Raw genomic sequence first — 575,282 nt, 5'->3', positions numbered from 1 at the left:
GCCCTCTGTCATCAATCACTAAGAAAATGCCCCACAGGCTTGCCTACAACCCGATCTTGTGGAGGCATTTTCTCAGTTGAGATTCCCATTTCTCAGATGACTCTGGATTGAATCATTGACATAAAACTAGCCAGTGCAGGGTCCATCTCACAGTTGAAGAAAATTAAATCAGGAGACGTGAAAACCCTGCTCTAGGACCACTGTTTTCACTGACTCAGGACTCTGCTTGCTCTCAGGCCTGGGTTCAAGGATGCTGTCTGCCCTGGCTTCTGCACCAGGTCCCACACCTTGGCCTGTCTGGCCCCTGCTTGAAAGGCTCTGGCCTTGTGTCTGTGTCTCTGAGCACCAAGAACTTTAGCTGTTCAGCCATCATATGACTCCTGTTGGAGAGTCTGTGATCCTTGGTCTCTTAAAGAAAAATATGGAAACCTCATCCAACTACTGAGGGATCTGGATGCAGAGATCCATGACTAGGCCCCGGGTGGATCTCTGGGAGTCCAATTAGCGAGAATGAGGAGGGTTTGTATGAGAGAGAATTGTTGAGACCAAGGTCGGATAAAGCACAGAGACAAATAGCCAAATGAACGGAAACACATGAAATATGAACCAATGGCTGAGGGGTCACCAACTGGATCAGGCCCTCTGAGTGGGTGAGACAGTTGATTGGCCTGATCTGTTTGGGAGGCATCCAGGCAGTGGGACTGGGTCCTGTGCTCATTGCATGAGTCGGCTGTTTGAAACCTGGGGCCTATGCAGGGTCCCTTGGCTCGGCCTGGGAGGAGGGGACTGGACTGAGTCTACCAGGTTGATCTCAGTCTGCGGGGAAGGCTTTGCCCTGGAGAAGATGGGAATGGGGGGCGGGCTGGGGGGAAGGTGAGGGGGGCGGGATGGGGGAGAACAAGGGAATCTGTGGCTGATATGTAGAACTGAATTGTATTTCAAAATAAAAAAAAATATGTACAGGTGTTTTGTCTGCATGTCTGTGTAACACATGTGTACCTGGTGCCTGAGGGGACCAGGAAAGGTCTGGAGTTACAGCTGCGATGTGAGTGTTGGGAATTGAACCTTGATCCTCAGAAGAGCAGCCAGTGCTCTTAACTGTTGAGCCGTCTCTCCAGGCCTCCCTGTGTTGTCTTCTTTAAGATTTATTTATTTATCATGTGTACAATGTTCTGCCTGCATGTATGCTTGAAGGCCAGAAGAGGGAGCCAGATCTCATTACAGATGGTTGTGAGCCACCGTGTGGTTGCTGGGAATTGAACTCGGCACCTTTGGAAGAACAGCCAGTGCTCTTAACCTCTGAGCCATCTCTCCAGCCCCTCCCAGTGTCTTCTTATGCCTAGGATCTTCCTAGAGGAAATTTTCAGCCTGAACTTGTTAACTGGGCTATGTCAGGCTTAACACCCACCCCGCAATCCCGCTTCTTTCCAGTGTCGAGGATTGGGTGTGGACCCTGCAGGTATGGAGCAGTGCTGACATTCTCCAGCAGAGGGCGCGAGCTGCATTCTTCAGAAGCTCAAGAGCAGCAAGCCTGAGAAAGGGCTTCTCCTCGAGCAGGAGAGGAGCGTTCAATAATTAAAGGTGTATAGGTGTATTTAAAGAACACGTTCATTTTAGATTGTTATTACTGTGTTTGTGCGTGTGTTCAGGCATGAGTGCTGCACCCCTAGCCTAAACTTCCAAATTGTCTTTTTTTTTTTTTGTTTGTTTTGAGACAGTGTTTCTCTGTGTAGCCTTGGCTGTCCTTGAACTCATTCTGTAGACCAGGCTGGCCTTGAACTCACAGAGATTTGCTAGCCTCTGTGTTCTGAGTGCTCTTTTACATGGGAGTCTGAATTCAAGTCCTCAAATTTGTGTGGAAAACACTTTTTTTTTTGGAAAGATTTATTTATTGGTGTGTGTGCGTGGTGTGTCTATGGAGGGCAGAGGACAACTTTCCTGCAAGTTGTTTCTCTCCAAACACCTGTTGTTGTTTTTTTTTTTTTTTTTGGTTTATTTGTTTTGTTTTGCTTTGTTTCGAGACAGGGTTTATCTGTGTAACAGCCCTGGCTGTCCTGGATCTCGCTCTGTAGACCAGGCTGGTCTCAAACTCACAGAGATCCACCTGCCTCTGCCTCCTGAGTACGGTTGTTTTTTGAGGCAGGGTCTCTCTGATTTCTTCCATTGTTTCTGAAAGACCCACATGTTTCTGAAAGACTCTCTGTCCCCCTTCCATCTTGCTACGTGAGCGCTGGGATTACAGGCATGCCACCATGTCCAGCTTTTCGAGTGGGCCCTGGGGACTGAACACAGATCCTCCGGCTTACATAGCAAGCATTTTTACTTGCTGAACCATCTCTCTGGCCCCATTTTTTTTTTAGGATATTTCTTTCAGACAGTAATCATCTGCTCGTCAGAGGGCAGGGCTGTGAGAGGAAGAACTGGGGGTTGGAAATCAGGACATCCGAGTTCAGTCATCCCACACATGCCTGCCCAGCCCGCAGATGTACTCTAGACCCCAGGGCCGGCTCTCTGTAGTTTTGTTGAGTGTCCATTCTAGTTGTGAACACCTGGGTCAGATGCACTTGTCTTAGGTCAGGATGCAGTCCCTCCAGGACATGAGGACAGCAGTGGGGTGGTGGGGTGGTGGGGTGGGGGGCGGGGAAGAAGAGCGGGTGGGTGGGGGGTGGGGGTAGTCCAAGCTTCAGTGCGGATCCACTAACCCCAGGTAGCCTCACAATGACCTTAGGTGAGGCAGCTCCCTGCAGGACCTGCCCCAAGCGAGTTTTCCCAGCAGCAGGGGAAACAGGTCCTTCATCGATGAGGAGGGCAGACACTAGGTCTGTCCTGCCGACCTTGGTCTGCCTGAAATGACATTTTGTTTTGGTTTCTCTTTTGTTTTTTTGAAACAGGGACTCACTGTGTGTAACCCTCGCTGGCCTGAAACTTGCTATGTAGACCTGGCTAGCCTTCACCTGCCTCTGCCTCCCTAGTACCTGAACTAAAGTCCTGGGCCATTGTACTTGGCCTATTGTTTTTGAGACAGGGTTTCTCTGTGTAGTTTTGGAGCCTGTCCTGGATCTCGCTCTGTAGACCAGGCTGGCCTCGAACTCACAGAGATCCACCTGCCTCTGCCTCCCTCCCGAGAGCTGGGATTAAAGGCATACACCACCACCACTGGGCTGGCCTATTTTTAATTCTTTTTCTTTCTTTCTTTCTTTTTTTTTTTTTTTTTTTTTTTTTTGATTTTCCAGACAGGGTTTCTGTGTAGCCCTGGGTGTCCTGGAACTCACAGAGATCTGCCTGCCACTGCCTCCAGAGTGCTGGGATTAAAGATATGTACCAGACTGCCTGGCCCTAATTCTGTTTTTAAAATTTTTATGTATATGAATGTATTACCTGCATTTATGTCTGTGGACCACTTACATGCCTGGTGCCTACAAAGGCCAGAAAAGAGATATTAGATTCCCTAGTAACCAGAGTTACAGATGGTTGTGAGCTGCCATGTGGATGGCATACCCTGGTCCTCTGCAAGAGCTGCAGGTGCCCTTAACTGACGAGATATCTCGCTAGTCCTTGTTTTGTTTTGTGAGGCAGGGTTTCACGTAGCCCAGGTTGGCCTCTAACTCACTATATAGCCAGGGGTGACCTTAAACTTCTAATCCTCCTGCCCCTACCCCCTCAGTTATTGACAGAACACATTTTTTTTTTTTTTTTTTTTTTTTTTTTTGGTTTTTGGTTTTTGGTTTTTTCAAGACAGGGTTTCTCTGTGTAGCTTTGGTGCCTGTCCTAAATCTTGCTCTGTAGTCCAGGCTGGCCTCGAACTCAGAGAGATCTGCCTGGCTCTGCCTTCCGAGTGCTGGGATTAAAGGTGTGCGTCACTGCCACCCACTGACAACACATTCAAAAGTCCATTCCAGAAACTGCTGTCTATTGTCTTGGGCTACCCCTAACATCAGGTTTTGGTAGGGGAGGGCTTATAAATTTGTCCCCCCTTAAGTCTCAGTACCTGAGAGTGCCCTGCCAACAGCCACCCTGTTATCCTCCCTATATTTTATTCATATCCACTTTCGGTTTTTTGTTTTTTGTTTTTTGTTTTTGGCTTTTGAGACAGGGTTTCTCTGTGTAGCTTTGGAGCCTGTCCTGGAACTCACTCTGCAGCCCAGGCTGGCCTTTCCATGGTGTGGTTTGGGTTCCTTCAAGTCCACGTGCCCAGGATGGCCAGGGCCACTTGCCCTGCTGCCTGTGTCCTATGAGTTGCTCTCTATAGTTGGTTTTTATTTTTACTTTTTGCTCTTTGGGGACCTGCCACCCAGCTCCCAAATAAACACATGGAGACTTATTCTTACTTATGAATGCCCGGACTTCACTTGGTTTGTTTCTAACCATCTTTTCTTAAATTATTCCATCTACCTTTTACCTCTGGGCTTTTACCTTTCTCTATTCTATAATCTCTCTTTCCTTCTTACTTCCATGGCTGGCTGTGTGGCTGTGTGACTGTGTGGCTGGCCTCAGGCATCCTCCTCTCTTCCTCTTCTTCTTGCCTGGATTTCTCCTCCTATTTATTCTCCCTGCTGGAAGCCCCACCTATCCCTCTCCTGCCTTGCTATTGACCATTTAGTTCTTTATTAGACCATCAGATGTTTTAGACAGGCACAGTAACACAGCTTCACAGAGTTAAACAAATGCAACATAAAAGAATGCAACATGCTGGACAGTGGTGGTGCATGCCTTTAATCCCAGCACTCAGGAGGCAGAGGCAGGCGGATCTCTGTGAGTTCGAGGCCAGCCTGGTCTATAGAGCGAGATCCAGCACAGGTGCAAAGCTACACAGAGAAACCCTGTCTCAAAAAAACCAAAATAAACAAACAAACAAATAAATAAATAGAATGCAACACATCTTTGCATCATTAAAAAAATGTTCCACAGCATAAACGACCTTTCCCAGCCTCTCTTAACCCTTTGGGTTCCACCACCTGACAACGATGTCACCCGTGTCCTAACTGCTTGGCTCAAGCTGCCAGGACTTGGATTTCCCCTCCTGGCCTCTCAGTCCACCCAGTCTGTGATGGTCCCTCCTCCCTTGGCTTTATCTCCTTTTTCTGCTGGCCCTGAGTTTCCTGGGCCTGGACCATCTCTCTGTAGAGAAGCCCCACGGTTGCTCCCCTCTTGCAAGCCACTATTTCCACAATTCTGCTGGCCCTTTGCTGTTCTAAGAGTGAAGGCCCAACTCAAATGATTGCTGATCCATAGCTGTCCTCTTCCTACTTATGACCGAGCAGTATGTGTTCCTGGTATCCAGCTCCTCAGGATCAGCTCTGTCATGAGTCACCACGGTGTCTAATCATTATATAGACTCCACTGTGTGCCCTGGACAACTGACTCACTCGTGGCAACCCAGTACAGTAGGAAGCTATGATCCCTGTACAGGTGAGGAGACTGAGGCCCACAACATAGCTGGTCCACATTAGAGCCAGCATCCGAGGTAGCCTGGACCCCAAGGCCAGGCCCCTCATTACTCTGCTGACTGTGGGTCCGACAGCTATGCTTTGGAAGGTCTCTGGTTCTGGGCGACTGTAGCCTGGTTCAGAGGACGGGCATTTGTTGGTTTGTTTTCCAGACAGGGTTTCTCTGTGCAGCCCTGGCAGACCTGGAACTCGCTCTGTAGACCAAGCTGGCCTCAAACTCACAGAGATCCGCCTGTGCTCGTGGGACAAACATTTTAATCTTGTGACTACCAAACCAACCATCAGTGTCTTCTTCAGGGACTGATGGGAACACACTCTCTCTTCTCCCCTTGTCTAGAATGAGTAAAGACTGGCTGGGGAGTAGAGGGAGCCCCCTGGGGAGACAGCTGGAGGACGGACACACAGCCGCACCCACACCTGGCAAAAGTGCCCATTGCTCATTCCTGTATTCATGCTGACCAGTTTGGTTTTGGTGTTCTTCAGTCCAGGTCACCTGTACTGCTTCATCTACTGTCAACTTGGTGCTAGCTAGGGTCACCTAGGAAGAGGGAACTTCAATTCAGAACACGCCTCCATCGGATTGGCTTATAAGCAAGTCCGCCGGGGCCTTTTCTTGATTAATGGTTGATGTGGCACCACCCACATCTGGCACAGGTGTTTCTGGGTTGTATAAGAAGCAGGCTGGGCTAGCCATAGGGAACAAGCCAGTAAACAACATTCCTCTGTGGACTCTGCTTCAGTTCCTGCCTCCAGGTTCCTGCTTTGAGTTCCTGCCCAGATGTTCTTACATGAAAGACTCTAAACTGAAATGAACTCTTTCCTTCTCAAGCTGTTTGTGGTCAAGGTGTTTTATCATGGCAGGAGAAACCTCAGACATCTTTGCAGTTTCTATGAGTAGCAGCACCTGGCTCACAGTGGCTGTTTAAACCATTGAAAGCATGGCTGGGGGGCCTACCTGGCAGTTATCACCCCATGCTGTGAGTTCCAGCTATCTGACACTTTCTACCTGCTCTCCTTCCACCCCAACCACCTGTCTCACTTCCCTCCGGCTTTGTTCTCACCACCTGTCTGGGGGACACTGGGGACACCATCTCACTCTTTTTCTGACTGCATGTGTGCCTGCAGGCCAGAAGAGGGCACCAGATCTCATTACAAATGGTTGTGAGCCACCATGTGGTTGCTGGGAATTGAACTCAGGTCCTCTGGAAGAGCAGCCAGTGCTCTTAACCTCTGAGCCATCTCTCCAGCACTCCCCCCCCCCACTTTCATTCTTTTTTGTTTTTGTTTTTGTTTTTTCAAGACTAGGTTGTTTCTCTGTGTAGCCCTGGCTGTCCTGAGACTCACTCTGTAGACCAGGCTGGCCTTGAACTCACAGAGATCCGCCTGCCTCTGGTTCCTGAGTGCTGGGATTAAAGGCCTGCGCCACCACTGCCCATCTCTTCTTTCACTCTTTTTTTTTTTTGGTTTTTCGAGACAGGGTTTCTCTGTGTAGCGTTGCGCCTCTCCTGGAACTCACTTGGTAGCCCAGGCTGGCCTCGAACTCACAGAGATCCGCCTGGCTCTGCCTCCCGAGTGCTGGGATTAAAGGCATGCTCCACCACTGCCCGGCCCCATCTTTCACTCTTAAGGTCTGACTCAGTTGTTCTTCTGGGAGGCCCCCTTACTGAGGTCTGAGTGATCAGTCTCCATATTCTGAATTCCCTGTTTCCATGACATGGGACAGTTCAGCTGCTCCTTCAGCAGGTGGCAGCTTCCCAGTGGGAAGGGCATGCACAGGTGAGGCCTGTGCTTCCTCTCGGCGTTTGGAGTACTGCTTCCTTTCAAGAGCCACCTGGAAGGTAGGAGTGACAGCTGGTCCTCTGCGGAACAGCATGGATCAACCTTCACTGACAAAGGCCAGGTAAGCTGTCACGGGCAGTGGGCAGGTTCAGTGCTTGGACCCTGAAAAAAATGACAATCTTGATTTTTAAAAAAAGATTTATTACATATACAGTGTTCTGCCTGTATGTATGCCTGTGCGCCAGAAGAGGGCGCCAGATCTCACTATAGATGTTGCTACATGACCGCACATGCCCCTGCCCAGTAGCCAAGCAAGAGGCTTAGTCATCCCTTACATTGTACGTGAAATTATTAAGGTCACTCCACGTAGTTAAAAGGAAGATTTATTTAGTGGGTAACTTACAAATGAAGGGATAGGTAGGTCACGGGGTCTGGGGAAGGTGTATCACAGTCCAGCGGTGTTCTCTGGAGCTCTGCTTGGTCAACCTCCACCGTCCAGGGTCCAGGAACAGAGAGCGAGCTGGCCCATCTGCATCTCCAGGGTCTCCAGGGTCCTCCCTTGGCCCCGCCTTGTAGGCGTGACAGTTGCTGAAGTCTCAATGGGGGTTGGAACTTCCAGATCAAAGCTGGAATGGCTACCCACTTCATCTCCCCCTTTTTGTCTAAATAAGGAGGTTCTAACCTAATACAAGACTATATACAAAGGAATGGTTATTAAATATTGTCCAGGAATAATGAGGGATAATGACCTAGATAAGATGGAACTACAACCAATGCGAACAATATCAAGCAAGAAACACATACTAAAGTCCAGAGAAATATAGAGCATAGGTAAATGGCATGTTACAAAGATCATTCCAAAAGGTGTCCTATGCTAAAGAACCTGAATCTAATACTTAATATGTTCTATCTAAGAGTATATATATATATATATATATATATATATATATATTATTATATATATATAATAACTTGTAACTATAACTGCTAGTCTTCAGTCCCATCAAAGACCTGAGAAGGAATATAATGGTACCTGAGAAACTGTAGAAGTATGCAAGCAACTTTCGGGAATCTTGCGAGAGTAGACCGAGACAGCTGGCAGCCTGGACAGTCACCTAATGTTTCTCAGCATTGTTGGTGCATTCAAATTGGCTACAGGCCTAAAGTATCTGACAGATCATTTTCAGAAGCAGGAATTCTGAAAGACCATCTTACCCTGTCTTGGCAGAGTACAGTGGTCGCTTTCCTTGTGTCCCGCTTGTCCAGAAAGGACAGCATTGCATTTGTACTGTCAGCCGTCGAGGCAAGGGCAGTTCTTTGCCCAGTAGGCCATTTGTGCCAAGAAGACAAACTTCCAAATGGAAATGTCTTAGAAGCCCAACATTCTCTTGGGATCAAATTGGTGCAGCCAGGAGCAATTGTGTCTCACATCGACAGAATTCTAAGTTATTTAAATGCCATATTCTCTAGGTCTATGAAGTGTTTGAAGATTACCTGTCCATCTGACCTATGTATCTGTAAATCTGGATAACCTAACTAACGTAACTATAGAGATGACAACCATAGGTGACTATAAATCTATAAGTCTTATCTACCGAAATAACCTAAGGACTAAGGCTTCACATAAACAAGGTAGACAGTCTATAAGCAAATGTATGGTAAAGAACAATGACTTCAAAATTGTGACAATACACAAGATATTTATAACAGAGGTAGGAATATATAGTGCGATATGCAATATGACAATAATCTTAAATATATATCAATATACCGAATATCCTAAACAGAAGTAGAACATACATAAAGTATGACAGATGTAATCCGTGTGCTGCGAGGGGGCGTGTCACGTAATTTGTGCATGCGTGGTGTAGCTATGTAAGCCCATATGCACATGTGTGGGGGAATCCATAAAAGCAGGTCACAGACTCTTCCCCCTTCTTCCTCTTCTTCCTCTCTCGCCCTGCACAATCTCCATAGGCCTAAGTACATTTTTCCTTAATAAACTCTATTTTTTTTCTTGATACAAGGTTTCTCTGTGTAGCTTTGCGCCTTTCCTGGAACTCACTTGGTAGCCCAGGCTGGCCTCGAACTCACAGAGATCCGCCTGGCCCTGCCTCCCGAGTGCTGGGATTAAAGGCGTGCGCCACCATAACCTCTTATAGTGGGCTTTGATGTGTCTCGTGGCTTTTCTTGCATGGTAAACAGTACTGCTTAATGAATAATATTGCACCACATAAAACTAACAGTGAGCCACCATGTTGCTGGGAATTGAACTCAGGACCTCTGACAGTGCTCTTAACCTCTGAGCTTTCTCTCCAGACCTAGACTTTTTTTATTTCAGGGAAGCAAAAACCCTGTTTTTTATGTGTGGTGGTTTGAAAGAAAATGGCCCCCAAAAGGAGAGGCACTCTTAGGAAGTATGGCCTTGTTGGAGGAAGTGTGTCCTTGTGGAGGGGGCTTTGAGGTTTCAGATGTTCAAGCCATGCCCTGTGAGACAGTTCACTTCCTGTTGCCTTTCGATCAAGATGTAGAATTCTCCAGCACCATGTCTGCCTGCACACCTCCATACTCCACCATGTCTGCCCGCACACCTCCATACTCCACAATGTCTGCCCGCACACCACCATACTCCACCATGTCTGCCCGTACACCTCCATACTCCACCATGTCTGCCTGCACACCTCCATACTCCACAATGTCTGCTTGTACACCACCATACTCCACCATGTCTGCCCGTACACCTCCATACTCCACCATGTCTGCCCGCACACCTCCATACTCCATGTCTGCCCGCACACCTCCATACTCCACAATGTCTGCTTGTACACCACCATACTCCACCATGTCTGCCTGCACACCTCCATACTCCACCATGTCTGCCCGCACACCTCCATACTCCACCATGTCTGCCCGCACACCTCCATACTCCACCATGTCTGCCCGTACACCACCATACTCCACCATGTCTGCCCGCACACCTCCATACTCCACCATGTCTGCCCGTACACCTCCATACTCCACCATGTCTGCCCGCACACCACCATACTCCACCATGTCTGCCCGCACACCTCCATACTCCACCATGTCTGCCCGCACACCTCCATACTCCACCATGTCTGCCCGTACACCACCATACTCCACCATGTCTGCCCGCACACCTCCATACTCCACCATGTCTGCCCGTACACCACCATACTCCACCATGTCTGCCCGCACACCTCCATACTCCACCATGTCTGCCCGCACGCCACCATACTCCACCATGTCTGCCCGCACGCCTCCATACTCCACCATGTCTGCCCGCACGCCTCCATACTCCACCATGTCTGCCCGCACACCTCCATACTCCACCATGTCTGCCCGCACACCTCCATACTCCACCATGTCTGCCCGCACACCTCCATACTCCACCATGTCTGCCCGCACACCTCCATACTCCACCATGTCTGCCTGCACACCTCCATACTCCACCATGTCTGCCTGTATACCACCATACTCCCAGCTGCCATGCTCTCCACCATGATGATAATGGATTAAATCTCTGAAACTGCAAGCTGACACCTCAATTAAATATTTTACTTTATAAGAGTGCTGTGGTCATGATGTCTCTTCACAGCAATAGAAACCCTAAGACACTATGTCAATTTTTAAAAATGTGAGCAATTGGGACCAGAGAGCTGGCTCATTGGTTGAGAGTACTATCTGCTTGCTGCCAGCCGCAGGAAAACGTAATGGAATTCAGCTACTATCACAAAAGCTACTACTTGGAAAAGTCAAGGGCTTTTCCGAAGGTCAAGCCATGGCTTGGAAGTCTTGGTGATATTTTAGCTTTTGTATATATATTAGCTGGTTCCTGCAATGATTTCCTTGTATGCTATGTATACTTCCACGAACTCCTAACAGTGTATTTTATCTGAAATACCTCTCAAGCATTCAAGCCAAACGATCTCCTGAATTAAGGTAAATTAAGTTCAGACCCTCCTTTTTTATACAGCCTTAGTGGTATTTTTACTAACTTTATAGACTCCTAACATTTCCCTAACCACCTCTAGAAATGTAGTTTGAGCATAAAAATTCCCTTTTTCTGATATATTAACCGATTTTAGCTCTTAGTTGACCTCCTCCTTTACCACTCCTCTTTTGGGTTGTAAAAGAAAGCCTGACAGTCACTGCCCGAGGAAAACTCTTAGACAAGAGTGTTTATGACCCTGTAAGAACTCAAGCCTGGTAACCTTGCTTTGGCTAGAGCACTGCTATTGCATGGGTATAAAACTGTAAACCTCAGAGACTGAGAGGATTTTGAGGATTTTTGAATGGAGAGGATTTGGACTGGAGAACTAGATGGAGAACTAGAAGAATGAGATGGAAGATGAGGAAGAGCCAGATGGGTAAGAACACGATGAGAAAGACCAGGATGAGGCAGAACTAAGATGAGAGAATTAAGATAGAACTTAGAGGGGACAACAGATAAAGGTAGAGAGAAATAAGGCAAGAAAGGAGCTAGGCACGAGAACAGAACTGAAGCTGTGTGGACAGAATTTTATCCCAGAGGAATAAAGTAGACAGACAAAAAAGCTTGGTGTACTTAGATTCTTTTTTTTTTGGTTTTTTTTTTTTTTTTTTTTTCGAGACAGGGTTTCTCTGTGTAACTTTGTGCCTTTCCTGGAACTCACTTGGTAGCCCAGGCTGGCCTCGAACTCACAGAGATCCACCTGCCTCTGCCTCCCGAGTGCTGGGATTAAAGGCGTGCGCCACCACCGCCCGGCGTACTTAGATTCTTTTCCCGAAAATAATTCTCGCCATTTGTAGTTTCTCTTCTGGGAAGAATATTATTAAGTCCTTAATAATTTTCGAGATCTGCTCTTGAAAAGGACCCAGATTTGATTCCCAGCACCCATATGGTGACTCAAATTCCTTTGTAATTTCAATTTGGGAGGGGGGGAATCTAACACCTTCTTCTGGCCTCCATGGACACTCCATGAATGTAGTGCATATGCATACATGCAGGTAAAATACTCATATACATAAAATAAACATATTTAAAAGGAAAAAATATTTTAAAAAATATGAGCATCAGAAAACTCTAAAAGCCAAACCAGTCAATGGCCTAGGTTCATCCCCAGGGCCCCATCTGGAGACACACAGGAAAGTTCGAATAGATGGGTGGATGGTTCCTGGCTGGGTATAAGGTGGGGCCTGGGGGCGGGGCCGGGCTGCATCTTGTCAGAAGGTGACTGGCTTCTAACACACGTGGCCCTGGGTGTGCTCCCCATTCTCGCTCTTGTATGGCAGAGGCCAGAGCAAACATCATGGAAATAACCTGGGCCAAAGGCGGGCAGCCATCCTGGTTGGCAAGTTTGAAATCTAATGGCCTTACATTCATCCCAGTAACCTCCCACCCCCCTAGTCCAGTGGATGGTTGGCTCACCCTCCCTGAGCCCTGTCCCAGGGAGTACTACGTAAATTCCATTGTGTCCCTATGTCTTCTGGTATTGGCGTGTTTGTGTTTGGTGGTGGAGTTTCTCTCTATTCCAAGATGAGGAGAGGGAAGGCAGGGAATGGGGCCCGGGGCAGGAGACACCAGAAGTCTGATTCTAAGCCTTAAAAGGATTGCATGGGACTGCTGTGGGATGTTCTGTATGGCACATGTGTTGCTGATTAGTCAATAAATAAAACACTGATTGGCTATTGGCTAGGCAGGAAGTGTAGGCGGGACAAGGAGGAGAATAAAGCTGGGAAGTGGAAGGCTGAGTCAGAGACACTGCCAGCTGCCATGATGACAAACAGCATGTGAAGATGCCGGTAAGCCACGAGCCATGTGGCAAGGTATAGATTTATGGAAATGGATTAATTTAAGCTGTAAGAACAGTTAGCAAGAAGCCTGCCACGGCCATACAGTTTGTAACCAATATAAGTCTCTGTGTTTACTTGGTTGGGTCTGAGTGGCTGTGGGACTGGCAGGTGAGAGAGATTTGTCCTGACTGTGGGCCAGGCAGGAAAACTCAAGCTACATGGGACCCAGGCATGTGTGCCCCTCCTGTAAGGTCTGATATAGTTCTGTCTATCCCAATGCCCTCTACCAGAACCTCAGCAGGTGCATGGGCACGGGGCCGAGGAACAGGCAGGTTACCTGTGGGAATACAGCTGGCTTTGCCCATCTGAAACTCTGTCCACTCTACTCCTCAGCCCTGTCAGAGCCCAGCTCTTGTCGTTGCAGTTTGCTCCCAGACCAAATGGAACAACCTAGGAGCGCTCTCATTGCTAGAACATTTTGGACCCCTTCTGCCATTCACCCCATTGTCCCACTGCATGGATAAGGGCAGAGCTTAGAAAATAAACGCTTGTGGTTATTTACTGAAGGGCTCGGGGAGTCATCTATCTAGTGCAGGGGTGGGGAGGGAGCAGGGGGCTTGTTGGTCTAGTCACTATTGGGGGCAGTGCGGGCCCAGCGTGGGGTGAAGTGGCTGACCAGGTAGCGCATAGCTGAACGGATGCCTTCTGCGGTTCGTCTCTCCACAGACTCCAGCAGGTGAGTGACTGAGCGCAGGGCTGAGCCAGTTCCGGCCACCAACCCAGAGGAGAAAGCTGACCTGGCGCTGCCCAAGATGCTGGAGACAGTGCGTAGGCTGGGACCCTCGTCACGCAGCCTGTCAGCTGGAGAGCTGTGGCCTGAGGCCAGAAAGCCCACAGCCAAACCCATGCCCGTGGCTGTGTCTGACCACACCAGGATGTCTGCCAGGGAGCTGATGGACCCCTCACCGCCACCCAGCAGGCTAGTCATGGAGCGCATGTAGTCATTCTCCACATCAGACCTGTACAGGCTGAGGTCTAGAAGGTTCCTGCCCAGGGCCACGTGGCAGGGATCTGGAGAGGGAGGTGGACTGCCTGCTGGGGAGCTGAGGGAAGGTGGGGTCTGCGGGATTGTTGAGTCATCAGCTAAATCCTCCCTGGTCGCCCCTGGGGCTCTAACTTGGCTTTCAGGGTTCAAGGCCCTGAAACCTTCAGCTTCCTGCTCAGCAGACTCGGTATCCGTGGGCTCTAAGTTGGGACTGCTGGTATCCAAAGTGGATGGGTCAGTAGCTCCCGCAGAAGGCTGGACATCTTCAGGCAGGGCAGATGGGACGTCAGCATTCGGAGCTATTTCTGGCTGCCCTTCGGGAACACTCGGCTTTCCTGGTGTCTTTTCCTGATGCTGGGAGTCACTTGGGGAAACTGTGCGGCTCCGACTTGCACGGTTATTTTCAGCCAGTCTGTCCCACACTGGGTTCTGGAAGCCCACAAACACTTGCAGGATACCCGGCTCTTGGGGCAGCAGAGATGTGATTTCTTCAGGATTCTCCTGGTTATGGCTTGGAGCATCTGGGCTCTCTTCTTTGTCCCCAGAAGTTGATATATCCATGGAGATGGCTGTCTCCACATCTTGCCCTGTGGAGGTGGCCATCTGCATGGAGGCCTGAATTCCATCCTGTCCCATGGAAGTGGCGGTTGGCGTGGACACCTGGTGTTCATCCTGCCCATTGACAGCGGTAATCTGCGTGGACTCCTGGTGTTCATCTTGTTCCGTGGAAGTGGCGGTTGGCAGTGGCACCTGGTCTTCATCCTGCCCAATAAGAGCGGTGATCTGCGTGGATACCTGGTCTACATATTGCTCCGTGGAGGTGGCAGTCTTCACAGAGGCCTGGTCTTCATCCTGCCCAATAAGAGCGGTGATCTGCGTGGATACCTGGTCTACATATTGCTCCGTGGAGGTGGTAGTCTTCACAGAGGCCTGGTCTTCATCCTGCCCAATAAGAGCGGTATACTGCGTGGACACCTGGTCTACATATTGCTCCGTGGAGGTGGCAGTCTGCAAGGAGGCCTGGTCTTCATCCTGCCCCATGAAGGTATTGGCATCAGTGGAGACTGGATCTTCATCTTGCTCTGGGGCGAAAGTTGTTGCCACAGAGGCGGGGTCTACATCCTGCCCTTCAGCGAGTGCCTCAGTGGCGTCCGCTGGTGGTTCATCCTCAGGCAGGAAGTCTGGACTGTGAGACTTTCCAGGTAAGTTTTCAGAGTTGTTGTCAGCTTCACTGCCCACGGAGGCCTCGGGAAGATCATACACTGGCCTGCTGGTGGCTTCAGCCTCTTCCAAGGGCCCAGTGGTCATCTATGCCCCCTGCTACTTGGGGTGGGTGGGAAGGAGTGGCTTGGCTGTGCTAGGCTCAGTTGTCCAGGTGGTGAGGTCACAGGAGGTTGTGGGCAGCTGGTGATGTCACAGGAACTTGTAGAGCAAAGGTCCTGAATGTCCTGAGCTTACCAAGTGGCTGTCCTGGGGGGCTGAATGTAGGGGATGATTCGCAGCCAGGATTGCAGGTACGCAGGAAATGAAAGATAACGATGGAGCCTTACGATGGAGGTGTGTGGGTAGGTGCAGGTGCAGCCACAGAGCTGTGAGAAGTTGTGATGACAAAACTTTGGGGAGTGATAAGGAGGGTGATATTTAGTTAGAACCAGTGAGTTTTTTCATTTGGGCAGTGGGAAGCAGTGTCTTGCTATGTATGTAGTTCAGACTGGCTTCCCACTCCGACCCTCCCGCCTCAGGAGCTGGGATTACAGACATGTGCTATACCAGGTTAGAGTCAGGATTCACATCACCCCTCCCACCCCCTCTCTGTCCTCATTGGCGCCTCAGGACGCCAATCTAGCCAGTCTTTGGGAGTTGTTTCTCTAGCAATGGGAGGGCCTGAGTGGCATCTAGGCTAGGTCCTTAATGCTAGAGTTTAACCTTATGACAGGACAATCTGTCGGCTCAGCGGGGCTGGGAGGACAGGGTCTGGAAAAGGCTGCAAACTCCGGGGGAATCCCAAAAAGAGCTTGGACCCTAGAAACCTGCGTGTTAGGAAGGTAGCTGGAGGTTAGGTGTGGCTGAGTGGTAGAGCACTTGGTTAGCATGCATCCGGTTTCATCCTCAGAGTAGAGGCTGGAGTGGAAGGTTCCGTTTGCGTACTTGTGCTCACCTTGGTTGTCAGACCATGCACAGTCCCTGCTCCTCAGGGGTGAGAGGAGCACTGAGCTTCGGATCCCACCAGGGGCCCCAGCATCTCTCCAGAGGTCTAGATCTACTTATACATCTTCTCTCGGGGCAGCGACAGCAGGCGGCCGGGGGTGGGGGTGGAGAGCAGCTTCTTCAAGATCACAGCACAATCCCTGGCTCTAGGATTTGCATCCCACCCGTCTTCAGTCTTCAAGCTCTTCAGGTTTTGTTCCCAGGGGGGATACTTTAAAGTTGAGGCCAGAGAGACAGCTGGGTGGGGAAGGGCACTTGCCTCCAGGTCTGTGATGATCTAATGCCCAGGACCCATATGATAGAAGAGAACTGATTGCCCTCCACACATGTGCCGAGGCAACACACACACACACACACACACACACACACACACACACACACACACACACACAGAGAGAGAGAGAGAGAGAGAGAGAGAGAGAGAGAGAGAGAGAGAGAGACACAGACACACAGACACACAGACACACAGACAGAGACAAGAAATGTAATAATAGGGCTGGAGAGATGGCTCAGAGGTTCAGAGCACGGACTGCTCTTCTAGAGGTGCTGAGTTCAGTTCCCAGCAACCACATGGTGGCTCACAACCATCTGTAAAGAGATCTGGTGCCCTCTTCTGGCCTGCAGTCATACATGCTGTATACATAATAAATAAATAAATCTTTAAAAAAAAAAAAAGAAATGTAATAATAAAAATACTATTTAGCTTCAAGACAGCCAAGGCTACATAATGAGATTTTTTTCTTTCTTTCTTTCCTTCCTTCCTTCCTCCCTCCCTTCCTCCCTCCCTCCCTTCCTTCCTTCCTTCCTTCCTTCCTTCCTTCCTTCCTATTGTTTTTTGACCGGGTTTCTCCATGTAGCTGTGGTTATTCTGGAACTTGCTCTGTAGACCAGGCTGGCCTCAAACTCACAAAGATCCACCTGCCTCTGCCTCCTGAGTGCTGGGAATAAACGTGTTCACCACCACTGCCCAGCTAGATCTTTTCTTAAAAAAACAATAAAACAAAACAAAATGAGAGATGCCGGCCAGTGTAACAGAGGCTTAGCGTGGTAACTGGCTTTACCATGCCCGCAGATGTCAGCTAGTGCCAGCTCTGGGTCACACCACAAGGAGCCCCATCACAGTACACAGACTTCTCCTCGATCCTTCTCACACCTCGCCCGTGCTGCCTCTCCTGGTCCCTGGCTCCTTCTCTGATGTTATGGATTGAATCTGCAATGTCCTTCACAGGCTTATGCTTTGAGTACTCAGTCCCCAGCTTGTAGAATTATTTTGAAGTCTGTTGGGCCTGGAGGGTGTGGGGCCTGGCTGGTGGAAATAAGACCTCTGGCATTGGGGTCTTAGGATGTCATGCTCACCCTGGGTTCCCACCATGCTCTCTGCTTCCTGTCTACTGTGATGTGAACAAACCAACTCGTGTTTCTGCCACCATGCACTGATACGCCTCTGAAACACCAGTGAGAATAAGCTACTTCTCAAGTTGTTTCTGTAGAGCACTTTTGCCAAAGGAAAAACCAGCGTGCCCACCCGCTTCTCCTCCAGGGCACCTCTCTTCACCCTTCCTATACTTTTGACTCACTGCTCCCCTCAGCCACGCTCCACCTAACCCTCTGAACTGGGCTCTACTTCATGGGAATTGGGTGGAACTTCATCAAGAACCCTTCCAAGAGCTAGATGTGTGTGTGTGTGTGTGTGTGTGTGTGTGTGTATGTGGTGTGTGTGTGTGTGTGTGTGGTGTGGGGTGTGTGTGTGTGTGTATGTGGTGTGTGTGTGTGTGTATGTGGTGTGTGTGTGTGGTGTGGGGTGTGTGTATGTGTGTAGTATGTGTGTGTGTGTAGTATGTGGTGTGTGTGTGTGTGTATGTGGTGTGTGTGTGTGTGGTGTGTGTGTGTGTGTGGTGTGTGTGTGTGTGGTGTGGGGTGTGTGTATGTGTGTAGTATGTGTGTGTGTGTAGTATGTGGTGTGTGTGTGTGTGTGTGTGTGTGGTGTGTGTGTGTGTGTGTGTGTGTGGTGTGGGGTGTGTGTATGTGTGTAGTGTGTGTGTGTGTGTAGTATGTGGTGTGTGTGTGGTGTGGTGTGTGTGGTGTGATGTTTTGCACTTGGAGGTGTACATGCCTCCATGTACACACACAGGCTATAGGAGGACATCAATTGTCCTGCTCTGTCACACTCCACCTTATTGCTTTGAGATAGCGTCTCTCACTGAACCTGGAGCTATAACCATGAGCTCCAGTGATTCACCGCCTCTTCCCCACAGTGCTGGGGCAACAGATGTCCATGCCCTGCTTTTTACATGGGTGCCGGGGATTCGAACTTAGGTCCCCATGCTTGTGCAGCAAGCCCTGTTAGCTGCTGAACCACCTCCTCAGCCTCAGGCCTGGTTTTATGGTGCGTTTTTATGACAGTCAAACCTAGACTAAATTATATCCCTAGACTCATTAGATTTCAAGTGCTATAAAAACGTGTCAGAGGGCTGGGGAGGTGAGTGTAAGTGTTTGAAAGAAAAAAAAGGAAGGAAGGAAGAAAAGGAAGGAAGGAAGGAAGGGAGGGAGGGAGGGAGGGAGGGAGGGAAGGGGATGAAGGGAGGGAGGGAGAGGCTGGAGGATGGTTTAGCAGTTAAGAGCACTTGCTATTCTTTTAGGCCACTGGAGTTTGATTCCTAGCACCTACATGGGGCAGATCACAGCTGCCTCTAACCAAATCTCCAGGGGAGGGGATCTGGCACCTTCTGCCTTCAAGAACACCTGCACATGCATGACCCATGTATACGCAAACACATGCACACAAACGAACTAAGAAAAAAAAATCTGTGTGAAGAAGCCAGGCATGTGGCACATACCTGTAACCCCAGTACGTGGAGGTGAAGGCAGGAAGAGGAGTTCCAGATCATCCCCCGCCAGCTGAGGTTTTCGGTAAATTGGAGGCTAGCCTGGGCTATCCAGCTTATTGCCTCCAATAAGCAAATGGAAAGAACAGAAAATAGCATAAAACAGGATAGCAGACTTTAAGCCTGTACGTTAACTTTTGCAAGATCCATTTTTGTAAATGTATCACAGATCCGTAGCTCTATTAGAGCAGGTCAGAGCACCACACCCACCTACCTGTGTGAGCGTGGTTAGGGTGCACTTATACCCATGGTGTCCTGCTCTGCTCACCCACTCTTTATGCCCCTCCTCTGGCTGCTGTCTATTGATGTGGTCCTAGGAGTCGGGCTCCTTCCAGGTGTGCGGATCTGGAGCTTTCCCAGGCTCTGTGGTCTCTGCCAGCGTGTTCCTCATGTCTTACTCAGCTGGGGGAGGCCAGTGCACAAGCTCCCGCCTGGCTACTGAGGCCACTTTGGGGACACCTGGTAAAGTGAGTCAGGTTGTCCCTGGGGGCAGCCTCTCTGAAAAGCAAACACTTGGCTCCAAGTCTTCCCTGAAGACCTCCTCTTTGAACGTTTGAGAAACCAAGGCAATGGAGAAAACAGGGCCACAAGAACAGATGGTGTGGGAATTCCACTTAGAAGACACTCAGCTTTTGTTTGGAAGAAACAGTTTAATGAGCCCCGTGGGTGGGCTGAGACCCCAAAGGCATTCTTGAGTTACTAAGCTACTCTCTAAGAAGGGTGGTGAGCCAGGAGGGCAGGGCTGGGTTAGAGCAGGGGCGGAGAGAACCTTCTTGCTGTGTAGGTGCCCACCAGAGTCGGGGCTCTGCACTCCCAGGAAATGAAGAAGGCCCAGACTGACACCCACAGAAGCTGGAAATGCCAGGCTCTGGGAGTGAAGCCCTGCCAGGTTTGGGAGAATAGAAATCCTTCTAAGGGACAGTCAAGTTGTTTGTGTCAGGTCTCCAGTGGGCGTGGCCCATGCCAGGTTTGCCAAGACCTTTGGGTAACAGCCGGGAGAGCACAGGCTTCCTGGAAAGTGCAGAGTTTGCCCCTGGGGCCACTGAGAGAGACAGTGTGCTGCACGCAGCAGTGTGGGGACTGCTTAGGATCTGGGAAACCCTGGGCTAGCCTCGTACTTTCTCCAGATGGACTCAAGTGGGAGATAACAGGGACTGACAGACCTAGGTCCAGACGTAAGGAAGAAGAATAAGGTCCAGTGTAAAAGCTGGCAAAGAAATTCCAAAGTGGGGAAGTAGGCATAAGCAAACAAAGCTCTAAACCAGTGGTTCTCAACCTTCCTAACGCTGAGACCCTTTAATACAGTTCTTCATGTCGGGGTGACCCCCAACCATAACATTATTTCATAACTGTCATTTTGCTACTGTTAAGGATTGTAATATAAACATCTGATATGCGGACCCCCTACAGGTGTAGAACTGCTGCAATCTAAACATTGTGATAAATCACAAACTATGAGAAATGACATTTGATGTTTCTGCCATATGGTCCTTTCTACTGACTCTATAAAGTCGCCAGGTGTGGGTCAGGCCCATCATTCCAGCATTTAACACAACACAGCAGGAGGGTCAGGCCTTGAAGGTCATTATCCCAAACTCCACATGCAGGAAGTTCAAGTCCAACCCGGGCTACCTAGTCAAACCCTGTCTCATGCAAACGCCTCCCACGTGCTGGAACAGGAGACTCCATCCCAACAGCCAGTGAGAAGCCAGCGTTCAGGCTTATTCCATCGCGGTAAGAGACTCATCTTTGGAGCTTTTGTTCTGAAACGTCCATAGTCCACTTGCCCTTTCAACAGGCGTAAATATTATTTAAATTACTAGAACATATTTGCAAGTCAAAATAAAATTCCTTCTTAAATATCCCAGAAACTCAGGTCCTCGATGCAAATAGGGTTCAGAGCACTACCCAAGTGCCCACAGAGAGGGACGGAACCCAGCAAGCACACCCCCACCCAGTCTCTAAAACAAAGGGATGCGTCAGCGTTCCCTAGTCCCACCCCATTACCCAGCTCTGAGGTCAGCTTTGTTGATCCCCATCTCCAGGGCCCTGGAAGGGTCACCCCCCAGGGTAGCCCGACAACAGCTGTGAGTCACCATGTGAAATTTTCTGAGGGTCCAGGGAGGTGGGTTGTTCTAAGCCCCTCACATGGCCTGGCCATGTGCCAGCTTAAGGTGCAGACCAGCCTCGGGAGGCTATAGTGGAAGTTGTGACGACTCTCCAGTGTCCTCCTGCTACCATCTCCGGCACTCCCTGAGGTCCTGAAGTGCCAACCAGTGCTACTGGAGAGAATCCCAAAGGTGAGGCTCAGCGGGTAAAGGCACTCGCTGCCCAGCTGGTGAGTTCAGTCCTGGAATCCCCGGGACCCTCAATGTGGAGGGAGAGAACTGATCCCCTAAAGTTGTTCTCTGACCTACTCATACATGTCCCTTCCACACAAAATAAACTGCTAAGTGTAATTTTCTTAAAGAGGGGAGGGGACTGGACTCAGTGCTTAAGAGCACTTGTCTCTGTCTGTAGAGGACCTGGTTTTGGTCTCCAGAACTCACATGGGGGCTCACAAGCATCTATAACTCTAGTTCCAGGAAGCTGATGTTTTTTGAATTTGCAGGCATCAGACATGTACAGACATCCATTCAGTCAAAACACTCAGACACGTAAGATTAAACACATCTTTAAAAAAATTCAAAGAGGGGCTGAGGATGTAGCTCAGCGGTAGAACACCTTCCTACCATATGCTGTGTGCCCTGGGTTTAATCTCCAGTCACACACATACACACACACACCACACACACACACACACACATACACCACACCACATACACATACCACACACACACACACACACACCCCACCCCCCCACCCCCCCCACATACACCACATCACTCACACACACACACACACACACCACACATATACACCACACACACATACCACACACACGCACCACACACACACCACACACACACATACACCACATCACACACACACATACACACACACATACACCACACCACACACACACACCACACACACACACACCACACACACACAAATACACCACAACACACACCACACACACACACACATACACCACATCACACACACACACACACCACACACACACACACATATACCACATCACACACACACACACCACACACACACACACACACACATACACCACACCACACACACATACCACACACACGCACCACACACACACACCACACACACATACCACACACACACCACACACACACACACACATACACCACACACACACACACACACACCACACCACACACCACACACACACACACACACACACACACACACACACACACACACCCCTACCTGCATGCATGTGCCCAAATAAGTCTAGGCTTGTAAAAAATGAGCCATTCATTCATTATGTTGTCACAACTAGCTCAAAGGCCAGGTGCATATTTGTAAATATAGTGCACAGCGCCCCCAGATCAGGACGTCCGAATCCTACAGACGGGACTGGTTGGGGCTCTTGCCCAGCCCCAAAGGTCTGTTAGTAATCCACACAGAACCAGCAGACCTTGGAGCGTCAGCCGAACCTGGTCCTCCCGATCTACTAAGAACCTCCTCCATCTGGGCATGCTGAGGGCCATCACCTGAGTCTCCTCTAGTCTTCTTCTCTTCCTGCTCCCACCATTGACCCTGGCCTGCTGGAACTCATTCTGTAGACCAGGCTGGCCTCGAACTCACAGAGATCCTCTCGCCTCTGCCTCCGGGGTGCTGGGATTATATGAGTGTGCCAGCACGCCCAGCTTCAGATGTCTCTTCTGATGACACAGCCCTGTTAGATTTACCTTAGTCACCTCCTTAAAGGCCCTGCCTCTAATTACAGTGATGACTGGGGACTCAGACCCAACACAAGTTATAGTATAGCACTTTGGGGGACCAGTTCTATGCATAGCACCTCACTTCATGGGAACTGGTGCTTCCTCCCAGATGCATTTTGGAAAAATACGTTTAATTTTCTTGAACTTCCCAGGGCATAAAGGCCAGTGAACTCTCCGTTGGCAGGTGTCTGTCATTGACCCTGTGTGTATACGGATGTCCTTGGCCAGGGCAGAAGAGGAGAGACTGTGGTAGAGATTTCTTTGAAGCTCCCTGTGTTAAGGAGACTGCTTTCTCCATTTCCCGGATGAGTACATAGTCGTGATCTTCCTAGGTCAAGATGACAGCAGGAAACAGCAGAGCAATGGCATGGAAGGAAGCCTTTGTGCTCCAGTCCAGGTTGTTCTCTCTCTTTTTTGAGCCCAGCTGCCAAAAGGAGTCTGAGTTGCTTGTTGATGAGAGAAATGTGGCCCAGTTTGTCCCATCACCCAGGCCACAGTAGATAGGTGTGGGTACTGGGCCTTGGACTGCCCAGCTCACTGAAGCCTTGTATGGAAGCAGCTGAGGCCGGTGGGAGGTTCTGGCCAAGCCCAACCCAAGAACAAGCTCAGTGATGGAACTGGGGTGTGGCTTCGTGGCAGAGTGATTGCCTAGAATGTCTAAACTCCTGGCTCCTTAACACAGTTGTTTTTTTAAATTTATTTATTTTTATTTTATATGCATTGGTGTTCTGCCTGTACGCATGTCTGTGTGAGGCTGTCAGATCTTGTAGTTACAGACAGATGTTAGCTGCTGTGTGGATGCTGGGAACTGAACTCATGACCTCTGGAAGAGCAGTCAGTACTCTTAACCACTGAGCCATCTCTCCAGTCCCCAACACAGTTTGTTTGTTTGTTTGTTTGTTTTCGAGACAGGGTTTCTCTGTGTAGCTTTGCACCTTTCCTGGAACTCGCTTTATAGACTAGGCTGGCCTTGAACTCACAGAGATCCGCCTGGCTCTGCCTCCGGAGTGCTGGGATTAAAGGTATGCACCACCACTGCCTGGCTCACAGTTTTAAATCTTTATTTATTTTTATTTCCTGTGCATTGGTGTTTTGCCTGCATGTAAGACGTGTGAGTGTGTCAGATCCCTTGGAACTGGAGTTACAGACAGTTGTGAGGTTGGGAATTGAACTTGGGTCCTCTAGAAGAGAAGCCTGTGCTCTTAACTGCTGAGCCATCTCTCCAGCTCCCCCTTTTTTCTCCACACAGCTTTAAACAGCAGTGAGAACATATCACAAGTAGAATATCCCTGTCCTAGTTAGCTCTAACTGTCCACCTGACCCAGCCCAGAGTCACCGGAGAAGAGAGTGCCCAGATCAGATTGGTCTGCGGGTGGGCGTGTCTGTAGGGGGCCGTCCATTGTTAATTGATAGAGGAGGGCCCAACACTGAGTGGCACTGCTCTCTGAGCAGGTCCTGAGATGTATAAAGGAGCTAGCTTAGCATAGGTCTTCAAGTAAGCCAGCACCTGAGTTCCTCCATGATTTCTTCCTTTTTTCTGCATTTGGATTTTTGAGACAAGGTCTCACTACGTAGCCTTAGCTGGTCTGGAATTTGGTATGTAGACCAGGCTGGCCTCAAACTCACGGACATCTACCTACCTGCCTCTGCCTCTGGAGTGCTAGGATTAAAGATGTGTGTCACCATGTCCAGCTCCTCTGTGGTTTCCACTTCAAGTTCCTGGTTTGTTCCCATCTTGGCTTCCCTCAGTGACAGACTGTAAACTGTAAGATGAACTGCTTTTGGTCAGTGTTTTATCTCAGCAGGAAATGAAGCTAGAACAGTTCTCAAACCTAAAAATCCAAAATTGTTTGAGGCCTGACATGGTGCTATGAGAAAGAAATCCCAGGCCTGACCTCTCCCGATGAGTCAGTCAGAAATCAGGCTTTCTAAAAATATGGTGCGTAGAGAGCAGACATGAACCATAAATGAATTTCATTTTTAGGCTTGGGTCCTACCTCAAGATACGTTGTGTGTATGAAAATATTAAAAAAAAAAATCCAGAACCCAGGTGTGTCTGGATCTCAAGTGACAATGTGGCAGCTCCTATCAGGGTTATGTTAACCTTTCACTCTTGAAAAAATTTTAAATATGAAACAAAACAAAACAACAAAGCCAGGTGTGGTGGCGCACGCCTTTAATCCTAGCACTCAGGAGGCAGAGGCAGGTGGATCTCTGAGATTGAAGCTAGCCTGGTCTACAGAGTGAGATCCAGGACAGCCAGGGCTACACAGAAAAACCTGGTCTAGAAACTCTCCACCCATTTTTTTTTTTTTTTTTTAATTGTGTTGGACAAACGGCACCATCTTCTGAATGCAGTTGAGACTGCGCTGGTGGCAGGAATGGATTAGGGTGGCACCCAGGCGCCTGACCCCAGCTGCTGCGGCTCTCTGCTGCCGCCCAGTGCTGGTTCCGTGGCATTTCAGGAGAGCTCAGGACTGTCTGAGCCCCAGGTCCCCAGCATAGGATAAGCATGAGGTTTGTGCTGCGTATCTCATTCACCCTGAACCCCAAACGCTATTTATTAACAGTTACTGCATCAGGTCCAGTGGCAAGAGAACATAAGTCATTAGTAACCCCCGTGGCTTCTGGGAAAATGTTATTTTGGGGTCCCATCAACGTCATATTAAAAATACTGAAGTTCAGGGATTATAGGAGTAAGGGGGGTCAAGATCATGATGGGGAAAACCACAGAGACAGCTGACCTGAGCTAGTGGGAGCTCATGGACTTTGGACAGACACTTGGGGAGCCTGCATGGGACCAAACTAGGCCCTCTGAATGTGGGTAACAGCTGTGTGGCTTGATCTGTTTGTGGGGCCACTGGCAGTGGGACCAGGACTCATCCCAGGTACATGAACTGGCTTTTTAAAACCCATTCCCTATGGTGGGATGCCTTGCTCAGTCTTGTTGCAGGGGGGAGGGGCTTGGTCCTGCCCCAACTTCATATGCCAGCCTGTGTTGACTACCCAAGGGAGGCCAGGTAACCCCTATGATGAATGGTGGGTGTGTGTGAGGGGGAAGCGGGAGAAGGGGAGGGAGGGGGAACTGTGGCTGGTATTTAAAATGAAAAAAATCTTAAATTAAAAAAAAAGGTAAAAATAAAAAAAATACTGAAGGTCAGCTGGACATGGCGGTGCACATCTGTTATCTCACCCAGCATTTGGCGGGTGAAGGCAGGAAAATTAGGAGTTCAAAGCTAGCCTTGGCTACATAGTGAGTTCTAGGCCAGCCTGGGCTATATGAGACTCTGTCTTTTAAAAAAAATACAGAAACATGCCAGGCAGTAGTGGTGCACACTTTTAATCGCAGCACTTGGGAAGCAGAGGCAGCCAGATCTCTGATCCGAGGCCAGCCTGGCCTACAGAGTGAGTTCCAGGACAGCCAGGATACACAGAGAAGCCCCGTCTCAGGGGTGAGGGAGGTGGGGGGAAGACACGGAGCTAGAGAGGTGGTTCAGCAGTTAAGCACACTTGCAAATGACCTGGGTTCAATTCCCAGCACCACATAGCGGTTCACTCTAGTTCCAGGCAATTCAGTGCCCTTTTCTGACCTCTACAGGCATCAAGCACACATGTTGCACATACATACAGGCAAAACACACTTAAAAATAAATAAATCGCCGGGTGGTGGTGGTGCACGCCTTTAATCCCAGCACTCGGGAGGCAGAGGCAGGCGGATCTCTGTGAGTTCGAGGCCGGCCTGGTCTACAGAGTGAGATCCAGGACAGGCACAAAGCTACACAGAGAAACTCTGTCTCAAAAAGGAAAAAATAAAAATAAAAATAAAAAAAAATAAATCTAATTAAAAAAATAAAATAAATCTTAAAAACAAATCAAAACAAACAAAAAAACAGAAGCTTTTTTCTACCCACTCACCTCTACTAATTACCAAAGAACCACTTTCCAGTCTTACTATGTGCTGGCAACTGAGATAAATAATTTCCTAATTATCTCATAGGCATGGTGGTGCACACCATTAATCCCAGCACTTGAGAGATAGAGGCAGGAAGACCTCTGAATTTTAGGTCAGCCTGCTTACACACTGATTTCAGGCAAGACAGGGCTACATAGTGAGACTTTGTCTCAAGGATTTTTTCCCCCCCTCAAATAATCTGTCTTAATCTTTAAGAAAGCCTCAAGAGACGTTCATTCTCCACTTAACGATAAAATTTAGACTGGAAACCAGTTTGGGGCCTAAAAGACCACCTGCCAGCAGGGGGCAGACTTGGGCTTGGGAGACAAGTTACCGCTAGAAAGGTCTGTACCAGTTGTTCTCAGTGTGATCCTGGGAAGTTGTTGGAAATGCAGATTCCCAGATCCCAACCCCAGCCTCACTGACCGCGAGTGGATCCGTGTGGCCACCAATCATTGAGGGGCACTGATGAAACTCAAGATTGACACCTGGCACTCTCTGCCTTAGAGGCGGGAAGGTGCTTGAGGCCCATGTCCCCTAACACTGATGTGACTGCTGGGGGTTGGGGTGGCCTCTCTTCCTGCTGACTATAGTCAAGAATATAATGGGGATGTTACCCTTTGTCCCTCCCAACCCCCACAGTCACCACCACCGGTCTACAACACAGCTAGGCACAGGTGTCATCTGTGGGTTGTCGGCCCTCCATCACAGCCCTCCATCACCGCCCTCCATCACGGCAAGTGGAGTCCCTGGGCTGTGGTCGACCTGGGAGCACAGCTGAGTCTATGGTGAAGGAAGAGGAGGGATGGGAGTCAGAGGGAAGGTCTAACTTAAGTCAGGGGCTCCTGGAAGAGAGAATGGGGTAGCACAGCAGAGAGTTTAGGGAAGAAGCCCCAGGCGGGGGAGGTGCTACAGATGGAAGCCTTTAGGCCCTTCCTGTTAAGGATTATTCTAGGCAAACTGCCCCCCAGCCCCTCAATGGAGCATTGAGGTGAGTTCCCTCCTTCCGGCTCAAGGATGGGCAGCCCTTTCTGCTTCTGGGACACTGCCTCTGGACTCTGTTGTCCGTTGGGCCATTGTGGGGTCTTGATTCCTGGGACTTTCCTGGTGAGTCATGTAGGAACCATCATGCTGGAGACCAGGATGTGGTGAGGCCACACAGGACTCAGTTTGCAGATAGGTTCCTTGAGGGTACCGGAAGAGAGAAGAACGTGGTCTGATGGTTGATATCAATGTAGATTAAGTCCCTTAATTTGGTGACCCATTTAATTTTGTCCTTTTTGTGAGTCAGCTCAAAGCACTGCTGCTACCCCTGTGGCCTTCCAGGGTCTTCTCAGTTGGTGCCCACATTCCTACTCCACCTTCAGGCAGACCTCTGTGACAGCAATGGACCCTGGTCAAGGAGGCTGTCCTTCTCTGCCCCCCTGAGGGAGGGGATATGTGCATGCCTGTTGTCCCAGAAGACCTCCCTAAATCCTAACCTGGACCGGAGTTGTCTGATGTCAGCCCAGAGCCAGTAGCTGGGGATATACAAGCACTGTTCTTTGTGTGGAAACTGATGGAGGACTGGCCCTTGGAGGCCATTGGAAGGGTGGGGCCCGAGAGGCCCAGGGCCCAGGGTAAGGATGACCTGCATATGAGTGGGGAGCCTTTGTGGGACTTCTTTTAGGATGTGGATGTAAGTTTGAGGTTCTGGGTAGGTGGAGACTGCTTTCCTTAGGGTCCTGGGAACCACAGGCTGACGGGCAGGGGTGGGGATTCACAGTCCTTGCAGATGGCCAGCAAGTACAACATGCAGAGTGAGCCACCTGCTGGACCTCAGTGGGCAGGGATGGTGACCGAGAAAGACAGGGTGCATGAGAGGACTCAAGCTGTCACAACAGAACTTTCTCACGGTTCTGAAACAAGTCCAAGACAAAGAGGCGAGCAGGATTGCTTTCCTTCACGTCCTCAGCTTGACCGATAGCCCGCTGCCTTCTCCCTGAATCTTCCCGGAGTGTCTGTGCTAAGCTAGTGTTAAAGGACGCCATTGTACTAGATTTCAACTCACACTGATAACCTCGGTTTGCCTTGGTTATCTGTTCAAAGATCCTAGCCCCAAACAGTGGGTACCTAAGCTTTAGGTCTTTAGCTTATGTTTTTGGGGACTCAGTAATTTAACTCACAGCAAGGAAGAGATATCTATGTATGGCCAGGGAGACAAAATTGTACACACCCACATAACGGAAGAGATGGTGTCCAACAAATCGATAAATTGTGCGTAATAGGCCAGAAAATAAGATTATATCTATGCTGAAGAGTAAAATAATTTTTGAAGACTTCAAGTCTAGCTACTGGCAGGGAACGGCTGGATGGCGGGAATGCAGAGATTAGGTGGTGAGAGTTTCGTGTGAGGAGATGAGAAAACAGCTCACGGGAGTTTGTAGGCAGACGTTTGGTCTTCAAGGCCACAGATTTCAATGTCACACCCACAGAGAAAATTCCCAGCAGAGTACCTTCACTGAAATTGAGCCCACAAAGGGTCAAATCGAGGAAAATCAATAGAGGGGAATAGAAAGAGCAGAGCCTCCTAAGGGATAGAATTCATAGAGAAGTCTAAGAAAGGGCTCAGATTCAAACACCCATATATATATATAATATAAAATAAATAAATCTTAAAAATTAAAATGTATCCACTGGCAGCAGCAAACATTATGTTGGTATCTGTTCCACACTGGGTCCTGTTTTAAGCACTTTACATTTTCCAGAGAACACTACCACAAAGGATGTGGTTGGCATTGGCATGCTCTATTTTTGGTTGTGAGCCTAGCCTTTAACAGCTGAGCCATCTCTCCAGCCCCATTGGCATGTTCTAAATTCTTTTTTTTTTAAAAAAGATTTTATTATTTTGGTTTTTCCAGACAGGGTTTCTCTGTGTAGCTCTGGCTGTCCTGGAACTCTCGTTGTAAACCTGGCTGGCCTTGAACTCAGACATCTGCCTCATGAGTGCTAGAACTTAAGGCAGTCACTGCCACTGCCCAGCTTAGATTTTTTTATTTATGAAGACTTTAAGATTTTTTTTGCCAGGTGGTGGTGATGCACACCTTTACTTTCAGCACTCTGGAGGCAGAGGCAGGTGGATCTCTGAGTTTGAGGCTAGCCTGGTCTACAGATCAAGTTCCAGGACAGCCAGGGCTAATGAGTGAGGGTTCTTTGCCTGTGTGTATGTCTGTGCAGCATGTGTGTGCCTGGTGCCTGAAGAGGATTTTGGATCCCCTAGGACTGGAGGTATAGATGGTTGTGAGCTTCCATGTGGGTGCAGGGAATAGAACTCATGTCCTCTACAAGGTAAGCTCTCTTGACCTTGGAGACATCTCTGTAGGCCCAGGTTCTAAGTTTTTACCTTTATATTATTTAATGAAGCATAAAGATATATATATCTTCTTGTGCACGGGGAAGAGTAGCTGCTTCTGCCTCTAGTTGTGCTGTGTTTCTCACCCTTCGGAAGACCAGATAGGACCACGTGACTCATTCTGGCCTATAGTAGAAGCAACTAGTGCAGTTTCCAGGCTGCAGACTCAGCTGCCAATGCCATACCCTTCTGAACTCTAGCAAGATCACCAGTCCATAAGTGACATCGATGTTCCTGGGGCCACTGTGATGACTCAGCAGGTAAAGGCACTTGCGGCACAGTCCCAGGAACCAACATGAAGGCGGATGGAGAGCATCAAAACCTCCACATGTGTGCTGAAGTACATGCATGCCCAAACACACACATCAGACACACATACATACAAAAACAATCATAAATAAAATAAACAAAAGCAATAGCGTTCTCATTCCCATGCAGAGACCCTGAGGAAGGAACTTTGTGTTGTGCCCGGGCTGGTCTAGAAGCTAAGAGTCACTGGAGACTCACTGGCCCTTTGTCTTTCTTTCATACCTTTCTTAGAGTGCGTGCATACATGTGCATATGCGCGCACAAACATGCATGTACACGCACACACACACACACAAACACACATACACACCATTTATCACAGTGCTGACGATTGAACCAAGGGGCTCATGCCTTCTAGGCTCACATTCCACCCCGGAGCTGCATCCCCACCCATCACAACCCTCTTCAGGAAGGTAGTAGAGGAGCAAGGTTAAGGATAAAGATAACTCCCATCAGCTGTCTGTCTGTCTGTCTCTCAGTTACCTCAGAAGTTCTACTTGTTTTCTCATGGCTTCTTCTGGTTGGGAAATGTAGTGATTCACCTGGAAACAAACAACAGACCAACTAGGACCTGCCAGTGAGTGAAGAGGGAGAGGCACCTCTCAGCATCCACGCGTCCCAGTCTAGACACTGGCGTTGGCTTGCCTTCTTTTATAGTTTTTGTTTGTTTGTTTTCCGAGACATGGTTTCTCTATATAACAGTCCTGTCTGTCCTGAAACTTGCTCTGTAGATCAGCCTGGCCTTGAACTCACAGAGATCCGCCTGCCTTTGCCTCCAGAGTGCTGGGATGAAAGGCATGCACCACCACCACCCTGCACTACCACCACCGGGTTCTTTTTATAGTTTTAAGGCAACATGTGTACATAACTAAAACAAAACAGAACATAAAAACAGGGCTGGGGAACTGGCTCAGTGGTTAAGGGCACTTGACGCTCTTGCAGAGACTGCCTGTTTGAGTCCCAACACCACACGGCAACTTCTGTAACCCCAGCCCCAGGAGATCCAACACTGTCTCCTGACCTCCCTGGGCACCAGGTGTGTACATGGTGTATTTATAACAAGCAGGCGAAACACTCATAAAACACTAAAATAAGTAAATCTAAAAGAAAAAGAGATTAAAAGGTAAATTAGCGGTGTAGCTGATACCACAGTAAAACTGAATGTTTCCCACTTCCCGTCCCCCACAACAGAAATCACCTCTTTCTTTTCGGCCTGGGCCAGCTTCTCAGAACCAGTTTTTGGTCCACCTCAGCTAGGGCTGCTCCTCTCTCCACAGTGCTTAGTGATAGTTTTTTGACTTCCTGTGGGCTCTGGCAGAAGTTGCCTGGTGACTTTTCCTCTGCTGCCCTGGTGTTCTGGAACATTCTTCTGTTTTCATAGCTTAGTTATACAGCGGTCTACAATGGCCCAGTTCAAGTTCACCTTGTCGATGGACAGGTTCTCTGTTGAGACTCATACAAGATGCCCCTGCCACCCTTCCAGCCTGGATGCTGGGACAGCTGGGTACTTAGGCCAGATAAGGCTCTGTGTCCCACAAAGGGCCACCATAGCTTGACCCAGGGCCTGATGAGTACTGATAAGCTTTAAGGATGAGAAGTCATTTATTTATGTATTCACTTACCTGTATGTATGTATGTGTGTGCATGCATGTATGAATGTATGAATATATATTATCTGCTCCCTCCTAAGGCCCTGGGATTGAGACATAAGAGAATGAATGGACCTTTTTTCCGTGAGGCAGGAGCATAGCCAGGAAGAGAGCTGAGGAGCAGGCCCAGGCTGCAGGCTGGGTAGAGCTGGGCTTGTGTGAACGGTTCCTGGAGAATTCCCATCAGCAGTGACAGCCTCCAAGACTGATTTATGGAGAGCTCATTTTACTATTTGGACTTCAGGGTCCTGTGAGTGATTGCAATTTTCCACTTTTAACATTATTTTGGAAGAGATTTGTGGGGGCTATTTTTGGTTCTCTTGCAGTTTGAGAAAGCCAGTGGCAGGATACATTTTCTGACTGTAGCTCTAGGACAGATGACAGAAAATTCCCACTCCACTGCCCTATGACCCCAGGACAGAAAGATTGGCCCCCTCACTCCCCGAGTCTGTTCCTGATACTCCCCGGCCAGCCCGCTGCACACCCCTGACTTCCAAGGGTAGACGTGCTGAGCAAGGCGCAGCAGAGAGGCGGAGCCCATAGGGGATTCTCCATCACTCACACAGATCTATAAATGGATGCACATCACGTAAGCTAGGCCATGGGATTAACTCTTGTCCCTGGGGTCTGGGGGGCTGGTGGGTGTGAAGTCTGCAGGGTAGACTGCAGGCTGGAGATCCAGGCAGGAGAGGCCACTGAAGAATTCCTTCACCTCTAGGAGGCCTTGGTTTTGTTCTCAAGGCCTTCAACTGATTGGGTAAGGTCCACCCACACCATCAAAGGCAATCTCTTTCACTTAAAGTCTATTCATTGCAGATGTCCATCATGTCTCCTACATACCATCATGGCAGCATCTACTTGGATTAGCATTTGAATTGTTATTGTTATGTTTTTTGAGACAAAGTTCTCTGTGTAACAGTCCTAGCTGTCCTGGAACTTGCTTGGTAGATCAGGATGGCCTCAGACTCACAGAGATCCCCCTGCCTCTGCCTCCCGAGTGTTGGGATTAAAGGCTGTGCCATCATGCTCAGCAGCATTTGTATTATAATAGGCTCTAAAGCCTGGCCTTGTAGGTACTTAGACCAAACGTGTCAGTAAAGTATATGAAAAGTGACATCAGTGTTCCTTCTTTTCTTTCTTTCTTAATTATATTAACATTTTTTCCTTTTGTGACATTTATTTATTTGTGTGTGGAGGGGCATGCAAGTGTTCAGGTCAGAGGACAGCCTGTGGGAGTCAGTCTCTCCTTCTAGCATGTGGGTCACAGCAATGGAACTTGTCAGCTTCCCAGAAAGTGCCTCTACCCGCTGAGCCATCTTGCTAGCTCAAGACAGACTTTTTTTTTTTTTTAAATTTTAAAAATTAAAAGTATTCACTTTATATGTGAGTGTTTTCCCTTGCATGTATGTATGCACACTACATGAGTGCTTGGTGCCTGAGGAGGTCAGAAGTGGGCATGGGGTCACCTGGAACTGGAGTTACAGGTGTTTGTGAACCACCCTATGAGTACTGGGAATTGAACTCCGGTCCTTGGCAAGACCCTAAGTGCTCTTAGTGCATGAGTCATCACCTCAGTCATGCCTCCTCCCTCTGGCTGCACCCACCAAGTAGGAGTGTGTCCTCAGAGAAGAGACTCACATTTATAGAGGGAAGGCCCTGCCAGAGGTGTTCTTCTCCAAGCCAAGGAGAGGAGCCTCAGGAGAGACTAGACCTGTCCACACCTTAATCTTGAACTTACAGTCTTCCAAACTGAGAATATTTGTTTCGTTAGCCATCCTATCTGTGGCCAGTTGTTATAGCAGATACGCCATTTCTTGGTGCTCCTGGTTCCCTAATTTCAAGCTTTTGTTGGACATTCTTTCTCTTACCCATATTCAAAATGAAGCTGGTCGTGGTGGTGCTTGCCTGTAATCCTAGCACTTAGGAGTTCAAGACCAGTCCCCGCTACATAGCAAGTTCAAGGTCAGCTTGGGCTACATTTATTTTTGAAAAGATGAAGCAGAGGAGGTTCAATCTTCCCACAGACTGCTGAACTCTGCCCCACGCTGTGTGTAGCCTCAACTGTCTTGGTTTGTGTGCTCACAGGAAGTCTCTGCCGCAGGGACAGCCAAAATGAGCCCAAGGGGTAATGAGCTCTGGGGTAAAGGTCACTGACAGGGCTTGGTTATTTAACAGTCCCTGCCACTGTTCCCAGGCCCGACAAAGGCAAATCACATCGGCCTGATGCCAGCCACATGGGAGTGGCTGTCTTTGGCTTTGGTAGAAGCTCTCTCCTTGGGCAGGCAGCTGATGGGGACAGTCCTCTGGGCTGGGAAATGGCTCAGCAGGTAAAGCATCTGCCTCGAAGGTGTTCATTCAGATTCCCAGCATCCATGAAAAAGTTGCATGGGGGCATGCATCTGAGGGATCTGCAACCCTTGTGCCTGGAGGGCTTGGGTAAGCTGTTTGGGGAGCTCACTGGCCAGGTGGTCTAGCCAAGTGATAAGCACCAGAGTTCAGTGACGAGAACCTGTCTCAAAAGATAAGTGAGGCACAGTGGAAGACAGCTGACGTGGAGCTCTGGTGTCCACTTGAGCAGGTATGTGTGTGGACAGTGGACACACACAAGCCCACCCCCAAAGGCTTTGACTTCCAGCCCAGGAGAGTGCGGGACCTAGAGACTAGGGAGAGGTCGCTTGTTATGTAAATCCAGAAAGCTCAGGGCCGGGTAGGGGAAGTAAGACCAGGCAGGAAGAAGATGAGATACCGCACTGTGCTGTGCAAAACATGACTCAGAGTTGGCCCAGCAAGCGTGAGGAAGCTGTGGTTGGGAAGTTTTCTATTTTAAGAGCAGTTTTATTGACATACAGTTCACATCTGGCATATACAGCGAAGAATTCTTGTTGTTTGGTTATTTTTTTGTTTTTTGTTTTTAAGACAAGGCTTTCTCTGTAGCTCAGGTTGGTTTAAACTATGTATCCTAGGCTGGTCTTGAACCCATGTTCCTCCTATCTCTGCCACCTAAATACTGCAATTACAGGTCCTAATCACCTACCTTTCCCCTTCACTGTTGTTGGTTTTTCTCGCAGCGCTGGAGATGGAAAGTGTGCCGGGCCTGTTCCCCACACTGTGCCGCGTCCCCAGTGTCTCCTCCTCTGTTTAAAAAGATTTGCTTGTTTTTATGTGTGAGTGTTTCGACTGCATATGTGTATCACATGCATGTAGTGTCTGCTGAGGCCCAAAACTGGAGTTACTACCACTTGTGAGGTGCTGGGAACTGAACCCTGGTCCTCTGCAAGAGTGGCAAGTGCTCATACTGCTGAGCCATCTCTCCAGGCCTGTTCAGTGGCTTTTAGCATATTCAAAAATATGTGCAGCCGGGAGGTGGTGGTGGTGGTGGTGGCGGCGGCGGCGGCGGCGGCGGCGGCGGCGGCGGTGGTGGCGCACGCCTTTAATTCCAGCACTCGGGAGGCAGAGCCAGGTGGATCTCTGTGAGTTCAAGGCCAGCCTGGTCTACAGAGTGAGTTCCAGGACAGGCTCCAAAACTACGCAGAGAATCTCTGTCTTGAAAAAAACCAACCCCCCCCCCCCAAAAAATGCAATTGTTTGTTGTGACAACACCATTTCATAAAGAGTCTCCATTTTGGCTGGACGGTGACAATTCCCAAACCAAAGTAACCGGGCTCCCAGAACTAACCCTAGGTTCTTGTTGTCCCTATCAACCCTCACGTCATCAGTCACCTGACGTTCTTTAACCAACCATTTACCCTATCTCCCAGTTACCTCAGCAACTGACAAACTGTGGTAGTAAAGGGCTTTTCTAGCTTCCTTCCCTTTTCTCCCCTTTTGCCCTACTCCAGACTGTAACTGGAAGCTGGGGGTGGGGGGAGAAGGGTGGAGGTGGGATTGGTTCTTATGCTAGAGACCCCCCCCCACACACACACATCTTTTTCTATCTCCCAAAAAGCCTGTGCTGTCTCTATGTATGGGGATGTTCACAGCAAGAGCTTGAAGCCAGGTTCTCTGATTCCCAGGTAAGGGGCAGGACGTGGGTGGGGAACAGGATGTGGCGGCACCTTTTGGCTGTCAATTCATCCCCCAGGTGAGATGTCTTGGCATGTGGCACCAGGAGGGGGCTTGCTCAGGGTTCACAGAAGAAGTCCCAGGAGGGTCGGTCACCTAGCTTTTCTTCCCTCAGCTCTGTACAATCACCAATATCTTTTCTCCTTTGTTGTTCCACGAAATACAGGGTTTTTTTTTGTTTTGTTTTTTTTAAATTTATTTATTATGTATAGTGTTCTGCTTGCTTATATCCCTTCAGGACAGAAGAGGGCGCCAGATCTCATTACAGATGGTTGTGAGCCACCACGTGGTTGCTGGGAATTGAACTCAGGACCTCTGGAAGAACAGCCAGTGCTCTTAACCTCTGAGCCATCTCTCCAGCCCGAAGTATAGGGGTTTTGTTGTTTTATTTTCGTTTTGTTTTTAAGACAGTCTCATGTAGCCTCGTCCTGCCTTATACTTGCTATACAGCTGGGGCTGGCCTTAAACACCTGATCTTCCTGCCTCCATCTCCTGAGTAATAAGATTATAGGCACACCCCACCACACCTGGCCAGAAAGATTTGTGATAAGGACAGACCAGAGGAGTGCAGGAGCCAGTTGGAAAGAGCTTCCATTGGGCAAATCTGGGACAATATACCTGTGAAAAACTCTATGTGTGTGTGTTGTTGTTTCTATCAAAGGTAGTTAGCCCAGCAAGTACTCACAGTTCCTGATATCTTCCCACGCCCCTTTTCCATGATTAGCCAATCACATCAGATTGTGAAGTTGAGCTCCCACCAATGGGATGAGCAATAACAACCATCTATGACCAGATAAAAGATGGAAGCCATCTTGGCTGAGTGTGCTCGCCAGACCTGTTTGTGTTTGCCAGAGTGTTCTTGGCACACTCTCTTTACAAAAAGAACTGCCAGCTGGACATGGTGGTGCACGCCCTAATCCCAGGACTCGGGAGGCAGGGGCAGGTGGATCTCTGTGAGTTCAAGTCCAGCCAGGACTACATAGTGAGCCCTTATTTCAAAACAAAAAACAAACAACAAAAACCAATAGAAAGAAAAAAACAGAAGAAAGAGAAAAAAAAGCATAAAAAAACAATAAAAAAAGAATTGTCTTACTGAGCAGCTTTTGACTTGTTCTTTTTCTTTTGTCTGTTAGTTTTTGTGACACCGAGGTTGTTCTTCTTTGTTTCTCACTTTCTAACATGCCCCTTGTAATAATTTAGAGGAAGAAAACAGAAAACGTTTATTTTCACTCACGGTTTCCATCCATGGCCACTTGGCTCTTTGCTGTGGGCCTGAGGGAAACCAGAGCATCATGGGTGAGAACAGTATAGTTGGGCAGAGTGCTCACCTCAGGGAAACCAGGAGGCAGAGAGAGACAACGAGAGCCATCTGGGACAAGAGAAAATCTCCGAGAACAAGCTTCCAGGGTCCTGCTTCCTCCTAGCTAATCTCCACACACAACCTTCCAGCAATACCGTTATGTTTTGTTATGGGAGTTATAGCCTGTGTTCCAACAAGTCAGATTTGGCCACCCATCCCCAGTAACACAAAAAAGAGTCAAATTAATAATAAAAAGCAGAAAAATTTATGCAGAAAGAGTTTTATTTGAGGCCATAATAGGAAAAAGGGCAAAGAGACCCAGGGTCCCCTCCTCCCCGGCCCATCTTCTGGGTCTGAACCTGAAGGGAGGGTTTAAATAGAAGGCGGGAGATGTGCATAAATGCATAGCTAAGCAGTCCTAGCTGAGGTGTCATCCCAAGCACACAGTCTCGGGTAAGGTCATCAGGCAAGTAGTAAATTTCCCCTGGACACAAGCCCCTTTTCTGCTTTCCCCAGGGCTCTAAGCCTGTTCTCACAAAGGAAAATTCATGGGGGAATTCTAATTTCTTCTGTACACTGTTTTAGTATTCAGCTGCCAAAGAGAGAGAGAGACATAAGTGTCTTAAGAACATCTTCATTCCTCCCAGAGAAGCTGGTTGCAAGTTATGAATACCCAATGGATTAATCCTTGCTTAAATAAAAAAACTCATTCATAGCTAATGATTGGATCTGTCACTTGGGGCCTTCAGCTCCCAACCACTTCCACCCGTGATGGGACACTTCATATCCAAATCATAATGGTTTTTCTTTCCTTTAAAACTTTTTTAAAACTTGGGACTGGAGAGATGGCTCAGAGGTTAAGAGCACTCACTGGCTGTTCTTCCAGAGGTCTTTTCAATTCCCAGCAACCACATGGTGGCTCACAACCATCTGTAATGAGATCTGGCTCCCTCTTCTGGCCTGCAGTCATACATGCAGGCAGAACATTGTATATATAATTAAATCTTTTTAAAAAAACTTTATTTTTAAGTGTGTGTGTGTGTGTGTGTGTGTGTGTGTGTGTGTGTGTGTGTACACGCATGCACAGAGGTGCCTATGGAAGACAGAAGAGGATGTCGGATCCCCTGAAGCTGTGTTACAGGCCATTTCAAGCTGCCTGACATGGGTGCTGGAATCTGAACTCAGGTCCTTTGCTGAGTTAACAGCACTAATTACATGCTCTTAACCTCTGAGCCATCTCTCCAGCCCCAACATTTGCTGTCTATCTTTGCCAAGCAAAGAATGAAAAGGCAGGAAAAATCTCAAACACAGCACGTAGCAGCAGAGAAAATCCCATGCACAGCAGCAGATCAACAGGTGAAAAATACTGTTAAAGATGAAAAAGTGAAGTACTAGTGCATGCAGAGAGAGAGAGGAGGGAGAGGGAGAGAGAGAGAGAGGAGAGAGGGAGGGAGAGAGAGAGAGAGAGAGAAGAGAGAGAGAGAGAGGGAGGGAGAGAGGGAGGGAGGGAGAGAGGCAGAGAGAGAGGGAGGGAGAGAGAGAAGAGAGAGAGAGAGAGGAGAGAGGAGAGAGGGAGAGGGAGGGAGAGGGAGAGAGAGAGAGAGAGAGAGAGAGAGAGAGAGAGAGAGAGAGAGAGAGAGAGATCGCCTCTGCAGAGCAGGGTAGGGGAAACCAGAAGGTCAAAATTGGATTTCTCCTTGAGGGCTCAGGGCTTTAAGGGTCTTGGATGGTCTGGAATGTGTCCCTTCCTCTAATTTAGGATGGTCAGTTTAGACCAAGAGAGGGGAGCTGATAGACTCACAACTTTGGGTGAACAGAGCCAAATCTGACCTGCCTAAACTGGTTAGCTGTTAGGGGGCCTGAATGGCAAGAGGAAATGCCCACCAGGCCTTGGTTTTTTGTTTTTTGGTTTTGTTTTATATGAGACAGGGTTTCTCTGTGTAGCCCTGGCTGTCATGGAACTTGCTCTGTAGATCAGGCTGTCCTTGAACTCAGAGATCTGCCTGCCTCTGCCCCTGGAGGACTGGGATTAAAGGCATGTGCTGCATGCCCAGCTTTCTTGTTTTGAAACATCATCTCACAGTATAGACTTGACTGGCCTGGACCTCACTATGTAGACCTGGCTGGCCTGGGCCTCACTGTGTAGATCAGGGTGGCCTGGACCTCACTGTGTAGGCCTGGCTGGCCTGGACCTCACTGTGTAGACCTGGGTGGTCTGGACCTCACTGTGTAGACCATACTGGCCTCAAGCTTTTGTTAATCCTCTATCTTCAGCCTCTGACATTCTGGGATTGTGTGAGTCACTGAGCTCAGCTACAACAATTAGTGTGTATTAATGGAGTCTGCGATCCTAGTCCACATAACTACAAACAGTGATAAGAGAAAGATTTTCCTTATAGTCGTTAGGTTTCGGGTGGGCAAGTGGTTCAAGATGGGCTGTGGGGAATAAGAAGGTTATTGGAAGACTTACTAACACCGTGGGTGGGCAGACAGAGAGGCAATAGCTCTCAGGGGGAGGGCAGGGGCTCCTAGGAGCGCCCCCACCAGAGACAGCATGATGGGGGTCTCTGCAGAGAAGCAGAACCCACTTGGTAATAGTGGAAATCTATTCTTTTCTTTCTTTCTTTTTTTTTTTTTTTTTTTCGAGACAGAGTTTCTCTGTGTAGCTTTGGTGCCTGTCCTGGATCTTGATCTGTAGACCAGGCTAGCCTCGAACCTACAGAGATCCACCTGGCTCTGCCTCCCGAGTGCTGGGATTAAAGGTGTGCACCACCACTGTCCGGCTGGAAATCTAGTCTTATAGGTAGGGAAGTTCAAGGCAAGACGCAGCAGCCAGGCTTGCTGGAACTCCCATAATGTCTCGCTGGGTGTCTGTCAGCATGTGTGAGGGCCTAAGCAGAGGCTGGATTATAGCATTTCATCCTCACAATTGTCAGTGTCAGTTAACAAGTGAGGGAACAGTGGTTTGGAACCACCGTTTACCAACATCGTATCGATAGTTGATTCACCAAGATAACAGCATGCCTGGAATCACAGGCCCTGGGAGGCTGAGGCAGGAGAGTTATGAGTTAAAGGCTAGCCTGGGCTACATGGTGCAACCCTGTACAAAACAAAATTATAAATGGAGGTTACGATGTGGTGCTGACATGATGGTATCTTGCATCTTGAAACCCCCCCCCCCCACCACCAACCACAGCAACTGGGGTGGAACAATACAGGAAAGGAAAGAAGGGAAGGGGGGGCTGGAGGGATGGCTCAGTGGTTAGGAGCAGAGGACCCAGGGTCAGTCCCAGCACTGTTTCAGGCAGGTCACATTGCCTGCAACTCCAGCTCCAAGGGATCCAATGGCATCTTCAGGTCTCCTCAGGCACCTGTACACATGTGCACACACCCTCCTCCACACACACACACACACACACACACACACACACACACACAAAATTCTAAAGAAATATTTTTAACAGAACATTTCAGTGACAAGAGATGAGGGCAGATCAAAGGCTCGCTTCAGATTGGCTCAAAGGGCGGCACTTGAGGGGGTCTGTGGGTAGGTGGTTCCTCAGAACAGCCCTGATACTGATGGCTGTGTCAGCTCCATGGAGGAAGTACTCTGTTTACAGACAACATACACTCAAGTAGTCAGGTAGCCTGGGCCTCAGGCTAGCCGCTCACCCTCAGATGGCTTGGGACAAAAGGCTCTTTGTATGTGTACTTACCCAGTGTTTCTGTGATGCGTTTCTCGTTAAAAGGCCCAGGTGTGCCCAGGGTCGTCCCTGCCGCTGAACAAGGATGGCCGTCCCTGCTGTGTGAGTGAGAGGGACGAGGCCTGGGAGGAACCTCGTGGTTCTCATAGGCCAGTGGGGCAGAGAGGGGACTCAGGGTGTTTTGATGTCAGATGTGTTCTGTTTTCTGTCCTTCCGGGTCACTCAGGACTGTGACCAGGACTAAATAGGAGCCAGTTCTCAACCTGGACTAATGCTTCTCGTCCTTCAGACGGATGCCAGCCTTGGGGTGGTCACCATGGAGCAGGGACGCCAGGCAGAGAGAGGAGAGCAGTGAGGATGTGGACTGTTGTGGGGCCCCTCGCTCCTCACCCTGGGCCTAGGGACCTCAAGTGTGACCTTGAGGAGGTTGTGGTGAGGTAGGTGATCTGTGTGCCTTAGTTTATCAGGCTTGAACTTGTCTAGTGGTGAGATCCAGAAAGGCCTTGGCCTGAGAAGGGCGAGAAGCAGTAAGCCTGGTGTGGCGGATGTCCACACAGAAACACAGTTCCCTGGCTGGAGAGGTGGTTCAGTCTTGAGAGTGCTTACCATCTAAGAGGACCCGAGTTCAGTTTCCAGCGCTTGGGGATGGCGGTTCACAGCTGTTTATAACTCCAGTTCCTGGGGCTCCTGAAGGAGGAAATGAAAGTAATAAACTGATGTTACAAAGGATTTACTAGTAAGCTTTTTTTTTTTTTTTTTTCCAGACAGGGTTTCTCTGTGTAGTTTTGGTGCCTGTCCTGCATCTATCTTGCTCTGTAGACCAGGCTGGCCTTGAACTCATGGAGATCCGCCTGGCTCTGCCTCCCAAGTGCTGGGATTAAAGGTGTGCATCACTGCTGCCCAGCCTGATTTACTAGTACACTTGCTTAGAAAATACTAAGTTACGTAAAAGTAAAATTGAGGGTCCAGCGGTGGTGGCGCACGCCTTTGAATCCGGCACTCGGGAGGCAGAGGCAGGCAGATCTCTGTGAGTTTGAGAGCAGCCTGGTCTACAGAGTGAGTTCCAGGACAGGCTCCAAAACTACACAGAGAAATCCTGTCTTGAAAAAAAAAACAAATAAAATAAATAAAATTGAGCTAAAGGAGTGTGCCTGTGCCAGGCAGGCAGTTTAGACAAGATGAGCATGACTGACAGCCATCGATTAAGCCATGCGCCTCTTACCAGGAAGAGCATAGTTCTGCCAGGCAGGCAAGATGACCCTGGTAACAGCTGCTCCAGAAAAGACCCCCAGTCTGTCTTGGGATGACTGTGACAGTGTTTTATGTTGTAAATCTCCCCATTTGTCCAAAACAACCAAACTTTGGACTTTCTGTCCCTATAAAACATGTTTAATTGCACCAAGTGTAAGGGGACAGTGCAGCTGTATACAATGGGGGATTTCTGTTCAAGGCTGGTTCCCTTTTGTGCATCACCCAGAACTGGTCATGTGCTATTATTAAAGAACTTTCCCTTTATTAATCTCTGAGTACTTGGAGTGATTTCTTACTGGGAAGGCATATTTTAAAATAATCCAGAACCCCTTTCAGGCCCTAATGGGCACCAGCACGTACTTGGCAGAGACTCACGTAGACACAGACACATAATTAAACATAAAATAAACCTTCAGAACAAACAAACAAAACTCATGATTCTCACCTCCAAGGGAATAAGAAATAGTTTATTCTGGAGTCAAATATGAGTGGCCATGGCCCAGAAACACAAATCCAGGTCACCCCAATCTATGCTCCAATGTGGTAACAACTTCACAAAGTTTTTATATAATAGAACCAAGAATCATAAATCAAGACATTTTCCACATACAGTGTTTGAAACATCAAGTGGCTGAGTCACTGAAAGGCTGGGGAATCTCAGCCACAGCCCCCTCAGGCTGTCTGATGGCACTCTAGGCCTTTGGTTGGACTGTCTGTACATTCCAAAGGATTCACCTAATGGTCACAAAAGCGTTAGGTCACCGACAGGGGAAGGCACTAAGTGGCTATTAAGAGGCAGTCTGAAATGATGAGGCTCCAGAATTGCCACATCCCACCCTCTGAGCACTGATGTTCTCATCAGTTACTCTGCAGGGCAGAAGGCCCAGGATAAGGTGGAGTGGTCCCCACCTCTCCCAGGAACTTTCATTCCTGTAGTGGAAGCCAGTAATCCCTCAGTGCTGGGGAGGCTGAGAGAGGAGGATCGTGAGTTCCAGGACACATAACCATATCCACATATGTATTACAGGAGGAACAAATATTGACTCTTGACATTCCGTGCGTGCACACGTGTGTGTGTGTGTGTGTGTGTGTGTGTGTGTGTGTGTGTGTGTAATGTGGGAGTGCACATGCCATGGCACATGTGTAGAGCTTGTTACGATGGTAACAAGATCGGCAGTGGTCGATGGAAGAAAGCTGACACACAATTCATGCTGCCCTTCAGAAGTTAGGTTGGTTAGAATGACCGGGCTCCACGGCCGTGCTTGGGCCTAGAAGTGGGAGGAAGAGCATTCGACAGAAACAATACACTATTTGGAGCATCTAAGCATGGTAGGGCCTTGAAGGGAAAGATGGGCTTTGCTTTAAAGCCCGGAGAGAGGGTTGGGCATGGTGGTGCACGCCTTTAATCTCAGCACTCGGGAAGCAGAGGCAGGAGGATCTTGATGAGGCCAGCCTGGTTTATATAGTGAGTTCCAGGCCAGCTAAGGCGATATAGTGAGACCCTGTCTCAAAACAAAACAAAACAAAACAGCCTGGACAGGCACCTCTTCAAACAAACCAATAGTGGGAGAGTTGGCTCAGCAGTTAAGAGCACTGGCTGCTCTTCTAGAGGACCGGGGTTCAATTCCCAAAACCCATTATGACAGCTCACAATTGTCTGTAACTCCAATTCCAGGGGATCTGACTCCCTCTCTGGACTCCTTGGGCACCACACTCACGTGGTGTACAGACACACATGCAGGCAAAACACCTATACACATAAAATAGAAATAAACTTAAAAATGAAACAAAACAAAAAAATCAAGTGGGAATAAAGGGCTGAGAAGATAACTCGGTGGGTTAAAGTTATGTCCTACGCAAGAAGACCGATGTTGAGATGCTTAGAACCTACATATATGTCTGACGCATGAGAGAGACAGACACTAAGAATGTGCTTGTGTGTGTGGGAGGACAACAGCTATCGTGAGAGGGATCATTGGTTGTGGGGAGGCCGGAGGAGCCTCACCGAATCCTCCCTGAGGGGTGTCCTGACCAAACCCCCAAACAAAGGAGAGAGCTGACATTTTCCCACCTTTTGGCGATGGTGGGAAGTTTCACATCATGTACTTCAGTTCAGCACAGCCTGTGTGTCAAAGAACATGGAGGAGCCAGGTACCACAGAGTCTGGGGCCGAAGGCACTGCTGTTAGACTCCGGCACAGGCAGCCTCTAAACTCCCTGCCCCAGAGAGAGCTGGGGAGGGGGCACTGGACATGGCCGACTCAGACTGTGGGATCCGGCCTAGCTCGTTCTAACACGTCAGAGAACAACTTTTGGGAGTTCTCTCCTTCCACCTTCCAACGACCCAACTCAGGTTGGGAGGTTTGTACTGCAAGCCCTTTTACCAGCCAAGCCGTCTCACCGGCCCCTGATGAGAACAAACAAACACACAAAAACACACACTAAAAACCAGCCTAGTCTCCTAGCAGAGAAGAGCCCTGTTCTCTTCAGATCATGACTCCCTGAGAGAAGCAACAGGTCCCACAGCTGAGCCAGGTCTGGCCTGTGGAATGCACAGCGACAGGCCAAGCCGACCCCTGCTCCTCCACCACCCTGCAACGGGGACTTGATCTAGGAGGGGAGGACACCACATGGTCTGTCCACATGCCAGTCCTTGTGGATCTGCTCTTTCGCTGCACAGCCTCACTGGAGAAGACCCTCCTTCTGCTCAGGCGATGGGTGGCATCTGGAACAGGGTAGAAGGGAGAAGCTGGAGTGCTCCTGGGGTCTTGGGCCCTGAGAGGTGGGGATGCTTTCTCATTGCTAGGCTGGGAGGGAGGAGTATGGGTCTGACTGAGACTCCTTCTGACCTAACAAAGGCCCGTTAAAGTGGCCCATGGGTCCCTTCTTTGTTTATGGCGCCTCCAAATAAACACACTTGAGAATTTCCTATGAAGACTGAGAAAGTCAAGAGCAGCTTTTGGCCTACGTGTAGATGGTGACGTCCTCTGTCTCTGTGTTCTTCATAGTCTCTTTCCACATCACTTCTCTGGGAATGGGAAGGGAAACCTCTGGGTTCTTTTCTTGCCTTGGAAGAAAAATACTAAAACTCCCTTCCTGCCAGGCATGATGGCAGGTGCCTTTAATCTCAGCACGAGGGAGGCAGGCAGATCTCTGTGATTTCAAGCCAACCTGGTCTACATAGCAAGCTCCAGGCCAGCCAAGGCTACACAAATAAAACAAATAGAAATAAATAAATAAATAAAACAAAACAGAAAAACAACAAACACAAAACGCCCCAATAAACACTTCCTTTGTGTTCAGGAAACGTACCAAGACTTTGAGATATGTGCTCACATTTATCTGAAAACCAGATAGGAAATGATGGGTCTATGTTCAGTCGCTCCTCCTGACAAACCTAGGGGTACAGCCTGTTGTCACCCAACTTTTTATCTGAGAAAACTGAGGCACAGGAAGTCTAAGTAGCCTGTGAAAATGAAAGAAGATAAAACTTATCTCATAGCCTCCTAGAGCCAAGACTGCATGCTGAGGCCCATTGGAAGAGGCCAAGCTCCAACCGGGGAACTCAGGACCTGGGTGCAGGTCCCAGCATCCATATGGAGGCTTGCAGCTGCTCTAACTCCAGTTCCAGAGGATCTGATGCCCTCTCCTGGCCTCCTTGGACACTTCACACACATCGTACACACATACAGGCAAAACACCCATACACATGAGAAAAGAAGTTCTAAGCTCATCGGCTGTGGTGGACAACTGTCATCCCCGCACTATGAGCTTAGGCAGGAGGACCAGGTGTTCAAGGTCAGCCTGGATCATATAGCAAGTCCCTGCTTTAAAAAAATTAGTGAATGTTCCTGAGAAAATTAACCACCTACCTTAGCTCCATAGAAAGGTGCTGAGTGGGTCTGGCTTGTCCCCACACAGGAGCTGCCTCTGAGCCAAGCAAGAAAGTACCAGGCTAGCCCATGGAAGAGGAGCTAGAAACAGCATTCAGACAGGGCAGTTCTAGGGAAAAAGGGGCAAAGATGCACACAGAATTCTCCTCTCCTCTTTTCTCACCCCCCCCCCCCATCTGTCTCTCTCTCCACACTTCTCTCTTCCTTCATTCTGTCCAGGGTGCCGCCATTGTAACTATCCACCACTCTCTGACTTCCGGGTCTTTGATGACACCTTGAGTCCCCAGGCAGCAAGGACAGCTGTAGTTTTTCTTGACTGTCTGGTCCTGGGCTGTCTGACGTCTGGAGGTAGGATCCTATCAGGTAGGACAAACTGCTTTCCTGCACTCCAGAAGGCCAGGAGCCCCACACCATGTACCACACCTGACGAGTACAGAGGCAGGACGTGATTTTTATCTTGGTGTAATATAAAAAGTTAAAAGAGAGAAAAAAAAAAAACAACCCTAAGCCAGACACAGCAAATCCCTGTGGACAAACAAGATCCTGAGGCCTGGTCAGGGGGTGGGGGTGGGATTTTGTCCCCAAATCTCACCTGGATTGTAACTTTGAGAACTCATTATTCAAAGATCCCAAAAGGGGCTTCCAGGATGCATATGCATGAGGTCTGCTGCCTGGGAAGTCTTGGTGGACTTGAGGGTGGCCCATATTGCCCTGGATGAGTAGGTGCCAGGAGAGCCTGTGGGAACCCAGTCAGTCCCAGGACTACAGAAATCCTGGCATTTTCTGCTTGCCTCAGTGTGAGATCTCAAATATCCTCCCACTTCAGTGGGGTTGAGCCTAGTGTACATACTGAGCCTCAAGAGAGGAAAGGGGCTTGCTCCTACCCTCCAGCTCCGGAGGGGTACAGTGTTTGTTTTTGTGGCAGTTTTATTTATTTATTTATGGAGTTTTTCTGAGACAGGGTTTCTCTATGTAACCGTGGCTGTTCTGGAACTCTGTTTGTAGACCATGATGGCCTGGAACTCAGAGACCTACCTGCCTCTGCCTCCTGAGTGCTGGGATTAAAGGGGCGGTGGGGGGCACAGGTGCAGTTTAGATACAAGCCTCACGGTCCTCGTGTGGCCAGTGTCTCCATTTCCAGATCAGGCAGAGGTCTCCCGGAGGTGTCCTCAGCTGGAGGGACCTACCATGTAGCTACAGAGTCTTCACTTTGGGGTTTTCCTTTCTGCCTCCATCTGGAGACTTTGCCCTTCTAGATCCTACTCCATGCAGCTCCCAAGAAGGCCTGAATCCCTGAAGTCTTCTAGAACCTTCTGGGAATTCTGTGAAGTTCACTGTTTCTCAAGTACTCAACCTTAATTCTAAAAAACTTTAAGATTTAGGGGCTGGAGAGATGGCTCAGCAGTTAAGAGCACTGACGGCCCCACCAGAGGACCCGGGTTCAATTCCCAGGACCCACGGCTCACAGCTGTCTGTAACTCCGGTTCCAGGGGACCCAACATCCTCACCCAGACATATGTTTTATGTCTATGAGTGTTTTGCCTTCATGTATGTGTGTGCACCTCGTGTGTGCACCACGTGTGTGCCTGGTGCCTGAGGAGCACAGAAGAGGGCATCTGATACCTTAGAACTGGAATTACAGGTGGTGGTGAGCCACCATGTGGGCGCTGGGAACTGAACTCTGGTCCTCTGCAAGAGCAACAAGTGCTCTAACCACTGAGCCATCTCTCCAGCGTCCCCGCAAGTGCTCTAACCCGTGGTCCTGCTCAGTCTCACCGTGTTCCTAAGAGACATGCGGGTTTTGCTGTTTGATCAACTGGAAAGTTGGGCCTGGAGTGGGAAGGGATTTACCTGAGACCACACAGCCAGGGTGGTGTGGGACAAGGACTTCCCCTGGGTCTCCTGCACTTCAAAGTCTGCATCACCATGTGCAGCCCTCCTGGGTGGGTTTCTGTGAGGGCAGCCAGGCCTGGGGGCTCAAGAACTATGGCTATCTATGGGCTAGGCGTGCATCTCCCTGAGGGGCCCCTAATCCTGACTTGGCTCAGCCCCTCCTGTTCCCTCTCGGCTCTGGACTGGTGCAGGTCTAGCTGGGTGGAGCCAGACCGAGAGAGACGACTAGGGAGGTGTCATGGCTGCTATCCTGGCCCTGCAGCCCCTAGTCCTGCATTTGCTCCTCGACACCAGACAGCTGAAGCTTCTGAGCAGAGCAGATATTCCCTCCCATTCTGTGCCTCAGTTTCCCCAAGCTCACTTTCCTTCCTTTATCCTCATAAGCATAAGCAGTTAGTGGCAGGGCAGGAGTATCAGCTTGCTGGTCAGCCTGAAGCTGAGGAGGTAGGTTCTACTTGGAGAAGCTGGCCCTGTGGGTCTCGGGGGGGAGTGGAGGGGTATGACCTACGCACTCACTTTAGCTCCAGGGGCCTTGCCCATGCATCAGGACTTGGTATGAGTGCTGTCCTGTAGATCTGGGCCTGGTCTAGCCCGATGTCAATCAACCACCAAGCTCAGGAAATGGATATACACAGCCACAAAATCCAGGGAGGCTGTCTCTGGACAGAGCAGGAAGGAGCAGGTGCCACTGGTTCTGATGGACCACCTTGCTATATATTCTCAAGTTCAGACCCAGACCACGGTCTCTGGACAGAGCATGAGTGGGGCTCCAATCACGCTAACAGGGACACTGACGGCCCTCCTTTCCAGGGCTGCCCTGTAGCAGGACGGCTCCGATGTGAGTACATGACCCAGCCAGCAGTTGGTTGTCACAAGACATCTGTCTTCTGCAAGGCAGGGACCATGGCATTCCCCATCCTTTCTGGGTTCTGGACATTTTCAAAAGGTCTGCAGGGGGCTAGTGTGTGTGCAATGTTGTGTGTGCTGTGTGTGTGTGTTGTGTTCTAGAGATGGGAGCAGAGTCAGAAGTGCCCCCACACCCTGTGGGGCCAGGGCGACCTGTTTCTGAGCGGTGCTGAGCCTTATCACTCGTCCGTCACAGTTGCAGCCTTTCTCTTGAAGTCCTTAGTCCTGATTGGTCCATCTGCAGCTGAGTAGATAGCTTTCAAAATTCTTTCTCCTAGGACTCTGAGGAACAAGTGCCCCAGAGTTTCCCACAATCTCTCTATGCCAGGACTGTTTACAAATGGAGTTCTTACGAAGCCAGGCATCGAGGGGGCGGGGTAAAGGGAGCGTTGGAGACAGACATGCAGATGGTGAGTGAGCGGTCTGACCAGACTAGGGTCTTCTGTGTTCTTTTGGGTGAAGAAGTGGGTTCCGGCGGGGCTCAGGAAAAGGACTGGCGTAGGAGGAGGTGCTGGGAGAAGAGAGGGAGATCTTCTTGGAGGAGACCCGCGCCTGGGCACCGGCACTGGAGACCCCTAATGAGACTGTGAATTTCGGAGATTGATATCCAGTGAGTGTACGAGTGTCACAGGGACGAGATTATTTGGATTACTGACTTTCAGGGGCTGAAGAAGTGTGTATGGAGGTGTGTCTGAAAATGGGGGGGGGGAAGAATTGGGGATCACTAAACAAAGAGTTGTGTTAAAGCTAGCACACTGCAAGTTGGTGGGGACAGCATGTCAGACCCAGGTCCCAAGGACTTCCTTTCTCAGGCTTATTTTTCTCACCTGTGAAACGGGATTGTTGTGAAGGCTCCCGGAAAAGAAGACGTTCTTGGCTTCGGGTTGAGTGGAACAGCTGTTATGGTTTGGATGCAGGTCGGGTCCGCGTTACTCGGAGCTGCGGGGTCAGCATTGCCCCCTAGTGGCGATCTTGCAAACAACAGGCAGAGCCACCGGGTTTGCGGCCGCTGTCAAGTCGCCTGCAGCTCAGCATCTGTCTGTCCGTCTGTCTCTCGGTGGGAGCCAGGGCGCAGCCAGGACCTCTGGGGCAGAAGGAATGGTAGGTGAGGGGATGCGGGCCCTGTTCCGGGTGCTGTGGTCCGACAGGCGCGGCTCCCAGGGTGGGAACACTCTGGGGGGCATTTGGGAGTTGTGGGGGACCCCTCAGCCAGCGGGTTATTTCCGTCATTTTTCTGATTACTGTCAGCGCTGTCGGCTGCCGCTCGGGACCCTCTCTCTAGTCCGAGGCGTCTTTCTTGAACCTGGGCTGTCACCTGCCCCATTCCCAGATCCTCTCGGTATTGAGAACCCCAGGTAGAGTAGGTGCCAAGATGTCAGTGTTTACACTGGGAACGACTCAGACGACAGAAAACAGAGCCCATGTTGGGTCGAAGTTCAGTTTTAGCCTTTTTATTCCTTCCCTTGACCCCTGGGGTAGCTTTCTCGGCACACCAAGGTCACCACAGCTTTCTGTATGTCAGGTCTGCCCTGGCAGTTGCTTCAGAGCCCTGGCTCTTCAAGCGATATTGCAGTTGTGCCCACTCTTCTGATGTCCACCTTGAGTGGCTCTCCTGAAGTCCTTCTTGAAAGGGAGCTACCCAAAGAGATGGCCAAGCCTGTTCTTGGAAGAACCTGCCATTTATTCAAAGGTTTCAGAAGATCATGGCTTTCCAAGTAAAGGGCCAATCATCATTTAAAAATTATTACATTTATTTGTGTGTGTGTGTGTGTGTGTGTGCGCGCGCGCGCGCGCGCGCGCGCGCGTAGAGTTAGTGGATAACTTGTTGGAGTTGGTCTTTCTTTCTCCCATGTAGTTCCTAGGGATGGACACAGGTCATCAGGCTTGGTGGCAAGCTGATTTATCTGCTAAGCCTTCTCACTGGCCCCAATTTTATTAATTTACTTAATAATTTTTTGTTTTGGTTTTCGAGACAGGGTTTCTCCGTGTAGTTTTGGTGCCTGTCCTGGAACTCACTCTGTAGACCAGCCTGGCCTCAAACTCACAGAGATCCGCCTGCCTCTGCCTCCCCAGTGCTGGGACTAAAGGCGTGCACCACCACCGCCCGGCCCTGTTGTATAATTTTTAAGGTTCGAACTTTTTGTACTCTGAGGTTGTAATGCACTTTACAGCAGGTGGCAGGTGTTTTTCCTTCTCAGAGTCACGTGACTATCAGCCTGTCCTTCAGTGTGATGATTTAGGACAGAGCTGGGATTACTTAAATGACTTCTGGGCATCTTTCCCCTCTGTTCCACAGACTCCTCCCTGCCTCAATTGTTCCGTCTTTCCTGGAGAGCTGTCCCCAAATGGTTCAGGGAGCCCCATGTTCTGCAGTGGCAGTGAGGTCAATGGAAGCTTTGACCCTGAGGACTTGAACCTGACTGACGAGGCCCTGAGGTTGAAGTACTTGGGCCCACAGCAGTTAGAGCTGTTTGTGCCCATCTGTGCCATGTACCTGTTGATCTTCGTGGTGGGCACCGTGGGCAATGTGCTGACCTGCACCGTCATCCTGCACCACAAGGCCATGAAAACACCCACCAACTTCTACCTCCTCAGCCTTGCTGTGTCTGATTTGCTGGTGCTTCTGGTGGGCCTGCCCCTGGAGCTGTACGAGATGCGGCACAATTACCCGTTCCAGCTGGGGGCCAGTGGCTGCTACTTCCGAATACTGCTCTTCGAGACCGTCTGTCTAGCTTCAGTGCTCAATGTCACAGCCCTGAGTGTGGAGCGCTATGTGGCCGTGGTGCATCCTCTCCAAGCCAAGTCTGTGATGACACGGGCCCACGTGCGCCGCATGCTGGGGGCCATCTGGGTCCTTGCTGTGCTTTTCTCTCTGCCGAACACCAGCCTACACGGCCTCAAGCAGCTATATGTGCCCTGTCGGGGTCTGGTGCCTGACTCAGCTGTGTGTACTTTGGTGCGTCCCCGAGTCTTCTACAACCTGGTGATACAGACCACCACACTGCTCTTCTTCGGCCTGCCCATGGTTGTCATCAGTGTGCTGTACCTGCTCATTGGGCTGCGCCTGCGCCGGGAAAGGATGCTGCTCCAAGAGGAGGTCAAAGGCAGGAAAAGTGCAACGGCCCGGAAGACCTGTAGCAGAAGGCCTCAACTTCGAGATAGGGGACGGAGACGGAGACAGGTGACCAAGATGCTGTGTGAGTGCCATTGTTGAGGAAGGAGCTGAGCCTCCGTGGGTCTGGGGAAGGTGTTGAGCTTCTGGCTTTTTGGAAGCTGGTCTTGGGTCCTCTGCGCTTTTTCCCAGAACTCTTCTTTTTATTTCTGTTTTTTCGAGACAGGATTTCTCTGTGTAATCCTGGCCGTCCTGGAACTTGCTATGTGACCAGGCTGGCCTTGAGTTCAGAGATTCACCTGCCTCTGCCTCCTGAGTGCGGGGGTTAAAGGCGTGTGCACTACCACCGCCGCCGCCGCCGGGCTCTCCTGTCCACTTTTCAAGGACGGGAGGACAGGGAGCTGGAGAGGCCAACTGCTAAGCACGACGCAGATCAAGGCAGGCCTCTCTTCTCTGTTCTTGCAGTTGCGCTGGTTGTGGTGTTTGCCATCTGCTGGGCTCCGTTCCATGCAGACCGCCTCATGTGGAGCTTGGTGTCCCACTGGACCGAGAGCCTGCTCCTGGCCTTCCAACTTGTGCACGTTGTATCTGGTGTCTTCTTCTACCTCGGCTCGGCAGTCAACCCAGTGCTCTACAGCCTCATGTCCAGTCGCTTCCGGGAGAACTTCCGGCAAGCCCTAGGCCTGGAAACCCAATGCCATCGCCGCCAACGACGCTGTCATGGCTCCCATAACCTCAGCAGACTGACCACAGGCAGCACCCTGTATGACTTGGGTTCCCGGAACAGCAGGGCTGGACCCCTGACTGAGAATGGGGATCCAGGATTTCAGCAAGAAACAGATCTCTCCTGAGTAAAATCCCAAAGGAAGCTAACCCCCTAGGCCAGAGGGCCCCAGACAGTCTGGGAGCTATTGGGGTGAGCTTGGAAAGTCGGATCAGCACCCCAGTGACTCCCACCCTGCCCACATATTTGAGTGTTGAGGGAAACAGCAAGAAAAAGAGGATTGAACCCCGACTGTCAAAGACTCCCATTGAGGTCCAGGCAAGCTGACTCAGCAGTTAATGCTTGCTGTTTCCAGAGGACCTGAGTTCAGGTCCCAGTACCCACATGGCAGCTCACAACTACCTGTAGCTGCAGCTCTAGGTCATCTGACACTCTCTTTTGGCTTCTGAAGGCCCCACACGTACATAGCACACATTAAAAACAAACAAACAAACAAACAAACAAAAAACACAATGAGCCAGGCACCTGCTGTATATCCAGACCCCAGACCCCCAGCTAAATTCTCTCCCACAGAACAATCACAGTCACCTAGACCAGCAATTGTCTCTCTGGGGATCCCTCCTTCCTCTCTAGTTAACACATGTCTCCACTGGGGTCTAGCTGTGGTTCCGGTGACTTCTGAACTGCCACAGGCTCTCACCTACCCTTCCCTCCAGCTCTTGTGCTACACACACTTGGGACCGTCTTCTCACTAGGACCCTTCCTGGCTTCTCATGCTGCACTGAAATCTGAGCCTGATGGAGCGGCCAGGTGGCAGAGGTTCCCAGGGACCCCAGGGACCCCGGGGACCTGGATCTAATCTCCACCTTTGTCACCAGCTTGTGGCTTTGTGGCATCAAGTGAATCGTCCCGCCTTCCTGGGCTTTGGTTCCTTGTTTGCAAAGTGAGCGGTGTGCTGAGACGCCAGTGTCGCCCTTCGGTGCTAGCTGTGGCCTCATCTGTGTGCACAAAAACCAACCACCGGCGGCTTCACATTATCCGTATCACTCCCGGACCCTGCTTTCCCTCTGACCCTCACATGCCGCTGCTCCAAGCTGTCCAGGGCAGGGCCTTTGCTTGTCTTGGCACTGACAGGGCCAACCTGTGTGCAGTGGCCTTTCTCACCTGCAGACAGGCCGACCTGGCAGCCCCAGATGAGCAAAGAAAGCACTGGATGCTGTCGCTGTCAGTCAGGGGATCTCTGGAGGAAGAAACATGGGCTCACCAAGGACCAGAAGAGGCCATGCAGCGGCAGTGTGTCCTTGTCAACTTGACACAAACTAGAGTCACCTGGGGAGAGGGAACATCCATTGAGGAATTACATCCATCAGAATGGTCTGTGGACATGTCTGTGGGACATATCCATGACTAACGATTGATGCGGCAGGGCCCAGCCCACTGCGGGTGGTGCCGCTCCTAGGCAGGTGGTCCTAGGTTGTCTAAGAAAACAAGCTGAGCAAGCTTTGGGGGAGCAAGCCAGTTCCCCCAGCTCCCCCATGGCTTCTGCTCCAGTTCCTGCCTCCAGGTTCCTGCCTTGGTTTCCCTTGGTGATGGACAGTAAGCTGAAATAAACCCTTTCCTCCCCAAGTTGGCTTTGGTCAGTGTTTTATCACAGCATCAAAATTCAGATGAGGACATACAGTTCTGCTAAGGGGCCTGGGTGGCCAGGGACAATACTTGAAATTTCATGCCATTCTGATTCCAGAGACAACCTGGTGCTCAGGACCCCATTAGTGGATGGAACGTGTCCTGCTGTGAGTTGCTTGGTCTTGCCCTGAGTCCTGGTGTCCACAGCCAGGGACTGCACAGTGGCCTGGAGACAACCTGCCACCTGGTGTCCTAGGTTCCCAGCCTGCCAGTGAAGGAGATGGTGTAGGGTTGTCCGTGAGTCAGTTTTACATAGCTGTGACAATACCTGACAGGAAGCTGGACATGGTGACACATGGCTTCAATCTCAGTGCCTTGAAAGTGGTGATAGGAAAATCATGAGTTTGAAGCTAACTGGGCTACGTGATGAGACCCTCCTGCCACTGAAAAACCAAATAAACAAATACGATTTCTTTTGGCTCAGGGTTTCAGTCTGTGGTCAGCTGGCTCCATGATTTCTGCCTGTAGTGAGAGAGAATGGCATGATGAGGCTGAGTTTCCTACCTCATGTAGCCAGAAAGCAGTAAAATGCTGCAGAAAAAAAAAATACATTACCTTTTTTCTCCCAGGGCATACTCCCAGTGACCTACTTCCTGTAACTTAGCTTTACCTCTAGAAGTTTCCATCACCCTCCAGTAATACCATGAAATCATACATCCATCAATAGCACGTGTGACCCAATCACTTCCTCAAAACTCCATTTCCAAACATAGCTGCACTGGGAACCAAGCCTTCAACATGTGAGCCTTTCTGGGGGGCTGTAATATCCAAATCATCGCAGTTGTAGTTTATAAATAATAAACACTGCTGTAGAAAATGTGGAAATGCAAACAAGCGAATGTGGAGGAAGTGGGGGCGGGGCTAGACGGATGGCTCAGTCCGTGAGGCTCTCGTCTTGTGAGCACGAGGGTCCGATTCAACCCTCAGAGCCTACAGGACGATGCCTGGTGTCAGTCACCTGTGATAGGTGGCATTTGAGGCTGTCCTCCAGCTTTTACAAACACACATGCACAGGTACAGAGATCATACATGTGCATGCGCACACACACACACGTGCACGTATCCATCCCACACACAGACATACACACATATGCATTCACCCGCGCGCGCGCGCACACACACACACACACACACACACACACACACGCATACCTTTTGTTTGTTTGTTTGTTTTGTTCTTCGAGACAGGGTTTCTCTGTGTAGCTCTCGCTGTCCTGGAACTCACTCTGTAGCCTAGGCTGGCCTTAGAACTCACAGACATCCACCTGCCTCTGCCTCCCGAGTGCTGGGATTAAAGCCGTGTGCCACCACACCCAGCACATGCATACATTTTTTTTTTCTTTTTTCTTTCTTTTTTTTCAGAGCTGAGGACCGAACCCAGGGCCTTGCACTTGCTAGGCGAGCGCTCTACCACTGAGCTAAATCCCCAACCCCAATGCATACATTTTCCAGAGCACTTTCACCAGGGGCTGTAGGGAAGGAGGAATAGGAACTTGCTTAACGAGTAAAGAATTTCTGTTTTTCAAGATGAAAAGCTCTAGAGGTTGGCTGTGCAATTATTATCCTTAATAATACTAGTACTAGTTACTAGTTACTTTTCCCTAGTACTGTGACCAAATAGCTGTAAGAAGCAATGTAAGGAAATGGTTTAAGGGGTCGAGTCCACTGAGGTGGGGATGGCAGAGTTCGTGGTGGTGGAGTGTGCAGCCAGGGAAACGCTTAGGCTCAGCTGGCTTTCTTTCTCCCTTTTCTTTTTTCATTCAGTCCAGTATCCCTGCCCATGGGAAGGTGCTGCCCACATTCAGAGTGGGTCATCCCTCTCCAGTTAAACTCTAGGACACCCCTGGACAGAGATGCCCAGAAGTGTGTCTCCTAGGTGATTCCAAATCCAGTCAAATTGACAATGAAAATGAACCATCACAATACTGAACCATTTAAACCATTTAAATGGTTAAAATGGTAAACTTATTGTGTATATTTTATCACAATTTTTTCCATCACTTTGCTCTACTGTATATATTTTGGCATATTTCCTTCTCAAAGTGTTTTATCTGGCTGTTCTCACCATCTATAAACAAGTCTGTCCCGCTTTTTCCATAGAAGATGAAGGACTAAACAAAGTCGAGGTTGCAACTCATTTGGCCCATGGGCTCCACTGTGGCGGGCCTTGGCCAGCCTAAATAAGCCCCGAGTCTCATAAGCTACCGTGTGGAGGAGTCCCCAGACACTGGCCCAAGAAGGCCCCCTCCCTCCTGTCCTCTGTGCTTGGAAGAGCAGACCAAACCCAGGAAAGAAAAGCCACGCTCCCTCCAGGAGCCACCATTGCCCATATTCCGGCTAGCCAAAGACGGGGGTGGGATGGGGGCTCAGGGGCCAGGGGCAGACAGCAGAGGCTGGGGTGGAAGTACTCTGAAGGTGGTGGGAGAAGCAGGGAACCTCAAGGAGACTACAAATGGACCAGGGAACTGAGGGAAAAGCTGGCTGCAGGAAGGGAGTTTCCTCAGGGGGATCCTGGATGTGTGGAGACAGGATGCACACAACCTGAGCTCTGAAGCAGACTTGGAGAGTGGTGGGAGTAGGCCAGGTCAGTGACTGGAGGGGACAGGGGGGATTCCGTGAACAAAGGAGCCTGGGAAAAGATGCTATTTAGAGCTGAGTGCCAAAGGACCACCTCTGCACAGCACTGGGTAGCCTGTGGGTAGATGTTAAAACTATTCCCAGAGACTAGCTTGGGACTCCCAGAGGTCTCTGTTCAGTGTTCCTGATGAATGGAGTCCTCGTGTGTGTGTGTGTGTGTGTGTGTGTGTGTGTGTGTGTGTGTGCATGTGCGTGTGCACAAGCCTGTGTGTGAAGGGCTGTTCCACGAAGAGAAGCACAGAGCATATAAAAAGATGAGGAATAACGGGCTCCTTGCCGTGAACTTGCCATGTCTATTGAGTGTCCACAGGCTGTCAGTGGCCAGGTTCTGTATGTCACAGGCCACCGGTGGCCCTGGAAAATGGAGCAGCAGCCAAGCTCAGTCCTTGAGAAAAAGTACTAGGATGGAGAAGAGAGCAGCAATCCCTACCTAGGGCCCTCACAGGGGACAGTCAGAGGCCTCAGCTCTGCGTTCCCTCCAGAAGGCTTTGCTGCTCCTGTGCACTGTCAGGGTGGGGCTTTCAGGTCTGCGGGCCCCAGGGCCACTCTGGCTAGGAGCCAACTTTTCTGAAAGCATGTGGCTTATTTGGTAGGCATGCTGTCACCACATCTCCTTCTCATAGAATTTGCATGCCAACTCCTGCACGCCACTCCTGCATTACCATAAATGACGGCAAAGCCTCCAAGTACTTCTGCTGCTCCGGAGTGCTCTCCTCCACGTGGTCTTCTGGCCTGTGGCCACCCTGTTCATTGTTTATGTTAGCAAAGTGTTTAGTGAGGTACCAAATCTAAAATGTAGACAGGGCTGAGGAGGTGGTGCTGTAGTCAAAGTGCTTCTGTTCGGAGTTCAGATCCACGGAGATCCACGGAAATCCACGGAAATGCCAGGTGTGTGTGGTGGCCAGGCTGGAATTCCAGCCTCGGAAGGTATAGACAGGGTACCCTAGAGCAAGCTGGCTGGCAACATTAGTCTTATCTTTAAGCTCTAGGTTTGATTGAGACCTTGCCTCAATAAAGAAGAAGAATGGAAGAAGAATCAATAGAAGATGGATCCAGGAAAGCTCCGGGTACCAGCTTGGGCCTCTATATGCACACACATACACCACACTTGTAAACAGATGCATACATACAAGTACATTACAAACACTCGGAAAAAGGGCAGCCCAGGGCTCCTTACCTTGGTACGGTTTTCCTCACCTCCCTAACACACACACACACACACACACACACACACACACACACATACACACACTCCCCAAGTTGAAATGTGAGGCTATGTCTAGGTGTGTTTTTGCTTTTGAGATAAGACCTCTTGTATCTTATCTCAAACTCTCAGTGAAGCCAAGGATGATGGCAGACTCTGGATCTTGTCTCCACCTCTTCAGGGTCACCACACTTGGCTGATTCCTAGGATTTTCATCCACATTTCTGAGTTGTTGTTAAAGCTTACCAAGGGTAAGGCGGTGGTGGCGCATGCCTTTATAATGCCAGCACTCGGGAGGCAGAGGCAAGCGAAGCTCTGTGAGTTCGAGGCCCAGCCTGGTCCTCAGAGCAAGATCCAGGACAGGCACCGAAGCTACACAGAGAAACCCTGTCTCGAAAAAAACAAAAACAAAAAACTGTTAACCTCTAAGCCAGTAAGCCAGGGGTAGCCAGGTGGCACGCCTTTAAGCCCAGCACTAGGGAGGCAGAGGCAGGTGGATCTCTGTGAGTTCGAGGCCAGCCTGGTCTAGAGAGTAAGTTCCGGGACAGCCAGAGCTACACAGTGAGACCCTATCTCGAAACCAAACAAACAAAAAACAAAAACAACAAACCTGTTAACATTTAAGTCTTAAGCTTGTTTTGAGAAAGAGACGATAAAATGTTGAAAAACCAGCCAGTGCAATGTGCAGAGTCAACAGATAGGTCTCGACCAGGACAAACAGCATCTTCAGCAACAGGTCTGCAGAGAGGGGCGGGGCCGGGACTTAGGCTCCTCCCACCTCGCGGGGCTGGTAGGACCCTGCCGAGAAGCCATCATCCTCCTTCCTCTTCCTGGTAACTCACGCCTTACAGATAGATCTCGGTGCTTGGAGCGAGCCTGGCTCCCTATTCCTCAAAGAACAGCAGCATTTATGGCCATTTACTTTCCTCCGGCTCCATCAGCTCCCAGGTCCCCGAATCTTGCCGGAGCCAAAATCACCTGGACCGCGTCAAGGTGTCCAGCGCGAGCCGGAACTGAAGCGTGGACCCTGCGCGCAGGAGCAGCACGTGCAGGCGGGCCACGGATGCTCGCACTGCCCGCCTCAGGGGGTCTGCATGGGCTCTGGTTGGTCCAAGCGAGTCACAGAGGCCCTACCATCTTCCTCCGGGGCCTTGGATATTGAGTGACATCTGGGAAGGTGTGAAGGAGCTGGCCTGCAGCACTGGGCTGGCGCACCCTAGCGGCACCGGAGTGTGTGTGTGTGTGTGTGTGTGTGTGTGTGTGTGTGTGTGTTATTATTGCAAGGGTTGTGGTGTGTGTGTGTGTTATTATGATTGCAGGGGTTGTGGCTTGAGTGTGTGTGTGTGTGTGTGTGTGTGTGTTATTTTGATTGCAGGGGTTGTGGCTTGAGTGTGTGTGTGTGTGTGTGTGTGTGTGTGTGTTATTTTGATTGCAGGGGTTGTGGCTTGAGTGTGTGTGTGTGTGTGTGTTAGTGTTATGATTGCAGGGGTTGTGGCTTGAGTGTGTGTGTGTGTGTGTGTTAGTGTTATTATGATTGCAGGGGTTGTGGCTTGAGTGTGTGTGTGTGTGTGTGTGTGTGTGTGTGTGTGTGTTATTATGATTGCAGGGTTGTGGTTTGAGTGGCCAGTGTTCTGAGTTGCTCTGTGTGTAGCAATGAATGTTGCTCCGGTGTTACTGCTGCTGGAGAGCTGAGGCATTTGAGTTGTGGGCGCTGTTTTTGTGCCGGCGTGAGGTCTTTATTCCATTTGAATAGTTGTTAGTAATGTTAGGTATTTTGGAACGTTATTCTAAAACATGAGCATTCCTAGTTGTTTGTTCATTTTAGGTTGAGGAATTTCCATTTCCAGGTTGTTGCAAAAACCAGGAGGTGCTATACTGAACCTCACTCTGCACCAAAATTGTAATGTTTTTAGGCCAATTTTTAAATAATTTCTGGTGTGAGCAAAGCATTCCAAATAAAAAGTAGGCTCAGTGTGGTGGTGTTACCCTGGAATTCGGGGGTTCCTTTTTGTTGGTTCTTAGTTAATAAAATAATTTTAAAACCAAGGACCATTTTATTGGAATTTAAAAGAAAAACAACAGGGCAGCAAGATGTAAATCATAGCAGCTGCGAGGAGGCGGGAGATGGGTGAGAGGAACGAGTAAGTCCAGGCTGATGAGACTGGCCAGCAGGTAAAAGTGCTTGTGCCACAGTCTGGTCCCACATGGCTCAAAGTGAGAGCCCACTCCTGAATGTTTTCCTCTGATCTCCACATGTGTGCTGAGGGAAGCCTATCCATATTATGTGTGTGGATCTGTGTGTGGGTGTCGATGGAAGCCAGAGGCACTGGATCCTCCTAGAGCTGGAGTTACAGGTGGTTGTGAGCCACCTACAGTGGGTAGTGTGCATTCTAACAGCTGAGCCATCTCTCCAGCATCCAAATGTAATTCAACAAGAAAAGAAGTGGTGTTTTTTAAGTCAGAGACCGAGAAAGCTGGCAGTGTCAGCAATGGGGGTCAGCCAGCAGGTGCCTGGAAGGAAGGGGAGGGGGGCTTCAAAGGAAGAGTGAAGCCAGGTGGCGGTGAAGCCGGGTGGCCGTGAAGCCGGGTGGCGGTGAAGCCGGGTGCTGGCGGCGGCGGCGGCGGCGGCGGCGGCGGCGGCGGCGGCAACGCATGCCTTTAACTCCAGCATCCGGGAGGCAGAGGCAGGCGGATCTCTGAGGTCGAGCCCAGCCTGGTCTACAGAGTGAGATCCAGGACAGGCTCCAAAGCTACACAGAGAAACCCTGTCTCAAAAAAAAACCAAAAAAAAAAAAAAAAAAGAGTTTTGGGGGGATCAAAGATCATCGGGCTTGGTGGCAAATGTCTTTACTCACTGAGCAGTCTCCCTGGCCCCTTGCTGATGAAAGTTTTGATGTTCCTGGAGAACTTTTGGATATTGTACCCGTGGCAAGCAAGACATCAGGAGAGGTTTTATTCTTTTAGGTTGAGAAAGTCTTAAAAAGTTGAATGTGGCTTGGTGGTGGTGGTGGCGGCGGCGGCGGCGGCGGCGGCGGCGGCGGCGGCGGCGGCGCACGCCTTTAATCCCAGCACTCGGGAGGCAGAGGCAGGTGGATCTCTATGAGTTCGAGGCCAGCCTGGTCTGCAGAGTGAGTTCCAGGACAGCCAGGACTAAGAAACTTAAGCAGTTTATTCCAATCCTAGAATCTGAAGTGGGGCTTTGTCAACAGCTTAAGTCTGTGCACGGGGTCACTGGCCAGGAATCATTGTGCTGGAAACCTGCCTGGATCATGTCATCAAGGTGGAGGTTGGAGCGTCAGGAGTTCAAGGTCATCCCTAACTACATAGCCAATAGCCCTGGCCAGCCCCACACCATAACCTGGACACCCCTCCCCTTGCCTGGTACCATAGGAGTTCAGAGCTTTGTTCAGGGAGTTAGCTGGGCAATATGGCAGCAGAGTTGTGATAGAGTCCTGAAGCAGACTTTGAACCATTGAGAGGAGCTGACTTGTTCTGCAGGGAATTCCATGCCTGAGCTTGGAAGCAGAGATAAGGCCAAAGACTTGGCCTTCTTGACTGATAAAACAAGCCATTTAAATATGCTGATAGTTCTTAGCAAGGACGGCCATTATAGTTATACAAATGCATTATTATATATTACATATTATAGTTATACAAATGCATGATTCCCTTCGCTCATTCCTGGCAAAGCTGTCTTCGTCTTGTCTTTGACAAGGACCCTGTCTGGCCCATTTCTCCATGCTGAAATTAGTTTCTGAAAATGAAAGTCGTGGCTTGAACTACGTTCCCAGAATGAAAGAGCTGACGGCTGGATTCCAGGAAAGGTTCTGACTTCAGGCTTTATGAAAATGAGCTGTTATTGTTCAGTTCATCCTCTCCGTGAATATGAATCATGTCAGCGGGGAGCTGCGATGGTAAGCGGTGGGACTTCAGGGCAGCGCTGCACAGAGAGCCGAATATGCCAGCCCTGGAGTCTCTTGGATCCACAGGCAGTTTGGGAATGGTCACCCCCAATATAAAACCGTCACTTTGTGTCAGGGGTTGAGTTATGTGGGACAGTCAAAAAGGAGAGTCACTCCAGGATGAAATTAGGCCTTACGGGCAAAGCGGGGAGGTCGAGCCTCAACGGGCTGACCCTCGAACAGCCGTGCAGAAGCACATCTATTGACTGTTACACAGAAGTTGTTTTGGGGGGAGAACATGTTCCCCATACCAAAGTCCCTGGTCTACTCTTGGTATTTTGTGAAGGAAAGCATCAGACCTCTGCAGCTTCAGTCCTTGTACACTGTGGGCAGTACCCAGTGCAGGGTAGTCTGGTGGGCAGTACCTGGTGCAGGATAGCCTGGTGGGCAGTACCTGGTGCAGGATAGCCTGGTGAGCAGGACTGTCTTGTGACTAGTGTCATACAAAGGCTGCAGAAAAACAACCCTATAAATCATAGAAAATAATCATGGTTTTCCACAACGATTTCTTCAAGGTTTAAGTACTTCCAGAAAACAACTATTCATCCTGAAGTTTACCCTAGATACATCGACTGTAGTCGATTTCCTACTACATTTCCCCCTTTTGTTTAAGCTGTTTCAATTATGTTGAAGATAAGGCAGCCACACAGTGAATATAGCTTTTTTCTATCGTACTGTTTTATAGTCTTATGCAGATAAGCCAGAATACATTTTAAAGCCAGTAAAGTTATTACAGAAAAAAACAAGTATCTGTTAATATTTTTGCTGTGAGCAAAGCAGGTATAATACGGCCTAATCCATACAAATCTTCACAAACAATCCGTCATGGACTGTATTAAGACTAAAGATTGCTCCTGATTCAAGGATTCGGGGGAAATACTGACCTTACTTGACACCTGCAGGTGTACAAAAGGGATGTCAGATCTCAGATTTTAAATCTGAGGGAAAGAAAATGGGCCTGAACAGCTAATTTGGTTTTCAGGTTGTATTTTTTTCAGCATGGATGAGGAATACAATCTCTTCCACTATTCATATGATTTTTACACCTCATATCATATATAGTGAGGTCTTGCTTATACTTCCAAATACTTTGTAATTTCTGGCCCTGAGTTGTTCAAACTTAGACACTAAAACCTCGGCCCTAAAAAAAGTCATGTTTTCCTAAAAGGCACCTGAAAAAGATTTTTTTTTTTTTTGGTTTTTCGAGACAGGGTTTCTCTGTGTAGCTTTGCGCCTTTCCTGGAACTCGCTTTGGAGACCAGGCTGGCCTCGAACTCACAGAGATCCGCCTGCCTCTGCCTCCCGAGTGCTGGGATTAAAGGCATGCGCCACCACTGCCCGGTAAGATTTTTTTTTTTTAAAACGAATATGGGTATTTAGTTTGCATGTATGCCTGTGTACTGTGGGTGTACTTGGCAGCCTCAGAGGCCTTGGGACTGAAGTTACTTATAGTTGTGAACTGCCATGTCAGTGCCAAGACTTGAACCCAGATCCTTGGGAAGAGTAGTTACTGTACAACCACTCTCTTGAGCCTCAAAAGGAACTTTGAGCCTGGACTATGAACAGAGGAGTCTGGAGGAATTGAGTGTTTAGTCATCTAGTAAGGCCTTGTCTCTAAGGTTGACAGACCTGTCACAGCTGCGTAATTAATCCTCTTTGGACAGGGTTGGTACTGTACAGTGTCACTGCCCTCTGGGTGTCTATTTTGGTGATTCCATTTTGGATTTACACGTGTCTTTTGAAACGTTGCTGGCTTAAAGCTGGATGTGGCTGGCCTACTGACCGGCCACAGTGGGAGCAGCTTTGGCATCTCAGGCAGCCCTAGGGAAGACACAGCAGGGAATCAGTATCAGTGTGTGTGAGAGTAGATGAGAATCCTTCCAGGGAAATGGCCCACAGCTGCCAGCATGGTCTCAGAGAGCTCTATCTGTAACCCAAAAGGGCCCCCCTTATTGTGGTTTTGAATAAGAATGGCCCCCAAAGGCTCATGTGTTTGAATGCTTAGTCGTTAGGGAGTGGGACTCTTTGGAAGGATTAGGAGGTGTGGTCTTGTCAGAGTAGGGGGTGGGCTTTGAGCTTTCGAAAGCACAAGCTAGGCCCAGTCAGTCTCAGCCGGGACCCCGTGCCTACAGATGTAGCTCTCAGCTACTTCTCCAGCACCATGCCTGCCACCTGCTCCCCAGCATGAGATGATGGACTAGGCCCTGAAACTGTAAGCAAGTATCTTCTTTAGGGTTTCTATTGTTGTAGAGAGACACCATGACCACAGCAACTCTTATAAAGGAAAGCATTAATTGGGGCTGGCTTACAGTTCAGAGGTTTAGTCCATTTTCATCACTGTGGGAAGCATGGCAACATGCAGACAGGCATGGTGCTGGAGATGGAGCTGAGAGTTCTACATCTTGACTCACTTCCTCCAACATGGCCATACCTCCTAATAGTGCCACTCCCTATGGGCCAAGCTGTTGTAATCCAGATGTGGGTGTAGGTTCACACGGATCCGGGGAAAGAAGTACAGAGGCACCTCGAGGATGAACTTTTAGCCTTTTTCAGCTGCAGGGTGGATTAGCCTCTATGGACTGAACAGCCCTCTATGAGCAAAGGAACCTTTTATTGTTTTACAAATCACACCTTTAGGAGGCTAGAGAGATGGCTCAGAGGTAAAGAGCATTGGCTGCTCTTCTAGAGGTCCTGAGTTCAATTCCCAGCAACCACATGGTGGCTCACAACCATCGTAATGAGATCTGGTGCCTTCTTCTGGCCTGCAGGCATACATGCAGGCAGAACACTGTGTACATAATAAATAAATCTTAAAAAAAAAAGTCACACTATTAGCAAGTTAATTCCATATACCAAAGTCTTTGCTCTAAGCTCCCAGAGGGGTAACGCCAGTAACAATACCACGGTTTTCTGGGTTGTTGTTGTACTACATTTGTTTTTGTTTTTTTTAATAAATATTTTTTAGAGTTTTATCTACATGTGTCCCTGCCTGCCAGAAGAGGGAACCAGATCTCATTACAGATGGTTGTGAGCCACCGTGTGGTTGCTGGGAATTGAACTCAGGACCTCTGGAAGAGCAGCCAGTGCTCTTAACCTCTGAGCCATCTCTTCAGCCCCTGTTGTACTAAGTTTGCATAGGCTTTAGTCCCCTAGGAAAACTCTCAGATAAGACTTCAAACAGAAAGTACCGAGACAGGAGGTAAGAATCACAAAAGGCAGATCAAGGCCAGGTTTAACACTCCAGTGTCAAACTGGCTATAGCTTGTGGGAATTCCTCCTTCACCAAGCATTCAAAAACATCAGTCTTCAGGGGGCCATGCCTGTTCAAATCACCACAGCAAGCCTCCCCTTATAAGAGTTGCCAAGGTCATGGTGTCTCTTCACAGCAATAGAACAGTGATTAAGACACCTATAATTCCAGCACTTAGGAGTGTTCTGGTGGAAGCTCCACCTCAGCCCTCTTCCCTCATCTCTTTCTTTCTCCAAACCCTGCCTCATCTCAGAAAGCCTGCCAAAAGGCAGCTCCTCCTCAGAGATGCTCAAGACCACTCCCACAGGGTATTTAAACTGCCCCACAGAGAAAGGACACGTGATTTTTTGGTCTCTGTTCCCCGTCTCCTCTCTGGGGGCTGGAAAATCATCCGGGAGTGTGGGATGTGGGCTTTTTCTTGATTTGGTTTGATTCAGTCTGATTTGGATTACTGTGTCAGCAGAGGGCTTAATGTCAGGGTAGAGAAACTTTTCAAGGAGGTTGAGGCAGGAGGATCACTGTTGGTCCTGGGACAGTCTAGGCTGCAGAGTAAGACCATCTCACACAAAACAACAAATGTAAAACCACCAAACAGAACTGTGGGGTTGGGGAGATGGCTTAGCAGTTAGGCACTGGCAGAGGACTCGAGTGCAGTGTCCAGCACCCTCACTGGGTGTCTCACACCTGCCCAGAACTCCACTCCCAGGGTCTGAGGAAACCTGTGCACACATGTATATATACTCACACACGCACGCACGCACGCACGCACGCACGCATATAAACATAAATCTTTACAAAACCAGCTTAATTATTAAAGTAATAAAAACGTGTTGTAAGGTTCCGCATGGTGGCAAATGCCCACTCTCCTGTAATCTCAGCAGTCAGAATGCTGAGGCAGTGAGTCCCAGGACAACCTGGGCTCCATAGAACATGAAACAAAGAAACACAGAAGAGAACCAATAAGCAGCTTCCTGTAGACTTCAGAAATTGGAGGAAAAGGAGCCAGTGAGATAGTTCAGCGGGGAAAGGCCCTTCCACCAAGCCCGATGGCTTGAGTTCAGTCTGGTACTTACGTGGTAGAAGGAGGGAACTGATTTGCCTGTTTGCAGTTTACTCTCCCTGCTTTGTGTTTGGGTTGAGATGTGAGCTTTCAGCCTTCTTCTCCTGGTGCCGTGCCTGCCGCTCGCTGCCATGGAGGACTCTTATTCCCGTTAGCCCAAATAAAGTCTTCTGTGTTGGTCATGGTGTTTTTATCACAGCAACAGAAACATAACTAATACAGTGACCAAAAGTTGTCATCTGACCTCCACATGACAGCCATTCTTGTTGGTTGATTTTATTCTTTACTCTTTTGGCTGTTTATGACCCGCTAAAGAGGTAAATCCATGGGAGTCTGTTTAAGAAGTTTAGGGAAATTTATTAAGGTAAAATTAAGAAAATACACTCATGAATACAGAATGGAATAGACAGCTGAAGTCATCTTCTGATGTGACTGGAACTGAATCCACCTCACAGGCAGGAGCAGGGAAAAGAGGCATTTGACCCTTTTCTCTCTCTCCTTTTAAGAGGTCATAAGCAATGGCAGGAAGCATCACCTCCTTTGGCCCTATAGCCCAAGGTCATGATCGGAGCAAATGCCACTACAACCCACCACTCAGCTCCCAAATAAATCACAGAGGGAGGCTCATTATTACTTATAAATGCTGGCCTAGGCTTGGCTTGTTACTAGTGAGCTTTTCTTAAATTATTCCATTTATTTTTTGCCTCTGGGCTTTTATCTTTATTTTATGTACCTCTTGTGGCGATATGTAACCCAATATATTGTGTACCGTAATAAACTTATCTGGGGATCAGAGGACAGAGCCAGCCACTAGATTAGACATAGAGGCCAGACAGTGGTGGCACATACCTTTAATCCTATCACTGGGAGGCAGAGAATTCTGGATTCTGTGAGTTCAAGGCCACACTGGAAACAGAGCCAGGCAGTGGTGGCACACACCTTTAATCCCAACACTTGAGATCTCATGTCTTTGCTTGGGAAGCACACAGGCCTTTAATTCCAGGAAATGATGTCAGGGCAGAGAAAGGTATATAAAAACGTGAGGAAACAGGAACTCATGCTCATGAGGCTGAAGATTTTATAAAAGTAAGAACATGGCTGGCTTGTTCTGTTTATCTGATCTTTCAGCTCTCACCTTAATATCTGGCTCTGGGGTTTTTACTAATAAGATTGTTTAGCAATTCGTGGTACAACCTCTCTCTCTCTCTCTCTTTTCATTGTTGATTCTGTAGCTGGGTGGCTGGACCCTGATGTCCTCCTCTTTCTTCTCTTGTTTCTCATTTATCTCCTTTCTCCCAGATTCTTCTATATATTCTCTCTGCCTGCCAGCCCTGCCTATCCTTTCTCCTGTCTAGCTCTTGGCTGTTCAGCTCTCTATTAGACCAATCAGATGTTTTAGACAGGCAAAGTAACACAGCTTCACAGAGTTAAACATAAAACATAAAAGAATGCAACCCATCTTTGCATCATTAAACAAATGTTCCACAGCATAAACAAATGTAACACAGCTTAAAATAATATTCTACAGCAAGCCATAGCATATGTGAGTATATGTGTGTGAAAATGCGCACACACACACACAAATGATATAATTAAAAACAATAGATAAGAGATATATTGGGAAGAAGCCAATAATTTTTTTCTTAACATTTAATTTTCTGTTTGTTTTTGAAACAAGGTCTCTATGTAGTTTTGGCTGGCCTGTAACTTAATTTGTAGACCAAGCTAGCTTGGACTTCACAAGGGATCTGCCTGCTTCTGCGTCCTGAGTGCTGGGATTAAAGGTGTGCACCATGCCCTGCTATTTTATTGAGATAGGGTCTCTCTTCATTAACACCAGATCATCCTGCTTCAGCCTCCCAAGGATTGTATTTGGAAGATATTTTTTGTATGTGGCTTTGTATGTCATTAATTTCTACAGGAATTCTACAAGGTAGATCCTATTCTTTGCGTTTTATAGACAAAGGAAGGTTGAGTTTCAGAGAAGTTTAGCAACTTTCCAAGGTCACTGTACTAGTTATTGTTTACCTCTCTAGAAGTGGTGGGACCTGGGAGAATGGAGCCCATCATGAGGTGGACTAAAGTCTCATGCAGCAGCCAGCCTTATTCAGAGCATCAGACAGTTTACACTCTGTGGGTTAAGAAGAGTCCCAGGAGTAAAGTGTCCAATCACAAGGACAAGCTGCATGTTGTGGGCAAGCTACACTGGCAAAACCATGTTTTTCCCTAGAGACAATAGGCAGTTGTAACGAACGATCCGAAGGAACCGCAGGCGTAACTGCTATTCCTGGGAGGAGCATGAACGCATCTCCCAAGAACAATTACGCGATCTGAAGAAACTGAGGTCACAAGACTTTTGTCTTGGAGCTGGAGAGATGGCTCAAGAGGTTAAGAGCCCTGGCTGCTCTTCCAGAGGTCCTGAGTTCAATTCCCAGCAACCATATGGTGGCTCACAACCATCTGTAATGAGATCTGGTGCCCTCTTCTGGCATTTAGGCATATATGCAGACAGAACACTGTATATATAATGAATAAATAAATAAATCTTAAAAAAAAAAAAGACTTTTGTCTTGTTTTCTTACAAGCACTCTGGATTCTCCTCACATGGCTCCATTCTTGGTCCATTAATTACTTCTCTGTTGCTGTGATAAAAATACCATGACCAGGCAACTTATACAAGACTTCATTTGGGCTAATAGGAATGAGTGGGAAGGCGTGGCAGCCAGCGGCAGGCATGGCACCAGAAGAAGACTGAAAGCTCACATCTTAACCTAAGCACAGAGCAGAGAGAGTAAACAAGTAGGCAAAACTTTTTACTTTTTTTTTTTTTTTTTTTTTTAAGATTTATTTACTACGTATATAGTGTTCTGCCTACATGCCAGAAGAGGGCACCAGATCTCTTTGGTTTTTCGAGCCAGGGTTTCTCTGTTTAACAGCCCTGGCTGTCCTAGAACTCACTTTGTAGACCAGACTGGCCTAGTATTCACTGAAATCCGCCTGCCTCTGCCTCCCAAGTGCTGGGATTAAAGGTGCGCCACCACCACCCAGCTCTAGATATCATTATAGATGGTTTTGAGCCGCCATGTGGATGCTGGGAATTGAACTCAGGACCTCTGGGAGAGCAGCCAGTGCTCTTAACCTCTGAGCCATCTCTCCAGCCCCCAAGACTTTTTACTTTTAAAGCCTACCCTGCCTCTGCAGTAAAGCCACACCTCCTAGACCTCCCCAAACTGTCACCAACTGGGGACCAAGTGTTCAAATGCCTGAGACTATGGAGGACATTTCTCATTCAAACCACCCATCACACAGCTGGGAAACGGCCATAGTTTGCTTTTATTACTGTGATAAAACACTGGCCAGAAGCAATGTGGGAAGGAAAGAGTCTATTTGGCTTACACGACAGTCCATCATGGAGGGAAGCCAGGTGTGAAACCAAAGCAGGAACCTGGAGGCAGGAAACTCTCCCCCCCCTCCTCTGGCATTTATTTGGGGGTTGGTGAGCACATGTCTGCCACAGCACACGTGAGGGGGTCAGAGACTACTTGTGGGAGTCAGTTCTCTCCCATGTTGGTGCCAGGGATCAACACTGTCATGCTAGGTGGCAAGCACCTTTACACAATGAGCCATCTCAGTGGCCCCTGGAGCTTCTATTCTCTTTCTGTGAAAAGTGGAAATAGTCCCCACCCAGCCCTAGAAAATGACCACTTTGAGGAAGCACAGGAGGCCCAGTGTGGGCAACCAGCCCTCAGTTCTTGAGCACTTGGCCTCCACATCTGGCCGTTTTCCACAGAGAACTACTGCCTGGAGTTCAGCCAGCTGCCTGCCTGCCGAATAAGTGGCTCTCGTCAGTCTCCCGAGTCCCAGCCGTCTTTCCATCACGGCCCAGTGCCGTTCCCACCCAGGTCTCAGCCCCTCCTGCTAAGTTAGATCTTGTCTTCCCCATAGATGGTGCTCCCTTCCCTTCCGTGTGGAATCCTCCTCTTTCTTGTGTGGACTGCTCCCCCACATTACGCAGGGTTTCGTCCTTCTCGTGTGGGAGTCCCTTTCCCACAGAGCTGCTAGAGACAGTGTGGTCAAGGAGCCCCCGGGAAGATGGAACCCGGAACACAAAGGAGAGATGGCCTCGTGTCAGGGTGCCAGGATGGCCAGTGCCAGGGACAGGAAACCTTGAAAGGGTGAGGTCTGCCGCCGAGAATCCTGAAACAAAGACACGGGGCATGCGCCTTGGTGCTGACACCTGCTGGTCCTCTGGAGCTACTGCACTGGCCGGCGGTAAGATGCCAAGTGACTCAGTGTTCTTTCCTTCTTCCTTCTCCTCCATTTTTAATGAAAAGTTTGAAAATTTGATGAGGAGCACAGCAAGTAGTATAGTCTCAACTGCCCCACAGAGAAGTAAATTTTACAGAGCAGAAGAGCATGACACAGGAGAAACTGAGGCCATAGCCACCGTTAGTGATCAATGTCAGTAATGGGAATATCAAAAATATAGTCACAAAGATGGAAAAAAGAAAAAAAAGTATAGTCACATGACCAGGTGTGGTGGTACACACTTTTAACCCCAGCACTTGAGAGGCCCGAGGTAGGTGGGTCTCTGTGACTTTGAGGCCAGCGTGGTCTACATAGTGAGTTCCAGGCTAGCCAGGGCTTCATAGTGAAACCCTGTTTCAAAGAAGTAAAAAATGGAACAGGCGAGATGGCTTAGTGGGTGAAGGTGCTTGCCACCAAGCCTGGGGACCTGAGTTCAAGCCCCAGAACCTCTGTAAAAGTGGAAGGAGAGAAGCAACTCCACACGATTGTCACCTCCTCACTGTTACACATGCACACATATACGCACATCATGCGTGTATATCATGCATACACACACAATAACAAATGATTAAAGTTATGATTCTGCAGGTAATGGAGTGGCTCAGACAGCAAAGGTCTTGTTTTATAAGCATAAGGATCTGATTCAGTCCCCAAACACACCTAACAATGCTGAGTGTGCTGGGACAGGCTTATAAATACAAAAAGTGGGAAGCCAAGACGGGAGCCTGGTGCTCGCTGGCCTCTCAGCCTAGCTCTATTGGTGAGCTCGAGACCAGTGAGACCCTGTCTTGGAGGAGGTGAGTGGATTCCTGTCGATGTCTTGTTATCTGATGACTTGGAATGTACTCATGCACTCCCCCAACACAAAAGCATACACATGTGCACACACTTACGCACATATACACACATATTATATACTAATAATAAATTATAATTAAGTACAGTGTTTTACGGCACCATAATGACTGAAGTACATTAAGACGTGGGCAATGGCTCAGAAACAGCATATCCAAAGAATGCCTGCCTAATTTCTCCATCTGAGACTCTAGAACTATGCAGCCCTAGGTGGCCTGGAACTCTCTAAAGAGACCAGACTAGCCTTGAACTCACAGTGATCCCCCTGTCTAAATCTTTAGGTCTAGCCTGGTGCACTGGCACACACCTGTAATTCTAGCTACTCAGGAGGCAAGGGGATTTGAATTTGTGGATAACCTGGGCAACCCTATCTTAAAACAAGTCAATATATTTTAGGCTTATATATAGTGATAAAATTTTGAAAATACAAATAAGTTACCTTTGAACCAATATTTAAGTTCCCCAGACTGTTAACAATTGAATGTTTAGATGCTATTTAAGCAGTTGACATTGAGGCAATTTGTACATGTAAAACATTTTTTAAGGGGCTAGAGAGATAGCTCAGCAGTTAAGAGCACTGGCTGCTCTATCAGAGGACCTGGGTTCAATCAAAAGCCTGTGGAGGCCAGAAGAGGCATCAGATTCCCTGGAACTGGAGCTAAAGACATAAGTTATGAGCTGCCATGTGGGTGCTGGGAACTGAACCTGGGTCCTCTGTAAGAACAAGTGTTCTGAACCACTGAGTCATCTCTTCAGATCCCAGCACATGTAAAATTCTTTTTTTTCCCCTAAGACAAGGTTTCACTGTGTAGCCTTGGCTGTCCTGTAACCAGCTCTGTAGACCAGGCTGGCCTTGAACTCACAGAGATCTGCCTGCCTCAGACTCCTGAGTGCTGGGATTAAAGGTGTGCTCCACTACTGCCTGGCTAACATGTAAAATTCTTAATCATGGTTTTCATTTGCAAAAGGAAAACACAGCTCCCCCTTCAATGTCTAACAGCAATTGGTTGAGTAAGTGACCCTCCCTGTAAGGACCACCCTGTAGCTATTTATAAGAATACGGCCCAGTGCAGTAAAAACAGCACATCTCTGGAAGCCAGGGGCTGGGGAGATGGCTCAGCAGGTAAGAGCACTGGCTGCTCTTCTAGAGGGCCTGAGTTCAATTCCCAGCACCCACATGGTGGCTCACAGGCATCTTTAGTGGGATCTGATGCTCTCGTCTGGCGTAAGCTCATACATGCAGATAGAGCACTCCTATACGTTAAAAACAAAACAAACCCCTCACATCTCGGAAGTCAGCACTCTCAGACCTTGATACTGGGCTTCCCAGGAGCCAGAGCTGAGAGCTCTAAAGTTGTCTATAAGTTCTGTGCTGTGGAATAGAATAATTGTTTATGTAAAGATGTGTTGCATTTGTTTATGCTGCATTTATTTAACTAGGTAAAGATGTGTTGCTGTTTTACCTTGTCTGCCTAAGGGCACTTGATTGGTCTAATAAAAAGCTGTGATTAGGGCCTGGAGAGGTGGCTCAGTGGTTAAGAGCACTGGTTGTTCTTCCTAGAGGTCCTGAGTTCAATTCCCAGGAACCACATGGTGGCTCACAACCATCTATAATGAGATCTGGTGCCCTCTTCTGGCCTGCAGGTGTATATGCAGACAGAACACTGTATACATAAATCTTTAAAAAAAAAAAAAAAAAAAAAAGTGCTGGGATTAAGGTTGTGTTCCACTCACTAATCAGGCACTGAACCAGCCAACAAAAGTGTTGCCCTCTACACTTACATGTGGGTATCCATTTACACTGCTAAAAGAAATCCATCCATATTTTTTGTTTCCTAGCTGCTCTTGCCCAGGAAGTGGTCCTCCATCCAAGATTTCTTCCTTATTTAAGTCAGGCCTGGTGGCTCATCCATGTAATCACTGCACTAGGGAGGCTGTGGCAGGAGGATCAGCCCAAGTTCAAGGCTACACTGGGCTACACAGTTAGTTCTAGACCAGCCTAGACTACAAAGTAAGACACTGTGTGAAAGGGACATTGAGAGCAAAAGAACTTTTCTCACACACACTTGCCCCTCAGTTCTTCTCTGGCCATCTACTGGCTCCTTTACAACAGGCTCTCATAGTCATTTCCTCCAGGGCTCACGTGTCCTCAAAACAAAAAAGAATATGGTATCTCCTGTAATACCCACTGCACACCAGTGGTGGTACTGCTATGCCCACTATTTAGACAAAGAAACCGGAAGAATGGGGCAGGGGTTTTTGTTGTTGTTGGTTTTTTTTTTTTTGTGTGTGTGGTGGTGTAGCCCAGGTTGGCTCTGTATTGGCAATCCTTCACAAACACTGGAATTACAGATGTACACCACCATACTTGGTTGTTTTGTAGCCCAGCCTGGCCTGGAACTTAGTTACTCAGGTTGTAAATTCAGGCCTCAAATTCATGGCAATTCTCCTGCTTGAGCCTTTCAAATGCTGTGATTACAGGCATAAATTACTGTGCCTAGCTCTCTTGTACCTTATGTGGTATATATATATATGTAACTAATTTTTCAGTTAGTATTTGCTGAAATCCAGGTATGGAAGAACACACCTGTAATGTCAATGGTCAGAAGGCAGAGGCCAACCTGGGCTACCTAACAAGGCCATCTCAAAAAGAAAAAAAAGCTGATATGTGCTGTCAGACGCTGGAACTAAAAGAGAGAAGCACAGTAAAAAATGGCAGGACCTTTAACGTGGGGAAACTGACCTACAAATTTCCTTATTCTTTTATCTTAAGTCCTTTCTCCTTGGGATAATAAGATGACTCAGTGTGGTGATTATATTGTGTACCCTAATAAACTTGCTGGGGGATCAGAAGACAGAGCCAGCCACTAGACTAGACATAGAGGCCAGACAGTGGTGACACACACCTTTAATCCCAAGACAAGGCTGGGTGGAGAAAGGTATATAAAGCATGAGGAAACAGGAACTAAAGCGGTTCAGCTGAGATCCTTTTGGGTAAGGACTCAGAGGCTTTCAGTCTGAGGAAACAGGATCATTGAGGAGTTGGCAAGGTGAGGTTGGCTGTGGTTTGCTCTGCTTCTCTGATCTTTAGCTTTCACCCCAATATCTGGCTTTGGATTTTTATTATAAGACCATCTAAGATTCAAACAACATCTGGCATTCAACTTGTGGGGCATGAATTCATGAAAAAGCCACTTGCCTGAGGCTCAGGCCGGAGCTACACGCTGCTGGAATCTCCACCCAACCTGGGCCAGGAGTCTTTACCCCACTGGCTAAGTTTCTGTTGCAGCCTCTCTGCAGCAAATTCCCCAGGCTCAAGCTCCAAACACCCCAGAATTAGCTGCTGTCACAAGTTCTCTGGTGCAGAAAGCTGGTTTTTGGCTTCTTTCCTCTCCTGGGGGATTCTGGTTTTCCTTGGGCCTCCTCCTCAGGCTGCTGCCACACCGTCATCTGAATCATCATTATCAGCAGATTTGGTGAGTCAATTAAGATTTCTTAAAGGGAGGAATTAGTTAAAAGGAAGTTTTTTCCCACATTAAAAAATGGGAAACATTTTTACAATGGAGAGTGTTTGGTTTCTGTTTGTTAATACGATTGACATTCTAAAAATGGAACAATTAAATGAAAGGATAATTAATGTAGATGTATGTAATGTCAATTATAAATATTATTTGTTTGATCATTTCTGTTTTATCATCAAAAAAGTTGGTTAATATAAGTGCCAAGATAAAATTTTTGGAAAAACTTGTTAAAACACTATAGCTGGACCACAGTGGCGCACGCCTTTAATCCCAGCACTCGGGAGGCAGAGCCAGGTGGATCTCTGTGAGTTCGAGGCCAGCTTGGGCTACAGAGTGAGATCCAGGACAGGCACCCAAACTACACAGAGAAACTCTGTCTCGAAAAACAAAACAAAAAAACACCAAAAAACCAAACAGATTATAGAGATATTCAGACCCAGACAGAAGAATTTAAAGACCAATCTCAGCATTGCATTATACGGTTACAAAGAAATAGCCTAAGACTTTCAAACTGCCACCCTTAATCTATCCAGTAACCTTACAGGAACTGCCAAGTGCTCAAGGCTGTGTATGAGCTGACTGGACTCCTATGCAAATGTTAGATTTAAGGACATTCAAAGAATCTATAGTGTCATATGGTATGTATTCCCCGTTTGTGAAGCTCATGTTAGGTTGGTTGATAAATAAAGCTACTTTGGCCTATGGCAAGGCAGCTTAGAGTCAGGCGGGAAATTCAATCAGAGATATGGGAAGAGGAGAGAGAGATGCCAGCCTGTGGCTGAAGGAGCAACATGCCAGCAGACTGGTAAAGCCACAGAACACTGGCAAAACATAGATTAATAGAAATGGGCTAATTCAAGATGTAAGAGCTGGCTAGCAAGAGGCCCACCACAGGCCATACAGTTCGTTTTTTATATTAAGCCTCTGAGTGATTATTTTATAAGCAGCTGCAGGACCGCAGGGCCAGGCGGGACTGGAGAAAACCTTTGATTACAATAAAGTGCTTGCTGCAAAAAACACGAGGACTCAAGTTCAGATCCCCAATATCTCTGTAAAACAGCACGGGCCGGCAGCACGCAGCTGTGACCCTAGCACTGGGGTGATAGTGGGTGAAGGGAGAACAGACGGGGGATCCCCAGCATCTGCTAATCAGCCTGTCTAGCCATAAAAGGCGAGACTTAATCAAAGAGACCCTGCTCAAAGATAAGGTAGAGATGGGCTGGGAGGTAGCTCGGTTGGTAAGTGCCTGCCTGGGCATGCACAAAGCCAAGATCAATCCCCAGAGCCACATAAAACCATGAGAGGTAGGTAGCACATTTGTAATTCCAGCACTTGGGAACTAGATGCGAGAGGATCAAAAGTTCAAGGACAGCCTGGGATACATGAGACCCTACCTCAAAAAAATCAGGTAGTAAGTGATAGCACTCAGGCATATCCGCCCCCTCCAGTCCTGTCTCCTTACTAGTTCTGTGACTGGACAAATTAACTCTTTGTCCTCCTGTCTGTGAACAGAGGTGCTTTTAGCCTATTTTGGATAAATTTATGAATTTAAAATTTCTAAAGGGCTGGAACAGAGTCTGGTACCTGGAAAACATCACATGTATTAGGTGTTGGTAACACAGGAACACCGTCTGACACCAAACAGTGTCCCTGCGGCTGCCGATTCACTTAAAAACTTGTGTTAAGTTCACATTTCCTTTTGTGGTGGTGTGTGTACCGGTGCTATGTCCCTAACTGCAGTTAGCAAGTAATTCTGAACACTATTATGTGCCAGGCAATGCTTGAGGCACCAGGAATACAGCAGACAACAGTTTGTGTTATCCTGTCTGGGGAAGGGACAAGTCCACAATAAATGGCCAAGAAAAATACTAGGCAAGCGATAACACCTAAGAGTGTAACTTAGGGTGCAAGAGTGAGCCAGCCTCCTAGTGGCACTTTACACCAGAAAGCTGAGGAAGGCCCCACACAGATAGATGGGCTTGAAAAGGAGAAGCCACGCCAGTGTTGCTGGGATTCCTTCACATCATTGCACACCCAGAGCTCATCTGTCTCCTCCCAAGTGCCTTTAGCCTGCTCTGCTTGGAAACACGCAGGGTCTTGGCTCACTCCATTCTTCCTGTCCCTCTACCCAGGAGTCTCTCTTGGCTCCATACCATATAGCTCAAGGTGGGACTGTAGGGTAAAAGGGCCAGCCAAAGAAACACACCCTGACCCTGAAACCAGAGCCAAAAGGCTAAAAACGGCCAGTAAAAGAAACACACTCTGCCCTGGAACCCCTCAGCCTGAAAACCAACCAATCCCTGAGCTTGAAATCCGACCAATTCCCACCCTGAAAAAACTCCATCCCTAAGAAGCCCTATATAAGCCCTGTCACTTGTCCAGTTGGAAGCCGCCTTTTTCCAGCATGGAACAGGTAGCCAGCCTCCTGGATTCTCACTTCCTAATAAATCTCTTGAATGAGGTTGGGGTGAGACCTTTTTTCGGAAGTCAGAGCAGGGGGTATCAGAGCAGAACTGTAACACGTTTGCTGGGGAAACCCTCCCCTGCCAGAGCAGAGTTGTTACACTGGGGAAACCTTTACATGCAGTAGAACTGTGAGCTGCTATGCTTAAGGTGACTTTGAGGTATTCCTTGGCTCCTGACTGCCAGGATCCCTTCCCATCCGAGCTGCAATGCTTACAGAGACCCTTGTCGCCGGTCTCTCTATAAAGACCACACCACAGCACTGGTCCCCACCTCATGCCCTGACCATTGAGCACTTGTGTGGAGCCCTGAGTGTTGGGAAGGCCTAAGTAAGCATCACGTAGTAATTTTCTACTGATCTCCAAAGGCCCGTGTTCAGATAGAAAACTTGGGACCCAACAAAGCCCGCTTGCATTGAAATCTCCCGAGGTTGGGCCAAGCGTGGTGGCCCATGCCTTTAATCCCAACACACACGTGAGGCAGGTCGAGGCTAGCCTGGTCTACATAGTGAGCGCCAGGACGTAAGGGGCAAATAGTGAGACCGTCTTAACAACCCCAGCAAAATCTCCACAGGTGGTTTTCAACCAATACTGTCAGTTGACGGAACCCCGACTCTGTGGAAGGGTTTTAGATGTCCAGAAAACACCCTAGGAGCGCTCCGGAAGGCTACGCTTGGAACCCGAGTCCCACACACGGGGCAATGCGCTTAAGCAGCCCAGGACGACCCTGTCCTCCCCGCCATACCCCTCCCCACCACACACACAGCGGGAAATCACCTCTCCGAGCCTGTCCCAATTAGAGTTACACCTACCGCGCGAGGTGAGACACTAAGTGAGCTGTTTGTGCACTGCACACACGCACACACATACACGTGCAACTGCCTTTATTAGGGGCTCTCAGGAGAACGGCGGTCCTAGACACACCACTATGGCCAAGGGAAGGTTCTCCGCCGCACGGAGGGCAGGGCGAGGGCCGGGAGCGGCCCGAGTGGGCTCTGGGCCCTCAACTTCCGGCGCTCTCCAGCTCCTCGGCGGGAACGCGTGGCGACCACTTTAGGCCGCAGCGAAGTCCAGCGCGGGGCGCAGGCTTCCGCAGCGCGGGGGAACCCCCGAGCATGCCCCGGGCCACGCGAGCCTGGAGGCCGGCGAGGCGTGCGAGCACCTGGGGGCGGCCGCGCCACTCCACCGCCCCCGGGTCTCCCGCACGCCGCCGCGCCGAACTCGCGCGTCCCACCGCGCAGGCGCGGCGAGAGCGGGCTGCACACCCACCAGTCAGCGTCCGCCTTGCGCAGAACGAGTCCCGCCTTCCGGGCCCCGCCGCCAGGCCCCGCCCCCGGCGGCCCCGCCCCGCGGCGCCAGAGCCCCGCCCCACGCCGTCCTGGGTTAGAGGCTCGCGGTTGGCTCGCGGGGACGGACGCGAGCGCTGGTTGGCGGAGGCGGGGTCACGGGGACGGCGGCGTCGCCTTTCCAGAGGCGATTACTGGGCAGGCTCAGTCTTTCGCCCCAGACGCTAGCTGTAGCGGGCAGCCGGTCGTACGCGCTCCAGGCTTCAGCGCCCGTCGCGGTCGTCGAGTTCGCGCGGGCTCCCCGGGGCTCCCCTGAGCTGCTCACTCCACCACCTGCGCCGTCGTCACACCCCGCCATCATGGTGAAACTCGCCAAGGTGAGGGGCCCCGCGCGCCACGGCGCGGACGCCTGGGCCTGCTCTCTCTCAAGGGGCGCGCGCGCGCGCGGCGCTGAGGGGAGGAGGGCCTGCGCGCAATCCCGGGCGCGTTCGAGGGCGCCATGCCGCGGGAAGTCTCGCGCGACTAGCGGGAGGTCTCGCGGTGTTTGGCCTCTCTGACTTGGTGCGGAGAAGAGCGGAGGCCGGTTCCGCGAGGGCGGGTGCCGGGTGCGCCGGGGGTCGGGGTGTGTGTAGGGGAGGGGTCGAGGCCCGAGGAGCCGGGAGTGGGGACGGGGCGCCAGGCCCGCCGCGGGGAGGTGGGACCCACCGCGTGCGAGCGGCGCGCGCCGGGCCCCGCCTCCTGCCGCACGTGCTCCGGTGCGCGGCTCGCCACGTGGGTTTTGGCGCTCCGCGGGTGTCGCGCGGCTCGGGGTGAGGGAGTGCCGGGACAGCGGGGTTGGCCTGGGTGGGAAGCCTAGCCATCCCTGTCTGTCTGTCCGTGACGGGCGGACCGACACGTGGTGGACCCTGGGGAAGCGCGTGGTGGCCTGCTTGGCCTCCACGTGGCCCGCCTCCCGTGTGAGAAGGTCGGAAGTGGTTACGGTGCAGAGGTGCTCCTTCTGAAAAGGGGCCTTCAGGGTACCCCTCGCCACAGCAAATAGTTTAGAGGGTTAGCTGTAGGTTGAATTCAGGAGAAGGTGCTAGAGTGTGAAGTGTGCAGTGACTAGTTCGAAACGTGTGGGATGGTGAAGAGCGTTAAGTTGCCCGAACAGGAAGGACAAACTATAGGTGGTTCTCAGCAAAATTTGCCGGGGAATTGTCATACACTGCCAAAATGATGTCTTTCGTGCTCGTGCTCCTTAACAGTATAGCCCAGTGGGCGTTAAGAAAGATTATGGCAAAGCACAAAATGGCTTAACAGTCGGGTAGAGGCATGATTTTGTGTGCACTTGTGTAGGCCGGCAAAACCCACGGTGACTCCAAGAAAATGGCTCCTCCCCCAAAGGAAGTGGAAGAAGACAGTGAAGACGAAGAAATGTCAGAAGATGAAGAAGACGACAGCAGTGGAGAAGAGGTATACAGCTAGTTGAAAAATTATCTTAAACGTCTTAAGAGCCAGGCAGTGGTGCCTCCTGCCTTTAACCCTAGGGAGGAGGCAGGGGCAGAGGCAGGAGGATCTCTATGAGTTCCAGGGCAGCCAAGGCTCCACAAAGAAACCCTTTCTCAAAAAAATTTTTTATCCCTGCATTGAATATCTTTATCAGTATTCTAGTATGTAGTAAATGGTTGAGTGACAAGTTCTTTATTGCCATCGATAATCATTTGACTATTTAATTGAGTTTAACATCTGGGAGGGATGTCCATTTTACTCTTCAATCAGGTTTCACATGCTGTATGGAATAGATTTCCCCACAAATTTGTAGGGCTATTTCCCCTCCTTTTTTAGAAGGTGGGATTTATCCTAGGTTATTCATTCAGTCTACAGTCAACATGGCTTCATGCATTTTGGCAGGACATTATGACACAAAATTCCTTTTTTTTTTTTTGTTTTGAGTCACATGACCCTGGCAGCCCTAGAACTCAATTTGATTTAGACCAGGCTGGCCTCAGATTCTTCCGAATAAAGGCATTAGCCACTGCAGCTAATGACAGAAAAATTATTAAGAAACCCAGGACTTTGATTTTAGATGAGATTTGGAGTCAGGGTCTCATAGCAAAGGCATATCTATCTTATTCTTATGTATATGGGTTTATTTTTTCTGTGTTTAAGGGACTTAAACTGAGCACTATTTAGATGGGAGAGTAACTTTTTAATTCTTGTTCTCCAGGCGAGATTTATCTATCATTCCCAGTATTCCATCATGCATGCTGGTCCCAAACACTAAGCTTCAGCCTATTGTATGAACTATATACACTCAATGTATAAAATACATCTGATATGGATGGAAGGCTAACATTTACCAGTTTTCTAGATCTGGTACACTGCTACTGTTGGTTCATTTAAAGACATGGTCATTTCATTCAGGAGGCAGGAGTAGGGATATTCTTGAATTTCAGGCAAGCTTGGGCTATAAAATATCATGCTCAGATTTCTTGTTTAGAAGAGCTGTACTAGTAATGACCAAACAAAATGTGGTTTGGGTGGGATTTTTTTTTTAAATGAAAGTAAAATAGATATTTCTTTGCTGTGACTCTAATACTTAAGGAGTCACTTAAGGCTGAGGTGTAGGAGTGGAGTTGGAGGCCAGTTTCATCTATGAGGGTTTCTTAAACTTGGGTGTTTGTAAGCATATAGAAAGCCATGTACTCTGACTCTGAGGTTTAAGATTTATTTATTTTTTGGTTTTCAAGACAGGGTTTCTCTGGAGCCTTCTCTCCTATCCTGGAAGTTTAGTTAGGCCTCAAACTAACAGATCCGCCTGCCCTCCGCCTCTTCCTCCTGAGTGCTGGGATAAAAGGCCTGTGCCTCTGCCACCCACCTGGCTAATATTTATTTTTATGTGTTTATCTGTTTGTGTGTGAGTGTGCTAAGCATGCCTGGTGCCCTCAGAGCAGAAGAATGCTCTTGGATCCCCTGGAAGTAGAGTTAGAGCCATCATGTGGATGCTGAGAACTGACCTTGGGTCCTCACTAGAGTAACAAGTGCTCTTAACTGCTGAGCCATCTCTGCAGTCCTGTGACTGCAGGGTTTAACACATATCTAATGCCGGTGTTCTTGAGCTCAAAGTTAGTGTCAGTATCTTAAGATGGCATTGGATATTGGGAAGTCTTCTTATGATTTGTTTGCTTTTAAAGGTTGTAATCCCTCAGAAAAAAGGCAAGAAGGCTACCACAACTCCAGCAAAGAAGGTAGTTGTTTCACAAACGAAAAAGGTTGCAGTTCCCACACCAGCTAAGAAAGCTGTTGCTACCCCTGGCAAAAAGGCAGCAGCCACACCAGCCAAGAAGGCAGTTACACCAGCTAAAGCCATTGCTACACCTGGTAAGAAGGGAGCCACACAAGCAAAAGCAGTGGTAGCAACCCCTGGTAAGAAGGGAGCTATCACTCCAGCCAAGGGTGCTAAGAATGGTAAGAATGCCAAGAAGGAAGACAGTGATGAGGATGAAGACGAGGATGATGATGAGGATGACAGTGATGAAGATGAAGATGATGAGGAAGAGGATGAATTTGAGCCACCAGTAGTAGTGAAAGGAGTGAAACCATCTAAAGTAGCTGCTGCTGCTCCGGCCTCAGAGGATGAGGATGAAGATGAGGATGAGGAAGATGACGATGAAGAGGAAGACGAAGATGGTAAGTGGATTTCTGTTTGCAGGTAGTTAAAGCTAAGAAGTTTGGCAGACAACACTGCATGTATGTCCCCTGACTCCTTCATGATTAGATTTCCATAACTTAGCATGTTAGGATTTCATTTTCTTTCTAAGATTTTTTTTTTAATGTGTGTAGGATTCATGTTATCTGGATTGGCAGCAAATGCCTTGTTTGCTGAGCTATCTTTCTTTCAGACTCCGAAGAAGAAGCTATGGAGATCACACCTGCTAAAGGAAAGAAAGCTCCTGCAAAAGTTGTTCCTGTGAAAGCCAAGAATGTGGCCGAAGAGGAAGAGGATGATGATGAAGAGGATGAAGATGATGACGATGATGACGATGATGAAGAGGAGGAGGAAGAAGATGAGGAAGAGGAAGAAGAGGAAGGTAATCAAATTAAATTCAAAAGTACACTGACCTCAGTAATTTTTTTTTAATGGAAGTGCTTTAAATGTCTGCCTACTCATGAATGACACTAAAAATCTTATCCAGAGCCTGTTAAAGCAGCACCTGGAAAACGGAAGAAGGAAATGACCAAACAGAAAGAAGTTCCTGAAGCCAAGAAACAGAAAGTGGAAGGTAACCCTTTAAAATTTCCGGACGTGAGAGGAGATAAAAGTAGCAATAGCACAAGTGATGAATGACAAAGGGACTTAATACTGAAACCTAGTGTTGAGATTCAATATGCTGATGTGCTTCATGAAAGTTTTATGCTGAAAATTATGTGTAGTGAGCTTATAAGTGAACTAAAAGTTTATTTTCTGTGCAGGCTCAGAATCAACTACACCTTTCAATCTCTTCATTGGAAACCTTAATCCAAACAAGTCTGTTGCTGAATTAAAAGTTGCCATTAGTGAACTTTTTGCTAAAAATGATCTTGCTGTTGTGGATGTCAGAACTGGTACAAATAGGTAAGTTTTTCATTGAATATTACATGTGGATTAGCTAGCACTTTTTTTTTTTTTTGGTTTTTTTGAGACAGGGTTTCTCTGTGTAGCTTTGCGCCTTTCCTGGAACTCACTTGGTAGCCCAGGCTGGCCTCGAACTCACAGAGATCCGCTTGGCTCTGCCTCCCGAGTGCTGGGATTAAAGGTGTGCGCCACCACCGCCCGGCTAGCTGGCACTTTTTATCTTCTCCCATCCCATGGGGATGGATGGATGGATGGATATCTATCTATCTATATATATCTATATATGTATATATATTTACTTTAGTAAAGATTAGACATCTAATAAGTCATCAAATCATGGAACCTGCAAACTGGAAATTTCAATATTTGACTTGGTGTTATGTCAAATAACAGGAAGTTTAAAAATTTGGCACTTTGGGCAATGTCTCAGACTATTGGATCTGAATAGTCATGGTGAATGTTTTTAGCTAGAAGTACTTAGCAAATCCTCTTCCAGCTAGTACTGTCAATTACAGTGTGGTAAATGAAGAAATCTGGGTAGATTTGCTGTCATGTCTTGGTACATAGACTTGGTTCTTTGGGAGATGAAAATGGTCTAAATTCCTCTAATGCTTGTAATCTTGTCCTTTTTATCTTTAAGGAAATTTGGTTATGTGGACTTTAGGTCTGCTGAAGACCTAGAAAAGGCCTTGGAACTCACTGGTTTAAAAGTGTTTGGCAATGAAATTAAACTTGAAAAACCAAAAGGAAGAGATAGTAAGAAAGGTACGTAAAAGGGTCTGGTGATTTAGGAGGTATACTTTGACCCTTCTCCCTAGTAAACCGATGGGATTGACATGGGTAAGGTGCATATGAGAAGTCGTGACAAGTTCAATTCTTGGGGTGTGCAGCTGCTTTCTACTTTATGAATTCGAAAAGGGAATGTAATCTTTTAGGTTTTCTGAACGAGAGGGTCTTAGTCTTTGACAGTCCTGAAAGCTCACTAGATAATCAGACTGCTGTTAATAGGAGTGTGTTATACTCAGCAAACAGGGATTGTCTTATTCAGGAAATTGTATTGGCTGGCAGAGTGGATAGCTTAGTGAGTAAAAGTACCTACTGCAAAGCTTGATGACTTGATTTGATCCCTAGAAGCCACACAAAGTAGGAAAAACTCCAGAACTGTCCTCTGACCACATTTGCATCAGGCATACACAGTAAAAAGAACTATAGTTGAAATATCTCTTAAAGTGAATTCTTTGTACCCAAAGGGCATACTTCACAGAATTGGAATTTTGAAGTGTGTTTTCTATTTAGTTGTGCTGAAAATTGAACCTAGGCCCTCTGCATGCTAGGCAAGCACTCTATCGTCAGTCCTCTTTCAAACATCTGACAGGGTAGCTATAAACTCAATTTGTAGTTCTTATAGGTCATGAACTTAGTGGGTATAGGCCCATATCACTAATTGTGGAATAATCCATATTCTTGATATCTTAGAGATGGGACCTAAATCAAAATAAACAATTCATATACACCTTAAAACATATAACTGTGGGGGACTTTATACAGTGTTTTTAGTGGGCTTGTATTTTGACAGGCTAATAGGTCAGATGTCATCCTCTATCTTTGTTAATGTCATTGCTCGAAAATTTTTAGATTTGTATTTTCATGTCTTTCAGTCATGGGATTCGATTTTCATTAGCAATGAGATTGGGTAAACCAGGTTCTTTTATTAAACTGTATCGGGCTCCTAATTACCCTTGTGCCTTTGATTTTTTCTGTAATGGCACATGTTAAATGGATTGGGTAGGGTTGGTTTTCTTTTTTTCTTTCCCCTGCATGTTTGTATATATGTAGAGGACATGTTTGCCTGGTGTGAGTGCTAAGAATTGAACGTGGGTCCTGCGTGCAAAGTGCTCTTAGCCATTGAGCCAACTCTCCATCCCTTATCCCTTCATTCTTCGCATAGAACCTTGTCCTTTATAGGAGCTATTTGCTTTATTCTCTTGTAACTTGCTAAATGATATACTTGAATTTCTTTTAATCTAGTTCGAGCTGCAAGAACACTTTTAGCAAAGAACCTTTCTTTCAACATCACTGAGGATGAATTAAAAGAAGTGTTTGAAGATGCCCTGGAGATCAGATTGGTTAGCCAGGATGGGAAGAGTAAAGGGTATGTTTTGTGTCTGAATATTGAGCTTTATTAACGAAAAGGTATTTTAGGTTGGTAGTTGAGTGTTGCCTTCCCCTCTCCTACAGGGTCTGTTCATACGGCCTCAGACTTTGTAGCCAGAGACTGAACTGGTCCTCTAGCCCCCACCTTCTAGGTGCTGTGATTAAAGGAGTGGCATCAAGCCCAGCTGATTGGTTTTGAAGCTGTGATCACTTTATAGGCTGGCCTGCATCCAAATATCCAAATCAGCATTATCTTTTGCCTCAGGCTCCTGGTACCACCAGGACTAACCTTGCCTATTTTATGAGAAAAATGTAGGCAGTTTAACATTACTGTGGTTTTTTTGGAATAGTCCACATGACTTTAAAGGATGATTTTTAAAGATGAGCTAATATGTGAAAAAGAACAGTAAAAGTTGTGTCAGTAATCATATACCAGCTGGTTTAGTCATTGAGTGCACACGATTGTAAGTGGTTAATATATGTAAGGTTACATGGTAACACTGTTGAATGACATTTGCCTAATGCGTTTCTTATTAAGTGAATAACTGTTTGGATCTGCTTGTACTCCATCTATTGCAGGATTGCTTATATTGAATTTAAATCTGAAGCTGATGCAGAGAAAAACTTTGAAGAAAAGCAGGGGGCAGAGATTGATGGGCGATCTGTTTCACTCTACTACACTGGGGAGAAGGGACAAAGGCAAGAAAGAGCTGGAAAGAATAGCACTTGGAGTGGTAAGTTAAAGGGGTTCATTCTACATTGGGGTTTAGAAGTCATTTGTGTCTTTGTTCATAATGCTAACCTAGTATTCATAAATGAAAGCTATTCGAAATCCTTTCCATTGGAACATATGCAATTACAGCTTTCTTTGTTGGGTATGTTTTATACTTTAAATGGCTTAAACTATATTTTAGAAATAATACTCTAGGACAACATAGAGCAGTAAGACAAAATGAAAGGAGCAAAGAAAGCATTACTGTGTATGATGGATGCTCAGTCTACTGAGCTTTGCGTCATTTGAATCAAGAGTGGTGTTTCTTAGGATTCAGCCTATAGCTGAAGTGTCATTGTTTCTTTAACATGGGATCTTTTGTGAGGTAGGTTGGAAAACAGGCTTGTTATGCAGCCCATCATGGCCCACTTGTCTGAGTGCTTTAATTTATATAGGCTTACTTGAACAAGCATTGCTAATAATGTGACTTCTTTGTACTTACAGGTGAATCAAAAACTTTGGTTTTAAGTAACCTTTCCTACAGTGCAACAGAAGAAACTCTTCAGGAAGTATTTGAGAAAGCAACTTTTATCAAAGTGCCCCAGAACCCACATGGCAAATCTAAAGGGTAAAACAATTACTTTTATGTTGCTAGATGTGAGCTGAACATGTTCTTACAGCTCTAGTAAGGATAAACCTATGCAACTCTATCCAGTAAGCTGAAGAACTGAACTTGTTCTGTATGCAGATGACAGTAAATGCTGTGTGTTTGTAAGCTTTATTCTGAGTAGTGACTTTCAATCCTCAGGTATGCATTTATAGAATTTGCTTCATTTGAAGATGCTAAAGAAGCTTTAAACTCCTGTAATAAAATGGAAATTGAGGGCAGAACAATCAGGCTGGAGTTACAAGGACCCAGGGGATCACCTAATGCAAGAAGTCGTAAGTCCTCTTGGCATGGTGTGCCTGGGGTTGGCTTATTTTGAGCTTGTATGTGTCCATGTTAACATGGGACTGGCTTCTTTAAGTTGCTGCTGAGTAAATGACAACTGGATATGATGACTGATTACCTGAGAAATAATTGATGAAATCTCAAGAAAATTCCTCTAGATAGTCAAGTTCTGATCCAGCTGTGTCAGCTCAAAGCAGCAACTTTGGGATTTGATTGGCATCTGGATTCTCTTATAACTTGATATGTCTCATCTAGTATAGTCTCTTTACCTTTACTTACCTGCAATTAATTGCTTTTTCTGGTAAAAACAAGTATTCCTTACATTTTACAAAATCAGTGTCGCTGAGAATCTACTTCAGCTGAATGTGGCATTACATGAATTTATGGATCTGAGTTCTAGGCCAGTCAAGGCTACGTAGTGAAACCCTACAAAACATTTTTCTCTTCCAGAGCCATCCAAAACTCTGTTTGTCAAAGGTCTATCTGAGGATACCACTGAAGAGACATTAAAAGAATCCTTTGAGGGCTCTGTTCGTGCAAGAATAGTCACTGATCGGGAAACTGGTTCCTCTAAAGGGTAGGACATAATGCTGCTTTTCTTTGGTGTGTTCTGCATGGACAGCTTGGCTCTGCAGTATCTTCTCATTGAGCTCCTTTCTGTCAGCTGGTGGCAGATTATGGATTCGCACGAGAAGAAGAGGGAGTTCACAGAACTAGCACTTAGCTTCTGTTTTTATAAGCAGAGGTATATTGGCTGTTGTGTGAGACATTCTGAGATCTAAACTCAGACCAACCAGGATTTTTACCACATTTGGGTCTTTCTTGATCTATACTAAGAGTGCTTTCTTTGTAATCACTATGTGAATGACTTGGTTCTTGTGTATGTATGTGCTTGCTTTAAAATGGGTGGTTTTTATTCTGTGCTTTAGGTTTGGTTTTGTAGACTTCAATAGTGAGGAAGATGCCAAAGCTGCCAAGGAGGCCATGGAAGATGGAGAAATTGACGGGAACAAAGTTACCTTGGACTGGGCCAAACCTAAGGGTGAAGGTGGCTTTGGTGGCCGAGGTGGAGGTAGAGGAGGTTTTGGAGGCCGAGGCGGTGGCAGAGGAGGAAGAGGCGGATTTGGTGGCAGAGGCCGGGGAGGCTTTGGAGGTAAGCTGGAACCTCTGATTCCTAACTTTGTGTCCTAACCATTCTGGTGGGGAGGTCAATTCCCAGTATTTTACCACCCATTCATGATGTTTTGCCTTCCTATAGGTCGAGGAGGCTTCCGAGGTGGCAGAGGAGGAGGAGGAGGGGGAGACTTCAAGCCACAAGGAAAGAAGACGAAGTTTGAATAGTTCCTTCCATCCCAATCTTTTTCCCGATTCATTTTAAAGAAAGGACTCTGGGGTTTTACACTGTTACCTGTTAAATGACAGAGCCTTTTAAAGGACATTTCAAAAGATTTTTTTTCCTACAATTAATTTTTTTTTGTTGGGGGTTGTAAAAGAATGTTTATCATGTTTTTTGCTTCAGTGACTTTAGGACAAATTAAAAGTCCTAAACTCTGGTGCCAGACTTATACTTCCTAAAACTTCCTTTTGGAATGATGCTTAAGAGCTCGGCAAGACCAACTCTGCTGTTCAGACAGATTCTGACCAGTGGGAATTCAAAGTGTGTTCCTTCTGCTTTCAAGAATCCCAGCTACAAATGTGGAAATTAAGTTTTGGGGGGGCATAGAAGCGTCATTATGTTTCTGATCTGGAAGGTTGGTTGATTGAAGATGCTGCATTTGCACCTAAGATGGGTGTGCTGGATAGTGATTGGTAAGGAGGAGCATATGGATCAGTGCTAAAACGGCAGTAAAAGTAAATCCATATAAGAGCTTGTGTGGTAGGTAATTTGAATCCCAGCACTTGAGTTCCAGGACAGCCAATGACCTAACAAAGTTTGTTCAGCTAAAGGAAAGAGGCTCCATCAAATATATTTAGAAGTATATGGCCCTTGACTTGTACTTTTCCCAGTGATCCATCAAGGATGTGTTATTACACCTATATGGCTGGCTATGTGGTATGACACTGAGGTGATTTAGAGGTTAGAGCCTTTCCCATCTAGAAAAATAATTAGGGTGGCACAGGCACTGGATTTGTATGGAGCATTTTTTGGGGGAGGGGAACCCTTGACTCTGCTAGCATCCTAGTTAAAAAGAACAGTTAATGTAGCTAAAGAAGCTTAAGGGGAGGGAACTAGAAATGGTAGAACTGATGGAGCTGAGGAGGAACAGGAGGCAAAGGCAGGCTAAATCTATCCTGTACAGAGTGAGTTCCAGGATAGCCAGGGCTATTCAGAAACTCTTACTCGAAAAACAACAAAAAAAAAGGGACAGTCTGACTCTGGTGCTAGCAGGGCAGACATAGCTGTTTTTTGTTTTTTATGGAGTAAGGATACAGGATCATCAAAACTGGTCATCAAAACTGGTTTGCAGTTGGATACTTGCCCCATTCTTGAATTGGAGGGACTTGCAGCCATTTTAGAAGAGTAGTAAGCTCCCTTTAGGAAATGGTTGACCCTCCTTTCTCTCATTCTTCCAGCAGGTGGCAATATAAGTACACATGAAAACTGAGGACACATACCATGTTTCTCTTTTTCACGCTAGTGGTGTGGCTTGTTTACTATCTAAGGATGGTAGTGACTGGAGGTTGCCAAGTCTACCAGATTTCAGTTTACCTGCATGAAACGTTTGACTCTAGGCTGAGGTGGGAAGGGAAGGAAAACATCCCTGAGGTTTAGAATTTTTCCTCCTAGGAGTAGCATCTTCCTGTTCGTTTTTTGAGACTGGGAATCTCTATCTCTGGCTGTTTGCCATCCACCTACCTGCCTCTGCCTCCCAAGTGCTGGGATAAAGGCATATACCACCGTCCCTAATGGGTTAACATCTTTTAACAATTCCTTATGTGTGTGGTCATAAAATTTACCAGTTCTTTTCATCTTGTTTTGAAGCAGTTTCTTGTTTCTTATGGATAGCATACTCAAGGCTAGGTTGGGTTGGTTCTGGCTATGGTAATGTGGGGATGCCACCAGGATTCTTGGTCATCAGCTACCCACTGATCTCCAAGGCCACCATCTACTTTTGATACAGGCTCTCTATGTGCCCTGGCGTGTTGTGGAACTTTCTATGTAGACCAGGCTGGGCTCAAAGTCCCAGATCTGCCTACCTCTGGCTCAGAGTGCTGGGGTTAAAGGTGTGTGGCACCTTGCCTAACTCCATGATATGTATGTGTATGTATATTTTTTAATGTCAAAAAGAAAAGTCAGGCAGTGGTGGCACACACCTTTAATCCCAGCAGAGGTAGGTAAATCTTGGTGAGCCAGCCTGGTCTACAAACTGAGTTCCATTACACAGAAACCCTGTCTCAAAAAAAGGGCTTGAGGCTTCTTATTAATCCTTTTAATCCTCTCAGTAAGCCAATTCTACATTTATTTTGGGAGTCTCTATAGTTTTGAATAGGGTTTTACCATGTAACCCTGATTGTCTTTGAAATTAAAATCTTGCTTCAGATCCAACTGTTGAGATTACAAGTGTGTACAACTATACTCAGTCCTTAGGTTCTTATTGAATTCAGCCATTATTTTTCAAATGTCTTTCAGTCACATTCATTCTCTACCCCTGGACTTAATATGCTAAACTAATCTGATACTGTCATTGAGGCTAGTGTTTCCCCACCCTTTTTTTTTTTCTTTGAACATTAATTTGGATACTTTCTATTGATCTCATTCTTCTGCTAGGCCTTTTAGGTCTTTATTTTAATTTTTAAAAAGTTGGATTTTATGTATATGGGTATTTTTGCCTGTATGTCTCTCTTTTGTTTTTGTTTTTTGTTTTGTTTTGTTTTTTGGCTTTTCAAAGACAGGGTTTCTCTGTAGCCCTGGAACTCACTCTGTAACCCAGGCTGGCCTCGAACTCACAGAGATCCGCCTGCCTCAGCCTCCCAGTGCTGGGATTAGAGGCGTGCACCACCACCGCCCGGCCTGTATGTGTCTTTAGTAGGTGCATGCAATGCGGCTGGAGGCCAGAAGAGGGTGGATCCCCCAGTTTGGGAGTTGAGGGTGGTTGTGAGCTATCATGTGGGTGCTGGGAGTCAAACTTGGACTCCTAACAGATGAACCATCTTTCTAGCCCCTGGAGTATCTTTTCTAGGCTTTTAATGGTTCCCAGTTGACAAAACCCCCCCATTTTGTCATTTAATATCTTCATCTTTCCTGCAAAATTCCTAAACACCTACAATGATTGAAGTCCTTACTTGTATTTTTTTGGCTTTTCGAAGACAGGGTTCTCTGTAGTTTTGGTGCCTGTCCTGGATCCCTGTAAACCAGGCTGGCCTCGAGCTCACAGAGATCCACCTGGCTCTGCCTCACGATTAAAGGTGTGTGCTGCCACTGCCTGGCTACTTGTGCTTTTTCATATGTGCCTTGGTTTTTGGCCTGTATGTATGTCTGTGTGAGGGAGTTAGATCCACTGAGTTACAGACACTTGTGAGCTGCCATGTGGATGGTGGGAATTGAACCCTAGGTCCTCTCAAGAGTAGCCAATACTCTTAAGCACTGAGGCATTCCCCTTATTTGTAATTATTAGTTGTGGTTGAGCACTTTTTTTAGATTATGGACAATAGTTTATTTCATTGCATGTCTAAACTGGACACTAACACTAGAGGCCATCTTGATTATGCTGGCATTTCATATGCTGTACATTTTGTTTTGGCGTTTTGCCTTAGGTCTAAGCTGTGACCCTTCTAATATTTACCTTTCAGTGAGAAGTATAAACTGTTGATCAAACCCCTCCGTTGGTCAGAACTAGCATCAGCGCTGAATTTTTTGTTTGTTTTTCAAGACAAGATTTTTCCGTATAGCTCTTGCTGTTTCGAAATTCAATCTGCAAACCAGACTGGCCTTGAACTCCCAAGTTTTGAGATTAAACGTATGGCCCCCCATGCCCACCTGGGCTAGCTACTGAAATCTTTAGCCAGCTCCTTAATGTTTCAGATATGGTTTTTCTTTTTTTTTTTTTTTTTTTTTTAAAGATTTATTTATTTATTATATATACAGCATGTATGTCTGCAGGCCAGAAGAGGGCACCAAATCTCATTACAGATGGTTGTGAGCCACCATGTGGTTGCTGGGAATTGAACTCAGGACCTCTGGAAGAGCAGTCAGTGCTCTTAACCTCTGAGCCATCTCTCCAGCCCATGGTTTTTCTTCTTGAGCTCATTGTAATCTTAGCCAGTGTGGATAGAAAGTAGAAATCACTTAAGTGGAAAGCAAGGGCCTCAGTGATTGAGCACTGGCTGTTCTTGTTGCAGAGGACCCCAGCATTCAGCTGTTACTTCACAACAATCTGTATCTGCAGTTCCAGGGGGTCCAAGCCCCTTTTCTGCTTTCTTGGGCACTTGGTGCATGTGGTGCTTAGAAGATGCCAGCAAAACGCCCATATACATAAATTAAAAATTAAGGGGAAAAATTAAAAATTTTAAAAATTAAAAATTGAAAGCAATTTTTAATGACTTATTTTTATTTTATATGCATTGATGTTTTATCTGCATGTATGTTTGAGAGTCAAATCCCCTAGAACTGGAGACAGTTGTGAGCTGCCATATGGGTGCTGGGGATTGAACCTTTTGATGGTTTAAATCTGTATTTGCAACTGATACCAGTGATCGGTAATTTCATTTATAAACTTGATTGGATTGATAAATGTCTAAGGCATTAGTGAAATAGTTACTTTATATGTTGCTGTGACAAAATAACTGGCCAAAGCAATTGGATAAAGGATTTATTTTGATAATTCAAGAGTACAGTCCATCATGACAGGGACGTAAAGGTGGAAGGAATTTGAAGAAAAAGTGATGGATGCTTATACTCAACTAGCTTTTCTCCTTTCCATGCAGACAGGACTCAACCTAGGGAGTGGTGTACTTCAATTTGAAGAGTGGATCTACTTCAATTAACCTGATCTAGATAATCCCTCACAGATATACCTGGAAGCTCATCTCCTAGCTAATTCTAGATCCAGGTCAGCTGACAACATGGTGAGGCATACACTTGAGTATATCTGTGAGGGCATTTTTCAGAGGATTAGCTGAACTAGGAAGACCTACCTTAAATGTTGGTGCTATTCCAATGCACTAGGGTCCAGCCTCTGGGCTAGGGTCTTAAACTGGAGAAAAAGAAAGCCAACAGAACGCCTTGCATCATCTCTGCTCTGCTCCCTGATCCGCCCTAATGTGAGCAAGCAGCCTTATGCTCCAGCTGTGAGTGACTCTTGTTGCTATGCCTTCCCTGCTGATTCTGAAGCCATAAGCTAAAATAAACATCTCTTCCCTTAAGTTGCAACTTGTATGTTGTCACAGTGACAAGAAACTAACAGAATCTGTTTTTCTTAGAGTTTGATGAGGCTTACTTTAAAGCCATTTAATGTATTCATCCTACAAATATGAAGTTCATCTTTAGCTCGATCATAGTTTAGATACATGTATGGGGGGACGGATAAATATATGGCTCAACTCTGTGTCCTCAAGATTGAAATAGCTTTGAGAGGTGGTGAGGTTTCTGAGTGTTGGCACATTTCTTTGCAAAGAAATTGATAGAGAAGAATCCTGTGTGGTCTATCCTAACACGTTTCCCCGGTGCTCAGTCATCTGGAAGGGTGTCATCTCTATTTTCTTCTTCCATATCAAAGCTTGCAGATTTTCTAGGGGCATCATAAATGTTAACTTTCTGGATCTTGAATAGCAAGACATTTGTCTGGTTAAAAACATCTATAAAGAGGGGCCAGTGAGCTCCCTGGGTAAATGTGCTTGCTGACAGCCTGGGTTTGGTCTCTGGAACACATGTGAATCAGAAGAAAACCAACCCCACCAACTTGTCCTCTAACCTCTATTCAGAGGCCATAGTAAGTATGTACCCGCACATGCATATCACACACAGTAATTATAAATGTTTAATACATATCCACCAGGAAAGCCATGGGAAAGAAAACCACTAGTAAGTGTTTCTAGACCTGGGATTTTCTCTTTTCCTCTAGGAAAAATAACCTGTTGCTGACAGTTTGAGAAAATGCTTCAGGACTTGTTGAAAACCAGAAAGGAACTTTCATGTTGCAGTCTCCTCCATCAAGGGTTATGAATACAGCTGCGAGACAGTGTCTGATAAAATTGGTGACTTCATTCAATGGTGACAAAACTCTTAGGGAAGACAGGAAGTACTTTGTGAAAAGCATAGAGGGGCTGGGCATGTAGCTTGATAGAACACAAAGTCATAGGTTAAATCCTCAGTGTGTCACACGGCATTGAGTGATGACATGAGAACTTTTAAACAAAGATGGCAACGTTAGGCTTACTCATGAGGCTAGAGTTCTGCTACAGAAGGTTTTGACCATTCTAGCTACCTCTAGCCTGCAACGTCATGACCCTCAAAAGCCCTTGTTGGCAATGACCCTCTGGATACCCAGGGGATTTTGGGGAGCGTTATGGCAATCTAGACCCCTATCATGGATACATCAAGCAAATTCTGATCTGCACAGTCACTAAGTTTGATCAACCCTTCCAACTTGGCCTTGAGGTGTGAATGTTGGCACAGAGAATATATGGATAAAAGTCAGATAAGCTTGTCTTCCCCTTTTCTTTAAAGAATACCCAGTCCCTCTGGGCGGATTCTATCTCATTCCAGGAAATGGTTGCAGGATTCACAGGAACTATTAACAATCATTTGCCAAAAAACAATATCTTAGCAGAGCTCCCCACACTTCCAATAAAGATACAGCCCCATGCAGTCCCCTGCTCCACTCCTATCCCTCACACCATCCTGGCCTTTTCAGAGTCCAATAAAAACAGATATGGTGTTCTTATCCAGTGTCCTGGCTCCAAAGATGTTATATAATGTTATCCCTAACCCTGGTTCCATTCAACAGGGTGAGCGTTGGCCCTCCTCAAGATTCTAGTGGAGTGCCAGACCAAGCCCACTAACATTTTTTTCTGACAGCCAGTATGCTGTCCAGGCAGTTCACGTGATGGCCTTTTCTCAAGTCAGACTCACTGACTCCCATTGCCAGCAGCACTGTGCTGCTCATACAAGATGTCCCAAATCAGAGGACTGAGCCCTGGTACCTGTCACATATTAGATCTCATTCCAAATTACCGGGAATGTTGGTTTGAGGAAATGAGGTCACAGACAACATCGTATTAACAGCTAGTATGGATCTAGAGCAAACGGTGGCTCTTCACCAGCAATTCCATCTGTCTCAACAGAATTTACATAGACTTCTTCCAGAATTGCCTTGCCGGTTTCCCAATGTAAATATTTGTCCCAGGCATGTGCCACTTGCACCCCTCTTGCTCCCTTAGGACTGCTTCAACGTGCAGGGGTTAATCCCCAAGGCTTGTTGCCTAACATCCATCTGGCAGATGGATGTCACACACTGTGCACCCTTTGGCAATCTAAAATATGTTCATGTGATAATAGATACCTGTTCCTCCTTTGTTTATGCCCTCACCCTTTCTGGGGAGAAGGCCATCAATGCTATCAAAGCCTTTACGTCAGCCATGGTAGTTATAGAGGTACCTTGGGCACTTAAGACTGACAATGGCCCTGCCTGTGCCTCTCAACAATTCAATGACTTTCTGGAGTCCTGGAAGATTTCCCATACCACTAGCATTACCTACAACCCTCAGGGACAAGCCATTGTGGAGAGGACCAACAGAGCTCTTAAGGAGCTGTTGATAAAGACTATCTCAACAGGCTAGGAGAGATCCTCATCTGGCCTTAACAGAGGTCCTTTTCCATATGAACTCTGACAGCTTTAGTGACAAAGGGTTCAGCTTGGCCTACAAGCACTGGGTGTCTCTGCCAAGGAACAAGCCCCTGCCTCTGGTAAGATGGAAAGATCCTATCTCCCTCCAATGGCAGCTGCCAATCCTCCTGCTGACTCGTGAATGAGGGTATGCTTTTGTTTTTCTTCAGACTGACATGATGCCAATATGGGTCACAGTAAGAGATGTGTGCCCAGCCACGGATCAGCCTGCTTCCACCAAGGAGGGAGTAACCCAGGATGGGTAATGTGTATACTCCCCTTTCTTGCTCTCATTGCCTCTCTAAACAAATTGATTTATTAGAGGAAGAAATTGGCACTTTAAATACCTTGATGAGACTCAATTGTGACCCTTACTTTTCCTCATTTTGCATGATGCCTTTTGAGGTGAGGAATGTTAGTTTAGCATGCCGGGAGCTGACTAAATATTTTAAGGGCCCATGGTCAAGTAAGTTTCTATACTATTCATTAGAGCTAACACATGAAATTTTCCAATTAAATCAGACAAGGGCAGAGGTTATGGCCTTTGACTCTTCATTTTTTGAAAAGGTTTGGCATATAAAAAGGCTATTTGATTCCTCCTGGATGTTCATATATGCCTTAATTGGTGGGGTGGTATTGTTAATCCTTATTCTCTTTAAATGTCTCCTGCAGCAAATTCGACAGCAGCGGGCAGCAACTAAGGCAAGATATTAATGACTCTTAGGGATGCTTCTCAAAGTCCTCCACAGGAGGTTATGCGTGCCTGGTTATCTGAAATTCAAAAGGCTACCGCCTAGTCGTCCAACCCTTGATGCTCTTTGAGGGCTGGTAGTCAATGGTGGGTAAGAGCTTGTTCGGCAGGCCAACCTAAGACAGGCACAGTCCAGTTGCTGAGCCCTCCTGAGGCGGGGTCAACAAAGCCTGAGCAAAGAACTCTGGCTCCCACTGAGCACCCATGTAAAAAATAAAAAAGGGTGGATAAATAGGAAGATAAGGCCTAAGAGACCGAGAGATGAGCCAACCTGGAGTCTGCCTGAGGGCTTAGCAACGGGCGCTGTCAGGGGTCCTGATCAGGCCTAGCCAATGAGGGGTGACCATGCAATGTCTCTAGATCGGGACACAGTCTGGGTGCTAGGAGGAGGGTATATAAAGCTCTCCCCATCGCTGAATAGAGGAGTCCGCTATTTGCCTTTTACCTGACTCCTGGTGTCTGTGCTGTTGACTCCACGCCTTCTCACCCCCTCCCCTGAGGGGGTAATAGGACCCAGCAACAACAGATGACTCAAGGGAGCCCATGGTAGAAAAGAACCAACTCCCAAAAGTTGTCCTCTGACCTCCACATATATGTGTATGCCCTCATTTCCCCATCTCTCACACACATATATACAAGTTGAATTTAAAACACAAATAAATGAATAAACTTGCTTTTATACATTTATTTTACTGTTTGTAGCTCTGGCGTGGAACTAGAACAGGGTGACCTTGAGCCTGCAGCTCCTGTCTCTGCCTCTCTAGTCCTGGGATTTCAGACATATGCCACCATGCTGGCTAAATATGTATATCTTCAAATGTATTTCTGAGAGTAACCTTTTCAGTCTTGCTGGCTTCATCCTATCAGCCACAACATTTTTTTTCAGCAAAGGAAATACCATGGCTTTTGTGTCCTGTTGTGTTTGTGACTGAAAGTGAAACTGGATAGGAGGAAATCATCACAGTTTCCTTCTTCAACAGGGCTACTGTAGTGTGATATGAAAGCATCTGCAATTTCTTTCAAGAACCTTAATGGCCTTTTGACATGTTAGTCTACCCAGGCAACTGTCCTCAACTCTGCTGTGAACACACTTAACAGACTTAAGTAAAGGAGATTATCCTAAATGATCATATACACATAATTCTTTGGTTTGAAAAGCCTCAAGGACTGGTGAAAACATTCTGAATAAGAAATTCTGGTCCTGTGCTGGGGAGATGGCCCAGGAAAGTGCTTTGCCATGCATGCATGTGGACCTGAATTCAGATCCCCAGCACACAATTAATGTGCTGTAACCATCTCCTGTGGCTTGTCACTTTTACTGAATAATTTTTTTTGGCCAGCGGCAGTGAAAACAATAACATATTTCTACATGTGAACTTCAGCTCCTGCAGAATGTCACACTCCCCTTGTAGAATGTGGAGTCCTCAGTCTCCACAGTCACCCAAGCCAAAAACTTGCAATAAACATTATATATACAGTTTAGGGGCTGTGAGTATATTTCACTGGTAAAGTACTTGTCCAAGACCTCAGGTCTGATCCCCAGCACACACGAGATTCAGTGAGACAGAAAAGGGCCAGGGTCTTCTCACCCTGTTACAGCCTTCAAGGGAAGAGAATGCCCTTACTACTTTCCTCCAACAAGGCCCCTCCACTTTTTTTTTTTTTTTCATTTTTCAAGACAGGGTTTCTCTGTATGGCCTTGGCTGTCCTGGAACTCACTCTGTAGAGCAGGCTGGCCTTGAACTTGGAGATCTGCCTGCCTCTGCCTCCAAGAGTTGAAATTAAAGCCATGCACCACCACTGCCCAGTAAGGCTCCTCCTCTTAAAGGTGCCACCATGGCCCCTTAGAGCACCAGGGGCTGGGGAATTAAGCCGTCAACTTGTGAGCCTTTGGGGGAACATTCTAGATCTAAAGCCCAAACATAATCCTCATTATCTACAGATTTTATATTTGCAAATTTATTTTTGCTAAAATCTGTGACTCAAAAACCAGTGCTTGAGGAGTTGGAGAGATGGCTCAGTGGTTAAGAGCATTGGCTGTCCTAGAGGACCCAGGTTTAGTTACATGTTGGCTTGCTGCAGGCCACAGGAATATATCATAAGAACTCAGCTGGTTTTGGCAAAGTCACTACCTGGAGGGATCAAGGAATTCCTCCAGAGGAAGCCAAATTCCAAGGAGCACTTGATGTTATTTGGCTTGTTCTATATCAGCTGTCTTCTGTTATGAAAATCATGTGTGCCTTCATAGTTTTTCCCAATTGACTTTTCCCTAAGAAGGGCTAACAGTGTGGACTGATCACTCTCTGGACATATACATTCCAGGTATTTGGAGAACAGCCTCAGGAAAGGCTTTCTCTGGAATCAGATATTTATCTCCCTTAGCCACTCTCAAGGACTAACAGTAATAACAAGTCTCCTGATTTAAGGTAAATTCCACAAGGAGACACTACCTCGGTCAGGTTGATGTTAAGTAATAGCTTTACACAATTTAGCTCAGACCCTCCTTTCTTAGAGCCTTACTAACTTTATAGACCTTTAACTCCTTACCTAACCACTTCTAGGAATATTTAGATAACCTGTGTGCTAACAGCTATGCTCAGCCAGAACCCCAGTTCAAGCCTCCCTGTAATTATCATCATTGGCAGCATCCAGCCAGGTCCATTCCTGGATGGAGGAAAGTACCTTATCAGAGATACCTCTGTACTCTCTAAGAACAGACTTAAGCATCCAGGCTACCTGTTTGAGAAGGCCTGACAGATGTGCCAATTAAGCTTAACTTCCTCCTTTCCCAAATCTTACCTCCAGTTCCAGATCTCCCTTTAACTATCACCAGAGGCATCTAGCTGTACACAGGTTGCCTAGCGACTGAGCACACTTTCTCCCACCCTGCAGAAAAACATCAGATAGCTCGGACAGATAGGAGCCACAGGAAAAAAGAAGGCAGTTTAATTTTCTCCCATTGACCTAGCAACTTATAGATTCTTAACATTCTCTACATTTAAGACTATAGTTGAGCACATAAGATTCCTCTTCTTAGATATTACCTGAATTTAGCCTTTAGTTAATTCATTTCCCCATTGGTCACTTCCCTTTGGGGTTGCAAATCATAATTAACCATTATTGCCTCTCTATGTGATTCTTATCACCTCTCCATTTGACCCTGGAAGCCTGGCTTTATGCTGCTAAGGGAATACTGCTTGTAAGTGTATATATATACCAGGACTTCCAGGGCACTAGAGGATGGAGAAGAGAAAAGAGAATGGAAGAACTAGATGGGTAAGAACTTGAGAGGAACAAACTGAGATGGGGAAGAACTAGATTGAAGGGCTAGAAGAGAGGACTAGAGGAACGAGATGGAAGATGAGGAAGAGCCAGATGGGGAAGAACAAGATGAGAGAGAAGGAGAAGGGGCTGGAGCTGAGATGGGAAGAACTAGATGGATGAGAACCTAGAAGGGGCAGAACTAAAAGAAGGAATTAAGATAGAACTTAGAGGGGACAATAGATAAATGTAAGGAGAAATTGGGCAAGAAAGGAGCTAGACATGAGAGCAGAGTATAAGCTGGTAGAGAGAGAACTGACAGAATAATAAAGTGTATGGACTAAGGAGTTTCATGTACATAGGCTCATTTCTTTTCATCAAAGATTAACTATCAGCTAGTTGTAGATTCTTCCCGGGCCCTGGGAGGGGACTATCGAGGGGCTGGACCCCACTAGTCCCCGATAGTGGCTCACAACTGCCTATTAACTCCAGTTCCAGGAGTTCTGATACCCTCTTCTGACCTCCATGGGTATGCACATACATAGTGTATATACAGATAAGCAGACAAACATAAGATACATAAATAAGAATAAAAATAAAAATCTGCCTGGCGTGGGGGCACATGCCTTTCATTCCAGAACTCAGGAGTCAGAGGTAGGTAGTTCTGTGGGTTTTTTTTTGTTTGTTTGTTTGTTTTTTTATGAGTTTGAGATCAGACTGGTCTACATAGCAAGTTCCAGGCCAGGCAGGGTTACACAGTAAATCTAAAAACTAATGAATTATTTAAAATTAATTAGTTAATTATATTGACCATTCATAGTGTAAGCATTGCAGCTTGGATGGGAGGGGATACTGGCGGTCAGGAGCCAAGGAATACCTCAAAGTCACTGTAATCATAGCAGCTCACAGCCCTGCTCCAGGGAAAGGTTTTCCCAACAGAACAACTCCGCTCTGGCAGGGGAGGTTTTCCCTTGCAAAGTTGCTGCAGTTCTGCTCAGGTTGGCTAGAGCATAACAACTCTACTTCACTAGGGGAAGGATTCCCCAGTGAAAGTGTTACAGTTCTGCTCCACTTAAGCTCCAGGGACAAGTTGTTATTTCTCTGCCCCACTTCACTGGAGGAGAATCTCACCCAAACCTCATTCAAGAGATTTATTGGGAGGGAAGAATCCAGGAGAGTGGCTTCCTCTGCTGTGGTGGGAAAAGGCGGCTCCCAACTGAACATGTACAGGGCTTATATAGGGCTTCTTAGGGCTGGAGTTTTTTCTTAGGGCTGGAGTTTTTACACGGTGGAGATTTTCAGGGTAGGAATTGGTTAGACTTCAATCTCTGAGCTTGGAGATTGGCTGGATTTTGTGCTCAGGGATTGGTTGCTTTTGTGCTCAGGGACTGGTTGGTTTTCTTGCTCAGGGATTGGTTGGTTTTGTGCTGAATTGGTCGTGGGCAGAGTGTGTGTCTGGCTCTGGTTCCAGGGCCAGGGTGTGTTTCTTTCACTGGCTCTGGTTCCAGGGTCAGGGTGTGTTTCTTTTGCTGGCTCTTTTACGCTACACATAGGCATACAGAGTGGCAAAATCTTTGATCCATAGACAGTGATTTCCTACTATTTTATTCCATTCTCATACTATAAATAATTATCTTTTTTTAAATTCTAGTCCCCCAGTTTTTGCAGGTTGTACTTTTACTGATGATTTTCCTGCTGAATGTGATCCCCACATGCAGTTCTCAAGAGTTGACTTGTATTCCTAATGCAAGAAGGTTGTAGCATTCCTTTCAGGGGATATTCAGCATGAGTTATGGTGCTGCCGGTCATAAGTTCACTGCTAAGGAACCAATAATGTATACTAAGTAAGGTGTTCTTATTTTTACCCCTCTAGCCCCAGCAAGGTGTCTTTATTTTATTATTTTTGGGGGGTGGGGGTTTCCGAGACAAGGTTTCTCTGTGTAGCTTTGGTGCTGTTCTGGATCTCTCTCTGTAGACCAGGCTGGCCTCGAACTCACAGAGATCCGCCTGGCTCTGCCTCTCGAGTGCTGGGATTAAGTCGTGCGCCACCACTGCCCTGCAGCAGCAAGGTGTCTTTAAACAGAAACATAAATGAATTGGGTATGATGGTGCACATTTGTAATTCCATCACTTGAGAGGGGAGGCAGAAGCATGGCCTAGGCTACATAATAAGACTCATAGGCTGGCATGCTACAGAAGCACCCTTACACACACAACTCAAAGTAATTTACTGATTGTCTAGGCATCCCCCAATCCAGTCAAACTGACTCTCAAAATCAACCATTATACCTGGTTGTCAGTTTAGCTTGGAGACAGGGACTTCAGAGGTACTGGGGCTCCACACTTCACCTACACGACCCTGTTTCTCTAGGCATTTGGATAGGAAGAGAGTTGATACAGGGGATCATAGATTTGCAGAAGAATTAGAGGGTGTGGGAAAGGAAAAGTCAGGGAGATTCTAGCAGAGAAAGAACAGTGGGGAGAGATTACTGATCTTCACGGGCAGCTGAGGCTGTAAAGCGGACGATCACTAGGGGGAGACCTGGAGCTACAAGAACCGTCTGCAAAGATCTCCACTGCTCACTGCCTGGACACGAAGGGACAGATGCCAGCAAGGATTTTCTCTGCTGGTCTCAATATATGGCTGGAGAGTGTTGGCTTCTACTTCTCTCCTCCAAATCTGGTAATAGCGCTTCCATTTATGGTCAGAATTCAGACTGGGGCGTACCGGAGGGAGTATTTATTATTTTGTAGGGTGCAGAGACTCAAACCTAAGGCCTTGGACAGGTGTGTGCCCAGCTCATGTGGCTTATGCATAGCTTCAGACGTGCTACACAAACGCTCCCTCAACTGAGGTTCGCCTTCAGCACTCTTGGGTAATTTTGCATGATGGGCATGTAATTAAGTAAAAAGCAAATGGCCAGGGCTGGAAACACCTCACAGTGGTACCACACTTGCCCAGCATGCCCTGGGTCATACACACACACACACACACACACACACACACACACACACACAGAGGCAAATGACCCTGAAGAAACATAAATTGCATTTCCCAAAGAGATAAGCAGAGTCTTCCAAAGAGGCAGAGTGGAGGCAGACAGCAGACCCTCACAGTGCAGCTGTTAACGGGCTTTGGCAGATGGTTCCTTGGCTGGAGCCCAGGGACTTAGCTGTGGTTTTTCTTTTCTGTTCGTTTGTTTGTTTTGTTTTCCTCACTCGGTGACTCTTAGCAGCCCTGGAGACCGAAAGGATAGCCCACAGAATCTATGAAAGCCTGGGAAGGTTTTGAGACGGGGGCCCTAACCAGGGGAGATGGTACTTTCTTCTCAGTGGCCAGGGTCAGGGGAGCAATGGAATGCTGAGCTGGCAAGATGGCTCCATAGTGAGAGCTTGACAACCCAAGTGCAATCCTCAGAACCCTGTGGGAAAAAAGAACAGCTGGATCAAGTGGCACACGTCAGCAGTCCAGAATCTACTGTGAGATGGGAGGTGGAGATGTAAGAATTGCCCAGGAGCTGGGGACCAGTTAGCCTGGAGTACATAGTGCAGACGCAGAAACAGCTGGGAAGACCGTGCCTTAAAAACCCTGAAGCAGCTGGGCGGTGGTGGCGCACGCCTTTAATCCCAGCACTCGGGAGGCAGAGGCAGGCGGACCTTTGTGAGTTCGAGGCCAGCATTGTCTACAGAGCGAGATCCAGGAAAGGCGCAAAGCTACACAGAGAAACCCTGTCTCGAAAAATTAAAAAAACAAACAAACAAACAAACAAAAAAAACAAACCTTGAAGCTACTAGGCAGTGGTGGCCCAACCTTCAATCCCAGCACTCCGGAGGCAGAGGAAGGTGGATCTCTTTGGATTTGAGGCTGGTCTGGTCTACAGGGCGAATTCCAGGACAGCCAGGGCTACACAGAAAAACCTTGTTTCCAAAAACTAAAAACCAAAAAAAAAAAAAAAAAAAAAAAAAAGTGGAAACTGAGAACTGTCACTCAAAAGTCGTCCTCTGATCTCCACACATGCACTGTGGCACACACACACCCACATACACACACACCAAAACAAATCAAAACAAAACAAAAAAACCCCACTAAATTACTGCTACTAAAACTATTACAAATAATAGTAATAGTAATAATAATGTCATGATGGTGTGCACTTTTATTCCCAGCACCTGGGAGGCATAGGCAAGTGGATCTCTTTGAATCTGAGTCTGGTCTGGTCTACAGAGCAAGTTCAAAGCCAGACAAAGTTACATGGTAAGACCCTGTCTCAGGAAAAAAGAAAGAGAGGGAGAGAGGGAGAGAGAGAGAGAGAGAGAGAGAGAGAGAGAGAGAGAGAGAGAGAAGAAGAAGAAGAAGGAGGAGGAGGAGGAGGAGGAGGAGGAGGAGGAAGGAAGGAAGGAAGGAAGGAAGGAACAAACAAAGAAACAAAGAAAGAAAAAGAACAAACGAATGAACCAGTCTGGAGAACTGGCTGCCCTCCCAGAAGACCCAGGTTTGATTCCCAGCACCCACATGGCTCACAACCATCAGCAACAGGGGTCCCAGGGGATCTGTGCCCTCTCTGGGGTCTGCAGGCACCAGGTGCTGACATGGTGCACACCTTTACTCCCAGCACCTGGAAGGCAGAGGAAGGTGGATCTCTGTGGGTTCAAGGCCGGTTAGGGCTACATGGTTGAGCCCCTGTCTCAGAATTAACTAATAAAATTGCTTAAGAAAGGAGTACTCATCACAGACAGACATTCCTTACCTAGGGGAACTTACTCTTCTGGATAACTTGACTTCAGCAAGCTTTTCTTAGAAATCAGCTGATCTTTCTCTGGCTATCGAATAACTTTCTTAATTATTTTGCTTTCACATCTTCTTTTGTACATCTTTAAACATTTTCAACCCTTGGGGAATTTTAGCTTTCATCTTCTTCATACTCAAAGGCCTGGTTTCCTCTGTGCCAAATTGTTCATCTTGGCCAGTGATCAAAGGCCGCAGGAGCGTGAAGCCTCCTCCAGCTGAAAGGGCAGGAGATGTTCAACTTCAATATCAGAGCCCTAGGAGTCTTCTTTTCCCTGCCCTTGGCCTTCCTCACTTCTGATTCCAATTTTGACTCCTTCCCCAGGTATCCCTGACTTCACATCACCTACTTGATGTAGTGCCCCAGGCTTCAGATGCCCAAAAGGTTGAGATGTGAGTGTATTTCTGGTTTGGCAACTTGTTTGTTTTTTACTTTCTCCATTGCTTTATGCAGAGAACATACAAGCATAAATATCTACATATGGGTCCTGTTGTTTTGTGACTCCAGTATTGTTATTATGATTTATTCTTTATCTGGAGTTTATTTTGTTATATACCTGTTTTACTATTTTTCAGGGGACTGCCTATCTTAGAATCATTCCTAGCAAGAACTTGTCCATGAATCTTTGGTTCTTTGTTTTGTGTGACAGTCCTGAAGCTCCAGGCTAACTCCTGAGCTGTTGAGTGTCATGCACATGACCATGCATTGCTCTACCAGACCGTATTAATGTAACTACGGACTTATATCTGCAGTGGATTTTTAATATCATAAAGGCCTTCCCTTTTGATGTCATGAACACCATGACTAAGGCAACTTATGGAAGGAAGAGTTTATTTAGCCCAGAAGGATAAGAGTCCATGATGTCAGGGACGCCCACAACCAAGCAAAGACCCAGCAGCAGGAGTGGGAAGCTGAGAGATCACATCTTTACCATAAGACTGAAGCAGAGAAAGGAGAGATGGAAACAGACCGACAGACAGACAGACAGACAGAGAAAGACAGTGAGACACAGAGAGACAGAGACGCAAGAGAAAGTGTGCGTGCTAGAGGAGGGGTGGAGGGGTGAGGCCATGAAACCTCAAAGTCCACCCCCATAGTGCACTTCTTCCATCAAGGCTGTACCTTTAATCCCTACTTTGTTACCAAAAGGATGGCCTCTCATAGTTATTGATTTAAAAGACTGTTTCTTTTCAATACCCTTACAGGTAAAAGACAGAGAAAGATTTGCTTTCACAGTGCCTACTTATAATAATTCTCAACCGGTTAAAAGATTTCAATGGAGGGTCCTCCCACAGGGAATGTTGAATAGCCCAACTCTGTGCCAATATTTTGTACAACAGTCATTGGAAGTGATATGTTAAAAATTCCCTAAATCTATAATTTATCATTATATGGATGATATTTTACTAGCTGACTCAAATGCAGATACTTTAGAAAGAATGTTTGAAGAAGTAAAGAAAATTTTGCCTTGCTGGGGATTACAAATTGCTCCTGAAAAGATACAAAGAGGAGATTTTATTAATTATTTAGGATATAAAATAGAGCTACAAAAAATTAGACCCCAAAAGGTGCAAGTTAGGAGAGATAGACTACAGACACTTAATGACTTTCAAAGATTATTTGGAGACATTTCTCATCTATGAGCTATTGCTGGGGTAAAAAATGATGAACTGAATAATTTGTTCAAAACCTTAGAAGGTGACAAGGACTTAAATAGTCCAAGGGAATTATCACCTGAAGCTGAGAAAGAATTGGCCTTGATAGAAAAGAAAGTACATGAAGGGCACGTGGATTGTATTGATCCAAAGCTGGATTGCATTTTGGTTATTTTACCTTCTAGGCATTCTCCTACAGGAATATTAATGCAGAGGGAAGATATTATATTGGAATGGATATTTTTACCAAATAAACCAAATAAAAAATTAAAAATTTATGTGGAAAAAATCTCTGACTTAATTTGGAAAGGAAATTAGCAGGAATAGACCCAACAGAAATTGTTGTACCTTTAACTAAGGAGGACACTGAAAAACTATGGACAGAAAGTGAACCTTGGCAAAGAGCTTGCAGTAATTATTTGGGAGAAATTAACAGCAAATATCCCAAAAGCGATAGAATTGATCTTATAAAAAGAGCTGATTGGATCTTGCCTCAAATTGTATGGGAAAAACCCATATCTGGAGTTTGTACATTTTATACAGATGCCAACAAACAAGTAAAGGCAGGTTACAAATCCAAAAATTTAAGTAAAGTGGTTCAAAGTCCTTATAATTCAGTTCAAAAATCAGAATTGTATGCTATTCTGTTGGTATTAATGGATTTTTCAGAACCTCTCAACATAGTAACTGACTCTCAGTATGCTGAAAGAGTGGTATTACATATTGAGACTGCAGAATTTATCCCTGATGCTTCAGAATTAACTTCACTATTTATTCAATTACAGGATACAATCAGGAAAAGGAGTCATCCTTTATATTTAACTCACATCCGATCCCATACTGGTCTACCAGGCCCTCTAGCACAAGGCAATGATGAAATTGATAAATTATTGATAGGAAATGTGCTGGAGGCCTCAGAATTTCATAAAAAACATCATGTCAATAGTAAAGGTTTAAAAATGGATTTTTCCATAACCTGGCAACAAGCCAAAGAAATAGTAAAGAAATGTCCTACTTGTTCCTTCTACAATCAAATGCCATTACTAGCAGGATGTAACCCAAAGGGTACTCAGAGGAATGAAATCTGGCAGATGGACATGTTTCACTTTGCATAATTTGGAAAATTGAAATATGTACACCATACCATCGATACTTATTCAGGATTTCAATGGGCAACTGCTTTGAGTTCTGAAAAAGCTGATTCTGTAATCACTCATTTGCTAGAAGTTATGGCCATCATGGGTATACCTGCACAAATTAAAATTGACAATGCTCCAGCATATGTCTCTGTTAAAATGAAACAGTTTTTTGCTTATTACAATATAAAGCATATTACAGGTATACCACATAACCCTACAGGTCAAGCAGTTATAGAAAGATCAAACAGAACTCTAAAGGATATGCTAAATAAACAGAAAGGGGTAACAAAAAAAACCCAGAAATAGACTGCATAATGCTCTATTAACTTTGAATTTTCTCAATGCCAATGAGAAAGGAACAACAGCTGCAGAGAGACATTGGATAATAGAAAAAACTACAGAATTAAATTAGCCTATATACTTTAAGGATGTGCTGACCTCAGAATGGAAACCAGGATATGTGTTACGTTGGGGACGAGGTTTTGCTTTTATTTCTACAGGAGAAGATAAGCTGTGGGTACCATCAAAATTGATAAAGGTTCGATTTGAACAAGAGAGACCTCTTAATTAGAGGAGGTGATAGTTCATCAACCAGCATGAACATCCAATTTAAACTAACTTATACCAGTAACACATGCCTTTTCATTTAATCAGATAATAACTTGCCAAAAAGGAACATCCCCAAAATTAGTCTTGGAGAAAGATTTTTGTTTTTGTCTTTTAGGAGAATGAAGGTTAAGGAATCTGAAGAACACTAGACAAATGAGATAACTGAAGAAAAGGGACAAATCATCTATCCCAGGAAACAGAGTGAAATGACGTATGGGTATATCATCTAAAAAATTTTTATGTCTTCCTAAATGTTTGTTTCTGCTCTTCTCTAAAGATCTAACACTATTGGTCTTCTAATAGTCCCAGTCAATTAAAATTTAAAGCTGACTTTGGAGTTGGAGAATGGCTCTCTCCTTCTTTAAACTCAAGCATGTTGTTAAAAGGAAAAAGCAAACTCCCTGTATCATGCCAGAAGAAAAGAGCCATCTTCTGCTATGGGACAGGAGAAAAGCCAAATTAATTAAGGGACTATTTTATTACTAATCTCAACTCTTTGATTCTATTCTGATTCTTTAAACTTTTTTTTTTTTTTTGGTTTTTCGAGACAGGGTTTCTCTGTGTAGCTTTGCACCTTTCCTGGGACTCACTTGGTAGCCCAGGCTGACCTCTAACTCACAGAGATCCGCCTGGCTCTGCCTCCCGAGTGCTGGGATTAAAGGCGTGCGCCACCACCGGCCGGCAAACTTTTCTTAAAGTATGAATTTTATATCAAAATTTACAAGATTAATATATATATAGAGATATATACATTTTAAACTTTGTTAAGATATGAATGGTCATATAGAGTACTAACTAATTCTAGAAAGAAAAAAGGCTTCAATTAGCTGCATATATATGTCTTTGTGTTCAAGTCTCTTATCAGTTTTCTGCAGGAAATCACGGCCAGGCCTAACATCAACTGAAGTCTCCAGGAAGAAGATGGGGCCCCACAACAACAACAATTCCACGTAGACAATAATAACATCACTAAGCTGACAAACATCATCTACAGATCAGCTTTGAACTACGAAGTGCTCAGAGCAATTTTGAGAGGGCTAGCTGAGATGATCCAGTCTCAAAGACTACTTGAATAAGGACTTGAGATAAACCCTGAACTTGAGATAAACTTTGGCATTATACACAGAATGGACAATGAAGGATATAATTACCTTTCCTAGAATTTGACAATTAACCTAAAATTTTTCTTTCAGGATAAAGATACCTTCGCCCATACCCAGCAGGAAGCAATTTTAAGAATACGACGCCCACATTCCCAAAGAGGTGGTGTGGGGCGGGTGGTTTTTGGTCTTTTTAATGGGTTTTGGGTCTGGGATAATTTTCATTGTTTAGGGGGGTTGGTTACAAGTTGTTGTCAAGGGTTAGGAAAAAGGCTAAGCAAAGGGGATTAGATTTAAGGTTCTTGTTTTTAAAAAAAAGGAAAAAAGAAAAGAAAAGAAAAAGACAATTACTAGTTTTAAATACTTTACATTGGATTGGATTGTTTTATATTGAATACAAATTATATATATTGAAATTGATATTGTTAGAAAATGCTATATGTATATTCCTAACTGTATTTATACCGTTCATTTAACAATGTAATACAATTTTCTGATCCTTGAATGTTATTATTACCAACTATTAGGATATAAAGAAATGAAAGTTAGTAGTTAGACATTATAATAGAACTTATAGTCATATTAGGTATGTTCTTAAAAATTGAACAGATATATTTTAGATAGACAGGTCATCTTCAAACCCTTCAGAGATCTACAAAATATGGCATTTAAAATGTTTTAATAACTTAGAAAATTTTTCTTTTGTTATGACTATGAGACATGTCGGCTCCTGGCAGTACCAATTTACTTCAGAGAAAATATGAGCATTGAAGAAACTGCATATGGAGTTAACTTTCATTGTGGCAAAAGTTAGCCACTGGACAACAAAGTATCCTTGAATCAACAGGACAAAATGGACAGACAGGACATGAAACAAAGGACTACCAATTCTTGCCAAAACAAGTGTGGTTATGGCTTTATCAAAAGGCATTTTCTGAGTCCAGGACAATATGGCACCATCCCTGAAGTGGCCTTCGCAAAGAAAAGTGCCCTTTTCTTCGCGAAGGCAGCTGAACAGGCAGCTGATGTGCAATGGAACAGCAGCTGAAACAGTTACTCTTGAAGAGTAACTAAGCTCACGCCTCTCAATAGTAGACTGGCATTTAATAGAGGGATGTGGAGAAGAGTGGGATGCTGAGATGAAACCATAGATACACAGCCAAGAAGAATGGACAGCTGAATTAAAAAACCACCAACAATTTCCAGAATTTAAAATCCTGAATCATGACATGACACTAGTGGAATTCAGGTGTTTTTGGTACATGGACTGCTCTCACCCAATGTGAGGTTGAACTGTTGACCTTGTGTACATCCTACTTCACAAATGAATCTGTCAGATATGCTAAGCCTATAGGCTGAAGATGATGCCCAACACTGCGGAGAAACCTCAGGTGACTGTCCAGGCAGCTGGCTGTTTCTGTCAACACACAAATTTTTTGGAAGTTGCTTGCATGCACTTCCTGTTTTTATTTTTGTTAGGTAATATTATTGCCTTCTTGGGTCTCTGAGGGAGTTGAAGATTAGTTAGTTATAGTTGAAGATTAGTTAGTTATAGTTGAAGACTAGTTAGGATAGAAAGTGAATTAGGTACATTTTGGACTTACCAAAATAGGATAGATAATGAAATTATTTTCTCTGAATTTGTCAAATACAAATGGACTAGACATTGTTTAGGTATTTATTACTTGTATATATTGTATATAATTATTGTACTTTTGAATATAGTTTTTCTTATGGTAGTTATAATCTTTTTCCTTTTTTCTTTTTATTAAAATAGAAAAGGGGAAATATGGTGGTGTTTTATTTGTACTGAAATGTGATTTTAATTGTATGTTAATAAATAAAGTTGCCCAGGGGTCAGAGTTATTAGAGCCATAGCAAAAGCTGGGCAGTGGTGGTGCACGCCTTTAATCCCAGCACTTGGTAGGCAGAGCTAGGTAGATCTCTGTGTGTTCAAGGATACAGCCAACAGACAGTGACGAGGCAGTCATGTGGTTGGTTTTACAACCTATGAGAAGGCAGAACAGAAAGTCTATATAAAGACAAACAGACAGGAAGTAGGTCTCTTTCAGAGAGGTCTCTTGGCTGAAGAGGCTAGCTGCAGCAGGCTGGTAAGGCTCTTAGCTCTGATCTCTTGGCTTTCGTCTTTGTATTGGCTCTGTGTTTCTTATTTAATAAGATGGTTGGTTACATATACAACTCTGGTTCTTTTTAGTCCATCCAATCAACTATCATCCAAATTTAAATAAACAGCAGAGTCAGTTAAAATATTTAGTAGCTGAGAAACATCCAACAAAAGCTGATTGATTACAGTAAGTTTAGACTTTTGAGCTGTATAACCCAGAGTAGGTATAATCTTTTTGTGGAGCATGTGGAATTTGGTGGAATTTGTGTGTAAACATGCTTTGTTCTTTTCAAGAGTCATCTATAAAAGCATTAAAAGTGATCTCTATAGGGTTTTAAGAGGTAATTTGAGGCAATACCCATGGAGGTTTTTTTCTGTTTTGTTTTGTTTTTCCCCAAGACACGGTTTCTCTGTATAGTCCTGTTTGTCCTGGCATTCCCTTTGTAGACCAGGCTGGCCTCGAACTCACAGAGATTCAGCTGCCTCTGCCTCCCTAGTGCTGGAATTAAAGGCGTGCACCACCACTGCCCAGCCCCATGGAGTATTTTTATATAGTCTTAAAAGAAGATCTTTTTTATTATAGATTCCCAAGTAACATGTTAATGTGACCTGCCAATTATTAACAGTGTGGAACAACTTACCTACATTTTATTAGTAGAAAAAAAAACTTTTTGTAGGCTCTTTATCAGTAAGAGATTATTTTTATGAGCAGCCATATTATGTAATAAGCTAATAACCTGCTCTGTCTTAGGTATTACATTTTTATAGAATTTAACCAAGAGTTTTTAGAAAGCAACCCAAAGACCAGAGCCAAATCCTCAGTAATGATAAACAGATAAGAGCATACCCAATGATATATTTCAAAATTATGAATTTTGTTTTTCAGTTTATTTACTATGAAAATTAAACATTAATTTAAATATTAAGTAGACAATCAAGAGAAGATAACATCATCCAATAAATGACTAAAACTTCTGAAAATTTAAACATTAGCTTAGTACTTTATGCCCTGATTGTGATTCTTTTTGTGCTAGAAGTTGGCCTTGTTTTAATTTTTCTCCCATGAAGGGATCATTGATATTAAGTTATTCCCATTATTAGGGAAAAATTAAAAAAAAAAATTTCCCATGAAGGGACCATTAATAATGAGTTATTCCTACTCTGATGAAAAAAAAGAACATTTAAACCAAAATTAAGCAAACAAGAAAATTCTAAGTTCTGGGCTGGCTGTGTTAGCTCACGCTGCAGCGATGGGGGAGCCCTGCCCATCATCCCTGGAATGCAGGTGGTGCTGGCCTGCGCTGGCGGGCCCTGAGCTGAAAGAGCCTGAGTTCCAGCTGACGTTAATTCCTTTAGGTCTATGGGAAAGCGCCTTTCTTCTTCTCTGTTTCTCCTGGGAAGAGGCCTTTTTCTCACTTTATTTTCTGCCTCTTGAGGCTTCCTGTTTGTAGGCCTGGATTAAGCACTTTCTCTTCTACTGGGAAAATCCTTTTTTCTTGATTAAACACTTCCCCTTTTTTACACCGGGAAGGACCCTTTCCCTTGATTTATTTTTTGTTTCAGAAACCATTCATTCTATTTGTAGCTGTAATATTTGCAATAGTTGCACAGTTAATGCTTCTCCTTTTAATAAGCATTTTGGCAACTGTACATTTTGCTGCTCCTGAGATGGGAATTTAAATCCCCCGTGTCCCTGCCAAATCCTGGAGTTTTGCCTACACCTGAACATACTTTACCTCCAGTTCTGGAATCACGACCCCTATTTTCTCTGAACCCATGAAATTAGAGCCAAATGTTGGGTGTTCTATATTGCCCGGATGATCAAAGAAAGTCACTCCAAGATGAATTTTAGGCCCTCTGGCAGCAGCGAGGAACAGTTTCTGTGAACTGAACCTTGAACAGCTAAGCAAAGACTTATTAATTGTTACACAAAAATTGTTTTTTGGGTAAAATAAGCTCTGAATGCCATCTGTATGTCCTTCTGAAGAAAAGCATCACACATGCGGTACTTTAGTCCTTGTGCTGTGTTTACTGTGCCCAGTAATCTGAGATATCCAGGTGTGCTGAGATAGTCTCCTGACCAGCCTCATGCAAAGGCTGGAGAGCCGCTTCCAAAAGACAACTCTATCAGTCAAAGAAAACAATCACTGTTTTCCACAGTGATTTCTTCAAGGTCAAAGGACTTCTAGAAAACAACTATTCATCCTGAAGTTTACCTTAGATGCAGTGGAAAAAAATTGTTCTGTGGTAATGTTTACCATAGATACAATGTTCTACTAGATTTCCACTACAGAGCTTAGTGTATTGAAATGTCAATTCTCAGGCCAGTGAGATGGCTCAGTAGGTAAAGAGATTGCCGCCAAACCTGACAACGTGGGTTCGATCCCTGGGACTCAAATGGTAGGAGACAACTGACTCCTGTAAGTTGTCCTCTGACCTCCACTTGCACACTGTGGCAGGAGTGTGCACATGTGCGTCCTTGAACACACCCCTCAAGATAAATGAATAAATGTTAAAAGAAAAAAAATTCTGTTACTTAAGTGGCAAGAATAATGTGGTAATCTCTCTAGTCCACTGCCACAGGGTGATCCTTTTCTTCCCAAGGCAGTTCATGGAAACTGGGATTTCTTTTTTTCTGTTTTGGTTTTTCAAGACACGGTTTCTCTGTGTAGCTTTGCACCTTTCCTGGATCTCACTCTGTAGACCAGGCTGGCCTTGAACTCACAGAGATCCGCCTGCCTCTGCCTCCCGAGTGCTGGGATTAAAGGAGTGGGCCACCACCGCCCCAGCAAAGCTGGGATTTCTTTTTAAAAGTTATCTATCTATATCATCTATCTATCTATCTATCATCTATCTATCTATCTATCATCTATCTATCATCTATCTATCTATCATCTATCTATCATCTATCTATCATCTATCTATCTATCATCTATCTATCAATCTATCTATCATCTATCTATCTATCTATCTATCCATCTATCTATCTATCATCTATCTATCTATCTATCTATCTATCTATCTATCTATCTATCTATCTATCCCCCCCCCCACACACACACACATACACCAAGTGCATGCAGGAGCCTGTGGAAGTCAAAGGAGGGAATCAGGTCCCCTCCAGACAGTACTGAGCCATCATGTGGATGCTGGGACTCAAACCCAGGTCTTCTGCCAGCACAGTAAATGCTCTTAACCACTGAGGTACCTCTCCAGCTCTACCCCCAGCGCTTCTCCCTTCATTATATTAAGCCAGCATTGCTACTTCTAAGTTCACCTGTTTGTGCGTCTCTATGCTGTCAGATGTCAATCAATCCCCGTGCCCCTCCCCATGTCCTATTCCAAATACACAGTTGGAATTTCCATTCCTCCAGGCCCCAGAGGAAACTCACTCAACATTCCCACATCCTACTGTACTGGGTGCTGCGTAGTTCTGAAGGAGAAAAAAAAAAAAAAGTAAAGATTTGATAGCTCCTGGCTTATCAATATACTATTTTATTATTTTCATTAACAATGGAGTGTAATGGAGCTCTATTTGAGTTAATCTGTTACTGTAGTATTGGTGACCAAAAATGAAGAGCCCTGGGTAAGTTGAAAAACTGACAAGAGTCAACATGTTGATAAGAAGAACATCTGCAGGCGTTTATGAGCAGAGGAACTCTTGACAAGGAAGCCAACACAGGGATAAAAACATCTGCCGCCACTTATCATCCCGAACCCACAGGACACAGATCTACAGATGGAACTTTCCATCCCCTTTCTGCCCTATAAAACCCTCACAGCCGCTGTGTTTGGGCACACGGTCTACTTCCTCGCAGAGAGACTGCTGTCCTTCGTTGTTAGTAAAGGATGGCCCGCTTCAGTCTTCCTTCCCATGTTGCCTCCATCAGTCCTGATCGAACAGTTACAAGGCATTAAACTTTCTCCTGAGAAGATCCGGGGATCTCTGAGGTCACGCAAAGCAGCCTCCAGCCCACTGGAGCGTCGCACTGCAGTACAGGCTGCTTCCACGTTCCAGCGATGTCTTGGAACGGTGCTTTGTAAGATCCCTGTGAGCTTGAGGTGGACACAGTTCTGTGGTGATCTCATGATGTATGCTGCAGAATTAAAAGATTGATGGCAGCCGGGCAGTGGTGGCGCACACCTTTAATCCCAGCACTCGGGAGGCAGAGGTAGGTGGGTCTCTCTGTGAGTTTGAGGCCAGCCTGGTCTACAAAGTGAGTTCCAGGAAAGGCACAAAGCTACACAGAGAAACCCTGTTTAAAAAAAAAAAAAAAAATTGATGGCTTAGTCTTCCCGCTGTTAGCATATATTATAGAGAATTCAATCTCATTTTGTTTAAATCAACAAAGAAGAGATTTTTTTTAGGCCGATATAAACAGATTACAGCCCCTTCTTTAAGCAAAAGAAACAGCCTAACTGCCAAGGTTAGCAAAATGTGGGCACTCTCTTCACACTGCCTTCTACTGTTTTGTGAACTGTTATTAAAAATACTGAGCTTAGTTGGGTATGGTGGCACATGCCTTCAATCCCAGCACTCAGAAGGCAGAGCCAGGTGGATCTCTGTGGGTTCACAGGCAGGCTGATCTACATAATGAGTTCCTGGACAGCCAGGGCTACATAGAGAGACTCTGTGTCAAAATAAAAAAAGGTTGGCGAGATTAGTTCAGAGGTTCAGAGGGTAAGATGCTTGAAGACAAGCCTGGTGAGACCCACATGGTGGAAGGAGAAAACACGGGCTCTGGTAAGTTGTCTGACCACACACACACACACACACACACACACACACACACACATACACACACACACATACACACACATACACACACACATACACACACACATACACACACATACACATACACACACACATACACACACACATACACACACATACACACACACACACACATACACACACGTACACACATACACACACACATACACACACACATACACACACATACACACACATACACACACATACACACACGTACACACATACACACACACATACATACACACACACATACACACACATACACACACACACGCGCGCACGCGCACACGCACACCTACACGCGCGCGCGCACACACACAGACACACACGCACACGCACGCACGCACACGCACACACACACGCGCACACACAGACACACACACATACACACACAGACACACACACAGACACACACACACACAGACACACACCACGCGCGCGCACACACACACACACACACAACTTAAACAACAAAAAATCCTGAGCTTAACAAAAATCTCTACAAGCCATGTCATCAAAGTAGGCATTTGGCCAATAAGAAATTAATTCCGCCGGGCGGTGGTGGCGCACGCCTTTAATCCCAGCACTCGGGAGGCAGAGCCAGGTGGATCTCTGTGAGTTCGAGGCCAGCCTGGGCTACCAAGTGAGTTCCAGGAAAAGGCGCAAAGCTACACAGAGAAACCCTGTCTCGAAAAACTAAAAAAAAAAAAAAAAAAAAAGAAATTAATTCCAAGTCAATGAAACTTTAGAAGCTAGATTTAAGTATGGAAGTATTTGCATATGTTCTATATAATTTTTAGTTTATTCCAAACACTGACAAGCCAATGCCTCCCCAGTGAGATCCTGGCGTAAAACATTAGCTTTCCTTACATAGGGAGAGATAGGGAGAGGACAGTGGTAAACACGACAGCTTTCAGTTCTGTGGTCCTGATGGATGACATTCACAGGCACCCTCAAAAGCTACAGATAAGGAGCTACCTGGCTCTTCAGCAATATAAACTAGGTTGAAGTTTTCTGGCCCATTTGCTTGATATCCCTGCTTTACGCCTTGACATTTCTTTATGATGGTGTCTTTATGGCTCTTGTAGGTCATCTTGCTTTGCAGAGGTGTGCCTACACAAGACCCATCAACTCTGCTTTTTCTAGACTCTTCAATTTCAAAGCTTGTATCATACAAAGCAGAGCAACAATTTTCTACAAAAAGCATTCCCACAAAATGCTCGGAATGATCAGCCATAATAACACCAACATCTTTTTGTTTTTAAGTGATTTATTTATTTTATTTTATGTTTATTGGTGTTTTGCCTGCTTGTATGTCTGTGTGAGGGTGTCAGATTCCCTGGAACTTGAGTTACAGACCACTGTGAGCCACCATGTGGGTGCTGGGAATTGAATCCGGGTCCTTTGGGCCTCAGCCACTGAACCATCTCTCCAACCCTAACACCAACGTCTTTAACCAAGATCTCTCTGCCTTCTTCATCTGTGTGCTTTTTGCTGGCATAGAGACAAGGATAGCCTTCTTTCTTTCCTCAATTTCTTCTGGTGTGGAGTACTTCCGGACTTGCATGTCATAAAAATGTGACATACTTCCTTAGCATACGTCCTGAGGCTATGCTCACTGTGGGACAAGAACTGGGGAGCCTGGCACCACTCAACCTGTACAGTGTCCTTCTCACTGCAGCCAGATGGGGGAAACTGGAATTTTTTTTATAAGAGTAGATCACAAAAACTCTAATCATAAACACTAGGACCTCTCTTATCTGATAGCAGATGACAAAACCCTCACCCAGGAGAGATTCTGCTCTTATATCCTCTAGGAAGGACACTAAAGAATCTGAACAGACAGGCCTTGCTGGGTTCCTCCATGTAGCCTGCCTCCATCACCTGAACACACTTCTGCATTGCACAGTGCAATGAACCATCATAAAAGCCAAAGAACTGACATGGTGGTGTACAATTTTAGTCCCAGAACTCATCAGGCAGAGGCAGGTGGGTCTTCCTGAGTTCTAGGCTAGCTTGGATACTTGAATGCCTGTCTTTAAAAAAATTTTTTGAGGATTTAGGTCATTTTATGGAGTTATCAAACAAATGTGTATCAATGTAAAGAAACACAAGGACATTACCATGAAATAGAGTCCAGGAATTGGTTCAAATATGTCTATTGGTATTTTTGTTATTTGTTTAGACATGTTGCTGTGTAGTCCTGGCTGATCTGGTATTTGCTGCTATGTAGCCCAGGCTGGCTTTAAACTCATGGTAATCCTCTATCAGGGACTATGGGGGTCCAGCCCCTTCATAGTCCCCTCCCAGGGTCCAGGAAGAATCTACAACCAGCTGGTAATTTAAGCTTTGATGATATGAAATGAATCTACATACAGAAAACTCTTTAGTCCATATACTTTATTCTTTTTCTCTACAAGTTTCTACTCTGCTCTCATGCCTAGCTCCTTTCTTGCCTGATTTCTGTCTGCATGTATCTGCTGTCCCCTCTAAGTTCTATCTGAATTCTCTCATCTTAGTTCCGCCCCATCTAGGTTCTCATCCATCTAGTTCATTCCTATCTCAGCTCCTCTCTCATCTCCTTCTTTCTCATCTTGTTCTTCCTCATCTTGTTCTTCCCCATCTGGCTCTTCCTCATCTTCCATCTCGTTCCTCTAGTACTCTCTTCTAGTCCTTCAATCTAGTTCTTCCCCATCTCAGTCCATTCCTGTCCAGTTCTTACCCATCTAGCTCTTTCATTTTCTTTTCTCTTCTCCGTCTCCTTCTTCTCTGAAAATAAAACTGCCTTTTATCCCTTTGACCCTTATCTCTCCAAGCTATCTCTGCTCCCGCCATTTCTGGCAAGCGTGCTTGGTTGCTAGGCAACCTGGCTAGGCAACTTCCATCACAGCTAGATGTACCTGTAAGTTGGAACCCTTTAGTTCTGAGTTCATTGTTAAGGGTGGATCTAAAACTAGAGATAAGACTTTAGAAAGGAGAAAGTTAAGCTTAATTAGCACATCCGCCAGGCCTCCTCAAACAGACAGTCTAGATGCTTAAGTCTATTCTTAGAGAGTACAGAGGTATTTCTGATAAGATACTTTCGTCCCTCCGGGGATGGTCCTAGCCAGATGCTGCTAATGACAATAATTATAGAAAGGCCTAAATTAGGGATCCTGGCTGTGTTACTGCTCAGAAGGCTATCTAAATATTCCTTAATAGAGGGGAAATTGTGCCCAAAGAACGATGGAAAAGCTACAATAGCACACGAGAAATTCATAGAAGGGAACGGCTAATAATCAAAAGCCAATATCACCAAGACTCCTTGAGCCTCAGCTTGACCTCTGGAAGGCCCTTGGCTTCCTCCAGGTATTAGCTTGTCATAATCAGCTGAAATCCTACTTCATATATTTTTGGGGCTTGTGGCAATCCTCCTGCTTCAGCCTCTGTTATGCTGGGATTACAGGCATATGCCATCATGCCTGGCTGGTGACCTCGGGGCCTCATGCATGCTAGGCAGGTTCTCCTCTACCGATCTGCACTCTCAGCCTCTCAACTGATTTTTGAAATTTCCATTGATTTATTTGTTTGTGTGTTTGTTTGTTATTATTGTGTACATCATTATGTACACAGGAGCTTGCCTGCCATGGTGGAAGTATGGAGGTCAGAAGACAACTTTGTGGGGTTGATTCCCTCCGTCCATCTTTTTGTGACTTCTGGGCCTTGAATTCATCTTGTTGGATCAGACTTGGTGGGAGGTACATACACCCACTGAGCCGTCTTGCTGGCCACTGATTTTTTAATTTTTTTTTTTGAGGGGGGGTGTGGGGACAAAGTTTCCTGTATTCCAGCTGGCCTTGAACTCCTTATGTAGCTAAGGATGGCCTTGAATTCCCGATTCTCCTGGCTCTACCTCTTCAGTGCTGGGCTAACAAGTATACATCACCACACCTGGTCTTCAGCTGATTCTCTGTTATTGTTTTTACAGTTTATTTATTTATGTATTTTTATTTATGTGTGTGTGTGTGTGTGTGTACACATACATGAATACATGCATAGGATGTGTGTGGAGACCAGAGAACAACTTGGAGAAGCCTGTTCTCTCTTACCACATGGGTTCTAGGGATTGAACTCAGGTCATCAGGCTAGGTGGCAATTGCCTTTACCAAGGCTGAGCCCTCTCAACTGCCCATCCAATGATATTTGGTAAATATATAAAGGCAGTTCAGAGGAGGCAGCACCATCGTTCAGCAGGACCAAACCAGTGATATCTCTGCAGAACATGGAAGTGGAAATGGTATTTATGGTTTACAAGTGAAGTACCAGTAAATGCAATAGACCAGAGTGTGCAAACGCAAGCTTTCTTTGGAGAACTAAAACCTTGAGCACATATGGCTACCAACCAGGTGTACCAGGCCCTTGGTCCTTCCCTTCCCACTACCTACCCCGCTGTGTTCTGTTACTAGGGATTCATTTGCATTTTCTGGGATGTTATATAAAGGGACTAATACATTTCTGGTTTTTTTTGTTTTGGTTTTTGGTTTTTGGTTTTTCGAGACAAGGTTTCTCTGTGTAGCTTTGCACCTTTCCTGGATCTCACTCTGTAGACCAGGCTGGCCTCGAACTCACAGAGATCCACCTGGCTCTGCCTCCCCAGTGCTGGGATTAAAGGTCTGCGCCACCACCGCCCGGCTCATTTAAAAACTAAGTATCGCTGGAGATAGTTCAGTCCGTACAGTGCTAAGCAGGCAAGTGCTGGGTTCAGACCTCAGCACCTTATAAACTTGGCACCACCGCCGGCCGGCCATTTCTGGGATTTTATATAAAGGGACTCCTTGTAATTTTTGAGAAGGTTTTTGTCACCTGATCAAATTGCTTATTAATACACAAGAGAATGTTTCTAAGTTCTGGGCTGGCTGTGTTAGCTCACGCTGCAGCGATGGGGGAGCCCTGCCCATCATCCGTGGAATGCAGGTGGTGCTGGCCTGCGCTGGCGGGCCCTGAGCTGAAAGAGCCTGAGTTCCAGCTGACGTTAATTCCTTTAGGTCTATGGGAAAGCGCCTTTCTTCTTCTCTGTTTCTCCTGGGAAGAGGCCTTTTTCTCACTTTATTTTCTGCCTCTTGAGGCTTCCTCTTTGTAGGCCTGGATTAAGCACTTTCTCTTCTACTGGGAAAATCCTTTTTTCTTGATTAAACACTTCCCCTTTTTTACACCGGGAAGGACCCTTTCCCTTGATTTATTTTTTGTTTCAGAAACCATTCATTCTATTTGTAGCTGTAATATTTGCAATAGTTGCACAGTTAATGCTTCTCCTTTTAATAAGCATTTTGGCAACTGTACATTTTGCTGCTCCTGAGATGGGAATTTAAATCCCCCGTGTCCCTGCCAAATCCTGGAGTTTTGCCTACACCTGAACATACTTTACCTCCAGTTCTGGAATCAGGACCTCTATTTTCTCTGAACCCATGAAATTAGAGCCAAATGTCGGGTGTTCTGTATTGCCCGGATGATCAAAGAAAGTCACTCCAAGATGAATTTTAGGCCCTCTGGCAGCAGCGAGGAACAGTTTCTGTGAACTGAACCTTGAACAGCTAAGCAAAGACTTATTAATTGCTACACAAAAATTGTTTTTTGGGTAAAACAAGCTCTGAATGCCATCTGTATGTCCTTCTGAAGAAAAGCATCACACATGCGGTACTTTAGTCCTTGTGCTGTGTTTACTGTGCCCAGTAATCTGAGATATCCAGGTGTGCCGAGATAGTCTCCCGACCAGCCTCATGCAAAGGCTGGAGAGCTGCTTCCGAAAGACTACTCTATCAGTCACAGAAAACAATCACTGTTTTCCACAGTGATTTCTTCAAGGTCAAAGGACTTCTAGAAAACAACTATTCATCCTGAAGTTTACCTTAGATGCAGTGGAAAACAATTGTTCTGTGGTAATGTTTACCGTAGATACAATGTTCTACTAGATTTCCATTACAGAGCTTAGTGTATTGAAATGTCAATTCTCAGGCCAGTGAGATGGCTCAGTAGGTAAAGAGATTGCCAACTGAGCATCAGCTCTGCTCCTAAGGTCACCAGCTATAAAGACCACATCCATCTGGAATCATTTTTCCAACAGCTGTAGTCAGCCTATAGGGTCTCAAGCTGCTTCAGAGAAGAGACACATAGACAGGAAAAGAACAGTCACACAGATACCTGTATCAGACATGCTGAAGTCTGAGAGAATTCTGTGACATTTTAAATTTCTTTTTTTTTTTAAAGATTTATTTATTTATTATGTATACAATGTTCTGCCTGCATATATGTCTACAGGCCAGAAGAGGGCACCAGATCTTATTACAGATGGTTGTGAGCCACCATGTGGTTGCTGGGAATTGAACTCAGGACCTCTGGAAGAACAGTCAGTGCTCTTAACCTCTGAGCCATCTCTCCAGCCCCATTTTAAAATTCTTATATGTTAACCAGGCAATGGTGGCGCACGCCTTTGATCCCAGCACTAGGGAGGCAGAAGCAGGCAGATCTCTGTGAGTTCAAGGCCAGCCTGGTCTACAGACTGAGTTCCAGGACACCCAAGAGCTACACAGAGAAAACCTGTCTTGAAAAACAAAACAAGGGGGCTGGAGAGATGGCTCAGTGGTTAAGAGCACTGACTGCTCTTCCAGAGGACTAGGGTTCAATTCCCAGCACCCACATGGCAGCTAACAACTGTCTGTAACTCCAAGTTCTGACACCCTCACATAGATATACATGCAGGCAAAGCACTAAAGCACATAAAATAAAAACAAACCAATTATTTAGAAAAAGAAAAACAAAACAAAAATTCTCATATGTTTGACCTAGTTTAGAGTTGGGCTGTGTTAAGCAACGACTACAAGCTGAGGGAAAAAACTTCACATTCCTCCCAGGGACCGGAGCCACTACTGCGGAGTCCCCGTCGACAGGCGCAGATGTGGGGGTGCTGGGGAGAGGCTGGGGAGTAAGTGGGGGAGGGAGGAGGCAGTAGATTGGGTTGGGAGGCCCTTGACGTAGACTCAGCCCCAGCAGAGTGCAGCAGCTGCCCCAAGGGGCCCTTAACAGCAGTGGGTTGTGGGCTGTGGGTGAAGAGTCACCATCTGGGTTCAATGGAGGACAGTGAGTGAAGTCCAGCCATGGTGGGTGCTGGCAAAGTTCTCTGAACTTACACACCAACCACAGATCCCCCTCATCCCTCCGCCCACTCCTCCCACCCCGCCTGACTTTCTATTAATTGATTAGAATTTCTTTTTTTTCTTTTTTTTTTTTTTTTTTTTGAGATAGGGTTTCTCTGTGTAGCTTTGCACCTTTCCTGAAACTGTAGTCCAGGCTGGCCTCGAACTCACAGAGATCCGCCTACCTCTGCCTCCCGAGTGCTGGGATTAAAGGCATGCGCCGCCGCCACGCCGCCACCACCACCACCACCTGGCAATTGATTATAATTTCAATGACTGTATAGAAGTTGGCGATACTGTGGGTCCAGAGTCTAACTGCAATTTATTTAGTGCTATTTTTAGCTTTCTTAGTAGCCATTTATTGACCTCTTGTACAAGTGAGTTAACATCCGGTCACCGTTAGGTAAACTTTATGTACTGTACATAGGTGGCTCCCATCAATGAGAAGGCTTAGGTGCCATCAGATAGCATCTGAGGCCTAAAGCTGAGATGTGACCCGCCTACCTGCTGTCTCCACCAGTGGATTTGAGACGTGTGCAGGTTCACAGCCTTCTCTATTTCCAGAAAAGCTTCTTGGAGTTGCTACCTCACTGAAACACAGAATCTAGTAAATCTGTGTTCCTGTCCCAGGCTCACTCAGATTTGGCTCCAGAATAAACTAGCTCTTACTCTCCTTTGAGGTGAAAATTGTGGGTTTTTTGTTTGCTTGTTTGTTGTTTGTTTTTTTTAGACAGGGTTTCTCTGTGTAGCCCTGGCTGTCCTGGATCTCGCTCTGTAGATCCAGCTGGCCTCAAACTCACAGAGATCCACCTGCCTCTGCCTCCCGAGTGCTGGGATTAAAGGCATGCACCACCACCGCCTGGCATGAAAATTGAATTTTATGTAGACAAGAGAATTTTGTAGGAAATGAGCCCCTGGTTGGAGGTGGGCACCCAGAGGTCATTCTAAAAAGAGAGGGCTGACTCTGCCCCTTCTGGAGAGGGGGGGGGGTGTTGATTAGTAGAATTTGGGGACCAGTGATAAATCAAGTGCCCAGGATAAAGAGGCAATTAGCATTTTACACTTAGTGAAAATCAAGGGCAGTTAGCTACACTCTCTTACTGGGCTTGGGATTATAACAGCTTTAGAACTGAGTTAGAAGAAGCCCCTGGGTCCTCTCCAGAGAGAGAGAGGGAGAGGATGAACTTGTATCATTCTTTTCCATGGTAGCCATAGACTGGATCACGTTGTCTCTTGAGAGTTTGAAAGATTTTTAAAGTCCCAAAGTCCCTGGAGATTCTCCACAGCTGTCTCTTTGGTAAGTCTATAACTGACTCCAGTCCACCTTTACTCCAGGGAACACGCAGGTTTGCTTTTGGAATCCATCTTGTTTATAGTACTTAAAAATCTACCCACATCTTCATAGGAGTTATAATCCAAATAATTTTACATTTTAATCTGCCTTCATTACATCAGCACAATAGTTTTAAAAACATTTCCATTATGATTTATTTATGTGTATATGTGTGTGTAACAGTATATGTGCATGTGCCTGAGGTTAGAGACATTCCCTGGAGCTGGAGTTACAGGCAGTTATGAGCTCCCTGATGTGGGTGCTGGGAACGGAACTCAGGTCCTCTGTGGGAACAATCCATGTTCTGGACCACTGAGCCATCTCTTCAGCCTCATGTTAATTATATTTGTTTTTATGCTTATTTGTTAAATTTGGTAAATGTCAGGGCTGGAGAGATGGCTCAGAGGTTAAGAGCACTGACTGCTCTTCCAGAGGTCCTGAGTTCAATTCTCAGCAACCACATGGTGGCTCACAACCATCTGTAATGAGATCTGGCACCCTCTTCCATATACATAATAAATAAATAAATCTTTTTTTAAAAAAGCTGTTTTAAAAAAAATTTGGTAAATGTCTGGACATTGCAATGATTTTTATGCCTTTTTCTTCTTCCTATTATTATTATTATTAATTATTGAGACAGGGTTTCTCTATGTAGCCCTGGCTGTCCTGGACTCACTTTATAGACTGGGCTGGCCTCTAACTCACATAAGTCTACCCGCCTCTGCCTCCTAAGTGCTGGGACTAAAGATGTGTGCCACCACACCCAGCTCAATTATTTATTTATTTTAATTACATATATGTGTCTCTGTGTGTGAGATGCCCAAAGAGGCCAGAGATGTCACATCCCTCTGGAGCTGGAGTTACAGGTGGTTGTGAGCGGCCTGATGTGGGTGCTGGGAATGGAAGTCAGGGCCTGGGAAGAGCAGTATGTGCTCTTAACTGCTGAGCTCTCTCCAGCCATCACCATAATCATTATTACTATTTTGTGACTTAACTTTTGACAGAATACTTGCCCAGCATGTAAAAGTTAGTGCTTTTGATCCCTGGCACTGAAAACAAAACAAAACAAAACAAAAAGCCCAGAACCTGTTATGAAGTGCTGTCAGAAACAGATACATTGGCATCTTTCTGCAACATCAGCAACACCAAGTAACACTGAAGTCACTAAGTTGCATTGGTTCTGTAGGCTGCAATTTGCCAAGCAGTCCTGTCTCCTTGATAGCTGCCCATTGGCCAACACAGATTCTTCTAGTCTCAGCTACTACCTACTAACTCACATCACACAGCAGGACACACAGTACATCTTTCTCTATGTGTATGTTACAGAATGGCTACAAAGGGTTAAAAAGATGGCGGCGGCGGCGGCACTCAGGTCTTCCTGAGAGGCAGAAGCAGAGCCTGGTAGACATGATAAGAACCTCTGTGGGAGTTAGAGGAGGGACCAGACTGGAGGACTGCTGGAGACACAGTGGCGGAATCAAATCAGAAGGCACAGGCGTGAGCCGAGTCTCAGGGTGAAGCTAAGCCACAGAGGTGAGGGAGGTGTGTGACCGTGGAGGTGGAGAGGTGCGGTGTAGCATCAGGTTCAGACAAACCGGGCGAGGGCCGGGGTGAGTGGATGGACAGACAGCCATGGGAGTAGGCTGAGGTGGAGTCCTTGGGACTTCTGGGGTTCTCGGCCTTTCAGTCCCTTGATACAGACACTGGTGGTCAGAAGACAGATTTGAGGCACCGTCTGCATCAGTCAGAATGCCTTCCTCTTTGTGGATCCAGGGGACAGGCTTGCCTCCTTCTTTAGTCTAATGTGTCTGGTAACTTCTCAGGCCTGATTTTCCTGGTATGATTTTTTTAAAGTATTTATTTATTTAATTTTGTGCATGTGAGTGTTTTGCCTGCGTGCATGTGTGCAGTATCATGCTCAGGCCTGGTGTCTGAGGCGGTCAGAAGATGCCCCGGAACTGGAGTTACAGAAGGTCGTGAGCAGCCATGTAGGTGCTGGGCTGAAGTATCTTTCCAGTTCTTCTGGGTGGAATTTTACTATGCCCTTGATGATCCCAATTTACTTTGATAAATTTATAGGGTGGCATCCTTTTGACTTAGGAATAAGTTACTTACGGGCTGGTGTTTCACGGGTGGTGACAGACAGGTGATACTGTTCATGTGCTCTCCCAGGTGCAGGGTCATCCTGCCTCTGTATTTACATTCAAAATGGAGTCTCTCAGGGCCGTGCTCAGCACTGTGGTCTATCTTGTAGGAATGCGGGGGTTACAGACCCACGATTGTGTCCAGCTTTCTGTGGGTTCAGGAACTGAACTTAAGTCCTCACACTTACACACACTGAGGCATCACCCCAGTCCTCAATATAGGTTTTACTGCTTTGCACCATAATTTAGGGCAGGCCACAGCCTGATCTCAATATACATTGAATTTCTTTTCTTAGCCTTCACATTTTTGTTTCCTGAAATGCTGGGACCATTAATTTACTTATTTGGATTGTCTTTTCTTACAATCCTGAATGTATTTAAAGCTGTGAAATTTCACAACTTTTGAAGCTAAAGACTCAGGACCAAGGGCCTAAAGTACAGCATGGTGCCAAGTGGCATTATCATCTTACATGTAATCATGTAATCATGTGGTATACCTGATTTCAAAACAATTGACCATTATAATTCTTTATTTTCTTTTGGATCAATGGTTATTTAAGAAGGAGGAGAATAGGGTGGCTGTCATTGTTGTTGATATTTGATTTACTTCTGTGGGTAATTTCTGGTTTATTGTATTATGACATGAAGTTGGGCCTATCCAAGTCCTGGCTTGGGTACACTTAATTTTTTTCTTTCAAATGTGCATATATGCTAGAATTTTATATGCAAAAGAGAAAGTGTCATCTTTGTGTGGCACACAGATACAGTTTTGTTACTGTGTGTGTGTGTGTGTGTGTGTGTGTGTGTGTATGTACACATGGGCATGTGTGTGCCATGATGTGTTTGTGTGTGTGTATGTGTATACACATGAGCATGTATGTGCCATGGTGTATGTATGTAGACATGGGCATGCATGTGCCATGGTGTGTGTGTGTGTTTGTGTATGTGTGTGTGTGTGTGTGTGTGTGTGTATATACACATGGGCATGTATATGTCATGGTGTGTGTGTACATAGGCATGTTCATGCCATGGTGTGTGTGTGTGTGTGTGTGTGTGTGTGTATACACATGGGCATGTATATGCCATGGTGTGTGTGTACATGGGCATGTTCATACCATGGTGTGTGTGTGGAGAGCAGAGGACAACCCTGGTTGTTAATCTTCACCTTCCACTTGGTTTGGACAAGGTCTTTGCTTCTCTGGCCTGTGTGCCAGGCTGGCTGTCCTCATGCTTCATCACCCCTGCTTTCTTTCTGGTTGGAGTGTTAGGATTACAGACCCACTACTATGTCAGCTTTGTGTGGGTCTGGAGGCTCCAAACTCAAGTGAGCTTACTATAGAGCCCTGGCCTGGAACTTGCTCTGTAGACCAGGCTGGCCTCCAACTCTCAGAGATCCGCCTACCTCTGCCTCCCAAGTGCTGGGATTAAAGGCGTGTGCTGCCACATCCAGCCAGATGTGTGTCTGTGAATGCAAGTGCCAGAAGAGGGCATTGCATCGTGGGACTGGAGTTGCAGGTGGCTATATGGATGCTGGGTATTGAACCCAGGGCCTCTGGAAGAGCATCCAGTACTCTTAACCACTGAGCCATCTCTCCAGCGCCCCCAGGGTGATCTTGGTATTAATATGGTATTAATATGTAGTTGAGGTTGGCCTTGAACTCCTGATGCTTCTACCTCTATCTATCATCATGCTCAGCAACTTTTAAAGACTTTCTTTGGGGCTTAAGAACACTTGTTGCTCTTTTTTGTTGTTGTTGTTGGTTTTTCGAGACAGGGTTTCTCTGTGTAGCTTTGCGCCTTTTTCCTGGAACTCACTGTGAGGCTGGCCTCGAACTCACAGAGATCCGCCTGGCTCTGTCTCCCGAGTGCTGGGATTAAAGGCGTGCGCCACCACCGCCTGGCCCACTTGTTGCTCTTATAGAGGACCCAGATCTGATTCCCAGCTCCCACAGGGTAGGTCACTCTGAGGGCACTAATTATGATGCGGTGGACATACATACATGCAGGCGAAACATTCACGCATAAAATAAGACGAATACATTTGATAACTTTTTAAAGATTTAATTTATTGTATAAGTATGGGTATGTCTGTCAGTGTGCACAGAGCCAGAAGAGGATGTCAGGTCCCCTGGAACTGGAGTCCCAAGTGAGTGAACAGCCATGTGGGTGCTGGGAATTGAACCCAGGTCCTCGGCAAGAGCAGCCAGTGCTCTCAACTGCTGAGCCATCTCTCCAGCCCCTAATAAAAATCGGGTTTTTTAAACCTATTTTTTAAAAATGACACATAATAAGCCAGGAATGATGGTGCACACCTCTAATCCATAGGGTACACATATCTCATTTTCTTTCTCTCTTTCTTTCTCTTTCTTTCTTTCTTTCTTTCTTTCTTTCTTTCTTTCTTTCTTCTTTCTTTCTTTCTTTCTTTCTTTCTTTCTTTCTTTCTTTCTTTCTTTCTTTCTTCAAGACAGAGTTTCTCTGTGTAGCCCTGGCTATTCTGGAACTGGCTCTGTAGACCAGGTTGGCGCTGGGATTCAAGTTGTGAACCACTGCCTCCCAGAATATTTCATTTTCTTAATTGCATATTTTGATCTTTGATGTATATCTACATCTGTGAATAAAACTGATCTAATCCAATTTGATCATTGCATCTTTTTTGTTTGTTTTTTCAAGACAGGGTTTCTCTGTTTAGTTCTTGCTGTCCTGGAACTCACTTTGTAGACCAGGCTGGCCTCTGCCTCGAGGGCTGGGATTAAAGGAGTGCGCCACCGCCTTACCTCCATCACCGGCGCCTTTTGTTTTCCATATGTGATCCTATACAGTGACAACAGCACCCAAGGCCTCAGTTCTGACCTCACAGAACCTGTGAGACTGAGTGACTGGGCCCTAAAAACCCTGTACACCTCCTCCCCGTGAGGCCTTCTGACAGGTCCCACACGGTAACTAAAGCAGGATGGGACCTGCATCCTCTCTTCCTTTCCTGTGTGTTTCCTTTGGCTGAAGCACAAAGATAAATTACTTTTTATTTAACTCTCCCGGAAGAACAAAACTTGGAAAAACAAACCAGTCCGGAGACAAGGGTGATTATCGAGGCAGGCAGGCTGCAGCCTGGGGCAGAAGGGCACATCTTCTAGGTGGCACCTAGACTGAGTCCCTCAAGCCGTGACAGTCTAGGACCACCTTGCACAAGCAGGACGGAGACTGTGATCAGCCAGACCACGGCCAGCTTGACACGAACCTCTTCTGCCGTCTCTCTCTCCCAGCTTTTTTCTCTTTAAACCTAAATCTCACGCCAATACTCGCTGGACCTTTTTATTTATTCTTCCCAATGTGGCCACATCAAGTGAATCTTTTTGTTTTTCTGTAGCTCAGGCTGGCCTCTAACTTGTATGGGGTCCTCCTGCCTCAGCCTTCCAAGTGCTAAGATTCCAAGCTTGATCCTCCAGCCCCATCTTCACCGTAACTCTTAATTGGTTGGTGCATTGGGGCAGGTGGCAGAGCCTTGCTGGAACTGCTGGAGCCTGGGCTATTGCGTTACAAACCGGGTACAGCGGAGACCTTATTTCTTTTCTTTTTTTTTTTTTTTTAACTTTTTTTTTTTTTTTTAAGATTTATTTATTTATTACACGTAGAGTGTTCTGCCTGCAGGCCAGAAGAGGGTATCAGATCCCATTACAGATGGTTGTGAGCCACCATGTGGTTGCTGGGGATTGAACTCAGGACCTCTGGAAGAACAGCCAGTGCTCTTAACCTCTGAGCCATCCCTCCAGCCCAAGACCTTATTTCTTACACAGCCCCGTTATGCAAAGAGTAAGAATCCTTCATGCTCACTGTCAGAGGTCAATTGCCGATACATGTTTGGTATGAAGCCAACACTGAGGCACACAATGCTCTCCTGAAACACTGATAATTTAGGGGTTCAAATGATGCTAAATTCCGGATTGCAATGGCCCAAAGTGTCCTTAGCTAGACTCTAGCTCCCGTTGTCCAGGCGGTCAACAGGGGGCGCTCCCTGCCTTTTCTCGGGTTTACTGTGGTGGGGGAAGCATGCTACCCCTTGCTCCTTCGTACTCATAGGGGACCCCGCCCCCAGCCTGCCCAGGGGTACGGGACCACCGCTCGCCCTCGCCACCCACACCACTGGTGCCCAGCAAAGAGTCAGTCGCTTGGAACGTGCACACGCCGCCGCCACCCGTCTCCTCTCGGCGATCCAGCGGGCGATCAGGGCCCTCCATCTGTCCCCAGCAGGGTCTCAGATCCTGACCACCTGGGGCACCCTTCTGCCGCCGGTGACTCAGGCGCCAGGCCTGCGGAGCCCAGGACCGGGAAGGAATTCCGGGCATTCCAGTAGGTTGGGCCGTGCCGGGGAAATCCAGATGATTCGAGATAGGTCGTCTTCTGTTCTGCAGGGTCAGTAAATCTCTGCCCCTCAGTGTTGCCAGGATGCTGCGGGCACCAGGCTACCGTCGGGCCCACTCCTAACCCTGCAGTTCCTTTTTAATCCGCCCGGTTTATGGCTTGGCCTAGTATTTTCTCCAAGCTCCTAGGGAGACTCGGGTCACCCACGAAAGACTAAATATACGCCTTGCCTGACTTTGAAGGGACAATAGTGAATGTAAAATTTACTTCCAAGTTTATGTTGCCCTGTAGCTAGCTCTCCTTTCTCCAGGACGTTACTCCTCTGTCAGGTAAAGAATTATAGGACGTGAAAGTTGCAGTCCACCTCCAGGGTGTTCATTGCAGAGGCAGAACCCCGTGCCTAACGAGGGGCGTGGGGATGGGAAGAAGCAGAGTCTGCTCCCAGGTAGTCAGTTTCTGTCTCTCTGTGTGTTTTGTGGTTTTTGTTTGTTTGTTTGTTTGTTTGTTTTGAGACAGTGTCTTCGTAGCCTTGGCTGGTCTGGAACTCGCTATGTAGACCAGATTGGTCTTTTGAAACCACAGAGATAAACCTGCCTCTGCCTCCTGAATCCTGGGTCTACAAGGGTGCCCACCACACCCAGCTCTGGATTTATATATTTTCTAATAGGGTGTGGGTTCCTTTTAAATTGGACCAGGCACGGTACATATAGTCCATCGGGTCATTTTAAAGGTCTGCAGGGACCCGACTGAGTAAGAGAGGCGTGGGGACCTTTAAAAACTGGCCAAGCCCACCTCGTGGGTTATCTGGGGCCAGCCGTGGGGTTGGGAGGCGGAAGGAGTTAACCTAGCCTAGCCCACCCTTGGGTTCTCTATGGCTGGCTGGGGAATGGGGCAGGGAGTTATCCTGCGGGCTGGGAGTGAGTGGAAAAAAGCTTTAGCAACGAGGAGGTTTCTTTTGTGAAGGGCCCATCTCCATCTAAAGTGGAAGTACTCAGAGATCAGTGTGATCTCATCTCAGACCTCTCTCTAACTATCTACCTGTTTAAGAATTAACTATCTCCCATCTTCCCACAATTCCAGTTTTGTATCAGAAATAGATGCAAAAAATTGCAGTCCACTCCATGCATAGGTGTTTTGTTTAAATAAGAAAACAGTAGTTTAATCACCACGGAAAGGCAAATTTGTGACTTTTATGCAGACACAGAAATGAGCGTGTGTTAGGGACTTTAGTCACACAGGGAGGACGAGGCAGACGCAGTGACCAGCACACATTTTTACAGAGCAAAAGAATTGAATTGCAAACGGAGGAAAACTGGTTTTTCCACAGGAGGGAGAAGTCAACCTAACTGCTCCCCAGACTGGGCAGTTTGCACAGTCATCACTTAGAAAGCAGTGGGGAAGGGGGGCCAGCCCAGATGACTGGGCAAGCCTGACACGTGAGTCCTATCTATCCCCAGATCCCACCTACTGGAGGCAAGCTGTCTTCCGACCTCCACATCCACACACAGCATGCACACGCCCCCTCCCATAAATAACAAACGTAATAGCAATTCTTTTTAAAGTGTGGAAAGAGGCTTCAGATAGTAAATGTGACTTGGTGCAGACATTTCAGACAGTGCCGGGGATTCATGGGAATAGAAAACCCCTGCGTCTGAATATTTACATAATTATCTGATTTTTTCCCCCATAAGGCTCCACGCTTCTGAGACTCTCCCAAACTCACCACTCATTGGACAGCACAGGTTTTGGTATTCTGTAGGCTTTCACACAGAAGCAAACACATTACCACTAAGAGTCTGCGAGGAAAATGGACGGATGCTGGGGGAGAGGATGGGGGGGGGGCTGTTGGGAGCATAGGGTTCCAGGCGATCCCTGTCACACAATAGCTGTGGGATCCTCCTGAGACCTCCATTTCTTCCTTTGAATATAGTGTTGAACGGAATTCCAGAAGCAGGTTCCCTTTGTGAAGGATAGGATTCCTTAAGTGGTCCCCTTTAGTTATGCAAATATGCCGGGGAGGCGCCCAGCTCTGGGTAACAGCGGGGTGGCCTTTTGCCCCTTTTCAAGTCCCCTTTGGATACAAAGCTGGTAGCTGAGGACAGGAGCTTTTTGCTATTGAAGCCTTCTGTCCTTGGTAAGGAAACCCTCCCCCACAACACACACCTATTGCTATCCCAGATCAGTTTGGGGACTGACTAAAATTTCCTGCCATCAAAAGCCTGAACGTTGCTACTGTATGAAGGAGTTTATGGAGTTCATCCAGAAACCCCTGGGCCCAGCTCCTCAGCATCCAACTGCTCTTTGGTGGAGGATGGTTGCGAGGGTGACTGTGAAGGAGATGGACACTTAAACGCCCGAAGCGCAGGCTTCACTGCAGCCTGCGTGGCCTGAGAAGCCCCCGTACTGCGCAGGTCCGCTCAGCAGCGCCGCTGTGTGGCGCGATAGCGAACAGCTGGAACTGCCCGCGGAGACTTCGCAAAGGAAATCTGGAAGTAAGGTCCTCCCCGACAAGGGTATATAAAAGGATTTACATCGAAATGTAAACCTATTTTACTAAAGCCAAAGTCATATCGATTATACATGCAAAGTGTTCCCAGCGCCAGACATATTGACCGGGCTCCACATTTATTACCATTACTACTAATGTCCACCCAGAAAAAGAGTAAACACTGGTCCTTTGTCACGCTGAACTAAAGGACATGGAAGGTAGAACCCTCCTTCCCTGAAGTAAACCATAAAAGATGGAAAGGTCATTTGTTCCCTTCTGTTTGGGGGACTCACCACAGAGGGTCCTAACCTATGCCTGGGAACCCGAGTGCTAACTCAGTTCATGAGGAGTCTGAGGAGGGCCTTGCCGGGTCCCCCAGCTCAGTTTACTACCATTAGGTCATAAAAACAGTCTTCCTTGGTTTTCCGGTCAGTATTTCTGAAGGCTCCCCCTCTTCGGGAACTTTTTGATCGGTTGAAAACTTCTCAGTAGCGCTGGAGACAGCTCAAACTGCAGAGCGCTTGCCTAAGCGGGAAGCCCTGGGTTCAGTCCTCAGCGCCGCGTAAACTTGGCATGGTAAGCACATGCCTGTTAACGGGTCAGTTAGCTCAGAGCCTCAGGTGGACTGAGGAACTTGGACAGGAGAGCTGACTAACACTCGTGGAAGCTTCTAGTCAGGAGACGCACATGCCAACCTGCTGGTATCTGCCACTTCCAAGGCTGCGCGGGGGTGGGGGGTGGAGGGTGAGGGGTGGACTGCCCTGCAGATGGACTCTTCCATCCCAGTTCCCCCTTTCACATCCCATAAAGCCCCAAGACCCCCAGGCCACTTCCGCTCAGTCTAAGAGACTGTAGCTCCCCAGTAGTTCTGACTAAAGAACAATTCTACTTCAGGAGATACCTGTCTGCTTCCCCTGATTTACACATCGCCTCCATCCGCCCTGTTTTACACCTGTAATCCCAGTTGCCAGGAAGTGGCTAATCATGGTGAGTTCACATCCAGCCTGGGGTACTTGAGACTTGTTTTGGGAAGGAAACTTTAATTAAACCTGGTGGACATTTCTTGTCTTTTGTTATGCAACCTTGGTGATGGGACACACCTCTCTACTAGGAAAACAAGACTTTAGTGAAAAACATCTGAACCTTCCAGAATAACCTCTATCTTTACGCCTGTTTCCCCAAATGACCAGCAATAAAGGTGTCTTTAGAGGCAACCTGGATGGAGAAGGCTGAGGACCCACACACTCCCTAGACTGAAAAGAGCCCAGGGCAAGAGAGCAGGCTGGCTGTAAGGGCTGCAGCAGGCTGGGCGTTCTGAACATCCCAGAATATAGTTTGGGGGCTATATTCCTATCCTGTTCCGTGTAGTGGGGTCTGGACCTTCGTCCACCTGATGTGTTCTTACAGTTCAGAGCCTCGCAGACAGCACGCTGACTAGAAACAGATGGGACCCTAAGAGAGATAGACCCATATGATGCTAGGGAGGATCCTGTTTGGTGGGTTGGTCCTCTCTCAGCAGATTCACTGACCCAGGGCCAACACATAGCCTCGAGCTAAGAAACACAACCATTCATCCTCTCAGATGTAGGGTAAAGGCAGTCTCCAGAGAACATGCCTGACCCTGAGAGTCAGAGCTAACTGCATGAGCCTCTGCTCAGCCCCTGACCAGTTGGGACCGGATCCTTTCTAAAATCTCTTATTCTTGCATGGAAAACTGGACAATACCTGTTCTGGTTCTGAATCCCTTTCTTCTATCAGATAACCAGGATGGGAACTGTTGGCGGCAGCGGGGTGGGGGTGGGGGTGGGGGTGGGAGGGAAGCTTTCTTATAAAAGTAGTGCTTTTCCTTTGTTCCAGGAGTCACAGGCCTAACCTGCTCTTGATAGGAGCTGCAGTGAGTGTCCTAAGCCTAGCCTGTGTAGCCCTGGGTATGATGTGTTTCTATCACTTCTGGACCCAAGAAAGGGGATTGGTTAACAAATTCAGCAGAGCACCTCTCCCTTATGTCCCCCTCGGCGGCTCCTCCACATTCCAGTCTACCACAGCAAACATCCTCTAGTCCTTTAGGCAGATACAAGGCTCGGTGAGGGCTAGTGCTGGGGGGTGGGGGGTGTGAGCATATCTCCCCTCCTCCCTTGGCCTCCCACCTGCCTGCCAAGCCCTGGGCCCAAGTGAGGGAGCTAGCTGGAAGCAAAGCCTCACTCTGGCCGAGGCTGAGCAAGCTCAGAAGCACTCAAGACCCACAGTGCTCGCGGGCTACTTCCACTTAAGAGTTCCCAGTCCACAGGACCCAGAGAGAAAGTAAGCCAGTGTGCAGGGGCCTCAGGACTACTGATCTCTGCGGTCCCACTCTCAGGGTCATCTCCAGACACTTTCCTAAAACCTCTAAGGCTGGAGATTCAGGCCTGCTTGGCACCTAGCTGCACAACCAGCCCTCCCCCTCCCCCTCCGATTAAACCGTCCCTCTGCCTGGTCCTTAGAGGTGGCTCCACACATGAGCCCTGAGCCTCCACCTGGCCCTTCTGTCTGTCTCCCATTGTCTCTCCAGTGCTCATCTGAGGGTAGGCGGTGTCTGTGAGCTTTGAAATAGGGGTGCCTTCTGCCTCCTGCAGGCCCTGGCTCCACAAAACGGCCCTGTACTGTTGCAACCTCAACATTCTTAACTTCTGGGAACCAGGCGTGCATTTTGCAATGATCTCTGCACATGATGTAGCCAGTTGACAAAGGGGGGTGTGGGAAGACCTTTGCTAGGGAGAACCGGCAGCAGCCCTGTCCTCTGTCCCTAGGACTTGGGTCTGGGTATCTGGGCCTGTGGTGGCTCTCCCTGAGCTGGACACAGCTGTCTTGCTCACTACTACTGTCTCAGAAGATCCTGTCCTGGATCTTCACAGCTTGGGCGAAGGTCCTGCGCATGGCGGTCTCTCCTTCCACCCAAGGAGAGACTTCAATGCTTCCAGGCTGACTGCACAGGACTTCAGGAAGCCCACTAAGGCCCTGCCTAAGGCCACCAGAACACTAGCCTTGGGCCTGAACTTTTGCCTTGACCTTGGCTGACCTATACCTAGGCCAAGGCCTCAGCTGTCCCTGTGGTCACCTGAAACAGCTGGCCCTTCCTCTAAGGGCCCTCTGGAGGTCTTACACGCCCACTAGCCAAGACCAAGGAACCAGCTAGCTCAGACACCGCCAGCAACCAGTCCAGTTTTATTGAGAACTGATGATGCCGCCATCTTCCAGGTGACCCCAGTCCCAGTGGGAGGCGGCATTCTTTCACAGGGGGAATAGTCTGTGTAGACCCCAGTATCAGTGGGGAGAGCTCAGCGTGGGACTGGAAGGCAAAGGATGAATGGTAAAGGTGCTAGATGGTGACCGGGGCTTCTGAAGGAGAGCGTAGAGGAAGAGGGCTGACCACCTCCCAAGGCCTGGAGTTGTCTCCTTCCAACTCTTCATAAATAAAACTTCACAGTAATAGAAAAATGTCAGCGTCTAGGACCAAACAGGCCAGTTTCTGGCCAGGGAGTCAGTATTGGTGAGGTGCAAGGGTGAAACCTGGCGTGGGCTGCGGTCAGGTATCACTGTGCCTTGGGGGGCCAGGAGCACTGCTCTTTCGCCCTGTGTCGGGGTGTAGGGTGGGGCTGTAGCCCACACTGAGGTTTAGAGGAGTGCTGAGGTAGTCGGAGTGGCCAGTCAGGCTTCTGGACAAGAGAAGACAGAGCCAGGGGTCACGCCACCGGAGCAGACTCCGGCGAGCTTGGGGCTGTGCTGAAAACCTATGGGGCTCGGCTCTTGGGAGATCCAGGGGTATGGATGAGGGGACACCTGTGGACCTGCACAGGGCTGAGCCCCCACAAAGGCTGCCCGGCCCTCAGGGAGCCGAGGCATTTCACAGGAAGAGACTCCTCTGCGATGATGAGAGGCAGCCACAGACCCACTGGCCAAGCCTAGCCCAGGTACCTGAGCAAATGTTCCTGCAGGGGCCACCAGGGTCTCCTACCAGGACAGAGGGGCCAGGCTACAGGCCTAGGATAGGAGGGATCCAGGTCCTCAGATGACCTCCAGTCAGGGAAGCCCCAGCTGTTCCTGGGCCTCACTTTCTGGGAATTTCTGGGAGTTCCTCTCTGACTGTCTGTACCACACCACACCCAGGGGCACAGAAAGCCCAGACCCTTCACCTTCCACCTGGGACCAAAGACTCTGCCATGCACCGTAGCTCCAGCCCAGGACCCCACGGACTTGAGGCAAAGGTGCTGGTGGGCCCAGCAACATTAGAGCACCTGGAACTTGAGGGAGCAGGTGAGATTGCTATGCACCAGATCCCACATGGCCAGCAGCTCAGCGGGTAGCAGCTTGTGTACCACAAGCATGGCACGGTAGAAGCAGGGCTCCTTGTTCATGCGGCTGCCTCGGACCCGAGAGATGCCAAAGGTCTTGAACCCCTCGTGGCCCGCAGGCTGCACCCCCAGCACCTCCAAGCACATGCCCAGGAAAACGTCATCAATAGGGAAGAGTTCCACAGTGTCACAGGCATGGTGGAGATGCCGAGCTAGGCTACCAGACATGAGGAAACCCCCACCGCCAGCATAGGGCGGGTAGGTGGACTTGCTATACATGACGGTGGGGATGTAGTATTTGTTATCTTTTTTGCGGATGGGCCGAGCGTGCTTCAGGACATCACCTACAAATAGGTTTTCCTGGGGCTGCCGGTCAGACAGAAACTCGAGCAGGTTGGTGGGGTTGACAAAGACATCATCGTCACCTTTGAAAATGAAGGGGACATTGGGACAGTAAATGTCAAGCCACTTAAGGAAGTGGATCTCCTTGAGGGTCAGGTTGAAGAAGCTGTCAAGGAAGTCCCACTGTAGGATGTCACCATAGAGACGGTCCTCGTAGGCCAGCAGCTGCTGATAGTGGGTCCGCTCCTCTTGCTTGGAGGCTGTGCCCAGCAGGAAGAGGGTACGCACAGCACCCCTGCCCTGGCCTGCTGACTCCCACTCGTGGCCCCAGGTCTGACGGATTACCTCGCGGCGGTCATGCTGTGTAATGACTGACTTGACCACCACCAACAGATAGATGTCACCTTCACACTTCTCTGGATGGTTCAGCAACATGGGAAAATAGCGGCAATGGCGATAGGCTAGAAACTGCCGGAAATGTGGCTCAAGACTCTGGAACCAGGGCTGATGGGTCAGATTGATGTTGATAGAACAGTTAGTGGTAATCACATCCCAGGCCTGGGGTCCCTGAGGGGGTTTGGGGGTGGGGGCCACTACTTCCTTTGAACTTTTCCAGAAGCTGTTGGAGTTGACTACATTTCCAGTTTCGGGTGGCCCCGGTGTGGGTGGTAGAGGGTCCTGCAGAAATTGGCCAGGGGTCACACTGCGCTGGAATACAGTGACAGCCACCAGGAGGGCCAGAGCCAGGCACACACTCTTGTAGAGGGTTTTCTTCCTAGGGGGAGCAGTAGAGAAGAGGGTGAGCTGGCACTTCAGAGGATTAGGTGGCCACAGATGAGCCAGTGGACTCCACTTCCTGGAAGGTCAGAGGATCCTGATTCTTTTCTCAGGCTAACCTCCCAACTCAAAAAGCTCTGAGAATCAGCTATTAGAGTTCCAAAACCAATGACTTTGGGAAGGGAGTTATTTAACTTCTCTAAGATACTTGTCTGTCCCCCCCCCCCCCCAAAAAAAAACAAACAAACAAAAAACAGGACAGAACACAAGATAAAATACCAGGCTTGTACTCAGGGAAAGGTTGTCACTTTACCAGGAAGAGAGACCTCTGCCCATCCCCTTGTTCCCAGTTTTCATTTCTAGTTCAGATCTATGTGTGTGGACAGCATATCATCAGGTGACTTTGAACCAGTCAATGTGAGAGGCAAAATCAATACCTTCATTGAAGCTTTTGGGGAGACCCCCTGTGGGGAGTGGGTTCTGGCTTACTATCCCCCAACACAGCCAACTCAACAGAAATGAGCCACACTTAACGGAAGATGATAGGCTTGGAAGTGGAGTGGACAGATGCCATCATGACCCCTTGCCCCATCTTAATATCACACAAGGAGAAATGAGGTGTCCAGCCCTTCAGCCCGGGGAAGGAAATCCACTCTCTAGGGACCCTCCCTGCCCAGGTAACCCCACCACACCCTTTTCAGAGGCAGAAATCCTAGCTCTTCTCAGGAGTGATCCCGCCTGTGCCCCGTTCCCCTAGAACTTCCCTCCTTAGCTCACACTGGGGGAAAGAGCACGTCAGCAGAGTGACCTTCCAGGGCTGGGGCAGCAGGGAGATGGTTCTCACCTCCAAGGCAGGAGGTACAAGAGCCAGGGAGCCACGAAGCAGGTAGAGATACCCCCAGGTTTTAAGGCCGCAGAGGCACAGGGTGAGTGAAGATTGAGCCCCCCACCTCCATACAGGGAGATTTTTCCAAGGGCTCCGAGACTCTGGCCACCAGGTTGGATGGAGAAAGACAGAAATCACCTGAGTTACCCTACTGGGTGGTGAGACCCAAGGCTGAACCCTCCTGGGAACCAGAGCAGAGGATCTCGGACCCAGTACTCCAGCCCCAACTCTGGAGTCCGGGTAAGGGCCAGGGCCGGGCGGCGGCGCGAGGCACCTTGCTTGCATCCATCAGTCTACTCCGTTTGTAAAAGCAAAACCGGGAAGGGAGAGAGGTTGAGGGATCGGAGGAGAGGCCACAGGAGGGAAGAGGGACCGGAGGAGCCTCGGGGTTTGGGGGGGGGGGCGACTCTCGATGGGACCCCGGGGCCTCGAGACCTTGCATACCGGCTGCCCGAGCCGCGGCCGGGGAGCCGAGCGTGCGCCCCGCATCTCCCACATCCCACCTGCCACCCTGGCGCCGCGCCCCGCTCCGCATCTCCCGCCACCCTCGCCGCCCCGGGAAACTGAGGTCCGCCCCACGACATCCAGCGGACATCATCCCTTGCGGTCTGGGGGTCCCGGGAGGAGGAGAAGCCCCGAGGTGCCCTGCGCCCCACAGGGACCCCGACTCACCACAGAGACATGGCGGCCCGGTCCAGGGCGGCTGAGCGGGGCGCACGGATCACAGCTCTGGGCGCCGCGGCCGTGGTCGGTGGGACCGGACCCGGGCGCTCCCCCGCTGAGACTTTCTTTTCCCGGAGGCTGGAGGAGGGGCCGCAGGGGCGGCGGCCCAGGTACCTTAACCCTTCGCGTCCCGGCTCACCGTGGGGACAGGTCAGCTCAGAGGCACGCCCCGCAAGATCGCGAAGGGAAGAGACGGAATCTCAGAGACCTTGAGGATCACCAACATCCTGAGGCGGTGACTTCCCCGCTGGGCCTTCACGGGGTCGCCTGCCTCTCCGGGACACGTGGGGACGTCGGACGCCGCCCACCTCCACGCCCACCGGGCGCCTAGCGGCCTGGCTGCTTCCTTCTGAAGCAGTCCTGGGTGTGCAGGGTGGAGGGAGGCGGATAAAGGCTGTCTTCCCTAATGCTTCCTTCTCTATGCCTTGTTTACTTTTCTCCATCCCAGGTCGCTTAGGCCTGTCGGCCATCACAAGTGGAGATGATGCTAGGAGGAGGCTGGGTTGCCTGTCTCAGACCCCAGCCGGCCCAGATCACCCAGGAAGGCTCTGGGTCCCCGACTCTTTCTCTACTACCACCCCCAGTAGGAGGCCCATTTGCCTCTGCAAAAACTCCCTTCTTTTGCTAGAGTGTTCGCACATGCCTTTAATTCCAGCAGGTGGATCTCTGTGAGTTTGAGGCCCGCCTGGTCTACACGGTGAATTCCAGGCCAGCCAGGGATCCCTAGTGAGACGGTCTCAAAACAAACAAAAACCTCCTTTCTTGTATCGCCAACAAATCTTTCACTTAACTACCCCCCTTCACATACTTCCCCCCCTGTCTCCAGGCCTTTATTAATCTGCTGTGTGTACACCATTTTCTCTTGGGAGTGCGACACACAGTCAGAGTAGAGGGAGGGAGGGGGCATCTTGGCCCATGCTCTGGGGTGCTGATGTAACCCGCTCCGCCAAGGCCGACTGGAAGGAACTAACACTATGGATAAATACGCAAGCCCAGGAGGTCGGCCTGACTCAGCAGGTGGTCCCTGCCTCGGGCATTTCTTTCAGACACTAGGAATGGAGAACTACTTTCCTGTGAGTCCCCCTTCCCCAGGGAATACAAGGGAGACCAGGAAGCTCCTGTGAGTCCCAAGGTTGAAGATTCTTTTTTTTTTTTTTTGGTTTTTTTTTTTCGAGACAGGGTTTCTCTGTGTAGCTTTGCGCCTTTCCTGGGACTCACTTGGTAGCCCAGGCTGGCCTCGAACTCACAGAGATCCGCCTGGCTCTGCCTCCCGAGTGCTGGGATTAAAGGCGTGCGCCACCACCGCCCGGCAAGGTTGAAGATTCTTCTTGGCTTCCCCTTAGTGATCCTTGGGCTAGGCTATGTGCTTAAACATACAGTGGAATTTTATGAAACGTTGTAAGCTCCAGTCAGAAAGGATGAAGGGCCTTCTGGACTTAATTTCAGAGGAGAATCCTGGGACAATGCCCTCTTGAAGTTCCCAAGAAGCCCTGGCCTGAAGCCTAAGTCTCCCTGGCCTGGCTGCCTGCCCCTAGGAGTCACTGCAGTCCTACTGGTCCTAGGTCACCAGTCCTCATCATCCTGGCTTGGCACTGGCTGCCTATCCCCATGTTACTCCACCACCCAGGGTGTTGTGTTTTGTTTGTTTTGAGTCAGGGTCTTGGCGTGCAGTCCAGACTGGCCTTGAACTGCAGATCATTTTGCCTCAGCCTCCTGAACGATGGGGTTACAGACATGTGCCAACACACCTGGTACTGCCTGGGTTTGGGGTTCTCTCTCCTCACCCTCCCTATTCCTGTGGCTTTGAGGAAGAGCCTGTGCTCTGTCCCAGCTCTTCACAAGGTTCCCTGATGAAGAAGAGCCCTTTGGCCTCTCACTGACCTCTCACCCCATGTAGAACTTTCTCCAGGTGCTAGGTGAAGGTGGACACAGGTGTTTCTGGTAAGGGCTTGTGAATTCAGATTTGAGTGCCAGAGGGTTGAGTGCTCGAGCACTTCCTGGCTGCTACTAGGGGGCAGGTGGCTTATCCTCTGGAGACCTCAGTTTCCTGCCAGTACAGAGTTATGTGAGATGACGCAGAGGAAGCAGACACCAGTGTCCCCTACACGCAGAGGCTTGATAGGTGGACTGCTTTGGATATTATGATCACTAGTGTTTGACCTACCCCAGGGGATCCTGGGACCACAAGGGAACATGGAAGCAGTAACCAGGGGAGCTGCGTAAGGTCAGCTTGGTGTTTTCCTGTCAAATCTGGTCAATTGATACAGTTTGTCATAGAAGCTCAGGATGAATTCAGAATGGGGAAATGAATGACAGTTAAGTGCATGAGTGTGTGTGTGTGTGTGTGTGTGTGTGTGTGTGTGTGTGTGTGTGCCTGGCCAGGCTCCGGTCAGTCTCCACAGTCACCTCATCCTGCTCTCTGTGAGCCTACTCAAAAGCACAGGCTCTCCACTGTTGGCTCACTTAGTCTGCCCCCCCCTCCCCCCCCCCCCCCCCCCCCCCCCCGCCCCACCTGTCCAGCCATGAGGGCAGAGCAGAAGGCTGTGGACTGTCTCCAGACAGCTGGAGTGACTGAGCAAGGCCAGTCTGCAGGCGACTCTGCCGCTGCCCCCATGCTGTGGGTGGGAACACAGCGGGAGGAGATGGACGTCACAGGAAGTGTTGATGGGAGTGGAAGAGGGGGTCCCTCTCCCTGCTCCGCTCTCCCCTTCCTGCTGGGTCTGCAGAGACTTCAGATGTGGGGAGACACTGACCCACCAGAGGGCATACTGGGTAGGTATTGTTGCAGGATAATGTGGGGGCTGCCCTGGGTTAGAAAGAACTGGAGAGCAAAAAGTAAGGAGCCCTGGGCACCTTGGAGAGAGGCCACCATGGCAGAGACTTGGAGCTGATGGTGCCAAAGGGCTCATAAGCCAAGCCAGCTGCCGTAACTTTAGCTCAGCAGTGAGCTGTTGAAGGGCATGCTAATTAGTTTTAGTTAGTGTTACACCCAGAAGTAACCGCAGCTGGGGGTTCAGATCCAGCTGCCTGCACTCACAGCTGGGGGCCAGTGGATCAATGCTGGAGGGTCAGAGGTCATTTGCTGGTAGGAAGAGAGTTCTTGAAGGTGTGTGTGTTTTCTGTCAAGAAATACGGCACGGCTCCTCTGCCTGTACCAGACCAGCTCCGTGGAGCACTATCCTGGGTCTGCAGCTTTCTGTGATGGGTCCTCTGTGACTTCAGGGCTACCTCTTGGTCAGGGTGACCTTGAGAATAGCCCTGACATAGTTTCCTGCACAGCTCTTGATAGCAGTTCCTCCAGGCTCAGAGCCATGGTAGGATACCTGCTTTGTGTTTTGTTCTAGAAGTCTGCAGTGGGTAAATCTGGGGTTGACACTTGATTTCTGATGAAGTGTGAGAGTGAACCCTCTGGTCGTCATAGGCCGCTAGTGTCCACTACTGAGAACCTAACGCAGTACAGGATGGTGCTGAAGGGCCAGAGAGACCCCAGAGATTCCGTTCAAACTGTCTCCTCCAACTGGTGTTCCCCAGAGATCAGCTGCTCTGAGAAGGTGAGGTAGGATCTGGAGCTAGGGAAATACTTAGAGTTGAACAAAGGGGACATGTTTCCTTGGAGGCTGGCTCCCCTTTATTTTTCCAATTTAAATGTACACACATATATACATACATACATACATACATACATACATATATATATATATATATAGTGTGTGTGCTTGCATGTGTACATGCACATTTATGTGTCTATGTGTCTATGTATGTATGTAATTATGTGTGTGTGGTATGTTTATGGGTGTATCTGTATATGTATGTGTGTATATGTGTGCGCGTGCGTGTGCGTGTGCGTGTGCGTGTGCGTGTGTGTGTGTGTGTGTGTGTGTGTGTGTGTGTGTGTGCAGTCAGAGGACAACTTTCAGGAGTCAGTTCTCTCCTTCCTTCATGAGGTTGCTGGGCTTGGTATAAGTGTGGAACCATCTTGCCACCTAGGTCTTTTCTGTAAGTAGGGGCCCAGGCAGAAGCAAGGAGTAAGAAGGGAGGAGATGGGAAGCAGGAGAGAGTAAGGAGAATCTTCAGAGCTTGGGATGGCTTCCATCTAAGAGTCTAGCAAGTTCCTTCAGTCACGCTGTTGACAGCAGGCTGTGCCCTGCCCCATCACTCCATGGTGCTTATGGCAGTATTTTCCAGACTGTGCCTTGAGAGACACTGTGGTTTTGGTTTTGGTTTTGGTTTTTTTGAGACAGGGTTTCTCTATGTAGTTTTGGTTCCTGTCCTGGATCTCGCTCTGTAGCTCAGGATGTCCTCGAACTCACAGAGATCCTCCTGGCTCTGCCTCCCGAGTGCTAGGATTAAAGGTGTGTGCTACCACTGCCCGGCGAGAGACACTATTTTACAAGCAGCTTTTGACTCCATGTTGAGTACAAATGCTTCTGTACACGAGATACTGACTGATAAATAACATATTCCTAAAAATGGAAAGGACGTTGTCCTGTACATTTATCCAAGTAAATTGGGACCATGTGAGAACATGGACATAGTCACATCAGGAGAACGAGGCCTGAGAACTTAAGGAACACACCAGAGGGAAGAAATGGTACAACACTGTTGTCTGGACCCCATGGAGAGGCCGGCACCTGACGCTGTCATGCTATAATCACTGACCTGTCTGTCAACTGACCACCTAGTGTATGTGCCAGTGGACTGACAGAACTCCTGACTGTTTCAGGGCCTTCAGTTTGGCTGGCTCCCTGCTATTGACCCAGCCTACTTGAACTGCTGTCTTTCCGTTTGCCTGTCTGTCCATCTGGACCTGCTGTCCCTCTGTCTATCCTTCTGACTGGTCCTGATCCTCACTCCTGCAGCAAGACTCAACCCTGAGGCTCAGTTCTGCTCTGACCCGGCAGCCTGGCTCTGTGGTGGTAGCAATCAGTAGTATCCCCGGGGGCTCTCCAGCCCAGTGCTTTATCTCACCTCTCCACCCCCACCCCAATTCTCTTTGTGTCCTTATCAGCTTCTAGCTCAGGCCACTTTGAAATTCCTTTAACTTCCGAGAGTTCCAACTAGATTTAAATGGATGACACCCTCTGCTCTGGAGTCCCACTCCCCACCTCCTCCCACTTCACTCTGCTCTTTCTTGGCCTCTGACTTAGAGGGGGGATCCAGGCCTGCTGGGATCTCTTTAGCCTTAGTGACTATTCTGTAACTTACAACTATACCCATGTACATAGATGGATTTACTATGCGACATGTAATGCAATAATGTTAGTGATTAAGATTGGAATGAGAGCATTTGTGCTTTCACTGCCAAGGCTATGGAGGAAAGTGGGGGACCAGCTGATGAAATGCCATCAATGAGACTTCTGCCCTTCGTGAATTTGTTATTCAGTAAATCCTGACATTGTAGAGAGACACAGACATGGCCCTCCATGTTTCAGACATAGCGTGCTCAGGACACAAGAACTGCAGATCACAGTGAACCAGAAGTAGACAAGGTCAGGCAACCTGTCCCAGCTCCAGGGAACCCAAAATTACAGTGCCAAGTCACGGGCAGGCTTTCACAGTGCTGATCCCAAGGCCAGACGGGAGAGCTAGCTAGGAAGCTGTGGAGAAAACAGCCCTCCAGCTTCCCAGGCAACTCGGATATGGGGAAGCCTGGAGCACTCTGGAGCCTGTTGGTCAGCTGTGAGCATGGGGCCGAAGAGGGACACGTTTTCATGTGGGCCTGGGGAGGCCACAGAACACGGAAGTAGTTCTGGAGGAAACTGGGGCCAGAGAGCTGAGGAAGCTCCATTTCCTCACTGAAGTAGGTTGTGGTGGTATTATGTTTCCCAAAATATTGTGCACCCTAATAAACTTATCTGGGGTCAGAGAACGTAACAGCCACTAGATACAGAGGCTAGAAAATGGTGGCACTCACACCTTTAATCCTAGCTTTCTGGAGGCATGGATCTCTGTGAGTTAAGGCCACATTGGAAACAGCCAGGCATGGTGACACACGCCTTTAATCTCAGGGAGTGATGGCAGATAGCAGAAAGGTATATAAGGCGTGAAGACCAGAAACTAGAAGCATTTGGCTGGTTAAGCTTTTAGGCTTCTAGCAGCAGTTCAGCTGAGATTCATTCTGAATGAGGACTCAGAGGCTTCTAGTCTGAGGAAACAGGACCAGCTGAGGAACTGGTGAGGTGAGGTGGCTGTGGCCTGTTCTGTCTCTCTGATCTTCTGACATTCACCCCAATACCTGGCTCAGGTTTGATTTTATTAATAAGAACTTTTAAGATTCCTGCTACAGTAGGTGGTGCTAGAGAAAGCAAGGTAGGTGTAGAAGCTCAAGAGGAATGGACACAGGTAGTAAGACGTCTAGGTGGGAGCTGTGTAAGTCGAGAAGGGACCATGAGGGATGTTATGGCCAGGCAAGGTAGCTCTGGCATCCTGAAGACCCGGCATGTGGCTCAGGCAAGAAATAGTCCAGGACTTTCAGTGACAGTAACCCAACTGTAAGTAGCTTAAGCAAAAGGAACTTGTTAGCTGATCTAACAGAAACACCAACACTTTATAGCCACCCTGTCCTTTCACAGGAAGGACAAGGCAGGCTTCAGAATGTTCTTGGATATTTATCCCCTCATCTCAACTCCCATCCACCCCACGTCCACATACAGGATCCCAGGAGGGACTTACACTGGTCTCTCTCTGTGTATCTGCCCAGCTCTAGGCCAATGGGCATATCCCAGGGTTGAGGTAGTGTGACTGGACAGGCCTGCATCACAACTCCCCTTCTATGGATGGCACAAGGTCCTGAGATTGGCAGCCCCAGGAACAGCTGGGAAGGGTAGAACTTCAAAGGAGTCTGCCATTCTTTTTTTTTTTTTTTTTTCTGTTTGTTTTTTTGTTTTTGTTTGTTTGGTTCATTGGTTTTTGTCCCCCAACTCCCCTCAAGACAAGGTTTCTCTGTGTAGCTCTGGCTATCCTGGGACTCCCTCTGTAAACCAGGCTTGCCTAAAATTCAGAGATCTGCCTGCCTCTGTATCCCCAGTACTGGGATTAAAGGTGTGAGCTACCACCGCCTCGAGTCTGCTATTCTTAAAAACTCTGCTCAGAGGTTCACTGACACCTTGGAGGTGTTCCAGCCACTATTACCACTTACGCCAAGCCTGCAGGACGCTCTGGCTCAGATGTAAGACCAACCGCTCAGATGCAGAGCCCAGGAGGAAGGAGGAAGGAGGAAGGGGCGATACTGTGTGGACAACTCCTTCAGGTTGTCTAGACATCACTTTCTGGAATGGGGAGGAGCCCTGGGCTAGCCAGTGGAAGATGGACACACCACCCCCAGGACTGGGCAGCTTTCTGGTTCCCTTTTGTGCTCAAACATAAACAAGTTAGTCTGGGGACAGCGGAGGCCACCCATAGCTTTGTAACTATGGGGTGTCGGTCAAGTGGAAGTGGAGCTGGGCTGCCACTCAGTGGAGAGGCCTCAGGATCCAGGGGCAGCAAGGCAGAAGAATCCTGGCAGGGAGGGCCAAGAAGGAGCGGAAGGACTGATTGGCTAGTCGGCCCCTGGTATTGCTGTGTCCTGAGGCTGTACCGCAGCTCCTTTTGGTAGGGCACACATACACACAAACATTCTTTCTCACACAGGCATATACACAAATACACACTCCTACAGTGATGAATATAAAACCACACAGATGTACGAATGACCCCGACTGCGAACACATGTACAGTAAGATAAAATTACACCTGAATACACTAACATTCAGAGACACACAGAACACTCATGGACACACATACTCTAAATTCTGAGATACTTGCACACCCAGTAACACACATATAAATACGCTCCTGCCCATGACGAGCTGCTTTTTTTTTTTTACCAGTGAAACCCTGCCTGGCAGGCCCTTGGGAATAGGCTCAGGACCCAACAGGTCCCTTGTGTATCCTGTGCAGCGTATTTTATCATCCCCAGTTCTCAAGTCTCTGCCTCCTCCAGGACCGCTGGCACTACCCACAAACCCTTAACAGTTTACATTGCCCCCAGCTACCACCCCAGCAAACCTGTCTCCCTGTGGTTTTCCGAGATCCAACCTTCCTTCTGCTCAAATGTATCACATCCTTCTAAATTGAGTGAACTCCTGGTTGCCTTTAAACATCCACTTCAAGCCGGGTGGTAGTGGTGCACACCTTTAATCCCAGCACTCAGGAGGCGGAGGCAGGTGGATCCCTGTGAGTTCGAGGCCATCCTGATCTACAGTTCCGGGACAGCCAAGGCTACACAGAGAAACTCTGTCTCAAAAAACAAACAAACAAACAAACCCAAAAAACCCCAAAACCAAAAACCAAACAAAAAAATCCACTTCAAATGTCCTCTTGATTGGCTAGCATCCATTGCCTTAACAAGCTGTTCTATCATAGCGGGCACAACTAAGGCAGGGACGAGCCCTTCCCTGTGTGCAGCACCCAGGAAGTTATGCATGGGATAGGGCAGGGAATGAACGCCAGCATGGGCCACTGCCAGGGGGGAGGGGCAGTCTTGCCACAGCCACAGTCAGAAGAGGACAGGATGTGGATACTATAAGGCGTCCTAAGAGTCCGGGCAGATCTGCAAGGCTGATCTATCACTATGACACCCAACCCAACTTATTCTGACATACATTCACACTCGGGTGGGCAGTGGCCTCCCAGTCCAGGATAGCTGGGCCCAGGCTGCATTCTCCCCTGGCCACCAATGAGTCACATCCCTGCCTGCCAGGCAGCTAGCATGGGACACACAGAGGCCTTTCAGCCCCTAGGCCTCAAACACTAGCTCAGTCTTCCTTGTGAGACACCTCCCCCTCCCAGCCAGCCTGCTCCCCTCCCAGGCTGACAGCTCAGCTCCACACTGAGGCCACATGGGCCTCCTTCCCTCCGGAGCACAGGGCTCCCTATCTCTCATCACCCGGCTCCTGGCCAAGCCAACCTTGAATGGCTGCCTTTTCAGACCAGAGCTTGGCCAGGTGCATTCTGGACTGCCCTGCTCCCATGACAGCCTGCCAGATATCTGTGCCTATGGTACTGTTAGTCAGAGAGATGAGGGGTGGGCTGGAGAGCTGAGGTACCCAGAGATGCATGCCTTTCAGGTACACACACACACACCTAAGAATCCTCTCCACACACTCCCTCTTGTCTGCTCCCCCTGAAGCCCTAACTAGGCAGGCCAGACACAGATTATTGTTTTTATTAATTATTATTATTATTTCCATTTTACAGAGGAATGCCATGAGGCTTAGAGTGAGGCAGTAGTGCAGCTGTGTCCTGGACCAAAAATCTGGAATGATCACATCTGAAAGAATTGCAATGACCTGAAGGAGACCCCGCCGCCACACACCTGGAGCAGGTGGCATGTTGTGACGATGACCCCAAACCTTGGTGATGGGTTTTATACCTAGGACCTAACAGAGCTTGCTCCTATAGTCTCAGGGGCTGACTCCTTGACTTCTGGGTCTGCCTCAGGGTGGGTCTTGTCCAGCATTTCTACCTTTCCTGCCCAGAGTGTGCATGCTCAGAGCGTTGGCCAGCCAGGGCTTTGCCTTGGATGTTCAAAGTGGACTGGTCTCAGGTAAGTGCAATACATTTTTTTTTTTTTTTTTTTACATTTGTTTGTGTGTGTACATATACTATGGAATGCCTATGGAGGTCAGAAGTCAACGGGAGGGAATTCACTCTCTCCTTTCACCAGGTGGATTCTGGGATTCTGGGATCACCTTTACCCACTGAGTGTGAGACTGAATATCCTGGAAGAAGGTATCTGAGCTTCCTGGTTCTTGGCTGCAGGGGACAGAATGAGACACACAGAAAAGAGCAGAGGGTGAGAACGGGGCTGGACCCCATGCCAGAGGTCCTGCGGAGACATGCAGAGGCCCAGGCAAAAGACTGTTAAATCATGGGCCTGAGAGACGGCTCAGCAGTTAAGAGCACTGGATGCTCTTGAAGAGGACCTGGGTTTGGCTCCCAGCACCCACATAGTGGCTCCCAAGAGTCTGTAACCCCAGTTCCAAGGGGTGGACACCCTCTTCTGGCATCTATGGGCACCAGACATGCACATGGTGCACAATATACATGCCAGCAAACACATGCGTATAATTTTAAAAATTAAAAGGATCATGGACCTTGAATTGGATACCCTGGTAATCAGGATCTAATCTAGTTACATGAGTCCTGAAACACAGGAACTGTCTCAGGAGTAGAAAGACAGCCAGAGAGACCAGAGTGAGTAAAGGCCCTGGCCCCTCTCTTGCCTGGAGGTAGTGCAGACCCAAGAGACCAAAGTGGCCATGAGGAGCCAAGGATGACTTCTGCTGACACCTGCAAGGACCCAGGACACCCCCACCCCCCCCACCCCCCCGCCAACAACCTCAAGGAACTAGAGCCTGCTGTCACTCTGAAAAGCCTGGAACAGGGTCTTTCCTCAGCCCAGAAAGAGCCCAGATGGTAGACGCTTTGGTTTCGACCATATAAAATCCTGAGCAGATAATCTGTTGAGCAGCTCAGATTACAGCCAGTGCTGGGTGCTGTCTCAGAAGGAAGAAAGGAAGGAAGAGATGTCCACAGAGGTGCTGCTCTAAGCTGCATCTTGTGATCAATGTAGCATGAGGAAGTTGACATGGTCCCCTGTGCTGGAGCTCCCTCCCTCCCCTGGTTTGGTTTCAGGAACCAGGAATTGGTCACCTGTGATTGATCAAACATGACTGGAGATTTCTGAATGATGGTGCTATTGTGACCCAAACAGCGTGTCCTGGCAGACTGGGTGCAGACAGCAAAAATCCCTCTAGGACCTTTGAATCTTCGAAGGTATTCGGAGGCTTTGCCAGACAGCCCATGTCTACACCTTCCTTGCCAGTGTGGACCCTCTTTCCTCCCCCACAGACCTGAGGTCACTGAGGAGGGAGGCATTAAAAATGCCTGTGAACATTCTATGGTGGCTTGGTTAAGACACAAGGAGCCACGTGTAAGGGGAAGGCAGACAAGAGGACACAAAAGACTAAAGCTAGCTCACTGTGTCCAGAGTCCTAGACCTTTGTAAGGTCACAGGAGAAGCCAGGAAGACCCCTGGACAGGATATGAGCTAAGAGCTCACAGAAGAGAGCCAAAGTCAGCTTGCAAACAGCTAAGAAGGAAAGAGGGGGCAGGGGGGAGATGGATGGAAGGGGAGGGGCTAGAGCTATGGAGGCACATGCCTGTGATCCTGGCACTTAGGAGGTGGAGGCAGGAGGATTTGGAGTTTAAGGAAGTGAGTTTGAAGCCAGCCTGTACTACATGATACCTTATTTGAAAGGAAAATTGGGAGGGGCTGGAGAGACAGTTCAGCTGCTAAGAGTATGTTTTGTTACGCAGAGGATCAGAATTTGGTTCCCAGTACCCATGTCAGGAAGCTCACAACCACCTGTAATCCCAGCCCCAGGGGATCTGATGCCCTCTTCTGGCTATCGAAGGCACCTGCATCATGTGCACATTGCCACACACATACATATACATAGTTAAAAATAAAATAAATCTGAAAAAGAAAAATTGGAGGTCAGAGAGAGAGACAGAGAGAAAGACACACACACAGAGAGAGACAGAGACAGAGACAGAGACAGAGAGAGGTCATATTTCACTAAGAGTCCCTCAGGTTTTCCCTGGGTTCCCAACCTCTCCGCCAGGCGCCCTCTGGAATCTGCAGTCTGCCCCTAACCTGCTTGTGGGATCATGAGGCCCAGCTAGCTTTCTTCTCTTAAGGGTCTCTTAAGAAGCAATGTGGGGCTGGGGATGTGATTCTGCTGGTAGAGCGCTTGCATGGTATGCACAAAGCCCTGGGTTCAAACAAAAGAAAGAAAGAAAAAAAAAAAAAAAGAGCATTACTTGTGCACCTTTCCCAGAATCCCTGTAATCCCTGCTCTCCCATGTCTCGGGTCCCCTCCCCTGCTCCCTTCCTCCTCCCCTCCCTCCCTTGCTCTGCGCATCACGCCCACTGATTGAGCAGGGAGGGTTTGCAGGCTTGGGGCCAGGCATGGGAGGAAATGAACATTTCTTAGATACAGTACCAAAACACACCCGACGAACTGGATTCCATCTAAATCACGAAGTTCTGAAAAATATCTGAGGAAGAATGAGAAGAACGGTCTGGGAGAAGACACTTCTAAAGCATAATTCTGTCTGGATGTGACCAGCCACACCTCTAATTGCAGCACTCAGGAGGCAGAGGCAGAGGCCGGCAGAGCTCTGTGAGTTCGAGGCCAGCCTGGTCTACATGTTGAGTTCCAGGACAGCCAAGGCTTGACGGGGGAGGGAAACAAAGCACAATTCTGACAAAGTGTTATGATCAAGAGTAATCAACTTGAGTCCGGAGTGATGGCTCAGAAGTTAAGAGAACTTACGTCTGTTTCAGAGGACCAGAGTTCAGACCCCAGCACCCATGTCAGTCATAAGCACCTGTATTTTCGGACCACCAATGTCCCATTCTACCCTCCTTGGGCATCCGTATGCACCTGGCACGCGCGCACACACACACACATGCTGTGGGATGTTCTGTATGTTAAATGTGTTGCTGTGATTGGTTAATAAATAAAACACTGATTGGCCAGTAGCCAGGCAGGAAGTACAGGTGGGACAAGGAGAGAGGAGAATTCTGGGAAGTGGAAGGCTGAGGCAGAGAGATGCTGCCAGCCGCCGCCATGAGAAGATGTAAGGTACTGGTAAGCCACGAGCCACGTGGCAACTTATAGACTAATAGATATGGGTTAATTTAAGATATAAGAACTAGATAGCAAGAAGCCTGCCACGGCCATACAGTTTGTAAGCAATATAAGTCTCTGTGTGTTTACTCGGTTGGGTCTGAGCGGCTGTGGGACTGGCAGGTGAGAGAGATTTGTCCTGACTGTGGGCCAGGCAGGACTGGAGAAATCTCCAGCTACACACACACTATGAATAAATAAAATAAATATTAAAGAAGAATGAAGAACTCAATGTGTGATCCCAATTTAAAAAACCCATTAAAATAATAAAATAAAACCTATTGACCAAAAAAAATGAAAAATGGGTAAAATATCTGAATGGCTGGAGATGTGGACCAGCTGGTAGAATGCCTGCCTGTTGTGCACGAAGCCCTGGGGCCCACACCCAGCTCCAAATAAAAGCCATCGTGGTGCATTCATGCCCGTGACCACAGTACTTTAGAGGCCGAAGGAGGAAAATCAGAAGCTCATGGCTACATCCTGAGTCGAGGCCAACCTTGGATTGTAGCCAGTGCTGGGTACTGTCAAAAAAAAAAAGTTTAAGATCCTTCAAAGGAACAGTGAAGGCACACAGAGGACAGCCACTCAGCAGCATTAGTCGCTAAGGAGATGTGAATTAAAGCCAGTGTGCACCTGACAGGGTCTGAGTTCAATGTATTGTGTGGCAGCTGGAACTCTCGTACACGCCTGGGAATGTGAATCAGCATAAGTTTAGAAACCGTGTGTGGTGGGCACACGTGCCAAGGTGTGTGTGTCGAGCTTGGAGGAGAGTTTACAGGAGCTGTTTTTCTCCTTTCTCTAAGTGGCTCCTAGGGTTGAACCTTTACCGGCCGAGTCATCTTAACTCACCCGAGGCAGGGTCTCATTACGTAGACTTGGCTGGCCTGGCATCATTGGCCTTGAACTTACATTAGACCTCTTGACTCAGCCTCCTGAATACTGAGTTTAGAGGTGTGTGCCTCCATGCCTGGCTTAAGTAACCTATTTTTGAGTCGGTCTTGCTGTTATAGTCTGGGCTGGCCTTAGATTTCCTGTTGCCCAGGCTGGTCTCAAACTCTCAGTTCTCTGTTGGGATTACAGTTGTTGGCCACCATGCCTGATAGGTTGTTGTTTGATTGTTTTGAACAGGCAGCATAGTCAGGGATATTTTAGTCAACAGGGATCTGATGGGGGTTTTGAGGAGGTGTCTGGATTAGTGATATAGGATTGTCTAAGTTTGTATAAACTAAATATTGTGTAAGTATTTCTTGATGTTCAGACAATGATAAAATTGCCCACTGATGCCTTTCTTCTTGTCCTTGAGTGGCTCTTCTCCAACTGTGGTTTATCTGTGCAGTGTATGCTAAATGATAGTAAGGAATAAATTATCCATACATGCCATACCAAGGATCTCAAAATACCAATCATGATTAAAAGTAGAAGCGCATGGGACAGTGGTAGCGCACGCTTTTAATCCCAGCACTCAGGAGGCAGAAGCAGGTGGATCTCCAAGTTCAAGGCCAGCCTGGTCTACAGAGTGAGTCCAGGACAGCCAGGGCTACACAGAGAAACCCTGTCTCAGAAACAAAACAAAACAAAACAACAGCAAAAGAAAGCAAGACAAAAGAGCACATGCTCTGCGATTATATTGTGTATACAAAACTCTAGGAAAAGCAAACAGATCCATGGTGACCAAGATGAATTGTTTGACACAGGGTGAGGCAGAGGGAAGCAGCCAGGAAAGAGCTTGAAGAAACCATAGGAGTGACGTGGGTCCCCTAGGGTGACTGCAGTAATGACTGGTATCCAAGTGTATCATAGTGTGTTAATTGTTCTCAGTGTTGGTAAAACTTTTGAAAAGAGCATGTGGGGAGCGAGGGTGGAGAGAGGAGGGTTGATGGGTACAGGTGTGGTTGGGTAGGAAGATCACAGTCTACACTGTGACACAGTTGACAGTAATTCATTGAATAGTTCAAAGTAGCTAGTGGACAGGATTTTTGAACATTTCCAACAGGAAGAAATGATAAATGTCTGAGGTTCTCTCTCTCTCTCTCTCTCTCTTTCTTTTTTTTTTTTTTCAAGACAGGGTTTCTCTGTGTTATAGCTCTGCTGTCCTGGATCTCCCTCTGTAGACCATGCTGGCCTCGAACTCACAGAGATCCTCCTGCCTCTGCCTCCCAAGTGCTGGATTAAAGGTGTGTGCCACCACCGCCCAGCCAGTATGAGTTTCTTACGCTGATTTGATCAGTAGACATTGCTAACATGTACTGAAATGCCACACTGTACCCCACGAATATGCACAATTACTGTGTATTAGTTACAGTGTATTAATAAGGGCTGTCAAGATGGTTAAGTAGGTAAAGGAGCTTGTCACCAAGGTGACCCACATGGTAGAAGAATCGAGCCAACTCCTCTTGGTTGTTTTCTCTCAGACTTCCACACATGCACACTCATAGCCACACATATACATGCATGCAAAATAAATGAAAATACAATTAAAAATATATATATATATATAAATGGCTGGGTGTGGTGGTGCATACCTCTAATCCCACCCCAGCTCCAGGTAGAGGCAGGTGGATCTCAGGAGATTTGAGGCCATCATAGTCTACATGGCAAGTTTCAGGACAGTCAGGAGTAATGTGTGTGTGTGTGTGTGTGTGTGTGTGTGTGTGTGTGTGTGTGTATAGTAGGATATACTATCTATACACTATATCTATACTACTATAGTACTATACTACTATACACACACACACACCAACTTGAACACTACTGAAGCCTCTTTAACTTGTATTTATTCCATAACCCCTATGTGTCTGTCTGTCTATCTATCTATCTATCTATCTATCTATCAATCAATCAATCAAAATATATTTATTATGTGCTATGTGATATGTGAAATGAAGAGTTAATATCAATAATTAAGAGCAGAATAAAGAGCCAGGTGGTGGTGGAACACATCATTAATCCCAACCCTTGGGAGGGAGACAGGAGGATCTTTTTGAGTTTGAGGCCAGCCTGGTCTACAGAGCGAGTTCCAGGATAGCCAGAGCTACACAGAGAAACCCTGTCTCAAAAAACTAAAAAGACTTAAAAAAAAAAAAAAGTGCATTTGCCTTGGCCAAGCTACCCAGGTAGGAAACTTGTGAATTTACTGTTATGCAGTGAATTCCGACACTTGTGTGTTTCTAGTACAGTGTGCTCATGACCGTGTTGCTCTCTCTCTCCTGAGATGGGGCACCAGTGGCTGGCCCTCTGGTTCGCTCTGCTACCACTGCTGGCCCCTCTTAGTGTGCTGTGGCCCCATCTCCAGGGTCCCCTGGGGCCCCACAAAGACAAGAACGCTTCATTTCTCTTTGGCTATTTATTTATACTCAGTTCCCTGACCCTCCCCACTCCAAGACTTTGTGGAGAGAGGGTCTTGGTTGCTGGGTGGCCCAGCCCTAACACTGATGCCCTGTCAAAGCCGGCTGCACATTGTTCACCTGAACCCTAAGCCTCAGATGGATTCACAGAGCCCAGGACTCACACTCAGCCTTAGCTGACTGTGCTCACAGTCACCACAGGTCAACAATGCTCTGGACAAAGTCATTCCCTTCCTGAGGGCATATGCGGTATGACACAGTCAGTAAGGTCCTAGGACAGGAGCCAAAGGATGCAATACTAGGCCATTAGTCAAGCCTTAAGCCCAGGAGTCCCTTTTATACTACCACTGTTGGGCCAGGGGTTGTCGTGGCCCTGTGGCTTCTTCTCTGATGGCCTTTGCCTCTGCTCCTTTTGTTACAGTGAAGACACTTTGTCCTGGTCCCCATATGCTCACCTATTTCAATGCTTAGTTCCCAGGGAGAAGCACTATTTGATAGGATTAGAAGGATTAGGAGGTGTGTCTTTGTTGGAGTAGGTGGGACTTTGTTGAAGGAAATGTGTCACTGGGGTGGTCTTTTTAAAATTAATTTTTATTTCATGTGCACTGGTGTTTTGCCTGCACGTCTGTCTGTATGAGGGCGTCATATCCCCTGGAAGAGGAGGAGTTACAGACGGTTGTGAGCTGCCATGTAGATGCTGGGAATTGAACCCGGGTCCTCTGGAAGAGCAGTCAGTGCTCTTAATCTCTCCAGCCCCACCAGGGTGGTCTTTGAGGTTTCAAAAGCCCATGCCAGGCTCAGTCTCTCTCTCTCTCCCCCCCTCTCTCCCTCCCTCTCCCCCGCCCCACCTCTTTCTCTCTCTGCCTGCAGATCATGATATAGTTCTACCTCTCCAGCACCATGCCTGCCTGGCCGCTGCCATGCTCCCCGCCATAACAATGGACTAAAACTCTGACACTGGAAGCCAGCCCCCAATTAAAAGCTTTCCTTTATAAAAGTTGCTGTGATCACGGTGTCTTTTCACAGTGACTATGACACTTCCCTTCCACCAGCATACCTGGGTCTCCACCCACTTCCTGATCTGTAAGTCACTGGGACCTTCCTCCGGCTTCCTTTGAAGAAATTGCTGTTGCCAGACGTCAGGCTAGCTGGGAGCCTGCTAGTCTGAGGGATAACCCCTGCTTGTCTCTTTTTCAGTCAGTGCCCCCCCCCCCCCCCCCCAAGCCAAGAGTCATAACAGAAGCTCCAAGGATCCGACTGCATGTCTGGTGAGCCCTCTCCTGGCCTGAGAAGTGGCGGCTCAGGGGGAAGCCTGACACGCAGGACTTCAGAAGTGTGAGCACGGGCAGTGTGCCAGCAGGACGGTGTGGCAGGAACATCCACGTCAATCTGAGGAAGCTCTCACCTCAAGATGATCTTTGATCCCCGCTTCCACCTTCCGTGCTGTGGGGTTACAGGCACGTGCTATCACGCCCGCCTTTTACAGTGCGGACCCACAATCACACTCAGCTTCTTGTAACCACTCTACCCGCCGAGCTACATCCTCAGTCCATTTCCTTAATTTTTTTTGTTAAAGTTTTCCACCCCCCCCCCCAGGTTTATTTATATGTATGAACGTTTTGTCTGCAAGTATGTATGTGTGCCATGTGCATGCCCAGTGCCCACAGAGGTCAGAAGAGGGTGTCGGATCCCCTGGAACCAGAGTTACGGATGGTTATGAGACACCATGTGGGTGCTGGGGTTGGAACCCAGGTCCTCTGCAAGAGCAGCCAGTGCTCTTAACTGCTGCGCCGTCTCTCCGGCCTCTTCTGCAGTTTGTAATAGAAAGCCATCTTAAAGCCACTCACAGAATTCCTGCAATTTAGCAAGAAGCTCTTGCAAAGCGACTCCAGCAAAGTGCTGCCTCCTGCCCAGGTCCTGGTGGGCTCCAGGTTCCGGAGCCACGGTCTCTACTGCAGCTCCCTCCCGACCCCCCAGGACTTCTGAGCTCAAAGCTCTCATCCTCCAGCTCACGTCCATGGTCTATTGGTACTGATGACCTCTGGCCAACTCTCTTAAGGAAAGTACTCTCAGAGGCAGTGGTCTATCTCTTCTCCAGTTCTCCCGATTATTATTACTTTGTGTGTGTGTGTGTGCGTGTGCGTGTGTGTGTGTGTGTGTGTGTGTGCGTGTGTGTGTGTGTGTGTGTGTGTGTGTGTGTGTATGTGTACATGAGTATGAGTATCAGACTCCTTGGAGGTGGAGTTATAGGCTGTTGTGAGCCTCCTGATGTGGGAATCAAACTCAGTCCTCTGGAAATGGCAAGTGCCAAGCCGTCTCTGAAGCTCCTGAAACTTTCCTTCTTTACCAGCCCTGCCCATTTCTGTGTGTGTAGGTGTGTAAGTGTGTGTGCACGTGGTGTGTGTGTATATGTAATATGTAGGCTAGTAACAACTTCCGGGGTTTGTTGTTTACTATTCTCTGTGCATTTTGATATTTTGTTTGAGACAGGGTTTCACTACGTAGACCAGGCTAGCCTCGAAGCCACAGAGATCAACCTGCCTCTGGAGTGCTGGAATTAAAGGTGTGCATCACCACCACTTGGCTTTTTTTTGACACAGGATTTCTTACTGGTCTGGAGCCTGCCAAGTAGGATGGGCGGGTGTGACCTCCTGGCGCTGGGATTACACACAAGCTGCCACTATCCTGGTATTTCTACATGGGTTCTGGGGATTGGACTCATGCTTATGAGACTTTATGGATGTAGCTATCTCCCAGCCTGCCTCTTCTTTCTCACACTCTGGTTCTCTTTGCTTTTTTCTGTGCTCTCCAGATCCCATGCTCTCCCAGCCCACACCTGACATCTCAGGGAGAGGATAGTTGTTCAACTGAATGAAAATGGGCGCAACGTCACAGTGTGTGGGGACCCTGACAGGTTCAGTTCTGTCAAATGGAGTAGACATGGGGCACTTTCTATGTGGCAGCTAGTCAGTAATGCCCTTGGTCCAGTCAGAAGCCTGTATCTGTGTCCTCTCACATTGAATCAGGCTTTGGGCAGCTGTGGTCCATAGGAGAAAAGTACTCATGGAACCAGGAGAGACTTAGAGTACCTGAGTGTGACCTCGCATGGCAGTGGGAACCCCGAGATTACTGTGAACAAGCCCAGCCACCTGGTTGGAAGATGAAGCCTCACTGGAGGAGAACTGAAGGCCCAGCTACCTAACTGCCAGACAAGAGGGAGGTCCCTGTTCGCAGATGCACAATTCAGCAGTCCCGCTAAGTTCTGAAGATGATCCAAGCGCAGCCCGAGTTGCTGATGTACCTATTTGTAAAGCTAAGAAATGACTGTTTGGGAAATGGTTTGTTCTACGCAAAGGCTAAGTGTAACACTCAGTACAATTCACCATGAAGAGCATCAAGTGAGATTAAAATGGCCAGGCAAATAGATGCAGCCACCCAAGCCATAGGTATGCTGTCAGGCACACTGGGAGGTCCCAGGGGATCCCTCCAGATCCTGAACCAGGACTACGGGAAGTGAGACATTCATGTTCACTCAAGATTTGAGAAAGAACCTGAAAACTCACAGATCAAGATAAATAATACTTTAATGCAGTATATAAAAAGTCAAATAAGGTCAAGGCCAGCCTAGTCTACAGAGTGAGTTCCAGAACAGGTACCAAACCTACATAAAGAAACTCTGTCTTGAAACCCCCCCCCCCCAAAAAAAAAGTTAAATAAGGAAACTTGCCCATGTGCCCAGCTGCTTACTTTATAAATAAAGTTTTGTTGTACCAAGGACCAGGATTAGGACTAGGCAAGCAGGTAGTGTCATACAAGTGCAGGGTCAGACTTGCTTTTATTTATTCATTCAAAGTTTGAGTTGGGCACAAACTTTTAAAAAGTAGTGATACTTTTAATCCCAGTACTTGGGAGGCAGAGACATGTGGATCTCCAAGTTTGAGGCCAGCCCGGTCTAAATAGTGAGTTCCAGGACAGCCAGGGCTACACAGGAAAACCCTGTCTCAAGAAAATTGAGAGGGGGGTGGGAAATCAATGCTTAGAAGGAACTCCCATGGGCAGCAGAGCTGGGCTCAGCTTCTAGGACAGAGGTTCCTCTAAGCCACCTGAGGTATCCATTCTTTCAGAAGTCCTCCAATGGCTTCCTCAGTCACTGGCATTTTTTAGGTGCCACATGACTAAACCTCCACAGATTACTTTCTTTCAGGGTCTTACTATGTAGCTCTGGCTGGCCTGGAGTTTGCTTGGTAGACCAAGTGGGCCTTGAACTCACAGAAATCCATCTGCCTCTGGCTCCAAGAGCAGGGACTGAAGGCACGTGCCACCACTCCTGGTTTAGACCTCCAGACTACTTTTTAGAAAGTTTTGCTTGGGCTGGAGAGATGGCTCAGCTTGTTTTACAGGCTTGATGATCCCAGTTCAATCCCCAGAACTCATGTACAGGGGAAGGAGAAGTGACCCCACAAAGTTGATCTGACCTCCACGTGTGTACCACGGCAACTGGAAAACCTGTACTCACTCACAGACAACATATTTGCATAATAATAAATAAATGAAATTAAAATATTTTATTTGAGCTGGGTGGTGGTTGTGCACACCTTTGATCCCAGCACTAAGGAGGCAGAGCCAGGCAGATCTCTGTGAGTTTGAGGCCAGCCTGGTTTACAGAGCGAGTTCCAGGACAGCTAAGGGCTACACAGAAAAACCTGTCTCAAACAAACAAACAAACAAACAAACAAATGTTTTATTTGATTTTTTCCCCCCTATAGACTGGGTTCATCCCCAAACTCAGCAGGGCAAGCAGACAATTGGAGTACTTGATTATTTATGAAAAAGTTGTTCAAAAGCTCTATCTTATTTTCAGTTACGTGTACGAATGTGTGTCTGCGGAGGGCATGGCTGCATGAGTGCTGGCCCTGAGGTCCTCTGCGAGAGCGGGACACACTCTTAACCGCTGAGTCGTCTATGGAGCCCCACGTTGTCAAAGCTTTTAAAAAGGATCAGGCAGGTGGATCTGGGGTTTGGAGACAGCTGTACCACAGCCAGTTCCAAGCCAGCCTGGGTTACACAGGGAAACCTATTGAAAACCAGGCCCATTGCTAGTTTCAGCTTCGGATGTCCAAGTGTGTGCTGCGAGCAGGCCTTTAGGAGTGCTAAGGGTAACGCTTACGTTCCCAGAGCACAACCAATCATCCAGTCATTGCTTGGTGATCTCGGTGTGCTGAGCCCTCCCGGGATTCCCTCATCCCTCTAAAGGAGCACCTCTTCTCCTCCCCAGACAACAGACTTCCACCCAGGTGGGGGCTTGAGGCAGAGATCACTGTTGCCTTCATTCCGGGGCCTGAAAAGATGACTCTCCCCAGCCCGGGTGTCTGCTGCTCCCACACCAGGCAGGGAAAGGCTGTGCCAGGCACTGGCACCTGTGGAATCTCGGGGGTGTTGGCTGGTGCGGTGGAGTGCCTTCTCCATGATGCTCCTTTGCAGTTCATCCCCAGGTTCCACCACAGAGTGGCTTGACGCCAGTGTCCTTTCCTCTGCCACATGCTGTGTGCCCTTCAGACACCCTTACTTTGGACATCCACAGGCAGAGCTAGGAGGTCAGCAGGTGCTTCAGGCCTTAAGTGCAGAGGGAGGCACATATTTCTGGAGTGTTGGAGAGAGACGTGATTGCCAGACCAGGGTGGGGCGGGAGACAGGTCAAGCTGGCCACATTTCTAAGCCCTTTACAACTGTACACAGGGGCTGGAGAGATGGCTCGGTGGTTAAGAGCATTTGTTGCAGGGCCTATATGGAGGCTCGCAGCTGCCTGTAACTCCAGTGTGAGGGCTTCTGAGACCTTCTTCCGGCCTCTGTGGGCACCAGGCACACACAAAGATCTCAGGTCAAGATACATAAAACCAACCCATCGGAAAACAACCACAGAAACCCAAACAGCTGTTTGAGGAGCCTGAGTCTACTTTGTATTCTAGAGCACACCTTATCCTTCTTCTGAAAACCAGATCTCATGTAGCCCAGGCTGGCCTCAAACTCACTATGTAGCACAGGATGATCTTGAACTTCTCAGCCCCATCCCTCCCCGTCCTGAGTGCCGAATGACAGGTGAGTATGACCACGTATGGTCTCTGGTACTAAAGATGGGACCCAGGGCTTGCATGCTAGGCAAGCACTCTACCCCTTAGCTACATCCCTGGGCCCATAGCATAGTCTCGTTTTTAAATTTATTTTTTCAGAACTTTGTACATGAGCAGTGTGTCCACATCTTTTCCTCGTCTCCTTCATCCTATCTCTGGCAACATTATATCTTTCATCAGAGTTTAGAGCAGTGGTTCTCACCCTTCCTAATGCTGTGCCCTGTGATACAGCTCCTCAGGTTGTGCTGACCCCAACCATAACATTACTTTCATTGCTATTTCATAACGGAACTTTGCCATTGTTATGAATTATAATCGTATCTGATAGGCAGGATATTTGATATGTGACCCCTGTGAAAAGGTCATTTGACCCCTCCCTCCTCTGAAGGAGTCACAACCCACAGGTTGGGAACCGCTGATTTAGAGGCAGCACATACCCTGGCTGAGGCTGAGCCTTTGAGAATGAGGCTCCCCTGAGCTCCTCATTAGCTTGTAGTTGGTTCATGTGAGGAATGAGGTGTCACCTTTCACCAGCCTCCCTGGCCAAGCATCTGGGAAAAGACTCATCCGGTCTGGATGGCTTGATGGTGTGGCTTCATGTCTAGCTTAGACTCTATGAAGGCCAAGGAAGCTGAGTCTGGAATTTGCCATTCCCTGTGGCCACAAAGTGTCTTGAGGTCAAAGGCTACCCCTTTTTCTCCTCTGGGTGCAAAGGATGACCAGGTAACCTCTTCTCACCAGGAGGGCAGTCAAGGCCTCTCCCAACCCTCCTCCCATGGCTCGGTCTAAGGAGATGATGCCTGGATAGTGGAGCTCTGACAGCCTCACGCCTGGGCAGCCTGGGGGGCTGGCATTCCTGGGATCCTCCACACCCAGGATCTCAGAGACAAGTGTCTCTTCACATCCATCCCCTGCAGCTGCTGGTAGAGAACCAGAAGTCGATGGGTCACCAGGCACGTGACAGTGACAGCTTGGGAAAGAAGCCATCTTCACTTCCTGTAGGACTGACTGCCTGGAGGAGAGAAGCCAGAGCCAGATGTCAGTGCCAAGTGGTCCCCGCACAAAACCCCTCTATCCCATATAATCCCTTCTTTCAACTGTCCTTGTGCAAACAGAATAACGAGAACTTTCCCTCCCGGGTCCCGGCTCTGTGGCCTGCCCTGGCCCTTCCTCACAGGAAGCTGCTGCCTGGTCGGTTTGTGCCTCCTGGCAATAGTTCCCTGTTTGCTGAGTCCACGGGACATATGGAATCTACCACTCGGGGACTCTGTACACCAGGCTTGGGCCATGTGATGTTGCTGGATGTGGGGTATGGCCAGCTATCAGCTACGGGGTGTTATTATTGCGATGAATGTCAACTGAGACTCCCCAACCCTGTGCAGACTGGAAACAGAGCAGGGTCAGAATGGCCTGACCACTTCCCTCCTGGCCAGGCTTTCCCATGGTCCCTTGGCACTGCCTCGGGGCCTGGGAGGAAGTAGCCTGACCTGAACCAGAGGGAACAGGGAGAGTCCATCATGGCTTAGCCATGGCTCATTACCTGGCTAGAACACCAGGGCCTGGCCAGGGAGGGTGGTGACAGGGCTGTACCCAAGCTGGCAACCGTTTGCTGCTTGACATCTTTGCTCTGTACGTTTGTTCTTCTTGTTAGTAAAGCCCAGCTGGGGAGATCAGTCAACTGGTTGAGACTGAAATAGGGTGAGAAAGATGGAGAGGCTGGGTTTGAGCAGAGCCTCCCACCAGGTGGATCTGAGTTCTAGACCAACCTTACGCAGTCAAGACAGCGAGGATGGCCTTTGCAAGGCCCCGATGTGGGAATCTTATTTCTAAGGGATATGATCTTCAGGGTGTCACTCAGCTAGCTTATACATTAGCTGCCTAACTAAGAGCAATGAATAAACAGCAAATGTTAATAAAGGACAGGTCCCTGGGCAAAGGAAGTCACGGGAAAAGGCCCTGGTCCTGTAGAGCAGGGAAATGTGCCTTTCCCATTTGCCTGGGCACAAATAGTTCATGGGCCCAAATACAGGAGCACAAGGCCCCTCCTCTGAGCCTCCCATCAAGGTGCTGGCTGACTTACTGTGCAGGCCCCTTGTGGAGGACGCTGTGGAAGCTGGGCGGCTGGCCTGTTGGGGACCACTTGAGGAGAACTGCGGGGCCAGAGATGATGCTTTCGCCTTGAGTGTGTTCAGCTCCATGGTCTCTGGAGTCCTGGGTACCCAAGGCTTGAAGGTGAAAGCTGATGTGAATTCCCTAGGAGAAAAGAAATGTACAGTCTAGAGTCACAACTGTTAAACAAAAAGTCAGGAGGAGGGATTATAAGAGGAGAGAAGCCACTAACTGTGAGCCCCGAGAATGTGGCAGCCATATTAAAGGGAGGAGGAAAAAGATGAGGAAGAAGTAATAGCCAAGGGGTTAGCAGGGTGGGGGAGGGGATGAGGGCCTGGGAGAGCACTGACATTTAATTAACTTACTTGGTTTTTTGAAATAGGATCTTAGTATATGGCTCTGGCTGCTCTAGAACTTGCTATGTAGATCAGGATGACCTGGAACTCAGAGAGTCTCCTGGCTCTGCCTCTCCAGTGCTGGAATTAAAGGTGTGCACTACCATGCCCTGCCAAAATGTTTATATTTATTTATTGATTGATTGATTTTGGGAGAGGGAGCACATGCCAGGGAACACACAGGGAGGTCAGAGGACAACTTGCCGGAGTCAGTCCTTCCCTTCGACCATCTGGGGATGAAATGAAGTCATCAGGCCTGGTGGCAGGTGCCTTTATTCACTCAGCCATCTCACCAGCCCACCGGCAGCGACAGTTCAGACCGCGTGTCAGGGAGGTGCTGGCAGCCGAACCATGGCCCCCCAAGGGGTCCATATCACACACTCCTGAGCCCAGGAGGACACTGTTGTAGCAGTGTTATAGGAGCTGTTCCTGTTAGTCTGGGCTCTGGCAGCCCTAACAAGCTAGGCTTGGTCACTTGTCCTCAGTAGGATTGTTAAAGACATGCACAGCAGCGAAAAACAAAGAAAGATTTATTCCAAGTCACAGTAGGAAGGAAAACAAATAAAAAGGTCCAGTGGATACTCCAAGTCCTAAACCTGTCTACAGGATCCTGGTTCAGCTTTAAACTCCTGGCTAAGCAGTCCTGGCCAAGAAGTGGTCCTGTCCATCCCTGACCTATCACTGTCAGCTCCAGGCTCCTCTGCAAGGTGCTCTGATGGTTGTCAGAACTGTAAGGAATCTCTTCCTGGGAGAAATACTAATTCCTTTGGGGACCATTGTCTCAATAGTCTGTAAGGCACAAGTGTCTCCTAAAATATCCTTTTTTTTTTTTAAACAGATTTATTTATTTATTGTATATATAATGCTCTGTTTGCATGTATACCTGCATGCCAGAAGAGGGCGTCAGATCTCATTACAGATGGTTGTGAGCCACCATGTGGTTGCTGGGAATTGAACTCAGGACCTCTGGAAGAACAGCCAGTGCTCTTAACCTCTGAGCCATCTCTCCAGTCCCTAAAATATCCTTTAAATGGGGTGGGAGAGATGGGCGCGCGCACACACACACACACACACACACACACACACACACTAAATTAAGTCAGTAATGTGAAAAAATAAAGGTCTCCACATCAGTGGCTGACACTGTGAGCATGCTGGGTATCTTAATGACTTTGCTTATCCTAAAGGGTTTGGAATGCATGCCAGAGTCACCTGGCAGGCAAGAGTAGTCATGGCAAATAGGTGTAGTCAGCCAGGCTGGATCCCAGAACCTTGAAGACAGAGTAAGGGCCGTGAGCTAAGGAGGAGAGGCAGGACCTAGAAACAGGTGCCGGTGAGGAGACAGTTTTCCAGGGTGAAGGAGTCCACGCTGCTGGCGCACTTTGAAGGTATGGCGTCAGACTTCCACCCCGAACGGGAAAACTGACCGTCAGGGCATCCAGCCTCTCACCACGCGGAGATCGGCTTCTGCAGCACAAGGAAGCTAGCTTTAGGAGGGGCAGCCAGGGAAGGCCTTGCGACACGGTGGTGTTAAACCCTCAACAAGCCCGTGACACAGGCGTTCCATCTTAGCAGATGGAGACTGAGGGTCCAAAGTTCAGGAGCCTTCCTGAGGTCATCCACAGAGCAGGCAGTGACGCAGGAGCTGAGGACGGCCGCTTCCCAGCTGTCTTCCTTCCACCCATTCCCCACAGCTTGGTGTTGTCAGACCAGAACTTTGGGGTCCGGGTTCTGGGGCCTCCCAGGAATGAGCTGGAGCGGGGCTCACCGCCCCGCCCATCCTGTCTTGCAGTCACAAGTGGCAACACACCGAACTGTTTTCTCACAGTGAGGGCCGGCCTCTCACTACTTACAGAACTGTTTTCTCACAGTGAGGGCCGGCCTCTCACTACTTACAGAACTGTTTCCTATGTGTGAGGTGGGGACCGTCCCTTAGTCCTGCACCATTAAAGGAACCCACTCCACCACTTCACTGCAGCACACACACATATGGTTTGTGTGTCCAGATGGGTTTGAGCTTGCCAATGGGGGATCCTGAGCCAGTATAGAGATGGCGACAGGCTGCAGGACCCCCACCTCCTACAGCAGTGAAGGATGTGCTCTCTGTTGAGGTTTGAAACCCAGAACCAAAGACAGCATGAGACGTTCTCCCTAGAGAGGCGCAGGGTCAGCTCTGCCCTTCTCTAGCTGGTGGCTGCACATGAACAAGTCCTCTGACAGGCTGGAGCCTTCAGCTTCTCCATCTGTAAAATGTTTAAACATGGGGGCTGGAGAGATGGCTCAGTGGTTAAGAGCGCCCCTTGCAGAGGACTGAGTTCAGTTCTCGGGTCCCTCACAACCACCTGTCACTGCAGCTCAGGGGGGATCTGACACCTCAGCTTTCTTGGGCATCTGAACCCCCATGAACACACCTATACACAGTCACACGCATATACACATAATTAAAAATAATAAATATAGACACATCTTTAGTCTCAGCACTCAGGAAGCAGAAGCAAGCAGGTCTTTGTGAATTTGAGGTGAGCCAGGTCTACATATCAAGTTCCAGACCAACCAAGAACACATAGTGAGACCCTATCTTTAATTAAAAAAAAAAGAAAAAATGTTTCCAGGAGGTAGCGGCACATGTCTTTAATCCCAGCACTCAGGAGGCAGAAGCAGGTGAATCTCTGAGTTCAATACCAGCCTGGTTTACAGAGCGAGTTCCAGGACAGCCAGGACTGTTACACAGAGAAATCCTGTCTTGAAAAAAGCAAAACACAAAAAAAAAACAAAAAACCCCTCTCTCTAGATACATATACTGTTGTCTTTTGGAAGAACCTTGACTCACACTGTAAGAGCCACAGGTTATGCTCTTTGCTTAGAAGCACGTTACCCTTGAGGGAGAGAGAACCCTCAGGCAGCGGCTCCCTCAGGCTGGCTCTTCCCACTAGTGATGGGAACTATTGTCCTTCCCAGAACACCAGGAAACCAGCCCTTAGGTTAGTAGGACCCATCCCGATAGAGCACTCCAAATCTTGGTTGCTGCTGCAGGACGGTGTGTTGGAAGGAGCTGTCATCTGCTCCTGTAGGGACGATGGAAAGGACTCTGGCAAAGGCGGAGCAGCCTCTGGGTCCCAACCCCAGGATGGTGAACGAGCTGCCCAGAGCCAGGGCTGGAACCAGGAAACAGCCCTGGGTGGATAGAAGATGCCGGTTAGGGGACAGCAGAGTAGGTGGGCAGAAAGGAAGTCCAGGAGGGACTCACCCATAAGCTCCAGAAAGTCATTTGCTGCAGGAACACATGTCAGTTTGACATTTGTGTTCATTGGGAGGTGCCCCAATATAGGCGAGGATTTATTAGGGTGCCACTTTATGTCAACTCATGAATGGGGACATTGTGTTGGCAGGGAAGAGCAGTACAAGTCGCCAGGGCGATTGCAACTTCACTGTTCGGAATGCTGCTGAGTCAGCATGCCAGCAGCTGAGCACCCCAGCAGAGGATCCCATGTCCTCTCCTCATGCAGGAAGCCACAGGAGGTGTCTGGGCACTGCTCTGTCCTCTCTGCTCACTAGATTTGGAACTGGCTCTTGGTTGCTGCCACAGACACCTCATCCTGAGAATAATGAAACCTAGACGTTGGCAGAGATAAGGTGGGTGAAGGCACCTGTGCACACACACACACACACACACACACACACACACACACACACACACACTCAGCTCTCTGGTGCTGCTCTTCACGGCCTCTGAGCCTAAAGTGCCACTTTTATCTGGATGTACAGAATACTGTATCTCGAGCTGCCACGTATCTGGAGGAGACACGAGGGAGAAAAACACGCCATCCACATAAACTCTTTTCTCCTATTTAAAAAGCAAAGGTGCAGAGAAAATGAATCTCTTTTATCTGAAATGCTTGGGGCTAGAAGTATTTTGGACTTAACTTAAAAACATTTTGGAACATATTCATAGGTATAATAAAATGTCTAGGGGACAGGAACCAAGTCTTTTTTTGTGGGGAAGGCAGGGTCTCACAATGTAGACCAGGATGACCTTGAACTCACAGACACCTACCTGCCTCTGCTTCTCAAGGGCTGGGATCAAAAGTGTGCATCACCATGCCTGGCCATGTAGCATCCAAGTCTCTCTCTCTCTTTTTTTTATGTATATGTGAGGGCCTGCATGTATGCATGTGCACACGTGTGTGCCTGGCCTTAGACCAGACAAGGCAGCCAGATCTCGCTGAAACTAGGATCACAGACTGCAGTAAACTGCTGGGGCGAGTGCTGGGAACTAAAGCCAGGTCCTCTGCTAGCACAGTGTGAAGTTCCCAGAAAGAAGCTACACCGTTTATCGGTAGAAATCTGCACTTTCTACAGAGCTCACTAACCGCTCAGAATGTAACCTATGGTGAGGCTGGAGTGTTGGAGGCAGGGCTAGCTCAGTTTCTCTTGGGCTATCCTCAGCACTCGAAATAGCCATTCCTTGCCCAGCTCCACATCTGACCTGACATCCTAGACAAATGGATAAAGCTTTTCGGAATGTATAGACAAAACTCCAGTTCCCACCCACCAAGAGGCTGGGGCGTCATCAGACAGATCTGAACCTATAGCAGAGATTTTTCCTTCCCCAACCGCCTCCTGCGTTCCCACCATTGTGTTTGCAAAGCGACTTGGCTTCGGGCTTTCTGTGTTCTGTTTATAGAAACACCATCAGACTGTTGCCGTTGGAACGCTGGATTTGGGGTGACCTAAATCCGAGTTTCGGGGCCACGGCCACTCTACTTGGCCCTACAATAAACTCTTCTTCCCTCTGAGGTGAGCACCTTGGCTGCTGAGCTATCTCCCCAGTCCCAGGACCACATCTTATTGCAAAAATTCCTTCATGCTGCTTGGCCTGGTGGCACACACCTTTAATCCCAACACTAACAGGCAGAAACAGGTGGCTCTCCATGAGTTCAAGGTCAGCCTGGTTTTCATAGTGAGTTTTAGGCTAGCCAAGGCTACAGGGTGAGACGCTGTCTCAAAAAACAGCAAGAAATTATTTATGCTTCATGTGTGTATTATATGAATATACACAATATAACCTGAATATAACTTTGTAGTTTCTAAAGACAGGATCTTGCGAGGCCTAGTGACATAGGCCTATAATCTCAGCACGCAGGATGCTCGGGTAGGCAGACTGCTATGATCTAGGGCCAGCCTGGGATACACAGTGAGACTCAAAACAAAGAAACAGACAAACAACAACAACGAAATCAAAAAATAAATACTGAGTGTAGCTATGTAGTTCAAGCTAGTCTGGAACTTTCTTTTTGTGTGTGTGTGTGTGTGTGTGTGTGTGTGTGTGTGTGTATGGTGTATGTGTGTATGTTTATGAATGCATGCAGGCGTATGCCTGCTGGAGGCCAGAGCGCAAGAGCTCTGCTCTTTTTTTTGGTTTTTCAAGACAGGGTTTATCTGTGAAACAGCCCTGGCTGTCCTGGAACTCACTCTGTAGACTAGACTGACCTCGAACTCAGAGCTCTGCCTGTCTCTGGCTCCTAAGTACTGGAATTAAAGGCGTGCGCCACCACTGCCCAGTGTGGGTCTCTGTCTTATCCCTTCCACTTTATTCCCTGGATACAGGGTCTCTTCATTGAACCTGATGCTCACAGTTTTGTTTGTTTTTGGTTTTTTGGCTATACTGGCTGGCTGGCAAGCCTCAGCAATCCTGTCTTCTCCTCCCGGCCTCCCCAGCACCAGAATAACAGAACAACAGTGCACACAGCTGCACCTGCCCTGTATAGGGGTGCTGGGACCCAAACTCAGGTCCCTGTGGCTGTGCAGTAAATGCTCTCTCTCCAGCCCCATGCCTGGCACTGCTGGTCTTCCTGTCTCTGTCTCTGCCTCCTAAGTGCTGGGATTACACACAGTGCTAGAATACCTGCTTCAAACAGCATTTGAAAATTTTCCTTAAAACTAAACTAGGTGTGGTTGGTGGTGCACATCTCTAATCCCAGCACTTGGGGGGCTGAAGCATCAGTATGGTCAACATCAAAGCCAGCTAGGCATACGTAGAGAGATCCAGGCCAGTCAGAGCTACACAGTAAAAGCCTGTCTCAAAAAACTAAACAGAGGGCTGGGGAGAGAGCTCCCCAGGTAAAGCACCTCTTACACAAGTGTGACTGGAATTTGAATCCCTAGACCCACATAAGCATAAATGCCGGGTAGTTGTGGTGAGCCACCTGGAATCCCTGGATACAGGAGACAAATGGAAATCCCGAATCAGCGAGTTCTGAATTCACCTGAGACCCAACATATGAAGTGGAAACCAATCAAGGAAGGCAGCCGATGTCAACTTCATGCCCCATAGAGCAAACACACATAGGACCCTGCATACACACTCGAGTATACCCCACCCCACCCCTACTGCCCAACAAACAAACAACAACAAAAAACAAGTTCTACTTACTATAAAGTTCAAAAGTTTCAGATTTTGGAGCATTTGGATTTCAGTCTTTCAGATTAGAGATGTTTAAGCTCTATTTAATTATTTAATGATTATGAGTGACCTGTCTTCAGGCACACCAGAAGAGGGAATCAGGTCCCATCACAGATGGTTGTGAGCTACCATGTGGATGCTGGGAATTGAACTCAGGACCTCTGGAAGAGCAGCCAGTGCTCTTAACGGCTGAGCCATTTCTCCAACCCTTAAGCTCTATTTATTAAATAATCATTTGTTTTCTATGTAAGGAAGGTTCTGGGCCTGGGATTAGACATGTGCACTCCATCTGTGGATCTCTCCTCCCACTCAGCTGTGGTTGCTTTCTGGGTCTCACAGGGTCACCTACAGCCCGTGTGCCAGCACCATGCCAACCTGTGGTGGCAGGCCTGAAGATGATGGAATGGCAAGGTGCATTCAAGGTGATCTCCTTCCTGGGTGCTAACGTCCGGGAACCAGCCAATGTTCAAACCAAGGAACAAGCAAGGACCTGCAGCTGGGACTGAGTGCTGATTGGGGCAATGCCTTGGCCCAAATGCATTCTTCTTGCTTATTCTGTCTTTTAAAACACTTTATTTGTGTATTTTGTGTGCATGTGTGTGGGTGTGAACTTACTGTGGCCCATGTGTGGAGGTCAATGACAATGTGTGGGAGTCAGTTCACTCCTTCTAACATGTGGATCTTGGGGCTCAAACTCAGGTCTTTAGGCTTGGTAGCAGGTGTCTATACTCACAGATCCAACTTGCTGACTTTATGTTGTTTTTTGAAGTTTGGAACAAGAGCTTGCTATGTAGCCAGGCTGGCCTTCAACTCACAGCCTGGTGCAATAAAAGTATTTTTTTTTTTTTTCAGAGCTGAGGACCGAACCCAGGGCCTTGTGTTTGCTAGGCAAGTGCTCTACCACTGAGCTAAATCCCCAACCCCCAATAAATGTATTTTTAAAGTCTGGTCATCAGTGTTTTCCAGTGACTTAATGCCAGGGATTTGAAGGAGCTGGTAGGAAGAAGGAGCTGGTGGGATGGCTCAGCAGGTGGATTAGGTGCTTGGTGCTCGAGCTTGGTGACCCGAATTCAATCCCCAGGAAGTATATAGCGGTAGAAGGCATGACCAACTCTGCCAAGCTGTCCATTGGCTTTCACACATGTACCGTGGCACATGTCCCAACTCCACATCACGCACATGTAAAAACTGACTGTGAATTTTTTAAAAAAGAAAAGTTTTTACATGGAAGAGGAAGAGGGGACGGTGAGGTCTGAACTACATTTCTGGTTCCCCCAAAAGCAATTTTATAGCAAGACGAGGTGCTGGAAAGTGCTGGAGCCTGCATGGCGACTGTGTCCAAAGGCCCTGGCTCTGGGTCAGTGGAGTAGGGCTGTCACTCGGTGTATCCAGGGCTACGGCTGCCCAGACCCGCCACTCTTCTGGGACGAAGCACTGTCCCTACCCCAGAGACAGACAGGGTGTGCAGACAGCCAGGCCTTTCCCCTGTCTCCTGTGTATTCATCTAACGTGCTTTCCGACAGCTAGGAACCCCACCCATGCTATCTCTGAGGACGGTGGGATCAGATGTGGCCATTGACGGCACAGCTGACTCCTTGACTGAGGGAGAGGACTGTGGCTGCCTGAAGCCTGTGGTCAGGGGTGTGACCTGTCTTTGTGGTCAGGTAGGAGGGAAGGGTGCTTGGCTGAGATCCACAAAGGGGCTGAGCTGAGGTCAGTCCAGCAAACAAGAGGCCGGGGGAAGGTAAATCATATTCCCTGCACGGTCAGTGGGGGTTGGGGGACGACGACAGTGTGTCCACTTCCCTCTTTCCACCCCATTCTTCCTCATACAGAACCCCCACATTTAGAAAGGGCTGAATTCTGTCACGGAAGGAAGATGGAGGCACCTAAGAGTCCAACTCCAGGGGGCATCTATCTGTGCCTAGTGGACGCTTGGGGGCCAGCCGGGTGGAGTGAGGGAGTGTCTCCAGGGAGCTTGTGGAGGTGCCCTGGCACTGTGAGGATGGCTATTTTTAGGGAAAGGGCTGTCTTGAGTGGTGAGCTTCGGAAATGAGCTCAGCATTTACAGGAAGAAAGAGGCCTGGGCACAGGAAGGGCAGATTTGGCACAGCTCAAGAGCAGGCGAGGGCCAAGTGAGGAGCTGGTGCCTACCCCTCTGAGTTTGCTAATTTGGATCCTTACCCTCACCGTAGGAGACCCGGAGCCAAGGGGCCCCTGAGCTGGAAGACAAGCTCTCTTTTAATAACTCCAAGCGATGGAAGGAGGGCCATGGCAGACTGGCTAATGAGGTAGAGCTGTGCACGCAGACAGCACAGGAGAGAGGCTTCTGTTGACCAGACACCATTGTTAGGGGTGTGTGGTGGTAGAGGGAGGTTCCTGCAGATTCCACTGGGGTGCTCACTGAAGACGTGGATGGAAGCATCTCCCAGTCTATTAGGAAGGCCGGTCACGGAAGGCCCAGGAGGCCGCTGCCTCATTCCTCCAACGTAGAGTCCGAGAGGGCATGCCCACTCAGCACACTCCAGTTTTATTTCCGTGCTAGAGACTGAATCCTCCCTCTTGAAGTCACTGTGCCTGCCGGGCTCATGTGGTCAGAGGACGGAAGGGCCAGGAGATGGACAAGGTGCCCTCCCTGAGGTTGTCTCAAGTCTGAAGGGGCCACTGAGACCCTCAGAGAGGAGCTTTTAGACCGGAAGACAGTAGCGATCCACCGAGGAGGACCTGTCAGTGCTCACTGGGGTAGAGAAAGGAAACACCTTTCTTCTTACTCCAGGGCCAGTTTCTGTCTGTGGAGTCTGACCTCCGCCTGAGCCATTTCCTAGTGTCGTTCTCAGTCTCTCCCCTCGTCCCACCTCCTGTGGAAGCAAACAGCCGGCTACGGCAGGTCACCCACCCCCTGAACACTCCCAGCTTTCCTCCCTCCCTTCATCTCTCCCCGCTCCCTCTCTCTCCTCCTCTCCCTCCTCTCTCTCTTTTTGTGACAAAGTCTTTCCATGTAGCCCAGGCTGGCTTCAAACTCCTGATCGCCCCTGTCTTAGCTTCTGGAGTGCTAGGGTCATAGGTGTCCACCATCAGGTGTGGCTTCTTGACAATTCTTCAAGCTATGTCCTTAGAGGCGGGTGGATCTCTGAGGGTTTAAGTGATATCTAGAGCAGCCAAAGCTACACAGTGAAACCCTGTCTCAAAAGCAAGGGGGCTGGAGAGATGGGTCAGCAGTTCAGAGCATTGGCTGCTCTTCCAGAGGTCCTGAGTTCAATTCCCAGCAACCACATGGTGGCTCACAGCCATCTATAATAGGACTTGATGCCCTCTTCTGTCATACAGGTATACATGCAGAGCACTCACATATAAAATATAATACAATTAAAAAACTAAAACCAAAACCAACAGAGTAAGCATCTGGTCTGACAACCATTGCCCTCAGGTTCCCACTGTCCCTGGCTCTGACACACTGATGGGCCACCAGGCCTTCCCACTGGGCATATTTACTGTGTTTCAGGCTCCAGAGAAGTCTCTTTGACTTTTGTGGGGACACAGAAGCCCTCTAAGATGCTATATATCAGCTGGGCAGAGGTGGCACACGCCTTTAATCCCAGCACTTGGGAGGCAGAGGCAGGTGGATCTCTTGAGGCCAGCCTGGTCGAGTTCCAGGACAGCCAGGGCTACACAGAGAAACCTTGTCCCAAGCGGGGGAAAGAAAAAGATTCCGTATATCTAGCCTTTGGGAGCTGATCCCAAGTACCCGATATCTAAGTGGGATACCAGGACTCACGACATCCTACCTGGTGGTATGTCCACTGCTTGGGTCCTGGTTCACGTCCTTTGGCCAGCTGGAGGCTGCTGGGGGAATCAAGCGAGGCTCTACTTGATGTCCAGCTAATAACCACTCTCTTGGCTTGGAATTCACAACTGCTGGGGAAAAGATAGGGCCCAGTACACACCCGCCCTGGAGCCCCCTAGGAGGAGATAAAGACCAATACACACCTGCCCCGGAGCCCCCTAGGAGGAGATAAAGACCAATACACGCCTGCCCTGGAGCCCCCTAGGAGAAGATAAAGACCAATACACACCTGCCCCGGAGCCCCCTAGGAGGAGATAAAGACCAATACACAACCGCCCTGGAGCCCCCTAGGAGGAGATAGAGCCCAGTACACACCCGCCCTGGAGCCCCCTAGGAGGAGATAGAGCCCACCCAGTACATACCCACCCTGGAGCCCCCTAGGAGAAGACAGAGCCCAGTACACACCCACCCTGGAGCCTTCTAGGATGTTCTTTCCTGGGCTGGGCTGCACAATCAAGGAAGACTCACCCCCAGGCCTGGACGTGTTGGCTCCAGGACCCTGATCTTTACTGACCTGGGCTTATTAGCCCTGCGGCTTGGAATCTTGCAGGCACAGGGCACAGTGTGGGAGGAGCTGCCCACTTCCTATGCAGCCTTCAGTCTCTTCTCTGCCTCTGGGGAAGCCAATAGTCACAGGACTGTCTCCCTGGGCTCCTGTTCACACCTCCACTCAAAGCTGGGAGACATGTTTGTTTATTACAAACCAATATAACTAGGTCTCCTGTACCCGGAATTGTTAAATCTGGCAGTTTCATATTTAAGACAGAAATAAGCCAGGCACTGAGTTGCCTGAGGAGACACCACCAGGTTGGACCTTCAGCATGCTCATAGGAGGGCTAGCAAGTGGTCACGGGCATGTTCAGGCTGCCAGTCCATCTGAACATTCCGCTGAGCTTCTGTGGAGGCCTGGAGACAGGCCATGTTGTGTGTTTCAGTCATATATCCATCCTCTGGCCCAGGCACTGCTAGGGTGGCATTATGACAGGTCTGGGCTTGCCACCCCTTGATCCAAGCTTCTTTCTAGTCTCCACATACAAAGTGCCTCTGTCCCCACCCCTGAGGTGTGACTAGTCAATCTTTTTCTTTTTTTGAGACAAGGTTTCTGTGCAGCCCTGGCTGTCTGGAACTCACTCTGTAGACCAGGCTGGTTTGGTACTCAGAGATCCGCATGCCTCTGTGCTGGGACTAAAGGCATGTGCACCGCCACCTAGTCAGCCTTTTTCATTTTTAAATTTTCTCTTCTTAGTTCTATATTAAGTATTAAGTCCTGCATTTCCCCTCAAATCCAGAGCAAGAGGCTTTTTATTGACTCAAACAAGAAATCCATTTCCGATATGGAACCTAAAGGGTAGTTTGGTCTACAGTCTATCTATTTGGGCCTAGAATTTTTGGCTTCTGACTCCTTTTTCTGAGGGGCCAGGGCATGGCTTGTGTGCACTCTCTAGGCTCGGCACCATCTGAGTGGACGGACGCACACCCAGGCACTAGCTCTCCCTGGGGAAACCTCCACTCAAGTTTTCCAAGGCTACCACCAGGGCAGGAAAGACCTCCAGGCCCTGGGCTCCCTGGGGTCAGGGACAGCACAATGAAGCTGGAGAGAGGAACAATGGTGAGCTCCCTGGAGCCTCTGCTGAGGCTCCTGTTCCATCCTTCCCGGGATGGTTAATCTTGGTTATTTTTTATGGGTATATGTGTGTGCCTGAGTACCATGTGCATGCAGGAGCCTTCAGAGGTCAGAAGGAGGCATCTGACCCCCTGGAACTGTGGGTGCTGGGAATCCAAGCCACCTAAGCCAGTCCAGTTTTTTATTTTTTATTTATTTTTTTTGAGACTGGTTCTCATAGGTCTGTAGCTCAGTAGGTAGACCGTGCTAACCGTGAACTCAGAGGGATCTGCCTGCCTCTGCCTCTCTAGGACTGATACTTAAGATGTGCACCAACACACCAAGTTCATGGTTAGTTTTGTTTTTTGAGACAGTTTTTCTGTGTAGCCCTGGCTGTACTGGAACTTGCTCCACAGACCAGGCTGGCCTCGAACTCAGAGATCTGCCTATCTCTACCTTCCAAGTGCTGGGATCAAAGGTGTGAGCCACCACTGCCTAGCTCTGATGGTTAGTTTTAATTACCAACATGACACAGTCTAGAATCACATGGGAAGGGAGTCCCAATGTGGGTGTGTCTAGATCAGGTTGGCCTGTGGGCATCCTTGATTAATAGGGAGATGCTCCCACTGTGGGTGGAACCATTCCCTGGGCAGGGTATCCTGGGTTGTGTAAGAATGAAGGAAACAAGCCAAACACGAGCCGGTGTGCTTCCTGACTGCGCTCTGCTCTTGCACATGGGTGTGTATGACTGGTCGCTTCCAGCTCCGGCTGCCTTGACTTCCCCACAGCGACGATGATCTGTAATCAGAAACTGTGAGCCAAATAGACCCTTTTCTCCTTAAGTTGCTTTAGCCAAAGTATTTTATTGCAGCAACTAAGGCAGCCCACTTCTCCTGTCTCTCTTCCCATCTCATGCCACACTGTAGACTCTGGAGTCTAACCTAAGTAAAATGGGCCCATGGACAGAGCCAGGATCTGGGAGGAAAGGGCACCATCGGTGCCCACAGGCAGCTACTGGGACAGACTAAAGGGACAGGTGTCTTCCTCTGTGGCAAGTCCATTTCAGACAGAGCTGAGCACCTGAACCTGACATCTGCTCACCTGTGTGATTTTTTTTTTTCCCCTAGGGTGAGATCTCAGGATGTAGCCCCAGCTGGACCTGAAACCCACTTGCTGTGTAGACCAGCCTGGCCCTGAACTCACGGCACTCCTCCTGCCTCTGTTTCTGAGTACTGGGCTTACAGGGCCTACCCGGTGTGAGGCTGACACTCAAGTTATGTGGTGGTGGCTGGGGAAGAACTTTCCTCAAGCCAACTAGTGTCCAGTGGGAAGAAACGAAACGGCAGACAAGACGTGACAGGGAGAGAAAGAAGCATCCCTCCCTCAGGCCAGGGCTGACCAGGGCTGCAGAGTCTAACAGACCCCAGTCAGAGGGGACAGGTGGCCAACAGATGAATGGGCATTAGTGTGCTCAGGGGCCGGGTGGCTGTGGACGGGCCGGATTGAAAGACCGTAGAGAGGTGAAGTCTACACCGGGAACAGGACAGATGCAAACCAGATGTTCCAACGAGACAGCCTGGAGGCCTGGCTGGCGGATGACGATGCAGACAGGGCTGAGGTTCAGTGTGATGAGGCCTACACGAAAGTGGGAGGCAATGGAGAGCCTGGGACCCAGCCTGGCTGAGCAATCGGGCAGGGTAAGGAGCTGACACTTGGAAGACCATCCGAGCACTTGGAGCAGGCTAGCAGGGTGTGCTCATCCAGGGGAAATGGCTGCCCCGGTTCTAGGCGGCCCCTGGGGCCAGGGTCTGGTGTGCAGCTGCTGCCACACCAGGCAGAGGCCCTGGGAACTGCTAACTATCAAGGCAGAGGGCCCTGATGGACTTCACAGAAGAAACTCGAGTGTGCTAGGGCTGAAACGGACTCATAGTCACTCATATTCTTTCTACATCTGTCTCTGCCCTCCCCCTTCTTCCTGTCTGTCTCCTGCTGCCTCACCTTCCTTGACAGGATCTACGTAGACCAGGTTGGCTTAGAACTTACCATGCCCTGCCTTTGCCTGTGGAGTGTGCTGCGGCCTGAAGTCAGCTGTTCTTGAAAATTAGTAAATATCAATATCGACTGTGGCAACTGCCACCCATGCCACCTAGCCATTTCTATGCCCAAGTTCAAGTACTCTGAACCCCAACAGCATGATGAATCTATCCAGTAGACAGGGACAGGTGCTGGTGGTGTGGCTCAGTGGTAAGACACTTGCCTGGCATGTATGAGACCTCAGAACAAATGCACATCCAAAGAGACCCTCATCCTCCAGATCAGCAGAGCCAGCAGACATCTCTGGATGCCGAGCTAATCCCTCATGGTGAAGGCCTACTTAGTGGGACTTACAAGTGCAAACAGAGGCCAAATAACCAATGACCAGGGACTTGGCAAAAGCTCTGGAGCTGCCCATAACCAAAAGGACCCTTGAGTGCTCCCCTCCCTCTGGGCCACAGGGACCTCCTTTGGGCTCAGTGACTAGCTGGTTCCTCAGCATCTGGGCATGGCAGCCTTTGACTCCAACCATGAGCTGATGCATCAGAGCTCCTGAGATCTGCTTTGCTACTCTGTGGCTTTTCCTACTGGAATGGAATTAGAGTTGCATCCGGTCTACTCACAATCCTTTCAATTTCCTTTTGAAAATTAAAAAAGAAATACTCTGTATATTTCTGGTTCAAAATGCTTTTCTCCCCCTGGCATCTAAAATATACTTTTATGCCCCCACCAGCTTCTGCTTAACTCCACTGACTGGATACATCAAAGCTGCACAATCCGACCTCAGGGCTGTTTGTGTGTCCAGCTGCACATTCTGATGCCATGGAGCCTTCTAACACGTGGCTGAACCCTCAGTTCATGAAACCTGAGGTACTGAAACCTGGTCATAGGTCTGTATTGGGATGGTTTAGATAAGGTTTGGGAATGTCCCCTGAAGGTTCATTTGGCAGTGCAGAGGTGGTGAGGCCTGTAGATGTGGGGTCAAGGGCAAGGTGACTAGGTCAAGGAGGTGTCACTACCTCGGGGAAGGTGCTGATTAAGTTACTGTGGGTATCTCACTGGTTCCCTTAAAAATGAATTGCTATAAAATCAAAAGAGCAAGCCTGGCCCTCCCTGGCTGCTGGCTTCTTGTCTTGCCATATACTCTGGGTCTCTTGTATGTCTGTCCGTCCACCATAGTGCCATCCACTATGCTGTGACATAACCAAGGAGCCCTCACAAGAGGTTAAAGCCATGGAACCCTGGCTCTTAAATTTCCATTTTCCTAGACTGTGAACTAAAGAGTACCCAGGCCCAGGGCTGCAGACACAGTTCAGTTGGTAAAGTGCTTGTTCTGGAAACATGAAGACTGAGTTCAGTCCCCAGCACCCACACAGACGCCAGGGCACCGCAGTGTGCACCTGTAATCCCAGTACTGGGGAGGCAGAAACTTCGCGATCTCTGGGGCTAGCTGAATCAGTGGGCTCTAGGATCAGTGAGAGACCCTGCTTCAAAAAATAAGGCGGATGAGAAAGATACCAAATGTTGACTCCCAGCACACAAAAAATAAACACCCAGCCACTGGCATTTTGTTATAGCCATGGAACATGGACTAAGCCAGATAGCACACTGAGATGGGCTACTCTGAAATCTCCTATTAAACTGAGTTCCAGGAGCTTCTAGATGTGAGTGGTAGACACATTGCTTCAATGAGATCTGGAAGACAAGCCTGATGCCAGATCTGTCAGTATGACTGGAGGCCTGTGGACTTCTGAGATCCAGGACTGTGGCTGAGGCCACAGGGCTTCCCAGGAGCAGGCATGCACCTGCAGGCCCAGCTTCACTTGGGTTCTTGAACCTAGGAGCTCAGGACCGGCTCTGCACCCACAGAGTTCTTACATGAAAAGGATGTGCCGTGCCCAGCGACGACACCTGGTTTGCCCTCTTTGCAGACGTCCGGCTGAGTGGCTGGTAAGGCCTGCAGACGGCTATTTCTGGCTCGTTGGGCACTCTGGGGAGAAACGAGATGGTCTCCCAGCCTGCAGAAAAACATGGAAAAAAACAACAACAACCAATAAATACAGACAGCATGGCCTCTCACTGACCCTGGAGCCCACTGATTCAGCTAGACTGGCTGGCTTGGTAGCATCCCAAAGAGACGCAGGAGTTGGCTGTGGCTGCGAGTCTTTTGGAAATGGACATTTTAAAACATGTTTTTGTTAGTTTTGCCTTTTTAAGTTAAACAATGTTGCATTTATGTAATGTGAGCATGTGCCTGTGTGCTCGCCCCATGGCACACACGTGGAGGTCAGAAGACAATCTCCAGCTATTGGTTCTCTCTCCATATGTGAGAACCTGGTGATGGAACTTAGGTCGTCAGGCTTGGTGGTGAGCGAGCACCTGTACCTGCTGGGCCATCTTAGCTGCCAGCTTAAAAAAATATAGTATCTCCAGTAGCCCAGGCTGGCCTTCATGTAGCTGAGAATTACCTTGAACTTCTGACTTCCTGCCTCCTTCTCTCAAGTGCTGGGGTGACAAGTAGAGCCACCACCTGGATAAACCATCTTTTTTGTTTTGTTTTGTTTTTTGTTTTTTGAGACAGGGTTTCTCTGTGTAGCCCTGGCTGTCCTAGAACTCTCTTAATAGACCAGGCTGACCTCCAACTCTGCCTCCTGAGTGCTGAGGCCTGTACCACCACCGCCCAGCTCTAAACCACCTTTTAAAAGAATAGTGACAAAGCCAGCAGGCCCTGAGAGGTGGCAGCTGTACCTCACACCTGTAGTCCCCTTGTGACTTCATAACACTGCAGGGATAGCACATGTCTGACGTCAGTGTGTCTCAAGAGCTGTGGGTTGCTCAAGGCCTCTGGTGTTTCCACCAAACAAGGCACAAAGCACGTCTCCAAGGACAAGGTGTGACGTCCTGTCACGTCACCCCGAACAGAGGCAGGCAAGAGCACCACTGAGGCAAGCGAGTTCTTCTACCGCTGAGCAACCCCTGTTGCTGTGCTGGCCCCACATTGAGCAGACGGATGGCAGTTTCCGGTCCAGCCTTGCCACGCTCTTCTCAGATACGGCAAGAGACAGGTCTGGGAGAGCTGTCCCTGAGAGACAGGCAAGCACTCCGGGGGCTCTGTGCATCGGCCTGGACAGGCCTCTAGTTGTGTGTGTGTGACAGAGCACTCACTCCAGCAAGGAGACACCAGCCACGGACTCGGGAAGTGAGTCACAGCACGATGACAAGCCTGTGCCTGCCTAGGGTCAGATACAGGGAAATGGCTGTCGATGAATACCAGGACAAGGAGACACATAACCACTCTGGAGAGACTTCTCAACATGGTGCTGGGCATGCAGTGAGTTAGAGGTGGGCTGGGGATGGGCCACTCAGCCTTCCAGCTCTGAGTTGGGGTTTTCTGGGGGCCAGAGAGGGAAAGAAGCGGAGGATTGTAGGCAAGGTAAAGAGGAAAGATATTTAGATTTGAATCCCAAGGGAGAGAGGGGCCAAAACAAGGCATTCGGTGTCAGAAGGACCCTCTGTGGTCACGGTGGGTATGGGGTGTCAGGAGAGAAGGTGGAAAGTCAGGAGGGAGGCTGCTCAGGTGAAGGCCCAGAGGGCAGAGTGAAGGGCGGGGTTCTGGCTAGGCTGTTGCAGAGGTTCATGTCAGTCCCTGAGGTAGGGCTGAGGATGTCATGCTGATCCTGGAGACACTGACTGGGGTGCTGTGAGGCACACGTAAGTCCAAGCTGGGCTGGGGTGCCTGCCATCAGTGAGTAGGATGGGGTGGGGACCCCAGACTGGGGCTCCAGACCCTGTCTAGAGCACAGCACATAGGAGGAAGCTGGTGATGGCAGAAGGGCAGTCCACTGTGGCAGGGACAGGGGGACAGCCACCGGGCGGGGGCTGGGTTAGTAACGGCAAGAGTGCACAGGGCCCCCAGGGTGCCAGGAGTTGGGATCCTGAAAGTCACTGAACATGCAGGGCCGTGGAGGAGGTCCAGACTGGTGCACGTCGCCAGAGAGGATCTAAGTGGGAGGGAGCCACACCCGAGTGTATGGGAGGCCAAAGGAAGGAGGGCTGGGGTGGGCAGAAGACAGTGAAAGGTGCAGAGATGGAACAGAGCCCCTCAGAACCCAGGAGGGTTGGTTAGGCAGGTGTGGAAAGGAGTCAGATCTGGGAGGCACAGCCAAGACAAGGCTGAGAGAGGTCAGAGTCATGTGCCAGTGTTTACCTCAGTCTTTCTGTTCTTGATGATAGAACCAGTGTTTATCATGAAAAAAAATTAAATAATACAAAGGATGCATAGAACAGTCCCTACCACAATACCCACAGGAGACCACTTAACTGTGGTATCATTCCAGTGTTTTGAAACATGGAAATACACAGCTGGGAATGTGGCTGAGTGGGTGGACTGCCTGCCTGGCGTACAGGAGGCCCTGGGTTTGAGCTCCAGCACTGCATTACCCAGGCATGCTGGTACGTGCCTCTAATCTGGCATGTGGGAGGTGGAGGCAAGAGAATCGATACATGAAAATCATCCTCAGTTAAATGCAAGTTCCAGGCCAGCCTGGGCTACCTGAGACCCTCTCACTGTGGTACAGGTCTTTAAGCCCAGTTCTAGGGAGGCAGAGACAGGTAGATCTCTGTGAATTCAAGGCCAGCCTAGTCTACACAGTGAGTTCCAGGTTGGCCAGGGCTGCATAAGTAAGACCCTGTCTAAAAAACAGGGAATGCACCACCACACCTGGCTTTTGTCTCAAAAGGACAAAAAAAAGGGCAAATATATACTTAAAAGAACCTGGGTCCAACGGGCCAGTCTGGCTCTTTACAGGTGTCCTGTCATATCACATTACAGTTTGCTTTTCTATTCAACAACACATTGCCACATTGTGAGGACCACCCCATGTAATCAACTATTTTTAATGCTGCCACACATTTCCAATACTGTTTGTGACCATAACTTAGGTAGCCAGCCTTCCATACTGGGCATGTAGGTATTTCTTCATAATCAATACAGTAACAAGTACCCCTATGAAGATCTCTGTAAATTACAGGGTAGAGCTTCAGACCCAGAAAGCACTAGCCTTGAATCTGTGAAACACATATTAACTAAGTGTCCCCAGAAGCGCTAAGATTCTGGATTTATCTGGAAGCAAGGCAGAGTTACCAAGGGCTGGTGGTTTTGAGTGGAAAATTGAGTTCCTTGAGTATAACTCAAGAAGCAGAGGATTCCGACCACCACTCATGGCCCTCAGGAGGTCACAGGTTTTCTGAATACTGTCACATTCTTACCATGTCACATCGAGCAGACCTCTCCATGTCTTTTCTTGCTACAGGATCTGCTGCTCTGAGTGCTTCTGAGGGTGGGTATCACATCCACTTATTTTTGGGTCCCCAGGACTGAGTTTATACCCCATCAGCCACAGAAATGAAAACAATGTTGGACTTGGAGGTGGTGGTATGTACCTGTGATCCCAGCACTGAGGGACTGAGGCAGGATAGTGAGTTTGAGGCCAGCCTGGGGTAGGAGACCCTGTCTCCAAAAAAAAAAAGTTTGTTGAATCCACCTGGCAGAGGGACTTGGGGGCAGCCACTGCTTCATGGAGGGTGGGACTACAGATCCAGGGGTGCTCTCACGGCTGGGCAGGTCTACCCTGGCCAAATACCTCCCTAACACGATCTCCAGCTGGAGCTAGCTGAGCCCACGAGCTGGAGAAGCATGCTCCAGGGTCTCTCTACAGGACAGAAGAATGAACAGTGCCCCTTGGTCAGGTGTTAATTTGTCAGATCCTCCAACTGAAGTGTCCTTAGTCATGGCTGTCTTGCTGTGAAGCCAGGGTTTTAATTATTTTCTGAAAGTTGAGAAGACTGTCTGTTGTCTTGTTCCCCACACCCAGCAGGAATTTCATCAGCTCCTCTTGCTGCTTTCATCCCAAACAGGCCATTTAAACTAGGCTGACCAGTGCTCATCTCTTACTATATTCTAGATCAAAACACACAACCTCCCCGCAAAAAACCATAACCCCGCCAATGTGTCACACTGGCGGGCAAGAAAGGCAGCTCACACTGTAGTTAACTTGTAGGTGTGGCTAAGTGGTTGTTCTTGAAGTACATTTCCAGCTGGTCACCACAGTGTTTGCACAAATGTATGGGGACAGTGTGACATTTCAACACACAGACACACGGTACTGATCACATCAGAGTAACTGGCACAGCTGTCTGTATGAGGTGTCCTTATTCTTAGGAACTATGTGCCGAGGGTCTGTACCCTCCTTTTAAACAGGTCAGTAAGAAACAAAACCAAAACCAACCAACCAAACAAAAAGCTGTATAAGCCAGGTATGGTGGTACAGGACTGTGAGGCAGTCCCTCAGCCACACAGCAAGTTCAAGGCCAGTCTGGACCACAAGATACAAAACAAGGAAGGCCAGGCTTGGTGGTGTACAGCTCTGGTCTCAGTTCTAGAGGTGGGAGCAGATGAATCTCTGGCTAGCCCGCTTTACATAGTGAGTTCTAGGTCAGCCAGTGATTCATAGTGAGACCTTGTCTCAAAAAAACAAAACATAGAACAAGGGTCTGGAAGGCCAGGTGTAGTGGCACAAGCCTTCAATCCCAGCACTCTATGAGTTTGAGGCCAGCCTGGGCTACATAGTGAGATCCTGTCTTGAAAAAAACCAAACCAAACCAAACCAAACAACAAAAACCAAAACCAAACAAACAAAGGTCTGGAGAGATGGCTCCGTGGTTAATGCTTGCCGCTCTACCAGAGGATCAGTTAGCACCCTGTCAGGTGCCCACCAGCCCTCGTAACTCCAGCACCAGAGGATCGGATGCTCTCTCCTATCTCCAAGAGCACCCCGCACCTACACACACTAAGTGAGCAAATCTCTAAAAAACAAGACAAGTATGTTTGTAAACGCTGTATTATACATATAGAGAGCAAGGGGGAGAGAGAGAGAGAGGCAACGTGAACTCTAGGATCTCCTTAGTGTGATGTTCTCTGTTTCACTGCACGTTCAAAGTGTCGGGTGTGTGAGAGTGAAAAGGACACAATATGCTGATTTGAGGAGCAGTAATTAAAAATAAAAACCTAGAGACGGAAGCGCAAGGGAGCGAATTAAACAGATCTCAGAGCACTGATCCATGGTGTGGGCTGGGAAGTTTCATACATCAAATTCCAGATGTGTAATACGGCTCGGCAAGAGCTGGAGCTGGACGCTGGTGTTCCTGGGGGCTGTGGTGTGGAGCTCACACAGATGCTAAGTGCCTTCGTGATTGTCATAAAGTTCCCACACAGTAAAACTGGAAATAACCAAACCGTCCAGCAACAGGGGCTAAGGGTAACATGGTGTGGCCACCAGAATAAGGTCACTACTCCTGAGTAACTGGAGGCTTTCAGCCAGCTCTCTATGACCTCCTGATCACGCACACCTGTTTACAGTTTTCCAGTTTAGGAAAAGACAGGGCATGTAAATACCAGAAGGGACTCTTGACTGGCTGCTCAGCCTCAAGCCTTTCCGGAGGCCCAGAGGCCCAGGTGAGCTGACTGAAGTTTCATTTTTCTGTCAAGAGGTGGAAACCAGGCTACAGAGAACGAACAGTGCCTGGCAGGTAAAAAAAAGGACATGGCTGCTTTCAAAGTTGTTGTTTTTTTTTTCGTCCTGTGCTGGGGATAGAACCCAGGGCTTCATGCATGGCCCAGGCCACACAGCTGCTTTGAGAGCCTCGTCTAAAACAGAACTGTGACACTCCAGTCCTAGCACTGGACCTGGCGCTATGAGGAGAGGCCACAGGAATGAACGATAGGGCAGGAGTTCAAACTGGCTGAACCCGCCACTGCTCAGAACTTTCTTCTGAATGACCCTTGCCAACACTGGTCATTGGAGGTGGCCCTGGGATTCCAGCAAGTCACACACTTCTCCTTCTGGAAGAAACCTAAGTGTGTATGGGGGAGATGGGATCTCACCTGCTTTTCCTCCAAAAATCCTCAAGAGATAAACAATAGAGAAATGCTTTCCAGTATGAATGCTTTATTATGCACTTGAATACATATTACACAGCAGTTAATCAAGACAGTGCTTAAGAAAACAGACTCCCGCTTCCTGTATCCCGAACTTACACTGGGCACCCCGTCCTGTGGCCGCCAGGGGTGACGGGCCGACGCAGGGGCTCATCCCCACTCCACTGCACACTGGCCAGCCCTTTGCGCCGAGCCTTCCCAGTGTTGGTCATGATCTGGTGAAAGTAAGAAACAGGTTTGAGACCACGCGTCACTAGGAGCCACCTGAAGCAGAGCGGATGAATAGGTTTCCAGGGACAAGATGCCATGCGAGCCAGGCCAAGGGCACCTGTATTCCTAGCACTTAGGAGGCAGGAAGATCAGAATTCAGTTACATAGCAAGTTTGAGGCCAGCCTGGGCTACATGAAACTGTCTCAAAAAAAGGGGTGGTGGTGGTGGAGGTGGGGAGATGGTATAAAGACAGAGTTCTGATCCCAGCACCCACATAAAAGCTGGGCAGATGTGGTGTCTAGCTTGTAATCCTAGCTGAGAAGTACAGACCAGGGGTGCCTGGGGTAAACAGGCTAAGGAGACTAGCTGGATCCCAGAGAGATCCTGCCTCAGTGTGCCAGGTGGAGAGCAAGAAAGGAAGAGGTGACACGTAGTGACAACTTGTGACCTCCGCATGCACATATATGATGAACACATACATGCACACACGCCATGTACCAAAATAAGAAAAAGGAAAACAATAACAAAAACCAAATAAACAAAAGAAAGGGGCTTACAGTAAGAGGGTCCATGCTACAGGTTACACGGGAACACAAAAGCTATGAGGAGTCTTTTTAGCTTTGCACACGATCACATGGGGCAGTATAAAACTTAAAAAGTCATGGAAGGAGAAAACAGTTGAGAACAGCAGCGGCTCTAAGCTTTGAAGAGGGCTGGATTTTTAAAGGTGAGAAGAGAGAAAAAACAGGCAGATTTGATTTAAAAAATCAACATTTTATCCCGCCATAGTGGCACAAGCCTGTATCATGCCAGCACCTGGGAGGAGGCAGAGATGGTCTATCTGTAGGCTCAGGGACAGCCTGATCTACTTCCTCTCTGCTACTCTAGCTAAAATTTGGGCAATCCTAAGAAGACTTCACCTGAGATACACATCAAATCTGAGGCTAGCCTGAGCTACTTAGTGAAACGGAAACCAAACTAGGAGTTAAGCTACTCGATGAGGGCCAGTGCCGCAGGACCTCTTCCGGGGAGTCTGCGGCTACCGCTGGATCGCTGCTTCACAGGAGCCTGCCCTCCGTGTGCCGCTTACAGGGTCAGACAATGCATCACATATCCATCTTCAGATGTTTGAAAATCGGACCCAGCAATGCATCTGGCATGTAGTGATCATTTACGACCCATCCCCATAGGTCAGAGCTCCCTCCTATCTGCTGGGCTTGCAGAAGGACACCGAGGGACTTCTCAGTGGCTGCCTGGGCTGGACCCGCTCTTGAAGCTAGATTCCAAGGAAATGCTTGAGGAGCTTCAGAGATTGGCAAGGGGTGTGGCTGCACCTCCAGTCCAAGAACAACTCCCATCTGGATTACAGATGGAGGATCTGCCTGAAGAGAGGTTCTCCCAATGCAAAACGTGGAATTTTTAACCACGGTAAAAATAATGCAGTATATGACTCAGTGGTAAAGGTTGGCCAGGCCACGTGTGCTGCTGCATGCCTAGAATCCCTGTTCTAGGGAGGCCCAAGGCTGGAGGATCTCAAGTGCTAGTCCAGCCTGGGCTGTAAGGTAAGAGCCTGCCTCAAAAAACCCAACAAAACCCAGAACAATCACAACAAAAGTGGTCAACAAAGCTAAAAAAGCTCTCTTGAGTTTTTTCTTCTTTCCCACCTTCTCTTTTTGCATGAAATGAAATCCTGACATGAAATCCTGACAGGGTGCAAGCTAGGCAAGTGCTCTACCACGTGCTATACTCCTCAACTCTCTTTTTTTTGGGGGGGGTGGGTGGGCAGGGTTTATGTAGTTTAGGCTCTCCTCACACTTGCAATGCTCCTGCCTCAGCCTCCTCAGTTCTGAGATTACAGGTGTGTGACATCTTTCTTGGCCAGCATGAATTATTGTAATATGGTTATACTTCAGGACAGGCAAGCTTGCCAGGGGGTAAAGGCAGCTGGTGACAAGATTAACAGCCTGAGTTTGATCCCATGACCTACAGGGTGGAAGGAGAAAAATAATTCTCACAAGTTGTCCTCTGACTTCCACATGTGTGTTAACATGCATGTGCCCACAGAAATATCACCTCTCCCTCTGAATAAATAAATGTAATAAAAAAAAAAAGAAAATACAGCTGGGTAGTGGTGGAACATGCCTTTAATCTTAGCACTCAGGAGGCAATGGCAGTAGGATCTCTTCAAGTTTGAGGCCAGCCTAGTCTACAAAACAAGTTCCATGACAGCCAGAGCTGTTATACAGAGAAACTCTGTCTTGAAAAAAACCATTAAAAAAAAAAAAAGAAAGAAAAAGAAAACAAGATCGATTGATCAATTGATTGATCCACCCATCCATCCATCCATCCATCCATCCATCCATCCATCTATCTATCTGTGCTGGTTTGGAAGAAAATGGCCCCCATAGGCTCATAGGGAGTGGCACTATTAGGAAGTGTGGCCTTGTTGGAGGAGGTGTGTCACTGAGGGTGGGCTTTGAGGTTTCAGATGCTCAAGCCTGGCCAATGTGTGTCAGTCTCTCTTCTGATGCCTGTGGATCAATATGTAGAACTCTCAGCTCCTCTCCAGCACCATGTCTGCCTGCATGCCACCATACTTCCTGCCATGCTGATAATGAACTAAACCTTTGAACTGTAAGCCAGCCCTAATTAAATGTTTTCCTTTATAAGAGTTGCCATGATTATGGTGTCTCTTCACAGCAATAGAAACCCTAATCTATCTATCTATCTATCTATCTATCTATCTATCTATCTATCTATCTATCATCTCTTTACACATAAAAAATAACCTAGAAGCAGCAGACACTGTTAGCTGACTACTATTCACTCCCTCACCAACACAACAACTTATTTTGTTGACACAGTAATGTGTCTAGTCAAAAAGAATTCATCTTCTGTTGGGCATTGAAAAAATTTGTATGGAGTTTATTTTCTTTATGGCAAAAGCTAGCCATATGGGCAAAGAAACTGCCCTTGCCTCAATTGCTGACAATTACTATCCAAACTAGACCAACAGGACGTAAGAAAGGCGACTGCTGAACTTTGCCAAGACAAGGTAGGACAGTCCTTTAAAATTCCCTGCTTCACAGCAAAGTCTGTCAGATATACTAGGCCTATAGGCCAGAGTTGGATACCCCAACATTACAAAGGAACTATGGGTGACTGTCCAGGTAGCAAGATGTCCCTGTTGTTAGGTAACATTTCACTCTTCTGGGGTCTTTGATGAAGCTGAAGACTAAAGAGTTAGAGTTAGAGTTTTCCTTAGTTATAATAAAAGGTAAATTAGATACAAAACTTTGGACTCACAAAAATTAGATGACAAAATATTTTCTTTAATTTTTCCAAATACAAATGGGTTGGATATTGTTACTGTAATTCTTACTTAATAATTGTTTTTGTTATATATAATTTTACTGTGTTAAGGTTAAAATCTTCCTTTTTAATTAGACAAAAGGAGGATTATGCTCATTGTTAATAAAATAAACTGATTGGCCGATAGCAGGGAAAAAAAAGAATTCATCTTCTCAGACTCTCTTGCAGCTTGGGGTCACATGATCCTGTTTTGACGCATAAGAAATGGTAGACACCAGAGTGAATTTTAGGGAAAGCAACTGTTGAGGGTAGGTGTAGCTGGCTTGTGTGTCTGGCTCCTGATTGACTTTACAGATTATGGCAGTAGCTGTCAGTCATCTCATGACCAAGAGACAACCAACTACTTGATGGCACTGAGACAGAGGTAAAGAGCCAATGAGACCCAAGCAATTCTTCAGTTTGCCAAAGACACACTGAGCTGAGCTGAGGCGGCATTGAATTTGAGCTCAGCAGGAAAACTATGATTCGCAGTCACATGAGTCAAACACTTAGCTCTCCTAGTATAGGGATTTACTATGCTGTCGGAGTACTTTCAAGTTTCAGTGTACAAAGAAACATGGAATGCCTGTCTCACAGGTGGAGGGTGGTAGACTATCATTCTAAAACAGACCACTTTAGCATACAAGTTATTTTGAGCTAAAGACACTTAAAACAGAGCAGATGCAAGAATGGCCTCTGACTTCCCTGCCTTTCTTCATAGAAACAAAAGATAAAAACTTCATGTGAAAGCTGACTTTCCTATATCAGGAGAAAAGACATTCCTGGTTGGGATGTCATGGGCTAAGAGAATTCTGTCCTAACACACCTTGTAAAAATATTTCTTGTCATCTTTTATCTCTCAGTAGAAAACATTACAAATTCATCCTAATGCAGATTTTTTAAAAATCCCATTTTGTGAATATAAAATAACAACTCTTCTGTAAAGAAAATCATTTATTCTGTGCCAAATATAAATGACCATGGTTCAGGAGCACAGATTCAAGTCATCCTGAAGGGGTGACATGAGCTTTTACAGTCACAGAGAATAAAGCCATGAATCAATGTGTCAACAGGTAGGGAAGGCTAACAAGGTTGTGGCAGGGAGGACTTTTCTGTTGGCCTCAGACACTGTCTGTATCAAGGATAAGGTCTTTCCTATGGGAATCCGGTGTTGTCTTTACTGCATTCTTGGCTTTAGGGTCCCTCCCTGGAGGCTAGAGATCTGGGCTTAGCCACACGCTCTAAGTTTCACTGAGTATTCAAGAGGATGTGAGCTGAGATATAGAGGTTGGTGGCAAGTGGCTGTTAACAGGAAGTTAAGGTCACTAGAGGTTTCAAAAGCCCACCCCAAGCCTACTCTCTCCTCTCTCTGCCTCCTGTATCTGGGTCAGTATGTGAGCTCTCAGCTACTGCTCCAGCACTGCGCCTGCCTGTTGCCACGCTCTCTGCCACAGTTGTCATGGACTAACCCTCTGAAAGTATAAGCAAGCCCCCAATTAGATGCTTTCTTTTATAAGTATCTTTGGCTATGATGTCTCTTTACAGCTACAGAATAGTAACTAAGAAACAAGGTATGTTTGTACAGAGTTCTCTTGCTTAACCATACTGGATGTGACATTCTCTTGTAAGCTTGGAAGAGTAACTCACTCTCCTTGTCAGCATTTGGCATGGCCTGGCTCTTTGGTGCAGAGGCTCTTGGGAGTGGGGGCGGGGGCAGCATCGTGGCTCAGCAGAGCAGGTATCTAGAGACAGCTCCCTTCCAGGCCTGAGCATCTTGGCAAGCTGTCCCGGATGCACCTTGTCCTTTCCCATGCCCCAAGGTCCTGTGCTGTTTTTAAATCAGTAGTAGTTCCGGACATGCCAGGGATTTCAGGCAGGTCTCAGACAAGCTCTGTTCTTCAGGGAATTCTGTTCTCTGCAGCTCTTACTGGACAGCTCTTCTTAGGGGCAGTTCCATCTATTCACTGTCTTCTTTGTAAACTCCAGGAAGGCAACTGCTGCCATTTTTATCACCATTCTGCCAGGGCAGGGAACGGTCTTCAAGGTTAAGGCTGTGAATCTAGTTTTCTGACGAAATGTTTCAAAAGCAAACATCTTCAGACTCAGCCTGAGACCTCTGCTGGGTCCTGCCGAAAGCCTCAAGTCATGACTTCCAGAGAAATGCCTGTGACCAGTGGTCGGTGTTATGGCTGCAATGTGAGATGGCCCTACAGGCTCATGGTCCCCAGCTGGCCGGGGCGGGCCCTGAAGGACAGCTTAGTTCTGCTTCTAGTTTAGCCCTTCACTTCTTGATGGCAACAGCACGAACAAGCCATGCCACAAGGTCCTGCTGCCACGGACCAAGTTACGGCAGCCACCAGAGCCCATGCCAAGCGGGACTGTGTCCCCTGAACTGTGAGCCAAAACGAACCTTTGCTCCCGTCAGCTGCTTCTGTCAGCTACTCGGTCACAGTAAAGTCACCAATGCAGTTTAATCCCCCTCATTTGGCTGGCACATGCAGTTATGAGCTGTGACATTAAGTCCTTTATGCACCATAAGTGTAAAGTGCAAGACAAGACCTCCGCTTTTAAAATTCCTGGCCCAGAATGCACAGACTGCAGGCTGGCAGTTTTGGGTCACAGGTCTGGGTGAAGAGGAGCAGCTTAGGGTAATTTTATGAAGGATGGGAGCACCAGGAGTGCACAAGTGGCCTCAGTGGCTACAGCTCTGCCCCAAACTGAGTTGTATGTATGATTTCAATAAGGATGTTTCTATGATGAGCTCCTGAGGTGGCCTGGGGTAGGGGCTCAAAAGAGGTCTCCAAAAAATTCATGCATGCTCTGACTCTGGAACCTGTGAACATGACTTTATTTGCAAAAAGAATCTTTGCAGATACAATTAAGGATTTTTGAAATCAAGAAGGCCCCTGAAGATGGAGGCAGAGATCAGAGTGGTGTGGCCACAAGCCAAGGATCATCTGGGGCCACCATGAGCTGGAAGAATCAAGGAAGGTGTCTCCTTCAGAGCTTTGGGGGCAGCCCAGCCCTGCCTGAACCTGGAGTTTGTACCTCTGCCCTCCAAAACCATGACAGAATACATGTCTGTTTTAAGGCAGCCAGTGTGTGGTCCTTTGTTCCTGCAGCCATGGGAAATGGATGCCCTCGGCCTTCACCTCTATATAAGCAAGTCTTTCTGTCCTCATTCTGACAGCTCATTGCTCCACACAGTGGTAACAGACACCAACGAGAGAAGCAAGAGTGTGTGGACCTTTTCTGTGGGCTCCAAAACTATTCCCTCTATAGTAAAAGGGATATACATGCATTAAGGAGGTTCTGAGTGTGGGTTATGGTGAAATGATACCATTTCCAAGTGCCCATCATCTGTGGTTACTAATTGAAAGCACCTCACCAGTGTTCAACCAAACTGGCAGTCCCAGCATGCTCTGCCTCAGGTTTTGTTGTTAAAAACTGTCATTATATCTACATAAGACCTCACCCACAGCAGTATACTATGTAGTGGGGCCAAAAAAGTTAACTGAAGGTTGTATTTAGGTTTATGTCTGATAAAATCACAATTAATCCCTATGCTGGAATTTGAGTACTGTAGAGTTGGAGGCACAGACACGATGTTCTTGTCCTGCCCTGCAGAGAAGCCCCGCCTACTGGCCTCTTCTGGTCACCTGCTTCTGAAGTAGAGGGTCCTGCAGACGCTCTGAAGAATCATGTCTTGTCATGCAGTCAAGCCTCTCAGAAGCCAGGATGCTCCCCAAGGGAAACAAAACGTCTAGTCATAGCTCAGGAGTGTCACCAGCAACTTGGAGGCCCTGGCTGGTCACCTCCTGACCGCTGGAAGCATCACTGCATTGACCAAGCAGGAAGCGAGCCTCCACAGCCAGCCGGGCTCCTCTGCTCCATGATACATTCTGAGGACAAGAGTGGGTTCCGTCCAGCAGACCTTTTCCTAACTGGGTGGCAGCAGCTGGCCTTCCTCCAGTTTCTTCAATTACTTACTTCTTTCTCTCCATTCTTGACCCCAAGTCCATTTACACATAGTAGCCACAGTGTGACTCTAAGTTGATACGTTTTATTTACTTATTTATATTCACATGTAATTGAGGATGACTTTGAACTTGAGATCTTGCCTCCACCTCCTCCGTGCTGGGATTACAAGTATGTGGTGTTTAGAATGGAACCCAAGGCTTCATGCATGCTAGGTACTTCATACATGCTAGGGAGGCACTCTGTCAAATGAGTACATCCCCAGACCCTGTTAAAATAGAAATCACCGGAATCCTTCCCACTCTCACTCCTATAGTTTCCTAGTGCCTATGCAGCTTAAACTCCACATGCCACGACCCACAGAGTTCCATGAGGTGACCCCTGGCTGTCCCTCAACCTCAGATTCTACTGGTATACACTGCCATCTAGTCCAGAGTCCTTGGGAGGGTCCTCGCATGATGGGAGGACATGAGGACAGGTCATCAGGGAGAGCAGCTCCTAATGAGGGCATGAGGGCCTAGCTGGGGGTGGTAGTGGGCATGGACAGGTATTTTCTACTTCCATTTGCTCCTGTCAAGGATCAGGTCACGTGACCGTGCCACATTCCTCTTCCTGGGCCTCTGGCTTTGCCTGTTCCTTGTTGAGAGGCTGGCTCTAGTCTTCCTCTCTAGCTCACCTATTTGGAGATTTTAGGATCCACGTAACTGGCTCTGCCAACCTTTTGTTTCAAAGAACCAACAGCTTGTCTGAAAAATAATGGTGTGCTCAGCCAGCCAGCCCAGGGCTTCAGTCTAGTTTGGTTCATATCCCTGGAAATTGCTCCTCCCTTCCAAAAGCTTGCATGTTAGCATGTATCTGCCTATGCATCTGCTCTCTGACACCCCGAGACATCAGTTTTGGAGCTGGCAGTTCAGCCTAGGGCCTCAGGCATGCTAAGAGCATTTGATGCACCTCCAGCCTTCTTCCTTCCTGTTTGTCTGCCTGGTTATTAGCCAGTGGCTCCTCGAGTTGGCTGAGCATCAACGCTACCAAGGATCTCTCAGAGGGCAGTTTCTGGCCCTATGGCAGATGATGACACCATTGGCCACTCTTCTGTCTCCAAGACACTGCATTCTTCAGGTTCTCCGCAGTCCCCTCTGGCGTTTTGAATTGTATCCTTAGGGCCTGTCTTAGTTAGGGTTTCTATTGCTGTGAGGAGACACCATGACCACGACAACTCGTATATAGAAAACATTTAATTGAGGAGGCAGCTTACAGTTCAGAGGGTCAGTCCATCATGGCGGGGAGCATGGTGGCATGCAGGCAGACGTGGTGCTGAGAGTCCTACATCTTGACTCACAGGCAACAGGAAGTCCACTGACTGTCACACTGAGGGAAGCTTGAGAAAAGGACCTCAAAGCCCATCCCGTACTGACACACTTCCAACAGAAGGTGTGGCCCCGATTAAAAGTGTGTCCTCCGGCCTCAAGGTCTGGATTAAAGGCATGTATCATCCAGCCTCCTCCAACAAGACCACACCTCCTAATAGCGCCACTCCCTATGAGCCAATGGGGGCCAAATACATTCAAACTACCACAGAGTCCCTCTTCCTTCTCTCATGCCTTACATGCAGGAGAACCCTGGCTGTGTGCCTACTCTTACCCTGCCTGCTGAACTTTAGCCACTACTTCTGTGTTGAAAGATCCAAACTAATTAACATATGTGTCCAGAAACCAGTTAGGATTCCTATTGCTGTGAAGAGACAACATGACCATAGCAACTCTTATAAAGGAAGACATTTAATTGGGATGGCTCATTTACAGATTCAGAGGTTCAGTCCATTATCATCATGACAGGGAGCATGGTAGCTTGCAGGTAGACATGGTGCTGGAAAAGTAGCTGAGAGTCCTACATCTTGCAGGCAATAGGAAGTTGACTGAGACACTTGGTGGTATCCTGAGTATAGGAAACCTCAAAGTCCACCCCCATAGTGACACACTTCCTCCAACAAGGCCATACCCACGTCAACAAAGCCACATCTTCTAACAGTGCCACTCCCTATGGCCAATTATGGGGGCCAATTACATTCAAACTGCCACAAAATGGAAATGGAAAGATTCAGCTGGTGATGACTGGGACCATGGGTGACACTGCAGACATCATAAAGACGCCTGGCAGCCCTTTTATTTCTATTTCTCCCCAACTCCAATTCCATACACCAGCAGGTCTATCTGTGACAGGTCTCCAAGGCTCTTCAGGCCCTGAGAGCAACTGGCTAACACAGGTCTTTTCATAGCCCAAGCCTGAACCCTGCTGGGGAATATGATCTCAAGGTGTGTGACTTTTGTTTATGTTGCATTTGTCTAACTCTGTGAAGCTGTGTTACTGTGTCTGTCTAAAACACCTGATGGTCTAATAAAGAACTGAATGGCCAATAGCAAGGCAGAAGAAAGGACAGGCAGGGCTGGCAGGCAGAGAGAATAAATAGGAGAAATCTGGGAAAAGAATCAAGGAGCAAGAGAAGGAGAGGAGGATGCTAGGGGCCAGCCACCCAGTCAGCCACGGAGAAAGAGTTGAAGTAAGATACACAAAAGTAAGAAAAGGTAAAAGCCCAGAGGCAAAAGACAGATGGGACAGTTTAAGTCAAGAAAAGCTGGCAAGAAACAGGCCAAGCTAAGGCCAGATGTTTATAACTAAGAATAAGCTTCCGTGTGTGATTTATTTGGGAGCTGGGTGGTGGGCCTCCAAAAGGACAGAAACAACCAACAACACTTTAGTGCTCCAATGTGGGCCTATAGAAAGCTGAACTACAGAACCCTGTGTTACTGAAGGCATTAAATCATGCCTATCCTTCTGCCCATCCTGTTCCAGGACACCTCTGGCATGTGTACTTACTCCCAAGTACTCTGTGGTTAGAAGCTTCTCTCCTGAGAGTTCTCCAAGCTGGGGCTGGATCAGTTCATCTTTGTCCAGGTCAGCTTCCATGATGTCATGATCCTCCTGTTTCAAGGGAGACAGGGTGAGAGTTTGGGATACCCACTCAGCCACACTCCCCCCAGAGTGTACAGACAGCTGCTGGGAAATGAGGTCCCAGAAGCTATCTGTCCCCTGCTCACAACCCCTCCATAAAGACAAAGGAGCAGAGCTGACAACCCCTGAGGAAGCTAGGTACTTCCACAGCTGCAGACACGAAGAGGTCTAGGCCCCTTGGTAGCCCTCACAGCAGAACCATCTCTGTCTCGGAGAGGGCAAGGGATCAAGTCAAAGGCCAAGCAGTCGGCTCATCAACAACTGGGAAACACTTCCGCATACACAGGCCTTGTGAGGCTGTGGGGTGGTACATGACAGGCTTGTTCTCCAGTGTCTGCAGGTCATAAGAAGACTCAGCACTTTGGTCTCAGTTACTGAGTAAGAAAATGGGCCGGGAGAGATGGCTTATCTCAATGGTTGAGTGCTCTGTAACCATGGGGAGCTGTGTTCAGATCTCAGTACCTACGTGATAAGCTGGTGTCGTCCTGCATATGCCTGTAACTCAGTGTGGCAGAAGGGAAGACAGCAGAGACAAGGGGATCACTGGGGCTTGCTGGCTACTAGCCTAGACCAAAAAAGGAGAGCTCCAGGTTTAGGGAGAGACTGCCTCAAAAGAATGAAGATAGAGTGATAAAGGGCACCCATTGCCATCCTCTGGCCTCTGTACATGGACATATATATTCACATCACACATGTGCTCCAACACACACACACACACACACACACACACACACACACACACACACACACACACACCGAGAGTGAAATAACAAACACATTAACGTTTGGAAAACGTTGCAGTAAAATGCACACACACCACTGTGGCTCTGAGGTCTATCACCTTCACGAGTCAACCAGTGGCAAAGGAGATAACCCTGCAAGTCCAAGAGGAGGTGCCAGCGGAGGACTGGCCAAACAAGGCACCTGAAAACTATCTACGGCTGCTATATCAGTGAGTCTATCAGTGACTCAGGCTTGGATGTGGTGAAGGTACTCCTAACCCAAGGGAGCAGTCAGTGCAGCATCCAGCTGACAATGAGAATTTCAGTTAGACTCACAACAGACAACAGGGCAACTCAGCAAACAGAGAAGGAGGTTTTGCTTCTGGGAAAGATGGTGGGTATACCTCCCCTTCTCCTGCTGTCAAGTACGACTAACCCTGACGCTACAAACCCACAAGACCCTGGAGATGGAGAGAAAGCTCTGGAGCGGCAGGGGCCTTACACCTGTCAGACTTGGTGCCCAAGAAGCCAGCAACAGAAGTCAACGGGAAAGACAAGCTCCTCTGAAGCCTGCTCTCTCTAGCCAAGAGACAAGAAAGGCGGCACTAAGAGGTCAGACATGTTCTAGAAAATAACTACCTCAGAAAACACTGTGACCAGTGTCCAACCATGCCAGCAAGGGCCTCTAATTCTCGGGCTTCTGCCCTCCAAGACTGATGACGCATCTTCATCTCTACGTGGTGTATTGGAGAAAGCCATGCAGGGGGCATTTCATCTGTGTTGGGCAGTGCAGAGTCCCCCACTGCTCAGTGAGTAGATACCAGACAGAACAAAGGCTGCCCAAGTGACAGTGAATTGGTGTCTCCTGCCAGTGACGAGTAATAATGAGGCAATCCTGTCCCTTCTAGCTAGAGATATTAGTAGAAGCCTAGGAGGGACTCTGAACCATCTGCCTACAGCCACAGAAATAATGGGGGTTATCCATCTGGAACCCAGTGAGGCCAAAAGTCTGGACACCTTCGGTGTTGAGTCTGTCCTCAGGGGGTACTGAGGTGACTTGTGTCAGTGTCTGATCCCTGTAAACCAGCAGGGGGAGGGTGAAGGGGCAGGGCCTTGCGACAAGGCTACCTCAGAGGTACATACATAAGCCCCCACAGAGGCATTTCTGTGGTGGTATTGTGTTTCCCAAAATATTGTGTACCTTAATAAACTTATCTGGGGTCAGAGAACAGAAAAGCCACAAGATACTTAGGCTAGAAAATGTTAGCACACGCCTTTAATCCTAGCATTCCAGAGACAGAAATCCCTCTGGATCTCTGTGAGTTCAAGGCCGCATTGGAAACAGCCAGGCATGGTGACTCATGCCTTTAATCCCAGAAAGCAGCCTTTAATCCCAGGGAGTGGTGGTAGAAAGCAGAAAGGTTTATAAGGCGTGAGGACCAGAAACTAGCAGCATTTGGCTGGTTAAGCTTTTGGCTAGTTAAGCATTCAGGCTTTGGAGCAGCAATTCAGCTGAGACCCATTCTGGATGAAGACTCAGAGGCCTCCAGTCTGAGGTACAAGACCAGCTGAGGAATTGGCAAGGTGAGATAGCTGTGGCTTGTTCTGTCTCTCTGATCTACCAGCATTCACCCCAATAACTGGCCTTGGGTTTGATTTTATTAATAAGACTCTCTAAGATTCATGCTACACATTTCTGTGTCATCCTGTCCCCACCCTGGGCCACCTGGCCTTCCACTCCGGCAGTGCTTGTTTGTCGGGTAGGAGGTAGGAGAAAGGGGATGGTGTGGCTCACCCTGGGCCAGACCAAGTTTCTGGCAAGTTCTGTTCAATTGCAACTGTGAGCCTTGGACTTCCCAGTCAAGTTGTTTTGGTTGTTTGTGTCTTATGATGACTTTAAAATAAATGCCCAGCTTTCTGATCCGCCATATATGGTGGAACCACCGCCAAGATGCAGATTTTCTTTCTTTCTTTTTTTTTTTTAAATTTTTTTTTATTTTTTGAGAAAGGGTTTCTCTGTGAAGTTTTGGTGCCTGTCCTGGATTTTACTCTGTAGACCAGAGTGGCCTCGAACTCACAGAGATCCGCCTGGCTCTCCCTCCTGAGTGCTGGGATTAAAGGCATGTGCCACCACCTCCCAGCAAGATGGAGATTTTCGTGAAGACCCTTACAGGGAAAACCATCACGCTCAAGGTTGAAGCCTCGAACACTATAGAAAATGTAAAGGCCAAGATCCAGGATAAGGAAGGAATTCCTCCTGATCTTTGCTGGTGAGCAGCTGGAAGATGGCCGTACTGTGTCTCACGACAACATTCAAAAGGAGTCCCCCTTTCATCTTGTGCTGAGACTTTGTGGTTATGCCAAGAAAAGGAAGAAATCTTACACCACTCCCAAGAAGAAGCAGCACAACAGAAAAAGGCTAAGTTGGCTGTGCAGAAGTACTGTAAGATGGACGAAAATGACAGAATTAGTTGCCTTCGTCCACAGTGTGCTTCTGATGAGTGTGGTGCTGGAGTTTTCATGGCTAGCCACTTTGACAGACATTACTGTGGCAAGTGTTGTCTGACGTACTGCTTCACCAAACCAGAAGACAAGGAATTGTGTATGGATAAATAAAAAGACAGGGAAAAAATAAAATAAATGCCCAGCAGGAAGGTCGGTGGTTCCTTTGTGAGTTACAAGGCCAGCCTGGCCACAGCCCTGAGTTTCAGGCCATTCAGGGCTACATAGTGAGACCCTGTCTCACACAACAAAACACAAACAGACAAAAACAAAATTCATCCAAGATTTAATTCTTAGCTGGGTGTAGGGCACATTTAAGTGCCAGCAAGTGAGAAGGCAGATGAAGCCCCATAGGCTAAGACAATTTTGAAAAAGTAGGACAGGAGAGGAGCTACCACACAGCCAGAGTATTCCAGATTGTGTTGCTGGAAGATGGGCAGACAGACTCACTAAAAACAGAGGAGGACTCAGAAATAGACCTACTCAAACGTTCCCAACAGACTGTTTGTTTTTCTTTCTTTTTTTGAGTCTGGAACCCTCCCATGTTGCACTGCACGGTCTTGAACTCTTGGATTCAAGTGATCCTTCTAAACAGCTAAGACTACAAGTCCACTTCACTGTACCTGGCCAGCTTTCAACTGATTTTTGACAAAAGAACACTGTAAGAGATACAGTAAACACTCACTACACTGCCTGGGAAAAAGAAAGAAGAAGAAAATGTCTTTATGTATTCAGGACAAATGCAAATTTCCCCATGAGTATTACTTTTTTTTCGAGATGGTTTCTTTGTGTAACAGTCCTGACTGGCCCGGAACTCACAGAGATGTATGTACCTGCCTCTGCCTCACCAGTGCTGGGAATAAAAGCATGCACCACTACTGTCTGGCTCCCATGAGTATTTTTGATCTGTGATTGGCTGAAACTTCAGGTGCAGAATCTGTGAACACCAAGGGCTGTCTGAAGACACCACTAGGCTGTGTACGAACAGGAAATGTGTGACACCAAAGGCTGACTGAAGACATCACTAGGCTGTGTGTGAACAGGAAATGTGTGACACCAAAGGCTGACTGAAGACATCACTAGGCTGTGTGTGAACAGGAAATGTGTGACACCAAGGGCTGACTGAAGACATCACTAGGCTGTGTATGAACAGGAAATGTGTGACACCAAGGGCTGACTGAAGACATCACTAGGCTGTGTGTGAACAGGAGTGTGGACACCAAGGGCTGACTGAAGACATCTGTTTATGAACAGAGAGGAGTGTGGACTGCCTCGGTCTCTTAAGGACCCAGGGTTCCTGGTATCTGGCTGTGACCACTCCACAGGGTACAGTGAGTGAAGGGAGGACGGGCCAGGACTATAGTCTGGAATCCACAGGTTCATTCTTTTCTCTTTCCTGTTTTTGTCTAATAACAGGTCGAGAATCCATGTTTGTCCAACCCAGAAAGCAGGCTCTCGTCACTGCTGTGAGCTTGGTCTAGGCCCGGATCCAGTCTTCACAGTGAGGAAAGCCACAAGCACCACCAGATGACCCGTCATCCTGAAATTTCACTCGGAGTTCCCAAAAGGTAATGCTATCTACAAACCCCTAGTCCAGGGTTACCTCTGGGAGGGGTAAGATTTATGGTGCCTGGCTTGGAGTTGAGTTTACAAAAATAGCAACACCTTAGGGATCAAATAGCATGTGTACATTATGTGATTATTTCAGGAAAGTGACTGTTCCTTGGGAACCAAGGCAGCGGGCTCTGCGGTCTGGTGAGTGGCAGGCATGTGGACCAGGTAGTATTTCACCTCCTCTCTAGGGAGCAAGCCTTGGAGGCCTCAGCTGGAAATGGGCATGTGAATCACAGTTTCATGAGGTATTGGTGATACACCACTTCCCTGCCAAGAGGGAAAATGAAACACTAAGAAACAACCAAAGTCCACATTCCACCTCAAAGACAAAGAAACTCAATGGCTGACCTCAGCCAATACCTGCAGAAGTATTGCTTTCCCCGGGACAACAAGAACATATGTAAGACCCATTCACTTGCAAATCAACCTATATGTACCCAAACTTGCCAACAGCACTCCTTAACTGCAATGACTACAAAGCAAGCTGGTAAGAGAGTCACTTAAATATTCAGCCAATTTTTGTTTTTAAAAGTAACAAGTTAAAAGCTTTTTTAAAAATTGGAAGTACTAGCTGGGGGCGGTGGGGGGTGGGGTGGGGGGAGGGGGAGGAGGGTGTTGGTGGCGCACGCCTTTAATCCCAGCACTCAGGAAGCAGAGCCAGGTGGATCTCTGTGAGTTCGAAGCCAGCCTGGTCTACAGAGCAAGATCCAGGAAAGGCACCAAAACTACACAGAGAAACCCTGTCTCGAAAAACCAAAAAATAAATAAATAAATAATAAAATAAAAAAATAAAAACTTTGTGTGTGTGTGTATACACGTGCGTGCGTGCGTGCGCATTCATGCATATGCATGTGCGTGTGAATGTGGGTACCCGTGGAGCCTTCTTGAGCTGGAATTAAATGTGGCTGTGAACCGCCTAGCCCAGTGTGAGAGCTGGGCACTCAATTTGGGTCTTCTGTAAGAACAATATGCATTCTTACTGAGCCATCTCTCCAGCTTCTCCTACCCCCTTTAAAGACAGGGTTTAAGTAGCCTAGGCTAGCCTTGATCCTAGGATTATAGGTATGTATCACCATACCTGATGTATATGGTACTGGGGTTTGAACCCATGGCTTTGTGCATACTACATAAACATTCTACCAACTGAGCTACACTCCCAGCCCTGAAAGTACTTTATAATCAGGTATTTTGCTAATTGATAACTCTCTCCAACCTTCCAAAACAGGACAGGTTCTGCATGTGGTGGCTAACGTGCACATCACATTAAGGAGAATTCCGTAAGTTGCAGCTTAATGACGTTAGCACGACAGAAAGACCAGGGGCTCACGGCTGACCTACTTACAATGTGGAGAAGCTGCTTCCTCTGCCTCAGTTTCTCTACTGCAACATGCAAGCAAATACTATCTGTGATCTTGGGAACACACTGTTCATGCAAAATGTCCTTGGTTTAGAGTTCTGTATTGAGGTTCTAATTCAGGAAGATGAGATTCTTGTAGATGCCTCCACTTTTCTGTATGTTTGTAAATGGGATCACCTGGCTGCCTCCTTTAAAATCATGACTCGTCAACTGAGGATATTTCTTAAGTCCTTTGCTTTTTCTAAAAAGCCGTGGAACTGTGGAGCTAACGGAGCAGTCACCGTCGGGACTTCTGAGAGGCACACCTCGGGGAAAGGATGCAGTGCTGGCTGCAGAGCCAGCTGTGCCCGCCAGAAAGCACAGCCTGTCAGTGCCAGAGCTGAGGCTACAGGATGAGAAAAGGTCCTCCCCACCCCCCACCCCCCCACCCCACCCCCCCGCCACCCGCAGACGGGGTTTCTCTGTGTAGCCAGCCCTGGCTGTCCTGGAACTCAACCTTTAGACCAGGCTGGCCTCGAACTCAGAGATCCACCTGCCTCTGCCTCCCAAGTGCTGGGATTAAAGGCATGCGCTACCACCACCCAGCTGGGAAAAGATTTTTACCAACTATATCCTCTATCCAATAGAGAGCTAATATCCAAAATATATAAAGAACTCAAAAAACAAAAACAAAAACAAAAACAAAAACACCAACCCAATTAAAAATGGGGTACAATTCTAAACAGAGAATTCTCAAAAGAGAAAACTTAAATGGCTGAGAATCACTTAAAGAAATGTTCAACATAGCCAGGGGGTGGTGGCCCACTCTGTGAGTTCGAGGCCAGCCTGATCTACAGAGTGAGTTCCAGGATAGGCTCTAATAGCTACACAGAGAAAACCCTGTCTCAAAAAACAAACAAACAAAAAACAACAACCAACCAAACAAACAAACAAACAAACAAAGAGAAATGTTCAACATTCTTAGCCATCAGAGAAATGCAAGTCAAAATTACTTTGAGATTCCATTTTACAATTGTCAGAATAGTTAAGTCAATAAAACAAACGACATCTCTTGCTGGTGAGGATGTGAAGTAAGGGGAACACTCATCCATTGCTAGTAGGAATGCAATGTGGTAGTTCCTCAGAAATCTGGGACCTGATCTACCTCAAGATCCAGCTATACCACTCCTGAGCACATACCCAAAGGATGCTTCATCCTACCACAGAGACACTTCCTCAACCATGTTCATTGCTGCTCTATTCATAAGAGCCAGGAATTGCAAACAATCTAGATGCCCGACAAGGGTGGATAAATAAAATGTGGTACATTTACATAATGGAACATTACTCAGCATTGAAAATGAAACTGAAGGTAAATGGATGGAATTACAAGAAAAATCATCCTGAGTGAGGTATCTCAGAATCAGAAGGGGAAATTATGATCCATGTCTTGTTCATCCATCATCAGAGGCTTCCTCCTGCAGCAGATGGGAACAAATACACAGACCTACAGCTAGACAACATGCAGAACAAAAGACCTTGAAACACTCAGCCCCCAAAGGAATGTCTCCATCAAAGGCTTTCTCTCAGGACTCAGGGAACCCTGCCGGGAGGGGAGGTGGAAGAGCCAGAGGGGATGGAGGACACCAAAGAAACAAAGCATTCTAGACACAACAGGGCATCTATGAACTGACAGAGACTATGGCAGGGCACAAGGTCTGCACAGGTCTGCACCAGATGGAGTCCTAGAATTGAAATGAGAAGTGAACACATGCCCCAGTCCCTAACCCGAAAGCTATTTCTAGTTGGGAACCACTTGCAGATGAAAAGCTGGAATTCTCCAAGGGAGCCTCACTGGAGAAACAAACTACTCTTAAGGGTAGGCCCCATATCCAGCAGTAGATGGCCAACACAAATGAACTCAATGGCTTCCTTGGGTTCTTTTCCTCCTAATGTTATGTCAGGGCTTTTGTTAAAGCCTCACAGGCCCTTTGCACATATACGATGGCTTCTGGTTTTGTGTTTTTACGGCATCCCTGTGTGTGTGCGAGTATGTGACTCGGTCTACAAGCATTTCTTGTGGGTTTTTTTTTTGTTTTTTGTTTTTTGTTTTTGTTTGTTTGTTTTTTTGTTGTTGTTTTTTTTGTTTTTTTTGTTTTTTTTTTTTTGAGACAGGGTTTCTCTGTGTAGCTTTGCGCCTTTCCTGGAACTCACTTTGTAGCCCAGGCTGGCCTGGAACTCACAGAGATCCGCCTGGCTCTGCCTCCCGAGTGCTGGGATTAAAGGCGTGCGCCACCACCGCCCGGCTCTTGTGTTTTTTTCTTTGGCTCTTTTTCTTGTTTGGTTGTTTTGTCCTGTTCTGATTTGCTTACTTTTGTTATATCTTATTTTCTTTTATTATTACTCCTTACATGCCTATTTGTTTTCCAAGGAGAGATAGAAAGGGTGTGGATCTGGGAGAGGGGAAACCATAATCAGGATATACTTTATTTTAAAAAATCTATTTTCAGCCGGGCGGTGGTGGTGCATGCCTTTAATCCCAGCACTCGGGAGGAAGAGGCAGGCGGATCTCTGTGAGTTCGAGGCCAGCCTGGATTACAGAGTGAGTTCCAGGACAGGCGAAAAGCTACACAGAGAAACTCTGTCTCGGAAAAAAAAAAAATCTATTTTCAATTAACAAACAAACAAACAAACCCAGAGCTAACTGCAGTTCCAGCCATGCTCTAGAAGTTAGTGCTGGCAGAGAAGCCTGAGGCTGCGGCTACAGAGGAACCCCCACATGCTGGGGGACATAGGAAAGCTCCTACAAGGCACAGTGCTTGCTAACAGCAAGCGACACAGGCTCCACTTTTTGACTGTCAAATGTGTGTGAGCACAGGCAGGGAGGACGGCTGAGGTGTGTGAGTGAGCACGGGCAGGGAGGACGGCTGAGGTGAGTGAGCACGGGCAGGGAGGACGGCTGAGGTGAGTGAGTGAGCACGGGCAGGGAGGACGGCTGAGGTGAGTGAGCACGGGCAGGGAGGACGGCTGAGGTGTGTGAGTGAGCACGGGCAGGGAGGACGGCTGAGGTGAGTGAGCACGGGCAGGGAGGACGGCTGAGGTGTGTGAGCACGGGCAGGGAGGACGGCTGAGGTGAGTGAGCACGGGCAGGGAGGACGGCTGAGGTGTGTGAGTGAGCACGGGCAGGGAGGACGGCTGAGGTGAGTGAGCACGGGCAGGGAGGACGGCTGAGGTGAGTGAGTGAGCACGGGCAGGGAGGATGGCTGAGGTGTGTGAGCACGGGCAGGGAGGACGGCTGAGGTGAGTGTGTGAGCACGGGCAGGGAGGACGGCTGAGGTGAGTGAGCGAACACGGGCAGGGAGGACGGCTGAGGTGTGTGAGTGAGCACGGGCAGGGAGGACGGCTGAGGTGAGTGAGCACGGGCAGGGAGGACGGCTGAGATGTGTGAGCACGGGCAGGGAGGACGGCTGAGGTGAGTGAGCACGGGCAGGGAGGACGGCTGAGGTGAGTGAGTGAGCACGGGCAGGGAGAACGGCTGAGGTGAGTGAGCACGGGCAGGGAGGACGGCTGAGGTGTGTGTGTGAGCACGGGCAGGGAGGACGGCTGAGGTGAGTGAGCACGGGCAGGGAGGACGGCTGAGGTGTGTGTGTGAGCACGGGCAGGGAGGACGGCTGAGGTGTGTGAGCACGGGCAGGGAGGACGGCTGAGGTGAGTGAGCACGGGCAGGGAGGACGGCTGAGGTGTGTGAGTGAACACGGGCAGGGAGGACGGCTGAGGTGTGTGAGTGAGCACGGGCAGGGAGGACGGCTGAGGTGTGTGAGTGAGCACGGGCAGGGAGGACGGCTGAGATGTGTGAGCACGGGCAGGGAGGACGGCTGAGGTGAGTGAGCACGGGCAGGGAGGACGGCTGAGGTGAGTGAGTGAGCACGGGCAGGGAGAACGGCTGAGGTGAGTGAGCACGGGCAGGGAGGACGGCTGAGGTGTGTGTGTGAGCACGGGCAGGGAGGACGGCTGAGGTGAGTGAGCACGGGCAGGGAGGACGGCTGAGGTGTGTGAGTGAGCACGGGCAGGGAGGACGGCTGAGGTGAGTGAGTGAGCACGGGCAGGGAGGACGGCTGAGGTGAGTGAGCACGGGCAGGGAGGACGGCTGAGGTGAGTGAGCACGGGCAGGGAGGACGGCTGAGGTGTGTGAGTGAGCACGGGCAGGGAGGACGGCTGAGGTGTGTGAGTGAGCACGGGCAGGGAGGACGGCTGAGGTGTGTGTGTGAGCACGGGCAGGGAGGACGGCTGAGGTGTGTGAGTGAGCACGGGCAGGGAGGACGGCTGAGGTGTGTGAGTGAGCACGGGCAGGGAGGACGGCTGAGGTGTGTGTGTGAGCACGGGCAGGGAGGACGGCTGAGGTGAGTGAGCACGGGCAGGGAGGACGGCTGAGGTGAGTGAGCACGGGCAGGGAGGACGGCTGAGGTGTGTGAGTGAGCACGGGCAGGGAGGACGGCTGAGGTGAGTGAGTGAGCACGGGCAGGGAGGACGGCTGAGGTGAGTGAGCACGGGCAGGGAGGACGGCTGAGGTGTGTGAGTGAGCACGGGCAGGGAGGACGGCTGAGGTGTGTGAGTGAGCACGGGCAGGGAGGACGGCTGAGGTGTGTGTGTGAGCACGGGCAGGGAGGACGGCTGAGGTGAGTGAGCACGGGCAGGGAGGACGGCTGAGGTGAGTGAGCACGGGCAGGGAGGACGGCTGAGGTGTGTGAGTGAGCACGGGCAGGGAGGACGGCTGAGGTGAGTGAGTGAGCACGGGCAGGGAGGACGGCTGAGGTGAGTGAGCACGGGCAGGGAGGACGGCTGAGGTGTGTGAGCACGGGCAGGGAGGACGGCTGAGGTGAGTGAGTGAGCACGGGCAGGGAGGACGGCTGAGGTGAGTGAGCACGGGCAGGGAGGACGGCTGAGGTGAGTGAGCACGGGCAGGGAGGACGGCTGAGGTGTGTGAGCACGGGCAGGGAGGACGGCTGAGATGTGTGAGCACGGGCAGGGAGGACGGCTGAGGTGTGTGAGCACGGGCAGGGAGGACGGCTGAGGTGAGTGAGCACGGGCAGGGAGGACGGCTGAGGTGAGTGAGCACGGGCAGGGAGGACGGCTGAGGTGAGTGAGTGAGCACGGGCAGGGAGGACGGCTGAGGTGTGTGAGCATGGGCAGGGAGGACGGCTGAGGTGTGTGAGCACGGGCAGGGAGGACGGCTGAGATGTGTGAGCACGGGCAGGGAGGACGGCTGAGATGTGTGAGCATGGGCAGGGAGGACGGCTGAGATGTGTGAGCATGGGCAGGGAGGACGGCTGAGATGTGTGAGCACGGGCAGGGAGGACGGCTGAGGTGTGTGAGCACGGGCAGGGAGGACGGCTGAGATGTGTGAGCACGGGCAGGGAGGACGGCTGAGGTGTGTGAGCACGGGCAGGGAGGACGGCTGAGATGTGTGAGCATGGGCAGGGAGGACGGCTGAGATGTGTGAGCACGGGCAGGGAGGACGGCTGAGATGTGTGAGCACGGGCAGGGAGGACGGCTGAGGTGTGTGAGCACGGGCAGGGAGGACGGCTGAGGTGAGTGAGCACGGGCAGGGAGGACGGCTGAGGTGTGTGAGTGAGCACGGGCAGGGCACTGTCTCTCACAGGTACTGCTTCACAGTGGCTCTTCCCCAGTTCAAAAGGGAAGAGCAGTGGTGGCCGCACTTTGGTGTCCTGCAGATGCAAAGCACAGCCCTCACCTCACAGGACTAGGGTTTACTCTTGAGACAAGTCAGAGTGAAGGGCTCGGGAAATCATGAGCCCCAAATCTCACAGCAGGAACATGGGTATGAAGTTTGTATAGTTGGAGAACAAAACAGAGCCATAAATCACGGCATTTCCCAAATATGCTGGTGGGACTATTAGCAGGTGGGTTACAGCAATTTGGAGAAACCCCTGCCACAGGTCTCAGACACTATCTGCTGACATTCTTAGCTTGGGGGTTGGTGGGAGCTGGAGCGCCAACAGGATTTACCTGTTAGTTACGATATTATTTACATCAGACACAAAGATGGGCAATGAAGGAGGCTGAAGACAGCAGGGGGTCATTTTGCTTCGGATCTGCAACATTCCAACTCTTCACAACCACCAAGTTCTAATCAGTTAATCATCCTCACAGAACCTTTAATACAGCTGTGGCTTCTTCCTGGGAATCTAAGTTCATAGCCAGATGTATCCATGAGCTGGTTACCTGGTGAGCTTCTCTGAGCGACTCATGAATGCCCACAGAAAAGAGTGCTTAAAAATCCACAGTGAACAAGGAAATGCTTGGAGAATAAATGCCTCTTTAGGGTGGGTCTTAAATACCATTGTTGGAGAATTTTACTAAAATTACTGCCTTTATGTTCTGGGGCAGAATGTACCAGGTTACTGGAGTGCAGTGATAACAATTACTCCAAGAATTAAGAATGCCTTAGGAAAAAAAAAAGTTCACTGAGCTGAGATGAATCGACGCTTTAAGACGAGGCTTCCCCACAGCAGTCCATGATCTTATGACACTACAAGATTCTTAACTGGAGGCTTCGATACATAATACTCCAGACAAACCAGATCCTAAGCAGCTGGCCTGAAAACAGAAACAGGGTTGACCACTCAATGCATCTGAAAACTCAGATTCCGCAGATAGAGCGCAGGCAGCAGAATGGACTCAAGTGAGTCTCCAGCCTGAATTGAAAGAATTACAGACTGACTAGCGTCTGAACCTGAGACAGCTTCTCAGCGGGCTGAGCTGTAAGCCCCACTCTTTGTAAACACATAGGAAAGCCCTCCACATGGGAGAGCTTGCAGGGGTGGACCGAGGTGACGGGGCGGGTGTTGTGACCTGCAGGTTTCCCGTGCAGAGGGCCCTGTCTCCATCTGTAGTAGCTGTCCTCCTGCGCCTGGGCCAAGGCCTGGGCTGTGAGCCGGCTCTGGATCCTTAAGGGCTCTCATGGTGGTGCCCGGCTGCTATCAACACCAACTTTCTCATTTACAAAATGCTTCCGGCCTCCTGATGGCCAGTGTGACAACCAGACCAGTTCAATAACCAGCCACCAGGAGAAACCAGGGAGACTACACTCCGTTTCTGACATCAAGTTTACTGCTTCGGCTGCTCAATTTGCTCCCAATTCTAAGCAAAAAAGGGCAAGAAATATGGAAGTGCTGTTAATGATGCCACAGGAGGACCGAGACCCAGCAATATATTTAATATATAGAATCAGAGGTGACTTGGAGGCTTGACAGGACCGGAAGTGACCACAGCAGAAGCTTCTGTGAGGTCAGAGGGCAAGGACCTTGCCTTGGAGCAGCTCTGTAGAAACCACACATGGTGTGGACAGAGGCAAGGGGCAGCACACACCTCTTGGCTCCTCATACAGGGACTGTGGAAATCACTTCCATGTTCACCAGAAAGTTCTTACCGTCTTACTGTAAGTACTCATGATATATGTTTTCCTGTAAGCAAAGACTGGAGAATGGGCAGCATGACTCCCTAGTTGGCTATTAAACTCTCCCTTGGTGTTGGATCAGTCAGAGAGCCACTGAGACCGTACTTAGGCCTGCTGTCTGGGACACTCCTCAGACATCCTGGACCTACTGGATGACTGCAGTGAATTGCCCAGCTTCTGAAATCACAGCCTCGGGTTCTCAACCTGCTTAACGCTGCGACCTTTAACACAGCTCCTCATGCTGTGGTGACCCCCACCATAACATTATTTTCGTTGCTACTTCAAAACTGTAATTTTGCTACTGTTATGAATCGTAATGTAAATATCTGATATGCGACCCCCGTGAAAGGGCTGTCTGGCCCCCAAGGGTTTGCAACCCACATGCTGAGAACCATGGTACTAGACTTTCTGCTATCACAAGCCTCAGGGACTTCAGACGAGTCTGCAGTTATTCCCATCTAGGCCAGAGGAGCGCACTTCCTTCCTGCGGCCCAGCACAAGGGCGGGCGGGCACAACTTGTGTTGCAAGCCAGGGCTGTGATTGGTCCAAAGGGCTGTGCTGAATACAAGCTCTCCTGTGCTGCCTCTGCTGGCGTGGACACCGGTCAGTGACAGGCTCCTGTCCTCCAGGACAACAGCAGACACGCAGGGCAGACACGGACACGGCAGGGCGGACACGGACACGGCAGGGCGGACACGGACACGGCAGGGCGGACACGGACACGGACACGGCAGGGCGGACACGGCAGGGCGGACACGGACACGGCAGACACGGACACGGCAGGGCAGACACGGACACAGCAGGGCAGACACGGCAGGGCAGACACGGACACGGCAGGGCAGACACGGCAGGGCAGACACGGACACGGCAGGGCGGACACGGACACGCAGGGCAGACACGGACACGCAGGGCAGACACGGACACAGCAGGGCAGACACGGCAGGGCAGACACGGACACGCAGGGCAGACACGGACACGGCAGGGCAGACACGGACACGCAGGGCGGACACGGACACGCAGGGCGGACACGGACACGCAGGGCAGACACGGACACGGCAGGGCGGACACGGACACGGCAGGGCGGACACGGACACGGCAGGGCGGACACGGACAGCCGCGGGTCAGCAGGCTGAGCTGTGAAGGCAACAAGGCAGAGCACTCCAAGTTCCTCCTTACCTAACCACAATTCCTTTCTTTCCTTACACCATGTGAGTCCTGAGACAGAACTTGGGCCGTAAGCCTTGGCAGCAAGCACCTTCACCCACGGAGCCATCTCGCCGCCCATTAAAAACATTATTTATTCTATACACAATTTCTATCCGAGCAGGGCAGAAGATCCCCCAGGCAGCTGACAGCACTGACTGGTGTAGAGGAACTGAAGGAACAAACACCCTGGAGACGAAGTTAGGGGGTGTCCCACTCCCCAACTCGGAGTAGGGGACAGTGGGAAATTGTCATCTTAGAATTGAAAAGCTTCTCACATGGGAAGGGCTGTTCTTTTATGTCAGCACGAATGTCATAAGAAAGAGCTATTCTTTGACATACTGTGAGTTCTAAAATAGTATTCAGATGAACGTCAAAGTTATCACACACACACACACACACACACACACACACACACACACACACACACAGAGATAAAACTTCCTGGCTGACCAGGACATAAACAGCTCTTGCCCTGGGACAGCGGGGCTCCAGCTGCACAACGCCTTCCTTATTAACACACCCTCTGACTCTCCCTTCCCCTCTCTCAGGTGAATGTGTGTGTAGTGTGCGTGTGTTTGCACGCTTGTGCATGCATGTGTGTGTCTTCTTTGATCACTTTGCACTTTACACAGTTAGGCAGGGTCTCTTGCTGAGCCTGGAGCTCACTGGCTTTGCCAGGCTACACCGCCAGTCTGCCCCTCCCAGCACTGCCATCACGAGCAGGCTGGCCCACCTACCCGGCTCTAACATGGGTTCTTGGGATCTGAACTCTGATCCTCAGGCCTGTGCAGCACGCACTTTCTCTACTGCGTCATCTCCGCAGTCCTTGTCCCGTCTTTAACCCACGAAGGAGGCAAAAACATCTCATGCTTCCTATGCCTGGCCATCTCTTCTCCCACCAACCCTGGTTCTCTCTGTCCTAGAATGAATCCAGTCATGGGCCCTAGGCTGGCACTGGACATGGAGCATGGTGCTCTTTTTTTTTTTTCTTTAAGATTTATTTATTTATTATGTATACAGTATTCTGTTTGCGTGTATTCCTGCAGGCCAGAAGAAGGAGCCAGATCTCATTACAGATGGTTGTGCCACCCTGTGGTTGCTGGAAATTGAACTCAGGACCTCTGGAAGAACAGCCAGTGCTCTTAACCTCTGAGCCATCTCTCCAGCCCGCGTGGTGCTCTTTGAAAATCAAGTATCTCCAGAGGCTCATACTGAATGCTTGGTCCCTAGCTAGTGACATTATTTGGGGGGGGGGGGGGCGACACGGTTCTGGAAGTGGTAAGGGTGAGTGCTAGGTGAAGGAAGTACATCATGGGGTGTGCTTCTAAAGGTCATGTCAGGTTCCCAGTCTTTTCACTGTGCCCTGCTTCCTGTCTGCCATGAGGTGACAGGCTCATTTCCCCATCATGCTGTTCTGTGTCACCACGGGCCTAGAACTGATAAAGCCTAGACCCAACCAACCATGGACCACCCCTCTGAAACCATTAAGTTCTCGTGACAGCGACACAGAAGTGACAAGCACTAGTCTGTGGTGTTCTCACAAGCACTGGAGGAAGGGACTTCACAGACAGGAACACTGCTGCCGTGTGGGTGAGCCACTTGCTCAAGGCCTCCCGGGTGACAAATGTGGGCAGGACTCAGGCCTGGGGTGAGATGTCTTTCTCGGTATTTAGATTTGCTGCCCACTGACTTGACACTCAGTGCGTTAACCATGTGCCTGCCCTTTCTAGGGTCTCAGGAGGTACAGAAGGGCTTTCATACTTAGCCTACGTATTCCCTGCCACCCTAGACTTGGGATGAGGACCAAGACAGAATGCTGATCAAATGGCACAAGACAGGAATTTGACCTAAGACCCCAGTAACCTGAAGCCATAAGCTGATCTGCTAGGAGCATGGCCATCAGAGATCCACATAGTACCTGTAGCTTCAACCCTGCCCCACGGTGCTTAGCCTTCTGGGTTAGAGTTCTGCACAGCTCCAGAAGGAGGCGTGGACCCATAATGTATAGAAAAGAAGTGGGGGAACAAGCGTCTGTGTACATTGTGGGCTACAGAGTAACTCACTGTCTAAAAACAGACCCCTCATGACTTCCCATTCCCATCTTACGGTGTGAAAACAAGCTAACAATGTGGGAAAGTCTAAGGTAGACGAGGTCTTACTGGGTGTGCTCTGACTACCACGAAGAGCACCTCTTATTGGGTGAGTGAGCACACAAGCAATGTTTACAGAGGGATGGGATCAAAGGGCCCAGCTTCTTTAGAGAGCAATTCGGCAGGATCTAGTGAGGATGAAACCATCATACCACTTAAGCCAGTGACTTGATGTGTAGAAAAACCACACGCATGCACGCGCACACACACCCACACACACACACACAAACACACGCGTACTCGTGGAGAGGAAGTCTTGGTTGTACTGAGCAAAACCCAGGAATGGAAAGAGAAGCCAATGGCCTCCTGTTGTTTTGGAGCACTGTGAGAGTGTCTGCATGTGTTCAGGTGTGATGCTGTGCGTGGAAGCTACAGGTCAACTTCAGGTGTGCTCCCTCAAGCACTGTCTTGGGTTTAGAGACAGGGTCACCTTCTCCCTGGCCTGCAACTTGCCAAGTAGTCTAGACCGGCTGGGCAGTGAGCCCAGAATCTTCCACCTCCAGCCTCCAGTGAGGTGTTTCAAGGATGACTCTGTGCCCAGCTTTTTTACACGGGTTCTTGGGATGGAACTCAGGTCCTCATGCTCCTGCAGCAATCACTTTTCTGTCTGCATGATCTCTCCAGACCCCTATGGTCTCTTCTCCCAGCAGAAAACCACATTCCAGGGACATGGATGGGCTCCCACAGCAAGTCATGGCAGATAAAGAAGGCTGAACACGAATTCTGAGTGAAAACCACCGACTGACAAGCAGCTTATGCCTGTCAAGCCATGTGTAGAGTTACGTGAGGGCAGAACTAGCTCTGCGGCAGAACGCTAGCCCAAGCAGGTACAAGGCTCGGGGTTCCGTCTCCAGCAGCACAAAACAGCAAACCATGAAACAACAGCACACACGGGAATGTACAGATATCATGAGGTGGGCTGGAGAATTGGCTCAGTGTTTGTAAGCAACTGGTGATCTTGCAGAAGACCCAGTTTCAATTTTTAGTGCCCATATGGTGGTTCATAACAATCGGTAACTCCAGTCTCAGGGACTGGATGCCCCTTCTGACCTCTAAAGTCACCAGCCACAGTTAGGGCTGTAGGTGGTGCACAGACATACACACACACCCATAATAAATGAATGAATGAGTGATTAAAAGATATCATAAGGGTTGGCAAGATGGCTCAGTAAGTAAGGGTGCTTGCTGCCAAGACTAAAGACCTAAGTTCAATCCCTGAGACCCACATGGTGGAAGTGATTCCTGCAGGTTGTCCTGTCTTTTACACGTGTGCTGTGGCATGTGCATAACCCCCTCCCCACAATAAATATGTAAATTTAGTACAAAATTCAAAAGAAAATCGTGACAGTATAGCATCATCCAGAGTTTACACCTTAGCTTTAAGGGAGCAGCTAATTCTGGAAAGAGAGGGGCCAGCAGGGAAGAGGGAAGGGACGGAACCACAGCTGTCCATTAAATGACCTTTTGCACTTTCTGCAAAGTTTAGAATGGTCCTTCAGGGGCTGGAGATGGCTCAGCATTTAACAGCATGTCCTGCTCTTCCAGAGGACCTGAGTTTGATTCCCAACAGCCACAACGGGCAGCTCGCGACAGTCAGAAGCTCCACTTCTCTACAGGTACCTGCACTAATGTGTACATGCCTATTACATACATAATTAAAAATAATAAAAAAATATATTTTTTAAAGATAGAGGGGCTGGACAGAGGCTTGGGGTTGCGGATTTAGCTCAGTGGTAGAGCGCTTGCCTAGCAAGCACAAGGCCCTGGGTTCAGTCCTCAGCTCCAGAAAATCAAAAAAAAAAAAAAAAAAAAAAAAAAAGAAAGAAAGAAAAGAAAAGAAACAGAAGCTCTTTCAGAGGAGCCAGGTTCAATTCTTAGCACCGACATGGTGGGTTACAACCATGAGAAACTCTAGTCCCAGGGATCTGACACCCTCTTCTGACGGCCATGTGCACTGTCCACACATGGTGCTCAGACATACATGAAGACAAAAGAGCTATACACGTAAACATAAATACCCCTTATTTAAAATTTGAAAAAACAGAATGGTCTTCAGTTAAAGGGTAAGTGATCACATCCCTGAGTGGCCGTTCCCTGCTCTAAGAAGATGGTCTGTGGTCCACATGCACAGCATGATGGGAAGGCAGGTGGCTGGGAATCAGGAGTGAAGACAGGCTTAGGCCAGGATGTGGACAGAAGAGGAAATGAAGAGGGAAGTTGTGAGTGTTTTCAGACGATGAGTCACAGGCTCTTCAACAGCCCAAGAAACACGGGAGCAGGTAAGTCACTCCAGACCTCCCAGCTCCACGTGTGACGGAGGTCCCAAAGAGCCGAGCGCTGCATGTCATGGGTGAGATGTTGGGAGGAGTGCAGCCCTAGCGTGTGGTCGTCAGTAATTAACTGGTCCATTCAGAGGAGCTGGCACATACAGGGTGCTCAGCATGCATGCACAGCCCCAGAGACTATAACGGATGATGCCCGCCTTCACCCAAAGGCTTCCTCAATCTAGAAGTGCAGGAAGGCCACAAAGTTGCCTGGGGTCCCAGTGCTCTGAGGCCCAGTTCAACCCCATGGACAAGAAAGTCCAGTAAATGAATTTCTAAATATATCAGGCAGTTTTAACTTTCTTTGTAAATCAGTACAGTTACTTCTCAGCTTCCTTCCTCTTTCAGAATAAATGCTGACTTCCGGGGCTGAAGAGATGGCTTACCAGTTAAGAGCATTTGTTGCTCTTGCAGAGGAACCTAGTTCGATTTCCAGCACCCACACAACAGCTCATAACTGTTTGTAATTCCTCTTCCAGGACATACAACAACTTCTCCTGGTCCCCCGGGGCAACAGGTATGCCTGTGGTACACACAGATGCAGGCAGGCAAAACAGCCATTCACACAAAATAAAAATAAACCTAAAAAAAAAACAAAAACAAACCAGAAACAAACAAACAAAAAACCCAGCCAGGCAGTGGTGGCACATGCCTTTAGTTTAGTACTCAGGAGACAGAGGTAGGTGGATCTCTGAGTTCAAGGCCAGTGTGAGCCGAGCTCCAGGACAGCCAGGGCTACACAGAGAAATCCTGTCTCAAAACAAACAAACAAACAAACAAACAAACAACAACAAAAAGCCCAAGCATGATGTTGTTCCTAACCCCCCAGGTGACCTGCCTCTCTGCTCCTCTCTTTTCTGCTTCTTGCTGTTCTAGAACACACCAATCCTGTACTGCCTCCATATTCTACTCCTCAGCTTGGCCGTCCTCCCTCCCTCTGCCTACCACAAGGCTCCCTGTGTCCTTCCTACTCTGCTGCTCCTCACACCACATGTCTCTCTGCCTAAGGTCTGCTTTCCACCATGGAATACCCACTTTGTTCAGTTCTCACTAGGGCTCGGCAGCTTCTAATAGAGACATTGTGGTTATTCAATTCCCCTCTACAGAAACTGGGTACAAAAATGTGGCAAGATACTGGAAAATGGGGCTGGAGAGATGGCTCAGTGGTAAAGAGCACTGGCTGCCTTTCCGGTGACCCGGGTTTGTTTTGGTCTCCAGCACTGACATGGAGGTTCACAACCATCTGTAATTCCAGTCCCAGGGGGTATAATGTCCTCTTCTGGCCTCGGTGGGCACTGCATGTATATGGTACACAGATACATGTGTAAGCAAACACTCATACACATAAAATGAAAAAACGAAAAACAAACAAAAAAAAAGGGATGGAGATATGCTCAGTGGTTAAAGATCCCTAATCCTCTGGCAGAGCACATTGGTTTGGTTCCCAGCACCCACGTGAGAGTCACAATCATCTGTAACTCCAGTTCCAGAGATTCTGGTACCGTCTTCTGGCCTCCACAGATGCTGCATGTCTGTGGCACACATAAACAGGTGTAAGCAAAACCTCACATAAATAAAATATATAAGTAAATAAGTAAGTTTGAAATAGTACCCTGCACAGGTGTACGATGCTTCACCATCAAAGATATGGTTTATTAAATGAAGATCTCAGGGTCGATGGGGTACCTTCTTATGAGTCCTTGGTCAAAGAGGCCCTAGGGTCCCTCAAACACCACAAGATTCTGCAGTATTAGAGGGTGTGACCACACTGCTGAAATCACAGACAAGCTAGGACTGACAGCAAAACTTCCTCCCGCTGGTTTGCTTCCTTGTGCCAGAACGTGCTTTGCAGCTGCTGGGGGAGTCAGCCATGATGTCACCCAGCAGAGAACCCGGGATGCTGCAATACCCACTGCCTGGCAGGTGAGCTCACTGATACAATAATGGCTTGACAGTGATGGGGTAACCAAATACTTTTGGATTGAATCTGAGGCCTGTTCCACAGGAGGGAATTCAAGCCTGGCACTGTGGACCTGGTCAAAATGCCATGTCTCAGGAAGCCACAGGCCCTAGGGCAGCAGTGGAGAAAGGGAAGGGATGGGGCCTACTATTGCTGTCCTGTTAAACTGACACGCGGTCAAACTGTCTTCGAGGCATTTTGTTTACACATAGGTCAGTCCTGTCCTTGTCCTCAACCAGAGACGCTTCCCTCTGCCCTGGTCAGCAGCTGATGCAGACTCGACATGTCAGACAGGAGTAAGGTACCACTGAACCCTAAATGGGACGTCTAAGCATCCTCCATCCCTAACCAAGTTTCAGGGAGCATCCTGGAAGATGGGGAGGAAAGACTGTAAGGGACAGGATGAGGAGGAGAGCTGTGAGATGTCTTCTGACATGACATGGCCACGGTGCTCACCTCACTGCAGCTATGGCCATCTGCATAGGTCACATGGTCAAGTCAACAAGGCCAGCTAGCATTCCAGCGGAAGCTCTAACTGGAGGGAGTGGACACACACACACACACACACACAGAGAGAGAGAGAGAGAGAGAGAGAGAGAGACAGACAGACAGACAGAGACAGACAGACAGACAGAGAGCGAGCGAGCACGAGTGCAGCGAGTAAGGGGTAGGGGGATAGGAGTTGGGAAAGGAAGGAGACCTGGTAGGGTGCCTAGGGGGAACTGGGTAGGTATGATCATGATACACTGTTTATACGTATATAACTGTCAAAGAATAAATAAATGTTATTTTACTTTAAAATGATAACTAATTCACACATGGACTGTACTATTATGCCCAAATACCTGTGCCAATAAGAAAACTCCACATACTATTTTAAAAAAATTAGACAAGAGTGAAAAAATATTTACTGTAAAGTACTGACTGACCTTTCCTGGTTTCCATGGAAATGATATCGGACAAATACGGTTTGTAAATGCCCAGCATCAAGAGGTGTCTCTGAGCCCTCACCTTGTTTTGAGCCATCTGATGTCTGTTTCCATGGAAACCAGAGTGGAACTGAGGGCAGCAGGCATGAGTCAGGGTGTGGGGTGGTTCATCCCAGTCACGGTCTGGGAGCCCAGGGGCTGTGCTGCGGACACACATGAACTGAGAAACTGAAAGCGTACCAGGAAAATGCAAAGCCTTAACTGGGAAACACTGGCTTCTTTACTGACTTGACTGAATAATGAGAAAGCCTTCCAAGTAAACCAGACACAGATGTTTCTTTGCTAATGAAGTACTGGGGAGCTGGAAGCATAGGCCCATGACAAGCAAGCTGGCCATGACAGGTGACCATCAGCAGACGTGATTCATGGAGAAAGCCTAACTGTCGGCTCTGTGGACACGTCCTGAAGAAACTTCAGGTGGGTGAGTAATCTCATGACGAAAGTGTTGGAGGGGACTGAAACTGAGTTCTCAACTGTCTTTGCCCTGGAATGCAGGTCACTGGGAGGGGACTGGCCCTCAATTCCCTCTTCTAGCCAGACTGGACAGTGTGCTTCCCATTTCAGAGTGTTCCACCCTCGGGCTGGGGAGGTGACTATCGGTTAGGGGCACTGGCTGCTCTTCCAGGGGACACAGGTTTCATTCCCAGCACCTGCAGGATGGCTAACAACTACTCCTGACTCTAGTTCCAGACGACCCAATGCCATCCTCTGGTCTCCTTGAGCACTGCAAACACATGTTCATAAACACACACACAGGCAAAACACCCAGTTACTGGTCTGGGGCTCCTAATGACATGCTTTCTTACTTCCCAACTCCTCCAGGGGCATTTCCTCTCCTTACTGAAGGATGGGGCAGAAGGGAGGATGGCTACACATCATCTTCCATCATCTCCACCAGTCACTACCCTGGGCCCGAGTAGGTTTCTGTGCCTCTCAAAGCTCTGCTTTTCTCATCTAGAAAATAGGGCTGGAATTAGCCCTGCTTGGAGCCAGGTGTGATGATGTAAGCCTATAATTCCAGCACTGGGGAGGCTGAGGTGGAAGAGTTTGAGGCCAGCATGGACTATATAGTGAGACCCTGTCTCATAAAACCCAACCCAAACCAACAGCAGCAAATAAGAAGCTCCAGGGCTGGGCGGTGGTGGCACTCGGGAGGCAGGTGGATCTCGATCGAGGCCAGCCTGGTCTACAGAGGGAGTTCCAGGACAGCCAGGGAAAGAAAGAGAAAAAGAAAGGTGTGGGTGGATGTAGGGGAGCTGAATGTGAGCTGTGACCAGAGCCCTGGTGACAGCTGTGCCAGCTCCCCTGGCAGCAGTGGTGGATGAAGTGGGAAAAGCATGGTAGGATCTGGGAGACCTGCAGGGAGGTGAGGGCAGAGCGTTCAAAAGAGCAGGCTGTGTGAGTCAGGGTAACCATGTTTGTGTTGCCTCTACAAATGCTTTCATGTCTGGGGTATTGTAAACCTTGCCCCTCCCTGCTAGCCAGTGCATAAACTACCTGGAAACTAGATAAAACAAAACACACCCCAGCTCTTTTCTTTATTCCTGGCTACCATCCACCTACGTGGAATACTGTTGGTTTTTGTAAACTTTACACAAATCTAGATGTACTAAAAAAAAAAAATTAAAAAAAAATTGCCTTGCCAGGTGGTAGTGGTACACATCTTTAATCCCAGCACAGAGGCAGGCAGATCTCTGTGAGTTCAAGGCCAGCCTGGTCTACAAAGTGAGTTCCAGGACAGCCAGGGCTAACACAGAGAGACCTTGTCTTGAAAAACCAAAAGGAAGGAAGGAAGGAAGGAAGGAAGGAAGGAAGGAAGGAACGAGGGAAGGAACGAAGGAAGGAACGAAGGAAGGAAGGAAAAAGAAAAATGCCTCCATAGGTTGGCCGGTAGGCAAGTCTGTAGGGCACTTTACTGATTAATGATTGATGTGGGAGGGCCCAGTCTACTGTGGTACCAACCCTGGGCAGGTGGTCCTGAAGAAAGCAGGCTGAGCAAGCCCTGGGGAACAAGCCAGTAAGCAGTGTTCCCCCATGGCCTCTGCATCAGTTCCTGCCTTGAATTCCTGTCCTGACTTTCCTGACGATGGACTATAAGCTGTAAGACGAAATGAACCCTTTCCTTTTAAGCTGCTTCTGGTTTTGTCACAGCAACTGAACCCTAACTAAGACACGAAGGGACAGGAGTCAGGCGAGTACACCCCAGCACTCCCTAGCCTGAGCCAAACTCAGCAACCCTAAGCCTGCTTCCCCTGCCTTGCTCATGAAACCACAATTAAGGCTCTTACCCATGCTTCCCTACTCTTCCTTTGCCTGGAGCCCTATCCTGCATGGTTCCCTGTGTCATGGCATGTCCCTACCTCTTGAGTACCAAGAGGACAAAACGAGTCTTCTTTATCTTTTTGGAGACACAGTCTCGGGTAGTTGACACTGGCACTGAACTCACTGTGTGGCTGGGGTCATAGGTGTGGGCCTCCATGAGTGGTTTATGCAGCGCACATGGAAAGCACTCCACCAAATGTGCCACATCCCCAGCCTGCAGAACTACATGTGGCTGCTGCACAGCTCAGAATGGTGGGTTAGAAACAATGGTGCTAATGAGGGTTACGGCTGGCAAATGCCCAGAGCTTAAGATACCCAGGTGTAGATGGGGTTTTCTTTGGGCCGCCCGCTCACAAATGACACGGAGACTTATTATTAATCATAAAAGCTCAGCCTATAAGTTAGGCTTGTCCCACTAGCTCTTATAATTTAAATTAACCCATTTCTTTTCATTTACGTTCCTCTATGTGGCTCGGTTACCTTTACTCTGCACTGCCCATCCTGCTTCCTCTCCATCTGGCTGGCGACTCCCCCTTTCCTCTTCCCAGAGCTCTCTCTGTCCAGAAGTCCCGCCTGTACCTCCTGCCTGGCTATCGGCTGTTTAGCTTTTTGTTTTGTTTTTTTTGTTTTGGTTTGGTTTGGTTTTTCAAGACAAGGTTTCTCTGTGTAACAGTCCTGGCTATCCTGGAACTCATTTTGTAGATCAGGCTGTCCTCGAACTCATAAAGATCCACCTGCCTCTGCCTCCCAAGTGCTGGGATCAAAGGCGTGTGCCACCACCACCTGGCTTAGATTTTTCTTAAACCAATCACAGTGACACATCTTCAGATAGTGTAAAGGAATATTCCACAACACCCAGGCACCACCCTGCATGCTTTGCCAACCCCCATCCATTACTGAAGTCTGTGCCTACAGGAAGAGTATAAAAACCACCCCAGCCTGGCCTTGCTTTGGATGCTACCTATGGGTTGTGTGTTGATGAACTATATCTAAAGAGGATAATGTAACTTTTTCAGTAACTAATGATCTCAGGAGGGTCAGCCACAGCCCTACCCACTGGTCCACCCTTCTTCCCTGCCCCAGTACAGCCCCCTTTCCTCAGGAGTGTGTGCTCACGCCCCTGGGCCAGCAGGAGAGTGGGGATGGGGAGACAAAGAGAGAGAGATGTAAACTAACTGGCTTCCCTAACAAGAGGCAACATTGGAGGTGGTGTGTGCCGGGCTCTCTAGAAACTAGACTGTGTAAATGGTGGGAACAAAACCTTGAGTGTTGTTGAATTGACAAAACCTAAAATTTTTATTACAATCCCACCTCTGGTGCCTCCATATCTGGTTAGATAGGCCAGGAAAGGGGCATCTTCAATACTGATGAGGGGCTCTATATTCCCTAAGAGAAGAAGGAACCACAGCACGGCTCGTTATTAGGTCTGCAGGAAAGCGCTCAGAATGCAGGATGGATGGAGTGGAGCTGGTCCCCAAGCAAAACCTGGTGGAGGAAGAACAGAACACTACGGCAGGAGATATGGAGGCCAAGAGCGCCCTAGTTCCTCTGCAGAGGGACCACCAAAGAGTCCAGGGGAGGATGTCCTAGAGTGCCACCTGTGTTCAAGTCCCTTCAGGTTGTGGCTGGGAAAGGAAGGAGGGACTCAAAGATGATAAAACTTCTGCTCTGGCAGGTGGATCTCTGTGAGTTCAAGGCCAGCCTGGTCTACAGAGCGAGATCCAGGACAGGCTCCAAAGCTACACAGAGAAACCCTGTCTCAAAAAACAAAAACAAGCCAGGCAGTGGTGGCGCATGCCTTTAATCCCAGCACTCAGGAGGCAGAGGCAGGCGGATCTCTGAGTTTGAGGCCAGCCTGGGCTACCAAGTGAGTTCCAGGAAAGGCGCAAAGCTACACAGAGAAACCCTGTCTCGGAAAACCAAAAAACAAAACAAAACAAAACAAAACAAAACAAAAACAAAACAAAAAACAAAAAAAGGGGGAGGTGTCAGATCCTATGAAACCAGAGTGACAGATAATTGAGCCACCATGTGGGTGCTAAGAATTGAACCTGGATCCTCTGGAAAAGTAGCCAGTCCTTTTACCCCTGAGCCATCTCTCCAGTCCTCCGACCTCCTGTCTCTTAGCGATGCTAGGATTACAGAGGTACACCATAAACAAACAACCCTTCTGCTCTATCTGAAGCTGCACTGTCGCTAACCCACTTGTCCAAGACGCATCAAATAGATTCATGTGGGCATCTGTCCCTTGACATTTTTTATTGTCTCCTTGCCTGAGTTCTTCATCCTTACTTGGAAGATCTTATCATTTATTTTCCCAAGAGAATCCTTTTTCCTGAGACTCCCCCTCACCTCCCATGTATCCCTGGCTGTCCTGGAACTCGCTCTGTAGACCAGGCTGGCTTTGAACTCATAGAGTTCTACCTGCCTCTGCCTCTCGAGTGCTGGGATTTAAAGGCGTGTAACACCACTGCCTGGCTTTATTTAATTCTGATTTAACCTCACTGGGTAAATTGTGTGAGGCTCCAAACTATACCACTAATACAACTAATTTAGCCACACATCTGAATTTACTCATGTTTGAATTCGTCTTTTTCCAAAGGTTTTGGGGTGTGAGAGAGGTGACTCAGCAGTGACACAGTCACACTGAACAACAGCACACAAGACCTTACAACCGTGGAGAGAGACCGCACAGCCCGGTTTTACCACTGTTCAGTTCAAATCCCAAGTCCTTCAGGAGTAAGTGTGGGTGGAGTGCTGATTTACGGGAGGGGGAATTTATCTAAAGATTCCAGGTGAAGCTGCAAAATAAAAATGGAAAATCAGGAGCTGGAGAGATGGCTTAGCAGTTAAGAGCACTTGTTGCTCTCACAGAGGACGGGGGTTCAGTTCCCAGTATCCCATCCACACGGTGGCTCACAGCCACCCAGAACTAGAATCCCAGGGGCTCTGACACCCTTCTCTGAACTCCTTGGGCATCGGGTATGCATGTGGTACACATACACACATGCAGACATAAAACAGATAATCCAAAAATAATTTATAATGGAAATTATGGGCAGGAGAGACAGCTTAGTGTGGAGCGTGCACAGGCAGACCCAAGATTCACCCCAGAACACACTGGGTGGAACATGTTTTTAATCCTAGCCCTGGGGTTATGGAGACAGGGATCCCATAAGGTCCACTGGTCATCAGTCTAGCCTAATCAGGTGAGCCCCAGGTTTCAGTGAGAGATCTATCCTATACGTTCCAGTGCACACACACATACACCCCACAAACAATTAAAAAAAAGAAAAGAAAGAAAGAAAAGAAACCACTGAAAATATAACGAAAGATACCTTTCCCTGGTTTTATTTATTTTTTGTTTACTTATTTTGAAACAGGAACTCATTGTATATTTCTGGCTGACCTGGAACTCACTGTGGAGGCCAGGCTGGTCTCGAACTCACAGAGATCCGCTTGCCTCTGCCTTCTGAGTGCTGGGATTGAAGGTACGCACCACAACGAGCCTGGCCTCTTTCCAGATTTCTATGAATGTCAATAACTTACCTACTGTAACTTTAGGCAACAGAAAATATTTGAACAGTATAATATAATTATACTGTTATAATATCAGTTAAATTAGAGTATAATTTGGAAAACAATTATTCAGAATCAACAACAAGAGGAATGAAACATCTAAACTAAATGTGCTGAACTCTTAAAAAAAAAATTCAGCCTGGCGGTGGTGGCGCATGGCTTTGATCCCAGCATGGAAAGCAGAGGTAAGGGATCTCTGAGTTTGAGGCCAGCCTGGTCTACAGAGTGAGTTCTAGGACAGCCAGGGCTACACAGAGAAACCCTGTCTCAAAAAACAAAACAAAACAAAAGTAAAAAATTCAAAATGTATTTATTTTTTAACTTCTCAAGCTAAACTAGAAATTTAAAAGTCCTTGAGCCGTCTGATGGACATACAGGATCTCTGTACTACTTTTTCCTGTGAATCTAAAGTTGCCGAAACTCGCAAAAAGTTTTAAAAACCCAGACACTGAAGAACAACCATGGCTGAGAGGCACCCAGAAGACCCTGTCTACAGAAACAAGCACCTCACTGAACGGCACAGCACTGATGGGCAGGAAAGGAAATGGGGGCCATGACAACAGCCTGCAAACCAAAGACCGAGGCGCAAACAGCAGCACTAGACCAACAGTCTACAGAACGGCGTCTGGACTGGCTGTTCTGAAGAGTATTCAGGGTCAACAGTGGCTGATTATCACTGATCTTTAAACACTTGGCAACCAAACTCAAGTGAAATACTTCAAGTCCTGCCTGCACCTGTTGACGCTCCCCTGGCGAATCCTGGAACAACCGGACTTCTGACATTTGCACAGAGGGGCAGCAGCAGCCATGGGTGACACCGCTGACAGCCAGGAGGGAAGGAAGATACACAGGCGTGTCAGTCACTCTGTCCCTGGGAGAGGACAGCACAGGAGGGAAGCTTTATTCTGGTTTCAATGGGTGGGGGGGTGGGGGAGACGATGACACCACAGCAGGGGGTGAACAGAGGAGACAATGAGAAAAGGAAGAGGGAGGGCGCCATAGCCCTGAACAGCAGGTCCCTCTTAGGAGAGACTTTATAAAAACATTCTAATCAATGGGACAAAGAAGGAATCACAAAGACAGCTAGAAAATGCTTGGAGACAAATAAACCAAACTGAAGCAGTGCTCAGAGGGAAACACACAGCTATAACTATCCAGATAAAACGACCAAGTCAATAACCTAACTTTATACTGTAGGAACCAGAAAAAAGAAAAGCATGATAAAACAAATGTTAACAGAAGGGAGGAGATAACAAAAATCAGAAAGAGATGGAGAAAATGGAAAAGAAACACAGAAAACCAACAAAACAACACAACACGACAGGCTGTGAGAACAGCAGACACACCAAGAAGAGAAGCCTCCTGTTACTAAAGAGACATCACTACTGAACCTACAGAAACAACAGGGGCCTAAGGCAATGATGTGAGCAAAACACCTCAATCAATGAGATAACTTAAGAAGAAATGAAAAAATTTCTAAAAACCACAAATTACAGAGCTGTCTTAAGAAGAAATATAAAAGCCCAAATAAATTCTTAAAAAAAAGAAAGAAATTTGCACAAAACCAAAACATAAAGGGATTCAACATCATATACCAGCAGACTCAGCACCTAGGAGGCCGAGACAAAAGAATGAAAATTCAAGGTCATCCTCAGGTAAATACAAAGTTTAAGGCCAGCCTGGGCTACATAAGATCCTGTCTAAAAGTAAAAACAAACAAAAAAATCAATCTGGTGAAATCTATTAACATGTACCTGACCTAGCAAGCAGGAGCCCATATAAATGAAAGCTCCAACAAATGAGATGTTTATGTTTTCTCTAGTACCGCTTAAAGTAGCAAAATCTGGACAACTGTACACCCATCATACTGAGAAACATCAGTTCGCTGCACTGATGACTCAGAAGGATTTCCAAAGAGTATTAATAAAAGGGAAAGGCCACATTGTGCGTATGTACATGTCTGTGTATTTATATTCGATCTCTATCTGAAAAACAATTACCAAAACACACAGATAGGAGCATATATACATGTTTGTCTGTGTGCATCTCCCCCAAAAGCCCACATACACCTGGGTAATAAGCACGTTTTCCTGGGTCGGGGCTGAGGCAGAGAATCTAGCATATGCTTGTGTGGTCTCGTCCCCGCTCTATGCCTTCCTTCAGCCCACTGCACTCCTCTCCACCCCAGGCTTTTCTTGAGTCAGCCTCTGTGTTCCAGGATTTTAGGAACCCAAGCCCACTACCCCACCCCACCCCTACCACTGCAGCATTTTCCATTTCCTTCCCTTTATGGATTGTAATGACTTGTTTATTTTCCTTCATCTGCTGTCCATCTGGTGTCTACCAGAGTCTGACTAGAGCCTCCAGGGTTGTAGCTCAGGGCTGCTTTGTTGCCTCACACCACGCGGGTATGAACCCCAGCTCTATTGCTCACTGACTAGCTTCACGCACTTGGCAAGTGTCTGCTCATCTGTGAGAATGGAATAGTAGCAACCGCAGGGCAGAATGCAGGCGGGAACACAGGTGACACGTAGAGCAGAAGCTGCCACGTGGTCATGCCACAGGATCATCCCTATCTCCTCTACGGAGGTAGTGAAACCACAGATATTCTCATGGAATCTTTTTTTTTTAATCCTTTCTCTATTTCCTAGAACACGGTTACTTCAAGGTCCTTAAATATTTGTTGAATACATAATGAAGAACAGATAGGACGGGAAGAAACTGTGGGTCACTTCCATGGATCCTACAAGTTAATGTGCATGGCCGACTGCTCCTGGCACGAAAGCCTATTTTGCCAAGAGGGAGAGAATATTTGCCTTAAAATCAATTTCTCCAATAGTACAGGAAGGCATTTTCTCTCCACTAAAGCCATGTGTAAACTGACACAAGCCTCATCTGAGGGTGAGGACACTAGTACCACGCTTCTGGCTCTCGGGATTTTTTTTACCAGTCCCTGAGTAACACGTGCTCATGTTAATCATAAAAATAAAGCACATGAGATAACACGGCTCTTCAAAGCACTAGATGGGAGCTTCTGAACCCTTGCCTGGACACTGATTCGCATTTTGAATTCTCTCGAATGCATTTCCAAGCTTATCTAATGCTGCTTTTATTTCTCTGGAGACTTAAATGGGTCTGAAGCATTGTGGACCAAAAGAATCTAAGAAGCAAGTTATTTATTATCCACCCTCCATCTTTCTCTTTCATTAGAGACAGGGTCTCATGTACCCCAGCCACCATTAAACTCACTATGTTATCAAGGAGGATGATCTTGAACTTCTGATCTGCTGTCTCTACCTCCTGAATGCATAGCACCAAGCACGGTTTCTATGGTGCTGAGGACTGAACCCAGGGCTCTGTGTGTTAGGCAAACATTCTACCAACTGATCTGCAAGTCCAGCCCCTATGAAGCAATTTAGAAGATATTGGGAGCCAGGCAGTGGTGGCACACACCTTTAATCCCTGCACTCAGGAGGCAGATGACAATGAGAACACTTGAGGCCCTCCTCTCCCTATCTTGACTGTCCAGTCTCATGTCTGCCAGCAGCCATGGGTGGATATGTTTAGTTTTTTCCCCATCTTAAACCAAACCAAAACGCCCTTCATCCCTCCCGTTTCCTGCATGTGTCTGCACTGTGTGACGAGGAGAATGCCCTGCTTGCTCTTCAGTTTACTGTAGTACGGCCTTGCCCCACTAATCCAATACCCCAGACTGTGCAAATGACCTCAGTCCTACCACATCCACTGTCCTGTTTTTACTTCTCCCCTTGCTGGACAGTCTGCAGTCTGGAGCCCTGTTGATTGAGACCTCTCTCAGCCTCCCACCCACACTTCCTCATTCTTCTTCCCCTAATGTCAATAAGAAGGGTGTAGCTTTCCACACCTTTCTGCTACATGGGCACATAAGTGTATCTATAACTCACAGGCGTGTAGATTTATATGTTTGCTTTGCTTTAAGAACTGGTCACATTAACCTTATGATTTTTTTTTTTTTTTTTGAGACAAGGTATTGCTATGTAGCCCATGTTGGCTTTGAACTCAACATCTCCCTGCCTCAGCTTCCTTCCGGAGGGCTAGCACCACCACACCCTGCTGTGTTTGCCCTGCCCTCCTCACAGTGTTCCCCAGATGGTCTGTAAGTCAGAAGACATATTGCTAGCTCTGTAATTTTTAATTTTTAGTTATAAATGGGTAGATATTCAACATAATTGAGTTTTCCACAATTAGATGGACAGTTTTATTTTTAGACATTAGGAAGAAAAACTAGATTTTGCATCTGAGCCCCCTCTTAAGGGCTTGCAGTGAGGCAGAATGCTGGGAACGCAGACTTCAGCTCAGTGGAAGGGAAGGGCAGCATAACTCATGTGGTGCCCGGGCACTCTGCAGAGCTACGTCACTGTGCAGCTGCCTAAAAGCAGTGCAAGTGACCTGAGCCTTTGCACTGGGTCCAAAAATCAAATTAAAACCCTCTAGCACTGCTAAGTGAGACTCGACCCTGACGTGCTGGCAGTACTTTTGTCTTCTGCGGGGCTGTCCCTGTGAAAGGTGACCACAGCACTGTCACTCAAGTAGTTCTTGACATCTAACTTGAGCATCTGCCATTTTAATCAACAGTTAGAAAGCAGACGCAGCAGACTGTCCCCAGCCGTCCACTGAGAGGGTCACGGAGAGGGAAGCCCAGGACCTGCTGCTGCTTCCTCCAATCGTCAGTATCACTTCTGACCCTGTCCTTTCATTGTTCCTACAAAACCTCTTTTAGGAAACTTCTGAGAAGCCTAGTGACTGTGACAAATGTTTTCAAATCCACCCTTAGCCCTGGTTGGTTTTCGTCAACTTGACACAAACTAGAGTTATCTTCAAAAAGGAGCCTCAGCTGGGAAGATGCTTCCCTCAGCTTGGCCTGCAGGCAAGTCCAGAACAGTTTTGATTGATGATTGAAGTGGAAGGGTCTAGCCCAATGTGAGTGGTGCTGTCTCTGGGCAGGTGGTCCCAGAGTGGATAAAAAACAATTGAGCAAGCCACGAGGAGCAAGCCATCAGGCAGCACTCCTCCATGGCTTCTGCATCAGCTCCTGCCTCCAGAATCCTGCTTAGAGTTCCTATCCTGACATCCTTGATCACACACTGTGATGTGGAAGCATAAACCAGATGAGCCCTCTCCTCCACAGTTTGCGTTTGATTTCCATTTGTCACAGCAGCAGAAGGCCTGACTTAACATACCGCTGTGGCGAAGCAGCAAATCCAGAGAACTCAGTCCATGTGTGTTCTGTGGCTGACTGCTGCACTGCCACAGGGAAATGTGCACAAGCTGAATCCCCATGACTAACCAGCACACTCGGACCAAATGAATTCCTGTTACAATAGAAAACTAAAGGATTAGTGGCAAAACAATTGAACAAACCAAGCATGGTGACCATTCTAGCACTTGGGAAGCCGAGGCAAGAGAGACAAGATCAAGGCCAGCCTTGACTACAGCGTAAGACTCTGGTCTCCAAACAATATAAAACAAATCATCAAAAAACCAGAGAACCCCAAAGTCCCCACAGATGACACAGGAAGAGGAAGAGCAGAACTTGAGAGGAGCCTTTTTTGGATAAGGTGGCAGAAAGTTAATGGGATGAAATGCCTAACTCAACTATTCAAGCACAAAGGCAGTGCCTTACCGCGGGTGCCAGCGGCTGGGCTCTGCCCTAGGGTGGCAGCAACAGCCTTGAAAGCAGGTGCCTACGTTTGTTTAGTTTCCAGAGAAGAACGAATTTTATGCTTTTAAATATTTGAAAAAATTAAACGACACGAAAATTATATAGTCTTTTAACTTTCAGTGTCAACAAATAGTTTTGAGGGAATACAGCAGGTTTCCCAACAGCCACTGTGTGTTAAAGGGCAGAATTGGGTGGTTCAAACTGAGACCATGTGGCCTTCCCAGGTTGACCACACTGCCAACCTTCCCCTTTACAGAAAGTCTGCTGACTCTGCTAAGCCAAGTTTTTACCACAGCAGCTTTCCTTGTGGCAGGGCTGGTTCTGTCCCCTATGGAGAGGATGGTGGCTAGATCTGGGGCTCCCTTGCCCCATCAGGCAGGAGAAGCAAGAGTGTCCACTGGCACCACCTGCAGCCCAGAAAAGTAATGGCAGACAGGGACGGGGCTGTTGGGGAAGTTAGTTACCAGGCAGATCCTAAATTAACCATGGCCTCACTGATGCCTCTGGGGAACACAAATTTGGCTTTTACCAAACACTCTTTAAACTGACAGAGCAGAACCAAGACTACAAATCCATCTTCCCACATCCATGTATGGGGCAGATGCTCCCCAAAGAGAAGATGCTCTCAGTGTTCACATCTGGACTAACTGCTCCCCATGCACAGAACGAAGAGAAGTCATGTTGTCACCACAAAAATGATAGGATAACATGTCTGTCCTTTCCAGGTCTGAAGGGAAAGCCACACAGAAGTTTATCATCTCAGTTGCTGCCTGAAGCCTCCAAGTTACTGTCCTCTACAACTCACCAAACCCCTGAGGACCAGGGGGCAGATCTGTCATAGCCAGCAAACCTACACCCAAAGAATGAAAACAGGACAGTGAAGTGGTTGGTTCTGCCCGCTCCAAACCAAACCAGGACCCCTTGTCCAGAGCATCTCATCATGAGCCAAGGAGACAGGTAGGGCTCACAGCCCTTCAGAAGCAAAAACTCACAGAGAAGAACTACTGTCTCCACCCTCTCCTAGAAGCCGGAGGAGGTGCGATGCACACCTGTGAGGGGCACAGGTGTCATGGGGTCTGAACTGGGCTTAGGTGTGTGTTGAGTCAAACGCCGCAGGAGTACTGTCCTGAGACTTCGGAGCCCACAGAGGATGGGAACTTTGGCTCCTTCCCTCTGGGAGCCCAGCTTCTGACCCATCCAAGTCCAGGCTGGAGCACCGGAAGATGGCAGCCACCAGGAGAGGGGCTGTGGAGGATGAGGGCAGCCACAGGAGACCTCATGTGAGGGTACAGAACCACCCCACACCGAGTCTCCACTAACCCCGGAACTGCAAGGAAAGGCACAGGGAAGGAGACTCCACTTTTGCCTAAGTGTTTGAGACACAGAGGGACGTTGAGGAGGATGACAGAGCTTTCTGTGTTGTCCCAAGAGCCTTCAACTTACTTCATCATCTTCATCTTCATCATCATCGGATTCAAGAACACCATCCAGTAAATCTTCTAAAAAGAAAACAGTTCATCAGAGAAGCCATAGGCTTGGCCCTCGGTCACTGAATGTCAACCAGTGCACTCAGTGAGCATCAGAGAGAGCCATGCTGCTGACCACAAGCCCAACACCCTGCCTGCCAGCTTCTGAGCATGACCCTTGAGCAGCCCTGACAGCTCCTGATCACTCACTACACCCACTGACTCTCGGCCACGGCTAACCACACTGTTTCAGTCACAGTTTGCCATCACTCTTAGCAACTTCAAACACACTCTGTTTTTATCGGAACATATTTCTCCTTACTCTTACGAACACAAAACTGGAGAACTGCAGGACAGGAAAATGAACTAGTGCTTACTCCAGGGAGGCTGTTAGTTTCTGCAACAGGTACTATTTCATTCACTCCTCATGACGGCTGTGTTGATCGTCAGCCCTTGTGCACAGGCATCGAGCAGAGGTACAGAGGGACCTGCGGCGGTTGGTTCCACTGCCTAAGCCCTTTGCTCTAACTTGAAGACGTAGGTTTGGAAAAGGAGCTGACCTGAGGTTACCCTTCAGATGAGCATAATGGGGGCTGGGAGAGGACATACAGAGACCGACTGACCATAAGGGGTCTTGACCAGGCCTTGAAGGAGGAGATTAGGAGAGAGAGCGCTTATACTAGAGATGCCATGATGGGGAGAGAAGAGCCCTCCCTTCAAAACTGGGGAGGAGCTGCATTAGGAGAGACTGCTGCCGTGCACAGCCTGACTGGGCCTGAAGGGAAGAACTTTCAAAATCCCCTCAACAAGGAGGGTTTCTGATTCAGAGCTTCTGGGGGAGGGGGTGGGCCGGCAGGAAGTGCCACACCATGTGACTTATGGCCTAGCCTGCAAGCAAAGGGGAAGCGGGGCATTAGCACTAGGCAGAGCGTATATTTACCACACAGGCAGCCGCAAGGGAGTGGGACTGGGCTTGTCTTTCCCACCAAGGCTGTGTGCTTTGAGCAGCCAGAGCAGGGGCCTGTCAGTTCTTTGTTGGGGGTGGCAGGACACAGCCTGATTTCTTCCAAGCTGCCTCATCTGGTCTCTTAGAGTAGACAAGCCTAAAGCGGCCGGTCTATGCTATAACACCCACGACTTTTCCACAGCGTGGGGGCAGGGGTGCTAGCAGCTCCCAAGTTCTTGAAGGCTGAGACTCATCATTACAGTTTACACAGATGCACAAGTCCACAGTACTCGGAATCTGAGAAGGAGCCATTTCCTCATCTGACAAATGGGGATCACACTGCTTACCTCCTAGGGGCCTGGGAAGGAGGGAAGGGAAGAGCTGGGAGGCTTTTACAGCACACCAGAACTAAGGCGTCTGGACCAGGGACATAGCAGACAACACAGGAGTGACTTTCTCCTCCAAGCAGCCTTCAGTGAGCCCTCCTGTCTCTCAACATTGTGTCTCGACTCCCAACAGCACTGGCCCTTGCGGAAAACCCCAATTCCCAGTGGGTGGATGGCTACCGACTTGCCAGGAAGACCCCTGGGAGAGTTGACTGCCAATCCAACTGAACTAAGGAATGCTGCTTCGATTAGTAAAGCTCACTTCTGGGTGTGGCTCTTAAGACTGAGGGTTAATCTTGACTGTCACTCTGATGAAAGTTAGCATCGCCATAGATACAAACCTCTGGGCAGGTCTGGGAGGGAGTTCCTAGACTGGGATAAGTGGGGAGGTGACTCTTTAGATGTGGGCAGTCCTATTTCACAGGCCGAATTTCTGAGTGAAAAAGAGAAAGCGAGCCGGGCGGTGGTGGCGCACACCTTTAATCCCAGCACTCAGGAGGCAGAGGCAGGGGGGTCTCTGTGAGTTCCAGGCCAGCCTGGTCTACAGAGTGAGTTCCAGGCCAGCCTGGTCTCCAGAGCTGACTGCTAGGGCTGTTAGACAGAAGAAAGAGAAAGAGAAAGTGGGCTGAGCACTCCTCTCCAGTCTTCACCTCAGCCCTCCTGACTGCAGACACAATGGGGCAGCTCCCGCAAGCCCGTGCTGCTGTGATGGACGGTCCTTCACACTACAAGCCAAGAGACCCCTCCCTCCTCACGTGCTCCCGTCAGGCAGCTCACCACAGCAACACAAAGTAACTAACAAGGACACTGACATGATTGGCAGTTAAGACAGAAACTGAGTGGGAGGACCGGCCCTGAACATGGTGGCCCCATTCAATAGGCTGGGGACCCAGGCAGGGTCAGAGTGAGTGAAAGCCAGCCATGTGTGCAAACTCCATTCTTCTAGAGCAAAGGTGTCTAGGCTGCTCTAGCCTCTTCAGCCTTTCCGTGTGGACTCCCAGCAACAGCTCCAGGAAGCTTCCAGGCCTTTAGCCTTGGATTGGGGTCTTCTTGTTCTGAGCAGGATTCCAGATTCTTGGACTGAGCAACTCCCAGGTTCTCTGCTTCTATAGCAGGTGGACAATCACTGCAGGACAACACAGCCTCCAATTGTGCAAGCCAAGCTAACAAACCTTCTTTGGTAACACACACACACACACACACACACACACACACACACACACACACACACACACACATTTTCCATTGGTTCTGTTCCTTGAGAGAACCCTAGGAGATCTTTTCCCATCCACTCTTCTGGATCATAACTCCCTGAAGGCAGAGGACTTAACTAACTTCTCCCTATGTCCCTACTACATCTTCTTCATTAGATTTTTATTCCTTGAAAGCAAGACATGAAGGTCAAGAAAGCCTGGGAGAAGAAAGAAATGGGAGAAAGAGGGAACTAAGACCACACTTGAAGAGACTGCCGGCCACCGAGAAAGGGGGGCAGACAAACAAACTACATAAAGTAAGCAGCCATGCTGATACCACCTTATTCTAAGGGAAGGTCGATGCTGATTTTCCCGGTCCAGAGCCAGAGGGACACAGAAGCTCGTCCCTTCCCTGGGTCTTACACAGCTGCACCTGCCTGACCTGCACCATGGTCTCAATGCTGGCTGTCCAGATAGTGCTTTGCTCTGCATTTGCCTGTGCTTTAATCATCTAACTCTCTCTGCTTGTGGACAGCACACTCTAGTCCACGATGGGGAAATGCCTTTCAAAATGGCACTACCACTGTCACCAATTACAGACTCCTTATGTTCGCATATGTTAAGGCCCCGCAGTTAGACACTCTTGGACTCCCCAGTCCAGTTCCCAATCCTCAACCCTATGATCTCTTAACTTGTTAGCTCAGACATCCTTACTTGCCAGAACCCTCCAGGCCTATGAGCTGGAGTCCCTACAGGCCTCAGTTCTCCTCCTGGGACAACCATGTCCTCACTGCTCCTGAGCTGGTGCATGCCTTAAAAGGGCACTCCCTTGGTAACTAGCACAACCTGAAGTTGGGGTCCTGCTCTGCCTTGCTCCTGCCCGGTATATCGGCTGACCTTTCTCTAAGACCAGCTAGTATCCACCAGCTACCCTCATGGACAGCTGGAGTTGTGGCCTGGGCCTCACCCAGGGGACAAACCTTCCTTCTGTTGTTGGCTGCACAGTCTGCAGGTTTCTGTGCCAGGCTGAAATTTTCCGTTAGGATTCTCAGTGCCCCACCTTGCTGGGACAACCTGAGGATGTCAGAGCTTCCCTCCCCCAGGACTATGATTTTGTTAGCATGGACACAGCCCAGACTGGGAGCCCTGAGTGGCTACATGTAGGCATTTCCCTTTTTTGTTGTGTGCTGAACAGAACTGCGCACTTGGATTGCTGGTGCCAGGGAAGGCAGGAGACAGGCGATAAACTGGTCCTCGATGCTGGCAGCATCAGGGCCCTGCGTCAAGAGTCCAAAGACAGAGAAAGGGGCTTCCCTATCCCTCACACAAGGCTTCTCTGCTTCTCTTGCCAGATGTATATCATGGCATTGGAGGAGGCTGGAAAGAAGGGGACCATGCGGCCTCCTCCCTGCTGCCAGGTGGCACCTGCACATTTTCTGGAATGGTGACATGGTGGCATTTTCTACATGGTTCTAGAAAGACTGGCATCTGCTTCACTAACTGGCCGTAGGACCTGGGAACGTTGCCCTTATCAGTGGGACAGGATTTAAGAGGGGACAGGAGGGGCTCGTAAAGAGATCTTACAAGTGAAGAGAAGGTTTCAGGAATTGCTCTGACCTCCCTTTTGTTGACCACACACCTCTAGTGTGATAAGAGATCTCTACTGTGATAAGAGGTGTTAATATGGACAATCTGACCTTGACTACCTGGCTAAACTTGTGGGGAAGGGTGTACACACACATGTATGTATGTGTGTGAATGTGGAGGCCACGGGTCATGTCATTCCACAGGAGCTGTCCATCTTGTTTGTTGAGACACTGTCTCTCTTTGGGACCCAGGTTAGGCTGACTGGCCAGTGAGCCTCAGGGATCTGCCTGTTTCCAGCTCTCCAGTTCTAGGATTACAAGTGCGTGTCACCATGCATGGCTTTTGTTACACGGGTGCTGGTGTTCACACTCAGGTCCTTACACTTGCATGGCAAGCATTTTAGTGATAGAGCTCTCTCCCTGGCTCTCACATCCCCTTTGCGGAGTGTGTCCTGCGTGTGTGTGTCCTGCGTGTGTGTGTGTGTGTGTGTGTGTGTGTGTGTGTGTGTGTGTGTGTGCGTGCGCGTGTGTGTGTGAGAGAGAGATAGTAGATATGGAACCCAGGGTCCCACTGAGCTACACTCTAGCCCTTGGCTGAACTTTTATGTATTGAACTTGGCCCCCTACTTTCTCTGGAGGCTTCTTTTTTATGTTTTGAGATGGTGTCTTGCTATGTAGTCTAAGCTGACCTTGAACTCATTATGATCCTCCTGCCTCAGCTTCTCTAATGCTAGGATCACAGGTGTACACCACCACATCTAACTCAAAAGCCTCCTGAATGACATCAGGCACCATGAACTTGAGAAAGCCTGTGCACCTTTGGACACGTGACCAATTCAAAAGATAAGACAGAGATCTGGCAGGAAACTGACCGGAATTCAGCTGCTTGATGATGAACTCTATCTGGCGGATCATCTCGGCGCTGCCTTCTTTGATGAAGCATCGCAGGATATCCTCCATTCCCTAGGAGCAGTGAAGAGAGAGCCAACGTTTCAGTGTTGAGACAGAGAGACTACTTTCAGTGGGGTAGTTTCATCCCAGCCAAAAGGTATTTTTTTTCTTCTTTTGGGAAAAGGCTATTTAAAATAAAAGTTATCTGCTTGGTATTAAACATTCATTTTAAAATTCACAGTGAAATTGTTTTCTTCTTGGTTGACTATCTCAATTTAATTATAACATTATAATACACTTAGAAAAAACTGAAAAGATCGTGAGCTTGCACTGTATGCCTGTATCCCAGCACTCACGGTACATGTACACTAATGCCTTTAGTTTGGAAAACACACAGTTTGGGGAGTGACTTCTCTCCCACGTTTTCCCTAAGGGTCATTTATGATATTTGAAAAGCTGAACCACATGTTTTGAAGAAATAGAGGCTTTTTCAACCAACCGTAATTCTTACTCTATCAAAAGAATGATAGAGAGGCCACAGAGATGGCCTGGCAGGTAAAAGCACCAGCCACACAAGCCTGATGACCTGAGTACGACCCCGGAGCCCACGTAAAAAGCCACATGTGGCAGTGCACATCTGTAATCCCGGCACTCCTACGTGAGATACCAGGTAGAAGCAGGACGGTAAGGCAGGCTGGAGTACGCAGGAAGCAGCAGACACCAGACAGACATGGCCGCAAAGCACGGTGGGAAGGGACCAACACATGAAAGTCGTCCACTGACGCCGCTCTGTGCGCATGCCGTCCTGCCATCCTGCTGTCCCACCTTCCAAATACATTAACTACATCTTTGGTGTTCAGAGACAGGGTCTTACAATGTAGCCCTGGCTAGCCTGAAACTCATTATATAGACCAGGCTAGCTTTAAACTTAAAAGAGATATGCCTGCCTCTGTCTCCCAAGTGCTGGGATTAAAGGCATAGGCCACCACCAGGTCCACCCTTATTAAAATTTTAAAGAAAGAACGATGGGGCTGGAGAGATGGCTAGACGGTTAAGAGCGATACTGACTTCACAGAGGACCCAGGTTTGATTGCCAGCACCCACATGGCAGCTCACAACTGTCTAGAACTCTAGTTCCAGGGCATCTGACACCTTCTTCTGGCTTCCCTGGGCACCAGGGGTGCAAGTACACACACGTACGTGCAGGTGAGACATCCATACCCATAAAACTGAAAGAGAAACCATACAAAATGACAGAGTTATCACGCTGTGCCACTGTAACACAGCGGCACTAGAACCACCCACTCTAGCTAGGAGAACGAAAGCGAACATGGAGATAAGATACTAACAGTCAGAGGACTACGTCCTCCTCCCTGTCCTTGAAGAACTGGAATGGGTGCATGTGCTGTGCTGGACCAATCAAGGTTTTCTTTTTTCTTTTTTTGTTTTTCGAGACAGGGTTTCTCTGTGTAGCTTTGCGCCTTTCCTGGGACTCACTTGGTAGCCCAGGCTGGCCTCGAACTCACAGAGATCCGCCTGGCTCTGCCTCCTGAGTGCTGGGATTAAAGGCGTGCGCCACCACCTCCCGGCACCAATCAAGGTTTTCTTGGCACCAAGAGAGGAAACATGTCTAAGAGTGAACCCAAAACAGAGCGACTGGCGTCCAGAGAGGCTGGCTCACCGGCAGACAAACTGCCATCATCCACTGCCTAACACATGCCCTTAAGCTTGTGGTGATATGAGCCAGTATGCTCCGTATTTTATTTTTTCAATTTTATTAATTAACTTATTTATTTTGGAGAAAGGCCTCACTATATAGTCCTGGCTGGTCTGGAACTCACTATATAAACAGACCAGGCTAGTCGCAATCTCACAAAGACCCTCCTGCCTCTGCCTCCTGAGTGCTAGGATTAGAGGCGAGAGCCATCATGCCCAGTTGTGTTCTCTTTAAACGGCTGGTCTAGAAGTACTAGCTCTAACAGAATGTAGATCAGAATTTAGCTTTGATCACGTTGAGTTTGGAATGTGATCTCGGCTCCGGAGTTAGGTCCCACCTCTACCTTACTTGAATCACTCAACTTCTCCCAGAGATAAGCTCTATCATTGGTACCACTTCTGTAGATGTCTGTGTCTCTCAAAAGGTAAGGCCTGTATGTAACTGTACATAAGACCTGAGCACTCCATTTTTGCAAGTTATACCTAATCAACGGTATCTAGTCCAGTGGACGCACCTGCTGGGTCTGGGCGGGACTTGTGGCTCAGGCGAGAGAGTGCAGCTGAAGCCCTGAGCAGATGAGGTGCCCCAGTGGGTACCGTGAGAAGACCCGAGGGCTGGGCCAGAACCTTAGAGAACAAGGGCACTCCACGTGAGGCAGGACAGGACGCCTCGAGAGAGCAGACCATGAAGGAATAGTCTGAAGACAGGAACAAGTGACGGCTGTCCCAGAGGACCGAGACACTGTGGGCCCGACAGGTATCTGGGCTTGTCCCACAGCCACCTACCACAGTCTGCCTTAGTTCTTGGCTGCCAGGAAGGCTAAACATTCTGTCTCTGTCTCACACAGTAGACTCTTCCCCACTTCCATCCCCACAAGAGTGAGTTAGGGGACTATTATTAGGAGACCATCATGTGCTCAACCTCAACATGCCAATAACCACAATGGTTACTGAGCAGCTTAGGAACAGCCGGAGACAAAGAACTCATTCAAACTCTTTTCTCCCAGAGGCAATCCTGTGAGGATTATCTGCCCACATCTTTATAGATCATTTTAGTCTAATTGACTCTCATTCTTACGTGTCCGGCTTAGTTAAGCACGTGGAAAACAAACAGCTCAGTCCCTCTGTAGTTAGGAGGATTGTTTGAACACTTTCTTCACAGCAAATACTCCAATGAAAACTTCCACATATTTTTTTAAAACCACATATAGTAGGTAATGTTTAATCTAAATTATAGAAATCAGTAGGCATAAAAAATAACAGTATTCTGCTGGGTGTGGCGGCACACGCCTGTAATCCTAGCACTCAGGAGACCAAGGCAGGAGGACCAAGGGCCCCGGCCTTCCCTGGGTTAGAGTGAGACCCTGCTGGCAAAAATAAACAACAAAACCTGGTATTTCATCTTGAAAGCAATAACCCGGCACTTCAGATCAACCTGCACAGAGGAGGTGGGGGGACAAGAGGCCTCATCACTAGCCACTTGGATGTCTCCGAGCACACAGTGTGCCACGCAGAAAGAGGAGGAACTTAGCTCAGCTACCATTAAAGAAAACAGTGAAAACGAAGGCTGAGTCAACTTGGTGGGATGCTTGGATCAGAAAGGTTTGCATCTTTTAGATTCTGGAATATCTGCACATACCTAATAAGACATCTTAGGGATGGAACCCAGGTCTAATGAAAATCCATTTATATTTCAGTTTCATATACCTTTCATATGTAGCTTCAAGATAATTTTACACAGTATACCTATATTACATAGTATACAACACACACAACCTGTTGTTATTTTTGAGACAGTCTCACTGTATAGCCCACACTGGCCTCAAGCTCATGATCCTCCTGCTTCTGTCTGCTGAGTGCTAGGACCATGCACTACCTGACCTGGCTATAACGACATTTGCAACAGTTTTGTGAATCAAAGTTTCATGGTGAGAATTTTCCATCTGTGGCTTCATGTCAGTGCTCAAAAAAGTTTCTGATTCTGGAGCATTTCAGATTCTGTACTTTTGTTTATTGGAATTTGTTATTGAATATGCTCATCATTGATTCTCAAATGTATACATTTAAGATAACAAATATGTTTTAAAGATTTAATTTTATGTGTATGTGCACATACGAGTATGTGCATGCATTCATGCCAGCCACATGTGTGCAGGTGTCCTCAGAGGCCAGAAGAGAACATTGGAGTTACAGGTGGGCACAAGCTGCCCAATGTGTGTGATGGGAACTGAACCTGGATCCTCCAGAAGAGTGGCAGGTGCTCCTAACCGCTGAGCCATCTCTCTGCCCCCTGTAGTCTGAATTCTTGTATGAGGGATGCTCAGCTTGTCCCAACAGAGGAAACAGTACTACAGTGAGAGAAAACAACCCACTATGGCCAGACTTCTCACTGGACTAAAGATCGCATTAGTGCTGGGAGGAGGCTTAGTGGCAGAGTGCTTGCTTAGCCACTAAGCCACCTTAGTTTCATCCCTGGAACTTCCGGGAAAGGGGGAGAGGGAGAGAGGGAGGAAGGGGGAGAGGGAGGAAGGGGGAGGGGGAGAGGGAGGGAGAGAGAGGAAGGGGGAGGGGGAGAGGGAGGGAGAGCGAGGGAGCGAGGGAAGGAGAGTAGTTTTAATGTCTGGTGTGATACTGCAGCACAGGTGTGGAAAGCTCTGGAAGAAAACACAGGTGCCCCTTGAAAGGGTGGTAAACGGTGCTGGGGGCAGCACTGGTTATGTGTGGAAAAGTCACGGCCACGACTACCTAGAGAGAGCTTTATTAGGAGGAAGAGGGGGTGGGGTACAAGAGAAGCAGGCCTGGGAAGGAGCACATGCGGAGAGCAGAGAGAAAGATGAGGGGAGAGCAGAGAGTGGGGTCTGCGTCCAGCTTTTTTAAGGGCTCCTGGTACCAAGCTACACCACACATGTGCTGATTGCTGACCACACCACACACACAGTCACCAGCGCACACTGATGATGTAAGACGCAAGACCCTTTGCTTAACTCCTGAACCGCGCATGTGTGATCATGTAGCTGTAGTGAGGGCAGAATTCTAACATTCCAGACTTTTTGCTTATTATAAAAAAGCGAGGGAACAGAAATAGGGGCATCGTTTCTCCCAGAAAAACTGCTTCCAGCTGACTTGGTGGGCGTCGGTTGGCTCTTGGGGGGGATGGGAAGGGAGCTTCTGACGTCCTGGGATGGTGGGCTGTCTGTGTTCCACTGCCCTGAAGTTGTCTGTCCTTTCTGGTTTGGAACTCTGACTGACAGTTGCTTCTTAACATGTTCAAAATTTTTCCCAAGCTCCAGAAACCAGCTTAAATCCATCTGGACAGGTTGGATCCACTTCAGATTAGTGCCAAACACAAACTCCCCTGGTCAGAAAACACTCCAAAAAAAAAAAATAATAATAGTGATTCTTTTTTCCTAAGCCTTTTCTGTCTCACTAGTATCCTGTCAGCCAAAGAGTTCTGAGCCAGAAAGGATGGACAACTCTAGTGCAGTGGACAACAAACAGCCCACCATCCCAAGACACCTGTCTACCTCAGAAGCTCCCTTCCCTATCCCCCCTAAGAGCCAACCGACGCCCACCAAGTCAGCTGGAAGCAGTTTTTCTGGGAGAAACGATGCCCCTATTCCTGTTCCCTCGCTTTTTTATAATAAGCAAAAAGTCTGGAATGTTAGAATTCTGCCCTCACTCCAGCTACATGACCACACATGCGCGGTTCAGGAGTTAAGCAAAGGGTCTTGCGTCTTACATCATCAGTGTGCACTGGTGACTATGTGTGCGGCGGCGTGGTCAGCAATCAGCGCATACATGGTGTAGCTCCATACCGGGAGCCCTTAAAAAGCCGGACGCAGACCCCACCCTCTCTCTGCTCTGCTCTGTCTCTTCCCCACCATCTTTTTCTCTGCCCTCTGCACGTGCTCTTTCCCAGGCCTGGTCCTTTTGGTCCTCCCCCACCCCTCTTCCTCCTAATAAAGCTCTAAATCTAATACTGGGTTCTGTTGTGACCTTTCCACGCAGTAACCAGCGCCATTTATCATCCTTTCTCCCCAGCCATGTGACTCTAGGCAGAGAAGTCTACTTCTCACACAACGCAGTCAGTCCAACTTCACGGACCACTGAGAGGCTGACTAGGAGGAAGCCCCTGCCCCAGCACAGAAAGAGCAGAGAGTGCCATGCTGTGCACGTGGAAGTCAGAGAACAACTCCCAGGAATTAATTCTCTTCTACCATTCTGGTTTTGGGGTAGAATTCAGCTTGGTGGCAGGTGCCTTTACCCACTGAGACATCTTGCCACCTCTAAATACTAGTTAGTTTTAATACTGAAGGCAGTTAAGTTCCATTGTTGGGTGTATTCACACAGACAGTTCTGAACTGAGTCATGTCTTGTTTAACTGTTGACAACTAGAAGATTTAGTAATTCTCTTAAAAAAACAAAACCATAGGGTGGAATGTTCTTGTGGTCTCCTGTGTTCTGAGCACGGAAACACATTTAATCCCTTCACCACAGAACTGAATATGTACACAGGTACTCTGGTTTCACATAGCATCAGGAAAAAGGCCAAAGCTTTAGTGGTTTGGCTGGCTAACTAGCTTTAGAAACAACTGTCCTCTCAAATAAGACACTAATCACACAGCCGTTGTTGTTGTACTTCAAATATAAGCACGAATGTAAACAAAGTAAGTAAAACTCTATTTACCAGCAATTGAGATGCCAAGCAGCTTTATAAACTGCCCAGAAACACCTCCAACATTGCAAAAATAAGCGCTAGAATCTTCCCAAAACTGTAGCTCTTTACCATTTATAATGTAGGGATCCTTGTGAGATTCTGATAGAAACAACAGATTCTCCCTTGAGAAAACCACAAATCTATCTTTTATATACAGTTTTAGGGAGTCTGTAAGCCACGTAAAGGCCTGCCCTGGATGGAGTAGAGACTGCCTTCTCACCACAGTTCTGACTTATGGTGCTGGGAGGAGCCTTGGAACTGCTCAGGGCTGTGTGTGTGTGTGTGTGTGTGTGTGTGTGTGTGTGTGTGTGTGTGAGAGAGAGAGAGAGAGAGAGAGAGAGAGAGAGACAGGGTCTCACAAGAAAGTCTCATGTGAGACAGACTGGCCTCAAACTCACTATGTAGCTTAGGCTGGTCTCAAACTTGCAGAGATCTTCCTGCCTCAGCCTCCCAAGTACTGAGGTTGTGAACTGCTACACCTAGCTCGGCACATCCTCTTACCATGGCTCTGGCCTCCTCACGAATGGACGGGATGGAAAGGATGCTGTACAGGGCTCCATTCACATATGGCTGTATCTTTAAGGGGAGAAAAAAGACCAGTTATTTATTTGCAAGTTTTCAAATACTAACAACTCAATTACCAGATGCCAGACTCAGGAAGAGTCTAGCTAAGGGAGAGCTGGTGTCTCTGTTTCCAGAACCCAGAATGCACATTCACCACCCCTTCTCAACCTGCTTCCTGTCACATGTCACTGCTTAACTAGTGTATTTTCTAGCATCCTGGTCACCCAGATCAGAAACTTGGGAGTCATCATGGATTCTGCTATTTATTCCCAATATTTCCTCTCTGGTCATTATTGCTCAGAGCCCTTGCTTCCCTTTGGTGGCATTCCTGCTGAGCCGCACCTGGCCTGGCTCCAGAGAGCAGCACCTAGCCCCAATCCGTCTTTTGTTTAGCAGACACCTTTTGTTTCCCTTGCTGCCCTCTATGTGAATCCTGTCTGGGACTTTCCCAAGGATACAAAGGCATGTGCAAAACTTGATTCAGGAAACCCGGAAAACCTGGTACCTGAGAAACGAGGAATCTGCACTTGGCATTGTGTTGTTGGGAACTCCTTTCTGGTTGTTTTGAGCACATGGAAATTAACGGGCTGAAGTGTACTGGAGAGAAATAAAACTGCCCTAGGTGAGGGAAGAGTGCTTTAGTCCTTCCCGGCTGGACCCCCCTGCAGGCATGAAAGGGAGATTCATTCTTTTTTTTTTTTTTTAAAGATTTATTTATTATGTATACAATGTTCTGTCTGTGTGTATGCCTGCAGGCCAGAAGAGGGCGCCAGATCTCATTACAGATGGTTGTGAGCCACCATGTGGTTGCTGGGAATTGAACTCAGGACCTCTGGAAGAGCAGTCGGTGCTCTTAACCTCTGAGCCATCTCTCCAGCCCCCGAGATTCATTCTTAAGATGCCTCTGAGTCTGCATTCCACGGACATGCGTGAACCCATATACCCGTGCCATGACACTCATCTGCTGCTACTGTCCTTACTCAGATGTCACTGTCATAACTGAGGATACACTGTCTCTAAACTAGACCCTACTTCTGAAGTTTGCCCTGTGATCCAACTACAATGCAGCTGAGCCTTCTTGCCTATTCAATTTGACAAGAACCACTTTCTCCATACCCCAAAAATCCTAATGTGCACACAAGTACGAGCATCTTTCTTCTGATGACCCTGGGTCTCATCTTTCAAGACCAGGGCTATCTAACACAGGATACACAGGGGCAACTTTTGTCTGCTGCAGCCCTACTCTTCCAGAACACACATGTGTATTTAAGTAAGTACCTTTTCTTTTGTACAAAGTTTTTGTTTGTTTGTTTGTTTTTTGTTTGTTTTTCAAGACAGGGTTTCTCTGTGTAGCTTTTGGAGCCTGTCCTGGAACTCACTTTGTAGACCAGGCTGGCCTCGAACTCACAAAGATCCACCTGCCTCTGTCTCCGGAGTGCTGGGATTAAAGGTGTGAGCCACCACCGCCTAGCTGTACCTTTTCTTTTTGAGACAGGTGTGCTTCAACTTGTTATGGAGCTGATGATGAGCTTGACCTTCTGTTCTGACTCTCCTTCCTCTACCTCCCAAATCCTACGGTGCCTGGTTTATGAGGCCCCGGGATTGAAGGCATGGCTTTGTGCCTGCTAGACAAGGTTCTATTGCTCTTAAGCAAAGGCACTGGTGCCCGCTGACGAGGAGAACCGACTCCTCGGGGCTAAGGTATTTTGCATTCCATTAACTCTCAGAAAGACTGTGGCTCCTGCAGCGCTAACCTGCCTGAGTTAAACATAATGAAGAAGAGACTCAGGGAGTGATGAGCCAGGACTGAGGTTGTGAAAAACTTGCTGGCGTTGAAATATAAAAGGCCCAGCGTGAACTCTAACAGCCACCTAACGTCAGTGAGGTGATGCAGCTGCAGGGGAATGGAGCTGTCCGTGAAAAGAACTAGACCAGAGCTGCCCGCTTGAAATGGGAATAGATGCAGGGCAACCTAATGCTCTTCTTGATCCAAAGGTCCTGCCAATCATGCCTGCTGAAAGATGTCCTGTGTCAACATACGTCTAGTTTTGGTTGAGCTGCAGGTGCAGAGTGTTGCCATCATCCCAGTACTCTGGAGGCTGAGGGAATGGAATTGCAAGTTTGAGGCCAGCTGGGGCTATAGAGAGAGTTTTGGATAGGCTGGACTACTGTGAGATGCTATTATTTCTGGAAAAATATTTGTAAGTGAGAGATGAATCACCTGTACCCACGTTTTTGTTAACTTATCATATTTTAAAATGGCTAGAAAACTTACAAAGTAACACCAGCTGTGTGGTAATGGGGTCATTCTGGAGGGCAACTTGATCCCTGCATATGCTGTGAGCTGGCAGCCACAAGGGCCACATGTCCCATGGCAGCTCAGTGTGTGTGTTTACTACAGGACAACTACAGCAGCAGAGCTGTGACCGTCACAGGCCTGCCCATGAGAAATAAGGTGTGTGCCAGGACACAGTGAAAGCCGGGAGTACTGGCGGCAGTGAGACCCATGAAGCAACAGAGAAATGTCACCAAATGCCAGGGGACAATCATCAACTGAGGAGCTCTAGGTTGCAGTATCTTTTATGCAAATTAAGTTCACACAAACACAGCACCAGAGGTATTTAAGGGCACACGTGTCCACAGACAGATATTAAAGTGTAGAGGGGACAGGAGGAGTGTTAATGTCAGGGGACGAGCCCAGGAATGATAGATGACACCATACAGTGAGGGGGGACAAGGACCTGGTTAGATCAGTGGAGGCAGGGCACCAGAAAGTGAGGAGGAAGAAGTTTGAAACTACACCAGATGCAAAGTTCCTTACAAAAATGGTTAGAGGATGGGTTGGGGAGTCTTAACAGACGCTTGCTTTACAGGCAGAATGGCCTGAGTTCAGATCCCTAGTACTCATGTAAAAGCGGGGCAGGTGTGGTGGCGCCAATAATCCCAGCACTTGGGAGGCAACTGTGGGTCCTTAGGGCAAGCTGGCTAGCCAGGCTGGCAGAACAGGAGAGCTCGGGATCCATGCTCTCGTGGATCTTGCCTTAGTAATAAAGTGGAGAGCAATGAAGGAAGACACCCAGTATCAAATTCAGGCCTTCATGGACACCCACACACTTGTGCACTCACACACAAGTAAACACACACACACACACATAAACACACACACTCATGCACGTGCACACACGCACATACACAGAGAACCCTCAAATACAGGAAGGAATGTACGTTGAATACAGCAAATGCCCAAAGCCAGTCCCTTGCCTTTGAGGTCACAAGCACCCAGGTCGTCATTACAGTTCCCCAATCCACCCCAGGGCAAGCAGCTTCGCCTGAGTACCTCATGGTTCTCATGGCCAAGGAGGTCTGAAAGGACTTTCAGCACGAGCCCTGCCACTTTAGCACACGTGTTCTTTCCTGCGGGAAGCAAGGCAAAGGAAAACAGTCAGGTCAAAGGGAGCTAGCTGTGTGACGAGCCAGTCAGTCACTCTGAGCCTCACTCTTCTCCCTTTAAAATGGATTATTATGCTGGTGGGTTTGGTGGCACATGCTTATAATCCAGGGAGGCAGAGACAGGAGGGTCTATGTGAGCTCAAGGCTAGCCTGGTCTACATAGTAAGCTCCAGGAGAGCTAGGACTACATAGAGAGCCCCAATCTCAAACAAACAAACAAATAAAAAAATATATATTATTAGCCCCTGCCCCAAAGGAAGGTGCAGAATTAAGTGAGCCCACATAAACCCGAGAACTTGGGAGCTGGTGGTGGCCCTGACAACAGTCCAAGTCTAATGTGCTGTGTGGACACTGTGTCACCTAACACATCACCAAACTGTAAGCTGACGACAGGAAAAGGTGGCTGGGATCTGACAAGCATGCCGGGAGCTGGGACTTCCACACGGGGTATTCCCAGAGCAGAAGACTGAGCAGCAGTCGCTTACTCAGGGAGCAGCACACTCGTGGCTTGGAGCATGAAGCCCTGCAGACGGGGGAGAGTGGGCAAGCGGCTGAGCCAGCAGGCTTCTCGTCTACCTTTCTCACAGACCCTAGGGATGGAGACAGCCCAGCAGTGAGTGCCTCTTCTAAGGCATCGCATACTGCGGGTGACAGTGTCTGAAAGGGCTGATGTGTGTACAGAAGCTGAAACTCCCATCTCCATTGAGTGGGTAAGCATTTGTTGTTTGTTTTGGGGGATTCTGCTTTTGCTTTTGAGAGGTCAGCCCAAGTCAGCCTCCAATTTGCAGTATAACCAAGGGTGACCTTGAACTTCCAATCCTGTCTCCACCTTCTGAGTGCTGGAATTACAGGCATGCACCACCATGCCTAGTTTCCACCGTACTGGGGAGGGAACTAGGGCTTTACGCAAGCCAGGCAAGCATTCTATCAACTGAGCTACATTCCCAAAAGGTAGGAAGCAGCTTTCGGTGCCCCTTTGAGATGGAGAACACTGAGCAGGCAGCATGACTTAATGTCACTGCTCCTGCCGCCAACTTCACCCCAGAGGATACTGGGAACACACCTCTCTGTCCTCAGTGGCAGTGATCACAACTCTTAACTTCCTACCTTCAAAAAGTGCAACAAAGCTGACAGAAATGTGACTGGCTTTGCTCTGCGACCCAGAGGGCACCGTATAAACACGAAACTGCACACAGATTTTTTCCAAGGGTAACCCGGTATTTTGGTTTTAAGGGCTGGCTAGCTTCATGCCTAGCTAGAAACACTTTACTCACCCCTCTCCTAAGTTTTCCATAAGGGAGACAAAAAGGAAGCCTTACTGGGCTTAGTGGGAATGCAGATTTGTGGGCAGATCTCTGCCCAGCCATCCTCCATACCAGGACACGTGTATCTGGGTGTGTGCATGCGTGGGGGGTTGGAGGGCTGTAACACCTGCACTTCGAAGGCAGAGGTTCATGAGCAAAGCCACAGAGTACTCCAGTGTGTAGTCAGACAGGCAGTCGGGGTCCTTCAGAAGGTCGATCAGCCAGAAGATGAGGCCATCACGAATCATCGCAGTCTGCAGTGGGCGCCTAAGAGGAAACAACCTTATCAGCTGAATTAACTGGCAAGGGACTTTCCACGGAAGAGTGCCACAGTGCAAATGGGGATCAATGGAGCTATGAAAGACAGACTCTGGGGAAGACCCTTTAGCCCATTCAACTGGGACAACAAAAATTCTTTTGTTTTTAAGGACACAATACTTTAGAGAATGATTGAGCAGTAAGAAGGGCGTCCCACTTAAGTCTTCTTTTCAATAGCTAAAGCTAGCAGACTTCTACTTCAATTACGTAAATACCATTAATATTTACGTATTAATGGCTTACTCGACCCAGGCAACAGGCCACAGAACTATTACTTTGGAACAAAAATCAATTTGGAGGGGCTCATCTTACATGATTCCATGCACTGGACATGCACAAGACGGAGCTACAAAAGAGATACGGGATGCTGTCTAGGGCTGGGCTGGAATGAAGGGTGGCAACAACTAGTGTGAGACTTTTTTCTATCGAGATAGAAATGCTCTAAAATTAGGACTGGTAAAACGATTAGTGGGTAAGGCCCTCTTCTGACAGCTAACATGTGTTACATACATGCTGTATATACATACACACAGGCAAAACACTCATACGTATAAAATAAAAGGGTTTTTTTTGTTTTTTTTAGAAACAAGGTTCCACTCTGTAGGCCAGCCTGGCCTTGAACTCATTAGAGCTCCACCTGCCTCTGCCTCCCGAGTGCTGAGGTTAAAGGCGTGCGCCACCATGCCCAGCTAAGCTGTTGACTGTAAAAAGTTCTCTAAGAAGACACTAGGTCTGGTTCAAAGAGAACATGAAGGGCTTGACAGATGGCTCAGTGGTTAAGAGCACCTGCTGCTCTTTCAGAGGACTCTGTTCCAGTTCCCAGCAACTACATGGCAGCTCAGTCATCTGTAACTCCAGTTCCAGGGATACAGCACTCTCTCTGACCTCCAGGGGCACCGGGCATGAGCATGGTACACAAACATACATGCAGGAAAAACACTCAGACATATAACATAAATTTAAAAAGAAATACTTAAAAACAAAACAAAGCAAGGCTTTTAAGTCCTAATGTAGCACTTCCAAGACTGGGTGGGATCCTGGGAGGTGCACAAGGAGCAAGGCTCCCATAGAACTAATGGGAGCAACTTGACTCTGTGTGTTTATCCTTACACCAAGCACCTGGTTGGCACTAACCTGATACTAGGTAGGGAAGGCAATGGTGCACTCACTGTACTGTCTTCCTCCATCCCCGGCAGCCTTCAACAGCAGAGCTTAGAGAGAAGTTTCTAGCTCTACCATGGAAAGTCATCTAACTTCTCATAAGTGTTAACAGAAAGATACCATTTATATCCTAGGATGCCATGAGAATCCAGGACAAAGTAAGTGATGGTTCAAACACACACACACACACACACACACACACGCATGCCAGCCTGAACTCACAGGTCCTCACCTGAGGCTGAACTTCTGCAAGGCCCCAAGGACATTCTCACGAGTGATGACATCCTTGTCTTCCTCCTTCAGCCTTCCCTCCAGCATCCGGAGTACCTTTGTGTTCTGGGCTAGGTAGAGTCGACCTAAGATGTGCCAGAGATGAAAATGAGGAAGATGTAAAGAATTAATCCAGTGTGCACTAAGGCCACTTTCTAGTAAACATATGCACAGGATACACTAGAAAGTTCTAGAAGAAATTGTTAAAATGTACTTTTTCTGAGCCATGTGTGGTGGTACATGCCTGTAATCTCAGTACTAGGGGAGCCGCAGCAGGAGGATTGCAAGTTCATGGCCAGGCTAGTACCTACATAGGGGGACACTGTCTAAAAACAGAAGTTTACTCAAGCAATGATCTAACCAATAGAAAGCCTTTCTTCCTGTAAGCTGAACATAAGCCACCACCAGAGTCTGGGACATCCTGAACCTGAAGGACCTACAAGGGAAAAAGAGGAACGGAACTATGCTGTGAGCCCCTGGACCTTTGCAAGAGAGGTAGCCAAGCATCGCTTGGGCCACACTCTCCTGTTCCTTATGGACATGCTCAGAGCCCGACGGAGGTGGGGCCCCGTCTGGGACACCTTCACAAGTGTGGAGTCACCACTACCCCTTTGTAGATCTCTGCATTGACAAATACTAATTATTAGATGAATGGTCTCAGTGCACACACTGGCTTGTAATAAGTGTTTGCCAAATGAATGGGATAATGAATTAAATAAACATGTTGAATATCATGTATTTATTTATAACCTGAAATCTTTTTATTCACATTAAAAACACCTCAAATGGGGCTGGGTGTGGTGGTGCACAACCCCAGCCCTGGAGGCAAAGGCAGGTCCTGTGAGGTCAAGGTCAGCCTGGGCTACATAGAAGGACCTAGTTTCAATAATAATTAAAAAACAAAACAACAACAACAAAACCTCAAACAAATAAGACTGTAAGGAACTTATCCTGGGTGTGTACAGTGTGTGTGAGATGTACTTTGTGAATGTGGGTGCCAAGGCACATACACGTAGGTCAGAGGACAATTTTCAGTGGTCAGGTCTTTCCTTCCACCAATGCTGGGATCCACATCTGACCTGTTAGTGGGTTCTAGGGATCAAACTCAGGTTGTCAGGCATACACAAGAGCTTTTACTAACTGAGCGTTTCGTCTGCCCTGATAACGGCCCTTTGTAAAGCTGATTTTTATTCAACTACAATGTCTGATTATTTCTGAAATCTCCAAGTCCTTTAAAGACTGGAGGAGTGGTGCAGTCCTCGCTGGAACAGGCTTCACTTCTTTCACCACACTCATTTTGGCAAGTGGGAATTACAGAGAAAGTGTTACCTATTATGCAGCTAAAAACAATTTAAATAAGAGTTATAAAATCTTACATATTGTAAAACAAACTCCAAAGGCAAGAAAATTTGCTCTGACAGAAACTTGGGCAATTATCTTAAGAACTAATTTTCACAAGAGATATTAGAAGAACAGATATGAAATGAGGAGACCTGGGCTACTTTAAGCAACACTGGAAAACACTGATTTCACAGGGATGCCATGTGGCTTTGCCAGGGCTGTTCTTCCCGGAGGGAAGATGTCATCTCACCTTCAGCCAGGGACGCCAGGGCATTGATGAGCCTGGCCATGTACTGGCGCACAGCCTCGCTCTTGGAGTGCAGCAGCTGCAGCACGCTCCTCTGCAGGGAACAACCATTGAGAGAACAGTGAGCTGGGAGGTGGGGAAGGGGCAGATGCCCCTCATGCCTGGTTAACTAGAGGAAAACAGCGGGAGCCACAGTTCACCTGCTACTCTTGATTGCCAAACGATACTTGCTGAGACTTGGCAAAAGGAAGTTGCCCAAAGTTCTAAGTTAAATGAATTAAGTATGCTGAGCAGCTAGACCAACGGGGCACACGTGGTTGCTACTGCTACCGGCTTTCCAGGTGAGAGAAGCACACATCTAATTCAGCCCCCTCCAAACATGACAGGACTACAGGAAATGGCTTTTTTTTAAGACACAATTCCTGAACAGCTGATTAAATACCATGAGAAACGTTACTTGTACAGGACAAATGCCCTGAGTTCCTCCACTTATGTTTCAAAATGCTGAGGAGCTAGGGACAAAGCAGGGGACAATACAGACAGACAAACAGAAACAAAGTGGCTAGATGTCCCTGTGCTGTCCCTGTGATCTCCAGCACAGGGACAGGGAGGGAGCGTTATCATGAGAGGCTAACACAGAGGGTCTCCGCATCGGGGCACACCAGGTTCCCATGAGCAGGGAGCTACCAAAATGCAGACAGGAAGCCATCATGATGGTGCATGCTTGTCACCCAGCTCTTGGGAGCCAGGGGCAGGACAACCTCCAGTTTAAGGTCAGTCCAGGTTATAGCAAGATATTCTCAAAACCAGTGGCTGCAAGACTGGAGAGACGGCTCAGCAGTTAAGAGTACTGGCTGCTCTTGCAGAGGACCTGGGTTGGGTTCCTAGTGCCCACATGCCAGCTATCAACCATGAATAACTTCGATTCCAGAGGATCTGATGCCCTCTTCTGACCTCCTCAGACCCTGCATACACATGGTGAACATACATACAGGCAGACAAACATTCATACACACACGCACACACAAATAAAAACAATAAATCTTAAAAACAAACAAACAAACAAACAGTGTCTGGAATGTAACTTAGTGGTAGAGCACTAGTAAAACCCTGTGTTCAGAAAGCAGGGTGGAGGGGAGGAGGCTGGAAGGAGAACACTGGTTCAGGAGAGGGGAACAAGGGGGTGTCAGTAGAAGTTTGGGGAAGCAAGACTCCTGTACGGTAGCTCTGTGTGCTATGTAGAGTGCTCCAACTGAACCAGGCTGAGTGAAATGGCCACATGCCATCCCCAAAATGTCAACTACCTTTGTACCATCTCTATTTAGGCAAATTTTCACTGTAATGTACAGTCCAGAGAACTTACAGATCACCAGGGCACAGCCTGAGGAGCGTTCACAAGTGAACATGTGGTAACTGGCAACCAAGTGCAGAAGCCACATCTCCACAGCCCAGATACGCTCCAGAACACCCTTCCAGACTGTTCCCTCCTGCATGCATATGGAGCCCAACGATGTCTTCCTCAGTCACTCTCTAGCTTATTTTTGAGACAGGTCTCTCACGGAGCCTGAAACTTGCTGATTTGGCTAGACTGGCTGGCCAACAAGACAGGGACCCTCTTGTCTCTGCCTCCCCTGCACTGGGATTACAGGAACATATCACAGCACCCAGCCAGACTGCCTACCTGCCTTCTTTTTAACATGGGTGCTGGGAAGCCAGGCTTGTGCTCCACTTTACCAAATGAACCATCTCCTCAGCCCCAACTTGGCCTGTTTTTAAAAAACTGTGACTGGCAAAAACACTTCTTATAGAGAATACTGATGTCTGGTTTAAGATCTTAGTCTGAATCTCACACAAAGTTTAGTTTTAACTTTCAACTTGATCCAATCTAGAATCACCTGGAAGACAGTCTCAATGAGGGGCTGCCTAGACCAGGCTGGCCTGTGGGCATGCACGTGGGGGATTACCTTAACTGACCCATTTTAACTGTGGGCAGGCCCAGTTCCTGAACAGGAGATCCTGAGCTGTGTGAGAGTGGGTAAGCCGAGCTGCTCACAGGCATCCATTTCTCTCTGCTTAACTGTGGATGTGACTAGCTGCTCCACCGCATTCCTGCTGTCTAGATTTGCTGGCAAAGATGGATTTATGAGTGAAAATAAACTCTTTCTCCCTCAAGTTGCTTTTGTCACAGCATTTTATCACAGCATCAGAAACGAAACTAGGCTAGGACACTACACCTCATCCTGAGCCTCTATTTCTCACTTGTAAAGGAGATTATAATGCCCACATTTCAAGTGTAAGGACCAACCAAGACCTTATGGAAAGCTCACAGTAGAATGATCTGCACACAGGGTGCTCCTGGGTGTCGGATTTCTTCCTTTCTTCCCCTAGAGGGAGTTACACTGGCTTCTCTGGAGTTATACTTAAATTATTTTTAATATTCAGCTTTAAAGTAGATAGACAGCCTGGGTTCCATTACTTATTTTTTATGTGCAGCAGTTTTAATTTTACAGGGGATTACAGTTAAGAGATTGCATGAATCTCAGAAGAAACTCTGAACTTTAGATTTTTAAAAAAGTTTGAAAACTGTATTAGACTATGGGGACTTTTGAAGTAGGACTGAATGTATTTTTTGCATTATGATATGGCTATAAGCCTTTAGGGGCCAGGGAGTGGAATGTGATGATCTGAAAGAAAATGGCCTCCATTTCTTTGGGAGTAGCACTATTAGGAAGTTTGGCCTTGCTAGAGTAAGTGTGGCTTTGTTGGAGGAAGTGTGTCACTGTGGGGATAGGCTTTGAGGTCTACCATGCTCAAGCTATGCTCAGTGTGGTACACAGTTCACTTCCTGTTGCCTGTGGATCAAGATGTAGAACCCTCAGCTCCTTCTTCAGCTCCTTCTCTAACACCGTGTCTGCCTGTATGCCACCATGTCCCACCATGATGATAATGGACTAAACCTCTGAACTGTAAACCACCCATTAAATGTTTTCCCTTATAAGAGCTGCTGTGGTCATGGTGTCTCTTCACATCAATAGAAACCCTAACTAGCCGGGCGGTGGTGGCGCATGCCTTTAATCCCAGCACTCAGGAGGCAGAGGCAGGCGGATCTTTATGAGTTCAAGGCCAGCCTGATCTACAGAGCGAGATCCAGGAAAGGCGAAAACTACACAGAGAAACCCTGTCTTGAAAAACAAACAAACAAAAAACAAAATAACAAACAAACAAACAAAAAAACCCTCTAACTAACACAGTATTATACTGTAATTTTTAAAAGTTGGGATGGTGGCATCTCTCTTTCTCTCTCTCTCTCTTCATTCCTTCCCTTCTTTCTTTCTTTTTCTTTTTAGACAGGGTCTATGTAACCCTAGCTATCCTGGACTCACGATGTAGACCTTTGCCTCCTTCATCCCAAGATTGGCTTGGTAGCTATTCCTTTATAAAAGAAAGGAAAGGGGATGCAACCTAGAAGTTTCTAAAGTGCTGGAAGTTTCTATTTCTTTATATTTTTTGTTCTGAGCCTGGCCTTTAATGGCTGAGCCATCTCTCCAGCCCAAGTTTCTATTTCTTAATCTGGGTGATGGAAAAACAACTTTAAATTTTTCAAATATTCTCTATATTCATTCTTGTGAATAATAAGTGGAACTATGAATCTGGAAAGACAATAGTCCTTGAATTAAGGAAGTGTGCTCTTCAGATGCATACATAATGCTAAAGAGCTAGAACTGTCAGATGTGTACAGTTTGAAATAAGTTCCTTCAGGTTGATGATGCTACACACTAAACTTTGAGAACCACTAAGGGAGAAATAACTAGACAACCAGTTCAATTTCCCTTCCCAAGAGCCCAATCCATTTTGGAAACATGGTGGCCCAGCATCTGCATTACCAAGGAGTCTTCCTACCCTGCAAACTGCCTAGTATCTTTAGAGAACTCAAAGTCATTCCTTCTTAGAAACAAAACAAGGCTGGGGATGAGCTGTTGGTAGAGCGCTTGTCTAGTATGCACGAAGCCCTAAATTCAATGCCCAGCACCATGTAAACTAGCCATGGGCACAAGCCTATAATCCCAGGCTTCAGGAGGTTGTAGAGGCAGGAAGTTTAGAAGCTCAAGGTCATCTTCAGCCCACGTAGTAAATTTGAAGGCAACCTGGACTATGTAAGACCCTAACACAAGGGGTTGGAGAAATGGCTCAGCAGTTAAAAGCACTGACTAGGTGTTCTTCCAGAGGACAGGGTTCAATTCCCAGCACCCACGGGGAGTTCACAACTGTGACTCCAGTTCCAGGTGATCTGACACTGCCTTCTGGCCTCCATGGGCAGTGCATACATGTGGTGCACATACATACATGCAGGTGTAAAATGCCCATACACATAAGGTGTTTAAAAAAAATCTTTAAAAAAAAAAAAAGTGGTAACATACATCTTTAATCCCAGCACTTGGGAGGCAGAGGCAGGTGGATCTCTGAGTTCAAGGCCAGCCTGGTCTATAGAGTGAGTTCCAGGACAGTAAGGACTAAACAGAGAAACTCTATCTTAAAAAACCAAACAAACAAACAACAACAACAACAACAACAACAAAACCCTAACACAAACACCACCACCACCACCAAAACAAACCAAACAATAAAACAAGGAACAACGGACTTGAAGGAACTACATTCTTCAATGGCTTCAGAGATTGTAGCACTTAGACAAAAACCACTATTGCAACCCACTGACTTCCAAGCGGAGCACAACTCAAGTGGGAGGAGGGAAGAGGGCGGGAACACCAGCAGAAGAGAGCTGCGGAGCCCACGAGGCGCCGGCTTGCTCAGGACTCTCCAGAACTGAAGAGCAGATCAAGAGGCGAACACAGACCTCAAGCAGCTGATGAGCTCATACTGCAAGGTCAGCACACGGACAGTGTCCAGAGGAACCAAAGCCTCATGTCTGCTAAGGTCCTTCTCTACCGCGGAAGGCCCTGGCCACCTCTTACCTGGTTGTGGCTGTGACAATCCAAGAGGTCATTGCTGATATAGGCTTGCAGGACTGTCTCCCTCTGCTCTCCAGGATGGGACGTGGTCAAGCGCTGCAAAGAAAAACCAAAGTAGCAAACTCCTACAGAGGCAAGAGCTAGGCCCTGAAGGGTGAGCAGATGGTCAACCAGCAGGGAGGAAGGTGAGTGTGTGTGGAAGGGTAGGGTGGGGCAGTGGTCCAGCTCAGAAAGTGGGGCCCAGGCTACCTCTAGACGACTCTCAATGACCCTATCCAAAAGGACTAATGAGCAATGGAGGTGGGGAGGCAGGTGACAGAGAGGCTGGCTAGCTGGTTAGAATTTGGGAAGCCACCAGGCGGTGGTGCCGCACGCCTTTAATCCCAGCACCCGGGAGGCAGAGCCAGGCAGATCTCTGTGAGTTCGAGGCCAGCCTGGGCTACCAAGTGAGTTCCAGGAAAGGCGCAAAGCTACACAGAGAAACCCTGTCTCGAAAAACCAAAAAAAAAAAAAAAAAAAAAAAAAAAAAAAAGAATTTGGGAAGCCATTAAATCTGATATGGCGTCATATGAATTTGTGTGCTATCCACAGGGGAAGAAAAAAAGTTTGTGTGATGTGCAGGTGCACATGGCTGCTATGTACAGCTTTGTTAGGACAGGAGAAAGTTGTGTGTGTGTGACACGAGCAAATTGCTTTTCCAGGAAAAAAAGTCTTAAATAAACACCCTGAGGCTCAGAATCTGCTTCTGAGGACAAGCATGGTGTGTTCAGAACATCCTGGTCTGCAGCACGGGCAAAGGCCAAGCCAGAGTCAACAGACACAGCAGACAGGAGGAAGGAGAGGCCTTCAGAGGGAGGGGCATGCTGCTAGCTGACCTGATCACCACTACGAGGGGACTGCTAAAGGACTGTGCCAAGAATGTCACATGGGGTAATTCTTGTGGAGCCAAGAGGCTGGATGGGGCACTGGAGAAGAACACGGGCAAAGCCACTGAAGAGCCGCATGCCTTCCTGACTATCGGGTCAAAGTGCCTGTTTTCTGTAGAAAAGGAGGCCCTGCCCCAGCAAGAGGCCCAGGGAGTGGACAGACTGAGCCATTGCTGGGTGGCAAACTCTGGCAACTAGGGTGAGTGTGGTAACACAAGTAGACACAAGAAAACCAGGGTTGAGGCAGCCCTGATGATCACTCAGGCTGCCCACCCACCCTGGTCAGCAGGCCCCCACAAACCAGAGCAGGCACCACAGGGTTCTCCCCTTGGACCCCAAGTATTCCTCATAGTTCCCAATGAGGCACAGTCCAGGATGCACCACCAGATTTACGGACCAGTGAGGACTGTTTCCACTCAAAGGTGGTGAAGTTGCTCAAAGAATTCTGAAGCAGTGTACACCAAAATGCAGGGATCCACACGGGAGCTTGACACTCCTCTAGGGTGAGTTAGAATGGACTGTTTAGTGAAAGGCTCTGGCCAGTAATTCTCAAAGTGTAGTTCAGAGAACTCTGGGCATCCCAAAACTCTTTCGTGGACTCGGAAGGGACATGACTATTTTCCCACTGACATTGAGAGGGGTTCTGCAGTTCTTGATCACTTTCTCAGAGGCTGTGGAAGTGTGACACTGGCAAGTCTAACACAAAAGCAGGTTCTGAGGACCCCGGGGTCCTCCTCAAAGGCAAACCACGGAGACGGTTACAAAGATGCACAAGGACGCCACTCTGCATTCACTTCGTTTGTTGTTTGGAAACTAGTTACTGTTATTTGTGTTAACCGGTCATTTGTTAATTTTACAGGGAATGATGCATTCTCCAATTTTCTGTTTTAATTTTCTAATGTGTAAATACTGTTAAGATAAAATCCATGCCGGGCGGTGGTGGCGCACGCCTTTAATCCCAGCACTCGGGAGGCAGAGCCAGGCGGATCTCTGTGAGTTCGAGGCCGGCCTGGGCTACCAAGTGAGTTCCAGGAAAGGCGCAAAGCTACACAGAGAAACCCTGTCTCGAAAAACCAAAAAAAAAAAAAAAAAAAGATAAAATCCATACAAACAAAACTCTTTGGGGTCCGCAATAATTTCTGAGAATGTAGAGGGGTCTGGAACTCTTGAAAACCAACCACTGGCTGCAACTGATCAACCTAACTACTGAGGAACGGGAATCAGATGAGGCCTACCCAGTGTGGCAAAGTACTTGTACCCAGGGGTCTCTGGAGTTGTGACTAGGTTCGGCTACATGCTCTAACATGCAGGCCCCAAGCTGAATGTAGCACCTGACCAGGCAGGGCTGAATGGCAGGGGCAGCTGCCCTATCACACTGGAGCAACAGTAACAGACACCAGTACAGAGTGCTGGAGAATACGGCCAAGGCCTAACTCTGGGAGCTGGTTTGCTTGCTGGGGCTAGGGGTGGAGCCTCACTATACAGCTCTGGTCTGGTCTGGATCCTGCGGTGTAGACCAGGCTGGCCCTGAACTTACAGAACGACACCTACCTCTGCCTTCTGCAAGCTGGGGGTAAAGGCCTGTGCTCCCACACCTGGCTGGAGCGGCTTTTAACCTCAGGTCTTGGTAGCAGGCAGCAGGAAAGGATTTGTAGCGAAGGGATTACGAGAAACCAGCCAAGTCACCAGGTAGCCAGCCAAGAAAAGCAGTGCTGGAGTTTTCTCTCTGGTTTTTGTTATTAACTTCAAGGGGAAGGTACCTACCCAGCGCAGAGCCTGCAACAAGAAGGCTTTCAAGCGGTCACTGCCCCAGATCAAATCCTTCTTCAGTTTCTCATAATCCAGGGAGGGCAGTAATGGGACATCCTTCAACTTCCTATTCAGCATCGCAAGTTCAAAGAGAAGAGAAAGGGCAGAAGGGCATGTCATTCCATCTCCCGAGCATCAAGATCTCTACTTAGACTCAAGCAACCAACAGTGGCCCAAACGCCACCCCAACTGTGGGCTCCCAAAATAGACAGAGTCTTCCCCTGGGAGCCTAGTGCCCAGGCCCCCGCCCAGCTCAGCCAGCTCATCCCTGCTGATGGGTGGATTTTATGTAGTCTAAATTTATTTCTTCTTAGATTTCAATGGCATGCAAATTTTCTATAATAAGAAAAAAATTGCAAATAGGTTTTGTTTTTGTTTTAGTGTTCAAACAGGTCCCACTGTGTGGCCCTGGCTGACCCTCCCACCTCAGCCTCCCCAGTGCGGTGATTACAGGCTTGTCACTCCAGTCCAACTCCCCACACCCAGGCCGACCTTTTGGCTTTCTAACTGCACAGGGCTTGTGTAAAATACTAACACTGAGAAGTCTTGGGGGGCTGGAGAGATGGCTCAGCAGTTAAAGGCACTTGCTGCTCTTGCAGAGGACCCAGGTTCTATTCCCAGCACCAACATGGCAGCTCACAATCATCTGTAACTCCAATTTCAGGGGACCCAATACTCTGTTCAGGCCTCTGAAAGCACTGTGTGCACGTGGTGTACACAGGTAAGCTAGAACGCACATACACATAAATAAATACATCTTCAAAAGAGAATTTAAAAAGAAGTTTTGTAATAGTCAATTTACATCTCAAAATTACTATAACAAAGTGGGTGTGGTGGCTAATACTTCTAATTTCAGAACCTGAAGGCTGAGGCAGGAGGATAGAACTCATTTCTAAGAACACCATAGGAATAAGCCAACAGATTTTTCCTATTTAATGTTCTCTTACAAGAATCAATATTAAAAGATAATTCTAGGTTAGCATTATTTATGATCATTGGCATTTCCTTTCATATCCACATGTGGTTGAATGTTTAGTTAAACTATCTTGAATTTGAGCTTCACATATAGATAGGAATACGGAGCTGGAGAGATGGCTCTGTAGTTAAGAGCACTGGCTGCTCTTCCAGAGGACCTGTGTTTGGTTCCCAGCACCCACATGGTGGCTCACAATCATGTCCAGGTATACAATGCCATCTTCTGGCCTCTGCAGGCACCAGGCATGCAGGTGATATACAGACATACACACAGGCAAAGCACTCATACACATAAAATAAAAAGCAAATAAAATTTTAGAATACAATTAATAAAAACTCCTAAGAATGATTACTTACTCAGGTACCAAAGAGGCTCGTAACATGGTTGAGGCCTGAGGGAGGGCAGGAGCAAAGAGACTGTGTTAAACACTGACGCGATGCACTAACCCAGCCCCGTCTAACAGCCATAAGCAGCCATCTGCAAAGTGTTTGGTGGAGCAGTGTCCTCCAAGGCCAGCCTGGCCTACAGAGGGAGTTCCAGGACAGCCAGGGCTACACAGAGAAACCCTGTCTTAGAAAAAGAAAACAGAAAAAATTTACAGGGGCTGGAGAGATGGCTTAGTGGTTAGGAGCACTGACTGCTCTTTCAGAGGACCCAAGTTCAATTCCCAGCACCCATGTGACAGCTCACAGCAGTCTGTAACTCCAGTTCCAGGGGATCTGGCACCCTCACATAGACATACATGCAGGCAAAACACCAATGCACATAAACAAAGAAACAAAGAAAAGAAAAACTTCACAATTCCCTTTCACCTCACCCCTTCATCCTGCTTGCAGGCCAGTTCACCAACTCCTTTATAGACAGTCACACCATCCCATCTAGTTTGAATGTGGGGTGCAAGTACACATCATTATCTGTTTTTACTATGCGCATTGCCAGATTAAATATGAGGAATATGGAGGAATAAAGAAATGCAACCTGAGGTATGTGTATGACAACACAAGCCAAATGTAAAATAAAATTGTGACATTAAGAAATCTGAGTATACTGAACTGGTGTTGGGGATTCCTGTTGATTCTATTTATTTGTGGGTTGTGTTTATTTTTAAGTCTCCCTGCCAGACGTGGGTATTTTATTTATTGGTGAGGCAGTGTTTCAAAGGATTTGGAGCCAAGAGGGTAGGCATAGCTAAATGGCAGAGCATTTGCCCAGCACCCTCAGTTTGCAAAGAAAAAGAAGACAAGAAGAGGGCGGAACACAGCAGACCTGAGAAAGAAAAACTAAACAGAGGAAAGAAAGGAACCAAGTCTACCAAATGTCATCAGTTCCTGAAGCCAGTGAGGGAGGGACACAGCGGGACTCCATCTCCTTAGGAGCTTTTAAAAATACGTCATTCATTCCCAACACTGGGCATCCAGAGACACCAGTCAGCACTTGACGAATGAATGAGGACTGACTCCCAAGAGTCACTCCAGAGCCCCCGCTGATACTAAGGAAGTGGTCTTGGCAAGGACCCTGGTTCTGACTGCTTCCCTCTGCCAAGTTTACAGACCACAGATCCCACCTTGTAGACATCAAGGCCCCTTCCTCAGAGACAGGGTTCTTCTATGTAGCCTTGGCTGTTCTAGAACTCACTTTGTAGACCAGGCTGGCCTAGAACTCAGAGACGCCTCCAAGCGCTGGAATTAAGGGTGTGCGCCATCACCGCCTGGCCAAGCCTCACTTCTAAATGCCTCATGACTATGTATGTGTTCACAGTTTTTGTGGTGCTGGGGGGTCTGAACCCAGAGCCTTGCAAGCACTAGGCAAGCAGGCTACTCTATTCTCCCAGAAGTTTTCACATTTTAATCCTTGGCTGTCTTGATCAAATAAATTACCTATTCCTATTATTAGCTTACTAAGCTGTTCAGAAACAAGTCTGAGATCATCTACTCACCTAACATCATCTCACACATTAAAAACAGCAGGACAGTGGGTCAAGTGAGGACATGGAGCTGCTAAATGTTAGTATACACACCAGTACAAATCTCTAAGAATCACTAAAAACAGCCATTCCTAGCTCCCCAGTGAAACTCATCACTCCCTATAAGAGGTCTTCTACCTCAGCAGACACTTTTGTGCCTCCTACCTTTCCCTGGCTACACCTCTCCCCTCTCCACATCCTTTCTCCTTCCTTTCCCACGCAGCTGTGACTATGTGCCCAGTGAGAAGGACCCCAGCACAGCCCTCTGCCCTTACCTCCTCGAAGCTTCCTCCGGTACAACTAAGTGCTCTCCAGCCTCTGCACCGGGTGTGGAGTGCGTCCCCCCCCCCCCCCAGCAGTCCCCACTGGGTGAGTCTGCCCTTAGAGAACACGTGCTGGTGTCTGCAGATGCTGTTGGCTGTTGCTCCTCTGTTGTATACAGGGACTTACGTGATTTTCTGGGTTGTTTTTTAAACCGAGTCTCATGTAGCCTAGGCTAGACTCAAACATAAACAAGAATGACTTCAAACCTTTGATCCTCCTGCCTCACATCCTGGAGTATTGGGACTTCAGGTACCCACCACTCTCCCTGGTTTTCCGCGGTGTGTGGAATGGAGCCCCAGGCTTCATGCAAGCTAAGCATGCACTCTACCGACTGAGCCACACCTAGCGCCACGGCCTCACAAGCTTGTCAACCATCTCCCTGTCTGCTAACTCCCAGCCAGGCATACAGCGGTCAAATCTCTTCTGATGCGAGCTAAATGACTCCAGACTTGACATTCCATCCACAAGACACAGGCAGTACCCACCTAGAGAGGCCAGTGACAGCAGCACTGTAGGTTGCATAGTCTCTTCTTCCCCACCGGCCTGCGCCAAGCCCCTCCTCCACTGGGGGTGCTCAGTGTAACTGACACCTGGGGGTGGCCCTCTCAAGCTATGGGGACTTCATAGAAGCTCTACTTCTTTCCTTCCTGTAGGTTTTGAGACAAGACCTCACGTAACCCAGGCTGGCTTCAAAGTCACTATTTAACTGAGAATGGCCTTGAACTTCTGGTCCTCCTGAACGCTGGGACTACAGGTATGAGCCACCACTCCTGGTTTGGTGCTGGTGATTGAACCCAAGGCTTCACTCATGCTAGGCATTCTACCGGCTGAGCCATATCCCAGCCCCAGAAGTCTTGGTCATCACACACAAACACCAAGGAGGCTTTCTAAACTTCCACTGAGCGACCCAGGACATGCACTGGATCTCTAAGGTATCTGCTGCAGGCTCTCAAGCCAGTTATGAGCACAGCTCCTGTTGCCTGCATTTGAGTCACTGTCCCACGGCTGTGGGCACTGACTGCAGTGTGTGGGGGACATGCAGAGCCCACCAACTGGCAGGGGACAGCCCCAGCAGGAGAAAATCTATCAGTCACAGCTAAGCCCTCTACTGAGGCAAGTGGAGTTTTTGTTTGTTTACTTGCTTTTTCAGACAGGGTTCTGTATAGCCCTGGCTGTCCTAGAACTCACTATGTAGACCAGGTTGGCCTTGAACTCAAAGATCCACCTTCCTCTGCCTCCCAAGTGCTGGGACTAAAGGTGTGTGCCACCACTGCCTGACCCAACAGCAGATTCCTAATGCTGAAGGAGCAAGCCCCAGAAAGGACGTCCTTGTTACGGAGGCCTGACTCTGTCCTAGAGGGTGCTATTTGATTTCTAAGACTCCATCCTGAGACAGGAAAAGGGCCACCACAGCCGAGGATGAGACTCAGATGGCAGACAGTGTTCCCAAGCTCCCTAAACAGCTAGCTGGTGGAGTCCACCCGAAGAAGCCCTGAAGGAATGCTGAGACAGAGAGAGGACACAGCAGAGCAAGCCGTAAACCAAGGTGTCAATTACTGAGTTCGCTCAGTGAAAGCTCCTGGGATTCTTAGATGTGGAGACAAAGGTGTACACAAGCCAAGGTGAAAATGTGACACCTTCCTCTTTCCTCAGACACAGGAAGCCCCCGAGCCCTGCCTTCCCAGCAGCTGTGGCCTAAGGCCTGGTGTCCAGGAGGTGGGGACCAGCTGCAGGCCTGAGACAACTGATGGGAACAACCTGAGGACCTGTGGGGTCAGGCTGTGAAGTGTCTCTGGAGAGCTCAGTTCAGGTGTGACATCAAAGACAGTACTCCTAGGGGCAGTTCAGGAGGGACATGTGAGCACAAGAAAGGCTGGAAGAGCCGGGCGGTGGTGGTGCACGCCTGTAATTCCAACACTCAGAAGGCAGAGGCAGGCGGATTTGTGAGTTCGAGGCCAGCCTGAGCTATAGAGTGAGTTCCAGGACAGCCAAAGCTACACAGTGAAACCCTGTCTCAAAAAACCAAAAAGAAAAGAAAAAGAGAGGCCAGAAGGAAGAGGTGCTTGGCCCAACCAGGAGGAGGAGGAAAGGAGGGCAGCTTGACACCCCAGCAGCATGCGCCTAGAACAGAGGGGGCCGCGAAAGCCTTCAGGCCAGGCCCGTTTCTGCCATGCCTCAGCTATGCTCAAGTGCACATGAACAAGGACTGTGGACCCTCCTGAGGAAACTTCCAGAGAGGCTCAGGTCACAGCGGGACACACAAGGCCTCGGCCTGCAGCTGGGGGAGCACCCTTGGGGACTGTGTAACCTGAAGAGAGTGTGTACAGAAGGAGAACCACAGCTGGGCGGTGGAGGCGCACACCTTTACTCCCAGCAGAGCCAGGAGGAGGATCTCTGTGAGTTCGAGGCCAGCCTGGTCTACAGAGTGAGTTCCAGGACAGGCACCAAAACTACACAGAGAAACCCTGTCTCAGGTGGGGATGGGACGGGGTGGGGGTGGGGGACGACACAGAAAGAGAACCACTTTGCCCTGAAGACAGTCATTGAACAAAGGGGTAATGTGACTGCGACTGCTGAGACACCTGAATCCTACAGACACACCCAGAGAGCTGAGTGACCAGCATGACACTGAGGAGGCCCTGGCTCAGAGCCAGGAGAGAACTAGGGGCAGTCTCAACAACTCCAAGCAACTAACACAGCAGAGAGGGGCTGCTCTGCCAGATCCCGATGACCAGGGCACATGGGTGACCTCCAGGTGCTTTCTGGAATGTCATTCTCCACAACAGGCAACAGGGCGGAGTGGATGGCGGGCACACAAAACGTTTGTGGAAGGAGTCTGGAAGCCTATGTCTGGAGCTGGGGCAGGAAGGTCAGAGCTAACAGCCAATAATGGTTCTACCAGCTAATTAAAGTTAAAGATGGGGGAGGGGGTACAGAGCACACGTCTGTGTGTGAGCAGCAAGGGGTGGGATCTCAGCAGGTGACTCTCTTGCCACACTGAGTCTGAAGTAGAGTGGCCATGTGGCCAGCTGCAGGAAGCCTTGAAGACCTAGGGAAGGCACCAGGAGGTGAGGAGGGCTGGAGATGCTGAGCTTCAGCCAGAGCAAGGATTACACAACATGAAGAAGAGCCACGTGTGGCCCTGCTCCTCAACAACTGTGCAGTCCACCCTGAGAGTCGGCCACCACAACCCCTGCAGCATTTTACAGAGGACAGGGTGACTGCAGTTCCCCTCCAATGCTCCCATTTTCTAGGTCTTTTGTGGATTTACTGCTATCATGGAGATAGTTTAACTCTTATTTCCAATACATCCTTACCTGGAGATGTGGGGAAAAGGGAGGGCTAGTTCCCAGTTGTGCTGTTTGTCCAAACAAAGATTCATTTCAGTGAAAACTTCTCACAAACTCACAAGCCCTGGAGGACACTACGGGGCCTTGGGACTCACTGAGGTGGGATATGGCTTGCATTTCAACTTGAGAGTTGGGTAGGCTCTTGGTCATCATGGGGTGGAAAGGGCTGTCCCCCAGTGTCCTCCAGTACTTCTACGTTCATGTCTCTGAAGGGCAGCAGCAGAGAAGGGAAGGATGGGCCATGCGTTCTCAGGGCCACAGCACCTCACACAAATGTAGCTGCAGCTTCAAGACAGCCACAGGCTGGACGGTCATCTCCACACCAGAGACCACACTGTCTTCAAACCAAAACCCTACAAAGTGCCAGGGGTGGTGACACATGTGTTTAGTCTCAGCACTCAGGAGGCAGAGGCAGGCCGATCTCTGAGTATGAGGCCAGCCTGGTCTACAGAGCAATTCCAGGACAGCAGCAAGACTACACAGAGAAACCTGGTCTCCAAAAAACCAACCAACCAACCAAACAAACAAAGAAAAAACTGAACAATAACTACACCTCTACAAGGTAAGTGTTCGGCTGGAACCTCCAGCTCACCCCAGCATGATCAGGAAAGCCCCATTCCTGTCTCTCTCTCCAAACCCCGCCCACTCAGAGAGTCTCCAAACAAAGGGAAGGAGCCAAAAAGCCCAGTTCAGTATTCTTGGTGGCTAAGGCAGCGTCCTCCCCTGAAGTTGCTAGCTGCCTAAGTCCCCATCTAAAGCATTCAGCTTTTGACCACAGCTGGGCACAAACCCAGCTTGTGGCAGACACACCACCACCCCTTGTCTACAACCTATATAACCTCTCTGCTTTAGTTTGGGTGTGGCTTCCCCAGCCTTGGCCTCCATCTCTGGGACTGGAGAACCTGCCTGGGAGTTGCTTTGCTCAAATAAACCTGTTGTTATACTTTTTCAATTTGGCTTGACCTGGCTTACTGCGGCAGTGGAGAAATGTATTATGTAGGGAGGGGGTGCTGTGGAACAATCTTTTTCTGCACTATGAATATGTATTATTCTCATTGGTTAATAAAAAGCTGACAGGCCGGTAACTGGGCAGAAAGTCAGGCAGGAAAGCAAAACTGAGAATGATGGGAAGAAGGAAAACAGAGTCAGGGGAGATGCCAGCCAGCTGCTGAGCAAGCAGAACGTGTAAAAAAAATGACGTAACAAGCCATGAGCCACATGGCAAAGCATAAATAGAAATGTGGGTTAATTTAAGTGTAAGAGTTAGCTAGTAACAAGCCTGAGCTATTGGCTGAGCATTTATAAATAATATTAAGTCTCTATATGGTAATTTAGAAGCAGCTTCTGGGACAGGGAGCAGGTGATCAAGACAGGAAAACTCTGCCAACTGGGGTGGGAGGGGGAGCGGGGAGGGGCAGAAAACCTATTAGTAAGGGAACTAAAAAGCAGGCTAACAAGAACAGAGAATTCTCTCAAAAATGTAGTTAGGTAGTCAGGCGGTGTTGGCACATGCTTTTAATCCCAGCACTCGGGAGGCAGAGACAGGTGGATCTCTGTGAGTTTGAGGCCAGCCTGGTCTACAGAGCGAGTTCCAGGACAGCCAAGGCTACACAGAGAAACCCTGTCTCAAAAAACAAACAAACAAAAATCAAAAAAGAAAAACTGTAGTTAGGCTGGACAAGGTGGTGCTTGCGGGCACCACAATGCTGGGAAGGGGTGAAGCAGGATTGTGAGTTCCAGGCTACCCTGGAACCCTGTCTTAAAACAATAAAACACATACACAAAGGTACTGATAAGCTAAAGGATGAGGTGCAGAGCAGCACAAGTATACATTTTTTAAAGGTCTGGAGGAGGTGTATTTAGCCAAGGCATCAGGTAAGCTTTGGGAGATGGCTGAATTGAAGAGAAAGGTTTTGTGGTCTGCCATAAACACTGTGAAATTGCTGTTTTCAAGCTGAATGTCCCTGTAGCCCTGACTCTTCAGCTGGCTCCCTCCCTCTAACTGCAGGTGTGGCTTCTGTGACCTGAGCACTAGGCACACATTCCATAACGATGGGGACACAGGGACTGGAGAGAGACTCAGAGCTTAGGAGCACTTGCTGCTCTGACAGGGGATCTGAGTTCAATCCCAGCTCTGATGTTGGGTGGCTTACAACCTCCTACAATTCCAGTTCCAGGGGATCCAATGCCCTTCTTCTGGGCACCGTATTCAAGCACATATACGTATTATTAAGATAGCAATAATAAAATATTTTTTAAAACAATGGGGATACAGTCTAGGAAATGCAGTTACAAGTTTTTGTCAGTGTACAAAGATTATAGACCGGGCACGGTGGCACATGCTTTTAATCCCAGCACTGGAAGGCAGAGGCAGGCTATACAGGGAGACTGATCACCACAGTACTCAGGGGCTGCTGTTGGCTGAGGTGAAAATGTCATTGCAGCATGGATGTCCTTCCAGAATCTTAGAAAACTGTTTTATCTCCTTGCCCAGGGGAGAACTCAGACTTCTTTCTACTGAGCGGCTGATAACACTGTGATTTTAACTACCCCAGTTCTGCCTAGGAAGGCAAAGATGAGGAAGACTGGAGTTCGGTCAGTCACACAGACTCAGTGTTACACAACATCTAGAATTCTCTACTTCAAAACACCAGAATCTCATCAGCACCAATCCTCTGGGAACAACTGGATCCGCCAGCCAGCTCAGTCAAGGCAGCATCTGGACACAGTGGTCTGGGAATGAGACAAGGCACGAGAGCCCCGTCCTCTCCTGAAGTCTGTGAGGCCTTCTGCCAGCGTGGCCCTTCTTTTTTTCTGGGTAGAGGGATGACTTACTGGGTTTGTGTGACATGGCACATCTGGCTGTGTCACCTGCCCACCCATTCTTGCTGACCTCAGAGCCTGCCAGGGAAAGCAAGGCCAGCTCCGCTTGTGTATGCTGCCCCCGTGTGGCAGCTCTGTGGTAAGGCCGGCTCTTGCTCACCTATGCTGTCCCCATGTGTCGGCTCTGTGGTAAGGGCAGCATTCCAGGTTTGGTAGGCTATTCAGAACGGCTATGATTCCTGGACTCAGATCTCCACAAATGATGCCCACACTCTCCAACAGAAGCCCTGTCAGTGTTGATGGTGATCTTTACAAACCCTCTGATAGTTCTGTCCTGTTTTCCAGTTCAGAAGGGGGTGTGTGAAGAAGTTCAGACTGGAAAGCATTGCAGTGAGTCTTACATACACTAGCAGGTTTTAGGTGGCTGGCCAATTGCCTGGCTTGAAGCCCTTTATCCTGCAGGTGAAACAGCCAGCTCCTAAGATTTCTACATACTAAATCTCCCTAAGGCTTACATCCTAAGGCAGACGACACAGCCCAGTCTCTGTCCCTGTGTACAGAGTGGCCAACATGGCCGGAAGCTCTGGGGACAGCTCTTCAGTCCTTGAGCAAACACATAAGCATAACTGATCTGCAACCTTGGGCCACATCCCTCCTACAGGGAACATACAAGCAGCCAGCCTTATGCCTCAGTACTGGGATAATTGCTGGCAGCAGTGGTGTGACTATCGGCTTTTTAAAAATGAATTTGGGGGCTGGAGAGACGGCTCAGCAGTTAAAGAGGACCAGCTGCTCTTCCAGAAGACCTGGATTTGCTTCCCAGCACCCACACGGCAGCTTACAACTGTCTGTGACTCCAGTCCCAGGAACTGTCGCCCTTTTCTAGTCTCTGTGGGTACTGTATCCACGTGGTGTACAGAAATTCATGTAGGCAAAACATTCATACATATAAAATAGCCAGCTTGGTCTACAGAGCAAGTTCCAGGACAGCCTGGGCTACACAGGGAAACCCTGTCTTGGGAAAAAAAATCAATCAATAAAATAAAAAGGAATAAATAAATAAATAAATATATATATATATATATATATATATATATATATATATATATATAAATTTTAAAAATGGGTTTAACCAGGAGTGATAGCGCATGCCTTTAATCCCAGCACTCAGGAGGCAGAGGCAGGTGGATCTTTGTGAGTTCAAGGCCACATGGTGAGTCCCAGGACAGCCAGGGCTATGAAATGAGACCCTATCTCAGAAAACTCCCCCAAAATAAATCAATTAATAATAATAAATGAAAGTAAAAAATGGATTTAGCATGCACACAGTATACAAACATACATTCAGGCAAACATACACATAAAATATTTTGAAAAAACACTGAAGACAGCTTATGTTGGAGAGGATGTTGAGAAAGGGGAACACTCCTCCACTGTTGGTGGGAATGCAAACTTGTACCACTCTGGAAATCAGTATGGCGGTTTCTCAGAAAATTGGGAATAAGTCTTTCTCAAGACCCAGTTATATCACTCTTGGGCATATACCCAAGCAATGCTCAATCTTACCACAAGAACACATGCTCAGCTATGTTCATATCAGCATTATTCATAATAAATAGCAAGAACCTGGAAACAACTTAGATGCCCCTCAACTGAAGAATGGATAAAGAAAATATGGCACATATACACAATGGAGTACTACTCAGCAGTAAAAAACAATGATATCATGAAATTTGCAGGCAAATGGAGGTAACCCAGACTCAGAAGGACAAACATGGTATGTACTCACTCATAAGTGGATTCTAAGTGGGAGGGAAGGGATGGCCAGACTGCAACCCACAACTCCTGAGAGGCTAGCTAACAGGAAAAGACCCTAGGATGATCCTGTGAAGGAGAAGTGGATGAGATCTACATGAGTGGACTAGGGGGTGGGGAATGGCAGAGGGCGAGGCGTGGGGGATGAGAACATAGGGAAATGGGAGGGTCAAGCTGGAACAGGGACAGAGTGGGAGGGCGGGGAGGAAGATACCATGATAGATGAGGACATCATGGGAATAGGAAGAGGCAGGGTGCTGGGGAGGCTCTCAGGAATACACAAGGATGACCCCACCTTGGTCTGCTGGCAGTGGTCCAGAGGGTGCCTGGACCGGTCTACTCTGGTGACCAGCCTAGCAAATAACCTAGCTGTCATCATAGACCCTTTGTCCAGTGACTGATGGAGGCAGATACAGAGATCCATGGCCAGGCACCAGGCTGAGCTCCGGGAATCCAATTGATGAGAGAGAGGAGAGATACTGCAGGCGAGGGACATCGAGATCATGATGGGAGGACGTGCAGAGCTGACCGGCCACACTAATGGAAGCCCATGAACTGTGGACTGGTGGCTGTGGAGCCCCCATGGGACTGGACTAGGCTCTCTGGATACGGAAGACGTTTGTTTGGCTCGAACTGTTGGGGGGGCACCCAGGCAGGGGGATCGGGATCTGTCCCTGGTCTATGGGTAGGATTCTGGAATCCGGTGACTGTGGTGTGACACCTTGCACAGCCTTGGTGCAGTGGGAAGGGGCTTGGACCTGCCTAGGCTCAGTGTGCTGGGCTCGGCTGACTCCCCATGGGAGACCTCGGCTTGGGGGATGTCTGTGAGTTCGAGGCCAGCCTGGACGACAGAGTGAGTTCCAGGACAGGCTCCAAAGCCACACAGAGAAACCCTGTCTCAAAAAACAAAACAAACAAAAACCAACAACAAATTGAACTTGCTTGAACTCACAGAGATCTGCCTGGCTCTGCCTCCCAAGTGCTGGGATTAAAGGCATGTGCCACCACCGCCCGGCTGAACTTGCTTTTAAATTATAAAGTATGAATACTTGGAAAATTTAATTAATTTTTTAATCTTAATTTTAAAGTGCATACAGAGAACTTAAAAGCACCTAAGAGTTTACTCAGGGGTGTGTTGAGGGGGGGCTCACAGGAATCGGTTTTTGGCTGTGCTTCCTGGCCCATGCAGACAGCATGCATCATGGTGTCTTGGACACAGAATATTACCTAGTAAGCTTTCCTAACTGTGCCCCCGGCTGCAGCGGCGCACAAGCCATGAAACTGAGTCTCCTTTGACAAGGGCTACTGGAGAGCTCGGGGCCAACCTGCGGCCAGCAGCTCTGAGGTTCAGTAAGCACGGCATGACTGCTCAGACCTTTCTTCACCCTGGCCTTTACCTGGCTTACTCTTTCTTTTCTTTCATCCATAATCTATTTCAGTCTCTATTTTTTTTCATATTTATCTTCTCTACCTTTCAATAAGCCACTTTAAACCTTCTTGAGCATGAGGGAGGCGGTAATTTTGTTTTTAATACTAAAGGTGGCCTCTGTTCATGAATGTGTAAATCCTATTTAAAGTTACATTGTCCACAGGGTACTGCCGATCACCAGGGACTCTGCCCAGACCTGGACTTGCCCACCCAACCTCTGACCAGGCAACAGGCAGGCCTGAGGTGTGCTGCTGTCCTAGAAGAGTATGCCATTCCCCTGGGAACACTCAGCATGGGAGGCAAGGCCTGAGCCCAATTGCAAGGCAACCCCAAAACACAAGGAGAGTAGTCTTCTCTGCTTTCTTTGTGGGACTAGGGGAGGGCGCTTGAGACAAGGTTTCTCGATGGAACAGCTCTGTCCTGGAACTCACTTTGTAGACCAGGTGGCCTTGAACTCACAAGAGATCCGCCTGCCTCTGCCTCCCAAGCGCTGGGACTAAAGGCTGTGCCACCACCCAGCCACCATGCCCAGCCCAGCCGTAGTCTGCTTTTCTACAGGGGACTATAGTTCCCTCAAGTGTCAACACAATGAGAGCCAAAGAGAAGACCAGGGAAACGGTCCGGATCAAAGGACCCACAGCGTCCAGATGACTCACACAACGCTGCCCCCGGCCACTGAGTCGGTCGGGTGGCTATGAAGGACAGTACTGGCTCCACTGATGAACGGAGATGGACGGGTTAGATAAAACAGCTATAGGTAGACAGACAGAAAGACAGAGAGACGTTAAACTTACTGGAGCCAATAATGACATGACTGGGTAACCTGTTTGGTTTGGTTTTAAGACAGTCTCCCTCCACAGCCCATGCCCCTCTCGTGCTCCCTGTGTAATCCAAGCTGATCTCAATTTTGCTATAATCCTTCCTGCTTCAGCCTCTTTAGAGCTGGGATCACAAAGAGACTGACACAGTCAAGACTGAGAGATATACACGGGACTGGAGAGATGGCTCAGCAGCTAAGAGCACTTGCTGCTTTTCCAGAGGACCCAAGTTCGGTTCCCAGCACTGAAAAGCTATGGGGATCCAATGCCTCTGGCCTGTATGCAATCATATGCACATAGCCACATGCAGACATGCTGCACATAATTAAAAGTATCAAAATAAATCTCTAAAAGAAAAAGAAAAGAAATGCACACTGTAGTCAGGTGTGGTCTCCCATGCCTGTAATCCCAGAACGTGGGAGTTAGAGACAGGAGGATCAGAATTTAATCAACAAGATAGCAAGTTCAATGCTGGCCTGGTCTACATGAGATCTTGTCTCGACAAAACAAGGCAAAGCAAAAGTAAATATATACCAGCCTGACAAATATGTACAAACATTTGATAAAACCTTTTGTGTTTGCATATGTTCATGTGTGCATGGAGACACATGAGGGAGGGCAGAAACACACACACTGAAATTACACACACACTGAAATTACACACACACACACACACACACACACACACACACACACACGGGAGCAAATAAATGCTGGTCAAGAAAGACCCCCATGTTCCTTGCCCTTTGTAACTATTTTGAATAAACAGTTAAAAACAATCTTGTCTTAAAGCATTCAGTCTTTCCCCTCCAGCTCTCTTACACGTGTTTAAGCATGTGGAAGTACATTCATGTCTGTGGGCATGTACGTGTGGAGGTCAGAGAACGAACTTGGTAGGTAATCCTCAGGCGCTATCTACCTTTCTTTGAGACAGGGCCTCTCACTGTCCTCAGGCTCACCTGGTAGGCTAGACGGCCTGGGCAGTGAGCCTCAGGGACCTGCCAACCTCTGCCTTCCCAGCACTAGGGTGTCAACAGTGTTCCAGGCTCCAGGGATCAGACGCAGGTCCTCATGCTTGCACGCCAAGCACTTTACTGACGAGCCCTAAGAGTTCTGCTTGTTCCTCCTGACTCCCAGGCCTCAGTGCCCAGGAGCAGCTGCCTGACAGATCACAACAGCATCTCTCCTTGCTCACCCCTGACAGATCACAACAGCATCTCTCTCTCCTTGCTCACCCCTGACAGATCACAACAGCATCTCTCCTTGCTCACCCCTGACAGATCACAACAGCATCTCTCCTTGCTCACCCCCGACAGATCACAACAGCATCTCTCCTTGCTCACCCCCGACAGATCACAACAGCATCTCTCCTTGCTCACCCCTGACAGATCACAACAGCATCTCTCCTTGCTCACCCCTGACAGATCACAACAGCATCTCTCCTTGCTCACCCCCGACAGATCACAACAGCATCTCTCCTTGCTCACCCCCGACAGATCACAACAGCATCTCTCCTTGCTCACCCCTGACAGATCACAACAGCATCTCTCCTTGCTCACCCCCGACAGATCACAACAGCATCTCTCCTTGCTCACCCCCGACAGATCACAACAGCATCTCTCCTTGCTCACCCCCGACAGATCACAACAGCATCTCTCCTTGCTCACCCCTGACAGATCACAACAGCATCTCTCCTTGCTCACCCCCGACAGATCACAACAGCATCTCTCCTTGCTCACCCCTGACAGATCACAACAGCATCTCTCCTTGCTCACCCCCGACAGATCACAACAGCATCTCTCCTTGCTCACCCCCGACAGATCACAACAGCATCTCTCCTTGCTCACCCCCGACAGATCACAACAGCATCTCTCCTTGCTCACCCCCGACAGATCACAACAGCATCTCTCCTTGCTCACCCCCGACAGATCACAACAGCATCTCTCCTTGCTCACCCCCGACAGATCACAACAGCATCTCTCCTTGCTCACCCCTGACAGATCACAACAGCATCTCTCCTTGCTCACCCCTGACAGATCACAACAGCATCTCTCCTTGCTCACCCCTGACAGATCACAACAGCATCTCTCCTTGCTCACCCCCGACAGATCACAACAGCATCTCTCCTTGCTCACCCCCGACAGATCACAACAGCATCTCTCCTTGCTCACCCCTGACAGATCACAACAGCATCTCTCCTTGCTCACCCCTGACAGATCACAACAGCATCTCTCCTTGCTCATCCCCGACAGATCACAACAGCATCTCTCCTTGCTCACCCCTGACAGATCACAACAGCATCTCTCCTTGCTCACCCCCGACAGATCACAACAGCATCTCTCCTTGCTCACCCCTGACAGATCACAACAGCATCTCTCCTTGCTCACCCCCGACAGATCACAACAGCATCTCTCCTTGCTCACCCCCGACAGATCACAACAGCATCTCTCCTTGCTCACCCCCGACAGATCACAACAGCATCTCTCCTTGCTCACCCCCGACAGATCACAACAGCATCTCTCCTTGCTCACCCCCTGACAGATCACAACAGCATCTCTCCTTGCTCACCCCTGACAGATCACAACAGCATCTCTCCTTGCTCACCCCCGACAGATCACAACAGCATCTCTCCTTGCTCACCCCCGACAGATCACAACAGCATCTCTCCTTGCTCACCCCTGACAGATCACAACAGCATCTCTCCTTGCTCACCCCCGACAGATCACAACAGCATCTCTCCTTGCTCACCCCCGACAGATCACAACAGCATCTCTCCTTGCTCACCCCTGACAGATCACAACAGCATCTCTCCTTGCTCACCCCTGACAGATCACAACAGCATCTCTCCTTGCTCACCCCCGACAGATCACAACAGCATCTCTCCTTGCTCACCCCTGACAGATCACAACAGCATCTCTCCTTGCTCACCCCCGACAGATCACAACAGCATCTCTCCTTGCTCACCCCTGACAGATCACAACAGCATCTCTCCTTGCTCACCCCAAGGGCTGACCTCAACTGCATCCTTCTCAAAAACAGCTTTGTTTTCCTTCTGGAAGTACCTAGACCACCAAAGACAACTGCTTCAGAGTCTCTTGAATGTCATTTTCTCACAGACTTTCATTCTCTTTAGTAAGTTCGCTTTAAGTCTGGGGGGACAAACCCAGGACACCCTTTCTCCCATGGCGCCTCACCGTCCCAGGCCTTGTGAAGTCCACACTGTGTGCCAGGCTCTGCCGCATCTGGTTGCTGAAGAGGCGGACGCAGACGCTCTGCAGGTACTCGGGGGTGATCTGGAAGAAGGAAAGGCCATCAGGTGAAAGGCATGCAACCTGCCCACAGGACCTTAAGGCCCGCTACCTCTCAGCATTTCTTGTAGGTGAGCTGATGAAATAGCCACGCTAGAGAGAGCATCTTACGCTTTATCCTCTGTTTTAGCTTCCGCTGCTGGGACAAAAATACCTTACTGTGATAGTTTGGATGTAATTGGGCCCCATAATCTCATAGGGAGTGGCACTATTAGGAGGTAAGGCTTTGTTGATGTGGGTATGGCCTTATTGGAGGAAATGTGTCATTTTTGGGGAGGGCTTTGAGGTTTCCTATGCTCAGGATACCATCCAGTGTCTCAGTCAACTTCCTGTTGCCTGCAGGATGTAGGATTCTCAGTTACTTCTCCGGCATCACATCTGCCTGCATGCTGCCACGCTCCCTGCCATGATGATAATGGACTGAACCTCTGAAACTATAAGCAAGCCACCCCAATTAAATGTTTTCTTTATAATAGTTGCCATAGTCATGGTCTCTCTTCACAGTAATAAAAACCCTAACTAAGATACTTACAAAAAGTGACATAAGGGAAAATGGGTTTTCTTTAGCACACTACTCCAGGTACAGCCTGTCACCGTGGGGAAGTCACTAATAGAAACTTGAAGCATCTAGTCACCTCCAGTCATGGGCAGAGAGAATGCATGCTGCATGCTTACTACTTAGCTTGATTTCTCCATTCTTATGCAGTTCAGAATCCAGATCTAGGGAATAGTGTTGCCCACTGTGGGCTGGATCTTCCCAATCAATTAACTTAAATCACGATAATCTTCCACAGACATGCCTATAGACCAAGCTGATCCAGACAATTCCTCACTGAGACTTTCTTCTCAGGTGGCTGTAGATTGTGTCAAGTGGACAATTAAAAGTAACCACCACAACCTCAGAGGTCTGGGGAAGAATTAAGACACTGACCTAAGAGATAAAAGTAACTGACTACAGAGGTAGGATAGATGGCTCATGGTTAAAAGCATTGGCTACTGTTCCATAGGACCAGGGTTCAATTCCCAGCACCCACATGGCAGTTTACAACTGTCTGTAATCCAGTTCCAGGGGATCCAAACATCCTCACAAATATATGCACACACAAAAACATGTTAACATCTATGTCGAAAAGGAGATGAAAGCATGGTGGGGTCCTCTGCATTGTTTGAACTGTTTGTCATAAGCACATCTTTCTAGACAAGCTATGGGGCTGCAGAGATGGCTTGGCAGTTAAGAGCATTTGCTGCTCTCTCCCAGAGGATCTGAGTTCAGTACCCAGGATCCACATCAGGGAGCTCACAAGTGCCTGTAACTCTAGTTCCACAGGATCTGATGCCTTTCTTCTTGCCTCCTTGGGCACCAGGTATGCACATGGTGAATAAACACACATGCAGGAAAACACCTATACACAAACAATCTAAATTAAAATAAAAAAGAATGCATCCTTCATGCTTTGCCCATCTTTTTTTAAAAGATTTATGTATTTTATATGTTTTGTCTACATGTAAGGGCACTGCATACGTGCCTGGTCCCCAAGGAGACCAAACGAGGGCATCAGACCATTCCTGGAAGCCGCTATGTGGGTTCAGGGGGAACTGAGCCCTAGTCCAATGCAAAAACAAGTGTTCTTCCTCAGGGTTTCTCTGTGTATCCCTGGCTGTCCTGGAACTCGCTCTGTAGACCAGGCTGGCCTCGAACTCAGAGATCTGCCTGCCTCTGCTTCCCGAGTGCTGGGACTAAAGGCGTGTGTCACCACTGCCTGGCATGTTTGGTTTTTGAGACAAGGTCTTTCTGCACAGCCCTGGCTATCCTAGAACTATGTATTCCAGGCTGGCCTCAAACACATAGAGATCCGCCTGCCTTTACTTCCCAAGTGCTGGTATTAAAGGTGTGTGTGGTCATGTCTAGCACAAGTGTTCTTAATCAATGAGCCACCTCCTCGGCCCCACTTTGCTACCTGAGGTCCCTTGGCATCTCTGCCTTGATGTCTGCTCCAGTCTTAGCATGCAAAGTCAGTAGCAGGAGCTATGGGCTCATCTTTGATCATCATGCCACACCAGGCATCACATCCTCCTGGCTGCTGGAGGTACACCCAGAATGGAGACACTTATTTTTAATAGGACAGAAGACAAAAGGGAGGCGTGGATTTTTCCTTGTAGTCTTTCTGTGTTATTTGCGTTTCTATGTGTGTATTCACGGCTGACTACAGTTCGTCTCCTCCAAGAGTGATGTTAGAGTCAAACTTGGGTCCTTAACCTCTGATCTATCTCTCCAGTCCCCTTTACCTTATCCTTAACACTAGCCATGTATCATAAGTCACCTGGTAACTACAACAACAAAATTATGTGGTACACAGAACTGAGGAGCAGTGCCCTCCTGGGAGAGTAAAGCAATGGATCTTCCTATGCTGATTCAGTATCCAGATACTTCTCTGAACTCTATTCATCTTAGTTTTGGGGTCTCGGTCTCTCCCCCCCCCCCTTTCTTTCTTCTTTTCTGTTTAGACAGGGCCTTGGCTAACCTGCAACCTGTTATGTAGACCAGGCTGGTCTCAAACTCACAGAGTTCTGTCTTCTTCTGCCTCCCAATGCTGTGATTAAAGTGTGTGCCACTACACTGGGCCCATAATAACATTAAAAAAAAAAATATGGGGCTGGAGAGATGGCTCAGCGGTTAAGAACACTGACTGCTCTTCCAGAGGACCTGAGTTCAATTCCCAGCAACCACATGGTGGTTCACAACCACCTGTGCTGTGGGATGTTCTGTATGGCAAATGTGTTGCTAATTAGTCAATAAATAAAACACTGATTGGCCATTGGCTAGGCAGGAAGTGTAGGCGGGACAAGGAGGAGAATAAAGCTGGGAAGTGGAAGGCTGAGTCAGAGAGACACTGCCAGCCGCCAAGATGACAAACAGCATATGAAGATGCCGGTAAACCACGAGCCACGTGGCAAGGTATAGATTTATAGAAACGGATTAATTTAAGCTATAAGAACAGTTAGCAAGATGCCTGCCACGGCCATACAGTTTGAAAGCAATATAAGTCTCTGTGTTTACTTGGTCGGGTCTGAGAGGCTGTGGGACTGGCAGGTGAGAGAGATTTGTCCTGACTGTGGGCCAGGCAAGAAAACTCTAGCTACACACCTGTAATGAGATCTGGTGCCCTCTTCTGGCCTGCAGGGACACATGCAGGCAGAATACTGTATACATAATGAATAAATAAAAATTTTAACAAAAAAAAATATGACAGAAACTGAAAGCAAGGAAGAGCATGTGTTCAGAACACAGGTAAAACCTTGCAAGTGTCAGCACAGCTGCGGCACACTGGCTTCCTGAAATGCAGGACCAGCTCCATCAGTGAGGGGCCAGGAGCCCCACAGCAGTGCGGCCCAGGCCCCACGCACTTCCTCGGAAATATACAAAGGGGATGTTCCTTACCATCTTGCCACTGACTGTCGCCTCTAGAGAATCCACCAGCTCGGCTGTGACTCCGATGAGGTTGTGGTAGTCGGCCTGGATCTTATTGTACCGCTTGAGGTAGGTCATGGACCGGCGCTCGGCCTCCACCAGCTGCTGGTGGAGCTGCTGCAGCATTTCTAGGAAGACAATCTACACTGAAGCCAAACACAAGGACAGCTATGGCAGCAAACCCAGAAACCAAGTGACTGTGCTCTTCTCTGAGGCTGCCAAGCCTTCTGCCACGAAACTTCACAACACCACATAAACGGTGGCAGTAATAAAAAGGTTTCTGACAGCAAATGCTGGCAAGGATGTGGGGAAGAACTCTTGTTCACTGTTGGTGGGAATGTGAACCTGGGCAGCAATTATGGAAAGCAGGGGACAGGGGACAGGTTCCCTGCAAAGTTCATATGACCAAGCTACACCACTCCTGGGCATATACCCTAAGGACTCCTTGCCCCACCACAAAAATACCCACATATCTGGTTTACTGCTACTGCATTCACAATAACAATAGAATGGAACAAGCCTAGATGCCCAATGTCACATGGGTAGCTGATGAAAATGGGACCCACAGACACAGTGGCAGCAATCCAACTGTGGGTTGAAGGTGCACTTGCAGGAGCAGCAGGGCAAGAGCCAAATGCTCGACCATGTTTAAGGATATCAACTGCTGTGGGGTATGGTAGTGCATGAGCCTTTAATCCCAGCACTCGGGAGGCAGAGACAGGTAGACCTGAGTTCAAGACCAGCTTTGTCTACAGAGCGAGTTCCAGGACAGCCAGGAACACACAGAGAAACTCTGTCTTCAAAAACAAGACGCAAAACCAAACAAAACAAAAACAAGCCAAGGACTGGCCCTGACTCACTGAGGCCAGGCGGCAGTGACAGCACAGTTGAGAATTCCCTGCCTACCCTTGCAGTGGGCAGAGGAACCGCAGGTGCTGCGGCGCTCCCAGGATGCTCCTGCGCTGTGTGCCAGCTACGCAGCAGCCTACTAGTGACTGACACACATTCTAGGCTGGCCCTGTGAAGACACGTCTCTATTCCTGCTCCTCCATGCAGGTTCAGCCAGACCTGCCCACTCTGAGCCTTGAGTGTGGGAGCACTCGGGCAGAACCAGTCACACATCTGGAACCACTGGGCTTGGGATATGCAAGAGAAACTGGCACTAAGATGCAGGGCTGCTGACTACACCATACCTGGTGACGTGTGTGTGCGCATGTGCGCGTGTGTGTGGCGGGGGGTGGGGGGTAGAAGAGTCTGGAGGAGGAAGCTAGAGGAATCCTCAAATGCTATTGCAGAGTTGAAGTTTACCAAGTTTAATGGGTGAGCCAGGTAGGGCTTCCATGCAAACACAATCACAGACAATAAGACCATGCTGTGTGCTTCCAGAAGGAAAAGAGAATTCTTCTGGGGATTGGAGAAAAGGCTGTCCTCTGTACATCATGTCAGAGAGCCAGTCTGAAAGGTGGCTTACTTAGCAGAGACTTCAAGGCAGCAGGGCACTCATGCCATGGCATGGGCATTGCTATTTTTAACCAAATCCTCAATGAGAATCAAGAGCAAAAGGTCGGCCAGGAAAAGGCCCAGTGGCATACGTGTCTGGCCCTTTGTCTAAACTCAGGTTAAGTGAATCAAGCCCTCTGTACCGAGACAAGCAGAAACAGGCCTGGAGGACACTACAGAAATCTGCAAGGCTACCACAGACTCAGAAATATAAATTGGTTTCAAAGACTTTCCAGAAAAGAGCAACGGGAGCCCGGCCTGTGCTACGTTCAAGACTCTGTCAAAACCAAACCACACCTATGGATGCCCTATCCACTCAAGACGGCCTTGGGATTTCTGCAGTCATCCGGATGACTGAAACGCAAGTTCTAAGGGGTCAGGAATGTTTTATTCTGACAGCAGAAGCCAATGTCATCCACAGGAAGCTTTTACAGGCAGAATGCAGGAGTTACAGTCATTGCAGCTTCGGCTGAGATTTCAAAGGCAAACCAGGAGGCTAAGCAGTGCGCTGGGGTTGGAGTCCCTGCAAGCAACTCCCAGTGAGGTGATACATTACATAGCTCTAGCAGTGACCTTGAAGCCACCAGAGAAGGGTGCCAGCAACGTGCAAGACCCACTCAGGAAAGCGGCAGGCAGGATGCATAGCAGCTTGAGAGCGCCACCAGCAAAGCCACAGGTGGAGGCAAGGCTGAGGAGTCCACATCCCACCAAACTGCCCGCTGCTGGACCTAGGAGCTGTAGGATTTCATGTTCCCTGCTGCGTTTTGTTCTCCTGTTCTTTCCTTTTGGGTTAGGAACCTGTATCCTGCCCGCATCCTGCAACTGTGTAAGTTTGTAACTGTTTTGTGTCTTCTACAGAGCTCAGAGCTGGGTTTGCCTTGAATCTTTGATGAATCTCTCGAATTGGGCTTCTGAGTAACGCTAGAAGAAGAACTTTTGGGTGCTCTCGGCTGGAATGATGTGTTTTCATTGCGAGATGGTCATTAGCTTTTGGGGTATAATCCAACAGTCTGGATGAGGGTCTCCCATACAGCCATGTGTTAGAGGCTTAGTCCCCAGGGTGGTGCTACTGGGAAGGCACAGGAACCTCAGGAAGGACCAGCCCTCGTCTCTTTGCTTCCTGGTTCATGATGTAAGTGGAGTGTTCTACCACATCAGGTGCCCTCACCAGAGACCCAGAGCAACCAGGCTGCCTAATCTGGAACTGCAGCCCCCAGAACTGAGAACTAAATCAACACTTTTATTTGTAAGTGAACTGCCTCCAGTATTGATTTTGTTGTGATGATGGGAAGATGGCTAACACATGAGGAAACCAAGGACAAAACCAAACATTCAAACCCTTCTTGCCTCATGCTACCAGACTCTCCATGTGCATCACAGCTAAATGATCACTCACTTGCCCTCCTTGGTAAGCTGAATTAAATAATTTACTAACACTTCCTTTAAAAAAAATATGATGCTGCTGGAGATCTGGCTCACAAGCTGGGCACACTGGCTGCTCATCCAGAGGGCCTACGTTTGACTCCCAGCACCCACACTGTCGCTCACAACCATCTGTAATTCCCGTTCCAGAGGATCTGGTGCCCTCTTCTGGCACCTGAGGGAACAGGCACACATGTGGTACACAGACTTATGTGGAGACAAAATACCTATATACATAAAATAAAAATAATCTTTTTAAAAGGTTAACTTTCTTAAACAAAGCACAAGAAACCCAGGGCAGGATACTCTCAAATCCTGTGACATTGCTCTTCTTGGACCAAGTTTCCACGTGGGAAACTCCATCTGCGGGGAGCTGAGGACCCTGCCTTCCTGAGGGCGTGAAGCTCATCACAAACACTTCCCAACAACTGAAGGCATTTCCAAAACAGAGTATCTAAGACAAGACCAAGGCATAGAATTGCAACTAAAGCCACTGAGGCCATATCAGTTATTTTTTCTCACTTTACTAAAAGATGAAATGCTCCGGTAAAAATTATTGCCCATGGAAAAAAATACCATTTCATATAAACACTCAAGACTGGAATTACTTTGAATGTTTTTTAAAAAATGGAAACGCGAGGCTGGAGAGATGGCTCAGAGGTTAAGAGCACTGACTGCTCTTCCAGAGGTCCTGAGTTCAATTCCCAGCAACCACATGGTGGCTCACAACCATCTGTAACGAGATCTGGTGCCCTCTTCTGGCCTTCAGTCATACATGCTGTATACAAAATAAATAAATAAATCTTTAAAAAAAATGGAAATGCTAGCTAAAATTGGTACTGCATCTGACCAGCTGGAGGTGAAAGCTGAGCTATTAAAATAATTTCCCTCCCCACGCTGGCTGTGTGCTCCTCCTGAGCCAACGCAGGTCCTTCCCAGCAGCCTGTGACTCGGCTGTTTCCCTTCCTGCGTTCCTTACTTATCTAACAAGCTGGACATGATGACACACTCGCCATCCTTAAAGAGTGGGCCTCACGAACTGACGGAGCAGGATCACAAGGACTCTGTAAATATTTAGACTTTGGAAGCCCTCATTTGCCAAGTCCACACATTTTCTCCGTCTCTGTTTCTTCTCACAGCTTAGAAGTTGAGCTGGCAAAGCTGTTCTCATGAAAGCAGTAATCGAGATGATTTACCTTTGCTATTCTGTCCATTCTCCTTCTGGGACGAGAAAGCAGCTCAGGAAAACAGGGCCCTGGGGCAGCTGGTGTTGTGAGGCCGATAAAGAAAGGGCCGGAGGCTGACGGAAGGGCCTGATCACAACGGTGGAGGCCAGCGCTCCAAAGGTTGCTGAAAACAACCAGGCAACAGTTCCTCACGCTGCGCAGTCACTGCCGCCCCTTCGCTCCTTCAGGGACCTCCATGAGGAGCACGTGCTGCAGAACTCCCACAGCCTCCACACTGCACTGCCGGCCGAGCCTTCCAACACACTTCTCTGAACCCACAACCCTAAGACTGTCACTCTAAAGCTTCAGCCCAAGGACACGGTCTGGGAGGACAGCGGCTCAGGCCGTACCTGGAGCTGGGCTGCCTGGCTTCCAACCCTAGCCCCACGTGCCTGTACAATGAGAGGCAAGCCTTTCATTATCTTAGGGTTTCTTCCTTCCTGCTAACAGCTCCACGCACACATGCTGTGTGGGGTCTATTCACCATGTCTATTTCAGTGACTTTTCTGTACAGTCAGAGCTGCACACCCAGGACTACAATCACCTCTGTCCTTTTTCCTCTCCTTTCCTTTTTTCTTTTCTTCCAGAGTAAGGGATCAAACCCAGGCCTTGTGCATAGCAAGTCACATCCTCCAGCCTCATATGAGAAAACTTTGAATAGATGTTTGTCCAAAAGAAAGGACACATGTTCTTGTAGACTAACAACCACTGGGAAATAAATCAGTCTCCAACGGAAGGGGTGACAGAGTACTCTGCTATTCTTGGAACGGGCTCCATTTATAGGTAGCTGTGACACTGTCCCTCTACTCTCAAAAGTGTCCCCAGTGGAATAAGATTGGGATAATGGTTGTACAACTGTGTCTGGCTTATGATGGGTAAACTATATAGTATATAACTATGCAACACAGTTCTTAAAAAGAAGTCTAGGGGTTGGGGATTTAGTGGTAGAGTGGTAGAGTGCTTGCCTAGCAAGTGCAAGGCCCTGGGTTCGGTCCTCAGCTCTTGGAAAAAAAAAAAGTCTAGCTTTGAATGACAAGTCCAAAAGCCACGACCTGGAGGCCTCCCAAATGACTCAATGACCCTTTGCAAAGGAACCATTTTTCCAAGGAGATCTTTTTCAAGAGTATAGAGTTTTTTCCTTTTTCCCTACCAAGACAGTTTCTAGGCTGGTCACACCAACATAAGACCATAGGGCTGGAAAGATGGCTCAATGGTTAAGAACACTCGTTTCTCTTCCAGAGAGCCTGAGTTCAGTTCCCAGCACCCATGTCAGGTGACACACTGTCCTGAACGCCAGCTCCCGGGTATCTGACACAGTCTTCTGGCCTCGCAGACACCTGTGCTAACACACACACACACACACACACACACACACACACTAAATAAAATAAGTATATCTTTCAAAAAATAAAATAAGACCACAGCCAAGTCTCAGATATCCACGCAAGTCAGCGCTTTCCAGGTGGTGTCAAAACTCCACGGACGCTCAGTCCACCTTGGAAATACGAATGCATCCCACCTTTGGCGTCTTGCCGGTCTGTGGCACCCAAAGCCAGCGCTGCTGCTTTTAACCCCAGGGTCCCCACTCACTACAAAAGGATACATAGATGGTTACAAGTTTTGGCGTGTTACTGGCTTTAAAAATTAAAGCTAAAAACTTTTCCAGCTTCAGCTTTAATTCTGGAGTCCAAGAATCCTAAAGAAAAAAATAAAATAAAACATCAGCTCACCAAATAGCCATGGTACCAACAAAGCTGTGGGCGTTGGGTTAAATAGCCCCGTCAGTTACAGAAACCAAACGTGAAGCGTCCTGCCAGGGCTGGAGAGCATGGAGAACAGGTTTTCTGATGTGTAACTGATTCATTTATAAATAATTCAAGGACTCACAGCGGGGGACAAATAATTTCCACGTGAATGGAATATTTCATACAATTTAAACACAAGCATGATAGTAATTTTATATGGTGAAATACCAAAATTAACTCAGTATAGTCTAGGCATGTATGTCAAGTTAGGTGTGACATAGACAATTATCTCTTAAGTTACTAGATACCCCAGAAAGGGAGTCACTTCTGGACCTCATCTGGACAAGAAGGAAGTGGTCCTGACACACTACCTCATGCCGTGGTGAGCACTGCAACACAATTTCAGCTTAATCTGCCCTTGAAAATAAATTACTGCCAGTGGTGGTGGCGGCGCACGTCTTTAATCCCAGCACTCAGGAGGCAGAAGCAGGCGGATCTCTGTGAGTTCAGAGCCAGGCTGGTTTACAGCCAGGGCTACACAGAGAGAAACCCTGTCTCAAAATCACCCCCACCCTCCCAAAAGAAGGGGGGAAATGATAGAAATTGTGAAAGAAAAAGTCTGACAATAGATAATTACCATCTCACTTTATATGTGTTGAGGGTTTTGCTATGTTACTCAGGCTGGCCTTGAACTTCTGACTCTCCTGAGTGCTGGGTAAATAGGCAGGCACCATCATGTCTGGCTTGAAAGGGACACATAGCTTAGTAATAAACTTCCTTGGGATAATTTTCACATAAAAGTATCATCCACTTAAACCAAAAATTCCACCAAAAAGCAGCTATTCCACCCAAATCCATATTATTTTCCTCTCTCCAGGTCTGCACCCTTCTTTCTCCACACTTCCCACACCCTCGCCATCCTGCTACTCCTTACACCATCGGGTTTAGACACAATACTGACAGACAAGAAGAGAAAAAAAATCCCTTATTTTCAAAAGATCTTTAAATTCTCTGATGCTGCAAGATTTAAAAATTGTAATGTACGAGATCATGGGTTGTACTGTTTGCCAAAACGCATGCTGAAATCCTTGTTCCTGGTACCTTGGGACATGAAGCTGTTGGGGTGGAGCCATGGCAACATCAGCTGTATGCGTACTCAACAGCGTGGACCCTTAATTCAATGCCATATGCCTGAGTAAAAAGGGAACTCACAAATAGACACAGAGGGAAGATGACCAGAGGGTGTGTACGCAAGCCAAGGACCATCTGGGTCTATCGGAAGCTGGAGAAAAAAAGAGCTTAAAGCAAGGAGCACAGCAGCCCAGATGTGGTCTCAGGTATCTGGATCCCCAGATACCCTGTTGGCCCAGCTTTGCCCTCAGAAAGCAACAGTGCTTCAGCTTGGGGCTCTGTCCATCCACCACCTGAGGAGTCTCAAGAGAAGGTGCTGAAGTGGACAATGTAAATCAAGACATTTATTTTAGTTACTGTTTGTGTGCAACATACATGAGCACGGGGATACGCGTGCCACAGGGTATGAACGGAGGTCAGAGGACAACTTTTTGTTTGTTTTTAAGACAGGGTCTCTCTGTGTACAGTCCTGGTTGTCCTGGAACTCTTTGTAGCCCAGGCTGGCCTCGAACTCACAGAGATTGGCTGCCTCTGCTCCCGAGTGCTGGGACTAAGGGTGTGTGCCACCACGGCTGGGCCCGAGGACAACCTTAGGTGGCAGTCCTCTCCTTCCACTTGTTGAACAGAATCTCTCCTGCTGCTCTTGCAGCTCTGTGAATTCCAGGCTGGCTGGCCTGAGAGCCTCTGAGAAATTCTCCTGTCTCCACTCCATTCTCACTATAGGAATGCCCACTCCATTCTCACTATAGGAATGCCGACATCATATGGTAGCAACCACATCTAGTTGTTTTTGTGAGTCCCTGGGATCAAACCCAGGTTGTCACACTCGTGCACAAGTACTTTTATCTGCAGAGACATCTCACCAGCCCAATGAAAACATTAAATTTTTATTAGAGTTATCCATTTTATTGTATGTGTGAGTGTTTTGCATGCATGTATGTATGTGCACCACGTGCTTGTCTTATGCCTGTATCAGAAGATGGTATCACATACCCTGGAACTGGTGCTATGAATGGTTCTAAACCACCATGTGGGTTCTGGGAATCGAACCCAAAGGTCTTCTGCAAAACCAATAAAATGTTGTTAACTTCTGAGCCATTTCTCCAGCTTCCCAAAAAAGATATTTAAAAACAATCAAAACAGGGGCTGAGAATGTGGTTTAGGTGGCAGAGTACTTGTCTAGCATAATAAATGCTAGCATGCTAAAACACTAAATTCGATTCTTAATACTGCATAAAACTGGGGTGCATGCCTGGAATCCCAGCACTGAGAAGGTAGAAGCAGGACGATCAGAAGTTCAAGGTCATCTCAGTTATATGCTGAGTTTAAAGCCAGCCTGGGCTACATGAGACCCTGTCTCAAAAAACCAAAAAAAAAAAAAAAAAGTATTTGGGACCCATGGACCCCCCAAGTCAAGTTGTTCTGGTTTTGGTTACTATTTTATATAACCAACAAACAGGTCTTTTCCACTCAATTACTTCTATGACAATGTTCTTGCAATCAACATGGATAGGCTGGAATACAAACTCTCCAGCATGAATCTCTTACGTCTTCCTTTCCTTCTAATGTTTCTAGCTTTGAGAAGAACACTTTCCGAGTCTGAGGAGTACTTGATCCCACTCTTCCAAAAAGAGGTGTGAAGAGCCTGGAGAAGCTAGGCCAGCTCTGTGCAGACCACAGGTTTTTAGAGGGCACTCATGGCTGCTTGACTGTCTTTCCAGAACTAAACGCTCTGGCCCTTCAAAATCTTCAGTGGAACCCTAAAAACATGGCAGGACTACTAAGAATGTGGGGACTGGGCCCAGGGCTCAACTCCATGTGCGCGGCTCCCCTCCCCCCCAAACCTCCCCTTGCCTCTCCAAACCTCTCTTGCAAAGTCTGCAAACTTAGATTCTCCCCCAGGCCCTAGTGACTGAACCTAGGGTACTCTACATGCTAAGCAAGGGCTCTACCCCAAGTTACGTCCCTAACTTTTTTACTTTTGATTTTGAGACAATAGGATCTCATTAAATTGCCCAGGCTAGCCTTAAACTTCCTGCTTCAGTCTTCCTAGTAGCTGGGATTACAGATCTGTACCACCAAGCTAGACCCTTCCATCTCTTTAAATCTTTATTAAGCTTAAGTCAGTCCCTGGCACAAACAATCACTTAGGTTCAATAAATGAGATAAGAAATGTGACCCAGGACCTACTAAAGGGAAATTATACACTCTCAAATCCAGAGAGAAAGACAGATCACTCCCAACACACAGACAGGCAGCTCCAGAGCAGCAGTAAGGGTGACAGGAGAGATGCAGCTTAGCTAGGTTTAAACACAAGTGGAGCCGGGCAGCAGTTGCGCACGCCTTTAATCCCAGCACTCGGGAGACAGAGGCAGGCGGATCTCTGTGAGTTCGAGGCCAGCCTGGTCTACAGAGTGAGATCCAGGACAGGCTCCAAAGCTACACAGAGAAACCCTGTCTCGAAAAACCAAAAAAACCAGAAGTGGGTCATCTGTTCAAGATCTATAAAGTATAAATAGTATGGCCTAAAAGGTGAGCATGTTTTGTAAAATGTCAGTTTAAGTTAATAAGCCATGGTGTTGACAACAACAAAATATCCCATTTTACAGCACAAGGAAAGTCTGTTAATGCAAACTATCTAAACATTGTTTTAAAATAAAATGTAAGAGGGGTTGCCTGGCATAAAGGGGGGAGGCAGTCCTTAGCAAATGACCAGTGCAAAAATTCTGTACCTTGATGGTGGTGACAGTAGTTACACACGTTACAATTCATAGAGCTGCACCTGTCCAGAAATCGACTTTACTATATGATGTATGAAAAAACTGATTTGATGTATGTGCATGGGGGTATGTGTGGCTAAAAACTACGTTTGTTTACTTTGCTACCTGTAAAGGGAATCATATGATGTGTCTTCTCTGGTATCTTCCTTGGCTTACTGAAGATTATGTCAACATGCAGTTCCATTTCCTTCTGCATGTCCCTACTGATTTACATATATGTGCATGAACATACAACCACGGCTATTATAGCATGGTAAAAAGTCAGTCAAACACTACCCAACAATTTAATAGAATAACTATAGAAATTAGGGCTACAATAAAATAATAATAATGAGGATAAACTTTAGGTCTTTTAAAGCATCATTTAGAAATCACCAATACAACAATGTGGTCCAGATTCCGACAAGTTCCACTGGCAGCTGCTTACCTGGAAGAGTTCTTTAAACGAGGGGTGGACCATAGGATTGGGCACAAAGGGGAGGGCGTAGAAGGGAAGAAACTCTGTGGTCTGGCTCAGCGCAGCCCCTTTGGTTTCCAGGTAGGTTTTGAAATAAGAAATCCTCTCATCTAGCTCCTGTTTGTCCTAGAAGAAGGAGAACACATGTTCAGGTCTTTGGCTCAGCACTCAGTCCTCCTGCTCACCCTGTCCACTCTGCGGGCCCCCTAAATTCCAGCCATGTCACTAGCATTGCTGCATCCAGCCTGGCAAGGCACATTGCTCCAGTGTCTAACGTCACATTACATAGGAATGCCAGAGGACCAATGTGTAGTTCACATGTTCCTTTATATCACTAGCACCATCTTTTCATATTCTTTTTTTTTTTTTTTTTTTTTTTTTTTTGGTTTTTCAAGACAGGGTTTCTCTGTGTAGCTTTGCGCCTTTTCCTGGAACTCACTTGGTAGCCCAGGCTGGCCTCGAACTCACAGAGATCCGCCTGGCTCTGCCTCCCAAGTGCTGGGATTAAAGGCGTGCGCCACAACCGCCTGGCCTTTTCATATTCTTAAAAAGCTTCATGAACACCATTTTCAGTGTCAGAACCAATGTCACCTTGTCTATCATAATCTACTTGACTAATTCTCCATTTTAGAGAATTAGTGAGATGTACCCATCATTGCTTCCACCTTCCAGACATATAAACATTTGTATGCATCCCCATATTGCCCTCAGAGAGGTTTCTAAAGAGAATGACACATCTTTGTAGTTTCCTGAAACAGAAGGGCTCACCTTCTCTTCATGAAGCTAAGGTTCGACCACATCCACATCACTGTTCCATGCACAACCCAACTCAAGAGACCCCTCCATCACTGTTCTATGTACAACTCAACTCAAGGGACCCCTCCATCACTGTTCCATGCACAACCCAACTCAAGGGACCCCTCCATCACTGTTCTATGTACAACTCAACTCAAGGGACCCCTCCATCACTGTTCCATGTACAACTCAACTCAAGGGACCCCTCCATCACTGTTTTATGTACAACACAACTCAAGGGACCCCTCCATTACTGTTCTATGTTCAACACAACTCAAGGGACCCCTCCATCACTGTTCTATGTACAACCCAACTCAAGGGACCCCTCCATCACTGTTCCATGCACAACCCAACTCAAGGGACCCCTCCATCACTGTTCCATGCACAACTCAACTCAAGGGACCCCTCCATCACTGTTCCATGCACAGCTCAACTCAAGGGACCCCTCCATCACTGTTCCATGCACAACTCAACTCAAGGGACCCCTCCATCACTGTTCTATGCATAACTCAACTCAAGGGACCCCTCTATCACTGTTCCATGCACAACCCAACTCAAGGGACCCTTCCATCACTGTTCTATGTACAACCCAACTCAAAGGACCCCTCCATCACTGTTCTATGTACAACCCAACTCAAGGGACCCCCTCCATCACTGTTCTATGTACAACTCAACTCAAGGGACCCCTCCATCACTGTTCTATGTACAACTCAACTCAAGGGACCCCCTCCATCACTGTTCGATGCACAACCCAACTCAAAGACTCTCCTCTCTGGCTTCAGGGTGGACACTTGAGGCTTTAGAACTAGTGCTTTTGTCCTCCACCACACAGACCCCCACCTTCTTCTTCTTCCTATGAACACACCTCACCCAACCTAGGCCGTGAGGTCCTCTTCTGAGCACTGGACTTAAAAAATAGATAACGCTGACTTTCATATTCCATCAAAATAGGAAAACGTTTAAACAGAAATAAGGTGGAACAAAACAAACAATAGCAAGCAACAAAGAGAGTCTGCCCCTCCCCACACGGGTCACGTTAGAGGAACAGCCTTCCAAGAACGGCTACTTGGTGGCAGTGTGAAGTCACTCCCTCAGCACTGCACCCTCCACTGGAGTCCCTGACACTCCAGTGAGTTCCCACAGGAACTCAGGTCAGTGTTACTACGAGTGACCAAATGGCAGCTCTCTGTCCTTTGCTGTTTTGTCTGTAACTGAAGGCTCATCTACCTCTGGGCTCCTTTCCACATCTCCAGCCATCTAGGAAAAGGCAGCAGAAGCTAAATTCAAGCAGTCCCTGCACCTTCAACACTACTTCTCCATGACTTGCATTTAACTATGTGGTCTGTGCCTTTTCCTAGATCCACCAAGTTACCAAATAGAGCAGACCTGCTTTAAAGAGTCTCCAAGAACCTGAGGTGTTTAGGAAAACAATTTTAACTTTCATCACAGAAATTACAAAATCTGCATATAAGTTAGAAAATGAACTTCTGAGAATGAAGCCAAAAATCATTTATCAGGACACACGACGCAACGTGATAAAATGGTCACAAAACTAAATTAATGCTTCCTTGAAATCCCTGATGGCCTGTTAGCTAACTCAGACTGACTCAAACCCCAAATCAGCCTACCGGCCTGCCTCCAGAGTACTTCAGAAGATAGATGGCAAAATGGATGTGAAGGTAGAACTCCAGCTTCTGGGCCAGGGAGTCAGTATCTCTGATGGAGCTGGGAACGTGTCCCTCCCACAAATCGAAGAACAACTTCTGGTCTCCACTGTCAAACGCTGCCACCAAATCCTTCTGTGGAGAAGACATAACAAGAATCCTGGAAGATGCTCATTCTCCCAACACCCCAAACTCTCACCACCTACCTACTGCTAGATACCTACACATTCCTACCCAAAGACTCCTTTGGCGACAAGCCCTTGACCACTCAGTTTTCCAGCCTTTGCAATTCGCAAGCTGGACTCCATGAAATGTTAAGGCCTACAAAACAGAGCTGAGACCAGAGAACTTGTGGGCACGTGAGTGCACTGAAGTCTCCCTATGAGGACTACAAAAATTCCAAGGTGGAGAACAACTGTTTCAGAACACTGCCTTACCCTGAGCTACTACCACCCATTCAAGACAACCCAGAACTTCTTTCTTTGTTGGTTTCTTTTTGTTTTTTGAGTCAGGGTGTCTCTGTGTAGCCCTGGCTCTCCTAGATCTCGCTCTGTAGACCAGGCTGGCCTCGAACTCAGAGATCTGCCTGCCTCTGCCTCCCGAGTGCTGAGATTAAAGGCATGCACCACCACAGCCTGGCTGAAACCCAGAACTTTTTCAAGTAAGCCCAATAAAGCTTTCTGTCTCCTCCCAACAGGCAGCCTGTCAGCCACTGTGGATGGAGGCTGCCAGAACACAGCACAGGCAGCCATGCACAGCCTCCCAGTAGTTGGGGGGACCTGGCTCTCTCATGAATGAAGACTGCAATGTGCTGTGGGATGGTCTGTATGTCAAGTGTGTTGCTGATTGGTCAATAAATAAATCACTGATTGGCCAGTGGCCAGGCAGGAAGTATAGGCGGGACAAGGAGGAGAATAAAGCTGGGAAGTGGAAGGCTGAGTCAGAGAGACACTGCCAGCCGCCACGAGGACAAACAGCATGTGAAGATGCCGGTAAGCCACAAGTCATGTAGCAAGGTATAGATTTATAGAAATGGATTAATTTAAGATGTAAGAACAGTTAGCAAGAAGCCTGCCACGGCCATACAGTTTGTAACCAATATAAGTCTCTGTGTTTACTTGGTCGGGTCTGAGGCTGTGGAACTGGCAGGTGAGAGAGATTTGTCCTGACTGTGGGCCAGGCAGGAAAACTCCAGCTACAGCAATGGTGAAGTGACTGCCCAGGGACGTGCTGCTGGGCTGGCTCAGCCCACACTCCCCTCTTCTGAGTCCCTGCAACCCTGCCAGCCACTCTGGGGAGCCTGAGAGTTCCATGATTGTGGATGAGATGAGTGCAGACTCACCTTGTATTTCAAGGCTTAGAGTCATGAAATTTTCTTAAACATGTCTTGGCAGACTCTACATATCAAATGGTCTGTCTACAATTTATTCTAAAGTCTACATTTGTAAACCTGAAATTACAAACCTTTGCTATGTCATTACCATCACATCTGTACCTGGAAATGGTCCTTGCTTTAAAATAACCCCTATACATAATACAATCCACTGTTACTATGGTCACAAACTGATCCTCTGTTAGCCTGGGGCACCAAGATGAGAATACATACATACCACCAATCACACTGCTGCTGGAACTGGGCCTAAAAATGGCAGCTTAAGGCCACCAACCATTAGTAGATTTTGCTTAAACACTTTTCCAGAGACTTTTGTTGTTTGAGTTTCTAAAAAAATATTTTAATTATATCTATTTAGAGAAAGTGTATGTGTGTGTGTGTGTGTGTGTGTGTGTGTGTGTGTGTGTGGTACTGGCACACGTGCTATAGTGTATACATGAAGGTCAAAAGACAACTTTTGGGAGTTGGCTCTCCCACCACATGGTCCTAGCAATCAAACTCAGGTCCTCAGGGTTGGGAGCAAGTGTGTTTATCCACTAAACCATCTTTCTAGCCCAGTTTTTTGCTGGATTCCCTCATCTTGACTTCCTGTGCGCAACCACACTCCTGTTTTGCCCCAAGGGCTTTAGTTTGGGAAATCCATTAGTGGGGCACTATGATAGAGTGGACTATGTTGTAATATAATAATATACAGTATTATCTAATAGCTATTGATTGGATAACCAAAAAATAAAGATAAATAAATATTAAATACACACACGCACACACACACACACCAGAAAAGAACAAGTATTAGCAAAGATGGATGAAACTGGAACCTTCTACATTGTTGGAGGGAATACAGATTTATTTTATGTGTGTGGGTGTTTTGCCAACATGTGTATCTGTGCACCACATGCTTGCCTGATACCTGCAGAAGCCAAAAGAAGATGTCAGATCCCTTGGAACTAGAGTTACAGAGGGTTGTGAGCCACCATGTGGGTGCTGGGAATTAAACCTGGGTCCTCTGGAAGAACAGCCAGTGCTCTTAACTGCTGAGTCCCCTCTGTGTGTTTTTGATAGCAACCATCCTAATGTGTTTAACATATAATATCTTGTGGTTCTTAGTGCATTTCTCTGATAGCTTTGGGTCTATTTCTACCTAACTTTAAAGAACTTGCAATTTTGGACCGTCACAAGCATCTTCCCAGACATGAAGACAAGGCAGGCCTCACCTGGATCATCAGTGACGTGGAGTCCTTCTTCAATGACCCACTTGCAGTTTTACTCACCTGGATCATCAGTGACGTGGAGTCCTTCTTCAATGACCCACTTGCAGTTTTACACAGTGGCTTTCCTTTTACTTTGCATTCTTTTGAAAATGTCTTCAAGGTTTCTTCAAATTCAGCAAAATCTAAATACTGGGACAGAGAACATAATTCAGGAACAAAAACAAAACAAAACAAATTCCAAATACTCCAACGGTCAAATGCCCTGAACACGCAGACATATAAAAGGCCAACAGGAATATGCTCAAAACCACACCCATATGAATATCTACTATCAAAAAGACAAGACCTAGGAATGTCTTGCAGAGGACCCAAGTTTAATTCCTAGCACCAACAACAGGAGGCTCACAACTTCCTGTGTGACTCCAGCTCCAGAGGATCCAACGCCCTCTTCTGGCCTCCATGGGCACCTGCACTCAAATGCACATACATGCACACAAACACATAAATCATGAAATAAGTCTTCAAAAAGATAAGCGCTAACAGAAACTAGAGGAACTGTTAGTGACAATGGAGACCAACACAGCTATAATGGAAAATAAATGGAGGTGCCTCAAAAAACAAACTAGGAAGAAGAGTAATAAGAATATATTACATACACGTATGCAACTGTCAAATAACAAATCATTCAACAAAAAATCGGAACAACCTTGTGATCCAGCAATCCCATTTCTGGGTATAGATAGAAAGAAAATAAAACCCATTTTTAAGAGTGCTATCTGCACATGAGTATTTCTACAACATTATTCAAGATAGCCAAGACACGGATGAACCTAAATATATCCATCAATAGTAGGTAAGAAAATACTAAAATAAAGTATTACAGCCTTAGGAAATCCTGTCAACACGAATGGTATTGGGGACATACATTACAGGAAACAGGCCAGGCACAGAAAGGTAACGATTGCAATTACATGTGCAATCTAAACAGTCATGCTTACAGAAGCGGACAGCACAATGGCAGTTGCCAGGGGCTTAGACAATAGTTTAGTCAAAGGATACATTTTAGTTACGCAAAATGAGTAAGGCCTGTGAGCCAATATTCAACACAGTGACTGGGAAGCACAAGCACACTGGGATTTGCTAGCAGAGCTGATTTTAAGTGTTTTGTTTTGTTGCTTTTTTAGACAGGATTTCTCTGTGTAGCTCTAGCTATCCTGGAACTCACTCTGTAGACCAGGTTGGCCTCCAACTTACTGAGATCCGCCTGCCTCCGCCTTCCAAGTGCTGGGATTAAAGGCGTGCACCACCACTGCCTGGCTGCTTTTTTTGTTAAGTGTTCTTAACACATAATCAGCGGAAGAAAAGGAGGAAGGAAGGAAGAGGGTAAGAGGAAACACAAGACGGGTGTACTTAATTAGCTTAATGAGGTGATCACCTCAGTACTTCAATCCACACATACGACGTTGAAACATCAGGCCATAAACGTACATCTTTTTTGTCAATTACTTATAGAAAACAGGTGCCCACGAATTTCAGATAAAAGCGTCAAATCTTCTGGGGCTGGAACTACAGGTGGTTATAAGCCATCTACATGGGTTCTGGGAACCGAATCTGGGTCTTCTGCATGAGCAATATGTGTTCCTAACCACTTAGCCATCTCTCCAGCCCCATCATTTTTATTATTAATAGAAACTGAAGTGATGCAGTCTGAAAAAAGCAAAGTGATTGGATGGCTCTTGGTTTACTAGGATTGGTTTGGAACAGAATTAAAAATAATGCTTTGCTAACAGGAGAATAAAGCATTAAAAATGGGAAATGTTAGCCGGTGGTGGTGGCGCACGCCTTTAATCCCAGCACTCAGGAGGCAGAGCCAGGCGGATCTCTGTGAATTCAAGGCCAGTCTGGTCTACAGAGTGAGTTCCAGGAAAAGGCACAAAGCTACACAGAGAAATCCCGTCTCAAAAAAAAAAAAAACAAAAAAAACAAACAAACAAAAAAAAAAAAACAAAAAAAAAGGGAAATGTCAGCAGTGAGCTTCTTGCAGAGTGCTCCCACTCTTGAGAGCAATGCTCTGATACTGTTCTTCACCCATCATTTCAGCTGGCATCAGTCACATCATGTTCCACCTTTTCTAAAATGTGGCTGGGTCCCCTGGTCCTGTCCACAGTCATTATGGCACCAGCTATGGCAATTTATTCACCAATTGCACAATGAACAACTTTGCCTATCCAAAGTGGCCACCCATCTCCCTCAGGTGTCTCCTGAAGCCTGTCAGTTTACTCACAATGAACAGCTCCAAACCTCAGAGGTCTGCTGGATTCCTACACGCCCAAGCTTTCAGTGTAGCAAATTCCTACACACCCAAGCTTTCAGTGTAGTAAACTAAATGGCCGTAAGTCAAAGGAGGGTATTCCAGGTCTATAGCACATGCCTGTGACCCCTGCACTGGGAGGGCAGAAGCAGGGGGATAAGGATTTTAAGGTCATCTTTGGCTACACATCAAGTTCACGGTCATCCTAGGCCACATGAGACCCAGTCAGACACAACACGCTCACACTCAAGAGTGAGTGAGTGAAGCGAAAAATCATGTAATGATAAAAAACAAAACTACAAACTAGGCCGGGCGGTGGTGGCGCACGCCTTTAATCCCAGCACTCGGGAGGCAGAGCCAGAACTCTGTGAGTTCGAGGCCAGCCTGGACTACCAAGTGAGTTCCAGGAAAGGCGCAAAGCTACACAGAGAAACCCTGTCTCGAAAAACCAAAAAAAAAAAAAAAACAACTACAAACTAGGAAGAATTTGTTGCAGCTTACTATTTATTTGTATATTCATTTACTCATTTAATTTGTTTTGATAACAGGGTCTCTGTGTAAAGCCCACACTGACCTGCTAAAGCCTTTCAATTACCTGGATTACATGTGTAAACTTGCTACCTTTTAAGGATTTATTTACTTATTTATTTATTTTTGGTTCTTTTCGAGACAGGGTTTCTCCGTGTAGCTTTGCACCTTTCCTGGAACTCATTTGGTAGCCCAGGCTGGCCTCGAACTCACAGAGATCCGCCTGGCTCTGCCTCCCAAGTGCTGGGATTAAAGGCGTGCGCCACCACCGCCCGGTGATTTATTTATTTTTATATCATGTGCACAAGTAGCTTGTCTGAATGTTTATCTGTACACCACATGCATGCAGTACCCACAATGCCAGACAACATCAAATCCTTTGAAACTGGAATTATAGATGGCTGTTAGCCACATGTGGGTGCTGGGAACCAAACCTGGGTCCTCTGGAAGATCAGTCAATGCTTTTAACCACCAACCCATTTTTGCTATATTTTAATTTTGTTTTTAAAGATTTATTCTTTTTATTTTTATGTGTATGGGTGTTTTTGTCTATACGTATGTCTGTGCCCCACATCCACGCCTGGTATCCACAGAAGCCAGAAGAGGGTGTTGGAGTCCCTGAAACTAGAATTACTAATGATTTTAAGTCACCGTGTGGGCGCTGAGAATCAAACCTGGGTCCTCTCAAAAAGCAGACAGTGATCTTTTTTTTTTTTTTTTGGTTTTTTGAGACAGGGTTTCTCTGTATAGCTTTGATGCCTGTCCTGGAACTCACTCTGTAGCCTAGGCTGGCCTCAAACTCACAGAGATCCACCTGGCTCTGCCTTCCAAGGGCTGAGATTAAAGGTGTGCTCCACCACTGCCCGCCTGCAGCCAGTGATCTTAACCTCTGAGCCAGCTCTCTGTTCCTACTACATTCTAAAATACGTGTTTTGGGGACCTGAGTTTCAATCCCAGTACCCACAGAAGGTGGCTCACAAATGCCTGCAACTCCAGCTCCAAGGGAACCAATGCCCCACTCTGGCCTCCATTGGCAGTCACACACACAGTGCAAACAGCCATACAGACATAAACATACAAATAATCTTTTTAAAAAATGCTTTTCTATGACTTGTGTTTCTTATAATTACCTCTTTCACCAGTCCAAGCAATTCAGATTCATGGGCCAGAATATCCCCCATAGTGAATTGTTACTGGCAATTCTCACGGCAGAAATCTCTACAAGACAAAAACATAAGACAAAGGTTAATTTCAACCACCTGAGAAATCGCAAATGGGTGGCTGTGGTGGGCAGAAGACAGGGCCCCAAAGACAGACGCATAATAATCCCCAGAACCTGAGACTATAGGACACCAGGAGTCACATGACTAGGGGGATTTAAAAATGCAGGTGGCACTGAGATAACTAATCAGCTGTCCTTCAGTCACAGAGATAAGCCTGGATTACCAGCTCACCCAAGAGAGTCACAGAGGAAAAGGAGGCATGAAAGCCAGTCTCAGAGTGATAAGATGCAGAAAGATGGACCTGTCACTGCAGGCTTTGAAGACAGAGGAACGATCACAAGTCAAGGAGGGAAGGCAGGAACTGGGAGGCAAGGCACACTGTCCTCTAGCTTGTCATGAAAGAAACAAGCTGCCAAGACCTGAATTTGGCACATGCATCTGAGTCCCCTTAGTAGAGGGCCAATCAAGCACTCCTGTGGCTATGCACCGGAAATGTTCACTGCAGGCTTCTAACCTCCAGAACTTCAGAACACTAAGCCTGTACCAGTTCAAGTCACCGAGTTCATGGGGTTCCTCACAGCAGAAGTAGAAAACATGAGAGCTGAGCTGCCGTTCTACTGGTAGAGTTCTTGACAAGAAGGCATTCAGCCCTCTAGCACCTCATGAACTGCCTGCCAGTGGTGGCACACATCTGTAATCCTAGCACTTGGAAGGGAACGGGTGATACACACTCCTGTAATCCCAGCATGTGGGAGGTGTTTCTAGGATCCTATAGAAGAAGGCAGACTTCTTAGGCAGATCTCTCTAAGCCCTATGTAGCTCTCCATTGATTGCTGACTTGAACCACACAGGCCGTCAAGCAGTTCCAGCATACATGGAAATTCAATGACGCCCACAATATATCCTACCCTCAAGGACCTACATGTACACAACTCCGGCTGCTTGGATGCTCTTCCTGCAAACATCTACATCTTGTTTGGTCTCCACTTAATGGGGCCCACCCAGAGAGGCTTGCCAAACCACCCATCTAGCCCATCACTCCCAAGTGCTGTGGCTTCCCAGAAGCACTCTCCCCTGGCTGACTTCAATATCCTGTCATTGATGCATCTGCAACAGAATCCCCTTCCATAAATCAAGGCAAGTATTGTGTGTGGCACTACACCTTCAATGCCCGTTAGACAGCCAGGCCCTGACATGTCTGGAACTGGATGAAAAGAGACTCAGGGAGAGAATGAAAACTCATTAGAAATAGAGGCCGGGCGGTGGTGGCGCATGCCTTTAATCCCAGCACTCGGGAGGCAGAGGCAGGCAGATCTTTGTGAGTTCAAGGCCAGCCTGGTCTACAGAGCGAGATCCAGGAAAGGCACAAAGCTACACAGAGAAACCCTGTCTTGAAAAAAACAAAAACAAAAACAAAAAAAAAAGAAAGAAAGAAACAGGGTAACGATTTGAAGACAAGGGAAGGTAGGAACCACACTGACTAAGGCAACATGACAGGGTGGCACACCTTTAATCCCAGCACTCAGGAGGCAGGGGCAGGTGGATCTCTGTGAGTTCAAGACCAGCCTGATCTATAGAGTGAGTTCCAGGACAGCCAGGGCTACACAGAGAAACCCTGTCTCAAAAAAACAAAAAACAAAAACAAAAAAAACAAAAAAAAATGGGGGAGGGGAGAGATGTGTCACATTCCAGAGATTTGGAAGACAGAAGGCAGTGGTCTGAGTGGGAGAGAAACTTAGCATCACTACACTTTTGGGTGTGACGTGGTGACAAGAAGCTTACTACCACTGAGTGCATGGATGAAGAGGATGGAGGAAAGCATGCTGGAAATAAGAATATGGAAAGTGGGCAGGTCAAGATGTTGAAATCTCCGAGGTAAGTACAGAGGTAAGGAGGGAAATGTCTGTAAGAAAACAGGCTGTCAGGGGTTGGAGAACAGCACCCACATGACAGGTCACAACTGTCTATAACTCCAGTTTCAAGGGAATCCATGGCAACAGGCATGCACGTAGTGCACATATCTATGCATGCAAGCCAAATACTCATACACATAACATAAATAAATCTTTTAATAAAAGAAAGAAAGCAGGCAGGCTGAAAGCTCCATGTGGTGACACAGGCACACCTTTAATCCCAGCACTCAGGAGGCTGAGGCAGGTGGATCTCTTTTTGAGGCCAGCCTGGGCTACAGAGTGAGTTCCAGGACAACCAGAGCTATACAGAGAAACCCTGTCTTGAAAAACCAAATAAATAAATTTAAGTTAAAAAGCAGGCTGAGCAAGCCATAGGGAGCAAGGTAATAAGCAGCACTCCTTCTTGGCCTCAGTACTGGTTCACGCCTCCAGGTTCAGCCTTGAGTTTCTGCCCTGACTCCCTTTGACGAACAGGGACGTGGAATTGTAAGCAAAACAAACCCTTTCCTCCCCATGTTGCTTCTGGCCATGCTGTTTCATCACAGCAATAGAAACTCTAACTAGACAGTGCCACACTGAGCAAATTCACATCCACCTCAGAAAAGCGACAACGCTAGACTTAAATCTATGCCGATACTGCAGGAGAATATGCAGGAGTTGGTTCTCTCCTTTCCAACACGTGGGTCCTGGGGTTCCGACTCTGGTCTCCAGGCTTGGTCAGCAAATGCACACCTCTTGCCAGTTCAAGGTCACCCGTTTGAGAACCCTCTCTGTTGGATGGATGTCTCCTTAGCTCGGTTAATTTAGGCCAGACAACCTCTGGGCTAAGGATCTACTTTGTGGAGTTTTGGCATGCGGTGACGACTTCTGCATTCCCACCTGCGAGAGATTTAGGCCTACAGCTGGCTGAATACGAAGATGAATTTGTACTGCAAATTACCATGCTTCCACTTAGACTCAGTGAAGTCTGAGCTTGACCTGGGTGCTGGGAGGGAAAACTACTCGTGAAAACTACGGGGAGAGAGGGACCTAAACGCCCCAGGCCACGGGATCGCGCTGCCAATGCTCAGCTAGACGAGCTGGGGCCACTCCAAGTTCGCCTCACCGCAGCAGAGCGAGGGGTTCCTGGGGACGCAATGGCCCTGGCCATGTAGGAGCCAGGGCTGACGAGGCTAGCCACCCACGCGGGGTGCCCGGGCCTGCGCCACGGGGCCCGGCCGCACCGAGGGCCGCGCTTACCAGCTGCAGGGCTGCGCTCTCTCTCCTCCTGACCGCCAGCTCTCCCGCCGTCACCCCGGCAACCGCCACCGCGGGGTCACGTGAGGGGACGCGGCCAATCGCACAGGGCGAAGCCGGCGCGGAGCATCCTGGGAAGGAGTGGGCGGCTGCAGAAGTGAGTTCTTGCGGTTGCGTGGCGTGCCCGGGTCTTTAGCAAGGTCGGCCTGTTTAAAATCCGAGCACCACATTTCCACCTACGTCAGACCCTCCCAGAGATTACTGGAGTCACTTTTGTCTTTTTCGGGTGCGTTTAGGTTTGTAAACAAACAAAAAACGGAGACTGGCGAGATGGCTTAGAGGCTAACGGCGCTTTCCTCCAAACCCGACGACAGAAGTTCGACCCCCAGGACCTACCTGGGGAACACGAGCGTGCTTTTAACAGTACTTAAGGTTCTGCTCAGCCCACTGTCCTTGGTGTATTCAGATCTACTCTTCTTACTCTGGTCCAAACTCAGTGCTGAAGGCAAGAAAAAACCTCGCCTTTAAAGAAGCCCTAGGGTGGTCGGAGGCCCCCATCTCCTGGGCTCTTCCCTGTCAGTACTTTTATGAGTTAGGATGCCTTTCAAGCAAGGGTATATTATGTAGGAAGAGAGTACTATGTCCTATCCAGGTAATATGGCTTGAAAATAATTTTTCCGGGATGTGTTCTCAGTAAACAGTTATTGTCAGTATAACTGTGTACCAGGGTTACCAAGTAAAATATAGGGCAGCCAATTATCTTTAAATTTCAGATAACTATCAGAAATATATCCGCAATATTGCCACATTCTAGTGTACATGTATGGTGCTATATTTTGTATTTTTATTTGCTGAATACCTAACCATATATGTGTCCAGCATCCTACTGAGTGAGTCACATAGGTTCCTTTTTTTTTTTTTTTTCACACCTTGATTGGCTCTCATGTCCATGGGATGGATAATGGGCTCAAGCTCACACTGTTGTGCTTTACTAGAATTGAACGCATCTGCAAAACAGCCACAGTTAACACACTCTCTACCCTCTTGTTTTCCAAAGTCCCTCATCCTTTGTCTTCTGGGAAGGACCCAGATAAAACTGTCCACTCTTCCTCATGAATCCCATGCAACTCAAATCCCAAACAACTTGTAGTTGACTGATCCCTGTGTTTACCCATGACAATGACAAACACTGACCTTTCAACTTCCCACTGTCTTCTAGTTGATTAGCTGAAGTTAGAAACTGTACTCACTCCCTGAAACTAGTCAGAAATAAACGTTTCTGGGTCTTCTGCTGAGGGTTAACTATAAACCATAAACTACCCTAACCATAAATCACCCTATCCCTCCATGCAAGTGTTAGATGGAGCCCCTGCTATCCCTATTGCAATAACCTGAATAAAATCCATCTTCTTAACTGTCCAGGTTTTGTCTTTGGTAAAATGAATTACATGAGGTAGAGCCCTCGGGGGCTTGGCAGTTAAGAGCACTGGCTGATCTTTCAGAGGACCACCAGTTCGATTCCCAGCACCTACATGGCAGTTTCCAACCATCTGTAACTATAGTTCTGGGGTCTCTAACACCCTCTTCTAGCCTCCAAGGGCACTGCATGTACATGGTACATAAACATACATGCAAGTCGAATAAGCATACATGTGAAAAATAAAATTCAGGGCTAGAGAGATGGCTCAGCCATTAAAAGCTTCCAGAGGACCCAAGTTCAATTCTCATACCTACTTGGTGGCTCACAAGCATCTGTAATTCCAATTATTGGATGCTTATGTATTTATTTATTTATTTATTTTGGACTCCACAGGCACTGTACATGTGGGGTGCACAAACAAGACACACATAAATAAAAATAAATGCATAAAATATGAATAAATACATTTTAAATTAAAAAAGATATGTCTACAAAGGTGTGTGGGAGGGGATGCCTCAGAATTCACAGAACTGGAGAGAGCCAACCTAATCCAGGCGACTGTGCCTCTGAGCTCTGACCAACAATAAAAATACCTCTGGGGAGCAGAAAGACGGCGCAGCCGGAAACTGCCTGCTGTATAAGCGTGAAGATATGAGTTCAGCTGTCCAGCACCCACAGAAGAGGTGGGTGTGCCGGTGTGCCTCTGTAATCCCAGTGCCAGAGTCACTGGGGGGCAGGGACAGATAGATGGGTCCCTGGAGTTCACTGACCAGCCAGCCTACCCAAATTGACGAGATCCAGGTTCAGTGAGAGACCCTGTCTCAATAAATAAATAAATAAAAATAAATAAATAAATAAAATGAAGAATGACAAAAGGAGTTTTTTTTTTTTTAATTCTATTTATGAATACAGGGATCTACCTGCATGTATACACCAGAGGAGGGCACCAAATCCCATTACAGATGGTTTTGAGCCATCATGTGGTTGCTGGGAATTGAACTCAGAACCTCTAGAAGAGCAGCCAGTTCTCTTAACCACTGAGGCATCTCTCCAGCTCCCTCAAGGGGGTATTTTTACATTCACCTTTGGCCTCCACATTCACTTGAAAGCACATGCACATACCTGCACACATATGTGCATAGACCACACACATACACAAACGTAAATGCATGCATGGAACCCTCCAGAGTTTTTTCACTTCTGGTGCATTTGCCTGACTGCTGGGATTATGCTGACTGTGTCAAGCACGTCTCTCCCGTTTGGTAACTACGGATTCAGAGTAATCGACAACAACCATGTTGAGTTATAGCTGTCATAATCACTCTTGAGTAATCCTGGTTGGTTTCCCACAAATAGTTTCTCAGCATACCATAAATAGCCAAATCCATGAGAGTGGTATGTAGGACTGGAGGACTGGACCCTGGTGCCAGGAATATGCCTGACTCTATGATATTAGCCTGAGATAAACCAGGTACATTCCAGATTGAATGAAGTCACTTTTGTCCTGACTGCTGTAGAAAGCCCCAAGTTGTAAAGGTCGTTTGACCCAAATTGTAGAAATCTACCTGCAAGTCACACTTCTGTTGGTATATCTCCAGTAAGCTGAACTCTGTGCAACCTTGGATCAGTCCGCCGCATACTGTCACAGGGCACCTTGGGCCAGCTCTCAAACTCTGGGACTGAGCTGTTTGAGAATAATAGCATACTGAGCTCATCTCCTCCCTGACCACAGACATAAGCAGATGGTCCAGATGACTAAATTTACTCCATCCCTCTGGCCGCAGATTGGTTCAGAATGATCATGTGACCTGTTTGAGCAAGTCCAAACAGCCATCCTTTCCAGGGATTATTTTCTACTGAAGTGTGATCACATCACTGTAAATGGCACCCAGGGAAGCCTACAGTCATGTTCTTCACCACGTAGAAAAGTCTGAGAAAATTAAACCATCACCCAGAAAGCTGCAGAGAAAGTGCTGGGTTCTGAAGAACCAGCCTGCCTCCATCATAGGCTTAAAAGCCATCTTATAGTAAAGACACACTATTTATGATTAACCTCTGTCTCTCAAGGATTGGGCTGTGCCACACCTATAACCTTAACCACAAATGGTTCTGTACTGCCTGTTCCAGGAATGGCAATCGTGTCTGTGTTTCAGAAAGTTGTTTTATAACCAACTTCCAACCCTACGTTTTTTTTAAAAGGTAATATGACCACCTATGACTTACCTTGTTATGACTACCTGTTGTTATGAACACCTTATTGTGCCCACCTTACAACCTTGTCTGTTTCAGGAGGGACTAACTTGTTACACTTATGTTCTGCTCATGTAACCCCACCTATTTTGCCTGCTAAATCCCCCATTTGGAAACACCTTACCCCTGAGCTACAAAAGCCTTGTCTTCCTCGCATCCAATGCTGATCTCTTGAACCCCACCTTAGGGAGAGGCAGCCCATGTACTCGAATTTTTTAAAAGCTTGCTTTAATTAATTGCCTGCTTTGATTAATTTGCCCATGATGATTTGGGTCGGTGGTCTTTCCCACCTTTGGGATTAATAGGTCCCTGGTCCCAGGCCCTGGGGTCCTGCAGCTCCTCCATCCATTCTGTGAGCCACACTTTCTCCAGCATCCTCTGACGCACTGTTGTTTCCTCCTTAAATAAGTTCAAGTTGGGTTTCTATTGCAACCCAGGAGGCCTAGCTAGTAGAAGCATAATTTCTACATATGCCTTTCAAATGGGAAAAGAGACTAGCTTTGCTATGTGCACATGAAACCCATTATTTCACTTCTGACACTAGAAGTGTGGAGTCTTTCCTCTCTACATCGAGTAATCTCTTGCAGACACAAACTGGGTGTGCAGTAATCGTGTCTGATAGTAGCAACCTGGAGCTGCAGTCAGATCGCATTAAATAAGGGCTCAGTCTACAAGAATGCCTCCACAGTTCAGATGCCAATAACACGGCTATCCTATTCTAACCAAATGACTCTAAATCAAGGTTCTTTGGGCCCCTCCCTGGGTTCTATGAATCTGTTAGGATGACATATTAAATCAGGGAAATGTTTGCTGGTTCATTATAAAGAATATTGTAAAGGATACAGATAAATGGGTAGGTTATAAAGTGGAACACAGGGTAAGTAAAGATGAGGCCCCTTGAGAACCCTCTAAGCCTCTGCATGGTTCGGCAGTCCGAAGAAGGAATTCAGGATTTTTATGGTGGCTGCCTTATGATTGACCGTGGAAATCTCCCAGCCTCTAATCATGGTTTTCTCTTTCTGGTGACCAGTCTCTAGCCAGGAGCCTGCAGAGGATTACTTCACTGGAACATAGACACTCCTATTGCCTAGGAAAGTCCAAGGGATTAGGAGATGTGTGTCAGGAAGAAGAGGAGGGCGTATGCTGGGACCAAATCTACTTTATTACTCACCATGTCATGTGAGCTCAAGGGGGCTTCTGCAACGGACGGCTCATTTTTAATTTTTAATTTTTTTAGATTTTATTTTTTATTTATTATGTGCACAATGTTCTGCCTGCATGTCTGCCTGCACGTCAGAGGAGGCCCCCAGATCTCATTACAGATGGTTGTGAGCCACCATGTGGTTGCTGGGAATTGAACTCAGGACCTCTAGAAGAAAGCAGCCAGTGCTCCTAACCTCTGAGCCATCTCTCCAGCCCCTCGTTTTTTATTTTTAAGATTTATTTTGATTCCTATTTATTTATATGTCTATGTGAATTTATGTCACATGTGTTCAGGGGCCCAGGGAGGCCAGAAGAGGTTGGTTGATTCCCTAGATCTGGAGTTACAGGTGGTAGAAAGGCACCTGACCGGAATACTGGGAACCAAACTCAGGTCCTCTGGAGCAGCAAGCAAGCACTGTTGAATCCCTGGGCCGTCTGCCCAGTCCCTGTTCCCTTATGGACTGCCCAGAGGAGGCTTCCTGGCAAAAGCCTCATTTTCAGGGATCTGGGTTGGCTTCTGATCCGTACAATCTTTGCGCATGTGGGTGATGGTTTGAATATGAAACACACACCCCCACCACAGACTCCTGTTTGGAATGCTCATTCCCTCACTGGTGGCACCGTTTGGATGGACTTTGAAAGGGTTAGGAGGTGTGATTTGGCTGGTGGGGGTAGGTCTTTGGTGCTGGGCCTCCGAAGGTCTCACCAACTCCTGTGTCCAGTCTGGTGCTTCCTGTTTCTGTGACCATGGATGTCTCCATGGCTTCCCTGCCATGCCGGACTGAGGCCCTCTGAAACTATGAGACAAAACAGAGCTTTCCTCCCTAAAGTGGTTTGTCACAGTGACCAAAAAGTGACCAATCCTGGTCTAGTCCATACCACCCGGTACAATTAACAGTTATCTAAACTGTCACACTCTCTCAGTTACGTCTCCTCTTAAGATTTCTTCTGAGGTGGATCTCTGTGAGTTTGAGGCCAGCCTGGTCTACAAAGCGAGTTCCAGGAAAGGCACAAAACTACACAGAGAAATCCTGTCTCGAAAAAACAAAAAAAACAAAAACAAAAACAAAGATTTCTTCTGAATTTTAGGACAACTGAGTGATACTTAATACAAGACTTAAAGATTATTTATTTACTAATTATTATTTTAAATTTATTACACTTGAGGGAGGGGGTGGGCAGCTTGCAGAAATTGTTTTTTTCCTTCTGCATGTGGACTCCAGGGATCAAACTCAGGTTGTCAAGCTAAGAAGGCTTGGTAGCAAGCATCTTTATCCACAGAGCCATCTTGCTGATCCGGTTTATTATTTCATATGTATGTGTGTGGGCCTGTGTGAATTTATGCACACCATGTATATACAGGAGCCCGAAGGGGCTAGAAGAAGGTGTTGGGTCCCCTGAATGGGAGTTACAGCTAGTGATTATGAGTCTCCAGATGTGGGTGTTAGGAATCTAGGTCTTCTACAAGAGCAGTAAGTGTTCGCAACCTTTGAGCCATGTCTCCAGCCCCTAACCACCTAGATTGCAGCTTCCTCTGCTCCGTACCAAAGTGTCTCTGTCCTCACTGTGCCACGGGTTCAAAGCAATTTACCGAGCCAAATGGCTCAACTTCAAGGCTCTTAGAACTTGGCAAAGCACTCATTTACTTCACAGGTTTATGCCTGACCTCTCTAGCTTTCTCAAAGCAGGACAGATCCTAACAGTGGGCCCAAGGAAAAAAATTCAAAATATTAATTATAAAAACTTCAAATAAATGGAAAAGTAATGACTACTTTAATGAATCCCCATAAACCCATCACTCAGATTCAAGGATTATCAAGACATTGCTGCTGGGAAAAACTTGACCTCAAAGTAAATCCTTGGAATATGCAGAATGCTTCAGCCAACTTCTTCAGCTACATGCTGGACATCAAAGGCACTGGCCAAGCTCTGCATTCAGGGGGTGGGAAAACATCAGAGTCTTCAACCCTCTGTGGCCCCAACCCTGAATACTCTAGAGGGGTACATGAGTGTGGGAGTGGGGGAATGGGGCTCTGTGACATGTCCCATAATTCAAGAATGGCTTCATCTCTATTTTCAAAGACTAATTTTTATTTATGTTTATGTGTCTGTGTGAGTGTATGCCATGTATGTGTGCGTGCCTGTGGAGGCCAGAAAAAAAGGGCACCAGATCCCCTGGAGCCAGAGTTATCAGCAGCTGTGAACCACCACTGTAGATGCTGAGAACTGAACTCTGAGCTTTGGGAAGACCAGAGCTCGCTTTCTGTCTTTAAAAGAAAAAAAAAAATTATATTTTCTCTGATTTTTGTTATTTTTAAAGATTCCGGGGCTGGAGAGATGGCTCAGAGGTTAAGAGCACTGTTTGTTCTTCCAAAGGTCCTGAGTTCAATTCCCAGCAACCACATGGTGGCTCACAACCATCTGTAATGAGATCTGGCGCCCTCTTCTGGCCTGCAGGGACACATGCAGACAGAACACTGTATACATAATAAATAAATAAATCTTTAAAAAAAAAAAAAAAAAAAAAAAAGATTCCGGGCGGTGGTGGCGCACGCCTTTAATCCCAGCACTCGGGAGGCAGAGCCAGGCGGATCTCTGTGAGTTCGAGGCCAGCCTGGGCTACCAAGTGAGTCCCAGGAAAGGCGCAAAGCTACACAGAGAAACCCTGTCTCGAAAAACCAAAAAATAAATAAATAAATAAATAAATAAATAAATATTCGTGTGTTTATTATTTTATGTGTATGAGTGTTGTTTGTGCATTTGTTTATGTACTACATGCATGCCTGGTGCCCTTGGAGGTCAGAAGAGGCCATTAAGATCTCCTGGGACTGGAGCTATGGATGGTTGAAACTGCCATGTGGATGCTGGGAATCAACCCAGTTCCTTTGGAATAGCAGATAGTAATCTTAACCTCTGAACTATCTCTCCAGCCACAGGACTCAACTTTTTCAAAAACACCTTGCCGGGCAATTGTGGTATATGCCTTTAATCCCAGCACTCGGGAGGCAGAGGCAGGTGAATCTCTGTGAGTTCGAGACCAGCCTGGTCTATAAAGTGAGTTCCAGGATAGCCAGGGCTACACAGAGAAACCCCGTCATGAAAAACAAAACAAAACAAAACAAACAAACAAACAAAATCTTATATTACAGTTTAATTACCTACTTTGTATGTGCATGTAAGTATGCATGGTGTGTTGGGGAGTCAGGTCTTTCCACCATGTGGCTCCCCAGAATTGAACTCAAGTCATCAGGTTTGGAGGCAGATGGCTTTATTCATTGAGTTATATCTCATCAGCCCCATAAATTCGTCTTTGCAACTGTAGCAAGCAATTGCCTGGCTTCAGTCTCTGTTGGAGGGCAAGAGCCGAGACCACAAGCAAAGAGAGATCTGGTACTTGTCATTCCTTTGAATTGGATGAAAAGCTAAAGCCACCTAGACTGAATTCAATAAACTTAACTTGTTGTGGTTTGAGTTCTCTGTGAGCTCCTGTAAGAGAGGCCAGACCAAAGAGCATTTCTGGGCAAGCTCAGGGCCTGAATCCAAACTGTGGGTGGAGAAGAACCCCCTGAAATCCCAGGCATAAATCTAGAGATGAGTTAAGACCTTGCTTAGGCTAAAATGGATCCTTCCAGGAAACTTGGATCCAGGTCACAGGGCAAACCTCATGATGTGGTTGGTGCTGTGGGATGTTCTGTATGGCAAATGTGTTGCTAATTAGTCAATAAATAAAACACTGATTGGCCATTGGCTAGGCAGGAAGTGTAGGCGGGACAAGGAGGAGAATAAAGCTGGGAAGTGGAAGGCTGAGTGAGAGAGACACTGCCAGCCGCCAAGATGAGAAACAGCATGTGAAGATGCCGGTAAGCCACGAGCCATGTGGCAAGGTATAGATTAATGGAAATGGATTAATTTAAGTTGTAAGAACAGTTAGCAAGAAGCCTGCCACGGCCATACAGTTTGTAACCAATATAAGTCTCTGTGTTTACTTGGTCAGGTCTGAGTGGGGCTGTGGGACTGGCAGGTGAGAGAGATTTGTTCTGACTGTGGGCCAGGCAGAAAACTCTAGCTACAGGTTGGTCATTCAGGTTTGTGACTCCAAAGTACTCCGAGACAGGAGAATCATGAGTTTGAGGCCAGCCTGTACTACCTACAGAGACTGTCTCAATTTACCTCCTCCTCCCCAACATACAAGACCAACCTCTCCTACCCCACTTCACCACAAAACAACTTGAGTCTACGGCAGAAATTCAGATTCATTCAAATGAAGAATTGAAGTCTTGTTAGCTTCCAAAGCAGTTCTCGACCTGTGGGTCACGACCCCTCTGGGGTTGAATGACCTTTTCACAGGGGTCACCTAAGACCATCAGACAACACAGATATTTACCTTACAATTCTTAATAGCAGCAAAATTACAGTTATGAAGTAGCAACAGAAACGTTATGGTTGGGGGTCACCACAACGTGAGGAACTGTATGAAAGGGTCTGCAGCACTGGGGAGGCTGAGAACCGCTGTTCTCTCTCACAGCTTCCCAAAACTGCTTGGATTACAAAGAGGAAGGTGAAGAAGAGTTGTCTAGGGAGCAGATGAGGACAGTGCATCTGAGCACAGGGGTAGCGGGGGAGACAGCTGGACTGTGAAGTAATGTCTCTGTTGTCTCTCTGGGGTTGAATCATTACAACGCTGTGGTGGCCTGATGAGGTTAGCACGAAGACTCAAGCCTTGAAAGAGATTTGTGGAAAGGCAAACATGGCTTCAGGATGGCTTCTCTTTTTTTCTTTTTTCCCCAGGATGGTTTCAAGGCAAGCATATTCCACTCTTCGGTGGTGTTTTAGTCACAGACACAATGCTAGTGACCTACTATTCATTTGTAAGCAAATTTAAAACTATTTTTAAAAGAATAAGAGAAAAAAGATAAAGGGAAAGAAGGAAGGAAAAGAATGAAAGAAAGTGAAGCGGGGGTGGGGGTGGGGGTGGGATGGGGGTGGCATGGGGTGGGGGTGGCATGGGGTGGGGGTGGGATGGGGGTGGGATGGGGGTGGGGGTGGGGTGGGGGTGGGGTGGGGGTGGAATGGGGGTGGGGGTGGCATGGGAGTGGGGGTGGGGTGGGGGTGGGATGGGGTGGGATGGGGTGGGGGTGGGGGTAGCATGGGGTAGGGGTGGGATGGGGGTGAGGTTGGGATGGGGTGGGGGTGGGATGGGATGGGATGGGGTGGGATGGGGTGGGGGTGGGAATAGGATGGGGTGGGATGGGGTGGGGGTGGGGTGAGGGTGGGATGGGGGTGGGATGGGGTGGGAATAGGATGGGGTGGGATGGGGTGGGGGTGGGGTTAGGGTGGGATGGGGGTGGGATGGGGTGGGATAGGGGTGGGGGTGGGATGGCCAGGCCCACGTTCTTGTAGTCTTAACCCAAACACCAGTCTTCCTTTCCTACATCTGCCTTCGTTACGATGGCTGCTTGCAGAGTGAGGCTCACAGATGATCTGAAGTGTGAGAAGTGATAACTGACCTAATGAGAAAATGGTTTATTAGTCTAACAATAAACAGGACAAAAGAGGTACATTAAGTTTCACTCTCTCTAGCTATAACGGCTGTCTCGGGAACCACCCTGAACCTGTGGTCACAGGTAAAATGTAAACCTCTCCTGGGCCCCAAGGACTATGCATTTGATGTGGACCGGCCTCTGAATCCAGAAGACAAACTATGGGCCTGATAAGGAAAGAATTCAAAGAACTGACCCTGGGCTGGCTCTTAATTAGAAGAACTTAGAAGAACTCAGAACTTGTTGGCTGGCCATGCATACCTCCTGTAGCTGGAGTGAGGAGGAAGGACCTTAGTGACACAGAGATGCCTGGCGGGATTGCAGACCGACCGGCAGGTCGTGCTGTGAGCATCCGCTGTCCGCTTGGATAATACTCTCCCAGCCGGGAGCCGCCACCACCCACCGAGATCACACCCAGCCAGAGATGGGAAATTTGCCCTGTGGCCTGACATTTGGGGTGTCGCTGCCGTGACCTTGGGCCTGGGAAGGACGGGGCTAGCAGAGGTCTTGACAAGTCTTGGGAATCAGCCATCCCACCCCACCTTTCCCTGGTGCTCATTTCCAGGAACCCGGGCTCGGGCTCACCAGCCTGGCGGTCTGGAGGCGGAGGCGTTCCCAGAAAAATCACGCAGGCCGCTCTGGCTGTGTTTTCCTCCCATCCCTACCTCTGCCAGCTCTGACGACCTCGGGCGCCTCCACCCTGCAGCCAAGCCCATCCACCATCCCTGTGACAGGCCCTCTCCAGCACTGAAGGTCACTTTCCTTCTCAGCTCATAGAAGGATGGTTGGGAGATCCAGGTGTCTTCGGGAGGCACAGGACATTTCAGACAGGCTTAAGCTGCAAGGGGCTGATCCCAGGCAGGCAGGCAGGCAGAGACCAGGCCTTCTGTACTCTGGGCTATTTCTCTCCGTGGATTGAGACTGAGGAACAGTCCCCTTTGTGTAACCCATGAGTGCAGGGCAACCAAAGGATCCTCCAGGACCTTCCAGGTTCTCCGTGGTGGCTGGGGATCCTGAGGATAACTGCACCTGCCCTTGACTTCCTAAATCTCCGTGCTCTGGGTGGTTAAGGTCCCTGTTTCTACCGAGGTGCCCTCACTAGTTGCTTTACTTCAAGGTGGAACTGGCCCTGGTCAGCCTTCTCAGACCCTAGATCATGGCAGATGGTCCTGGGGCAGTCCAGCAGAGACCCATAGATCCTGTTTTTCTGGTAGCCACAGACCTGGCTCAGGGTGGCATCCTCCTAGTGGGGAGGAGGTGGCGCTAGGGGACAAAGAAAAGAGCTCAGCTGATTGCTGGGACCCTCCTCTGTTTTGACAAGGTCTGGATCCAGGTTTCTGCGAGACAGTGTGTGTGTGACACAGGATGACCTGGAAGAGTCTCCACCCTGTCCTGTGCCTCCTTCCCTTCTGCCTGGTCACGATGGGCCCTCCCTGAGAGAAGGTTAGGAAATAAACATTTTGAGCTCCAAGAACAACTGTGGAAGGAGAGGGAGGCCAGTTTCTTCCCAGCCTTCTCGCTGGAGAACCTGGAAGGCTGAAGCTGAGTTAGGGTAAGGAAGTGACACCAGCGTTCTGGGGAGATGAGGGTCCCGACAAGCCACTGCTGTGTCCCAGGGGCCCGAGAGAGTGGTACACGATGGCAGCCTAGTGGCCTCTGTAGCATCACAGTCTTGGTCTGGGATAAAGCCTAGTTAAGCTTTCTAGACCTCTGCCCAGGCATTTCACTACTGATAGGGTCCTTGTCGAACCCAGAACCTGGGTCTGGGAAAAAGACAAGATAAGGGACCCTCTCTAACCCACGTTCTGGTCCTAAGGGCTCCAGTGTTCTAATGTCCTGACACATTTTTTTCTAGAACCATCTATCCATAGGAATATGCACCTATCTGGAGGCAAGTAATAGAATCATTGTGGACAATTTTCTTGACTTATTTTGAAAGTCTGTCTTGTCCAGTTTCAAACCAAGATGTCTGTCTCTAGCTGATAGTTTCTCAAAATGGGGTGAAGCAGAGGCTAATCCCTGGAAGGGGGTCTCTTAATCACAGCCCTCCACCCACCCATTTCGCTCGGGAAGCTGTGAGCCCTGCCAGCTAGGGGAACCCATTCATTCATTTTCTCTGCCTGCTCAGTCTTTACGTGATCTTGCAGGGTAGGGGCTGAGAACTTGGCAGAGAGGCCAGGGCTACTGGAAGAACAGGCTAGAGAGGTACCTGGGTACCCCACCGAGTGTGTTGCCATGTGCCACGCGTCTCCGCCTTCTCAGTGTCCAGCTTTAATAACATGCCTGGTAGCTGGGTGGTGGCAGCAGTGCATGCTTTAATCTCAGCACTTGGGAGGCAGAGCCAGGTGGATCTCTGTGAGTTCAAGGCCAGCCTGGCCTACAGAAAAGATCCAGGATAGGAACCAAAAGTACAGAGAAACTCTGTCTGGAAAAACAAAAACAAACAAACAAACAAAAATTTACTTGCAGTGTGTGCGTGCACGCATGCAGAGGCCAGAAGGGGGCCCTAGATCCCTGGGAGTTGAGTTACAGTCATCTCTCCAGTCCTCCCACTCTCCAGTCTCATTTTCTGTAAAGCTGGGATAATACTTATCTCACAGTGGAATGGTGAGGATTCAGAAAGACAAGGTTAAGAATGCTGAGGTAAGGCCTGGCATATGGGAATTAAAATCCACTTTGCTATCTGCCTGTCCAGCAAATATTTACTGTGTGCCTACAGAGTCAGAAACTGCTCTGGACATTAGGAATGGGGCTGAGACCTGGTAGGCAGACAGGAGGTAACCACTGCAGCAGTGTATCAGGAGCTAGGTATGACGTCACAACGCCTTGGCAATTAAATAGACTCTTCAGGAGGTGGGGCACACGCCTTTAATCCCAGCGCTCAGGAGGCAGAAGCAGGCAGATCCATGAGTTTGAGACCACAGAACTCGGTCTACAGATCGAGTTCCAGGACAACCAGGGCTACACAGAGAAACCCTGTCTCAAAAAAACAACAAAAACAATGCAGGCTCTTCTTGCTGTATGAAAAATCAAGGCTCCTGGGAACTTTCCCAGTTGCTACACAGGCATATCACTAAGGATGTGCACCCCCTAAAAAGACTTCATGAAGAAAAAAAAAAAAAAAAAAAAAAAAAGCCGGGCGGTGGTGGCGCACGCCTTTAATCCCAGCACTCGGGAGGCAGAGCCAGGCGGATCTCTGTGAGTTCGAGGCCAGCTTAGGCTACAGAGTGAGTTCCAGGACAGGCTCCAAAACTACACAGAGAAACCCTGTCTCGAAAAACCAAAAAAAAAAAACAAAAAAAAAGACTTCATGAAAATCTCACTCACACTGTGAATTCCAAGAAGATCATGGGGAAAAAATATCCTAAAGGGAGATGTTCCACCAACACTTGAAAAAAGGGGAAGAGAAAAAGGGATACTTTACCCTATGGAATATGCCACCTACCTTATTAATGCTCATGAAAGCTGATGTGCTGTTCCTCTCCTTTGGGTCCACCCACACCAGTCTCTCTTGAGAGGGTATACTTTATGTTTTGTTTAGTGAAAACTTCTGCTTAAATTGACTGTCTCTGGCTGACTTCCTTCCTTTGAGAAGACAAGAACTACCCAGTAACAGGGCAATCTTTAAAAATAGGCTCCTTGTCCTCATTAAGCTTATATGCTAATCAGGGGGAACAAAAATTAGCAAGGTGATTGGGTGTACCATAGAGCAAAGGTAGCCAGGGTCAAAAGGCATTAACCCAAGTCCTGAGAGCTAGGACAATGATTTAATCTGAAACCAAAATGCATTAACCAGGACAAGGAATTTTTGGATATTTGTATTTATTTATTTATTGAGACAGTCTTTTGTAGCTCAGGATAGCCTTGTAGCCAAGGATGACTATGGATTTTTTTATCTTCCTGCCTCCATCTCCCAAGTGCTGGGATTAAAGGCCTGTGGCACTGCAACTGGCTTGATGTGGTGCTGGGGATTGAACCCAGGGCTTTGTGCACATTAGGCCAGCACTCTGCCAGCTGAGATGTTGGACTTGCTGAAAGAACTGACTTATAAACTGGCTGGGACATTGCCCACATATACCTGCAGGAAGTCATTGGAGGACAACTTTGCAGAAGGCACCTACAGGCCTCAGAGCTGCTCAACACTGACTACTGAGGCCAAAAGAGACAGGAAGCAACTCCTTTCCCTCAGGGCTTCTAGTCCAAAACAGAAGAGAGATTTGCTCTGGCCATCTGGTCCTTATTTGGGGGATGCTAGCTTATATCCCCCATAAGCAAGGAGTCTTGGCCACTTATAACTCTCTTGAATCTTTAGGACATGAATCAGGGCTGTCCACACAGGTCATGGGAATGAACTTTGAAGGGAAACCCTTTATCTCCACCAGTTCTTTGCCACATCTATTTATCTCTTGGATGCAATGTATTACAAATTACTAATTCACTAACTTGGAAAACACTATTTCCATACACCAAAAGAACTGCCCAGATGCCAGCAAACAGACAGGAAGTGCCATCACTAACGGGCTACATGGGCGAGGCCAAGGGTATTTGGAAATAATACTTTCTGAGTAGAATTCTGATGTAGGAGTGTGGAGGAAGGTAGACACTGGGAGAATGCCAGGTCTGTTGGCTTAGTGAATCAAACACCCCCTGAAAATCCAGAGGTCAGAAAACAGCTTAATGGAAATGAGCCATGTGCATAACTGTAAAAATGTCTTTTGATACAGAACAAGTCATTCAGCACGAGATTCCTGTGAAATGAGAAGGTAGGTTTCCACTACAATGGCTCACAGAGCTTATCGCTAGCAGCGGTGTCTGTCTCCGAGGGCAGTGACAGAGGAGGTGTATGCCAGTGTCTAGCATCCAGTAAGCCCGTGGTCATTAGCCATTCTTCGACCCCTAAAACAACCGTGAAATGAACGATACTGCTTTGTACAAAAGAGGAAGCCACCAGGAGGCAGAACCAGAGTCCATGATGTTCTTACTCTATGGTTTGGCTCAGAAGAACCCAGCAGCCTTGACTGTAAGGGTGTCCCCACAACAGCAGAAAAACACTTGCGAAGGGAATGTGGGAGCGTCTCGTTGATGATGGATATGAGGCTGGAGAAGCGCCTGAGACAAAGCCACGGAAGTATCTTTGTTCAGTTCATTCTTTCCTGTCATCTCTCACTGTTGTAGATTCCAAAGACACCATCTGTGCAGATGGGGAAAAGCCAGAGTTCTTCAAGAGCAAAATCAAACGAAAGTCAATCCTCCCCAGGAACATTCGTTCACTGCAGAAGAAACACTGAAGGTTGAAATCCCTGGGGAAGTAGCTTCTGGGCAGATGAATTCATCCTCTGTACTCATGGGATTCTGTCCAAATTTTTCTGTCAGTGCTCAGCTGGCTTCCCAATTAATATTCTTTGGTTTGCTTTTTTTTTTTTTTTTTTTTTTCCTGCGACAGGGTAGCCCTGTCTGTCCTGGAACTCACAGATACCCACCTTGCCTCTGCCTCTCCAGTGCTGGGATTACAGGTATGCACCATCACACCCTCCCAATTGCCATTCTTTTTCTTTTCTTTTGCTTTCTTATTTGAGACAGTGTTTCTCTGTGTAGCTCTGGCTGTCCTCGAAGCCAGAGATCCTCCTGCCTCTGCCTTCTGAGTGCTGGGATTAAAGGCCTGTGCCACCACTGCCCACCTCCCAATTACCATTCTTAAAAATATAGTTAGTGCTGGGATACTTGAACATGTTAACATATGCTTGAAATTCTAGTATAGCCCTTGGGAAGCTGAGGCAGGTGGATTGTGAGTTCATGGTGAGACTATCTGAAAAATAAACGAACAGTAGCAAGACAATTATGAACAGGCAATAGAAGACAAAAATGGGAGAAGTCAGGCCAGAAATGAGGCAATGAACGATGATACATTGTGAGGACAAGAGGCCTTATGTGGTCCTACCTTGGTGGAAGAAATCGGGGATGGTTTCCTAGTGTCCCCAAAGCAGACACTGAAACCACCGAAGATGGTACAATTTATTTGATCACACCTCAGCCTTATGTGAAAACGATATACAGCCGATGAAACTACTTTAAATTTTGACTGTGGGTCTTTTTCTGAGCTAGTGATGTGAAGTCCAACCCTCTGGAAACGCTGGGGAGTAGCAATGAGCCACAGCTGCCAGTCAGTCATGCAGTCACATGGTACTCCTTGGTGGCGTTGTGTTGTTAAGCTACAATTACCATAGATGTATAAAACATGTCTCCAATTTACAATAGGTTTATCAGATACAAACCTGCTGTCAAGAACCGTTTGTATATATACCAGATCTAGAGATAAAAATGGTAGAGTTGGGTTGGAGAGCTGGCTCAGCAGTTCTTACAGTGGATACCAGTTCAATTCCCAGTACGGCTCAGGTAGCTCACAAGTGCCTACAACTCTAGCTCCTGGGGGACTGGATGCTTCTAGCCTCCGTGGGCAACTCCCTCTCTCTCTCTCTCTCTCTCTCTCTCTCTCTCTCTCTCTCTCTCTCTCTCTCTCTCTCTCTCTAGCAGAGTCCAAAGAGAGGCTGCAGAGATAAGCAGCAACTAGGGCTTTGGACAGATACACATACATTAGGGGATCCAGAGCTTACTAAGCAAGTTGGTTTTGTTGTTTTGTTTTTTCGAGACAGGGTTTCTCTGTGTAGCTTTGGAGCCTGTCCTGGAACTCACTCTGTAGACCAGGCTGGCCTCGAACTCACAGAGATCCACCTGGCTCTACCTCCCAAGTACTGGGATTACAGGCGTGCGCCACCACCGCCCAGCAAATTTTTAAGCAGGAGACCAACATGCTTTACAAAGGTGGATTTGGGGAAAGGATTAGAGTGGGCTGAGCCTGGAGATAGACTCGCCTGGGGTAGTCAGCAGTGGGGAAGGAGAGTGGAGTTGTAGTCACTGCAGAGGCCCGGAGCCAAACCACGGCTGAAAGTTGGGCCTCTGGTGAGGGCAGCTAGGTGGAGGTGTGAACATTAGCTTAAAGCAGTCGAAGGCTGGGTACAAAATGTGCTTAGATATGCTGTGCTCACTGAGGCAGGCCAGATGAAGGTGCCCCAGTAGTTGGAGGTGCATGTCGGGAGTATGACCAGGTTATGGATACCCCTGTCATCAGCACAAAGATGGTACGGGATACAAGTGTTGCTTAGACAAAGCAGAGTAAGAGGACCGAAGAACAACTTTGAGGGGCTAGCAGTTAGCGCTGTCAGAGCTGGTAGGGCCTTCCCAATTGCCAACAAATCCCTGTATAAGTTGTCCAAATGAAGATCGACACTTGTCTGACATGTGAAATGAAGGGGAGGTCCAAGTCATTGGAGGAGAATTAGAGCATGCCACAGGAGTGATGAAGATTTTTGTCCGCTTTCCAGACAGGTCTTGCCACGTAGTCAAAGCTAGATTTGAGGTTTCCAGTGGGATGAAAGGGCCTGGCTCACAAAGAGGAGTTGTAAAAGGCAGGAATCCTTTATCTGCAGACCTGTAAAGGGACTGGATTCTAGATCAGATCTGGATTCTGAAACTAAACCATCTACTTCCACCTTTTTGTCATTAGCCCAATAGCCTTTCACCCTAGAAAGGTGAGATCCAATAACATCTGGGTGGGGCTAATTTCTGCCTTCCTCCTCCCATTTCTTCTACAGAGCTTCTAACTCATATCCTATCTATGTGACTTTATTCTGCTGTCAGCTTTCAGCACTATACATTTCCCAGGAAATCTAGGGGAAAAAACAAACCCACCAGGAAATAGTCTCATGATACTCAGATCCAAGTGCACTGCCTAACGAGAATCTGTGCTGACTTCTTCCTTAAGCAGGCTAGTGAATACACTACCTCTTCCCAGACTCCTCACTTTTGGATGATGGTATCCTCAAGACACTTCTGTTTTTCAATCATTTCATATATTAAGGGAAATGTAAGAGATAACTGTCTGAAATGCAAGTAACATTAAGAGCTTGACCAGGAAGGGCATAGCTAATGAGAGGCCAGGAAATTAGATAATTTCTTTTATAGAATCATCTGATATTGAGGAAACAGGGAATTTGCAAAGAAGGGGATACAATGAAATTAACTATGTGGAACCATCCTTGGGAATCAGTAACCTTTAGACCTGGCCCTAACAAGACTGGATAGATTAGTTCATTAGGGCTGACCTCTCTAGGTTTATTTGTTCATTTTTCTCCTGCTTCAGCGCCCTAAATGCTTGGGTTATGGGTAGGTGCCATCAAGCTTATGGTGGTGGCATCAGATCCATTAAAAAACAAAAACAAAACAAAAAAACAGGTTGAAAAACAATCAACTGCACTCAGGAGGCAAAGGCAGATAGATATCTGTGAGTTCAAGGTCAGCCTGGTCTACATAGTGAGTTCCAGGACAGCCAAGGCTACACACAATGAGACCTTGCCTCAAAAATACAAAACAAAACAAAACAAAAATAACAACAAAAAGAGAGAAAAGAAGAAGAAAAGCCAATCAACTAAAGTCTTGTTGATCTGGAGATTTTAATATATTTCTTTGAAAACCAATTTCTGTGAAAGAGCACACTACAGTCGTGTATCTTCTTCTCAATCACAGACTCAGGACACAGGTTCTTTAGGTCAGCGTAGGCTATGATGCGTGCATCGAGTAGGTCTAGCGTGGGTTCCCTCACAGACATGTGAGTATGCGCCCGGATAGACATCTTCAGCTGAGCAGGTGAAATCCTGGGAAAGAGAAAGTGGCAGAAGTTGGTATTGTTCATTATTCTCAAACTTTTTTTTTTTTTAAATTATTACATGGAATTTAAACCCAGCTCCACTCAGCACCTGCGGCCCTGTTATGCCAGTTTGTGATGCTCTCTCTACTCTCCAAATTCCTAACAAATCAAGTATTTCACCCTTTAAAAACTTCTGCCAGGCAGTGGAGGGAGAGCCAGGAGGATCTCTGTGAGTTCGAGGCCAGCCTGGTCTACAGAGTGAGATCCATCCAGGATAGGCACCAAAACTACACAGAGAAACACTGTCTCGAAAAACCAAACAAAATAAAAAAACTTCCAAGAGTTCAACTTCTAGCTGTGTACTTCTAAGCCACTCTGTCTTGAAGTACACAATCGGGTTGGTCTCACGAGGCAGTAGGAAAGGCTGAGAGATCACAGTACAAGCATGCTGGTCCAGTAAAGCTTAGGCTGAGAGAAAAGCAGTGAAAAGCAGAGCACTTCATACAAACCTTCCACTTGCCAATCCATTCTCTGAGGCAGGATTTTATTTTCTAATTAATGGCAGGATTTCAGTCTTTAATTGCTAATCAATGTATGCGCTATGCTAGATTTGCAACTTGTACATTTTGTGTGTGCTGCCGAACTCAGGACCTTGTGTAGGGCCAATAAATACTCTATCACCGAGCTACACCCCCAACCCTGAATGCATTTTTTATACCACTGCAGCAAATGATACAGCTCCTATTTTCTTTCTTTTTTGTGTGGGTCTGATTACGCGGTGCCTGTGTGAACAACGTGCCTGTGGTGGTCAGAGGATTACATGCAAAACTCAGTGCTCTCCTTCCACCCGTGGGTCCAGGGATCCAACTCAGGTTGTCAGGCTGGTAAAGGCAAGAACCTTTACTTTACCTCTGACCATCCCCCTGTCTTCCTACTTTCTTTAAGGAGTAAAACAAACCCATATTTTTCTGAAAATGTCTGATAGGTTAGTGAAACTACAGAAATCATTATGTATTTTTTGTATGTGTTTTCAAATAGGTGATGATTGTAAAAGAAAATGAGGGAATTGAAATAGAGTGACAGTTTCACATAATTAAGATATTTCAAGTTTTAGAAGCTAAGGATTCCTTTATTTTTTTTAAATAATTTATTATTTCATTTGTTTTGCTGGCATGTAAGTCCATGTGGGTGCTAGAAACTGAACCCAAGTCCTCTGCAAGAGCAGCCAGTGCTCTTAACTGCTGAGCCATCTCTCCAGCAACCCTCCCACCTCCACCTATGTTTTAAACAACTGGCGTAATCATCTTTTATCCTGCAGAGAAGTGTCTGTGGTATAGTCTGACTCCAGGGTCTTTATAGGTCCTGCGTCTTAAGGACACCAGATGTCTAATAGCTCTAGAGAGTACGTGAAGACCCAGTGCTGGAATCATTGCCAAGAGGACAGAGAGAGGGGAATCAGCCGGAAGCCTATACCTACACACGCCTTTAATCCCAGCACTCAGGAGGCAGAGACAGTCAGATTTCTGTGATTTCAAGGCCAGCATGATCTATAGTGAGTTTCAGGACAGCCAGGGTTACATATAGACTTTCTCAAAACAAAACAAAACAACAACAACAAAAAAAAGAGCATGACCTATGGAAGAATACTGGTTCACTAACTATGGCTGACCTAGGAACTTACAAGAATGTACATCAATCTATCACCTTTATCACTAAGGACATTCCAGCTGTTCTGGCTGGGAAACAAGTAGCACCTTGTTAAATAGCCAAGTCTGGCTTTGAAACTGCTGTTCTGTCTACCTCCATATCTCCAGTGGTGGCTTACAGGTACGCCACCATGCCTGGCTTTGTTTAGCTTTTTGTTTTGTTTTGTCTTTTTGAAATCTAACTCACTCTGTAGACCAGGCTGGCCTCGAACTCACAGAGCTCTGCCTGCCTCTGCCTCCTGAGTGCTGGGATTAAAGGCATGCGCCACCACCTCCCGGCTCTTGTTTAGCTTTTTTTTTTTCTTTCCCCCTCGAGACAGGGTTTCTCTGTGTAGCTTTGTGCCTTTCCTGGATCTCACTCTGTAGACCAGGCTGGCCTTGAACTCACAAAGATCCACCTGCCTTTGCCTCCCGAGTGCTGGGATTAAAGGCGTGTGCCATCATCGCCTGGCTTGTTTAGCTATTATTTATTTATTTATTTATTCATTCATTCATTCATTTATTTATTTGTTTATTTATTTATCCATCCATCCATCCATCCATCCATCCATCCATCCATCCATCCATCCATCCATCCATTTATTTATTTATATCTATACACAGTGTTCTGCTTGCCTGCATGTACCTGCACACCAGAAGAGGGCACCAGACCTCATTACAAATGGTTGTGAGCCACCATGTGGTTGCTGGGAATTGAACTTATGACCTCTGGAAGAGCAGCCAATGTTCTTAACCTCTGAGCCACCTCTCCAGCCCTTGTTCAGCTATTTTTAAGAAGACATTCTTGTGAAAACTCACTGAGATTTTCCCATTGGGGCTCCCCACCTCCTTCAGACTTTTTTTTTTGGTTTTTCGTGACAGGGTTTCTCTGTGTAGCTTTGTGCCTTTCCTGGAACTCACTTTGTAGCCCAGGCTGGCCTCGAACTCACAGAGATCTGCCTGCCTCTGCCTCCCCAGTGCTGGGATTAAAGGCGTGCGCTACCACCGCCGCCGCCGCTTGGCCTCCTTCAGACTTTGAAGAAGTCTGCAGCCTAGTCGCTCTGAGGAGCTAGCAGAGCATTCCAGCACAAAGTCAAAGAAAGACAAGTGCACATGTGCGGATGGGGTGAGAGAGGTGAACTGTTGATGCTATTTGGGTAAATGAGGCGCAAACAGAAGGGGGAGAAGCGGAACAGCGTTCTTGCTCTCCTTCCGAAGTGACTGGTGAACACTCACCCCTGGTCTTTAATCATCAATATACTCGAATGGCTCTGGGGGCTCTGGCTCTTGCTCCTCCTCTTCAATTTTTGGGCCATGTGCTGCCACAGGTTCCACAAGTTCTTCCACGTCTTCACTGGTGTCTTTCAGGATTATGATGCCTCCAATGGAGAGCTGCACACAGAGAGGAAAACAGAGTAAGCCCCACTCATATTCCACAATGCTCGCTCTGCCATCATCCCGAGTGGGTGCTTGTTGAGTGGACCCTCAACACTGGCTGTGCTGGGGGAGAATTACACTAGCACTGAACAGCTCCTCTCTACTGAGGACTGCCAACTTAACCAGTGCTCGGTGGGCCACATGATACTGCTCTGTGTGCATGTCACACCCCACACAAAGGAAGAAGTGTGTCCCAGCCAAAGAAACGATGATTAACCTCCGTCCGTCCGACTGTGAGTAGAATGTTCACTGTCTCAACATAGCACTCTACTACCTTCCTACCCTACTCAAGACAGTGGTTTTGGATTGGCAACTTTACCACTCCAGAGCTTGTTTAAAATGTGGAAAAAGCTAACTCCAACCTGGAGACCACCCTTCAACCTCTGAAAAGATTTTTATTTGTTTTATGTGTACAGGTGTTTTGTCTGTATGACTGTCTGGGTACTGTGTCTCTAATAGCTGAGGCGGCTAGGAGAGGAGGGCACTGCATTCTCTGCAACCGGAGTCCCAGACAGCAGTGAACTGCTAGGTGAGTCTGAGGAACAGAACCCGAGTTCTCTGGAAGAATAACAAGGACCCCTAGACCTTTGATATGAATGTATATTATAGTTTTTTGTTGTGCTCCTACACACACAGCACAACAATTGTTGTGGTTTTAATGGCTGAGCCATCTCCCCAGCCCTGTATTATAGTTTTTGAAGCACTCTAGTTTATTTTATTTGTGTGAGTCAAGAAAATCTACAAATAAAAGGCTATTTTTTTCCCTCCAGCAATTCCAGAAGGTCACAGAAAATACTTGTCAGAGAAAATAATAAATACAACAGACATCTGAGTGTTTTCACTGTAATCTAGAAACCACTGTGATGTAAGTAATGAAAAACCAGATGGAAAGACAAAGGAAAGCAGGCTATCGTGGCAATTCCATTAAGCCCTCTCTCAGCCTATTAGCTGATGGTAAATTCAAACACCAAACTAGCCAACCATCTCTGGCGTGCTAATCTTATTCTGTTTGCTTGCCTGTGTCAAAGGAAATGGAAAGCTGCCCTCTGTAATCAAATCAGTCAGCAGTGGCAAGGCACATCTGGAAAAAGCAAACTTTACAAAGCACATTACTGGGAAGGAAAGAAGCCCACAGACATTAGTCAGAGGGCTCACATGGTAAGCATCTCTGCACCTGAACCTAATCTGATTTTACTCATCAAGACTCTGCCCTGCCATGCTATAAAACTGGCGTGCCTTCAAGAATTTTTTTTTCCTTCCAGAGACAGAGTTTCTCTGTGTAGCTTTGGAGCCTGTCCTGGAACTCGATCTGTAGACCAGGCCGCCGAACTCACAGAGATCCACTGCTTCTGCCACCCGAATGCTGGGATTAAAGGCCTGCGCCACCACCACCCGGCTAACATTTCCCCTTCTTACACATGCACTCACACCAAAGGATTTACAGCTCTCTCCCTTAAACAGTTTGCTTTTCTTCTATGAATAGACTCTGCCTTGATTACCAACAGCCTAAGAACATCAGAGAATATGACCACTGCCCTCATCCTCCATGGCCTAAAAGTTTATGTGAATTCCTAGTGGAGCAAATGGAGATGAACCTTCAAGCAGAATAAAATATCCACTCAGAAGAGGATTTCCAAGTTTCTGGAAACCTCTAGCTATGGGTTCTAACTTCTACTACATGCTCACCAAAACTAATGATCTCACTCACACTCTGCAACACAATCCACATATCCAAAAGCTGTTTATAACCATACCACATTTTAGATTGATTAATGCTGATTCATTCGCTAAGGAGAAGATAAAATAGGCTGTCTAAAAGGCTATTAAGAACCTAAGATGGTGAATTCTTGCTGAAGCAGAGTAGAGACATTATCATAGTGCCTTTTTTTTTTGGAGGGGGGGCACTGAGACAGAGTCTCAGTATGTAGCTGTGGTTGGCCTGGAGCTCAGACTCCAACTCACAGAGATCCACCTGCCTCAGTATCCCAAGTGCTGGGATTAGAGGAATGAGTCACCAAGCTTCACAGTGTTTCTTTAAAATGCACCATCTGAGGAACGTGTTGATGACCTTGTCACTGAGAGTATGGAGTGGATTAAAGGGCAATTTCTTTCTTCAATGTACATATGAAGGAGTGGTCTTTTATTAAGATAAGAAATAATTCACACAATATAAAATATACTCCTTTAATGCACAGAACTTAAAACACTCCCAAATGTGTATAGTCACCTCTACCAAACTTGAGAGCACCTGCACCAACCTGAAGAAACCCTGCACCTAGGACAATCAACCTGGAACTGACCTGGAAAGGCCTCCCTCATGCTATCACTAGAGTAGAGGCAATTACTGTACCAATTCTACAGTTAAAGAAAATGAAATGAGCTGGGCGGTGGTGGTGCATGCCTTTAATCCCCGCACTTGGGAGGCAGAGCCAGGTGGATCTCTGTGAGTTCGAGGCCAACCTGGTCTACAGAGCGAGATCCAGGACAGGCACAAAGCTACACAGAGAAACCCTGTCTCGAAAAATCAAAACCAAACCAAACCAAACCAAAACAAACAAAAAAAATGAAATGCAAAGGAGTTACCAAGTCACACTACTAACCAAAAGAGCCGGGAGACAAACCAGCCATGCCCACCTTCAGTTTGAAACCACCACACAACAGTTTCCATTTCTTGTTTTTGTCTAAGCTGATAATCTAGTCAGGAACACCTTGGCTCACAACCAAAACTAGAGTTGTTTTCAATTCATCATTGGCTTCATAAGAAATAAACTTACTCCCATGGATGATCCGGAAATCTCATCTATATTTCAAACAACAGACTCAAGATCTGGATATCTTGCATGGGTTGGTCTACTGGTCAGTATTTAGCTTTCCAGATTTAAGAAAACTGGGTCAGGACTAGCACTACAGCTCCACGTCTATAATCTCAGCACTGAGGAGCCCTAGTCAGGAGGACCGCCCATTGATTCAAGGGCAGTCTGGGCTGCAAAATGAGTTCTAGGCCAGAGTGGACTACAGAGTAAGATCTTGTCTCAAAAAAATCAAACAAAACAAAACACCATCAGAAATAAAGTAACCAAAACCTTGAAAGATAAAGACAGTATTATGGTAAAGTTTCTGATAAGCATTTTATCATGGTTCGAATGTGTAATATCCCCACAGGCTTCTGTGTTTGAACACTTAGTGCCCAGATGGTGGTACTGTTTTGGGAGCTTATGATCCTTTGGAATGTAGGGCACAGCTGGCAGACATAAGGGCAAGCCTTGGGAGTCCGAGCCTGGGCCCTGCTTCCTGACTCCACTTCCTAGTCTTCTGAGAGGTGAGGAGCCCCAGTCACTCACTCCTGCTGCCCCAAACTCCACATGCTTTTCTCACCATGCTGGACTATATCCTCTCACACTGAGTTCTGCCAGGGAGTCTGTCCCAGGAATGAGACAGTAACCAATATACACTTGTTTCTAACAAACATTCTGGCTTGGGATTAATTGACTATCACAAAGATCCTTTTTTAATTCTAAAATTCGAAGTGTTTATGACAACATTGTAATTATGATGGTGATCATTTATTTGGCAGGGCCAGGTCTTGTTCCCAGTTTCTCAGTGCTTGCAAATTAACTTTTTTTTCTTTGTGTAACAATCCTGGCTGTCTTAGAACCCACTTTGTAGGCCAGGTTGGCCCCTGCTTCCCAAGTGCTGGGATTAAAGGCATGTACCACCACACCAGGCTGCATAATGTCTTTGATCTGTGCCTATTAGTTAAGGAGGTAATCCGTATTTTACTAATGGAGCAAACAGAAAGAAACATTTAGCACTTGGACCAAGGTCACAAAGCCCATGAATGGAAGGTTAAAATTGATCCCAGTGTGTCTGGCTCAGTAGCTATGTGCCTAAATCTGTGACAGAAAAGGGAAAATAGTTCTTAAGAATTACTAGAGCTGGGTGGTGGTGGTGGCGGCGGCAGCGACCACTGCACACCTTTAATCCCAGCATTTGGGAGGCAGAGGCAGGGGGATCTCTGTGAGTTGGAGGCCAGCTTGGCCTATAAAGTGAGTTCCAGGACAGCCAGGGCTGTTACACAGAGAAACCCTGTCTTGAAGGCCCTCCCCCTCAAAAAAAAAAAAAAAAAAGAATTACTAGAGAAAAGAAAAGCTCTCTAAACAGCTACATAAAGCTGAGGGGAATGTTCTTGTTTTTGCCAAGAGTATTTTTTTAAGGTACTGCTGACCTTGGGGATTTATCCTCTTCTGTCAGTCTTACCGAGTCCTGTAGATTAATACCCCACCAGCAAACACAGTTAAGAGCCATTGGGAACTTACTGGTTTGAAAGGCTGGTATCTGCAGGTCTCTGTCATCGTTAAGACCTTTAGCTGGGCAGGCATAACTCGTGCTGGATTATCCAACAGCTGAAAGTTTGGTTCAGGTTCCTTTTTCTTCTCTTTCTCTTCCTTCTTTTCTGCTTCATCCTGGGAAAAGGGCAATGAATAAAGGACCACTTCTGGCCCCATCACGTGAGCTGTCTGCAGCTAAGTCTGTAGAACACTGTCAGGCAGTGGCAGATACAAAGCACAACAAGGACGATCCAGGACTCTACTTAGTGGTCAGAATGGTATGAATCGTTTTAAAGGATGAAAAGGGTTTTCTTCCGGCAGAGACCGGAAGAGGGTCTATTTAAACGGATCATCATCCACCTTCCTAAAAGTCTTTCTCTTTTATCAAGTCACTGTCTACTCAGAACTTTGTTCTTCAAAGTCTATTTCAGCTGTTACTTTCTTTCTGAACTCATTCCTGTCTGTACTCATCTACGTTCCCACCAATGGACACTGTTATGGTCTGAATGTGAAATGCCCTCTGTAAGCTCATGCATGGGAACATCTGGGAGCTTTCTGGACACGGGGCCTCACTGGTTGAAGGGATGGGCCTAAAGGATGCGGAGTGGCTCTGCTGCCAGCCTTAACTCTCTGCTTCCTGATTAAGATATGAGCAAGCCACGCTGCATGCTCCCACTGTCAAAGAGGAAGCCCCAGCCACCATGCCTTCCTGCCCTGACAGACTGTATCCCTTAAAACCATGAGCTCAAACCCTCTTAGGTTAGGTATTGTCACAGCAACAAGAAAAGCTAACTAATACAGACAGGTTTTCTAGAGTTTCTTTCAAATATGTGTCTCTGTATGCTGGAAGCAGGGTAATTAATTGAAAAAGCTAAGTGCAAAGTACAACAGTGTTTAAGGAATCTAGACCACAACAGGTATTAACACATATGACCACTGAGCTATACCTACCACTTCCATCTTCTCCTCCTCCTTTTTTTCTTTTTCCTTTTCTTTTTTTTTAGCTTTGGCAGTAATAGACAAGACAGCAGTGGAAACCTAGAAACAATCAAAATCGCAACTGTTATAATTTCTCACCTACATACTAAGAAACAAGCCCAAAGGAAACAGTCCTACAGCGTGTCCTTGTTTCCTGCAGTGACTATAATCAACAAAGCCACTGGAGAGTAAATGGGAAAGCAAGTAGGACATCAAGGGACATCATTTGCTGCTACTGTCATCTTTAGCTACCGGGGTGTGAATTTGCTATCATCTACTTCTGAGACACAGACTTAAGTGCTATGTTCTTACTGGCTTTATGGGGACAACACTGGAAAATTCTTGGTCATAGAGATGTTCTCATAACTGGACACCTTGAAATGGTAATGCACAACAGTTGGCTAGGAGTGGTCTTCCCTGATGAATCTCACTTGAAATCAAAGGGGAAACAAGACTTTGAAAATGGGGTAATAAGCCAGGCAGTGGCGGTGCATGCCTTTAATCCCAGCACTTGGAAGGAAGAGGCAGGTGGATCTCTGTGAGTTCGAGGCCAGCCTGGTCTACAGAATGAGTTCCAGGACAACCAAGGCTGTTACACAGAGAAACCCTGTCTCGAAAAAACCATAAAAATAAATAAATAAAATGGAGTAATAAATGTGTTGTGAAAGGTTATTCATCAGTTGCTACCTTGAATGTGGTCAGTTGTAAAATTAGCTCTACTTATACACAAAACTTAAAGCAAAATTAACAAATACTTAATATGAAACATTATCTTAAAATAAAGAACAATTTTTACCACATAAGCATTATGAAAAGGTTGCTTGTTTTATTAAGCATAATGCCATAGACAGTGCAGCTCTGTAAATGCATTATTCCTTATTATATATCAATGAGTGTGTTCAAAACCATTGGTGAAGTTAGTTTTATTCATGTTCAAAAGGCAAACTAGGTAATATGCATGAAAATAAATAACGTGAGTTACCCCCACCCCCCATGGTTTCTTTGTATAAGGTTATCCTGGAACTCACTCTGTAGACCAGGATGGCCTTGAACTCAGAGATCTGCCTGTCTCTGCATCCTGAGTGCTGGGATTAAAGGCATGCACCACCACTGTCCCGAAGCATGAGTTACTTTTGACCACACAATTCCACACCTACTATTCTAAGTGACAGATACACTTGCACAAGAACACAAGTGTATACATAAACAATTTTACCGTACCCTCATCTGTAGTGTATCATATAAAAAATGTCCTTAAATGTATATCAGATAAAAGAAATAATATAGACATAGATATTGCTCTGTTGCTTTGGTGAAAAGTTATACATTGAAAATACTGGTACAGTAAGACAGAGGATGTAGATCAGTGTGCAGAAAATGCTGAAGTTTTAGTGTAAGAGGTACTATCAGAGCAGAGCAAACTTTTGCATGTTGCAACTCTTGTGTCATGGGGCTGGGATACCAAGAGAGAAAAAGGCCCATTAATTTACATTTACGTCTAATGTTAGCTATTACCACAAGTTTGCTTTAAAAAAACCAAACAAGGTTTGGGCTGGAGAGATGGTTCAGCAGCTAAGAGCACATGCTGCTCTTCTGGAGGACTTGAGCTTGGGTCCCAGCACCCATGTCAGGCAGATCTGCTGACAACTGACGGTAACTCCAGCTCCAGAAGAGATCGATGCTCTCTTCTGGTCTTTGAGAGCCCACACGCAGGCACGCACACCCACACACCCACACACTCCAATAAAATAGAACAAGGCTGAAGACAGCTCAACCGTTAAGAGCACACACTATTCTTCCAAGAACCCAAGTCTGGTTCCTAGCATCCATGTCAGGCAGCTCACAAACTGTCTGTAATTCCAGGTCCAGAATGATCGATCTCACGTCTCTAGCCTCTGTGGGCACCCACACTCAAGATGAATATCCCCTACATACACATAAAGTTGTGCAGCATGATGGTACATGCCCTTAATCTTTGTACCTTGGAGGCAGAACCAGGTGGACTCTGAGTTTGAGGTCAGTCTGATATACTATTAAGTTCCAGGTTAGCTAAGACCCCATAGTGAGACCCTACTCAACCCAACCAACTAACCAGCTTTTAAAAACTGAATCCCTTTAAACAGTCAGTAGCTTCTCTAACAAGAACAAATGTTACTTAAAGACTCAAATAACATACCTTTTCCTTTTCTTTTTCTTTTGGTACTTCCAGAGGGGCAGGATATGCAAATGTGGATGGTTTACAATTTGATTTATATTGAACTTTCGGCATCTGAAGAAATAAAACACTCTTTTGTTCTCTCCATGGAAATAATATCAAGACTTATGTATTCTGTTTTTAACAAGCATATGGACGCAAAGGGAGATAGAAAGTTTCCATGCACGTTAAATATTCAACAACAGAGCTGGTTCCATGTTAGCGCTCTTAGAAAAACCTTGTGAATTAATTTTGGTACTCAGTTCCCTACAGATCCTAAAGCTTTACCACTGATCAAGCATAATTTTCTCTTGTGTTTTCTCACAAACCATTCAGTGTTAGTGGGCTAAGTTCTACTCATACTGTGAACATGGGAACAACTGTTATCTACTTAGGAAAGTGCTATATATTCCTTCTGCTCACTAAACCCCCACGACCATGCCTTGTACCACACTGACAACTAGTTAGTCTGTATACAGTTTCTACACCACATAATCATGCTTTCTAACATGGGCAGAATGGAAAACTAGCTGCATATTGGTAATGGAGCAAATCTGCTCTCTAGCCTGCATCTTTCTTTACTTACCTAATTTGCATTGATGAAAAATGGTAATAAGCACCACTATTACAGGAACTGATCTTGTCTATCTCACTTTCATTGAGAAGAGTGAAAATAGTATAAAACGTTGGGCAGACTGCAAGCCTCCAAAGATGACACAGGAGGTTTAACGACAGACAATGTTAAATACTAGGGATTAGGAAAACAACATACTGTTGTTTTGAGAAATAAAGATGCTGAATATTTGCAACTGTGAGCAGTTTTAATATTGAAATACTTAATCAAGAATAACTAGTTATACAGCTATAATGAAGTATTAATATAAGGAATTACTTAAGACAAATTTGAGCTTAGAAATTTTCCATTCTGAAAATTTAACAAAACATCTCAACAACAGTGATGACAGACTTTAAGTATTTAAAGGTCCAAAAGCCTTTAACCTTTAAAGAAGAACAAGATGAATCATCAGGTCACAGGGCTGAGAAAAACCTCATCACAAATCCTATTAAAAATGTGATTATGAATTGTGATGCCAGGGTATGTAGCACCTAAAGCTTCTAACCTTTGTGATCATTCTGTTCTGTCAGACTCCCTGACTGCTCACTGCTGGTCTTGTTGTCTGCCATTCCTAAGGGGCTATAGCCCTGTGTTTCTTTTCCTTATACTAACAATTCTTTGTTAAGTAGGCAAAAAGGCCCTTGTGCTCACAGATAAGCACTAGGGGAACCAGGAATGTTAAACACTGCAGGGTTGTCTCTTCAAAGAGAGATGTAGAATCTGTTTTCCACTCAGAAGGCTAGGAGCAGATGTGGTTAATAGCCTCATGACCTCTGCACTATTTGTGTGGCTAGAGACTACACAGGATCCTCCCCTAGACCCTTATCATGAGCTTGTTTTCCTCAGTCAATCTATAGAACATATCTTTATGGGAGATATATACTTTACAAAGAGTATGATATAGTCAGCTTTATTGTACACACGAGATTGAGCTAAATATCATCAGGAAATTTTTCACCAAACTGCTATGCTTAAATATGCCTAAAATAAACTACTCAGGGTCAGACTCTCAAAGTTTGAACTGACAGCGCTACTGAATTATGTTGAACCTCTTGCTGTCTTTGGATTAAAGTGGCCAAGCATGGTGGCACAGGCCTGGAATCCCAGTGCTCTGGAGGAAAAAGCAAGCCGGTCTCTGTGAGTTGAAGGCCAGCCTGGTCTACATAGTGAACTCCAGGCCAGCCAGGGCTACAAAGTGAGACCCTGTTGCAAAAGAAAAATCAAATCAAAACACCCAAAATACAAAGAATGGCTTATGAAATCTCTTCATATTTTTGTACTAAGCCCCCACCCCATCATCCCTCTCAGAAGACGTGTCCAGTGTCACACAGCTAGTAAAGCTCTCTTGGAAAACTTCCAGACACACTGTACTCTGCGAGGCTAAGGACTGACTCAGACTGAACGAAAGTATGCCACCCACAATGTCATCTTTCAAGTTCACAGGAAGCTTTAGGAATGGGGGGTAGCTATGATAAGGATACCTACAAAGCTCAGGACTCATAGACGTACCTTTAAGTCCTTGTTAAGGCCAATGACGCAGGTAGGGGTATAAGCCAATGACAGGAAGTGTGAAAGGGGAAACCAGAACCAGAACTGGGTAAAGACAAGGACGCCAACCACAGAAGGCATATGAGTGTGCCCAGTCCTGGACTGTAAGGAGATCGTGACATTATGACCACCTGTAGGGAAAGAGAAAAACCATGAGCAGAGCAACCAATTAAGATGAAAATAAGCATTTCTAGGTACTGCACAAGGGAAGCAGCTGGTGATTTATTTTTTTGTTTTCTTTGAGACAGTGTCTCTCAATTTGTAGCCCTGGCTGTCCTGGAACTCACTATGTATATCAGACTAGCCTTGAACTCACAGAAATTCAACCGCCTCTGCCTCCTGAGTGCTGGGATTAAAGGCGTGCACCACTGCACCTAGTGGTTTATTTTAGGTGTATGAGTTTTTGCTTATATGTATGTATATGTACCATGTGGGTGTCTGATGCCCACAAAACCAGAAGAGGGAGTTGAATCCTTGAAACTCAAGCTACAGGTGGTTGTGACTTACCTGATGTGGGTGCTGGGAACTGAACTTGGGTCCTCTGCAAGAGCAGAAAGTACTCTTAACCACTTAGCCATTTCTCCAGCCCCACAAAAGGAAAATTATAACATTTAATTCTTGATTCAACACATTTTCTGAGGAAGAATATGATAAACAATGAAACCAGCTGATTCTGATCATGAGTTTGTACTATCAGAGAATGGATTGAACCCCAACCTCTTCTGTCTCTTGCCACATCCTCTAGACTACCCCTTTGGGGAATATAGAACAATAGAGCTTGAAAGCCAGTGAATTAGAGCGAACAGCCAACCTATCAATTAGAGTTGGATTTTTGCAGGATGTAGTGGCACATGACTATCTATGATCCCAGTGCTTGGGAGGCTGAGATAGGAAGATTGGTTTGAATTTGAGGCTAGCCTGGACTACATAGTGAACTCCCCAACTCTCCCAACAACAACAAAAAACCCCCAGCTGAAAAAAGTCACTGAACACTTTATTAAGTGAAATGAACTGTTCTAACTTCTCTCCAATATTTCTAATCCTCCCAAACCCATGAGGTAGACCTTATAAAACAAGAAAGAGGAACAAAGAGAAAAAATAACTTGAGTTTATACAGCTGTTATATAAAAGGATTAGGACTTGCTGAGCACTTGTCTCAGATACTTGTAAGAAGTTGAGGCAAGAGGATAGCAAGTTCAAGGCCAACCAGAACAACTTATACCCTGTCTTAGAATAAAACATAAAAAGGATGATACATAGTTACTCAGTGGTGTAATTACACTCCACATGTGATGTTCTAGGTTCAATCTTCGGCAGGGAGGCAAGAGGGAACAGTGTGTATGTGTGAGTGCAGGGGAATGATTAGCATTCAAATATATGCTTGTGTTTGAATAAATGAAAATTATCTCTGGAAACTATACACTCCTCAAGTTCTACCCTGGAATAATTTGCTTCAGACTCAATTTCCATGATGTCATACAGAACATTAGATTAGCTGTTTCATTAGATTTACATAATACATCTGGAAGACCTAAGAATATTTACCTGCATCCAGTATGCCTTGGGCCAGAATAGCGCCAAATTTGGCCATGACATCATCATGCTTGTCATTGATGACTTTGGAATACAGCTGCCGGAACTGATTAACCTGAAGAAGCAAGAAAAAAATTATGGTTTAACTCTGTTCATTTGTTGTGCCATTAAAGAACACCCAATAAACTGTGCTAATGGTACTGAGATTCAGCTCTCAATTTCAAGACATTTAGAAGAGGGAGACGGACCAGATGTGAAGGCAGAACAATTCTGTGCTTGAAATCAGTGTTCTGACTTCCTAGTGTGAAAAACAACACCAGCTGTTTTCAGTCCTCATTCCACGGTGGATGATTCAGACTCAAGGGGATGCTGAATACGACTTCACTCTGCACCAGCTAGTCAGCAGGCCAAACAGTCCAGGCAAACACTAAGGCTTTGCTGCACTTGGAATTACAGCTATGCTGCTTACTGTCAACAGAGCAGATCTCCTAGCAGGCACAGCCCTTCAGTTCTACCTTAAGGAAACAACCCTTCCCTCAGTGTGTGAGTGTATTCGTATACATTAAAGATGTGCATTCTGAACACACATCAGTTTCTGAAGATTTGGTCAAAATCAGTACTCTTATGGTTCAACTTAGGGTGAGATTACCAGTAATTTTTGTTTGCTTTAGTATTTTCCTGAAACTACTATATTTACTTTCACATAAAAATGCTTATAAAATATTCTTAATGAATAAAGTGACTTAATTGTTTGGGCAGAGATAGGGCACTATCTGATGCTTCTTCCATGTCTTGTACTTCCTTGTTTTCCCAACAGTGCTTTCAAATGGTAGGCACTCAGGAAGTCTGCTTGTTCAAGAAGCACATGATCATGGAGCTCCCCAAATCTGCCCAAAGCAGAAAACACCAGATTTGAGTTTCCCAATATATTGAGTTTAGCACATATTCTGTTCTCGCCGGGCGGTGGTGGCACACGCCTTTAATCCCAGCACTCGGGAGGCAGAGCCAGGCGGATCTCTGTGAGTTCGAGGCCAGCCTGGGCTACCAAGTGAGTTCCAGGAGAGGCACAAAGCTACACAGAAAAGCCCTGTCTCGAAAAACCAAAAAAGAATCTGTTCTCTGTTTGTATTGGTCTGAAGGCTACAATGTGACACTGTGGCCTAGTAACAGACTCAGGCAGCCCTGGCATATGACTCTCTCTGTTCTTGGAAGCCATTTGGGTAAATGACTAGTCTGTTGTGTGTCCTGTGTCCTTTTTCTTTTCAGATGGGTCTTCCTGTAAGGTGTGGTCCAGGTCTCAAACTCCCGAGTGCAAATGATCCTTCTGCTAAAGCCTCTTCAGTGGCTGGGACTACAGGTATGTATCACACTGTATCTGACCACTCACTAGGTTTTCTACGCCTTAGTTTTTCCCTGTCTCTTTGAGGATCATAGCATCCACCTCATCCATGTTCTAAAGACTACTGAAAGCAATACGTGGTCACATAAATATGAGGCATTTCATACTTCAGTAAGCACAGATGTCTTATGGAGGCAGAATCTTTGTTTTTTGAGACAAGGTTTCTCTGTATAGCTTTGCACCTTCCCTGGAACTCACTCTGTAGCCCAGGCTGGCCTCGAACTCACCAAGATCCGCCTGCCTCTGCCTCCCAAGTGCTGGGATTAAAGGCGTGTGCCACCACCGCCTGGCCTGGAGGCAGAATCTTACTACTCTCTGGACTATTAGCTCTGCCACCTAAACACTGCTAACAAAACAATACTTCTTAAATATTGCTCTCAGTTTTATTCACAGGCAGCAATAAACTGCACTGGGGGGAATAAAATGCACACAATCACTACTAAGTCATGCACTTCCAGCTTTCTCTCTTTAAAAACTATAAAATCCAGTATGACTAAATCATCACTGAATTCACAAATAATCTTAAGTATCCTAAGGTTTGATGTCTTCATTCTGGCTCAACAGGTCAAATTCCTTTGATTCTGAACTTACTTTAGATGAATACTTACATTACCTTATATAGGATGGAAATTTTATGTGCTAAAGGCTAAAAAAAAAATCTCATGAACTTATAAAAATAAATACTAGATAAAGCGTTGTATGTACATTACAAAGGAGAATTTAAACACAATCTTATCATGGTTTTCTAACTTAACTTCACTGTTCAGAATATGATGGCTCCATGGCCAGGCAAAGGGGCACATACTAACAACCCTGTCACTTGAGAGTGGAAGCCAGCCTAAACTACACAGGGAGCCATCTGTCTCAAGTAAACCGAAAAGAATGGTAACACATGCTCCCTCAAAAAAAGTAGAACTTGTGGAAAATATTAACTTAAAATTTAGATTTTTCTGTGTCTATGATCTACATGTTCTATTATGCACAAGTTTCTAAACTCTATCACGCATTTAAAAATTTACCATGTTCTGCACTAAACTTTATACCTTATACTATTAGAAAAATCAGAAAGGAACAAAATTCTCTAGAGCTATTTCTTCTGCAGAGCACACCTCCTTCCCTCCTTCCTACTTCATTCCGGATACAGAAATATATCTCCACATATCAGGAACCAGTTTGGAAGTTTTCACTTTTTCTTTGACATCTTCAACTACACAACTGTAATTCCTTCCATGAGATCCTTGAGGCCAGATGTATTTGGAATTTAGATTTTAAAAAACTAACAAAGCCAGGCAGTGGTGGTGCACACCTTTGATTCCAGCACTCGGGAGGCAGAGCCAAGTGGATCTCTGTGAGTTCGAGGCCAGCCTGGTCTACAGAGCAAGATCCAGGACAGGCACCAAAACTACAAAGAGAAATCATCTTGAAAAAACAAACAAAACAAAACAAAACAAAAACAACAAAAAAACCCAAAAACCTAACAGGGCTGGAGAGATGACTCAGTGGTGAAGAGCAGTAGCTGCTCTTTCAGGGCACCTGGGTTCAATTCCCAGCACTCACAGAGCTGTTGTGTAATTTCAGTTCTAGGAGATCTGATCCTCTCTTGGCCTCTCCAAGTACCAGGCACCCATGTGGCTTACAGACACATATGTAGGCAAAATAGCCACATACATTTAAAAAAAAAAAAAAAGCCAACATGCCACATACACCCCGTATTTCTGATATTCCATAATTAAATTACTACTTCTGAAGTAGCAAACACACAGATATTTACCATAAACGGGATAAAGGCAACAAATGACTCATTACTGGGTCAGATTTTAGAGTCAACTGGGTCCTTAAAAACAAACCTGTATGTTTTCAAACCTTTCTGGATTTTGTAACTGTAAAAGGCTATGAATTTCATTTCTTTATGGCTAGTCCTTAAACATCTCTCTGCTCAGCTGTCTTTGTCCCATATACTCTTACTCTTCTTTCTAAAGGACTTGCTGTCACTTCAAATTCTACATATCTAAAATAAAAATGATGCTTATTTTTCTTTCAAGATTTTTTTTTTTTTTTTTGGTTTTGTTTTGTTTTTCGAGGCAGGGTTTCTCTGTGTAGCTTTGTGCCTTTCCTGGAACTCGCTTTGGAGACCAGGCTGGCCTCGAACTCACAGAGATAGATCCGCCTGGCTCTGCCTCCCGTGTGCTGGGATTAAAGGCGTGCGCCACCACCACCTGGCTCAAGATATTCTTAATGATAATTTCATGATTTCACTGTGTAATGGTTTAAACCTGAGATGTCTCTGTTGCTCATATTTTGATCACTGGTTCCTTGGTGGTAATGTTTTAGAAGGCTGTGGAACCTTCAGGAGGTTGGTCCTAGCTGGTTAAAGTAGGTCACTAGGGAGAAGGCTTTGAAGGTTACAGCAGTGTTCTCAACCTTCCTAATGCTGTGACCCTTTAATACAGTTCCTTATGATGTGGTGACTCCAACCATAACATTATTTCATTGCTACTTCAGAACTGTAATTTTGCTACTGTTATGAATCGTAATGTAAATATCTGATACGTAGGATGTTGAAACCCACACACAGGTTGAGAATCACTGGGCTATAGCCATACCCCTGGTTCTGGTGTCACTGTCTGCTACCCAGTCCATTGAATGCAAATAGCCACCACACCCACATATTCTTGCTGCCATGGAAAGAGTCACTCTGTCATGTCTTCTTTCTATGAATTAAAATCCTCAAAACCACGAGCCCAGATGGTTTCCATGGGGTATTTTGTTCACAGCCATGCAAAAATGACTAATAAAGGGCCGGGCGGTGGTGGCGCACGCCTTTAATCCCAGCACTCGGGAGGCAGAGCCAGGAGGATCTCTGTGAGCTCGAGGCCAGCCAGATCTCCAAAGCGAGTTCCAGGAAAGGTGCAAAGCTGCACAGAGAAACCCTGTCTCCAAAAACCAAAAACTAAAAACCAAACAAAACAAAAAACAAACTAATAAAACTTGTTATCATAATCTCACATATTTTCAGTTTTCATCTCAACTTTATTAATTTTAACTATGTGATAGTGTCTTTTTCCTTTTCTTTTTGTTTTTTTGAGACAGGGTTTCTCTGTGTAGCCCTTGCCATCCTGGAACTCACTCTGTAGCCAGGCTGGCCTCAAATTCACATTAATCCGCCAGCCTCTGCCTCCCAAGTGCTGTGACTCTGCCACCACCACCTGGCTATGATAGTGCCTTATATCTTAAATATCTAATAAAATTGCACACTTATAAAGACATTTTTCTACAGAAATGAGTATTTAAAACCTAACTTCCTTAAACTTACATTAAAAAAAAAAACAATTCTAGCTTTTAAAAAGAACATATTGGGTGTATTTGTGTGCGTTTCAGGGTGTGTGTGTGTGTGTGTGTGTGTGTGTGTGTGTGTGTGTGTGTGTGTGTAGAGGTTCGAGAACAACTTTTGGGAGTGTAGTTTCAAGGATCAAACTTAGGTCATCAGGCTTGGTGGCAAGTGCCTGCAGTTGCTGAGCCATCTCTCTGGCATAAAGTTATGCATTTAAAGTATTTATCACATTCTGAATGCTAACCTTATACTTCTGGAAGAGGAAATGCTATTTTTCAATCAAGGGAAAATAATTAAAATTTTTTGGATTCGTTTCTGATGAAACATGATAGCCAACAAAAGCCTAATCTAATCAAACTGTAATTTCATTTTAGAAGTAAAGAGTTTAACACGCTTGGCTAAACACGACCCTACTTCTAAAACAGGTACTGTCAATGGTGGGACAGCACACACTTGTCAGTGGTTGGAGAAGATTCTTTGCACCAGATCACAGGCTAAATGATATAAGGCAAAGAAGAGTACTAGATTTCATTATTACTAGTTCTTAATTTACTTTATTTATGTGTACATGTTTCTCTCAGAGGCCAGAACAGAGCACTGGATATGCTGGAGCTAGAGTTAGGGAGGTTAGTGAGCTGCTTGTTATGGATGCTGGGAATTGAACTTGGATCCCCTACTAGAGCAGTAAGGACTTTTAATGGAGGAGCCATCACCTCTCCAGCCCCGGGAGCTTATTTTTATATTCTAATTTTTTTCATCTTTTTATATACTACATTACTATGTAAATGTTCAAATAAACTGCTAATAGTGGATTTCATTTAACAAGACAAACAACAGATGATTCATGAAGAAGAGAGTTAGGTTTTTGAGAGAAAATAGCTCCAAGAATTCATTAAAAAGTTAAGTATGCACTTTAAACTTTCAAAATTCTGTCTATAATAATACAGAAGTGTGCCTATGATCCTGGGTTTAAGTTTGTGGGTGTGAAGAAGTGAGAAACTGATATAAACAAGGCAAAGACATACTGGAATTACTTAAACCAAGAGCACAATGTGCAGGCCAAGTGTTAGAACTATGATGTAATGTCACACAAACACTTCAGATTTCCATTATGAATCTTACAAAATATCCAAGGCCATTTTCTTTTGCATTTCTTTGAGGAAGGAGTGGTTATTCTGTTTTTAATCATTTTTTATGTATATGGATGTTTTGCCTGCATATAAATCTCTGCACAATGTGTGTGTCTGGTACCCAAGGAAGCCCAAAGAGGGTGTTAGATCTACTGGGAATGGAGCAGTTGTGAGTATGTGGGTGCTGGGAATTGAACTTGAGTCCTTTGGAAGAGCAACCAGTACTCTTAACTGCAGAGCCATCTTTCCATCCCTAGAATGTAATTCTTAATTCCCTGATGTTTGTGTTTGAGCTGTTTCCATTAATTTCAGGTACTGATTTAAAAACGTAGCACTCTGAGGAATTGAGAATTTTGTTCTCTTTAAAAATACAGACATTATCAGACATAGTTTTGCTTTTGTAGTCAGTATGTAAACATTTACATTTGACCACCCAATTTATATTAATTGCCGAGCTAGCAGCTATAGGTACATTTCAATTTTTATCTTTAAAATTTATTTTTATTACATAGTATTTATGTGTTTGTATGTATGTGGGTGCATGAGTGCCACATACATGCAACCACAATGCACATGTGGAAGTGGCAGGACAACCTGCAGGAGTCAACTCTCCCCTCAGGCTTGCTGGCAGGTGCTTTATCCACTCAGCCATCTTGCCAGCACTACTTAAATGTTCTTAATTAGAATTCATTATTCTGATATAACCTGAGGATAGGAGAGTACTTTATTTGTTCATGCCAGTTAAGACTCCATTCAAGATCATAACTTACAATTATTTAAAAAAAAATCAATTACTTAAACTGCTGTACCTTGTCTGTTTTTCTAAATTTGACATTTCTTAGAGTCAATTTAAAAATGAAAAAGAAAAAACTACAGTTACTCTATTCTACTTCAAAAGGATTCTGCCACTGTTAGTTTGAGGTCATGACTACTAAAAAACACTGAAATTCTTTCCTCTGATTTTTTTTTTTTAGATAGGTTTCTTTGTGTAACCCTGGCTCTCCTGGAACTTGCTCTGTAGACCAGGTTGGCCTTGAACCCAGAGGTCTGCCTGCCTCTGCCTCCTGAGTGCTGGGATTAAAGGCGTGTGCCACCACCATCAGCTCTGAAATTCTGAAGTTTCTTCCCGTCTTCCTTCTTTCTGCCTTTCTTTCTTCTCTCTTTTTTTTTAGATAGGATCTCATGTAGCCCAGGAAAGCCTCAGACTTACTGATGCAGGCTGGCCTTGAGCTCCTGAGATTACAATCAGATACCATCATACCAGCTTCATTTTAATTGAGTAACTTATTGTGTATGGCATTTGCATAGAGGCCAGAGAAGAGTACCAGATATCCAACTCTCTCATTCTCTGCCTTACTCCCTTCAGACAGGTCTCTCACTGAATCTGGAGTTAGGCTGGCAGCTATAATCCCCAGAGATCCTCCTGTTTCTGTCCTCACAATGCGGAAGTTTCAGGTGCATTTGTGGCCTTGTGTGACTTTTACATCGGTGGTGTGGTCCAAACTCAGGTTTTCATTCCCAGCTCCCATACCTTACTGAAATTCTATAGCCAGGATATGAAGATAGCTAAACTTTTGTCTAGTTGACAATAGAAGCAATGTGAAAGCGATATGTGAGGTCCAAGTGGATAAATATTTATATATGACTATTTGAGGAGGTACATTCTTTAATGACATTGCTCAGTTGGATAACCTCCAAAGGCTCAGTACAGCATCAAAAGCAGAAATAAAAGCTACTCATATGATAGCTGCTATATTTAAAGCACAAAGAAATGTGGTTTGTGTTTGCAGAGATGTTTATGTTCCAGAAGACATGGTAGCAATTCTTCGGAAAAACAGGATGAGAAGTCAGTCTACGTGCAATAATACAACTTTCAGAAATCCTGAATATGATTTTGAGAAAAGCATTGGGTAATGAGACAAAATGACAGTGGCTGCTTAGAGACCAAAGGTTTGTCAGACCAAGCCCTGTAGAGGCAGAAGGATACTGCCGAGTCTGGCAAGTGTGCTCCTCTTTCCTGACTCTCCTCTGCTTAAAATAAAGATGCTCTGTCCCTGCTTATGAGGCTGGAGAGAGGCTAATGGCCTGGCCCCTTTCCTCTCCTTTTTTTCTTTTTTGTTTGTTTGTTTCCTTTAAGACACTGTCTCACTATGTTGTCCAGGCTAGCCTTGAACTTGGGACATCCCTGCCTCTTAGGTGCTGTGACAACTTGCAGTTGCTACCACACCCGGCATCAACATTTTTTTTGTTAGTAATGTTTTGTTTTCAACTGCTGCTCAGATATACACACAATCAATTCAAGAAATCTTAACACGGTACTAAGGGCACAGCCTAAATCTGTCTCTCTCTCTCTCTCTCTCTGTCTCTCTCTCTCAGTACTGGACAATAAGCCAACACATATAACTTCACCACTGAGCCCCACCTACCCCTGCCTCATCTGTTTTAATACTGAGTTAGGGTCTTTATAAATGGTCCAGGCTGGCCCTGCAGCCAAGGCTGGAACCTGAGGCCCTCCTGAGAGGCTAAGATTACAGATAGGGGGGCTGGAGAGATGGCTCAGAGGTTAAGAGCACTGACTGCTCTTCCAGAGGTCCTGAGTTCAATTCCCAGCAACCACATGGTGGCTCACAACCACTTGTAATGAGATCTGGTGCCCTCTTCTGGCCTGCAGTCATACATGCTGTATACATAATAAATAAATAAAATCTTTAAAAAAAAAAGATTACAAATAGGTACCACTTGTGCACTATCAGTGGCTTACATTTCTACTGATAATTTCAAGATAATTTCAGAATATACAAATAATACATATGCACTTTCTGTTCTTCACAGAATGAGATGTATTGGCTATGTCCAGAAGCACTGCACAGTAAAGACTAACATAAGGTATAGGAGACTGTCATTAGGGAAGTTTTAAATCAGTGCCTCAAAAATCTGTTATGGTTAATCCAGAGGAGGTGTAGCCTATGAGGACCGCCTCCGTGAGGAAAGCTGGGCTGTCTTTCTCCTCAGCATAGATCCAGAGAAAGAGGATTCAGAGGGACCACTTGGAGGACTCATAATCAGAGGTCACTATGCACTGAATCTAACATCTAAAAGTGACAGGCATTAGTCATTAGCTGAGCCACTGACACCCTGCCCAGGATTTCCTAGGAGGGTTAAGAACGCAGATGCATACTTTAAGACCGAGGTTGATATACACATAAAGTGAAGGTAGGATGTTCCACTACCTCAGAAGGCTGGGGCAGAAAAGCCAGACTGTTTGAATGTGCATTCTCTAACGGGGGACCGAATCAGTCCTTTTGCATCTATTTGAAGCACATGGAGAGGCAAAAACAAAATATCAAAACAAACAAAAAGCTGATTTTATTATTTTACCTCATGAGTTATAATTCTTAAGCATGTTATATACTTAACAAAGTCATCTTAAGTTTATAAAACGCATACCAAGGAAAATTATATAATTACAATGTTTTAGTCTGTTGCCCTGAAAATGTGCTTTTTTCTTCCTTTCAGTGATTAAGATAAATTACTAGAGAAAAGGCCAAACCACCCCCCTTCTAGAGTTTCTTTGCTCACCTTTGGACAGGTGATCTCGGTCTGCTGGATCATGATGAGAGCTGAAGCTATCAGAGCCCCTTGCCTCACGTAGTTCACAGGGTCATTGGTCATCGGCTCCAGTAAATTAATCGCTTCCTGAAATCATTACAAACAAAAACACAAACAAAACTTTAAGTGAAGTTGAGATAGCTGTATTTTCAAATTCATCACTTTCAAGAGTATATTGTAGATTAGGGCAATGTTTAAGGTTTTTTGTTTGTTTGTTTCTTTTTTTTTGTTTTTTGAGACAGGATTTCTCTGTGTAGCCCTGGCTGTCCTGGAACTCCCTCTGTAGTCCAGGCTGGCCTCGAACTCATAGAGATCCACCTGCTTCTGCCTCCCGAGTGCTGGGACTGTAGGTGTGTGCCACCACTGCCTGGCTAAGTTTCTTAAATAAAAGTAACCAAATGTCAAATCTCTCTCAGCTATGTACAGATACCTCTGTCACACAAATTATCTAGAAATAAAGCAGACTTGTTTAGTATGAGTAATAAAAATTTTTCATTGTATTAACTTGTCAGATGCCATGTTTCAAAGAACATTTGCTCCTAGATATCATATTAAGTTTAGAATAATATGGAAAGAAAAAGATCCAATTTGTATTTAACTTACGAGAGCTGACCTAAATGTAAATTAAAAGTCTAAGAGGAAAAATACTTAGCAAAACATCAACTGTATCCTATCTTTATTTACAGATCATATGTATACGAGAGAGAGAGAGAGAGAGAGAGAGAGAGAGAGAGAGAGAGAGAGAGGCAGCTAGTGAGACAGCTCAGCAGGTAAGCCTGAAGACATGACATGGAAGGAGAAAACTGACTCCTGCAAGCTAGCCTGACCTTGACAGGTGAGGTGACATGCGTGTATTCCCTCCCACCTACAACAAAGAAAGTTCTTATACTTAGTGATCTAATTAAAATAAAGACACATTTTCTTTTTCCTTTCTTTTTCAAGACAGGGTTTCTCTATGTACCCCTGGCTGTTCTGGAACTCACTCTATAGACCAGGCTGACCTCAAACTCAGAGATCCACCTGCCTCTGCCTCCTGAGTACTGGGATTAAAGGTGTGCGCTACCACAATCCACACATTTTTTTTAAAAAAAAAATATTCCATTTTAATTATGTGTATGTAAAGGTGGGGGCGGGTATATGCACATGTATTCAGGTACCTTTGAAGGCCAGAGGAAGGTGTGGAAGTTCCCAGAGATGGAGTTAAAAGGTGTTGTGAGCTACTTGATGTGGGTGCTGGGAACCAAATTATGACCCACTGCAAGGGTAGTCTGTGCTCTTAACCATGGAGTCATCTTTCCAGCCTCTGATATATGCTCCTTTTTTGGGGGGGTGGGGGGTGGGGGGAGAGGGTCTCACTATATAGCAAGCTATCCTCTGACTGAAACTTGGCCTTGAACTTAAAAAGATCTAACTGCCTCTGCCTTCTAAGTACCAGAACTAGAGATATATATGGGCTACCATGCCTGTCTTCACAGTTGTTTACATAAGACATTCCCTCCCTAATAAATCAAGTGCCAAGAATGATTGCCATTCTAGCAGTGAACATTTTGCTCACAGGATCTTATGTTTCAGTAGAGGGGACACAGATATTAAGCTAGTTATAAAAGGATGTGAAGTGGCAATAAGTGCTTATAGAAAAAGAACAGGAAGCTGGTTATGGTGATATAGTCCTGTAATTACAGCACTTGAGAAGCTAAAACAGGTAGATTCTGAGTTTGAGGCCAGCCTGAGCAACATAGCAGGACTCTGCCTAGAGAGGGAGAGAGGGAGGGAGGGAGAGAGGGAGGGAAGGAGGGAGGGAGGGAGGGAGGGAGGGAGAGAGAGAGGGGGAGAGAGGGAGAGAGAGAGAGAGAGAGAGAGAGAGAGAGAGAGAGAGAGAGAGAGAGAGAGAGAGAGAGAGAAAGAGAAAGCAGGACAACCAGAATGAGATGAAACACCAGGAGAAAATAAAATAGCTCTAAAAATTCCTTTTTAAAAGGAATTTACTTTATTTTTATGTGCACTGCCTGTATGTATGTCTGTGTGATGGTGTTGGATCCTCTGCAATAAGAGTTATAGACAGTTGTGAGCTGTCATGTGGGTGCTGAGTATTGAACCTGGGTCCTCTGGGAAGAGCAGCCAGTGCTCTTCACTGCTGAGCTATCTTCCAGCCCCAGCTCTAAATATTCTTTTAAAAAATTAATTTATTGGTGTGTGTGTGTGTGTGTGTGTGTGTGTGTGTGTGTGTGTGTGTGTGTCTTAGCTTGTGTGGGTAGGAACATCATAGTGAGCACATGGAGCATAACCTGTGGGAACTGGTCGTTTCTTTCCACCATATAGGTTCTAGAAGCTGAACTCAGGCTGCCAGGTTTGGTGGCAAGCACCTTTACCTGTTGAGCTATCTTTCCTGCCCAAAGGAAATTCAGAACCTTTTTAAAATTAAATGATATGTTTATGTGTGCACAGTGAGTATCACTGATGTGTGCTGGATGCACTGGGGGGGACAGGGGTGTATCTAATACAAATACTCTTTATTAGAGGAAAAAGTCAAGGAAGTCGGGCCTGAGAGATGGCTCAGTGTCTTAACCACTAGATGCTCTTCTAGAGGACCTGGGTTCAATTCCAGTACCCATGCACAGCTCACAATTGATCTGTAACTCCAGCTCCAAGGGACCCAATGCCCATTTCTGGCCTCACAAGCACTACATGTGGGAGGTATATAGACATACAAGCAGGCAAAACATATATATATATATATATATATATATATATATTACTAGCCGGGTGGTGGCGCACGCCTTTAATCCCAGCACTCGGGAGGCAGAGCCAGGCGGATCTCTATAAGTTCGAGGCCAGCCTGGGCTACCAAGCAATTTCCAGGAAAGGCGCAAAGCTACACAGAGAAACCCTGTCTCGAAAAACAAAAAAAAAAAAAAAATACTGAGTTAAAAGAAAGGTCCACCCAAGGTGCCTAAGATGGATGCATGTGCGCTACTCGAGGCAAAGTATGGTGATTATATTAATGCTGTGAATCAAGATTGTTAGAGCCATGTGGGAAATCTGATGCTTCTGGCCTTCATAGCACCTTCACTCACATACACATACCTACACACAGGCATGCACACATGCATATAATTAAAAATAACAAGAAAGGAGTTAATTTTGGCTGGCTTCAGACAGCAATCTCATTTCCACAGTACTAATTACACAGAGAGAATAACCATGTGACATGACAGAGCGGTTATCAATGGCTGTCCATGAGCATCACAGCTTGTTCTTAGGAGGCCTCAGGCCCTGTGACACAGTAGAGTGGGGAGCACTGTGAAGTTCTGTGTGTCGAGCTCAGTCTCAGAGATCCTACTGCATCTGTGTATTCACAGCTGTTTCATACACTTTCCTGCAGCGGAAAAGCCTGGTGCCGGGAAAGAAGCAACCCCACTGCTTTTGGACCTCACCTTGTTTCCCGTGCCAGCACAGCAGATCCCCAGAGCCATCGCAGCTCCATAGCGCACATGAGGATTGTAACTCTCTGACAACAAAGAAACAACACTCGGACATTGTTCAGGCGTCCTGACAGGAAACAAAGAAAAGAAGACAGTGTTATAGGCAATGTGTCATAAACCAAAATGGAAGAACTTTAAACAAGCTTTTATTGTCTTTTTTTTAAAGACACAGGAAACAATGTAATATTTAACAAATAAGTTGTAGAATTACAAATCTTCCACAGAGCAGGATGTGTTGGCACAGACCTACAATCTCAGCACTAGTGAAACAGAGCTGCAGGATCATCGTCTGAGCAAAGGAAATTCAAAGCCATCGAGGGACACAAAGTGGTAAGACTATTAAAAATTACGGAAAAAAAAAACCTCCCACAGAATGATACTATAAGTATATTTTCTACATTCAAAAAATACTCAGAGAAAGCCGGGCGGTGGTGGCGCACGCCTTTAATCCTAGCACTTGGGAGGCAGAGGCAGGAGGATCTCTGTGAGTTTGAGTGGTCTACAGAGTGAGTTCCAGGACAGACTCCAAAGCTACACAGAGAAACCCTGTCTAAAAAAAAAAAAAAAAAAAAAAAAAAAGCTCATTTTTTAGTAAAAGGGGGGACCTGTAGGGCCCTGGCCCCTGTTTTGGGTAACTGTTGCCTTGCTTGCTGACCTTGACCTTGATATCCTCCTTATGCTAATTCCCCGCCAGGTTCCACCCTCCTGAATGCTTAAGGGAAGTTCCTTGTCTGTGTATACAGCATATTGGCATTAACAGCTTAGATGCAAGATTGTAAAACATCAGTAGTAAACTTCTGCCCTCTGGGGTTCTCCCATTGTGCTGTAAGCCTGTATTTAAGACCTCCTCCCTCCTTCAATAAACGACATTCAGCATTTAAACAAACAAACAAACAAAAAACCCCAAAATAACAACAACAAGAAACAGAGAAAGAGGAGCGTATCAGGGACTTCTCAAGCAATCTCTCTGCATGCTGGTTATTTCCTAGCACCTAAGTAGAGAACAGCCAGGCACATAGAGCAGATTCCTCTGTATCTACTTTCCTACTTTCTGGGCACTATGTATTTTGTTACTTTAGACAAGGCATTTACAGAGTCTTTTAGATGTTTTCAGGCCAGGACAAAAAGTATAAATACTCCAATTCCAGCACTCTGGAGGCCAGAGTTTGAGGCCAGCCTGGTCTACATTGCGAGTTCCAGGCCAGCCAGCACTACATGGTGAGTGGGGGTGGGTACAACACACTGAAATAAATAACAAAATTCAGGTATTTTATTTCAATAAAAAGTTCTTTGCTTACAATTAATAGTCATCTTGCCAATGCTACTATTTGTACAAACCTTCCAAGAGCAATTGGCGAAGGGAATGCACACAAATCACCAACATCATCTAACCATAAATTGCACATATGAATTTGTTTGTTTCAACACTCTGGCTTCTAACTACTATTTCTTCACTGAGTTTTTTCTACAACTAGTATATTACATCATACTAATAAATGGAGTCTTTCCCCTCTACTCTCTAGCTCTCTCCACTAACAGGAAAAATCAGTAATAGATGTACATAGGCAGAAACACTGCAATTGGCAGGGTCATCACAAAGGAAGTTTTGAAGGTATAAAGTTTCATGATATTTCTCTGGTAGAGTTACAAGTTTATAATTATTACTAGGTAAGTGCCATGACGTTAGAGGCTTAGCACAATGCACAAGAATTAAGATATATTAGTTCCTGTAAGGCCCTTGGCCTCTCTAAAATCCAAGCACCACCCTGAATAGAATCTAAGGGCCAGTTGGATGTCTTTAACCAAAGACATCACTGACGCCTCAGTCAACATAAAGAGGACTAAAGAACATTCCCCTCCCTTAAACCACTTCTCTTATAATAACCATTCATCTACATAATTCTATTCTATTCATTCTCTCAGATTCCTCAATCAATCCACCAGTAAATCAAGTAAAACCCTCAACTCTTATTTCTGCTTTCATGACCTTGTTTCAGACCCTGATATTCTTTCACTAGTTTCTGTCAACTTAGCTTTATTTATTTATGTTTAGTTCATTGAGATAGAGGGAACACAGGCTTAGAATCAGAAAGATCTGGGTTCCAATTCTAGGGTGATTATTTATCACCAGGGAGACAAGCTCTGAATCTTACTCAGCCTTAATTGTTTCACCCCCAAAATATTATCTGTTCCTCTTTGTGCATGCTGGAGAGAGCTGACATGTCTTTATGCTGTCACCACAGAAATCTACATGCAAAACCAGCTTTGGATCAGAATCAGGTATTTGTGTGCTAATATGCTGTAGCTGGATCTCTATAAAGACAATAGAACTCACAGTCAAAGGTTCTTTTACTTTCAGATTTCCTTAGCAACTTTTTAGAGAACTAGCCCACAGAATTTTACAATTTGTCATTTGGTTGCATCAAGGACAGGATATTCCAGGAAAAACTGACTCACAGAAAAGAGTTTACCTAAAAATCTGTCTTAAAACTTCACCTATTTTACAATCTCCATCTGAAAGTAGTGGGACTAAATAAGATCTCCTAATGCTATTCTTTAGCCAGGCCCACCTGCAGCCTTCAGTCTCCCTTCTTTCCCATCCACGGTACAGAGGTCTAGGTTTCATCCATCTTCCCACGTGTGTGTAATGTACTCTGGCCTTACTCACCCTCCGTCACCTTCAGTAGAAAACTACCTGAAGAGGGTATAACTCGGACTTAAGTGTCCTATTTCTCAAATGCCATTATTATTTTATGAGATTTAGAAAACCAAATTCTCCCCAGGAACACAAATACTAGGAGCTGTTATAGGGCTTTCCTAGCTAGCTGACTGTAGCTAAGTCTGAATTTGGTAGTGAGGGCTGGAAACTCAAAAGCCTTTTTTTTAAAAACCCTGTCAGTTTGAGTCTAATAACATTCCAGCTCTGACACATTCTTTAGAAAACCCAAGTGTTTAGACAAGGAAAGACAGCCTTTAATAAACTAGCTTAGGCACTGAATCTCTTTTGAAGAGCACAATAAAGCCATAAGCTCTTTACAAGCCTGTCAGTGTTTTGACAGACAGCTTTAATGGACAAAGGAGTTTCTAAGCAGCGACTGCAATGTAAAACCACACCAAAACCAAAACTTGTACACAGTATCTTTGCACACACATGTATAATGATTTAAAGTAACAGTACATGAAATCTGATAAAATTGTACAATCATTTTGCAATTTATAAAGAATCAAGGGATCTCAACATGATTATCAATGATTGCTAATACATCATAAAAACAGTTAGACCTTATGTAAGCCATCAGTCTTAGCTCTCAAGTAGGAAATAGACAAATTAATGGGGAGAAAGAAATCGAATCTGAATGTTACAAAGCTTGTAGAACCAATAATCAGGGTAGAGGAGATGGCTTGGCAGGTAAGGCACCTGCTGTCAAGCTTGACTACCTGACTTTGACCCTTGGGACCCACATGACTGAAGGAGACAAATGCAAGCTGTCCTCTGATACATGTTCTATGACATGCACACTCCTCCCCATACCACGCACACACAAACTAAATAAAATTGTAACAAAATTTTAAGAAGAATTTTAGAAAGTACAGTGAAAAAAATAATACATTAAATTACAATACAGAGATGCCATCAACACAAAGTACTATGAGAAACCAACAGGAAGAATGACCCAAAAGAAGGAAAAAGGAAAAGAAGGAGGAAAAGAAACAGACCTTGAGGGTTATCTGCAGCTGATGGTTGATGGGGAAGGGAAAAACCATTTCTTCAGTGGTATAGTCACTGGTAAGACGCCCACGCTTATAAATGACCCCATGAAACACCTTGCTGGGATACACACGCACATGAAAGTAGAAGCGGGCCGGCTGCCAAGAGGAAAGCGATGAACGGAGTGGGAGGAGGATAAGGGAGAGGAAGAGGACGGAAAATATGATGGAAATACCTTATGAACATGTATGAAAATGTCATAATAAAAAACCTACAAAGAGAGCCGGGCGGTGGTGGCGCACATCTTTAATCCCAGCACTTGGGAGGTAGAGGCAGGAGGATCTCTGTGAGTTCGAGGCCAGCCTGGTCTATACAGTGAGATCCAGGACTACTAAAACTACACAGAGAAACCCTGTCTCGAACCCCACAAACAAACAAACAAACAAACCAACCAACCAACCAAAAACCCACAACTCCTGCTAGGTGGTGGTGGCTCATGCCTTTAAAGATTAATCTTAGCACTCAGGAGGCAGAGGCAGGTGGATCACTGTTAGTTCAAAGGCCATCCTGGTCTACAAAGCAAGTTCCAGGACAGCCAGGGCTGTTACAGAGAAACCCTATCTTGAAAAACCAAAAACCAAACAAACAAAACCCACAAATCCGATCAGTGATCTAGATATAAAGAAGCAACTCAACTCCAAAGAACCTATAAGCACCCTTTAAAGAGGAAACACTGAGAGCACTAGAGTTTTCATACTAAGCCAGTTTTATAGTTTAAATTTCAAGAGCATAATTGTAAAGACTTATACATTACTTTTCAAAAATGGGCAGAAATGTATTTTTCTATTCATTATACACTTTTTCCAATTAAAAATCGGTGGGAAAAGAAGTTGCCAATGAACCAGCTCCCAAGTTGAGAGGCTGTTTAGAAATGAGCAGTGACAAAGTTTCTGCCAAAATCTATGTATACAAGAAGCACGCAGATCTTTCTGTGCTCTTCTATATAAGGTAGTAACGTGAGCAAATTAATTGTGCTCCACAGCAAAGGCATAAAGCTGGATGAGAATCTTGTTTCATTGCTAGAAATTACAAAATCTTTAGATTGTATCTTTTTTCCTCAAAAGGGAAAAACAGCCCAGGCTTAATGCCAAATAAAATCATCTTACACTAAAGTAAGAGTTTACTACCTTTCCCCCAAATATCGAAGGTAACACGTAAGAATGTAACTTGAATAAGGGTCATGAACTGGTTGGACACAATTAGCGGAGTGGTTTTATGAATTACAATGAATGCAGCTATGTTCTAGTAATGACAGTGTCAAAGAGGAAATGACCTCTCTGGCAGGCGTACAGCTGCACAACACACTCGTTTCACTGCTTCCAAGTGCCAGTGCTGGAGATTCCGAGGAAGTCAATGGGAGGAGGACGTCAGGAGAAGGAGTTCAACTGAACAGACACAAGGACGGCACGCTTAGGAAACTCACACGCAGATAAGAGGTAAGTAGTTAGCAAATGCATATGGAACTAACTTAGATTTGTGTTCTTTCCATTTGTATCTTCAGCAGCTCGGCCTCCATAGTCTTTTATATCTATTCAGTGGATTAAAATGTATAAATACGAAGGGTGATTTTAATATGGGGTTTGTGAGTATAATGAACAAATAACTTCATCTTCCTCTTAAAGTGCTTCTCAAGGAAAACTGGGAAGAGTAAGGGAAACATAAGTATTTTAAAAAGAACTGGTTCAAATTTGGCAAACTTATGTGATTATATTTAAAAGCTTGTAGAAAGATGCAGTTACTAATAAAAGCAAGTACTTGGCTAGTAATACTTTGAACTACTTTCTTTCCAACTAAAGGAATTATAAAATGAGTCACAAAAAGCATTTAAATCAACACCCATCAGACAAATGATTACACACTCAGATTCTCAGCTGGTAAATCCTGACTCAGACCTTAGGTGGGCTTGAGTCTTACTGGGTGGGCAGTCAGAACTTACTGAATCCTTTACTTACAACTATTTAGAGCTTTGATTCGCTATTCTGTATGTTTTCTAAAGTTATGGGAGCAGTATTCAAGGGTCAGATAGCATGTAGTGTGCTATCTCCTCTACATTACCTCTGTGGCAAATCAGAACTACAGTATTTTTGTGGGCACTGGCTGAACTATCACAAATGGATACCAACCTATCAAAACAGGAAGGGGGACTTAGTTAGCTCTAGTGTTTTTTACTGCTTTCTGGAAAAACACATCCTCTCTGTATCTAGGCGGAACTCTCTGACATTTAAGTTCAAATTCATGTCTTAGAATGAATTTTTTTTCTTAGAAAAAAAAAAAAGATGAGAAACTAACATGTTTTTTTTTTTCCTTTCTTCCACATCTATTGGTGTCTTTCATTGAGTCTTCTGAAATCTAAGCCTCTAGAAAAGACTAAAAATGTGGATGTCTTACTGGCAAACATGGACAGATGCATGTACATCCCCGTCTTGGAGAACCTGAATCTTTAAAAAGGAATATAAGTCAGTCTTGGCTTTGAATGTCTGGCATGGGTACAATGCCTTGCAGAAGCAGATGACTAGCTTAGCTACTGACCATGCTGACCACTGTCTGGTACTGGACTGAATCACAGAACAGCAAACGGCTTGCTCTTATAAAATGTCTGAACAAAGCCCAACTCCTGGGCACATTTTACAGAATATATGTGATCACTTGATCTTGTCTAACCATTCTGGACTAAAGACAGAATCAGTAGCAAAGGAAATGAAGCTGACTGCCGAGGAGCAGGGGAATAAAGTGCAGTGGGCAGCTCTGCTGATACTCCTGGTGATAATACCAACCATCGGTGGGAACATCCTTGTTATTCTGGCTGTGTCACTGGAGAAAAGGCTGCAGCATGCTACCAACTACTTTCTAATGTCCTTGGCGGTGGCTGATTTGCTGGTTGGAGTGTTTGTGATGCCGATTGCCCTCTTGACAATCATGTTTGGTAAGTATTTCCCCTTGTTTCTGCCACTGAAACCTCCAACTACTAAAGAACCTGGCATTCATTTGTTCTTTACTTTCTTTGAAATAAAAGATGGACCTGGATTAAAGGCACAGAAGGGAACATTCCCTCATTTTTTCTATGATTTGTTATAAATGTGGAAGGACACAAAAATAATTTCTTAGCAACAATTTTACCCCCTCCTCAGCCATCTTATAAAATCACTAATTTGGCAATATTCACAGATTCTGCATGTATTACCTAAAAATTATAGTAAGTAAAAAACCATACTTTTCATACTTTCCCTTTAACAAAGTAATTAATAACTTGGACAATTCTTGGACTTTATCACTGAACCATCGAGTCCCATGCCTATTACAGCCTTGAACCTTTAAGAAAAGATGTTTAGTTACAAAAGGAAATGGTCTGGCTCAGAGTACTTCAAGAGAAGACCCATCTGTTTAATTTTTTTATGGTATCTGACCATCTGTGTTCCCAATAAACTTGAAAGTCAATAAAATAAGTGGAATAGATCCTGAGTTACTGTGATAATAAAAATGCAGTTTGACTATCAGATCTTTGTTATAATAAAAAAAGACAATATATTAAAGTAGGCATACAGAGTTTCTGCTGTGTGTACATCATCCCAAACTATGTGAGCAAACACAAATGATTTTGTTGAGAAATTATGAGGGCTCCTAGTTTCAAATCAACATTAAAAGAATATTTAATTAGTTTGGGATAAACTGATATTCCACTAATAAACCACTTAAGATAATTATAGATGCTCAGGCTTCCAAGATTTGTACTTATATGTGGAGAATAAACACATAAGTTATGCAAGTAAAATTTACTAACCCAGAACATACTAGTTGATTAAATTAAAAAGTAAGGAAAAACTGCTATTCCAATTATTTTTTATAAGAAACAGCAGGGAGACATATAGAATGAAGAACTTGTGTCTTCACATGTAGTAAGATGATGGTGAGTTAAAACTTCCTATTGCAAAGCAACACTCACCCGACTTTAAAGGACAAATAAGCTTCTACTGCCTTAGTAGATTCTCTCATCAGTGGTATTCTCTCCTTTCTCTTTCCTTCGATCATTCTGTAATCTCTTGAATACCCTAATGGTATGTGTAAGAAATGACACTCTAATAACAACCTGAAGCTCAAAAGAAGGAAGGATGGATGATGTAGGGAGGTATATGGAAAGACCTCAGATGCTTAAATTCCAGTTCTCAACTCCATGTTCATAACAATAGTTTAAAGAATAAACCCCATACTCTTTGGTGCTTCGCTAGGCATACAGAAAATATCAAAATGCATTACCTCTGTTTTACTAACATAAAAATATTGAATAGAGATTTGAAGGAATTTTACAGAAGTGAATTTTAACTTGAAACCTTAGTTTGTAGATACCAAACATCTACTATATGCAAAATTCTGAGCTAGGTATTTAAAAATCATTGGCTTAGGATAAGAAATCTTTTTTTTAAAAATAATTTATTTATTTTTATTTTATGTGCATTGGTGTTTTGCTTGCATTTATGTCTGTGGGAGAGTGTTGGATCCCCTGGAACAGGAGTTACACAGTTGTGAGCTGCCATGTGGGTGCTGGGAATTGAACCAGGGTCCTCTGCAAGAGCAGTCAGTGCTCTTAACCGCTGAACCTTCTCTCCAGCCCCAGGATAAGGAATCTTAACAGAGAAAAGTCTATAGTGTTCAAGTTCACTGACAAACACTTCACAAGGAGGTTTCAAATAGTTGGCACCTCATGAGCTGAAGAAATTGCTTATATAGAAAATTATTGCTTAAGATATTCTTAACAATAAAAAACAGCAGAAAACTAAACATTTTACATAAAATATATAGAACACCTACATACTTATGTTTGAAATTGTAACCCATTTTAACAGCATTTCATCCTTCAAATACTTGTAAAATAACTTACATAAAATATCTCATAGTCCCAACCACTTTGTTATTAGTAATTATGCTGTATAAAGGAGCTATTAGATTTCGGGGAGGGGAAGCAACCCTAACTAACCTGAGAATGTAATTATTGTTTAAAATGTCATGGTATAAATTTATTATTTAAGATATAGTCTGTGACCATGGGGCATATGGATACATGCTACTATGGGAAATGAATGTTCATAAACTGGAAGCTGTGTACAGTGTGAATGGGTGGGGACTTGATTTCAAGTAAGATCTTTGTATAGCCTTCCCAGCTTGATAAATACTAAGACTTTCTAAACTAACACATTTGCATGAATTTCTGATAATTTTTAAAAGCAGCAGTACATGATGTATGATTTTTTTCTAATTACATGGGAAATCTTCAGAACTTCGGAAGTCTACAAACCAAAGTGTTCTTGGTTATATAATCATAAAAGATTAACTACCATTTTGAACAATCTAAGCTATTACAGTGAAGTTCAATAAAAGCAACTAAAAACCTTTATAGCAGTTAAGGATTCTAATAAAGTCAAACTTTAAAAAGAATGAGCTAGAAATAACAAAGTAGCCCTGGTGTTCTTAATTTTTATTCTCAATTTTATTCAAACATTTATTTGTAATATTTAATTCTGTATTGTCTGAATTTCTGTTTTACCAAGACTATGAAACTCTTGACATGATACTTTTAACTTTTCTGCCAAATCTTCTTTGGGAGCACTGGATGCAACCTTTACAAGTTTATTTGCTTATTGTTACCATTTTATCTATTATTCTTAAAATCCATGATTACAATACAACAGCTTTTAACACAAACCCTAAAAATACCTACATCAGAAATACTTGGGCAAGGAAGTCTAAGGCAGGAAGACCGCAAATTGGATGCCAGCCTGAGGGTTACAAAGCAGGACCCTCTTGCAATAACGGACACCTCCAAACCATGAGCCACTGGTGAGATGATCCACAGTAAATGTGGGTAAAGGTGCTTGGTGGGGCACCTGAGTTCATCCCCAAGATCCACATGTTGGAGAGAACTGACTTCTTCCAGTTGTCTCCTGTTCTTCACACATGTACCAAAGTCTACACAATTTCTGTCCTCCCCCACCCCCGACTCTGCGCGCCTGTGCGCCACACACACACACACACACACACACACACACACACGCACACAAGCTATAAATAAATGAAATTCAAATTAACAAAACAAAATAAAGTGACAACAAAAAAGAAAGACAGGAAGGAATGAAGGGATGGAGAGAGGGAAAGAGATAATATTTGAGTAAGAAACAGAGAATATCTCCAATATTTTCCTTATCAAATACATTATTGAAAATATGAAGGCAAAAGTATGTAACATTTGGTTATCCATTTGTGGGTTTTTGTTAGGTTTTGTTTTTTTGTTTTTCAAGACAAGATTTCCCTGTGTAGTCCAGGATGGCCTGCCTCTGCCTCCTGGGTAATGGGATTAAAAGTGTGAATCGCCACACTGGGCTCCATTGTAACAAATTTTAATCCATATTCTATGAGCCATAGTATGAAGCAGTACCCATGAAGCAGGTGAAACAAAGTGCATTAAAATTGTTTAGAAAGACAGTTGGAAAGACTAATTCTGAAACCAGAGAACAAAGCAATGAACACTTTTTGGAAAGTGGAAATTTAAAAAGCCAAGGAAATTTCCTACTACATACTAAGTAGATGAAAACACTTAAAACACTATCATATTAGCTAACCCAGGAGATGTTGTTATATGTTCAGATGAGAGGAAAACACACCCAGACACACATGCCCAACCAAATCCCCCCAAACAAAAAACAATACCAACCAAGTAACCACCCCAGAAGCTTTGCAGAACCTAAGCATTGAACCAGGTATTGCTTTTTGAAATATAAAAAAGCAGTAGAATTCTTCTGTTTAAACAAAAATTGTTTAGGGCTGTCCCACAACAGTTAAGTTTCTAAACTGTATGTCTTTGTGAACCCCGTAGGCATAGCCTTTTCAGAATGTCTTTCAAAACAATTTTTAAAATTCTTAAAATAAAGGAGATGTTTTATAACTCAGATTTATAGACTGATGCCAATTATTTTAAAAAATGATGTAACTTAACTTTCCAAACTAAAAACTTGACTAAAAGGCAAGGAGATTTCAGATGCAGTGAATCTATCTCATCAAAACACGAGGCTTTGGGTTTTAAAAAAAAAAAATCAAATTTTTGGGGGCTGCAGAGATGGCTCAGAGGTTAAAAGCACTGACTGCTCTTCCAGAGGTCCTGAGTTCAATTCCAAGCAACTACATGGTGGCTCACAACCATCTGTAATGAGATCTGGTGCCCTCTTCTGGCATGCAGTCATACATGCTGTATACATAATAAATAAATAAATTTAAAAAAAAAATCAAATTTTTACAATTAATAAAAAGAAAGCAAGTAACAACATATTCCCCCTCAAAGCAAAAGCATGGGCACAGCCCAATTACAATGTACATAGGTTATTAATGTTTCAGTGTAATAACAAATAGCATTAACATTCAACTTTAGAAAAAGACACTTTTATGATAAATTTCAGTGTACCAGTTAGGGATGTTCCCACTGTGTTCTCTGTCTCCCCCAGTACGGGCTCACGTTCAAGCAGATGCACTGCACTCTTGCTCTACTTGGACAGATCAAAACACTGGTTGTACACAGGTAATCTGGCTTTGTTTCTGAATGTGTACCTTCACTGCCGGTTTGATGGTCTAGTCACTTTTCAAAACAGTAACAACTGCCATTTTGAGTGTTATCTCTGTGCCATACACTGTTGCAAATATTCCACACATATTATTTTACCATATTTCAAACCCATACATACAATACCATAGCAAGCTTATAAAACAGGTAGTACTAGTGCCATCACAGACAGGATCTACAACAGGTTAACTAATTATCTGAGGTGATAAAATAAGCGGTACAATATGTGAATCCAGGAGGAATGATTCTGGAAAATTCTTATGCTCAGCCCCTCATTGCCCTACTCTGCTTTCTCAAAGACAAATGTTGATCCTATCAACCCAAAATATTATATTCAGCATATGGGACTAACAAGAAAGCCTACAGAATTTTGAGGATGATGAGGCAGAACCCAGTATCTTTCAATTAAAAATATATTTCACATTATGTGATAGAATACTTAGGTCTCAGCTAGTACTTGTACAAATCCTTGAGGCGACTGATCTATTTTCTGAGGAAGGTACTAGAAACAGGCAATGCCTATGAAGTTGCTGAACCTTGGTAGGAGACAAACAGAAACTTAGGCAGCACGTGAGAATGACCACCCTCACGTACATGGTCTTTACAGTATGCAGTTTCACAATGAACAAGCACTGTCTTACTAACAGCTGAATAAACTATCTACAAACCCAAGACTTATTTTGCTCCTCAAATATTACTCTATGACATTTAATGTACAATTATTTTGAGTACCCATAGAAATGTCATTATTCAAATATTACTTTTCTCTCATTTTAGTTCAAAGACAGTAAAGGAAGAAAGTTGAAAATGGGATTTATGGGTTGGAATATAGTTTAATGGCAGAGTGCTTGCTTAGTCTTGAGGCTTTGGTTCAATTCAGCGATGGTGGTGGTGATAGGGTGAAGAAAAAGGTACAGGGTGGGTAGAATTTTTTTTTCAGAAAAATTTTATGTGAGAGTCCAAGAAAAGCAATTATTCATTAGTCTATGTGATTAGTCTATTATTAGTCTCATTAACTTCTCATAGATACATTTTTTCTTTTCTTTTTAAACTTAAATCTTTCTTGTTTTGGTTGATTATTACAAACTTAATTAATATCCAATCCAAGTCCTACTGAAAATAGGTGGAACATAAGGCATTACAATAAATAAATTTAATTATAAATCAAACCTGATGCTTCCTATATGCTACATGGGTGCCCCACCACCAGATTACATTCCTAGCTCCTTTTGTCCTTTTATAAATTGTTGCACTTTTGTTTTGAAGACAGGGTCTTGATGTGTTGTCAAGGCTAGCTTTCAACTTACTATGAGGCCCAGGCTAGCCCCCAAGTTTTCATTTTCCTGCCTCAGCCTCCAAGTGCTGGGATCGCAAGCAAGTGCACCATGTCCATAGTTCCAGTCTTGCTTTCTTTCCCCCCCCATTTAGATTTTATTTTACTATCTTATTTTATGTGTGTATTTTGCCTATACGTATGTCTGTGCACCATGGGTGTGCCTGGTGCTTGCAGAGGCCAGAAAAGGGTGTCAGATCCCCTGGAACTATGGCTACAGATGGTTGTAAGCTGCCATGTGGGTGCTAGGAATCAAACACAGGTCCTCTGGAAGAGCAGCCATGCTCTTAACCACTGAACCATTTCTCTAGCCCCATTCTTGCTTTTAATAGGAGGTTTCTATTAATTTAGTGCCACTATACTGCTTTCATAAAAGTCTATCCATTAGTATTTCATGGAAAGGTGGAATCTTAAAGATCTATCTTTCTTAAACCTATATACTCCTTTCTTAGAATTCTATACCACTGTCAGATATTTCTGACTAAAATAAGAATGTTCCAGTGATCTGCATTGATTTTAATTCCTACTTCTCCAAAACTGGTGTCCATAAACATATTAACTTTGTTGGAAATAAGGCTAACAAGGCTTCACAAGCCTAATTAAATCAGCACTGGAAAGCTTTCCTTTTTAGCCTATAAGGAGAAATACCGTGGGTCAAAGAGTCAAATTCCAAAGACATGTATTTTTTATGTGTTCTCTGTGGCTTCCTGCTCATGGCTACAAGATTTATGACTAGAATTTTCCAGACCTTAATTTTCAAATGTAGAATACATACTTAAGAATAGCTAAGTAGGAACGTTTAAATTAGTAGCAAAGTATTTTATTTTAAAAGTCCTACAGAGACTGTGTGCACTTGATAGAACACCATAGCCAGGTGAGGCAGAAGGGTTGTATATTTTAGGTCAGCTTGAGTCACATGGTACTATCTCAAACAAAATGAAACAACAACAACAAAAAAAAAAAACCCTCAAGAAACGTCCAAACCAAAAAACAAAACAAAGCAAACAACAACAACCAAATCATAGTAATTTCAGCGGTAGAAAACTTGCTTAGCAAACTTCAGGTCCTGGCTTCCATCTCTAGCAACACACATGCTTTAGAGTTTTTTTATTCTTGATATAGAATCTTGCTATGTTGCCAGGTTGGATTAAGGCCTGGGATCAAGTGACCCTTCCATGTCAGCCTCCAGAGTACCTGGGACATGCTCCTATATATAGTTCAGACTTGAATATTTGTCCATTTCCCTACTCTTAGCTTCCCTTCAGTTTCCACTGTGAAATGCTCTTCATCATTGATTCTTTTCCTTCTTACACTGTTTCCCTTTAATGCTAGGTGGTTAAAGAACGCATTGCCATTTTTCGTCTTAGGTCATTTTCCACTGATGATAGACAACTGGAACACTACAGTTAAGAAAATTCAATTGCTTGAGTTCTATCTACAAGTCTTTGCTTTAGTTTACTCTGAGAGGCTCTCATGAGGTCCTCGCGTGCGTGCGTGTGCGTGCGTGCGTGCGTGCGTGCGTGCGTGTGTGTGTGTGTGTGTGTGTGTGTGTGTGTGTTTGGGAGTCAGAGGTTGCTGTCTGGAGTCTTCCTCAATCGCTTTCCATCTTATTTTTTGAGACGGGCTCTCTCAACTGAACCCAGAGCTCACTGACTTGACTAGGCTGGCTGGCCAGCAAGTCAGGGACTCTTTATGCCTTTGTCTTTCTAGCACTGGGAGTTACAAGTGCAAACTGTCACACCTGGCTTTTATATGGGTTTTGGGGATCTGAACTCAGGTACTTATGCTTACATGGAAGCACTTTACCAACCGAGCCTCCCCAGCTCCTAAATGTTCCTTTCTAGGACACACTCTGAGTGCCTATCTCACATGTGTAGGCCCAGGTACATCTTTTAAGACTAAAATAGCCTTTACTACAAAGTCTTCCGGCAGCACAGATGCTTAAACTTGAGTTTCCATACAGATCATGTGGGGGTTTGGTTCAATGTATTCTCATACAATGCCTAAATGCATCAGATAGAACCTAAGACCCTGCTTGCCCAATAAACGCCCCAGGTGATATCCATCTCTAGTCACTATCTGTAATCAGAGTACACAATTGTCTAAAGAACACTTTCAATTAATAGTTCAATTTTGATAAATAAATGCTCTCCTCCATAAGCTCATATTCAAAGACTTAATTACATCTGAACTGATTCATTTGCAACATCAATGACATCTCCAATGTCATTTTAAGATGTTTAAAAATATGTACTGGCTTAAAAAGATTAAACTGAAGACTGCCATTCTATAAGGAAAAAATTCTTTTTCTTTCAGAGGCTATATGGCCCCTCCCACTGGTCCTGTGTCCTGCTTGGTTATTCCTTGATGTTCTCTTTTCAACTGCCTCCATCATGCATCTCTGTGCCATTTCAGTGGATCGATACATAGCCATCAAAAAGCCAATCCAGGCCAATCAGTGCAATTCCCGGGCTACTACATTCATCAAGATTACAGTGGTATGGTTAATTTCAATAGGTATGTGGGGAATGCCAAAGGTATTGGTGGAATGTCCAGTCTTTATTTCCATATGGCCAGAATGCCAGGTCTAGTACCTAGGAAAACTCAGAGGTCAAGGCAATCCACTGATATCCAAGAACTTGCACATGACATTCACCGTGCAGCTTCTAAGCCATTATCAGTAAAACCTACGCCAGCAGTTAAGTCTGTGTCTTCAGAACGAGCCAGTGTTTGCTGCGGGACCATCACACTTCCATTTTGATATTCAGGAAGTTTAAGCCCCAAAGTGTTGATATTTGCCAATAAATCATTAAGGTCTAACTAGCATGAGGAATCAAGCCACCAAAGTAAAGCAGCAAAAAATGAAATGCATCTTCAATCACATCTAACAGCACAAACAAGAGAGGAGAAAAGGCCAAGCAAGCCAAACTTTCTAAGCAGGCACTAAAGACCATAAATTCACCCAGGAAGTCGGCGTTCCAATGTGTACAGACTGAAGGCAGTTAAATATCTACTTTAGTGTCTTAACTGACAAAAAAAAAAAAATCTAAGATAGATGTTAAGCTAATGTTTAGAAATGGTTTATAGGCAGAAATCAATTTCCTTTAAACTGTTCTACACTTCTGCACTAACTTTTTTATTTTTTTAAGATTTATTAATTTTTTTTTTAAATTTATAAGTGCTTCTCCTGCACATATGTCTGTGCATCTTGTGTGTGCCCAATGCCTCAAGGCCAGCTGAGGGCACTGGACCTCCTGGAGGCCAGCTGAGGGCACTGGACTGCTTGGCACTGGAGTTTCAACTAGCTGTGAGCTGCTTCTCCAGTCTACTATCATCTTGAAGTGCAGAGTCCATTCAAAGCTCTCCTAAGTTAATTGCAGAAAAATAAACTTGCAGATTTGTAACAAATATACACTGCTTTGCAGTAGAAAGAAAAAAATTTTGAAAAGGAAAAAATTATGAATCCTGAAGTGTTAAAAGGGGAGTAAAAAAACAAACAAAAAACTATTGCTTACTTCTCTCTAACCAGTGGAAGAATGTGCTCAATAAAGCAAGAAAGACATGGAGATTATGTTCACATTCCTGCAATAATGGCTCTAGAGCCCAAACCTCTCTGAAATGCCTGGGAGGGAAGAAGAGTTAAGGAAATGTCTGTTGAGAATAGAGAGATTTTATATCCAACAGCAGATGACCAGAATGAGAAAGTGAGTGTCCAGGGAGGGACAAAAGCACAGAAATAACAAGGTATGTTGGGGCCAGCAGACCTTTTCTATAATGGGCAGGAATATGGTGATAGTTTGTTGGTTAGAAGTTATCTTAATTAAGGCTGGATAACATGACTTTATCAACGTCAAATTTTTACTAAATATAATGTGCAAGCTCATAAGAATACTTTGACAAAAAAGAAAACGGGCTGAGCAGTTATATGCGGTAAGTAAATATTTTAGGTTGCAGGCTGTATGGACTTAACTGTGTTGTAGAAAAATAAAAGAACACACACACACACACACACACACACACACACACACACACACACACTTTTGCCTCTCTAGCTATCAAACCCAACTTGTTCTGGCTAAAAGAAGCCATAGTTAATACATTAATAATGACTATGATGGTGTTCTAATAAAACTTACAGAAACAGAATGTTAGACAGTGTTCCTCTAGCTATAGACACTGACACCCTGGTGCAGAGCACACAAACTCTAGCGGTAAATATGAAACGGGTGGAAAGGGTAGAGGTAGATACCGTAAACAGTTTGAGGAGATTGCTTTGTTCGGAGCTGTTGGGTATTATAAATAGGTAGTGAAGACATAGGAGTGCTTTTGGACTTATAAAACAATACAAGATAAACGCTTAATCAGCTCACATATTTAAACAGTATCTGCTGTTTTGAAGGTGTGACTCTTGTGTTATTCCCTTTTCTAATAATTACTTCCCTAAGCAATATCATATTTAAATACCTACTTTACAGTACTTAAAGTATTTAAAAAATAGCACGAGATACATACATTCTCAACTATTAGAGGAACTCTCAATCTTGAAAACAAGTTCATAACTTGTACACGCTTGTTTATGAAGCAGTAATTTTTAAAGAAAGGTTGTTTTGTTTTCTCTAAAAAGTTAGGATTAAAAGACATTCACAAATACCAAAGGATAAAACTGTTAGGCGAAACTGTATAACCTGAAAGACAAATAGATACCATTTCAAAATTAAGACACCAAATCTCCAAATTCTCTCTAAATTAACTACTCTTGATATTAACCTTGAGTTCTTTTCCAACCTGGAAAAAACAGATTTGCACAGTTATATTCCATTTGTCAAAGGATCTGCCGCTAACCCTGACAGATTTGAAGCTGAGGGTCTCAGGAATTATAGTGCACTCATCAGCACAAAGTTTCTACAAGTAACTCTCAAAACAACAGCCTAAGAACAACAGGTCACAAAAGTGACTCAATTTATCTTGCTTCATCTTCCTTAGGCATCGCCATCCCAGTCCCTATCAAAGGGATAGAGAATGATACGACTAACCCAGACAACGTCACCTGTGAGCTGAAGAAGGAACGTTTTGGCAATTTCATGCTCTTTGGCTCACTGGCTGCTTTCTTTGCACCTCTTGCGATCATGATAGTCACCTACTTTCTCACTATTCACGCCTTACGAAAGAAAGCTTACTTGGTCAAAAACAAGCCACCTCAACGCCTAACATTGTGGACTGTGTCCACAGTATTCCAAAGAGAAGAATCATCCTTTTCATCGCCTGAAAAAGTTGCAATGCTGGACAGTGCTCACAAGGATAAAACTCTACCTAACTCAAGTGATGAAACTCTTATGCGAAGAATGTCCTCAGTTGGAAAAAAATCAGCCCAAACCATTTCTAATGAACAGAGAGCCTCAAAGGTCCTTGGAATTGTTTTTTTCCTCTTTCTGCTTATGTGGTGCCCCTTTTTTATTACAAACATAACATTAGCTTTGTGTGATTCCTGCAACCAGACTACTCTTGAAATGCTCCTGGAGGTATTTGTGTGGATAGGCTACATTTCCTCAGGAGTGAATCCTTTGATCTACACCCTCTTCAATAAGACATTTCGGAAAGCATTTTGCAGGTACATCACCTGCAATTACCAGGCCACAAAGTCAGTAAAAGCACTTAGAAAATGTTCCAGTACAATCTACTTTGGGAATTCAATGGTAGAAAACTCTAAATTTTTCACAAAACATGGAATTCGAAATGGGATCAATCCTGCCCTGTACCAGAGCCCAATGAGGCTCCGAAGTTCAACCATACAGTCTTCATCAATCATTCTGCTAGACACACTTCTCCTCACTGAAAATGATGGTGACAAAACTGAAGAGCAAGTCAGCTATATGTAGCAGAACGGGCAATCACCGGCTAATTCGAGTTAAGGCGGATGGGCAGGATGCAAGTGCACCAAGACAATGCATAGAATAAATCATCATCTCCTGAAAGCGGGAGTTAATACTAAGGTTGTTCAATTTCCTTATCTAAACAAAGTCAAAACATGGACAAAGTAGTTTTATATGGCTATGAACAAAAGCAATCCCTACCCTGGTTTTCAAATGAAATAAAATTATATAAATCAACAAATTTCAGTCTTTAAAACAATGATTATAGAGCTAGGGAGATGGTGCAGTGCTCACCATGCAAGATGGAGGACCTGAGTCTGGGGCCCCTGCACCCACATGAAAAGCTGGGTATAGAGTTGCCTGCTGCAATCCTATTGCTGGGGAGGCAGAGACAGGAGGATTCCTGAACTTGTTGGCCAGCTACTCTTGCTGAACCAGGGAGCTCCAGATTCAGTGAGACTCCCCGCCAAAAAAAAAAAAAAAACCCACAAAAATCTGATACATAGTGGATCCTCCTCCCCCCAAAATATACATGTAAACCCTAAAACCAAAACAAACAACAACAACAACAACAAAAAACCTTCTGATCATATTTGGAGGTAAAGTGAAGAGTGGCTTTAATGGTGATATAGTTAAATGTAGTCATTTTCCTCAATCAGGAAACTATCTTGACAGAAGAAATGGAGAGGACCGTAGTTAGCTGTCAGGCAATGTAACAGACCTTAGAAGTAGAACTGTTAATAGGCATTTAATCAGCAGAGGCAGGTCCACTGGAAGAGGAGGAGAAAGCAAATGAAATTGCCCTTAGGTACTTGAACCAGACTATGTTCCTCAAAGGTATGAATCAACATGCTGAAACAGGGACTATGGAATTCCAATCCAGAGACCTAAACGTAAGTGAGTCATCTCACAAACCGAGTTACACCTGCCTGTACTTACCCAGCAATGTGGCTGAACTTCTAGCACAAAATCTTTCCTTTACTGTTTGTTAGTTCACCTTGCACTGTTGAAGCTAGAAATGAGTACAGCCTCCCCTGGACAGCTGACTGAATTTAGTATGATATTTAGTTTAACGGCACCTCAGTTTTTGTATCTACATTCTGTGCCATTCTCAACAGGGATCAGTGAATGGTAGTCAATTCCATTGATGGCTGGGGTAGTCATTAATGCTACTCACACAAACGGTAAACAAATTTAGGCTGGAGGAGGTGGCAATGACGAGCTTGTATCTTAGCTTTGCCATTTAAAGCTGAGCTGTACTTATACTTTGACCTCCTGCTCTTTCACCGAGCCTTTTTAGGCAATTGAGTTTAGGATAATTATGAAATGTGCAGGACAGAGAATTTCAGTGTAAGCAAATCAGACATGGACTCCTCTAGTGGAAGAGTCTTTACCTAGACATAAATCTAATGCACAGACCCCAACATGTGCATATATGTATGGGCTCTGTATCATCTGCTAGGCAAAGTATATCTCAAATTTTAATTAATTTATCATTAAAACATTAGGCACTTTCCCCTACTGGTCTTAATACTTTAACAGCATACAGATGTGTTACTTCAGTTAAAACAAAACAACAAAATAATTTATACTTCTCCATCCCCCCAAAATAATAAAACAAACAAAAGCCAGACCCAGACAAAAATCATTATTTTGGTTTGAGGATATAATCTGATGAGTCTGCCATATGTTAAGATTTATATTCTTGTCACAGTAAACAGATTATTTTCCTCCCCTTCCTGATACTATAGATTAAACCCAGGGACTCATGAATGTCAAGACAAGTGTCCTACTGCCAAGGCACTCCCCCAACCCTAAGGCGGCTGTTGTCAGGCACCGTCCTGATAATAGTCTAAGCTCTATACTTTATGCACCTGGAAGCACACACAGTTGTTTCAGGAACTCTACACACATAGCTACCAGCAACACTACCAAAGCGCTGCCCAACATGCTCTATACTGTTTGTAGACTTCCATTACCACACACCTACGAAAATAATAACAAAATCTATAAACTAGCTTCCAATCCGCACGCCTTTAATCCCAGCACTCGAGAGGCAGAGCCAGGCGGATCTCTGTGAGTTCGAGGCCAGCCTGGGCTACCAAGTGAGTTCCAGGAAAGGCACAAAGCTACACAGAGAAACCCTGTCTCGGAAAAAAAAAAAAAAAAAAAAAAAAAAAAAAATTCAACCTTGACTATACCCTAGTGAGATTATTCCATCATTTCCAGATAGTCTACTGATTGAAATGTAACACTAATATCAATTATTTGTGAAAAGGGACAACATTTTCTCAAAATTTTACCACTGGTATTTAATTGTAATTTCTATTTTATGAATACTTTAAAGAAATCTGTAATTTGATGGGGCTAGAGAGATTACTCAGTGGTTAAGAGTACTGGCTGTTCTTCTAGGTTTGATTCCCAGCACTCACATGGTGGCTCACAACTGTAACTCCAGTTCCAAAGAATCTGATGGTGGTATGAAAGTGGTACACAGATATACATGCAGGCAAAACACCCACATACATTAAAAGAAAAAAAAGAGGGGGTGTGTCTCAGTATATGTAGCCAAGGTTAGCCTTAAACTTATGATCTTCCTGAGGGTGAGATTATAGGCATGTACTACCATGATGCCTGTCAATTTTTTAAAACCTATGTTTCATTTGTTTTTGTTTGTTTGTTTGTTTTTTGTTTTGTTTTTTTGGTCTTCTGACACAGTGCTGGGGATCAAACTCAGGGTCTTGCAGATAGCAGAAAATTGCCCTACCACTGAGCTACAACCCCAGTCCGGTTTTTTTTTTATCACTGATCATAATCATTATAAACGAATAACGGTTTCCAAATCTGGAGGGAGACTGAAAATAGTACACCTGCACAGTCCATCTTGTGAATAAAGAGAATAATACAGACGAGAATTTTACACAAAGATAATTTCATTTCTGTTGAGAAAGAACAAATAAATGCTTTTGATATTTATGTCCAATAAGCGTAACTAAAAAGTTTTCTAAAAAAAAATCAAGACTAAATAAATTCTTTAGTTGTAGTATAAGCTAAATGACTGCAGGGTCATTTTAAGAGACCAGAGATGATGGTATATGCCTGTAATCCTAGCACTTGGGAGGCTGAGGCAGGATGATTATGAGTTAGAAGGCAGCCTGGGCTACATAGTCATCATGAATAGAAGCCGGCCTGGAGCAAGAACCTGGCTCAAAAACCAAACCCTGACTCTCCCAGAGGAAGAGAGAAGGCTCAGCAGTTAAGAACATGTGCTGCTTTTGCAGAGGGAGGACTTAGGTCACTCCCAGCACCCCCATCAGTGGCTCACAACTGCCTTTAACCAGTTCCAGGAGATCTGACACCCGTTTCTGGCCTCTGTTGACATTGCACACATGTGATGCACATACATATATGTAGGTAAAATACTTGTACACATAAAAAAAAGACAAATGAAGCACATGCTTGAAGGTAAATGATGTCACATGAGAAAACATGTAAGAATTTTATACAACAGGACAGACACTCCTCAAATATTAACTGCAACAAGGAATCTGAGAACAATATTTTGTTAGAGCCTCTTCAAACAAGACAGAGCTCTGACAAAAGCATGGGGGAGAGAAAGCTAGATTTGTCCTGAGACCGTCTGGAATCTAAGGCTCATCATTTAGCTCCACAACAATGGGAACTTTGCCAACTATTGTCAAATTTATAGCCTTAGCTTAAAAATATGTATTTAATATGGGCCAATAGGATGGTTTAGTAGGTAAAGGCACTTTGCTGCCAAGCCTGATGACTGGAGTTTAATCTCTGGGATCCACGTGGTGCAAGGAGAGAATTGACTCGCAAGTTTTTCTCTCACCTCCACACATGCACAGTGGTACAGACATACATATATAAATAAGTAAATGTAGAAAACATTTAGAAAGAATACTTACTGATTTCTAAGTTCCTTTCACCTTTAAATATTCATATTTAGAGAAAATGCATTAAATTAAAATTTAAAGAACTTGCTTTTTAACTCTAGTCCCCTAAACTAATTGACCACATTTAATTTTCTTCATCTATAAAAATGTTTTAAGCAAGATAGTCTCTCAATAATTCCTAGTCCCTACCTCTTCAAGAAGGTATTCTGGAAAACAACTCATTAAGATTCTTCCATAAGCCATATGCAGGGTATACACTTGCAACCTCTGCTACTTAGGAAGCTGAGGCAGGAAACTCTGTCGAGCCCGAGTTCAGGACCAGCTTGGCTAACACAGTACAAGCACACAATTCATTTGACTTACTAGCGCAACCTGACTACCATGGAATGAAAGGAGTTTACTAACAAAAGACAGCTCATGGGTGACACCTGCTGCTGAAACTGTGATTTAGTCCATGTATGAGCCACAGGAAATAAGGGGCCAACAATTAAAACAAGCAGACATTAAAGAAAACTGAACAGAAAAGTTCTTTTACTTCTCAACTCACAACGCTTTTTTCCCAGACACACAGAACCAAACTATGGCCTCACTCTGAACTTCAATATGTTCAGGTATTTAAGACTCTACTTAAGAAATGGAATACAAACAGAATCTGAAGCCAAAAATTATTACCTGAATAAAATGAAGCCAAGTGACTCTACTGCTGCTCTCCTGACATCATCATTAACGTCACTCACCTAAGGGGAAAATTTAAGATGACTGTGACACACATTATAATACACACTCCATTAATAAACTGATCTAAATGCCCCAATCACTCAAATGTAAATTAGTCCTTAACAATATTTCCTCATTAAGTTTTTCTCCTTTCTAAGTATATCAAAACACATATACCTTAAATATATACAGTAAATAAATTTAAATAATGGCACATGTAGTTTTTAAAAAGCCTTTCCTGGCTCACCTTTAATCCTAGCACTAGGAAAGCAGAGAGAGGGTGGATCTCTGTGAGCTTGAGATCAATAGCCAGGGCTACACAGTGAGACCCCGTCTCAAAAAATGAAAACAAACAAACAAACAAACAAACAAAACAAAAACCCTCTTTTCTTTTCTTTTTTCTTCAAGACAGGGTTTCTCTGTGTAGCTTTGGAGCCTGTCCTGGATCATGCTCTGTAGACCAGGCTGGCCTCGAACTCACAGAGATCTGCCTGCCTCTGCCTCCCGAGTGCTAGGATTAAAGGCATGCGCCACTACCACCTGGCCCAAGCCCTCTTTCCTTAATTTAGAAAAAATAAATCTAAGAATTCTCCTTTCAAAGGTTCTTTAGATGTCTCCATGGCCTGGTGAAGTTTAAGGTTCAGAGACACTTAAGACCAATTTGGCTGCATTATAGCTTTTGGGGTATAAGGAACACCTAAGCATTTCTTCAATGTCTCCAAACAATATGTCCTAAAATCAAGCAAAATACAAATGTTTACAATATAATTCATCCTATGTTTGCTGTGGTAGTTTGAATGAAAATGGCCCCCATAGGGAGTGGCACTATTGAAAAGTGTGGCCTTGTTGGATGTAGGACGAGTGTCACTAGAGGTGACAAGCCAGGACCAGTGTCGTCCTCTCTTCCTGCTGCTGCCTGCAGAACAGGACTCTCAACTACTTCTCCAGCACTGTATCTGCCTGCATGCTGCCATGATCCCCGCATGATGACAATGGACTAAACCTCTGAGACTGTAAGCAAGCCCTAAAAGTTCTCCTTTATAAGAGTTGCTGTGGGGAGTAGGAATTTTAAAACTGAGTTTCCTGATCCAATAGAAAAAGAACTGGTAAATCCTATGAGAGTTTTCCAAACCCATTAGCTACAGATTTTGCCCTTGTCACCAGAATGGACTTTACATAGGGGGCGGAAAAAAGAGTTTCTGTGGTCATGGTGTCTCTTCACAGCAATAAAACCCTAATTAAGACAAGGATCCACCAGGCAGTGGTGGCAAATGCCTTTAATCCCAGAACTCAGGAGGCAGACACAGGCAGATCTCTGAGTTCGAGGCCAGCCTGGTCTACAGAGTGAGTTCCAGGACAGCCAGGGCTACACAGAGAAACCATCTCAAAAAACCAAAACCAAACAAACAAAACGACAATGATCAAACACCAATGCTAATAAGATGGGACAAGAGTCTTATTTTAAACCTTTCTGCACTGAAGTGAAGTCGTTCTCCTTTCTCCCATTGTCAAGATGTCAAGGTGACAGAAGAAATTCACCAAGTTATATGTGGAATGGAAACTATTTGAGCTGGCAACATTATTCTTAATAAACTACATTAATTAAATTAATTAAATTGAGAAGACTGGAAAAGCCTGTTGGAAAGCATGAGCATCAGATTTACTGTGCAGGAAATCTCTTGAAATAGAGCATGTTCCCGTTAGAGTATCTACAGCTAATTTCACTGGCTAGAAAAAGTGGTTTCTTGACTGTCTTTAGATTTGCCTATTTTAGGATGACCACATAGTCTCGTATGATCTTGTCTCGTACAAATGAGAATGCTCCTTGGGGTAGAGTTTTAGAGAACACACTGGGCTGTTTTTGGGGACTACTCATGCTGACACAGTACTGTTCTATTTCATTCTGAGATCCTACTGTTGAACTATGGATTACTGTGTCCAATGAATGAGAATAACTTGAGACCACTGATGATGGTCATATATAAGATATATGCTGTAGACAACCTACACCTCTATTGTTCACCTGCAAACTTCCCCTTCCATTTTACCCCTGAAAAAGACCAGAGTACTCACAGCAACATGTAGCAGGCGTCGAATAGCTTTGTTGTTACCAGAGCCACAATAAGCCATGGCCACAGTATACATTCCAGATCTTCGAAGAATCGGGTCCTGAGAAAGAATAATTCCAATTAATCCTTAACTTACTTCCAAGAGTGACTGCTGCTGAGCACTGTGAAGCAAGCCTGTGGTCCCAACTACCTGGGAGGTGCAGGTGGGAGGTTTGAGTCCAGCTGTTGCAGGACAACCTGGGCAATGCAGTGAAACGGCCTCTGAAAACAGACATCTCAGGTATAGTAACACAGGTACCAGGCAGGCTTGTTTAATGTAGGAACCATGAACCTTAAAACAATTCATGTGTGATTGGTAATTTTCAAAGTGAATGGGGAAAATAAACCCTCAATAAAGGAGAAATTGTTTTCTCTCTCTCTTTTGGGGGGAGGGTTTCAAGACAGGGTTTCTCTGTATAGCTCTGTCTGTCCTGCAGCTCTGTACAGGCCAGCCTTGAACTTAGAGAGAGCTGCCTGTCTCTGCCTCCCTAATGCTGGAATTAAAGGCGTGTGCCACCACCATATTCTAATTTGCCTTTTTCTTAACTAATTCTTGGGTAGAGCACTGAGTAAGAGAAATGTGGAGTCTCACATCTGAACAAATTAATTAGTAATCTAGCCAATAAACTATAATGTATTGATCACATTACAGAGAAGAATGTAACTCTGGCCACCTGCTGCACACAGTACCATCATATAAATATCAAAAAACCTTTACTCAAGTAAGTATAGAAAATGCCAGTTTTCCGATGAAAAAATAATAAACATTATACCTTATTAAAGGACTACTAAGCTGGGTGGTGGTAGTGTGTGTCTTTAATCCCAGCACTCAGGAAACAGAGACAGATGGATCTCTGTGAGTTTGAGGCCAGCCTGGTCTATAGAGCTAGTTCTAGGACAGCCAGGGTTACACAAAGAAACCCTGTCTCGTGCCCGGTGCATGCCTTTAATCCTGGCAACTGGGAAGCAGAGACAGGTAGATATCTGTGAGTTTCGAGGCCAGCCTGGTCTAAAAAGTGAGTTCCAAGTCAGCCATGGCTGTTACACAGAGAAACCCTGTCATGAAAAACAAAACAGAAATACCCTGTCTGGTGGGGGGGGGGGGGGGGGCGGGGACGGGACGGGACACACACAACGATGATGACGACAACTATTAAAGCATTCAAAAATATTATAGAATAAGAATGTAGGCTGCAAGGGAGAAAACAAATAGGATCTCACCTTATCACGACAGAGAGACTCAATGAGAGCATCAGCCTCTTCCATCCTCCCGTACATCACTAATGCAATGCCAACTGCTAGACCACGAAGAATCTTCTCATGTTGAGTTTCTTGTGCATAGCCAACCATATCCTCAATAGCCTGGGCATTTTTAGAACCTAACATAACCAAACCTAAGGCCAGGCCAGCTGCCTCCCCTGGAGTAAGAAGTAAAATAATGAGTATCAGTTATGTTTATAGAATCAATAAAACATATCCAATTGAAATAGCACCTATTTGCATCAATTATCAAAACAACCATTAGCCTAGCCTCCTGAGTAGGAACTAAAAAAAAACAATTTTTAGGTTTATTTCATGTGTGAGTGTTTTGCGTGCATATATGTATGTATAACCACATATGAGCTTGGTGCCTGCAGAGGCCAAAGAGGATGTTAAATTCCCAAGAACTGGAGTTAAGACACCATGTGGGTGCTGAGAACCAAACCCGGGTCTTCTGTAAGAGTAGTAAGTACTTTTAACTACTGAGTTATGTCCCCAGTCCTTGCAACCCTTTTAAAAATACTTATTATTGAGCCGGGCAGTGGTGGCGCACACCTTTAATCCCAGCCCTTGGGAGGCAGAGCCAGGTGGATCTCTGTGAGTTCCAGGCCAGCCTGGGCTACAGAGTGAGTTCTAGGAAAGGCACCAAAACTACACAGAGAAACCCTGTCTCGAAAAACAAAAAAACAAACCAAACCATAACAAAACTTATTATTATTTATTTATACGTGTGTGTGTGTGTGTGTGTGTGTGTGTGTGTGTGTGTGTCTGTTTAGATATGTGCACATGTCCAAGAAGGTCAGAGGGATGTTGAATACCCCGGAGTTGGCATTACAGGCAGTTTTGAGCTGCCTGATGTGGGTGCTGGGAACTGGAACTCAGGAACTCTGTAAGATCAATGTGGGCTCTTAACTGCTGAGCCATCTCTTTCTAGTAGCAACTTTAAAAAAGAGAGACATCTTTTATAGCTATTTTCCTTTTAAATCTTGACAGTATGTACCATCAAATCTTGTTATAAAGTCAAGAGACATTATGGTAACTTTTTTTTTCTTTTTTTTAAAACATTATCACCAAACACCATAAAATATACTCAGGACACAAACGACTCTCTTTAAAAACTTCCTAGTTTTGCAAAATTACTTCTGTCAGATCACTCTGACACACCCCTTTAGGAAGCCTACATTAAAAAAAAAAAAAAAAAAGAACAAGATAAGCCCGCTAAACGGAGCAAAATCTGCTCCATCTTCAACTCAAGAGAAACCCTTGAACTTTTAGGACAACACCAGCCTTCTCTATCCTGTCTAATGCAATGCCAACTGCAAAACTAGCCAGAATTTTCTCAGCTTGAGTTTGTTAAGGAGACTATAAAAAGGCAAGAAAAAAAATCACAATTATATTAATCACAAAGTTTGTTGTTCTCAGTAACAAATGCTTACCTGTCACAGCATCATCCTGATACAGGTTTGTTTTCAGTAAATCATACACATCCTGGCGTGCAGTTCCCATTGCAGCCAAACCAAGGCCCAGGCTGCCTCCGTGTCTAACAATCTAGGGCAAAAGTATTGGTTCTGATAATCTAGAACACAGTACTGAAAAATCCGAACTTTAATTCTAAAGTGCCCCCTCCCACACCCCATCTCACTTTAGGCTGCTTTCAAATTTACTATGTAGCTGAGGATGATCTTGAACTGTTTGATCTTTCTACTTCCCACTTGTCAAAAAATATTTTGATGGGAAATATACAGAGGGTGGCTCAATAAAAAAGATTAGATAATCAGGAGCCCCATGGTAACCTCAGCAATTTTAGTTATGATGTCTGCTGGTGCAAATAGTGACTGGAGAAGTATGTGAGAGAAAACAGACAGAGGGTACCTCCATAACTTTACATGAGAAAGACTGAACAGTACTAAGAGGCAAGTACCAGTGAAAGATTAGGAGGCAGGCAGGTGAAATCTATGGATGTTTGTAGGCTCAGGAGAAGGAGGCAGTATACCAGATGCTAAGGATTGAGGAGAAGAATGCACCTACTAAATACAGTTGTCAAGTAGGAGAGATGGGGTAGAGCACAAAGTTGGCACTCATCTGAAAAAGGAGGCTTTGGAGGTTGTCCACTTCAATGTACAGTTTGCTCTCGCTGACGAAAGCACTCTAGCATTGCTTTAGGAACACTCCTTTCCCAGTGGCTGACCCTGGTGGATCTCACCCTCCCCTAACTGAAGTGTGGGCGCTACTGAAGCCAGGGCAATAGGACACTCCACCTCTAGAATTTTAATGTTTTCAATTAGAGAAATCCAAGGACAAAAATGTTTCAAGTTTGTTCATCCTGACAACAGGTCCCTGAAGACATACAGAACTCCATCAGCTTCTGTTTATATGTAATGTGTCACTCAGAGTTACTCAGCTTCTAGCAAAAAGCTGGTTCATCAACATCTTCATTAAGATACTTCTGATTATGAACTCTTTGCTTCAGTCAGAAGAGGCTTCTATTACCAGTGTTTTGTTGTTTGTTTTGTGTGTGTCCACACACAAAACAAACTTGAGAGGACATGAAGTAAAGATGTGTGTGTTTATACATGGATAACTTGTGGGTGAGGAGCTTGTCAGCCAAGACAGACCACCTTCTTGGCTCAACTGTTTTCACTGAAGTCTGACACTAAGGTGTTCTGGTTCATTTAGCCATTACCCTTGAACTTGAAAGCTAAAGTCTAAAATCCCATTTCAGGGTCATTTAAAATAACAGGACTACTTAATAAAAATTTTTTTTTTCAAAAGAATAACATTTAAAAAACTTATTGCCGGGCAGTGGTGGTGCACGCCTTTAATCTCAGCCTTTGGAAAGCAAAGTCAGGCGGATCTCTGTGAATTCGAGGCCAGCCTGGTCTACAGAGCAAGATCCAGGACAGGTACCAAAACAACACAGAGAAGCCCTGTCTCAAAAAACCAAAGAAAGAAATTAAAAAAAAAAAAGAATGTCTGAGTTGGAAGGCAGCTTGGGCTAAATATAGCAAGACCCTATGTCAAGAAACCAAAACCCAAACAAATGCAGTATCAATACAAACCCCCAAATTACGGTGGAAAGTAATGTTTTTGGTATTCCCAAATCCTAATGAATTTATCCACTGAAATACTGAGCAAATAAATAACTTCCTTGATCAGTGGTTCTCAACCTTCCTAATACCGTCCCATTAATACAGTTCCTCATGTTGTGGTGACCCCCAACCATAAACTTATTTCATTGCTACTTTATAACTGTAATTTTGCTACTATTATGAATTGTAATGTAAATATTTGATATGCAGGGTATCTGACATACAACCCCAGTGATGGGTTGTTTGATCATCAAATCGGTTGCAACCACAGGTTGAGAACCACTGTCCTAGATTCTCAAATAATAGAAATTTGGTTTTTTACCCTAATACTTACATCATTGCTGGCATTCTTGAGCTGATTAAGGAGATAGTCAATTATGTCACCACCATGATTGGCATGAATGAGACCCAATGCATAGAGACCTCCACCTTCCTGATAGGCCGATCCTGGAGAAGTATCCTTGGGAAGGTATGTTGCCATTAACTGCAATGCTTCCTTCTCATGACCCTGTCACAAGCGGTAAGAAAAAAGTAGAGGTCACAGATGCTTTATCTTCTCCACAGAATGCCCACATGCTGATGCAAAGGTAACAGACATATTTGCATCCAAACAACTCCATCACTCAAATATGAGTCTTTAAGAGATTTAGGTCCACCCTGGTTAGAAAACATTGTGGCTAGATCTATTTTTACTTTGTTTTACAATGTCTTCCCAAATTAACTTAGGCAACACAACATTTCAATTGAACTGTGTGGTAGTTTGAATGTAACTGGCCCCCATAAGCTCATAGCAAGTGGCTCTATTAGGAGGTGTGGCTTTGCTGGAGGAAGTGGACCACTGTGGGGTGGGCTTTGAGGTCTCCTGTGCTCCAGCTATGCCTAGTTCAGTTGACTTCCGTCACCTGTGGATCAAGATGTAGGACGTTCAGCTCCTTCTCCAGCACCGTGTCTGCCTGCACACCACCATGTCCCACCATGATGGTAATGGACTAAACCTCTGAAACTGTAAGCCATCGCATTAATGTCTTCCTTTATAAGAGTTGCAGTGGTCATGGTGTCTCTTCACAGCAATGGAAACTCTAACTAAGGCAAACTGTTATAAAATGGCTTCTTAGTCATCATAGGAAAAGGATTTCTGTTAGAATACACTTATTTTATTCTTTATTTCATCCTTCCTTGTCTGAGGACTGATCTGATCTGATGACATACACCTGTTGATGAATTACAATAAACTTATACTCCTTAGTCCCAGAAAAATGGCTTCTTTTCTGATGGTCAGTCACAATGAATAAAATATATTACCTTATGTATTACACCCAAGCTGGCAGTTGCAGTAAATTTGGCCCAGTTAGTGGCTCTGGCCAACCATTCCAAGTTATCTCTATAAGAAAAAAAAGCAACCTGAGCATTATTAATCCTAACTTTCCTCTTAAGTAAGCTGTTCCCTCTTTGGAGAAAAGAGTCTAGCATTATAGCCCAGACTGGTCTTCAACCAGTGATCCTCCTGCCTCAGCCTCCCAAGCACTGTAATTACACGTATGTGTTAATATTCTAAAATTTTTTTTGTTTTTTTGAGGTAAGTTTCTCTGTGTAAGCCTTGGCTGTCCTGGAACTCACAGAGATCCTCCTACCTCTGCCTGCCCAGTGCTGGGATTAAAGATGTGTGCCATCAACACTCAGCTCTGAAGATTCTTAAAATATATGATATATAATTCTACTTGAACAAAAGGAAAATCATATATTTATAGTATAATTTATATCTATTTTTCCTTAAAATTACCAAGGCAACTAATAAAAATAATTAATTTTACTTTAAAATAAGTAAATATAAAACAAACTATATGTAACAAGCAAAATATACTTCAAATTCAAGACTACTAAAAGTATGCTAGGAAATACTATCAATGTAATCGTGGTTAAAAACCACTTTGCAGGCTCGAGAAACAGCTCAGTGGTTAAGAGCACGTTCTAATCTTACAAGAGGACCCAAGTTCAGTTCCCAGCACCCAACTCAGTGGCTCACAGCCTCCTGTAACTTCAGCTCCAAGGGATCTAACACCCTCTCGTCTGGCCTCCAAATGCAAACTGTACATACCCTACCCCCAGGCACACAAGAATACGACAGATAATTTATTTAAAAAAAAAAAATCCACCACGGTGGAATTCTCCAGGCATATTTACCTAAGAAACTGGTCACTGGTAGTACCACAGTGCATGAATGAGTTTGCTATTACAGTTGCTGTATGACATACAGAATTTCGTACTGCATCCTACAAAAACAAGTACAGACTTCTTTATCACTGGCAAAGTATTTATACATACATATGCTTGCACACATTCAGAAGCCCTATTTTGCAGCAAAATCGGAAAACAATTGAAATGGGATTTAAAATATGAATCTGGAGACATTTCTTCATGTAAAGATGAAATACCTAGTCTGTAAAAAAAAGACAATCAAATAGTATTATTTGTGGTATTATTATTATTAACTTAAGGTCACTATCAGATTTGTTTGTAGCCCAAGCAGGCCTGAACTTGCCTGACTCATGATACTTCTGCCTTTAACTCTACGTCTGCATCACAACACCTGGCTCAATCAGATCTGAAGCATGAATTTACAGATTTCCCACTCTTCTCCTTCATAATACTATTCAGTTAACTACTCAGAAATTTCTATTTCTCTTCAACACCTTGTCTAAGGGCTGCAAGGTATTTGGGGAAACTTTTTGTTGTTGTTGTTGTTATTGTTTTTCAGGACAGAGTTTCTCTGTGTGTAGCTGTGGCTGTCCTGGAACTTGCTCTGTAGACCAGGCTGGCCTCAAACTCAGAGATCAAACTGCCTCTGCCTCTTGAGTGCTGGGATTAAAGGCTTGTGCCACCACTGCCCTGTGGTATTGGGGTTAACTTAAGTAGCAATGCTATAACTCTTCTGGCCTGCACCTCTGGCAATCACCAAATTATAAATGCATCAATGTAGGAATGTAGTTATAGTGCTAGGGGGCTTTTTACACTCCAGGCAAGTACTCTACTCTTGAACTACCTCCTAAGCCCTAACTATTGACAAATTATGTGAGTCTATCTTTTTGCCATCTGTAAACATGAATATAAGGTTTCAAAAGGCACTCTACACACGCTTAAATCAAACACTGTTTAGTCACTGAACAGTATATAGCTATAAGAAAAGAACAAATGTCTCTGGGAAGGGATATCGAGTAAGAGAGAAGTTATTTTTTTAATTCTATTTATCTTTTTACATGAGAGAAAGAAGTTTATTTAGTACATTGCAATGAGAGCAGTGGGCACAGCAATAATAAATGAGCTACTTGCCTTGAAAACACCACTGCGCGTGTGTGTGTGTGTGTGTGTGTGTGTGTGTGTGTGTGTGTGTGTGTGCCTGTGGGAGCACATGCCACCTCAAGTGTCATTGCTCAGGAGCTAACCACCTTGCTTTCTGAGACAGGGTTTCTCATTGGCCTGGTGTTCAACAAATAGGCTAGGCTGGTTGGCTAGTGAGCCACAGGGATTCACCTGATTCCCCATCACCAGTATTACAAACAGGCACCATCATCCCCATCATTTTTTTGTGGGTTCTGGGGACTGAACTCACGTCTTTGTGTTTGCAAAAGAACCAAGCACTTACCAACTGATCTACTACTCTAGCTTTTTAGAAAATTTCTGAACTAAATAGTAATCACACCTTTTCAAAAATTAAAATTTGTTAGGATCAATATCTCAATAATGTAACAACAAAGTCAGAGTCTGTACTCAAGACTGATGGTTGAGTGGGAAATACAGTTACATAAACTACAGTAACATCTTGATTGTGCTATCATGTTCAACTGAATACAAAAAGATAAAAATGTATTTAAAATGAAACAAAACAATTCACCACACTTCTCAACAAGAGACTAGCACAGAAACAGGAACTCAATATTTGTTAATTCCCTTTTTAAATGAGTTTTCCCTACTCACTGACTGAATTCAGGGACACATTCACACATTTTCAGGAGATGTTCCTGTACTGAGTTCAGCCACACTCACTGTTACTTTTACAAAAACTTTAACATTTCCTTGATTATAGGAAATAAAACAAAGCCTTCAACAAGATATAAAAGAACACTCCATTATGGAAACTGTTCTACCTTTGTGTTTTTCAGAATCATGAGGTCTGTGTTATTATTTCGTATTAGGAACTGTAAGTGTAATTCAATAGCCATTTCGCCACTTAAAATTTTTATCATTTTCAGTGTCTGGTCCTTGGGCTCTGGACTCTGCCAAAACAAAAAAGAATGAAAATTCAAATATTAATGAAATCACTAAGCCAATTTTATTTCATCAGCCTTAAACCAATGAAAGCAGTCAAGCACACACACGCACACACATACACATACTTATATATAACTATACATACATACTTTTTCCCTCATATTTTAATGATAGGATCTAGAAAATTCAACTATCATTGTTTGGAAGGAACACAATTTCTTTTCTATATCACATTCCACTGAGATAGACTACAAGTTCTAGAGAAGAATACAACTCATCCCAAGGTAGCTTTTTATTTATTTAATTTATTTTTTTTTCTGGAGCTGCGGACAGAACTCAGGGCCTTACCACTGAGCTAAATCCCCAAACCCCCAAGGTAGCTTTTTAAACCAGGATTTATTTTACGGTTTTTATTTACTTGTATATGTGAATGTATGTCATGTGTGTGCAGGGCAGAAGAAAGCATCAGATCCCCCAGAGGTGGGAGCTATAGGTGGTTTGGAGCCTCCCAACATGGGTGCTGGGAACGCAACTAATATCCTCTGAAAAAGAACAGCATGCACTATTTTTAAAAATACAATTAATTCTTTTTAAAAAAAAAAAAAAAAAAGATTTATTTACTTACTTACTTATTTATTATGCATACAGTATCCTGCTGGTGTGTATGCCTGCAGGCCAGAAGAGGGCACCAGATCTCATTATAGATGGCTGTGAGCCACCATGTGGTTGCTGGGAACTGAACTCGGGTCCTCTGGAAGAGCAGCCAGTGCTCTTAACCTCTGAGCCATTTCTCCAGGCCCAGCATGAACTTTTAACTGCTAAGCTATCTCTCAGGCCTCCACGGTAAGCTTTTATTTATTTTTACTTATCTTTTTTTTTTTCAAGACAGGATTTCTCTGTGCAGCCCTACCTGTTGTAGAACTCACTCTGTAGATCAGGTTGTCCTTGAACTCAGAGATTTGCCTGTCTCTGCCTCCCAAGTGCTGGAATTACAGACCTGTGTCACCACCTCCCAGTGTTTTTATTTATTTTTAAAGACTTGCTTATTTTTATTTTATATGTATGGATGTTTGCCTTCATGGATTGGCTTTGCACCACTCGTATGCTAGTGGCCCATGGAGACCTGAAGCGGGCATAGGATCCTCTAGAACTGGAGTTACAGACAGTTTTAAACCACAATATAGGTGCTGGAATTGAACCTGGGTCGTCCTCTGAATGAATTTTCAAAACTACATTTTACAGAAAATCCATTTTTATAAAATGACTCTGGCATAACCCACCCCCCAAAAACAAAACAAAACAAACTTTCAAAAACTCAAATATATATCATGTATTCAAAACAATGTGCTGGTCATGGCAGTGCACACCTTTAATCCCAACACTTGTCAGGCAGAATTCTAGTCTGATCTCTTACAGTGAATTCCAGCAGGGCTACACAGTGACAGGTCCCCCCCTCTCCCCCTGCAATCCTCTGGGCAGTAACTGAACGTCACTCACCACATCTGGTGTCTTCCCTACCAGTGCGCCGCCTGTCTTCTCCTCCGTCTCCATAGGGTCACTAAAATGAGGAGAGACAACCATCAACTACAACACATCTCTTCTAAACAGAAGGTGCAGGCAATTTAGTTATAGTGCAGATCTGAATGATGTTCAAATTATTCTACAAGAATTATTCATTAAGAAATAAGATTCTTGGGCTGGAGAAATGGCTCAGAGGTTAAGAGCACTGGCTGCTCTTCCAGAGGACCCAGGTTCAATTCCCAGCACCCACATGGCAGCTCACAACTGTCTGTAACTCCAGTTCCAGGGCATCTAACACTCTCACACCAATGCAATAAAAGAAAGTTAAATAAACTATTTAAAAAAAAAAAAGAAATAAGATTCTTGCATCTCTTAAGATGGAGGAAACAGATATTGAATTTCTCCCAAATAAACTCTTTAAAACAAACAAAAAAAATGAATCTAGGTTAGCAAACTTTGTGAATAATAAGTACAATAATAATAATGGGGACAAAAAGGTATCTTGTCCATTCCCAAAATAGTCAGGTGGAGACGAACCACTGGTAGCTAAATAAAACAGTGTTAAGTAAACTATCTGGGACCCCCACAACTTTAAAATTAAACAGCCAACACTTCCCTCTGGGTCAATGTACAATGCTGTAGAGAAAATACTGGGCAGAGGAAACATAACAGAAGAGAAAGTTTTACAGAACAATGAAGTTAGAAAAATGACCTTAAGCCACCTCTGTAAAAGTTTAGGAAAGCTAGTTTTAGTAAAATAAATCATAGAAAATGACTAAAGTAAAATCCCTACAATATGGTAGTACATGCCTTTAATTCTATCATTAAGGAGGCAGAGAAAGGTGGAGCTCTGTGAATTTAAGGTCAGCCTGGTCTACACAATGAGTTGTAGACTAGCTAGAGTTGCACAGTGAGTCTCTTTCTTTAAAAAAATAAGAAGAAGAGGAAAAGAAAATGATTTAAGATGGAAAAGAGAATAAGATGGGCTAAGTATGTAGCTCATTTGGTAGAGTACTTGCACAGCATGCATGAAGCCCTGGGTTTAGTCCCTAGCACCGCATCAAATTGGTCACAGTGGCTAATCCTACATCATTCCAGCAGTCTGGCCAGCCTGGGTGGAGCTTCTATTTCAAAACAAAACAAATTAGAATTTGTAGAAAAATGCAGAAATTAAAATACAACCAGTAGAAAGTTACAAATGAGAAAAAACATCATTTCAGAAAAGATTAACACAGAAAACACGACAGCAAATAAACATAGAATGACTTTTAAAAAGAATTCAAGAACAAAGAAAAAAATCTTCAATCAAAAAGAAATTTCTAGTTGGACAGTGGTGGCACACACCTTTAATCCCAGCACTCTGGAGGCAGAGGCAGGCAGCTCTCTGTGAGTTGAAGGCCAGCCTGGTCTACAGAGCTTGGTCCAGGACAGCCCTACACAGAGACACCATGTCTTGAACCCTCCCTCCCCAAAGAAATTTCTGTAAATAAACGGGTGTAAATATGGGTGGGACAGGAGAGGAAACTAAGTGCCATCCCTAACATCAGGAACCAAGGGTATCCACTTCCATTACTGCTATTCTAAAATGCAACAGGAGTCCAAGCAAGTGCAAAAAAGAAGGGGAAGGGGAGGGTAGAGAGAAAGGAAGAAAGAAGTAAAATGGTCTCTGTCTGCAGATGTATAATTTCTATGTAGAAAATTCTACAGAAGGATCTATTTTTAAATTTTTCTCTCCCCCTCCTCCCACCCCAGAGCTGAGGACTAAACCCAGGGCCTTGCGCTTGCTAGACAAGCGCTCTACCACTGAGCTAAATCCCCAAACCCTATCTTTAAATTGTGCTAAAGCTAAAAAGTGATTTAGCAAGAGTACAGGATTCAAAGTTATACATAAAGATGAAGTATATTTCCATATAGTAGCAACAATAAACTGGAAATAAATTCTAAAATACCACATAATAGCATCAAAAACTCTAATATACTTAAGAATATGAGGAATTTAAGAAAAATGTAATGAACACTTTCATGGTATCTATAACACGCTACTGAGAAAAAGTAAAGAAAATATAAATAAGTGAAGAAAAGTACCATGTTCATAGATTATGGGACTGAATAATGCCAGGGTTACAGGTTCAGTACTGTGAAATTTCAGTGAAGAGATTCAACACAATCCCAGTCAAAATCCCCACAGGCTCACAGAAACGCAACAGATCTACAACAGCCACAATGAAAAGAAGAATCAAACTGTGGGTCTGGGAGTCTGAGATGTATCTCAGTGGTAGAGTGCCTGTGTAGAATTTACAAGGACCCCCAGCACTGGGATAAAAACATCCTATATTATCTGATTTTAAGATGTAAGTCTTAATAATAAAGATAGCACTCATATATAGAAAGACAAATGGATTAATGATAAAGAAGAGAAAAAAATAATCTTCCAAGCTTCCACAGAACAGCCCATTAAGCTCTAAGCATTCAATGGCTCCTCCCAACAAACTTCAAATACTCAACAGTCCTCCCCAAAACAACGTGGTCAGGTACTTCACAGCAATACCAACTTCTATAGTAGTTGTTTTCTACTGTTGTGATAAACACCACGACCAGAAGGAAAGGGTTCATTTGGCTTAAGTGTCTCCATCTCAGTCCATCATGAGGGGAAGTCAGGAGAGCCATGGCAGGAATCAGAAGCAGAACTAAAGCAGAGGCGTGGAGGAACACTGCTCACTGGATGCTCCTATGGTTTGCACAGCTGGCTCTTTTATATAACTTGCACAGGGGCAACAACACCCACAGTAGGCTGGGCCCCTGACCCATCTATCATTAATCAAGTAATTGCCTCATAGACAATCTGTAATTGACTGATGGAGGGAATCTCAGATGACTCTAGCTTGTGTCAAGTTTGCAAAAACCCTAATCAGCACACTACGTAAGTAGTGGTTACATTGTATTATCTAGGGACTGACCCTCCCCAATCAGTTGGTCTAACCGGCCAATGTTGAGCCTGTGGATATAACTGTAGAGCCTATACATAGAATTTTGTTTGAAATGTATGAGGAAGGCATTAACAGTTGTGAAGGAAGTGGGATCTTAAGAGGTTTCAAAACCATGATTTACTGCTGAACAGAAAATTTGGGGAGAAAAATATACTGGAACATATACAGTCAAGAAAAAACATTTTAAATAACTGGTCTGAATGTACAAGGATATGCAGGGGAAACTGCATAATGTATGAGTATAAGGTATTATTCGTTTTGGCTTTACAAGAAGTGCAAAGCCCAGAACATTTCTTTCTAAATTTTCAGTCCAGATGAATCTGAGACAAATATCTTGGCCCACCCATCCCGTATATTTTAATACAATTAAGTAGCCATATGCTATCTGACACACGTGCCCTACCACCCAATCCTTTCTATTTCTTTCTAGAAGAATTCACTTTGGTTGTCCTTACTTTGCCTAATAAAGTGTAGGACAAAAGCATAAGACCTGACAATCTATAGAAGCTAATAGTTAAACTATTTTATTCTTAAAATCTACTATCTATGAATATTCTATGAGGCCCCAGAGGAAATAAAGATTGTGCAGTTAACTCTGATGCAGAAGAAGATACTTATACCTGTCTTTCTCTGGTCCTGGCACAGTACCCGTATTAGTAGATCCAGGCACAGAAGCAATGGGGGTACCAACAGTTCGAAGATTCTGGATTACAGATGACAAAAACTGCTGGCTAGCACTTTCATACAAATCAAAACAAATCTGATAGGCCATCAGCAGGTTGTCTTCCTTCACCAGCTTTTCTAAGATATCACTCACAGCCTGAGGGTCATCTAAGAAAATTAAGCACTGAAATGGAGATAAAGAACAGTAACTGAAAACTTCATATGACAGTACTTAGAGCACAACAAATAATCCATAATACAAACCGGAACAGGTTTATCTAGTCTAACATTCCATTTCAGAACCCAATACTAAGTAAATTTTTCCTAAAAAACCACATTCACAGTCCTAATATTGTGCCTTGTGGCTAGGAGTATTCAATATTAACTGCTGAATCAATTTTGTTTTTGGTTTTGGTTTTTTTTTTTTTTTTTTTTTTTTTTTTTGGTTAGACGGAATCTCAGTGTATATCCCTGAATAGCTGACGGGTCTGGAATTTGCTATGTATGTAGACCAGCCTAGCCTCAAGCTCAAACAGATATCTGCTTGGCTCTGCCTCCTGAGTGCTGGGATTAAAGGTATACACCACCACATCCAGCAACCTTCATTTCTTTTAATAATATCCATAATGTATTTGTTTACTTATTTATTTATTTGGTTTTTCAGGACAGTTTCTCTGTGTGGCTCTGGCTGTCCTGGAACTCTGTAGACCAGCTAGCCTCTAACTCAAGAGATCCACCTATCTCTGCCTCCTGAGTGCTGGGATTAAAGGCGTGTGCCACCACTGCCTGGCCATAATTTATATCCAGTACTTTTTTTTTTTTAATTTATTTATCTATTATGTATACAGTGTTCTGCCTACATGCAAGAAGAGGGCACTAGATCTCATTACAGATGGTTGTGAGCCACCATGTGGTTCCTGGGAATTGAACTCAGGACCTCTGGAAGAAGAGTCAGTGCTCTTAATTGCTGAGCCATCTCTCCAGCCTCATATCCAGTACATTTAACCTATATTTTCTCTATTGCCATATAATGTTAAGAATCAATCATTCATTTAACAAGTATTGTACTGTTTTAAATGTTTTAAAGCATTTCTCTTTTGTTAAAATCTTCCATGTGTTTAAACAAAACTAACCTTTCAATAACTCAGTTTAATTTTTTTAAATAACTTATTCATTCTTATGTACATTGGTGTTTTGCCTGTATATATGTCTATGTGAGGGTGTCAGATCTTGGAGTTACAGACAGTTGTTAGCTGCCATGTGGGTGCTGGGAATGGAACCCAGATCCTCTGGAAGAGTAGTCAGTGTCTTAACCACTGTGCCATCTCTCCAGCTCCTCATTTTTTATTTTTTTTTTAAAAACTCAGCTTAGCCAGGCGGCAGTGGCACACGCCTTTAATCCCAGCACTTGGGAGGCAGAGCCAGGAGGATCTCTGTGAGTTCGAGGCCAGCCTGGTCTACAGAGCGAGATCCAGGAAAGGCACCAAAACTACACAGAGAAACCCTGTCTCAAAAAACCAAAAAACAACAACAAAAACAAAAAAACAAAAAAACAAAAAAACAACCCAACTCAGCTTAAATGTTATCCCCTCATGAGTAGCAAGTTATTCAATTTCAAGAAAAACATATAGTCAAAATTATTATAAACTAAGAACAGGAAATAATGGGAACAAAGTAAGTGAGTAGTAATACTTAAGTAAGGTAGAGTTGATGTACTGAACAACCACAGTAAGTCACTAAATGTTATCAAAGGGAGTAAAACACCTAAAATAATACAACTGTCTGTAAGTAAAGAAGTTTAACCAGAAGAAAGGGGCAAACTATTATATGTGAGCATTAAAAAATAATAATTTAGAAACAAAACTTCAAAAATATGCAAAGAAAAGTAAAAAGAAATACAGCATTAAATATCAAACTAACTTTGGGTGACATTAAAAATAAAAATCAACTTAAAACCCTGTGTTGACTTGGAGCAATTTCAATGTGAACATTTTTCACCTGGTACTTTCTGCCTCAAACTGCATTTTGAATCATTTTTTAAAGGGGACATATATATATATATATGTACTACACACACACACACACACACACACACACACACAAAATCATATTCACTACAATAAATATGAAATAAAATGCTATGCTCTTAAGCAGTATATAAAAGTATATACAGTGTATTAATTGCTTAAAAGCAAACCATGCATATCTCCAGTAAATGAAAGCTGCAGAGACACTGAGCAGAGTGTAGTAGATCTAACTGTGCAATAAACTGAGGAAAACATCTACCATTATCTTTAGAGAAAGGTCTACAAGAGAAGGGGGAAAAAAATCAGGCTTTATTTCATGTATTTTCTATGCTATTGGAACATTTTAAGGGGTACAGAAATTAAAAGAGGTAAAATATACCCAACGTTTAGTTGTATTTTGAGTAATGAACCCATAGGTTGTATAAAACTGAATGAAGAATATACATAAGTAAAAGAATACATTGTAGCAAAATACCTTTTAAGTGTTATGAGATTCCTTTTATCACTAAAAAGGAATACAAACCATGTATCTTACCCTCACAGGACGTGAGTTACCCATATGAAGCCATCACAGCGTAACAAAACTTCATGACTATGCTGTAATATGCAGTGGTGTAGCACGGAATAAGGTGATCGGAGTAAGTACCTGACAAACATTGATGAAATCGGGCTTTTCCAAGTTCATGTAGATTTTAACCAGGACTCTTAATACTTTATTCCGAAACTGCTTATTCTGCATTAACGACATGCAGAGCTTGAGGCTGTAAGCTAACATTCCTGGAACATCATTCTGAAAGACATAATTTAAAGATATATCATTGTCTAGTTACTGAAGCATTATTTATATTTAGAAACCAAATTGTTTAATTTATTTATTTTCTGTTTAGAGCAGCCAATGATTTAAACTCTTAATAAAAAACAAGAAAACTTAAACCAGTTAAGAGGTTAGTTTTTTGGGCTGGAGAGATGGCTCAGCGGTTAAGAGCACCGGCTGTTCTTCCAGAGGACCTGAGTTCAATTCCCAGCAACCACATGGTGGCTCACAGCCATCTGTAATGAGATCTGGTGCCCTCTTCTGGCCTGTAGTTCATGCAGGCAGAACACTGTATACATAATAAATAAATCCTTAAAAAAAAGAGGTTAGTTTTTGTGATGGAATGCATCAAAGTTAGGAAATCATTCTGCTATTGAGGGACCTTTCCAGCCTTTGGCGTTTTCAAAGCATCTCACTATATAGTCAATCCTTCCGTCTTCACATTCCAAATGCTGGAATTAAAGGCATGTACTATGCACGTGGCTTGGAAGAATCTTAAGAGTAATTACACATTTCTACATCTTTATGGGAAAAAACGAAATGAAGAACCAGGCATACCGTGGGTGGTGTAGGAAGGAAGATCAAGAATTCAAATGTGAGGCCAAACTGGCCTGCATGTGACCGTTTCAGAAAAGTAACAAAACCAAAACAAAAGTAAAATAAAGCAAACAAAAGAGAAGGAGTGAAAATAATTTACTACTACTTAATGACCAATCAGGACGTCACTATGTGAACACAGTATACTACAACCATCATACTACTATTATAAACATCTGACTGTCCAAATGCTGTGCTCTGCAATGACCTTCTCCTACCTTGCTGCCAGAGTCCCTTTGACTTGCTGCCCACCCACTCAAATGTCAGAAAGCACAACGTGATAGAGCTTTCTCCATCTCTGACTGACTCAAGCCTTTGTTTGATATTCTTGTTTTGTTAAATGGACATGTTGTCAGACACCTTCTAAATAATTACGTTTATAGCCATAGGTTAGTGGGGTTATCGACCTTGGTCGGAGAGGCTTCTTTTCCCAGTGGGCAACAGTCAATGCAGAGACTTATAACAACTGGTCAAAGTGTTAAGAATGAATGACTGCTGAGTGTTCAGCTCTCAACAGGACATTTGTATCAATCATCCCAAGGCTAGGAAACTGAGGAACAGAGAGCACACAGAATTAGAGCTAAATGGTGGGGAGGAATGGGGAGACTACAAAATGCCCTCTTCTAGACATTGTATGACCACTGTACTCACGAGTTCATTGCAGCCTCGGTCACCTGCACAAGGTCTGCATAGGCTCAAGCCAGTCAACACTCCAATGGGGATGAGGGGAAGGCTCAAGAGACTCTAGCTCTAGCAGAGGAGCTATTGGCAACTGATGGCTTCTGGGGAAGGGAAGCCATTTTTTTTGGGGGGGGGGCTACTGGTGGACTACCATGTCAGTGGGAGGACCCTAGACCCATGCACATGCCGGAAGTACTAATTAGACTCCATAAGTTATAAAAGAAATGATAGGCCAGGCAGCGGTGGCGCACACCTTTAATCCCAGCACTCAGGAGGCAGAGCCAGGCGGATCTCTGTGAGTTCGAGGCTAGCCCGGTCTACAGAGCAAGATCCAGGACAGGCACCAAAACTACATGGAGAAACCCTGTCTCAAAAAAACAACAAAAAAAAACAGGCCAGTTCAGTGACTCAGTAGGCAAAGACGCCTGTTGCCAAGACTGACCTAAGTTCAGTCCTCAAGACCCACATGGAGGAAGGAATCAATTCTCATTGTCTTCTGATTTCTCTACATGCACTGTGGCACACGTGTGCTCCATACAGACAGACACAGAAATAAAGTACAACAGAAGAAAAAAAGGAGGTCATGAGGTGGGAAAGGGACATGCTGGGGACACCTAGGAGTGTGAAGAGGAAGGCGGGAGTGGATATGACCTGGATACACTGCATACATGCATGAGATTATCAGAGAATCAATAAAAAGTGTTCTAAAAAAATAAGTATGGCCAGGTGGCAGTGATGCACACCTTTTAATCCCAGCACTCAGGAGGCAGAGGGAGGTGGGTCTCTGTGAGTTCGAGGCCAGTCTGGTCTACAGAGCTAGTTCCAGGATAGCCAGGCTACACAGAGAAACCTTGTACAAACAAACAAAAAAGAGTTTGTGTTTGAACACTTTGTTCTACTGATTTCCCAACAATTCCAACCTCTAAACGACATTATCTACTTACAGATTCCAGTATAGTCTTCTCAAAGACATCTAGTCTCCTGGTCTCCAGAGCAATGCCAATAGCTTGCTTATACTTGTGATCATCGAGACATCGCTGGAACATTTTATTCACAATGCCTTCTAATCTCTGGTCAATTGGCTTTTTTTCTCCTTCAGGCAAATCTGCATTTTCTACACACTGTTTGGTATAATGATCAATGCATTTTGCTATGGAAAAAATAAAATAACTAATTATTTTATAAACTTGTTTAAACTACCAGAAAAGGACAATGTATACATTTATGATCATGAACACTCCAAATAAGTACAAAGTAGTTAAGTACGATTTAAAATGCTAGAATTTATACTTTCAATTAAGTCATTTTTATAATAGTTACAAAGGACCAAACATCCATACCAACAAAGATGCTATTATTTTAAATTTTACTAATTATTTTGACAAAAATTATATTAATTAACTTGATTAATTAAAAAGAGTTGGTTACAAATAGTTGCCGCTTCATTTTTAAAAAATACTTGTAATTACACACAATATTTAAAAAGGCCTATAAAAGTAATTACCACAAAGAATGTATTATACTTCACATCTGAAAATAAATCTTGAGATTAAGAACTGTAAGTAAATATCTTTGTAGAATAATGGTGCCACAGGCTCAAAAAGCAACTCTAAAGAAAGCCAAAACCACTATCTTAGCATGATATGGAACTGAAATCCCCCAGGAGTGCCTGAAAATTCATGCAGGAGCATATATGCTCAATTTGACTTCCACATTTCGTGATGATTAGGGTGGGTGGAGAGGACAGAGGCAGGCTGAAGGGTACCAATACCACACCAGGTAAGAAACACTACATGGACAAGTTAGTTGTAAGTACTTAGAATCAATTTTTAAACATTCTAGATAAAATCAAAAAAGGGAATTTCCTCAAGCTGCCTTATGTGCCACCTGTAACAATAAACACTAGTGATCCCTACTCTTCACAGGTTTGCCACGCTCCTTCTCAAAGAGAAGAAAAGTTACAGGTCCAGGTTAATTAGTTCCAAACCTTGGAAAACAGGAATAACTATCACAAGGAACTGTTAGCCCACTAGATGGTCCATGTTAAGTGAGTCTCTGTATGGGGGGAATAGCAATGGACTTTTACAAGTCCTTAAATAAACTGGTATACCATATTTAGGGTTCATCTAGGTAAAACCATGAAAGTTCAGGTCAGTTAATAAGAATAAAAGAGCGATCACAAAATAGACATTAAGCAATTGTGGTTGTAGAAATTGTTGATCAGACTAAAAATCTCTGAAGGAAAATACTGAATTTTCTCCCTCTAAAGGTCTAGGCAAATAATACAGCTACCCTCTTAATTAGCAACACAAATATATGCACCTACATGTTCCTGACCTCTCTGAAACTGAGATCCTAGTTTTGTCATGAAAATGTGCCTGAAGCGCATGCAGTCCCCATGTGCAACTTCCAGACAAGAATTTTCAATCAATTTGTTTTTTCAAGACAAGGTCTCTCTGTGCTAGCTCTGTCCTAGAACTCACTATGTAGGCCAGTCTGGCCTTGAACTCACAGAGATCTGCCTGCCTCTGCCTCCCAAGTACTGGGATTAAAGGTGCTAGCCACCACCACCTGGCTAATTTTTAAAGCTACAAATTCTTTAACTGAACAAAACCATATGCGGCTGTATCAACTGATAATTCTGGTTCAAACACAAGTGAGGATCCAAAGCCTTGCCTGTGAGTTAACCACTACAATATTCCCTTCCAAGGCCCATGGTAAAAGTGCAGGTCTTAGCTTGGAGAGTTTGTAAAACACAGCCGTAAAGGTAACAAGACCGTGGTCCCTTCTCTTTGGTTCTTTTATTTTGGACATGAGATGAACAGTTTTACTCTGTAATATGCTACCACAATGGTACTGCCTTAACGCAGGGCCAAATAATCAGAAACTGAAACCTTCAAAACCATGAACTAAAAACCCTTTCTCAGTTGGGCTGTGGTGGCACACACCAAAGAATTCTAGCCTTCTAGTACGAGGCCAAGTCTGGACTACAGAGTGAGTTCCAGGACAGCAAAGGCCACACAGAGAAACCTTGACTCAAAACAAAACAAACAAAAGAACAACAAACGCCTTTCTCTTTAAAAGTGGATAATCTCAAGTCCCTGTTACAGTGACAGACTAGCACACCAATATTTCTAAAATCAACAAATGAGCCAGATGTGGTGGCACATACTTGGCCCATTACTTGAGAGGTGAAGGCAGGAAGATCAAACATTTGAGGATGGCCTGGGCTACAGAGTGAGTTGTAGGCTATATTGGGCTACATACATAGCAAAACCCATCTCAATAAACCAACAAAAATAACAGTAAGGGTTTTAGAGTGAGTCAACCTAGGTTTTAATTTCTTGCCCTTTTATTTAATAGCCATGTATCTTTTCATCTTAAAACCCTAGTTTTCTCATTCGTGCAACAAGACTAGCTCCTTCTCCTGTTCCACAGGTCAGCTGTGGAACAGATCAAGACTATGAAGACTGACTACAAAGACTGACTACAAAGACTTCCTATATTAGCAGCAACTCTATAGAGAACTGTGGCAGATGCCTATAGTAACCTCAGCACTCAGGAGCCGGACGCAAGAGAATTCAGAGTCCAGGACCAGCCTACAATATATTGAAAACTTGTCTCAAACAAACAAAAAGACAGACTAGACAATTATAAAAACAGTATTATTTCACTGGTTACTCATAACAATCTGATGTCATCATTTCACTAAACTGCTCACCGGACTGGAGATGACCATCACCGCTGAGGTAAGCTGCACTCAGCCAGAAGCTGATGTAAAAATGTAATAGCAAAAAAAATGTTTAATGCTATTAGATGATTATGAACCTCCAATTAAAGTAAAATCTAGCAACATCAGATTAAAGTGAATAAAAAGGCTATATCCACTAGAGCAAGAAAGACATCTGCAAGATAAAACCCTATCAGATGGAAGCTAATTACCTATAATAGTCTCCACATATTCAGAATTATCATTGACATTGAAGAGGTCGCCTGCTCCAAGAGCATAATTCAGAGACTCCTCAAAAGCCCCCAGATGATAAAATACTTTAGATGCCACCAAGGCTGCAAACTGCCGACTCCGGAAACCTTCATCTTCATATAAAACTTCTCTGAAAGAAATAAGGAAAGGTAGGCCTTTTTAGGCTATGATCTTCCTTGAAAACTCAAAATTTAAATAGTCCAGCAGCAAATTAGCAGTGATTCCTTAATGAGTTAGTAAGCAATTCTACTTTATCTAAACTTATAGAAATACAGCATTTTCTTACATTTTGTCTACAGACTCAGATATTTCTGCCCAGAAGTCATTGACAACTGCATTCAATTTGTGTAGTGCAAACTCCTGTAAAATAAAACAAAATTGGATTTTAAAAAGACTTCACATCATGCTTCCTTTTGGTGTCCACCAATCGACCAGGTATGGTGGCGCACGCCTTTAATCCCAGCACTCAGGAGGTAGAGGCAGGTGAATCTCCAAGTTCGAGGCCATCCTGTCTCAGAGTTCCAGAATAGCCAATGCTATGATGGAAGACCCTGTCTCAAAAAACAAAACAAAACAAGTGTCCACAATTTTATAACCAAATTCTCAGTAATATTTATCTAAAAATGTCATGTCTGACAAACACATAAATTTAGGAAATAATATACTTTTTCTTAGACTTACTCATTTTTTGTTTTTTAAACATAAAATAGCAACTATGCATGTAATAGTATTTCTTATAATGAACGCTTCCTTCTTTGAACATATAAGACTCCAGGTTGCTAGTTTATATTACACAAATACAGCTCTCTAGAGGCACTTGCAGAACATTCTAATTTTTCTAACTTTAAGAACAACTGTTTTATTACATTCATTTAGCTCTCTGTGTGTGCGTGCGTGCGTGCGTGCGTGTGTGTGTGTGTGTGTGTGTGTGTGTGTGTGTGTTCAATGTGCCACAGTGTGCTTGTGGAGGTCAGTTCTCTTCTACCATATAGGTTCTGGAGATCAAACTCAGGTTGTCAGGCTAGGCAGCAAGTGCCTTTACCTGCTGAGCCACCTTGCCTGCCCAACACTCCAAAATTTTGTCAAGTATGTGACACAGAGGAAGGAATGTTTTATGGTCACTGTTGATAATGAAACTGGAAGGTTACTCATGTGCCATTTTATGATCTCTTACCCTCTAATTAATTTCTAGTATCAAAATACTGTCTTCTCTAGCTAGATATCAATGACTGGCTACAGGCTATAGGATGACTACTTTAAATGATAGGAAATATAGACATCACAAAACTAAAGAAGCTTGACGAATTCACAGTAAGCCGAGTGGCTTTCTTCAACTCATACCTTAAGCTGTGGCTCTTCTTCATCCAGAAGAGAAATAATTCCAGCTATAAGACAAAAGACATACCATGATTAAGGAACATGCACATACAGACAGATCACAACACTTAGTCAAAACCTAACAATGGGCTGGTGAGATGGCTCCATTGGTGAACAGCTTGCTGGTGACTAGAGGTGGACTCCAGCACCCATCTAAAAAGATGGGCATGAGCCTAGTGCTGTGGAGAACGGCAGAAACAAGCAGATGCCCTGTCTCAAAAGAGGTGGACAGTGATAGAAGATGCCTGCTGTCAACCCTGAACTGAGTTTGAGCCTGAGCACCCACTTAAAAGCTAGGTATAATCCAGCACAGACACACATGACACACAGAGCTGGCTGGCCAGCTAGTCCAGCCCACTAAGCTCTGGGTCCAGTGGGACCCTGTCTCAAAAACCAAAGTGTAGAGTGACAGAGGAAAACACTTGACATTAACCTTTGGCCTCTACATTCATTGGCACATATGTGTGCATGCACACTCAAAACACACTCATACATACACTGTACATATACACAAAACAGAAGAGAAAAAAGTATTCTTAGTGACAACTTCATTAGGGAAACAATTATTTTTCTTTAAAACTGTAGAAGTTAATGGGGTTAGGGAGATGGCCAAGCAGGTAAGAGTAGATCTGAATTCCAATCTCCACACAGCCACATGTACCAACTATCCCAGCTCTGGTGGAGTAGGGGCAGAGACAGGAGGATCACTGAGGCTTGCTGACCTGTAGCCCAGATCCTGGTTCAGTGAGAGAACCTGTCTCAGGGGAACAAGACAGAGAGAGATGAGGGATGGGGGAAAACAGAGACAGCATGAGCAGCGAGTGAGCAGGATACCCAATGTACTCCTCTAGCTTCCATATGTGTGCAGGATGTTTGTACCATATGTATACTCTAATATTCTCCCTCTCTTATACACACACACACACACACACACACACACACACCCCAACTTTTTACTGTGTGTGTGGGGGAACACATGTGTGCCATAGCATACATTGAGGTCAGAGGACCACTGGTACAAGTTAGTTTGCCCTTTTACCACATGGGTCCTGGGTATAAAACTCAAGCCATTAGGCAAGTGCTCTCAGTGGCCCATAAATAAAAATATTTTCAAAAAAATTGTAGAAGTTTATAGTTTGGAGCTTTTATATTTATCTATATCAATATATAAAATCTCACCAATCTCCTATGTATCATCTTTTGCCTAGCCCAACTGTTCTGAAGGTATGGTCCTTAGACCAACAGCATTACTGTTACTTGGAAACTTACTGCAACTGTGAACTCTTGGTCTTGCCCCAGAACTCTTTATCAGAAAACATGGGGTAAAGAAGAGAGAATAAGGGTTCCCTGTGGTTCTTGTGTTCACTCCAGTTTGATAACATTAGCTCGATATACTGACCAACCCAGGAAAAAATTCTGTACAGCCTTAGAATAAAATGTATTCACACAAAATAAACCAACAACTGCTGAGTGTGGGTACATGCTGTAAACCTAGCATGTGGAGAAGGCAGGAGAATCCCAAGTTTGAGGCTGATCCTGACTCAAAAAAATAAATAACTTGGCCGGGCGGTGGTAGCACACGCCTTTAATCCCAGCACTCGGGAGGCAGAGGCAGGCGGATCTCTGTGAGTTCGAGGCCAGCCTGGTCTCCAAAGCGAGTTCCAGGAAAGGCGCAAAGCTACACAGAGAAACCCTGTCTCGAAAAACCAAAAATAAATAAATAAATAAATAAATAAATAAATAAATAAATAAATAAATAAATAATGTAGAAAAAAAGTAATGTTTCAATTATTTCAGTGTGCCCATTATTAAAGTACCCCCTTCCTAACACAAATAACAGAGAGCAAACATTTATTTTTACATTTATCTACTTATTGCATGTGAGTACAGCTGCCATGCTGCATACAACTTTCCTAACTTGTAGGAGTCAGTTCTTTCCTTCTTCCAGTTGGGTTCCAGAAAGTAAATTCAGGTCATCAAGCTGGAGATGAGAGCCCTTACCCACTCAGCCATCTTGCTGGCCCACCAAGAACAAATTTTACTAAATGAGAAGCAGTCTTACCAAGCACAGTGTCTGCCACGTGCCTCACCTTAGCTTCAGACGTCAGCAGTAATGACAGTAAAAGAAAGCTGTCTTCTCCCAAAGAACACAAGAGGTTACTAGGAAAATGATGATGGGAAATTCTGTCCTTGTGCCATAAATAAAACCAAATTTCCTCAAATATGTTTTCCACTTGGTTATAAAATCATTCTGGAACACTGAAACTGGTTTATTAAAAAGTGTGCCTGTCATTTTAGTTCAAAGATGTAGCTGCTTCCACATGGTAACACAGATCTGGCAAACAGTTCCGCAGTTTTTGGGAAGCCACAAAGGAAAAGGTACATAGTTTTGTAGCAAAACGAGGGCATCTCACTGTTCTAAACGCAGAAGCCTTGGTGTGCTGGGCTGGCATGACATACCCAGAACAAAGAGGAGAAAAGATAAACTTCAAATGAAATCATTTTAACCATTAAATGCCTTGACTACTGAAACACTTTTATTTAAAAAAAAAAAAAAAAAAGTAACTGGTGTGGTGGGTGGATGTGGAACAGACGGCAGACCAGAACAGTTGACATGAAGAATGATCATACATCACTTAATCCTAAAGACACCGATTGTCTATCACAAGCAATGGCTTTTTTTTTTTTTTTTTTTTTTTTAACCAGAAGAGATGGATCTTTGGACTCTCCTGTGTGGCTTCAGCTGTGACTAACTTCTTCCATACATGGCTGTCCTGGCACAGAATGTCAGCCTTCAGTGATGGAGCTCAGCTAAATTAAATATGCTATATACTCCTACACTAGTATTTCCTACTTAAAGATGAAACAGAATCCAACTTTGGATAGGCGAAGACCTAAGAATGTGCTTTTTAAAAACTTGTATGGAGCTGGAGAGATGCTTGGTGGTTAAGAGCACTGGTTGCTCTTGCAGAGGACCAAGGTTCAGGTCCCAGTAGCCACATGACAGCTCACAACCATCTGTAACTCCAGTTCTGGGGGATCTGATGCCCTCTATTGACCTCCATGGGTACCAGGTGCACAGGTGGTACACAAACATACACAAAGGTAAAATACTCTCACATAAAATAAGTAAATCCGAATAAAAATAAGAGCTTATATCATAACTGGTCTTAAATTACTGACTCAATTAATAGCAATATTTTCATATTATTTATCAATATACAGGTATGTCCTGGGAATATTACTTGAAAGTTGAAAATGGTCAATCCTGGAGGTCAAAAGGACAGAGGTAGAAAAGTATTGTTTTAAAACTTATCAGCATTACTTCCTCTATTTGCTTGTGTTAAATCCAACCCACTCAATTACATGTTTCCTTCTAGTAAGTAAGTACTAATCTCTGTCCCCATTCCCTTTCATAATCAAGTCTCTTGGAAACACACACACACACACACACACACACACACACACACACAAAAGCCGAAATGGTATACATTCGTCTCTTATTCACCACTGTTTTTAGTGACTAACACTGCTCAGTGAGTAAATGAATGAATAGACGGACATGCTAGAAGCCCCACTCTGGCCTGTGTAGCTCCTGGGAGATCCCCAGCCTAGGTCTAAGCCAGCTTGAGCTGACTGGAAACAAAGTGACAAAAAGACTGGTGTAGAAGCTGACAGTTCAATAGCCTTAAGTGACAGCTATAAATGTATATACTATGCTATCGTCCCAGTACTCAGGACAGGACCTCAAAAACCCTTAGTCCTGATACCACAAAGAAGCTCAAATTTCCTTATACTCTCACCAAGTTCTCTTTCAGTCTGCTTTAAGAGCTCGGGACTGGTTTCTGCATCCAAAGCACACTTTTTAACATCAGCCACATATGCAGCAGTGTCCTAAGAATTGTGGGAACGTTTCCTGCCCAAAATTCTACCATGGAGTTCAGTCTAATAGTATGAAGGCAAGTTAATAAGGCCATTACAGAACTGTGATGGAGAGGTGGCTGCCAAGGGAGAGTCAGAACGTTTTAATGGAGTGATAAGGTTGAGATGAACATTAAGACTGAAGAGCTAAGATACTCTGTGAAAGAGAAGGCCACAGTGGGAACAGGATGTGTCACAACTCTTAAACAGGAGAGAAACTGAACAGAAAGTCTAGTGCGACTGTGGTGTAATGAGGACAGGGTATTACAAACCTGGACTTCATTCTAACCATCCCTGATGTACTTGAGAAGCAATGCTACACAAGGTTTCCAAAGCAAAGTCTGGTATTAGTGAAAACAACAAAGTCTTGAGCCCAGTGTAATAATGCAGGCAAAAGAGGAAGGTGGCTTGGACCAAATTCCAAATGAGGTGGCTATTTCTGGGTCCACTCTGGCAGTACTCAACCAAGCACCCAGAGAACTACGATCAGTGAAGACAACACCCTGCAGACAACCTCTGCTGACAACCAGGAGTAATGGCTGGACCTAAGCCTACATTTACAAGTGGCAAGAAATCTAGTGTTTACCTCCAGACCTAACTGGAGAAAAAAATGCTTCTACTGATGGGAACTAAAATTCACCTGGAATCATCTGTATCCATTAGGACAAAAGTCTAACTTCAAGTAGAGGCAACACGTCACGTGTTTGAAAGTCACCATCACAGGGTGTAGTGGTGCACACTTTTAATCCCAGCACTTGGGAGACAGAGGCAGGGGGATCTCTATGAGTTTGAGGCCAGCCTGGTCTACAAAGTGAGTTCCGGGACAGGCAGAGCTACACAGTGAGACCCTGTCTGAAAAACAAACAAACAACAAAGCAGGAGGAGGGGTGAGGAGAAGGGAGAGGAGGGAGCTGTCACGTTTCTCAGCATCTCTACCAATGTCTTTAACCAATCCTCATAAAGATGGTCTCAAGCTCCCCACCATATAGATTTACTGTCTACTGATTACCTGTTGTTCACAACCAAATACTTGTAGAGCAAGCACAGACTAAAAAGGACAACCAAGCAAAGGTATGCAAGCAGCCAAGGCTGAAAAAGCACCAAGGCTGGAGACAGGCATATGCAAATCAGTCTGGGGGGGGGGCATGAAAAAAATCTCCATTTAGAAGTTACTCTCTACACCTTCCCATTTCAATCGCCACTACAAGCATCTACGTATAGACCTATACAAGTGTATTCATATGGGCGCTGCAGCCCGAGTCCCGAGCATCTAAACACACACAGTAAGTTGGCTCTCCATTCAAAGCTGCTCTTCCCGAATGAGGCTCTTAAGGGAAACCAGTCGCCTCACATATAATTTCGGACTTTCAGGAGAGTAACGCAGCCCGAGCCAGAAGCACTCAGTGTAGCAGTTAGGCTACCAGGCCAGGAGCTGCTTTACGATGCTTGCGGTGGCACTGGGGCCCATGCGGTTCGAAACCCCTGAGGGGGAGGATTGGGGGGTCACTTGACCAAGAAGCGGACAGAGAGAAGAAAGAGAATCTCCCTGTGGTCCAGTGGCCGCCTAGCAGCCCGGTCCAGTCCTGGCACGGGGGTGTGGCTGGAACGGATGCCCAGGTGGTCACTTGGTCCGATTCCTACAAATCCAAGGGGCCTGCGGTGGCCCGGCCAGCCTCCAAGCCCTTGTCCCCGGGGTGGGCCTCGGGCAGAGGGGCCGCGCAGGCCGGCGCTCGACCCGGAGGTGCCCAGTCACTCGCCCTGACTCAGCTAAACGCCGGCGCGGTGGCGGCTCCTCCCTGGGGCGCCTGCTCCCGGCCGCACTCACCGGCTGAGGTGATCATGGCTGCGCCCTGCACTCGCCGGTCCGCTAGTCCACAGTCCTGGCCAAGCCCTGGATCTGTCAGCTCAGGGCCCGCTCGCTCCGCCGCACCTCCAGGTTCCCGGGTGCGCTGCTCAGTCAGTCCCCTCCACAGGCCGCCGGCTCGCTTCTAGCCGAGGACCCCGCCCGCCCTAGGGCTGCCCGCACCTCCGCCTGAGGCTTGGCGCAAATTCGCCTCCACGCCTGTGTCTTTTGTGCAGCCGCCGCCTCTCGAGATCATGCAACAGGGCAAAAAACATGCCGTTGCTTTTTATAACTCTCCTCGAGGTCAGGGCTCTGACAGGCTGGGAAGGACCACTGATCTGCACCTGCCATCAGGCTTCAGAGTAGGCACCCTTGCAAAAAGAGGCCCATTCATCACCCGCCATTGCTAGGAGAAAGGGTGTTAGGGAAGGTATAGGCAGTGCTCACAGCGCCACCTATGGTTATGGCGGTCTCACTGCGGTAATGCCCACCAACTCAAGACTTGGGGGTGTAGCGAAGTATTTTCTTAGAAAAGTGACTGAGGCAGAAGGATTCGAGGCCAGCTGGGCTATATGAAGAGCTGTTATCTGGGGCGGAAAGTGTAGTGGTGGGATACGGCCGGAGAACGACTTGGTTGGCTAAGTCTTGCCATGAAAGCATGAGGACCTGAGGTTGAGTTTGGATTCCCGGGGGCGGGTGTAATCCCTGTGCTGGAGGAGGTGGAGACAGGTGGCTTTCTGGGGCTTGCTGGGTGCCTGCCTAGCCAGTTGGTGAGTTCTAGGTTCAGTAAGAGACCCTGTTTCAAGAAATAAAGTGGCTTGGTGTGGTGGCGCACGCCTTTAATCACAGCACTCAGGAGGCAGGGGAAGGCGGAGCTCTGTGAGTTCGAGGTCAGTACCAGCTACGTAGTGAGTTCCAGGACAGCCAGAGCTCCATAGTGAGACCCTATCTAAAAACAAACAAACAAACAAAACAAACAAGGCAGAAAAACAGTTGAGGAAGGCACCCAGTGTCAACCTTCAGCCTACCTGCACATAAACACATACTTGGCACAAACCGACCTTCACGTCTGTGTCTTTTGTGCAGCCATCACCTCAGGCGGATTCCCCTCCCCACAACACACACACACACACACACAAGCACATAGACAAAAATAGACTTTCCAGGTGTCAAATGTGGTGGCGGTACATGCCTTGGGAGGCAGAGGCAGGCAGATCTTTGTGAGTTCCAGGCAGCCTGGTCTACATAGTGAATTCCAGTCAAGTAGGGGTTACATAGTGCAACCTTGTCTTGAAAGGGCGGGGCTGGTGGTGGTTTGGAGAGATGCCTTTAATGATGAAGCTTCCAGAGGACCCAAGTGCAGTTCCCAGCACCCACATCAAGCAGCTCCTAACTGCTTGTAACTCCAGCTCCAGGGGATTTGATGATCTCTTCTGGCCTCCACAGGTACCTGCACTCATGTGCATACATACTCACATAAATAATAAACCTTTAAAATATATCTTTTTTTAAAAAGGCTTTTTAATAAAAAAAAAAAAAGCCTGCCTTCAAAATACAAAAACCTCATAGGACTTTATTATGATAGTGAATTAATAATGAATCAGTCTATTATAGATGAACAATGAGAAGTTTTCCAGAGATGGTCTTATATGATAACCCAGGCTGTCCTCAAACATATTATGTAGCTGAGGATGACCTTGAACTTCTGGTCCTCCTGCCTCCAGTTGGGGAATGCAGAGATTGCATTTCTGGTTTATGCAATACTTGTAGTTGAACCCAGGGCTTCACAGACACGAAGTGAGCAATTTACCAATCCCCCATGAAGACTTTTTAAACTGCACTTTTGAAACAGCTAATACTGTTCATTTACATGTTTTAAACAGTAGAGGTATGGCTGGGTGTGATGGCACACATCTTTAACCCCAGCACTCAGAAGGCAGAGGCAGGGGGATCTCTGTAAGTTCAAGCCAGCCTGGTCTATAGTGAGTTCCAGGACAGCCAGTGCTATGTTGAAAGACCCTGTCTCCAAAAAAAAAAAGACAAAAATCGGAAGTATGTGACAATATATAGGAAAAAATATGTCAAAGGAAAACCCAATGTCACGTATTCTTTCCTCCTACCTAGCCAGTGGTCCCTTCCCCTCCTAGCAACTAGGTCCTAATATATCTTCAGAATTTTGAAGTGACGGCTGTGACTTTCACTTACTCTCCTGTTTTTTTTTTTTTGTATGTGTGTATATGTGTGTGTGTGTGTGTGTGTGTGTATGTGTGTGTATGTCCGTACACCATATGCATGCCTACTGCTCTTGGAGGCCAAGAGCGAGCATCAGGTCCTTTGGAACTGGAGTTACTGGTGGTTGTGAGCTGCCCCGTGGGTGCTGGGAATCAAACCTGCGTCCTCTGGAGAGCAGCCCCTGAGCCATCTCTCAGATCAGTCATATAGCAGTTTCAACAGCAGATTTACTTCAATAGTCAATGCTGAGAAAATCTTGATAAAGGTTGGTAGTAAACAGTGATATGTTTGTGGAGGCAGTTGCTGGGGACAAACTCACAGTCTTATTTCCTTTTCCATTTAGTTTTATCCCTGGTAAACAGTATTGTTTAAGCTACTAGCTTTGCCCCACCAAGGTACTCTTTGGATAGTGGTGTCTGAAACCTATTTTTTTCTTTTTTCTTTCTTTTTTTGTTTTTGTTTTTCGAGACAGGGTTTCTCTGTGTAGCTTTGCGCCTTTCCTGGAACTCGCTTTGGAGACCAGGCTGGCCTTGAACTCACAGAGATCCGCCCGGCTCTGCCTCCCGGGTGCTGGGATTAAAGGCGTGCGCCACCACCGCCTGACCTGAAACCTCTTTCTATTGGCCTTCTCAAAGCAATCTAATAGAGTGAGACAAATCAATGTTTTGCAGTTGCCAGCAAATTAAATGATTGGTGACATACTTGAGTGTGTGTGTGTGTGTGTGTGTCAACTTTGAATAATTTAGTATTCTAAGTCATGCTTGCTAAAAACAAACTCATTTGAAGGGCCAGTGACTCAAATCAAAAGGCACTGACCAAACAGATATGCCTAAGAGATAAGCAAATTGAGTGTTTGGGGTACAATTCTACAGAGGTACTCCCATATAAAGACACTTGTGTGTTCCCAAACCCCTAGAGAAGTCACAAACAATTGCCAACAGGTAATACAAAAGAGTGAACTGATGAACCAGCCTGCCTCCATCTTGGGCTTAAAAGCCATCTTATAATAAAGACACCCTAGGTTCATTCCTGTTTATGATTAACCTCTGTCTCTCAAGGATTGGGCTATGCCTCACCTGTAACCTTAACCACAAATGGTTCTGTACTGCCTGTTCCAGGAATGGCAAAAAATCGTGTCTGTGTTTCAAAAAGTTGTTTATAACCAACTTCCAACCCTACGTTTTTTTTAAAAGGTAATATGACCACCCATGACTTACCTTGTTATGACTACCTGTTGTTATGACTACCTTATTGTGCCCACCTTACAACCTTGTCTGTTTCAGGAGGGACTAACTTGTTATGTTTATATTCTGCTGCTCCTCTAACCCCACCTATTTTCTTTGTAAACCAACCCCCCACTTAGAACGCCCTACCCCTGAGCTATAAAAGCCTTGTCTTCCTCACATCCAATGCTGATCTCTCGAACCCACCTTAGGTGGGGCAGCCCATGTACACAGATTTTTAAAAAGCTTGCGTTAATCAATTGTTTGCTTTAATTAATTTGGCCACGATGATTTGGGCCAGTGGTCTTTCTCCTCCCATCTTTCAGATGAACAGTTAAAGCTCTGTAAAGAAAATACTAGCTCAGGGGTCAGTTATACAGTTTAGTGGCAGAGCCCTTGTGTAGCATGCATGAGGCCCCAACTTAAGTCCCTCGTACTGTGGAGAAAATCAGAGCTTGGATGCTAGGTGGGCAGTTCGGTGGCAAAGTGCTTGTTTAGCATGCTCGAGGTCCTACAAAGGATTCGGTGGGAGGGAGGGAGAATGAGAGTACTACGCGAGGCTGGTAACAGCTACAGCGTCAAAGGCGGTAACGGAGTAGAGGACCTGTGACATGGAGGCTGCATGGCCCACGCAGACGAGCGGCTCTGTGGAGCTTACAGCCTTGCCGCTCAAGCGCAGGCTTACATCGTGAAGCCAATGCTTTCGCCAAGAAAAGCCAGAAACGAGAAGTCCATGTGCTATCACAACTTTTTTAGTTATTTAGTTTTAGTCAGTGTTAGGTCCAAAAGAAACGGGACAAATGGCTAACTGTGGTGCCTGTTAGCATACCAAAGCGAATGCTGGCTTCTGAGCTAACCCGTAATACCTGTGTGCACCTGTGGCTCTTCTTAGCTCCTTTACCTGCCCCCTCTCCTAACCTTCTCCAGCTCATGGGTTCTCTTCCCTAGCTTCTCATTTCTATATAACCTGCCATTTCGGCCATTCGCTCTCTGGGCCCCCTCTCTCCTGCCTCTTTCTCTTGGTCGTTTCTTTTTGTCTTCCTTTCTTTCTGTTCCTCTCTGACCCCACCTTCCACCCCACCCCACCCCACCCCACTCCACCCCACCCCACCATACTCTACCCCGTAGCCACGTTCTGTCTACTGCTTTCTCTGTCTGCTCTGGACTCTTCTAGATGCCTCCAGCTGTGCTATCTCTCATATCTACAGTAAAAGTCTTCCCTTCCACCATACCCTGGAGCAGCCCTGCCTTACTGTATGTACAGTTAGTTATTTGTTTTTGTAGTCTTGGAAGGGAACCCATGGCTTCTTGCACAGTAAATGTGTACAGTGTTGACAACTAACTGAGCATCATAGCCCTAACTCTGGAATTTGATATGTTGACAACTAGTTAAAAATCTTGCGGGGGGGTGGGGGGGTGGAGAGATGGCTCAGAGGTTAAGAGCACTGACTGCTCTTCCAGAGGTCCTGAGTTCAATTCCCAGCAACCACATGGTGGCTCACAGCCATCTGTAACGAGATCTGGTGCCCTCTTCTGGCCTGCAGGTATACATGCTGTATATGTAATAAATAAATCTTTTAAAAAAAAAAAAAAATCTTGCCAGGCGGTGGTAGCGCACGCCTTTGATCCCAGCACGTGGGTGGCAGAGGCAGGTGGATTGAGTTCGAAGCCGCCCTGGGCTACAGAGTGAGTTTCAGGAAAAGCACAAAGCTACACAGAGAAACCCTGTCTCAAAAAACAAAAAAAAAAAACAAAAAAAAATATTTTCGGAGTTTAGGGGGTAGCTCAGTGGTAGAGCACTCGCCTAGCATGAGTAAGGCTCTGGATTTGAATCGCAACGTGCTTCAATTTGAACACACACACACACACACACACACACACACACGCACACACGCACACGCACAGTTTGAAAGCAGAAGGGTGGCTAGTTTCCCCTGTGTGGGAGAAGTACCGTGTCTCCAGTTTGAATTCAGTGTTTATCATTGCCACAAACTTATTTGAGCTTTACGACTTTAAAACTATCTTGCCCTTTCCAGGATTCAAATGAGCTCTACTTCTGAGGGCATAGTGAAATGACGGAAATAATTCCTACAGGATGCACTGTTCTTAAAGAACGATCAAAATTTAGGAGGTCCACAAAACATCTCAAAGCAGGTTCGCTGTGGCCTCACCCACCTAGGGCCTGGGTGGCAGGCCTGGGCAGCAGGTTGGCAGGGAATTGGCGGGTCTTACAGCGCCCCCTGGTGGTCTCAAGCCCCTTGCCGGCAGAGGGAGCGCGGCCCAGGACCGCAGCCCTGGCGTCCCTGGCGTCAGTACCGCAGCGTTGGAACCACAGATCTAGCATGCCTCTCTTGCAGTGGAGTGGCAGAGGCTGGGAGTCACTGAGCCCCGCGGCTCCGGGTCTGTACTGCCCAATAGAGACCCGTCTACCTGCCACCAAGGATCTCAAGGCAACTCAGCCACCCTGCTGGGGCTGCTTCATTGACGACCAACGTGTCTTTAGAGATAAAATTTTTATTAATGGGAGCAGAAATATGACCCGCAGCTGATGGCATGAATCTCTCCGTGTGGATGCTCGATCAAAGGCCAAACGCTCTCCAAGGCTGTAATTGGCGTGGGTAAACTGAGGCACCAAATGATCACTGAACGTGGAGTGAGGGGAGGGAGGGGCACAGGGAAATGTCCAGGTGGGATGGGTACGAGCTTCCAGCTCTTTGCTACAAGCTACTCTCTGGTTCTCTCTCTCTCTCTCTCTCTCTCTCTCTCTCTCTCTCTCTCTCTCTCTCTCTCTCTCTCTCTCTCTCTCTCTCTCTCTCTCTCTCTCTCTCTCTCTCCTCTTCCTCCCTCCCCCCTCCCTCTCTCATTCCCAGGAAGTAGGAGTTAAGATCACCTGAGCCCCTCTGTAAGTCATCAGTGTCTTCCTGGTTCTCAGCATGTTCCCACCATGAACTGTAAAAGCAGTTGCACTGAATTTTTGTTTGATTTTTCGAGCGTGAACCCAGAACCTTGTGCATGTTAGGCAAGTGCTCTTCCACTGAGCTACTTATACATCATCAGCCACATGTCCTGCTGACCACTCAAAATGAGCTAATGCCACGAAGGAACTAAACTGTAGATTGCATTTAATTTTAATCAGTTGACATTACATTTTTATATTGAAGTAGAAAATTTATTTATTTAATATAATCAACTGGTATGCCAGATTAATTTCAATTCATTGCATTTTTTCCCAATTGAACAAATACTCAATTCAGTTACTGAAAAGCTTCAGAGATGGAACATTTTGAGGATGTGAATATTCTTGTGACTGAATTTAATGGACTCTAAATATAAATTAGGTGTTTTTGGTGCCATGGTGTGCATGTGAAATCAGAGGATAACTTGCAGGAGTTAGTTCTTTCTCTGAAAACAAATACATATGTTAAATATTTATCTTATTTCATGTGTGGATGTTTTGCCTGTATGAATGTATGTATGTGTACCACATACGTGTCTGGTGTCAGAAGAGATCATAAGAGGGCATCATATTCCCTGGAACTGGAGATATGGATGGCTGTGAACCATTATGTGGATGCTGGAAACTGAACCAGGGTCTTCTATGAAAGCAGCAAGTGCTCTTACCTGCTCAGCCATCTCTCTAGCTCCAGGTTCTCTCTCTCTCTCTCTCTCTTTTTTTTTTTTTTTTTTTGGTTTTTCGAGACAGGGTTTCTCTGTGTAGCTTTGCGCCTTTCCTGGATCTTGCTTTGTAGACCAGGCTGGCCTTGAACAGGTTCTCTCTTTTTACCATGTAGGTCGCTGGGATCCACCTAAGGCACGAAGGCTTGGCAGTGCTCACTTTTACTTGCTAAGCCATCTTGCTGGCCATGAATTAAGCTCTAAAGTTCTCACAGGGTTCAGTGATTTAGCAAAACAGGATGGAAAATGCAGAGGAGACAATGTGGAGGGCTCACACTTGTCATGCCAGTACTTGGAAGGCTGACGAAGGAGCATCAAGAATTCAAGGCCAGCCTGAGCTACACAGCCAAGTTCAAGGCTGGCTTGGGCTAAATAGTGAGAGTTTGCTTTTAAAAATGTAAAAAGCTTTATTAGTAATTTCCAACTGAAATACAATTTTGATCTTAGTAACGTATACATGGGTTGTGGGTGTAGTTCAGTTAGTAGCGTGCTTACCTAGCATGTACAAAGCCCTAGATTCGATCCCCAGCATTGCCTAAAATCAGGTCTGGGGCTAGGGAGATGGTTCAGAGGGTAAGAGAGTTTGCTGTCCAAGCACTATGACCCGAGTTCATAGCACTAGCTCCCACATAAAAATCCAAGCATGGCCACACATACATGTTACCCTAGCCCTGGGAGGGATAAGGAGGGTCACTGGAGCCTGCTGGCCAGCAGTCTAGGAAAAACTAGTGAGTTCCAGGTTCAGTGAGAGACCCTGTATTAAGGGAATGAGAAGGAAAGTATACTCTTGTCCTCCTCTGGGGCACACACATGAGAGAGAGAGAGAGAGAGAGAGAGAGAGAGAGAGAGAGAGAGAGAGAGCAGGTGTATCGCACACATGTAATCCCAACACTAGAATGGTAGAAATAGGATCAGAAAATGATTCAAGGTCATCCTCAACTACAGGTTGGAGGACAGCCTGGATACAGGAGACCCTGTATTTAAGAAAACGAAGAGCTGGAAAGATGGCTCAGCAGTTAAGAGCATTTACTGCTCTTGCGGAAGACCTGCGTTCAATTCCTAGCACCCATACAGCAACTTACAACCATCAGTAACTCCAATTCCTAGGGATTCAATGCTTCTTCTGACTTTCGTGGGCTTCTCACACACATTATGCATTTACATACACGCAGGCACACACAAAATTTAATAAATGTGTTTTTAAAGTACACTAAGCTGAGCGTGGTGGCTCATGCTTTTAATTCCAGTACTTGGGAGGCAGAGGCAGAGACAGGTGGGTCTCCATGAGTTTGAAGCTAGCCTGGTCTATATAGTGAGTTCTAGGCCAGAAAGAGCTACCTAGTGAGACTCCGTTTCAAAGAATAAAAACAAAGAATGCTCATGATTACAACTGACCTTACCTGCTTCTTTGCCCTTTTTCCCAAGGTGGCTACTAGAAAAACTGAACATTTCACATGTGTCTTGTCATAGATCTCTCTTAAGCCCTCCAATTCAAGCGTGGCCCTTCAAGGTCTTGCCTACTTTCTGGAGCTGTCCCTGTGGCCTGGATCTGGATAGGCTGAAGGGGAGACACCCTCTTGTTGGGGACCAAAGAGGTAAGAGTAGCTTGTCCCCACATCTAGAGTTCTGGAGCGGGCAGTCCACAGGGATTGTAGGTCAGAGTGGTTAGCCTACAATAAGAGTAATGATTCAAGCTACCTCAATTTAAAGACCTCTTTAATTGGTAATGAAGAGAAGGAACTTGGGGCTAAGAGACTGTGATAGTTTGAATACAACTGCCACCGCAGGGGGGGGGGGGGGGGCCCGAAATCTCTTAGGGAGTGACACTATTAGGAGGTGTGGCTTTGTTGGAGTAGGTATGGCCTTGTTGGTGAGGGAGGGCTTTGAGGATTCCTATGCTCAGGATACTGCCCAGTGTCTACTTCGATTTTCTGTTGCTTGCAAAATGTAGCACTCTCAGCTCCAGTACCATATCTGCCTGCATGCCACCATGCTCCCTGTTATGATGATAATGGACTGAACTTCTGAAACTGTAAGCCTGCCACCCCAATTAAATGTTTTCGTTATAGGAGTTGCTGTGGTCATGGTGTCTCTTCACAGCATTAAAAACTCCTAACTAAGACAGAGACAGACACAGTTTTTGCAGCTAGATCTCAAAACCAGGGCTTGGTCACAAGAACCAAGCAGGGTGCTCCAAGCCCTGCTAAACATTTTGGGTAGGAGTCATGGCTAGAGAGCCCAGGGAAGAGGGTATAAGGGGTTCTCATGCTTACCAAAGCCACAGCCCCACCTAGGATGTGACCCCCCAACACCCTGTTCTCCCCTCCCCCACCCCTGTTTACTTCCTGTGACTCTGTGAACCATAGCTGAAGACTTGGGCTCAAGGTTGAAGGCAGATAAGGATGTGTATAGATCCCTGGTGGTCCAGTACCGCCACCCTCCCCTAGTCCCAACACCAAGGTTATGCAAGTGGCAGGCTGTCCTGGCTAAATTCCACCTCTGTCCCAATGCTTGATTCCCTAACTCACAAAAACAGGTCAGAGTGTTTGTGCAGCCCTCAATAAAGCCAGCTTCCTCCACTCACAGGGCAGGCTCTGTTTACCATGCATACAGGACAAAGTCCAGGCTACCTGTCCCTGTGAAGCAAGCCCTACCCCTTGTCACTGGCTTTTTTTTTTTTTTTTTTTTTTTTTTTTTGGAGACAGGGTTTCTCTGTGTAACCTTGGCTTGTCCTGGGATTCACAGGCTGGCCTCGAACTCAGAGATTCACCTGCCTCTGCCTCCTAAGTGCCGAGATTAGTGTGTGCCACCACTGGCGGGCTATCCTCAGCATTTTGAAGCACAGACTGCCTTCACATCTTCAGCGATCAGTGGTCGTCATCATCCTGCTGAAGTCTGGCCTTTGCTTCTAGCAGGAAAAGATGGGCTCACTGCATTGCAGGCCCAGGGCCTCCACGTTTGGTTCCGTTACACTCTCTCCTCAAGAGTTGGTTTGACAAACCAGGAACTCTTTGGAGGCAAACAAACACTTGAACAGGAAACTACGACACAAATCTTACAAAGGTTTGCCGGAAAGCCAATGAAGGCCTGGGTTAGCTCTGGTTAAGCACACATGTGCATACATATCCACACCCTCTATTGTATATCAAAGCACATGCTATCTTTAAATCAAAAAGTGAATATCCTTTTAAATATTTACTTCTGGGACTGTAAAATGGTTCAGTGGGTAAAGGTATTTTGCTGCCAAACCAGATGACCTAGTTTGATCCCCTAGATCCACATGATGGAAGCAGAAACTGAATCCCACAAGTTGTCCTGAGCCCCATACACATGCTGTGGCATGTATGCACCCCCATAAGTTAAAAGTACAAATAAATAAATAAACAAACAAATAACTCTATTTAATACCTGCTTCTACTCTCCAGATATACATTTCTCAGTTGCAGCCATGGGGCTGGGGCTGTGGAGAAATCACCTGGGCCTGGAGAACTTTTAGAACTTCATTTGCTCAGACTCCCTCCTCCCCAGGCCTCCGTGAGGACGGTGTTAGAGAAGAAAAGGAAGACTCATTCTGCTTCTATCAGATGCCAGTGAGGCACTGTCTGGTTTATTAGATATAAGGAGCCAGGATTCAAGTCAAAAGCAGGGGAACTACCATCATATTACAGGTTAGAACCCCAGGACCCAGTGGAGGTTGGCGGGCATTTCCTCACACATGGCTCCCAAGGGTCTCCAACCTTCATTCCTTCCTCTGGAAAGGTCCCACGAGGCTGTCTCTGGTGAAACCCAAGTCTTTCTGTCCCCTGGGAAACAGTACTAAGACAGGACAGCAGGATGCAGTTTGCTGCATCTGACTCAGTACAGATGTACTCAGTACCAGACTCAGTACAAAGACTTTTTCAACCAGTGACAAGACAGGACAGGCAACTCAAACCACAACAACTAATGTGACTGTTGTGTAAATCCCCCTTTAGACCAGAGGCTGCAAACTCAGAAGTTCCTGGGAGTGAGGTGCAGCGGGGATGGGTGCCAAGTGGGGCTGGAGAGGAAGGGTCATCCTCCCTCACCCAGGAAACTCGGCTGATTTAAATGTCCCTTTCCTAAGTTTCAAACATGGGTAACAAATACAAAAGATTTTTAACCCTGTAATTTCCATCTTAGACAAATTCCTAACTTAAATTTCAAGTCCCTTTCCTTGATCAAATAATAATAAAACTCCAGCTGAATGATTATATAGGATTGCATAAGTCAACACTGTAACAAAAATATAGCAGCTTCAAATACACCACCCTCCCCATTTAAAAACAAAATCAAGTCCAATTGATAATTCAAAATCCTTCCCCCTTTTTGAGACAGGGTCACTGGGATTACAGGCATGTGAACTGCATCCACTTTATATAGTGTGGGGATCAAACTAGCAGGCTAGGCTATCCCTCTACTAACTGAACTACACCCCCAGCCTCAGCTTTATTCTTGAATAAAACATGCTAGTTGGGACCAGTTCCTGTGGGACAACCTTGCATTATTGGAATGATGTCTGCTTCCCCCTCACGCGAGGAAGAAGCCATCCCTCTGCATCTCATACTCTCTCCATGAGACTGACAGGGAGTAGGAGTAGGTTGTGGATCACCAAGAAGAAATCAAGGCATAGAGCAGGGAGGGTCCCCTCCCTTGGTACTGTCACAGAAAGGGTTGAAATTATGACTCAAAGGTATGCAGCTCCTCACAGGGAGATATGCAAAGCATGGCACAATTGGGTGTCTCAGAGTGGATCACACGAATCTGTGGATCTATCCACGTCCCTCTGACAGTGCTGTTTGCACATCAGGGAAAACCAGAGGGGCCCTTCCCCTTCCAAAGACTGATTTCCCCAGTTGACTCTACATGAATAGATGGCCTAGCAGACTCTGTAGAGAACATCACCCACCTATGTGGCTCACAGACTCAGGGAAGATTCTAGAATAATTGGGCTGGGACCTGAGATCTAGTTGAACACCCCAACACTCTGGCTTTCTCCCTCCTTGGTGCTATAGGCAGCTCCCAGCAAACTTTTCTACAACGGATTTGGCACAGTAATCAGTGTCCACACGAGAAAGACAAAGGCTGCTTTTTTTCACAGCATGCAAGGCGCTTTTGGTTCTGGCCCTGCAACACACAGATCATCTTGGCTCTGGCCTGGCAGGCCCCCTCACGGCAACAGTCAGGTCTTTATTTTGGCTTGTTCTGGGAACTAAGGTCCCAGGAAACCTAAGGGGGATCTCTTTACAGAACAACAGGGGGAAGGGATTGGCTCTTCCATTTCTCAAAAGGGTCGTAACTGGTATTCTGAGGAAACCAATTATTGGTGGTTGACCGTCCTACACACTGGGAGATCCCACTAATCACCAATCACCCTCACACAAGTTCCCAGTGTTGCCTGGAGGTGCAGCCCCTGGAGGAAAGCCCACTGGGCCGGGAGCCCCCTCAATCATTCGGGAAACAGAAACCCCAGACAGAGTGACAAAGTGGTACAGTGTCTCCTTGGCTCACAGAAATGAAGGCACAGATCAACATCACCGCACCCTGATCACAGAGTGAAAAGCACGCAGTGCGGAGCAGGCCCCACAGGCCCTAGATGGCAACAGTGGGAGCGTGGCCCCCAAGCAAGTGGGGTCTTCATGGTCAGTCAGTTACCATCTGCTGAGGTCGACACTGTGACACGGAGACTCAATGCCAAGGTCCAGACCCCAGTGTGCAGGTTAGGGCCAGTCTCGGGGTCCAGCCTTCATCTTGTGTCCCCTAAGGGCTCGGGTGGCATGTGGAGAACTCCATCCTGGGCTCTAGATCCACTCCCACGGTCTTCACAGTCTCCATTGGGAAATATGGCTGTCAGTGCAAGCTCCTCCTCTGGGACCTGGAGGTGTTCTGGAACATTTGAGAATGAAAAGATCAAGTTTATGAGGCAATATTCAAGCACTTTGTAAAAAGTCAAGCAAAATACAGGTCTAAAAGCATTTTTCAAAAAGGCACGCCCCTTCGCCCAGCAAGCCCACTTTTAGGTGTTTATGCAAGGACATATTAGGAGTGACCACTGGACTCCTGCCCCCCATCTCATTACCAGGCTAAGGATGAAATGATGGGCCAGTGGAGAGAAGGAAAAGGCCCATGTCCTTAATGGGGGCCTGTGAGCTCCTGGGCCAATGCTGACCACCTCTAAAGCCGGTTCCACTATCTTTATGAGAGGGAATGCGTTTCCACACAGCTTACACTGGCTGAGTTGTGGCTTCCCGACCTGCAGCTGAACTGTTGCAATTGACCCTCAGTCAGCATTCGAAAAAGGCACAAGGCAAACAACCTATGGTTTCTATGTATGCTGGGGCATTAAGAACGGGGTTGGTAGAGTGCTTGCCTAGCATGCATAAGGCCTAGGGCCAGTCCCCAGCACCACATCAACTGGGTGTGATTGTGCTTGCCTGTATCCTGGTACTTGGGAGGTGAAGGCAAAGAGGATCAGAAGTTCAAGGTTATACTTGGAAACCTTGTGAGTTCAAAGCCAACGTAGAATATATGAAATCCTGTCTCAAAAACCAAACAACATGTATAAAATTGTTAAGGAATACATAAAGAATATTCTAAAAAGCAAAACCAAATAAAACAACAATAAAATGTTGTGCTTGTAGCTCAGAGTGAGGTTGTAGGTCCATCTCCCAGAATCACAAAAAAGGTGTTCTGTTTTGTTTAAAATAAAAGATGTTGTATAAAATTCTATAAAACTACACACACACACACACACACACACACACACACACGCGCGCGCGCAGCGCGCGCGCGCGCGCGCTCAGCAATTAAAAGTACTTGCTATTATTGCAGAAATTGGGTTCAGTTCCCAGTCAGTAACCACATGGTGGCTTACAAAGGTAAGTAACTATAGTTTCAGGGGATCTGGCACCCTCTTCTGGCCTCGGTGGGCACTATATGCACATGGTGCACATACATACATGGAAGCTAAACACACACATAAAATAAAAAAAATAAATCTACAAAAAAAAAAATACAGTATAACAAGTACTCTCATAATGTTCACACTGTATTAGGGATTATAAATATTCCAGAGATGGCTAAAATGTACAGGAGGATGTACACAGGTTATACATACATACTGTGTCCCCCTCCCATTTTTCTTATGTGTGGTATGTGCATGTGTGTATGTCTTTTCATGTATGTGGGTGCATTTGTGTGGGTGCCAGGGCGTGTGTGTGTGTGTGTGTGTGTGTGTGTGTGTGTCCCCTGAGGTTGATATCAAGACTCCTCCTCCATTGTTCTTCTGCCGTATTCATTGAGGAAGGGTCTAGCTATCAAACCCAGAGCTTGCAGGTATGGCCAGTTTTGCTAGTTGGCCTGCTCTGTGGCTCCTCTGCTTCCTCCCTCCAAGGCTGGAGTTACAGGCACGTTGGCACATTCTCTTGGCTTTTAGTGGGTTTCTGGGGATCCAAACTCCATCCTCATACTTGCCTGGCAATTGCATTAACCACGGAGCAATCTCCCCAGACCTACTACTCTATTATTTTATTATTTATTTAGAAGGGCTTTGAGCATCTTCAATTTTTGGTTTTGGCCACTTAATAAATATATGTCATTTTTATATTTATTTAGTGTGGGGGAATACTGTATAATAGTGTGTGTGTGCATGTGCGTGTGTGCGTGTGTGTGCGCGTGCGTGCGTGCGTGCGTGCGTGCGTGCATGCACACCTCTGAGCCATCCACCTAGCCCGGGATATGTTCTATTAAGCCACTGTTCGTAGCAAGTGATTAGGCAGTGTAAGAAGGCCACGAGGTCAGTGCACGGTCAGTTTTAAACAAGGGAGACAATCCCAGCTTACTTTACAGCAGCACTCATGCTTTGTCTCCACTCTTTCCTCACCTCCACTCACCAGCAAGATGGCTCCACCCTGGAAACCACTCTAGGTGAGAGTCACCTCCTTTCTAGTCCCACAGCCTCTGTGCGTCCACTGTGCATCCACTGTCCCTTCAGGGCTGCTGTGGTCCCCTTCAGGGCTGCTGTGGTCCCCTCCAGCTGGAATCGGCCTCTCATTTCTCTGTGTGTTTCCACAGGCTGCCAGCTTTCTGCTTGTGTCTAAGACCTGCACCCCGAAGGGAATCCTGGCCCCCAGGCGACCCAGTTCTACACCTCAAGGTCTTCCATTGCCATCTGCACTTCAGCCCTGAGCACCCTGAGGGCTCTTCCTTTTCTCAATATGATATCTGCTAGCAGCCTTTGCTCAGGGTACTCTGAGTCTTCCTGTGTCTGCCTACAGGAAGCCCTGTATCTCAGCTCAAATGTCACTAGTTCCTTAACACTCACAGTTCTTCAGGGGACACTGGCCTGTTCCCTATCCCCCAGTATGCATGTGGAATTCCTGTCCTAAAGCTCTCTTCATGTCTTCACCAGGGAGGAGGACTCTTGGGGCAGGAACTCTGCCTGACCCTGCCCGAGCCCTCTTGGAGGGACAGGCACCGAGTGCTTGTGCTGTTCTCAGCATGGAGAAAGTGTGTCCTTAAGGCCTCTGTATTCACTCAGGAGCAGGCAGCCAATGTACTTACCTTGAGCTGGGCCTCGGGAGGAGGTGGTATCTCCTCGGTTCTTCCTCTGGTTCCGAGGACCCCAGGAAAAGCAAGTCAGTAGGCCAGGGAAGCCGGGTCTTTCCCAGGCACCTTCTGCTAGAAAGAGTCCAAATCCCCAAGGCGGAGGTCAGCTAATGCCTGCTTCACAAACCAAGAGACTTTCCTCAGCAACCCAGGCGTCTCGACCTCCGACCGCCCTGCCTTCATCTGTCTGGTTATCTCACTTCAGCCTCACACATTTCTGTGACATGTGCACATGCTGGGGGAAACCATGGCAACAAAATGACATGAAATCAATCACAACTGCATACCAAAGAGGGCGGTCATTTCTCCTTTAGTCCTAGTTCAACCTCTCCCTCCTTTCCTTGTTTCCCCACATCACTTCTTCATTTGTTTGTTCATCCATCTATTCATTTGTTTTTGCGACAGGACCTCACTATGTAGCCAGGGTTGGCCTTGAACTTTCCATCCTCCTGCCTCAACCTCCCAAATGCTGTGATTACAGGCATGCATCATTGTGCCTTGCTTCAGACTACTTCTGAACACCAAAAGGGTTTTTTTTTTTTTTTTTTTTTTTTTTTTTTTTTTTTTTTTTTTTTTTTGAGACAGGGTCTCTTTCCTTAGCCTGGCCTAGAACTCACTGTATAGACCAGGCTGGCCTCAAACCCCCAGAGATTTGTCTGCCTCTGCCTACTAGGTGCTAGGATTAAAGGTGTGGGTTACCATGCCTGACTTTCATAAAACATTTGAAAAGCAGGAAATGGATGCATGAGGAGTTATAATTAACTCATGACCTTGACTCATTAGTAGAAGTTTTTGTTTTTCTCAGTGTGTTGTTATAAAAGCAGGCAAGAGTTGCGTATAGCAGAAGACAATACTTCTGCTAAGGTCCCATGTTCCAGAGTGTTAGTGTTTACTTCAAAGCAAGGATTTAGTCATCCATCTCGGATGCCAGGCAGGGTGTTAGGAAATGGGAATACTAGAGTTGTTAAACTCACAAGAGAACAGTGACAAAACCATTTGGTCGTCGCTGAGAGAGCCAAAGACCACAGATTCTGAAATTTCACTAATGAATTGCAAACGGGAGCGAGTGTGCAGGTTTTTCAGAAGTTCCGTTCTGAACCGAGGGGTGGGCGAGCTACAGAAAGAAGAGGAGAGAGGTTGGGTCACAGCCATGGGTGCAACACCATGGCCAGAGTTCAGCGTGGCTGGAGAAACTGAGAGCTGAGAGAAGAAGGCTTAGAGAGTTTTCTAGGTGCCAGCTCCTTACTTAGTCTAGGGAGAGTTTGCCTGAATTCCCTTCCTTCCCTCAAGGCCCCGTAAGGAATCAGCTGACCCGGTATTATCTGAACAGGAATATACCTGGGGTACTTTTCAGGATGCTGGAAGTTGCCCAGCCTCCACAGAAGGGAAATTGGCCAGAGGCTAGAAGAGCCTCCAGTGAGGGAAACACATTTGCCAGGCTGGCAAGTGTGACATTTGGAACATCAGATAGTGTCTCCCCATGAGAAAGGTCTGACGTCTCCCAGGGGCTGGCTAATAGCCAATAGCAGATGCCCCGGAACACCCCACACAGCCACTTATTAACTCGGAAGCTTACTATGATAAAGAGTCAAGTGGAAGGGAGCTTTAGCTGAGCAGAGCAAAGATCTCCCAGTGTCTGACGCAGCTCCGTTGAAGGTCCACATTTTAATCCCACTACACTGCAGAGTTCCTGCAAAACCTGCTGCCTGGGACATCTGACCCGTCTGTGATGGAGCAGTGCCCGGCTGGGGGAAGCTCTCACACCCCTGTCTACACTTTAGAGTGTGGAAGGAAAAAGTGGCCCCGCTACACCTGGCAAGGCAGCCAGCGATCAGTGGCGACGCAGTGCAGGCGGGAAGCCAGGAATCACTGAGGTCACCATGGTCCTCGCGACCTTCCCGACTGGTACTTATTTCGTGCCTCTGCCAGGAACTGTGTCCGCCTTCCACCCTTCCACACCGAGCCTCCTGGCGCGGCTCACCCTCTCCCAAAATTCCTGCGACAACCGTATTTGCACCGTGTCCTAAAGCTCCAGTCACCCCCTCTCCGCCTAAGTTCTTCACCACCATCCTCCACGCACACCATCCACACTTTTGCACCCCGAGACGTTTCCATCTTCTTCCCCTATCCCCAGTCTCCAACTCCTACATTTTTGTTCAGAGTAGTTCAACCCTACTTCATATCCACTTACTGACCAGTTGTACCCTCGGCTCCTTGTTCCCCATCTCAGTCTGGATCTGGCCTGACCAACTCAACTTCTTGTCCAGAGCCAGCTCACCTCAGGCTGAAAGGCTTTGAGCTAGGGACTTCCCTGCTCCGGGCTTCAGTTTACCTCGGTGCACAACGGAGTTGGGTGGCCTAAAGGGGTTCAACCGATCTAAAGGGACTGAAGGCTTCCCCAGACGCCTTCACCCATACCCAGCTCGACCCCGCACAGCCTCACCTGGTCGACCTGGCCCCGCGGCTTGCAGGGCCCTGCAGGCCGCCTGCTGGACCGCCAGGCTGGAGGCCGGGGAGCCTGGATGGAAGACGGCAGCCTGCACCGGGCCCCCCACCTGGCGGCCGAACACTGTGCGCAGCAGCGTCTCCAGCAGCTGCAGTCCCGGCGCCACCGCGTCCTCTGCTCCGGAGTCCGCCACCAGGACCCCGACCAGCGCGGCGCCCTCCCGCCGCCGGCCACGCACATCCCGCAGCATCTCCCGCAGGCGGCGCCGCGGCTCCCGGGCGGCCAGCGACGAGGAGCGGCACAGCGCGAAGACGAGCGGCGAGCAGATGACGCGCGCTGCCTTCGCCCCCGGAGCCCGATGCGGCCCTGTGGCCGCTGCGGTGACCGCGTTCCCGGCCTCTGCGCAGCCCGGCTTGCCCGGCTCAGGCTCCGACTCCGGAGGGAACACGGCGCGGGAGAAGTCCTGCAGCAGCGCGCGGCTCTGCTCGCGCTCCCACAGCTCGCCCACCAGCAGCACTTGCCCGCGGCCGCCCGCAGCTTCCACCAGCGCCTGGAAGAGCGGCTCGGCCGGGCTCGCCGGCTGCTGGGCCAGCGCCTCCAGCTCGCTCTCCATGCTGGCCGCCGCCGCCTCCTGCGCGGGGCCAGGAGCTCCGCGGCCGCCTCTACGGACACGCCCCCGAGGGCCGAGCCTCCCCGACCCCTTTGCTCCATGGCTGCGCCCAGCGCACTCCTGCCCCAGAGCACTGAGTATCTTTCACTCACTCACTCACTCACTCACTCACTCACTCACTCATTCATTCATTCATTCATTCAGACACCCAGTACATACTTTCTGAGCACCTAGTAGAACAGGCTTTTGAGCTGAGGGTGAGTGGACATTAACGTACTCACAAACGTACCCGCTCAAGGTAAAAATTATTTTGAACCCCGGAGCATATTTATTTATTTATTTTTCAAAAAGATTTATTTATCTATCTGTTTGTTTGTTTGTTTATTTATTTAATGTGTATGAATGTTTTGCTTGTTTTGCTTGCATGTATGTGCACCGGTACCAGCGTCTGATCCCTGGAACTGGAGTTGTGGATAGTTATGAGCAACCATATGAGTGCTGGGAACTCAAACCAGGTCCTCGGCAAAAGCTGATGTTTATTTTGGGGGAGTCCTACAGGGCTTGGGGTTCGGGGCTGCTTTTCCTTGGTGCACGCGTTGGAACTGAGATGGAGCAGAAGAGTGGGTGAGACCGGGAGAGGGAAGCGAAGCATGGCGTCCTAGCTTCATTTCTGTTCTGTGATAAAAGCACCCTAACCACAAACAACTTAGGGAGGGAAGAAAAGGCTCATTTTAGCTCACAGTTCCTGGCTGCAGCCCATCGCTGCAGGGAAGCGACAGAGGCAGGAACTCCAGACTGCTAGCCACATCACACTCACAGTCAAGAGCAAAGAGAAATGAACGCTCTGTTTGTGCACAAACACACACCAAGGAATGGTGTCATCCACTTCAGGCTGCGTCTCCCCACATCAGTTAAGTCAATCAAGGTAATCCTGGCCACCCCCAGACTTGCTCACAGGCCAACCCGTTCTAGACAATCCCGCCTTGAGACTGATTTCCCAGGTGATTCTAAAGTGTGTTGACAACCAGCGTTAACTGGCATGCAGGGCATACCTCCTCTACCCAGCTCTCCTTTTCAACCTCCAACACTTCCTTCAAATGGATCAAGGTCACCATTCCCACAACTACTTGTTGAATTCCGGGTACTGCCCGATGTAGTGTAGGGCTATTGTTCCCCATGGACCAGAATCTAAAGCAGTGGTTCTCAACCTTTGGGTTGAGATCCCACTGGAGGTTGAATAACCCTTTCACAGAGGTGACCTAAGTCCTAAGTCTCAGAAAACACAGATATTTACATTAGGATTCATAACAGTAGCAAAACTATAGTTATGAAGTAGCAATGAAAATATTTTTATGGTTGGGGGCCACCACAACATGAGGAACTGTGTTAAAGGGTCTACATTAGGAAGATTGAGAACCATCGACTTAGAATTAGATGTGGGATGCTGGCGTGCTCTGATGTTGGGGTGCATGTGTAGGTGTGTATGTGTGTATCTATCTATGTCTGTGTGTCTGTGTGTCTGAAAACCAGTTTAGAAACAGGAACGCTTTTCCTACGATTCTCCTGGACCCTGGCAACTTTCTCCAAAAGAACACTCTGTGAAATGTTTTTCCTGCCTTGTGCAAATGCAGTTGCCCTGAGACACGTATGGTTATTATTGTGAACAGGAGAGGAGCTGGTGCAAACGACTTTTACATGCTATTTAACTTCACTTTAAATCCAAATAGCCTCAGTGGCTTGTGTCTAACCTCTTTATTTTCCCTTCCATTCACTACATAGCAATTGGCCCAAAGGCTGTTGGTGTCAAGACATTTTAATGCCCATATAATTTTAATTCACCATATAACCCCAATCCTCTCTTTGAAATACCGTGTTTCCTACTTTTATAACTATGCTGCCAAATCATGGGGGGTTTTGCATGTCCATAAAACGAATCTTTCTTGGGTACGTACTGTATGCACGAAGCAGTCAAAGGGGTCCAAGATGCAGCCCTTCCCTAAGTCTCATTGACTAGTAGTTGTCTTAGCCAGTATTTAGAGGAAGGTAACATATGTCTCCTCCTCTCCCACTCCTCCTCCTCCTCCTCCTTCTTCTTGGTTTTTGAGACAGGGTTTCTCTGTGTAGCCCTGGCTGACCTGGAACTCACTTTGTAGACCAGGCTGGCCTCGAACTCAGAGATTTACCTGCCTCTACTTCCCATGCTGGGATTAAAGGCATGTGCCACCACCACCTGGCTAAGGCAACATATTTTTTTTTTAATCTGGTTCTCATTAATGGGACTCTTGCCTTTGCAGACTGACTCGTGAACTCCCCTGGAAGGGTGCTGTGATGTTCAAAGCAGAGTTTGGGACCTGGGTGGGAAAGCTTCATGTTTAGAGATGAATGTAAGGTGGGGTTCCTTCGCCAGGTCAGTGATGAAGTCACTTCACTCTACGGACTGGGCATCTCCAGTTTCCACTGTGCGCAGTGCTGGGGAGCAGTTGTGAATGAGCAAGCTCACCTCCACAGAGATGGGAACTAGTGGGGGCAGAGACAATGAACAAGTAGACACACAGCAGACAGCTTCAGATGGTGGTCTGTACTGTGGAAAACAAAGAATGTATCTCTGACAAGAGGCCTGAGGCCCTGGTCCATCTGAGTGCTCAACTCTGACCATACCCCAGGAGCAAGGGGTAAGTGAATAAGGACCATGACAAGTTAATGTAAAAACAATAGAAACCCCACATGTCCTCCACCCAGGGCAATAAAAGGGATTAGGTTAAGTGAACACATCACACTCACCCATCCCACCCCATTCCTATCTCTACCTCCACTGTGATACTTGGAGACAGAACAAAGCTGTGCCATCCAGGAAAGGTATACAGGAAGTGGCTAATAGAGAAGATCTCTTTTCCTAGGTTTTTGGGGACTTAGTTTTTAGAACAGTGATTACTCTTTCATCATACCACCATAATGGCACCTAAAGCTCCAGTCATCACATCTCCCTCTGAAGAGCCTGAAGGTAGAACTGAAAAAAGAACTGAAATCAAACACTCCATTAAGAGAATAGGATGTTGGAGGAATAGCTCCAGGACAGAGAGTCTAGGATTACTCAACAGCAGCATGTGTGATGGTTAATCTTCATTGAAACTTGACTAGATTTCGAATCACCTAGGAGACACACCTCTGGGTGTGTCTGTGAGGCTGTGTCCAGAGAGATTAAGTGAGTAAAATCCTATCCTGAATGTGGGTGGAAACCACACACACACACACACACACACACACACACACACACACACACACTGCGCCCCCAGACTGAATAAAAAGAAAAGGAGAAAGAAAGAAAAAAGGGACCTGAGCCCCAGGAATGATTTCTTTGCTTCCTGCCACCAGGCATAAGGGACCACACCCCCAACCTGTGATCCAGAGTAAGTCTGTTCTTCCTTAAGCTGCTTTTGTCTGGCAGTTAGTCACAGCAGCTGGAAAACACCAGGCAAGGAAAATTGCCTCTGAAAAGGACTGTTTCTGTGATGAACCTGACCATGTGATTTGTAGATATTTGGGACTGATTTTTGGAAGGGATGTGGAAGAGTTTAAGACTGTGTGCTAGAGAAGCACCAAATGCTCTGAGGAGAACTCCATGAGGGTAGACAGTAAAGACTGTACTCAAGAGGGGGACAGTAACTCTGTCAGGAGACAGATTAGGGGCTAATCATGTGCTGTTCTGTGAAAGCATATGACCACCTTCTGCCCATGCCCTGAGAACTTGTGTGAGGCTGAATTCAAAAGTAATGGACTAATTTGTTGCACAGGGGCTTTTTAACACAATATGGCATTCAGTGCCATAGTTACTGATCACTATTCTTATCCAGGTTTACAGTAGAAAGAGGAAAAAGTGGGGAAAAGGGTATGAAAAGTGTGCCATTTAGTGAGGAAAGTAATGTGAATGAGTTTAAAAGCTGCAGATGGCCGGGCGGTGGTGGCGCACGCCTTTAATCCCAGCACTCGGGAGGCAGAGGCAGGCAGATCTCTGTGAGTTCGAGGCCAGCCTGGACTACCAAGTGAGTTCCAGGAAAGGCTCAAAGCTACACAGAGAAACCCTGTCTCGAAAAACCAAAAAAAAAAAAAAAAAAAAAAAAAAAAAAGCTGCAGATGAGGGGCTGGAGAGATGGCTCAGAGGTTAAGAGCACTGGCTGCTCTTCCAGAGGTCCTGAGTTCAATTCCCAGCAACCACATGGTGGCTCACAACTGTCTGTAATGAGATCTGGTGCCCTCTTCTGGCATGCAGGCATACATGCTGTATATATAATAAATAAATAAATCTTAACTGTCAGAAGAGTTTAGCACGGTTAAAAAGAAACTTTGCCCTTCACACTGACATGATAGGAAAGATACCTTGATCCCACCTATCAAAGATACTGAGTGTGGGCTGGAGAGATGGCTCAGTAGTTAAGAGCACTGGCGATTCTTTCAGAGGTCTTGAGTTCAATTCTCAGCACACACTTGCAACTTATAACCTAACTATAGTCCCATGGGATCCAATGCCCTCTTCTGGTTGCAGACATACATAGGGATATAAACAAATTTTTTTTAATCTTTTTTTTTTTTTTGGTATGAGTTCTCTGTCTGCCTGCAGGCCAGAGAGCATTAGATCCCATTATAGATGGTGTGAGCCACCATGTGGTTGCTGGGAATTGAACTCAAGACCTCTGAAAGAGCAGCCAGTGCTCTTAACCACTGAACCATCTCTCCAGGCCCCTAAAGAAACCTTTTAGAAAAGTTTCTAACTTGTGAAAATGCAAATTCATTTGACAGGAAGGAGACTGAACTTCAAATGCAACTAAAAGGATTCTGTGCTTGGTGATAACCTCCTGTGGCTGGCTGCCATTCTCTGCCAAGGTGCCCAGGGGGCACTACAGCTGTGGTACAGGGAGATAGACTATCTCTCACTGTGGCATCAAGACTTTGGCACAGTCATTCACATGGTGCTGGTTTTACAGGCCTGGAAAAAAAATGTGAGAGTTACATAATGGAGGCTTACATCAAAGTTCCAGAAAGACGTGAGACCAGGCAATGTGTGGCAGGGTCACATTCCCTGCAAGGAGACCCCTGAGAAATCATTTCCTACAGCTGTGAAGGTGAAGCCTTAGTTGCAAGGGGAAACCCGTTTGGAGATGCCAGGACTGTGGGTGAGTGGAACAGGCCTAAGAGAGGCTGTGTGTGCTGCAGTCCACAGAGGGGAGAGTGGTGCTACCTATGACTGTGGGAGCCTCAGTGACGTCATCAAGGGCTCCGCATTCAGGACACGGAGCTGAAGAACACGGTGTTTTCCCTAGTGGGTTTCCTTCCAGCTTTGCCCGGTTTTTCTTTGCTATGCCCTGATTTCTCTTTTTTTTGGAGTGGGGCTGTTCATTTTGTGTCATTGTATATTGGAAGTATATAATTTGTATTTTTTATTTTACAAGAACTCAGTTAAGAGATTGTGTGAATCTTGGAAGAAACTTTGCACTTACACTTTTGAATAATCTGGAACTGTCAAAACTATGGGGAGTTTAAAAATGGGAATGGATGCATTTTGCATTATAAGATTGCCATGTGTCTACAAAGCCTGGGGGCTGTTATGCTTTTAAAATGATATGTTTGGGTTGGAAAGGTGGTTTAGAGGGCACAGGCCTTGCTTGCAGGCCCGAAGACCTGAGTTTGATCTTTAGATCACACAAGGTGGCAGGAGACACCTAAGAGCTATCCTCTGACCTCCACATGCATGTGGTGGCATGTATGCACCTGCATATACATGCTTGCACCTGCCTATACATGTTTGCACCTACACTCTTGTGTGCACGTGCGCTCACACACACACACACACACACACACAATAAATAAATAACATTTAACAAAGTAATATGTTTAGACATAAAATTGGCCAAGGATAGCCTTGTAATGATTAATTTGTTGTCAACTGATCACCTGGGAGGCTCATCTGGGCATGTCTATGAGTGTGTTTCTAGATTTTTTAAAAATTTTTATTTATTTATTGATTGATTGATTGATTTTTCCGGAGCTGAGGACCGAACCCAGGGCCTTGTGCTTGCTAGGCAAGCGCTCTACCACTGAGCTAAATCCCGAACCCCGTGTTTCCAGATTTAATAGACAAAAGACCCATCCTGAATGTGAGTGGCACCATCCTATTGACTGGGGTCCTATACAGAGTGAAAAAGTAAAAAGTGAGCTGAGTACTGTCAGTCACTTCTCTCTACTTCAAAGAAAAATTCTTCTATAAACTTTACTATAAAAAAAAAACCCCAAACTTGCAACTAAAAAAAAAAAAAAGTCACATGCAGAAATGAACCAGACCCAAAGTCTCTACTCTACATCTTAATGAACTTCTATACAATGAGAACAGCCGTTCTGAATCTATGGAACTTCACATTGGGTTTTGCACTTTCTGTGTTTGGAATCTGGAGACAATGTGGCCAGCTGTCACCTGCCCCTGCTGTCCCCTTTCTTGCTACCACACTTTCCCTATTACAATGGACCGTGCTCTCAACCCACAAAACAAGCCCTTTAATCTTGGTGGCTTTTGTCAGTGCAAAAAAAAAAAAAAAAAAAGAGTGTGCTGGCCAGAATTTTCGTCAACCTGACACACTCTAGGGTCTTCTGGGAAAAGGAACTTCAGTTAAGTAAATGTTTCTATCAGATTGGCCTGTAGACAAGTCTCTGGGGGTATTTTCTTGATTAATGATTAAAACGGGAGGGTCCAGCTCACTGTGGGTGGTGCCACCCCTGGGCAGATGGAGTTGAAATAAGAGAGCAGGATGAGCAAGCCATAAAGAGCAAGCCAGTAATCAGCACTTCTCCATGGCCTCTGCTTTTCAATTCCTGCCTCCAGGTTCCTGCCTTGTGTTCCTTCCCTGACTTCCTCTCGAGGATGGAGTGTAATCTGCAAAAGAAAATCAATTCTTTTCCCTGCAGATTGCTTTTGGTCATGGTGTTTATTATAGCAGTAGAAACCTAGTTAGGACGTACAGCAAGCACAAGGGATGAAGTCACTTGTCAAAACTCTGCGGTGCCATGCCAGCGAGACACGGCCCTTTGGCTCTTCCTCCTGGCCCCTGTTCTTTTCATGAGCTAGAATCCCTAACCCATGCAAGGAGGAGAAGGGAGTGCCAGACCTCTTTGTTGTGGCTTCTCACCTCATTTCTTGCTTGTACCCTGCTCTGTCTATCAGTGCCATGCATAGGGATGGGGCTAGAGGTAGGTAGTGACTTCCACCAGACACCAGACCAGAGCGCACAAGCCTAAGGTGATAACTTGGCCCTGGTCCCCCTTCCCTTTCTCTTTCTTTCTTTCCTTCTCTCTCTCTCTCTCTCTCTCTCTCTCTCTCTCTCTCTCTCTCTCTCTCTCTTTCTTTGCCTTGAGGTGGAGGCCATGTGGGTGTTTCTCCTGTTTTTACATTAGCTTCTTAGCATCCTTATTAACCTCCCTCTTCCTCTGTAGCACAATTGGGGTTGTGTGCATAGAAGGGCTTGCCTTTCAAGGACACTACCACTTTGAAAGTGGGCACAAGCTGAGAGAATGGCAGGGCCAGGCTGAGTCAGGTGAACAGAAAGGGAGTTGACCCCACTAGGTCACCTCTTTAAGGAGTGCGGACAGATCATGGAGCACTTCTTGATAAGGCTGGGCCTCCTGAACTATCTCTCTCCTCTTGGGCTCTCAGTTTCCAGGTAACAAATTCCAGACTTTCCAGAGGTGGGATGCAAGGTAGACCAGCTAGAGGAGGGAATGTTAAACAAAGGTTGGAGTCCAGGGCCAGTGAGTTTATCTTTACCTGTGCTATTTACACAGCAAAGGTTCTGGTATGAAATTAACAGGAAATCACAAAGACCTTAAAAACAAAAACCAGGCAGGATGCCAAGAATCTTTCTTCTTCCTGGTCATCCACACCCTAGGGAGCAACAGGAGCCAAAGGGAGCTCCTCTTTCTGGCGTTCAGTGGCTGTAACTGGAGACTGGGATTTCTGAAGCCGTTTGCCCTTCCTGTCCACTTCAGCAGGATTTAAGTGGGGATCAGGTGTGACAAGGAAGGGCTAGTCTGGAAAACAAGGGCGCAATTTTGACCCCTTTGCTTGGGGCCTCCTTCCCCTGCACTGTTTCCCCTCTTTCTGTTTTCACTTTCACAGTTTTTCTTTTTCCACCATTCACTCTTTCTTCCTGCCTTTCTCTCTCCGGGCTGTCTCTTCTTGCCTGACTATTGTTTTATGGGCCGTGTACTAGTAGGTGGGAGTGAGAGACTGGGAGCTTCCGGAGGATCAGAGAAACCACAGGACCCATAGAAGAATGAGGACTGGTAGAAAGTACAGACTGGAAACATTCTGACAGGGATTGTGGGCACTCATTGGCTAGCCCCAGGCTGTGTTCTGGCTGCTGGATGGCCAAACAGGGCACCACTATTGGAAGAGTTCACTTCTTCATCTGCTTGGCAAGGGTTGGTTTCAATCTGGCACAGGAAAACATATTTCCATGCCAGCTGGCATTCATATGGAGATAATCATCTCAGTTTTACTTGATGAAGGTGTGTTAAAAAAGACCGGAGGAGGGGTTGGAGAGATGGCTTAGTGTTAAAAGCACCGGCTGTTCTTCAGAAGACTTGGGTTTCATTCTCAGGTCTCACATGGCAGCCCATAACTATCTGTAACTCCAGTTCTAGGGAGAATTGAATGCTTCCTTCTGACTTCTGCAGGTACCAGACATGCATATGGTGTATAGACAAACGTGCAGGCAAGACATTCATACACATAAAACAAAACAAAAACCTAAAACATTAAAAAAAATAGACAAAACAAAACATAGAATGCTGTGAGACAGAACCCTGGCACAAGGAAGCCCCTGCTGTGCTCTTGATGGGCCCAGGAGTACTTGACAGTACTTAACAGTACTTAACTTCAGGAGGAAGTGCAGACAGGTCCCTGGAGCGTGCCTATACGGACAGAGAGCCAGAGGGGACAATCCTGTGTGCAGAGACACTCAGCATGCAACGGCAGAGAGTGTATTAGCACTTGCCACCCTGGTGTCCTGCCCACAGCCCCAGTGTGACTTCCTGGGAATCTGTCATTAACTGACTCTGCAGCAATGGATACAGCTGACTTGTTAGTTAGTATCAAGTGGCTTCAAAGCCACTTGATTTGTGTCTCTCTCTCTCTCTCTCTCTGTCTCTCTGTCTCTGTCTCTGTCTCTGTCTCTCTCTCTCTCTCTCTCTCTCTCTCTCTCTCTCTCTCTCTCCTCTTTTGGTTTTTCAAGACAGGGTTTCTCTGTGTAGCTCTGGCTGTTCTGGGACTCATTATGTAGTCCAGGTTGGCCTCGAACTCACAAAGATCTGCCTACCTCTGCTTCCTGAGTGCTAGGACTAAAGGTGTGAACCACCAAGCCCAGCGATTTGGGTCTCTTTTGAAATTTACTTGGCCTGATCAAGCAGGAGGTTGAGTCTAAGTTTCTATGGTCCAAATTTCTGGGGAAATGTGCTGGTTACCAATGTGATCAGGAAGCAACCACGGTCTTTACTGTGTGGACTGATTCTTCCTTATTTGGATGGCTGTCTTAAGTATGTACCCCCAAGGGTTCACATGTTGGGAGCTTGGTCTCCAATGTGTGAGGTTACTGGGGTTCTCTTGCAGTATTCTCATGGAAATCCCAAACAAGATAAGAGTAACTCCGTAACTTGGTAGCCCTGCACCTCTGAGCAGCAGACACTTTGAGCAGAGTTTTCAAAGCCAGTGGCTTCCATCTCTAACCCTGGAGAAGCAGACGCAAGCCAGTGATTTGCACCCTAGGCTCTCAAAGGCAGAGGCACGCTGCCTTGAGCCGTGAGTGCCAGGAAGCCAGTGTGCAGTGTGTAGTGTTGCAGCTCTGAGCTTGGCCTGCTAGGGCTCTCTCTCGGCTCTTAGCTCCTCTAGGTGACTCGGCAGCTTTCTAGATCTCTTCCGCCCCTCATGCGTGCAGCTCCAACCTCTTCCCTTCCATACTCTCCGTTCTCCTCAGCCCCTGCACTCACTCACTCTCTGGAATGCTCTTTCTGTCCAGACGCTGTGGAGTTATCTGGGGCCAGTCTGGGGCTAGACACTCGGGAAATTGCCCATTCTGCGGAGACAGTTGAGTCTACCTTGAGAAAAGACCAGGAGACAACGGGCTTTATTGGGGCCTGTGTTTACTGCACAGGGGAGACTATGGGAGGGAAGTCTCCTGCACAACCACCCTGAAGTTGAGAAGAGCATTGTTCAAATAAACAGATCTTCTCCCTGCTAACTACTCACACAAAACAGACACATAGAAAAGTCCAAGGTGTGAGTAGTTAATAGCAGTGAAATAAATGCTATGTAAGAAGCAGAGACTGTCAGACTGAACTAAGAAGTGCAGAGCATCCACCAAGGTAGGATGTAACATGACCAGCTGCCTCAGGCTCTTGCCGCCACAACGGACTGTACTCTTCAACTGTGAGCCAAAATAAACCCTTCCTACCTTAAAAAACAAAACAAAACTTTGAAGGGTTCACTACACACATGATGTGAGGTATTAAATCAGTAATCAGTCATAGAAATAGTAAGTTGTAGTCAATCTCGGTAGGATATCTAGAAATTCCTAGAATTTATGAGAATTGAGCAGTATACTTTGAATTGACCTGTGGAACAGTCTTAAAAAATCATAATTGATGTTGAAAAATATTCTTAATTGAAAAAATGTGAAAACAGGGAGCTAGGGAGATTGTTTAGTGGTTAAGAGCACTTAGTGCTCTTGCAGAGGACCAGGATTTGGTTCCCAGAACCCACATGGTGTCTCACAATGATCGAACTCCAGTTCCAGGGGATCTGATGCCCTAAGGGCACCTCCTTGGACACCAGGCACTTACATGGTGCACAGACATACACACACATAAAATAACAAATCTAAAATGAAATAAAAATAAAATACCAAAAGTTGTGGGATGCAACCAGATTAGTAAGTAAAAGGTTTTTTAAAAATAGCTATGGACTAATGGTTATAATGAGCCCCCTCGGCCCTCACTCAGCCTTTTTGAGTGAGGGAATTATGCAGTTTTTCTGTCTCTGTCCCACCACAATTTTTCCTTTGTATGCAGGGGAGACAATTGGTCTTTGTAGTTCACAGATCTCTGCAAACAGTAATAGCCCTTGAAATATTTCACCTGGATCACTCTGCGATCTGACTTTGATGGTGACCCTTAGGACCTCAAACCTGAGTCTGACTCTGGAAGTCAGGTTTTGCTTTAGGGGTGACTCATTTTACAAGCAGATATGAATCATGGAGAGAGTCAGAAAGCAGATTGTGATAGATTATTGAACTGGCCCTCAGGGGAGCCACACCTCCTGGTATTAAAATTCTTATGTAGTTTCATGTGGACTCAGGCCATGGCCAACAGGACATTAGCCAAAATAAGGCAAGACAACTTGAAACAGGGATGAATATTGGGGTGTGTCCAGTTGAAACACTTTTGGAATTCAGCTGCTGCTGTAATGAGGCACCAGATGACTGACCGATGCAGACGCAGAAACCATGGAGCTGAGACACGTCCTGGGTTCTCGTTTCTTCCCAACTCTCCACCAAAAACTGTATGAAGAGCCTCAGCTGTACTGTATGGCGCAGAGGCCCCCACACTCATGGCCTGGTTCAGTCTGGACCCCTCCAGTTGCCTCAGGCTGTGCTCACTCATATCTACGATAAACCTCCACCTCAACCCATACCTAGGAGCTGCCACACCCTTGGTTTATTTGTTTGTTTTCCATTCAGCTGGGATGGCCTTCCAGAATTATACCCAAATGAGGCTCGGATCCAGGCTTTTCTTAGCCACACATGGACTTGCCATTCAACCTACATTACCTCCTGGGAACATGGTATGATTCTGGGTGAGGCAGCTTTCTTTAGCTAAAACAATGCTCAGAGAGAGGTATTGATATAAATGGCCAGCAGTGACTACACCAGAGTCCCAGGTAGTCAACTCATCTGTGGGCAGTACACTACCGTATCCACTTCAGTCATATTTCTGTAGACTTCCATGTTTTCACAGAATACAGGAAGGGCAGTTTACTTGATGTCCAGACAAATTTCTATCAAGAATGTGCTTGGCTCAAAGTGAGGAGTAAAGAATTAAAGACACAAGACGGGTGGGTCCGTCCAGTCAGGATTTCTGATTTGATGTGAACACTCTTTCATCACGGTTGACTATCATGGGATGAGAATCAAGTTTCAGATTTTCCGACCTCAGAAGGCCATCTGGACCAGTCTGGGTAGGTAACAAAAGTGAAGGTGTGTGATACCTGCTTGTGTGTGTGTGGGAGCAACCTTGGACAAAGGGCAAGAAACTTCTCTAGAAATCAGAGGGGAACAGCATTGAGAAGGATCTTTTCCAAAACATCTACTGGAGGATGCCCATTACAGCGCTATTTATAAAAAGTGAAACACTGGAGAAGCTTCTAGATCCCTTGAAAGAGAATGTTTCAAAAGGGGAAAAATACTGAGAATTGACATATGTTGAAGCCCTCAATCTTCCATAGCTGTCTATTGAAATAACTAGATTTTTATTCCAATGTCCTCCTTCCCTCACAAAGCCTACTTGATCCAAGGGTAATAATTCCAACCTTAACTCACAAGTGGGCTGTGAGTGTCGTAAGCCAATTGAGTAATTGCAGTTCCCTGGTCCCAGTCATAGGTGTTCATATGACCTAAGTTGATCCAGGAAGATTGAACCATAGGACTTTTGCTTGGGATGCTAGGAGATCGACAGGCTCATGGGCATGCTCTCTGGGTGGGGACAAAGATCTATTGTATAGCCTTAGGTACTATTGGCAGCTGTTGGAACTCAAAAACAATACTCCAAAGTATGGTGCTTTGAGCTGAATCAAAGAAGCCTGGACGGTCTCAGCAACTCAGTACCTCTGACTTGCTGCCAGTCTCCTGTTGCCCCTCCCTCCCAAAGAGTCAGAGAAACCAGAATTCTTCCTCAAGCTGGGACCTAGGAACAAGAACCTTTCCCTAAACCATAAAAATCTACAAGTCAGGGAACTTTCTCCCTTGAGGGCTAGCTATCATTCCAGATGTTTCTGCCCCGTAGCCAGGAGGAAAGAATGCTACACCCAGGCCAAGAAGAATCTGAGAAGACAGGCCCTGCTGGGTTTCACCTTTACATTCTTCAGTCACCTGTCGATGTGGGTGTCCACGCTTCATCAAACCGAGGTCTGGAAATGGTTTTCTCTGAAGCTTGGCTCTTTATTTGTTTTTTGTTTGTTTGTTTGTTTTGTTTTGTTTTTGTTCTTTGAGACAGGATTTCTCAGTGTAGCCCTGGCTGTCCTGAAACTCGCTCTGTAGACCAGGCTGGCCTCAAATTCATAGAGATCCATCTGCCTCTGCCTCCCGAGTGCTGGGAATAAAAGTGTGCGCCACCACCGCCCACCTTCGTTTATCTTTTTGTTCATTTATTTTTTTGAGACAGGGTCTCACTGTGTAGCTTTGGGACTCTTTTATGTGGACCAGGCTAGCCTCAAACTCATAGAGCCTGCCTCTGCTTCCTGAATGGTGGGATTAAAGCTGTGCTTCATTAGACCTAGAGGTCTTCAGTACTGAAGGGCTTGAGTGTCAAATAAAACTAACTCAGTAAATGCATTATGCTTTTGTTAACCTGTCTTTTGTTGTATGTAGGAGGGCAGGCTGTTATGATGGGTGAGGAAGGGATCACATCTTTTTGTTCTAACACAACCATCATAACCACAGGGGGAAACTAATACCACATAAGGTAAAAGGGGAGTGAGGAAAGAGAAAGGAGTCTGTGGATAAAACCTTCCTCAAAGCCTGCTACTGATGGATTATACAGTTATACAAACCACTAGATTCTCCTTGTTGTCAAAGGCAGATGGACCTGGTTTCCTCTCCTTCATTTGTGACTGTAACTGACATCACAGACAGAATTCACCCAGTGGTATGGTGAGTCAGATACTAATGTAAGCCTGGCCGGCTTATGCTTGATCCGTTACAAACCAGGCATATGCTGGAACATCACGCAGCCAGGAGAAATTGGCTGGGTTTGGTGACATTCACCTGTTATCCCAGTACTACTAGAGGTGCTGAGGCAGGAGGATCATGAGTTCTAGGCCATCTAGCTACATCCTGGGCATGTTGGTACACATCCAAAACCCAGGAGGCAGAGGCAGGAGGATTACTGTGGGTTTGAGGCTATCCTGATCTACACAATGTCTTCCAGGCTAGCCGAGGCTACACAGTGAGACCCTGTTGAAAAATAAAACAAAGTAAAACCAACTACTCCCCCGCCCCCCACCCTACCCCAAACAACGACATTTCGTGAAAAGATTCTCTTGGAAAGTGGAAAAAGCAGGTACAAATCTTTAGTGTAAAATTCTACAGAATCCAGACGAAAACCACCCAAGTGGTTGTTTGGTGGGGGATGGGAGCTATTGAGAGGGAAGAAGGAGCCTGGGCTCTTCAGTTATCTCAGCTGCACGGACTCCTATCTGATGCCTGAGAGGAGAGAACACCTTACCCTCAGGAAGAGCCTGTGGGGAACAAGGGACCCTGGGATACTGGGTTGGGGGCTGGGTCAGGAGCACCAGAGGAGGGTAGGGAGCACCATCAGCCAGCCTCATGCTTCTTGACAGTCATCTTCAGAGTCTGGGGTGGGAGACCTTACCTAGAGCCTTCGGGTTACTGGGGTGGAGGGAGCTACTGGCTCATTTAGTAGCTTATCCAGTTTTCTGGATTTGAGCTGTGGATCAGCAACAGCTCTGTCGGGTTGAGTCTCTCATCACCCATGACTAATGTGGCACCCAAACAAAGGGACAAAAGTGGCAAGGCTGGGGTCAGGATGGACACCTCTGCAAAAATGCAGGAGACCCGGCACCTGCAGATCCCCGAAAGGGCCAGCCTCCTGCTGGGCTGCCAGCCCCAAGTTCTGCTCCCTGCAAACGTTCTTCAGGAGCCTCCGGCGGCCTCGGGAAGCCTGGCCTGCTTAGCAGCTCTCATCAGGAATATGCAACGTTGATGTTTGAAAAGAAGGATCCGCTTCTGAGCAATTTGCATTTCCAGCAAAGCTTTCAATAGCCGGCTGTGAATGAGGTCTTTCTGTGTTTGTGAACAGTGCAGGGGGGGCGAGACGAGAAAGCATCCACACTTCATCCCCCTCAGCAGCTCCAGGCTGGGGAGGCAAGAAGCTGCCTCTGCCAAGAGCAGAGGATGCTGAGATGTGTGTGTGAGTCATTTCTCCCCGGAGGTTTCCAGGGAGCTGAGCCGTGAGAAGCAAACTCACAGCCAAGGCCCAGGAGGGCTGCTTTTCCCAGCTTTGAGCGTCCTCTTGCTCAAGGATGTGTCTTTGTAAAGAGGGCTGAGCGCCTTGGTGGGTGGGGCCTGGCTGCTCCAGTTTGAATGGGGTTCACCTCCCTCTTCGTAAGGGTTTCCTTTTTATCCCCTTTGCCTTAGTTAGGAGTCACCTGTGTAGTTTATTGAACTGATCCCCACCTCATCTTTGTTCTCAAGAGGCAGAAACAGCCTGGAGACTCCAAGCGTTCCCTGAGCGGCGGCAGGCAGCGCCTCTTGGAGATCACTGTGAGAAAGGCGGAGGTGTTTAGCTCGTGTCTGTTTTCATTCACGACTCCTCTCCTAGGACACAGGCCCTCCATCTGTATTTGTGGTCAGCCTGTTGGAGTGACCCCCAGGAAGGACAAAGAAGGAGTGTCAGAGGGTCCCCAGTACCGCTATTTTAGCTCTTGCTTCAGATACACTGTGAGCACTTGGGGGTCACAGAGCTGAGGAGTCCAGATGTGCAGTTTTGACACACACACCCCGCCCCAGAATGCATTTCAAAGTCATTGGCATGCATGGACTATCACTACAGAGGATTTTATTCTAGGATCAGTTGTCTAACCCCTAGATCAGCGGTTCTCAACCTTCCTAATGCTGCGGCCCTTTAGTACAGTTCAGTTCCTCATGCTGTGGTGACTCCCAATCAAAAATTATTTCATTGCTACTTTGTAATTGTAAATTTTGCTAGTTATGAATCATAATGTAAATATTTGATATGCAGGACATCTGATATGTGACCTCTGTGAAAGAGTTGTTAGAACCACCAAAGGGGTCTTGACACACAGGGTGAGAACCATTTAGCTTTTAGTTCTAGGGCCCAGACCAAGAAAATGGCTTTATTTTGTCTGGGGATGTGGTTTACAGTGTGTTAGACGGTACTGAGTGCTGTTGGAGATCAGCGTGGTCTACGCTGTGCCAATGATTGAAGCCAGGGCTTTGTCTCCTTGCTAAGCCACCTGACCAGCCTTTTACCTTGCTCTAACACCTGCTTCCGAGGGTGCCACCCAGAGATCAGCGGGCATTTCTCATCAGCAAACAATGACAGAAAAATTTGAGAATATACAAAAATAGTGTAGGGAATATCTTAGTCTATTTGCACTGCTGTCTCAAAAATACCTGTGTGGTATAATGTGTGTGTTTTAAATTTATATTTACTACTTTAAGCTTTCCCTCTCTAGTGCAGGCCATAAAGCTAGAATTTCTTTCCCCCAGGTCGGCTGTAGAAACTCCAGTCTTCTTGTAACCACCTTGCAGTTGACTGTGAAGAAATTCTATGATCTACCAGAGGTCACAACAGCCTCCCCATTACCCTAGAGGGCGAAATGCTGCCCAGAGATGCTGAGAGGAATCCTAACAGGCCTTGCTGTGTCTGTTCCCCCACCCATTCAGTCTGTCATCACTGGAACCACCTCTTTTTGTCCAATCACGTCTCTGCACTGGTGTCTGTGCTTGTAATCATGCCCAGGCAATAAAGTCTCCATAGACAAGGCTGGGGCGATCCTGCATAGTTGTTCACAGAGGATGGTGCATGAGAGGACAGGGAAGTTCCTTGCTCCATCCCCATACCCTACCCTCAGGAGATTTTTTTTTTTTAAGACAAGGTTTCTCTGTGCAACAGTCCTGGCTGCCCTGGAACTCACTCTATAGACCAGGCTGGCTTCAAACTCGGAGATCCACCTGCCTCTGCCTCCCGAGTGCTGGGATTAAGGGTGTGCGCCACCACCGCCCGGCCTCTGTAGCTAATAAACATGTTTCCTTGGGTCCCTAGAGGGTCATTCTAACAAACCTGAATACGAGGAGAGCTTGGGGAAACTTTGATTTATGCCAGTGGGTCAGAAGCACAGAGTCTGGGTCTAGAACCTGCTGGATGGGGGCAGTCTTGAGGTCTGAGCTTTCAACCTGTAGGATCTATCTCCAGGCAGGCTGTGTCAGAACTGGATTGGAAAGACCCAAGGATGTTGACCACAGCATCAGTGTTGCTTGCTGGTGTGGAGAAGTCTCCTCTCCTCCTGAGGTCACAGAGGTTTTCAGGAGTCTTCAGTGTTGCGAGGCATGAGAGCAGAGGAGAAATTTTTTTGGAGGCGCAATTGAGCTTGAGACAGGGTCTCCTGTCGCCTAGGCTGGCCTTGAGTTTGCTATGCCGTGGAGGATGATCTTGAATTTCTAATCCTTCTGCCTCTACCTAGAGAGTGCTGGGATTGCAGGTCTGTGTTGTGCCAATGACTGAAGCCAGGGCTTTGTACATACTAGGCAAACACTCCACAACTGAGCTACGTCCTCAGCCCCGGGAACTTTTGCTTTTGTTTTCTTTTCTTTCTTCTTCTTCTTCTTCTTCTTCTTCTTTTTTTTTTTTTTTTTTTTTTTGGTTTTTTGAGACAGGGTTTCTCTGTGTAGTTTTGGTGCCTGTCCTGGATCTCGCTCTGTAGACCAGGCTGGCCTCAAACTCACAGAGATCCGCCTGGCTCTGCCTCCCGAGTGCTGGGATTAAAGGCCTGTGCCACCACCACCTGGCACTTTTGTTTTAATAAAGGTACTAAGCTCATTTATGAGGGCACCACCTGCATGACCTAATCATGTTCCAAAGGCCCCACCTTCTAATACTGACATATTGGGGATTGGCTTAGGTTGTAACATATAGATTTTGGGGGTTGGGGATGAAAAAATTTATATCTAATGTGGAGGGAAAAATCCTTTTTCATTTACCCATGTTAGGTTTGTTGACAGTGCCCTCCAAATTAGACTGACAAAAGGCAGATTAACAAGAAAAAAACAAGTTATTAACTGTGGTGGTATTGTGTTCCCTAAAATATTGTGTATCCTAATAAACTTATCTGGGGTCAGAGAACAGAAAAGCCACAATATTAAACATAGGTTTAGGCAGTGGTAGCCCACACCTTTAATCCTAGCATTCCAGAGACAGAAATCCCTCTGGATCTCTTGTGAGTTCAAGGCCACAATGGAAACATCCAGGCATGGTGACTCACCCCTTTAATCCCAGAAAGCAGCCTTTAATCCCAGGGAGTGGTGGTAGAAAGCAGAAAGGTTTCTAAGGCGTGAGGACCAGAAACTAGAAGCATTTGGCTGGTTAAGCATTTGGCTAGCTAAGCTTTCAGGCTTTCTAGCAGCAGTTCAGCTGAGATGAGGACAGAGAAGCCTCCAGTCTGAGGAGACAAGACCAGCTGAGAAGTTGGCAAGGTGAGATAGCTGTGGCTTGTTCTGTCTCTCTGATCTACCAGCATTAACCCCAATAACTGGCCTCGGGTTTGATTTTATTAATAAGAACTTTTAAGACTCATGCTACAATTAACGAGGCACGCATGAGGGCATTCAGAGAAATAACACAAGGAAGGACTTAGAGAGCATCTTCACAAACGACTTTTGTAGGGAAGTTGTAAAAGGTCTGAGTGTGTATGGTGGCCAACTGTGGAAGGGTACGAAGGTGGGGTCACTAGTGGCAGATGAGGCAAGCTTTGTGTGGGGTGGTTTCCCTATAAGCTGTCTCCAGGGACAAGACTGTTTACCCTTCCTGGGGTGAGGTCATCTCATTGTAACAGCAGAAATTGTGCTCTGTTTTCAGGTAGATCAGAGAGGTCAAAGAGCTATTTCTCAATGGCTTTCTGCTTAAACTAATACTTCTGCAGAGTGCCATGCCATGAACCCCTAAGTAAAAATGACCCCTCACCTGGTTCCCACAACAATCACCCATTTCAACTTCCTCTGAATTTCTACCATCTAGTGTTCTATTTATACCATATATAGCATATATTATATATGTGTAATATATAGAATATATGTAATCTATCTATATATATATATTATATATATACGGTTTTAACCCTGACTATAAACCACTTTTACAGCTAAACATTTACTGTCAATTCTTTAATAACAGATCTAGACAGCGGGTCAGTAAAAAGTTTTTTGTTGGTCCAGAGGGTTATCACGCACTGGCTCACTAAATGGCTAGGCAGTGTGGAGCCTCCAGAACGCACACAGTTCTGATGGAGGAGTCTCAGATGGTACAAACACTTCAGAAAATGTCTCACCAAATGAGTTAAACGTATGCTTAGAACCCAGCAATTTCTTTTCTAGGTCTTAAAAATAATGAAAACTTTGTTTTTATTAAAAAATTTATTTATGAACCCTACCTGAAAATAACCCTTTATCAGTAGCAGATGAATGGAGACACACTTAGAAATAAAAGGAGAACTATTGCTACATACAGGACTGAAATATAAATTCAAAACATTGTGTTGAATGAAAGCAGCCAGACAAAAGAACCCATGTTGGTTGAGTCCATTTACTTTGGTTCCTAGAACACGTATGTGGTCAGCACGGTCCCATCAGTCAGTGCCTCAGGGACAGGGTAATGGGTAGTTACTAGAGAGGCACTGTGGGCAGAGCCTTAGAGATGGGGGAAGGAGGTTTGAGGACAACAGATAAATGCATGGGGAACATAGGGTGATTTGAGCCCTAGCCCCTCACAGCCCCACCTGGAGTCTGTGGTCAGGTATTTAAAGTAAGTCTGGAGCTAGAGATGCATCTCAGTTGCTGAAGTGATTGTCTAGAATGCTCATGGCCCTGGGTTTGATCCCTAGTACAGTATAAACTGTTCATGGCGGTGTATTCCTATAATTCTAGCACCTGTGATGTGGAGGCAGGAGGATCAGTTCAAGGTCTTCTCAGGGAATTTGTTCTCCTCCTACATAGGGAATTTGGGATACATGAGACCATCCTGGGAGACATGGCCAGCCTGGGATACATGAGGCACTAAGGGAGATTGAGAAAATGAACAGAGCGAGAGAGCAACTAACGTGAGTCTGGCTTGTGTGGGTGAGCAGCTCCAAGTGTGTCTGCATAAGCCTGCACAGCCTGTGTGCAGGGCAGAGGGCTGTGTTTAACCAGCGTCAAGGTTTTGCCAAGTGATTTACAACAAAGGGGGTCTAATGAATACACCAGGAAGAGGAGTTCATCTTCGGTCATAGGAGTCAGGCCTTGCGGAAGCAGGGGCCAGTAGGTTTCTGATATCTGTGGGCTTCTTCGTCTCAAACTGCAGCACAGGGCAGAAGCACAACTCTTCTGTGTCTCTTGTTATGCATTCTTCAAGAGCCTGACTTTTCAGAGGAAGCTTTATAGGCTCAGGGAGGGAATCCCAGCGCTGGCTACCTCTGTTCCCTGGACATTTCCTTCAGCTAGTGGTGTTTGCTGGGATCACCTTAAACAAAGATTCTAGAGTTCTGGGGATCCCAGTAACTAACCAGCCTGGCCTATCCCATCCAATTCTGTCTATTGCTACAGGAAAATCAGTCCCCTGCCTCATCAGGGGCAGTCCAGCTAGATTCCCCCTTGGCCAACTCTTAGAGAAACAGCAACCTCTTAGCCCACCTTTACCTGCCCCACAATACTTGGGCACAGCTTTCTCTGACATCTACTCATCTCTGTCTACAGGTTTCCTCTCCAGAGGAGGACAGAAGTACAGCCATCTCCCTCCTAGTAGGCCTCCATCAATGGAGGACAGGAGTGGCTGTTCACTGCTTAGTTTTCTCTTGGGTGGGATTACGCTTACGGTGTGTAGTGCCATCTTCCAGGGTGGCACCAGCAAAGTCTGACTCCAGCTGCCTGCAGAGGCCACTGTAACCAGCGCTGTCCATCTCTTTTCCTTGTAACATCTGCCTTTTCCAGGAGCATTTGCTGGGATTTCTGTTGACTAAAAGAAAAAGCTCACCCAGCATCGGCCAGAAGCAGCTACAGGGTGTAAGCAGGTCAGGACCCCGTCACAAGAGGGACTGTTTCCCAGAGACAGCCCTGCTGGGTTTAGGGCTCTTGCCTCCCAGAACGTAGGCTTTTTGTTAGCTTATCCCTCCTGCCCCTACTAACTGGCCTGAGGTGAGGCTGACTAGTTAAATCAGGCATTGAATTGAGCCTTGCAACTCTTGCTCTTAGAGTGAGAAAAATGAAAACACATTGTCTTGTTGAATGTGTGCAGTGTGTGCAGAGAGGCCAAGACCAGGAATGGTGGGTTTCTACTCCAGCTTTAAACATCTTAAAGGCACTTACCTCCCTGACAGTGTGCTGGATCCAACTTCCATATTTCTGAGCAAAAGACACTGAAGACAGATTTCTAGCTGGGTGTGGCAGCACACGCCTGTAACCCTAGCATTCTGCAGGAGGTAGGAGGATATTGAGTTTAAAGCTAATGTGGGGTACATAGAAGTCCTTGTCTCAAAAATAAAAAAAATAAGCCGGGCGGCAGTGGTGGTGGCAGTGGTGGCGGTGGTGCATGCCTTTAGTCCCAGCATTCGGGAGGCAGAGCCAGGTGGATCTCTGTGATTTCGAGGCCAGCCTGGTCTACAGAGCGAGATCCAGGACAGGCACCAAAACTACACGGAGAAACCCTGTCTCGAAAAACTAAATACATAAATAAATTAAATAACATAAAATGAAGAAAAGAGACAAGATATTTTTCTCTCTCTATTTTGGTGACAAGTGAGATCCTTGGATGGAAACTGGATCTGTAAGGAAAAATAAATAAATGACAGAACCATTAGCTTAATCAGTCCCTCGTGACCTATCTCAACAGCTTTCAACTTTTACAGTCTTATCTATGAGGGTTCAACAGCTAAATGCTTTTTGCAAAAAAAGTAAATTATTTTAGAATTCAAATTCCTTTTATTATCCTCCTCCTTTTCTTCCTCCTCCTCTCCTTTCTCTCTTCTTTTCTTTCTCCCACCTCTCCTTCTTCTTCCTTCTCTTCCTTCTTCACGGATCTCTCCCATTCTTCTTGTTTCCTTCTCCAATAGAAGTCCGCTACACTGATTCACCCCACGGCTGTGACAGTAAAGTCCAAGAGCATCCTCTCGGCTCTGCCAGGGTCGGCATCCTCCCTGTTAACTCCCCATTCCTCGAGAGCGAAGAGGGAGCCTCATTCCCCCAGAGGTTGGCTATGGTGCTGACTTTGACCATATTCAATGTCCCAAAGGGACTTTTTGTTTTTGTTGCCTCACTATCTGCTGAGGGAGACATTGGTTCACCAAGCTCTAAGAAGGAAAATTCTGGGAGCATCTTTCTCTGAGAGGAAGTAGATTTGCATATGTATGTGGGAATACCTGTGAGTAGGTGTCAGGAAGCTAGAAAGGGGCCCAGGAGATAGGAGAAAGAGGCTTTAAGTAAGGGTGTGGGGAGGATGATAGGTCAGATGAGACGTGGAAGGGGCAATTCCCAGACAGAAGAGTACAATTCGGATGGGAGGGTGGGGAGATGGGAGGAGTCGGGGAGAATCAACCCAAATTAAGTACATGTGAAGATGCCATACAGGAACTGGTTACTGCAAAAGCTAATTAAAGGTCTGGAGAAATGGCTGAGCTGTGAAGAGCACTTGTCCTTGCAGAGGATCCTGGTTTGTCTCAGGTGACCTAAGGAGCAGTTTTGCAGCAGCAGTCTCTCTTTCCCTCTCTCCTCTCTCCCCTCCACCCCAGTCTGTCTCTGCATGTGTACCGATTGATACATAGATGTATGGGAGCTAGAGGTCAACATGATGTCTTCCTCAGTTGCTCCCCACCTTACTTTTGAGAAAAGGTGTAGTCTCTCGCTGGACCTAGAGTTCACTGGCTGGCTAGACTGGCTGCCCAGAAAGGCCCAGGAATCCTCCTGCCTTAGCTCTCCAGCCTTGGGATCACGCTGCTGGTTCCTGCTTTTTATACGGGTGCTGGGGGTCTGAACTCACGTCCTCGTGCTTGCAAGGCAAGTACTTCACTGCTGAGACATCTCTCCATCACTAATGTTTAAAGCTCAATCTTCCCAACAAGAGGCTTCTGCTGGTATTATCTCCACTTAATGGGAAGAGAGTGAGATGTCAGAGCCGGCCCCCGGCTCCAGGCACTGGATGCCAAAGGGACTTCTAACCCTAACCCTGCAGGCTTGCAGAACCCATACTTCAAGCAGTTGGCGACGCTACAAGGGATCTCATAGATAAAATGCTTGCATCCTTCCTGTGCCCCACCCTGGGCAGTGGCCCTGCGTAGGACACCTCTGAATCTCTCTCTTTGAATCCTTGTGACCATTGTCTTCGGAGAGAGCTGTTACTCTCCCCCAGAGATGACATGGACAGAGAAGTTAAGAACATGTTTCTCACACTGAGTCCAGGCGGCACAGTCTAGAGATTGTCAGGTTAACTCCAAAGCCAGAATCTTCTCAGACACCGTGCTGATATGATAACAAGACACAACAGCCACCAGCTATCTCCTACAGACACCTCCTCACTCCCAGCAAGTCCAAGAAGAGGGAAGCCAAGGCTCTTAAGTGCTGTGGTATTTCCTGGAGGTCAGGTGGTTTAATATCTTAATTAGTATTAGATGATCGTTGAATAGACATCAGGAGCTCCAGAAAAGAGTTTACACTCTCCCTGGAGTATTTGCAGGATTTGGATGTTTAAATGTTTTAAGCATTGATTCCCAGAGCTATGTTTGACTATAATCATCACCTGTCCACTCCCAGGGAAGATGGAGGGCTAAGGGGTCGGCCAAAATGTCTCTCTTGGCTCTCACTCCCTTCCTCAGCCGCCACTTTTTAAGCATTCACTGAACAAGACCTAGCTGTTGGGATGACTGGGAGTGCTCTTGGTGATCACCTTCCCCAGTTCCCTCCGCAGCAGATGCATTGGCTTTTTGAATGGTAGAATTTGGCTGCTGATGACCAAGAGTTACCCCTCCTCCAGTGACTGGCCCCCAGCCTGAGAAACTGCTTTTCCCACCAAGACCCGAATTTCCTCCCTACACACATGTGGTCACATATGATGAAGTGACACAGGGACCTGAAGGGGAAACCTCGTGTCTCTTGAAGGGGTGGCTCTGCTGTATAAATGACATCCTGGGACTCTGTGGAGCCAGGTGGAGGCCTTCCCTTCCCCTTCCCTTCTTACTCTCGCCTCCCTACTCACCCCGGCCTTCTCCTGAGAGTACTTCCTCAAGGTATCAGGTGCACCCAATCCTTGTTTCCGGCTCTGCTTCTGGGGCTCAAGGGGGCTCAGGTGAAACAGGTGACTGAAGACATCCTCACATGCAGAGACGGTGTGTTATAAGTAAGGAGTGGGAGAGATCACACACATTCCAAAGAACCACGTGGAACAGGCTGGAGGACACTGGTGTGAGTGGAAACGGTCACTGGAGTTGAGGGTACACCAGGGGAGCCAAGCCACCAAGGAGATGATGAGAAGCATAACCAGCTTTCTTAGAAGTTCTGAGAAAGGCTCGGAGATAGTGAGCAACCTCTACCCTCCCATCCTCCTTCCTCCCATCCAGGACTAGGGAAGCCACAGCAGGTCAGGGGACAAGGGAGGAGGCTGAAGCTTTGTCCTGATGGTCCTAATGAAAAGTCTCCTGAGAGAACCATGGCAGACCATCTTGAGGCAGGAATGAGTCCTCTAGATCATGAGCTTACCCTGACTGGCTGAAGGCCTAGTCCACTTTGAGATATTTCTATCTAGAGAAAAGGGATAAGGCGATCTTCACACATACCTGCCGGACCGTTGGCCTGGGGTCCAGTTCAGAAGGATTCAGCGATGAAGTAGGCAGCTCCCAGGGCCCCCAGAGCCACAGCAACAGTTCCGAGAGCTTGAAGTACGTGAGTTACGGGGAGTACAGTGTTTCCTTGAAGGTTTTCTATAAAGCAAACAGGAAGGGGGGTTTAGGGAGAAAAATTGATGTCTGTGTACTGGAAGGAGACAGTGGATCTTACAGGGTCCCCTCCTGATCTTCCTCCGCAAGGAAGGAAAGGGTATCCTAAAGGATGTCCCCACCCCTTCCAACAAAGCTTCCAACAATACCCCTGGGGAATGAGGGTGGGCTGGCCTAGGCCTGATGCCTAAAGGGGGAACAGGGTACGGGAGTGGTCCAGACCACAATGTGCCAGGCCTTGTACCAGACACCTCCCACTCAAAGTCCTCTTGAAGCTTCACAGCAACTCTCTGAGGCCTTCCAGAGATGTTTAGAGACCAGGAAATTGCATATTAGTTCTTGTCTAACGTGAATGCCTGTTCCACTAAATCAGGGGTTCTTGTCTAACGTGAATGCCTGTTCCACTAGAGCAGGGGTTCTTGTCTAGCGTGAATGCCTGTTTTAAGTCCTTTGAGAAGGTAAAAACTGTGGAAGCAGGGGCTCCCATGGGAAAAGAAATAAAAACCACAAGTCTTGCCCTGGCCATGGGGTTCATGCCTCTTTCCCTTGCTTTCCTAAGTCTGAACCCTGTTTTTGGTCCCCCCTACAGCTTAAAACACCCCTCCTCTTCATCTTAAGCTGTAGAGGATCCCAGGATGCTTTTCGAGTTGGCTCCTACACTGGGCACATAATGCAGTGGGCCCTGACATGGCGCTGCCTTGCTCTGAAACTCCCAGAAGCCCTCCTGTACCCAACACTTCCTGTTTGGGGAAGAGCTTTCTAAATGCATGCATCTTGGCCAGCTCCCCCAGATGAACACATCAGAAGGTGAAGATCTCTAGGTGTTTGTCCCTCAGGGCACCTAGCATCCTACCAGAGCAGGTTGTGATTTTCCACCCACGGGAGCCCTCAGGTGAGTGGACACACTGTGTGGGTGAGTGGGGGGCAGACTCTTCCTGGGTGGGACTGACTAGATGGTATCTCTGACTCCAGGCGTGTCTTATTCCCCCAGATCAGATCTGTGTGGGTTTTTTTTCTTTCATATTCTTCAAGAGAGGGAGCTGGAAAGGGTAGATAGAAGAGGAGGTGGATGGGACAGTGAGCTGCGCTCCTGATGTAGGATGTGAGACCTCCAAGTGGAAGGACCTCTTCTAGGGGTTTTTGTGAGGTCTTGAGTACAAGGGGTGGGGGCTGCTCCTGTGGGTAGAGGCCCCTCTCCTAGCCCCAACACCTAACCCAGAAGTTCCGCAAGAATGAGGCTGTCTTCAGTCTGTTTTTAACATGGACAGGGGCCTTCGCATGAGTGACAGTGGTTAGATACATTTCTTCTGGTGTCTTTGTGGAAGAGGAACAGCAGAGTAAAGACTGGGTGATGCCATGATGGAGGAGGGGTTGCCAATAACAGACCAGTCTGGAATATATGGCCCTTATGGATACTCAGGGTAACAGCGTAACATATTCTGAATGGGACAGGTTTTGCTATTACTAGCAGAAGGGGCTTATGAGTTACAATCAGGTTTATCAATGAGTTCCAGGGATAATTCACATGTGGTGTAATAAGTAAATGCTCCCTGTGTAGGCTATGAGACAGAAAGGAAGTGAGTGGTCCACTGATGTGTAATTACAAAGCTCCCAGGTGACTGGAGTTTATAATGGGCTAGGTAGGAGGGTACTCTCAGGAATGAGGGCTTCGTGGAAAAGAGAAAGGTACCACAAGAGTCTGCCCACCCAAGCAGAATTGGTTACTTAGAAGGAAAGGCTTTCCTTGGGAAAGACTTATGGTTTTTGGAGGAATTTATTACACGATTGCTAATAAGGTCTGAGGACAGTGCCTGGCCCTGGGAACTGTACACTCAAGGCTCTAGCCCTCCCACTGGCTCAGGAACCTGTAGAAGGTGAGAAGGTTTGGGAACTGTCTCCCTGGCATGGCTTGCCAGTCCCGAGGCAGAAGAACATCGAAGATGCGGCTGTGGCACAGCCCCAGACGACGCCAGCAAGCAGAGCTGCCAGGGCAGGCTGCACAGGAGCAGGAGCGTGGAGCCACACAGGTCATAGGCACTGCTGGGCAGAGAAGGAAGGGGGGAGGTGAGGGCAGGCTGTACAGGAGCAGGAGCGTGGAGCCGCACAGGTCATAGGCACTGCTGGGCAGAGAAGTACGGGGGGAGCTGAGGGCAGGCTGCACTTGGTTCCCCAGGGTGGGACACAGTCTCAGGGCAATTCTAAAAGTCACCCGTGGCAGCTGCGGTGTTACTAAAAGAAACCCTAGGCTTTTAAAAGACATTGTCAATGATGTGAGGTTGAAAGCCTCGTGAAGGCCACTCTCCTACAGTGCCACCCTTCAAACACAAGGAGAATGCGTGGGGTAGAGACTGGTGTTCCTTGGGAAGAATTACAACAAAAGGTGACTGCTTACACCTGTATAGTGCTCCCTGTTGTTACTCATGTCTAACTGTGACAGAAATCCTGTGACATGGAACGCTGCTGGGTTCATTTTTCAGATAAGGAATCTGAGGCTCAAAGAATACAGCAAGTACTTTACAGAAGCGGACCTCAGGGTTTTTCTTCTTTTCTTTCTTTCTTCCTATTTTCTTCTTCTTCTTTTTTTTTTTTTTTAAACAGAGTTTCTCTGTGTAGTTTTGGTGTCTGTCCTGGCTCTCGCTCTGTAGCCCAGGCTGGCCTCAAACTCATAGAGATCCTCCTAGCTCTGCCTCCCGAGTGCTGGGATTAAAGGCTTGTACCACCGCTACTGGGTTCAAGACAGAGTTTCTCTGTGTAACCCTGGCTGTCTTGGAATTTGCTCTCTGTAGAACAGGCTGGTCTCAGAGATCCTGCCTTTTTAACTTTTAAGTCAGTGAAAATCCTCCATGGAACCGGCAGGAAGTGATGCAAGCAGGTGATGGCACTGCCCATGAGGGGCTTCAGCGAGAGTCCTGGAGTTGGTGCTGCCACGTTCCATGTATGTAGTGGGTACCAGTTCACCCTGACAACAAACATCACGTGTTTCTTCTACCATTTCTGTGCTCTTCTGGGACCTAACAGCAGAACTGAGAGATGGTACCTTTGTTTCTGGCCAAGTTATTTTTTTGGTGGATAATTCCATCTGGGTTTGACAAGGGCTTCAGTCTTAAGTGCCATAATGCTGGTTGGTCAGTCAGCAAGTTCAGCACACTCACTGCTTAGACTATCTATGGAACACATGCTTTTCTTGGAATGGGGAAAGCAAGGATTCTACAAACAACACTTTGGTTTTTTTTTTTTTTTTCAGCTTAAAAAGTTGAAATTGAGATATAATTCTCAAAGGCCTTAAATTTACTATTAGTGTGCTAGGTGGCTTTAGTATGTTTGTGAAGTTGTGTGACCATCACAACTCTGTAGCTTGGCGACAACACCTCCATCTCTTGAAGAAGAACCCTTACCTCGTCATCAGACATCCACATCTCTCTCCTTCCTATCCGTGGCAATAGATTAATCTAGTCTGGGCATTTCGCAAATGAAATCATGATATATGTTAGCTCTTGGGAGGATTAGCTTCTTCAACCAGACTAATATTTTTTAGGTTCATCTGTGTTGTAGCTATTATCAGTAAACCATGCCACTTTTTTTCTTGACAAGCACTGTTTCATTATATTCTGGTATTTTATACCACATTAGCTTATCCATTCATTATCTGGTGGACACTGGGTTGTTCCCAGCATTTAGTTATTATGAACAGCGCTGTTAGAATGTTCACATATAGGTTTCTGCGTGGGTGTGTTTTTAATGAATGAGTCACGTGTTAACTTGATGTTTTCCTGAGAAACTTCCAGATTATTTCCCACAGTGGTCATCCCACTTTACATTCCTACTAACTGTATGTTCTAAATTCTAAGTCTCCAACTTGTTTTTGTCCATCTTTTTTACGATGTCACCCTAATGGAGGACTGGTATTGCTTTGAGCCACAATATTTTGCATTAAAAAGGCTTGCATTAGAAAGTGACATCATATGTTTAAAAGTCTTCAGCCCATATTTCCAACCTTCTTTCCTGCTCTTTCTCAGAGGGGAAGATTCCTTAAGAAGCAACATGAGGTGTCCACTATAACATCAATGAACATGATAGTGAATGTCATCAACTCGACTGGATTAAAAAATGCCAAGATTATCTGTAAAGCACACCTCTGGGTGTGTCTATTAAGGTGTTTCTGGAGAAAAATTAAATCTGTGGAGGCTCTGATCTAATGAATGGATCAATCTCTCCTCTCTCTCTCTCTCTCTCTCTCTCTCTCTCTCTCTCTCTCTCTCTCTCTCTCTCTCTCTCTCTCCCTCCGAGACAAGGTTTCTCTGTGTAGCTTTGTGCCTTTCCTGGAACTCTGTAGACCAGGCTGGCCTCGAACTCACAGATCTGCCTGTCTCTGCCTCCTGAGTGCTGGGATTAAAGGTGTGTGTCAACACCCTTGGCTGGATTAATCTCTTTCATGGATTCACAATGTAGCATTATTGGGAGTTGGTAAAAGGTAGGAGGTGGAGCCTAGCAGGAAGACATACTAGGTGCATGTTTTTGCTTTGGGTCCTTCCTGTACTCCATTTCCTGTCTCCACTTTTTGGCAATTCACTGTGAGCCAACACGAATAATTCATCCTTTCAGTTACTGCAGACATTCAGTCACAGTGATGAGAAAGTTAACAAATTCAGTGGGCCACTTCTTTGCCCCTTGCTTTGCCCTTCATCTAAGCGACCAAATCAAGATTTAAAAGATTTGATACAGGACAGTTTTACCTTCTGCTGACATGAGTTCTGAGGCTATCATCCAGAAATGTTTGTCTCCAAGGTTGACGCTCACGTTATATCCAACTACCACATGTCAAGGACAGTCACAGAGGTACCGGTGTCCTGGCAGTTCCTTGGATTTAGAGCTTTCATTCACTTGTGTCCATATTTGTTTTCTACACAGACTGTCTTAGGATTGCTGTGGCCCACAGAGTGTGGCCTGCTCAGACTGTCTTAGGGTTGCTGTGGCCCACAGAGTGTGGCCTGCTCAAGGATATAGAGCACTTGGTCATGGCTCGAGGAAAGGTCAGAGAAAGATGTCCTCCTCCTTGAGAGACTAGCTGGCTTCTTGGAATTGCAAGACCAGCTGTGGTTAAGGGTAAGGATTCTGGAATCAGAGTAGACTGAAGTTCCCCTTTTAACAGTACCAATGGCTGCTCCAGGATGTGTTGGCTAGTTTGAACCCTGGTTTCCTCATCTATAAAATGGACAGAGGAGCAGTACCTCCCCTGTAGTACTATCAGATAATATTATTAACTTAGATGGCTGAGCTTGAGTGCTAGGTACCGAAAGAACGGTCAGCAGTTTGGTTGACTCTCTCCGTTATCCTTAGCAGTCTGAAGCATCCCAATCCCCAACTCCACCTGAGTTCCCTTAATACTGTCCAAAGTTTTGCCTCTCATTGGCTATCCAAGAAGATGGAGACCAATTTTTGATAGTCAGCCACTTAATTTTAAACAGAGCTGATGGCTATGAAGTGGGTTTTTTGTTTTGTTTTGGTTTTGCTGTTGTTTGTTTTAGACATTGAGCCTTTTCTAGTAACTTCTGTGGAAAAGGTTGAGAACTTAGCAAACAGAAATACAGGATTCTTATTTGGAACGCATACTAACAATTATAACATTATTTGTGGTTTATCTGAAGTCAGAATTTAGCCAGGGACCCTGTATTTCATCTGAGTTTCTTCTCTGTAGGGCCAAGGTCAGACCTCTTGAGACAACATGGAAAAAAACTCTCCTCTCATCTTCCACCTGACAAGCAAAAACCCCTTCTCTCAAAAACGGTCACACCCCCACCCCCATCATCCTGGACTATCTTCTTTGGACTAGTCAGGCCTCTCATGAGAACAGCCGGACAAAAAAAGTAGTCATAAGACATATGACTGCCTCGCTTCTTCTAGACTGTATTTGCTTTTAATTTCCAAACAGCTGCTGACTGACTCCTAACGAGAGTCTGACCATAGAGCCGAGTTAAATGTTATCATGTATTCATGGCTGTTTCCGGTGAGACCTGGGATGTATGGAATGACAAACCCAGGAATCCTGGTCTCTCTGGTAATAACTCCCCTTCATACTTCGTAAACATGGCCTCAGGTAACATACTAACCATACACAGTCACGGTACAAGAACCCGCCTCTGGTGGGTCTGGGACCCTATCAGCAAGGAGGCTAGCACTACTTAAACAGGAAGTCTGCCCACCTGATTTCCCGGATGGGAAGGATGCTTTGGGTTCAGGCTTTGAAGGCATCAGGCACGGAGCTGAGGCACGGGGTTCCTCAACTTGGAGAACTTGGGATATAGGCTGTTGCGGTACAGGCTCAGGGTTAACTTGTGGCGGGGTGGACTCCTGGCAAGGCTGTGGCTGCGGCGGTGGCGAGGCGGCCTCTGGACATGATGGCGGGGTTTCTGAGCTGTGCTGCTGTGAGGAGTCGGAGCTAGCCTGCGGTGACACGGAATCCCGGCGGCGCCTCGAGTCAGACTTTTTCTTTTTGACCTTCTTCATGGTGGTCCTTCTAGACTAACACCGTGGAGCTACATGGAGCTGTGAATTCCCTGGCTCCCTCCCTAGGGAGGCCGTCTCCCTTACGGGGTATCGCTCTGGTCTTTGACTACAGCAAGGTCCCACAGACAAGAGTCACCCATACCTCCTGTGAGGTCACAAAAGCTGGGGTGGATCCCATGGCTAAGGGCTCTGGCATAGTCTTCGCTTGCAGCATCTTTCCTCTTCCAGGGCTTCCCGCTGGAACAGGCAGGGGGCAGCAGCTGCCCTATCTCTTCGTGGCCTGATTAAGACAGTCTCTGGGCCTATGACAACCGGATCCCTTGATTCTGTGACCAGAACACCCATTTCGGGCACCTTTCCAACTGCGTGTTCCTGGGTCCATGTGAGCTATCTTTTATTCCATAGGATTCTCAGCTCTGTTACTGGTTTCCACATGTCTATCCCCAAACACAAGCATCTCTGGTCGCCATATATTTAGTAAGTTTTTAGGGAACTTTCCTGAAGATTTGGCTTCTTTTAGAACTTTACCTCCCACAGCCCACTGCCTCTGTCATCCCTGAAATTCTTCCTCTTCGTCGTGGGAGGGGATTGTGGGTGCGTGTGTGTGTGTGTGTGTGTGTGTGTGTGTGTGTGTGTGAGAGAGAGAGAGAGAGACAGAGACAGAGACAGAGACAGAGAGAGAGACACAGAGAGAGACAGAGACAGAGAGAAACAGAGAGAGAACTTTCATGTGAACCCTTGAATTTGGCCAAGAATTCTACCTTAAGCCAGCTCTCAGAAAACGGATAATTTCACTGTTACCTCGGTGAAACAGACTTACTGCCTCCCAAGACACTGGTTGGGTCCAACAGACTATGAATCTTCCTGGAAATCAACAATGTGTCTCTCATTTTAGGGTGGAGGAGTGAAAGGCATTTTGAAAACACACCCTAAATGTCACACACCACGACAGAAAAATGTGCTCCCAGCAAGAGACAGAGTTTCCTCCCATGAACTAGGTAAGCCGTGTGGGTAAGTAACCTGCCCTAGTCAGAGTCCCACAACTGTTTGGGGGGGCACGACACAAGGTCAGGGGAGAGCTAGCAAGCCAAAAATGTCCTGTAGCAGCCCCACACAAAGGCCAGACTAGATATAAGCAGTGAAATGAGACCACCTGTTTTCATGCTTCTAGAGCCAGCAAAGACTTTACCAATTATATCATCATCATCATCATCATCATCATCATCATCATTATTATTATTTAACATTTTTGTTTTGCTAAAAAGGATACTGCGGTTCAGAAAAGTTAAATTACATACATAATACCTCCCCACCCCGGCTGCTTGTCAGCACACTCAGGACCAAATTTCAATTAAGGGTTCTTTTTCTTGGTGACTCCAGACAGCAGTAGGGAGATTATACAGACTTTGAAATTAATGAATTGGGGAAAAAAAAGTTCCTTGCGTGAGAAGATTGAAGAAAGGAATGGAGAACTGGAAGTTTAAAGCTCAGATCAGTGGCATCGAGGTTTGTTTGGTTGTTTTGGAGTAAGGGGGTCCAGTGGGCAGTTTCTTGAGGGCCAGAGCAATGGACCAGTTGAGGGGATGCCATTTAGAATCAGAGAGACTGGAAGTCTGAATGATGCGCATCTTGGCTAAATTGCCTTTTCAGTCACTGAAAGACGTTGCTGGAGGAGCTTAACCTGGCTTAAGCCAGTTCCTCAGTCTCCGACGTGATTGATGCTATGCGTTGGATCACATCTCCTGTAGGAGACTGTGCTGTGTGTCATAGGAACCTCTGCAGCCTCTCTGGCCTTGACTGGTCAGCACCCCATCAGGATAACTAAAAACATCTCCAGATTGTGGCCAAATACCGCCAGAGCTTTGAGGAGGTGGTAACATTATTTCTGGTTGAGAACAACTGGTTTGAACAGTCAGATGGGGGCAGGGACATACATATATGGGGAGAATGTCCTAATAGCCATGAAATAGCTATTCCAGTTCACTTAAAGAGAGGCCACAGGGCACGGGACACACAGGCTGTGTTCCTGGGAGACAGATGACAGAGTACAGACTGAGGAGTTCTTCTACCATTAAGAAGAAAATATGTGGATCAGAAGCTGGGAGAAGTCTTCGTGGGAGTTCCCCGCCAAGAGCCTGGCTCCTCAACAGAGCAGTCACAGGGCACTAGCCTTGCTCTAGCTTTGTCTTAGTGTTCATTTCCCCAACCCCCAGAACTGGGCAAGGACAGCCAGCAGGATTTAGCAAGCTGTCTAAATTGAGAGAGAGAGAGAGAGAGAGAGAGAGAGAGAGAGAGAGAGAGAGAGAGAGAGCAGAAGGACTGAGCACAGTCCTACTAGGCAGAGACAGGGAACTTTTCCTGCTAAGAGGCTGTTGCCAAATATGGACTAGGATTTTTGTAGTCCCTGCTGAGGGTCACAGTCGGAATGGCCCATCAGCGGGGGCTTTTCTTAACCAGGAGCGCCGACCATGTGAAACTATCCATGTGAAACATAGTCATGTCAGCAGCTATTTAGGAAAAGAGTAAGTTTAAAAGGTTGGGGGATAGGTAGTGAGGTTACAAGGTCTCGAAAGTGATCATACCCTCCCCGTCAACTGTCCCTGAGGTTCTGGCCTTTCAGTGTGTTCTGGAGACTAGAATGAGCGTGTCACCATGTCTCCTGAAGCTAGCCTCTTTGTGCTGAATCTGGTGTCAAGCAGTCTTTCATCCCTGCATGTCATGTGGGAGGGTGATGGGTCTAAAGAGAGGGAGCTAGGCCACTCGCTGAAAGGTGGCAGAGACTCTGTAAGGTGGCATCGAGGCTCCCGTGCTCAGAACATTTTTTCTGATCTCTATGCTGTCCCTGAAAGGAGCTTCTGGAAACAGAACGTGCTGCCAGCTCATGTTAAGATCCTTCTGCTCAAGGACCCTAGGCCACAAATTAGCCCCAGGGCCACAGGGAGGGCCTTAGGGGTTTGGGTAACATTGCTCTCCTGAAGTCCCAACCTTAGAGAGCTGCTGTGAAGCCTGGAGGTGAGAGCCCTTTGTTCGGTGACTGGCTCACAATAGGCTGTTGACTTTTTTTTTTTTTTTTTTTTTTTTTTTTTTTTTTTTAATCCCCTGGAGAAGTAACAGGAGATAAGCAGCCCACTAAAGAACCAGGGAGGGCATCGATTAGTGAATTTGGAGAGGAGAGGGTGGGCTATTATAGGTCCTACAACACCCCATCAGGATGTTAAAAAAGCATGATTTCTCCTAAACTGTGGGCAGGGCAGACGGGTAGGAGAGTTAACCCCTTTGGGTTAACTTGAGCGCTTCCAGATTGTCCCAGCCCGCACATCTTGGGAAAAGGACGCTGGCTCATTACCATTCAAATTGTACCCCCACACTTCTGCAGGCGCCAGCACAAGGAGTAGGTCAGGGATTTGCTGGCTTCTCAGGGGAACAATAGTCCCAGTCTCCACCCTCGGGCCCCTCACCATCCGTCTGGGTCTGGCGATCCACTAGGGTGTCCATGTGCGCTTGACTGGCAGCGCGCTGGACATCCAGGACACCCTGGGAGCGGCTGGGACAGAACACTGCTGTGTGCACCTCGACCCCTGGGTTCTCTGAGGCGAAGACGCTGCAGAGCAGTTCCTCCAGACGGCGGCGCGACTCTGCCTCCTCATCCGGCCGCGGATGCACCAGGATTCCTACGAGCGCGGCTGGCGGGCGGCGGTCCTGGACGCGCACCTGCTGCAGGAGCAGCTGCAGCCGAGGCAGCTGCGTGCCCAGCGCCGACGCGTGGCACAGCACCAGGAGCAGCTGCTTGCCAGGCTCCGAGCCTAGTTCGGCGATCTCTGCCGTCTCCGAGCTGGGGGCCTCGGGTAGAGCTCGAGGCGCCTCGTAATCGGGCAAGTCCTTTTCCTTGAGATCCGAGAGCTGCTGCTTCTCCAGCTTCTCGGGCTTCTCCGCCCTCTCCGACTTCTCCGCCAGGCACTTGGACTTGGTGGCCGGGGCTTCGGGGCTGTCTGCCAAGCAGTCGCCGGTACGCTTGAGTCCCCGCCTGGCACTGCTGGACCTACGTTGGCAGTCTGTTGCTTGGCTGCAGGTGGGCTCAGCGTTTGGATCCTTCGGAGGCTGACCCGGAAAGTTCTGCAGGGTTGTGTAGCTCTCTTCCTGCTTCAAGAACTCTCTTATTAGCAGCACCCGACCCCGGCCCGAGACAGTCTGACTTAGGGTCTCCGGCTGAGCCTCGACCTTCTTCTTCTGGGCCCTTGAGGGCTGCTCCCCAGGCCTCTGTTCCATGTCCGGCTCCCTTGCCCCAATGGGCGGGAGCCTTGGTTGGCCAAAGGGAAAACTGCCTTTCCCTTGGAGCATGTCATAATACCCCTCGGTCTTACAGCCTCGTGCCGCAGGCAGCCAAAGGCCTCTATCCCACTATTCCTTGAGAATCTTCCAACATAGGAAAACTGATATTGGAAGCTGGGATAATACATGCCGACCTTGGGGCCGAGTGTGTGTGTGTGTGTGTGTGTGTGTGTGTGTGTGTGTGTGTGTGAATGTGTGTGTGTGTGTGTGTGTGTGTGTGAATTCAAAAGGCACATCTTTTCAGACAGTAGAACCGGACCAGATGAGGTCTACACACAACAACCACAGAGACTGGGATCCTGGTAGTTGGGTAATTTGTTCCTTTTGATAATTTTCCTGTAAAAACGAGCCTTGAATTTTTTTTTTCTTCGAGACAGGGTTTCTCTGTGTAGCTTTGGAGCCTATCCTAGAACTTGCTCTGTAGACCAGGCTGGCCTCCAACTCACAGAGATCTGCCTGCTTCTGCCTCCTGAGTGCTGGGATTAAAGGCGTGCACCACCACCACCCGGCTATTTTTTTTTTTTAATATAAAAGTAAAAACAGGCCGGGCGGTGGTGGCACACGCCTTTAATCCCAGCACTCGGGAGGCAGAGCCAGGCGGATCTCTGTGAGTTCAAGGCCAGCCTGGGCTACCAAGTGAGTTCCAGGAAAGGCGCAAAGCTACACAGAGAAACCCTGTCTCGAAAAAAAAAAAAAAAAAAAAAACAACCAACCAAACAAACAAACAAAAAGCAACAAGGGGGCGGTGGTGGTGCACACCTTTGATCCCAGCACTCGGATGGCTGGATCTCTGTAAGTTCGAAGCCAATCTGGTTTACAAAGTGAGTTCCAGCACAGCTAGGGCTATTATACAGAAAAACCCTGTCTTGGAGGAAAAAAATTTTATGTATATACATATACATACATACATACACAAGGTAAGCTGATAGCCAGAAAACCCTGAGCTGAAATCCCACTAAAAATTCCAAAGCCCCAAGGCGAGTCCAGGCAAAGCCAGAAGGGCCAGCCTTGGCAGAACCAAATTAGTGGTGACGTCTGCTCCCATCCTAGTTTTCAGCCTTTGTCCAAAGACACTCAGCTACCCTCCACAGCCAGACTCCAAGTCCCTTGTGTTTAACTGAGCAAATCTGAAAGGTACCACTACCAATTCAATGAGCTGGTCTTTCTCTAGGGAGCTGGGTGAAAGAGTGATGCAGTCTGAGACTGAGATCTCCATGGCAGCAGGAAGCCTCACCTAGGTTGTGACCTTTGCTTTCTAATCCAGTTTGTATGAAAATGTCCTGCAGGGTGGTGGTGGCACTCTCCTTTAATCCAGCACTCGGGAGGCAGAGGCAGGTGGATCTCTGTGAGTTTGAGGCCAGCCTAGTCTACAGATCAAGATCCAGGACAGCCATGGCTACACAGAAAAACCCTGTCTCGAAAAACAAACAAACAAGAAAAAAAAAAAAAAAGAAAGAAAGAAAAGAAAAAGTCCTAAATTGGGGTGAATTGCTTAGGAAAGGAGCAGAGGTCTCAGACTCTGGAGATCTGAACAGCTTTGTCCCCTCCGCAGCTGTTCATCAGGTCAACTTCAATTGGAGCTGTCAGAGGTTCCTTATCCAGGCCTGTCGTGGGCACTCCCCTTCATCAGCCCATGGCACACTGAAGCCACAGTGTGGCAGAGAGACAGAGAGGTGTCAGGTCTACCAGACTCTGTGAGACTTTTGGGAGGTGGACAGAAGATGAGAGTCAGCTGGTCCCTAGGGCTCTCAGGGTCCCTAAGGTCCTATCATTTAAGGAAGGGGAGGAGACTTTGGCAAGAAGTGGCATTAAAGACAAGGGCTCCATCACATCAGCTAGTGTTAAGTAATGAATATTGGGGTTAATGGGTTTAAACTCCTTGGTTGCATTTAAGTGGATATAATGGAGAGATCTAAAAACACAGGACTTAGAAATAATCCTTTATTTCTTCTATTGTCTTTGATGCAGGCCCTTCACCATACTCAACAGTGGACCTTCTTTTCTGCCTTCAGGACTGCTAGTCCTGGGCTCTGTAGCTCCTGGCTAGCAGAAGGATTAGAAAGGAAGGAGAGGAAGGCAGTCTCTTTTTTGGCCCAGGACTTGAAAAGTGGATGCATCATTTCTGTTCATCTTGCATGAGCAACCCAGGTTGGGAAAAAGCCTCCACTTGACTGGTTAAGTACCAGTTCCACCCTTGGGAGTGAGAGGGCTTGATCATATGTGAGACACTTGTCTGGTACCTCATGGGCATATATGACATTTCAGGAAGAATTGTCTTTAACTAAAAACATTGTATTTATGTGTGTGTACCTGCTTATCTGTATATGCACTATATGTGTGCAGTACTTGTGGAGTCCAGAAGAGGGCACTGGATCCCCTGGAATCCAGTTACAGGTGGTTGTGAATTGCTAGGTATAGTTGGGAATCTAGCCTGGGTCCTCTGCAAGAGCAGCCAGTGTTCTTAACTGCTGAACCATCTCCAGTCCTGAGAAAGGATTTTCTGATTCTTTTGAATAAAAAAATTGGGTATCGTTATAGTTAATTTTTACTTATTTCAGAATTATTCTAAACAACAATGATATGCTTAGCTATATTAAAAAACAAACAAAAGATATTGTAGTTTATGGGTTTTTTTGTTGTTGTTATTTTGTTTTTTGCTTGGCAAAAAACATCCCCAGGGGGATGCCACTCTTGTGGTCCCATGAAGAGGTCTACATGGTTAGAGACTGAGGCTTCCTACAGCAGCCATTAAACACACCACCTTGGAAGTGCTCAGTCCCAGTCAATCTTAAAGAACTGGAGCCTTCATATGTATCTTGTCTGCAACTTTGGGAAAGACTCCAACTAGAACCATTCACTTGAGCTGCACTATGGTTTCTGACCCCCAGATTCGGGCTGAGATGACATTGGTTTAGCTCATTAAGTTCGAGGCAATTATAATTTACATAACAATAGATAACTAGTACAATTACTATTCCTAATCTACACTAACTATTGTAGGAACTCCATTTTATAAACATACAGCCTGTGTGAGATTCCATCATTGCCATAGTTCTGTGTGCCAACCTGTTGGCCTCGCAGATGTCCTCATTCTAGCCTGTGATGAATATGTTAGGTTACCCAAGGAAGGGGATGAAAAGTTACAGATGGTTTTAGAGCAGATTATTCTGAATTTCCCCCAGGTGGGTCTATTCTAATCCCAAAAGTCCTCAAAAGAGAGGCCGAGGAAATAGGACTATAGAGGGAAGTCAGAACATTGGCTTTGAAGATCAAATGGAGCCAAGAGTCCAAGGACTGGGGGTAGTCTTTAGAAGTTGGAAATGGGGAAGGAAATAGATTCTCTCCAGCCTCTAGAGAGGACGGCAGCTCAGAGTTAAATTCAACCACAAAGATGCACTGGTTTAAGCCAGTGCAGTTGTGGCATATCATAAGAAGGGACCACAAAATCATATAAACAGAAAATGGCAGAGCAAGGGATCACGTTAGTATGTCTGACTCAAAGCCCTCTTTCTCTCCACAGAAACCCCAAACTCACTTTTATTCCTTACTCCATCCACACACACCAGATATGGGAGACTCTTTCCTTTTCTGGGGTTTGTTTTTTATCATGAAGTTTTTGAATGCCTGTTATGTGCAAGCAATTTGAGCATATCCCATAAAATGTGAGGGAGATCCTGATAGGTATGAGTTTTCCCACCACGTGCAGATTGTCATCTAGTGAGGGAAGAGACTGATTGAACCCACAGTGATCACCATGGTTACCATGGTTACCATATTCCACTGTGTCACAATTAAAAGGCGTAACTGAGCTCCAGGCAACGTGCAAGATGACAAAGCTGGCGACTAGGGAGTCCCAGGGAAGGGTTAGACCCACAGTGTGAGTCCTGAGATTGAGGCATTAGACTGAGGTCAGCCCCACCCGGGCTTTTCTGTATTGTGAACTGAGGCTGGTGTGTCTCCTGGAATGTCACAGCCAGAAACATGGGCATCCCTGGAGGTAAAGCCAGGGAAGGAACAGAAAAGACTCTTGGGCTGAGGATAACAGAAGAGCTTGGGAGACTGCAGTTTCCAGATATCTCAAAGTCCAGGGCATTAGAAAACACTGTTAGGGGTATAGAGTTGTTGATTTAGCAAATACACAAAAAGGCACCTAAAATTGAATTTTAAATCAATTACTAATAATTGCCCCCATGCAATTATTCTTTATGGACCTTAAATCCAAATTTATCTGGGTCCCCTGAATCTTTATTGGCAAATTGATATGGGATTTTCTTTCTATTTGCCTGTGTTTTGAAGAAACTCATGTATGGTACTTTAATTTTTAGAACTTGTAATACACATAATTCAAAAATTGTACACATTTCTCGTGTAATATGAAGCACATTATTTTTAAAAAGAAAGAGAAAGGGCCTCGTGTTTTGTATTGAACAGGAGGAATTGTGTCCTCTTCCCAGTTAGGGAAATTAAAACCTTGCTTGCACCCTGGCCCCGGCGTGGGCTCTGGCAGAGAAACCGCTACCACCAGGGGGCGCTGCATGGTTGCAGGTCAGAGGACTAGAGGCACAGTCGCCTGCTCTTTGATCTAGGTGGCCCTGGGGAGTCCCCAGGGGCAGGACAGATGCCGGAAGAACTGTGTGCAAAGCTGGAGCTTTCTTCAAAGTTTGTCCTGCTCTGCTTTCCTTTCCAAAGTCTCAGGACCGCTGTGGCCGGAGGAGTGCGAGGTGCTGGAACCAAGGGATTAGCCCATTGCCGGGGGTGGGGGTGCGGGTGGGGGGTCCCGTCCCTCGGAGTTCCTTTCTCGGTTTAATTCCTCCTGGGGATCCAGCTCCAGTCCTGGAACCCTCAACTCTCAGCTAACTCCAAAGACTGAAGGGGTGGTGATTCGCCTTCTGGGGAGAAGGGAGCGAGACAAGATGGAAGGGAGAGAGCCGCAGAGTGGGTACGGGAGGACAAAGACATTGTGACTTTACCACGCAGCTTGATTTTGTGTCCACACCTTTGGCCTAGTGTGTCCTGAGTAAGAGATATTCAGTGAATACTTTCAATTAGTCCAGCACGTGGAGGCCTCCCAGTTCACAGTTATGATCCACCTGTCTTAGGGAAGTGATGCCTGCGGAAAGGGAGGGGCCGGGGCTGGCAGGAAGATCCATTCCCACCCAGGCACAGACTACAGCCCTGGGCTTCTTGGGGGCGCGGGTGCTTTGAGGGTTGTGGGAGATGAGGTTGGAAGTGTTGGGGGAGGTGGGAGGATGAGGGGTTGGGATATCGTGGTGTAGATCCAGGAATCCTCAGAAAGAATCCAGATGGAGGAGAGGACAACAGGAAGAGCCCTGTTCTTAGGACCTTTTAGATAGACTCAGACAGGGAAGAGCCTCAGCCTGGATGCAGTGAAGACACAGAGAAAGGCAGAGACGTGACTCAGCTCCCTGTTAATTTTTCACCCATAATTCCTTTCGTGTAAAGGGACTGAGTGGTCTCTGAATAAATCCTTGGAATAGTAAGACCATAGGTATAGATATCACATCCCGGTCCTCTCCTCTTCACCCAGAGACTTGTACCCAGCACCTGCCCTGCTCTGTGGCCCACTCAAGCGGTCGCATAGGGCTTTCCTTCTGTCCTTGAGAGGCTAGGCCCACCTTGGCTCATCCACAAACATGACATGCTATGAATTCCCTACAATGTGGGAAAGCTAACTGCAACATCTGGGTGTGGAGGAGGGAAAGAGAGATTTCTTCAGCATATTTCTTTCTTGCCACTTCCCACCCATACTTCAATCCAGACCTGCCCAGGGCACGGGAGCCTCTCGTTCAATGTGAGGTGCCTGGTGGGTTTTCCTCTGGAACATGGAGGTGCTGGCTCCTTTGGTTTACAGGAGGATTTGGGCCACAGACATTTTAGCTTCATGTACTGACTTTTGTGACTCTTACTCCCCCACTTCTAGGCATCAGGGACAGAACAGTCCCAAAGCTGATGTGCAAAAGCCATCACACGGCAGCTCAGGATTCATTGCCAAAGGATCATTTGCACAAGACTGGCGCAGGTCAGGCAAGCAACATCAATGCCAGAAGCCATAAATTCCACGAAAGGCAAGACATTTTGGTTCTGAGTTAATGAGCAAAGAACTTAAGTGCAGGGGGTGTGGGAACAGCCATTGAAGAGAGGACCATTTGCATAGATGGAGTCCACCAGCATTTCCCAGAATGCTTTTTGTTTTCTACAGTGGTGAGAACTTGTGGCAGAGATGGGTTTCTCAGTGTAGTTCCAGAATGAGTGGTCTTTGCCACAAGACGCTGTCACCAAGTCAGAAAGCAAGCAAGTTAAACCACTGCCTCCTATCCCTGATGCTTTGTTAACAAAGTCTCATGTCCAAATTACAATTCCTGGGAAGGCAACCTTATTTGGAAATAGGGTCTGTGCAAATGTCAGAAGGACCTCGAAAGGAAATGATTCATAGGACCACTATCTGAATGAACCCCCAATCCAACGAGATGTGTCCTTCAAAAGACATTCAGAGGAGATGCACAGAGGAAGAGATGGAGGCAGAGGCTGAGATTAGAATGTTACAATCACAAGCCAAGGTCACCGGAAGCTATCAGCTGGAAGAGGCGAGACCAGGCTGTTCTCTTGTCTCTGGAGGGAGTGTGGCACTGCCAACACCTTCACTTAGGGGGTCGGGTCTTCAGTTGAAAGTTTTTGTTGTTTTAAGTTACCAAGTTTGTGCTCTTGTGTTGCAGGAGCCCCAGGGAGTGAGTTCACCACCTGCTCACGTTGTTTGATTCCTGGGGTGCTTGTTCCACACCCCAGACCCTTCTTCCTTGTGAGACCTTTATCATCACTCCTTTGAGGTGTCTACCTGGAAGACAGCCTCATCCCACTGTGGCATTTTCCATACAACACATTCTTATACCGAGAATTTCTTAGTTTTGGAGTAGTGGGATTGGCGGTTGGAGGGAGGATTCCACTCTCCAGCGTGGACTCTGGGACTTCTTTGGTTGGTCAAATATGAGTGAGTGGCATCTTGAACCCTTGCAGGTCTGACAGACACCTCTGGTCTAGCAAATCCACGAAGAATCGTGTCTGGGTGTGTATGTGCCCAAACACGTGGGTGTGTTCCTGAGATGCCCAAACACGTGGGTGTGTTCCTGAGATGCCCAAACACGTGGGTGTGTTCCTGAGATGCCCAAACACGTGGGTGTGTTCCTGAGCTGCCCCTTCACATCCTGATCCACACATTGCTTTTAGGAAAGAGCCAGCAGAGCCCTGTCATAGCCAGAAACGGTCTCCCATCCTGCCAGAATTGCCTTACGACCAGGAAGAATCCGGAATTGAGATCACCCTGAGCATATCCTCCTGAGAAGAGTAGTCATTTCTAGAAGAAGAACAAGACAGGTTCCTGGGGGCTGGAAAGATGGCTCAGTGGTTAAGAGTCCTAGCTGTTCTTCTAGAGGTCCTGAGTTCAATTCCCAGCATGTACATGACAGCTCACAATCATCTATAATTATAGTTCGAATGAATTCTGATTCCCTCTTCTGGTGTGCAGATGTACATGCAGACAAAACACTCATACACATAAATTAATAAATCTTATAAAAAATAAAAAAAAACCCCACAAGTCCCTGCCATACATAGCTTTTGTGGCCACCAATCTGTGAACAGTTCACATACTCGTAGCAAAGTGTGGGCTTCTCCAGTGTGTGTTCAGTGGTCTGCATGGACGTCTGTCTCCTCCACCTCCTCTACATACCTCTTCTAGAACTTTCTATTTTTTTTTTTTTTAAGGAGCTGAGAACTGAACCCAGGGCCTTGCACTTGCTAGGCAAGCGCTCTACCACTGAGCTAAATCCTCAATCCTCCTCTTCTAGAACTTTCTAATGAAGGTTACCACCATATGGTCAGTTTTATAAACTGGAACCCTGAGAGTGTCCCTTGATAGTTTCCATATCATTTCCCAAATCTATACGCCCTCCCCCATACACCCCAAACCCTGGATATTATATTCCCTGCTTGTATTTCTTCACTTTTTTTCCTTGCTGTGACAAAAATACCTGAGGCTGGGGTACTTATTAAAGAAAGTAAGTTTATTTATTTCATAGTTCTGTAGATTCCAGAGTGTAGCACCAGCACGTACTTGCCCTGATGAGGGCCCTCTGGCTACATCACATGACTGACAACATCATGCTGGACTCAATACAAGAGGGAGCAATCACATGCTGACTTAGAGAAGTTCAGAAGCCAGACTTACTCTCTGATAACAATTCACACTTGAAGGACTTAACCAGGACCCCTCAAGAACTCTATGAAATCCTGCTAAGGCTGACTCTTCCATGATCTATCTTCCACAAGGCCCTGACTACAAAGGCTATGGCATCTCCCAACACTACCACATTGAAGACCAAGCTTCCAACACATCAACCTTTGGAGGACACATAAAAATCATATTCAAACCAGAGCACTGCTTGTCACTCAAATGTCAGTTCAGACAGCTCATCCCATCACCGTCTCTGATAGGTGCCCGCTTTCCTTCTTCCTTGGGATACTTGTCACATTTGTGAGGGCAGAGACCGTGGTTACTTGTTCACTATTGTCTCCCCAATGCTCCAAACTGCCTGGGCATTGTTGGTGCTGCAGGAGGAATACTGGTCAGATAATTGAGTAAGTAGATGAATGCTTGCTATTTTAATTTTTAAAATATAATGTGCCATGTGGAGGCCAGAGGACAACTTGGTGGAGTCGGGTCTCTCCTCCTACCTTTATGTGAGTTCCAGGATTGAACTCAAGTCATCAGGGTCCACATGTGCCTTTCCCCGCTTATCGCCCTAGCTCCGGCTGCCATTTGGAGCCACAGTGGTGGTATCAAGTGGAGGCTCCCTTTGCAGAGTCCAGGGGCCACATCAGAACAGGTGTTCTAGACCAGAGGCTTCCGAGGCCCCGAACCTCGGCGCAGAGGTCCCCACCAGGCATCCTCCAGTGCCTTGAGTCTGGCTGCTAGCTCTATGACAGCATTCTCTGTGTGCTTTGCCATTCCCACCCACCCCCAGGACTTCCAGTTTGAAAATTCAAGCCTGTAGATTTGAAGAAGAGTACAAGGACTTACTTATTCCGTAACTGTTAACATATTGTTCCCCCTCTCTCCTCTCTCTCTCTCTCCAATCGGCAAGCAAACTGCTGACATCTTGATACCTCACGTCCAAATCTATCAACATCTCCTAATAAGGTCATCCTGTCATGAAACCACAATGCTGCGATCGAAGCCATAGCAGCATACCATCTGCATCTGGGGCTCTGCAGATTTCCCCCAGACGTCTTTTACAGCGGGATCTTTTTTTTTTTTCAAACCCTGCGCAGGATGTAATCAAGATTCTTGTGTGATGTTTAGCCATTGTGTCTTTAATCTAAATTAGATCTTCCCTTGCCTTGTTATTGCTGCTTCTTGCTTGTTTTTGTGACTTTCCCTTTTTGGAAGAGTCTGCATTAGTTGTAGACACGTCTCTATTAACATGGTTATTAGTGCAGAATCTGGCCTTAGGATTTGGGGCATCGGTTCACTCATTGCGTCAGATCGAGATTAAATAATGTGAGATAGGCTGCTGGTATGAACTTGATCACCAAGCCTTGCTCCATTCTTGTTCATAATCAAAATGGGATCCTCCCAGGGTGAAAGGGTCAGTGGGGGGCCAGGTTCCCCCTGTAACTGATGACACTTGACTGGAGAAAATACTGGGGGCTACAGAATGAAGTTTCATTCCTCTTACATCTAGTTGGTTATTTTGTTTCTGCAAGAATTCCAATTAAATAATAATCAGGGAGCTGGGGAGATGAGTTGGTGGCTAAGAGCACTTGCTGCTCTTGCAGAAGACCTGGGTTAGTTCAGAATCATCTGTAACTTCAGTGCTGAGAATTTGATCACATCTTGCCTCTGAGAGTGTTAGGCATGTGTGTAATGCCTGGTTGTCCTTGTTCATTTTGATGTTCCAACTGTCCCACCTTAGAGCAGCCTGAGGTCAGCTCCTGAATCAGTTTGGCAAGATCACATTTATCTTTGAGTCCTGTGTTACTTTCTGGGTCAGACATGGTATGCTAGGTGTGTGACATACATCCTTAGCCCCAAACCTAGGATCAATCACTGTTTCAAGGAGCCTTGGTTTCTGTAGTGCTAAGGTGTATAGGACTCAGGGGCACCCATGCCATGGTTACCAGCTTGTCAGAGCTTCTGTACCCTTCAGTGGACAGAACTCGGAAATCATTCTGTTTCTAGTCATGAGTTCAAATTGGTCTCTCCACCTCAAATTTAACATTGTAGGGTTTTTCCTCTAACTTTTACTTGCTGCTAGTGTCCTCTACTCTTTTCCAGTAAAGAAGGTGTGTGTGTGTGTGTGTGTGTGTGTGTGTGTGTGTGTGTGTTATGCTATATCGTGCAGAAAAGAGTTTCAGAATGATGAGTGGTGTCAGTAAATCTACTACACACCAGATATCCTCAGAACAAACCCATTGTGTGCAATCAGAGTTCTTCAATTGATTCCTGGATTGGTGTGGGTTTCAGTTCAGTATAATATCAGTAGGGCAGCGCTGTGTTCGGGCTCTACCATCAGCCAAAACCACACTCAGCACGCAACAGGATTCCAGCCTGTAGTCACGAGCCTCTCTAGTCACCAAGTTAGTAAAACAGTAACAGAGACATCTCCTTTGCAGGAGACTGGAAGTTTCACTGCAGCCTCAGAAGACAAAAGGGAGGACATCTCCAGCCTGGGCGGAAAGAAGTTTCGGTCTCTTCATACCCGTTAGGATGGCTGCAATCAAAAGGAAGGAAGGAAGGAAGGAAGGAAAGAAGGCAGGCACGCAGGCAAGCCAGCACCAGGGAGGCAAAGCCAGGAGCATTCTAAGTTCCAGGAAAGCCTCGCCTATATTGAGAGACCTTATCTCAAAAAGAAGATGTTCAATGAGCAGGTGGAGAAACTGCAATACTCATACATTGGCTGCTGGTGGTGTAAAATGATGTGGCCGGTGAGGGAACAGTTCTGCTAGGAAAACATGCTAGGACACATGCTTACTGTGTGCATGGCTCAAGCTTTGCTCTCCAGTGTTCTCCAAAAGAAAATGTGTAAACAGTTACCATAAGATCTGTTCGCTCATTCCTAGGAACACTCTCAAAGAGTGAGTACGGGCACTCAAACAAAGATTTGCATCTGAGCATCTGAGCAGCATTGTTCACAAGAACAGACTAAATTGTGGAAGATGCCCACATGTCCATCAGCTGGTGGATGGACGAATAGGCTACAGAACACCCATATGACAGATATTTAATCCTAAAAAGGAAACCAGTACTCAGTGGTGCTGGGAATGGATAAATTTTGAAGAGAAGCCAGCCACAAAAGGATCTGTATTGTATATACATGAGGCATCTATATAATTCTATATACATGAGGCATCCAGAATGGGCAAATCCACAGACATGAAGCAGTTCCATGGCTGCTGGGGCTGAGGAAGGGAAATGAGAAGGGATTGATAATCGGGAATAAGGTTTCTCATAACACATACACAACCTAGTGAATGTCCTAAAGTTACTGAACGTATACTTTAAAGTGATCAAAATGGACATTTTATGTTGCATGAATTTTGCCTCAATGTTTAAAGAGTATGCGCTTTCTCTGTGCCTGGATCAAAAGAGGGTATCAGATCCTCTGGAACTGGAGTTTCAGAGGATTGTGACTCACCATGTAGGTTCTGGGAACAGAATTCACTGCAAGAGCAGGGAGTGCTCTTTTTTTTTTTTTTTTTTTTGGTTTTTCGAGACAGGGTTTCTCTGTGTAGCTTTGTGCCTTTCCTGGAACTCACTTGGTATCCCAGGCTGGCCTTGAACTCACAGAGATCCGCCTGGCTCTGCCTCCCGAGTGCTGGGATTAAAGGCGTGCGCCACCACCGCCTGGCCTGCAGGGAGTGCTCTTAACTGCTGAGCCACGACTCCAGTCTCCAGTCCCAAGCACCCCATTGTTTTCTTTGAGATATAGTCTCACTATGTAGCCAGAAATGGCTTTGAGCTTCTGATCCTCCTGCCCCAGTGTTCCAAGTGCTGGGATTACAGGTGTGAGTTGCCACACGCAGACTAAAATCATGTACTGTGATCAGCAGAAGGCACAGAAGTCAGCTCTTGGCTTGCAGCATTTCATAGTCTGCCAATGCCAAAATCTCTCCCCCAAAAGATACCTCCAAAGCTGCGGTTGCCCTAACAGACAGGCAGGAGGGCTGACTGCAGGATAATCTCACTCCCACTTGGAACCTTGTCCTGCACTTTCTCATAACCTTCAGGATCAGGAGGATGTAGTGGATCCAGAAGGAGCTCCATATTCCCCATAGCCCAGCAACAAGGCATATCTACCCAGCATCGGTAGATTCCACAGAAACCAACCACAGGAGGGTTCCACGTGAAGGAAAAATGTTCTAGCACAAGAAGGGAAGAAAGTGAGTAGTAGGGGGTTGTCGGTGGATAACAAAGTTTAGGGTAAGAAGCAAAGGAGGAAATACTGAACTTGATATTGAAAAGAGAAAAATCAGAGTGTGTGGGGGTGTCAGTTATGTGAAAAGAGGCACACAGATACAAAAGAGAAACGTGGTGGGAGGTGGAGGCAGGGCGATGAGGCTTGTATATCTCGTCTCCATTTCACTTCAGAACCACACATATGTTTAGCAGATTCAAAAGCTAAAACTGGACTTTGAAAGGATAGAGTAATGCAAACAGACCCTACTCATCTGTTATGGAGTAAAGAGACACAGAGGTGGGGGGTATTGTTTACTGAAGTGAGGAGTGTGAAGTGATCATGGAGACAGGTGACCTTTAGCGCTCTTGTGAAAATACTTAATGTGGTCGGCATAATCTGGCCGAAGCTTGCAACTCCAGGTATCTTGACAGAAGCCACGTTAATGGGGAGAGCAGCCTTCTGACCACAAGACCCTCAAGGGACTTTTTCAGTAAACCATTCTATAGCTCTATTTGGGCTTCCAGGGCTGGTGAGCTCAGGCCTTGAGGTCCCCCAAGGTAAGAATTACCACTTCCTGTAAAAAGTCACATGCATCTTGGTTCCCACTATGGCCAAAAATCAAATCAGACTCTGCATATCTCACCCTCAAGTTCTCCACAGACAGTCCTTCAAATCCAAGGTGCTTCGCAAGCATTTACGTGGGTTGGAGGTGGATAATGAGTAGGGAAAGGGGATAGGTGGGAGCAGGGGATAAGGTAGGCAGTGGGGGGATGGAAGGTGGTGGAGGATGGGGATGGAGGTTGGAGTGGGGGAATGAGGCAGTGGGTAAGGATTGGGGAACAGGATAAGGGAATGTGGTGGAGGGATGGGAATGTGGAAGTGGGGGATTGGGTAGAAATGAGGGGTGAGGATGGGGGTGAGGTGGAGGGGTGGGGATGGGAGTGAGGGATGAGGATGGGGTGGGAGTTGGGGATGGGGTGGAGGTAGGGATGTATGCAAGGTGATTTCCTGCATGGCTGGGTGATTTTAACCATAGATTTTTTTTTCAAGGTTAACAGATTTGTTACCCAGCTTTTCTTTGCTGTGACAAAATATCTTACTTAAAGGGGGAAATACTGATTTTGGCTCACTGTTTCCGAGGCTTCAGTTCATGGTTGGCCCAGGCACTTCAGTGCCTGTGGTGAGAACATGGAGCAGAAGAAGTTGTTCACCTCAAGGTGCTAGGAAAGAAAAAAAAAAAAAGAGGTAGGGGAATGGAAAGGAAGGAAGGAAACAGGATTCCAACATCCTCCCACTTTAAACAGAACATTTTATCTATTATTTTGTATGTATGATGGAAGGCGGGGTGGCACAGGGGCCGTGGCACATGAGTGGAATCAGAGGCTGGATTGCTCAAGCTGGTTCTTTGCTTCCACCATGCGGATCTCAGGGATCAAACTCAGGCCCTTAGGCTTGTCAGCGAGTGCCTTTACCTGATCAGCCATCTTGCCTAGCCCCAGGATCCCTTTCAAAGACACACCCTCGGTGGTATAAATTCTTCTATGCTGCTTCACCTCCTGATTTTTCTATCACCTCCAAAAGTTCTGCAAGTAGGCAAAAGAAACTTCTATACATGAGACTTTGGGGAAACTTTGTTACCAAAGTCGTGAAGGGAAGACACTGGGACTTGATAACTGTTACAAGTCAGGCTTTGACATTGGTCCTCAATAAGCCAATTAAAGAAGTGAAGTAAAAATGAAAAGCAGAGAAAGATTTATTCAATGTGATATTAGGATAGAGGAACAAAGAGGTCCAGTAGCCCCACCAGTCCACATTTGAGGTCTTGGTACAAGTTTTAGATTTAAATAGTGTCTTAGTGTTCTGTTGATGTGAAGAGACACCATGACCATGGCAACTCTTATAAAGGAAAGCATTTAATTAGGGATAGCTTACAGTTTTAGAGGTCTAGTTCATTATTGTCATGGTGGGGAGCAGGGTGGCATGCAGGTGGACATGATGGAGAAGGAGCTGAGAGTCCTACATCCTGTTCTACAGGAAGCAGGAAGAGACATTGGGACTAGTGTGAACTTAGATACCTCAACCACCTCCCTCCCAGTGACACACTTCCTCCAACAAGGCCATACCTCTTAATCCCTCCCAAGTAGTGCCACTCTCGGATGACTAAGTGTTCAAACATATGAGCCTATGCAGGCCACTCATATTCAAACCACCACAAATAGAAAGCAAGAGTCATGCAAGAGAAAAAGCTATGCCACCAGAGTTAAGCCAGCATGGAGATCAGCTGCATGGTAGACAAGCAGCCAAGTGGCAGGGAGGGGAGCATTAGAGAAAGAGTGAAAAAAAAAATCCAAAACCCCAGAGCACCAGAAAAATCATACTGAGGCTCTGGTCAGCATCTGAAAGAAGAGAAGAAAAAGGGAGTTCTGTCTTTGTGAGTCAGGACTCAAAAAGAAGGACACACTTAAAAGTATCTCATGGCTGTAGCTCACACACGCTTGAGCTTGTATGATGAGTATTCAGAGACAGGTAATGCCTGGGGGGCACTCACCAACCTAAGACAGAGCGCCTGTGTGGCCTGGGCAGGTGTCTCCATGATGGGTAAAGTGACCTGCTGACGTCCCACGCAACCTAAGTAAGAAGCTCATATTCTAGTGAAAGGGGGACCTGTAGGGTTCTGGCCCCCGTTTTGGGTAACTGTTGCCTTGCTTGCTGACCTTGACCTTGATATCCTCCCTATGCTAATTCCCTGAGGGTTCCACCCTCCTGAATGCTTAAGGGAAATTCCTTGTCTGTGTATCCTGCATAATGGGCGTTAACAGCTTAGATGCAAGATTGTAAAACATCAGTATTGAACTTCTGCCCTCTGGGGTTCTCCCATTGTGCTGTAAGCCTGTATTTAAGACCTCCTCCCTCCTTCAATAAACGACATTTGGCAAAAAATTTTAAAAAAAAGTATCTCATGGCAGCTATAGTGATTATGCTGGGACATGGGAGTTCTGGAAAGGAAAAATCCATGATCACATTGTTTGGTTGGAACCCCTGCTTGCCCTGGCACAAGCTGGAAACCTCATCTGCCCTACTTCCCCCAACCCTATCCACACTGAGAAAACTCTGAACAAAGGAATGGCACCAAAAGCCCAGGTCTGCATTTCTTACATGGCCAGTCCACCAAGTGCCCGCCCAGAGGCATAGCTTTTGATTATACCTGGGCACAGTCCTAGCTCCTGGCTGACATGTCATCACCCCTCACCCAAGAGCTATAAAACCTCCCTGCCTTTGCCTAGGTGCTTGACTTCTTTGGCCCGCATCTTTGACTGGTGAATCCATCCAGGAGCAACACCCAATAAACCTACATTTACCTGGTTTTTTTTTGTTTTGTTTTGTTTTGGTTTGGTTTTTTTTGGTTTTTCGAGACAGAGTTTTTCTGTGTAGTTTTGGTGCCTGTCCTGGATCTCACTCTGTAGACCAGGCTGGCCTTGAACTCACAGAGATCCACCTGCCTCTGCCTCCCGAGTGCTGGGATTAAAGGCGTGCTGCGCCGCCGCCGCTGCCACCACCACCACCGGGCTCATTTACTTGTTTTTAATCTGGTCTGATCTGCCCTTTTTCATTGGCAGAAACCTACAACTCATCAGAGGATTAATTATTCCTCTTACCTCTTTAGCACGGCTTAAGGTGAATCCACCTTCCTAAAGAGTGGACCCTTAAGCAGGTGACTGACACAGCTGGGTGAGCTCTTAAGGGAGGCAACAATGTGTCTCCACCCGGAAGCAGAGAATGTGCTTTTATCATACTGAAGCACAACCAGAATGTATCTCACCTGGAACCTCAGACTGGGAGCTTATTTGGGAACAGGGTCTTTACATGTATAGACCCTGTTATTAGTTAGGATGAGATGAGTTAAGAGAAGGATGCCACAGCAGCATGAAAGGCCCATTCAGGGAAAACTACATCTTTCTTTCCAAGAGAATGGAATCTCTGGCCCAGGTGGAGACTCACCACTCCAGTTAGGCAGGTCAACACCTGGTTAAGAGACCACCTTTAAGGCATGTTCACCTTAAACTATGCTAAAGAAGTAGGAGGAATAATTAACCCACTAATGAGACAATCTTTTCTTTCCCAGCATTCCTACCTCCCAGCTCAGTCCCCTATGAGCTGCCATGAAATTTTGCTAAGTCTGTCTGAGTCCTGACTCAGAAAAGTGTAACTTTTCTTTTGTTTTCTTTTCTTTTTCTTTTTTTGTCTTTCTCTTTTAAATGCTGGCCAGAGCCTAAAAATGCTTGCTTATTTAGGGGGAAGAGGCATGCTTTGAGCATCCTTGCTCTTTCTCTAAAACTCAAACTCCCTCCTTGCTATGTCTGCTTGTCTGCCATGTGGTTGGTTGACTTCCACAGCAGCTTAGCTCAAACAGCGTGGCTTCCCCTCCCCCTTTCTTCTCCATCAAGCAACTGCCATGATTTTTAATTTGCCTGCCTTGGGATTCTTTTAAACTCTAGTGAACCTGTCCTCAAGCTCCTGTTTGAGTCTGTCCTTAATTCTTTATAATAAGACTAAGAACTCCAAGAGGGCCCCCCAGTTTCTTTGGTATTATATGGTGACTCTGGTGAAACTCCCCAAAATTTCTAGTAAGAAGATCATATAGGGAGGGCCCTAAAATCCAAACATGCGCGTTGAGACAGGGTTTCATATAGTCCAAGCTGGTCTTAAACTCATGAGGACCCTGAATTTCTGAGCTTTCTGCCTCCATCTCTTGATGGCTAGGATCACAGTCATATGCTACCGTGTTTCGTGAGCTGCTGAGCCGGCTCTGGGTGTAGTCAAGTGCTCTGTCAGTGGACCGCGAGTCTACTCCCAGTGGTGTATCTTAGGAAAACACACAGAAACAGAGATACAGAACTGAAGGGACTTAGGACATGACACCCCACTGTGTGCTACTACCTTGACAAAAGGATTCTACTTAGTACGAAGCCCTTGGAAAGAACAAGGTAACGAAAGATGATTTGGCCTTCCCATTCTTTCTTCTGAAAACAAGAAATAAAAGCTGCCTCCCTTGCATGGACAGTGCCCTCCCCCTATCAGGAGCAAAGCAGCATTCTTATATCAAGGATAAAAAGCCACAGCTGAGAAAATTCTGTACAAACAAATCTTGTTCAGCCAACCTTATCTGCCTCCTTGCTTTTCCAACCAATTAACTTTTTTTCCGAGACAGAGTTTCTCTGTTTAACAGTCCTGGCTGTCCTGGAACTTGCTTTGTAGACCAGGCTGGCCTCAAAATCACTGAGATCTACCTGCCTCTGTCTCCCAAGGGCTGGGTGGCAGCCTCTGCAGCTGCCACCACCACACCCAATTAACTCTTAGCTCAAGCCTCTTTGACTACAACAAAGAAACCTGGGACAAATGGCTAACTGAGGTGACTATTAGCATATCAAAGTAGAGCAGGCCAGCTCTCCCACAGTACCTGTGGCTCTTCCCAGCCCTTCTCACCTGCCCCCTGCCCTAAACCTCTCCAGCCCAGGGGTTAGATTGCTTCTCTTCCCCCAGCTTCTCTATTTCCTATATAACCCAGCCATTTTGGCCACATAGTCATCTTGGTCTCTTGGTTCTCTTAGGCCTTTGGTCCACGGCTCCTCTCTTGGCCAGCTTGCCCTCTCTTCTCTTCTCTTGCTCTCCCAGCCTCTTTCCTCTTATGACCCGGTTCAGTGTGGACCCTTCCAGATGCCTCGACTGAACCCTCCCCCATGTCTTCACTAAGACCCTTCTCCTCAACCGTACCTAGGAGCGGTCATATCCTCATTTTCATTCAGCCTAATCATATTTGGGCAATTTACTATTTATTCTTGGTCCAACTCAGTATATGACTGTTTATGTCTAATTGCTTCTTTGGGTCTTCAGTTCTGCTGTGGTTTGACAGTGTCCCCCAAATTCATGTGTTGGGATTTGAATGTCTAGTGCAGCATCAGTGTTAAGAGGTGGGACCTAATGGGTCATGCTTGGGTCCTAAGGGCGGCCCTCACGGACTGATCAATGCCAATGTGGAAGAGGTTTGGGGAGGAGCTTCTTTTGCTGCTCATGTTATGTTAAGTCCTGACACTCAGGGGACCATCTTGGATGCAGACTACAATCGAATCAAACCTTGGACTTCCCAGCCTCCAGAACTATAAGAAATAAATTTGGACACTCTAACTGTTACCCAGTCTGTGGTATTTGTTATCAGCACCAAATGGACCTAGACAATTTCCTTCTGTGGGCTCTGGTGTCACACAATATTATTAAAGCATCTGCAGGTCATTTCTCTGTCAGTCACCTGCTTTAGTTTAAATCTTGGGCTCAGCTGAAAACGCTGAACTGCGTCAGTCACTTTTCTGTGGGCTGTGATAAGTTATCCTGACAAAAGCGACTGGAGGGAGGAGGGGTTGATTTTGGCTTTCCGTTTGGCAGGAAAGTGAAGGCCGCAGAGGACAGAAGCACCGGCTCAGACTGGGTCTCCCGTCAGGGAGAGGAGTGGTGAGCGCTGCTACTCAGCTCTCTCTTCTTGTGTGAAGTCTCAGACACAAACCTGGGAAAGAGGCCACACACTCTCAGGTTGACTCTCCCCACCTTCGTTAGCCCAATCAAGATGATCCCTCCCAGGCATGCCCAGAGGCTAACCTCACACCTCACAGGCATGCCCAGAGGCTCATCTCCAGGGTGAATCCAGATCCTGTCAGGTTGACAATTAACATTAACTATCACAAGGGTAGAGGTAAAATTGTGTTTCTGCTATGGTAAAAGCCAAGGAATGCTACAGAAGGTCAAGACCACCAGGACCCAGGAAGAGGCAAGGGATTCCTGCAGAGAATGTGGCCTTTACAGTGTCTCGGTTTTGGACCCTCAGCCTCCAATGCTGTGAGAATAAATCTCTATCATTGATGCTACCAGTTTTTTATCATTGCAACAGTGGCCCAAGGAGAAGCAACACCACAAGGCAGTATTCTGGAATTTTCTAATGACTCTCAGGGAGCTTGGGCCCTTGAGATGTGACTTTCAGAAGCAGCTCTTGACCTTTCTTTTTCTGCTCTCAGATGTGAGACTGGGAGGCCAAAGAGGTTGGAGCCGTGGTTCTGCCCTGACCCCCTTGGGAAGATAAGGCCCTAGTCAAGTAGTGTCCCTTCATGGCCGGCCTTGGTTAGGAGCACAGAACGTACTGGACTTTGAAAATTGCTACTTTCCAGGGGCCTATTGTGAAAGGGTTACTTCCCCCCCCCTTGCCTGAAGCCGCTGGATTTTCTCTCATCTTCAGAGCCGGTCTGATCTGGCTTCTGGAGTAAATGCCGTGGAAGTGTAGTGCCGAAGCTTGGATCCCAGCAGGCCGCAGCTCTAGTACTAGCCCTGCTCTGGTCTCCAGCGACTCACCACTTTCCAGGTGAGAGTTCCGGACAGTCCTCGCTGGCTCCAGGATGGCTTCTCCTCCTGGTAAGTCGTAGGCGTGGGTATTCCGTCGCCCGCCCATCAGCAGATCTTCTCTATCCCTTCAGTTCTCCGAGAGAATCTGGGGGAATGTTTGGGTTTTCAATTTGCTTCATTTCTATCTTCTGAGGATGGAAGCAACCCATGGCTTCCTGGCTTTTTACTGTTTTTTTGTGATGGCTTTTTCTCAGTTAGAAGTCTACATGGTTTCATAATAAGAGTGTCTTCTTGCTATGTCGTTTAGTTTTTCAAAGATATTTTTGCTTTTGTCTGATGAAAGTTATACAGATACAGACACGGACATGAAATAGTGGAAAATTTCAAAGGGCCAGAATTCTATGCAGTCTCTAGAACAGTGATAGTCTGGTTCGTGACTTTGACTTTCCTCCTAGAATTATTTGTTTGCTTCTCTTTCTTTATTATTACTATTATTCTGTGATGAGAGTTTCAACACACAGCAAAGGATGGTCTCAAATTCATGACTCTCCTGCCTCAGCCTCCCACCAAAATTTCTTGAATTCCCCAGCAACCTATTCTGCATCTGACCTTCCTGGCTGGTGGTTACCCTTCTTTATATTCCACTGAGCATATTTTTATCTCGTCCTCAACAGTTGCTTCCTGTGTGTTTCCCTGTCTTCTTGTGACCTTGTAAACAATCTGATACTCAGGGCTCAGCTGTGACTTTGATGGTTTCCTAGTGTAGGCTCAGCTCAAGAGAGGAGCTGTGGGAAAGCGGACCATCTGTGAACCGGATTCTTGCCCGTGTGGTTTGCTGTCCCAGGGGTTGTATGTATGGCTCAGCTGAGCTTTCTAGCACATGAGCTCCGTTACCCTGTGATCTTGGCTCTCACAGTGACAGGTGACTCCCAGGAAGAGCCTCCTGAAGCTGACATCTAGGAATCTTCCCAATCGGCCTTTGCTCTTTGAAAAAGCATCCCAGTAGACACCCACTGTGGGCCACGGAGGGAAACATGGAGAGACAAAGATGATCTCTAGCCTCAAATCACTGCTTTGTCACCCTCTCTGATCTCTTAATTATGTGTGGCTAAAACTCAGGGAGAGGATGAAGAGTAAGTGATTGATTAGGATTGCTGTGGTCACCGTCTGTGTCTATGAGAAGGGTAACTCAGTGGTTTAGGAGGCTGGCTGGTCAGCAGTGTGACCTCATAGGTCAAGGGATCTGAGTCCAAACTTGTGGTTGTCATTCACTGAGTGACCTTGGGCAAGCTGCCTTTCTGTGTTTTTCATTTCCTCACCCTTAAATTGACACTGACAGGCTCTACCTCAGGATAGTCGGGAGTCTCTAAGTGAGCTGATGTACATGAAGCTCTTTAACCCAGTGCTAGGAATATCATATTGAACAGACAGGGCCGCCGGAGGGAGACAGAATCGGGTGGAGAGAGAGAAGTGGAGACCATGAATGTGGCAACTTCTGCTTTGGGGGAGGAATGATCCCTCTCTGCACTATGTGCAGGTTGTACTTCCAGGGGAAGAGTCTTTGGGGCTTCATATGTGGTTTATAAGAGTTGAAAGCCAAGACTTCGGCTAATAAATGAGGAAGGAGTGGTGACATTATATAATCACAGGCTGGGCATGGTGGCACATATCTATAACCCTAGCTCTGGGCTGACAGAGCCTGGAAGACTTGGAGGCCAGTTTTGGCTACATAATGAGTTCAAGGCTAATTGAGCTACAAAGTCAGACCCCATCTAAAGAGGAAAAAAATCACCAATGTTATGTCCATGGTAAATTCCTGGGCCATGATGAGTAATAGTGTTCTGGTTACTATATATGTAATTATTATTATATTATATACATGCATTCACACACATACAATTGATAAAAAGTAAATGAGTGCTTATTTATTTTTCATCTTTTCTGAAAGTTTAACATCTAAAAAATAACAACAACAAAAAAAGAGCTGGGTGCTGTGGTGCATGCCTTTAATCCCAGAGGCAGTCTGATCTCTGTGAGTTCGAGGACAGACTGGTCTACATAGCAGGTTCCAGGACAGTCAGGGCTACATGATCCTGTCTCAAAAAGCAAGACAAAACAAAACAAAACAAAACCCTAAAAAACAAACAAAAAAGAATACAAAAAAGTTTGGGGAGATGGTTCAGAGGCTGAGTGTACTTGCTGCTGAGTGTGAGGACCGAGTGTGATCCCCAGGGTATACAAGGTGATGGGAGAGAACTGATTCCTCAGGTGGTTCTCTGACCTCCATACCTAGTCCATGGCATGTGTTCCACCTCTCTCTCTCTCTCTCTCTCTCTCTCTCTCTCTCTCTCTCTCTCTCTCTTTCTCTCTCTCTCTGGCACACACACTGTCTTAGAGTTTTTATTACTATGAAGAAACACCATGACCATGTCAACTCTTATAAAGAAAACACTTAATTGAGGGGGTTTGATCACACTTTCAGAGGGTCAGTCCATTATCATCATGATGGGGAGCATGGCAGCATGCAGGCAAATGTGGTGTTATAGCTGAGAGTCCTACATCTTGCAGGCAATAGGAAGTCGACTGACACACTGGACTGTATCCTGAGCATAGGAAACCTCAAAGCCTGCCCCCACAGTGACACACTTCCTCCAACAAGGCCACTCCAACAAAGCCCACCTCCTAATAATCTCCCTATGAGATTATGGGGACCAATTATCTTCAAACTATCATACATACCAAATGAAAAATAATTTTAAAAGGATAAAAAATTGGGAGTGAAACCTTACCTTGAGATGAATGCTAGCAAAGAGTTGTCACTGACTCCCCTTGGGCTTCCTTCCCGCCTCTGCCTTTCGGAGAATCGGAGAATCGGGAAGCCTCTGGTTTAAAGATGCCACCAGTCTTTCTGGCCACACTTCCTGTAGGAATCTCCTTTATGGCTATCTGGTCTACCATGGGGTGAGTAATGTTCTCTATACTTGAATTATACTTGGTTTACTTGATAGTTGGAAGAATATCCCATTAGCGTTTAATAGATTCCTGAATACTGACACTGCTAACATGCCACTAATTTTACACCTGATAATTGTCTAGAACAGAACAAAGAGAATGGGTGTCAAGAAAGAGCCTGTGTTCAAGTTGTGGGAATTTCACATATGTACCAAACATGGAGTTTGTGTGAAAGCCTCTCTCTCTCTCTCTCTCTCTCTCTCTCTCTCTCTCTCTCTCTCTCTCTCCTCTCTCTTTTCTAAGATCATCTGATTAACTGTCGCACCTACTCATAGTGAGGCTATAAAGTGGTTGTCACATTAGGGAACCACAGAAAGCAGGAAGTCAAGACCTATCTACTGGGCCGCCTCTGAGGAAATAACCCAAAATCACAAAGAGCATACAGTGTTTGTATTACCTCCCTTAATCCCACTGGTGTGCTGGGAATAATTCCTTGCCACTCAAAGTACACAGAGATGCTCATTTTGTGGAAAGGAGAAATGAGATAGGTTACCAGCTCTTGATGATGGGAGAAATGACTGTCACATGATGAAGGGATACAGACAGAGGAGAAATCTAAAGATGACTCTGTCTCTAATGGCAGCTGCAGCGAGAAGCATGTGACCAGGCATAGTAGTACATGGCTCTAGGCAGGTTAAAGCAGGAGAGATCACAAATTCATGACCAACCTGGCTACATAGTGAGTTCCAGGATAGCTTGGGATATATAACAAGACTCCATCTCAAAAAACAAAAAAAAAATTAATTTTTAAATTAATTTATTAATTAAAAAAGGCAAAAAAAATACCCCATATTTCTTCTCACCTGCCAATTCAAATTGTTTGATGGGGATTGCCTAAAAGGTGGTGAGAGAAGACTTCACACCTGGGCATTTCAGATTCATGGCAAAGGAATGCAGGAATTGAATGTTGTTTTGAAAGAGTGGTGTGCTATGCATACAATGTTTTCCAAGTCTGAAGTTTCAATACAAATGTATTTTGGAAACTTGAAAAGCACTAAAGCTTTTAAAAAAAAACATCTGTCAAGGTATTTCTGTCAGGGTTCCCTAGAGGAACAGAACTGATAGAATGAATATATATAGTGGTTTTTTGTTTTGTTTTTCGAGACAGGGTTTCTCTGTGTAGTTTTGGTGCCTGTCCTGGATTTCGCTCTGTAGACCAGGCTGGCCTTGAACTCACAGAGATCCGCCTGGCTCTGCCTCCCGAGTGCTGGGATTAAAGGTGTGCACCACCGCCGCCCGGCTAGTTTATTAAGCCAGCTTATATTGAAATCGTAACAAGAACTGCCCCATACCGGAGAGGCTGACAACCCTTGATTGCTGAGTCCTTGAGGAGGACATTTTAGCAGTCCCAGTCTGGCATTGAAAACCTGGAGGGTTCCTGGGGAGTTCCTGGTCTTTGGTCCGTGACAGAAGCTTAGAAATGCTGGTTCTGATTTCAGAGAAGTTATGTGGGCAAGATGGGATATCCAGGGAACAAAGACGAATGATCTTCCCTCTCTTTGCCCTTTTGAAGTCTGAGCTGCTCTCAGAAGCCCCCCCCCCCCCATTTGAGGTGGGTCTTCTCACATCAGTTGAAGCAATCAGGACTGTTCTTGAGGTACTTCTAACCTGTGGCAAGCTGACATTGAAACCAGCCAGTGAATATTTATTAAGTGCTGCTGAATCGCAGACAGTGCTCTGTGTGCCTTTTCTATACCGCCTCACTGGATCCCCACAGCAGGGCCATGATGCAAAGGCCATTTCTGTCATCTCCATGTTCTAAAAAAGGAGGGGAGCCACTTCCTGCAGGTGTAGCTCACTTTCAGCATTTGTTTGGTTCTGGCTATTCTACTTCAGATCTCACTCTGTTCCTCTCAGTCTTCTTTCCTTTTTCTTTTTCTTTTTTTTTTTATTCTGGGCACCTGTCACCAGCTGCCCTTCTATGACAGAAGCAGCCCCCCACCCCCATTGCAGTGGGTATTTGTAGCCGTCTGAAAAAGTCTGCTTCTCAGAAAGGAACCTAGAGCTGGCAGGAGCCAGGGCACCAACAGGAAGCGGATCCTGAGAGTGTTCATTGAAGTTACCCTCAGATGACGAAGTGGTTCCAGGGTTGGAACAAAGGCTTGGATGCCATTTGTCAGTTAGAGTTACTATTAGTTAGTTAGCAACCCGTTAGTTAGGGTTACTATTGCTGTGATGAAATACCATGACCAAAAGCAAGTTGGGAAGGAAAGGGTTTATTTCACTCACAGTTCCATAGAACAGTTCATCATCAAAAGCAGTGAAGGCAGGAACTCACACAGGGCGGGAACCTGGAGGCAGGAGCTGATGCAGAGCCATGAAGGGGTGCTGTTTACTGGCTTACTTCCCACGGCTTGCTCAGCCTGCTTTCTTATAGAACCCAGGACCACCAGCCCAGGGATGGCTCCACCACAATGGGCTGGGCCCTCCACCATCAATCTCTAATTAAGAAAATGCCTTCCTGGCTTGCCTACAGTCTGATGTTGTGGGGACATTTTCTCAATTGAGATTCCCTCCTCTCTGAGACTTTAGTTTGTGTCAAGTTGACATAAAATCAGCCAGTGTGCTATTGTAAAAACACTTACTGTTAAAGACTGTCCTGGACAGTGCGCTGCCCACGTAGGCTGCACCCTGGTAGAGTTAAGGCTAGGGGACCTGGTCTGAAGATGCACGCAGGTTGTCTGATGTCCGAAGCAGGGACGTTTTGACTGCCTAAAGTAGTTCAGGAAGGTCTGTGAGGCACAGCGGGCTTGGGGCTGCACCTCAGAGTCTGTGAAACACTTGAGTCATGGAACTTGCCTCACAGCCTTCTGGTTATGATTTGGCTTCCTGGGCACCTTGGCTTGTGTTGAGACAAAGCCCTGTTGATCAGAAGCCAGTGGGTTGGTAGCTTTGGAAGCTGAGGTTCTCAGAATGAGCTCAGCTAACATGACTTGCTCTTCCAGGCGGCCTCCAGGGCTGATGACTCTCCTTGGGATTCCCCTGGGGGAGGAAGTTTCAGAAGCCCTTGGGGAACAACCGGTCTCTGTCTTCCAGGTTTTGTGCAGACTCTCGCAGCCACTCCTGCCTCTTTACGCTTTCTTCGCAGTCTTCTCTTCTGATGGTGAACAGGAAGCTGTCTAGCTTTCCTGCTGGCCATAACAGATATTTATTTTATACAAAAATGTAACAGTGTTTTTGTTGTGCTGTTGTTTTTCAAGACAGGATTTCTCTGTGTCACAACAGCTCTGGCTGTCCTGGAACTCACTTTGTAGTCCAGGCTGGCCTTGAACTCATAGAGATCAGCTGCCTTTGCCTCCCGAGTGCTGGGATTAAAGGTGTGCACCACTACTGCCTGGCTGAACTGCATTTTTTAATCCAAAAGTTGTATAAACTGAGCCCAGGCCACAACTCAGAGCCTTCCACCGCTCTGAAAGAGGTGAATGGACAGGGAGAAAAGGCCGGTAAGGCAGCAGGTCAGAGGAGCTAGCCGTGTGAGGGGCTGGGGTCAGGTCTGAGGATACTCACAGGATCATGGAGGCCGTGGGTCATTTGGCAGTGGAGATGCCTGTCTGATAACCCAAAGCACATGCTTCTGCGATGTGAACTCCCTGTCTCTCTGTGGCTCCCAAACTTCAGAAATGCCTATGACGTTTGTGACTGCCAGTGAACTGTAGAGTTTGTGGGACTCTGAGAAGGGACAGAGGGATGGAGGGGGAAAGCAGAGGGCTGTACTCAAGGGGGCTGTGGAGGGTCAGTGGTCCAGCTCTGGTGACCTAGGAATCCTCCTGTCTCTCTACCTCCCTGGTCCTGGGAATACAGACCCTGCTTTGCCATACTCATTTTTTCCCCAAGGGTCCTGAGGATCTGAACTCAGATCTTTCTGTTTGCACATAGACTTTACAGGCTGAGCCATCTCTCCAGTCTCTAGGCTGAACCTTTAAGGGTCTCTGTGTTATTACTGAAGGCTTGGAGAAGGCACCAAGGATGCAGCTCTGGGTAATTCTAACTTGTGGTCCCACCACAGGCTTTTCGCTCCCGATGGGCCATGGCCTGCTGTCTGCATCCACAGGTTTCAGTGAGAGTTCCTCTGTCTGGGGTCCAGGAACCCAGCCTGTCCTCCAACAGTCTTCTCTGGGCCCGATGAAAGGGTGGGGAGTTACCGGATTCTCAGGTCTCAGGACTGCAGTTCTAACTGGTACTGAGCAAGCGTGCTCCTCTGTGTCAAGGCATAGGCTGTTTAGAAGGCTCTCGGTACAAGCTGTCAAACTGCCTTCTGGAAACCACACACAGCTTAATGCTGGCAGGCACCCACTTGATAAATCTCTGCCAACTTGGTATGAAAAAGAAATTTTGTTTCATTTCCACTTTGATTACGTGTGAGAGGTGTTTAAAAATATACATATTACTTATTTTGAATGGGGTTAGTAATCATGAAAATGATTTGAAATGTCATCCAATTTCTGTTTGGTGGTGAGAAAACAATTTGGTTCAGAGGAAGAAGGGAATGTTTTGTTATCTGTGTGGCTTTTGTTATGAGAGTTAAAAGACCAAAGGGGGAGGAAAAGAAAAACAAGAGACTGAGCTGGCAAGAGAGAGGAAGAAAAATACAAGCAAGGACGGGAGAGCACAGTGTGGAGTTGCTTGGCTTCTTGTCTAGGACCCTGCATGCATCCCAGTGAACCTGGTGAACTGGGACCCTGCATGCATCCCAGTGAACCCGGTGAACTGGGACCCTGCATGCATCCCGGTGAACCCGGTGAACTGGAACCCTGCATGCATCCCGGTGAACCCGGTCTTCACACATTCTGCCACAGCACCCCCAAGATTGGCTCTCAAACCGTGTGATCTCTTGACCCCTTAAACTGTGGGAAATTGTCAAGGATACCTAACACCCTTCCTTATGCAGGTTATATCTATCCTTATTTCTGTCTTAGAAACAAAACCAGAAAACTTTAGATATTTATATAAATAATAGTTTTAATTAAAAAAAGAATTATTTGTTTTATGTGTAGGAGTGTTTTGCCTGCATGTATGCATGTGCATTACCTGTGTGCCTGATGCCCACGGAAGTCATAAAAATGATCCGGATCCTTCAGAACTGGAGTTGTAGGTGTTTGGAGCTGTCATGTGGGTGCTGGGAACTAACCTTGGTTCCTTTGCAAGAACAGCACGTGCTCTTAATCACTCGGCCGTTTCTCCAGGCCCCAAGTAATAGTTTTTAGTAAAAAAAAAAAAATTATAATTTCCAAATCAAAACAAAAGTTAGCATTCATTGAACCTGTTGTGATGTCACATGTGGCCTTTGGACAATCCCACTCATAAGAAGAAGAGAGTGGAACAGCCTAATGTTACCTTAGTACTATCATGAACATGGTTTTAACCTGGTGGATCTCCTAAAAGTGTCCCAGGAACCCCTCATGGGTACCTGGGTCACACTTTGAGAAATGATGATGGAGGCAGAGGGACTGGGTGAAGATTCTTCTTCATCCTCCAAAAAAGGAACTCTTGTATGTAAGAAGGGGAAACAATGGTTTCCCCTTCAAGGAATACATTTTAAAACAATAATCCCAGAGGGAAGCAAAATGATTTATAATTGGATAATGGTTACTATAATTACCTGTGGAAGGGGTGTGTGTGTGTGTGTGTGTGTGTGTGTGTGTGTGTGTGTGTATGTATTCTTAAGTGAAATTTGCATACTTAAAGACTAAACCCAAAGGCAGGTAGGGAAAGTGGGCTCTATTTGACATGTGAGGTTGGAAATTATGGGAGATTGTTTTCTTGTCTTTGGGGCTTATTGTCAGTGCTTTTTAAAAAAAATTTACTTTGTAAAAATTTCTTCCTCCTTCTTCTTGGTGTTTTCAAACAGTCAGATGTAGCCCCAGGCTGGCCTTAAAACTATTGATCCCAACGGGCAGCGGTGGCACATGCCTTTAATCCCAGCACTCGGGAGGCAGAGCCAGGCTCTGTGAGTTCGAGGCCAGCCTGATCTACAGAGCAAGATCCAGGACAGGAACCAAAACTACACAGAGAAACCCTGTCTTGAAAAACAAAAACAAAAACTACTGATCCTCCTGCCTCTACTTCCCAAGTGAATTACAGACATGTACCATTGCATCTGGATAATCAATTTTTAAAAATTATTTTGCAGTAATTAAAAGCGTTATGAAAGGCTCTCTAGTCTGTCTTGCTTCTCTTGGGCAGGGTGGTTATGGAGCAGAGGAAAGTTACCTAGCAGCCTGGGGGTGGGAGTCAGGAACCGGCAGGTTGATGTCAGATTACTTTGTGGTCCCCTGTATTCCCTGGTGATAGGCCCAACATTTGATGAGCCACAGATCAGGCTAGCAGGGAGATGACAGAAGATGCTGGTGGGGAGCAGAAGCTGGTGAGGTGGGTGTTGGCACAGAGGAAGCCCACGCTTCCTGTGCCTATTGGGTGGAATGCAGAGAATTCTTGCCTAGGCCAGCTCAGGGCTGGGTTGATGCTTCTGCAAGCTTCGCCTGTAGCCTGTTCACGCTTCTTTAGAAAGGGCTTGGAGATAACAAGTTAAAGCTGAACACAGCAGCAGTTTGAACATGAGACTCAGCTTTATTGGGCAGGGGGCAGGGCATATGAAATAGGTTCTGTTCCCCTTCCAGCTAAAAATACAACCAAATCCCTTATTACATTTGCAGCTTGGATACAATCTTCTAGATTGCCGGTGTGCTCTTCAGTCACATTCCTAGGCTTGGCCTGGGAGCTCCGGGTTGGCTGGCTTCCTTTCGCGGTTTGCTGCTTCAGCATTTCTAATAGTGTTCTGCCTTTGTCTGGCTCCTGCCAAGGTCGTCTGCTGCCACTGATATTAGTAATTATACCCTGTGCACCCCATTTCCTATTCACACTCCTAGAACAACAGGGACCTACCTCAATAAAACAGACCCACAACACAAAATAACCATGGTTCAGGCCAAGAGGAAGCGGCTAGAAAACCGGGGTGTTCTGCCTGGCTGCAGCCGAAGCAGCAGCAGCTAAGGGGTCTCTGGGAACCGGTGTTAAAGGATGGAGGGCGGACTTTGAGCCACACTCAGTTCAAACGTGAAAACCCGGGACAGGGTTGGTGGGGACCCAGGTTCGGCACAAACCTGTGAACATACTTGTCTGCTTTGGGGGTTTGCGGACAGGATATTACTAAGATGTTTCTCTTGCTTTGGAGGAGTGTCCCAAAGAGCGGCAGTGGGGTCCCAAAGAATCGCACTGTGTCTGCCGTGCTGGCTCTGTGCCAGAGTCTCCGGGTCTGAGGGGTTGGGTAGACCAGTCTTTCCGGCTGCTGTCTAATCCCCACTTGGCTTGGTCTAGGTGGGGGCTGCGATGGGGACTTGCCTGCCCTGCGCGACACCCCTTCTTCCACACACTTGGTTCAGCCTCCTCCACCGTCAGCTCTCGGCAGCCCTGTCTCATTAGTCCCCACACCCACTCACTCATCCCTCCAGCATCCTAGCCTAGCACGTAGGCCCACCTGCCCCACCCTGAGCCAGACGTGTATATTTACAGAGCACGACATGTTTTGATACATGTGTGACACCGTGAAATGATCAAATCAAGCTAATTAACATTGCCATCAACTCACATGCTTAATTTTTTTCCTGTTGAAAACATTTGAGATCTTCTCTTAGCGGTTGTCAAATCCATAAAATGATTGGTAACAACTGTCACCATTCAGTTCAATAGACTGTTAGAACTTTCTATTCTTATATAAAACTTTTTGCATTTTGAACAACATGGCCCATTCCTCTCTCCTTCCTCTTCACCCATTTCTTTTCTTTTCACTGCGTTGGTTTTTTCAAAGAATTGGAGTCCTTCATCTCTGAGTCTGTTCTTGACTTTTTTTTCTCCCCCCGTTCAAGTCAAGGGCTTGCTATGTAGCCCAAACTGACCCAAAAATCTCCATCCCTTCCTGCCTCAGCCTACCATGTCCTGAGGTTATAGGCATGTGCCACCTGCCTGTCTGGGGAGTCCATTCTTTTTTTTAAATTAATTTTTTTGTGTGTATTTATATGGGTATTTTTTTGCTTGCATATATTTCTATGCACCACTTTTTTTTTTTTAAAGATTCATTTACTACGTATACAGTGTTCTACCCAGAAAAGCACACCAGATCTCATTATAGATGGTTGTGAGCCACCATGTGGTTGCTGGGAATTGAACTCAGGACCTCTGGAAGAGCAGCCAGTGCTCTTAACCTCTGAGCTGTCTCTCCAGCCCGCTCCCCCTATTCTCCCCCCCCCCCTTTGGTTTTATTTCAAGGCAGGTTTTCTCTGTGTAACAGCTCTGGGAGTCCTGGAACTCGTGCTGTAGACCAGGCTGGCCTCAAACTCACAGAGATCTGCCTGCCTCTGTCCTCTGAATGCTGGGATAAAAGGCGTGCGCCACCACTGCCTAGCTCAAGGCTATTTTTTTTTTTTTTTTTGAGGGGGGAGTCTATTCTTAATGCACAGGAAATAACCAAGATCCCTTCTGGCACTTGCCTCTAAATCCTCTCTCCAGCAGCATCTGCCTAAATCTCCTTCTGTTTTTTCCTCAGACCACAGCAGCATACTCACCCTCTCTTTGTCCTGTGAACTTGGCACCCAACCCCCCATACACACTTGAGCTCAACTACCCAGCCTCTGCCCACATCAGCACACTGCATGTCCTGTCTACCTGTTACCTTAAAGGGACATCAACAAGGCCTGAGCCCCTGAGCCAGATGCAACCTGTCCTGGAAGGGAGGGAGGGAGCCAAGCTGCTTGCTTCTGTCACTGGGAGCTGTGCGCACTCGGATTCTTCACCTTGCCTTGATGCCTGGGGCAGATTCTTGGTTCTCTGTCACATCTGCAGGGCCCAGTGCAGGGCCTGTCCTGTCCCATGCATGCATGCATCAAAAAGGATTTTTGGTCATCATGAGGGCAGGTGTGGGATCTTCTCTGGGATATTTGCGACAGTGGCCTGTGCCCAGAGAACTCAGATGAAAAGGTTTACTCTCTGTCTGTGACAAAGCCTTCAGACACATTCGGGTCCTCTTACTGCCAGCTTCGGACGGGACAGCAGTTGAGTATCTGCCCTGCACACACGCCTTCTTGCTTTCACTCTGACAACCTTCTGCCGTGACGAGTCACAGTCATCTCTGCTGAGGGTGTCCCCTGCACTAACCCTTGATGCTTACTGGAATCAAAGTCCCTCCAGGTCCCCTCTGCAGGTTCTCTCCCTTTCTGGGGTTTTCTTGGTGCCTACAGGCAGGTGCATATGTCAACTCACAGGTTCCACATGAAGGACAGAGCTGCTTTGCAGTTTCTGGGTCCTTATGCTCATGGAAGTCCCTAAAAACTGCATCAGGTCATATATAGGCAAATGTGGATTTGCCCGCTTCATACCACAGCCTTGCCTGTCCCATATGCAGCCCTAAGTGATCGCTGTCATCTTTTCTAGCGCCTCCCTAGGACCCAGATAAGCCCGGATGCTGCTGTGACCAGTGATAACGGAAGGTGTCTTCACTGAGAGACCCCCCCATGTCACTGTTCTCAGGCCAATGAGAACAGGCGTGGCACTGGGAAATCGCCATACCTGGCTTATCCTTCTAGGAGACTTAGCAATCCAGGTCCTAGACCAACACTGCCATGATTCCTTCTGCTGTAACTCCACTCTACTCTGAGATGTCCAGACACAAACACAGATGCCCATATTCACCCCAGAAAATCCCTGAGCCCAGGCATCTCAACATGTGGATGGGCTGTGGGAGAGGATGACTCCCCCAACCCACTCCAGAGGGCAGTCATCCAGCAAGCTCTCGGAGGAGTCTAAAAAATGATCCACTCGTGATGTCCCCGGCCAAGTCAGGCCCCAACACAGTCTGACTTAGGTTGTACAGGGGCTTCGTTCTGGTTCTAGACCAAGCACTGGCCATGCCAGACTCCAGCAGGAGCCTTAGTGTTCACATCTTTATAATGGGCACAGCTGTACTGCAGGCAGAATTTCTGGCTCCCTTCCTCCCCTCCCCTCCCCTCCCTTCCCCTCCCTTCCTCTCCTCTCCTCTCCTCCCCTCCCCTCCCCTCCCTTCCCCTCCCTTCCTCTCCTCTCCTCTCCTCTCCTCTCCTCTCCTCTCCTCTCCTCTTCTCTTCTCTTCTTCTCTCCCCCTCTCTTTCCCCTCCCCTCTTTCCTTCCCCAGAACTTGCTCCCTGTCTCCCCACTACTTTCTTCTTGCCCCCTTTCAGTGCATAATCCCCTCATTGTAAAGCCTTAAGGGACCGGAGCCAGGACCAGGGGCCCTGCCTGGTGCTCTGCCCTTCCTTCCTACTCTGCTCTGTGACCTTCCTTTACCCTTCACTTCCCTTGGGCCCTTTTCCGGTTCAACTGCCTACGCACTTCCTCCTGCTGTCTCCCTCTCTGGGAATCTGCGTATCTCTCACCAGTGGGCATTGTATCCTGCTGGGCACTGGGATTGGCACATGATGGTATATAGGCACCCAGAACTCTAGGTAGCCCCCTCCCCATAGTGAGTCTTCTGATATCTGGGGGTCTGGCCTGGTCACTAGGCAGGTGATCTTTTTTGAGTCTTATCCATAGACTGAAAAAAAAGTGGTACAACTTCTTTTGGGGACTATTATTAGGTTCCCAGAAAAGTCACTAGGGTCCTCTCTTCTTCAGCCCCCCTCTATCTGGAAGGGGAAGTAGCCCTTGCTTCTGTGTATCCCCTGCTCCCTAAAACCTGCCTCCTGGGGCTTCCCTTTGTAGGTCATGGGCTTCACAGGTAATGCCCTGCTGCAGGGCATTGGGGTGGAGGCTGGGGATTTGCCACCCCTAACATGCCAGACTCTCTCAGCCTTAGGATAATTGACTATTGGGATTCAGGAAACATAAGCCAGACTCCCCAGGCTGGAGACCAAAGGGCATCTTTTTTGGTCAGCTCACAACGCTTTAAGCTCATTTCCATATTTACTAAGCAAGGAAGATGAGGGCCGTTGGAGTGTGTCTGCACTGGGTAAAGACACAAGTCCCTACCAGAGAAGTCCTTGACATTTTGTGTGAAGATGAAGGCAAGGTATGGAGTGATTGATTGCAGGAGGCTCCTGACTTGGGCTGGGGCCAGGGAGGCCTTCTGGGGGGTAATATTCAACTTGAGACCTACATGACAGGGAGGGGACAGAGGCATGACTCAGAATGGGCGGGAGACTGCAACCATATCTGTCCCTGAGATTTCCCTGGTCACAGTCCAGTTCCTCCTAGTGAGACATCCACCCACAGGGGAAAGCCATGAGATGTAAGGGTCCTGGTGCTCTCAGAGAGAGGAGGCGGAGACACATGTGTGGGAAACAATGGGCACACAGCTTGCCGTGGTAGAGGGCCTGGAAACACCTGGGCACCAAGACGAGTCCAGGGCGGGGTCTGGGCCTGGGGAGTAGACAGGACCTTTTGATGCCAGATCTGTGCTGGCGAAAGGATTCTTGCTTTGGGGGGGCTTCTGGGTACTCAGATGACAGCTGTGCCTGGCCATAGCATCTAGCCGTCTCCGGATGGGGTTTCTGCTTCCTTGGAGTGGTTGTAGGCGCTAAGGAAGTTGCAGGAGAGAGTTCCAACCATTGGGCCTTAGCTACTCCACAGTATCCTCATTCCTTTTCCCAGAAGTCCCCTACACAACCAAGGCCTGCAGCCCCCAGTACTCCCTAGCACGTAAGTAGAGGAAGACAGCCAGAGGCCACATTTCTGCTCTTCTGTCTGGGCCACACAACTCAAGTACAGCACCCTACACAAGTGAACCCTGGGAGTCCTGGCTGACCTTCAGAACTTGCCCACAGGCACAGGGTGCTGTCACTTTGATTACCGCCCGACCCCAGCCTGCTGTGTCAGAGTCCGTATTTGCTTCCTTTTAGCCCCTGTACACATGTGCATCTCAGACTTGAAAGCCACCTGTCTAAGAGGCAGGGCCCTGAAGACAGAGGCAGCCGTTCTGGTCCTTCCTCAGCACTCACAACACCCGCAGCTGAAGAACTTTGATCCCACTGGCTGACGGCCTTGAGTTTGCTGATGGTTCTGAAGTGAGTGCAGTCTATCAGGAAATACCAGCCGTGCGTGCGTGCGTGCGTGCGTGCGTGCGTGCATGTGAGTTCATGGTGTGCACGGATGTGTGCGTGCCTGTGGAGACCAGCGGTTGACACTGGCCATCTCCCTCCACGGCCTTCACCTTAGTTTTTGCGACAGGGTCCCTTGCTGAACCTGAACCTCATCAATTCACCTGAGCTGGCTGGCCAGGAAGCACCAGGGACCTGCCTGTCTCTGCTTCCCCGGTGCTAGGATTACAGATGCAGGCTGCGACACATGGCTTTTTACCTGGGTGCTGGGGATCTGAACTCAGATCCTCATGTTAGCATGACAAGCTTTTTACTGACTGAGTCATATCCCTAGCCCCAAACTCTCTGTCTTGATGCCAAGGGGGGTGCAAAGGAGAGGGGTGTGCGGAGTGTAGGAGCCTCTCCCCACGCCAACAAGACCCCCCACGAGTGCTGAGCCCCATTCTTCTCTTTCTTCCCATCTGGCTGCTGGCCCTTGTCTAGGCACAGGCCAAGGAGTCAGCCCCTTGGAGGCTGCCTCTGCCCCAGGCCATTGACACCCTTCTTTCACAATACGACATCACAGGATTTAAGTGGGGACCACCAGCTCAGAGGACTGGATCTTCCCAGAGTCTGCAAAGATGCTTTGGCTCTGGGCCTCCTGGATATAGCTATGAGTGTCACTGGGGATGAGAAAGCAAAAGCCCCTCCTCACCTATTTCTGCCCCACCCAAGGGTGGGGTATCATTTGAGTAAATGCACATTCTTTACTGCTCAGCTTGGGAGCTGCCCGGTGCAGGGCGATGGTGGCAGGGTGTGTCCTTTAACAGCAAGGACTTCCTCCTGGTGCCCACCATGCCTGGAGTGAGGTGGCCTGGGGGTGCCATGTTCTTTTTGCACATATTTGTCTCACCTGGCCTCATCTGTGCTCTTCCTAATTCCCCTTGGAACACACCCATGTCTGTCCCTGCGCTCTCCCTTCTCTGGGGTAAATAGACATGTTCGGCCTTCTTTGTTTTGGGGTTTGTGTCTGTTGCTTTTCTCATCGCTGTGACAAAGGGCTCCACTAAAGCAGCTTAGGGGAATAAGGTTTGCTCGGCTCACAGCTCGAGGGTGTGGTCTACGATGCAGGGGATGGGAGCTGAAGCTGAGGCGGCCAGTCACACTGCATCTGGTCAGGAGGTAGAGAAGTGAACACTGGTGCTCAGCTCACTTTCTGATTTTGTCCAGAACTTCAGCCTATGGAAAAGTACTGTTCACAGTTTGGGTACATCTTCCCACTTCCATTAACACAGGCTGGAAACTCCCTCATAGACATGCCCATGGACATTACAGATATTCTTCCACTCGGAGCCCACCCCTCACTCCTGGCCTGGGGACAAAGCAAAGCCCTGGGTCACCTGAAACTCAGGTAGCTCCAAGGGCTGTAGGGATAATAGAGAGGTGGAGGGGGTGCAGGGGTGGGGAGTTGCTTGTTGTCACCTAGTCTGCCCTATTTTCTCCATCCCAAAGCCTTGGCATCTTAATGGAGCCCACTGGTGGGAAAGCAGGAGATATAGTGTCTCTTTTCTCAAAGGGAAATTAGAAGTGGTGTGTGTGTGTGTGGTGAGTGCATGTGTAATGTGGAGTCCAGAGGTCATTAATTTGGCTAGCTGGGCTATTCAGTGAGCTCCAGCAACACTCCTGTCTCATCCCTCAGTCCTGGGATTACAGACACTGTGTCTGTAATTACACACTACTGTGCCTGGTTTTTGTGTGGATGCTAGGGGTTCAAACTCAGGTCCTCAGGCTTATGTGGGAAGCACTTACTGAGTGAACCATCTTCCCAACCCAGAAACAGTGTTTAAAGAACTCTGGAGGACGCCCTGGCTCTCCTGGAGTTTTCTACCAGGACCCCAGAGGGATTGGCGGAATTAGGCTCTTGTGAACAAATCACATGACTGGGAGCTTTGTTTTCTTTCATCCCCAAGAAGCATCCTCCCAAAGTCCAAGGAGAACGGGAGGGAGTGCCAGGCAATGCCAAATAGCCCATGGGTACCAGGGTACGGCTGTGGCTGGATGGGAAGCCCTGGACTCCATGAACCTCCTAGGAGTTCTGGAGAGAGTCACCCATTTTCTAGAACCTTTCAATTGAGCACCCAGAACCTTCATTCACTGAATACAGTGTCCTCGGCACCCTGTGGGGACGTAACAACAGCTACCAGAGCAATATGAGGCTAGGGTAAGAGCCCAGCAGTGTTATTTTGGTCATTTCAGAAGGGGCAGGAGACATTATATTGTCTCGACTGTTTTTTTGCAGATGGAATCTCATGTGTCTCAGGCTGGCCTCACATCACTCTGTAGCTGAGGATGCCCTCGAACCTCTTGCCTCTACTCCCTGGGTGCTGGAATTACTAGTGTGCACTTCTGTGCGGGTTTATCATGTATTCTAGGCAAGCACTCTCCCATTGGAGCTTCGTCCCCAGCCCCCACACAATCCCAACACATTATGGTATATATACATTTTGTGTGTACGTGTGTGTGCCTGAGTGTACATATGTGCACCATGGGTGTGCAGGGCCGTCAGAGGTCAGAAGTGGTAATGGATTCTCCGGAATGGGAGTTAATGTGTGGTTGTGAGCCACATGTGGCTGCTAGGAACTGAAGCTGGGTCTTCTGCAAGAGCTGTAAGTGCTCTTAGCTGCTGAGCCATCCCTCCAGCCCCACTACATGGTCTTTTAAAGAAAACTTGTTCCATGGCAGCAAAAAGCGGTCCTGGCCTGGCCAGGTTCTTTTCTTTCTTTCTTTCTTTCTTTCTTTCTTTCTTTCTTTCTTTCTTTCTTTCTTTCTTTCTTTCTTTCTTTCTTTCTTTTTTTTGTGATGTTTTACACAGCCCCCAACTATTAGTACAAGAGTGAGTCTAACCAAATTTTAAAGGAAATACTTCTGTCATTCTACAGAGTCAAATTTCCCCATTTTCTCTGGTGGTTTTGATGAAACCTGTGTTCATAGTTGACAGAATTCAAGAAACTCATATTACTGTTCCTCTTAGAGGAGATAAGGCCTTTGCTGCCACACGCCACTGCTCTGAATGCCTGAAATAGAGCTTAGTTCAATGGCTCAAATATTTACCCAGTATCAAACAAAACACTGTCGTCCTAATTTATCATGGAACAGACTTTACTACTCTCAGTCATGAGGCCCAACTTAAACATAGGATCGTTTTATTTAAGGAAACTAGCTGCATTTTCAAATGTATTAATATGCTTCTTAGAAGACTAAGAAGAAACAAGGAAGGCTGGGCAAACGATATTTGGCTTAGGAAATCTGGCTCAGTTTAGAGCGAAAGAGTCAGTCCAGTTCTGTTTACATATAAGCAGGAGCATCATCATCATCATCAGCAGCAGCAGCAGCAGCAGCAGCATTCTAAGTGATGCTCATTTCCCACCTAGTGCCCCGCCTAGCATTTTTGCTGGCCTTGGAGGGCGTGAGTAATGAACAAATGAAGTTCCAGCAACTCAGTTCTGAATGGCAACTTAACAAACACACCCAGGGAACATTCTGGACTCAGGCACCCTTGAAGACAGTGAAGTTTTGTGGGCTGACACCCACATAGTTGCTGCTCTCCTTGGTCTTTGGACCACTCCTGAATCCTGAACCCATACACACACAGTGCTGCGGTCCAACACGAGGCTGTCCCATCCCCCTCTCAGGTGTGGTATGTCCATTGGCTCACCTTCAAGTTTGTTCTCACACCTGCCAGCCTCCTCATCTGGAATCTCCCTGTGGCCCCTGTGACTTGTAGTTCTCCTGTGTCTGACCCACATCTTTCCATCTTCCTGGGTCTAACCTCTCTTTAACGTTGCTCTTCCCTAGAGTTCATTATCCACCCCCATCCTCTCTACCCCTCATCCCCCCTTCTTCTTCACTAGCAATGGAACTCGGGGTCTAGTGCATGTTAGTCAAGCACTCTACCACTGAGCCACAGTCTCAGCACCAAGATTTTTGCTGCTTAAAAATTTAAGGCATTTATTTATTTACTGTGTATGTTCACAGCAGAGTGGGCATGCGGAGTTAAGAGGCTAACTTGTGGGAGTTGGTTCTATCCATCCACGTGTGGACTCTGATGATCTAGCTCAGGTGGTCAGGCTTGGCAGCAAGCCCCTTTACCCACTAAGCCATTTTGCCTGCCCAGAGTTTGCTTCATGGCCACTTTCCGCATACATTTCATGAGATTCCCCTCCTGTCCCTACAGTGGTAACTTCCCAGCCCTCCTGCATCCCACTGTCTCACTGTATGGATGGGGCATCTTCTTCAGGGACTTTAAATTCCTGGTCCAAACTGGAGCTACTCTCCTCCCAGCCCAATCCCCGACCCCATGCCTCTTCACCTGACTTCCCACACAGCCCGTCTAGTCCATGCATCAGAAACTTAGAATATCCCACCATTCCTGGTCCTGCCATGCTTCAGTTGGTTCCTTGGCCCTCAGTTCTCCTAATCACTCCTGGAATCCACACCTCCTTCTCTGAGTCTGGGTGACATCCTTCTAAGAAGACTCAAAGTGAAGACTGATTCATTTGTCTTTGAGTCCCAGATGCTGGGCACAGAGTGGGGCCTCAGTACACGTGCTGATTGGTTATTTTCACTCTTTTTAGTGCTAGAAATTGGACCTGGGGTCTTGTGTGTGATAAGCACTCAGAATGCCACTGAGCTAACACATCTCAGGCCTTTCATTTCATTTTTTTCAGAACTGAAATCCAAAGCTGAAGGTCGGCTTTGGTAAAATGGCAGGTTAGAGAGAAAATGTCCTCAGTGTAAATTTCAGTCAGCTGGCTCCTTTTCCTTCTACTAAACTGCATTCTTTTTCATAGGCTATTCAGTGTGAGAAGTGGTAACTTTATCCTTTGTTGTTAGGTGCATTTCTATTGCATCATGCTATTTGCCGGCTTTATAGAAATATGGGGAAAGAAAAAAATTGTCCAACATTATGGTAATTCGTTCTTCTTACCACTAGCATTTCCCCTTGTGTACTTTCAATTAACCTATCAATACTTACAATCTATCAAATATTTATCTATTTGCACAGTTACAATCATAGTAAAAAATTTGACTTAAATATATTTTCTTAAAATTATAGTATAATTTATACATTATTATATATGGCTAAAAGCCTAATAAAATTGTTATACACAAGGTCCATTCAAATTAATCCAAATGGGGTTCTTGCTCCTCATATGCTATTCTCCGTAGGGTTCACGCCTTAGCTGCTTTTATCAGATCCGTGGCTCTTTGGAAGCTTTAGAGGCTAAGGACTTTCCAAGTGCACTTGGGAAAAACAACTTCAGCTTGTACAGCTGCGTCCTGAAGTGGTCCCCAGGTCTGGGATTACACCATCCATTGGCTGATGGGAGCGTCTTTGTGCCACATCGTAGCAAGGCCACTGGCTCAGGTCAGGATGCCAGGACCCTGACTCCAACCTCTCTGGGTGTCTCTTGAACAACTTGCTCCTTTTCTCCTGTCAAGTGCCTTGGTGAGGAGGGCTTGGGAGGCCAGGACCAGGGTGTTGAGAAGGCCAAGGGCTCAGCAACAAGATAGGTGCTAATAAGCTGCATGGGGTTCACAAGTGGGTGAGTGGGTTCAGAGGTATGCCTTCCTGGGGTGTGTGTAGCTTTCTGACTTTCTATCTGTGACTTGTGTAGGTCCTGTATGCTTGCATCCTTGGGTGTGCCTGTGGGAGCATGAATACATCTGCATATGAGTACATGTGCCTTTGTATGTGTTTCTTTGTACACATGTATATATAACGTGTGTGAATTTTTAGGTGTGTGTGTGTGTGTGTGTGTGTGTGTGTGTGTGTGTGTGTGTTTGAATGTTTCCAGTCTAGAGTATGTCTCAGTATGACTATGTGTATGTCTGGGTCTCTGTGTGTGTGTCTTTGTGTGATTCTGAGAACATGTTTGTGGGCTAGACTATGTCCCTGGGTATGTCTGTATATGTGGTTACATGTGCATGATTGTATGTCTCTAGGTATGCACATCTGAGTACACATGTATGATTCTGACTCTGGGCTTGTGAAGGTTAAGGGATGACTGCAATGCATAGCTAGTCTAGATTCAGGGCCGGAACAAAATGGGCAAATTATCTTGGTGATCAGAACAGGTGACCCAGTGGAGACCTCTGGAATCCAGTTGCTAGTGTGTGGCCTCCCATTGTGGATCCTGAGCAGGCCCAGGAGTCTCCCTGGGCCTGTCATCAAGTAGAGTTACACTGGGATGGGGTGGCCACCAGGCTCTGGACTCTACACTCTGGTTTCCTGAGTGGGCCTACCCCTGTGTAACATGAGGCCTCTTCTCTGATGTGTTTCAGACTTGCCTGTGTACTGGCAGCAAGCCTAGCCTGAAGTCACACACAGGAACCTTCTCTAGAGTGGTCACATGGTCATGGTGGTGCTGAAACTGGAGTCCCTGCCAGCTGTCTCTGAGGAAAGAGGGCAAGGATCCCCTGCCCCAGGTTCCAGAGACCCATGTGTGTTTGGAACAAGGGTATCTGTTATGTTTGTCCGGCAAGGTGTTGAGAAGCGGTGTCCCTGTGCTTCCTGAAAGCCAAGACCATCTGGGCTCAGTCAGCTTGGAGCCACAATCCTGGGAAGGAGCTGAGGATCTTGGGAGTAGGGTCAGGATGAGAAATTCTCAGACTAAGAGAGGGACCAGTTCTCAAGCTCCCTCAAGGACTTGTGATGGCCAGCTCTGTCATCTGGTCAGAGACCATCCTTGTTCAACACTGCAAGCTCAGCATCTTCCCAGGGTCCCCTCAGCCTTGGCCAATCAAAATGATGATCACCCTATCCCTACTCTAGGTAGCACATGGGGACTACACTAAGGAACCTCAATGCTAAACCTTCCCAAGGGGAAGTGGGCATTTTGGGACAGGGCCTGGGGAATCTCCCTGGCAACCCTGTGTTGGGCACCAAGGCTGCTTCCATGAATCTTAGGGCTACATCCACCTTTTCCTGGCACGAATCACTTGGAGTTTGGGGTTTCAGAACATATTCTGGGTCCTGGATCCCTTCTGTGGTGGTGGTGGGGCTGCTAGAGTGACTAGGGATCTCCTCTCCACAGAATGTGAGCTCTCCTCACTAGCTTTGGTGAAGGTGTAAGGGAGAGGGTCTGGTAGAATGATCCCAGAGCCAGGGTTGGGCTGGAAATCACAACACTGTCATCCAAGGAGGGGGCAAGGAGAGAAGGAAGAAGTGCAGCCAGGACAGCGAGGAGGCGGGCAGACGGACAAACAGCATGCCAAGGCCAGGTCCTGTGAAGGCCATCTAGTCTATAAAAGGAAAGAGCGGCTAAGGCAGAGGATGGGGTCATAGATACAAGCGGGGGCGGGAGAAAGGTGACCGGATGGAGCAATATGCGCCTGACTAGCTCTGCTGCGGTTTGGGGTGGCTGTAGATGTAACCTTGAAAGCAAGGTCACAAACTTGATGCTGCTCTGTGATGTGGAAGGCCTGGAAGGGCTTCTTAGGAACCCCGATCCCCATCTCCACATCTCTATCCACTGTCCAGCGCCTGCCACCGTCTTTCAAAGAGACCCCTACCTTCTACTGAGGAGAATGGTTTGGGGGTGCAGGCGTGCACAGACATGGGGTGCTGCTCCTTCTTGGCCTGGGGACTCGACCTGGGGTGGAGGTGGGGGTGGGGCAGTGGAAACTGTCCTCAGCTTTCATCCCTTCTCCAGCTCAGTGCTCTGGGGGTGTTCGGTCAAGGGCTTCTCTGCGTTCATCTTAAGGGTTGAATGGTTTGAGTGGGTGAAGGGTTGGGGCCTGGTCCTCTGAGGGGAAGGGACTGCAAGGAAAGAGGCGCCTCTGAGGCCCCGCGCGCGTGTGTCATATCTTGACTTCTCATGGTCACCTAGGGGTGAGGAGCCTAAGGAAGGAGACAAAGGGAGTTTGTTCAGTTTTCTTTGGCCTGATATTGCAGTGACTAGATCAGACCTCCAACACCTGGGGGTGGGCTCCCTGTGAACTGGGGGCTTCCTAGAGCTTCCATGGCCTCACCAGGCCACACAGAAGCTGCCCACCAGAGACTGTGCACTGTGCTCGCAGGCTTTCAACTCCTACAGCTTCCAGAGGTCCAAGCACCCACTGCCATGGGCCCCTGGGCTTGTTGACAGGAAGTCTGGGGGAGGGATCAGGAGGAGGCAAGTGTTCAGGAGAAGGTGGGGGACTGAAGGTCAGAGAAGGGCCCGAGGGAGATGAGAGGCAAGAGAAGAGTACAGAGCAGAGAGGGGACAGGAAGAAGGCATTGAAGAGCCTGTGGGCTCTAATAAGGGAGGGGCTGGCTGGTGGGAGATAGGAACCTAGCTGAACAAGGTGGGCAGTCAGGAAGAGGGTACAGAAGCAACGAGGGGGTGGTGTGAAAGCGGGGACCCCGGGGCTCTGGAATCTCAGTCTGCTCCTGGCTCAGTTCCTTTAGGACTTCATAAGGAGGTGGAGGTGGGGAGAGAGAGAGAGAGAGAGAGAGAGAGAGAGAGAGAGAGAGAGAGAGAGAGAGAGAGAGGGAGGGAGGAGACAGAGAGAAAGACTTGCCTGTAGTACAGCTCTGCCCTCTGTACAAGTGTGGAAACTGAGGCCCTAGGGGCAGCAGCTAGAAGTGCTTGGGCTGGAGCTGGGTGTGTGATTGCTGCAGGAGGCTGGGAAGTGATGGGCTCAGGGATGAGGAGAGGCAGACTTAGTGCAGAGGAGCAGGCAGCTGGCTGAGCACAGGGACACTCAACCCCACAGGACTCGGCATAGGGTGGGGGTGGGTCAGTGGAGAGTGTCCTCAGCCGTCACCCCTTCTTTAGTTCAGTGCTCTGGGGGTGTTCAGTCAAGAGGCTTCTGGGCTTCCATCTTATAAATATTCATGCCCGTGCTCTCTTCATTTAGAAGTGTAGATCCAATTATTTTAATGAACACTGAAAACTTTCTCTTCCATAATAGCTTTCTCTTCATATAATGGTATGTGCGTTATGTAACACATTGGGTGTTCCTTTGCAGATGTCTCTGAAACGTAAGAATTACATAACTCAGAAACCAAGGCTTCCGGTCACCCTAAATCTTAGAGCACAGAGAACATGCTTCATGGGAAGCCCTTAGTATTCTTGTGACATCTCTGACATTTCCTCTGCTCTCTGGCTTGCCCTGGGAACAGCAACTGCTTCCTGATGGAGTGGGTGCCCCAGGGAAGTGGGTGGAGGTGTTTCTTTAAGCAGTGGGTGTCCTGGCCAGGGGCAGACACTGGCTGGGCTGCAGGACAAAGGGCCAGAGTCTCTCACCTGGGGACCCAGTTTGCAGGTGAGACTAGAAGAGAGGGTGTTTGTGGATGGTCATAAAGATGAGGAGATGCCTACGGTGTGATGGAGGCTGGGATGGGGCCCGACGAACCCCAGGAAAGGGGCACCGGAACCACGACTCTCATTTTGAGAGGTTGCATTTGTTCTGGAGTGTTTTCCAGGGGTGTGTTGGTCTGCAGGTGGAGTAAAGGAGGGCTGCGACAATGACCCAGCCTGAGGATGATCTGAAGAGCAAGTGAGGTGACTCACTCACAGTCAAGGAGGCTCTTTAAGGCCCAGAGACTCCACTGTGTTCTGGATAGGATGGGAACTAAACTGCAGAGGTGAGGCGTTCTGGTTGGTTTTGTGTGTCAACTTGACACAAGCTAGAGTCACTCATCAGGGAAGAAGAAGCCTCAGCTGAGGAAATGCTTCCATGAGATCCAGCTGTAAGGCATTTTCTCATTTAGTGATCAATGGAGGAGGGCCCAGTCCATTGTGGGTGGTGCCATCCCTGGGCTGGTGGTCCTGGGTTCTATAGAAAGCAAGTTGAGCAAGCCATGGGAAGCAAGCCAGTAAGCAGCTCCCCTTCATGACCTCTGCATCAACTCTGCCTCCAGGTTCCAGCCCTGCCTGAGTTCCTGTTCTGACTTCCTCCAACTATAATATGGAAGTATAAGCCAAATCAACCTTTTTCTTCCCTACCTGCTTTTTGGTCATGGTGTTTCATCACAGCAACAGAAACCCTAACTAAGACATGAAGGTAAGTTTCACTGTGACATCAGGATGTGGAAGGCGGGGACTTCATGGACTTAGAAAGATAGATTAAAGTCAGAGCTTTGACAACACCTGGACAAGTTTGTCCTGCTGCTCATCTTCAATAGCTTACAGTCGGCACACCATAATTGTGCAGATTGTGGGGTTCTGTGTGAGACTTCAGTACAGGTTCATAATGATCAAGTCTCGTCCATCATCTCAAATACTGATTCTTCATGATAAAACATTGAAAAGATCTCTTTTCACTGTCTAGAACTATAGAGTAGGGCTGAGAACGTAACATGGTGATGAATGGGCTTTATATGAAAGATACCAAGGGTTCCATGTGCCAGGGGTGGGAATGGGGGAAACCAAATGCAAAAACAGATGGTGATGGGCTGGGCACAGTAGCACATACCTTTAACCCCAGCACTTGGGGAGAGAGAGACAGGGAAGGTAGGGTATCTATGATTCAAGGTCAAGCTGGTCTTCATAGTGAGTTCCAGGCCAGCCAAGGCTGCATAGTGAAACCTTGTCTTAGTCAATGTTCTATTGCTGTGAAGAGACACCATGACCATGGCAACTCTTATAAAGGAAAACATTTAACTAGGGATGGCTTACAGTTTCAGAAGTTTAGTCCATTGTGCAGTAAGTAGGAAGAATGGCGGCATGCAGGCAGATATGGTGCTGGAGAGGTAGTTGAGATTTCTACATCTGGATCAGCAGGCAGCAGGAAGAGAGCGACCCTGGGCCTGGCCTGAGTATTTGAGACCCCAAAGTTCCCTCATCCCTCAGTGACATACTTCCCCCAACAAGGCCACACCTCCAAGCATTCAAATCTGTGAGCCTATGGGGCTTTTATTCAAACCATCACAGACACTGTCTCAAAAAACAAAACAAAACAAACAATATGGCATACTTTTTGCTCATCAGCCAATCTCTCCCCATCCCTGCTCCTCATTCTCCCCACCCTCTAGGAATGCCTTTTTCTCTGCTTCTAGGACTAAGCCTGTTTAGATCTACCTGTGAGTGTAATCATGTGACATTGGCCTTTCCATGCCTGCTGTGGTTTTTCACCTCTGGAATGCTCTTCAGTTCCACTCATGGCGATGTAAGTCACAAGATTCTCTCCCTCCCTCCCTCCTTCCTTCTTTCTTTCTGTGTCAGTGTGTCTACACACTTGTGTTCACATGCTCCTGTGTGTACATCATTCATATGAAGGTCAGAGTAACATCAGGTGTCATCCTCAGTGGCTCCCCATCTTAGTTTTAGAGACAGGATCTCTCACTGAACCTGAGCTCACCGATTTGGGACTAGACTAGCAGACCAGCAAATCCCCATTCTTTCTCCCCATTCCCAGTGCCTAGATTGTAGGTATACACAGCATGCCCTATCTGTCTATCTATCATCTATCTGTCTGTCTATCTATCTATCTATCTATCTATCTATCTATCTATCTATCTATCTATCTTGGTTTTCTGAGACACGATTTCTCTGTGTAGTCCTGGATCTTGCTCTGTAGACCAGTCTGGCCGTGAACTCACAGAGATCTGCCTGCCTCTGCCACCCTGAGTGCTGGGATTAAAAACTTGGGCCCAGCTATTTATTTTTTCTTGTGTGGCTTCTGGAGCATCTAACTCAGACCCTCCTGCTTGTTTGGCTAGCACTTTATTGAATGAGCCATCTCTCCATTCTCCTCTCCTCTCCTCTCCTCTCCCCTACCCTCTCCTCCCCTATCCTCCTTCTGACCCCTTCTCTCTGTCAGGGTCTCATGTAGCCCAGGCTGGTCTCATATTTGTTAGTAGCCAAGGACAATCTTGAACTCAATCTTTTTCCCTCTGCCTCCAAAGTGCTAGGATTACAGGCTTGTACCACCATGCTTTGCAGGATTCTGTCCTTTATTAAGGCCCAGTAGTTTTCCATTGAGAGTATGTATCACATTTTCTTATCTACTCATCTGTTGCTGGACACTTAGGTGGATTTCATGTCCACACTGTGACTAATGCACACACACACCCCCCCCCCCACACACACCTTTGTTGCACTAACTTCATTTCCTTTGGCTTACAGCCCAGCAGAGTGCTTGGCTTCTTAAGTGGGTATGGTTGGTAGGCAAGTAGTTGAACCTCAGGGTGCGCATTGCCACATCTTCAGAGTAGGGATGCTCATCAGCCTTGCCTTCTTGAGCTTGGGAAGGATTCAGTATAGGTTATCCTCAGCCCTGAGCCTGATGGATAAACTTCTAGATCCTCAGGCGCCATTACCTGAGAAGGCCCGAACCTCAGCTCTGCATCACATGCATGATGCATGTCTAGGCTGTTACTTGGGCTCTCTACCTCAGTTTCCTTCTCTGAGGAGGCCATTGTAGTGTTCATCTCCTAGATGGTGTAGGGAATTGATTGACTTTTTTTTTTTTTTTTAAATCATAGCCTATTGGCTGATCCCTAGAACATGCGAAATGGCGAGGGAGCTGTCACCCTCAGTGACATCTCCTTGAGCAGTCAAGGTGACTATGGGTGCTGATTAAGATAGGACAAAGTGTTGGGGGGAGGTGTGACTGGGAAGATGATGGCATCAGAGAGAGCAGAGGTGGGTAGACCTGGACCAGGGGGCAAGTGCTGGCACACTGCACCCAGGGTCGCAGCAGAGGCCCCCCCCCCACAGTCCTGACTGTCAGGCTCTTGGTATTGGAGAATGATTCCTACCCTCCACCCCAGAATTAAAAGAAAAGTCAAGATTATATCAAAGACACCCAAAAAGGAAGTGAATACAGTGAGTTCCTATGTCTGTGAAGGGTTTGCTAGAGTCGTGTGTGGGACACTTGGTCCCCAGATAGTGGCACTATTTTGGGAAGCAGAGCTTAGGCAGAGGAAGTAGTGTCCTGTGATGTGCCTTTGAAGGTTGTATGGGGACCCAGGTCCCTTCCTCTCTCTGCTTCCTGTTCACTGTCAGATGAAGTGCTTGCTCTAGACAGTCCCACTGCGGTGATATTCTGCCTCGTGGTCCAGAAACATGGAGACAAGTGCTGATGGACTGAACCTCCTGCACTGTGAGCACAGGCCCATCTCCATCTCCCCGAAGATGCTGTTCTCGGTGTTGGATCACAGTGGAGCTAAGGTTGACGCCGTTCTCGTTGGTGAGGAGCCCACGGGAAAGAAACCTCTGTGAGAGCAAAAGTACAAGTTACTGTCGCAGAATCAGCGATTTCTGTGCAACAAAGCCGGATGTGCGGATACGTAGAGGAGGGGAGGGAGGAAGAGAGAAGAGAATGCTCACAGGAGCCAGGGATGGAAATTTAACAGCTGAAGCATGAAGGAACATGGCTGTGACGGGCGTGCGGGGAGAGGGCATAGTCCGCTTTAGGCAACAGAAACACAAAGAGAAATTATATATTGAAGAGGCTCACTGCTTGCTCCCTCTTCCACGTCCATAAGAAATAAACAAGAATGAGTTGACTAGCTCGGCCTAGTGGCTCACACCTTTAATCCCAGCCCTCGGGAGGCAGAGGCAGGGGGATCTCTGTGAGTTCCAGGTTAGCCTGGTCTACAGAGTGAGTTATAGGACAGCCAGGGAAGATACAAATAAACTTCCTTTAAAAAAAGGGGGGGGGGGCTGGAGAGATGGCTCAGTGCTTAAGAGCCCTGGCTGCTCCTCTACAGGGCCAGAGTTCAATTCTCAGCACCCACATGGCAGCTCACAACTGTCTGTAATTCCAGTTCCAGGGGATCATTTGCATGCAGGCACACTACCTGTACACATAAAATAAACAAATCTTTAAAAAAATGACTTGGTGGCTGTGGCTTTGGGCAAAGTCAAGGAGATCAGAGGAGGCTTCAGAGATGAGAAAACGTGCTGGAGGCGAGGCCACTGGGTCAACCCGGGACTCCTCCACCTCAAGTCAGCCCTCCCTCAGCTCCAGGAGAAGCTGAAGAAGCAGAAGCCAGCGGATTGGAGGCTTCATGCAGTGGCTGGGGTGGAGGTGTCCAAGGGCCTGGTGGGCTTCCCTCCCACCATGAGGACCTTGGTAACATAAAGCACAGGATACCCTTCTACCCTGAACTCAGCTGCAGGGAAGCCTTGGAGTCTATGTTTTCCAGAACCTTCATAGTGAGGGCCCCCTTCTGGATACTGTGGACTTTCAGCAGCATGGCAATCATCAGGTTTGAAGAATACCTTTGTCTGCATCTGCATGTTCCGGGGGAATCGAGATGCCACCACAGCCAGGAGCTGCGCTGGGCAGTACATCGAAGGAAGGGGCCAGGAGCCTCTGAGAGGACTGGCCACCATTGTGAAGGAAAGAGCAGACAGGTCGCACACAGATGTCTGAGCACCTAGAACTTCCTCCTTCGAGCCCATAGTCAACTTTCCAGGAAGGAAGAGGAGAGGGAGGGGCATTCTAAGCGGCTGCTGTCCCCGCCTTGACATGACATGACACCTTGCTCCCTGTAAGCTGCGCACGCATGTGAGCACTCTCAAGGAGGCTGGACATCTTCAGCCTCTGCTGGTGGCTAATGCGGTCCATGTGGAGGGCAGGAAAGGGGACTTCCCTCAGAGACTTGGCCAGGACTCCAAGGCTGGGGACTCATTTGTACCTGTCAGCTGTCTGACCACTCATGGGAATCATCTGTGCTTAGGGACCAAACCTGGGATTTGGAGCAGAGGTGAGACAAGCAGCTACTATGAGAATGTAAAGGTTCCTCAACCCATCCTCCCTCCTCGCTTCTCCTTTCATCCCGCCTTCCACTTTGTCGGGGCTTCCTCTTAGGGTTGACATCCTGCGGCTTTCATCGGGATGGCCCTGGTATCAGCACCTCTCCTTACCCTTCCCTCAGACTCTTTGGGGGGACAATGGCAGACCATTACATCCACGGGGGGTCTGGGTGTTCGCTGAGTGGCTGCTGCTGCTCTGTACGCTCTCACTCTGCTCCTCGGGTTTGAGAACGGTGTTACTGTCTGTCTTGGACAGGCTGTGAACAGGCTACAGGAGAGATAATTAGCAAGTGCTGGTTGATTGAATGAACTTGTGACCCCAGTTCGAAGATGAGGAAGTCAGCTGGGAGAAAGAAGTTACAGAGCGGAGTCCTCAAGGGGGCGCGGCCTCTCTTGGCTGCCTGGGCTTTCTTAGGAACCAGTCTGCATCTAAGGACCCTGTGGCCTTCTCTCAGACACCCCATTCCCACTTCCTGCCCCAATTCCTTCTCAGTTTGGCCTTTTCCTTTACTCTAACCTGCCTCTTGCCCCTGAAGGGCAGTACCTGTACCAGCCCCTGAGCTGCCCTATCCACGGAGCAGAGGCAGAGAAGAGCTGGAGGAACATCCAAGGCTTCCTTTTTATCAGTCAACTTCCAATATGACGTTCCTGTTCAGTGTGTTTGTTCAAGGGGACCTTTGAGCGGCTCTACTCCTGGAGGCTTCTAGCCTCTGCTCTTATTCCCTGTGATCCTTGGATCTCAGCTACACAGAGACAGCCTCACCCCTGGCCTCAGTGACAGCCCTAACCCCCCACCCTTGGCCTTTCTGAATGCCAAACAACCCCTGTGTGTGAGAAGACCACTTGAGCTTCTCTGTGCCTCTGGTCTCTCCCCAGCATGGCCCTGTCCTGCTCTGTGTCTCCCCACCTGGCCCAGCTTAAGCCCCTGCATAGGCAAGTCTGCCCCTCGGCGTGGGTGCTGGGCCTCTGATGGCTGAAAGGGTGAATGGAGCAGCGTCAGGAGAGGATGTGGTACATGTAGTAGCTCTTTGGCAAGCAGTCAAAAGGGCCCGCTCTCCGCCCTAGAAGGAGCTGCTTCCTGGAGCTCTCATGATGCCTGATGCACTTGATGAAGCTGGAGGTATGTGCAACAGTATCAGCGCTATAGAGCCCCCCTCGGAAAGGAGGCAGAAACCCATCCCAGGTGCCGAAGCTCCTAGCTTGCTCTTAGGGACGAGAGGGTAGGGTGGATCAAGGTAGACACCAGGCTTAGGAAAACCCTGAGGAAGTGTTTTTTTTGTTTGTTTGTTTGTTTTTGTTTTTCGAGACAGGGTTTCTCTGTGTAGCTTTGCGCCTTTCCTGGGACTCACTTGGTAGCCTAGGCTGGCCTCGAACTCACAGAGATCCACCTGGCTCTGCCTCTCAAGTGCTGGGATTAAAGGCGTGCGCCACCACCGCCCGGCTCTGAGGAAGTTTTTTATCTATGATTTTTTTCAGGTCCCACGGGGATTCGGGGAGCTAGAGCGAGGGCTCGGAGCCATGGGTGGGCCCTGTGTCTTTGCAGGATCGCTGCTGAGACATTCCATCTTTCCAGGCTTCAGAGAGTACTTAGGGGAGGGGGCCAATGACACTTTACATAACTTCACTAAATGTCTTCATGTGTATATTCGGCTCATAACCATGCATTTAAGCATTTAAATAGCAAGCAACAGTAAGGCATATTCTTTTTTTAAAAGAATATATGAAGCGGGATGGTACACACCCATAATCCCAGCTGTATGGTGAGGTGAGGCCAAGTCCAGTCCTGGGGTACATGAGATCTTACCTCCCCCCAACACACACACACACACACACACACACACACACACACACACACACACACACATAAAGAAAGTAGCAAAAGCAGGAGGTGGGTGAGCCCTGGTTTGAGGAGCAGCAGGGCTGTGTGAACCCCTTGCTGGGTCTCCAGACCCAGGCTCTGGACAACATGGTGGGTAATAGACATCTGTGTATCTGTCTCCTGCCTGTCAAGCTCCCAGCTGCCCTGTTCTTGCAGCCATGGTCTAGATGCTCTGCCTTGCCCTGTAGCTAGGCTCTGGCTAGGGTGTGGCTGGGGACATTGAAGGTGCCTCACTTAAAGAAGATCTGCTCAGGGTCCTACCTTGGCTCCTACGGCAGTTTAGTCTCCATGTCCCGGTACAGAGTGCTTGGTGTTACCACTGCACAGCCTAGGGTGATCAGTTAGTGACAGCAAGGGTTGTCACAGATCTGTCAACGACTTCACTGAACAGTGGGAGCCTGAGCTCTGGAGAACCCCTGCTTCCCACAGAAGCTGATATTTATGCAGGGAGCACCCTGTGCCGATATGAATCACCCAGACCCACCTTGGGGAGTTTCTATTCCTGTAGACAACATGAAAGTCACAGCGTGCATGATCTGTAAAAATAGCCTTGCCTTGACGCTCCAAGCCCCCCCCCCCCTCCTGGCATAAGAACTGCGTTGTTACCAGGCTGCACATCAGCCAGACTTTCCTAATTGCCTGGAATGTGTGAGGGCTCCCTGCTGAGCACCCTGCAGCTGCTGGCTCAGCTTTCCTGTGAGAAGGGCCCCAGGGAAGCGTCTGCTGACTGTCCTTGCAGACACCTGCGTGGGTCTGACACAGGCCCAGGCTGGATCTTGAGGACTTGCTCATGTTCATGGTCTAAATATGAAGCCTTCCGCTAGCACTCTCCTCCCTGGCCAATGTTTCCCTGCCCTAAACCAAAAGTGCTGGATGTCCTGGGGACCCTCCTCAACTGCTGTCTGCTCCCGAGTGATGCTCTTATGGGACTACACTCCTCATTCTCCACCCTCACATCTATGGCCCGCTCCATTCTTGGCTTTTTTCATTTTTATTTTTGGAAGCTGGGTGAGTGTACTTCTCAGGGGACAGAAGAGAGTGGACCCGTTTTGTGGAAAGTCTCTCTGCTTGCCCAACATTCTAGCTCTACTCAGAGGGGGGTGTGGACCCCTCCGAACCCCTTTTTAGGCCCCAGAGGAAGAGTCCCTAAGCCAAACAGGTTAACTTTGGAGCTGCTTGGGAGTTTCTGGCCCCACCCCTGCACCCCCACCCCCACACCCCCCAAGGAAGTTCAGGCCCAAAGAGGGGAAGTGGCTCTGCCGGGAGGGAGCTTGCAGATGGTTGGTCCTGGAGAAATGGTACCTCAGAGCTCAGTCAGCTGCACTGGACCACCTACAGGTAACAGTCTCTGGGCACCAAGGGAAACTGAGGCCCAGTGCCTCTGACCCGATCTTGCTTTCCTGAAGGTCTGGGTTCTGTCCATGCCTGTCCTGAACAGTGGGCTCCCCCGGGTTACAGGCAGCAGCTGCCCCTGAGTACACTGTGCTCCGTGACAGCAGCAGCCTACAGTAGGCAGACCCGGTTTGTCCCTGATAACGGGTGACGTTTTCTATGAACCCTCAGCTTCCTCCAGATTTGAGTCAAGACTGCAGGCCGGGGTGGGGGAAGCTCCCCAAAGGCAGCACAGGAACCCTCTTGGCTTGCGTGACACCAACCTCCACTGGCCCACAGTCCACTCCCCCGAAATCTGCTGGGGAATCACCAAGCACCAGAGATTACATATTCTCAGGAGTCGGTCCTACAACCCCTGGGCAAGAGGTTCCTCAGGAGCCACGGGAGGGTGTGGGAGCCAAGACCCAGCCGCTTATCACTCGTATCATTTGCTTAGCCTCAGTTTACCTCTCTGGGGATGGAGGGTTATTAGTCTCCTTTTTACTGGCTCATGAGGGTAGTAAGCGTTGAGACTTGGACCCTGGCAAGCAAGTGGTCGGCTCAGACTGCTGTCCTATAATGGGATCGTTCCTGAACTCTAGCCAAGCATCTCGTAGAGAGGCTGGGAGAGAAAACACACCAGCATTTAGAACCCTGAAAATTTTAAATTCTTCCTTGACAGTGAGGACAGGTCAGGAAATATCTGCCAGTCTGTCCTGGACTGGGCTTTGTGCTATTCAAGATGGGGGTGGAGCAGGGGTGTGCTCAGTACCCCACAGCCTCGTGGAAAGTTCTTCTCATCTCTGCTTTGCGTCCCTGAGGGATCACTAGTCATTGCAACAGATCAGTCCACCTGCCTGCCTGCCTGCCTGCCTTTCAGTCTTTCTTTAGTAAGACCCTCTCAAGGATGAGTTTCTGTGTGAGTTTGTGTTATATAGGCAAAGAAAACATGGTTCTCATCATGGCACCATTACTGGACGGCAGGGACACCTGCCCTGTTGCCCACAGGTGATTCCTAGTAGTCCCCACTTAACCAACAGAGGGCGAATCCTGTGGGATGACCAGAGCGTGGACGTTTGATGTGAGTCCCAGTTGGTCCCTCTCTGTCCACCTGAATTTTTCCTCTACTTTTAGCACTTACTGTGTCCCACAGAGGAAGACAGAACTCCTTACGTTGCCAGGATGGCCTTGGACTCATGGCAATCTCCCTGCTTCAGTCTGCCGAGTGTTGAGATTACAGGCCTGAGCCACCGTGTTTAGCTGACCTTGGGCAGACTCTCTGAGCCTTATTTTCCTCATTTGTAAAACGTGCACAATTCTCAAAGCATCCAGGATGTATCCCACCCTCTCTGTGGAACACTCAGCACATAGCCAGTCAGATCTCACTTCTCTAAACTACCCTCCACTCTCCCAGCCCCACTCACCTGCACTGCTTTGTGTGTGTGTGTGTGTGTGTGCGCGTGTGCATGCGCGTGCGTGTGCGTGTGCATGCGCGTGCGTGCACGTGTAGACACCAGATGTCAATGTTTCAAGTTTTCCTTAATTGCTTTCCTCCTTATTTTTTGAGTCAGGGTCTCCCACTGAATTTGAAGCTCCCTGATTTGACTAGACTGGCTGGTCAGCAAGCTTCAGGATCTTGTCTCTGTCTTCCCAGAGCTGGGATGAAAGGGGTACACCTAGTTTTTACGTGGGTGCTGAGGATCAAACTTGAGACCTCTTGCTTCTAAGGCGAGCGTTGTACTGACTGAGGCATCTCAGGTTCCCGCCTTGTGTCCTTGTACCCTGGTTTGCAGAAGCCGAGCGCAGGCACACTCATTTCTGCTGCTTTTGGGTTGATATTTGCGTTCTAACTTGGAAATCTCCAGGACACTAGGGCTTCAAGCAAGGAAAATGCATGGCTGACACTGGTCTAGAGAATGCTTGTACCTCCTCCAGCTGAACTCCTGAGCCATCCCAGCTGGGCTTCCCCATGGTCAGCAGTGTCATCTCAGTCCAGACCCCTGGAGGTCTGTCTAGAGCGGTAGCTGGGCACTGGCTTGCTGCGGTCTAGGGGATATCTTCTTGGCCTGCAAACATTCTTGTGTGTGTACACTGTTTCCGTTACTTGTGAGGTGTGGAAAATGCAGACCACTGTGGGGAAGGAGGTGTTGACAGTGTGGAGTCTTACAACTTTGGATTCTCAGTCTCAGCTGTGAAGATGCAGCTTCTGCCTGCCCTAGTGTGGCATATGGGGGCACCCTGGACTACAGCTATCACTGTTTACATTGCTGTGTGGAGGAGCCGGTGGTAAGAGCTGGTGTGGTGGAGCTGACTCTAAACTCCTGGGACTAAGCAAGGTTTTATGGACAGGCAAGCACAGCCACGTCTCCTGATAGAGCCAGACGTGAACTAGAGCCCTGAGCCAATGCTTTCCTTGTGGTGGTACTTTTTCTCCTTATTGAACTTTAGAAAGCAGCACTATGTTGAGAAAAGATTCAATTTCAGGACTAAAACAAACAAAAATATCCTGCATCAAGAATATATGTGAATTCTCTATAGTACTCTGGATAAACTGGCCTCCTGCTTTTGCTTGCCTACCTCTAATGTCAGGGAGCTCACTCACTCACAGTGAGGCCTCTTTGTTCTCAGCTGTACTTAGAGCAAAACAGGCCGGCTCCCTGAAGCACCCGGTGGCTACTCATCCTGCAGCCCTGTGAAGTCACAAAGTGGACCGTGTCCTGAGCTCTGGAGGATGGGCTCTCCCCTCTATGGGTCAGGAGCTCGGCTCAACCTATCTGCTTCTTCTGGGTTCTGCAGCCCTTCTCCTGGATCCCCTGCAACCAGCCAGCTTCGAGGCCCAGCGTGACTAGAGCCGAGAAAGCCAACTGCAGGCCCTGTTCCTCTTCTAAACCGTGTCAGGGTAGTCTTGGTTCGCCTTGCTTCTTACTTTCCTGTCTGTATACAGGAAAGAAAATCTATAAATTCTCATTTGCTGCAACTCCTTCTGTGTTTTGTGCATCTCTGTTTATTCCTTTCCAACATTTCGGCCACACACTTCTGATTATATCTCTGACTCACATTATTTAAGAGACTGTGCTAGAAAACCTTCGAAGTGAATGAGAAGATGTGGAAAAGCGGTTTCCGTGTTAGTCAAGGGTCTGTGGATGTGGGGTTCAGATGCTCCGATAAACCGTTTGTGGTCAGAAGGAGCGTCGAGCCGCTTTGCTCTTGAGTGGAGACTGAGCATGGGACCCTCCTGTCCACAGAGACTCCCTAACTTCAAACTCTGCTCCATCGTCTGTGCACTCTCCTGCAAACCGGGCTGGCCAGAGCTCGGCCGTCTCTACTTGAGTAATGACATTTTTAGGGTCAGTCACCACGGTCGCTAAGTACAGTCAGTTTTCCCTTCTCTTACTTTGCATCTCTGGCACATTCCCGTATTTCCTCACTGTGCTCACTGGAACATAAATCGAGTGTTTCAAATCTCATTATTTGTCACAGCTATTACCACTGCAGGGTCTCTGCTACCCTGGCAGTTCTTTTGACTAGAAAACAAAATTTCCCATTTCTTTCTCTTCTCACATACTACAAGCCCGATGAAGAGAGGTAGAGCCATTTATTTTAGTGTGCCCGTGCCTTTTTGTTTTCTTGGTTTCTTACCCATAAAAGATACTTGGATTTTTAGGTGGATGCTCTTTGTCATAGAGGATATCGGTATTAAAATTATTTACTGTGTCTGTGTTAATGTCAGGAGAGTTGCGCCCGCCCTTCTATATCGAGGCTATTTTTTCAATTTTGGTTTCATCAAAAAATTTCTCTTCTTTTTGTCTTTGCAAAGTAGATAAGATCACTTAACATAAATATCAAATTTGAAAATATCAAAACTCTGATGTTTGCATTAATATATTTTAATAGCTCACCAGACTTTGAGAGAATTATATTTTAGATATCTCCACTTTTACCCACTTTATTTATTTATTTTGAGATTGAGTCTCAAATAGCCCAAACTGGCCTCAATTGAGATCCTCCTAGTTCAATTTCCTGAGTGTTGGGATCACAGAAATGTACCCTTCCACCTGGCTACAAAAAAAAAAAAAAAAAGAAAAACAGTTTAAAATAATGGATAAATTTGGAACTTTGTAGTCTGAGGCAGCCTGGTCCACATAGTGGGCTCCAGGACAGCCAGAGCTACATAGAGAGACATTGTCTCCAACAAACAAACAACAAAAGGATTCCCTCTGACCTGGGAAGGCGATGCCCCCTCTGCAGAACGGGGCAGTTCAGAGCGCTGGGCAGTACAGAGCACAGGGCAGTTCAGTGCATCTCGTCATTTTGTATGACTCTCACACCCTTGCCACACACCTTGAGTTAATCCAGGCCACACTTGTTTCAAAAGCTACTTTTATCATTTACTGTTCCTGGTGCTGGATATAATTTTTTAAGGAATCTTATGTTGTTTCTTGTATCATTATGTTAGAAATATGCATAAAAATTAATAAATAGAAAGCCTACCATCCAACCGCTAGAGTACAACACTGTCTGGTATACGGAAATTTTTTTCTAGTTTTTTTTTTTTTCCTCTGTGTGTGGGTTTTTAAAAATCACAGTTGCAATCATTCTGAATGTATAATTTTATAGTTTGTGGGTTTTTATGTAACCTACTCAGCATAAACATAGCATCAGAAATTTTCCATTGAGTAGATTTACTGTAGTGAAATCAGCCATTGCTTAGTACTTTAGTGAGTGTATTTTTTATTATTAGAAAAAAATGCCAAAAAGAACACATTTCTCTACATAACGTGTTTTTCTTTTACGTAGTTTGCTGAAAGTCTAAGAGTTACTACATAGAAAACTAATATGATTTTTGTGGCTTATGATTAATCAGATTTTCTAAATTGTGTGCTATGTACTGGTTTGCATACTCATTTTAGTACTGGTGAGTCCTTGCTCAGCTTCTTAGGCTTGATAAATATTTTATCTCTCAGTAAATCCTTTTCTGTGTCCTTGTTATCTAAAAAAAAAAAAAAAAAAATTGTTGCACTTTGTTTTAATATATTATTTTATTTTATATTTTATCTTAATTTTTAAAAGCAATTTTCTGTTCTGCAAAGCTGTGCTGTTCTTCTTTTTCTTTAAAATTTTTAAGAATTTATTTATTTTATCATTTTATGTGCATGAGTGTCTGCCTCCATGTGTCTGTACAGTGTGTGCCAGGTGCTCATGGAGTTCAGGAGAGAGGGCTTCTGATTCCCTGGGACTAGAGTTACGGAGGAGTGGGGGCTGCCGTGGGGGCCTGGGAACTGAACCTGGGTCTTTTGTAAGAGCAACAAGTGCTCTTAACCATTGAGCCAACTCTTTAGGTGCCCCCCACTCCTACCCCGCCACCTCGCTCTTTCTTTCTTTTTGGGGGGATTGTACCTTGGGCCTTGCCTTCCACTTTTCAATTATCCTAAACCAACAGAGTCCTTCCGCATCTTCTGACTATTAAATTTCCATCTGGCTTTCCCCTCTGCTTTGATCTTTGTCAAATGCAGTTCCTTAACGAGTCTGAGTGTCCTTAGCTGCCTACCGTGGGGTGAAGACAAGTTACTTCTTACCAACATGATCTAATAGTCTCAACTCACTGGACTGCACCTTTATTACTGATTTTTTTTTTCAGGGGTGGAGGATGCCTCATTTTATCCGACAAATGTACATTATCTGAGATATCTGAGTGCTGGTGTCTGATTTCAATAAGAATGCTTTTATTATTATTTTACCATTAAACACAAAGTTGCTACGGTATCAGCAAGTTACTCCTTATCATTCTAAGGAGCACTTTCTGTCTCTTCATTTAATTAACTGTCATACTAACTGTCACGGAAAACTATGTACATAAGCTTTTCATTTCACTTTAATGATGTGATCACAACGCTAGGCGTTGTCCCAATTGGAACTAGTTTCTATTTCTGCCACGGATCTGACTTATTTACAGGGTTTATAATTGCAATAGACTGAACTCTCCCTGGTAGCCTCTCAGTTAGGACGGCTGCATATATAAGCTGGTTTTTCTCTTTTGTGCGTCACATATCAAGTTTGACAGCAGACACTCAATAATGTTATCCTGTATTCTGACATAGTTCATAGTGCATGGGGGTCACCACTTGCTTGAAACGCTGAAGTACGAACGTGCCGGATTCCTGAGCAATCTCTGATGGCATGCTGTTTCTTTCACAATTACTAGGCTAGTGGACGCTTCTCCTTCTTGTTCAGTTCTGGTAACTGGTGCTTTGTGCTGTCCGTCTTCAGCTGTGAGGTTTTGCGTGGTTGCACACGGCGGACAGACAGTATTTCTTGCTGTAGTTTTCTCCTTCCTCTCTGAGCTCTAGATAAACATTTCAGTTTGCTTTCTTGATCATAGCGGAGGATTGCATTAGACATACGTGCATGGTTTAGGGCAGTGTCTGCCCCTAACCTACCTGTTACACTTCTGGATTCTGGTGTTTCTGTTTTATCTTTATTTTTTACTCCTGATTTCCCTGGGACTCTTTTCCTCCACTTTACTAAATGCTCAAGTGGATTGCTTAATTCACTTATTTAGTTTTCCCCTCCCCTTTTTTCCTCTTTAAAAAAATTATATATATATATATATATATATATATATATATATATATATATATATAGCCAGGGCAATATATTTGCCTCCAAATGGCTTGGGCTGCATCATGTGAATTAATTTTTAAATAACAAATCAAAAATGTCTTGCATTAGTGACATCTCAAGCGTTTTCTTCCCTGGTTTTCACTTTAGTTTTAAACAGCCAATTACTTTTCTTCTATACTTTTTGTTTGTGGTCAGAGAACATAGACAACACGATTTCTGCCTTGGCTTTTTGTTTTGTTTGACTTTGTTTTTTGAGACAGGCTCTCACGATGTAGCTTGGCTGGCCAGGAACTCTCTAAGTAGACCAGAGTATGTATGTATGTATCTATGTATGTATCTATGTATCCATGTATGTCCTCAACTTCAAAGATATCCACCTGCCTCTACCTCCCAAATGCTGGGATTAAAGGCATTCATACACAACCATACCGGGCCTACCTTAGTGTTTTGATGGGTGTTTTATTCTTGGTAGACAGATAATCCATTTTGGCCAATGTTTCTTGGGTATATAAGGGTAAAAAGGTTACTTATTTGCTTAAAACCAGACTCATGAACTATTGAGTAGTATCAACTATACTGTACATTTAATTTTATTCTGATTTGTTTTTTTCTGCTTGATCTGTTTGACTCTGTTAAAGTCTCTGCACCTTGGTTTGCACACCTCTAAATTCTGTCTTTATCTGCTTCCGTACTGTGCGGTTTGTGCAGGAGACTGTACGCTGGCCTTCACAGTTCTATCTTCCTTTTCCTTCTTTTATTTTGTTTATGAGGTACTGGAGCTTCAACCTAAGGCCTGGGCATACCAGGCAAATAAATGCTTTACCGCTGAACTACACTCCCAGCGTGTATTTTTTTCCTTTATTAATCAAAAACAACCCTTTCTCCCTTTTTTGTTTATATGCATTTTATTAGCGTGTATCTGCTGTGCAAAGTAGTAGGTTTTATTATGCCAGTGTCACACACAAGTAGAGTATCTTTTAGTCCCATCACACTCCTCCACACTCTCCTCCCCTTTTTCCCCCAGGGGCCTTCCCAATGCTGGGGTGATTATTCCTGGGGTTCCAGAGCTTGCTTGTTTGTTTTCTTTGTTGTCACGGGACTGTCACACTGAACACGGTGGTGCTTGTGTGCCCTTGATAAGAGAAGAGTTGAGTAATATTTCTGGTTGGTTGTTGTTGGTTTGTTTGTTTTATAGGATTTCACTATGAAGCCCTGGCTGGCTTAGAACTCACTCTGTAGACCAGGCTGACCTTGAACTCACAGAGATCCTACTGCCTCTGCCTCCCAAGTGCTGGGATTAAAGGCGTGCGCCGCCGCCGCCGCTGCCGCCGCCGCCGCCGCCGCCGCCGCCGCCGCCGCCGCCCGGCTTGAATAATATTTTTTTTTTTTTTTTCTTGAGACAGGGTTTCTCTGTGTAGCTTTGCGCCTTTCCTGGGACTCACTTGGTAGCCCAGGCTGGCCTCGAACTCACAGAGATCCGCCTGGCTCTGCCTCCTGAGTGCTGGGATTAAAGGCGTGCGCCACCACCGCCCAGAATAATATTTTTTTTAACTGAACTGAGAATGTTGGAAGAGAGCAGTTTGGATGTTTGATATTTACCATCATTTCTGTGCTTAGCTTCTCTCCTGGTTATGTTTACTCTGTGTGAATAGTCTGATGTTTTTGTTTCTTTCTCTTTGGTGATTTTGAAGATAGATGTTCTGTCTTGACCATGGAGCTTAGCAAGTGTCAATCATACATAACAGGTTTCACTATGACGTTTTCAGATGTATTCAGGTATTTTGATCATATTCACCCCCATTATCTCATGCATCTTGCTGATTCCCCTTTCTCTTCTCAGCCAGCACCCGCCCCCTTCTGCTCTCACAGATACCTACTTTTAGTACTCAGTGGTCACTTGAAGGTTCTGTTTAAAAAATCCTACATTTGGTGAAAAGGCTCAGTGAGTAAAGGTGCTTGCAGGCAAGCCTGACACCCCGAGTTCAATCCCAGGGAACCCACATGGAAGAAGGAGAGAAGCCAGTTGCATAAGTTGCCCTGTGGCCTCCACACACTTGTTGTGGCACACGCACACACACACACACACACACACACACACACACACACACACTGTAAATATAAAAATTAAAATCGTATATGTATTTTCTGCTTTGTTCGCTGTCAGCTTCTTGGATGTCTAGCGCTGGTTTGCCATCTGCTTCTGACTTGGAGGGACTCAGCCGCCTATGGCGTGGTCTGTGGAATGCTGCAGGTCTGGGTTGGCTGGAACTGAAGGTGCCACAGCTCCAGGCCTTAGGTTGAACATGAGCTAGTCTTTATAAGTGACTTCTCTTCGCTAAAGATAGCTGTTTCATCTCTTTCCCAGAGTACATTTATGCCTTTTATCGTATTCCTGTGAAGACCCAGGTTTTTTTTAAAGATTCTTTAAAAAAAAAAAAAAAAAAGATGGGGCTGGAGAGATGGCTCAGAGGTTAAGAGCACTGGCTGCTCTTCCAAAGGTCCTGAGTTCAATTCCCAGCAACCACATGGTGGCTCACAACCATTTGTAATGAGATCTGGTGCCCTGTTCTGGCCTGCAGGCATACATGAAGACAGAACACTGTGCACATAATAAATAAATCTTAAAAAGAAAATCCTCAACCCCCTCAAAGTTAAGAAAAAAAAATCAACCTCCTAAAACTTAAGAAAACAAAGATATATTTGTTTTCATTTTATGTGTATGAGACTTTGCTGCTTGTATATGTGTACCACAGGCCAGAAGAGGGTGTCTGATCTGCAGGGGAGTTACAGACCATTGTGAATCTCCATGTGGGTGCTGGGAAATGAACGCAAGTCCTCTGTATGAGCAGCAAGTACTCTTAACCACTGAGCCATCACTTCAGCCCCACTTTGAATAGTCTTTAAAAGATGAATTCCCCTTGACCCTTGGAGGGAATTGAGAGGATTAATATTTCAGCCCCTCCAATCATCTTGCCATTAGCTGGAAGTAATTTTTTTCAATCTGATCCCTTTATGTCTGTTTGCAGAGAGTGCATCTTCTAGCTTCAAAGATCACCTTCTGACAAGGCCCCATTTGAAGTCTTTCAGTAACTTAAATGGGACCTTTAGGGTAGTTCTACTGGGGGTAGCAACAGCTGAATCTTGTCTATTACACACACACACACACACACACACACACACACACACACACACACGCACAAGTCTCAATGTAGACACATCCCAGCAGCCTTGATCAAAACTTTTGACAGACCAATTTTCTCCTTTTGTTATCTGTTGTTCCTCTCTTCCCTCTCTCCTTCCCTCCCAACCTTCTTTTCCTCTTGCTGATGGTTTCACTGTATTATGAAGTCCAGTCTTGAACTCCTGAGCTCCAGTGGTCCTCCTGCTGATGTACGTGTGTAGGCCCAAGGTCAATGTCAGGTGTCTTTTCTCAATCTTTCTCTACCTTTACGTTTTGAGACAGGGTCTCTCACTGGAATTGAAGCTCAGGCGGGCTGGCCACAGGCTTCAGGGATCCACCTGTCTCTGCCCTGCACCAAAGCTGGGATTACAGGCACACGCCACTATGCTGGGGCTTTTTTGGTGGGTTATGGGGATCCGAACTCAGGGCCTTGTGCTTGTATGGCAGGTACTTTACCAATGAGCCATCTCCCCAAGTCCCAAATGTTTCTTTCTTTCTAATTTGGTGGGTTCATCCCTGGAGTTTTCCATTTTTGTTTTTTCTTCTTTTTACTTATCTTAGCAGTTCTTGGTTTTCTGCTGTCTGTGATCTCAAAGGCGACTGTTGTAGGCTTATTGTCTTTGCTGTTGTGACACTGTCCCTTTGGTCCTGCAATGGACTTGGGGCTGCTTCTGTCACCACCCTGAAGTTCACCTTACAGCTTCCAAGTCACACTAGCTGTTTTTGAGATTGGCGTGTGGCACGTTTTTGTCAGGAGGAAACAGCCTGCCATTTTGCATTTCTTTTCTTTTTTTCTTTTTCTTTTTCTTTTTCTTTTTCTTTGAGCTCAGGATCGAACCCACGGCCTCGCGCTTGCTAGCTTGCTAGGCAAGTGCTCTACCACTGAGCTAAATCCCCAACCCTCGGTTTGCATTTCTTTTAAGCCTCCTACAGCAGGGCTGTTTGCCAGTCTGCCCTTAGCAGAGTTACATGGGAGACCTGAACTCGAGACCTTTGCTGGAAATTCCACGGCACAGCCCTAGGAGGCACTTACTACATCATAGAGGTCTTGTATTAGTTGGGGTTACTATTGCTGCGATGAAACACCAATACCAAAAGCGACTTGGGGAGGAACGGGTTTATTTCACTCACGGTTCCATATAACATGTTCATCATCAAAAGCAGTGAGGAACTCAAGCAGAACAGGAACCTGAATGGAGGCAGGAGCTGATGCAGAGGCCGTTGAGGGGTGCTGCTTACTGACTTGCTTCCCATAGCTTGCTCAGACTGCTTTCTTACAGAACCCAGAACCACCAACCCAGGGAGGGCCCCACCCACAATGGGCTGGGCCCTCCCCCATCAAACATTAATTAAGGAAATGCCTTACAGGCTTGCCTACAGCCCGATCTTATTCTCAACTGAGGTTCCCTCCTCTCAGATGACTTTAGCTGTGACATAAAACTAGCCAGCACAGGTCTAAAGCACTCATCATGGGAGAGATGCTCTCTTGGGTCTCTGTGACATAACCTAAGAAAAGCTCATGCATAGGAAAGCACAAGACTCTGAAGAAGCCAAGTCAAGTGGTGTGCCTTAAATGTTTAACGGATAACACTCAATAAAGGTCTGTCTGTCTATGAATATGTCTACATGTCTATATGTATAGCTTTTCTTTTAAATAGGTGTTACAAAGAGTTTGTGAGTGGTATTCCACTTAGGATCTTTAAAATACCCAAATTTGGGGCTGGGGTGAGATGAGGTAGGTAGGGGTTAACGGGTAAAGCGTTTGTGTGTGAGTGTAGATCCGAGTTCCCATGCCCTGCACTCACATAAAAGCTAGGCACAGTGGAGGACATCTGTAGCCCCAGTGAGTTCCAGGTTCAGTTAGAGACTCTGTCTCAAAAACAAATGAAGGGGGGTGGGGAAGGTGGAGAGTGACAGAGAACTCTCGACACCTCCTCTGCCTCCACACCTGCACACACAATCTACACACATGCATACACCTCCACCACTCCCCACCCAAAAATGTCCGGATCTTTTCCTCTCCCATGCTCCCTAGAAAGCTGTAGTAATGAGAAAAAGCCAAGGAGTGGGAGTTCTCTTGGCAGCGACAAGGTAGCAAAGAAACAAGCCGCAAGGATGTGTGATGTGGAATTCTTTGTGACCCAGGAAGACACTTGGAAGCCTAAATGTTTGTTAATAGGCTTCTGTTTGAGTGAGTGGTGTTCAATCTACAGAATAAATTCAGGGATGCTATTAGAGAGAGAGAGATGAGTCACAGATACTCATATGAAACAATTTCTAAGAAATATTGTTCACTGGAAAAGCGAGGAACAAAACCGTAGCTAGAAAGTTTTTTTTTTATTTCAAAGACGCTGTACTTCTGTACAGGTATGAAAATATGATTATAACTAGAAACTCCTGGAGAAAATTTGCAAGCAGCTGTTACACATGTTACGTCTGGACAGTGGAGGCATGTGCTTTGGATTCTTTGGATATTTTATTGAATGCCCAAATTGCTCTTTCAGCTATAAAAAAATTCTAATAAATAACCTAAGCTAAAAGCAACATCCTGACCACAGGTACAAGGTTCTCTCTGGTGGCAGACCGCATCGACACCCCTTCTCTGCATCTTGGGCTCTCTCTCCCGGTAGCCAAGACCTTGGGGACCGTGAAGGTGGAACAGAAATAGAGTTGGAGCAGCCTTAGCTGCACTTGTCCCCCAGGTCTACATTTGATTCAATTAGTTTTATATTTATGTGCATGAGCATTTTTCTTCCATGTATGTATATGCATGAGCATGTTTGATGCCTGTAGAGGTCAGAAGAGGGCACTGGATCCTCTGGAACTGGAGGTAGTCAGTTGTGAGCCTCCATGTGGGTCCTGAGAATCAAACTAAGGTCCTCTGCAAGAGCAGCCCGTGCTCTTAACCATGGAGCCACCTCTCTAGTCCCAGTTTTTTTTTAAATTTAAATTTATATTTTTAGATGGTTTCAGTATGTATTACTGTCTGGCCAAGCTCAAACTCATCTCTGTGCCTGCTTCTGCCTCCTTCATGCTGGGATTAAAGGTGTGTACCCCCACAGCCAGCTTAAAATCTGTAGCCCTGGCCAGAATTCACCGTCTTCTTACTTCAGCCCCTTCAGCATATCTACCAGTATGTGCTACTACAATGGATTCCTTTCCTTCCTTCCTTCCTTCCTTCCTTCCTTCCTTCCTTTCTTTCTTTCTTTCTTTCTTTCTTTCTTTCTTTCTTTCTTTCTTTCTTTCTTTCTTTTTAAAATTTATTTTGCGTGTGTGTGTGTGTGTGTGTGTGTGTGTGTGTGTGTGTGTGTGTGTTGATAGCAGGTGTTTCCTTCAATCACCCTTCACTTTATTTACTGAGGCAGGATCTCTTTCCTTAAACTCAGAGCTCACCAGTTTACCAATTTGGCTACTCTAGTTAGCCAGCTTGTTCCAGGAAGCTTGGTCTCTTCCCATGAAACAGTATGATGAGTGGGCCACTCTGCCCATTCAGCGTTTTGGGGGGTTCTGGGGACCTAAACTCCAGCCTTCATACTTGCATAGCAAATGCTTTGCCCCCAAGCCATCTCCCCAGCCCCTGTTCTGTGTTTATTACTTGCAGTGCATTAAGCGGATTGCTAAATGCTCAGCTTTCTCCGCCAAGTTGTTTTAACTGTCCATTAGTTCAAGGGGGTGAGAGGAACTCTCTTCTCTACTGTTGGTGTTGCAGGCAGGAACATGAGCCGACTAGACACAAGTAGCAACTGCTCGTTCGATGCCGTGGATAAGCTGATGAGTACCTTGCAGCTGGCCGTCCACATCCCAACCTTCCTCCTCGGCCTGGTCCTCAATCTGTTGGCCATCCGAGGCTTCAGCACCTTCCTGAAGAAGCGGCAGCCGGAATACATCGCCACTTCCATCTACATGATTAACTTGGCTGTCTTCGACCTGCTGCTTGTGCTCTCGCTCCCATTCAAGATGGCCCTGCCGCAGGTGGAATCCCCTTCCTCAGTCTTCTGCACTCTGGTGGAGTGCCTCTACTTCATCAGCATGTACGGGAGTGTCTTCACCATCTGCTTCATCAGCCTGGACAGGTTCCTAGCCATCCAGTACCCACTCCTGGTCAGCTACCTCCGGTCCCCCAGGAAAACCTTTGGGATCTGCTGCATCCTCTGGGTCCTGGTATGGATTGGAAGCATCCCTATCTACACTTTCCACAGGGAGGAGAAATACAAATGCTTCCACAACATGTCTGACAGCACCTGGAGTGCCAAGGTCTTCTTCCCCCTGGAGATCTTTGGCTTCCTCCTTCCCATGGGCATCATGGGCTTTTGTTCCTATAGGAGCATTCACATTCTGCTGGGCCGTCCAGACTACACCCAGAGAGCCTGCATCTGGACCATTGCTACCAATCTTGTCATCTTCGTGGTCTCCTTTCTCCCAGTGCACTTGGGTTTCTTCCTGCAGTACCTGGTGAGGAACGGCTTCATCTCGGAGTGCAGGGTCAAGCAGAGCATCAGCCTGTTCCTGCAACTGTCCCTGTGTTTCTCCAACATCAACTGCTGCCTTGACGTTTTCTGCTATTACTTTGTCATCAAAGAATTCCGCATGGGCATCAAGGCCCACCGGCCCTCCACAGTCCAGCTGGTCCACCAGGACACCACAAGCAGCAGGGGTTAAGGGAAGGGACCCCTCTCAAGGGAAGGAAATCCCGATCCCAAATTCTCATAAGGAACATCCAGTGCTTCTTTGACACTCGCTAAGTACCATCTTGGTTCTTTATACCCCTAAGACCTTTCCACAGCACCTGGACGGCTGACATATGTCACGCTTGTTTGGGGTTTTCTAAAGAACCAGGTGACTTCTTCATTTCTAAGTCCAAAATGTATGAAGCAGAAGAGTCGAAAAAGAAAATGTCACTTTAAAAGTCTGTTTCTCAGCTTTCCCATCTTTCCGTTCTGTTGGAAGAGTCCAGAAGGGAGGAGAGGGATGGAGAAAGGATTAGGGCAGGGAATCAGGAGCATTTTGGTGGAGATACAGGGATAGGGAGAAATATGCCTTCAAGATGGAGAGAGCTTACACTTCTTCTCCAGACCCTTCTGAAGCTCTGTTGACAATGACCTCACAGAAATCGTGACAAAGAGGGCTTTTAGGGGCTGAGCAAATTCCCTTCCGGCCCTAGAAAGGCACAAGAGGCCAGCCAAACCTCCTCATGCCCCTGAGAAGGATTAGATGGAGGGAGGGGGCTGTGTGAAGCAGGTCATGGGGAATCAGGAGTCACTGTGGGGCCAATGGGGGCAGAGTGGAAAGGAACTAGAAAATACCCAGGGAAAGAAAGAGACACAAGGAGCTGGAACTGGATGTCCCCTCTCCTGCTGCTATCCAGTAGTAGTGCTATCCCAGGGCTAAGATGGCCTAAAAATAATAGCTGTCTTGAAGGTGACCAGCCTTCTATCTTGGACAGCCTTGAACTAGTTCATCAGACCAATATGAAGGGGATGAGAAAGGATTGGTCTTAACTCGGTTCAGCCATAGCAGCATGAAGAAGCTGTCCTTATTGGGTCCTTGTTGGGCAGCTGGCACTGGTGACACTGTCTAGGATGCTGGCTAGGAACTGGAGGGGAGGAGGGGGCTTTCTTCACTGGGCAGCACAAAGCCTGGATTGGAGGAGGGTGGGGAGGCGCTCCCGCCGGTTCCTGGAGGGAAGCTGTAGACAGCTGAATCAGTGTTGGAGCTTCGGCGGCTCTTCTCACCCTGGCATGGGAGATCACAGTGACAGCTGAAAGCCTCGCTTGCGATGACTCAGCTGCTCCAGAGAGCGAAGTGATAGAAGGATAAATTGTGGGGTGTTTCTGCAAAACGGAAGGAGTGGGGTGAGAAGAAACCCACGAGACTTCACATGAATAAGACACAGGTCTTTAGGAAGAGACACGGGCAGCCGGGCAGCCGCAGCCCTAACTAACAGATCCCACAGGATAAGAGGCTGGGAGAGGGGTGGAGACCTGGGGAGGAATGGGGGAAGACGGAGGTGTGGCTATAATCCGGCATCTACCCACAGAGCAGAAGCTGGAGGTGAGCAAGGGTGTAGGAGAAAGGAGAAGCAGGAAGGGAGGAAGAGGAAGGAGGGAGGGAGAGGAGGGAAGGAAAAGGAGGAGAGGAGGAAGGGAGATGTGCAGGAAGGGCTGAGACAGGGAGGGATAGGAAAGGTGAGGAGTGAGGGTAGAGGCCGAGCAGCTTCCTCCTGAGAGTCTGTCATTCCCCTTGGATTGGAGACCATGGAAGGGCAGGTACTTCCAGGCCAGGGTGGCTGTGGCAGTGTTTAGGTGGCACTGCGGAGCCACCTGTGGGCCACTGAAGGAAGATTTAAGGAAGAGAATTAAGGACCTCCGCAGTGGCTGGAGGAGTGAGGTTACTGGGACCAGAGTCCCACCTCAGGGCTGGGCCTCCAGGAACCTGTCGGTGGAGACCCAGGAATGAGGGTCCCAACCTTGGGTGCTGTTTTCTCACACCAGAGATACCATGCATCACACTGAGACAGCCTGACTGTCACCTACAGCAGAGCATTTGGGGCCGCTTTGGGTTAGTCCATGACTGGGTAGGTCTTGGGACCACCTCCTCCAGGTTCCCTCTGTTTACAGAGCTGTTAGCCCACCCACAGAGTCAAATAGTCCCTGGTGTGCAAGTCTGCCTGCCAGGCAGGCTTCCCCCGAGCAAAGGCTTAGCAAGCCTGACTGCCCACCATCCCCATCGATGACCAAAGCTAAAACCTGGTGTGTGTCTAGCAAGACTCTATGGTGGGAAGGGCTTTGTGTCCCCAAGAGGATCATTATCAAAAGGGCAGGGAGTCTGGAGCCATAACCTGAGCAACGGTAAGGACAAGGTCCCTGGAGGGGTACAGCAGTGTCAGACTGGTGTGGTGACTCTGGACCTGGAGATAGGGAGGAATAGGACTTGAGAACACCCTGATTCATTCCAAAACAGTGAGTGAAGGGAAGGAAATTCTTGACTTTTCCCTTGGAGACTTACTTGGGTGTGTCCAGACTCAGGTCATCAGTCCTATGGGTCCTCAACTGGCAATTGGCCCAGCAGTACAGGAAATGGGGAGGATTCTATCCTCTAGAAAGTTACCATGAATCACCAGTAATTTCAAAGATGCTTGAAATGAATGTAGGCTTGGTAGCAGCTGCAGAGATGCATGAGGATTAGAAAGGATTGGCCAGTGTTAGAGTTGGCGTGCAGCAGATTGCCACCAGTGAGGGAGGGAAATCTAGGACTTAGTTGTGGAAAAAGCCCAGATTCCTGTTACTAACTAATTAGAAGCTATTGTTTAACCATGAATATGACCTTATTTGTACCCAGGCTGGAAAACATTAGCTACATGTACAGTTGTGAAATCTAGCAAAATTAATTGGAAAACCAATTTGATTAACATGATTTATCAAATAAATAAATTCATTCAATGCATTATGACCTTGTCTTGGGCTTCAATTTCTGCTTCCAGAGAAGAACCGGTTTTGCATGGCCCCTGCTAAGGGATTCAACAATCGTGGTCCCTTTACCAGCCCCTGGGCCCCAAGTATGATGTTACAGAGCACCTATCTCAGGTGCGCAGCTGGTCTTCCCAATTCGTAGGAGCTAGACCTGGGGGGGGGGGGGTGTCTAGGGGCAGTCACGTGGGTGATCGGCTGTCTGCGGTAGCCACTGAGTCTCACAGACTGCACACACCTGGCCCCAGTCCTCTTCAGCTGCTCCTCCATCTTGTCCCACACAACACTGGCTCTGTATACGAGGGGCCTAGCCCAAGAGGCCTTTTGACCGCATGTCCTCCAATGGTAATGCTTCCTTCTCTGGCCAGTTACAGTATAAATCTACCTTTCCTCATGGGGAACTCCTCCTCACCTACCACAGCCCCTGATAGGCATGGCCCGATAGGTTTAGGCCTAACTACTTTTTCCTAAATTCCAAGACATGACCTGGATGTGGAAAGCTGACCAGGGACCTCCTCATTCCTTAGCAGTCATTTTTCTGTTAACCCTAGTTACCTCATGGCTATCCCCTTGGCTGCCAGAGGATTTCACTGGAGAACATCAGTCATGTCCCTTATGTGTCCCCTCCCTGCGGACCATTCACACTTGTCAGCTACATTCCTCACGAGACCCCTCCCTGAGAACCCTTTGAAGATGAGGTCATTACAGTAATACAGTGGAGATGCCCTGGGTTCCTGAGAACGCCCACAGGAAGATTCTATCCTCTAGAAAGTTACCATGAATCACCAGTAATTTCAAAGATGCTTGAAATGACTGTAAGCTGGGTAGCAGCTGCAGAGACGCACAAGGATTAGAAAGGATTGGTTTAACAAATCAGCGAGAAAAAGACAGGGTGAGCTTTCTAGCCAGGGATGAAAAGAGTGCCAACCAAGCAGGACCCATGTGGAGATGCCACCTGCAAGGTCTTCCATGGTCCTCAGAGGGCTAGCTACACTGTGCACAACATCCTTTGGGGGCCACAGAGAGGCTGGCTCAGGCCACTGTGAGAATCCCATTCTGAGGACAGGGGAGTCAGGGATTCAAGAAAGTTGGACTTGAGGTGCACACCCCTGACACTACCACCATACCACCTCTCACTTTTCAGCAGTGCCTCTGGGCAAGGCCAGGGCAGAGCTGCCGTGAGTGCTGAAGGAAGGTGGAGCACAGTAGGGGTGAGCACAGTAGGCCTCCCCCTCCTCCCTCTGTGAACAGTGCTGGGGGAGGGACCTTCACTGAGCTACTGCAGAAGTGAGGCCCTCCTCCTTTGATGTCTGCAAAGGAAAGACTTCAAAGGAGTGCTGGTGGGAGCACCCTGAGCTCACCTCTGAGGCCCCAGGCTGCGCCTTGGCTCCAAGGCAGTCACCTGAGAAACTATAACCGCGCTTGTCTGCACAAGGTGCAATGCCGTCATGGGGTGGGAGGAGGTGGGAGAGTGTGGAGGGGTGTTGTACAGCAGTCACAAAAAAGAGGCTATTTAGTCATCTGCAGAGTGTGGTTCTATAAAGAGCCCCTCTTTCCTAAGGACGGCTTTGGATGTTCAAACATACCCCTGTGTTTCCCACCCAAGTCCCATCATGGAAAAGGTTGATAGTGAGGAGGTCGAGGCACTTAGGGCCGTAGTTCAGGGATAAGCCAGCCCTGACTAAACCCGAGGATCTGATCGCAAGAGCTGGTTCTCACAGGCAGCACCTCTCACACAAGCTGGGCCTGCCCAACAGATTGATGCAAGGGACCCAGTGCTGGTGGCCAGGGTCCAGGGAGAAGACAGGGTTCCTCCCCTTCCCTCTCCAGCAGAGAGGGCCTAGAAACCAGGGACTCTAGGATGGGTAGGGAAGGGTCTAGATAGGCTTCAGGGTAGGGAATATTTTTGGAGTGGGACTCCAGTAGCATCTGGTAGGAGGAGACACCCCCATAGACACACATGATAGGCTGCTGCTCCTTGGGAAGGACCTTTCCAGCTGCAGGAAGCCTCTGCCCTATTCTTCTACACACACACACACACACACACACACACACACACACACACACACACCCTGTTTTCCCCCTTAAAGGACAGCTGGAGCTTTGCTTTCACTAAAAGCAATCAGGGACAATCACTTGCTATGAAGTGGGGCAGGGGCAGGTACCAAAACACGGGTACTTGGTACTTGGTGCTTGGTGCTTGGTAGACTTGCCTGCACTTGCTGGACCAGAGGGTCAGAAACATTTCAGACCTAAGCAGGCAGATGGGCTTCCGGCATTCCTGGAAGGTGGCATCAGGCTAGCATCCCTTGAGTGTTCTAGACAATTTAACTCCAGAGGCTGGGATGTTTAAGTCATTGGGACCAACACAGATGAAGGGTGATGATTAACAGAGCTTGGCTGTTGGTATTGCCTCCCCGGAATTTCATTCTGCAGAGTGCTCAGACATTAGAGCTTCAGCCAAGGGCTGATGGAGTGTAGGAGACACCACTTAAGTGGCAGAAAAACATTTCTCACCATCGTGGAGGCTCAATGTGCAAGGTCTGGCCAGGCCGGTGTCTAGTGAGAACTCTCTCCTTGGCTGTAAATGTTTGCTTTTTACTGTATCCACACATGGCAGAGAGAAAACAAGCTTTCTGGAACCTTCTGATAAGGATACCGTACTGTTTGGGTCAGACTCCACTGTTAGGGTTTCATTTTACCTTCACTGCCCCCCTAAAAGTCCAGAGTTGGTGGAAACATTGAGTCCGCATGCCTTCTGCTCTGGGAACTTGAATAGAACATATGTGCTCCCTCTTGTTCCTCAAGCTGAATGCACCCAGCTCTGAGCTTCATGACATTTTACAGAGATGTGTCACCTCTGGGAATCCTGCATGAATTCTAGCAAGAGAGGGCTCCTTAGGACCTGAAGAGACAGCTCAGTGGTGAAGAGCGCTTGCTGCTCTTGCAGAGGATGTGAGTTCAGTTCCCAGAACCTACATAGGGTGACTCACAACACACACAAATAAAAGGAAAATAAATCTTTAAAACTAAGTGGGGGTGGCTGGAGAGATGGCCCAGCAGTTAAGAATACTTGCTGCTCTTCCAGAAGACGTGGGTTTGATTCCCAGTGACCACACGGTGGCTCACAGCAGTCTGGAAGGCTAGTCCTAGGTGATCCGTCCGATGCCCTCTTCTGGCCTTCTCAAGAACTGCAAGCACATGATGCAAAGCACCATGACACAAATAAAATTAAATAAATAAAAAGGGTCCTTATCTTTGAAATAGTGGGGAGGGGTCACAGATCCAGTGCCCAGTGCCAGGCCTGTGAATGAAGACTTGCATGTTACAGGGTTACAAGGCTTTCTCCTACAGTTCTCATAGGGTTGCCAGCCGCCCCCTCCCACCAGCTCAAACGTCTCTTCAGAGCGCCCACAGCAAAAACATGCCCTGGAGACTGGCCACCTTCCCTGGACCACTGCCAGGCCTTCTCCCCACAGATCCTATGCCACTTACTCCATCTGGATCTGGGGTTCCAAAGCCTGGCTTCCTTCAAGACAGGGAGAAGCCTGGAGATGTCCAAAGTGGATGGTTTTAGCATCCATCCTTGTAATCATGATCCTCGTGGAGAAAATGGAACCACGGTGTCAGGATGGCATTTGGAAGCTCCAACATCTCCAGACGAAATAACTGGCATTTGTGTTTCCTGGGCAAATGCCACGTCTACTCCTGAATGGGACAAGAAGGACAGAAGAGAGGACTTGCAGCTCTCTGAGGTACCAGTGATTTCTGAAGAGGGAAGAATAGGGTAACTGGGAGCCCCTCCTGCCATAGGCTTGGCTTGTGACATCTGCAATAGTGCCGTACCACCTTCCTTTCCATGGGTCAGTGTTCAGCAGTGTAGTGGAGGGACCAGCGGTCTGGCCCTTTAAAAGATGGAACCTGTTAAGTGGGCGTCCACTGGCATCCTGGGGTCTCTGGTGTGAGTAGCAGGACTGTGGGGTTCTAGTCTGAAGCCTACAGCCCCTCTTGCTGCACACCTACTTCCCCTCTCCCCTGAAGAGGTCCTGCCTGGAGCCTCAAGGGTGACACCTGACCACATGGAGAAGCCATAGCTCATCCTTCTTCAGGGGTCAGCAAGCAAAGCTGAACTTCCCTTTGGACTCTTTGGACTAATGAGGACCCTGGAAATTTTGAATCATTTGAGGACAGTCTGAAGAACAGACTAAAGCAATGAATTTCAGCAATACAATCAATGTGAGGACATTTGTAATCTAAGTCAGTGAGAAGGTCACCCTAGTCACACTGTCTTCTTTATACATGATATTTATTAATCTTTGTCTCCTCCTAGGAGCTGATGTCATCAAAAATTCCACCCTCCCGGGATGTCCTTACCTGACCTGATGTGAAAGTCCCTGGGGACCCCTAACTGCCAGAGTATCTCCAAGGCCCACCCACTCCCAGCAGACGCTGCCTTTGGCATAGCTGTGAATTCAGAGTCACTACCTTCTGATCCCTTCCTTCGGTCCTTCCTACTCCATTGTTTTCTGAGGAAGGGGGTGGGGTGCGAAGCTATCATTCAAAGGAAACACTAAGAGTGAAACACTTGTGGAAATAGCCCCCCTCTTCCTCAGAAGTTTAATAAGCAGGATGTACCAGTGAGCTACTGCGTCCGTCCATGGCAAGCTAGGCTGCAGCTGAAATAATCAAACCCAGAAGGAGGGCAGCATGGGGGAGTTGGGGGGGGGCTGTCCCCAGCAGCTGGCGCAACCAGGACACATTTTACATTGTTAAGCATCCTTTCCCATGTCCTGCCGTCAGAAAGTTATCAAGCTCTAGCCTTGTTGGTTGTCTTTTGGTGAGAAAGAATCTGGAGTATTTGCCCAGGAAACAAGACCCCAAAGACAGATGCTCTGAGAGGTTGAGGAGCCTTAGACTCCCCCATACTCCCAAAGTTCAGGTCCCTCTGACCTTGCATTTCCATCAAATCTACTCATATAACACAATAGACTTGTCACACACCATGTCCTCTTTCAGTCCCATAGAGAATCATTTACAAGCCACTGTTTCATGGCTCATGAGACTTTGTCCTGGGCCTTTGTGTATGTTCAAAGCTCATTAGGTTCCACCTAAAAGCCATGTATGAGTCACCTCAAAGTTGCCTGCACTCTCGTCTCCCCAACAGGAGTGGGGTATGCCTTTTTTGTGCCCCACTGAGCTGGTGGGTGACCATGCACTTGCGACTTTCCGTGCTCTGGTTTTTCCACATTTGCACACTCACAGATGTGTATGCTTTTCCTCTGGTTTCATTTGTCTTTGTAAGTTTGCTCTGGAGAATGTCCAGATGACAGAGGGAAATGTCCCCTTGTCACATGGGGTCAGACACGGAGGAGGGGAGGCAGATTTCTTTGACTTTGGGTGAGAAGCATAATTGGCCAGTTTTCCCCTTAGGACCAGGCCGGGGAGGAGGATGCTGAATGTGGAGTGTTATCACAAGTCCTTCTGTGTAGAGACCTGACCAAGGAGTGACCTCACAAAGCTGATGGAGCTGGGGCTGGAAACTGGCATACAGTGGGACCTTGGCTGTGGAGAAAACTGAGGTTCACAGACACCTGAGCACCACCAGCTTCCCCCAAAGTGATGCTGTGAAACATGTCAGTGCTCTTCAGCCTGATCCCTGGCATAGAATTCCTAGAACCTCAGAATCGCCGTGGTGGTAAGACCGATAGGATGACTGACGGTGGGCAGCTCCAGGTGGCTTCTGGGGTGGAGCTGGTCGGAGGGAAGCCAGAGCAGAAGCAGAGAGTCGGGACTCTCAGATCTATCCCTCAAACTTCTGGGAAGTAAGGAGGACCGAGGGTGGAGTTAATCACCAGCGGTCAATGATATAATCAATCCTGCTTTTGTAAGGATGCCTTCATAGTTCCCCTTCCCACCCGAAAGGGCAGGGCTTGGGCCTTCTAGATAGCCTAAAACATGCAGGTCCCCTGAGGACAAGGTGCCCAGAAAGGGCATGGCAGCCCTGCACCCCTTCCTTCCAACTTTATCAAGCAAAACCTTCATCTCATGTCCATTGGCACCTTTTGTAGTATCCTTATGTGAAACCCGAAAACATATTTTTCTGAGCCCTGGGAGCGTCTCTACCAAATGATTTGAACCTGAGGAGTGGTTTGGAAGAACCCCAATTTAGAGCCCTGAGGTCAGAGGCTCAGATAAGACAACCAGGGCTTGTGGCTGTTATCTGAAGTGAGTGGACAGTTTGGGGGACTGAGCCCTCAACCTGTGGTATCTGAGGCTACCTCTGAGTAGACAGTGTCAGAACTGAAGTGAGTCAGAGGACACCCACATCCGCGCGCGCACACACACACACACACACACACACACACACACACACACACACAAACAGAGAGAGAGAGAGAGAGAGAGAGAGAGAGAGAGAGAGAGAGAGAGAGAGAGAGAGAGATCTGTGTCGATTGCTGAGTGAATGTAGGAGAAACTGTGTCTGGGGATTGTTTTCCCTATATTCTGCATATATTCTCTCCACCACACGATGTTGATTCCTACTAGGTCTCTGTGCCCTGGTCCAATGTCTCTACTGCAAGATCCTCTTGGGTCTCCCCAAAGCCATGAGCTACCTGAGGTAGCTACTCTTCTCCCCCCACCCCCAACAGAGGTCAACACAACGTAGCCAGCACCTGGCTGAGATGTTTTCCTCATCTGGTACACCTTATTTAACTCCTCCATGTTGCAGAGCTGTAAGCCAGTTCTTATTTATCGAACCGGGGTCTCCTGATATGGTAGGTGGGAATGAGTCAGGCCGGGTTGGAGGGATCTCAGCAAGAGATAGAGACAAGTTTTTTTCAAGCAATTGGACTTTTTATACACTTGATGTAATAGGATATCATGGCAGTTTGCAAGACTGTCAGGGTATACAAGATTGGTGTCTAATGTTAAATGTTCAGCCAAGTTCTGCATGCTTCAGCAACCTCTAAGGAACACGGAGACACACAGGTGGCCTGTGTGCTCCACTGCCTGAGGGAGTGCCTCAGGTTCTCAGCAACTGAAAGGCACACAGTGCCCCAGCAGCCACAAGCTCAAACCTTAAAAACACCATGATGCATGCCTCTCAAAGCAGCTGAGATGAAGCAAATTCCAAGATTCCCTGCACAGAGCGGGCTTGTGCCCCACGTTGGAAATGATGCTCTCTCATCATCCCTCCCAAGGTCTCACGGGCTCCTCTCTGCTGCACATGCCTGGCACAGGTTGGCTGCCAAGCAACAGCCCCAAGTCTCACTTCAAACCAGAAGGCATGGGAGGCTCAGCTCCTGGATCCTGGCCATAGCACCTGCTGATGACAACAGGGAATGGGTCTTGTCCCAAGCCTCTCATTGCTGTGTGTGGGCAGCCTTCACAGTAGGAGTGACAGAGAGGCCCACATTCATCAGTTACCAAGATGGTCACATTTTTCTTAAGATTAAAATAACATCTCTAGAGCCCTCTAACAGTATCAGAAAGAGCTCTCTGGCTGATTGTGCCATTGCTGATTCAAAAGGGGCTGCATCTCTCTCCCTGAGTTGAGAAGGAGACTATGGGAACCACTGTTGACTCTAAACAGTGACTCAGAATAATGAAGAGACAGATGCCACATTGCTAGTGACAAGTTAAGATTTTATATATATATATATATATATGTGTGTGTGTGTGTGTGTGTGTGTGTGTGTATGTATGTATATACATATATGTACACACACACACACACACACACACACACACACACACACACACACACACACATTCTGGTGTTGGAGAGATGGCTCAGCAATTAAAAGCACTGGCTGCTCTTTCAGAGGTCCAGAGTTCAATTCTCAGCACCCACATGGTGGCTCACAGCCATCTATAATGGGATCTGATGCCCTCTTCTGGCATGCAGGCATACATGCAAATAAATCAATCATACAGATAAAATACATAAATAAATTTTGTTTTGTTTTGTTTTTTGTTTTTGGAGACAGGGTTTCTCTGTGTAGCTTTGCGCCTTTCCTGGGACTCGCTTTGTAGACCAGGCTGGCCTTGAACTCACAGAGATCCGCCTGCCTCTGCCTCCCGAGTGCTGGGATTAAAGGCATGCACCACCACCACCCGGCTAAATAAATTTAAAAAATGTTCCATGAGGGCTGGAGAGATGGCTGGATCAGTAAAGTATTTGCCTTGCAAGCCTGAGGACCTGAGTTTGGGACCCCAGAACCTGTGTGGAAAGCTGGGCGTGGTGGTGTCCACCTGTTATCCCAGCAACGGAGAAATGGGAAGTGGAGACAGACAGATTGATTCCTGGAAGCTTGCTGCCCGGATAGCTTACTTACTTGACAAAATTCTGGGCTAACTGATCCTGTCTCAATCAAAATGTGGAAGGCACCTTAGGACCAAGCCCAAGGTCGTCTTCTGGTCTTCACATGGTGCATATGTGCACACCTGCACACACATGTGCACTGATATACACAGACAGACAGAGTGATTGGAGTACAGACTTGTTAGAGCTCCAGCACGTGAGCAGACACCTGACAGAGGTCGGGAGGAAGGATTCCCTTTGGTTCAGTTCCAATGGGTTCAGGTCATGGTTGCTTGACCCTGTGCAGAGTATCATGACAGTGGGACAGGTATGGAGGAAGCCGTTTCTCTTGGCAGATAGGGAGTTGGCACTAGAGACTGGAAACTTGGTGTGGTCATCAAAGGCATGCCTCCAGTGACCTAGTTTCTCTGACTAGGGCCCACCTCCTGAAGTTTCCAGAACCTCCCAAAATAACTTCACAAGCCAGGGGCCAAGTGTTCCCAGGACCCTGTAGGGAAATTTTATATTCGAGCCGAAACAGTATGGCATCTTCCAGAGACGGTGTCTGGGATAATGTTCCTCTTCCCTGTCCGAGCAGGACATAAAATCCCAAGGAAAGGGACCCTCGCACAACACTGTGCCATCAGGTGTTTTCTGCCAAGAAGGAGGCTGAAGGAGGCCTAAGGCTGTTGGAATCACCTCTGGTAGAGGCAGCAGAACTGGTTGCCCAGCAACAGCAAGCTGCTCCCAGTCCCTGTAAGGAGCCCCTATTTACTTGATTTAGCTCCAGCTGGATCCTCTTGCAGGCAACAAAGAATGTTACTGTTAATTAAAGGTGAAATGGCATTTCTACAGTGAGAAGGGCTATGGAAAGAGAGGAGAGAGCTGGGGCGTGAGGCATGGGCGAGACTGGAAGATTTCTCTCCTACTGGGGAAACAGAGGAGAGGTGAAGGCAGCTGTAGGCTAGACCTCCCCCACAAACCTCAGAATGACAGGTATCAGACGTTTGCAACAATTTCATCTCAATTCCTTGGAAACTCTGGGGTAGAACTCTGTTTGGATGATAACTCTGAGGTGGGTCTAGCTGCAAAGCCAGTCACTGGCTGACGAGTGTAGACCCACCCCTTCCTGTGGTGGGAACTTGAAATACCAAGGGATTTGGAGGTCCTGTACCCAGACAGCAAGAGCAGGCCAATGATCCACACCTGGGGGTGGGGCGGGGGGACAGGGCTGCTGCTGTGTAGGCAGGGAGCTGATGGGTAGCACTGAAGGGAGATTTCATACATGCCGTGTCTGCTTCAGTGGGTCCTGGCCTAGATGTGGAAACCTGGTCACTGTCATTTAAAGGTCAAAGAGATGAAGGAGATGTTTCTCCCACAGTTCCCAGGAAATTCTCCCCAGTCATCATCCTTGGGTCTCTCTGGGGAAGACTTCTCCAAGGTCCAGCTGGGGACACATCCTCTGTGCTCCTGGTCCTCTTCCCGTGGGGTATTGGGGTGGTTGAGTGGTTTTAGTGACAGAAAAGCCTCACCCAAATTCCTTCAGTAAAAGCGGGTTTTTAACAGAGACTGGTGGTTGCTAACTTAACAAGTTTACTAAAAATGATCGAATTAAACAAAAAAGAAAGGAAACCTTTTTTCCTGTGAGGGCGCACAGTCATCCTCCAAATCCAGAAGCTCCAGTCTCTCACCGGGACTAATGTGGTATATATATAGGACCTACCTTCAAGTCCCACATACTCTAAGGGCTGTGTAGATTTTTTTGTTTTTTATTTTGGTTTTTTGAGACAGGGTTTCTTGTGTAACAGCTCTGGCTGTCCTGGAATTCACTCTGTAGACCAGGCTGGCCTCAAACTCACAGAAATATGCCTGCCTCTGTCTCCCAAGTGCTGGGATTAAAGGCGTGCACCACCACACCATGCAACTAGGGTTGTTTAATTTTAATAATAATAATTGTTGTTGTTGTTTGTATGTACCTGTGTGTATGGCATGAATGTGTGGGAATGCCACCACACATGTGTGGGGGTCAGAGGACAACTTTGTGGAGTCAGTTCTCTCTTTCTACCTTTACATGGGTTCTGAGGATCCAACTCAAGTCACCTGGCTTGTGCCATCCTGCTACACCCCCACATACTTTAAATCATCTCTATGTTACTAAGATACACAATACAGTATAAATCCTTATAAACAGCTTATGCTGTATTGTTTAGAAAACAATGAAAAGAAAAAAATTATACATGTGTTCTTTACAAATACATTTCCCCCAAATAGTCAATCCTCTGTTGACTCTTTGGATATGGAAACTATAAATACAGAAGGCAAACTATACATGGGAAGAGAGAAAACTGGATACCCAGCTGCAAGGTAAGGCGGTCTGGGGCCATAGCCAGACCTCCCAGGGCTGGGCTTCATGGGACCTGGAAAGTGGCTCAGCGTTTGGAAGGCTGGAAGGCTCCAGAACAGCTCACACTGCTCACGACTGCTCCAGCCATTCAGACTCTGTCTCCTGCCACCATGGTTCCAGCCGGCTGTCATTGTCTCTGCTGGTCTACCCACCAGTGTCGATTGCTGGGTCAGCCAACTGCCACATGTCAGGGACATATAAAATACCGCAGGGCCACCTGTGGAGCTACCTGGAGCAGCTGCCTTCAGCAGGGGCTTGACAAGTGCTCTGAGGTCTTGTATATGCATTTCCAGCTCTGTTCCAGGAGTCTGATTGGCACATGGCCACACCTATCCACGCTGTCTGTGGCTGCTTTGCAGCATCAATAGATTTAGGTTTCAAGACACTGTAAGCTTCATAACATCTCAGATGGCTATGATCTGGCATTTTGCAAGAACCTCTGATATAAAAGCTTTTAAGGGCAGAGATTGGGTCTCATACATCTCCGGAGATCCAAAACTTCACAGAACACTTGACACATAGTGGGAGCTCAATAATCTATATTTCATGGATATGCAGATGAACCTGGGTTGAATCTATGCAATCTGTGCCTTGACTTTGGAAGGGGACTCCTCCATGGTAGCACCTCATAACCCTGCCCACTGAACAGCATGGCTAAACTATTGCTTTCCTGGTTGCCGAGACAGAAGCAATTTAGGGAGGAAGGATGTACTGTGGCTCGTAGTCTAAGGGGATGCAGTCCATTATGGCAGGGAAGGCATAGTGGTGGAATCAGCTCCAGTCTGTGGCTCAGGAGCATGAGCAGCCAGCTTCTTTATATTTCCATGGATCAAGGCGTAGAAAGCAGGCTGAAGAGATGGCTCAGAGGTTAAGAGCACTGGCTGTTCTTCCAGAGGTCCTGAATTCAATTCCCAGCAACCATATGGTGGCTCATAACCATCTGTAATGAGATCTGGTGCCCTCTTCTGGCATGCAGTCATACATGCAGACAAAACACTATATACATAATAAATAAACAATCTTAGAAGAAGGAGGAGGAGGAGGAGGAAGAGGAGGAGGAGGAAGCTAAGCTGGGCACATGCATTTAATCCCAGCACTGGAGAGGCAGAAACAGGTGGGTCTCTGTGAGTTCAAGGCCAGCATGGTCTACATAGTAAGTTCCAGACCAACTGGGGGTCTACATAATGAGACCTGACTCAAAAAAAAAATAATAATAATAAAAACAAATAAAAGAAGAATAAGGAGAAGGAGAAGAAGAAGAAATATTGGAACTCAGACTGGGCTATAGCCCTCAAAGCCTGCCCGAGTGGCCTCATCAGCCACCTGATCCCTACATTCTACGTGGTTTTATAACTTCTCATGATGGTACCACCAGCTGGGGACCAAGTGTTCAAAAAAACACATGAGCCTGCAGGGGATATTTCACATTCAAACTGTAACATCATTGTCCCAGTCGGTTGGAGCAGAGAGGGTCCTCTGCAGGCAGAGCACAGAATGCCAGAGACTGGAAAGTCATACGCGTACAGGGATGGTGTGGTCACCTCCGGGTGGACTCTGGCCTCTCTGTGTGTAGGAACACCTGTCTGCCCATTTGGTCAATTAATCCACCATGGGTTTCCAGGCAGAACAGATACATGTGTAAATGATCACACAGTAACGGCCTCCTTTAACAATTGCAGAGAGTGGGCTGCGCCTGGCAGTCACAGTGGCCTCAGGAGCCACGGTGCTGGGCAGTCTGGATGTGGTGAAGTGTGTTAGTTACTTCTCTTGTTGCTGGGACGAAATCCCTGGCAAATGTGGCTTGAGGAAGGAGGGTTTGTTTTGCCTCACAGATTGAGGGCAGAGTTCACCATGCGGGGGAAGGCAGTTGTCAGGAAGCAGAGAGTGATAAATGTGGCTACCCAGCTCGGTTTCCCCTTTTCATCCAGTCCAGGATCCCAGGATCCCAGCCCCCGAAGTGGTACTGCCCACATCCAGGGTAAGTCATCTCACCTTAATTAACCAATCTAGAAACTCCCTCTCAGACATGCCCAAAGTTTGCCTCCTAGGGGATTCCAGATCAGTGGGGGTGGGGGGGAGGGAGGGAGGAGGGGTGTATTTTGGTGTTTGTTTGGTTTTGGTTTTCCAAGACAGGGTTGCTCTGTGTAGCTTTTTCTGTGGAGCCTGTCCTGGAACTTGATCTGTAGACCAGGCTGGCCTTGAACTCACAGAGATCCGCCTGCCTCTGCCTCCCAAGTGCTGGGATTAAAGGCGTGCACCACCACCACCACCACCACCCAGCTTTAGATCAGTGGTTCTCAACCTGTGGGTCGAGACCCCTTTGAGGGTCGAAGGATCCTTTCACAGGAGTCGGCTAAAACCATCGGAAAACACAGATATTTACATTATGATTCATAACAGTAGCAAAACTACAGTTACAAAGTAGCAAGGAAAACAATTTTATGGTTGGAACCTGTGCTCCATGGAGTATTAAATATATGTGTCCAGCTTAGCTTTCTACGTCTTGATCCATGGAAATATAAAGAAGCTGGCTGCTCATGCTCCCCAGCCACAGACTGGAGCTGATTCCACCACTATGCCTTCCTCGCCATAATGGACTGGATCCCCTTAGACCATGACCTGCAATACATCCTTCCTCCCTAAATTGCTTCTATCTCAGCAACCAGGAAAGCAATAGGTTGGCCGTGCTGTTCAGTGGGCAGGGTTATGAGGTAGCTGCTACCATGGAAGAGCCCTCTTCCAAAGTGAAGAGAAAATAATTTTGTATTTCCACCACAACATGAGGAGCTGAGCCAAAGGGCTACAGCATTCAGAAGGTTGAGAACCACTGCTCTGGATCCTGTCCACTTTACCATCAATATTCACTATCACATTAAGGAAAGGCTAAGGTCTCTCTGGATTGAGATGATGGATAAAGGCATTAGGAAGCAAGGGTCAAGCCAGCTTCTGACTAGATGTGGATAAACCTGTCCAGACAGGGGAAGGAGGTACACAAGGCCCCCAGCGTCCATAGGTCAATTCCCAGCAACTCTAAGACTGTTTGCATAGTGTTCCTGAACCACATTCTGTAACCAGAGGACCAGGGGACCGAGCAAGCTAAGTCACATGCTCATCTCAAAGGAGACTGGGGGATGCTGAATGTGGCACCAACAAGATCCTGTGGAAGGGGGCAGAAACCCCAGAAGGATCTCCAGGTGAACCAGTTTGGGTTCCTTGGAAAGAAGACTGTCAAGACAAGCTACTGGGGGCTGGAGAGATGGCTCAGAGGTTAAGAGCACTGACTGCTCTTCCAGAGGTTCTGAGTTCAATTCCCAGCAACCACATGGTGGCTCACAACCATCTGTAATGAGATCTGGTGCCCTCTTCTGGCCTGCAGACATACAGGCAGACAGAACACTGTATACATTAATAAATAAATAAATCTTTAAAAAAAAAAAAAAAAAGACAAGCTACTGTTCTCCTTTGTCAGGAAGGATGGTCCAGGCCACTCAGAAGGAGCAGGGGACCCAACTAAGGAAGGAGGCGGAGCCACTTCCAGGGTGTGTTAGGGAGCTGGCTTTGGCTTGGTAACAGAAACCCCTGATTGCTTAGGATGGGACTGTCCTCTGACAGGTTACTGAAGTGTTTCTCAGTCCAGTCCTTGAGAAGGACAGAGAAAAATCTGCATGGCTTCCATCTCACCTTGGTTCACCTGTAGGATGTCTGTTCCCTGGACTTGGTGGTAGTGCATGAGTGGATGCAGTGTCCTCATCTCAGGCCTCAGGCATCCAACGAAGGCTGGGAGGTAAGGGCTGCACAGCTGGAGCTAAAGCCAGGGGCTGGTAGGTGTGGTGAGCGAAGCTGGTTTCAGTCTACACAAAGATGTAGTCTCAGCAGCGGCCTCCCTCTGTCAGGGAGGGGGTCTGTAAAGGTTGAAAGAGGGAATAGGGAGCATGGATCAGATAAAGCAAGCTCTAGCATCCTCCTCAAGAAAGCCTTTAGTTTTGCTCTATGAAACTAGGGAAGGATCTATAAACACTGCTCAGAAAACAGTCAATTAAGTTGAACAGAAATTGTTAAACCAGCGCCTTGTTTTCTTGCAGGTAGAGACATTCTCTAACAGTAGGACTCCAAACAATTAGGACTGCAAGTTTTGGATTTGGGGAGAGGGTAACCGAGAAGCAGAATACGTTAGCCCCACTGCAGGCTAAGAAGAAAGAGTTTGGTTAGAGGCCACAATGTGAGAAGCCTGCTTGGCATTTTGTGTCCTGGGCGGGACCCAGGCTTCCTCTCTCTGCAGCATTTCAGAAGTCCTGTAACCCAAGGAGCTCCAGTTCATGCAGAGCCTCAAGGGCTGGGAGAGATGGTGGTCAACAGTGGCCGGCTGTAGAGCTGGTTGCTGCTCCCCTGCATGGGGATGTTGGTTTCTTCTGCAGTCTGATGGGAACATTGTCCAGTGTGCTATCATCCATTGTGCCTCAAAGCCCACCCTGATAAGAACGTTGTTGTAGTCAACAAGGAGCCCAAGAAGAATCACACAAGAGCATCATAAAACTCTGACAGGCTGAGCGGTGGTGGTGTACACCTTTAATCCCAGCACTCGGGAGGCAGAGGCAGGCGGATCTCTGTGAGTTCGAGGCCAGCCTGGACTACAGAGCAAGATCTAGGATAGGCACCAAAACTACACGGAGAAACCCTGACTCGAGAAAAAAGCAAACAAACAAAAAACTCTGACAGTGTGACCCTGATGACATGGGATGGCATTTAACACAGGTCCTTGTTTATTGTTTCGTTGATCCAGATACGACCTCTCTCCTAATGCCCTGGACTTTTCCCATCATGGCACATGGCACACTGTCTAACCACTTCCGGCTTGTTCCTCTACCCTAGTGACTGGTGGTGCCATATACCTGGGTTTTACACCTGGATCTCCATCCAGATCTGCCAGACAAAGAGGCTACAGAGTCCAGGCTATCAGTGGGTCACCAGGTCTGTGAGCTCCTAGAGAGCAGAACCGACATGCCGTGATGTATCTCGCTCCCAGCCCACAGTCGTGCTAACGGGCGCTACAGTACTGACTGGCCTTCGCTCCTTCCTTCTTGTGTTCCATCTGGATCTGCAGCCCTGCAGCCCAGGAGCTGAAGGCCTAGGAAAGGAATTTCTCACAACAGCTTAGAAGCTGTGGCAACACTCTCTCTATGCAGGATGAGAGTTAGGCATTGGGGTGTCTTCTTGGCCCCCCACCTCCCATGAGGGCTCAGAGCGTGGGGTGTGCACCAACTCTCCCAAGAGGGACAGCAGCATTTCTGTAAGTTCCCCCCATCGTGCACTCAGAACCAGTGGAACACAGCCCTCCTGAGCAAAGACATCAGATTTCCAGTCTCTAGCTGGCAGCATGGGGACTTGGCTGGAGCCACTGAAATGCTTTTCTTTCCACCCTGTGTTTGGCCCCATTCTGGTAAATGTGAGTTTTATTACCAACAACAGCAGCAACAAGACCAAGTCAGAGATGGTCCAACTGGAAACCTTCCTGGTCTCTGATGCAGAGTCTCCTCTGAGCACAATTCAGCCCTGGAGCCTGGGGGACATTAGTTTCCTTGGTAACAGTGGGCCAGCCTCAGGAGGTCCAGCCCTGCTAGGAGGTCTCGGGAGCCAGCTGGGAGCCTCCGTGGGGCAGTCCTGCTTGCACAGACAGGGGTTACCTAAAGCAGAAAGAGGCTTGGTGAGCCCAAGAGGTGGTGTCACCATGGGGTGCAAGGGGCCAGGATAGCCTCTTCCTTTCAGAGCCTGCCCTGCCCCCATCCACTGGACACCAAGAGCAGACAGACAACCATGTCTCCCATCTCTTCTTGAAATAGGATGAAAGGATGTTTGCCTCCCAGACAGGTTAGAAGCTCTCCCGTTTCCCAAACCACACAGGACCTCCCTAGATTGCTGTAGCCACCACGGACTGCCTCTGTGAGCCCTGAAGATGCTCCTGGCACTAGCCAGTTCCTCCCCCTGCCTCCTGCTGAGACTGCTTTGTGTGGCTGAGCTGGGCAGCCTGCAGAATGGGCCCTAGGCAGGCATGGCAGTGCACAATAAGCCAGTGTTTGTTGGTTCCAGGCTGGGGTGGATGCAGTAGTGGGGGTGGGGTGGCATCTGTCCTTAAAGCCTGGGATTCAACACTTCTTTCCCCTCTCCTGCTTTCCTGCCCAGTTAACTTTCCTAGGAAGCGAAGCTCTTGGAGTCACCCCAGAAGTCAGCAATAGATTTACAATAAATGGCTAGTACATAGGAGAATAAGTGGGAAAGATCCAGTCATCCATGTCTCATGGTGTGATGAAAGTGTGTCAAAGTTTGGGGAACTGGTGGCCCCCAAAGCCACTCTAGAAGCCACGGCTGGAGTCATGGATGATTTTGTGCACCCAGAATGAATCACAAAAGAAGACAGTCCTAGGGGATGTTGAGGTTTTTTTAGTCACGAGGAGGAGACCAGAGGGCATGGCAGAGGCAGATGCCCAAAGAAATGACTGTGAGCTAAGTTGTCCACTGTCTTCTGGGTGCTGGGTGTGTCAGGCTGCAGTCTTGACACTGAGTTCTTCCGAGCAGTGGGTGGGACTTGACAATACATTCTCACAACTGTTGTGACCTCAGCTGAGAATTCTAATCCCATCAGTAGCCAGGAGGATTGATTCCAGGAGCCCTGGGCTAGCAAAATCTGCAGATGCTCCTCATTTAGCATTAGGAATAAACTGTAAGTCACAAAGGTGGCAGAGAAGGAGGGAAGAATAAGGGTTAAGGGAAGGAGAGAGTTTGGGAAAGGTGATTATCATCCTTAGTTGGGGGCTGCTCGGAGCTTATGGTAGGTTGGCTGACCAGTTTTGGGACCATCTCAGAAAAGCCAGGAACCTTTAACAAATCAGCTAGCAGACTTCTGGGCTCAGAGGCTCACCTCAATCTAGCCTTTCCTCTTTTGGGGTTCCTGCCTGGTGACAACTTCCCATAATCCAAGTGAGGAAGACGAAATGGCTTGAGGGACATGACTAAGAGCAGAGGACTGCCAAACACTGCTGGAGAGAGGCTCGGTTGTTGAAAGGTTTGCGGTGGTAGCCTTCTAATGTTTTCTTTCCCTTTAAGTAAGCTAAGCTATCGGGGGCGGGGACCATTTGTCCCACTAAGTGAATGCTGTTATATAATCCCCCCTCCAAAATAAAGAACAACCCGTTGACAATCTCCTGTGTTCTTTAAACTATTTCTAGGTTACTTACAGCACCGAATACATTACAAACGTAAATAACTGTTAAAATGTGTTCTTTGTGAGATAATGGCAGGAAGTCTGTGTGTTCAGTACCGATCATTCATTGCTGTGATCATGCTACATCAGAAATGTTTGTGTCTTGCACAATGTCAGAAGTTATTAAATGACAATGAATTCACAAGGTAGCACGGTCTTAGTGGCAGCAATTTGCCAGGTGGTCCTGCTTTCCTTGATGGCACTGGCTGAGGCAAACAGATTCTTTTATTCCTATCTTAATTAATAATATGAACTCTTAGGTCACACATCACACTACACACTGTAAATCAATCTATTTGTCTATCTATCTATCTATCTATCTATCCATCCATCCATCCATCCATCCATCTTCAGAATGGCTAGACGGGGTTAAGGAAGCAAGGAGTCTCAAAAAGGCATGAGTAGGCAGAGCTTGGAAATGGACAGGAATTTAAGAGTCTGTGGGAGAGAAATAAACCAACTAGGGGGTCTCTGGAGAAGCCCATTGAGGCTGCTGCTGCTGCCGCCAGGTCATAGGTTGAAGTGCAGCTGCAGAGTTGAGTCCAGCACAGAGGTGAAAGGGCAGAATGAGTCCAGACAAATGAGTGGGGAGATGAGTGGACAGAATGGTCCAGATGGAGAAATGGAGGCGTGAGATAGGCAGATGGCCGTCGGAGTAGATGATGTCACTGGCAGGGACCTGAGCTAAAGCTGAAGCCCCAGGGGCAGTCGGAACTCCTTTGCCTGTCAGTCCCTCTACATATCAGGTGGTCAGATGACAGGTGACTGGGGATCATCTCAGTGTTAGGTGTCCAAATCTTTGCAGGAGTCTGGGTGAGGGGCTTACACCTTTTCGTTTGTCTGGTGTGCCCCATAAGTTCCTGGACTTGACTTTTTAAAAATATGGTTTTAATGTGCCCATGTGTCCCTAAGGTCCCAGTTCACCCCAAAATATTTATAGGAAGGTTCTTTCCAGTCCCAGGAATATTATCAGTTTGTGCTATGTGGGTGGTGTGGTCACCAGGGGCAGCCATCCTCCGTCTCCAAATGAAAGCAGATGCTGCTGCTTGTAAAATGGGCAAAGCAGTCTGAAAAACTCCTGTCTTGTTAGGGTTCCTATTGCTGTGATAAACCCTATGACCAAAAGCAATTTGGGAAGGAAAGGGCTTCTTTCAACTTACAGCTGTAGTTTAGTCCGTCATGAAGGGAAGTCAGGACAGGACTCCTGACTCCTGACAGGCATGTCCTAGTCAGTGTTCTTCTATTGCTGTGAAGAGACACCATGACCATGGCAACTCTTGTAAAGGAAAGCATTTAACTGAGGCTGGCTTACAGTTTCAGAGGTTCAGTCCATCATCATGGCAGGGAGCATCACGGCATGCAGGCAGACATGATGCTGGAGAAGGAGCTGAGTGTTCTACACCCAGATCCGCAGGCAGCAGGAAGGGAGAGACTCTCAGCTTGGGATTGGCTTTTCGAAACCTCAAAGCCCACCCTGCCAGTGATGCACTTCCTCCAACAAGGCCACACCTCCTAATCATTTCAAATAGTGCCACACCCTAGTGGCCAAGTATTCAAATCTATGAGCCTATGGGGGCCCATTCTTATTCAAACCACCACAAGGCAGGAACCTGGAGGTAGGGCCTGAAGCAGAGGCCTTGGAGTGACATGTGCTCCTTGGCTTTCTCCCCATGGCTTGCCCAGTTTGCTTTCTTATACAACCCAGGACAGGGGTGGCACTGCCCACACTGATCTGAGCCATCCCACATCAGTCTTAAAAAAATGCCCATAGACTTGCCTACAGACTGGTCTTATGGAGGCATTTTCTCAGTTAAGATTCCCTCTTTCCAGATGTATCTAGGTTAGTATCAAGTTGACAGACATCAACCATCACAACCACTGTTGTATATTGTATGGATAGCTTAGAGCAGGCCCAGCCTGATTTTACCCAGTCCTCACGGCATCATCTATAAAGGAAATATGAGGTGAACCATGCTAACATGAATGCTGGAGAGAGTCACAGCAGGGCCTCCAGCAGAACGTACCCACACATGTCTTCAGTCATATGGATTCAGCATAGAGCTTTATGTATGGCAAATTTAACTCGAGCTTTTGGGGACTATTGGGGAATTTTCTAGATAGTTTTGGTCTGAGGTTGGTTAAATCCCTACATGTGGACAGCTATTTTACTATCTCTACTTAATACAAAGGTAAACTGAGACTTGGAGAGAGCTCACAAGTTGTCCACATTAACCTGGAATAGCAAGTATCTAAAGATGGGTCCAGATGTTTTGCCCATGGCAGTACACACCTGTTACTCCCTCCCCTCAAAAACTGGAGATCATGACCCACCTCCTTGAACCTGGATTGGGTCCCAAACTGCTTTACCCAACAGATGTGAGAGAAGCGACATGGGGTCTCAGAGTTCCGGAAGGTTTGGCTTACTGGGCGCAGTACTTCACTTGTCATCCCAGCACTTGGGAGGCTGAGGCAGGAAGGTCATGAGACACGACAAAACCCGGTATCAGAGCTTTATTAGGAGGAAGGGGGTGGACAGAAGAGAGTGTGGCCAGGCCTGGGGGAGACACACGCGCAGGAGAGAGAGAGGGGGGTGGGGAGGAGAGGGCAGAGAGAAGAGAGGGGAGGAGTCTGTGTCCGGCTTTTTAAGGATTCCCCTGCACATGCGCAGGTGGGCTTACAAAGCTTCGCCACACATGGGCTGATTGCCACACATTTGCACAATCACACAGCAGACTGATGACTTAAGACGAAGACCCCTTGCTTAGCTACTGAACTGCGCATGTGCGGTCACGCAGCTGGAGGAAGGGAGGAAGGGAGGTGGAGAGGGTGAAGGAGACAAACAAGAAGAGGACTTGACTGCCTCTGCTTCTTCGTTTTGGAAGACTCCATGTTGGAGGGAAATCCAAGCTGTCGAGTGGAAAGGCCCATCTAGAGAAAGACTGAGGCCCTCAGTTGGCACATCCAGATGACTTCCAAATTCACACAGAGCTTTTGGAAGGTCCTTGTCATCACAAAGATGGCTTAGCCAATGACATACAGGGCAAAGACAGTCACTCCCATTCAGCTGTGCAAACTGTAAGCCCCAAGCATCGTGTTTGCCCAGGTGAGTACGAACACAGAAACACAGGTGTGGAGAGAAGCATGCGTGGTGCGGAGAAACTGAGGACAGGATGCAGGTCAGAGCCGTGGCTTCCCTGCTCCCACCTCCTTTCACATCACTGCCACTTCTTCCCCTTCTCTCCGTCTTCTGCTGGGTACTGAGCCCTAGCTCCCAAGGGTCAAGACAGGACAGTTTCGTTTCTGGTGACAGGCTGCATCCTTTGTCTCCCAGGTAGGAAGCTGGTGCTGCCACCATCACCTGAGTTCCTTGGCCTGGTGGCTGGAGTCTGTGCATTATGCCCCAAGAATGGAGAGATGCCATGGTGGGCAGCAGAGGCAGGGCAGAGCCTCCTAGGATATCACTACCTGTGCCTCCCCCCCCCCCCCGCCCCCATCTCTCTGCACTCAATCGATTTCCCTTTCAATCCCCAAGCCCATTGTCAGGAACTTCTGCTTTGGAGGGTCCTAGGCTTTACCATGCTGCTCTGTCCTGTGTTGTCTGGCCTGTGGGGGGCTCACTCCTCTTTTCTTGTGCATTTCCCTATACCCCCTCCCTCTGGACATTTTTCTCCAAACCTTCAGAGCTCAGGAGAACCCCAGGAAGCCTGTTCTGTTTGTTGTTTGATCTTCCCCTCCTGGGGAGACCAGGGCACATGCAAATAATGTTATTAAAGCTGGGAATGACCTTCAGAACAATTTAGTCCAAAGCCTCCATTGTGTTGGAGGGCAAATTGAGCCCAGAGAGAGGGTTAGCCCAGCTAACATCTGGGGTCTACAGTAGACTCTGGCCCCTGGACTTCCAGACATGGATCCTCTTCTCAACCAGGGAACAGCACAAACACTGGCTTGGGTGGTCTCTTGTGTTTGTTTGTGAGGGTATGTATGGCCCCTTGGTACCCTACGGCAGGCAATGTTTGGGTGGTCAGAGACTATTCCACCATCATTTCCTAAGAATTTGTCAAGGATCTGAGGTTTGTGATATGTAAGACTCCAGCACTAGTGGGTGGTAACTCCTTCAGGCAGAAGGCTGAGAATGGTTTCCATGGAGACCACCCAGGCTCTGGTTTCCAAGGTAACACTTACATGAGGTTACAGCAGCCTCCTATTTATGTCAACTTAACATTTCCAATAGCTCTATTCTTTTGGCCAAGCCTAGGCTGAATGCAAGGCTTCCTTTCTGGGACAGTAACAGAATTCAAGGGCCAGTGAGGTTTGCAGTGAGCCGAAAGGGAGAGCGTCTCTGCCAGCAGGCTTCATCTAGGGGCAGGTGCACAGAGACAAGCATGGCGTTACAGCAAGGCATGGGGAGACAGGGGCCCTACACCTCACCGTCAGCTCTGCTCTCCGGAGGTCACTGGTGTTCTGAGGCATAGAGCATCCGTTCAGAAACAGCAGATGCAGTAGCAGATGCCCGTCTGAATGGTTAGTTTTTTAAAATCCACAAATGGGAGAAACTCGCACCTACGCACGCGTGCACCTGCCACCACTTTACCCTAACTAGGATTTTAGAGAAATCAGCACAGATAAACCTACCTCATTGTTTGTAACAGGAACAAAATACTGTACCTATTGTGAAACCCCATCCCTAATAGAGGAGGGCTGCTTTCAATCTCTTGCCATTACTACAATAAGTATTCTTGTATGTATATTTTCATATGCTTGCTGGTTCCATCTACAGGATACAAAGAAACTTCCCAGCTGTGAAATTTCTGGCTCAAACAAAGGCATCACGTTTTAGAATTTTACACTGTCAAACCACTTTAGGGCCAGTGCCGATCAAGGAGGGTTTATACAAATGTGAGGAGACAGGTTGTTATTGAGGTTTGTTTGGGAAAAAAAAATCATGAAACCCCAACAAGGACTCTAGGAGAAGAGAAAATGATATGCCAGTGGTGTTAATCAATGTATATCTACAGGTGCTAAAGAAAGCACTGAAAATGAACTGTAACCGTACAGAAGCATCAACATGGAAAATGACTGAGGAAGACACTTGACATTGACCTCTGGCTTCCATGTGTATGTGCAAAGTACACAAACATGTACACAGGCATACAGAAAAAAAATCCATACAATACAAAAGTCAAAGGACCAGAAGAACCCTGTAAGATAACATCTGTCTAATCTTTGGATAGGACTCCTGAAATAAGATGTAACAAGTTTAAGTAGAATATGGATAAATCTGACTACAGTGAGGTGAATCATTTCTATTCATAGATGAGACAGACTACAAGGAAGGACAGACAAACCACAAACTGGGGTATGAGTTTAGCCACCCATTGGTGACTGAATAAAAATGACACAAACTATATTAAGAATGCCCACAGACTAATGAGAAAGTAAAACAGCCCACAGAACAGGCTGAAGAAGAAAATGGTCAGATGGAAGGGGAAATCTGAGATCCAATAGTTACACCAAACTTTCTCCAGTTTCCTGGTCACCAGAGAGATGAAATTAAATTCATAATGAAAAACCTTTTTGCTCCCAAGCCATTGGCAAGATGTCTCAAGGATTCTCAGTATTAAGTATTGGCAAGGATGTGGGATGAGAAGCATGTCTCAGGGGGGCAGCCGAGAGTGCACAGCGGCCAGCTCTTACAACAACCAGGGCCAAATTCGTGTGAGATGAATATTTGCTCGCTGTGTGAGCCACGGACTCCACTTCTTACTCTACGTAAAGGAGAAGCCCTTTCCCACACACACCAGAGGCCCATGTTCCCCAGGGAGTAGACAAGGTGGCTCATTGCTTGAAACACTACTGCTCTGCTAGCATCCGTGTCGGGCAGCTCACAACCACTTGTAACTCCCTCTCGAGGGAATCTGATACCTTCTTCTGGACTCTCAGGCACGTGCACTTACATGTACAAATGCACACACACATACCTTTTTTTTCCTTTTTTGGTTTTTTGAGTCAGGGTTTCTCTGTGTAACAGCCCTGGCTGTCCTGGAACTCACTTTGTAGACCAGGGTGGCCTCAAACTCACAGAGATCCACCTGCCTCTGCCTCCTGAGTGCTGGGACTCAAGGCATGCACCACGTGGCTCACATACACATTCTTGATAATAAAAATCTTTAAAAATTTTTATGAAGGCACTCTAGTTGTAAAAACTCAGAAAGAATCCAAAAGGTCATCATTAAATTGTTAAGTTTTATATCCCTACAATGGACTGAATATAACAAACTGTATAGCAGTAAATATGAACTGAAGACTGCAGGTGTCAACATGGTTGAATATGAGAAATATAACATTGAGGGCACAAGTGAGTCAGAGAATAAAACATAAGGTATTTTGTGGCTACTTGCATGATTTAAATTAAAGCAAAACTCTAGTAGGGGCTCTTACATAGGTGGTTCATTCATGAAGAAACCCAGAAGAGGAGCAGGAATCACATAGACTGGTTAATTTGTATAAGATTAGGTAGTTAATATATGGGAAATTGATGTGTGCTCAAGATTGACTCTAGATTAAGTGTGCTGTCTTAGTTAGGGTTTCTACTGCTGTGATGAAACACCATGACCAAAAGAAAGTTGAGGAGAAAAGGGCTTATTTGGCTTACACTTTCACATCGCTGTTGATCATGTAAGGAAGCCAGAACAGGAACTCAAGCAGGGCTCATGACAATGAGACATGTCTGTTCCTGGCAGCACCGATCTACTTCAGAGAAGATGATGGGCATCAAAGAAACTCCACATGGAGTTTGTTTTCTTTATGGCAAAAGCTAACCACTGAGCAAAGAAAATGCCTTTGCCTCAATTGCTGACAGATATTGTCCAAACTGGACCAGCAGGATGCAAAGGAAAGTGACTGCCGAACTTCGCCAAGACAAGGCAGGACAGTCCTTCAGAATTCCCTGCTTCTCAGAGAAGTCTGTCAGATATGCTGGGCCTGTAGGCCAGAGTTGGATGCCCTAATGTTGCAGAGAAACTTTGGGTGACTGTCCAGGCAGTCTGATGTCTTTATCATTAGGTAACATTTCACCCTTCTGGAGTCTTTGATAGAGTTGAAGATTAGCTAGTCCAAGTTTTCCCTAGTTACAATTAGGTATAAAATGTTAGAGTCACAAAGATAAAATAGATAGCAAAATATTTTCACTAATTTTGCCAAATACAAATGAATTAGATATTGTAACTGTAATTCTTACTTGACAACTTTTTGTTGTTTACAATTTTACTATGTTAAAGTTAAAACCTGTTTAATAGATAAAAAGGGGGAAATGCTGTGGAATAATCATTCTGCACACTGTGTGAATATATGTTGCTATGATTGGTTTAATAAACAAGCTGACTGGCCAATAGCTGAACGGGATAAAGTTAGGTGTGAAAGCCAAACTGAGAATGATGGGATGAAGAATGGTAGAGTCGGAGGAGATGCCAGCAGATGCAGAGAAAGCAGGATGTGTAGAAAATGAGGTAACAAGCCTTGAGCCACGAGGCAGAGGGTAGATAAGAAATGAGTTAATTTAAATTGTAAGAGTTAGCTAGTAACAAGCCTGAGCTATTGGCCAAGCATTTATAATTAATATTAAGGCTCTGAGTGCTTATTTGTAAAGCAGCTGCCGGTTATTTGTGAAGTGGCTGCTGGAACAGGAAAACTCCGCCTACTCAGGGCAGAAACCTGGAGACAGGAGCTGATGTAGAGGCCGTGGAGGGGTGCTGCTTACTGGCTTGCTCCACATTGCTTGCTCAGCCTGCTTTCTGTAGAACCCAGGACCACCAGCCCAGGGACAGTACCACACACAATGGGCTGGGCCCTTCCCCATTAATCACTAATTAAGAAAATGCCTCACAGGCCTTCCTATAGCCCAATCTTATGGAGGTGTTTTCTTAATTGAGGTTCCCGCTTTTGCGATAACTTTTAGCATCTGCCAAACTGACACAGAACTAGCCAGTACATGTGCTTTTGTATTTGTTTACATTTTAAATGTCATGGAGGACAGAGGCTGAGCTGACAGGGGAGTCTCCTAATATAGACTGCCATAATTCCCTGCCTCACTGGCTCTGGGCCTAGATAGCTTCCCAGCCTCTAGAGGTGGCTCACTTCCACTCCCCTTGAAACTAAGCATGCTTTATGACTTATCTTTATCAACAAAATGCTACCCAGTAATAGGCTGGAAATCCTGATCCCAGCCCTCAAGGACTGGTGGCTTCTGCTTCCTTTCCCTCATAGCTCAATTGATGAACTATCAGGGTACCAGGGAAGACTACTGATGATCAGTGGCCTGAGGCCCTTAGAGGCTGAGTCCATCTTGCATGTCCAGCCCCAGCCAAGCTTTCCCAGCTGAACACAAAGTATGAGCAAGCAGTTACTGTACGAGGACTTGGTTCTTCAGTCAACCAGCTGAACTGTCAAGCCACGTACATCACCAGACTCAGCTCTGTCAGCTTGTTCTCAAAAGCCAAAATCCAAGATACCGATATCAATAGGAAGAAAATAAAATCTATTCCAAAACTGGTTCCGAGAAGATAGAAGTATGGTCCCCAGAGCACCATCTTGGAGAGCTGGAGTACAGGGGTTCCTATAGAGAGGGAAAGGGGGTGCAGTGTGAAGCTGCAGTTGGTGAGTGCGGGATAAGGTTCTTCTTCATCCATGGTGTCTATTTTTTCCTACTTCTCTTTGGTCAGAACATGGCTATGAACCTTGATCTCCAGAGGCTAGGTCCTGCATTTATTTATGTAAACATAGTTGATTTTCTGCAAGTTAAGCCTCAAAGTACTCTATATGCTTTATTAGTTGATACATAAAACTGAGTAAGAAGGGGATCAGAGAGATGGCTCAGTAGTTAAGAGCGTGTATTGCTCTTGCAGAGGACATGAATTTGATTCGGAGCACTCATCTTAGACAGGTCACAGTCATCTGTAACTCCAGCTCTATGGGATCTGATGCCCTCTTCTGGCCTCTGCAGGCACTTCCACTCATGTGCATACACACACACTCTCTCTCTCTCTCTTAAAACAACAACGAATAAAGGAGCCTTATATATTCTGATGTAGTAACTAAACACATCTTTGCTCATTTATAGACAGGGTATTTCTACATAGCCTTGCTGTTCGGGAACTCACTATGTAGACCAGGCTGGTCTTGAACTCACAGAGATCCACCTGCCTCTGCCTCCCAAGAGCTGAGATTAAAGGCCTGAGCTACCATACCCTGCTCAAGTGTTAGCATGTTAATTGTGTAGGGATGGGGTTTGTCTTTAACATTTAGAATGATGGGAAAAGGAGGGGAAGTCACTTTTCAAAGGACAGCTTGAAGAGTGGTCATGTGACAGTCTAAAGTCTGGTGGGTTTCTAGACACACATCACTCAATAAGTTCTATGTCTGATTGGTAATGCCACACGAATGATATCAAGTATTTTGTATGTAACAAATGCTTCACAATACAAACCACAACCCCAAATGAAAACACCAACCCTGACTTGATGTATAAAATTGTTCTTGATAGTTTTGATCTGTGTTCTTCACAGCTACAATTAAACATCTCAACCTATTTTGGAAAAAAAAACAAAACAAAAGCTTTTAAGTGGAGTGATGGTGGTGGTGGTGGCGGCGGCGGCGGCGGCGGCGGCGGCGGCGGCGGCACACGCCTTTAATCCCAGTGCTTGGTGGCAGGGGCAGGAGGATCTCTGTGAGTTCGAGGCCAGCCTGCTCTGCAGAGCAAGTTCCAGGACAGCCAGGACACAGAGAAACCCTGTCTTGAAAAAACAAAAGCAAAAAACCAAACCCAAAACAAAACAAAACCCAAAAGGAAACAAAACCAAACCAAAAGACTTTGCATATTAAGGAAAATAGCTCTTTTACATTCTGTTTGATAATTACATCCCCGAGATTGCGATTGCTGTTTATAAGCTGTGGTAGACCTTGCTATATATAAATTTAAATTCTTCATTAATTCTTACTTAGTGGGGGTGATGCTTATATTACTTTTAATTGTTTTTTTTTTTCAAACACTGGCTTTATTTTATGTATAAAACTTGATTCATTCAGAATCAATTTTGTTCAGGGAGGCAGGATCCAGGTTTATTTGGTACAAATGGCTAATCAGCTGTTTCATTAAAATAACCCATATGTCTCCATTAACTTGAAATGCCATGGGAAACCATGTATTAAATTCCCCTGTAATTTAAGACAATTCTGGGCTCCCCCACTGTGTCCCATTGACCTCTTCCTTTACCATTCCAAACTCTGTAATTATTGTCATTTGTCCTGTGCTGGGGAGTATCTTTCTGTACACTGTGAATATATGTTGTTCCCATTGGTTAATAAATAAGCTGCTTTGGCCAATGGCAAGGCAGCTTAGAGGCAGGCAGGAAACCTAAGGAGAGAAACAGGAAAGAGAAAGGTGGAGTCTGGGGAGAGGCCAGCCTGCTGCCCAAGGAACATGCCAGCAGACCAGTGAGCCACAGAACATGTGGCAAAACAAAGATAATAGGAATGGGTTAAGATGTGAGAGCTAGCTAGCAAGAGGCCTGCCATAGACCATACAGCTTGTAAATAATAAAAAGTCTCTGATGATTATTTTATAAGCAGCTGTGGGACCACGGGGCCTCGCTGGACCCGAGAAACCTTCTGACTACAGTCCTGCTGTGGGTGTGAAGGGAAGTTCTTTGACCTTTGTAGGATTTATCTAGCCTTTCCTAATGTTTACTTTCTCTCAGAACTGAATGGGTCAAGTCCAAAAACAAATCTGGCAAGCACTGTGGTGGATTGCATTATATTTAGAATATAAGCAAAACAAATCATGCAAGAGGTCCTGTGTTCAGATAAGGTGTGTCTGCATGTCCCCACCCACCCTCAATCCCAGTGCACCATTCCATTCTACTGCCTGTGTCCACTTACTAAGGCCCTCGCCAGCCCTCTCTGCCTCCTTCCCTGGAGAACTTGACCCTGTAACTATTTCTGATCCACCAAGAACAATTACTAATTTCCTAGGCATCGTGGTAAATATGACACTGTCCTTGTGCCTAAGGACACGCAATAATGGTTGTCTGTCATGAGCCATGCAGCAGGGTGCTTTATCTGTACTCCAAAGCAGCTTGACCTTGAGTGGTTCCCTAAAGCTCTCTGGGTACTTCCAGCTACAAATGTGAGCACAACTTGGCTCAGGCCGTAGTCCAGGGGATCTAGGAAAGCAAGGGAGGGGACACCCCACACTCCCTTCCTGACCCAGGGAATGCCAAGGTCTGTTGGCTTCTTCCTGTCCCCACCCCCATTACTTTGTCCTCAGAGCACTCCAACCCATAAGATACCCATAACTAGCCACAGCCACGACACCAGGGCCATGAATTTTTTTTTTTTTAATTTTCTACAGACACTTCTGAAAAGAGATCTAATAGAGAAAATATACAAAGCATTTGAGAGCTTCACCGCCATGGAGAGCCCAAGTCTGACCCGAGGTGCCAAAGCCTCTCCCAGGCTCAAGGCTGAGGGCGACCAGCACGAACATCAGTAAAAACATGCAAAAGAAGGAGAAGGAGAAACATCACGCACCCCTGGACAGTGGGGATAGATCCGGAACGGAAGAGGAAGCAGGGATGAAAGTACCAGGTGGCTCTCCTTCCCGCTTCCATCTTTTCCAGTAGCCCTGGCATGGAGGAAGGCATGTGCTCCACCCACTGCCCAGGGCCTGCAGCTCACAGCTGATGACTTCTGTACCCACCTGCTCCTGTGTTCCTAGGTGCCAGGCCAGGGCGGCCCAGCTCCTCATTTCTTTGGTTCCACTCAGAGAACAGTTGTGCTTAGCAGACTCATCCCACCCCCAAACTCCAGGCTCCTGCCGGCGGGACGAAGGCACTGACATGAATCCCAGGGAGAGCCCAGGATAGCTACCTGCTCTTGTGCTCTGATGGGTCCAACCCAGGACACATTTCCCCACCCTTAGTCCACACTTAGGCCTAAGAACCAGGAGAACAGAGGAAGTGTGCTGTGCATGAAGAAAGTCTTTGGGGACTTGCCCAAATGTGGGGGTGCTATTTCTGAACCCCATACCAAGCCTCATCCATGCTCTTGCCCCTGCCCCGGGCTTTCACATATCCAGCCCCTCCCTTTAGTCCTTCCCCTTGGCCCAGCCACTGGGGAGCTGAATTAAAACAACGATTACAGAAACCATCTTGGGCAACTGTCCCCTCACACCTGAAAGACCAGCAGACACAGAGGTCCCCTCGAGAGATCACGGCCCTGGTACAGGGAGGAGGGTGGGACTGGAAAGAATAGTGGGACATGTCACATCTATGGAAAAGTGCCCAAGGTACAAGCTAAGCAAAGGGAGGAGGAGGGCCGGAGAGCGGCCAGGAGGAGGAGGAAGAGGGTAGGGCGGGCCTGGAGGGAAGGCCTCACACCACCCCACAGATGAGCGTCTCCACTACGAAGGTGTTCTCAAAGTGACGGATGGCATTGCAGTTCTTGGCCCCACGTTTGTTGATCCCTGGAAGAAAAAGAAAGTCCCAGTTAGGCCTGCGTCCAGGCCCAGAAAGATGGCCAACCTCTGAGCCTGAGAGCCCTGGGACCTGGCAAGGCAGACAGGGGAAAGCCAGAAAGTGACATCCCAAAACAGCACCAAGAAGTGGAGAGTGCTCCTAAGTCAGGCTCAGTATGTACCTGTCATGGCTCTGCTGTTAAAACCTTCAAGGTGCTACTTTACCCTCTGTGCCTCAGTTTCCTTTAAAATGCACAGTCAGAATAAAAATGATGATGACAGTGGTGAGGGTAAGTGAGGCAACACCCGGCACGTCCCAAGTGCTTGACTGACATTCACTGCAGTTAGGTTATAACTGCTGCTAGGATGGCTGAGCCAGGTCCTGTCAGAAGCTGGCTGGGGTTTGGAGCCTGGGACACATCTGTCACTCACGCCTCCGGGTGGCCCGGCGCCGCAGTCGGTACGTGTCCTTCCCATTGCACAGGTGGTAGATGAAGGAGCCCAGAGCCTCCTTGTCACTGACAAGCTCCGTCACCACCATCTCCTCCTGGATGATGTACGTCTGTGGGAGGTAGGTCCCTCTCTGCAAAATGGAGGAGGTGGGGGTAGTATGTCAAAGCACGGCCCTCAGGCCCCTCCCACTGCCCACTTTCCCCTGGGGCTCCCCCACACCCCTGTTCTACATCTGAAATGACTACTGTCCCAACACACTACTTTCTCACTCCCAGAAGCCCTTGGATAGCCAACGCTGGCACCTGTCCTATACTGTGGTGAGCTTTGGCATGTGCGCATGTCTGACCTCCCACTTTAAGGGAAGTGCTCCTGGAGACAGGCCTGCATCCACTGCCCTCACTACTGACCCAAAGCATGCATCTGAATGCCAACTCACTTGGCATTCTGTGAGCTGGGGAGAGGAAAAGGGGAAACGACTCTGAGGATGTGGCTCAAGAACGGTGGAGAAGCAATCCTTTGCGGGTGCAGGGACAGTGTCCCAGACTCCCCCTTTGCGGGTGCAGGGACAATGTCCCAGACTCCCCCTTTGCGGGTGCAGGGACAGTGTCCCAGACTCCCCTTTGTGGGTGCAGGACAGTGTCCCAGACTCCCCCTTTAGGCTTGGTCTCCTCAGGGGAGGGACAGGTATGAACAACAAGAGGCCGCCCACCTTCACATTCATGAGGAGCTCCCAGAAGTTTCGAGGGGGTAGCACAATGGTGGTGTTGAGTTCGATGACGTAGCACTTGTCCAGGGAGATGTCGTGGTAGGCAGTGAGACCCTAGGAGGGAGTTGGTATCGTTCAGTCTCTGTGGAAGGCAAAGGCCTGGACCAGGCCAGCCTGCTGAAGGTTTTCAGCCAGCAGAGGTCTGAATCCTACCGGGCCATCAATGGGGTCTGGGATCTCAGGAGTGGTGCCCTCCCCCAAGTTCCTGGACATCCAGCTAGGGAGTGCCCCCTCCTCCTGCTCCTCTCTAGGCTGGTGGATGTGCCACTTAACAGACAAGAGCACACTGGTTGTTCAAGGCCTCCGCTGCTACAAATGGTCTTTCTGGGGTTTGCACAGCTAGGTGAGAAGGGCATATGATTATATCCCACTATGCATTTCATCAAAATGGTGAGGTCTAGCTGTCTTTATGGGACACAGGAGCAAGTTCCTGGCCACCTCCAATCCCCAGCAAGGTCCCTTGCCTCAGGGAGGCATGCTACACCGCAGGATGCAGAGGCCACTGCTACAGAACACTCAAGGAAGCGCTGGGTTAACACAGATGCTTGGAAGGCCTAGGGAAGAAGACTAAAGCCTGTCTCACTGATCTCAAAAGCAGCTAGGGACAAGAGTGGTGACCTCAAGGAGGAAGGAACTGATTGGAAAAAAGCAAGAGGGAACCTTTCCGAGTGCTGGTGGGGAGCCCAACTTTATCTGGGTGTTGTTACACAAATGGACACCCACTCGGCTCTACACTGTGATGGTGGCTGTACAAATGCAAACAGATCCAGGACCCTTGGCCTCACAGGGACAGCCAACCCCTATAACTGTCAGACAGCCCAGGACAAAGCAGTGCACCCAGACCCCAATCTGCCACTGGCAATAACCAACAGTACTACCTTCATAATAACAGCAGTATCTAAAGGCCAGTTAAGGTGACCAAAGACACCTGCTGTACAGCGTACATACAACCCTTGTTGGTGTTCTTACTCCTTGCTCTGGGTCCCCAGAACACTCTCTACTGCCCCACCCCAGATCCCAGTCACCTACTAGCCACCCACAAATCAGCCTCACCCGCTGGAAGTCATGGATAATGTCTGCAGGGTCCCCACCACCAAACTGGGGCACAGGGACATTGATGCGTTCATAGTTCTCCTCAAGATAGATTTTCACATCTTCCTCCAGTTCCATCCGAGTCCGGATCTGGGAGGACAGGGAGTCTTCGTAGAGCACGCCACAGTGGAAGAGGTTATCTCGGGCCAGCTGCACAAGGCGAGGGGAGAGACAGACAGTCACACAGGGTGGTGACACAGCCACACTGCCTGTCTGCCTACTTCAGATCTGGGAAGCAGGCAGGGTGCAACCTAAGACTTTCTCAGAGATGGGGAAACAGAAGAATGGGGAGGTAGGTCAGAGTCCAGGTCTGCTAGTAAGGAGAGAGAAGCTGGATCTCAGAGAAGTCACTTCAGTCTCACAAATGGAGGGCAGGATAAACAGGTTCCTAGGTGGAAGACTACTCTGGGCCTCAGTTTCGCTATCTGTAAAGCATAAGATCCCAAAGGCCTACCTGGTCTCAAAGTCCTAGATCTGTGAAATGGCCAGGCAAATAAGAAGAGGACCCACTATCCCTGTGGAGGGACAGAACAGTAAATCCCATAGAAAGCCTGAGTAGGCAGGAGGGAGAAGCCAAGGGACGAACGGGCTGGGCCGTGGAACACCACCAGGGGTGCCTGCCTGCAGACATTTGGGTAGAAGATAAGAGCTCCAAGACAGGGCCATCCATACCCATGCTCTTCTCATGGATAAACCTCACCCCACTCCTGGCCTTGCCCTGCCCCACCAGGCAGATGGCTCCATCGCCCACCATCCAGGGGAAGTAGGGTGGTATTACTGGTGATGAGGCCACCACCCTGTCTTCTCTAGAAACTCAGAGGCTCCTAGGGACTCCATGACATGTACTGGGCAGAATTCCACCCCCTTCTTAGTCTGAGGAGAGACTCTGCTTGGATGATGAAACATCCCGGCCACATGGGAGCCCTGAGGGCTTGAGGAAGCCAGGGTCAGACCCGACATGGCTATCAGGCCAACCGTAGACTGTCCCAGGGACGGTCTGGAACACCCACGCTTCCCGGGAAGTGGGGTGGGGTGAGGAACCCTTCAAAAGCACACATAAGGTCTGGGAAGAGAAGAGACAGAGCAGAGGCTCTGCAGGAAAAGACCAGGAGAGGGTCCTGCCCCAGAGAGCGAGGACACACCTGCCAAAGGCTAGCCTTGAAGGTGTAGTTAGTTAGCCTGCTTTCCGGGGAAGTTCCAAAGGTGACAGAGATGTGGGAGTTGAAATCCCCAGGGCACAGGTCCACAGAGCACAAACTCTCAGGTAATTTCTAGTGTGGAAAAACTAGGTGACAACAACCTTAAAAGCTTAGAAGATGTAAGGGTCAGCTGGGTCCACAGTGACTGGAAACCCTAGACCGTAAGACACCCTGAGCTTCCCTGTTGATCCACCCATGTTTTATCTCTCAAGCTACTTATACTTCAGTTCAATTCAGTACTCAAGTATGGTGACCCTTCCTCTTCCCCGGGTCTGGGTGATCCAGCTTTGGGCCTAAATCTCTAGTGGGTATGTGCTGGGGAAGACAAGTGAGCTCCCCTGTAGACCTGCCATTCCTTGAAGCAGTGCTGGGCATGCATAAGCTGCCCAGCACTCAAATCCAAATGTCCACACAAGGAAAGTACGACCCCTAGATACAAGGTCTGAGCTCCAGAGATTCATAAACTCCCAACCTCTCTCCTGGTGACAGTGCTTCAGAGCAACACTGGCCATTGGTGGGGGTAGGAGTGGGGTGACTGGATCCTTGCTTGACTCTCTCTCCGGAATAAGAGGTGAGGCAAGGCAAGGGGACACTGGGAAGGAATGAGAACTGTCTTCTAGGCATGCCTGGGCCAGGGTCTTCCTACTCTCCCTTCATGTGATCCCCATGCCCTCAGCAGACTTCCTTTACCCATGTCTTGGTTCTAGCCTTCTCCCATCCATCTGCCTGGCTCCTCACCTGAGCAAGGAAGAAGTATCTGTAGATGTAGACGGAGGCAAAGACAAGGCCCATGAGCAGCACCACCATGCCCATAGACAGGTAGCACACGCCACCCACGGAGCCCCCTTTCCTGGAGCGCTGGCGAGGGGGGCGTTCCTCCTGTGAACAGAAGTGCTGTGGTCAATGAGATGCCCCAGAGGGTACCACTCTTTTGAATTCCTCATCCCCTAAGTGAGATCACCCCTCTAGCTGGGCTAGGAGCCCTGGGGTGGGGGTGGGGGACAGAAGGACAACACAGATTGTCTGAAAGGAGGAACTTGGACAAAGTCTCCGCCCCCCCCACCTTCCCCCCCGCAATTGGAAAGAAACGGAAACTTGCCTAGAAGCCCTAAGACAATCAGCCTGGATTAAGCACACACACTTTGAATTACCTGAATTTAGATCCTGTTACTGGACCAGCTTAACCACCCTCTAGTCCAGTGGTTCTCAACCTATGGGGTGCAACCCCTTTGGCAAGCCTCTTTCTCAAAAAAAAAAATTCACATTATGATTCATAACAGTAGCAAAATTACAGTTATGAAGGAGCAATGACAATAATTTTATGGTTGGGGGGGGTCACCCCAACACGAGGAACTATATTAAAGGGTTGCATTATTGGAAGGTTGAGAACCACTGCTCTAGTCATTCAAACATAAAATAGGGCACATCAGATGGCCTGGGTGACTGGATTAGACCAAGGAGTTCATGGGAGCTAGAACGCATCTGGTAGGCTAAGTGCTGCTGTCCTGGGTGACGGGGAGGCAAGAAAGAGCAGAGCTGGGGAATGACAAGACCCGACCTGTAAGGTGGAGGCACAGGATGGGCTGGGATGAGGACAGTGGGTGATGGGGGCATGAATTAGTTACTTTTCTTGTGGCTGTGGACCCTGAGAAGAAACAGCCTGAGGAAGGAAGAGTGTGCTTTTAGCTCACGGTCCATCACGGTGTGGATCTGCACTGTACATGCTCACATCTGGGAGATCAAGTGGCAGATAGATGAATGCTGGCACTCAGCTAGCTTCCTCCACTTGCCCTTTGTATTCAGTCTGGGACTTCAGCCCACAGGCTAGTGCTACCCACATTTAGAGCGAGTCTCTCCTCCTTCCACTTTACGTCTGTGGGAAAACCTTCACAAACACATGCAAAGGTATGTCTTAATCTAATCAGGCTGACAAGTGAAATTAGCCAATCATGGATGGATGTGGAAGTTTCTGGAATCTACAGTGATGATCACTGACTGAGGGAGGCGGGGGCTCTGGGAGGCCCAGAGGAAATGGGCACAGGTGCGCGTCACTAACCAAGCAGCCCTGGGCCTGCAGTCCCTGTACTGACCTGTCCCTCCATTGTGTCATACGGAAAGTGCACAAGATGGAACCTGAAGCATCTGGAAGCCCTCACTAGGAAAGAAACATGACTGTCTGGGAGGCAAGGCCACAGGTCCCACGAAAGAACCTGCTTCAGGAGCCAGGCGTGGCTCTCAGGACTCTCGGACTCACCTCCAGGCCACACATGTCTGGGCTGGGGGATGGTCTGTGAGTATAAAACTCACCAGGACTACTCTGCCTGGGACCGGAGAGGATCTGAGGGCCACCTCTTGACTATCTCTTCCCCGCTACAGTAGCCCAGGCTGGCCCTCATCTATTCATGGTGATGCTACAGGCACCACCAGGCTTGTTTCTGCCTCTAGTGTCCACCACTGACCCTGTTTTTTTTTTTTTTTTACACCATTCAGATATGGCCAAGAGAGGTCAAAGATCAATATCCACAGAACTCCCTTCCCAACCTTGAGAAGACGAGCCGACTGGGGAATGGAGTTTTTCCATAGGCCTTAGGTAAGCAGGTCTGATTGACCCCCTCCTCCATTTCCAGCCAGACATTGTGGGATTGTGTTATTTCTCTTTTCTTCAAGAGGTGTTGGGAGGGTGAGGACATGGCCGTCTAGTTACTTAGGACAAGGATTTATCTCCACACAGCAAAGGGGTCCTGGGCTTGGGCCTTAGGAGTAGGGGTGAAACCCACCAGAGGGTCTGATTCCCCACGGTTTGGCACTCTCCCACCCAATCTCTAGGAAAAGGACAGAAAATGTCTTGGGTTCCCACGTCCACAAGACCAAACCCTGGCCACCCTGCACCCTACTCCTGGTGCTGGCCTCCTGGAAACTGGTTTAGGACGGCTACTGACCGGACCGGCAGGGGCTGCCACGGCTTTGCAATTGCACTTTGCGATCCTGCGGTCATACGTGATCCCAAGAAAGGTCTAGTGGCCTGGCATGGTGGCTCACGCCTTTATTCCCAGCACTCGGGAGGCAGAGCCAGGCAGATCTCTGTGAGTTCAAGGCCAGCCTGGTCTACAGAGCGAGTTCCAGGACAGCCAGAGCTGTTGTTATACAGAGAAACCCTATCTTGAAAAACAAAAAACCAAACAAAAACAAAAACAAAAGTGCCTAGCTTAGAAGCAGAAAAGATTGCCCTTGAGGCACAATACATTCCAAGACCACACTGTATCTAGATGGTTGGCGGAGCCACTGGGTCCAGAGCAGGGACCATCCATCCCGAGGTCATCTGAGGTGACCAGCCTCCAGGGATTAAAAGAGACAATGAACCTAAAAGCTCTTTGTAGAGGACAAACTATGGGATAAAAATAGTAGATCTGTGGGCCAGGCCTTCCCTTTTAGGGCTGCCATTGCGGCCAGCTGTTGAGGCTGCACAGTGGCTATTCTTTCGCTCTTGTGTTTCTGGAAAACCAGAAAAGCTCGCTTGGGAGAGCTAGCGAGGAAATAAAGGAGAAGTGGGGGAGGGGCAGGGCGAACTGTGTGAGAGTGTGCTATGCACATGGAAACCACAGACGAGCTCAGGCCTTCCAGCCTCAGGCCTTCCAGCCTTGCACCTGTGGCCAACATCCGCTAGCCTGGGAAGCTCTGGCTAGTCCAGGTCCTCACGGACTTGGGGACGGGGTGGACAGAGACTTCTTGAAGGGAGGTAGGGAGAGGTGAGGACTTGGCAAGCAGGAGTTGAGGCTGCAATGGCCCCAGGTGAAGGAAGAGTGGTCATGTGTAGATCCGGCCAGGACCCTTGACTGGAAAGACTGGGGATCCCCTCACCTTACCCATTTCGTAGTCAGAACAATGAGGGAGATGAAAATATTCCACTCTCAATATCTCAATGTATTTCTTTGATGGATTCCCAGTTGGTTATTAGAGAAAGTGCAGCCCTCTGCAGACCTGGCAGATGTGGGTGGGCTCTCAAAGCTGTTCTTTTTCTAGAAGGAATTGACATCCATCTGCACCCGAGGAGTGCCCAGAGGCCGTCTCTCAGATCCCATGCCTGTCTAGGAAAGATCTTCGGGCAATTGAGCAGCAGGGATTGAGCTCAGACACGCAGCTTGCCCTGCTTGGTCTCCCCCGAGGTAACTGTTACCTGGGAAACATCTTCTGAAGATGTTAACCTTGCCCCCATGCGTTCTCATCCCCTCCATGACTTGCATGGCCCCTCACCAGCTGCCTCAAATCCCTGTTTCTTCCTGTAGCTCATTATACTGTGTAAGCTTCAGCTATCTGGCCTTTTCTTTAAGCCTTCAACCTTGTTTATGGCTCCTGTATTGATGCATATATAAAATTTAGTTTGTTTTTCCTGTGAGTCCGTTTCCTGTCAGTTTATTTCATGGTCTAAAATTATCAAACCTTCAGAGGGGAAAAAGGAAAGCGTAAATCTCCCCTGTGCTAATGATGGCTCTCGTTCACCTCTTCTGACACAAAGCTGGGGCTCCATCATCTCGCTGCCCATCCAACACTCCGGCCTGTTGAACCAGACCCTCAGAAACACAGGACCGAGCAGTACTGCTGGAGCTGAGGGTTGGCAAGGAAATCTCGGATGTCTCTACTTGAGGACAAAAAGCCCAGCACTGCTTTTGTCTGCTGGACAGTCAAAGCCAAGGCTTAACTTCCAACCGTGGGAGGCTTGCTGTCCCCACTGGGGAGGCACTGTAGACTGTGATCTCACACAAGCTGAGACCTTTGGAGTCTGAGGATCATGGGGTAGCAGTGAAGGGCGGCCAGCTAGCCTTCTGGTGCGATAGCCTCCACTCTAGCCGCTTCCTCCCTTGTCCTGCTGGAGACCACAGAAATGTTGCTCTCCTTCCCCATGGAACAGTTACCAACAGCCAGGCACTGGGGGCTTCCCTTTAGAAAGTGGAAAGATGGTGCATAGTGTTTCCAAGGCAACAAGCCCTCTGAGCAAAATGCCTCTCTGCACACTCATGTTAGGGATGTGAGCCAGACGTCTGGGGACCCGAGAGGGGCCTGGGCCTCAGCCTTCAGGCTTTCCTGGGCTTTCAACAGTGCTCGTAAGATAATTAGCAAAGCCAGGGGCAGAATGGATAGAAAACCACCAACTGAAACACAGCTCAGCTGAGATACAGTTCAAAGGATGATAGCTCTGTCTCCCGCCCCTCAGTAACAATGCCAAAATACAAGTGGATTATGCTACACTCGAAGGATACTTGGTGGGAAGCAGGGAAGGACGGAGGTACTGACTTGGCAAGCACAGATGAAAGGCTGAGGACTGACAAGCCGTCTCCACCCCAATCCTAGCCTTGGCATTTTTCTCTTTCCTAGGCTTCAGGCCGCTGTTCACAGAGGCAAGGATGCCAAAGGGTGTGTGTGAGACAGACCTACAGACAGACTGAGGCCTTGCTGGGGGTGGGAGGCAGGCGAATACCCACTGTCCCTGAGCACTAGTGCACAGATGGTCAAGAAGCAGAGTCATCACCTGAGTATACGCCACGCATAGCCAAGGCCCAGAGGTTTCTCATCAGAGACCTCCCACCCCTACCCACTCCAGTCTGAGGCCTCCAGGGGCAGGCTGCAGCTATGAGGATCCCTGTGTCTGGCTGGACCCAGAATTCCCTCTCCTCCTCCATCCAGACAGCCCAGGCTTCTCTAGAAAACAAAGACTCAGAAAGGATCTGAAGCAGAAAGAAACAAGGCTGGACGAGCTCTTCTCACTCACAAACAAAGACCTGGAGACTCCCAGGACAGAGGGGGAAGCCCAGCTGTGTGGCCGAGGTTTTAATCATAAACATTTTTCCCCCTTGGGAAGAGAAACTCCCCCTCATAAGCAGTCTGCTGACAGCCTTGAACAGCGGAGCCAGGGGAAGACAGAAAGGAGAGGGAACGAGCAGGGGAAAGGGGGGTGCAGAAAAACCCAGCAGAGCACGTCTTCTTTCTGGAAGTTCCCATTCTGCTAACATGGGGAAGGGCACGGGGCTCTCCTGCCTCTCTGAAGGTCATTATGGCCCAGCCCTCTCAGCCAGGAAGACCAGCTCTCCTAGCTGGCAAGGGACAGACAGACCCTTCCCTTACTCGTCCTCCTGCCAAGAGCCTGAGGACAGGGACACACACACACACACACACACACACACACACACACACACACACACACAGTGAAATCTGACCCACAGGTATGTGGGCTGAGGGAGGGGGGTTCTCAAGGGCCATTAATCAAAGACAAATGCTACTGAGAAAATTACAGAGCTGAGAAGACGGCTGAATTTAATGTGTTTCCTTCTTTGCAGCCCCCATCCCTGGGGCCTGTCTATGTGCACGCATGTGTGTACAGTCAGTTGGTGGGAGAGGGGCGAGAATGGGCCTCCTAAGGGGAGCAGGGGAGGAGTGACCACCTGGCTGCATGCTGCTGTTGGGGCAGGAGGGTCTCAAACACATGCTTCCGTGACCAGCTTCCCACTGGGGCCATGCCATGGCTGCAGGTTCCTCATTATTGAAGTCTAACTGACATGTGGAGAGGCTGGGGAGCTGTAGGTCCCACCCCTCCCCCAACCAGCCTAGGAACTTCCTTCTAGTCTGAGGTCTGGGGACAAATCTTGTTTCAGTATTTGCTCAGGAGGGGCAGGTCTTGTGGGAGGTTGCCCTGCAGCAGCTCCCCCCCCCACACACACCAGGCCTGGACACAGGCTGACAAAAGCCCAAAGCCCTAGCTCCCTCATCCGTTGAGTGATCCTTTGGAGACCACAGGTTTTGAGTCAGTCAGAACACCAAGGAGGGACTCCAGGGTCATTCACAGTTAAAAGAGACCTTCTTCTAAGCTGTCTCATGGCTCGTCATCAGTATGGAACAAAATCCAAAAGCCCTGCCTTGATAAAATAGCTCCCGGGCCTCTGCATCCACCAACCTGCCCCTCTAGCCTTCTGGCTCACGGTCAGCGCACTGACAATGGCTCACGTTCTGTCTTACAGCTGTGTGACGGGCCTCTGCCCGCTCTTACTGCCATGCCAGGCACTGGACAAGGGGAAATATGCCTGCTGCCATGGGAGAGCAAGAAGAAGCTTGCAGGAGTGAACTGTCTTTCACGGTCCTAGCAGCAGCCGAGACAGACAAAGCTGACACTCAATATCAACGGCCCCTTCACACCAGTTCAGAGCTTGGGCAAGCCATGTAGTGTGAGTTTACCAATAAACAGTTCTGTCCGAACGTGTAGGTATTTTAATCCCTCCTCCTGACTGGCCAGCCTGCTCCCTCAGCTCCCTCCAGCCCAATAGTGATAAAGGAGGCTGCTGGGCAGGCTCCAGGCCATGACTAACACAGCACACAGGGCAGGGCAAGGTTGACATTTCCATTTCACGCTGGGTGAGGGCAGGGTGGGCTGATGAGCTTCAAAAGTCTGATAAAAGCAAGAAGCTGGACATTGGTTGTCGCTTGCGTTGTGCTGGTGGGAGAGACCAAAACAAACACGCTGCCTATCCGGAAACGGCTATGGAGAGGGGCTGCAGATGTAGAAACAGTACTGAAAAACCGTTCTCAAGGGGAAAAAATGACACAAAGAGCTATTTCGGGGATACAGGCAGGCAAGCTCCCCCTCCCTCGCCCCAATGAGGAAGGAAAGATCTTTTCGTAAGAAGAAAACACTGAAGAGTGGGCACTTGGCCCACAGACAACCATCGTGGTCTTTAGAGGGTTGCCGCCAGGGAGCTTTTGCTTGAATAATAAAACCTCTTTTGTCCCTGGGACACCTTTCTTCCCCTCACCTAGCCTCTGATCCCTCACACTACATAAAAACCAACTACCTGGTCCTTCGAGGCTCATATTTTCTGTATGGCTTCTTCATTATTAGCCTGTGTTTTGTGTTAATCTGTAGACTGCCATCTTATTGCACAGGCTTATATAACCAAGTCTTCGGAGGTTAATGAGAAAACTTGTAATTTCCTCACACTGGGCTCAGCCATCCTATCCACACCATCCGCAGGCTGCCCTAGCATGTGCCCTGGGTAGAATCCGCTGGGACTTCCTTCTCAAGGGGTGATAATGACATCCTCAGAGCTGTTGGACTTAGTCCTCCCCCTCCTCAGATCTGTGGCATCAGGTAGTTGGGTTCCAGTTCCAGGTCTTAACAATCTGCCACTTAACCAGTTCCTGGGCCCCATACCCAGATTGAAAGGAAAGGAGGGCCCCTCCCTGAAGTAGTAAAGGAGGCTTAAGAGCCTGGGGCAAACTTTTACAACTGCAAACCAGTTCAAGTATCTAAAGACTCCATCCAGTCTTCAGATGAAGAAGCTGCTCATGTGGGAGGTCCAGGGACCCTTCAACCCCGACCTGGGTGCTGCCCACGTCCCTGGCATTCTTCGGAGTCATAGTTTGCTCAGACTGGCCACTTCTGCATGACCCTCTCTTCTAGATCATTCTCCAAAAGCTCACTAGGGCAAGACTGAAACAGAGCTTCAAAACTTGATCTTCGGAGGAGGAAGTGGAAGAGCTTTCTTAGTTCTGCCTGGATGGAAAGGCCAGGGCTTGGTGTGCCCTAGAACCGCTTGGGGGCGTGTGTAAGTGGCCAAGAAAACACCTTTACTGGAGCAAAAAGAAGCTCAGCTAGGTCAGCTTTCCTTCCCCTGTCAGTGATTGCCGTCAGTGATTGTCCCTACGAAACAATCCACACAGCAGACACTTTTCCATGGCGGAAATAACTGGGGTCCCCTCAGCCAGGGGAAGGCGGGGCACACCGAGGCCACTCCACACAAAGCCAGCTGAGTGACTAGGGATGCCGAGGGCACCGGGGCAGTGGGGAGCCACAGTGCAGCTGCAGGCCGGAGAAGGAAGCCGGACCCGCAGGTGTGAAATGGGAGAAGGTTCATCACTTAAGGTCTGCAGTTCCAACGCCATCCCCCACCCACCACAGCCCCCCCATTTGGGGACCAAACTAATGTCACCTCCCCTTTTGTTACTAACCGGTTTCCTCAGCTAATTCCCCAACTAATCAGGTCCCATCACCCCACTTTAGGGAAACTAGGTTCAACCCTCCCATCCCCCACCCGGGGACTGGCTTCCCGGCCCCTCCCCCTTGATTGGAACCAGACGCAAATCCTCATCACCATTCCCCAAACTTTCATGGGCCCGCCACCTTCCTTTATCTTGGAACTGGGCACCTCGGGGCCCTCACATTTGGAAGAGACTCTGTGTGCATCCCCACTTTAGGGCTGCTTTGCTTACGACTGCCGCTTTGGGGAAGGACCCAAGACCCTTTCCCAGTTAGGAATAGACCAGCCTTTTCAGACCTCTCGCCCCGACTCCGCTCGTGGCTCCGGGGTCCCTGGGGTCTTCGCGGCCACTGGGGAGTGCCTAGATCCCTCGACACCCCACCCCCACCCCCACCTGAGACCCTGTGCGTCTCACCCTCGCTGGCGTCAGCAGGATCTCCGCGGCCCGGGCAGATGCCGAGGCCGGGCCAGATGCCGCTGCCTTGTCGGCCTTATCGGCCTTGATGCCCGCCACCGCGGGCTGGAAACTGATCTTGACCATGGCTGCTCTGACCCGCGCCTGCTCCCTGCAGCCTCTGCCTGTGCAACCTCGAACAGAGCAGCTGCCTCTTGCTGCGCTGCAGGCACCGGAAGTTTAGATAGCTCCGGAGTCCTAGCCTCTATCCCCGCCCCGAACCCGCCCAGCCCCGTCCTCCGTGGAAGGACCTGGCGCCTGCGCCGAGCTGCATCGCTCAGCACTGTAGCTGAAGAAGGTTGAGGCTCCTTCCACCTCTAGCTCATATTCATTCATTCAGTCCTCGGGCAGGAATTTGGTCCCCTGCCTTCTCTCTGCCTATGACCGGCATCTCCACATGTCAGTCAACACGGCGTTGCCTGGCAACGTGCTTCCAACAAACTGCATCTCCCTGCTCCTCTACATAGCCTCCTCTTTGGAGATGCTGAAGCTCCCCACCCCCCACCTCCAGTAACTCCTGCTCTCATGTTTTCCTCCTCCAACATTTGTTAGGCAAGAAAAGGGATTTCAAGCCCAGGCACCTAACTGCTTGCCTCTATCGTGAAGTCTACATCCATCCCCTCCCCCTTAATTCTCCGCCATGCCTCTTTATCCTTCATCCTGCAAAAACTTCAGGGGAACGGGGTGGGGAATTTGTGGTGCACAAGATCAGTGATGCCTTGCAGGAGCTAAGTCGTGACTTGAAGACACTGAGAAGAATTACAGGGGCTGGATCAGAGGTTTGGGGTTCTATGCACGATTCTGCTCCTGTAAAGTATCATGGGTATTGGGGAGAAGCCAAGGATTGTGTTTCAGGGCCATCTCTTGACATCAAAGCCCTGGATCTTTTCTCACTGTCCCTACTCCATGCCATGATAGAACCTAGCATGTGGTACTTGGTGTCCATTCTGCTATGGTTGCTGATAATGGAAGGCAGGGCATTTTGCCAGCTTATTGAGGACAGTTCAGTAAGTTCCGCTGACCTCACCTACCTGTCAGGGCTTGGACAGTTGCCTTAGGCCTTTGGTGCCCAGGTGCTAGAACAGTATATCTTGGTTTAGATCTTGTATAAATCAGGCAGTCCGGAAGACAGACTGCTCAAGGCGGTAGAATATGGCACTGGAGGAATTGAGAAAGAGAATGGAGAGGTGTATTACATGTAGGAAAGGCAAATCCATAACCGGAATAAGTATCTACCCCAGTCAGGACTAAACATTACCCTTTCCATGAAGGAAGTTGTCCAATGTAATCAACCTGCCACTGGGGTGCTGGCTAGTTACCCCAGGGAATGGTGCTCAATGTTGGTCCCTGCTTCTGGCATATCTGGCATTCAGCCACAGCTACAGCTAGATTGCTTTGGTGAGTGGAAGTCCATGTGGCCGAGTCCAAGCATAGCCTCCATCTCTGTCACCATGGCCACTTTGTTCATGGGCCCATTGGGCATGGACAGGAATGTCTGGGTGTTGTAGAATATTATTTAAGGTGTGTTACTTTTGTTTATGCTTTGGAATGTTTGTTTAATGATGTAAATGAAAGGACCAAGCAGATGCCATAACAGGCTGCTCAGTCTTTTCTCAGATCAGGCCTCAATTTCAGTTTCCTGAGACTGAGCAAGCAGTCTCTGGGAAGGCCGTGAACAAAAGACATAGTCCTTGC

The 575,282-nt window shown here is 47.0% G+C and overlaps 11 protein-coding genes, 2 long non-coding RNA genes, 3 other non-coding genes and 1 pseudogene across 28 annotated transcripts; 10 read left to right on the top strand and 7 right to left on the bottom strand.

Annotated features, from left to right (window-relative positions):
* Positions 1–13,552: 13,552 nt before the first annotated feature.
* Tex44 (testis expressed 44) lies at positions 13,553–16,311 on the bottom strand. Its single transcript, XM_059278364.1, has 2 exons — positions 16,223–16,311; positions 13,553–15,677 (listed from the first exon to the last, which is right to left on the bottom strand). The coding sequence occupies exon 2, from the start codon at positions 15,370–15,372 to the stop codon at positions 13,645–13,647; it is 1,728 nt and encodes a 575-aa protein (XP_059134347.1). The 5' UTR covers positions 15,373–15,677; positions 16,223–16,311; the 3' UTR covers positions 13,553–13,644.
* On the top strand, positions 15,137–19,291 carry LOC131923373 (uncharacterized). Its single transcript, XR_009382590.1, has 2 exons — positions 15,137–15,578; positions 18,912–19,291. It is a non-coding gene; the product is annotated as an uncharacterized LOC131923373 (long non-coding RNA).
* A 30,451-nt stretch (positions 19,292–49,742) lies between these two features.
* Positions 49,743–54,392, top strand: Nmur1 (neuromedin U receptor 1). Its single transcript, XM_059278716.1, has 3 exons — positions 49,743–49,751; positions 51,638–52,538; positions 52,919–54,392. The coding sequence occupies exons 1-3, from the start codon at positions 49,743–49,745 to the stop codon at positions 53,302–53,304; spliced, it is 1,296 nt and encodes a 431-aa protein (XP_059134699.1). The 3' UTR covers positions 53,305–54,392.
* Positions 54,393–79,606: 25,214 nt separating this feature from the next.
* Ncl (nucleolin) lies at positions 79,607–89,373 on the top strand. 2 transcript variants are annotated; one of them, XM_059278204.1, is made up of 14 exons: positions 79,607–79,785; positions 80,744–80,860; positions 82,582–83,077; positions 83,290–83,478; positions 83,584–83,670; positions 83,861–84,002; positions 84,643–84,767; positions 86,031–86,154; positions 86,736–86,890; positions 87,373–87,496; positions 87,677–87,810; positions 88,271–88,397; positions 88,750–88,973; positions 89,079–89,373. In XM_059278204.1, exons 1-14 carry the CDS (start codon positions 79,768–79,770, stop codon positions 89,159–89,161), a joined length of 2,145 nt encoding a protein of 714 aa, XP_059134187.1. In that variant the 5' UTR covers positions 79,607–79,767; the 3' UTR covers positions 89,162–89,373. The 2 variants fall into 2 exon arrangements, with proteins under 2 accessions (XP_059134187.1, XP_059134189.1); XM_059278206.1 differs by lacking the exon at positions 79,607–79,785 and adding an exon at positions 79,901–80,013.
* Positions 83,718–83,787, top strand: LOC131923768 (small nucleolar RNA SNORD82). Its single transcript, XR_009382698.1, has one exon. It is a non-coding gene; the product is annotated as a small nucleolar RNA SNORD82 (small nucleolar RNA).
* LOC131923770 (small nucleolar RNA SNORD20) lies at positions 87,919–87,998 on the top strand. Its single transcript, XR_009382700.1, has one exon. It is a non-coding gene; the product is annotated as a small nucleolar RNA SNORD20 (small nucleolar RNA).
* On the top strand, positions 88,457–88,592 carry LOC131923766 (small nucleolar RNA SNORA75). The gene has a single exon (XR_009382696.1). It is a non-coding gene; the product is annotated as a small nucleolar RNA SNORA75 (small nucleolar RNA).
* A 48,197-nt stretch (positions 89,374–137,570) lies between the features above and the next one.
* Positions 137,571–141,210, bottom strand: B3gnt7 (UDP-GlcNAc:betaGal beta-1,3-N-acetylglucosaminyltransferase 7). The gene is made up of 3 exons (XM_059278715.1): positions 141,120–141,210; positions 140,567–140,633; positions 137,571–139,787 (listed from the first exon to the last, which is right to left on the bottom strand). Exons 1-3 carry the CDS (start codon positions 141,208–141,210, stop codon positions 138,605–138,607), a joined length of 1,341 nt encoding a protein of 446 aa, XP_059134698.1. The 3' UTR covers positions 137,571–138,604.
* A 37,657-nt stretch (positions 141,211–178,867) lies between these two features.
* On the bottom strand, positions 178,868–304,663 carry Armc9 (armadillo repeat containing 9). Of its 4 annotated transcripts, XM_059278172.1 has the most exons (23): positions 304,563–304,663; positions 301,316–301,419; positions 297,407–297,535; positions 294,707–294,877; positions 292,254–292,409; positions 287,774–287,866; positions 286,141–286,165; positions 281,993–282,150; positions 278,440–278,538; positions 263,080–263,114; positions 261,703–261,814; positions 259,016–259,108; positions 254,046–254,136; positions 252,417–252,540; positions 250,833–250,972; positions 249,289–249,365; positions 245,889–245,963; positions 238,936–239,026; positions 233,930–233,985; positions 198,469–198,573; positions 188,154–188,269; positions 181,937–182,076; positions 178,868–179,659 (listed from the first exon to the last, which is right to left on the bottom strand). In XM_059278172.1, exons 2-23 carry the CDS (start codon positions 301,364–301,366, stop codon positions 179,496–179,498), a joined length of 2,301 nt encoding a protein of 766 aa, XP_059134155.1. In that variant the 5' UTR covers positions 301,367–301,419; positions 304,563–304,663; the 3' UTR covers positions 178,868–179,495. The 4 variants fall into 4 exon arrangements, with proteins under 4 accessions (XP_059134155.1, XP_059134157.1, XP_059134156.1 ...); XM_059278174.1 differs by lacking the exon at positions 304,563–304,663 and having other exon boundaries at positions 297,407–297,528; XM_059278173.1 differs by having other exon boundaries at positions 179,554–182,076.
* LOC131923230 (ubiquitin-ribosomal protein eS31 fusion protein-like) lies at positions 201,471–201,944 on the top strand (annotated as a pseudogene).
* Positions 304,664–323,458: 18,795 nt separating the features above from the next.
* Psmd1 (proteasome 26S subunit, non-ATPase 1) lies at positions 323,459–405,437 on the bottom strand. Its single transcript, XM_059278035.1, has 25 exons — positions 405,269–405,437; positions 399,487–399,530; positions 398,432–398,505; positions 398,106–398,275; positions 395,108–395,313; positions 392,718–392,861; positions 390,002–390,228; positions 386,371–386,431; positions 384,750–384,878; positions 382,789–382,877; positions 381,910–381,988; positions 380,942–381,115; positions 378,955–379,066; positions 377,480–377,676; positions 376,224–376,319; positions 374,106–374,170; positions 350,894–351,008; positions 347,430–347,546; positions 338,003–338,105; positions 336,419–336,588; positions 334,276–334,368; positions 332,073–332,159; positions 331,110–331,256; positions 326,593–326,748; positions 323,459–323,678 (listed from the first exon to the last, which is right to left on the bottom strand). The coding sequence occupies exons 1-24, from the start codon at positions 405,282–405,284 to the stop codon at positions 326,602–326,604; spliced, it is 2,862 nt and encodes a 953-aa protein (XP_059134018.1). The 5' UTR covers positions 405,285–405,437; the 3' UTR covers positions 323,459–323,678; positions 326,593–326,601.
* Htr2b (5-hydroxytryptamine receptor 2B) lies at positions 357,280–369,705 on the top strand. The gene is made up of 3 exons (XM_059278036.1): positions 357,280–357,633; positions 365,960–366,160; positions 368,627–369,705. Exons 1-3 carry the CDS (start codon positions 357,303–357,305, stop codon positions 369,517–369,519), a joined length of 1,425 nt encoding a protein of 474 aa, XP_059134019.1. The 5' UTR covers positions 357,280–357,302; the 3' UTR covers positions 369,520–369,705.
* A 12,378-nt stretch (positions 405,438–417,815) lies between the features above and the next one.
* C13H2orf72 (chromosome 13 C2orf72 homolog) lies at positions 417,816–424,100 on the bottom strand. Of its 2 annotated transcripts, none has more exons than XM_059278449.1 (3): positions 423,485–424,100; positions 420,997–421,113; positions 417,816–418,320 (listed from the first exon to the last, which is right to left on the bottom strand). In XM_059278449.1, the coding sequence occupies exons 1-3, from the start codon at positions 424,098–424,100 to the stop codon at positions 418,181–418,183; spliced, it is 873 nt and encodes a 290-aa protein (XP_059134432.1). In that variant the 3' UTR covers positions 417,816–418,180. The 2 variants fall into 2 exon arrangements, with proteins under 2 accessions (XP_059134432.1, XP_059134434.1); XM_059278451.1 differs by having other exon boundaries at positions 420,997–421,110.
* Positions 424,101–445,905: 21,805 nt separating this feature from the next.
* On the bottom strand, positions 445,906–459,929 carry Spata3 (spermatogenesis associated 3). Of its 8 annotated transcripts, none has more exons than XR_009382623.1 (5): positions 455,319–455,760; positions 450,984–451,158; positions 448,960–449,103; positions 448,383–448,583; positions 445,906–445,959 (listed from the first exon to the last, which is right to left on the bottom strand). XR_009382623.1 is itself a non-coding variant. In XM_059278488.1 (4 exons), the coding sequence occupies exons 1-3, from the start codon at positions 455,620–455,622 to the stop codon at positions 448,998–449,000; spliced, it is 585 nt and encodes a 194-aa protein (XP_059134471.1). In that variant the 5' UTR covers positions 455,623–455,760; the 3' UTR covers positions 445,906–445,959; positions 448,960–448,997. The 8 variants fall into 8 exon arrangements, 2 of the variants coding, with proteins under 2 accessions (XP_059134471.1, XP_059134470.1); XR_009382624.1 differs by having other exon boundaries at positions 448,383–448,496; XR_009382625.1 differs by having other exon boundaries at positions 450,984–451,155; positions 455,319–455,758.
* Positions 459,930–479,487: 19,558 nt separating this feature from the next.
* Gpr55 (G protein-coupled receptor 55) lies at positions 479,488–530,114 on the top strand. Its single transcript, XM_059278471.1, has 2 exons — positions 479,488–479,876; positions 526,375–530,114. The coding sequence occupies exons 1-2, from the start codon at positions 479,861–479,863 to the stop codon at positions 527,322–527,324; spliced, it is 966 nt and encodes a 321-aa protein (XP_059134454.1). The 5' UTR covers positions 479,488–479,860; the 3' UTR covers positions 527,325–530,114.
* A 20,782-nt stretch (positions 530,115–550,896) lies between these two features.
* Positions 550,897–560,296, top strand: LOC131923112 (uncharacterized). Its single transcript, XR_009382518.1, has 2 exons — positions 550,897–551,198; positions 559,500–560,296. It is a non-coding gene; the product is annotated as an uncharacterized LOC131923112 (long non-coding RNA).
* Positions 559,471–573,761, bottom strand: Itm2c (integral membrane protein 2C). Its single transcript, XM_059278017.1, has 6 exons — positions 573,549–573,761; positions 564,852–564,992; positions 562,876–563,064; positions 561,766–561,876; positions 561,036–561,186; positions 559,471–560,612 (listed from the first exon to the last, which is right to left on the bottom strand). Exons 1-6 carry the CDS (start codon positions 573,672–573,674, stop codon positions 560,521–560,523), a joined length of 810 nt encoding a protein of 269 aa, XP_059134000.1. The 5' UTR covers positions 573,675–573,761; the 3' UTR covers positions 559,471–560,520.
* Between the last annotated feature and the right edge of the window lie 1,521 nt (positions 573,762–575,282).

This window comes from Peromyscus eremicus, chromosome 13, assembly GCF_949786415.1.
Source record: "Peromyscus eremicus chromosome 13, PerEre_H2_v1, whole genome shotgun sequence".
In the NCBI taxonomy this organism is placed as follows: Eukaryota; Metazoa; Chordata; class Mammalia; order Rodentia; family Cricetidae; genus Peromyscus; species Peromyscus eremicus.
This window is presented reverse-complemented; position numbering and strand designations above follow the sequence as displayed.

What these genes read in the sequence shown, in the direction of transcription:
- Tex44 (XM_059278364.1), bottom strand. Translation starts at nt 15,372, where the DNA reads ATGACCACTGGGCCCTTGGAAGAGGCTGAAGCCACCAGCAGGCCAGTG.
- Nmur1 (XM_059278716.1), top strand. An exon ending in ACAGGTGACCAAGATGCTGT is followed by an intron (nt 52,539 to 52,918) that starts GTGAGTGCCATT and finishes CTGTTCTTGCAG; the next exon opens with TTGCGCTGGTTGTGGTGTTT.
- Ncl (XM_059278204.1), top strand. An exon ending in TGAAGAGGAAGACGAAGATG is followed by an intron (nt 83,078 to 83,289) that starts GTAAGTGGATTT and finishes TCTTTCTTTCAG; the next exon opens with ACTCCGAAGAAGAAGCTATG. An exon ending in GGAAGAGGAAGAAGAGGAAG is followed by an intron (nt 83,479 to 83,583) that starts GTAATCAAATTA and finishes AATCTTATCCAG; the next exon opens with AGCCTGTTAAAGCAGCACCT.
- B3gnt7 (XM_059278715.1), bottom strand. Translation starts at nt 141,210, where the DNA reads ATGCGGAGCGGGGCGCGGCGCCAGGGTGGCAGGTGGGATGTGGGAGAT. An exon ending in GGCCGCGGCTCGGGCAGCCG is followed by an intron (nt 140,634 to 141,119) that starts GTATGCAAGGTC and finishes CCTGCCTTGGAG; the next exon opens with GTGAGAACCATCTCCCTGCT. An exon ending in GACGTGCTCTTTCCCCCAGT is followed by an intron (nt 139,788 to 140,566) that starts GTGAGCTAAGGA and finishes TGCTCCCCCTAG; the next exon opens with GAAGAAAACCCTCTACAAGA.
- Armc9 (XM_059278172.1), bottom strand. Translation starts at nt 301,366, where the DNA reads ATGGGGGATATTCTGGCCCATGAATCTGAATTGCTTGGACTGGTGAAA. An exon ending in CAAAACTTGTAACCATCTAT is followed by an intron (nt 286,166 to 287,773) that starts GTATCCTTTTGT and finishes TTCTCGTCCCAG; the next exon opens with AAGGAGAATGGACAGAATAG. An exon ending in CGACAGTCAGTGGCAAGATG is followed by an intron (nt 278,539 to 281,992) that starts GTAAGGAACATC and finishes TCCTTCTTCCAG; the next exon opens with ATCACCCCCGAGTACCTGCA.
- Htr2b (XM_059278036.1), top strand. Translation starts at nt 357,303, where the DNA reads ATGTCTGAACAAAGCCCAACTCCTGGGCACATTTTACAGAATATATGT. An exon ending in CCTCTTGACAATCATGTTTG is followed by an intron (nt 357,634 to 365,959) that starts GTAAGTATTTCC and finishes TTTTTCTTTCAG; the next exon opens with AGGCTATATGGCCCCTCCCA. An exon ending in GGTATGGTTAATTTCAATAG is followed by an intron (nt 366,161 to 368,626) that starts GTATGTGGGGAA and finishes CATCTTCCTTAG; the next exon opens with GCATCGCCATCCCAGTCCCT.
- Psmd1 (XM_059278035.1), bottom strand. An exon ending in GACGCCTGCTACATGTTGCT is followed by an intron (nt 374,171 to 376,223) that starts GTGAGTACTCTG and finishes TTTTCCCCTTAG; the next exon opens with GTGAGTGACGTTAATGATGA. An exon ending in GTGCTGGCACGGGAAACAAG is followed by an intron (nt 347,547 to 350,893) that starts GTGAGGTCCAAA and finishes TAATGATTTCAG; the next exon opens with GAAGCGATTAATTTACTGGA.
- C13H2orf72 (XM_059278449.1), bottom strand. Translation starts at nt 424,100, where the DNA reads ATGGAGAGCGAGCTGGAGGCGCTGGCCCAGCAGCCGGCGAGCCCGGCC. An exon ending in CGCGGGGCCAGGTCGACCAG is followed by an intron (nt 421,114 to 423,484) that starts GTGAGGCTGTGC and finishes GACTCTTTCTAG; the next exon opens with CAGAAGGTGCCTGGGAAAGA. An exon ending in CTCCCGAGGCCCAGCTCAAG is followed by an intron (nt 418,321 to 420,996) that starts GTAAGTACATTG and finishes CAAATGTTCCAG; the next exon opens with AACACCTCCAGGTCCCAGAG.
- Spata3 (XM_059278487.1), bottom strand. Translation starts at nt 459,888, where the DNA reads ATGGAACAGAGGCCTGGGGAGCAGCCCTCAAGGGCCCAGAAGAAGAAG. An exon ending in TCGCCAGACCCAGACGGATG is followed by an intron (nt 449,104 to 459,080) that starts GTGAGGGGCCCG and finishes TTTGCTTTATAG; the next exon opens with AAAACCTTCAAGGAAACACT.
- Itm2c (XM_059278017.1), bottom strand. Translation starts at nt 573,674, where the DNA reads ATGGTCAAGATCAGTTTCCAGCCCGCGGTGGCGGGCATCAAGGCCGAT. An exon ending in GATACTTCTTCCTTGCTCAG is followed by an intron (nt 563,065 to 564,851) that starts GTGAGGAGCCAG and finishes CGCCTTGTGCAG; the next exon opens with CTGGCCCGAGATAACCTCTT. An exon ending in GCGCCGGGCCACCCGGAGGC is followed by an intron (nt 560,613 to 561,035) that starts GTGAGTGACAGA and finishes TTTTTCTTCCAG; the next exon opens with GGATCAACAAACGTGGGGCC.